At 43.0% G+C, this 556,143-nt stretch overlaps 2 protein-coding genes across 3 annotated transcripts; both read right to left on the bottom strand.

The window, feature by feature from the left end:
* Positions 1–26,498: 26,498 nt before the first annotated feature.
* CEP15 (centrosomal protein 15) lies at positions 26,499–34,463 on the bottom strand. 2 transcript variants are annotated; one of them, XM_075286404.1, is made up of 5 exons: positions 34,386–34,463; positions 30,728–30,799; positions 29,230–29,341; positions 28,489–28,563; positions 26,499–26,823 (listed from the first exon to the last, which is right to left on the bottom strand). In XM_075286404.1, the coding sequence occupies exons 2-5, from the start codon at positions 30,778–30,780 to the stop codon at positions 26,638–26,640; spliced, it is 426 nt and encodes a 141-aa protein (XP_075142505.1). In that variant the 5' UTR covers positions 30,781–30,799; positions 34,386–34,463; the 3' UTR covers positions 26,499–26,637. The 2 variants fall into 2 exon arrangements, with proteins under 2 accessions (XP_075142505.1, XP_075142506.1); XM_075286405.1 differs by having other exon boundaries at positions 34,351–34,441.
* A 35,100-nt stretch (positions 34,464–69,563) lies between these two features.
* PTPRG (protein tyrosine phosphatase receptor type G) lies at positions 69,564–430,994 on the bottom strand. Its single transcript, XM_075287326.1, has 29 exons — positions 430,580–430,994; positions 365,642–365,746; positions 259,446–259,625; positions 253,175–253,323; positions 216,745–216,840; positions 198,851–198,917; positions 183,449–183,606; positions 177,563–177,755; positions 165,106–165,296; positions 158,799–158,907; positions 154,534–154,583; positions 152,289–153,012; positions 136,221–136,344; positions 118,144–118,235; positions 107,251–107,342; positions 102,449–102,545; positions 99,208–99,290; positions 98,851–98,985; positions 98,220–98,354; positions 97,166–97,338; positions 96,005–96,140; positions 94,056–94,202; positions 92,137–92,230; positions 89,924–90,000; positions 89,024–89,152; positions 79,200–79,346; positions 78,179–78,321; positions 71,207–71,342; positions 69,564–70,529 (listed from the first exon to the last, which is right to left on the bottom strand). The coding sequence occupies exons 1-29, from the start codon at positions 430,662–430,664 to the stop codon at positions 70,383–70,385; spliced, it is 4,194 nt and encodes a 1,397-aa protein (XP_075143427.1). The 5' UTR covers positions 430,665–430,994; the 3' UTR covers positions 69,564–70,382.
* Between the last annotated feature and the right edge of the window lie 125,149 nt (positions 430,995–556,143).

Raw genomic sequence — 556,143 nt, 5'->3', positions numbered from 1 at the left:
CGCCATGTCCTATAGTGTGGCCCATCAGGTGAGTTCAAGTGTGTCAATGGCCCTATCTCCTGCCACCCTGTAATACAATCATGGCGATTTTATTTGTTGAACACAAATCACACTTGTCTTTCGGAGACTGATCTCACCTCCCACACTCTGCATTACATGGAGCAGGCATGGGCCAACACCACATCATTTGCAATGGGTATGAGACGTTACGTGTGACCAGCCATAGAAGCAATTCATTACCTAAATGACAGATATTTGGCCATTGTCGCTAACTTAATACGAGGGGGGGGGATTGCTCAACAACATCTTTTTTGGTGAATTTGAAAGCTTAAGTGATGCAGATTTATGTATTTATGGCTATTTAAAGCAAGGAAATTACCCCGGGGAATTGCTGACAATTAGACCTAAGCCGGGCTTAAGGGTCCCAGGATGATGGCGTGAACTTCAACCAAATTGGGAGCGATTATATACAGTTTTTATTTGTACGGGAAGACATTACGGCCATTGCAGATTGGTCTCATCTTCCAGGAATAGAGGTGGCCCTTCCCGATATTAGTCGCATTGGGGGGTGTAAAATGTTGGTACCAGGACGTCTTGTCCCGGATGCTTAGGACTCTTATGGTGTCAGGCAGCGGCTCAAAAGGACCCCTATTTTTTATTTTTGCTATCAAATCCGTCTCATCCTGTTCTCTGTAAATCAATTAAAATTTTTGAGTGTTTTTGGGTCATCTGCAATAGATTTCCAAAAAGTTTATAGACATAATTCTCAAATGTATACCACAGTGCTCTAAAATTGGTGGAGATGTAGTGATAACTTTAGAAATTTTTGGACAACTAAGGGTCCTTTGACGTGGAATGGTCTAAAATGAGCACCGATCGATGATATAGGAAGTCACTTGGCGCTTCTGCCCCAGATGGTTAGGACCGGGATGGTGTCAAGGAGTAGCTCGAAAGGACCTAATTTTTTTTATCTTTGCTATCAGAACCCTTCACTCTGTCCTCTGTAAATCAAATATAAAAATTTGTATTTTTGGATCATCTGCAGTAGGTTTACAAAAAGTTGACAGACAGAATTCTCAATTTATATTATGATATAATATGGCCAAAAAACGATCACGATCAACGATATGGGAAGTCACTTGGTGCTTCTGTCCTAGATGGTTAGTACTGGGATGGTGTCAAGGAGCAGCTTAAAAGGACCTCATTTTTTATCGTTGCCCTCCTTCTGTTCTCTGTAAATCAAATAAAATATTGAGGTATTTTTGGGTCATCTGCAGTAGGCTTACAAAAAGTTGCCGGACGGAATTCTCAATTTATATTACGACATAATATACATTAGTAGTCTAAATATTCAGAAATAGAAAAAATCAAAAGGTGGTGATAAGTATCTAGAAATCTTGTGAACAAATAAGGGTCCTTTTGTGTGGAACGGCCTAAATATGGACGATATAGGAAGTCACTTGGCACTTCTGTCCCAGATGGTTAGTACCGTGATGGTGTCAAGCAGCAGCTTGAGAAGGACCTCATTTTTATCTTTGCCCTCTTTCCGTTCTCTGTAAATCAAATAAAATTTTGGGGGTATTTTTGAGTCATCTGTAGTAGATTTACAAAAAGTTGCCAGACAGAATTCTCGATTTATGTTACAATATAATATGGCCTAAAAACGATCATGATCAACGATATGGGAAGTCCTAGATGGTTAGGACCGGGATGGTGTCAAGCAGCAGCTTGAGAAGGACCAAATTTTTATCTTTGCCCTCCTTCTGTTCTCTGTAAATCAAATAAAATTGTGGGGGTATTTTTAGATCATCTGCAGTAGATTTACAAAAAGTTGCCAGACAGAATTCTCAATTTATATTAAGATATAATATGGCCAAAAAACGACCATGATCAACGACATGGGAAGTCCTAGATGGTTAGGACCGGGATGGTGTCAAGGAGAAGCTGGAAAGGACCTCATTTTTTATCTTTGCCCTCCTTCTGTTCTCTGTAAATCAAATAAAAATTTGGGGTATCCTTGGGTCATCTGCAGTAGGCTTACAAAAAGTTGCCGGACAGAATTCTCAATTCATTTTACGCTATAATATACATCAGTAGTCTAAATATTCAGAAATACAAAAAAAACGAAATGTGTGGAACAGCCTAAATATCGACGATATAGGAAGTCACTTGCCACTTCTGTCCCAGATAGTGAGAGGATTGTTATATAATTTTTCTGCCTTTCCTTTCCAAACCCCTCCTTCTGTTCTCTTTAAATCAAATTAAAAAATTTTTGGGTGACGTGGGGTCAATTGCAGTAGATTTTCAAAAAGTTGCTATAAATTTTCAATTTACTTTACGAGATAAGCAATGTGACTGCGCTAAATATTGACAAATGCAAAAAAAAAACAAAATGTGGTGACAACTATCTTTAAATTTTGAGAAAAACCTTGTGTCCTTTTACGTGGAACGGCCTATAACGAGCACCAATCGGCGATACAGGAGGTCTGTCCCAGATGGTTAGGAGTGTTATAGTGCAGGCCTTATTTTTTTATCCTCTTTCTGTTCTATGTAAATTTGAAAATTTTTGATGTGTTGGGGTCATCTGCAGTAGTTACAAGACATAATTTCCAATTTATAGTACAGTAGGGTGCACGTGAGTGCTCGGAACATTGGCAAGTACAAAAGACACAATGTGGCGATAACTATCGAGCAATCTTGTGAATGAGTAATGGCAACAGTCTCAAACAAGCGGCAATCGGTGGCCTAGATAGTCACTTGGCACTCGTTTGTGCAGATGAAGGACATTTGTACACGGCCATTTTTAAAACACATTGATAGCAATGGAACTGTTCACATGTCCAATTTTTGACAATCCATTTTATTGGACCTGAGAAATCGGACATGTCGTATTTCTGGCTATTTTTCTCGGATCCTTCATAGTGTTAGGTCCATGAGGGATCCATGAAAACAAGTGCCCCACCGATGCAAAACGGCCATGAGAACAGATGGTTTTGTCCATTTTTCACGCCAGTTTTTTTAGCACCGCCATGTGACTATAACCTTATAGTTCATTATTGTAGGCACCATATCCACTGTTTACACAGGGAATGTGCAACCAACACACCGTAATTTTTATACCAAAGGATGTGATCAATTGTGATTAAGGTGATTAATTTTAGTAGCAACGATCAAAGGTGTCGTGCGAATGTCAGTAATAATATTCTATCTGAGGTCAAGGTTGAGTAGGTGAAGCAGAAAGACTTTGGACTCATCTAAAGCAAACGCCCATTGGAGCACTGGAAGAAAAATTCTTACGTCACCATCTGGTAGTCTAGAGTTGACTTTCGGGTAGATGTGTGGACATGAGAAGAACACTTTGGGCAAGACCAATGGTTTACGGTCATGGTTTGGGTTTGGCTATTTAAGCCGACTATGCACGTTACATAACTGTTGACCAAACCTGCTGGTTGTGGTAGGACTGGTCTAGGTAACTATCCCTATGGAAGAGGTGTAGGAGGTAAGGATTAGGTTAGTGGAATAGCTTGGGGATGAATGTGCATTGGGTGGACACTATCTCACGTGTATGCTCAGCCTTATGTTGACTGCAGAGAAGTCTAAAAAGGTGTGAACATTTTTGCAACATATGTTGATTCCCAATTTCTGATTACGTACCTTGGCTACCATGGCCACTTCCCATCACTATGGAATGGCACATGCACTAAGCAAACTGTATGAACACAACACAAGTGGAGGCTTTTCATCTGCAACATTTGCAGTTTATTGTCTCAATGAATCTAATATATATATATATATATATATATATATATATATATATATATATATTGGGGAAGTTAGCTCGGTAGAGTCAGTGGGACACAAAATGTGCAGCAAACTGGTTTATTTAGCAAAAAAACAGGAAAATAAATAAACCTTGACTGCAGGCACAAAATGAGCAAAATAAAATACAGCCGTAACTTCAGGCAAAAACAAAATAAAAACCTGCTCGTCCGAGCAACTAGCTAAACAGATAACCTAACTATACATGTGGCTTACTACCAGCTACAGGAACAAAACAGGAGCAATACATATATATATATATATATATATATATATATATATATATATATAAATATATTTTTAAAAAAATCATTGCAGATGTTCTTGATACATACCCAGGCACTTTTGTGTCTACAGCTTCTACAGCTACTATGCATCTCCGTGGTTAGTCTACAAACAATCCCTGTAGTCGCCGATGAGACACAGCATTGTATGGACACTTATACTCCATGGAAAAAGGATGATTTTTAACAAATTCCAGAGACTGTTCCAGGGTGCTTGTCCCTCACCCGTACACCATGGGTCTCCTTTGTAATAGCCAGCACACTGTGTAGTGTAATCCTGCAGTCTTGCATTCTCTTAGGGTTGAGCCGATCTTGACTTTTCAGGATCAATTTTAAAATCCGATTTCCGATCATTTTTCATTCGAACCCGATCTCGATCCCAATTCCGATCCCAATGCAAGTCAATGGGATTTTTTTACTAATCAGTGATCGGATTTTAAAAACAATCCTATTCACTATACAGCATGGAATCTAACTATTGAACGCTTTAATTGTTAGAATCCACGCTGTGTAGTGATTTATTTTTAATCACTAAGTAGCCAGAGGATTTTTTTTTAATCCTCTGGCTACTTATTCCCCCCTGGTGTCCACTTACCTGCAGAGATGGCTGGTCCGGTGCCCGGTGTTCTCGTTCTTCTTCGCCTCGCTGCCCCCGCCTCCCAGGTTAGGAGAGTGTGGGCGGGTTAGGAGAGTGTGGGCGGGGAGACATCACGTCTCCCCGCCCTGTACCCGCCTACACTCTCCTTAGCCACAAGCCCTACCTTCTTCCTAGCTCTTCAACATTAACCTGGGAGGCGGGGCAGCGAGGTGAAGAAGAATGAGAACACCGGGCACCGGACCAGCCATCTCTGCAGGTAAGTAGCTAATAAAGATGTTATAAAGATGTTCCATTTCTTAATAAAGATGTTAGCTAGTTTCCCATTAGAATGAATGGACGCAGCCGGCGTGCAGGGGGTTAAGGCTGTGTGCCGGCTGCTTCCATTCATTCCTATAGAACCGCAGCGGAGTCTTCACACTGAGTATACACTCCGCTCAGAATGAAGTGTGAAGGCCAACATTGTTTGCATTTTCCACAATGCTTGGCCAGTAGCAAAGCATTGTGGGAAATAATCACCAATCTCGATCCCACCTAAAAAGATCGCTCAACCCTAATTCTTATACTTTCTTATATTTATCCCCTACACTGCTTTAATATGTATTTGGTTGGCTCGGAGTAAAGGACAGATACAAATGAGTGTTCCTGCAAGATCAGACTACACAGAGCTTGTTTGTTGTCTGTTACCATAGAGACAAGTACATAGTAGTTACATAGTAGCTGCAAACACAAAATAGTAGGAGATTTTTAATTAACACCTATTGCAAAATTGCTCCATTTTTAATTGTATATAATTTAGAGAATAGAAAAAAAAAAGTTTGTTTAAGAAGAAATGCTAGGTTTGTAACAAGGGTTTTTTTTGTTTTTTGTTTTTTTTTTTGGGGGGGGGGGGTGTTAGCAAACCTGTCCATGGGCTGGTGTGGTATTGAACCATCTGCTTGAATTGGGGCTGAGCTGCAACATCTATAGCCTGGATTTCTGCAGCCATGTTCCAAAACCTAATGGAAATCTCACTCAGGGAATATAAATGGTTCATTGTCACAGATTGTCACAATTTAAGTTATGAACTCCTCCCTCTTTCCAGCAGGCACAGCAGGACAATCCCGGATTCCAGGTCCTGTCCCACTGTCCTGGTTGGGAGGAGATAGGTCGAGGCTTCAATTCATAATAAGTTCAATACAATGTTGATACAGAAGCCGACTGCTCCCTGCTTTACCTCTTTGACCCTGTGTGCTCCGCCCACTAGAGCTATAGTGATGTCATCACATTGCGCCTACAACTCCCTGAGCACTCCGGGGGCAGAGACTGACAGAGCAGCAGGGAGTGAGGAGAGGTGAGTATCTGTGATTTTTTTTATTGAAAATTTTGGGGGCATATGGATGGGGTACATTAAACTGGGAGGGCAGATGGAGGGGGAAATTTAACTGGAGGGGCAGATGAAGGGGGGCATTGAACTGGGGGGCAGTTGAAGAGGGACATTGAACTAGAGGGCAGATAGAAGGGGACATTAGCATGGGGCAGCTGGAGGGGGACATTAATGTATGCCTCTAGCTGCCCCCAGTTTAATGTCACCCTCCACTACTCTCATGGTTTAAACTGGGGCACCAGGAGAGGCACTTTATACTGTGGGGACAATTGGAGGGAACATTATGGAGGCATATAGTTTTAGGGTGCATTTAGGAGCTTTATACTGTGTGGGGGCACAAAGAGAAATGAATGAAAATGGGCTGAGTGACTGTAGACATGGGCGGAGTAAAATTTGCAGCCGCGTGTATGATATTCTGTTCCTCCTTCTGTCCTTTGAATGTTGGGAGGTAAGGATCTGCGAAAATGGCCACACTTTCACCCACAGTTGAGTGTAGGTTCATAGGGCCATTAAAGGAAGTGTCAGATAAAACATAACCCCTTTAAGAGGGATCTGCTACAGCTCAAGAAGAGCCTGAAGTAGAAGATTCCTCCTCTCCTTGACACCAATATAACCTAAACGGCATATAGCAATGTAATACCACTAATACCATATCATGTTGTCAGTTCTGTCTTAATACAACATTGAAGTGTGATTGCTACTGTGTTAGATATGCATAGTGCATAGGGGATTCAGGTGACCCTAACCTATCTATGTGTGCAGCTGGGGTGATATGCTGGGCTCTGGTGACCCTCCCTTTAAGGTTTAACTCCTTAGGTTCAATAGACATTGTGAGAAGCGTCACAGAGAATACAGAAGCTATCCTAGATGCCGCCAGTGACCTCTAATGGTTATATGGGTCTCCTTGCCCTGGTAGAAATGCTGGATGATAATAATAATTAATAATAATAATAATAATAATAATAATTAATGATGACTATTATAATTTTTGCAGCCGTTTGCAACCATGAACCTTGAATGTCATGAACTGTAATGTTATGCAGTTACATCTCGCCACTACCTATGTGTGTCAGTCTTTATGTCAATCCTGGAATTCTATTCATGAACCTATAGATAGGACTGACACTGCAGCAGCCCCCACCCTAGATGAACACAATCTACAGAGAGAGAATGGAGAAAATAAATGGCTCATCAATATGAGTGGTTATATTGATAAATGCATAAATATATAATAATAATAATAATGGCAAAAAATAATACCATATTCATAACATTATTATGAATAATAATAATAGTAATAATAATAATAACATATTAATAATAAAATTATAATTAATAATATAATACAAAAATAATATAATAGTATTATTATTATTATATTTTATTAATAATAATAATAATAATAATAATAATAATAATAATTAATAATAATATATTAATAATACATGCATTATGGTGCCTCAGTAATGTATTGAAGCTTCTGTCCTTGGAAAATGAGAGCAGCAAGTCACTGCTGTAATGTTGGCATTATGGGGAATATGACACAATAATGTCACCAGTATAGCTCGGAAGCATGTATCCCTCGATATAAGTTTATCCAGACTGGACAGATCACAGGCTGACATGCCCTTAGATGTGGTTGGCAGGTGATGTCTATCTGCCTCTATGCGGTCAGCTGTCAATCATACTCACAGGCCACCAAGTGTTTGCTCAGATGAGTGTCATACAGGCGGATATGTCCAATCCAGCCATCCACGTCTGTCACCGGACTGGAAACAAATACTGATATTAAGTGGCCGATATCTCCGGCTGGATCTCTCCATGTGTGGTCAGACTCCACTACAATGGATGGACAATACTTCATATCAGACTCCTGACCCCCCCAGTTTCTTGGAAAAACAAAGAAATAATAGATGTAAATGAGGGTCACCAAGTACCCCAGGTGTCCCTTTAACAAAAATATACAGATAAAGTTTTAAAGGGATTGCGCTGTAATGGTCACTCATCCCCTACCACGGGACAGAGGATGTGTCCGATCATTGGGGGCCCAATCACCAGGACCCCCAGTGATCAGGAGACCAATAGTCTTCTAAAGCTACCTTGTGAGCGGGACGCCATTCACTTCCATATCAAAGATTACAGTCCTGGCAGCCCCATAGAAGTGAATGGAATTCAAGTGCACTGATACACCGCTCACAAGGAGGCTTTAGGGCAGACTTTTGTTCCCCTGTCCTCTTGACCAATGGGGACCTGGCAATCGGATCCCAGCAGTTGGAAACTTCTCCCCTTTAAGGTGACTACATAGGTTGTACCTATAACCACTGGTCTAACAATGTGGTTGACAGGTACTCATCTCAACTCTCCCATACACATGCATTCTCAGTTCAGCCAAGTGTGCAAGTGCTCTCGATGGAGAATCTGCTGCTGCTCCGACACCTATGGGATCCTACTGTGACAAAAAAGATTGGGCATGTTAAAGGGATTCTACCATTAAACTACCTTTTTTTCTAATGAACACATCGGAATAGCTTTAAGAAAGGCTATTCGTCTCCTACCTTTAGACGTGGTCTCCGCCGCGCCGTTCCGTAGAAATACCGGTTTGTAAATGAGCTCTCCGCAGCAATGAGGGCGGGCCCCAGGGCTGAAACACCGATGAGCGTGTCCCCATTGCTGCCCAGAGCTCTTTCCTGCGCCGCCTCCTTGTTCTGCAGCAACTCCGCCTCTTCTGGCTTCTCTTGCTCTTGTAGTTCTATACAGGAGCATAGAGAGGCCACCCCAAAATGGCCGCCGGCCAGCTCCTGTATTGAACTGCAAGAGCGGCTACCCCAAAATGGCCGCCGGCCGGCTCCTGTATCGAACAGCAACAGCGGCTACCCCAAAATGGCCGCCGGCCAGCTCCTGTATTGAACTGCAAGAGCGGCTACCCCAAAATGGCCGCCGGCCGGCTCCTGTATTGAACTGCAAGAGCGGCTACCCTAAAATGGCCAGCGGCCATTTTGGGGTGGCCTCTCTATGCTCCTGTTTAACTATGTGTTTAACTATGGCGGCCACCCGGGAGTCGGGCGGCCGCCATAGCCGCCTGGTGTCTGCTGGTGTCAGCAGACATCCAGTGCTAATGCCTCCAGTCGGTGCCCACACACGCTCCCATAGAAATGAATGGAAGCGCCTGGCACGCCGATTAACCCCCTGCTTGCCGGCTACTTCCATTCATTTCTATTCACTACGTCTTACTTTCGGGGGGGGGGGGGGGGGGGCGCCTTATATTAGGCAAGGCAGCAAAATGTCTGCCATGCCTTACTTTCGGGGTATGTCCTATTTTCGAGGAAACACGGTATACAATAGGAGAGGGGCTGCAATTCCCTTGAATCACCACTATGTGGAGGACAGGGCTCTATCGGCTCCCTGTTCAGTACACCAGTCCCCGGCACCCCAGCTAATCTGTGCAGGGTCTGGGTGTCGGACACCAACAGATCAGATAATAATGACCTATCCTGTGCATAGGCCATCGCTATGAACCCCTTTAACAAACATATCTTAGCAATTGTCCATTAATGTAACTTACTATGAGATTGGTAACATCTGGGCATTAGCATTCTAGTATTCTGCAAGCTTAAAAGGTACTTGTGTGAATATGTCTCCAGTACTGAGCGTAAAAGGTGGAAAATCTGGGCCCCGCACAAGGGATCAGGGAACGTTCTGTCATCTGGAGCATTATCGCAGTGTAATTGATGCTAAGCCCTGAAATGTTAGCATGCATATTGGTGAATGCCAACTTGTATTAAAGGCTGAGGACTCTACATATTGCTGTGATTAGAGGTGGATTTAATTGATCAGACCCAACCTGAGCCCATACTTGAAACTTGCAATACCCACCAATCTGTAACCAGGATTTACAGAATATGTCTCGTCCATGATAAGACCAAATTCTAACCCCCTGAAGTCAGTCTATAGAGAACGTCACCAGAATAGGACCTGTTTTTTTACATCAAGTTTTTATGATAAGCAGACATTCATTTTTTTTTTTAATGCCATCTATATTAGAAATGAAAAAAAATCTGTAGAGGTTTTCTTTTCAATGGTCCTGGAGACAGGGTTACAATAGAAGATAACACCACTGAGCCATCATTACATCCACTATTACAATAGATGATGTCACAGTATATCTACTCCCCTTTCCTCCCTGAACAACACATGTCTAGATTTCATCCGCTATATATCCATGTAAGTCAAGAAAGGGGACTTGCCAAAGTGGACCTGGGAGAAAGCAGAAGCACGGGAGGATAGATAAGATAAGATAAGATAAGATAAGATAGATGACGACTTCCATGAATTCACATAGCTCAGGCTGGATTCACATTTATGTTGGACTATCCATAGGAGAGTCCGTCACCGATTCCGTTTTATAATTGGTGGAGGACTTTTCTCTTTCCGCAATTTCCGTATAAAATTGGTGGAATCCCAGTGGACCACATTTTAGTCTTTGGGGTGTGCAAGTTTCTACGGGTAACCGCTTTCAAGTGGACAGGGTCTCCATCATTCGGGTCCCCATGTGGACCCAAACAATGGAGTCCCGAATGCTAGTGAGAACTTAGCATCAGGGGTTGAAACCTAATATTGTAGGTAGTTTAGAATACGGTGTTGTGGTCTATGGGGACATTTTAGACGTTGCCTATAGTGCAAGGACTAATGGTAACAGCAGTAACCCTGGTGGTCTAGAGTAGTGAAGGGCTTATTGTAATTTCTCAATGTCATAGTTTATTATTGGGTCGAACTCTTCCTAAGCACTTTATAAGAGGTCTTGGAACCCCCTATCATTCCCCTAATGGTTTTGTCTATCACCATAACCAAGATCAATGGGTTGAATCCCGAAGACCCATCACTCTTGGACCAAATCCAAGATCCTGAAAAACGATCAATGTTCCCCACCCAAAAATACTTTCCAGACTATTTCAAAGTTTATTTCCGTCTACGGTAAGAACCTTTGCTTAGATATCTGTGGAGGCTACAAGATATCCTTCCATAATGACTCGTTTTTAGTAGCCCTTTAAAGCCTTTTAGATGTCAAGCCTCCAACCTTCCTGTAAGCGTTTATCTTGTTAAATCGCAATGATCCCCCCATGAATATGAGAGCAGGGAGCCTTTGTCACTTCTTGGCACAAAGACCACTCCATCTTGTCTTGTACCATCTCATCGATCCAAGTTTGCTATGAGACTTTGCCGTCGGAACAAAAGGGCATTGGGCCCGAGTCACGGGGAAGAGGGAAAGCACTCGTGAAAGAGATGGGCAGCCTCCTTTGACACAGGTATAGAAGTGTTGGAGGACAAGCACATAGAACCTGCAAATAACTCTGTTGCCCTTTTCTCTGCATCTCACTTGGGAAACGTCTGAGCAACCAGTTTGCTCCTAGAAACATGTTAATTGACAGCGGAGCTCATTAAGGCATGGACATGCAAAACACAGCAAGAAAGATTAAATGGACAAAAGGGCAATAATGAACTGTCAACAATCGAGTACATCTACACTACCAGGATCACTGGAGAATGAGGCATTTAGTGGCAACAAAAGATTGTCTGGGCCAAGAAGAAAAGACGACCTAGACTTTTGTTTAGACAACACAATTGATTACAAATGAGAGATTAACAGGATAGCTTCAGATTTTTTGAAGGGGGTTAAAAAAAAAAGGAAAAAAGAAAAGTCCAATTAACTATACCGAATGTTAACTACATAGAGTTCCATGCTTAGCCCAAAAGAAATTCTCATTAAATCATCCCTGGTGATCCTTTTGGGGAGTAATTTGTCTCCCTGATGGAGGAGAGAAAAGGAGCCATGGATAAGGAAGCGTAAATTCTTGGCACAATGATCTTAGGAGACACGCTGGAAAGAGCCCATAGGGAAGTTAATGAACATCTGACAAGCAGCTTGGATCTGGTCCTGGAGAACAGCGATGAAAAGATGGAATTGGCCAACAGCATGTCTTTGTATCGAACATAAAAAGACCAATCTGAAACAGTGCTGCTGAAAGCTTGTTGAAAGTAGATCACACAATAAGACAAAACAATGGGCAGTCAATTGTGGGCTGCGAGATGAAGACTGAAGAACGGTGCATGAATATGCCGGCTGTGTCACATTTTGGAAAAATAGATATGTCATTAAAGACATTGTGTATGTAATCAATATTCATGAAGGACTAGGCAGCCCAACAACACAGATTGGCCATTTCATTCTCCAGGAGATCTGCTGATGGTGGGACACAAACAAAAAGTTTGGCACCTTTCAGACTTGTCCCCAAAAAGTTCTATATTATATATATTATCTTGCGCTTATTTGTTTGGTGGGGAAAAAGTATCTCCGGAGTGTAACTTCATCTATTCAGAACCTATATTGAAGGACATGAGGCTTGGTCACCATAGGTGTCTCAATTTTGTCCGGTTTGATGGGGTTCCAGCACAAAAAGTTGACACGCCAACCAATTTCTGATAGATGGAGATGTCCATCATGTCCAAGGGTAGCATAGGTGTTGATCCATGAGCTGGGCCCTAGAGATCTCCTTATCTCCAGGCCACGTTGATGACAATGGTCCTACAGAAAGGAGATTAGTCATTTTCTAGAACACAAGGACATGGTTCTAGAACTACTTGATTGGATCCAAACAAGTGTTGGAAGGGGGAGGAATTGAAATGCCCCATTGCAAATTTTTGTTAGGTCATGTTTGTTTACCAACACATTCTAGAACTCAGCTATCATAAAACTTTGAAGAATATTAGACCCATCTTTCAAATTTGTGAAGGATACACTTTGAATTTTGGTATCTTCTTCCAATGATGCCGGTAGGGTTGATGGACATCACCCTACAGCCTCCACATCTACTCTTTCGGACTAAGGAAGCTCCCACACACCTATATTCTTACGCTTTAGTTCTCTCATCCATGTTCTGAGAAATCCAACAGTCTGATATTATGGTTAGATGATGAATTTTATTGGAGATGTCCTACACATGGACTTGATGTTCTTTGCTACATTCGTGAGGTTCTTACTGATGTATCTTATTAACCAAGCGCATTACATCCCGTGGTTTGCTTTTACTGTCGTATGCAAGATCCAGCTCCTCAGTAATTAATGGCACTGTCTACCTTATCACCTCCCGAGTGGACGCCCACATGTATCTATTCCATAGAGGAATATACACTCACCATATGCCACCTTCTTTAGTGCCATAATAAGTCCCTTAATGAAGAAAACCATAGGTAGATGTTGATATCAACTGCAATGGAAAGGTTAATAATTGTGAACATTCATTTCAATTATTATTTCAACACTCGAGCAGTAAGATAATTAAGCAATTAACAAGTGATGTGAGAGTGATGTGTGTGCTCATAGGACTGCAGCAGAGTTATCTGTGCCAGCCAATGCTATACGTAACCTGGCATCTACGTTGGTATCAGTCATAGTCTTTTTTTTTTCTCTTTAGTGCCGATATCACAAACAACAGGATCTTTACTAGCTCTTGTCATACTTTGATCCCTATTACACTGACTCCAGAATTTTTTCTATAGCCCCATTCATTCTTGAGCAATCAGTGCAGGTAGTTTTGGTGCCTAATATGCCAAATAGGCTCTCTAATGATAAGAGGATGGTATAAAAGAGGGTATAAAAACCTACACATTTACACATCAACAGCTTCGAGGACCCCCAATACCATAGCAGCTACTGTTACAACATCTCTGTATCACCCAACTCCTCAAACTCCCTTCCAGTGCCTAGAGTGGGTGTGTAGGGGCTTTCTCTGGCTGTGCTCCCTACAAAATGGCACCCAGCTTCCCGCTCTCTCCATGGATAGCTTCTGTAATCCCACCCCTTTCTCCACTCCCACCAGTAACAACCAATTTAACCCCATACCTACTAGTGTCCTCTCAGTCCAAACCCCGCCATGATGACCTCCTCTTAAGGCTTTGCCTTCTAGTCCATTCTCACTGTACTACCATGATTTACTAGCAGTCACCATTCCTCATTGATGTTACCAGTAGGGTTGAGCAATCGGGATTGGAAAAGATCGGATTGAGTAAATTTCACAATCGTGATTGGAATTCTGATCCCGATCTTTTCCAAAGGGATTGAGGTTGGAGGTTATCTCAAGATCGTCTCAACCTTAAAAGTGACTTTTCCCATAGAGAAGCATAGACTAGGGTTGAGCGATCGGGATCGGATTCTGATCGGCAATCGAGCAAATTTCATGATCGCGATCAGGATCGGCTGTAAAATGATCGGAAATCGGATTTTAAAATTGATCCTGAAATCTCAAGATTGGCTTAACCCTAGTTACCAGTGGTATAGCAATATAGTCAATTATACTAGTTACAGGGGTCCGAAACCCGAAACATGACACAGCTCTTCTCCCACACAAGTTCGGATCAGTATCAAAATTTGGACCCCAGTTGGCGAACCCCAACCACACACTGCTAAAAAATACATCACACAGACATGTTGCAATGTCCAAAACCTTTGCAGTTTTGGAAATCACAGCCTGTTAATTCTACCTGCGGAAATGCCGGCGGTTTCCCTATAAGAGGAGGAGGTCCATGTCGCTTACTGGCATATGTAACATTGCGGTGTATCTATCAGATCGCAATAACACCTTCTAGAAATATATATATATATATATATATATATATATATATATATATATATATGATTTTTTTCCTAATACAAAAGAAAATTGCAAATCCAATATTAGTTTTCACAAAAGTATATTTCAACAAGAATTGCTTTGAAAATCTGAAAATGATGGCTTAATAATAAAGCGGAGAAGAATGAGACGTGTTAATTTACTGTCGTAGATGACAGGCCGGTTAATTGCATTTCAGCATTACGGGCTAGGTATGGATTATAATTTATTATAATCATGACGGGGTATTGTCGACTCTCTATTTCGCTACTTTCCGAGCATAATAAATGACAAAGGACCTAGAATGGATTTTATTGGCCGCAGCCGCCAGATTGTTAATAGAAATATCAGATATTAACATTTCCAGACCTGGCAGAGAGGAACCCATAAAATACAATGAACAGCACAAAGAACTATTCACTAATATTGCACATATCCTGAGCAAATGCAACCAGACCTAAGGAGGTCCTCAAAGCCACCAAGGAGTCCAGTCTTACCCAAGTCTTACCTCCAGCTGGCTCAATAGGTGCTCTATAGCTAATATGCAGATTACAATACTCGCTGTTGTTTCGGTCACAGATGGTCACAGGGTCCGGTGGATCAGAGGTTTCCTTGTACACTTGTATAGAAACTTATGTGTAGCCCTAGATCGATCCTGAGCCTGCTAAAGAGAGCGCTTGGCCCCTGCTGTTCCCCTGTGGTTACTATACAGTGCAGCTTGTAGGCGATTCCTCCTGTTACTCCTCTGTTCAATGGCTTGTTTGTTTTGTTAAAGAAAGGGGAACCGAATCCGCTTCACACGTCACATATACCGGACATTTCTGCCAGCTAAATCTGCAAGTGTACAATGGGCTGGCTGTGGATTTGATTCTTGCCATGCCAAATAAAATACATTGGAGCGTAACGCAACTGATAGCTGCCAGTCTTCCTCTCTCGAACCTGCACTGATTTTGTAATGCTAGGTTCACACCGTTAGGGTTGATCAATCGGGATCGGAAAGGATCAGATTCCGATTGCGATCTTTTTTGGCGGGATTGAGGTCTTGACTACTGGCCAATCATTGTGGGAAAAGCAAACAATGTTGTTAGCTTTTCCCACAATGATTAGCCAGTAGCCAAGCATTGTGGGAACTAATGTGAGACCTCGATCCCGCCAAAAAAGATCGGGATCGGAATCCGATCTTTCCAATCCCGATCCCTCAACCCAAGTCTCCGTACAAGACTCCGTCCCCCATTCCGCGCTTAAAATCGGCAGAGGGAAACGTCCTACAAGGACCTTTCTCGCTGTTTTTGGCAGAAACCAGGCAGAAACCCAACGAACCCCATGGACTTTATTGATTTCCATGGGTAACCGCTTTTTAAGCAGATAGATCTTCAGTCGTTCGGGTCCCCAAGCGGCCAGAAACCCAAATGCTAGTGTGCACCTAATAGTGCGGGATTGCTACAACGTAAGGGGGCATTCACACGGAGTAACGCCGGGCATGTATCACAGCCATACACGCCGGCGTTACGGCAGACTGCCGAACACTTCCCATTCACTTCAATGGGAGCGCTCGTAACAGCGGCGTTTACGAGCGCTCCCATTGAAGTGAATGGGAAGTGTTCAGCAGTCTGCCGTAATGCCGGCGTGTACGGCTGTGATACACGCCCGGCGTTACTCCGTGTGAATGCCCCCTAATGGTGATGCCCCTGCAATGTCATTCTGTTGCGGCTCACCTCTACTGATTAGGCCTGGATGAATGGGCCTAAACAGCAGGGACTCCAGATCCACAGAGTCCGCGGCAAGATCAAGCAGTATGCTGATTTATACTACAGATTTGGGGCAGAATCTTCCAAGGATTTGGGGTTGGAAATTACTACCAATGGCAGATTCCTCTGTGTGAACATACTCTAACTCCTTTTCCCAATTACCATAAAATTTAGTCATTGTTAAGGCAAATTCTGCCTGAGAACTTTCAATACATGAGTGAGAACACATTCCCTGCCGCTTTCGGTCCTCTTCAATGTCGGTACAGACATCACATGGGCCAGGCCAGCATACATAATGACACCGGCCTGACTCACGTGATGTCTGGGACATCAACAAAGTGGCCTGAAGACTGTCGGAGATGACCAGAGTGCAGGAGAGGTGAGTAACACTGGTTTTTATGTTTGTCACCTCCCCTGGGCCTCCGAACACTATATTCTAAGGTCTAAAAAGCCCCCGGAATGTAATAGCAGTATTTGTTGGAGTTTGTCTAACAAATACCATGGCTTCACTTACCAATCCCACTCCTGCTCATAGCCACCTCCACTTCCCCTTCTGCCCTCAATGTATGGAGGGATCCGTGAAAACGGACAGAAATAAAGCTTGATGGTCTGTGACAATGGATTGTAAAAATATCAGTCATTGCAGCATCCCAGAGTGCTCCTGCTTTTATTGTTTGTCTCTTGTGCCTCTGAGTTATGTTGGTATGTCCCATATTCTATGTTCTATGTGTCATATACTGTATTGTTTGCAGCTTTTCCCATTGTTTTCCCTGTAGTCCTCCCCTGTGAATTACACTTGGTTCAGCCCTGGCCTATCACAGGTCACTGGGTGGGGTGTAGGAGACCTAGGTCTCCTGAGGGAACTGTTGGAGCTCAGTCTAGTCTAGAGTGTGACAGTGTATGCCAGCGCTGACAACTGAGGCCTAACAGTTTCCAGACAACCCCTAGGAGGAAAATACAGCCCAAGGCTCATCCAGAGACAGTCCTTAGCAAGGCAGTTCAGCTGTCAAGAGTTTGTGCCAGGAGGAGTAGTGGAGTACTGTGACAGGAGGATTTGGCCCAGCACCTTATACAAGGTAACAAGATCCCTGTCAGGACTACCCAATTATATAGCCATTAGTATCTACTGCTGGGAGAGGGGATGAGAGGAGTTATAGTTGGAGTTGGATGGAGATTATCCTTAGAGCCTTAACATCCCTGTGCACCCTCCTAAGACCAAGGCTGGGGAGTTGGACACTGTAGAACTACAACCCCCATTTTGGAAGCTGAAAGTTAATCTCTCTCTTTACACAGATATTTTTCCCCTCGCACCCTGTTTCCTGCTTTCCATTAGGGCTCTTCTGACTTCCATCACACCGGCTCAGAGTAGAGAGGTTCCCTCTCCAACTGGAAGTGCCCCGGGGCAAACTACTGCCACCACATCAGGTCGTGCTGCAGGCAGGGGTGAACCTACCCCTTTCGGCGCCCGAGGTGAACTACAGAAAGCCGCCCCCCCCCCCCCCGGAGGAGGGGGCGGAGCGGAGGGGGCGTGACGGCACAAAGGGGGCATGGTGGAGTGAGGGGGCGGGTCTTAGCACCGTTTGCAGGCAGAGAGCGGGCACGGAGAGGACCTGCTGTCTGCCTGAGCGTGAGGGGAGGCTGCTGGAGCAGCGCTGCTCCAGTGGCCTCCCTAAACCACCGCTTGGTGCTAAGCCAGTCCAGGACAGCTTGTCCTGGACTGGCTTAGGTAAGCAAAAATGCCGCCCTCCCTGGGGCCCTGGCATAGCACCGCCTGAAGTGATCGCTTCAGGTCGCCTCATGGGAGGTGCGGCGCTGGCTGCAGGACCCCTCAGTGGTGTTCAGCCCAGGAGCGGGGCTGGGGAGAATGGATGAATGTGCTTGGCCTAGCTGACAGCATGTCATCTGCCACTACTCCTCCCATCCTCCAGTTCCCACCATCTGGGTTGTGGCATCAGGTCACCGGTCACCCCATATGACAACCAATAAATATACTGTTGTGTGAATACAGACTTAGTGAATCTGTCCCATAGAAATTTTTTCGTCCTGTGTTGAAAGACAAACATATTGATACTTACTATGTAAATTCTAACAATTCCTGGCGTTTTTGCCGTGTACGCCTGGCGCTGGCGTGTGAATGTCTCAGCTAATAGAAACAGTGACGAGGAGATGACAAGAGCTGTGAAATCCATTGAGGGCAGAATCATCTGTGCAAAGAGATAGCAAAGGAAACAAATGAAAACTCTGTGAAATAGGTTTATATTTATTACATAGTACCGGATATAGACACATGACTCGCCCTCAGTGTGTGTAAGAGGATGCGTTATGTTCTTGGATAACACTGCATCCAGAATTGGCCCCACTCTTATTTATGGGCTGAGTCTGGTATTATAGCTGAACTCCGTGTATGGGGCTTGGATACAATATCTGGCACATCCTATAGAGCGGTATTATTTCTCAGATCCTGAGTCACTGCATCTTAGCTGCCTACTTTGGCCACTATATATAGAAAGGAGCTGTCTGCTTCCTTCTCCATTCTCTGTCTATTAGCTGCTGGGAGCAGCCAAGGCCGGTATTAGACAAAGTGGAGCCCTGGGAAAATTTACATGTGGGTTCCTAAATTCTAAGAAATACCCAGTGGCGGAACTATCACCATAGCAGCTATCGGGGGATATTGTCACTCCTTAGGGAGAGACCACCATATAGGTGTGTGGAGACTTGTTAAGCCTTTAGCACTCCACTTTGCAAGGAACTATGGGAAGAATATGCAAATCCGCCTTCCATGATGTAATTAGGAAGACAGTTGCTGCCTCATTGTTGCAAACCAATAGAGGGCGCTCACTGGAATGTGCAAGCCTGTCTTAAGACAGGATTCCAGTGAAATAACCCAATAATGGCTGCTCCCTTTAGCCTCTTAAGACAGGCTTGCACATTCCAGTGAGCGCCCTCTATTGGTTTGCAACAATGAGGCAGCAACTGTCTTCCTAATTACATCATGGAAGGCGGATTTGCATATTCTTCCCATAGTTCCTTGCAAAGTGGAGTGCTAAAGGCTTAACAAGTCTCCACACACCTATATGGTGGTCTCTCCCTAAGGAGTGACAATATCCCCCGAACCCTGTCTAAGCCTCTCACCTCTACCAGGTTATAGTCCTCTCTACATCGGGCTGATGAGATCCAACCAGATCGAAACAGCTGTCCTCGATTGAGAGACTATAACCTGGTAATAATCCCAGCGTCATTGCTAAACAAAGGCCTCTTGGAAGGTCGGGCATGAGGCTAAAGGGAGCAGCCATTATTGGGTTATTTCACTGGAATCCTGTCTTAAGACAGGCTTGCACATTCCAGTGAGAGCCCTCTATTGGTTTGCAACAATGAGGCAGCAACTGTCTTCCTAATTACATCATGGAAGGCGGATTTGCATATTCTTCCCATAGTTCATAGCAGCTATGGGGACTGTGACCATAGGGGCCTGTGACCTGTGTGCTCCATATGGCCTGTGACCATAGGGGGCCTGGTGAGCTCCTGCTGTGTTTTTTTTTTTAAAAAAATAGGTCTTTAACGGCTGGAGTTACTCCAGCAGGTAAAGGACCCTATCTACTTACTGGTCCCCACACCTTCTCACGACCACCCCCACTTTCCTTTCAGCTCTACCAGGGGGCAATGGGCAACCCAAATCTCGTCACTGACACTGAACAGCGTCAGGACTTTGCTGACAGGTATGTGATATTGAATACAAGTGGTACGGGGATCAGTAAGTAGGGCCACAGTACTTGGTATTTGTGGGGTCTTTTATGACCCCATGTATAATGTTCAGAGGCCCGGGGGAAGTGAAAAAAAAACAATGGTCTAATGCTCGGTGCACATCTGCGTTGGTATTCCGTCCGGGGAGTCCGCATGGGCCCCTCCCCCGAACGGAGTACCGAACGCAATTGCAAGGGCTATGCAGTAAAAGCACATGGAACTTATAGACTATAATGGGGCCCGTGTGCTTGTCACACACTGCGCTCACGAATCATGCAGGCAGAAAAGTAGATTGTGAAGTACTTTCCTGTTCGCATGTTCCCTGCGGAGATCTGCGGAGATGACTAGAGTTATGTGTGATCATTTAAATATATTTTTCAAATAAGCAGAGTTCTCAGGAGTTCATACAGAGAGAGAATGGAGCAGGCAGCAGACAGCACTGTTCTTTATGTAGTTACAAGACTGAGTCACAGCAGTTTAGGTTCCATTAAACAAATGAGATGATCTGTATTACCTGAACTGACCACTGCACAGAGAACAGTGCTGTCTGCTTTGTGCTTCATTCTCTGTGTATTAGCTGCTGAGAACAGCTGATCTGTAAGGGTATTGGGGGTTGGAACTACACAAAGCTGATAAATAAAGATAAGTCATCACTATTTTAGAGCCCTGACAGTGTTATACACTATGTTTTATAGATAGGTTCCTAGGAGCCCTGACAGTATTATACACTATGTTTTATAGATAGGTTCCTAGGAGCCCTGACAGTGTTATACACTATGTTTTATAGATAGGTTCCTAGGAGCCCTGACAGTGTCTACACTATGTTTTATAGATAGGTTCCTAGGAGCCCTGACAGTATCATACACTATGTATTATAGATAGGTTCCTAGGAGTCCTGACAGTGTTATACACTATGTTTTATAGATAGGTTCCTAGGAGCCCTGACAGTGTTATACACTATGTATTATAGATAGGTTCCTAGGAGCCCTGACAGTGTCATACACTATGTTTTATAGATAGGTACCTAGGAGCCCTGACAGTGATCTACACTATGTTTTATAGATAGGTTCCTAGGAGCCCTGACAGTGATCTACACTATGTTTTATAGATAGGTTCCTAGGAGTCCTGACAGTGATCTACACTATGTTTTATAGATAGGTTCCTAGGAGCCCTGACAGTGTTATACACTATGTATTATAGATAGGTTCCTAGGAGCCCTGACAGTGTCATACACTATGTTTTATAGATAGGTTCCTAGGAGTCCTGACAGTGTCATACACTATGTTTTATAGATAGGTTCCTAGGAGTCCTGACAGTGTCATACACTATGTTTTATAGATAGGTTCCTAGGAGTCCTGACAGTGTCCTACACTATGTTTTATAGATAGGTTCCTAGGAGCCCTGACAGTGTCATACACTATGTTTTATAGATAGGTTCCTAGGAGCCCTGACAGTGTCATACACTATGTATTATAGATAGGTTCCTAGGAGCCCTGACAGTGTTATACACTATGTATTATAGATAGGTTCCTAGGAACCCTGACAGTGTTATACACTATGTATTATAGATAGGTTCCTAGGAGCCCTGACAGTGTTATACACTATGTATTATAGATAGGTTCCTAGGAGCCCTGACAGTGTTATACACTATGTATTATAGATAGTTTCCTAGGAGCCCTGACAGTGTTATACACTATGTATTATAGATAGGTTCCTAGGAGCCCTGACAATGATCTACACTATGTTTTATAGATAGGTTCCTAGGAGCCCTGACAGTGTTCTATGTTATTTTAAAAAGTTATCTATGATAAGAAAATATGTCTTATTTCTTTCAGTTAGAGCTCCGTCTGTTGGCCATATGATCATGCCACAGCTCAGTCCCATTCTAATAACTTGGTCGGAGCTGCAGGATGGCTGTGGAGCTGTACCTATTACATAATGAAAGGAATTGGTGGAGGAGATGAAAAGTCCTCTTTAAATTCGATACAGTGTTACAATTGTGATAATTCTAAAGATTTTACCATAAAAAATATTGTGCAAACTCATCTGAGGTTCTATCAAGACGTGCAGTAAGGCATCAAGGAGCTCAGCCGTAAAAAGATGTGACTCTTGACTAGGCTTTCAGCTTTCCAGTATCGATCCACTTTGTCGCTCACTCTACAAATAAAGCTGTTTAATTTTCTAGATTTCCTTCCATTTGCTAGTCATTATTAGTATGTGTTTAATCAACAGTTATTTGGCTTAGTGACTGATGTTCCTGAGAGTCTGCTGAACGCTACGCTGACATCTGGTGGCCATCAAGGAATTCGCAAACACTTCTATGAAGTCCATCAAAGTCTGCAGTACATGAGCAGAGGAGCGGCCGCATTACCATGTGTCATAGAGCTGACAACCAGAACTGAATGAGGATCACGTGTTCATAGCAAATCTTAGTCTCTGACATCTTGGATGTTACATGAAAGGCAAATATTTTAGACTGAAAGTCTTAAAGGCATATACCCACCTTTAGGCTGAGGCTCTACGTTGTGGAAATGTAGCAGTTTTTGTTGCAGTTTGTTGAGCCAAAGCCAGGAGTGGATTGAGCAGAAGGGAGAAGTATAAGAACTTCCTTTGTATTTCCCATTCCTTTTCTAGCCATTCTTGGTTTTGGCTCCAAAAATCGCAACAAAAAAACGGCTGCGTTTCCACAACGTGGGGCCTCCGTCTAAGGCCGGGGTCCCACAATACAGAAACGTCACGATTTGCAGTCAGGGCAAAGTGATGGAATACTAGCGAATCCCATGCCCTCTTTGCGGTAGAAACCGCAGTACAGGAACACCACGATTTCTAAAACCGTCACGTTTTTTTTCTGCAGCGCTTTTTTGCTGTGGGACGTCCGGTGGGGCCTTGAGGAAATGCAGCTTCTTTTGTAACTGATTTTGTTGCAGTTTTTTTGAGCCAAAGCCAAGAATGTCTAGAAAAGGAATGGGAAATACACTATGTGATCAAAAGTATCCGGACACCTAGCTGAGAATGACTTACAAGTTTGTGGCGCCCTCCATCGGTAATGCTGGATACAATATGGTGTTGGCCCACCCTTAGCCTTGATGACGCTTCCTCTCTCGCAGGCAGACGGTCAATCAGGTGCTGGAAGGTTCCTTGGGGAATGGCGGCCCATTCTTCACGGAGTGCTGCACTGAGGAGAGGTATCGATGTAGGTCGGTGAGGCCTGGCACCAAGTCGACGTTCCAAAACATCCCAAAGGTGTTCTATAGGATTCAGGTCAGGACTGTGTGCAGGCCAGTCCATTACAGAGATGTTATTGTGGTGTAACCACTCCGCCACAGGCTGTGCAGTATGAACAGGTGCTCCATCGTGTTGTAAGATGCAATCGCCATCCCCGAATTGCTCTTCAACAGTGGGAAGCAAGAAGGTGTTTAACACATCAGTGTAGGCCTCTGCTGTGATAGCGCCACGCAAAACAACAAGGGGTGCAAACCTCCTCCATGAAAAACACCACCACACCATAACACCACCGCCTCCGAATTTTACTGTTGGCACTACACACGCTGGCAGATGACATTTACCGGGCATTCGCCATACCCACACCCTTCCATCGGATCGCCACATTGTGTACCGGGATTCATCACTCCACACGTTTTTCCACTGTTCAATCGTCCAATGTTTACGCTCCTTACACCAAGCGAGGCGTCGTTTGGCATTGACCTGTGTGATGTGTGACACCCAATCACCCGAGCACGTTCGAAGTCCGTGAGTTCTGTGGAGCGCCCCATTCTGCTCTCTCACGATGTCTAATGTCTACTGAGGTCGCTGATATGGAGAACCTGGCAGTAGGGGGCAGCACAATGCACCTAATGGGGCGTCTCGATACTTTTGATTACATAGTGTATATAGGAAGTTCTTATATTTCTCCCTTCTGCTCAGTCCACTCTTGGCTTTGGCTCAAAAAACCGCAGCAAAATCTGCAACAGCAAATGCTGCGTTTCCACAAAGTGGGGCTTTAGCCTAAGACTGTGGTCAGTGTTGCAAAATTGCAAAGTGGATGGGATTCTGGCTAATGCTATCCACATATTGCAGGAAAAAAACATCTGCTCTTGAAACCCATGCAGTTGTGCCATGTTGTATCAGGTGGGAGAAGAGTGGTCAGTAGAGATGAGCGAGTACTATTCGAAACTCCCGTTTCGAATAACACGCACCCATAGGAATGAATGGAAGCGGCCGGCACGCAGACTTTGCCGGCGGCCGGCCGCTTAACCCCCATTCATACCTATGGGTGCGTGCTATTCGAAACGGGAGTTTCGTATAGTACTCGCTCATCTCTATTCCAGGGTATACAGTCACATATTGATCAGGTGGGATCTCACTACAAGTGCCCCCACCCATGGGTGGCTGGTTACGCCATTGTACAGGGAAAGAGCCAGAGTTCCTTATATTTTGAGACTGACCAGAATCCTAGAGGTCCGACCGCCTCCATTTATATTATTGTGGCTATCCTACCAATATGTCCTATCATTGTGTGTATGGAATACCCCTTTAAATTACACCATGGAGACTCCCTGTATTATCCTCTGCACCCCTCACGCCCTGAAAATCGTCTGTATTACCTGAGGCCGGGAGTAAATTGCTAGAAAAAAAAAAAGAATGAATGGACGCAGCTGGCACGCAGCCGGCCGCTTCCATGCATTCATATGGGTGCGTGCTATTCGAAAGTTTGCGTTCCATTCGGGAGTTTCGAATAGTACTCGCTCATCTCTGGTGATTAGTGACTGGAATTTGCTTCCCGGATTTGGAAGAGCCTGAGCGTAAGGCCGGGGACCCACAGGACGTAAACGCCGCTATTTGCCCGCAGCAGAGACGCTGCGGGAAAAATCGTGGCGTTTTACAGTGCAAGAAAAGGGGATGGGATTCATGCGAATCATATCCCCACTTTGCGGAAAAGATCGCAGCGCGGACACACTGCAATTTGCAAAGCCGTTGCGGTTTTGCAAATCGCTGCATGTCAATTATATCTAAAGAAACGCAGACGGCTTTAACGTAGATATAATGTTAAGAGAAAGTCCGCAGAGGAAAACTCTGTGAACTTTCTCTTAAAAGCGCTGCGGAAAGAACCGCAATGCGATCACGCAGCAGTTCTTTCCGCGGTGCTTTAGCGCTGCGATTATGACCTGTGGGGCCTTATCCTAAGGGAGCAATCACACAGTGCAGTTATAAATGCATCATAAAAAAAGAATGCAGGTAGTTTTGCGTAGCTTCTTAATTTTACCCTTGAAAAGCAAATTTTAACATCTTTTAATTGTAAAAACAGCAGGTTTGTGATGCGGTTTTAACTGCACCATGTGAACGCTCCCTTGTCCTACGCTCCCTCCCAGGTAATACCACAGTGAGCCAGGGGGCCAGGTGAGGGCAAGGAAGCAATTTGGAGGAGCCGAGTGATCAGACACCTGTGTGCGGATCAGGAGGAGGAACCGACAGGGAAACCTAAGCCTGAGCGCAATGAGACATGTCTGTATGCCGCCTGCTATATGGGGTGAGTTCTACTTTATAGTCAGGTTTTATGGAAGGTTAACCCTTTAATTGCTATAAACATTTCATGATGTTCATTTTGGGGCCTAGTTTTAAGGTATGGTCTTTCTATGGAGCGCTTGAATCATCATGGGGTCTGGCTTGTGTATACCCCTGACCATATGTTATAGCTACACATTAGGGGGCAGCAATACCTGCAAGAATTCCTTTCTATGCCTTGAATATTTCTCATTTTCCATTATATTTCCATCATAGTTACTACGACACTTGCATAAATCCTATTCCCTCTGCAGAGAGTCACTGTAGGGACTGTATTAAGACTGTCGGAAAGTCCAGGAGGAGATCCTAAAAGTGGAGGTGCACGATGATGCAGTGGGGTCTATACGATAACGTGGGCACCTTTTATTGATCTGTAATAAAGAGCAACCTCTAGGCGAAGGCCACATGGCGACTTTGGCCACGACTCAAAGATCACTGTCCCCCCTATGACTCCTTCACTCATGTTAGTAAATTGAGTTGCACTGTGATCCAGAGGGTGCTGCGACAATCATAAAAAAGTTGTGCTATGTTCAAATGGAAGTCCCATAGACGTGAATGGAGTGTCTGTCACACAAGTTACTGACACGCCATTCACAAGAAGGCAACTAAGTTGTACCCCATGGCTACTAGAAGAACTGAAAGAATGAACACAGTCCTATATGTAAAGTTGTATGAAGACCCCGGTGTGATCCCAGACTTCTCCCAGGCCTAGGTGGTGACGTGACATATTTATTAGGAAATATTACAAAAGTTTACAACGGTGTCCGTTACTAGTGGGACTATAACTCCCAGCACCCAGTGTATCCATCTTGTATACCACTGGAGTACAAAGATGGCTGATCCAGCCTGTGATACGGGGCTATCGTGGAAAAGTGCTCGAGTTATACCCAGAAGGGGGCAGGTTCCTTCTCTTCGGCATCTCCATAGTCTGGGAATGTTTTAGCTTCTGCTGGTTTTGCTTCATACCAAAGGGCTGCTGAGATTTTCCAAGTAGAAACTGCTCCCATTTAGGAAGTTCTTGCTCCACGGATTTCCAATAGTTGCTCTGAAATACATAAGAGGAGTCGGCCATTGTTACACTACCTGGTATTACAATTCTTCTACCCTAAGGGCTTGTCCTTGGACACTTATTTCTCACCCACAGGACTCCTATTGCTGGAGATTAGTCCCCGCAGCCCTATAGTAGTGAATGGAGCGGCGGTCACAAGGAGGCCTTAAGGGGACTTTCAGACCCCCCTACCTTCTGCTGATCATTGGGTGATCTGGTGATCGAGCACCTAGCGATCGGATACTTATTCCCTATCCTGTGGATAAGGGATAAGTGTCTATACCAAGACATCCCCTTTAAAGGTAATGTCCACATGGCTGCTTTCTTCAAAAGACAGCAGCGCACAAACCCAATAATAAGTTTGGCTAAAATGCAATACCACATGCAACCAGCAGTCAGGTATGGCACTATTTTTATAAGCTGGCCGCCATGTTTTCCTATTCCTGGACATCCCCTTTAAGGTGTACCCACTGAATTTTATTTATTTGTTTGCCAATTGTAGGCCGCTTCTGTGTAGGAGGATTGCGAGAGAGGCTCCTGGAACTGGCAGCAACACCAACCAATCTGCCGGATCCATCTCCTGTCCATGTCTGGTAGGAGACGCAGCCAGGAGCGATGCTAGAAGCATACTTTAGGTGGGAGTATATGAAAGATTTAGAGGTGTCTCCCGCTGCCATGCGTCCACCACGCTGCTTGGTGGTAGGTACACAATGTATGTGATGGGTTCAGACGTTCCAGTAATGACCTGATATGGCTTCATTCACACATTCATACAAACAATGGACAAGCTGATGGCCGCCATAGAGCTCAATCTAAAAAACGGAGGCGTTTCTATTAGTTATTAGCATGGTATACTATGTTTGTGAGTAGCTTCTGGATTTTTTATTTGATCTCGATGACGAGCCATTAAATGAATCTGCTAAACGGATATAAAACTGCAATGTGACCGCTCCGACTTGTGGTTGTCAGGCCTGGTGCACACTGCGGACCTTGCTGCTTTATCTGATCAACTCCATAGTTAAAGGGTTTGTCTAGGGTTAGAAAAACATAATGGCTATCTTATAAAAACAGCGCCTCCTATATGCACAGGTTGTATTTCGTATTGCATCACATTCATCAGCTGAGCTGCAGTCCCAGACACAACCCATGGCAGGTGAGGTGTAGATTTTGGGCTCAAGCAGCCCTATTTTCCTAATCCTGGACGAGCCCTTTGATATAACTATATCTAAGAGCCCCATGGATGATCTATTCCACTGTGTACATATCTGCACAAAGTCTGCACACAGCCCTATACATATAACCTGCATTTGGACGTATACTGTATGTTCTTATAAGACCAGGGTGAGAATTTAGCTATGGGTACGTGATTTCAGGACGTTGTGTGTGTGAACTGATGCAGACAGCCCTGACTAAAGTTGTACAATAGTCACACCCTTAGGCTAAGGCCCCACTGGCCACTAACGCACTGTGGGAACAACCGCGGTGTAAGCGCATCACGGTTCTTCCCACAGCGCTTTGAACAGAAAGCTCACTGAGTTTTCCTCCGTGGACTTTCTGTTACAATTAATGACATGCTGCGATTTTCCGGCCCGTGGGGCCCCGGCCTAACAGATGTAAATGGTAACCACAGCGGTGTAGATTCTGTGCAAGAATAACGCGGACCTCGAGCTTCACGATGGACTGGTTAGGACCGATCTGTGACCTTTTCTTTATACTCTTCTCAGCTTTTCGCACATCCTACAACCAAAGAAAATGATGGAAAATCAGATGTACGACAGAATTTGTCAGACTTCAAAGGGAGTCCTAGAATACCCAATAATAGTGCAATGTGACCGGTGTCCCTAGGAGAATATCTGTGCTATGGTAAACCTTATTTAGTAGGTAGATGCCCCAAGGATTTTTTTTTCCTAGGAGTGCCCTGAGTCTGAATAGATTGGGGAACCCTGATCTATAGGGAGTTACCTGCCAAAAGGTGGCGCTATATATATATTTTTCCTCCATCAAGACAAACCTGTGTGGATATTCATTAGGCCCCGTTCCCACGGAGTAACACGGAGTTGACTTCAATGGGTTCCGTCTTACGCGCGCTACACATTGAAATCAATGGGAGGCTTTTTAATTCATTGATTTCAATGTGTTACGCGCGTTAAACGGAACCCATTGAAGTCAATGGGATTCTGTTTTGAAGCGCTCACTCTGACCCGTATTTACGTGTCAGAATGTGCGCCGTGTTACTCCGTGGGAACGGGGCCTTAGTCAGAATTCCTAGTAGATCTTTAGTCTTTGTACAATGGGCCTCAATATTCTAATCCGATCCTTGGATAGTGATAAGGGACATGAGTGATTCACTGGAAATATCTCCATTATTAAACCTGAAGTTACATGGAGACAGATACAACGTACCCGTAGAAGCGCCCGATTCCTGGTATGTGCGGCCTCCGATAACTGGCTGTATGACTCCGGCCGCTCATCGCTGCTCTCCATCGCCTCAAGAAGTTTATTCTTCTCTGCAATTCTGATAATATATATAACAGGAGAAAAGGCGAGCGTCAGTAAATATGTCATTTCATAACCTGTAACAGATTCGTCCACCTGGGGGAGCCCTTCACAGGGTGATTTCTGAATGGCAAAAGTGGGAGTGGCCTTTAAGGGGTGTGGTCTTTGAGAGGGCACCGTTAGGCGGGGTTTTTTGGTCCGGAATTTGACGCGGAGGCCGCCTCAGATTCCGGACCAAAAAACAGGTAGCCGCAACTGGATACCGGTGCATATGTTTTGATTTTTTTAACACGTTATTAAGTTTTATTTATAAGTTATCATCTGTCGTGAATGTTGAAACAAAAGTAGAATTTTTATTTTTTTTTCTTTGCAATTTACTCCCGGCCTCAGGTAATACAGATGATTTTCAGGGCGTGAGGAGTGCAGAGGATAATACAGGGAGTCTCCATAGTGTAATTTAAAGGGGTAGTCCATATACATAATGATTGGACATATTGGTAGGATAGGCCACAATAATATAAATGGAGGCGGTTGGACCTCTAGGATTCTGGTCCGTCTCAAAAATGAAGGAACTCTGGCTCTTTCCCAGTACAATGGCGTATCCAGCCACCCATGGGTGGGGGCACCTGTAGTGAGATCCCTCCTGATCAATATGTGACTGTATACCCTGGAATAGAGATGAGCGAGTACTATTCGAAACTCCTGTTTCAAATAGCACGCACCTATAGGAATGAATGGACGTAGCCAGCACGCAGCGGGTTAAGCAGCCGGCCGCCGGCAAAGTTGGCGTGCCGGCCGTTTCCATTCATTTCTATGGGTGTGTGCTAGAACTAAGCCACATGCACAAGATTGGTCCATGTGGACCCATTCAGTACCAACAGCCATGTTTTTTACTTTGTGGTGGCCATAGGACCAAGCCACAAAAATAGAGCAGGTCCTATACTTGTCCGTTTTTGCAGCCCATCCCGCCATTTCGGTGAAAACGGATGTAATCCGTGTTAGTCTATTTTTCATGGATCTGTTAATTTCCAGTCCTTCTCCTGCTCCCCCCACCCCCCAGGTCCTGTACTAGACATGGCTCACCGTATCCGTTTCCTTCCGAGCAGTCAGGTTCTCCCCTACAGAAGTGATGAGACTAATCGTCACCGCTGTGTATTTATCGGAGCTGAAGTTTCTTGTACGTTGCTATTTATATAGATAATTTCCTATCCGCCATGCATTGTGTTCTCGCTCTCCATTTGTGCCACTTTGCCGGAGATTGCACCACGTGGATGTGATACTGAGACATGCTCAGGAACAGACCTGCTGCAGTCACAACATATGTTTGCGGCGCCGTAATAGACACATGTTCCACACGTCGGGGGGCGATGGTGTCGGATGCAACGCTACGGAACAATGCACTTACATGGCTTCGTGCAGCTCCTGTAGTTCTGCCTCTCTGGACGAGTATAAAGTCATCTCTAATTTCTCAAGTCTCCTGCAACAAAGAAGAACATCATGGATAAAGACAAAGGTCTGGAAAGTCAAACCTATAAGGCTACAGTGATGAGCCAAATTTATATAATATTAAAAAAAAACATTTGGGTTGCCATATTGTGACACCTGTAACTTTTTTATGTTTTCATTTATGGAGCTGGGTGCGGCCTCTTTTTATGCAGGACAAGAGGACGTTTGTGTGGGGAAGTTCTGATGGACTGATCTCTTCATATTCCATTTTTTTTATATGATGAAAAAAAACATTTGTCGATTGTTATTTATCCCCTCCCCCCTCTTGATCCGCGGCGATCAAGTAGATTGCGTTGTGACGCCCCTGGCACTCCTGAGCTCTCCCCACACACCCCTTCTAAGAAATGAATGTCATAAGAGGCACACCAAAAAATGGGGTAACTGTATGGCAGCCATGAAGAAATGTGCAAGATTTATAAATCCCTCTACACAAGATTTTTGGCATAGAGGGATGATGTTTATTATCTCTGTACTGTGACATCACTGTGTGTATTATCCTGTACTGTGACATCATTGTGTGTATTATCCCTGTACTGTGACATCACTGTGTGTATTATCTCTGTGCTGTGACATCACTGTGTGTATTATCTCTGTACTGTGACATCACTGTGTGTATTATCTCTGTACTGTGACATCACTGTGTGTATTATCTCTGTGCTGTGACATCACTGTGTGTATTATCTCTGTACTGTGACATCACTGTGTGTATTATCCCTGTACTGTGACATCACTGTGTGTATTATCTCTGTGCTGTGACATCACTGTGTGTATTATCTCTGTACTGTGACATCACTGTGTGTATTATCCCTGTACTGTGACATCACTGTGTGTATTATCTCTGTGCTGTGACATCACTGTGTGTATTATCCTGTACTGTGACATCACTGTGTGTATTATCCTGTACTGTGACATCACTGTGTGTATTATCCCTGTACTGTGACATCACTGTGTGTATTATCTCTGTACTGTGACATCACTGTGTGTATTATCTCTGTACTGTGACATCACTGTGTGTATTATCTCTGTACTGTGACATCACTGTGTGTATTATCTCTGTACTGTGACATCACTGTGTGTATTATCTCTGTACTGTGACATCACTGTGTGTATTATCTCTGTACTGTGACATCACTGTGTGTATTATCCTGTACTGTGACATCACTGTGTGTATTATCCCTGTACTGTGACATCACTGTGTGTATTATCCCTGTACTGTGACATCACTGTGTGTATTATCCCTGTACTGTGACATCACTGTGTGTATTATCCCTGTACTGTGACATCACTGTGTGTATTATCCCTGTACTGTGACATCACTGTGTGTATTATCCTGTACTGTGACATCACTGTGTGTATTATCTCTGTACTGTGACATCACTGTGTGTATTATCCTGTACTGTGACATCACTGTGTGTATTATCCTGTACTGTGACATCACTGTGTGTATTAGCCCCGTACTGTGACATCACTGTGTGTATTATCCCTGTACTGTGACATCACTGTGTGTATTATCCTGTACTGTGACATCACTGTGTGTATTATCCTGTACTGTGACATCACTGTGTGTATCATCCTGTACTGTGACATCACTGTGTGTATTATCCTGTACTGTGACATCACTGTGTGTATTAGCCCCGTACTGTGACATCACTGTGTGTATTATCCCTGTACTGTGACATCACTGTGTGTATTATCTCTGTACTGTGACATCACTGTGTGTATTATCTCTGTACTGTGACATCACTGTGTGTATTATCCCTGTACTGTGACATCACTGTGTGTATTATCCCTGTACTGTGACATCACTGTGTGTATTATCCTGTACTGTGACATCACTGTGTGTATTATCCTGTACTGTGACATCACTGTGTGTATTATCTCTGTACTGTGACATCACTGTGTGTATTATCTCTGTACTGTGACATCACTGTGTGTATTATCCCTGTACTGTGACATCACTGTGTGTATTATCCCTGTACTGTGACATCACTGTGTGTATTATCCTGTACTGTGACATCACTGTGTGTATTATCCTGTACTGTGACATCACTGTGTGTATTATCTCTGTACTGTGACATCACTGTGTGTATTATCCTGTACTGTGACATCACTGTGTGTATTATCCCTGTACTGTGACATCACTGTGTGTATTATCTCTGTACTGTGACATCACTGTGTGTATTATCCTGTACTGTGACATCACTGTGTGTATTATCCCTGTACTGTGACATCACTGTGTGTATTATCCCTGTACTGTGACATCACTGTGTGTATTATCCTGTACTGTGACATCACTGTGTGTATTATCCTGTACTGTGACATCACTGTGTGTATTATCCCTGTACTGTGACATCACTGTGTGTATTATCCCTGTACTGTGACATCACTGTGTGTATTATCCTGTACTGTGACATCACTGTGTGTATTATCCTGTACTGTGACATCACTGTGTGTATTATCCCTGTACTGTGACATCACTGTGTGTATTATCCTGTACTGTGACATCACTGTGTGTATTATCCTGTACTGTGACATCACTGTGTGTATTATCCTGTACTGTGACATCACTGTGTGTATTATCTCTGTACTGTGACATCACTGTGTGTATTATCCTGTACTGTGACATCACTGTGTGTATTATCTCTGTACTGTGACATCACTGTGTGTATTATCCTGTACTGTGACATCACTGTGTGTATTATCCCTGTACTGTGACATCACTGTGTGTATTATCCCTGTACTGTGACATCACTGTGTGTATTATCCTGTACTGTGACATCACTGTGTGTATTATCCCTGTACTGTGACATCACTGTGTGTATTATCCTGTACTGTGACATCACTGTGTGTATTATCCTGTACTGTGACATCACTGTGTGTATTATCCTGTACTGTGACATCACTGTGTGTATTATCCTGTACTGTGACATCACTGTGTGTATTATCCTGTACTGTGACATCACTGTGTGTATTATCCTGTACTGTGACATCACTGTGTGTATTATCTCTGTACTGTGACATCACTGTGTGTATTATCTCTGTACTGTGACATCACTGTGTGTATTATCCTGTACTGTGACATCACTGTATGTATTATCCTGTACTGTGACATCACTGTGTGTATTATCCCTGTACTGTGACATCACTGTGTGTATTATCCCTGTACTGTGACATCACTGTGTGTATTATCCTGTACTGTGACATCACTGTGTGTATTATCCCTGTACTGTGACATCACTGTGTGTATTATCCTGTACTGTGACATCACTGTGTGTATTATCTCTGTACTGTGACATCACTGTGTGTATTATCTCTGTACTGTGACATCACTGTGTGTATTATCTCTGTACTGTGACATCACTGTGTGTATTATCCTGTACTGTGATTGCTAGCCTTGGCCTGCAGCAGATTGCTGGGATGGGGATTTGTACTCCATGATAACTAAAGCGGTCACAACTTGTATTAGTTATTTGTAGTTTTGTAGTTTGGAATAAATGGTGTTTTTGTCTCCAGACGTTTTACCTCCTTATTGAAGAATCTTGCTTTGCCGTTAATACCTGCCCTAAATGAGGTTCTGCAGCAGCTGCGATCAGTCATTGCCTTCTTCCGTTTCTCCCCCTTTACTTCCGTGTACAGTCGTAACCACAGCAACCAACCGGAAGAGAAATATAATTGGACCAAACAGCTCACGTGGTTACTCGTCTCGTTGTATTAACCCCTCCGCTCTATAGACATGTACAGAAGCGCAAATGCTTGTATGCGGCTGCCCTCTATTGTCCATTATGTGTAATTTCACGAGACTCGCGGCCATGCTGTGCTTTGCTTCTAGGATGTTGTATATTACAGAACAGCCGATGGTTTTTCCATTATACGGGTGTTTTGTATACAAGGAAGCCGGGGCTTATAGGCTGGTTCTGACCAGGGCACAGCCCCAGCCCCTGAGCAGCTCCACCTCCGCCTATCCTCTATCACCATTATTATATCTCCAACTAGACCGCCCGTCTCCCAGTAATGGCCATGACTGTCATTAGCTTAGACATTTACCTGCAGTCTAATAGATAGAATGTTGTTGGGGTGCTGGGCCCCCCTACTGTACCGGGCCCCTGTGCTGCTGGGCCACCCATGGCCATTGCTGTCTTCATTCCAAAGATGTTCAATAGGATTTAGGTCAGGGCTCATAGAAGGCCACGTCACATCTATAAAGGGCCTGCAACCCTATAGAAGTGTATGGAGCGACAGTCACCTAAGCGCACTGATGCTCCAGTCACAGGGAGGCTTTAGGTGGACTTTCAGTTCCCCCGTCCTCCTGATCACTTTGGACCTAGCGATTGGGCTCACAGTGACTGGACACTTATCCCCTGCCCTATGGATAGGAGGTAAGTGTCCATAACACGACAACCCCTTTAAGGCCCGCACTTGTTCCTCTCGAAGAAGGTGAGACCCCACCTAGGGGCAAGGGGCTGCCGAGGGGGGGTGAGGGGTGTTTATTCCTAGGGATACTATTGATATATGTGGGAGTTCCAACGTTACGAAAGAATCAGAATTGCATAGAATTGGATAAAAACTGCATCTGTGCGACTTTTTTTATGGTCTTCATTTTTTACGGCATTCACGATTCCGGGGATACTAAATGTAGATCACTTTATTTACATTTAACCTCTTAACAAAAATCCTAAACTTTTGCAACAAAAAAAAAAAGATTTTTCTTCGTCGCCATATTCTCATGCCTGTAACTCTTTTGTTTCCGTTCTTGGTATTAGCAATCCTCTCCAAAATGGCAGCGGCCATGTCGCGCTGGGAATATGACTCGGGTGCCGGGGGCCTTAATGTCTGCAATCATTAGCGGCGAGTTTTTGCTGTATAATGTAGCCCAGCGTCTCCTGAGCAGCCGCCATGTTTGAATACCCGACATCTGCTGTGCTATTATTTATAGGCAGTATCACTCCCAGCAAATTCGGCCTAAAATGGGAATGCCTTACAAAAAACCTTGCCCTTTGTCTCCAAGTTCTTCCTTTAAGGTAACGCCAATTGTGGGCAGAAACGGGTTGGGAACACTTGTACACAACATCGAAGTTTACCCAGCACACCTTGTTATACCGATCATGGGAAATTGCTGCTAGGTCTCTGCTGTATATGACCTACGCTGTAACAGTGTAGCAAATGTTGAGCAGTGTTTTCTATATCTCCTTCTGTTATCCGTAGTGGACACATAATATTTTGCACTGTTTTACATACATAAGCTATAATGTCCCATATTGTATATGTGTGTGTATAGTATATAGTTTGCATGCTGTTATTTCTATCTCCCCCTATGTAAGGGTTATTCCTCTGAGGATGGAGATACACTCTTCCTTATGGCAGATCTTTGGCCCAGTCCAGCCCATGGTTGGCTGGGGTAAGGAGGTGAGACTCATGGCGGTCTGTCCCAGCCACTAGTTATTGAGGAGTTCCTGCTATTCAGACACTTCACCCATCCTGGATATTACTGCAATCCGAGATCGGAAAGGTTCTGCTGTCCCCCAACACAGAGGACAGGGCCAGAGAGAAGTTGGGGTGACCTGAAGCCTCACACATTGGACCCTGCATCCCACAGATAGATGGGGTCCTGTTTGGAACATAGTCATATAGTGGGAGAGGTGAGAGTATAGTTATACAGGAGATGGAGATATCTGGCCCTGGACTTCTGTATAATGGGCATTCCTCGCTGGGTGACCATGACCTTCCTCACCACATCTTACAATGGAGATCCCAGTGCTCTGTTGCACTTACCTGGCAGCTCCTGTTGTTCAACTGTCTACTGAGACATACTTGCATTTACCATCATGGGCCTTTCCTACCATGTGTTGGGCTAGAGGAGTCCATGGAGTCTTCACTGGCCGCTGATGACAATAACTACTACTCCCATCCTCTGGTCACCTCCAGCAGATTGCTGCATTCTCACTATTTGCACCCTAGGTCTCTCATTGGAGACATTTTAAGGAACAATCACGTTTTCTTGCCTCTGTGCTGCACCTCCTCCCCAACGTCATGTGGTGACCAGACATCTTGGCTCTCTCTCCCATAATGCATTGCTATAAAAGACTTTATTACTGCTGTATCATCTGTCTTGGCTGGGGATTCTCCCAAAAAGTGGATCACTGCTGCTTTATATAGCAAATGGGGTGCCAGACTAATTGTATAGAGCGGCCATGATGCAGCACCAGGTTAGTGTAGTGCGCCATAGTAAATCTAAGAGTGGCACACTGCCATAGGCGTCCTCCCATCTTACCAAGTTATCCCCTATCCATAGGATGAGGTAAACCTTGCAGATGGATTGGTGCTTGGACTCCCAACGATCAAGGGAATGGGGGGAGCTTTGTCCCCATTCTGAAAGAACAGAGTGGACCGGAAGCCCCCATAGATGTGAATACATCACAAAATGCACTTGAATGTCACTGAGGCCCGGTTCACAGCTGTAGTTGGGCCATTCTGTTCCCTCATCTATATGAAATATGTGGAGAGACGTCCTGAAAGCAGCACTTACACACACCCCATTATAGCCTATGGGGTCCGCAGGCTTCCTTAGGTAACCGCTCTTTTATGCGGATAGGTTTCCCCGAAACCCAAATGCAGATGTGAACCGGGTCTAAGAGTCATCTGCAAACTCCGTGAATGGGGCCCTCACGTTTTCACGTGGCGGTATTATACGCTATTTTTTGCACTGGCTCTCTTAAAAGTTGGCTATTATGATGTATAAGCGTCAGACTGTGGTACCTCAGCCCGAGCAAAGGAAATGATTCTGAGGATCCTGCACCGCTTATCTACAGAACATGTCCACCTTCACTTACATTGCACATGGGACATAGACCCTTAACATAAAATAACTTGAGGATAAGGCGACCTCCTCAAAAAACTCTAATATTGTTCTGTGCTCTGCCATATTGTACTTAGGCTCCTCAAGCAATCCACTCTCTATTCTAGGCACTTTCTAGGGTCACTAGAACCTTACAATAGATTGACTGCCAACTGTTGTGTGGCCACTAGATGGCGCCATAATACCGTCTGCCAGATTCCGGGCTCCTATGACCTTGTTTCCAGAATGTCAATCAGCAATGCTCAGAAATAAGATGTCCTCGGGCTCCTGATGTAGTTCTCATTTTCCTTCAGATCCCCAATCTCTAAAGAACAGGACGGCGTCTATCTACAGTATCTGCATTTGGTTTTCAGAGTCACACCCTCAGAGGTTTCCATGCAAATCTGCCCTGTGTGTATGAGTGCGTAGCGGCTTATCAGGATCTACATTGTATTGACTCTGCGTATATGTGCGTTGGGTATTGTATCACTTACTGTAGTCAATGTGTCACTAAAGCTAACATGCATAGACACACATGGATTAGACGACGTCACTGGTTCTTAGTGACTTTATACCGCTCCACACTTCCGTTCCGTTCACTCTTCTTGGGTTACGTTACTCCGGTGCTCAGAATTTACACTGCAAACCATGGCGGCATCCTGTCTCGCCAGCCGCCACCATCTTGAAATCCATTGAGACACCGCCACAGAAACCGCCAAAAATCGGCAGGGAGTAAAGTCTGACCACTGCATGCCCAGTAGACCCCATTATAGTCAATGGAGTTTATCAGTGTCGCGTGTCCATTTTTAACTATGGCGTACTATTACAGGGGATGTTGGGAAAGGGATGAAAGGGCTGTCTGAGATTTGAGCCAACCTTTGCTTGCTTCCTGCAGACACATGATGGCCACAGTCATGGGCCGCACACGATGGCACCTCCAGTCCTTGGCTGTAGTGGTCACAGCTAGTTATAGTTGACCACTGGGGCTATTCAGGATTAGACAACACGGCTGCATTCTTTGAGAAAGAGCGCTACGATTCCCCTTCTCAGGAAGTGATATCACATCTGTCATGCACATGGCCGTGCTACAGCTCAATCCCATTTATTGAACTGAACCGTGTGACCTATATCCACTACAGATGGGCCAATCCTTAAAGATTTCATTTTGCAGCTGAACCGGACGTGCTAATATTATGTCCTGGAGTCTCTCTACACCCCAGAATATAAGTAGAGGAGCAGAGACTTAACCTAAACTGTTAAACGCCATTTTTCTCGCCTCTCCTTGCTGCGTCCGACACTCCATCAGTACCATTAAGACTTGTGTTAAAGTGTCATGACATTGGTAAGCCCTATGTGACTACTGAGGCCCAGTCACAAAGCTTAGCGGTCCCCCAGTGATGTGTAATTTTGCCCAGGAGGCTGAAGGAAACCCCGGAGAGAGCACCAGACACCACAAAGAGAGAGGAGGAAAGCTGCCCAGGAGAGGTGAGTATAACTATTTACTATGTTCACCCACCTCCCCTGGGCCTCCACTTATTCTAGTCTGCAGATAGTGGCTCATGGGTGGCAAAACTGTAAAATTCGGATAGCCTGCGTTGATCATCTCTAACTTGGACCATATACTGATGGTGGTAAAGAGTCAGAATTTGGATTTATACATATTTAATACAAACGAGTAGTGTTGATTCAAATAGTATTTGAAACATAGTTTCGAATACCTCGCTCCCATAGGAATGAATGGGAGCGGGCAAACAACAAAGGGTTAAGCGCCAGCCACTTCCATTGATTCCTATGGAGCGAGGTATTCGAAACTATGCTTTCGAATACTATTTGCTCATCTCTACAAACGTGTCGCATCCTCTGTTGCTTTGGACTTCTGTTTTGCTCGCATTTATAGGTGAAGTGACGTCTGACTGCTTGAGTCTCCCTTTGAGTGGTGTCAATGCTTCACCCATTTATATATTTTTCAGTTCCAATAATGGAACTCTAGGCATAAACGGGTTAATCTGAAGATGAGTGAAAAGTAATCTACTAAACAGATCTATGGATTCAGATGGGCCAACTGGGCAAAGGTAACCTGGGAGGTTTTTTGTAGGGGTCAGACAGTTCTACCCATTACTGCAGAGCACCCGAGCCCGCAGCCCACATCCTGGTAAGAGTAGTATGAGACCCACAGATTGGGGAATGAAAATCAGGTGGGACACTATTAGGATCCTCAATTAGCAAAATCTCTGCCCCTCCTGCCAGTACTGTGTGTAGCGCTATACCGTGATACCGCCAGCCATGACACTGAGCAGTAACGAATACCCCATGGTACTAGTCTATGTTCAAGTACTGTCAGGAGCAGGGCTGCCGATAGGCCAGTACTACTGGTACTGGCGGCAGGGGCCCGGCAAAGTTGAAAAATGGAGGGGGCCCGGTTTTGGCCCCCACCGTGTGCCGGCCCCCTTGCGCCCGCAGCAGTCATTCAGGGCCGGCGTCAGCACAGGGCATAGTCGGGCAAGTGCCGGGGTCCACAGAGCCTCTGGGGGCCCCCCGGCACTTGCCGGTCCCGATTTCAGCTCATCGACGTCCATCGGACGCCGATGAGCTGAATACATACGCGATTAAAGCAGGAGCTGTGACAGCTCAGCTCCTGCTTTAAACGCTGCTGCCCGACTTCGGCGTGTGTAGGCGCGATTACGTCATCACATCGCGCCTACAATTATGTCAGTGGAGTGAGCAGAGAGAGGAGCGTCGGGGGAGCGATGGAAGAGGTAAGTGTAAGTGTTTGTTTTGTGTTTAACATTAAGATGGAACATAATGAAGGGGCCCATGAAACTGGGGGGCAAATGAAGGGGAGGGTGGAACGGCATGACACTGTGGAAGATGAAGGGGGTGGGGAGAGAACGGCATGACACTGGGGCAGATGAAGGGGGTGGGGAGAGAACGGCATGACACTGGGGCAGATGAAGAGGGGGAACGGCATGACACTGGGGCAGATGAAGGGGGGAACGGCACGACACTGGGGCAGATGAAGGGGGGGAACGGCATGACATTGGGGCAGATGAAGGGGGGAATGGCACGACACTGGGGCAGATGAAGGGGGGGGGAACGGCATGACATTGGGGCAGATTAAGGGGGGGGAAATGGCATGACACTGGGGCAGAATGGCATGACACTGAGGATGAAGGGGGGAGGATGAAGGGGGGAGAATGGCATGACACTGGGGCAGATGAGGGGGGGAACGGCATGACAATGGGGCAGAGATGGGGGGACATGAAACTGTGTGCAGTTGAAAGGGGGAGAACAGCATGAAACTGGGGACAGAGATGGAGGGGGGGACATGAAACTGGGGGCAGAGGAAGGGTGTATATGAAACTGGGGGCGAGATGGAGGAGAGGCATATAATTTACGGGTGACTGTAGGAGGATTATACTGTGTGGGAGCACATGAAAAATGAATGAGAATGGGAGGAGTCAACAGAAAAGTAGGGAGGTAATACATAATTGGTATGTCACAAAATAAAGTAGTTTTAAAATGGCAGGGGGGGGGGGGGACACACTTGGGCTGTATGGGGCCCCAAAATTCCTGATGGCGGCTCTGGTCAGGAGGGGCTTCCAAGTCAATGTCAGGAACGCCCTTCTGACAGTGGAGAGCTCTTGGTAACGGCACCGATATCTCTTCCCCGGGGCACATAATGGGAAACCCAATATTGCGCTGAATTCGGCGCACTGTCAGCATTCTAGCGGTATACAACACCGCATGTGCCCAAGAACATGAAAGGTCCTCTTTAAGTATTACATTTCTGGAGTTGTTGATTTGGGATGAGACAGAAAAAAAACTGGAAATGTTGGTGAATTGGCAGTGCAAATGCAGCGAATAATCTCCCCTGAATGGCCCTGTAAATAACACATCTCATTATAGCGCATTCTCTGAAAATGTCACATTTTTTATCCAGAGGAAATTGTGTTGGCTCCTAAAGTTGACCTCAATTAATATGTTTTCCATTGTCACGCCTTGACGGGAAACAAATTACATTTGCATCAATCTTTATTGGCAACAATGAAATGTGGGCTTGTGTTTGGCACGATTCTCTCCAGCTAAAACTGCGCTTTCTATTCTGGGAATAATAGCAAATATTTTCTGCATTATTTACAAAAAACATTATTATATATATATTTTTTTTTTTTTTTTTTGTGCAGTGCATAACCCTAATTATTTTATATGCCGAACCGCTGTGAGTGACATTGGACACCATTACATTGTCAGATCGGGTTATTTTATATGCAGAGTCACATTGTGTTTTGACTTTTTCTAGCCTTGTTCAAACAACGGGAACAGTCATAGGGATGGTTTGCAAATAAGACACTTCTGGTTTGGAGTATGATGCTGAATATAGGCATTGCAGCCATTGTTACAATTTTAATGATCTTTAGTTTTGTGTATACAGCTACTATGCAGCCCTGCGTGTCTCCATGGCAACAGACTACATCAGTGGCGTAACTAGGGGCCCCATGATGAACTTTTGACATTTCCCCCCCCCACAACTGATGACGAAGACCTCGACTGACTGACCCCCCCGCATTCCTGCACATTCTATCATGCCCCATAGAGGCCCCTGCACACAGTATTATCCCCCATAGTGGCCCCTGCACACAGTATTATCCCCCATAGTGTCCCATGCACACAGTATTATCCCCCATAGTGACCCCTGCACACAGTATTATTCCCCATAGTGGCCCCTGCACACAGTATTATCCCCCATAGTGACCCCTGCACACAGTATTATTCCCCATAGTGGCCCCTGCACACAGTATTATCCCCCATAGTGGCCCCTGCACACAGTATTATACCCCATAGTGGCCCCTGCACACAGTATTATCCCCCATAGTGGCCCCTGCACACAGTATTATCCCCCATAGTGACCCCTGCACACAGTATTATCCCCCATAGTGACCCCTGCACACAGTATTATGTCCCCATAGTAGCCCCTGCACACAGTATTATCCCCCATAGTGACCCCTGCACACAGTATTATTCCCCATAGTGGCCCCTGCACACAGTATTATTCCCCATAGTGGCCCCTGCACACAGTATTATTCCCCATAGTGGCCCCTGCACACAGTATTATGTCCCCATAGTAGCCCCTGCACACAGTATTATTCCCCATAGTGGCCCCTGCACACAGTATTATTCCCCATAGTGGCCCCTGCACACAGTATTATCCCCCATAGTGACCCCTGCACACAGTATTATGTCCCCATAGTAGCCCCTGCACACAGTATTATTCCCCATAGTGGCCCCTGCACACAGTATTATTCCCCATAGTGGCCCCTGCACACAGTATTATGTCCCATAGTGGCCCCTGCACACAGTATTATGCCCCATAGTGTCCCCTGCACACAGTATTATGCACCATAGTGGCCCCTGCACACAGTATTATTCCCCATAGTGGCCCCTGCACACAGTATTATTCCCCATAGTGGCCCCTGCACACAGTATTATTCCCCATAGTGTCCCCTGCACACAGTATTATTCCCCATAGTGTCCCCTGCACACAGTATTATTGCCCCATAGTGGCCCCTGCGCACAATATTATGCCCCATAGTGTCCCCTGCACACAGTATTATGCCCCATAGTGGCCCCTGCGCACAATATTATGCCCCATAGTGGCCCCTGCACACAGTATTATGCCCCATAGTGGCCCCTGCGCACAATATTATGCCCCATAGTGGCCCCTGCACACAGTATTATGCCCACTGTGGACACCCATGAATAATTATTATACTCTAGGGTCTTTTCAGACCCCAGAGTATAATAATCAAAGACCTAAGGGTCGGGATACAAACACTATATCCCTCCCACAACTGTGTCTTACCTATCCCCAGCTCCACTGCAGTCCTCGGTGGTGTCGGCCAACTTCAATGATGATCGGACGTCACATGACCCAGGATGCAGGCCCCGGTCATGTGATGTCAGGGACGTCACACAACTAGGCCTGAAGCCTGTCTGGAGCCCGGCGAGGTAAGTAACACTGTTTTTTTATGTTCCTTTACCTCTGATCATTATATTCGGGGGTCTGAAAAGACCCCTGAGTATAATAGTGCTTGTGGGGCCCGTGGCGTCACTTACCGATGTCAGCCCCTGCCAGGATCAGTAAGTAAATGTGGCCCGTTACCAGATGGAGTAACTCTACCCACTAATGGCCTATTAAGAAAAAAAACAAAACGTAATGGTAGCAGCTGTTACCGGGGCCCTAATGTCTCGGGCCCTGTGGCCGCTGCTACCTCGGTAGTTACGCCACTGGACTACATATCCATTGCATGTAGTCTAACCCTGAAGTCGTTTTCCCTTCCATTTGTCGCCTGCTTTTTGCTAATCTACCAAATATAGCAAGCAGTGACCCCAAAGTATAACAGGTGGAGGGCCAGCCAAAAAAAAAAAATATAGTCTCCTTCCGCTACTTCTTCTGTGCCCCCTTGCGGTGTATAGCGATCTATGTCTACGTCCATTGGTGGTCCTCTTTGATGTCCTATACCTGGAGTTCACACTTAACCTATGATTTGGGCCCCAATCGCATGGCTTAGCATTGACCCCGGGTGCATGACATCACAGAAGAGTTCCACGATTTTGTGTCCTTCTATGATGTCACCCACCCGGAGGAGGAAGATACGGATTGTCTGATACTACGAAGAGGCCCAGAAGAAGTAACAGAAGGTGAATATAGCTTGGTACGAGTCGATTCCCCCATCTCTAACCTGTTCTATTCATTCAGGAAAAGCGGTTTTAAAATTCAAGATACATTTTCAAGTATTGAATGGAGAACCAAGCTAAAATATTGGGCTGCTGTTGACGGATCTGTTGACAGTTTCCAGGAAACAATAGTCAGCTGTTGCTACTTGTATAGAGTATTACATTGTACAAGCTTAATAATATGCTGAATGTCAGTAGTTGCAGTTAAAGCTGTCTCCTCTAGTTGATGGACCGCGTTTCGGAGCCTCCTAACCTCACTTACTGGAAGGTACAACATGTCTGAAACAAAGGAAAAAGCAAGACAAGATCATGATGTTGTAATAAGCGTCGCAGTCATAAGAGTGTGGTTAGAAAATAAAGATTCTGAAAACCAATAATGTACTTGTGAGTACGGAGGAAAGCTTTTAGCAGGTTGTGTGCGGCGGCGGCGGCGATGGTTCTGAGGAGAAGCAGAAAGCACATTAAATTGTTAGACGGTGCTAATGATAGGTAGAGAGCGTGATGTATACGGTATCTTATATATGGGGCTACCGTGTAGATTATTGATACTATGTGGTGTAGTATATAGAGGACCTCTCCTGTGTGGTGTAGTATATAGAGGATCTGTCCTGTCCTGTGTGGTGTAGTATATAGAGGATCTGTCCTGTGTGGTGTAGTATATAGAGGATCTCTCCTGTGTGGTGTAGTATATAGAGGATCTGTCCTGTGTGGTGTAGTATATAGAGGATCTGTCCTGTCCTGTGTGGTGTAGTATATAGAGGATCTGTCCTGTCCTGTGTGGTGTAGTATATAGAGGATCTGTCCTGTGTGGTGTAGTATATAGAGGATCTCTCCTGTGTGATGTAGTATATAGAGGACCTGTCCTGTGTGGTGTAGTATATAGAGGACCTGTCCTGTGTGGTGTAGTATATAGAGGACCTGTCCTGTGTGGTGTAGTATATAGAGGACCTGTCCTGTGTGGTGTAGTATATAGAGGATCTCTCCTGTGTGATGTAGTATATAGAGGACCTGTCCTGTGTGGTGTAGTATATAGAGGGTCTGTCCTGTGTGGTGTAGTATATAGAGGACCTGTCCTGTGTGGTGTAGTATATAGAGGACCTGTCCTGTGTGGTGTAGTATATAGAGGATCTCTCCTGTGCGATGTAGTATATAGAGGATCTCTCCTGTGCGGTGTAGTATATAGAGGATCTGTCCTGTGCAGTGTAGTATATAGAGGATCTGTCCTGTGTGGTGTAGTATATAGAGGACCTGTCCTGTGTGGTGTAGTATATAGAGGATCTCTCCTGTGTGATGTAGTATATAGAGGATCTCTCCTGTGCGGTGTAGTATATAGAGGATCTCTCCTGTGTGGTGTAGTATATAGAGGACCTGTCCTGTGTGGTGTAGTATATAGAGGACCAGTCCTGTGTGGTGTAGTATATAGTGGATCTCTCCTGTGTGGTGTAGTATATAGAGGACCTGTCCTGTGTGGTGTAGTATATAGTGGATCTCTCCTGTGCGGTGTAGTATATAGTGGATCTCTCCTGTGTGGTGTAGTATATAGAGGACCTGTCCTGTGTGGTGTAGTATATAGAGGATCTGTCCTGTGTGGTGTAGTATATAGAGGATCTGTCCTGTGTGGTGTAGTATATAGAGGATCTGTCCTGTGTGGTGTAGTATATAGAGGATCTGTCCTGTGTGGTGTAGTATATAGAGGACCTGTCCTGTGTGGTGTAGTATATAGAGGATCTCTCCTGTGTGATGTAGTATATAGAGGACCTGTCCTGTGTGATGTGTTATATAGAGGATCTGTCCTGTGCGGTGTAGTATATAGAGGACCTGTCCTGTGTGGTGTAGTATATATTGGATCTCTCCTGTGTGGTGTAGTATATAGAGGATCTCTCCTGTGTGGTGTAGTATATAGAGGACCTGTCCTGTGTGGTGTAGTATATATTGGATCTCTCCTGTGTGGTGTAGTATATAGAGGACCTGTCCTGTGTGGTGTAGTATATAGAAGACCAGTCCTGTGTGGTGTAGTATATAGAGGATCTCTCCTGTGCGGTGTAGTATATAGAGGATCTGTCCTGTGTGGTGTAGTATATAGAGGACCTGTCCTGTGTGGTGTAGTATATATTGGATCTCTCCTGTGTGGTGTAGTATATAGAGGACCTGTCCTGTGTGGTGTAGTATATAGAGGACCTGTCCTGTGTGGTGTAGTATATATTGGATCTCTCCTGTGTGGTGTAGTATATAGAGGACCTGTCCTGTGTGGTGTAGTATATAGAGGACCAGTCCTGTGCGGTGTAGTATATAGAGGATCTGTCCTGTGTGGTGTAGTATATAGAGGATCTCTCCTGTGTGGTGTAGTATATAGAGGACCTCTCCTGTGTGGTGTAGTATATAGAGGATCTGTCCTGTGTGGTGTAGTATATAGAGGACCTGTCCTGTGCGGTGTAGTATATAGAGGATCTGTCCTGTGTGGTGTAGTATATAGAGGATCTCTCCTGTGTGGTGTAGTATATAGAGGATCTCTCCTGTGTGGTGTAGTATATAGAGGATCTCTCCTGTGTGGTGTAGTATATAGAGGATCTCTCCTGTGTGGTGTAGTATATAGAGGACCTGTCCTGTGTGGTGTAGTATATAGAGGATCTCTCCTGTGTGGTGTAGTATATAGAGGACCTGTCCTGTGTGGTGTAGTATATAGAGGATCTCTCCTGTGTGGTGTAGTATATAGAGGATCTGTCCTGTGTGGTGTAGTATATAGAGGACCTGTCCTGTGTGGTGTAGTATATAGAGGATCTCTCCTGTGTGGTGTAGTATATAGAGGATCTGTCCTGTGCGGTGTAGTATATAGAGGATGTGTCCTGTGCGGTGTAGTATATAGAGGATCTGTCCGGTGTGGTGTAGTATATAGAAGACCAGTCCTGTGTGGTGTAGTATATAGAGGATCTCTCCTGTGCGGTGTAGTATATAGAGGATCTGTCCTGTGTGGTGTAGTATATAGAGGACCTGTCCTGTGTGGTGTAGTATATATTGGATCTCTCCTGTGTGGTGTAGTATATAGAGGACCTGTCCTGTGTGGTGTAGTATATAGAGGACCTGTCCTGTGTGGTGTAGTATATATTGGATCTCTCCTGTGTGGTGTAGTATATAGAGGACCTGTCCTGTGTGGTGTAGTATATAGAGGACCAGTCCTGTGCGGTGTAGTATATAGAGGATCTGTCCTGTGTGGTGTAGTATATAGAGGATCTCTCCTGTGTGGTGTAGTATATAGAGGACCTCTCCTGTGTGGTGTAGTATATAGAGGATCTGTCCTGTGTGGTGTAGTATATAGAGGACCTGTCCTGTGCGGTGTAGTATATAGAGGATCTGTCCTGTGTGGTGTAGTATATAGAGGATCTGTCCTGTGTGGTGTAGTATATAGAGGATCTCTCCTGTGTGGTGTAGTATATAGAGGATCTCTCCTGTGTGGTGTAGTATATAGAGGATCTCTCCTGTGTGGTGTAGTATATAGAGGACCTGTCCTGTGTGGTGTAGTATATAGAGGATCTCTCCTGTGTGGTGTAGTATATAGAGGACCTGTCCTGTGTGGTGTAGTATATAGAGGATCTCTCCTGTGTGGTGTAGTATATAGAGGATCTGTCCTGTGTGGTGTAGTATATAGAGGACCTGTCCTGTGTGGTGTAGTATATAGAGGATCTCTCCTGTGTGGTGTAGTATATAGAGGATCTGTCCTGTGCGGTGTAGTATATAGAGGATGTGTCCTGTGCGGTGTAGTATATAGAGGATCTGTCCGGTGTGGTGTAGTATATAGAGGATCTCTCCGGTGTGGTGTAGTATATAGAGGATCTCTCCTGTGTGGTGTAGTATATAGAGGATCTGTCCTGTGTGGTGTAGTATATAGAGGATCTCTCCTGTGTGGTGTAGTATATAGAGGATCTCTCCTGTGTGGTGTAGTATATAGAGGATCTGTCCTGTGTGGTGTAGTATATAGAGGACCTGTCCTGTGTGGTGTAGTATATAGAGGACCTGTCCTGTGTGATGTGTTATATAGAGGATCTGTCCTGTGTGGTGTAGTATATAGAGGATCTCTCCTGTGTGGTGTAGTATATAGTGGATCTCTCCTGTGTGGTGTAGTATATAGAGGACCTGTCCTGTGTGGTGTAGTATATAGAGGACCTGTCCTGTGTGGTGTAGTATATAGAGGACCTGTCCTGTGTGGTGTAGTATATAGAGGACCTGTCCTGTGTGATGTGTTATATAGAGGATCTGTCCTGTGTGGTGTAGTATATAGAGGATCTGTCCTGTGTGGTGTAGTATATAGAGGATCTCTCCTGTGTGGTGTAGTATATAGTGGATCTCTCCTGTGTGGTGTAGTATTTAGAGGACCAGTCCTGTGTGGTGTACAGGGGCGTAACTATCGTAGAGGCAGCGGAGGCGGCTGCCACAGGGCCCGGGCCATTAGGGGGCCCGGTGACAGCCGCTACCGCTGTGTTTTTTTTTTTAAATGGGCCGTTACAGGCCCTATTCACTTGCCGATCCTGGCTGGGCCGGGATCGGCAAGTGACACCGCGGGCCTCATAAAGACTATCATTATACTCAAGGGTCTTTGCAGACCCCCGAGTATAATGATCGGCGGACTGGAGAGGTAAGAAACATAAAAAACTGTTACTTACCTCTCTACGATCCTGCCAGGCCTCCGTTCTACTTTGTCTGAACCCGGGTCATGTGACGTCCGACGTCATTAAAGAAGGACGTGAGCGGCGGTCGACAGCCTAGGAGCTGGGGGACAGGTAAGTAACTGTTTTTTTTTTTAATGTTTTTATTCCCCTGGGTCTCCAATTATTATACTCTGGGGTCTGAAAAGACCCCAGAGTATAATAATTGTTTATGGGTGTCCACAGAGGGACATAATACTGTGTGCAGGGGACACTATTGGGGTTAATACTGTGTGCAGGGGCCACTATTGGGGATAATACTGTGTGCAGGGGCCACTATTGGGGTTAATACTGTGTGCAGGGGCCACTATTGGGGTTAATACTGTGTGCAGGTGACACTATTGGGGTCAATACTGTGTGCAGGGGACACTATTGAGGTTAATACTGTGTGCAGGGGTCACTATGGGGTATAATACTGTGTGGAGGGGTCACTATGGGGGATAATACTGTGTGCAGGGGCCACTATGGGGCATAATACTGTGTGCAGGGGCCAGTAAGGGACATAATACTGTGTGCAGGGCTTACTAAGGGACATAATAGAGTGCGGGGGGGGGGGGGGCAGTCGAGGTCTTCGGCGTCAGTTGGGATGGGGGGGGCATATTAAAAGTTCGCCACGGCGCCCCGCCATTCCTAGTTATATAGAGGATTCCTATAGTATATAGTGGATCTCTCCTGTGTGGTGTAGTATACAGAGGATCTCTCCTGTGTGGTGTAGTACTGTATATAGAGGACCAGTCCTGTGTGGTGTAGTATACAGAGGACCTGTCTTTAGATATTGCACTGTTCCCAATGAACTCATACTGTATGAACAGAGAACCTGTACTGACTTGTGTTTCACCAATTGGTTGACATGACGCTTCATGTGCAGCTTATTGATATGCCTTTTAATCTGAAAGCTCAATAACACTCAGCACTATGAGTATCTGTTTATGGTTTTCCTATATTACTCTTGTATATTTGAGTATACTACTGTGTTGTATATTTGTACAGAGCAGAGAACATTGGCTTAGTATAGGCCATAAATATCTGCACCCTCTCTTCACACACAGCCTATACAGTAAAGTCTCCTCCCCTACACACCCTATACAGTAATTTCTCCTCCTCCCCACACACAGCCTATACAGTAATGCCTCCTCCCCCCCCACACAGCCTATACAGTAATGCCTCCTCCCCCCACACAGCCTATACAGTAATGCCTCCTCCCCCCACATACAGCCTATACAGTAATGCCTCCTCCCCCCCCCACACAGCCTATACAGTAATGCCTCCTCCCCCCCACAGCCTATACAGCCTCCTCCTCCCCCCACACAGCCTATACAGTAATGCTTCCTCCCCTCACACACAGCCTATACAGCCTCCTCCTCCCCCCACACAGCCTATACAGTAATGCTTCCTCCCCACACACACAGCCTATACAGTAATGCCTCCTCCCCCCCACAGCCTATACAGTAATGCTTCCTCCCCCCACACACAGCCTATACAGCCTCCTCCTCCCCCTCCCCCCACACAGCCTATACAGCCTCCTACTCCCCCCACACAGCCTATACAGTAATGCTTCCTCCCCCCACACACAGCCTATACAGTAATGCTTCCTCCCCCCACACACAGCCTATACAGTAATGCTTCCTCCCCCCACACACAGCCTATACAGTAATGCTTCCTCCCCCCACACACAGCCTATACAGCCTCCTCCCCCACACAGCCTATACAGTAATGCTTCCTCCCCCCACACACAGCCTATACAGCCTCCTCCCCCCACACAGCCTATACAGTAATGCTTCCTCCCCCCACACACAGCCTATACAGCCTCCTCCTCCCCCCACACAGCCTATACAGTAATGCTTCCTCCCCCCACATACAGCCTATACAGCCTCCTCCCCCCACACAGCCTATACAGTAATGCTTCCTCCCCCCACACACAGCCTATACAGCCTCCTCCTCCCCCCACACAGCCTATACAGTAATGCTTCCTCCCCCCACACAGCCTATACAGCCTCCTCCTCCCCCCACAGCCTATACAGCCTCCTCCTCCCCCCACAGCCTATACAGCCTCCTCCTCCCCCACACAGCCTATACAGTAATGCTTCCTCCCCACACACACAGCCTATACAGTAATGCTTCCTCCCCCCACAGCCTATACAGCCTCCTCCTCCCCCCACACAGCCTATACAGTAATGCTTACTCCCCACACACACAGCCTATACAGTAATGCTTCCTCCCCCCCACAGCCTATACAGTAATGCTTCCTCCCCCCACACACAGCCTATACAGCCTCTTCCCCCCCACACACAGCCTATACAGTAATGCTTCCTCCCCCCCACAGCCTATACAGTAATGCTTCCTCCTCCCACACACAGCCTATACAGCCTCCTCCTCCCCCCACACAGCCTATACAGTAATGCTTCCTCCTCCCACACACAGCCTATACAGCCTCCTCCTCCCCCCACACAGCCTATACAGCCTCCTCCTCCCCCCACACAGCCTATACAGTAATGCTTCCTCCCCCCACACACAGCCTATACAGTAATGCTTCCTCCCCCCACACACAGCCTATACAGTCTCCTCCCCCCACACAGCCTATACAGTAATGCTTCCTCCCCCCACACACAGCCTATACAGTCTCCTCCCCCCACACAGCCTATACGGTAATGCTTCCTCCCCCCACACACAGCCTATACAGCCTCTTCCCCCACACACACACACAGCCTATAAAGTAAAGCCTCCTCCCCTCACACACAGCCTATACAGCCTCCCCCCCACAGCTTATACAGCCTCTTCCCCCCACACACACAGCCTATACAGTAATGCTTCCTCCCCCCACACACAGCCTATACAGTAATGCCTCCTCCCCCCCACAGCCTATACAGTAATGCTTCCTCCCCCCACACAGCCTATACAGTAATGCTTCCTCCTCCCACACACAGCCTATACAGCCTCCTCCCCCCACACACACAGCCTATACAGTAATTTCCCCCTCCCCACAGCCTATTTAGTAATGCCCCTTTCCCACCAGCTCCCACCAGACTGCTGGGCTCTGTGTAGAAGCCTTCACTGGGCTTGGCAGGAGGAGACCTGAGCGCTCCTGAAGTTCATACCTTCTGATCATTTTTCCTTCCCCCATGGTCAGTGGGTGAGAGCACAGTCGGTGACTTTTTGGAGTTACTTCCCTTCTGATGCAGCACAAACACTGGAGCCCACAGTGAGCGTTACCTTCTCCTGTATACATGGCAGCATAGGTCCCAATATGCATAATTAAAATTAAAACCCAATACCAATAAATATATAAATATGTCTAATCATTGAAATAAAAACACAAAACAACCAAAATTTAATTTGTGGATGTTATTTGGCCACAGTGTTTATTTAAGGTTAACAAATAACAATAAATAATTCAATAAATAAATAATAATTTTAAAATAACCAAATCCATAAATTCAACTTCTCAATAAAAACAAAGTCCAATCAGCAAAAGCTGATCGACTAACCCCCTTCAACAAACACCATGACGGTAATCTTGAACATAACTCATTCCTTGGGAGGGAGGGCGGGGGCCTGATTGAAGATCTTCATCACGAATGACCAGAACAGCTGATTTAGCAGGTATTTATGTTCAAAATTCCCGCCAACAAACTGTCAAAATCCAATCAGCTGACGAGACCAGAATCAGCTGATCCATAGCCACGCCCATTTTGAAGCTTGAGGTAAATTCAAAATTAAGCGGGAATATTAACCCTTTTCTTAACTGTCCAACTGTAAATCACTTCCCTGAGGAGAAATATGAGATTTTATTGTAAAACATTAACCATTTATGCTGGAACCGTACTACCATGAGTCCCCCAGAGCTATTCAGCTCCGTGGGCCCCCCCCAGGGGCCCCTAATGTCATGGCCCCTATAGCAGCCACTACATTGGTAGTTCCACCCCTGGGGCCCAGGTAACGTTGCTGGCTATCTTCTGCACTATTCATTCACTGGGTTTTTCCATTGCTTTTCTCTTTGTAATTGTAATTTCAGGTCTAATTTCCGGGCTCAGCACATTTTCGAAGCTCTTAATTTTACTCTGCGCATGAATGGAAAGATTTTATGTATGAACTTAATAAGTAATTCTACAGCAATGATTCAAATAGATCTTAAGTGTGCATGCTACATAAAGTTGTAGTCTTTCAACATCAGGGGCCTTGTGAGGATAATGTTTTACAGCACTTGTTAGTTTTAGGGTGCATGCACACTACGTAACGCCGGGCGTGTATGAGAGCCGTACACGCCGGCGTTACAGCAGGGCTGCCGAACACTTCCCATTCACTTCAATGGGAGCGCTCGTAAACGCCGCTGTTACGAGCGCTCCCATTGAAGTGAATGGGAAGTGTTCGGCAGTCTGCTGTAATGCCGGCGTGTACGGCTCTCATACACGCCCGGCGTTACGTAGTGTGCATGCACCCTTAGAGTATTTTGTTTTTAAAAAAATCACCTTATGATCCGTATTATATACGATTCTTATGATCCAGCGTAGTCCAGTCCTGCTGCTCCGTTCTTGAAGTGAAGCTCCTTAAAGGGATTCTTCCATTAAACTACCTTTTTTTTCTAATGAACACATCGGAATAGCCTTAAGAAAGGCTATTCGTCTCCTACCTTTAGACGTGGTCTCTACCACGCCATTCCGTAGAAATACCGGTTTTAACCGGTATGCAAATGAGCTCTCCGCAGCAATAAAGGCGGGCCCCAGCGCTGAAACACCGATGAGCGCATCCCCATTGCTGCCCAGAGCTCTTTCCTGCACGGCCCCCTACTTCTGCAGCAAATCCGCCTCTTCTGGCTTCTCTTGCTCTTGCAGTTCGATACAGGAGCATAGAGAGGCCACCCCAAATGGCCGTCGGCCGGCTCCTGTATTGAACTGCAAGAGCGGCTACCCAAAAATGCCCGCCAGAGGCCATTTTTGGGTAGCTGCTCTTGCAGTTCAATACAGGAGCCGGCGGCCATTTTGGGGTGGCCTCTCTATGCTCCTGTATAGAACTACAAGAGCAAAAGAAGCCAAAAGAGGCGGATTTGCTGCAGAAGAAGGAGGTGGCGCAGGAAAAAGCTCTGGGCAGCAATGGGGACGCGCTCATCGGTGTTTCAGCGCTGGGGCCCGCTCTCATTGCTGCGGAGAGCTCATTTGCATACCGGTTAAAACCGGTATTTCTACAGAACGGCGCGGCGGAGACCACGTCTAAAGGTAGGAAACGAATAGCCTTTCTTAAGGCTATTCTGACGTCTTCATTAGAAAAAAAGGTAGTTTAATGGTAGAATCCCTTTAATGGCTGTGATGTCCTGAATAGTTAGGGGAGGGGTTGATTCTCTTCACATTCTGCACAGACATGTCTACAAACTGTTGCTGTGTGCAAAAAAAACTGAGTATCCTGCAAATATCACAGCTTACAAGTCTTCTATGTACTTGTATCTACTTCTGGCTGCTTGTGTGGTTACAGATGGGATATTATTCACAGACAGCAGCGGATTTATGGACTGCTCACGCATTTTCTTTTCTTATGTTTTATCTGCTTGATTGTATGTATTTGCAGTGCAGTGTTCCTATATCATGGTCATTTGAACTTTCTCAGGTATTTGTTTGCCATTGTACAGTTACTCCTGGCAGAACAGCATCAGTAATAGATAGGGGAGGGGGACAGACTGAATTTAGAATGAGCCCTAAGTGGGACAGTGGACAAATTGCCCCCTCCCTATTAGGGTGCTGGGTATTGCAACCCAAGACGGACCAATTGTCTACCTCTGTTATGCAGAAGAGGTACTACTTGGGTACTCTCCATCCAATTGTAGTGGAAATAGGAGGAATCAGATCTGGGGTCCTTTCTTCATTGACCCAGTAACAGCTGTGTTGTCTGCCCGTACACCCTTGCCCATAATGTAATTATTATTTCCTAATCCTTCTGCTTTATTGGCCCTTATGTCCGGCCCCCGATCACCCACTTGACACCATCATTATGATCAAAAATGGTTTCCACGTAGTTACTGATAAGGCAATAACATATGTTACCGCAGTGCAGGCAATGACGAATGACATTAAGCAAATCTGTAATGAGCTACTTGTGGGTTGTCAGCACAAACAAATGATACACGACTGTCTTTCTTGAAGCGGTACTTTTATAGAAAATTCTCCTTAAGACACTGTAAATATTCATGAACAGCATGTTCGGTGTTGCTTTTGATATATGAATTTAATCATTAATTTCATTTCCTTCAGTGGTCAGCACATTTTGCGAGCTCTTAATGTGAATCTGCGTATCTGCTGGATGGATTTTATGTATAAACTGCTAACACGTACTTTGTGCACTAATAAATACATCTAAATGCACTCAGTACATAAAATGATACTGTTAATATCCAGGACAATGAATAAATTCTCTCCCTATTGTACAGGTATTTATTCCATGGCTAAAACTGCATTAACTAAGCTACTTACTATAGTTACAAATGTATCTACGCTACTATACATATACATGTAACTACACTACTATACATATATATGTATCTACACTACTATACATATATATGTATCTACACTACTATACATATAAATGTAACCACACTACTATACATATATATGTATCTACACTACTATACATATAAATGTAACCACACTACTATACAGATAAATAGACCTACGCTACGATACATATAAATAGAAGTACACTACTATACATATACATGTAACTACACTACTATACATATACATGTAACTACACTACTATACATATAAATAGAACTACACTACTATACATATAAATGTAACCACACTACTATACATATATATGTATCTACACTACTATACATATAAATGTAACCACACTACTATACAGATAAATAGACCTACGCTACGATACATATAAATAGAAGTACACTACTATACATATACATGTAACTACACTACTATACATATACATGTAACTACACTACTATACATATAAATAGAACTACACTACTATACATATAAATAGAACTACACTACTATACATATATATGTATCTACACTACTATACATATAAATAGAACTACGCTACTATACATATACATGTAACTACACTACTATACATATATATGTATCTACACTACTATACATATAAATGTAACCACACTACTATACAGATAAATAGACCTACGCTACGATACATATAAATAGAAGTACACTACTATACATATACATGTAACTACACTACTATACATATACATGTAACTACACTACTATACATATAAATAGAACTACACTACTATACATATAAATAGAACTACACTACTATACATATACATGTAACTACACTACTATACATATATATGTAACTACACTACTATACATATATATGTATCTACACTACTATACATATAAATATAACCACACTACTATACAGATAAATAGAACTACGCTACGATACATATAAATAGAACTACACTACTATACATATACTGTACATGTAACTACACTACTATACATATACTGTACATGTAACTACACTACTATACATATACATGTAGCTACACTACTATACATATAAATAGAACCACACTATATATATATATATATATATATATATATATATATATTAACTACTATACAGATAAATATAACCACACTACTATACATAGACCTGTAACTACACTACTATTCATATAAATAAATCTAACCACACTACATATAATAAGTGGTAATATTGTTGATGTCATGGATCCTACGCCCATTGGGCAAGGTTTCGGCTTTGTGCAGCAGTCACAACATGTGGATGAAGGCCTGGTGTCAGTGGCAGGTTGGGAAGCGACATATGTCTGCACATGAGTCCTCTAGGGACACCACTGGAGAATTGGGGTAGCCATTCAAATGGTCACATTACTGAGTGTAAGCCACCCCAAGTGGAGGACTCTACTCTACAGGCAGTGCCGCACCTCCCATGAGGCGACCGCTTCAGGCGGCGCTATGCCAGGGCCCCGGGGAGGGCGGCATTTTTGCTTATCTAAGCCAGTCCAGGACAAGCTGTCCTGGACTGGCTTAGCGTCACAGTCATCAAGCGGTGGATTGGGGAGGCCCTGTGGACGCAGCGCTGCTCCAGCGGCCTCCCCTCACGCTCAGGCAGAGAGCAGGTCCTCTCCGTGCCTGCTCTCTGCCTGCTAACGCAGATCTGCCACGCCCCCTTCACTCTGCCCTGCCCCCTTCAATCTGCCCCGCCCCCTACGCTCCGCCTCGGGCGGCGAAAAAGGCAGGCTCACCCCTGTCTACAGGACTCTATTTAGACTATGAAATACTCATCTTCTTGGAATATTACTGCCCTATTTGGCTTACGGAACTCTAACTAGACCAAAGTTATACTGGTTACAATAAGGTTTATTTTCTAATTTACTTTTTAAATGAGGTCCTCTGGGTTTTCAAGATATCTGCCTGATGTCATTGTATAGAAACTTCCATTGTATACTCGTGATCCCACTTTAGTGCATCAAGATTAGAGAGAAACAAATAGTTTCATTGCAAATTTTACAAAAATTTCAGATTTACCAGAACCCCAAATTTTAGGTTCCACTCATGAATCCAAGAGATGCGCAGCAAGGAATAAACACTTGTCACTTGTCCATCATTCTTTCCCAGGTATCTTCTGGGCTCCTGGGTGATGTCAGCGGCCCCAGGTCACCACTTAGACTTGTGTTAGGTAAGTTGACATCATGATGCGTTGCAGCAAAGTGTCATAACATGGACCCGGGGCTGCTGATGTCATCCAGGAGCCTAGAAGACATCTGGGAAAGAACCCTGCACAGCACGAGAGACCTCAGGACAGGTGAAGGAAGGGATTATAGGTGTTTATTTTTCCACACCTCCCCTGGGTCTCCGATTTATTATACTCTAGGGCCTGAAGAATGTCCTAAACCCATGACAATTCAAATAATTACCATATTGCATAAAACTTCCTCGGTCTCTTCTTTATTCCTCTTTGTCTCCGTGTGCATATCCTTTGGTTGGTGCAGCATTCAGCCCGTGCACTCGGGTCCTGCAGAAGTATACTTGAAGGGCGCGTGTTGTACCATTCAGCAGAAATTCATTGATCACCACACAGGCAGATTTTTAATGGCATTCAATAGGAACCTGCCAACCATAATGGCAGAGTCATTTAATGGATACGAGTCTTTGATCTTGGCATCTGTGCTAATAGTCGTCTGAGCTGAGGCTGAAATCCACCGCCGCTTCGTGTCGCGAGCCCTGGCTTTTCTACGTTGTAATCTGTTATATCATCTCCTACCTCACAACATCATCTCGTCTTGTTCATTTTCGGATCACTCTTTGGAGTATTGGCTTGACACAGTATCCGTTTTCATTCTCTTATTTCTTCTTATTGTCTTTTTTACTGAACGTTTTATCTTTTATATACACGAACATTAAATCTAATATCTAAAGGAGAAGAGCGAGTCGTAACGTAATGTAGTAAAATATACGCTATGGATTGTCTGCCGCAAGGATGCGCGATCATTTTTATTATTTTATTAATATTGCTCCATGAAATAGTGCAAATTGTAAGACGTGCAGCACAGCAGGGGTGGTTTTAAAGGGATCACACAGTCCGATCTGCAGACAGTATGTTATAGACCGGGACCAGGAGGTGCACTGCACCTTGTACTCCAGGGTCCTGCCTGTAGTTCCCATAAACACAGAAGTAATGGCAGCTCTACAATATAGTGTAGAAATGGATGTGTTGAATCGTCCATGCACTGAAGATTTTTGTTTGCAATGATTAAAAAAGGTTTCTATTCCATTCGTCAGATTGCAGGTTTAATTACAAACACTAGGTATATTCTACAGAATGGCCAACAAATGGCTAAGAAAAGCCCACAAAATGTTTGAATCAAAAACATTGAACTGCAAATCCAGGTTATGATGCAGCCAGAAAGATCCTTGACCCTGACACAAAGTTGATGAACTGACTAACATCCCATCTGCAAAAAACACAAGAAGCTAGTCAGAAGTAAATAAAGGTAGACTTGGCATATACTCATTTGTAGGGTTGTGAGAAGTGGCATACCCCGGAGCGGTGTACAGACAGGGGCACAGAGCTATAGATCCATCTCCAATCCTCCAATCACACTATACTGTTTTAGGCCTGCTGGTTTCTTAGGGCTGGTTCACATGGAATTTTTTGCAGGGAGATTTTGACGCAGAATCTGCCTCAAAATCTGCCTGCAAAAATGTTTCCCATTGACTTCAATGGGAGCCGTTCGCTTTTTTTCCCCCACTAGCTAATAGCGGGAAAAAGAAGCAAAGTGACCTATCTTGCCACGGCGTCCACGGCTTGAGACACGCTCCTGTTCAGGCCCATTCATTCAGGCCTAATCAGGAGCGGGATGCCGCGATGGAATGCCGTTGCTGCATCAGTATCTGGTCGTGGATAGACACGCAGAATGTTCACAAGGCAGAAAAGGTTTCCGCGACTTTCCCCTCCATGTGAACATCTCTTTAAGGCTAAGGTTCACGCAGGGTTTTTGGGACGTATTTTGACGCCAAATCAACATCAGAATCTGGCTCTAAAAAAAGCCTCCCATTGACTTCAATGGAAGCCGTTCACTTCTTTTTTCCACTAGTGGTTTTGTGCCGCTCGCAGAAAAAGAATCGACCTGCCCTTTCTTGCCGTGGATTCCGCGACACCTCCCTCCCAACTAGGTACCATTCATTTGGGCCTAGTCTGAAGCGGAATGCCGCGACTGGACACCATCACCATCCATCACGGCTAGCTGTTTTTTGGACATGATTCTGAGGCAGCCTCCGCGTCAAAATCCGTTCCAAAAATACCCGCCTAAGATGGAACTTCCCTAATAAATTGTTTTTTAAAAAAGGGGGTTTAAAAAGTAATAATAATTTCATAGTAAAGATTCCAGGAAAATCCATTTTACATCAAAAACCATACTTTATTTTATGTATTGCAATACAATTTACATGTTAAATAACACTATCATATGATTCAATGTTGGTTTAGAAGGAACGGAGGCAAAACAATTCAATTTACAAAAAGTATAGAAAAAAAATTGAGAGAAATCTAGTCGGTGGCCAATGATCCATTCCTATCGCACCTCTAGGTAACAGAATAAATCGATTAGAAAATCCAACTTTCACCAATTCCGGCCTTCATTAAAAGTCTCATTTTATTTGGTGATTTTAATGTGAAATATTAATACACAAAAAATTTGTACATGAACACTACAATACGAAAGAAGGATGTGGGGAAAAAAAATAGAAAAAAATTAGCTTCATATGAAAATATAAAATCCTATGATTCATATACCATAGATATAAAGATTCCAGAAGTAAGCAAGAAAAGTATTTACACTTGTAATGTATTTCTCAGCTTTGTAAGGGCGGGTTCACACCTGCACCCGGTCTACGCTTTAGCCAATCCGGTGGGTTTCTGTCTTCTGCCTGGAGAAACTGGACAGGGGACGGAAACCCAGCAGTCAGTTTTCAAACCCATTCACTTGAATGGGTTTGCAAGGGTGACGGTCTGTGAGCGTTTTGTGCCTGTCCGCGGCGAAACCGTTTTTTTTTTTAACCGGACATAAAGTCCTGCATGTCCGACTTTGTGTCCGGTCAAAAAAAAACCGGTTTCGCCGCGGACAAGCACAAAATGCTCACGGATGGTCACCCTTGCAAACTCATTCAAGTGAATGGGTTTGAAAACTGACCGCCGGGTTTCCGTCCCCTGCCCAGTTTCTCGGGGCAGAAAACGGAAACCCGCCGGATTGGCTAAAGCGGAGCTCCGGCGCAGTTGTGAACCCGCCCTAAATGTAACGGTAAAGAATGAACACAGGAAAGCGGAGCACTCTATATTAAGAAATAACTGCTGTATACTATCGTGAAATAAAAGCATCACTACCCCAAATGTTGGGGAGATACGACGTTTTATAAAATTTGATATCTCCTTATTTGGAGATTTTTTTTATTATTTTTTTTTAACCACATTTTTTTTTTTTATATTGTTTTTTATTTATTTTTAGTTAATTACACTAGGTAGAAAATGTACCCTCCTTTTTTTAAATAAGTAACAAACCCATGAGACACAGAGTCGTCTTCCACATTAGCAACATTTTGGGGAAAATGGATCTACAGACAAAGTGACATTTAACCACCGTGGATAATGGCAGAATAAGAAGGTGAAAAAAAAAAAAAACCACCCACAAAAATAAAAAACTTAAATTACAGACTTATTAGGATGTAAGGGAGGAGGTTGTAATGCAAATATATAAAAAAAAAAATCCACCTGCATCATCTCTTTGGTAACCAGGGTCTTTTTGTTTTTCAGCAGTGGGATGAATTCTATCAAATCTTTTTGAAATCCAGTTTTAGTTTCTTCAAATTGGATATACTTCAAGTATTAAACATCAGGAACTATTATATCCCATAATCCACTGGTTCAAGCAGTTAAAGGGGTATTCTAGGCATAAGAATTCGTGACCTATACAAAAAGTGGCAAAAGAAGTGGAGAAAGCGCCAGACCTGTTCCAAAATGTACACAGTCTACCCCAGAAAATTGGCATAGATGTGTTAGTTTCCTCCAATGTACCTATGGCTCCATATGGTATAACAGGAACTCTGGTATCACTGAGCAGGGCACCATACCCATGGCTTTGGTGTACAAGCCCTTAAAGTTCCTCATAGACTTTATATTACTATTAAGCTGGCCACGTTAGATGGCTATAAGCCAAATGCTCCTTTAGCCGACGACTACTACTCTCCATTCCCCCCCTTATACACACTATGTTCCGAGTAGACCGAGCGGAGTAAGCCGTAACCAGACAGCTTTGGTGGCGGTGTATCTCCCTTTTTGAACAAAAAAGATAAATCATGTTGAAATCCAACATCCTGACCTTTCCGTCCTCCAACATGTGTTGGTGGGGGAGAGCTGGGACACCCTCATACATGGTTGTCAGATGGTTGTTTGACAAAATCTATGGGTTTGTCCAACATTTAGTCCTATTTTGTATGAACAATTTTAGGCACAACAATCGGGAAGAATCTTGGTCATCAATCAAATCAACTCAACCTTTGGCCATTATTTTTTTTTTTTTTTGCAACAATATGTTGTCCCTTCTTATCCATAAGATCAGTCAGTATCTGCATAGACTTATGTTCTTAAACATATGATTGTATTTGGGCTCCATGACTTTATGGATCTCAAATTCTACTATGATCTCTTCCTGTATTCTGAAAAACAAAAGTAGACCTTCAATATGGTCATGTCTTATAGATACAGATAAATTCTACACTTTTTAGGATGTTGGGCCTTATTTGCTCAACCCAATTTGATCTGGAACCGTTAAAATTCTGCCGGCTTGGTGGCATCAAAAGTGCATCAATTGGAGGTCCACCACCCAGGACCCCTATAGATGATAGGTGCTCAGAGTGCCATCTATGCTTCTCAGGTCTCGGGTGTGAATGTGATGTCACATTCATTGATCACATGGCCTGATTGGCACTCAGTCCCATTCAAGTGAACGATGAGCTGTAATACCAAGCACAGCTGCTATGCAAATGTACAATGCTAGGGTAAGTACTGAAGGACCTCCAATGCCCACCTCAACACTGCAGCCTCTTCCAACAGATGATTGACCGGAATCCTGGGGGTGGAATCCCTGCCAAATTTTAGTTGATAGATGACCTATCCTAAGGAAAGACATCCATTATTAGTCCAAAGACAATGCCTTAAAGTAAGATTTATTAATTTGTAGGAGTTTCTTTAGGATGTTAAAGGGCCACCTCTTCCAGAATACCCCTAATCTAGACCCTAGATATAATTCCCTGCTATCACCCTCGTTCTTTGTGAGGACCATTCCTGTAGACCAATTTGCAATTTTGGATGGTCATCTCAACAAGGTTTCACTAATCACCATTTACACGTCCAGCTGATTACAATGGCCATAGCTTACTCTTGGGGGTTGACAACATGTTCGTCTACCACATGGCTACTCTACCTGCCACAGTTGCATTGCCTTCAGTCATCTCATTGGCGATTGGCTCCATCAATATATAAATGCTCAAATTCAAGACCCTAAAGTTCAGAATTTAGCAGGGAACTTGTTTTCTTTCTGTTTTGTAGGATCACTGCAAAGTCTACAAGACAGATGAGAGCTCGAAATCCGAGCAGACTGTCCCTGCTGTGATGCTGATGAATGTCATCTAGATGTTTTTGGTAATTTTGCAAAAATTAAATATCCTTGGGCCTCGAAACATGGAAGAGATGCAGGCACTCAGTGAGCCACCATATTGGGCTCCATATGGCGCTCTATTACAGATTTATTACCTTTAGGAGCATGTGCAATCTGATGGACTAATACAGTATGGCGGTACAGTATGGGCCCCATACTGAGTGTATTATGACCTCATCTAGATGTTTTTAATTGACCCCTTGGAAGCCAAAAATGTTGCCACCGTTTTTCAGTCAATGGGGCCCATTTTGCGCTTGTATATAGGACTGTACAATAGATTTGTAATATATTTCCCCCACAGCCATTGTGAGAGTCTGTATTTTTCTTCAAAGAATTGTAAAATATTGAAGTGCCATGACAAGGTTGATATGTGGAGGGAAAGGAGCCTGGAAATCTCCAAAGGTCATTATATATTTATAGTATAAAACCGAATGCACAGAAGACTCTTGTTGCCGAGACCTTTTAACAAGCCGTGTGGTATTAAAAATCTGAGCTCCTGAATTATATCTGGGATTCCATTTCTATTTTACGAGATGCCGCTAAAGTTTTAATAATAAAAGTCCAGCTGTAACCCTTGGGCTATTTTAGATTCCTGCAGAAAACATTAACAATTCACCGGCACTAATACTTGGAGTTTAAGGACTCGGTAATTCGGTTAATGGGAAGAATTTTTTTGCAGGTTGATAACTTATTTTTCTTTAGCTTTTTTGCATACATCCCTATGTGGCCAATTAATAATCAAGAGCATGTAATGACATTGCAACGGAAAGGGAGGGGGTGAAGGTAATTGAGAATGGTGTAAAAATACCCCAAATATAGCTGGTTTTTTTTGGGGTAGTTTGTCATGTATCTGGAAATGGATCCAGTAGGAGGCAAAACTATAAGGTCTTATTCACACATCCACATTTTGTGGATGTGTCATGTCCGTGACAATCAGACTACATAAGGATCTATTTATTAGAAGGGTTCCGTTCATGGAAATAAAAATATTTTTTTTAAAAAAAGGCCCCATTTTATCCATTCTATTGTTCCATTCCATCCGTGTCCTGTCTGTTTTTCCAAGACCTACAGACACAGAAAAGTATGGGTTTTTTTTTTTGGACCGCACAAGACTCAAAAATATTAAGACCCATCTGTTGTATCATGGACAGGCCCGCAAAATAGGGACGTGAATAAAGCCAAAGTCTTTTCTTTAGAGTTGAACCCCATTCTCTTACTTGTGGTGTCTCTCTGAAGGACCTAGTGTGTCCATGCGTTCTACTCAAAGCCCTCCAATTTCAATGGGTAATATGTAATGTTGAATTTCTCCTCTGGGGGCGCTGCAGTGATATTGAACACTGGTAGCCAAGTCTCCCCACAAGTTAGAGTTAGTCACTCTTGGTCTCTGAATATTTTTATGTTCAGTATTTTTATAAATTTTTTGATGGTTCCTCTAAATGGGTCTAAGCTGGAATCCCAGACATGGACAAGAGTGGCACTGTTTCTGGGGACTTTTTTTTCTAAATTTGAGGAAATTAATCATCTTCCTCATCATAAGTGCTGCTCTTCTCCTGGTCTTCAGACCACTACAGATTTGATTCTTGAGAACAATAATAGTTTGTACATTGCCCACTCGTAACCTTGCACTATGCACCAATGGAGGTTGAGAACCATGGTCATCGACTGAGCTCTTAAACGGTACTATAATATTGGTTAGAGTCAGGTAGTCACATCCCATCCATTGATTACATGGATATGCTGCAGCTCAGTCCCAGCCTCTGCACTACTTACAAAGCCAAGGTCCACATAGCCCCTTTAACCCATGCACAAAGGTAAATGCTCTTTTTTTACAATTTGCCTAAACAGGTACCCATGATGCACAGCCAGTTGTATTTTTTTTGTAGATGACCATACAACTTTTATGCTTTTTGTAGTTTCATTAATTTTTCCATTCATGGTATCCCATATGCTCTATGTCAAAGGAGATCAAGCACACCAGTTGACAATGACTCGAAGATCTATATATGGAGAAACGTACCGAAACTAGTGCAATGGGAAATCAGAGAAGTTACCTGTTGTAGCAATTTTTTTTTTTTTTTTTTAGGTTTGGCTGTCTGCTAAACTAAAGCTAGGCAAAGGTTGGTTGCATTGTTGGCCAAACCCATTATTTTTGGTGAGACTGGCTGGTTTTCATGTGTATGGAAGTCTCCCATGGGCAAGGGGAGGAGCAGAGCGATAGGACTTGATAAATTTCAAGGTCTGGTTTAAATGTGTTCTGAGGCAAATACGTTGCTGCCAAAGGTGTCTTGTATCAACTCACTTGGCAAAGTCAAGTGTGTCTGTAATAGGAGTCGGAAGGAACAGTTGTTGGGTGAACAAGCATTTGGCTGGCAACTATTGAAGGTATAGTCTACGGTGTTGCGGCCACATCTCTGTACCAACAGCTGGCACAATTTGTTGTCCAGAGTCCATCTAGGTTTGGGTAGAGTTGTAGGTTCTGTTCATTCATACAAAACTGGCCAAGGTTAAGTGACTAAAGTCTATGTTTGGAGGAAGTTTAGTATAATGGTCACTAAATAGCGGCTTCCCAGCTGTCAGAAAACTACAACTCCCAGCTATGGAGTAGTCAAGTGGCATCATCTGGAGGACCACAGGTTGACAACCACTAGTATGAAGGATAGATCTGTTTATCAATCTTGAGAACCTTTTATCCACCATGGCTGAAGCTCAAGAAACCATTTTGTGGATTGCCGCAACCTATTGGTTGGTCCCCCTCCCCATTGGATGTAGGCACCTTAGAATAAGCGACACAAGACACTGACAAGCATTTCCAAATAGTATGGTATATAAAATCAGATTATCACCATTACACCTTGACATGGTATCCAATAAGCAATAGCAATAGTTGTTGGGTACAATCATAATGTATACATCAGAACATGGTATATTTCAGAAGTCACAATGAAACAAACTCTTATACATTCAAATACATCTCCCTAAAACCAAGGTCAGTGGTTAATAGCAGATTATGAAAGATCGCGTCCCCTGAGTCACCGGTCAATTCATTTTATGAAGCTGGCACAAAACTGGTCTCCATCTTAGAACCACTTTAACATATAAAATGGGGAACTTCTACTTCTGTTTTCCAATATCACCACTACCACCCCCTTGGGCTGGGACTCAACAAAAACTGATGTCCCTAGAGATCAGAAAAAGTTTGCTTTGATTGTGTTTAGCCAACGGGTTTTGTTGCTATTATGGATCCATATTTGCCATGTTTACAGGATTTCTAGTATCTTGGGGCTCTTTCACCCTAAGGATTTGTCTATTTGACAGCAGTCCATGAAAAATGGACAGAAAACTGAAACAATATATAGTGGATGGACCCAATCATATGTCCATAAGGGAAAAAAAAAAAGTTACATGCACTATTCCCCCCCCCCCTCCCGCCCCCTCTACTCATGTTGGCCGCTCAAAACCAGCAGACCCCATTGTATTCTATGGAATCCACAGGTTTTTGCATGGAATCGCTTTGTAAGCAGATGGGGTCTCATCTTTTTCCCCTGAAAGATGGAAATCAAAACTTTAGTGTGATCCTCGTGTTTGCCTCTCAATTAGATGAGGAGATTGAAAAAAACAAATTAACCCAATTCTGCGAGGAACCGTTGCGGTGTGAAGGTGACGTCACACGATTTACCCATTATTTAGCTATATGTTGTTCTTAGTGACTTTTTGTAATGGGAAAAGTCTATCTTTATTGGTTACCTTGGCTGTTTATGGCAACCTGTAGTATGTCAATAAATTGACTGCCATCCATAGCCTGACGAACTATAGCTCGGCAGAATAACCAGGTCAAATGTGCAATTTAAAGGGACCCTGTCACCATGAAAATGTGGTCAAGCCTACTTTCGACATGTTGTAGAGCAGAATTTGGGCCTATTGGTATATAGTTATATAGGAAAAGATTCCGTATCACATGAAACCGGTTGATCGACTGAAGCCTTTACTCATTCTATGCTTAGTAGAGATGAGCGAACACTGTTCGGATCAAACGTTCCGAACAGCACGCTACCATAGAAATGAATGGAAGCACCTGGCATGGCGACCGGCCGCCGGCAAAGTGTACATGCCAGGTGCTTCCATTCATTTCTATGGGAGCGTGCTGTTCGGAACGGCTGATCCGAACACTGTTCGCTCATCTCTAATGCTTAGGAGTCCAGTGGGAGGAGTGACTATGGGTCACCGATTAGGACCGCCCCAAGGACTCCATAATGAACATTCAAATGACTAGTGATACTTTTCTATATATTAATGTTCTCAGCTCTTCCTGCTCTATAACATGCTGTGGATGAGACCAGATAAGAAGTTCCTTTTAATAATTCTCACTGGGTCTTCTATGTAACATGGGGTCAAGGTGGAACATTACTTCTACAATAACCCTCAGTCTTCTCCTTGTAACCCACAGATCTTTGTAATTCTACATAAAAATGATAAAATAAACCTATATAGGTAGTTTTCGATTATGTAGCACCAAAGCCTCACCACTAACATGGGGCCGAACCATTCAGCATAGAATACTAGAAGAGTAGAAAAGGATTGAAATGAATTGATTCTCCAGGAATGTCTCCGGGAACACACGAGCTGCAAAATATTTCACATTATAGTCTGAAAATTTATTAAAGTTGGGGTCAAGGCCTATAGTCTTTAAGACGGCAGTGCTTTCATGTCAGAAAATGCTGAGCTAGACTTTAAGAGGAGTCATAACTGTAAATGGATTGGTGGAGACGTTAAACTAATGAGTGATGGTTACAAAGTCTCCTTTTCCCCCCAAAACCGCGCCACTCTTGTCCATTGGTAGGGACAAACAAACTTGTTCATAAAGAGCTTGGTTGAGGCTAAAATTTCTGATATTTCTGGGGTTTGCCACCCAAAAACTATCCTGGACTAGCTTACATTGTTTATTGCATGTTCTCCAATGTCTTTGGTCCTCTTCTGTAATGTCACAAGCACTTCCACCACCACTGAGACATGGGATTGGGCTTTATTAGTTATATTGGGAATGCCAATGTCATGATGATGTTTGCTCGAAAGTATCATGATGTTGGTGTTTCCTATGTGACTGCTGAAGTCCTTGACCTCACAGAAGAGGACTGAATATGCCAAGGAACGTGCATTGGACAATGTAAGGAAGCCCTGGAGATGTGAGGGAAGGTGATGATCAGTGCTTATTTTTCTGCACCTCCACTTACTGTACTTTGGTGTCTAAAGAAATCTCAGGATATACTAATAGGACTTCTGGTTTGGAAACTAAACTAGTTGGTGAACCTTAGGAATCTTGCAACGTTCACCTATCTCTATAGATTGGATGAATGGTATTGGAACTCTACTGTGCTCTACTACACAATGTAGCTTAGGCTCGGTTCACATCTGCACCTGGGTTTCCATTCGGGGAGTCTGCTTGGGGACCCCATAGACTATAATTGGGTCCGTGTGGTTTCCACTCAGTTTCTGCACGGAAAATGCAGAGAGAAAAGTCCTGTTTGCAGGACATTTCTCTCTGCATTTTTCATGCGGAGAAGGGGAACGGAATGGCCTGAATGCAGATGTGAACTCGGGCCTTACCTGTAATGCCAGATCCTGTCACAGACAAGAGTGTTGCTTTTTCTGTGAACCAAAGAAGACCTTATTTAATGACCTTCTAGACCTAGTGGATGATGCTTGTCCATGGACTATATTTGGTATTTCCATCTGATGTCCTCAAACAAACCAAAACCATTAGGTCAAAGTTAAGCCAAACTAGCTGATATTGGCTATCTATGAAATGGGGGATATCCCAACCTTACATGAGGATAGCCCAACAGACCGGTTGGCAACTGTCGATGGAAAGAAGGCTTTAACATGTTGAATTCTTTCCACCAAATAATGGTTGCTCCACCATTTTTATGGGGGGAGACTGGGGGCTTGACAGTTTTCTAGTAAAACCTCATTAATGATAATCCTAAGTTACATGCCCTAGAGGTTTCTGATGTTGGGACGGATTAAGGATCCAATGAAGTCGTAGACTTTGCATATCCACCAGTAAAGAATTACCAGTCGTTCAATGATATAAATCTATGAAACCACCTTGGTCCCACAGCAATATCCGTGTGAAAAATAGTAGGAATGCCATCCTATTGCCCACCAAATATCTGATCTAGACATGCCAGTTTAGAAGCGAGGAGCCATGTCTCAAATCTACTCAATACATCCCTCGAACCACTTAGTAAAACCAAAGCCGAAATTTGATAAAAATAAGTTTATCATATAATGAATTAAACAGAGTTGTTGCTATAAATGAAAAAAAATAAAAAATTCAATGGAATTGCTCATTTGGGTTCACAAAAGTAGTAAATACAAATTACATAGTGAAATAAAAAAAAAAAAATTCTACCCAAATAGCAGATAATAACAAAATGTTGCGTGTGAATAAGACCAGAGTGAAAGGAAAAACAAAAAATCAGTCACGTGATGATGTGATCGTGTGTACATGGAATGCATGGAACGGTGTTCGGGAGCCGAAGGCTACACAATGTAGTAATGTGCTAAGGCGGTGAATCAACTTAAATAACAGCTTGTGCAAAGAAAGTAAGTGGTCACCCCATTTGCAGAATGGCAGTTACGTAAAGGATGGAGGTCGTGAAGGCGCAAAAATGGGGTTAAGAAGGACTTTACAAACTTTTTTTGTTTTACGAGTTATGTATAAAAAAAGAGATAAAAGATCATGAGGATCTAGGGAATGTCATCTTGCTGGGCTTTGCCATGTTCTAGAGCAGTATAGGCAGTAACACTGATCATATAGTGCAAACTAGATAAAATTTTGAGTTTTCACGGTGTGAAATGAACAGAGGTGCAAATGCTCAGTAGGATACCATTAAGACATAAAATGGCAAAAAATAAATATCAAAACTTTTATCAGTGTAAAAAAGTAATTGGGTTATTGTATAACCTATAGTCTGGCAAATAAAAGGCCTCAATAAGTCCACTTTGTCTTGAGAAGGTCAGAAGTTTTTTTTTTTTTTTTCTTTTAACAAATGTAGTGCCTTTCTCCGGGATCTCTCTAAACAAGAGACTCCATGCTCTGTGAAGGGTCCGATTCGTCGCTGACCAAAATGGCTCCATTTTTGTCCAATGCCATGGGGCCGCTGCCGTTTTCTTTTGTACTGACCAGGCTGAGCATTGCTTTGTAGAGGAACTGGTACTGCTCCTGTGTGCAAAATGAAATGGGATGAAACAAAAAAATATTCAGAGATTTGATTTTTTTTGTAACACTTATTGGGGAGGGGTCATGTATTAAACAGAGTCTGTGATCTGAACCCAGCCTTGCAAATAGATAGATTAGGGTCACCTGACTCCAATGGTGTTTGTGACTTGGTGCCTCCATTACTGAGATATCGCCTTATTTGTCAATACAAAATTAGCTCTTTGGAGCAATGGCAACACCGCCATTGCTCCAAAGAGCATATTGACAACAGAGGTACCAAATCACAAGACTAAAACACAGGTTAGGGTCACCTAGATCGAACTATATTTGCAGGGAACGAGGTTGATATGTTGGGTTATAGTAAAGCCCGGTTTACATCTGCATTCGGGTTTCCATTCGGGAAGTTCGCTTGGGGACCCCCCAAATGGAAACCTATATGCACAGAAAAGGTGGTTTCCTGGGAAAACACACAGACCCTGTAGACTATAATGGGTTCCGTGTGGTTTCCGTTCAGTTTCCTACTTTTCTCTCCGCATGTTTGGGAAAACATGCGGACCCCATAGACTAGAATGGGATCCTTGAGGTTTCCACGCCAGACTGTTTTTTTTGTATAGGTTTCCATTTGGGTGGGGAGGTCTTTACATTCTGTAATAATTCATGAAAATCAAAAAATTACTTACAATGTCTGTGAACACACCGGGTCTCATGAGGTTTATCATCTTGGCCACCTGGTAAACGTCGACTGCATTTTCATTCTCTAACTGTTGGGACAAAGTGGCGAGTGCACAGAGTGTTCCGGCTGAAACCGCGCCAAACCTGGAAATAAAAAAGAAATAAAATCTGTTAAATACATAACTCGGTAATTGTGAAACGCCAAGAGATCTCTGGCGGAGAACAGAGTACATGATATTTTGTGGCTGGAAGCATAAAAACTGCCATTCGGAGATCTAAAATAATGGATTGGGTCAGGTCACTAATATGGCCATCTTCAGCATGGGTTATATACATAATACTACACATTTTAAATCCATAGACCAGGGGTCGGCAACCCCTGGCACGCGTGCCAAGACTGGCACGCGAGGCATATTATGCTGGCACGGCAGCCAGCCTGAGACGTCACACTAAAATTGAGAGAGAGAGAGCGTCCTTTCAGTGCTCTGGTAGAGCTGCGGTGTAGGACACGCCCCCTTCTCACACTGCCCACCAATCAGAGGTGAGCCTCTCACTGCACAGGATAAGGGCTCCCTGGACCTGCTGCTACATGTGAGGAGCACCTGCCGTCTGCAGCCCTGAGGAGGAGAGGAAGCTCCGGGGAGCAAAGTGAAAGTAAAAACACCAGGTACGTGTGTTACTAACTATTCTTATTAATGTCAGGCATTTGGGGTTATTACTTTAGTTTCAGTAACTCCATGTGCCTCACATTAATAACAGTTAACCCCATCATGTTCCTCACATTAACCCCTGTGTGGCTCACATAAGGGTTACTGAGGTGTGAGACATATGGAGGTACTAATGAAGGACCTTTATAATGAAGATATTCACTTATTACCTCCATATGTCTCACATATCAGTGTCCCTTATGTAAAGCACACAGGGGGTTAATGTGAGAGACATGATGGGGTTAACTGCTATTAATATGAGGCACATGGAGTTGTAACCTGCAATGCACATGACCAGACTCTTTATCTACAACTGTGGATAAAAGTACAGACCTATATATTTCAATTGACCCATATATACAGCCATTCTTTTTGTGGCTGTGTATCTGGGCCAAATTGAAGAGCTGAAAACTATGGCGCAGGTCCTATATGTGTCCTACACATCCCCTATATGTGTCTTATACATCCCCTATATCTGTCTGCATTTGCAGCCCTGTCAATTCATTTCTAATGTATAGGTCAGTGAAAACCACATGCGTGCCATTTGTATGCAGGAGGCCTAAGGCTGAGGCCCTACATTGCAGAAATGCAGCATTTTTGTTGCAGATTTTGATGCGATTTCAACCAAAGCTAAAAATGGCTACAGAAGGAATGGGAAATATATAGGAAGCTTCTTATACGTCTCCCTTCTGCTCAATCCACTCCTGGCTTAGGCTCAGAAAAACCCAGCAAAATATGTAACAAAAAAAGCTGTGTTCCAACAACGTGGGGACCTTAGGCTAAAGCCCCACGTTGCAGAAACAGCTTTTTTTCGTTGCAGATTTTGCTGTTTTTTTTTTGAGCCGAAGCCAGGAGTAGATTGAGCAGGAGGGAGACGTATAAGAAGCTTCCTATATATTTCCCATTCGTGTTCTAGCCATTCTTGGCTTTGATGGAAAGAAAAACGCAGCCAAATCTGCAATAAAAAAAGCTGCATTTTTGTAATGTGGGGCCTCAGCCTTAGTGTGATTCTATTGGGTGGTGACACTGTAACTAGATGCAATTATAGCCAAATCCAGTTCCTGGGCACCAGTGCATTCACTTTGTTGTAAGTGTGACACCGATTACTTCCTGGCTGGGGTTTTGCTGTTACTGCACCGCCAGGAACTAAAAGTGACTGAAATTAATCTGCGTTTCACTTAGGGAGCGTTCACACTACCGTTGGTGTCCGATAGCTAGTGTCTGCTGCTAATGTCTGTTCAAAATCTTGTGCGGACATTAGCATCAGACACTAGCTGTGTCTGTGACATTTTGCATTGATTTAAATGGACATCAGGTTCGTTCGTTTACTGTTCATGGGTGTCCTTAAGTGTCCGTTCCCAAAGATGTCCGACTTTTCAAGCGGACAGAAAAACCTACATGTCGGGTTTGCTGTCCGCTTGAAAAGTCGGACATCTTTGTGAATGGACAGTTAAGGACAGGCACGGACAGTAAAAGAACGCACCCGGTATCCATTTAAATCAATGCAAAATGTCACGGACACAGCTAGTGTCCGATACTAATATCCGCACAAGATTTTGAACGGACATTAGCAGCGGACACTAGCCGTTGGACACCGACGGTAGTGTGAACGCTCCCTTACAGAATACTGAAGTTACTAACGGCCGAGGACTGGATGGAGCATACAGGTACATTGTGTGTCAGTTCTTCACAGGTATGACCTCACTCTGCTCCCAGTCACATACATTACCACTAATTGTGGGTTACGCATGTACTTACATTGCTTCTAAAGGAAAAGAACATGTGTATCCAGGCAAATAGTGGTAAGCGCATGTGGCTGGGAGCGCAGTATGACAGCACCCCTATGTTGTGGTTTGTGCTATATGACTTTAGTGTAGGTGTCGTCAGCTTTACACTTATTGCCCGGCACTCCGAGGACCTCATCTTTGATTTTTTAATTTAAATCGGCACACCGAACAGAAAAGGTTGCCTACCCCTGCCATAGACTGTATCATGTATAAATGAATGGTCTGTTCCATCAGATGCCATATTACAGAGATTGTAGGAGAGGGACATGGAGGGCCTGTTGTTCCTCAGCTGGGAAAAATTCTGAAAGTACTCCAAACAGCTTATGATTTGGGAATGTTCGACAGAGAGAATATGGGAGGCAGGTACTCCCTTAAGGAAATCCTCATAATGTGATGTATTTTGGGTTCTTGAGGAAACAAACCAAGACATACTGAATAAAGGAATCTTTAAAGACTTGTACCCACTAAACTGTCTACCCTGTTAATGTGGACGACCCTTACTCTAACAGGTCACATTGACCGTGGTTGTCTTCATAAGACAACCCCTTTAAGATATTGTAATGAAAATGTAATTTTAACTTGAATTCTGAACTCGTTCCGACATTTCCTCTCCTCGGCAGCAAATATTCGGCAGTAATTATACTTGAGAGAGCCGAGTCTTGGAGCCGTCGCCTGAACATCTTTTTCTGCCACAAGAGTCTGATTATCCAATTAGTCCAGTTGTAAAAGTCCTATAGGAACGTCCATGTCTAATTAGTGACCCTGACTTGGTTATGCTATCTGTGTCCGCCTCCTGCATTTCATTTGTGTCTGTTGTCACGTTTCATATGGGGAAATCTCAACGTACAGTTAATGAGTTCAAGGATCCCTATAACATGGCTTTGTCCAGCCCCTAACAACTGGCTCTCCAAAGAGGCTCCGAGACATTGTTGTGAGACTACAAAGATCCTTTCTGTCAGGATACAGGGCAAACTCGAAAACCACTTTACAGCAAATTTTAATGAACATGGGTAAAAGGCCAATAACAAATTAGGACCTTATTTTGAGGACTTTCCACAAAGTCATGACCCATTTCCCATTTTTTTATTTTTAATCGTAGAGTAGTGAACTAAAGCTGTCCATTCGTCTTAGGTAGCTGTGGGCTGACTAGTTTATCCAGAAATTGGAGCAACAAGTGGGCCGCAACCAGGAAAAGGTGTAAAATATAAATGTATGCGCCTGTTCTCGGTGCTCTAGTGCCACGTAGCTGGAAGTCCTGGGACTCACGTGATTACTAATGCTTGGTTCACATTGGCATCTAGGTTTTCGTTCTTTGGGTCCACTTGGGGACCCGAAAAAAGGAAACCCCTATCCATATTAAAAGCAATTGCACATGGAAACACGTGGACTCCATAGACTATAATGGGGTCCATCGTGTGTCTGCCAGAAATCTCGCATATTTTAAGCAAAATGGGGGGGATGGAATCTGCGAATACTATTGTAACCATAGCATAAGTCCAGTCTATAGCCTCAGGAGTCGCTGGAGAGGGACCAGTGTGTTATACATCATTGGTTCCTTACTATCAACTTCTGAGGCCACAGCTTGGTCTCAGTGGTCACATGGGACTCAGAACGTCCAGCAATGTGGTACCATCAGGATAGGAAAGGATGCTAGTTTTGATTGGGGCGTACGCTACTATCAGACATCTCTGACTAATTATTTTGTCTGAGAAAATAAAAAAGGATTGGTTGAATAGAAATTGATCTATTTGGGGAGAATTAGCACACCCCACGCACATACAATAGGCAGCCAGATCTGACCAAATCGGTGGGTACAGTAGACTTTACTCCTGTGTACAGGTACCTTCAGATTGCCACAGTCATCAAGTGTTCTACATTTTTACATTACGGCCTGGGCAAAATGCCCACCATAGCCTTTATCTGAACACCGATGCCACTGTTATACAAAAATATCCATCCTTTTCCATCCAAGAGAAAAGATAAGTCCAGATATGCGTCACGAGATAACTAGCTTTTCAAGACAATACTGTTTCACAATATTGTATGACAAAGGATATCCTATATGTATCTACGCATCACTACCCACTATTTGTTTTGTGAATTGTAGCCTTATAAGGATTTTTCTACCGTGTTACAATATTGTATAAGGCTAAGGCCCCACGTTGCGGAAACGCAGCTTTTTTGGTTGCAGATTTTGCTTCAGTTTTTTGAGCAAAACCCAGGAGTGGATTGAGCAGAAGGTAGAAGTATAAGATTCGTATATATTTCCCATTCCTTTTGTAGCCATTTTTGGCTTTAGCTTAAAAAAAACCCAGCAAAATCTGCAACTAGAAAAAGCTGCGTTTCCGCAACGCCTTAAATTGGAATTAAAACTGGAGATAAGTTAAGGGCGGACCCATCTGTATTTTACCTTACGGCAGTATTATGTAGGTCCATATTAACATTGAATTCTAGTTTACTCGCAATAAATTTAGCTTTACTTCCAATTAACAATACAATAAAATTTGTGTAGAATTTTTTTTTTTTGGCTGACTTTTACCCAGAAAAAGTTTAGCTGCAGTTAATGACTTTAATACACCGAAGGCTTCTTCTCTTTAGAAAACGAATGATTCCAGCTCCGACGACTTAAGATTCTCATTTGTCCAAGTTAAGAACATGACATTTGCATGGAAATGGCCCAAATAATTTTTAAGTATGGGATGTCTGCAATCTGGCAACATATGGCGGAAGGCTAATGACTTGCAAATTTTTTTTCCAAGACGAATCTGATAACCTCAAACTACAAACAAATTAAGGCACAAATCATCAAATTAATACAGCTGCTTCTTGGCATTTCGGGATTCATATTTCTGAAAGTAATTTGTAGATGTAATTATTCCCGGGTTTTTAAATTGTAAATTTATGGCAATTTTTACTTTGAAAAGAAGGGAAGAAAAAAAAAATAATTTTCAGCTACATTTCCTTTAGAGATAATTAGGAAAAAAAAGGACGGTGGTTAATGCACATCATGGATGGAAGACGGTTAAAATTTATGATAAATATGCCAAGGAGGCCATTTTCTGATTAGTTACACAATTATTGTGGATAATAATAAAAAATAATTATTTTTTAAAAAAATTTTGTTAGAAAAATGAGCTCCTGGTAAAATTGAATTAACTTTATGTAACACATTATAAGTTCATTAAAAGACAACTTTAATTAAAGTATAATATGTCAGACATAGGATATTGTTCCTAATTACCCTTTTTTTTTTTTTGGTCTGGCACCAACATATATTCTTCCTGTAAGTAATTCTCTATTGGCCATGAACAGAGTTGAACATGGAAGTCATGGAAAGAGGAACTGAGTATTTCAGGGTTCTGTACAGCTATTCCAAAGATATAGGCCCTTCTAGGGTTGATGCAAAATAGGGTAGATTAGTCAAGTGGGCAATAAGATTGTGGTTTCTCTGGGGGTGGGGTCTGTGTGCTATATATTATGCAGTGTTACCATCCACTTGACTAGTATGTAGGATTGAGCCGATCTTGAGATTTCAAGATCGATTTTAAAATCCGATTTCTGATAATTTTCGAGCCGATCTCGATTGTGAAATTTGCTCAATCGCCGATCGGAATCCGATCTTTTCCAATCCCGATCCTCAACCCTAGTCAATGCTTCTCTATGGGAAAAGTCACTTTTAGGGTTGAGCCGATCTTGAGATAACCTCCGATCTCGATCCCACTGAAAAAGATCGGGTCAGAATTCTGATCGCGATCGTGAAATTTACTCGATCACCGATCGGAATCCGATCTTTTCCGATCCCTCAACCCTACTAGTATGGCCTAATTTCTATCAGTATTGGACTCTCCCCAATAGATGATGCTATGGTAAAAAGCCAAGCATAATGACCCTTTGTACAGGGTTAGGCAGGGAGGTATGGATGATTTGAACGGGGCGCCATGCAAGGTGGGGATAACCTTGGTGGATGAAGAGTGGGGGTATCTGCTCATCAGGAGCCGCCATTTCAGTAGCAATGGAGACGTGGTCGATTAGAGCATCGTGTGTTTGTGTAAACACCTTTATTGAAACGGGCCGTTCTGTCATTCAAACACAGAGACGTTTCCGGAATCATTTCAACATTGGCCGTCATGGTCGTGTTCCGAAGTTTGACACGATAATGAAGTGGGTGAATCACAGTCAACGAACAGGTTCTTTGAGACCCGGAACTACACGAGGAGGTGACTGAACGGTAGAGACCCCATGAAACATCGAAAGAGTGCGTCAAGCAGTTGAAGCCAACCCTCAACTTTTGGCCGTAATCAATGTTTTAATTTTTGTTTTTCATTGATCCAAGCTATACATTGAAAAAATAAAATTTGAGTTTCATTGAAAAATGAACATGTAACTGTTATTTGAAATCATCCATACCTCCCTGCCTAACCCTGTATTAGTACCATCACATGGTTAGAACTACCCCAATAGTACAATCTGCAAAGTCTATACTTACTCGTCATGCACAATGGTCGGTCCATCTCGTGTCAGAGCCTCTTCCTTTATCACATTGATTAGTTCAAAAGCACTGCTTATAGGAGCATCGGGGTTTGGCCATTTTGGACACTGAAAGTGACGAACTTCCAAAACGTAATCATCCTGGCAAAAAAAAAGGTATAAAGTAAAATCACTGAGTTTCCCACGCCAATCTTAAATTTCTTCCCTTCTGGCACAAAATGTACCTGAATCTCCGACCTCTTAATAATTCTGGTGAATCTTTCGAGCTCCCATACACCAAAATTGTTGTCCCGAAACAGATGATATGTGTGATTACCTGTGAGTCAGACCCCTGCAGATCTAACTCTAGATTCACATCTGTGTTGGGGTTTCCGTTCTTTGGGTCCACTTGGGGACCTGAAAAATGGAAACCCACTCCGCTTAAGAAGTGGTTCCCCTTGGAATCTCATGGATCTCATTGACTATATCGTGATCTACCGTGTTTCCACCCAAAAAATGGGGAGAGAAAAGTCCTGCTTGCTTGCAATAAGGCATTAACAATGTTTTTCCAACCTGTTCTAGCATGCTATGCTATTCAGTATACTAAATCTGGGGCAGAGAAATGCGCCGTATGGAGCCATAGCAGACAATGGACACCCTATTATGGATTGTAGTAACTTTATTTGGTAATATGGCCAAGTATGAGGTCCTAGATGGGAAGGGAAACAGGTTAACTTTTTGTAAGGCTGTTCCTAATGGTTAAGAAACGTCAAGTCACCACAAAATAGTGGTCCACCAAACCATTACTCTCCAATTCTAAATGGGGAAGGAATAAGTTGCTGCCAGATACTTCAATGGCTTAACCTCCTTTAAGGAAAGGCTCAGACTTCTTGAAATCCAATGGTTTGATCTTTCTCCATCTTAAGACCTCCTCATACACAATAGATGGTTCCACCAAAATCAGCAGGTTTGGCCGACAGTCTAATGTATATAACCAGCTTAAGCTTTGAGGACAAGATAATATAACTTTGCCTGTGTACCTGTGTGGCTTCAAGGATAAAGTCGTGGATGATAATTTGCTCCTCGTTCGAGAGACAAAGCCGGTCTTTGCTGATCAGGGTCACAGTAAAGGCCTCACAGTTCATGGATTCTTCACGGCTCGGCCAATAGACAAACTCGTCCTCAGTCTACGGATAAACAAAAATATATAAATCACTTGGTTGACGCTAAGGCTACGATAGAACACAGATCCGAAGCAATGTTCACATTTCCACCATCGGAGTAACATCTGGAGTGTGCCGGGGAGCGATGTCTCAGAAATTTTGTTCCTAAAACTTTCTATTCTCGGTAATTAGTAGTTTTGGCCTTTTCTCCTAGAAAAGGAAAGAACTTATTTTCTTGCTACGGCAAACTTCCCTCCTTCAGATTAGCTTGCGAGTATCAGAAACAAGCTGAATTATTCATTAGGCGTGGAAAACAAGATCACACTCCTTGACCGATGACATTAAAAAGTACATCTGACAGATGTTCTATTTCCAAGCAATTTAGTGTTCATTAAACACATTTAAGAAACACAAGACTGAGTTAACCCACCACACCGAAGGGACGGCAGCGGCAAAAACATCTCCATTTACCAGGGGAAAGGAGAACAACATTAGTTGTTTACTGGTATGGCATTTAGTTGGCGTTCCTCGGAGGTTCCTGGACCAAAATGTTAAGGATGAGCATCATGAATAATTATCTGTTGTAGTCTTATTAGTTGGAGTACTCCTGTCCTGCTTTTCCCCCATTATCTGTGATTGGGCTTCAGTGGTCACGTGGGGGCGCACTGACGACATAACGCCAATGTGCCCCGTGTGACTGCTGTAGCCTAATCATAGGGCTCAATCACATGACGGAAGAGCGTCTGAGAGGACGCTGAGCCCCGGAGAGGTGAGTATAAGTATCTATTATTTTCAGTCACCTTCAAATCGATTGGAAAGGGGCCCGGCCACATGCCACAGCCTCTTTCCGTTAACAGTATGCATAGCGGTCGGGGAACCAGGCTTTCCCTGACCGCAATCATAGTAGTCAAGGGCTTAGCACTGTTAAAGGGATCATATCACTCAGACACAATTTTTTTTCTAAGTACCACGTTGAAATAGCCTTAAGAAAGGCTATTCGTCTCCTACCTTTCGTCGTCTTCTCCGCGCCGGCTTTCGCCTACAATCCGTTTACCGGTATGCAAATTAGCGCTCTCACAGCACTGGGCGCGGGCCCCAGCGCTCAAACAGCAATGGAGTGTCCCCAATGCTGCGAGAGAACTCTCTCCAGCGCCGCCTCCATCCTCCATCTTCATCAGCAGTGTCCTCTTCAGCGTCTTCTTCCGGCAGTGGCTTGTAACTTCTAGGCCACGGGCCTTGGGCAGAGCAGACTGTGCATGCCACAGGCCATGGGAAAATGTCCGCTTACAAAACTGTGCAAGCGGCCATTTTCCCGTGGCATGTGGGCATGCGCAATCTGCTCTGCCCGAGGCCTAGAAGTTACAAGCTACCGCTGGAAGAAGACGCTGCTGATGAAGATGGAGGCGGCGCTGCAGAGAGTTCTCTCGCAGCATTGGGGACACCCCCATTGCTGTCTGAGCGCTGGGGCCCACCCCCAGTGCTGAGAGAGAGCTAATTTGTATAGAGAAAAACCGGAATTGTAGGCGAACGGTGGCGTGGAGAAGATGACGAAAGGTAGGAGACGAATAGCCTCTCTTAAGGCTATTCCAATGTGGTACTTAGAAAAAATTGTGTCTGAGTGCTAGGATCCCTTTAAGGATTAGCATTGTGAATAATTGTCTGTTGTAATCTTATTAGGTAAAGTACTCCTGTCTTGTTTTTTCTCCCATATTTTTTATTACCTGTGATTGGGCTTCAGCGTTCACATGGGGCACACTGACGTCATAACACCAACACGCCCCATGTGACTGCTGTAGCCTAATCACTGTGCTCAATCACACGACAGAAGAGCATCTGAGAGGACGCTGAGCCCAGGAGAGGTGAGTATAAGTATCTATTATTTTCAGTCACCTTCACATCGATTGGAAAGGGGCCCCTTTCCATTAACAGTATGCATGGCGGTCGGGGAACCAGGCTTTCCCTGACCGCAATCATAGTGGGCCAGAGCCTATCCATCTCCAGCTGGCCACCAGGCCCGGTCAAACCGTGATCATTACGCCAATGCTTCTTACAGTCCCGTGTAAAAACACAGATAACACATTATACCATGACAAGTTATTGCAAATGTTGTGTGATCAAATGGATTGCTAGGAAAGATGTTGTGCAGTTGAATTTTTTTTAAAAAAAACTTTGTCTTTTATAGTTGTTGAGCCTTGATCTTTTTCTACTTGTTCTATGGTTATATTTTTTATTTCATGCTCCGCTATATCTTTACATCTAGATTAAAGAACAAACACCGACCTGTACAAAGTGATGTGATGTGTTCTGCATAGCAATGTATGGAAATGTCCTTAAGGGAAAGTTCACCTTGGGAATAAACAACAAAGAGCGAGCCAAGTCACCCGAAACCTACTAGTGTCTGCAGTGCAAAATGCCAATAGCTTAGATGTCATTAGGACCCCCCCCCGCTGTGTATAGAGGATAAGGAAGCGCAAGAGGGTAATTCCAGCATAAATAGCCCCTCTTTACGACGACTATTTTCATGTTTTCACGTAATCCGAAATAAAGATATTCCCTTATATTCAGGGTGTCTTAAAGGAATAAGTAAAAACAGTAAACAATCAATAGCACTGGTTACCCGCCCTGTTTATCAGTCTGCAGTATATTATGCATCAGTGGCGTAACTAGGAATGGCGGGGCCCTGTGGCGAACTTTTGACATGCCCCCCCTCCCCCCCGAAGACCTCGACCGACCCCCTGCTACGCATTCCTGCGCACTCTATTATGCCTCATAGTGGCCCCTGCACACACTATTATGTCCCCTCAGTGGCCCCTCCACACAGTATTATTGCCCCATAGTGGCCTCTGCACACAGCATTATACCCCATAGTGGCCCCTGCACACAGTATTATCCCCCATAGTGGCCCCTGCACACAGTATTGTACCCCATAGTGGCCCCTGCACACAGTATTGTACCCCATAGTGGCCCCTGCACACAGTATTGTACCCCATAGTGGCCCCTGCACACAGTATTGTACCCCATAGTGGCCCCTGCACACAGTATTATGTCCCATAGTGGCCCCTGCACACAGTATTATGTCCCATAGTGGCCCCTGCACACAGTATTATGTCCCATAGTGGCCCCTGCACACAGTATTATCCCCCATAGTGGCCCCTGCACACAGTGTTATGTCCCACTGTGGACACCCATAAACAATTATTATACTCTGGGGTCTTTTCAGACCCCAGAGTATAATAATCGGAGACCCAGGGGAATAAAAACATAAAAAACCCCTCTATTACTCATCTATCTCCCGGCTCCTACGCTGTTGGCCTCCGAAATAGTCCATCTTCAATGACGTCAGACGTCACACGACCCAGGATGCAGGCCAGGGTCATGAGACGTCAGACGACTAGGCCGAAGCCTGCCCGAATCGTGGAGAGGTAAGTAACCGTGTTTTTTATGTTTCTTACCTCTCCCGGGCCGCCAATCATTATACTCAGGGGTCCGTAAAGACACCCCCCCCCCCCCCCCCCCGCGTATAATGATAGCAGCAGTAGTGGCTGTCACCGGGCCCCTAATGTCCTGGGCCCTGTGGTAGCTGCCTCTGCTGCTACGTCGGTAGTTACGCCACTGTTATGCATGATTTTTAACCCCTTCCCATCGCAGCCATTTTTCCATATCCTGTATTGGATAAATATTTTTAATTTATTAGTTTTATTTCTGACCTAGGCATCGGAGGATGATTTATTTTTATTTTTTATATCCGTTTTTGAATGTTTTTAAAAACCTTTTAAAAATTTTAACCTGCAATCATTAGATCATATATACCATAGACTGCAATGTTACTTGGATGGCAATTGTGATCTCATTGCATAGGAGTTGTATTGGCATAAAAGGAGAGGATCTGGGGATTTGGGGCTTTAGAGAAAAAGTTAATACCTGCAATCAGAGAGGACTGTGATAACGGGCATTACCGCCAGATCTTCGCTGTATAAAACACTGGAGGACTTGGTGTTTATGGCACCTGCTATGCTCTGACCATGTGCCGTATTTAGGGTAAGTTCATACATGAGTTTTTTTGGACTGGAATTTGAAGCGGAGGCCGCCTTAGATTCTGGTCCAAAAAACGGCTAGCCGCGACTGGTTGCCGATGCACTGAAGTCGTGGCATTCTGCTCCGGATTATGCCCAAATGAATGGGCCTAGTCAGGAGGGAGGTGTTGCGAGGCAGACGTCCGCGACTGAATCAGCTGCGGAATCTGTCTGTAGAGAGGACAGGTCACTTCTTTTTTCCGCATCAAAATCCGGCCCAAAAAATCCCGCGTGAAGACTGCTGTACTATGGTGGATGTTGGGAAGGGCTTAAATTGTCTTTTTGAAATCCTGCAGAGAATACAAGGGGATAATAACCTGTTGCTTTGTGACTCACAGTGGGTGGGACTTTTTTTCTACTACATTTAGGTTAGGGGGGGGGGGGGGCTCCTGCTGCAGCCAGTTGTCTTACAGAAGACACTAGACAGCAAGGTAAAGGAAGGGAACATGACTGATATCCTGACACACCCAGAGAAGATTTTTTATATATTTTTTAGGATCTAATAAAAGGAGGAGATGAAGGGAGGTAAGGAAAGTGCTGGAGTGTTTTTCTCATCTCACCTTATACCTATTTTGTGCATTTTACCACTTTATACACATTATCACAGCACCTTCTTCTCTAGAGAGGGTACAAATCTGGTGCCACAAACAAACCTTTAGCGAAAATGGGGTTTATTTGGTCTACAAGGATAAAAGATAAACCTACAGTCGAGTTGTGGTCCCAGTTGCTCAGGATGGGGGTTTTTGTATTTCACACCCTGAGAGTATTTTAATCGGCATCAGTGATTTTTACCTCCTTTACGGGATTATCCGGCCGCGGTAAGAGCAGGAATTACTGTGTTGAGTTAATCTAGAACAATCGTCCAAGTGATTTCACATTAATGTCGTCTCCCCATATTCCTATTAAAAGGTCATCTGCTCGTACTTTAAGCAAGACTCCATTGAACACCTATTACACGCACTTAATTGCAGTTCATGACTAGAAGACGCTTGTAATGCTCACTGTGGGGCACTAAGAACATTTTATGCAGGGTTTAATTTCGGTTAAATAGACCTACACATGGAGAGTGCCTCGGTGATATTCTGCATTTTATGCATCTCAGGCTAACACCTGGTATTCGTGAAAGTACCGGTTTAAGGAATTAAAATGTACAAAAGTTAAAGAAATTTTGTACTATGATATCAATGGGGGCACATGGGTCTATGTAATTGATTTAAAGGGACCCTGTATTATATATCCACAAGCAATCTCTAATCAACTCTGACAACACCGAATTTGTTTCCCCTGCAATATTACTGAACACAGCAATGGTGGAGCAGGGAGCGGTCAGCTTTCTGCTCCACCAGTCTATAATCCCTCCTTGTCTGTGACTCTGGCAATGATGTCACCATGCTTGCCACTCCAAGCCAGAGACTGCACAGATAGGAGAAGACCGGTTCCATAAGAACTGGACTAGGTGACTTATTATTGGGGCACTGTACTGTGGTTTATCCTTATATGGGTTTCTTTAATGGGTGGACACGAGAGGTTGGTAATAAAAAAACAAAAAAGAACCTTCTGCATTGAAAATGCTCCGATTTGCCAACAGTATGCTATACAGCAAGAGGAGCAGAGCAGACTCACACATGGGTTTCATGGGAACGACTTGTCGTTTATTGGTCTAATTTGAGCTTTGGCGTTCAGTGGACATTCCTATTCAGTGATTGACAACGTTTCCTGCGTTGAGTGCACATACAGAAAACTGTCGATCACTTGATAGGACCTCCCATTAGACACCGGTTTCCACAAAACGATATCTCAATCTGCTCAACTTGTCCTGCTCTGGAACATCTGGCCTGTAAATTGGACTGTGTGAACGGTTTCGGGGAGTAAAAACGCTTCCTAGTGCATTCTCTTTACTGGTTAAGCTTTATTATGAATATACACCCCTAGAGCCCTGTTTATTACCTGTGTGGAGGGCAGTTGGGGAAACCAGAACTTAAGCTCCTCTGATTCTTGGTCATGTCTTTGACTCCACTCTACTTAAGGGACCCCGTAGTCCAAGAAGATGGGAGTTGGTGACACCAGTGAGAGTCTGCGTGGCTGCGGGGGAGACAGAGGAGCCAGAATTCTGGCCTCCCCTGCTGCCCTCCACATTATTAATAAACAGGCCTCCGGTGGCCTGGGGTGTATATAAGTAATGAAGCTTAACCAGTAGGGAATGCACGATAAACTTTATTATATCCTAGACAACCCCTTTAATGAATGCAGATAATAACCATCAAAGCATGGTCTAACTTGGCCCATCGAAAAAACAATGGCGGCCATCTGCCCCTGGCTAGGGGCACAATTTCTCCCCAATGTTAACCCTCTCCTGCCCATGTTTCCAGCCAGAGAGCGCCATGCTTATACCATGACGGGGACGATAAAGACATTAGTACAAGTATCGTTGCCTTGTAACCGGTTCTGACTCTGTATATCGCTCTCCATCTATCACTAGCGTTCATTTTCTTTGTTCTAGAGAAATAACATTTTAGTTTCTGTGGTTTTCCTGCCTGTGGTCAAATGAGATTTTATTGCTTTAAAATTGTGCTTAAATTCTTTATCCAGGAAAAATGATTTTACCTTCTTCCTGTGGAGGAACGAGAAGCGTTCACCTCCGGTCATAAAATAATACGCCCTGAAATGTGCATGTTTTCAGGCGCTCACAACAGGAGACCGCACGGATAAATTAAAGCTCCGGATCTGGAAAATTGTCATGTTCTGCCGATTACACCTCCTGCGCGCAGATATTCTGAGAGAAGCTTCCGAACTACACCGTTTTTTTCGGACTATTGTTCCTCGTCTTTAGATTATAATATTGGGCTGGTGTATGTAAATCTGAGTCGGATTTCTTGTACCCATGCCACTGCCCAATTAGCCCCCATGGTTCGGTGGTGGGATGAGATGACCACCTTTGCCAAGCCTGTTATAGGCGTAGTGACCAGACAAGTTCCTTTACTGTCCATGAATTGTGTCTGGTGCCATTGTGGACGTAAATGGGGCTGAACTGCAATACCACACGTAACCTGTGTGCAAGTGTGGAGCTGTTTATTTTCCTGTATAACCCTTGTAACTCATTGCTCAGTACAGCTTATTTTGCCAGGACGCAACTTCAACCAAAATCTAAAGAAAGATACCAAAAAATGATTTTGATAATAGAATATGAATTTTATAGGGATCGGCGAACATTTGATTTAAACCCCTGTGGTTCCTGGACATTAAAAACCTCATTAGTAGTCGATACAAGCCTCATTTGGAAAATCTCACTTTCTCTTGCCTGCCATTATCCCAGGAACTTGGCGATCAGGAGAAGCCTGGGGCTTTGGTGAAGGAGCCAGGATCCATTAGGATCTTGGCTCCTGATGCCCTGGGTATAGCTAATGCACACGAGTGACTGGCATCCAAGTTATAGAGGTAAATTCTGTAACATCAGTACGTTCTAGGCCGAGAAAAAGTTAATCTCCGATCTCTTGCCACTGGAGTTATGATGGGTCCTGGACCCCCTATCTCTATATACACTTCCTCCTACAGCAATGATGCCCTGACAAACTGACAGCCAGTGATTGGCTGCTGCCACAGGAAGTGCAGATGCCAGTGGGCGGGGGCAAGAGGGTTACAATGGCAGTGGAACGATAAGGCGAGTATGGTTTATTATTAGTGTACTCCATTCTGAAGGTATGTCCCATGACGAGTATTGATGGCATGTCACTATGGTATGGCAACAATGTCAGTTTGTTGGGATCCAACGACAGTGCCCCCTGCCAATCGGTAGAACAAAGTGGCAGCAAAGTTCGGAAAGTGCATTGCTAATGTGTCTCCCATATAGCAGTTGCACAGTCTACCCCAGGGGTAGGGAACGTACTGCTCTCCAGCTGTTGCAAAACCACAAATCCCAGCAGGCATACTTGCTCTGTTGTTCTTGGAACTCCCATGGAAGTGAATGGAGCATGATGGGAGTTGTAGTTTCACAGCAGCTGGAGAACCGAAGGTTCCCTATCCCTGGTCTACGCCAAAGGATTGGGCAAAGGGAGACACAGTAATCCATTGGTTAGACTCTTGCAGGACTAGGAACCACAATGCCACTTTGTCTCTACTTAGCCATGTAGATTCTGGAAACAGTGGCTCCCATGAGATGAAGCAGAACAAGACCAATGGTAGTCACAGCGTTCGGACCCCATCAAATGGCGATGGACGACACTTCCTCATGTCTGTCCAGAGACAACCAATTTCATTTGGGGAGGGGTACATTAGTAAAAAGGACTCTACCAACATTCCTATCCAAGTGTCGTCTTATGATATCTTGGGACTTGTCACTGATAAATCGTAGGACACCAGCTGCACAATGTGGATAAGACCAGCCACACCATTGATAATGATGCTAGTTATAATACCATTATAGACTCTCAGGATTCTTGGTGTCTGAATGCAGATTTTTTTTTTTTTATGCATTCTGCAGCTGACAGCCAAATTCCCAGCTTGTACTAATGATGACAGCCTCTGCCACATAAATTACTGGGAGCTATTTATTGCAGCGCTAACTTAATGTTGCTGTAATTTACTATAGTAAATTGTGTCTACCTGTCGTATTAGTAAATTTGCATTCGAAGCGGACAAAGGAAATCTCATTTGGAACAATTAAAGATAAATAAGCGGATGCCGCCTGTCCTTATAACCTGCCCATCAACAGTCTCCTGGCAAAGCGGGAGCAGCAGCTACGTACACAGAGGTTAATCATTACAGCAATATATAGTCTCTGCCCGGGCACTTCACATAAAAGTCCTCCTTACTAGATAACACCTGCCAGAAGGAGACGGTTATATGGACCCATAAGGCTCGTAATGATGAATGGTTACCCACAGTGTTTGTACATTGTCAATTATCACAGTTGGGTCAAAGTCCTTTTCTGGATGGCTGCTAGAAAATGAGCACCAGGTAAAAAGCCCATGTAAAAATCTGTGTGTACAATGCATGGACTGGCTATAGAGGGCAAAGACATTTAATAGGGAGGGGGATCCATCTACTGGGACCAGACTAAGGTTTCATGGGCACAGTGGGTAAAATGGGGACCCCTAGGAAACAGACCATAGTACTCTTGCAATTTGGGTATATTCTGCTAGACCAGTAGGGGGCATTAACGCGGAGTAGATTCTGACACGATAACTCGCGGAAGAATCAGCGCTGCAAAACAGAATCCCGTTGACTTCAATGGGTTCCGTTTAGCGTGCGTAACACATTGAAATCAATGGGAGGCTTTTTAATCCATTGATTTCCATGTGTTCCGCGCATTAAACGGAACCCATTGAAGTCAATGGGATTCTGTTTTGCAGCGCTGATTCTTACGCGAGTTATCATGTCAGACTCCGTGTGAATGCTAGATCTATACAAGGTGACACTACGGACAAAATGCCCCCGACCCCCTTCATACTCATGTTCTTATAGGAGACCCCAAACGATCAGTGCTTCCTTAGTAGGCCACAACTACACAATGTAGGCCACTCTTTCTGGAACTGGCTTAATAATGTATTTTATGTTACAAATGGCACCAATGTCAACAGTAAATGATACAATAAAACCTGCATCAATAGATCAATAATCTCATATCCTTACCAGGCTCTGGCTATCCGGTAACATGACAATGATCTGTGCATTATGATCCCAAATCATCCTCCAGAAGTCTTTAGTCGTATGTGGCATGGGGTGCTGGGTGATGATGAACTCGTTGCTTCGTAAGTAACCCTGAAAGTACACGCCAAGTTAATAATGGTTGCGTATTTAGTATCTACTCATAAGGTGGCCATGCACATGAGACGAGTGATGGCCAAATGTTCCAAATTCAGCAGGACTGGCCATCCAACCAATATGGAGGTTTCCAAACTGTCCATTTACATCTGGAGGGATCTGGGTTATGGGATTCCAACTCCAGATCCTTGTGTTCTCATGGAAGGTAAGCCACACCACAGCTAGAGTAAGGGGCATAAGCTGCCGATGGGCAAGTGGAGTCGGGAGCCATAGTGGTTGGCCAAAGATGTATGGCCACCCTTAGTTAAATGTATACCAATGCACCAACATGGCTACAGTACTGTATATGTTTAGAATATATACACGTTTTATGCATTCATTGTCTTGACTAAGGGATCATAAATGAGTTCTATTTGGCCGAGAAAGCTAAATACAAGCACATGAAGCATGGTGGGCAGCACCGGAGTCTTAGGTGCGAATCCAGCCAAGAACAACATTTACAAGGAGTTTTTATGTTCTCTCTGTGGGTTTCTTCTGGGTACTCAAATTTCCATCCACAGTCCGAAGACGGATAGGGAATTTAGATCGTGATCTAAAACCCAGAATCCCCTCCAATCAAGCTAAACACTTGCCAAAAACAGGACAACCCCTTTAAGTCTAAGTTACACAGTAACTAGTAAAAATAAATACAAAAAAAAAAATAAAATAAAACAAAATAAAAAAATTCCAAAAAAGTAAGAAAAACCCCCCCCAAAATTGATTTCTTACCATGATATAAGAAGCGTTAATGTAATCTGTTCCCTTCATTCCGGGCAATGGTGCGAGGCCTACTCTTGCACGTTCAGCTGAAATAATAATGAAATACATGACCATGAGGACGTTTCTGAACTACCTGATACAAAACTATAACCATAAGACATGGGCTAGAGTCATACATCGAGGACTGGACAAGGATTTTTGGATTGGCCGCGCCAAAATCCACTCTCAATGGGAGAAATGTATCAATCCCAATAAAAGTGATATTGTGTCACACGTTTGGCGCTAGCCCATATCTTGCCCCAAGACCCTATTCTGGACATAGAAATAGACATCAATGAACATAGCCTTACTGAATGTAGCATCGAATCGAATTATTATGGCCTCCAGCAATAAAATCTAGGTCCTACTGGTAGGAACACGCGAGTTCTATTAAAATTGGCTCGAGCAATGGCGCGTGGCTGAAAAATTAGATTGTGAGCCCACCAGGAACAGGAAAGGCGATCGTGAACACATTCTCCATATAATGCCATGGAATATTTGACAATGTATAAAGAATTGATAGACTATCCTGTATATATGGGAAGAATATGCAAATCTGTCTTCCATGATGTCATTAGGAAGTAAGGTCGAGCATGATGTTAAAGGGAGCAGCCTCTATTGGGCTATATCACTGAAATTCTGTCTTCCTAATTACATCGGGGAAGACAGGCTTGCACATTCCAGTGAGCGCCCTCTATTGGTTTGCAACACTGAGGCACCTGACTTCCTAATTACATCATGGAAGACAGATTTGCATATTCTTCCCATGGTCCTTTGCACAGTGGAGTGCTAAAGGCTTAATAAGTCTCCACACACCTAAATGGTGGTCTCTCTCCAAGGAGTGACAATATTCCCCTATCCTGTATATATTCTATAAGACAAGACATAGAGGTTGGAAGAATCGCGCTCTCGCTTTAATTTCCCCTAAGTCAGGACATCTTGCTTATCTCAATGTTCTTTCCGAAATACTGTCTGGCTTTTGTAATAACATGGTATACATAACTCAATGTACTGTACCCAAAAGCAAAGAGATATTTGATTTCTTAGAAGTTGAGCAGCTCAAGTGTTATTTTTTTTTTTACAGTGTTATTTAATATATCCAGTGTACGTGAGACCTAGTGTCCTTTATAAGACAAATTCATAAAAGTATACGCCAAATCCCCCATAGAATCATAACTTGGTTGACCAGGATAAGGAAAGGGCCCACATTTTTTTCTCAAACAATAGCGCCACCCTTGACTATGGGCCATTTCTGGTATTACAGCTCACTTTAGAGCTTTGCTGCAGTACAGATTACAGCCCTTGGATAAGAGTTGGGTGAAAATTCTTCTACTACGATCCTTGCAAACCGACTAACTATGGTGGCAAATGAATATGGCCCGAAATATTATGGAGCATCGAAGTCAATTGAGATTTCTAAAGACTATGGAAAGCCATTCACATTGCTATGCATAACACGCCATGTTGTTCAGTCTAAGGCTTAGTTTACATGGGGGGCTGTGGGGCGGATTTTGGCACTGAGAGTGACGCGGGGAGCAAAACCCGCCGGCCCCGACTGTCGCAGCTTCCGCCTCCGGAGTCGGCTCAAATGAATGGGCCGACTCCGGAGGTTGCTGCCGCCTGAAGAAAGGGCAGCCAGCTTCTTTTTTTAGCCTGGCAGTCTACATAGACCACCATTGTGAGGGGGCAAATTATGACGTGGATTACGCACCATAATCCACCCCCTTAGTCCCTGTGTGAACGAGCCCTAAACAACATAAAATCACCTGCTAGGAATAAATAGAATACCATAAAACATCAAGTACTATGGATCTGGTGCAATGTTCAAAGGGTTTCCCTAGTTTAGAACTAGGTATTAGGATTGCGTGGAGAGTGGCTACAAAAAATGCTACTTGCTCTGGAGGACTCAGCATGTCCTTGTATTACATGGACAGCCCACTCATCAGAATGGGAATTGTGTAATCCTTTATTTCCCCTGCGGGGGAGCTGCAGGGAAATTGGTGCCTTGTTACTGAGTTTCATACAAGGATTACGGCTGATTGCTGGGTCCACCCTGTGATAAGTTTATGGCTGAAGGCCCTATCTTACAAAAAGATTGTCCAAAAAGACAAACTGTTTATATATCATATTAAAAAAAAAATATATCACATGAAAATTCCAACCAATCACCAATATGGCCGTACATGGCACAACTGAGGAGTTTCTGTTCTTCTCTTTGTTGCAGTCTTTCTGGGCACTGAAGCATTCGATGTATTTTGCATTACACTGTGTGACAAGCTGAAATATAGAGAAGATTTAGAGATTAGGGATGAAAAAAGGATTTTGGATGATATTAACTTTTTTTTTTATATTGAAAATGCAATATAAAAGAATTCTTAAAGGCAGTTTCCAGGATTGTTTATATATTTTTTTTTTGATGGCCTATTGTTTGGATAGTTCATCAATAGCTGATCATGAAGGGGGACACACATACCCCTGCACTGATCAGCTGTTTTGTACTGCTGCTCTGCCTGGTACTATACAGTGTACAGAGCAGGCAGAATATGGCAGTATACATTATACAGAGATCATGCAGTGTTACTACATCTCTGCTTCCACTGACCTGATTGGGAGCCTAGCTGTAATGGCATTCAGCCACTATACAATGTAGGGAGCTAGTGCTCCAGCTCCGTATACTGTATAGTATTGGGCCCGACAGATGATCAAATATTCATAGTCTACCCAAACAATGTGCTATGGAAAGAAATCCCCTTAAGTTCTCATAAGGGATCTTGCCTAATGAGGCTATGCCATTACGTCATAATTTCTGGGACCCTCCCCAGATCCAAAGGATGAAGGGGTCTTAAATAGAGATGAGCGAACACTGTTCGTATCAGCCGATCCGAACAGCACGCACCCATAGAAATTAATGGAAGCACCTGTGACGCTGACTTTGCCGGCGGCCGGTCGGTGTCACAGGTGTTTCCATTCATTTCTATGGGTGCGAGCTGTTCGGATCGTCTGATCCGAACAGTGTTCGCTCATCTCTAGTCTTAATGTTGAGAGCTTGGCCGATGTACCATTGAAGCGAAGGAGTCACAACGTTACGACACGGTTTAGGTGAAGGATCTGAAGCCACGCCTCCTCTTTTTAACTTTTTGTCCCAACATTCCAAATCACAAATGAACATTCCATCCCAAAATAAATCCAGACCCCAGATCATACTCTGCAGCTTGTTACCCTCTTCGCTCCCCCTTCTGTTGTAGATGTCAGATCGGGAGTGATGGGGACTTGCATGAACAAGGAGAGATGGGTGTATTTTAAAGAGAATACGATGGCGCAGACCTCATCATTTGCAGTCAGTAGGGTTGAGCCGATCTTGAAATTTCAGGATCGGTTTTAAAATCCAATTTTCGATCATTTTCCAGCCGATCTCGAAATTTGCTCGATCGCCACCTGATCTTTTCCGATCCTGATCGTTCAACCCTAATGTTAGCTTTTCCCACAATGATTGGCCAGTAGCTACTGTGGGAACTCAGGAAACTTCGATCCCGCCTAAAGAAATCGGGATCGGAATTCAATTGTGATCGTGAAATTTACTCGATTGACGATCAGAATGCGATCTTTTCTGATCCCGATCGCTCAACCCTAGCAGTCAGCCATTGTCTGTTAGCCAACCCAGCGACCTCAAAGTTGGATTTGGGTTCCTCTGAAGCCCAGTGCTGAGCTGTCAGGGCACAGAGACGGGAAGTGTTGTTATAGGGACAAATGCGGAGGAGCTCACACATCATAGTATAAAGAGAACCAGTTGCATCTTAATAAATATCCATGAAAGGCTTCAGAATAGGAGACGTCAAGCGGTGAAATTTCATCTGCAGGGACATGAGCGTTTTCTCATTGCACGGCTCAATTTAATATTTGATGAGTACAACAAATCTGTGCGCCAAGTGCTGACAGACGGTCTGAACACATCTACTCGGATGAAGCGGAGAGGAGATGGAATCGCGGGGTTAATGTTATCAGAGGTCCGCATCATGCCTTTAACCTGGCGACTATCAGTCATTCTATTTTGCAAGGAGTAAGCGCTTTTTTCCCTTCGCTCCTGTGATATTCTTATTATTACCCTGAATTGCTTCTCGAGTCTCGTCTTGCCTCCTGCTGTAGGTGTCAGGATGGTGTTCACATAGCTGTGCAGCTGGTTAGCGCACACTTCCGTCTCTTTTCCCAGAATAGCCTCTAAAAGGGCATCATGAATAAAGACATATTGTTCCTGAAAGGAGGGGAAAAAAAAACCAGCAAGTTGGAAACCAAAGCCAATACAAAAACATAGATCATCTCTGATAGAAACGGCACCACATCTGGTTATGGGCTGGGACTGCTAAATAAAGCTGGGCTGCAAAACCACACACATTCTGTGGATAGGTGGGGGTGCCATTTTTCCCCATATAGACATCTAATCGGTCAGAACAAAATATATCGGATAATAAGTGCAATTTACCACGGTAGCTGGGGTGTGGCAGCAGTTATGGGGCCCATTCCCTATGAGATATGAGGTACAGCCACTGATGACTATGCATAATGGAACTGGGTGTGGCAAAACTGAATGTGGCGCTATCCTAAATTTACCATGGATAGTAACACTTTTTGCATCATCTTTGTACGGTGACATCACAAGCTGGACTCGCTGCTGAAGGTGATCATGGTTCCATGTGGCCCCATAATACATTTTCCCATGGGGCCCCATAACACAAGGGGGCTGTTTCACAGTGAAAATCAACCCCTTGTAACGCTCTTCGAAATGGCACCCAATGAGCACTTCCTTCCATCAGTAGTGCACTCATTGGTGGTGGAGCCTCGGTGCGAGTGGTGGGTAGGATTCTCTGGACTCAACACATCTAGGACTCCCTGAGTGTTTTATGCGCTGATGTCATACTGCCAAACCCAGTGAGGGAGAGGGAAGTCTTACGGATAGTAAGTACTGAGAATTGTAATCGCCACTCACTCCACTGGCCCTGTAGTATTTGTGGGGAACTCCACCTGCATGATAGGACCCCCCCTTCCATATAATCCTGCCCCATGGTTTCTTGTTTTGCCCCACACAAACTAGTCTTCCAATTTTCTAAGTCTGTCCAATAAGACAGATCAAGTCCTAGGACAAAAAATACAAAAGGGGTTTCCCAACATTAGCTATGGGGTACCGTAGTATAGAGAGCTCTAGAGGATGCAGGATCTCGCTCTTCGAACACTGGTTGATACGTCCATTATTGATCCATCGGCAGCATGCCATGGAGCTGCCGGGCAAGACATTTACAAGCTGGCACCCTCACCACAAACTGCTGACTGAGGCTTTCCATTCTGGCTCGTAGACACCCTGGCAGCCTCACTCCCCCAAAGAATCAGCAGCCACCGTTTTAGAAAACACGGCCACCATTTAATACTAAATTTACCGTGTAGCAGATGCAACTTTCCCGTGGCATTCACCAGGTAGCTGTCATGAAAGGGTTTACATGGTAAAATAAAGACTCTTCACTAGGTCAGACAAGACTATATATAGTCCTTGATATACAAGAATATGTAACCTTGATGGTAACAACCAGTGTCCAACATAGGTTCCTTGGGCCCACTGGATAAAGTGTTTCTGGGAGCCCAACCTCCAACAACCCCTACTATATAGACCATAATTCCAATCAAATGTAGGTGGTTTTGGCTAGACCATTATTGTGTTAGAGTCTGGGCCCACTGGAGGATCCTCTGGAACGCTAGTGGGCCAACACTGGTAACAAAGCGCTCCTAGCCTGATCGACAGTGACAAACGTCATTATTTCGAGAAAGAATGTATGGCATGAAAACATCTAAAGCTGTATAGTTTCCTCTGTGAGAAGAGAAGATGGATACTGCCTCCCACATGACAACCATGCTTTTATCCCCAGGAGGAAACCTCCCACCCCCTTATATACGAGCGCTGGAAACATTTTACTGTCATCTTCAAACAAAAACACAAGCGCATTTGCTTTTCATCTCTGCCAGCGCCTTGTTTTACACAATTAAGAGAGAAGGAACCATGAATGTTACCTCCGTCTGGACGAGGTAGTTTCGCTGTGTTCTGATGTGTTTCAGAAAGCCCAGAACATTAACGGTGCTCTTGTCTTTTATCTGCTGCAGCATACTGTCAATCACAATGTATGTTCCCGTCCTGCCAACTCCGGCGCTACAGGAGGTGAAACAAGGGCAGATACAAATGGTGCGTCATAATAAGTTCCAAAACTGCTCACCGCAGGGCCCGTCTTGGACAAAGCCTTTGAAGGTAGTCATTAGGGAACATGTAGATTTATACTTAAGGAAATCTTTTCAACGTTGGTGAATTATATTCTTATCAGGAGGAGATAAATGTAAGAAATAACTCATCAGTGTAATCAAAGTGGATATATTATGGTAGGAGGAATCCTAAGACGTCGTAGCCCCGTAGCAAAACTCGCCAACGCCGATAACCAGAATTTCATTAACCATCTGTAGCTTACGCTTGAGGCTCTGCATTTGTTACACAAAGGTTTATACTTTCTGCTTCTAGCCACAGTTATGATGGTCAAGGCCCCACGTTGCGCTTTACAGTACCTACAAAATGGGTGGGATTCTGGCTAATCCATCCATCCCATCCATCAGCCTTCCAAACTATATTGCAACACTATATTGCTATTGAGAAACTATACTACTGCCCAGCATGAGACACACCATTCCTAAAAAAACCCAAACCCTGAAGAGTCAAAGAGCAGTGAAGATAAGGGGCAAGTGATACTGAGGTTGACTAACTATAATGCTATGTATACCCAATTTGAGATGACAACCTCCGTAATGAACAGGCGGACTGGAATATGAATGGGGCATGTCATAATGGTGGACAAAGTAATAGCTCTAAATGTCGTCTTTAGGGTTCAGTGGCAACACAGTAAAATTGTGTCACTGTCAGGACTTTTGGATGACTGTAAAGTGTAAAAGAATAAAGTTGCAGTAAACCTTGTGACCATGTCATATTGGTTAGCTTGCCCTTTCCCATAGGGAAACATGAGTTGCCCAAGAGTCATGCTAATGCAGCAATTTTCCTGAAAATCTCGGGTGACTTGGTATTACCATGAACTTCTATCATTAAACATATTGATGAAACTTTTTTTTTTTTTTAAGTTTTATCTTTAAAAGGATTATCCTATGTGGCTTTTTTTACAGTATACAGAAACTCACCTGCAGTGCACCACCACAGGTCCCATATCTGGTAGTAGAACAGCAGATGATCTTCGTACAAAGGTGAGGACTGGCAGTGCATACTCGGGGACTCCCATATCAGGCCATTGCGTGTAGTGATACTGAATGACTGTTCTTTCATTGTGGCGACCTTTAGGGTTCCCCTTCTGACCCTGGCATGTCGGTAAAAATACAATAATGCTTAATATGGGACTACAAGTAACACATATCTCTATATGGGTGTGAACAACCCACTTGGTTATTAAAGAATACTCTGCAATGGTTTGTTGGGGTCATTGTCAGATATGATTGGGTTTCACAGGGATGTAGCTGGGTTGAGGTTGCATAGTTGCTAACTGTTCCAAATTTGCCGGGACACTCCGAATTTACCAGGAATGTTTCTGAAAATTAGGGATATGTCCTGGACTGGAAGCCCCATCCTAAAGTGAGCTTTCCAACACTATTTTGGGGTAGATCTGGCAGGACTTAAAGGGGAAGTTCACAAATGTTGAAATGTTGTACAACTTTCCAATATTATATCCGCGTCCATTCCTCACGGTTTTCTAGATCCCTGCTTTTTGTAACGCTTTGTCTACTTCCAGTGTATAAAAAAAACATTCCATAGTCATGCAATGGACACACAGCTCGTAACAAGACAGATGACTGATTACTGTGATGTGACCGGAACGCACTGTGCACCAGTGTGCCCATCACAAGACCATGGACTGACCACTGACAGTAGGCAGAATCAATGACACCAAGCAGAGATCGAGAACGATACAGAAAGTATATTGCAACATGGTAGAACATTTCATGATGCACCCATAACTTTTGTCTCTATAGTTGTCTGAAACTGGACAACCCCTTTAAGCACTCCCATACTTACCACTTTGAAATTGGTAACGTAGTTGTGCAAAGATTGCATTTGGGTCTTAACTTAAGATGACACCACATGGTAGGCAGGGGCCCCTATTATAGATAATACACAGGGGCCCAGGAACTTCATGTTCCATCTCTGTACAAGGATCCTACATCTATAACTAGATGGCCTCACCTTCTTCATCTTCACATTCCTGATGGTGAATCTTCGCACTGTGTAGCAGGCATAGACTTTTGTGCTCTTTAATGTTACCATAATGTTCCCATACTCCTCGCTGTTCTCTGTTGGCCAATACTGATCACATTTTCTCTGCGTAAAAGAAGATTGGATAGGGCGTCAATATTTTTTTGCCTGGGAAAAACGAGGCGATACATTAAAACAAAACATCTTGCCATTTACATTATTGTGCCTCCCTTCAAGTGCTTTATGGTCTGTGTTGTTCCTAACAGCACACCATGTGGATGGGCATGGTACTGCAAGCAAAAATTTACCAATAGCTATTATAATAGGGGCAAAATCCCAAAGTTACTCCATGTTTCTAATTCACTTTTATAGTGAACTTGGCTTCATCTAATATAAATTGTATTTATTCAATATCTCAATGATTAATGATATTTCTTGCAGGACTATGTCCCCCTATATTTAGACCTATTTCAATTGGGGTGAAAGTAAATGTACAGTATATAGAGAAAAACCTCAGCGCTCCTATCTATCACATATTCATAAGTTCTCCGCAATCTCATATCCTCTAGTAAGATTACGGGGGGGGGGAAGATTAAAGCGCTTCGAGCCAAACACGACTTACTCGCCCCTTTTCCACCAGATTTGTTATCATAACAATGATTCCAGTGTTTTGCTCCCAAATCATCCTCCAGAAATCTTCAAAAGTCGACTTTAAAGGTCCCTGGGCAGCGATGTAGGCCTTTGCTTTGTTGTAGCCCTTCAAAGAAAAGCAAACTCCAGATGAAAGCCGCCTCATGGCAAACAAATTAATTATTTAAGGAGGAGAAAAAAGAGAAATCTACTTTATGGATTGAAGATATGATACATACTGTCCTTTTATACACATTTCAAAAATGGAATCGAAAAAAGAAATTGACTTTTTTCCCCCACAAAATATGTTAATGACCACAAACAGTCTTGTTAAATGAAGACAACTTACATCAACATAATTGGCGTTAATGTAGTCGCTGTGCTTTGAATCCTTGCCGGGGAAAGGCCTGAGTTTCACCCTACTGTGATCATCTGGAAAAAAGAAACCGTGACGCAAAAATAAACTCAACGGGGAACAAAACATATGAACATTTTCAAAAGAAATTCATCTTGAAGAATATCTTGATGTCGTTCATGTCCCCACCACTGATCGGTTCTAGGAATAAATGGACAGTAAACACACAGAATAGCAAAGTCGGACAAAATCTACCAGTCTTATGTACATGGGGGTCTCCTTGTTCTCCCTCGATTGAGGGTAAGAAAGATTGGTGTTGGGATTCCACACGACCAGATTATAATGTTCTCAAGTCAGAAGGATAGGGCAGCAGTTTTGCCCCTCTCTCTATAATGAAATGACCAAACCAGTCAAGACCAGAGTTGCAAATGGTGCACCAGGAACGATAGTTCTGGGGGTCCCCTTAGCCGACCTGGATCAAACAGGATAGTTCCACATTTTGGAAGGCTGGTTGGAATTTCTAAGAGTTGAATACAATAATTGGGGTATTAGCTCTGTGATCCGATACTCAGGCTGATGATGTCCGATGCTCGCAACGCCAAGCTATAGTCACCACTACATCCAGAGTCAGTAGGAATCTGGTTATGTGGTCAAGCTGTTGGCCAAACAAATGGCCCCTAAATGTTGCTAAAACAGCGGAGCAGAAGTGCTCACGTGAGTCCTATGCCCCTTCGTTCCTTATCAGCTCTCCTTGGAGAGGTATGTTTAGGTTTGGGGCATGGACTCGTATTCTTCTTACGAAGTCCATACACTTCTCACCCCACATTCCCAGAAGAGTCAAGCAGAGCTGGTTAGAAATGTAGGGTCACAGGGATCTACTGATCGCTTCTGCACCTTCAGTTTAGTGATAGCTGGAGGTTTCTGCACTCAGTTCTAACAGGTCTCTAACACTATTAGAGATGAGCGAGTAGTATTCGATGGCATACTACAGTATTCGAAATACTCGTACTCAATCGAGTACCACTCGCTATTCGCATGTAAAAGTTCGATGCAGAACCAGCATTGATTGGCCGAATGCTATACAGTCGGCCAATCAATGCTGGTTCTTCTCCTACCTTTAGAAGTCTTCTCCGTGCAGCTTCCCCGCGGCGTCTTCCGGCTCTGAATTCACTCTGCCAGGCATCGGGCCTGGGCAGAGCCGACTGCGCATGTCCGCTTGTAGTGCGAGCATGGGCAGTCGGCTCTGCCCAGGCCTGATGCCTGGCAGAGTGAATTCAGAGCCGGAAGATGCCGCGGGGACGCTGCACAGAGAAGACTTCTCAGAGGATCCAGCCCGACCCTCACTCGTGGACTTGGTAAGTATAATGATAGCTGAAAACATGATCCTGTAGAATGGAAATCAGGTGCCAATGTAGTCACAGGGTTATAGATTGGGCCCACTATAGGAAATTATTCTGAGGGACCATCGAACTAGGCTATGAATTAACCCATAACGAACCAACTCTTATGGTAAATGATTCCAAAATGGGGTTACCTTCTGTTACACCATTATGGTCCCAGAGATGACCCAACGTAGGATCTTATGGTACTACGTTGGGCCATACCAACTCTGGTTAGAAGCAAGGCTGGTTTTAATGAAACTACAGGGCTGAGTAGATGCAGCAGTTACGAAGACTATAAGGAAAAGCAAAGGTATGAAGGAAATAGAGGAAGACACGTCCACATGACTGAAGACCCAAGGAAAGCTTACGTACTGTCACCACTAAGCAGTACAGAAATGACGGTAACACAACACGAGCTCCAGTCAAACTCTGCGCCTTGTCTATGTCCCCCGAATGAACATTACACATCTCTAATTTACTTACAACCAGTGGATATTGGAACTGAAATGTGTAGCAGCAGCGAATTAACATTTAATATTGTGTATAGAACAGCGCCGGGAACAAACATCCACTCATTTGGCACAGCCGGTTGGAGCACATGCTGAGTGTTTTTTTGTTTTTTTTTGCCTTTTTCCTTTGTAACAATGAAGAATTTCTGGACAGCGTGCAATGGTTTAATATTTCTCTGCTGATACAAGGAAAATTCTCTGGGAAAGATTTTGCTGAACTTTTAATAGATAATGGAGGCCAATTAGTTCATGGAGCTTCTGACCTCACATCACTGCAGTAAAACGTTTATAGTGCAGAGTCCAAGGCCTCACGCACAAGACGGTGAAAACTGTCATGTTACTGATGCCGTTACAACCATGGAAAGGTTTTGGGAGTTTTTTTTTTGACTGTGCAAAAATTTGTATGTACCCAATGGCTTCCATTGTCATGTCAATGTCAATCGTGTTTTTAATAACATGATGCCTTAAGGGTACAGTGTAGCCAAAGCTCTCTCAATCCAGTGTCCAATGGTTACAGAATTTCACAGGTAAGAATAGTTCTACCACTGTGGAAAAGATCTGTCTACGACTGCAAATATTAGCCTTAACGTTTGGCCATACCTTTAGCGGACAGGTTACAAATCCAACACAATCCTCTCCTGCTGCTCTGAGCCTGCCAATGATCTGATCGCCTACAGAGTTTTTATTGTAGTTCTTTTAGGTGCTTGAATTTCATGGAATGGACTCTGTCCAGAATGGATAAGTCACTGCCTCCAACAAGGTCAGTACACTCTTACCCAGCTACCCTAAAACTTTCAATGATGTGATTGTCTATAGGGTATTCTATACCCATCCACTGCTTGGTACTGACCCTGTTTATGAAGCTCTGACTACACAAATCTATAAGTCACTGCCTCCTACAAGGTCAACACACTCCATTTCTATTGCTCTGAACCTTCTCCTTCATCTGATCAGCTATTAGGGTGTTTTGTATGGCATGCTAGTGATCCTGCTCGTGCAACTAATGTTTCATAAACCTATTCAAACGGGTGGACAAGTCACTGCCTCCTACAAGATCAACACACTCCATTCCTACTGCTCTGAACCTTCCACTTGATCTGATCAGTTATTAGGGTGTTTGTATCCCATGTTAGTGACCCTGCTCGTGCAACTCTGGCTTCATAAACCTATTCACATGGGTGGACAAGTCACTGCCTCCTACAAGGTCAACACAAACTTCTCCTCCTGTTCCAGGAGTGTTCACGATTTGATTTGCACATTGTTATTCTAGCTCCACCCACTTCAGTTTGCATGCAGATCGATGAATACAATAAGAGAACCAGAACGCAGTCTTTAAACACTTACATGCAACTATGTTGATATATCTGTTCTTGTGTTTGTTATCCGGATGGTTGGAATGTTCCGCTGTGATGTTCATGTCGGATGTACAGCGCTGAACTTCCTGCAGAAAAAACATGGAGCAATTAAAATACGGTCTCTTACTTGGAAAAGTCTCCACAAATAATATACAATTGCTGCTCAGTTCTGGAATACAACAGTGTACATTAGTGTGAATAATGGTTTAACCTGCCATAATATAACCCTACAATGCAGACACCTCTATGGGTAATCACCCGTGACTGTTCATTTTAGAAGACCATCTTTGTATGTCAAGAGTATATGGTTCTTCAGGGGTGTGGCTAAGGGAGGGCTTACAGGGCATGTGACCCTGGTTCAGAGTACCTAGGGGGTGGATTCTTATAAGCCACTATACTTTGGTTATGCTGAGCAACCAGGTGGGTTTTTAACTGCTTCTGCTCTCAATCTCATAGGGGGAGGGAAATTCTATAAAAAATTAATGCTTAACAGTTCATTTGATAATTGACGAAAGAAAAGAAATTTAAATCCCATCAATATTAGTGTGACCTTTTCCTTTGCCTTCCATCAGTTCTTCTCGGAACATGCAGACAGCAGTTTTTGGCAGAAATCGGCAGGGAGGTTGTTCCCGTCGCCACCTTGGAGAACGAAGCCCAGATCTTCTGTGGATGTAGGCTTGCTCCAATCCGTCTGTTTCCTCATGTCATCCCAAACAGACTGGATGATGTTGAGATCAGGGCTATATCTGTGGGGGCCGTATCATCAATTCCAGGATTCCTCCTCCAAAGGGCAAAGGTCACACCAAATATTGATGGGATTTACATTTTTATTTTATCTGATGCAGACTATTAACCCTTCTATTACTGAGAGCATTTTCCAGGTGCTCTTCGCCGAATTTCTTGGCCAAACCAAGCCCATAAATCTTCCAATTGAAACAGATGTCACCAAACAAGGATGTTTCCTTATGTAATTGGGTCTACCTGCCCAGCTATTTTTGGCACTTCCATAGAATGAATGTCCCCCATCACCCACATCAGCCTCGAGACTGTGGTCAGGGGTCCCCCATTCTCATTCAAGTGTAGTTCCCAGGGGCCTGTATCTTTTAACATTCATGACCTATCCTGCGGATCAGACTATACATAATATAATCTGAATAGTAAATGAGGCCACCACACCCCTGCAGCCATTTTTGCTGCCATCTGACCTGAATCCCACCAAGAATTGCACATTTATAGTTAACCCTTTATCCAGGACCTCTAACCCGGTGCGTTTCTAGCTTGCTATTCGCAAATGTAAAATCAAGAGGAGAAAGTCTTTGGAGGGAACCTTTAATGATGTCTTAAGTCTGGAGGTTATTGAGGTCCAATTTAATGCTTTCAACTTGTAAAGTGGAATATTGAAAGTGACTGATAAAGGAAATAATTATGAGCGCACAGCTGCTGCACGAGCCAGGGGGAGCGTGTCCGATATATTATTCAAACAGCAGATGTGGCGTTATCCATCGACACACAACAAAGGGATCACAGGCTGCATACAATGTGTGGACAACGTAAATACAATCACATAGGTAGGTAGTCAGTCGGAAACTAGGGAGTTGTAACTATCTAAAAAAAATTTATATAGGGGATGTAGCAATAATATCCTACAAGCAAACACAATAGGATAAAAAAAAATGGGAACAAGAATAATAGTATTGCAAAAATTGCAATTTTCTTCCGATTCCTGCTATACAAACAATGCCTTCACAGCAATTCCAGAAAGTGTGCAAAAGTGGCGGCCGTCATCTAAGGTGAATGAATACTGCATAGCGAGACAAGCGTTCACCGAACACAACTCTGCTACATCGTTATCTCCAAGGACCGCAGGCACATCTACCTCTAGGATGTACGTGCCAAAATGCGCTTTGTGCACATGAACGCTGCCCCATTTGGAGAAGCCACCCCCATATGATTGCATGGAAGGCTCCTTTTTAGGACATGAACATGGCACTTTTTCATGGCGTGACTGTAAGCCTCCTTTCTGAGACTGTGACGGTCGTGTGTAAATTGACCAGTCCAGTAGATGTAGGAGTGTCCAATGGGTCTGCCCAGTTTTCGGCAGGGAGGTTGTTCCCGCCGCCATCTTCTGTGGATGTAGACTGGCTTCAATCCGTCTCTTTCTTCATGTCATCCCAGACAGACTGGATAATGATGAGATCAGGGCTATAGCTGTGGGGGCCATATCATCACTTTCAGGACTCCTCCACCAAAGAGCAAAGGTCATCCCAAATATTAATGGGATTTACATTTCCCTCTTCTTCATTTCCGGCATTTTGTTAATTGACGCAAGTAAACTATTAACCCTTCTATTTCTGAAAGCGTTCTTATTTTTCACAGTCTATGTCCCTATATTCCATATATATAGGACCCTCACACTTGCAGCATGTATACACACTACTTGACACCTTGCATTGTGCGGCCCCCATTAGACTCGGCTCCGGTTCAGAGACTCTGCTGATTATTTTCAATAATTAAATGGTGTCAAAAGCAGCTGAGAGATCCAAGGCCGAGGAGCGGGCTCATAAATATGTGAGGGGATGGCGGTGCATGTGATCAGCCTGATCACATCCCACTCCCTGGACAATGAGCGCTCGCCCTGAATACCATCATTCCTGTTACTGCCAAATTAGCAGCATCCTCCAAACACAAGGAGAGCTCAATTAGCAGGGCGCCCAATGTGGGGGTGGGGGCGGCTCTGTGCACATTACTCAGAGACTAGCTGGATAGTGGGGGGTGGGATGCATTAAAGCAGCAGGAGGGAGATCGGTGACCCGTACATAATAAGGGCCCATTAATGGCCAAGGTGTAATATCTTCGTAACCCTAAAAGGGGTTATGTAAGCCTGATGATAAAAAAAAATTGTGCAGCCTATTGGGATGGGGGAGGGGGATATACATTAAGACTGGTGTTACACATTGTACATATACTGTGCACTGGAAAGAGATGTGACCGGATTCATTAAAGGGGTCTCCGGGACTAAAATATTGGTGACCTATCCTTGAACATCAGATTGGTGAGGAGGTCTGACAATTGGAATATCCAGCGTTCGGCTGTTTGAAGATTCCAGCAGTGTGTCATCTCCACTATTTACCAAGCACAGCGCCACATCTGTATAGTGGCCGTACCTGGTATTGCAGCTCAGCCCCATTCACTTGAGCTGCCTACAGGCCATGTGACCGATGAACATGACATCACATAGTGTGTGAAATGGAAATGGTGCTCACCAGAGTCCCATTGTCGCTTCAGTTTATCTGCGGGGGGTCTCCCGTCGGACCCTAACTGACCTGACAATGATGATCGCTATTAATCCGGTTCTGATAAACCAGGATTTCACTACGTCACCACTGATTACTTGTTTACTGGAGTCACAGCATACAGGAATTACATAGCTCCATACAGTGTGGAGTGTTCAGGAAAGGTACTGCAAGCTCAGTCCCATCCAAGGAATATGCAGTGTTTATATGAAGAAGTCATAAGCGTACGTCTGTCTATCCTGATCTGTTCTCAACTAACCTGATTTGTCCATGTGCACCCACATCTACAGTACAGAGGTTGGCCAAATTTTTTATATAAGGCCGGAAAGGTGAAAAAAAACAAACAAACCCCAAAACAAACTAATTATCCCGAACAACACCTTTAATTTGCAACCTTATCTGTCCACATCTATCTGGATTCTTATCTGTCCACATCTATCTGGATTCAGGTATATTGGGAAAGAACTCTACAAAGAATACCAAGGATAGATACAGATAGAGGGTCAATAGAGAGAGATTGATTGAACTTGTTCTATACTAAAGCAATTCCAGACAGATCTATATCCAGCCCCATCCACCTGTTTGCCTTCATTTGGATCGCCATTAATCTACATTTGGCCATAGCGGTCCACATCTATCTGAGCGGAGCGTATACTCAGTGTGAAGGCTAAGCAAAGCATTGTGGGAAATAGTACCGATCTTGATCCCACCTAAAAAGATCGTGTTCTGAATTCCGATCGCGATTGCAAAATTTTCTCGATCGCTGATTGGAATCCGATCTTTTCCGAACACGATCGCTCAACCCTATCTCTGACCAATAAATCCCCAATTATTTCTTACTATTACTCTCTTAGGCTAAGGCTCCACGTTGCGTAAACGCTGCTTTTTTTTTGTTGTTGTCATTTTTTGAGCCAAAGTCAAGAATGGCTACAAAAGGAATGGGAACTGTATACAGTAGGAAGTTCTTCTACTTCTCCCTTCTGCTCAATCTTCTCCTGGCTTTGGCTCAAACTGCAGCAAAATCTGCAACAAATAAGCTCCACTTCCGCAACGTTAAAATTAAAAAAAATTGAGCCTTAAAATATTGTCTTTCCTCCGTTTCTTGTTAGGTCTCTCCTGATTTTTGGCGGCTCGTTCCTGCTGTGACTGGACAGGCATTTGGCAATGGTCGGAGAATATCCATGAAAGGAGCATTTATCAGGCAGGACCATTCTTCAATTGTTAGGCCGTGACGCCAGGCCCCAGATTGCCCATGTGTGGGTCACATCTGCATTCAGCTCCAGCCGTTTACAGCCTGACAATATATCTCACTTAACTGCAGCCGAAATGACTGAGGACATAAAGAGAATTTATAGCCGCGCCTTTAATCCTGCGTGCCATAAGGTAAATTGCGCCATAAAAAGCCACATATATAATTACACAAACAGAATATTTGCATTTTCACTTTTTAACATATTTCGATGTTAAACTTTATTTGTATTGAACGCACAAAAGTTACCTCAAATTCTTCAGAGAAGCCGTGCTGGTTGTTGGAATAGAGTTCACTGATGTGTTTAACAAACTGCTTGACGGGAATGGCCTCCATGTCATCTGCGGGGGGAGGAAGAAGAGGAGGTCATGAGGCTGGGATCGGGACTAATAACCAATTGGGCAAAGATTACAACTTAAACTTGGTTTCTTTTTTGCCATAAACAGCGCCACAACTGTTCATAGGTTGGGTCTGGTATTGTAGCTCAGCTTTACTGAAGTGAATAGTGTGGAGATGCAATACCACACACAACCTCATGGGGGGTTTTGCCTTCCTCTGGATCAACACTGTAGGGATTGTAGGGTTATAGGTTGGACTTGATGGACTAATGTCTTTATCCAACCTCATCTACTATGTAACCTGAAGATAGGCGTGGCGCTATTTTGAGCCATGTACCCAATGCATACCCAATTTTTTCCTACAAAAATCAGCTAGGTGCGTTGCTCACCAACTCTCCATCGCCCCAGAACAGGGCACCATTCTTCTGTTCCCTCACGCTGTAAGGGTCAACATGTATGCAGTCTCCATTACAAATTATAGATCCCCCCCCGCACCGTGTAGCAATGAACGTGCATTGGTGCCTGTCCTTGCTTTAAAATTTTTGGGACCAATCAAGATGGAAAGTGAAAGGCGCAGCAGCAGAATACATGCAAGTCCATTACTCCATTTAATCCTAGGCCCCCTGTTCTTGCGAATGTTGGGGGTCCCAGTATTCTCCTGACGCATTTTGAGTGATGAGACATTTATCACCTATACTATAGAGATGTTGGCCAATCAGCTATGGTGAAGAGACCATCCCTAGTGACATCACAGGATTGAGCTGCAATACCAAGCACAGCCACTACACAGATATGGCGCTATTCTTGGTAAGTAATGATGAGGCTTCAGTGCTTATCCAGCATTGCTCCCCTTTCAATACATCTAATTGGTGGGGGGTGCTAGGAGTCGGACCACCCCATAGACCTATTGATAAGGAACGGCTCTACTACTCCACGCTTGGGGGTCTTTTATTTTTTACGCTATTTCATACAGTCCAATATATTAGGATAAGTTATAATGTCGGGAGAAGACTCGTCTAATGTCTTGTAATCTCACCAGGTAATGAATTGGACGCCCCTCGGTGCTCGTTAACTAAAAATCTTTTAATGGTGTTTTACGCAATTATTCCAATTTTCTGAGTCTAATGTCACACAATAAAACGCACATATGTTGTCAGACGTTGTCTAACGTGGCGTACGGAGACTCTTTTAGGTACTTTTAATATCAGAAACGAAACTAATATCCTTTTGTATGATTCAGCCCTTTTACTAGTCAATAATGCAGCTGCTGCTCTTTCCCAATGGACACCATGCATTTGAGGTGTATTCATTAAATGTTCATGTAATGATTCCCCCCCCCCCATAATAAGGTAGAGAATGGTTGGTTGTATTATCTGCACTTTACTATTTCAATTCCAGTAGATTTTTGTGCTTGAGCTTCACTGTAAGTCTATCATGGCGCCATACAACAACCTCCACATTGTACTGGGCTGTAATACACGACTGTTATGAATTTATGTTCACATACTATGTTACACTGCTTTTGCAGCAGGTTATCTCAGGTTCTGATAAAACCAGGTCTGTTATTTCTGTATGTAAACACACAGCTAGTCCATTGTTTAGAGGCATTTGCATATTATCTGATCTGCTCCAGGCAGTGCTGACACACTGGATGGGAAAACACCTTTAACCCAAATTGTCGGGGAAAAAGAAAATCTAATTTGTCTTAAAATTCTAAAACAACGAGAGCTATGAAGGTAACTACAAGTTAACAGAATTCTCCTCAAGCGGAGCTTAGAGGAATAATCAACGCCAACAACACACTCATTATATGGTGTTCCAGTGAGCTGCTGAGATGCCGGAACAATCACAGGCAAGGTGTGAGGAACAAGTTCAGCGACAGACCAGGTTGACAGCTGCCGAAATGCCGGAGTATGCGGATCATCAACGCCAACAACACTCTCGTTATATGGCACCCCAGTGAGCTGCTGAGATGCCGGAACAATCACAGGTACGGCGCGAGGAACAAGTTCAGCAGCAGGACAGCTTGAGAGCTGCCGAAACAGCGTAGCAAGCGAACTATCGACGGCAATAATTTGCTGAACCCAGAGGCCACTGCCTGATCTGACATCGGTGCACAATACTGGTTGGACATCATATGTAAACATGAACAAATGGTTTCAGAACAAACCACGTGTTCAAAAATTTCCCACAAATTTGGGATTCTTGTGAATCCAAGACTTTCGGGATTCTTCCCACGTGAATTGCTATTTCTCTTTCATTGACTAGGACTAAGTGATCTAAACCAATCAACGGTTGGGGTGTTTTGGGCTCCTGGTATTATACAATGTGCCAAAAAAAGTCCCCTGAATTACATATTTAGGGCAGTGATTCCATATGGGCAGGAGAAGTGTCGAATTGGCCCACCAGTGTACCAGAGGTTCCTACAGTGGGTCCCGCTTCTAACACAATAATGGTCCAGAAGAAGATGCCCTACTATGGTGTATTTCCTAGGGGATTGTTGGCGGGCCCAAGGAACCTCAGTCTAACACTGCGTGGGAAAGTATCCCTGTTAAATTTTTTCAAAATTTTGTGTTTCTTAAAAGAAACCCCCAAAATTTAAACGAAATCTAAAAGTAATGGACAATCCTTTATATTCTAAGAGGGGCACCGCTACAATATAAGGGTACATAGAACCATTAAATCCTTGACTTGATACTCAAGGTTGCCCAAAGGCCCCTAGGTCACATAGGGGCCACTATGACAAGTGGGAGCAATGTTATAGAATTTGCACTAGGGCCCGGTTATATGTCTTTATTTTATTGTTATACATCAAGGCTGAAGTTTCCTCTCGAAGGACCTTCCATAACTTCTAATAAAGTTTTTCTTGTTAACCGTCATACTTTCTGAAGTAGACAACTTGTGCAATCTGGCACCAGAACAGGGCGCCGAAAATACGTTGAGAATACTTTGTTGCGGTCTGGAAATAGAAGCAGAAGGTGAAGGTCGTGTAAAAAGTCCTTTTACTCAGTGATGGGAAACATATTGGAACCAGAGAAAATTGGATAGGGTTTTATTTTCTGCTTTTCTAATGGCTTCTAGAGTCCGGCTTTCAATCAGCGTTACAATCTGTTCCATTTAACTACGGAAGGAAATACTGGAGTGGGTGCAATAGTGAAGAGGAACGATAGAACATCACATCTGCTAGAACAAATCCTGCTGGCGATCCTTTCCAATGTCACTAAGAAACGTCATGTACGGAAACTATGCGGCATAACAGGTCGGGCGCGATACATTAATCCAACGTGATGTTACATCACTTGAGATTTAATCCAGAGTCTGTACAAGGCCTGAAATGTCACGAGCTGTCACAAGATGACTCAAAAGAACAACAGAAAGAGCAAAACGCATAAATCCTAATCAGTACCTAGTATATTAGAGCGAAAACCAAAGACGCTCATACAGGGTGACGCGGTGAAGTGCCCACACGAGGAATTCTGGCCAACAGTCCTTAGATTTAGAGAATTAGCCCACGATAACGAATGCAAAGAGTGGTGGTGTTTACGTTTATCGAAAAGGAACAATCCTGGGTGATTTAAGGGCTTCCCAGGTGTCACTGTCATCCTGAGCAGTTTGGCGATTTGTTCATCCAAATCCGTTCAGCCGTTCTAAAGATATAAGCCCTTTTAGTGTCCATACAAATTAGGGTATAGGCAAGTGGGTGGTAACATTGTGGTGTCTCTGGGGGAGGGTATGTCATACATTGTTGCTACCTCCTTGGCTACTATACAACAGTTCACATCTAGGGTTGAGCAATCGTGTTCGGAAAAGATCAGATTCCGATCGGCGATCGAGAAAATCTCACGATCGCGATCGGAATTCTGAATACGATCTTTTTAGGTGGGATCGAGATCGGTGATTATTTCCCAAAATGCTTTGCTACTGGCCAGGCATTGTGGGAAAAGCTAACAATATTAGCCTTCACATTGAGTATACGCTCCGCTCATTCTGAGGGGAGTGTATACTCAGTATGAAGGCTCCACTGCGGTTCCATAGGAATGAATGGAAGCAGCCGGCACACAGCCTTAACCCCTTGCGCACTGGTTGCATCCATTCATTCTAAAGGGAGACTAGTTAACATCTCTAGTAGCTACTTACCTGCAGAGATGGCTGGTGTGGTGCCTGGTGTTCTCGTTCTTCTTCGCCTCGCTGCCCCCACCTCCCAGGTTAGTGTTAAAGAGCTAGGAAGAAGGCGGGGCTTGTGGCTTAGGAGAGTGTGGGCGGGTACAGGGCAGGGAGACGTGACGTCTCCCCTCCCAGTACCCGCCCACACTCTCCTAACCTGGAAGGTGGGGGCAGCGAGGTGAAGAAGAACGAAAACACCGGGCACCGGACCAGCCATCTCTGCAGGTAAGTGGACACCAGGGGGGAATGAGTAGAGGATTAAAAAAACCTCTGGCTACTTAGTGATTAAAAAAAAAAAATCTCTACACAGCGTGGATTCTAACAATTAAAGCGTTCAATTGTAAGATTTCATGCTGTATAGCGAATAGGATTGTTTTTAAAATTAGTAAAAAAAAATCCCATTGACTTGCAGTGGGATTGAGATCGGGTTCGAATGAAAAATGATCAGAAATCGGATTTCAAAATCGATTCTGAAAAGTCAAGATCGGCTCAACCCTATTCACATCAACACTAAAGGGCTTATATCTTTGGAATAGCCAAACAGATATGGATAACAGAATATCAAAATGTTCAGGCTGACAGCACCAATCAGATTGTCCAGGACATCAATATTAATCCATACCAGACTGGTGCAGGTCTGACTTCTGGCATCCCCATTACACTGATCAGCTGATTGAAGAGCCCACAGAGCTTACCCTGGAGACTCAATCGGGCACATTCTTGCCTGGTACTTGGAACAGAGCTGCAACACCAAGCACAGTGACGACCCAATGTATGGCACTTGTTTTAGCACCACAGTCCCTTCAATCAGCTAATCAGTGGAGGTACCAGGAGTCGGATAAGTCATTTAAAATCCTTTAAGATGTCTTGTTAATGATGTGAAGGGTTGAAACTTCTGAATTTATGTTACTAGGCACTGCTTCCAAAAAGGCGTTATGTGTTATATTGTAACAGTCTCAGGTCATATAAATGGGACTGCCCACCTGACACTAGAGAGCCTAATGGGTTACATAAACTGATTACTCGGGAAGGGTGGGGGGCTAGAGAAAAAATTCCAACTGCACCAGAATCAGTGATGCAGCACTTATTAAAGGATGTAGAGTTGTAGGGCTCTTTAAGGTGGAGATGTTACTAATAGGAGACTGTTTGCTAGGGGCACCCTCACCTTACAACATATATAAATGTATATACATTTCAGGGAAAAGTAAAAAGAAATTGGTATTAACCCCACTATAAAAAGGAGGGCCTTTGTGAGACTGGTTACAGACGGAGCAGTGGGGGAGCTCCTGTCGTGTCTAGTTGCCTTACAGCCAGCCAGAGCTTTATGTTTAGGCGGGCGGGGGTGGTTCGTTGTATAGAATACAATATATTTCTCACAGTATTGATTACAATATGATAAATAGGATCAAAGAATAGGAGGATATTAAGGAAGGGATTACCGGGTATTTCTTTTGTTTGGTCTACGTTTCGGCTCCCTTTAGTCACCCCTCCTCCCCTTTCATCCTCACACTGCGTAATATTTTACGGCCTCACCTGCTGACAGGAAGCCGCCTGCGAAACCCGGACAATTAATAAATTCCTTTTCAATAAGTCATGGAATGGAAATCAGCTCTGTGATCCCTCGCAGCTTCACGGCAGCAATATTTATACATCATTAAATATTAATTGCCACTAATGAAGTAGCAGTATAGACTTTATTAGGCCGAATAACACAAAAGGTAGACCTCAGAATCCCGACATCAAGTCTCAGACAAAACGCCCATATGAGAAGACGGCACTTGCTATCGTAGGGGGTAACTTAAAAACATCAAACGTCCCGGCCGCGGCCCAATGAGAGGACTTGCCTCTCGTTTTCTTCCTTACCCCCTTTTAAACTTTTGATTTCCCATACAAGCAGGAACTCCTAAGGTATGATTATATAGACAAAGGCACAAAGCAAGATGGGAATCAATACGAGCTGCCGACATTGATTTGTCAATGAGAGCGGCGGTGAGAATTTTAATTACGGCTGGGAGTCAAAACATTGTCATGGATTCAATAGCAGCGTCTAATTAGCAGATTCCCTTAAATTTCGGGATATGAAGGCGGGGAGGACAACATATTATCACGCCGTTATTTCCAGTTTACTTAAGAAATTGCATTAAAAAAATAAACCACCCATTCCTTAAAGACCTCAAGGAGCCAAGGAAATATTGATAGAGTGTAATATAAAAGGTATCGGGGCATTTATTACATTTCTTCCGTCTATTGACTTCTAATTCTACCCCCTCCCCCTTTATTTAGCTTAAGCTTTATGTATCTGCCTCCATCTTGCAGCTTTTTACACAAGGCTCACTTTGCGTGGACGAAATTATGAAATGTTGAAATTTATTTAATGTTGAAATTTATGAAATGTTGAAATTATTTCCATGAAATTTTTTTATTTGATGACGGCCCACAGAATGCGAAGGTATAAATAAAGGGTTCAAAAATTGCAGAAATGATAAATGACCCCATTGGGTTTACTTATTACAAGAGTCAAAACCGGAACGAAACACATGAAAATCTTGCAAATGATCAAATACGATCTAATATCATATATATTATTATACTATAATATGGATTACCGTAATACAATACCAGTCTTCTAGTCAAGGACATGATTGGTCACCAATGTGTGATTGGTGATGGCCTGACCCCCAAAACCCTCAGCAGAATGAAGGGGGCACCACTGACGGGGTTCAGTTTCCAGGGAGAGTGACAAGCTCATACCGGTGGCGGTGACTGGTACTACGCCTTGACCTTATTTGCTCTATTGGTTGGGTAGACAGGAAATTATTTAAGAGGAATTTGATTTATCTTCATATTATACATTTCCAAAAAGAAAGAAGAAACTCCTTCCTACCCATCTGTCCATCACTCCATGCAATTGTACATTGCCCACCCACTCTATCTGTCCACCCACTTACCCATTTATCCATCAAACACCCACCATCTTTCTGTGTAGTGGTGTAGCTATAGAAGAGGTGCAGATGATACCGTCGTACGAAGCTCAGTGTCATAAAGGGCCTGATATCTCCTCTATCATATAAAAGTACTAGTACTAGAGATGAGCGAACAGTAAAATGTTCGAGGTTCGATATTTGTTTCAAGTAGCCCCTCAATATTCGACTACTCGAATTGAATATCGAACCCTATTATAGTCTATGGGGGGAAAATGCTCGTTTCAGGGGTAGGCAATGTTCGATCAAATTATACTTACCAAGTCCACGAGTGAGGGTTGGGCTGGATCCTCCGAGAAGTCTTCTCCGTGCAGCGTCCCCGCGGCGTCTTCCGGCTCGTCATTCACTCTGCCAGGCATCGGGCCTGGGCAGAGCCGACTGCGCATGTCCACACTACAAGCGATGCCTGGCAGAGTGAATGAAGAGCCGGAAGACGCCGCGGGGAAGCTTCACGGAGAAGACTTCTAAAGGTAGGAGAAGAACCAGCATTGATTGGCCGACTGTATAGTATTCGGCCAATCAATGCTGGTTCTGCATCAAACTTTTACATTCGAACAGCGAGTGGTACTCGATCGAGTACGAGTATTTCGAATACCATAGTACTCGCTCATTACTAATTAGTACTATTATACTATTATTATTTGTGCCACCTGGTAGGTAGGAGGCCACTTACACATTCTACATCAGGGTCCAGAGGTTTTGAATTGCAGCTTTGGTTGAAGGGATTGACCCATTTCTGCCAATACAATGTACTTTTTTGTATTTTAGACCCAGTTCACATCTGTGTTCGGGCCAATCCGTTCCCCTATCCGCATGAAGTATGCAAAGAGAAAAGACCTGCAAGCAGCACCTCTCTCCACATTTTTTGTACAGAAACCAACAAGAAACCACATGGACCCCAGTATAGTCTATGAGGTCTGCAGGTTTCCTTAGGTAACCGCTTTTTTATCTGGATAGGTTTCCATTTGGGTGGTCCCCAAGCAGACTCCCCAAACACAGAGGTGAACCGATCCCAAGATGTAATCTGATTGGTTGTCATAAACAACCGCTCCAGTTTGTGCCCAGTGTTTATAAAGACTGGCATATCCAACACCAGTCTTCACATCTCCTGCGCTGTAAATCAGGTCTCCTGATAGAAGATGCTGAAACCTTCTTCTATTTCAATGCCAATCCTTTTGTTTCCAATGGATAGGTGTCTGACAATGGCTTATACCCCACGGATAACACATGCACACTTGGTGGCACCGAGTGTGCATGTATATGAGAGTGTCTGTAGATGAATTCTGTTGCAACGTACCAGCCTTGGATTTACTATCTCGACAAGATGCAATTGTCACAAACTCTCAGCTCTCAGATCTGCAATAATGTTCCCATTCACTGATCGCAATACAATGTATATTAAATAGCTGCAGAATCAATTGATATCCAAGGACCGAGAAGCATATGGATCTCTCCGACTGGGTCATCCAAATTCTGGCACCCCATTTTATTAGCCAGCGCCAAGAGCTGATGCAAAGAGCAGCTTTAATTTTGGCAGAATCTGAACAACCTTGTATTAAACGGTCATATATTTACGTGAATGGGCATCATGTAATACATAATTCCCCCGGCTGTGCAGCTGCCAACCTGGCGCTGTCATAACTGCAACACAGATCACTCATTTGGCAAAGGTTCGGACTTCTACGAATACCATATAGCAAATATATCTCGATGGTATGTTAATGTATTGATATATTATCTAGATGGATAGATACCAATACCAGTCTCTATAGTATACAGATATTAGCAGTCACCCCGTCCACAAATACAGAATACTTCGTCTTGCAAGGATTCTGGGACTGCAATTCCCCCTGTAATCGAGGGACTAAGTCTCTTAATTCACCAGCAAAGATCAAGGGGCCATAATGACGGGATTGACATGGAGTGATGGATGCCCCCAGTGACGGGCAGAGCTCATCTGGAAAATAGGATTGGGCAGGTGTTGTACTGAAGCAGGAGATAGGATTATATGGCGTGTACAGACTCTTTATTGTGCCGCCATTATATACCGCAGCTACGGAATAGACCTGACAAACAACAGCAGTGACAAGCCATAGAAACCGATTCTTAAAGTGTAACTCCAACCCAAAGCCGATACACAAGTGCTCCGTATGCTTTATTAAGATGTATTTACCCCGGCCGCTTCTGTGACGGACACATTGGGGCAGATGTATTAAAAAGCAAAGTCGTCTTAGTTGCCCATACCAACCTATCACAGTGCGGCTTTCATTTTGTATTCGGATCTTGAAAAATGAAAGCTACTACTTGGTTGCTATGGGCAACTAACAATAGATCCCACTTCCCGAATTGATGACATCATTCCTGGTTCAATGATGTCAGAGACCTTGTGAACTTATTGAGTCAGATCTGCCGGCCCCAAGTATATAGATATATTGGAGCAAGGTTTTGGGCAAGGGTTCCACCGCTGTGACCCCCACATTTGCTAAAATGAAGAGACGGCGATGTTACAGCTTTTATTGTAGGCCGCATGTTTGGTCTTCGTCTATAACCAACTAACAATATGGCCACCAAACAAGGCCAAAAAGAACTGCCAGAAACAGAGACCAGACATGGTCGCAAACCCTAGCAATATATAATATATTTGTATTATTTAATAGTGCCCTGAGGGGCCGGAAACATCTTTACTTGCCTCAGTCTCCAGTTTACAGGTCCGTGGGCTGTTTGTGCCAGGTGACCACTAAGGGTATGTTCACACAGAGTGTTTTTGCAGGCGGATTTGAGATGGAATCCACCTCAAAATCTGCCTCCCATCCATTTTAATGGAAGTCAGGCCTGTCTCACATCTTCGTTCGGTATTCTATTCGGGGAGTCCACTTGGGACCCCCCCCAAATGGAAACCTATACGCATTAAAAAGCAGTTCGCTAAAAAAACCACACAACTGTAATGGGGTCCGTGTGTTTTCTGTGCGGTCTCCGCATGGAAAATGCACAAATTTCTTTTTCAGCTTGCAAAAAACTCAGTGTTGAACATACCCTTAAATCAGGGGTAGGGAACCTTTGGCTCTCCAGCTGCTGTGAAACTACAACTCCCAGCATGCTCCATTCACTTCCATGGGAGTTCCAGGAACAGCAGAGCCAGTATGCATGCTGGGAGTTGTAGTTTTGCAACAGCTGGAGCGCCGTACGCTCCTTACCCCTGCCTTAAACCAATCACAGACCTTAGCATTGACGTCTCAGTAGTCACATGCTGTTTTTGAAGAGGTCACCAGGCCTGTGATTGGATGTGGTGAACCCTTCGCACAAATGGGACATCACTGGTATCGTCAGCTGGGGGACGTGTATACAGAAGACCGCCGCTGCCGCCACTGTAAACAGAGGTCCGGGAAGAAGTGAGTAGTGTTGTGGGGTTTTTTATGCACCTCTGCATACTGAACATACGAGGCAGAGCAATGCTTTAATGTGAAGGACCTAAAGGATATGTAGGGACATTCCACCCACAATGCTTACTGATCGGTGGGGTCTGACCAACAATGAGCACCCCTTTAAGAGACCATTAGAAGACAACGCAGTCCTCTGCAAGACCCCATACAAGATTATTGGCACCACATGACAAACTCGGCTCGACTACATCTGGCCACTTAGCATTACTTTTTCCATACCTGGAATGGGGATGATGGGTATGTTGTCATTGGGGACGACTCTGGGTGAGCTGCTGTCATCCACGTAGAAGTGCGCGGTCTGGAAACACTTCCTGTATAAGAGAAGACATTAATATTAATAAGGGGATAGTAAATTCGCTCTTACTATCTCTCTGGTTTGGGCACTGTCGGCCTCCCCTCCTACAGAACCACTTCTACACATTTACATAACACTAGATCTGTAAGATTCGCTTCTCGCCCACGCTGCAGTCTGACGGCTACCAAACACTTCTCAAACATATGACTCAACACAAAACTTTTGTCCGCTGCAGCAAAATATTCTGATCCCGACACAAAGCTCGATTATTTCACATGGCTCTTGTTTACGTTTTTACTCAATGGGAGTCAACGGGCATCAATACATACACGTACCCCAACGTTATATACCACAGGACACTTCCCCATCCACGCCAGGGGTCGGGTGGGCGCACCATCACCCCCACACAGCTGTCAAACACACCAGGGACCCAGCGTTACAATGGGAGAAGTGGTCTGCACAGGCCTTTTGTGATGGTCTCTGCAAAAAGGCCCCACAGGACAAATACACAGTGACACCGAGAAGGGACTGACAACGAGACGGCCACAAAAACACAGCAGTCATTTACCTGTACTTAAAGCAAAGCAGAGAACACAGGCTGTTCATCATAGACAAGGCACTAAGCAGCCAGGCATTGAGAGCTCCAAGCAGCTTTTGCATGGTGAAGTTGAATGAGGCTTGACTGAGCGGCGTCACCGTTCACTGCCGAGCAGCCAGGGGCCGGAGCTGAATATATAATGAGCCAGTTCTCTGTGAGCTATTGTGACTGGGGAGGGGGGGTCTTTTCTTGCCTGACTGCAGCCCATAACAATGGACCATCTCCAGTGTAGAGATCCTCCTCCATCTCCCCTGCACAGACTTTAATGAACTGCACTGAGACACCTGCCCAGGCCCTGGACCATCCATCATACGGGAGAGAAGTATATAGATCTATACAAATCTATTACAATGTATATCCATCTAGTGCACCCCTAGTAGAAGATCTGCAAGGAGATATGTGAAGGAACTAATCCAGTGTGACCTAAGAGAGTCTTCCTCATCTACTTTTCTACTCCTGAAGTCTGTTAGAGCAACTTTTCGGATGTTTTTCTTTTCCTGAGTTATACATACATATATAGCACGTGTGCATGCATGTATGTATCAGTGCATGCATGTATGTATGTATCAGTGCATCTATCTATCTATCTATCTATCTATCTGTGCATGCATGTATGTATCAGTGCATATATATATATATATATATATATATATAGATCTATCTATCTATGTATCTATCTGTGCATGCATGTATGTATCAGTGCATGTATGTATCAGTGCATGTATGTATGTGTGCATGTATGTATGTGTGCATGTATGTATGTGTATGTATGCATGTAAATATGTGTGCATTTATATATGTATTTGTGCATGTATGTATGTATGTATGGGCATATTGATGTATTTATGTGTAGAATAAGGGTAAGTTCACATGGGCTATTTTGGACCAGATTTTAACGCAGAGGCCACCTCAGACTCTGGTCCAAAAAAACGGCTAGCCATGACTGGATGCCAGTGCAGTGCATCGGCATACAGTCGCGGCATTCCGCTCCAGATTAGGCACAAATGAATGGGCCTAGTTGGAAGGGAGTGTTGCACCGAGGACGCTGCAATGATTCTGCGCCAAGAAAAAAAAAAACGCTAGCGAAAAAAAAAAAAAAAAAAAAGAACAGCTCCCAATGAAGTCCATGGGAGGAGTTTTTGGAGCCGGATTCTGAGGCCGATTCCACATCAAAATCCGGACCAAAAATCCCTGTGTGAACTCACCCTTACATATCTACTCTATGTATCTCTTACCTACCCATCTACCTACCGTACCTACAAATAGATACCCAGATGGAACATATTTTGTAGTATTGCTTATTTTTTTATACTTTCTTCTGTATCTACCAAGCCCTATCCATCTCTCTTAATCAGAAAATTGATTGATAGAAGCAAATTATGATAGATAGATAGATAGATAGATAGATAGATAGATAGATAGATAGATGGATAGATGGATAGATGGATAGTTCAATCTAGAGCAGAACCAGCAAAGAATTTATAAAACTTCGATACACATCCTTCTGGTCAATAGCAGAGACCAAGAAGTAAATGTCAAAAAAGCACCAGTAGGGGGCAACATGATGGCTCAGTGGTTAGCACTGCAGCCTTGCAGCGCTGGAGTCCGGAGTTCAAATCCCGCCAGAAACAACATCTGCAAGGAGCTTGTATGTTCTCCCTGTGTTTGCATGGATTTCCTCCCATTCTACAAAGACGTACTGATAGGAAAAAAAAAGTACATAGTGATCCCTATATGGGACTCACAATCTAAGAAAAAAAAACCCCATTTCAGTTCAGATTCGAAGGAGAGAGGCAGAGATACAAGCAGGAAAAAAAAACGGAATGAGATCAAATAATTGATTAGATATCAGATTGATAGACAGATTAGATAACTTTATGCCCAAGATATTTATCAGTTTGATGGATAGAGAAAATGGTCATTCAATAGATATTAGAAAGATCTTCAAGTTCTCTATCCATCTAGTGTGAAATAGAGACAGATACTGTAGATAGAAGAGTCTCAATACTAGGCAGCACTCCGGGGTGTGTGTGTATGTGCTCTCTTTATTCATCCATATGTGCAATGTTTCCGGCCAAGTATCGCACATATGGATGAATAAAGAGACCATCTCCCCCTTTTCACTTTCATACCTTGGAGTGTTGCCGATTTTTGAGTCTTTCTATAGCTGGGACACTGGGTCGGTGCCCTGAGGCCTGCACCAGATCGCTCAACATACGGTGCTGCTTTTCTGCTTGTTATAGATCAATAGAATAGATAGATAAATACATGAGACAGATACAGTAGATGGAGACCTTGTGAAGTCATCTCCATCTTCCAGTTATACTGTTCTGTTATCCACAGATCTCTTTCCATGTAATGTATTATCTGCCCATTCACATACACGCGCAGGTGTAGCAGAGCTGAATGTGTCATCTCTATACTTTTACTTTCAATGGCCACAATGATATTATAATGACTTCTATCATACAGCAACCTCAGCTCTGCTGCATCCATACAGACATACAGCTGGTTGCGCCTGCCGTCTGTATCCGCCATGACACTTGCTTTCATGTTGTTCTGACACTATCTGCTTCCTGCCAGACTAGATAACAGAACTAGAACTGGACATGGATATATACCTAGCTATATACTCATGCAAAAAGCAACATTTCACTGTATAAAGTTACATTGTATCCTTATAAGTGGCGTGAATATATTCAATGTCTTATAATATTTGTAGATACATATATAAAGAATCTATAAATCCATCTATATATCTTAATATATTATATCATTCATTATAACACAAGTAAATGAATGGAGATGATGAGTTTTATTGGCGGTGGATAAAAAACCCATTGACAGGTCCTCTTTAAAACAGTGACCGATACCCTGTAAGATTATCCGAAAAGTCCAGTGACCTATCTCATCTGTCGCCCTAAGCAATTTGATGTTATATCAAAATCCATTCAGCTATTCCAAAGCTATAAGCCCTGCTATTATGAATGCACCTTAGGATAGACTAGCCAAGTGGGCAAAAACCAAGTAGACCTTCATCTGCATTTAAGGCAAGGTTCACACGTCGGAAAATGAAGAGAATTCCACTTAATAATCCACCGCCACATTCGGATGCGGGATTGCCGCGATAGAATGGAGATGCGGGGGATGGGCGCTCCTTCGTGGGTTTCCACCGCTGGTAAATGGGACTCAAGACGTAGCTGATCCACGGCGAGATCAAGCAGGACACTGATTTATTTTTACGTCCTGTTGCGATCTCTCCCTCCCATTGAAAACCAAAAGCGCAGAATCTTATCCCAAATTCATGGCAGATTCTAATGTGTGAACCTAGCGCAACAGGGCTTATATCTTTGGAATGGCTGAACGGATTTGGATAAGTAAAACACCAAAATGCTCAGGGTGACATTGTCCCTGCAGACTTGGGCAAAGTATTCCTTTAACTATAAGTGGACCTGTCAATAACCAATTGATCCTGTGCCAACCACCAAAACAGGGAAACCTGATTGTTTGTTTCAGCTAAGGGGAGTTTGACCCCATCGATCTAGAATTTGTTGTGCATAGATCATATATGCGTCTGGCCGGAACATCCCTTTAATATAAGGGGTACCTAATTTAGGTACAGGGCACTGGCGCCTAAGTAAATGGGGCTTAGCTGCAATACCAAGCACAGCCACTATGCAATGTATGGCGCTGTACTTGGGATACAGTTAAGGGGCTGCCTAAGGTGAACGCTGCGGCCTCATGACTGCAGACAGGGGTCTGACCCCTGCGTGTTGGCCCCCCATCTGATCTGATATTGATATCTATACTAAGGTAGGTCTTAGATATTGAACTCCCCAAAAATCCCTTTAAGTATTAAACCATAAATACTTTTGACTGTGCGCAGTGAAAATACGTCCCCCAATAATCCCTAAATCTGCAGATCCTTGTGCATGCCATCACTTTTCCCCACCCGCAGTCTCTCCCGTCTCCCTAAATCAATTTGGGATTAGTAGCCGGAGCCGCCTGGCTGGGTAAGACTGTCTGAGCCGGTGAACACTATGAGGCACTCGCTCCCTTTAATAAATCTACCTGAATAGGTTTACAGTCACATCCCGCCTCCTCTGTATTTCCCTTAATGCAGCCTCGACAGAAAATTCCTGCTGTAAATTCACAAAGTAAAATGTCTTTGGTGCAGGAAGGAAAAAAAAAAAGCTTTGCTGAGAAATACAGGGAGATAATGTCAGCTAAACAAATATTTCCACTAAAGAGCAACATTAATTCACAAGGAAGCAAATGTTTCAATGTGGTGTGAAGGTCACCGCACAAGGAGCGAGCAGTAACCATGTGCGGTGCGCTGGGAAGAAGCCTGCAATCTCCCATCACGGTCACCCCAAAAAGAGGACAGAAGGGGGCACGGAATATGCAAGGTGGCATTCAGGTGGAGCCTGGGCAAGAACCTATAGCGGAGGGGGGAATGCAAACTCTAACCAGGACCCCCTCAATCACTTACTTGCCCCTATGGTGCCAACATATACTGCAGCGCTTTATGAAAACTAGTCTTCACAACCCCGGAGTCGATAGAAGGTGCACCCCCAGATCCGCACCTTCTCATATATAAGAGGCAATGTCAACCAGGCCATGAACTTGGAGGGAAGCGTACGCCAGCTCAGAGCCAGATTTATGGCATAAATGATGATAAAGCAGAGCCAATGTCACACCCTGTTTTGGGAAAGTGGCGAGGGCCAGAGGAAACTCATGGAAACATGGAGAACATACAGGCTCCAGGCAGATGTGGTCAGGTTTTAACTACAATGCAACATTTCTAACCTTGGTTGGATTTGAACCCAGGACCCCATGCACATGGCTGAGTGGCATCCGATGTGGTGCCGAGTTTGCAGTGGAATGCACTTGGATGAGATTCAGAGGGTCTTCTGTGAGCATTCTGTTAAGAAGTCGTATCTATGGGAGCTTTGGGTTAATTCCATTCTGATGATATGGATGATTATAGCGCAGTCCTATCCTTCTCCATGTTGTTGGAACAGAATGAATCAGAAGCTGCCATAGAGGTGAATGCAGAACTGAAAGCCCTGGGATGTCACTCCGAGTGTCGTCCGAGGACATGCCGCTGCAAAATTGGTCCCACATTTTGGAAGCACACTTGGTCGTGAACAGACATCCGGCGCTAATGTAAACCTAGTATAAGGCCTGGTTCACATCTGCGTTGGTAATTAGTTCGGGGAGTCCGCACGGGGACCCCTGAACGGAATACCGAATGCATTGGCAAGCGCTGTGCAGTGAAAGCACACGGACCCCATAGACTATAATGGGGTCCATGTGCTGTCCGCTCACTGCCCACACGGACAGGAAAGTAGATCATGAAGTACTTTTCTGTCTGTGCTTTCACTGCACTGCACTTACCAATGCGTTCGGTAGTCCATTCGGGGTGTCCTCATGTGGACTCCCCGAACGGATTACCAATGCAGATGTGAACCAGGCCTAACACTACAAAGAAACAATGCCAACCAATTCTCACCATAGAAATGAGATACATGTGAGCTACTTTAAATAGCAGATAGATAGATAGATAGATAGAGATAGATAGATAGATAGATAGAATTAGATAGATAAGAGATAGATAGATAGATAGATAGATAGATAGAATTAGATAGATAGATAGATAGATAGGATAGAATTAGATAGATAGAATTAGATAGATAGATAGAATTAGATAGATAGATAGATAGAATTAGATAGATAATGACTAGTTTAGATAAGAGTTACTTTAGATATCAGAGTATCAAGGCAAACAAACAACATACTAAAGACAGGATAGGTAATATGGATCATACAGATATAAGATATACCTGATATGGGATGGATAGATGGATATACAGAAATATCAGATGGTTAGACAAACAGACATCACAATAGACAAAGACAATAGACCAGAGCTAGATCTATACCAGATAGCTACGAGTTAGATAGACAGACAAACATATTGGAATATGAGAGAGACAAACAAACAGACACAACACAGAAGACGACAGACGGACACAGATCGGTAGATAAATAATAGATGGCCGACCTCCGCCGCACATCTCAACACATTATACATAAAGTTTAAATGCCAAAAAGACCTCACTATGTAGAAATCAATACAATGTCATCACCCATGACTGGCAGAAATAAAATCAGCGGTATTGAGCGGGGATCGCTGTGTATTATTTAACAATATGTCACTTTTCATCATGCTGCCTTTTGTCCCAAATCTCACACACCCCGGGGGGAAAGGATGGGTAATTGCAGGCAGAGAATGAACGGTGGGAGGATGTATAATGCATCCCTGGAAATAATCAATGAGCCTGGAGAGACCTTTCTTCTATGGCTTCAGCCATATACAAAGCAAGGTATTGGCTGTGCTCCGGAGGGCCGAGCGCCATCTATGTACAATGTCCACCATAGACTGCTTCATATAAAGCTGCTTGTTATATATACTGGATCTGATCTATAAAAAGTGATAGGTTATCCGTGAGCCACATTTTCAGTATATTCAGTATTTGTCTATAGGATTTAGTATCATAAGGCCAGGGCCCTACACAGCCAAAAAAACATGGCGTTTTACCGTACCTGCAAAGTGGATGAGATTGTTTCTAATTCCATCCACAAGTTGCAGAAGGTCTGTAGAGCGATACGGATTTTCTGGGAAAAACTGTGGTGCGTTTCTGCAATGTTTCTTCCCATAGCCGTTTAGCCTAAAGGTGTTTTCTTGGACTTATTGATGTAACTTTAGGATAGGCCAAGAATGTGATTGGTGGGGACGGACACTCAACTGGTTGAGGAGACCATAGCAATTCGGTGAGTTCTGCCACCTCTTCACTGAGTACCAAGCACAGCTACGTCCATATCCTAGAGCTGTGCTTGGTAATATAACCCAGCGCCAATCCCTTAACTGAAACAGAGCTGCTGTCGTACCATAGAACAGGTGAACATGAAGTCATCAGCACAGAGAAGAGGTCACAGCACTTGGGATCACTGAAGCTTCTTTAGAACAGTGGTGGGGTTCCCAGGTGTCAGACACCAATAATGACATATTGATCATCTGTTCCTCAATATATAAGTCCCAAACGAAAAAGCCTTTACCATAAAAATGGCCGCCTTCTTCCAAAATCTGTACAACACCTATATGTGTCGGACTGGCCCACCAGAGTAACCAAAGCTCTAACACAATCATGGTGCAGAAAATCTCCAAAGGAACCATGGTCTACTTTCTAGTAGAGATGAGCGAACAGTAAAATGTTCGAGATTCAATATTCGTTTCGAGTAGCCCCTCAATATTCGACTACTGGAATCGAATATCGAACCCCATTATAGTCTATGGGGGGAAAATGCTCATTTCAGGGGTAGGCAACGTTCAATCAAATTACCCTTACCAAGTCCACGAGTGAGAGTCGGGCTGGATCCTCCGTGCAGTCTTCTCCGTGCGGCGTCTTCCGGGGCTTCATTCACTTTGCCAGGCATCAGGCCTGGGCAGAACCGACTGCGCATGCCCGCACTACGCGGGGACATGCGCAGTCGGCTCTGCCCAGACCCGATGCCTGGCAGAGTGAATTCAGAGCCGGAAGACGCCGCGGGGACGCTGCACAGAGAAAACTTCTAAAGGTAGGAGAAGAACCAGCGTTGATTGGCCGACTGTATAGCATTCAGCCAATCAATGCTGGTTCTGCATCGAACTTTTCCATTCGAATAGCGAGTGGTACTCGGTCGAGTTCGAGTATTTCGAATACCGTAGTATTCGATCGAATACCTACTCGATCGAGTACTATTCGCTCATCTCTACTTTCTAGGGATGTTGCGTGTTGGGCTCTCAGAATCGTTTTATCTGGTGCATCCAAGGAACTTCAGTCCAACAATATTTATTTAGCTGAGCTGCAATACGGTCCACGACCTGTGGATAGACATGGCAAGGTTTATGAACGGCCATGATGATCAAATCCAGTGCAGAAAGAAATCATCTCGGTGCCACATTCTGCCACCATCCTAACAACTCTACAGAAGACGTGGCATTAGAGGTGACCAGCTCCAGTCTGTCTCGTTTCTTCCCTTCACAAAGACATGTACCGAATTACTGCGGCAAGTAACGTTTCTAAGTGACGCCTTCAATTTCACAAACTGAACAGAAACCGCCGGGACGCAACACCATCTCGTGGCCAAGTTTTCCCCAGAACTAATCCGAGCCTCGTAGTTTAAAATGAATAATCACCCGGCGCCGAAAGTTTCACACATAAGAATATCCAACTCGCGCGCAGGAATACTAAAAGGTTTCAATGGTCTCTCAATAAGGAATGAACGACAGAAGCGATTACAGAAATGCTCGCACCAATAAATCTTCGCCAGACATTTAATGTGATGTGAAAGGCTCCAGAAGCCGGCGAGATACAGTCTTAAAAATGCATAATGCATCAAAACGGGAACCTTGGATTAAAATGCAGTGGCGCTCAATTTATGGCTCTCCTTAAGTGTCGTCACCTTTATAACCTTTATGATTTTTTAAAAATTTTTTGGCTTTTCAAATGACGATATTGGGTTTACCGGGCAACCCCCCCCCCCCCCCCAAAGTCTTTGTTTTATTATTGGAAGCTCTGAATATATAAAGCTGTGCCGTGTAAATAGCCTGTTACCTCGCAGATAGAGCCAGCAGTCAACCAAGTCAAATTTATAAGAGGTAGCTGGGGATCAGAGCTTCAATTTAACTTGCACCCGATAGCAATGACGGATTTGTAGCATCGCTTCTCCAAAATAAATAAAGACTGCAGGTTGTGGATAGAGGTGAACAGTGCAGACATCAAATGCCTCTGACACAGTATCTAAACGGATAGAAAAACATTGCAGAACACAAACCCTTCTGATCCGCATGTAAATATTGGTAGAGGGAAGTCGGGGCGAGAAGAAACACGGGAACGCTACGCTTTATACATACAATGATATTTGGTGGATTAAGGTGTAGTCCGGATCTAAAATGGGCAAGAAAAAAGTTGCATAAATAAGTCAATTCCGTGGTTGGACTATGGGCTTGAGACGTGACAACGGTTTTATTTGAGACGCGCCAGAGTGGTTGTCACTAGACATGAGCGAATTTCCCATATTCGGTCAGACTAAATTTGGACCAAAACCAAAGTGCCCAACTGGCCCTAAAAAGCAAGTTCAACACAATGAACAGAGATGAGTGGACCAAGTTGTAGTATGTTTTGTGGTGTCTCTAGGTTTTTTTTGGTTTAGTGCTTATATTAGTTGGAGACTTCTTATATTATATTTTTTTATGTATTTTTGGTTTTGGTTGTCCTCATATTCACCATCCCTCATATTCACCATCCCTCATCTCGTCAGGGCTCCCTTTGTAATGTCCAATGTTCTTTGCTGGGCACCTTCTGGCTTCATCCAGCCTCCTTGGTTTTGTCAACAGTCCCGAGTCACTGTAAGGCCTGTGATTGGGCATCAGCTGTCATGTGGGTCAGGATTACAGACCTTCAGTGTGACCCAGCGCTGTTGACGTCACCTAAGTGAGGAACAAGCACCAGCATCGGTGGAGGACACTGGAAAGCTGGGGACAGGGGAGTATGCGTTTTTGCTATATTTAACCCTCCATGGCCTTCTGCCCCAGTTCTGTATTTCCTGGACAACCCCTTTAAGTCTACCAATCGGCAGAGGAAGAAACTCCTTTCAGGGTGAAGAGGAGTCAAAATCTGTGAGAAGGGTGTTGCAGTAGCCTAAGCGGGAGATTATGAGGGCCTGGACGAACATCTTGGTAGTTTCAGGGGTGAGGAAGGAGCGGATTCGATGGATGTTCTTGAGATGGAGGCAGCAGGAGGTGTTGAGGGTTTGAACGTGTGACTTGAAGGATAGGTCAGAGTCCAGGGTTACCCCAAGGCATCGGGCCTGTGGGACAGGGATAAGTGTGGTTCCATTAACTTTGACAGATGGGTCAGGTGGAGGGGCCATATGGGGTGGGGTGAAAATGATGAACTCCATTTTCTCCATGTTCAGTTTGAGAAAGCGGGAGGAGAGGAAGGAGGCTACGGTCGCTAAACAATCTGGAACTCTGGCCAGTAGAGAAGTAATGTCTGGTCCAGAGATGTATATTTGGGTGTCATCGGTATAGCAATGGTACTGGAAACCATGAGTTTCTATGCGTTGGCCCAGGCCAAGGGTGTAGATGAAGAACAGGAGGGGTCCTAGGATGGAGCCTTGGGGGACACCTACCTATCTGTGCCAATCCATCATGTTTAACTAAAAAATAAATTATATTCTAGACAAATACCCTAATACTTCCCTTACTTGAAAAAAAATGCTCATCATGTCTAAATATTATCCAATTAACAAAGTTCCATCCCCAAAAATCATCTGCTCATATATGAAATGTAAAAAAAAAAAAAAATTAAATCAAAAAGTTTGCTGGTAAAGTTGGTCATTCAACGAGTTCTAGTTAAAGGAACTCTCCAAACTTTTACACCATCTCTAGAGCAGGACCTGAGAGGGAGGAGCCTGACAGAGGTGCAGTTCTCTGAATATGTCCCAAGCTCCACCCCCTCTGGCGCTGCATTAGGCGAAACCCCGAGTATAAGTTTCACCTTGAATGAACTATAAATCCCATTCCGGCCCAGGTTCTGCTGTAGTTTCTGGTTCCTACAAAATGTATTACTATTACAAATAGGTTCCAGACACGTTATCAGTCTTTCCAGTCACTGGCTCTTTAAAAATGTATATGCCGCGATAAGGAAACTTAAATATTTATACCGTTTACAGCTTGGCTGTCCGATCATCTTCAGGGAGGCTAAATTTATAGTGTAAGGAGAACAATGAGTCAACTACCTCCGAGTCTGCAAATTGATCACTTAAAGGATAGTATTATATAGAGGTGGGTGTGAAGTAATCTGTACATAGATGGATAATAGATATATAATAGGAACACTCACAGAATTTCTTGTATTCACTATGGACTTCTGATCACCACTTACGTTACTCACAGCAAAGAGGAGTATTCCTATAGTGGAGATGTCCAAACCAAAGACTTAGGCCCCAATCAAATACAGCCCAGAAAATTTGGACTGTATAGTTCATGGACTGAATCTGATCTGGAGACCAAGACTCCTTAGGTCATAGTGAAACGTGAGGGTCCCTTGCCCTACTGTGGGTCACATCACTATGACCCAAGGAAATCTGGTTTCTGGATTGGGCTTGGGTCGTGAAATACTTCTAATCTGCAGACCATATCTGAGATGCCAGCCAGAGATTTGAGGACAACACCGGGGTGCCCAGGAGAGGTGAGTATAGCAGTTTCTTTCTCCACACCACCCCTGGGCCTCCACTTATTATATTCTGCGGTTTGAGGAGACACCAGAGTATGGTAGCACTTCCAGTTCTATATGAACAAGTTCACCCTGAAGCGAACCGGAAGGCCGAACCTCACAAATATTCATCGAAGGAATCTTGTGAGGTTCGCTCATCTTTAGTACTCACGTTAAAGGGATGGTCAACTCAGGAGCTTCAAAAAAAATATCTCTTGCACCCGAGGAACCTTCAATCCCTGCTCTTCAGTAAGCCTCATTGACTCAGCATGGTCTTTGTATTATGGAAATTTATGGGGACCCTTAAAAAGTTCCACTTAGACAGAAGTTTACTACGGGTGTATGTCAACGTCCGTCACTTCCAGTTTTCTTATCACCCTCTAGTAGATACTTTTAAACTTTTTTGCCTAAAGTTACCAATGACAGTCAATATAAGTAAATATATTGATGAGACCCTGGAGGTTTTTTAGATTAACAGGCAGCGGAACCGCTCTTGGCATTGGGAATTTAACACCGCAGCTATTCAACCTGTAATGAATGATGACGGAGAGCCAAGGTGCATATACAATTTATGTTCCAGAGTCTCGAAAGGGCCGGTGAAGCCAATGCTGCTTTAATAGAGGTCACTGGGGAGCTGGGAAATTTAATTGTACACGTAATGCAATGTCTCTCAATTCCTGTATGAAATTGGACGTCTGTTTCTGGGTTTGATGTAGATGTTTTTCGTCTCAGTAGTTCATCAATTAGCAGCTTCGGGAGATGTTATCAGGTGCGGATAGAGAATTCACTCGGCGCAGGCAGGTGACAAGGTAGAAGCAAGGGGTTAAGGCTGACAATTCATACAGCTCTGTACTCAATTCTGTAGAATAATTAAAGTTACAAAGTCACTTTGCTAAAGTAAAATATAATGAAAAACTCAACAGGAAGGGAAAAAAAAAATAAAAAAGCCTTGACCAGATTCGCCCAATGCAACTCCACACCCACGTTCAGATCACGTAGTTAATTACGGATTTCATTGTTTCTGGACGTAATTGCTTAGAAAATCCAACCCTGATTAGTGGGCGACTAAAACAGAACCCTTACGAGATCTGGAGGTACCACCACTCCTATTCGGAAGAGGAGCCAATACTAGGTATTGGCATGCAAGCAAAATGGCTTCCATTAAAGAATGCGTCCACCATTTTATCATATAAGGAATGGTTCCGTCTTCAACATTTATGGAATAATCTCAGGATAGCCTCTGGGACCTACAATGATCTGCAGAAATGGGGTACCCCATCCCATTTGGGGAGCATCTGCTGTCTAAGAATGATTGGATACATGGCCAGGTCTAAGCATTGCTCTCTCCATTCCTTCTATGGGAGTCGCAGAAACAGCTGAGATGAGAGAAAAGTCGTGGAACTCCCATTCTATGAATGGAATGGCGTGAATGTATAACAGTCACAGTCACTCAATTCACTTATATAGGACTTCAGTGGTCATCTTGGAAGTCCCATAGAAGTGAGTGGAGTGTTGGAAGTCCCATAGAAGTGAGTGGAGTGTTGAAAGTCCCATAGAAGTGAGTGGAGTGTTGAAAGTCCCATAGAAGTGAGTGGAGTGTTGGAAGTCTCATAGGAGTGGAGTGTTGGAAGTCTCATAGAAGTGAGTGGAGTGTTGGAAGTCCCATAGAAGTGAGTGGAGTGTTGGAAGTCCCATAGAAGTGAGTGGAGTGTTGGAAGTCCCATAGAAGTGAGTGGAGTGTTGGAAGTCCCATAGAAGTGAGTGGAGTGTTGGAAGTCCCATAGAAGTGAGTGGAGTGTTGGAAGTCCCATAGAAGTGAGTGGAGTGTTGGAAGTCCCATAGAAGTGAGTGGAGTGTTGGAAACTTGAGATCCCTTGTTCTACGGATTGCGAGGACGCCTAGTGGTCAGACCTCCAAGAAACAAACATGTGGTTGAGATATAAGGGTATATAATGTGTCCATCACATGACCGTGCCAGATTTTTATCCACCATAAGTAGAAATCTTGAAAACTATGGATAAATTCATACATAAAGATTACTCTTTGCCCGGTTACCAGATTGACCTTTACCAGACAATTCAAGAAAAAAAAAAAAAGGTGAACATCACAGGAAAAACTCAACAGACCTCATTAGAGTCAAGGGGATCCATCATGTAGTTATCAGAAATGGCCATTGTTCTCTGCTCCTCCAACATAGCAGCACAACAACGAAAATGTATACTGTAGATAAAACCGTCACACCGCCTGAAGTGTAAACTGTAAGGTTTAACATTCCTTAGGTTTTTCCAAGTTTCACAGCAAAAATTTCCAGCCATTAAGTACACGTTACCATATGAAAGCGGCAATTAGACGTCCAATAAAGTTGTGGTGGAGACTCTATTTTGATCGACGCGGTGGATGTGCGCGCTCCGTCTGTCTCCGCGCTCCATCTCCCCTCTAGTAAATCAAGGTGTTTATGCAGTGCTAATGTGTTTACATCCAGAACGGATATTTAGAGAAACACAGCTGCAGCTGTTAAGATAGGGGGACGAGAACGTAGGAAGAGCTTCTTTGCCGCACAATCCGTAACAAGTTATGAATCCGACTGATCTGCTACCCCGAGCTCAGAAATCAGAGCCACTTCCACAAATCACTGCTCAGAGCCCATCACTCGCTGTTTGATTTCCCTCCATGTGAAATATGAACAGTGAGATACAAGAATATGGCTGATTTACCTCTTCCCCTGAAATTGAACGCCGCTATCAAATCAACCTCTTAAATGCAAATGACTCCGGTATGGTAATGAAGAGCACGCCGAATCCCGGTAGCTCGGAGCCACTTTATTACTCCTTGTCCTACTTGACTTATACGCTGTGAAACCCCATAGTGACTTACCCCTTTAATAAAATGCCCTCTACCCCACAGCCACCTGTAACGCACATCTGTCTGCAAAGCAAATCTCCATCTATTATTTCCACTATGATAACATTATACACACTAACAGTATACAGCCTCCAGCTACTGGCATATGGCGCAATTTACATGTTTAACAACACAAATACTGACAGGTTTAGGTGAAACCGTGAAATATCAACATTTCTAATTAGGAAAGGAATTCAGAACAGGCGACGGATGTTTACAGGGCCCTCCAACCCTTGTTATATTGACTTGGAAATAAAATCACTTCCTTAAGTCTGTACTTTGTCATAACACATCGGCAGAAATGTATCCAAACTGGAGCCAAGGAAAAGTGGAGGACCGATGGGTCTTTCCTTACCGCTCCTCTTGGCTCAAGATATCCCTAGATGAGTGGCAGACGATTGCTTTACCAACAGAATGGTCACCTGCCACTACTCATCTCCAGATATGGAAGGGTGGGACTGGTGGACTCTCTTACATATCTGAAAATGGAGGATAGAACCAGGAGAGAAGACTGCGCTCTTTCGGCTCAGTTTGATACAGCAAGATCGCCCTTGATTCTCCTCAAATCTTGGGAGGACTTTCTATGCCCATATAGGGTGTAGGGTTACAACTTGCACAGTAGGCTTGAGGGCAGGGGCTACATCCGTCTGGGATACCGGGTCATCTGGACTGACTGACTGACCACGTGACAGTATAGGAACTTTCGTGAGCCAATGGGCTTGCAAACCCCAGGAATGATGCGCTTCTCTAGGATTAAACCAATCAGCCTCTCGGGATAGATTAAACCAGGCTTTATTTCAAACAGATGACGCGTTTCGGGGTCTTACATGCCAACACAAAGTGCGCACCCCTTCATCAGATCTAGTACTTACCGCTACTCTCTTAAATAAGTCAGCAAGATCCTCTCTTACATATATGGGTAGACAACTAGAAAGGGTTTTTGACAACTAGCTGCCCCCATGTTATTCACTATTTTTGGGCAGGGGAACTCAACGAAAGTAGGTATTATTTTATGCTCCACTCTAAGGATGGGGTGGCATGGACAGGTCTTTTAGAGTAGGAACTCCTCTACTATTTTAGCCCAAGCAGGCAACCAATCCATTGGGGTGGGTCAGGGGTTTTCAATTCTAAGGTCCTGAGTTGATACCAACCAAGAGTAATATCTCCAAGCAGTCTATACGTTCTCTCCATGTTTGCGTCTGTTTTTGCCATCGAATTGGCCCTATTATGCAGGTCTCAGATAGAAACTGTGAGCCCCGTTGGGGAGAGGGATTGATGTAAGTCATGAAAGCTCCGGCACATAGCAAGCTGGAGCTGATTAACTCAAAAATGGCAACCTCCATTAAGACAATGGGAATCACAACGGAGGATATAAAAGTCAAGGATAGTCAGCAATGCCCAGATCTATTCAAGACAGATCAAAAGCAGAAACGTTGGCAACTTGACATAACTGGCAGTATATGTAGACCATATTAATATCATTATTTCCTTACATCTATAACTGGATTTGTCATAGAGAAACAACTTCTGAACGGATCCCATGCCCGTCCTGGGAGTGAGTAAGCAAAGTGAGCAATTTGAAAGGCAGCGAGCTTGCTTAATATCCCTGCCTGCTTCAAAAGACACAACAAACTCGAAATGCCAAGCGGGGATGCAAAAGAAAATCTCTCACAAAAGGCCTCTAATCACGGCTGACTGAGCAGAATGACATGTTAGAATACATCGCCGCTACTCACGCCCAATCCCCCCCAAAAAAGTTGACATTTAAATTAGTTTTGAAAATTTGAATGCCGGAGCGTTTTAGACACACGTTGTACTTTACCCTGGCACAGAGTCAAGAAATATTACATCAAAAGTGAAATTACTATACTTAAAATCGAAGGAAATTCTGCCTTCGGGCCTGGAGAAATCTAAAGGGAAAGAAGTTCAAAGCTAAATCTGCATGATAACCATGCTGTGATCTATGGATAAAGTCCACGGCATGGATAATGTCAGTATTAACCTGACTACCTTCGATAAACCGAGAACTAAACTTGTTTGCTTGGCTTCTTCTAGGTCGGTATATTTCATCGCCGGTTGTCAGCGAGGAATCCCACTGAGAGAACACCTGCAGCCATATCTGGCACACTGGAAATAATTGCCAGTATAGATCACCTGTGCAAAAGTAAGGAAATGCTTAAAAATGTCCCCGTCAGAGTATCTGAAGACCGGGATCGAAAAATATTGTTCTAGAGATGGTCATGTATGTAAAACGTAGCAAATATGAACAATGGTTATATTGTATATGATTGTTGGGTGCACCAACCGAACCCTGCTCAAGGTGGTCATAAACTTACAACCATTTGGATGAGGGCTACTTCTTCAGACCATGGACACTGGCTCGACTGGCTCATCCGTTTGCATGACAGCTATTATTCCTGACTAGAGATGAGCGAATACTGTTCGGATCAGCCGTTCCAAACAGCACGCTCCCATAGAAATGAATGGAAGCACCTGTGACGCCGGCCGGCCAAGTCAGCGTCACAGGTGCTTCCATTCATTTCTATGGGAGCGTGCTGTTCGGATCGACTGATCCGAACAGTGTTCACTCATCTCTACTCCTGACCAAGAACACTAAGCTTGATGGAATCTGCAATTTTTTCTCAATGGGAAGAGTTACTGCCAGTCACCTCTTTTACTAAAATAATGGTCATGCCGAAATTCAACAGCTCAATCCATTTCTCCTCCGACCTCATCTATGACTGGAGAGTCAGCCACCTTACTGGATCCTTCAGTTCCCATAAATTTTTTTTTGCGGGACACACCACAAGTGTCCTCACGATGAAGAGTAAATATGCCGCAGCAGAACCAAAGGTTCCTAGCCTCCTGATCATAAAGCTGTAGCATAGTCAAACCTTGCTTGACATTATATATATTCATAGTCTAGAATTTTGTGAGTCATTGACATCTCTCAAACCAATTTCCTTTTGGATAGGACAACCAGCAACCATCTAACCAGACCAGACAGGAATCAAGCAACCACCATTCTCATACGTAGGAACTACCAGAGGTCTCATTCCCATCTATCAGACCAAAGCCGTTGAAGCTCTCTGAGCACCAAAACAGAAATTTATGCAATTTTATGTAAAACAATATAAAAATGAAGTCATGACTTGTACGAGATCTCCCAAAGCCTTACCTCCAGTAGACCAGCACAGCAATGAGTAGAATCAAGCAGAAGAAAGTCAAGGCAGAGACTACCATCAAAGGAACAATCCATTCCATCTTGTTAGAGGAAGGGCGGCTGTCCATACTTGAGTTACCTATAGGAAAGATAAGTTGGTCGTCAATGGTCATTAGACGTTTTGTGACTTTGATGACGAGTACTTAAGAAGTAGACATCTATCACAAATCAACAATAACACATATCTCCAAAACATGTAAGAGCCTAATATGGTAAAATGTACAAACCCTGACTTTTCTTTTTTCTACCATTTTTGGCATGGGCCATGTCTAACAATGAGGTGGATGACATATCCAAGAGGTTTCCTTCTGAGGACATCCATTAAGTTCTCTAGCATTGTATAGTAATATTTGGCCAGTCGATAATTTTTCTTTCAGAGTGAGCCATTGATATGGATAAGCCACTGGCCGTACACCAACCTAGTTTATTTTGGAGGGTCCAGTCAATGTTCTAATTATTTGGATTTAAAGGGGTTGAACTAAGATATAAAGTTATCCCCTTTTGATAGGATAGGGGATACCTTCATGGTCATTGGGGGTCCCACTGGTCCAAAGAATGGAGGTCCCATGCTTCCGTCCTGATGAAGTGGTAGGGTGCATGCTTGGCCTGCCATTTCATTCCACTATATCAGAACCCCATTCTCAGGATCAGTGGTGGTCACACCCTTACTTATCATGAAGTTATCCCCTACCTTATTAAAATGGTATAATTCCATTACGCGACACAAGTTGAGACAACATGAATTCCTTGCACAGTACATATAAAGGGGGTTTGCATAAAATATATGTGTGTATAGATTTTAACAAAACAAGTACAGTATAGGTGAACTAAAGGACAAACTGATACAGAGGGAGAGGACCCTGTCTGCCAGGGCTTACAATCTACAATGGTAGGTAGATGGAGACAACAGGGGAAAGTAGAAGCTGTTTGGCAGCAGGGTTACTGGAAGCTGGAGGATTTTCTGAAGTGATGGATCTTCAGGTGCCTTTTGACAGTTTCAATCAGTCTGATGTGTTGCGTAATGATTTCCGAAGTAGAGGAGAGGTACAGAAGAAAGTCTTGGGGTTGACTGTGTGAGGAGTAGATAAGAAAAGAGAAAACAAGGAGGTCTACAGAGGTTACATGTGGGGAGTTATTGGGAAATGAGGTCAAGGATGAATGAAGGGGACAGGTTGGGCTTTCAGGTCATTGTAAGTATTTTTTAAATTAATTCTCTGGTCAATGGATACCCAGTGAAGGGATTGTCAGAGGTGGAGAACAAGTGAGGAGATAGGTGGCCTAACCAGGTATCAGAGTTGAGCGTAGAATGGAGGTGTTAGATGGGTGGCCACTAGAGATGAGCGAACACTATTCGAAACAGCCGCAACAATGTGGCAATCAATTCTGAAATCGAGAGAACCTGACAGCAGATTAGGTCCTAAGAGAACAAAAGGATCAGGCATGTTGAAATCCAATTTCCTGATCTTTCTTTTCTCGACACCTTCTACCACAAAATAATTGGGAGGCCTCCATGCACATAGTGGCCACTAGAGATGAGCGATCACTCATAACGCTCTCAGCACGCTCCCATAGAAATGAATGGAAGCAGGCTACGTCCTCCCAATTATTTTGTGGTAGAAGGTGTCGAGAAAAGAAAGATCAGGAAATTGGATTTCAACATGCCTGATCCTTTTGTTTTCTTAGGACCTAAACTGCTGTCAGGTTCTCTCGATTTCAGAATTGCTTGCCACAAAATAATTGGGAGGCCACCAAGCACCTAGTGGCCACTAGAGATGAGCGAACACTCATCACGCTCTCAGAACCCTCCCATATAAATGAATGGACGTAGCCGGCACGCGGAGGGTTAAGCTGCCGGACGCCGGCAAAGTCAGCGTGCCGGCCGCTTCCATTCATTTCTATGGGAGCGTGCTGAGAGCGTGATGAGTGTTCGCTCATCTCTAGTGGCCACTATGTGCATGGTGGCCTCCCAATTATTTTGTGGTAGAAGGTGTCGAGAAAAGAAAGATCAGGAAATTGTATTTCAACATGCCTGATCCTTTTGTTCTCTTAGGACCTAATCTGCCGTCAGGTTCTCTCGATTTCAGAATTGCTTGCCACATTGGTGGAATTGAGCTTACATGTGGATGGAGAAAGGAACAAGTTTCTATCGAGTATGGCACATTACTTGAGAGCCTTTGTTGGGAATATTTTCAGATTTTTAGCTCAAAGTACTGTCTAAAATACCGGAGACCCAATGGACACAATTAGAGTCAATGGGACTTCATGCGTATTCATGTGAAAATGGATCCAGCAGAGCTGTTAATATTATAAATAGACATCATGATCAGGTGAACAGCCCAACAGTGGCTCTACTAACCGATTCCCAGGGTGTGCACGTGTATACACACCCACACCTATACCCCATTTACTACTAAATATTCATATGAACATATGAAATGTTGACTTGGCGTTTGAAATCCACAAAATACACTAAGTCAGCTGCAAAAAATACAGAAGCATACGGCAGGAGAGCAACCTCATTCATAACACTGCTGAGCCGACATTCCCTGGTGTTATAATTCACCTCAATGGCATTTATGAATGGGAAACTCAATTATAGACCGGTTATGAATTGCCTGCGAACTAATTACGGGAAGTTGCCAGGTGTCACACAGCAAGACTGCAGAATCCAGAATAAATACTGAACAGAACCAAAGAGGTAAAGCGAGAAGACACTGGACAGGAAAAGCGGAACGGCAGAGATAGGGAAGGCAAAACCGAGAGCGCAGCAGGGGTTTATTCTGTTTGCAAATCTAGGCCAGTTATCAGCAGCCACAGATCCTGCCCTTTAAAAGACAAGTCTTGCAGGGGGCTAATCAGTCAAATGCATGGGGATGGAGTGAATTTTCTACTGAGGCGAAAGCTGACTTTTAGACATGCCTAAGAATTAATTAGAATGGAACGATCTAATCTAACGCGACATAGCTCTGTGTGATCATCATCACATGGAAATGGCATGGGGTTTCTTAAAGAAATGTGCTATATACACTTGGATAGTAGTTAGTGGTGACCTGTTTTGTGCATTTTTTTAGGATATGTTGGAAGCATAATGGTATACAGCTCATTGGTGGACCCAGACCAGTAGACTTGGTGGACCCAGACTTGGTGGACCCAGACCAGTAAGCAGACCGGTAGGCCATCACATCTCTTCCAGTAGACCAAGGGTAGGGAACCTTTGACTCTCCAGCTGTTGCAAAACTACAACTCCCAGCATGCATACCTTCTCTGTTGTTCTTGGAACTCCCATGAAAGTGAATGGAGCATGTTGGGAGTTGTAGTTTCACAGCAGCTGGAGAGCCGAAGGTTCCCTACCCCTGTCAGACTAATAGAAGATTAGACTGCTACTGAGACACCAGTCCATACAGAACCAAAGAGGTCTCAATGTCTCACAAAAAAACACAAGACATATGAATATTTTTTATTTTGCACCCTACATGATGCATCTGAAAAACAAGGAGCCTCAAAAACTGATCCTGGCTCCCGATTTCAGGTCTTCGTCTATTGACTACTTTTTTTTTTCCTTTAACATAAAAACATCAACAAAACGATGGGCATGAAAGTGAAATATAATGGTGTGAACCACAAAGAAATCAGGTTGTAAAACACATTTAGAACAGCAGGTCTTTTAAATGGCAACATAAAATAATGATGTTGGCTCCACAAATATCAGAATACGGTTATTCTACAACGCTAAGTGTTACGAAGAACACAAGACATCATTTAACCTGAGATACCAAAAAATTAAATACTAGCTGACCCAAAGAAACAAAACAAATAAGACCCATGGTGAAATAGGATGTCATGTAGGAAATCCCATGAAATAGATGAAGACACATCCTCCAACAGCACCATTTGTGAGTGCATTGTGCAGGCGTTACGGTGTTCTCTCACCCAAAAATGTGTTTTCAGAAACAGTTTGTTGGCAGTTCCAAAATATCTGTGGTTAGCTTGGTCGTGAAATTGAAACAAAAAAAAAGTCAATATCTGCAGGAATTTTCCAAGTTCTCCGAAGGTTTGTGTAGTCGCAGAGGGGTCTCAAATCTCCTGCGCCCCAGTACAAAATCTCAAACAGAGCTTCCATGTATCATGTTCCACTTATAATAATGGGATGTTATGTAGTAGAGAGACGTTTGGCTCTCACTCCCATGCATCAGGACACAACTACTTCTTTTGCACCATGTACTCCATTCACTTCCATGGGAGTTCCAAAAACATCAGAGCAAGTATGCATGCTGGGAGTTGTAGTTTTGCAACAGCTGGAGAGCCGTACGTTCCCTACCCCTGCCCTAGGTGGTCATCTTCTGGTTGATCTGGTTTCCACTTACATGTCTCAAATATGCATAGTAGTCAAGGAGAACAGTAACTGTACGGTAGGTTGTACATGGTTATAATACGGCTTCATGATCGTGACCCCAAAGCCTAGGTCCAGGACATTAAAATGTGGCACACGTGAATCCCCAATGGCGGTAGCGACTGATGTGATAAGCTACATTTTGTATTCCACTTTCAAAAATACGGACTTTAAATTCTGCACCTAATGGGGGGGGGGGGGGGATGGTAAAAATTACATTTTACGTGTCTGACTTACTACATATCTTCAGGAAATTATATTTTTGAAAAGGAGAAGCCTTAAAAAAAATAGAATAAAATATGGCTTAGTATCGTCAAAATGGCGCCTTGTACTCATTTTTATAACGCGCTAATGAAAGTGAGTTTATTAGCGTTAATAAACAAGGCAGTAAAATTTTGACACTCCGTCATTAATGCGTAATGTATATTTAAACCCAACGCTAACAATATTTCCGCAAGCAGAATATAAGACACTAAATATTAGTCTATGGAGGAGGATGATCGAGAGGAGAGGAGAAAGTGGCTGCAGTTAAATGCCTGCTCGTAAAAATGCCAGACTTGGAAATTGCTCGAAGAATTTACCAAGGAATCAACACTCACACAAGTTGCATTTTTTTTTTTTGTCTTGGGGTGATGCTTTATCTTCAGCTCGGCTGATGAAGTTCATTATTTTTGAGAATTATTTAAATGGAGAAAATTCACAAATTAACAGGCGGATTTATTGACTGTAAAGTGTATCTATCTTGGAACAGTACAGTGTGCTATCTATGGCCAAAAATTACTTGTATCCTAAATTTCCACCAGTTGGTTCTTTCTCCAGACGCTTTGTCCAATTATCAGTTCTCCCTGAGCTGCCATGATGCCTGACATAGACTGCACCCAGGAAGTAGAGGAGAATCTGCTCTTTAAAGGTGGGTTCACATCTGCACCCAGGTCTCTTCTTTCAGGTTTCCGTCTTCTACCGACAGGAGATGGAAACCTGGCAGACAGTGTCTGCCTGTGAGCATTTTGTGGTCTCCGTCGCGAAACCATTTTTTTTTTTTTAACCGGACACAAAGTTCTGCAGGTTTGATTTTGTGACAAAAAAAAAAAAAAAAAAAAAAAAAAAAAAAAAAAACGGTTTCACCACAGAGACCGCAAAACACTCATGGGCAGACGCTTTGCAAACCCATTCAAATGAATGGGTTTGAAAAGTGACTGCCGGTTTCCGTCTCCTGTCCAGTTTCTTGGGCACAAGACGGAAACCTGAAAGCGGAGACCGGGGTGCAGATGTGAACCCGCCCTTACTCATATAGAAGCAGAATCATTTTGCACATTATAGAGAAGTACTGACCGGCACTGATGTGAATAAAGTACTTTTGCTATAACAGAAACTTTCTATGTGTGCCTGTGTCTCTCCTCTCCCTCTCAACTCCTGCTCAAACCAACCCCAACTCCTTTCTCTCTAGACGTCTACATTATCTGACACCAGTGTGAGCTTTAGTTCAGAAGACGTTTCAGAGTTAAAGTCAGTTTAGTAGGAAGGAAGAAGGAAAGTGCCAGATAAGTGGAGAAAGAGGCATTTTTCTCTGAGAAGAGACATTACAAAGTTGTGACTTACAGTATTTCTGCAACATTTGTTGAAAAGTTTGTGAACCTTTAAATAATTAAAGCTTTCATGACTCAGATAACAGTCACTGGGTTTTGAGAACTTCGCTCCCACCACTGAAATATTTAGTGACCATGTACACCAACTTGTCTGGAGATGCCATTACAGGATTTTGGAAATAAGACTTTAATAGGGGGTGCGCTTCCATTTCACAGATATTGCTACTTTTATTAATATGCAAATAAGCTCTTTGGGAGAACAAGGATGAGGCCATTGCTCCAAAGAGGTAAAAGACAACGTTCTGGTTCCTCCAAAGAACTCATTTGCAAATTGACATAAAAAGCTCTCAACAGTGTAGGCACCAATTCACAATTTGATGCAGGTGAGTCTAACCTACCGGCTGGACTGAGTTGGCATGTGGGGTTCTGGTGACAGGCTCACTTTAATAGAAAATAACTACATATTATATATTATCTTCTATGATGGATAGAAGTTGGGTAGGTAAAAAGCCCATGTGAACGTGAGACGAAAAAGAGCACTTCTGAGACGATGCCATAGTCAGAGTTCGAGTTCTGTACCACCCATGTCATGAGAGGTAGCAGTGTTCAGACTCTTCCACTTATTGGAGATGCATCTTATTATAAATGTGGCTGCATATTGGCACATTTTAGGTAGTCTACTTGGTGCACAGACTTGAGACCAGGAACGGTAATATCCAGTAAGGTACTGGATACCTCTTTCTACCCTACAATACCACCAAAACGAGTGTTGACTGCTTTACCATAATTCTATGATGCATCAAACCAAATATCGCTAGTTGGGAGGTCCTTGACCATTGATCAGAGCCTATCGTAGTAGTCATTAGCCAACGGATGGTGTTGTGGGATTGTCCCTCCTACCACTTGTCTCTCTTGTAAGAGATGACTCTTAAGGTGGCCGTACACGTTCTACAGAAGTAATCTGGTGAGCCATCGTTCCATAGATGCAGCCAACACATTTTAGTTCATATTGGCCGTTCCAGTAGATCAAACTGGCCATTATATTGGGCAAGCAATGAATAGTCTTTATGGAAATATCCTAGGAAAAGTTTTTCAAAGTAAAGTCATTCATCATCAAGATGTGTTTTCTGTCTACTGGAACAAAATCTCAAACTTGGCCAGTTCTTTCCAGAAGATGCCGTTGGGTTATGCTTGATATCGGCCATTTTCATCGACTTTAGTCTTTAGAGGGGAGGACACTATATTAGATAGGTCCTACCCCCATGGGTGTTATGGGTCTATACAGACACTGTAATGTCTTGTCACACAGGGAATAAAAGTGGTGGCATTTTTTGGTATAAGAGATGAGAAAGTTGACGGCCAACAAGAGCGGGATGGAATGAGGGAGGTGGCATGAACCAGCACTATGGAAGCCCCATTGACATTTTTGCTATGGACCCCTCAGTGTGTGCAATATGGACTCGATGGAGCCCGAAGGCCGAAAGTAAAGAGATGGGGTGACGCTGCTTGGAATGAACAAGCATTAAGCAGATGAAAGAGTATTAAGACCTTTATTAGTATTAACCTCAATATGTTACAATACAGAGTTCACTGCATATAGAAATTTCTTACATCATCAGTAGTGATAAAATCCTATGGACCAGTTTCATTACTACACACGTAGAACAATTTATACAGTTTTTACACTTTTATTTCATTTTTTTTTTCTCTCCTTCCCCAGGCCAATATTTGTAGTCACAGATGTGTTCTATATCATATCTTTGGTCAGTCGGGTGTACAGGACCATTATAGTACGAATAATATATACAATTCTGAGCAGCACCTCTGCGCTATATTGTATAGAAGAGGGGTACAGGACTATAATGGTGGATGGCCTTCAGGTTCTCCAGGGCCCGGTATGGTCATGTGACACCTCATGGCTGTATGTACTAACATTGGTCACCTCTTCTTATAGGCTACCAAGAAGAAAATACTGCAGTGCTCCATTTAGAACTAGCACAGATGGCAAACTAAATAGCATAGGTAAGGAAACAGGTACATTGCACACATCCAGAGAGCAGCTGTTTGATGTTAGAAGCCCCCCTTATAAATGGCACCACTCTTGACCAAAGGCTAAGCCTGGTATTGCAGCTCATCCTATTGACCTGAATACAACTGAACTGCAATCCAAGACACAACCCATGGACAAAAGTGGCGCGTTCTCTGGGGAAATAAAGGCAAAAAATAGTTTTTAGTCTCACACACAAGCTATAAAGAGAAAATATTCAAAAAGAGAAGAGTCGATTTCAATAAATAATTTGCAAAAGAACACAAAAATCATAATCATCTGTTATACATATATTATATATTTAGCCCTATTCTTCCCTTCTGCTTCATTCACCTTCGTTACAATTTGGGGGACTGGGTAAGTTTAAGGGGACAATGGAATCCAAAAAATTAATATGTTGGAAAAGGGGATTTTCACCCCCCCCAAAAAATGGCTTTAATGTGGTATTACAGCTTGGCCAAGTTCACTTACCTGCAATACCAGACAAAGCCCATTGACAAAAGTAGTGCTGTTTTTGGAGGGAAAAAAAATGAAATCCAAAAATTCTTGGATTGGAGTAAATGGTTTGGGATTGGTGCGTTGTCATAGATGTAGAGATTATCAATAATTACTACTTCATCCATGGTTATCTTATCAGAAAATCCTACATAGGCTTCAAGTCCGTCACAAAAAAGAAGAAGGAAAAAAAATCGTGACATATGCAAACTGAACCAAAATGTACTCATTAACAATAGCAACTTATAACATAATTGGGTTATCAGTATCGAGAGTCACAAGTTTTACCGTTCATACCAGATTCAGATAAAATATTTTAGTATTGACCAACCATTTTTTAATATTGGCTGTATGAGCACTAGCTCTTTGGAACAGGATTAGGAACTTTCCAGCAAAATCCAATGAATTTTTAGGCTTTGTGTGGTTCCTCAGGGGCGGAGCCTGACAAATTCTCTTTGGTGTTCTTTGAAGCCCTTTACAATGTACCACCCCACTACTTGCTTCTAACCGTCATCTGTTGTTACAGGAATCCCGCGAGTTATAATTTTGCAACATCTGAAAACCCAAAAATTGAAGACCACTGTCCTATATTTACTATATATTGGAACACAGGTAGTGCTGACGAACATTAGAGTTCTTTCACCGTATCCTCTCACTCTATGCAATGTACAAAAAAAATCTTCTTGCTTTGTAGTCAACAAATTTTATTAATTCTGGATAGAATGTATTTTTAGTCCAATCAAAATTTACAGTATTCCCCATCCAGTAGATGGAAGTTCTTATGATCGTCTGATGGGTTTGACTCCACCAGAGTAGAAGACTCACTTTGCGGGACGTCTCCACACTAGCTAAGGGGAACCTGAACAGGGGACCCCACCAATGAGGCATTTCAATTGTTATTGGTAATTTTTTTTAAAAATTTTGGTTTATGGGTCAATTTTTAAAAAATTTCTGCAAGTCCCTTCAAATATATTTTAAGTCATACAATCACAGATGCCAAAGGCTTCTTTTTCTCCTCCACCTTCGATCTGCTCCTTATTGGGTGGCAAATTGTTAAATATGTGACTTTTTTGGCAAGTCTAAATTTTAGAAATGTGTACAGTGTAGAAAAATTCCTCCTCGATGCTGAATCACTAAATTGGACGAGCTCGAGAAAATGATCCTGCGACGCCTCTATCTTCGGTTGGCTCCTCCCCTTCTCTGTTGTCTTCCTCCGACGCCTGCGCAGTTGGCTCTGCCAGTGAGACACCAGTAGAGCCGAGTGCGAATGCTGGTGATGTCTTATCCACAAAAAAGAGGTTTTAATATGGTTTCCCGCCCTTCATGAGTTAAAATGCAAAAAGTTTTGTAACTTGAACGCTAAAAAAATAAAAACTTTTGCAACTTGCTGACAGTTTCCAGGTAACAAATGTAAAGGGGGAATAAAGAAAAGTTCAAGAAACTACAAGAAAACTAGAATTTTATATTTGCTGAGTCACGGATCACGGCAGAACCGAACAAAGACTAAACCGGAGGAGCCGGATGTTTTTAGAAGAAAGACTTTGTACCACGTCAGAAATTTCCAGTAGGTAAGACATTAAAGTCAAACTATGTTCACACCAGTGGGATAAAGTTAATTATAAAGCCATACAAATTACTGCACAAAGCCAATGATTAATGGCCATATTTACTACCCACCGGCATTAAAGTGCCTCGCTGTTTCATGTTTGGCCTGGAAATGCATTAATGAGCCACTTTACCGATAAAAGGAGCCCGTAAAATAGGCTGTGGTCAAAATACTTAATATAATGGACACGTTAGGTCATTATTAGCGAGCTGCATCCGAACGCGGCAAGACCCCAACTCCAGGGCCGGGTGGTTATTAAACATGAACTCGGGTCACAAAGTCTTGCTCCACACAAAAGTTTTAATCTCTCAAGACGTAAATGGGCTCGCACCTAAAATAGTGTGTTAAAGGGGAGTCAGGCGCATCAATAAATTCTAGTAGAACAGCGCCCCTTGTGGACACATTGGAAATGGCAGTTTTAATTTGATTCTTAAAGGGGCAAAAGTTAACAAAATCTATACTGGTTTGACATTGTGTAGTCCAAATTCTGCATATATTACTATTTTTGGGGAGGGGATGGAATTTAAACTTGGCAAATGCTCATGGTAGTCATGGCCATCTTGCCTTAACTACTTCTCTGCTCCGTTAACAGCATTTAGTGATGCGCTTTACAGCACAGTGATGGCCCCTGGCACCAATAGTCTGTACATGACTCATTGAGGTCTATGGGAAAATTTTCTAGACTGGGAGAAGGAGAACATAAGTTGTGACATCATCTATGGTCAGAGGTGTTATCTATAGAGATTATCTTCTATTGTAATTCCATCTATGATATAAATGAGGTGACTGCTGCAATGAAATTCCCAGTAAGAATTGGCAAGTTGTACTCTATTATTAGGCTTACAGGCCAGAGTTAAAATTGCAGGATATAGAAAAAAAAAATAGACAGTGACGTGGGAAATTCAAGATTTTGGAAAAAAAATGTTCTACATAAAAAAAACTTGGTTTAAAAATAGGCAAATGGTGAACTCTGAGTTAATATAGGGTTGGCCAGTTCAGAAACTGCATCTATTCAGAAGGGTAAAGAGCGTCCATCAGTCTGGAGGACCCAATATGTCCATGTACTAAATGGCCCTCTGATTTCAAAGGGAATTGTGCAATGCTTCATTTCTCCTATGGTGGCACTGCAGGGGAATTAACATTCTGAATTTTCCATTTTATGGCTGTATCGGACAAGGACTAAGATCAATTTGCAGGGGCCATTCTAGAAAAAAAGAATTGTTCAAAGCAGACAAGCTCTTTCGCTAACCTGAACTATGGTCGGTTTTTGGACATATCAGGTATCAGGTATCAGGGTAACCTATTATCAGTGCATTGCTTGACTGGGGAGATATTCCAAGACTTCAAGAAAACCAAAAAGGGACTTGTCCTCAAATGCAGCTTATCCTCTATCCACAGTAGGGGACCCCAACTGACTATGAGAACAGGGGTGCATTACACTCCCATCTGGATGGAGTGGAGGTCACGTAGGACTGCCGAAGACAACCAAAGACAATAGCCAAGGACTGTAATTTGGGTATTTCCAACAGTCCCATAAAAAGGGTAAGGGATCCCCATTTGTTATCGGTGGGGTCCCAGCGGTCAGACCTCCATCTATCCACAACTTATCTCCCACGGACTGTTATACCCCAAATCACCCCCCACCCACCACTCTCTACCCCAACACCCCCCCCACACACACACACTTTACTAGCCAAATATCTATTCGGACGTGCCAATAAAGTTTGTTTGATTCTTTGATTCCTCTACTATGGACAGGGAAGGGATTGCATTTATGGGGAAACATCTTTACATTTTCTTTGTCTTTGCAATTGACATATTTTGGGGCATGTCTACACAGAACAGATTTTCTGCGGATCCTATGCAATGGCAACAATTGCACAAAATTGTGTTTTGGTTTGTTTTATTGCAGACTTGCACAGTGAAAATTGGCAGCGACTGCACTTCAGGTCATCGTACGCTGGCGAAAAATCCAACGTCCCATGTGAATGCACCTTAATAGCTCGTAATTAACGTTAATTTAATAAAATGCATTTCTAATAAATAATTCTCAATTGCGAACGTAAAACAAAATAATAGTGACAAATTGAATTTCAAAGATTATGTCAATGCCTTTAGGGCAAAATCCTGCAAGCTGATGGAGAAATCGCATTAAAATTTCAGAAAAGCACTGAGCTGCCCTCTACAGGTTACAGGAGGAACGGTGAGCTTGTGATTGCAGGTATTGATCAGATGAATCCTGCTATAACTGGTGCGATTAATCTCTAACCTGTGACTGTCCGACCGCAGAAAAATTACTGCAAGCCCGGACTGCTGCAGCGGAGACAGCTCGGAGGTTACAGGGTAGAGACCAATGCACGAGACTACGCAAAAACATTTCATGTACAATTTTTTTTAATATTATGCAAAAAAACCAAACTTTTTTTTTTTTTGCAGAATTTTGGACTTGTAGATGGTAAGACCAAGGCCAAACTAAATAATAGACATGTACATCTCAAATGTTCTCTTATCTGGAAGATTTGTTAGCAATAAATTGATTTTTGCTTTGAATTTTTGCACATTAGGTCTCCTCCAGAAGGAAGGCGATCTGCTCATCATGGTAGGATGTAGTTTTCTTCCTCCTGGAGGAGATCTAATGTGCATATCGTTTCGCATGGAGCCTTGCCCGTATCTGCAGAATCCGCTTACTTTAGTTACATCTGCTGGTAATCTTATATGTCTGATCACCACAGACAGGAGTCTCCTGGCAGATTTCACCAAATTTAGGCCTGGTTCACGTCTGTGTTGGGGTTTCCATTCAGAGTGTCCACTTGTGGACCTCCAAATGGAAACCTATACGCATAAAAAAGCAGATACTGAAGGAAACCCACTGATCCCATTGACCATAATGGGATCCGTGTGGTTTCCGCATGAAACAAGCGGAGAGAAAAATCCTGCAAGCAGCACTTTTCTCTCTGCATGTTTTGTGCAGAAAGCACACGGACCCCATTATAGTCTATGGAGTCCGCGGGTTATCTTTGGTAAGAACTTTTTTATGCATATAGGTTTCCATTAGGGGGGTCCCCAAGCAGAATCCTCAAATACAGATATGAACCGAGCCTTAGATGGTTCTGCAGATAAAGATCTAATGCTTCCAACCAACCTTACTCTCAATACACTACCCGGAGAACTAGTAGCCCCTTTCCTTCCAAAACGAAGTACAGAAGCTTTCAATGTTCCAACACATGACTTGGTTTTCTTGTGATACTGGTGTCCATTCTATTCTAACTATCAAAGTGCTTGAACCCAAAATTGACTATATTGAGAATATAAAGGTTCCCCTAAATATGATGCCACCTGCCAATAAGAGGCTCGAGGAACCCAGGACCCCGTGAACGGGCCAGTACCAGCAAGACGCCTTGAGGTTCCTATAACTTATACTGCTGTACTGTGTCTACACAAGGGACAAGCTATTTTTGGGACTCAATCACACCCTTGTGGCCAAGGAGAGGAGATCCCTCCAGATAGTTATGAAGGTTAATAGTTTTGCAAAGTCTAGGTGCTACCTCAACTCAGCTCCTCTTCGAGGAAGCCAAGGGTATGGCTGGGAGAGAGGATGTTCCTTGGTATGGGTCCCAGTTGCTCCATGCTTTGGGGGACTGCTTAAACCTGCTTTGTCCTAGCTCTATGCTTGGAGGGTGCCCATAAAACAACATGTCCTAGCCAAAGTATTTAGACTAGTATATAAACTGAACCTTTCCATTGAATGAAGAAGACCTAAGATCTGACTCTTGGAGGACAACCCAAGACTGATGTTCTTTACGGTGGAACATGGAATGGACGTAGGTAATAAGTACATGACCAAACCTGAGGCCATCAGAAATGGTGAGTATAGGGATATATAAAGGGACCAGTAGGTCACCCATATAGACCTACATTCAAGAATTGGGTCAATTTCTTCGTAATGTATTAAAGAAATTACAAACTTTCTCGAGGTGAAGTTGTCTACTGGAATTTAATACAAAAAAAGTCTCCCAATATTTTATAAAAAGTTTCTATTTTTATTGGTTTTCTTCTACGAATCTGCTAGGAAAGATATAAATACCATAGTATATGTGGATATTACCCGAGCCACATACAAAGGAGTCCAGCGTAGGTTTGTATAGAGGAAAGGTGGACATTTATTAACACTTGTTTCCTTATGTGGGTGTATGCTTGCGAATGCTACGACCATTAAAATCTGTAACAATCTATTATAAACCGAAAAAGTACTCGAAACACAGAAAAATCCTGAAAACTGGTTCCACCTGCCATCTTCAATGTAAACACGACCCTTATAACTTTCCGTACATTAGCAAGAAGTGTTGCGATTGTGCGATCCTATACAGTTCTATACATAAGCAAAGGAGTTTCGCTCTTAAAAACGGGAACCTCCAGTCTCCTTGTAGAAAAATATGTAATAGGTGCAATTGGTGCTCCTAAAAATCCTTCAGTCCCTTGGGCTAGTAGCGCCTATGGTTTTAATAAAGTGCTACAAATCCCTGCATACGTTGCAGCGTGCAGAATACAGAGCAGATATACCTCCCTCTGCTGGTTGTCCAGAAAATTGCATGGCTACCATAATTCTTACTTGTCATACTTGGAACGCAGGGGACTATGGGTTATCTAAGATCCGTCATTCCATACACCGTGACTAAAACCTGTTATCACCCCATACCAAGATTTTATTAGGAGACTGGAGCTTAACTTTAACAAAGTTGTCCAAGACTACAAAAAAGTGGCCAAAAACAGTGATACACTTGCCCAACGTTTTGTTACATTTTAACTTGGTCCCATTCACTTTATTAGAGCTCAGCTACATTCTCAAAAACAACCCATGGACAGAGATGGTAGGGTTTTTAGAAGAAGGACGCCATGTTCTTCTAATTCAGGGCAGCCCCTTAAAGGGTTGTCCTCAAATCATAACCTATTAACTATCTGCAGGACAGGTGAGAAGAGTCTCCTAAAGTTGAATGGAGCAACGGTCAGCATGACCAACGGTGCTCTGTCAGTATCTATAGGACACAGATAACTGGTCAGTCCTGTATAGATGGAATGGACTAGGAGCATTCACGTGTGACCATCTCGCCAGGGGTTGTACAGGGGGTCTTTTTAGGCTCGCTCTCCCCAGGGGTACCTAAGTATACAGGGATGGTTCCAACCAAATTGTGGCTTGGAAACCAGCACCTAGCCTCCATGTTGCTCGCCTCTGCGCTCCTCTCCAATATCCTGCCATTAGGACTACCAGACTACCACCCCATGGAGGCTAGGTAACTATTGATGAAAACGGGAGAGAAAGGAGGAGGAGGAGCTGGCTCCGATCAAGTGATCCAGGATCAGAACCAGCCCAGAACCCAAAAAGTACAGCAAACACTCTTGGGGAAGTAACAAAAAGACTCCTTGGACAGTCCCTTTAAATGAGGAGAATGGGACCCCTTTTTGTATTCATGTCCTTGCCATCAAATGTTCTGTGCTTAATACCATCGCCCACTACGAGGATCCACCATTGTACAGAATTACACGTCAATACCCTTCATTGTCCTTCCGGCCAAATGCAAAAAGATTAAAAAGTACTGTACATTATTCTTAAACTTAGAGAAAACATCAGAAAAAATTCTTCATTTCACATTTGGTAACAAAAACGGGAAAAAAAAAGTTGAGTCAGAAAATTATCGAGGAACGGATTAAAAAGAAAGGGATGGGTGATGTCAAGACATGGAGCGGTGAGGTTAGTGATATGTACAGGAATCTTGAGCAAAGGTTAGTTCTATGTACAGAAGTTCTCAACAAAGGAAACATTCTTTTAGTAAGAAAAGTCAGTAGGTTTAAGGACACAGAAGATACTGGTTTAGCCTCGAAGATGATAGATCTAGTCACCAACCTTGGTAAACAGTGGATCTGTTGTCCAAGTCTGTCCCATCTTTTTCTGGAGTATATGTACTTGGATCCTGATCATAATCTTCTGTGGATGGCACTGTGGTTTGTAAAGGGACTGTACTTCCAGCAGGTGTATCCCAGTCTATTAAAGTGGTATTTTGCTTTTGCTCGGGGTCTCTTAAAGTTTTGTTAGTGCCGGGGTCTTTTTGGCCATCAGCACTTTCTGTAGTCATGGTGGACTCTGTGTGGTTCTGCACATCTGAAGAATGTGTAGCTACGTCACTCTTCTCCTTCTTCTCGCCATCCTCGCCTTCCTCCTCCTGCTCTCGCTCACCCTCTTCCCCCTCGCCTTTTTCATCTTTGTCCCCCTCCTCAGCCCCTTCGCTGGTTTTTGTAGGAGTCGCATCATTGTCAGAGCCTGTGGACGGTAAAGGTTCAGTAGTAGACACGACAGGCCTGGCGGCCTGCTTACTGGCAGAAGAGGAAGTGGGGAGGCGAGTGGGCCACACAGTGCTAGGAAAAGAAGGTAAACCACCACCGCTAAACCCAAGACCAGCAAGAAGAGTACTTGTCACCACAGAGGCCACCGTAGCTTGGCTCCCACTTGAAGAAGGGCCCATTCCAGTGGCCATGGAAACAAAAGAAAAGGGGATGCCAGAGGAAGTCCAGGTGGAGGATCCAGAACTGATTGGAGCCATGTCAGCGGAGGAAGCAGGGGAAGCAGTAGGCTTGTAGAAGAAAGAGCAGAAAAAGAAGAGTCAGCACGTTACCTGCAGGAAGACTTTTAGAAAGTGCACTGGTGGAAATCTTTCTCTGAGCTTTCTTATTCTGCTTCTAAGATAAAATAAGACACTAGGTTCAAATCATAAAACATGCGGGTGACTGCGGGGTTATGGAATCCTGGTCCCAAAATTAACCTCTGTCCATATACCGTAAAGGGCGTCTACCTCGTCCTAGGAGTAACTAGTAGAGCAGAAAGAAGCAAGGCAGAAATAATTTTATGGATATTTAAATCAGCCTCTAAGTGCACTGAGGGCGGGGCCTGATTTGTTAGATTTGACTACAGTCGGGTGCAAGTGCTCCACCTCTCCTCTGAAATCATCGCCCAACTCAGCCACTTTAGCTTTGGATTTCTGGGTGATATTTTTGGCCTCTGGCTGCATCATGGCGGTCTGTATGAAATCAGACAACTAATCTTAAGGACAGGCTAAGTCCTCGATGACCTCTAAGGCCACACTTTAAAAAAGAAGTGGACATGTGGAGAGGTTTCAGTACATGCACACTGGCGGTGGCCCAGTTAGGTAATTGTATGGCAGTATTATCTGGCAGAACTGCACCATGAGCACCAATACTGTATTTCACAAGGCACATGGCTACTTATAGACCATATTATAGCATATAACCTGACACTGGGGAGAATGGGGGGTCTCAGCAGAATGTATTACACGGGGACTATCCAATGTAAGGCGGCACCAAACACAACTGCTCACTAAGTCTCCAAAGAACAAACACATTTTCTGTTCTCGGATTTTAATTACATTTGTGTCCACCGGATGTCACCATTGTGTCATACAGTCAGCAGATTCCCCTCTGTAATGTGCAGCTTAGCGGCAAAAATAATAATAAAAAAAAATTGGCACAGACTGAAGAATACGGATTTCCTAACAACATTCAATTTACTTCCTCCGGACACAGAGTTTAAGGTCCAAAGCAAAACTTGGATATAAAGTGCTACCTGTTATTATTACAGCTGTGGACAGAAGAGCTCGGTGTGCAGGGGACAGGCAGGAGACGGATAATGGAGTCATGATAGAGAGAGTATAGAAAGAGAGAATAGAAAGAGAGATGGATGGATAGAAAGATAGAACAGATCAATGGATTATAGAGAATGGTGATAGATAGAGAGATAGATAAATAGATGATAGATAAATCGATAATAGATGATTGATTGATAGATAAATAGATATGAGATTAGATAGATAATAGATGATAGATAGATCGATAATAGATAGATATGAGATAGATAGAAGATACGATAGACTGCACTGCCCTACATTATACTGCACTACCACGTGTAGGCCTAGAATGGATATATCGCTTCTACAGTTCAAGTCTTTGCCATATTTTGTCTCTCCACCTCTATGAGATGACGGGTGAGGAATGGTTATGGACATGAAGCTTCATCATGGAGGCTCACTGTAACGTCAGAACCTGAAGTCATCACATCAGGAAGGTAATCCTATACTTACCACTCCTGTCTTCACAATCCTGGTCCCTTCAAATATTCGAGTCGTGTTGGCTGAAAGAAAAATGGAAAAGAAATCTTAAATCTTTTTTTGACATGGCATAATAGTCCAGAGTAGATTTATGGCCATGAATGGTTCTTCTTCCCGATCCCTTACTACCCTACCTCCCTACAGGAATATAAGATGATACAGGAAAACGATGAAATTTTAAATTCCAAAAATACATTTCGTCAGAATTCTAAAATTGTAATTTGCTCCTAATCAGGCTTAATATTCTAATGGTGGAGGATGCGGAGAGAATTTGGAGGACGGGGAACAAGTTAGAAGAAAGTCATAAAATGGATATCTACAACGTTTAACTGGACTCAGATCCTGGAAATATAGGACAATAATTATATATAATATATATAGCACTAGACAATTAGGCTAATTAGGCTGTCTACCGTCAGTTGGGTGGTCTCAGACTATCTGGTCTCTTCCAGGACCACCCACTTGATGGTAGAGAGCCTAGTTATACTATCGGAAGCTGAAACAAGCACTGGATTTTTCAGGCACGGCGGGGGGCTAGAGAAAGGGTTCCAGAATCAGTAGAGTTGCCCCTATTGAAGGCTGCAGAGAGGTGGTGAAAGGTTCTATTGGGGTAATCCAAAGTGTTAAAAAAGTCAGTCTGTCCACGGGCTGCGTCTGCTATTGCAATGCAGTCCCATTGACTTGACTACAGTCAAGGTGCAATACCGGATACAGCCTATAAAACAGAAGTGGCACTGTTGCACAAAAATACACACCTCTCCGTTTTACTTATATACACCTTCTCCCTTACCCAGTCCTGAGTATTATTTGTATGTTTTTTGATACTATTAGATCATTTTAGATTTTATCCTATTGACTTCTACAATAATCTGTTCACGGGGTTGTTATATTATTAGAAGTATCTGAAAGCGACTACAAAAGAACCAGATTTTTAATCTCTCTAAACAGCCTTGAATGTTTATAGCCGAAGTGAAGGACACGGAGAGAATATAAAATGACACGGAAGGACGTTGGCAACGAATGACATAGGTGACAGAATATCTGTAGTAAGGTCAGCCATAAATCCCCACGGCATGAGGACAGTCACTCACAACACACTTGTGACCATTACAATTTGCCTTTATTGAGATGTGGATTGTTTTTTAGGATAAGGACATTGTAAAGGCTGAAAATCATCCTGAACCTACAGCGATAACCGGCATGCTGCAGGTCCAGAACCCGCAGCGTCAGACACTGCAGGAAAACCTGCGGCGCACAATGTGTGGATGAGAATCGTTTGTCTTCATTTCTTAAAATGAGGTAGTTATAGTTATTTCCTGATTGTAATTTTTTTTATTCTATATTTTTTGCACGAATATGGCGGCGGCCATCTTGCCTGAGTTTTTCCTTTACTCTGTTAACAGCATTTAGTGATATGCTTTACAGCAAGCTCATGGCCATAGACAGCGATAGATTGCAGCAGACATATAGAGGTCTATGGAGAGTCTTCTAGACATGCTCAGTGCAGAGAGGGGGAGGAGATAAGCTGTGACATCATCTATTGTCAGTAGTGGAAGCAGTGATGGATGTTATCTATATAGGTATAACACTTGTCCCCGGTGCTCGGTTCTGTTGCTCCGATTTCTTGCGGTAGAAGTGCCTGCGGAATTGTGACATCCGGTGTTCCTTTCCTTAGACCATTGATTGGCTTCAGCAGTCACGTGACCACTACAGCAAATAAGCAGTTAAAGGAAAGGGACATGGGCCATCACAGGTTGTAACGCCTCGTATACTTTGCAGACTGCCGATTGGACCAAATCCCCACCACATACAACACCGCGGTCACATGCGATGGGGATATCTGCCTGAAAAAACGTTGGAACAGCTGGACTGGACTGCTTGGAGACACCAGAGCACCAGGGACAGGTGAGAATTTTTTTTAATTTTTTTTTTATTGTCTGCAATTTAATTTGTGACACCTTTGCGATTTGTGGAGATGTCAGGCAGCGCCGCACCTCCCATGAGGCGACCTGAAGCAACCGCTTCAGGCAGTGCTATGTCAGGGCCCCAGGGAGGGAGGCATTTTTGCTGTCCTGGACTGGCTTAGCACCGAGCGGTGGATTGGGGAGGCCGCTGAAGCAGCGCTGCTCCAGTGGCCTCCCCTCACGCTCAGGCAGAGAGCAGGTCCTCTCTGTGCCTGCGAACGCCGCTAAGCCCCGCCCTTTGCTTCGCCCCGCTCTGCCCCCTCCTTCGGGCGGCGAAAGGGGTATGTTCACCCCTGATGCCAGGCCATCTAAAATTTCAGAAAAGTAGTACTACCTAACCTACCAATCCCCCCACTGCTCCCATTCAAACACTTCTTGGGTTCTCCACTGGTCTGTTGATCCTGACCTCCAGTGATGACATGTGGACATGTGGCTGCTGTCGCCAATCACTGGGTGTAGCGATGATATACCAACATCCCCGAAATCAATTCTGCAAATAGTGCTCCGCGTCAGTTTCTGGACATCATTACTCAAGGCATGGATACAAAGACTGGGGAACCCAGGAAGCTTCAGAATAAGAGTAGCAGTGGATGGGCAAAGCAAGTGTTACTTATTTTATATCATTCTTAGTAGTGTAGTATTTTTTAATTGTTTTTTTTTTTTTTTTTTTTTTTTTTTTTTTTTTTTAAGTGGCTGGCCATCCTCATAAATTTGTGACAATTTTTTTTTTATCGACTTTGCTCCAATAGTTGCTCGAAAGCAAGTTGTCTTATAATCGTTAGGTCAACAGGAATAAATATAAGGTTTAGTTTTTGACTAAGAGACCACTGGTACACTCCTAATTTGTATTTTGTTGAAATGACTGTAAATCGGAAAGGTTTTCGGTGATATTTCCAGTTCTACCACTTGATGAATTTGGATATTAATGGGCATCATCACAAGCGAGCAGTTACCCACGTTCTCAACTCTGGTTGGGTCACCGGTAAAGAAAGTTCTATTGCATGGGGTAAGTAACGTTGTATAGCTCTGGGCCTCTCTAGAGCCAACAACAGATGCACTAATTAAGCTTAACAGATTGATTTAGGATCTTATGTGAAGACTTGCAAGTTCAGCAGCTCTCGCTCCATTACTCCTCTGTAGGGGCTGTCAGCAGGCAGTGTCTATCCAGATTAATTTTCAGGTTTACCATCCATGAAAACATCAACTTTTTTACACTCTGCAAAGTGCCCAGTAAATATTTGCTTAATTTCTGAATTTTTTTTTTTTTTGGGAGCAACAATTCCAGGATTGTCATTTCTGCTACAGACATCTGCCAATCCAAGCGGCTGCCGCGAGCTTCACGTCGGCCGTCAAACAAGGAGTTAAATTATTTTGCATATCTTAATTGCAAAACGCAACATGCCTGTTTGGTTCCTGACAGCTCATTTTTAGAGTGTCGTAAAGCTGTTACCGTTTCTGGAAATTAATTGGCCTAATTTATAAAAGATTCCAACAAAACAAGCTATATATATTTTATATACACACACATATATATATTATATATACACACTCACCCATGGGCTAAGAAAAAACAGTTGTGGACTCTGAGTCTTGCCACAAGAGGGCATAAAAAGGTGCTTCTGACCTGCCCTATAAAAAAGGTCTCAGAGGCTACTTTTGGGTAGTGTACATACTGGTAAGAAACGGCTGACTAATAGACACGCCTCCAGGACACTTACACATTTTTTTTCCTATTGACAGACTTTGAGAGGGGCATCATTGGACTGAGACAAGTAGGAAGGTCATTTTTACCAGTTGTCTGCCACCTACGCCCTTTTTGACTTGCTTTTTAGTGTGTTGCGAGCAGTGGTTAGGTGAGGTCACAGCAAACAGTCTCCAGAGAGCCCAGACAGAACACTAGTAAAGTGGATGGAATTAAAGTTCACTTTCCATGCTATACCACTGCTATATATGACAGCACGGGTATATTTACACTTGTTTTTATGCCACCAACCCACTGGCGATAGTGGCTTGGTAGGTCAATCCCTGCTTACAGGATGCCTTTAAACTGAAACTAAATCTGAAATTTCCCCAAGGTGGGACTATTAAAGGATTATCTTATCTTATCTTAAACTTGTACAGGCCCTTTAAACCCTTGGATTCCCCAAAGCCTTTTAGAACCAAGGCCAGAATACCACCATGGGACCAAGTAGACAATATGGGGGTTCACTTTACCACCCACGATAAAGAATAACCATAAATATATCCATTACCCAAACCAGGAAGATTTCTTACCTTGAAACAGCATTGTTTGGCTGAAGTCACTCCGCATATCGTTACGACACACTGCCTGCACTCGGAACAGGTATAGGATATCGGGCGAGACGTGGTTAATGGTGACGTTCTGTACAAAAAAATACAACAAAAATACAGTCACATGGTCTGTTCGCAACGTCAAGGTTCTAGATTCCTTAACCGGGCCAGACAACAACAGCCGGGAATATTCCCAGTCTCCTACTGTACTGAATGATATTTTCTATATTCATATCACACTCTCTAAAACATTCGCCCAAAAAGCTCCGAGTCCCTAAATACACTACAAGGTATTAATTTAAAACTGTCATGGATGTCATTAAAAAAGCAATTTTAAGAGCTCAATAATGCTCGCCTTCACAAAGAAACGTCGGAAAATATTTATGCGGCCAATAAAATGATAGATCAGTTGGAATCTATGTATTTTTCACTTGTTTGTCTCTCTGGCTTTTATGCCTTTTTTTATGGCGCAATAAAACCGATGAAGTGTCTGTGCTACATGCCCAAGCCAAAGGCGATATCATAAGTAGCCCCCGTAAATAATGAGCGCGGAGCACACCCCTCTCTACTTCAATTTACTTCTCAAGCAGAACATTGAAATGTCCTTTGTTACCGGGAAAAAAAAAAAATGTCACCGCCTGAGCTTAAGACAGCAGAACTATTTGTCCCCAGACTCCCCAGGTGTTATTAGACTTTAACACAATGTTCTATACATAGACCGAACACAGTGATGTTCAGACATTATAGAGATGGCTGTCTACAAATAGAGTGAAGTTTTAGAGTTTCGGAAGAACAGAACAAGCAAAAAAGTACAACTACTGACCAGAGCAACTAAATGACTTTGCTCAGTTGTCAAGTACTACAAAAAGTTTAGCTTGGACCGGGGTCCTCAGGGGTGGTCTAAGGTTGTTGTAACCTTGGACTACCAACGTTATGTCTTGAGTAGAGATGATCGAGTAGTTTTCGATCAAGTAGGTATTCGATCAAATATTACGGTATTCGAAATGCTCGTACTCGATCGAGTACCACTCGCTATTCGAATGGAAAAGTTCGATGCAGAACCAGCATTAATTGGCCGAATGCTATACAGTCAGCCAATCAACGCTGGTTCTTCTCCTACCTTTAGAAGTCTTCTCCGTGCAGCGTCCCCGCAGTGTCTTCCGGCTCTGAATTCACTCTGCCAGGCATCGGGCCTGGGCAGAGCCGACTGCGCATGCCCGCTTGTAGTGCGGGCATGCGCAGTCTGCTCTGCCCAGGCCCGATGCCTGGCAGAGTGAATTCAGAGCCAGAAGGCGCCGCGGGGATGCTGCACGGAGAAGACTTCTCGGAGGATCCAGCCCGACCCTCACTCGTGGACTTGGTAAGTATAATTTGATCGAACGTTGCCTACCCCTGAAATGAGCATATTCCCCCCATAGAGTATAATAGGGTTCGATATTCGATTCGAGTAGTCAAATATTGAGGGGCTACTCAAAACGAATCTCGAACATTTTACTGTTCGCTCATCTCTAGTCTTGAGGCAAACCTCAAAAACCACTGCTAAGTGGGAAAGTCATAAATCAAGGTTCATCACCTGTAGAGTGTGAAGGAGGACCAAAAAATACTTCAGAAAGGTCAACCGTTAACCACTACTATTTTTGTAAAGCTGAATCTCTATTTTACATGCACAGATGGACTTGGATAACAGATTGCTACAGCAACATGAATAGAGATTGACCAGAATTATAAAGCAAGGTTTAATACGGGCAGGTGGCACCTCAAAAATAAAGAAGTAGATCCATCTAGTTCAAAAAACAGTGGGAGGAAAAAACACATAACTGCTCTCCCCTTGAGGATCTTTGATGAACAATGCGGTATACCAACCCGAACCTCCAATCTGAGCTAGAGAAAACAGACCGCTGCCAAGTTCCTGGGATGAGTTGTAGGATATAACAACACAATGGTCAGGTGGGGGTCACAAACCGACCAGAGTTGGTATCGAAACTGGTACGTTTACACTGATGACAGTGAGCAAGAAGCCTGGTGGCACACGGCTCAAGGAACAAACATGGACGTGGAATAGTAAGAAGCTTTATTCAATGAGATCTCATCGAATAAAGCTTCTAACTGTTCCACGTCCATGTTTATTCCTTGAGGTGTGTGCCACCAGGCTTCTTGCTCACTGTCATCAGTATATACGTTCCATCTAGTTCAACCTACTCTTTAATCTTAGTCAACAGTCTAAAGTCAAAAACACTTTCTAGAAAATAATGAGCCTCTCATATTATCACAAGTGGAAAAACATAGTACGGATAATTTATTACGACTAGTATCCTAATAATACTGCGGCACCTCAGGAGGTCCTGTGTACCAAAATATCATCACTATAGACTATAACTCACACCTGTGTTTTGACATCATAGTAAATCTGAAGAGCCAAGGTGCCCCTGCCCTAAATCTCAGCTCTAGTCTTGCCACTGGTTTAAAAAGTGGAGAGCAGGGAGGAAAACCAACAAAGTGGCACATTTTAGGCAAACAAAATCAGGGCCATGCACCAATTTTTTTTTGGAGTACATAGTATAGTAAAATCATCTTCCTCATTTTACAAATTTGGGAATATTTAGGGCTCTCAATTATGATTAAATACCGTATATACTCGAGTATAAGCTGACCCCAATATAAGCCGAGGCATCTAATTTTACCACAAAAAACTGGGAAAACTTATTGACTCGAGTATAAGCCGAGGGGGGGAAATGCAGCAACTACTGGAAAATTTCAAAAATTAAAATGGTCGGAGATTTTGGGTGTAGTAGGTGCTGGGTGCTGGGGAAGGGGAGGGGGTGTTTTGGTTGTCTGTCTCCCCCTTCCCTGAGCTTGAGGATTTTTTTTTTTTTCTTCCACTTAGAATTCAGTCTGGCTGACTATAGGGATCTGGAGTGCTCCTATTAACCCCTTCCTGATGGAACAGGAGCACTGCAGATCCCCTATATTCAGTAGACCGGGCACTGTCAGACACAGGGATACCTAATGTATAGGTTTTTCACAGTAATTTTCTACTATTGTATTGTATGTATTCTAGGGAAAGGAGGGATTTAGAACTTTTATTTTTTTTTATTTACTTTTAAAGCTTCTATTTTTTTCCCCACTATTTTATGGGAGATTCTATATATATATATATTTTTTTTTTTTTTTTGCTGACTCTAGTATAAGCCGAGGGGGGCTTTTTCAGCACAAAAACTGTGCTGAAAAATTTGGCTTATACTCGAGTATGTATGATGTTTTCAGATTATGGCAGTGTTATATCTACATAATGAAAACCACACAGATACAAAAAGATCTCACTCGTGATTTGTGAACCATGTTTTGGACATTCTTTGAGATGGACCCTCACCCCTTAATTGTCATTTGAAATAATAAGAGCTATGTCAGAAGTGCAAACATTTTGGGAAATCTTCTTGTACAAAGACATTATTAACGTAAATTTCCCAATTCAAACATTAAAATGTCAGACACACAGAAGTCTCAAGCTTATTGTTTATAATCTATGTTTTTGCCCTTGTGTATCCTACAAAAAATAAAGCCTACTGAAAATAGTTAAAACCATGTCTTTGGTTGAAAATTTCCTAGAATATCAATCATAGGAAATCATTAATTGGTATGTCCCACTTCTGACACCAAAAAGTGCCCACTTAATGGCTTACATTAGGATTTATTTTTAGGTATCACTTCAAAACCCTACTCTAATCAGTAGACCGAGTGTGTAGCCAAATATACTGATGATCCTTGTGTGGTTGATCAGAAGTAAACAATTATTTGAGAAAATTTCATTAAAAAATGTAAGTTTTCATTTTTGAGATGAAAATTGAAATAGATTTTTTTTTTTATTGGTAGCAATTACGTCTCACGCTGGTATTGTCTCATCTATCTTCCGAAGAAATCAAAGTAAAAGCTTTCTTGTATGTAATATCAAATAACTAGAATTTCATATCGCCTATAGTGCCGAAGATAAAAAAAAATCCCGATTTTCAATTAATTTTGCACAATTAACATCCAGTTCCCGACATCAACCCACATTCATGAACTGCCAGTGATATGAACCCTATTCTCAGGACAGGTTGCGTTTGCTAATTATTGCACCATGTTTCCCATCCCCCCCCCCAACACCCTACTGACGTCCCTTATGATAATGTAATTGTTACAAAGAAACTCATCCTGGAACATTGTAACCTTGTGCGTCGCTCAATTGATTCCTTCTCTATTCTTTGAACCAAAGTACTTCTCTACGTGACCCAGATAACAATGTCTAGTGGGGGAACAGAAAATATAAATGGAAATGAAGGAAAGTAATCTTTATCTGGGAGTGTTATTGTATAAGTTATGGAGCAGGCCCAGAGGACTGCACATTCAGAAATAAAAGAAAAAAGTCATTAGGAGATGTATTGTAGGCGCTGGCATTTTTTCATGTACGTACACAATTCCAGATTTCGCTATGTTACCAGCCGGTTCAGATTAACATTAAATGAAGCTCTCTGGAACCTGGAAGTGTTACTTTGATTCTTTGCAAGGGCAAAAGAAATGTGCTCTGGTTTAAAGACGAGAATGCTGAACTGGGGAAATCCTAAAATAGTGTGGCGCTGAAATAATATTTGCATTTAAAAGCAATTCGGAGAAGTCATTTTTTTTCCTCTGACTGGTCAAATCTCCTTTTAACCCTTAGGCTACTAGGGATTGCCCGCATTCTCATCCAAGTCATGATTGGTTTCTCATTTTTACAAGTCTGTTGTATCCAAAAAAACAAAGTAGTTAACCTGAAAGATGGTCTGTCAGATATTTCCTTCACTTACTCACTCTCTCGGGGCAAATTGTATATTGTGTTTTTTGAAGTGTCAAACATATTTTGTCTGGATTTAAAGGGGTCATATGCTGTTAGTAATAGGGGTGTCAGAGTCGGCAATCGGGAAAGAAGGGAACTTTATGATAGACCAAGATCTGATTTTCTGTCCTCCATACACCGATTAGGAGGCTTATAAGAAAGTGTCAACATGGAAATGTAGAAGATCAGGTATCGGATTTTTCATCTAGCGAGTGCTATAGAAATTCAATTAGGTAGCTCCTCAGGTAGGAAAGGGCTGCTGAAGAAAGTCAATCTGGTGTCATCAGTGATGGCTGAAAGTCAACCAGACATTAGGTTGTAAACCTCTACAGGCTGAAGCCACATGTCACGAAAAAACTGTGTTTCCATTTTTGTTTTTCTTTTTTGTAGAATCTATCTATCTATCTATCTATCTATCTATCTATCTATCTATCTATCTTCTATCTATCTATCTAATTTTTCAGTTTTCCCACAAAGTGAAGCTTCAACGTAAAGGTCTTTTCCCAATATAGACATTTATCCCCTATCCCCAGGACCTCAGGATTATTGGACCAACAAGTACTCCAGAGCTGCCCATGCTAGGCCACTTCTGCATTCACTTAGTCATTGTGGATACGATCATTCTCTACATTGGTAAAGTCATTTTGAAACCGAGAGAATTTACAAGAAGACTAACAAATTATGTAAGGAAATCTTCCCTGTACCCTAGCAAATATGTCCTAATAAGTAAATGCCAAATGGATGGAAGTCTGACATTTGACAACTAAACCAGTCTACTCTTCACAGCAGTAGACACATAGAGGATGGAATAGGAAGCAGACAGTGCTGTGCTCCGTGTAGTGGCCAGACCTGGAACTGCAGCTCAGCTCCCATTCACTTTAAAATGACCTAAGCTGCAGTGACTCTATTCTGCCACTATATAGAGAACAGTGCTGTCTGCTTCCTGCTCCATTCTCTGTGCATCAGCTGCAAAGAATAGGTCATCAATATGGGTAAAGGGTTTCATACCCTCACAGATCTGATATTAGTGCCCTATCTTTAGGATAGGTCATCAATATATTTAGCTTGGAAAAACCCTTTAACTAAGCTCTCAGGAGGTCACTAGATGGGACATTATATGGTGACCTCATTGAGTTTCATGGTGTTGGTTGCATAATACTTTATTTGCCCTCTGGGGGCGCTGTGGGAAAAATCAAGTACGTGCTTAGAAGTTCCTAAACAGATCATAGCTGATCACTGGGGGGGGGGGGGGGGGGGGCAGCACAGGATACCAGTGGGGGAACTTTATAACAAAAGGAATGTCAAAATCAAAAAGTCACTTTTCTCAGGAATGGTTTCAGATTTGTTCATAACCTTGGTAAAGCATTGTGCCCACTGGATGACCTATATAATGAGTGCCCAACAACCCAACAATGTTACTGCACAGGATAACATTACCAGTTCTTTTTCACTGTCATTGTCTTTAATGTAGGTTTTCTCCTTCTCTTCATCATTTTTGGTCCAGCTGTAGGATACCATGTAGTTCATGATCGGAGGGTGGTAAACAAAGGTTGGCTTCTTCCAAGAAACAACTAAAGCAGTCTTGTTTACTGGTTGCACTGTCATGCTGACCGGTGGGGAGCTGCAGACTGAAAGACAAAATACACGGTTACTCTCTGTAATTTAATTAACAGAATGTCAAATATACACCGAGCTATAGATCAATCCGAGCCGGTTACTTCCATACAGAGACAGGAGCATTTATACAGTCAAATTGTCTTTACTAGTCCTCCATGTCCGTGTATACCAAATAGCAAATCTATGGGCAGAAGCCTAAGGGTGAAAATAAGTATGGAAAGATAGAAGGCGGAACAAAAATTTATGGGACACAAATTTTCAATTTAACATACAAGTAACATTTGATATAGACAAGATGATCACACAAAGGTCTCATGAAGTCTCCAAAGAAGCCATATTGCTATATGAGGCGAAGGAGAAAGTAGATGAAAATTTAAGAAAATCTCCAATAGTGTCTTGTAGATCTTTGTAGACCCTAAAAACTCTACATATGTCGATACTTAAGTAACCCATTTGGTGGTGTGACCCTAAAGTTGGTGCAGAAGTAGCCTCAGGAAGCTACTGAAGATGACAACAACTAAGGGCTATGAAAAAAGGACTCCATACACAAGAGCAAAAGTTGTCTGGACCTTCTGATTTTTTATGAAATAGCCTACTATCTTATATTATGGGGTTCCTGACACCACAGATGAAGCTGGGGAAAAGAAGAGCGACCCAATGCCTGATCCTTTGGTTCTCAGGCCATGACAAGGATGACTAAGAGTGGCAAAATTCCTTCTCCCATCCAAAACGCGTGCAACCTCTGCAGAACTAAGCGTGCATATGTATAGGGGATTCAGGAGGAACATCTACCGTAGGTGTAGGGGCACCAGATAGGTTACAATTACTCTCCTGCCTAAACTGAATTCTCCAGTGTAGATGATCAGTCACTCTAGGACAACTGCATTTAATAGGTTGCCCCATTGAGACTTGGGTGGTCCTATGACCCAATTAGATCTGGACTTGTATTTTCACCGTGTCCAGACCTTCTTTCATCATTTTGGTAAGTAGATGGTTTTCCGAGCTCTTCATGAAATATGACATAGACCGTAAGAGTAAAGTATTTCTATTACTCTTGTCACCTACAGTCATGGATGACAGTCATCATTGTGAAGACGAAAGATATTGACTATGATAAGGATATGTCCTGAAGCTACTAACATAGTTTTAATATAGTATAGTACTTTATATATGAAAAAAAATAAAAAAATCCAAGTAAGAAGGGTATATTTGAGCTTCAGGTATGCACTTTATTAAAAGTCATGTTCAGACATATGACATCTTTGACGGCTTGTAGAAATCCTCTGAAGTTCAGTTTGCCGTCATTTGCTCGTTCCTCAAACGATCATCTTGTCTTCAAATTTTATTACTCGAATACATCAATTCCAAACGACACGGTGACAAATGGCAAAGAACTACATCTCAATCTAATCCTGACCACAAAAATGAATGAATCAGACTTTGGGGCCTTCTCCTTCCCCCTGGCAAACCCTTTTATATGCTCTGGTAGTCTCTGACACTTTGAAATGAGATTCAGGCTTATGCATTAAAACCATCAATTTCACAAATGATCAGCTCCTGCAAACATGAGTCAAACCAATCTTCACGGCTCGCAATCTGTCCCCATGCTTCCATGCCGCTGCCTCAAACAATGTATGGTCACCAATAAATAATAAGAGTCCAACATGGATTGAATTAAGTACATTTTATATTTATCTTTGCGACTAGCTCGGAATATTGTAGAAGGTTTGTGTTCTACATGTTCATTTCTACAACTACCTCCCATCTGTCTGGCCTAGTGTCAACCTGGAGGAGGAAGGAGAATGGGCTTCGAATGTTGGACCAAATTACATGTGCTTGGGGGAAGGGGGGTGATCAAGAAGATTTTCCCTATGAATATAACTTTATTTAAAAGGGATCCTATCATTGGATTCCCTTTTTTCTGACTAACATTTAGGAATAGCCCTAATAAAGGCTATTCTTCTCTTACCTTTAGATATCTTCTCCGCGCCGCCGTTCGGTAGATATCTGGGTTTTCTTCAGCATGCAAATAAGTTCTCTCGCAGCACAGGGGGTGGTCCCCAGTGCTCAAACAGCACTGGGGGCATCCCCAATGCTACGAGAGAAATCTCCAGCTCCATCTTCTTCTGGAACGCCCTCTCCCTGCGTCTTATTTCTTTTTCCGTCCTGGGTTTCAATCTTCTAGGCATGCCCAGTTGGCTCTGCCATAGGTAAGCTGGCACAGTAAGCGGCGATTTTCTGGTGGCCGTGGGCATGTGCAAAGAGTGATGGCAGGAGCCGACTGCGCATGCCTAGAACCCAGGACAGAAGAAGACACAGGGAGAGGCCGTTCCAGAAGAGGATGGAGGCGGAGCTGGAGAGTTCTCTCGCAGCATTGGGGACGCCCCCAGTGCTGTGAGAAAACTCATTTGCATACAGATTTCTACCACGCGGCGGCGCGGAGAAGACATTTAAAGGTAGGAGAAGATTAGCCTTTCTTAAGGCTATTCCTACCGGTTAGTCAGAAAAAAATTGTATCCAATGATAGGATCCCTTTAAATTTGTAGGCAATTAAAAGAAACATTTTTGCAAATCTATGTAATTAAAAAAATTGCAACATTTTATAACATTATAGTCCCAATCATCTCCAAGATGACAATCTTTTCCCTTGATAGGTTGGATACAATCATGAATGCAGTAACAATCTGTACAAACCCAGACATGATAGGTTACCTTGTACATGTTGTGTCTATTGTTTCATACACAACCTTTAGATTTCGTGTATGCAAAAAATAAAATCCCTTAAAATCGCCTTATCCTCTAGAAATAATATAATCCTACACCCAACTCTTACAAACATGGGAACACGGAAAAATACAACCCACCAATATCGGGATACATTGCCTTTAACTCTGGTATAAAAGGCAGTGGCAGCCATGAATGATTGAATAAATGAAGACATTGCTATGCCGTCCAGTCTCAGGCTCTTCGCCATGGGAAATTCAGTGTTTATGATGAATATTTTCCCTGCCTTGCGCTCGCTCTCTCTCTCGAGGTTTCAGCCTATCGGTAGAGAACGTCTTAGAGGGGAAGCTACACGGGATTCGGTAAGACGTGCGGCTGCTGAGTACTTGCCATTTCCTTGAGGTCATCCACCTAATCATATTTGGAATTCGACAGAACAAATAAAACTGATCAAATCAAGTCGACGACCATACATTATTAAAATATATTGACATTCCGGGTCATTATGGAAGCCTGCGGCGGATTCATAATATATGAGCATAATGTACACTATTATTTATCTAATGAATAAAACGATTCGGCTCGCTCTTCCCTGCACTGAATCAAGATATATTACGCTTAACCAACGCGACGGTGACAGTCTCTCGACACGTGGATAACAGGCCGTGTTTAGAGCAGCCGTGCCAGCCTCAATGGCTTGGTAATCACATACTCTGACATGTCGGTTCTGAGCATTTGCAAGTTTTAGCATACTAAGCAAGCGTTTGATAAAGAGCGTGCCGAGTTCATACATGGCTTGCATAGACAAAATGTGGAGACACTAGAAAAACAAGTCCTTGGTTTACTAGCTTGGGTCACGCCGCACGGCAAACATGCATACTGATGTCTAATGTAATGTTGTACTGCATGAGAAAACCTGAAATGGAGATCAATATAATCAGTAGCGCGCTATACAACTTTATTAGAGTGTTAAAGAGGAACTTTCGCCACCGGTAACAAGTCTAGATCTTTATAGGCACTGCTTGACCAATTCTGGCACATTTGGAATTTTTTCTCTAGCCCCCACCATTATTGAGCAATCAGTGCAGTTAGTTTTGGTGCCTGACATTGCAATTAGGTTCTGTACTATCAATTGGGCAGTCTAAGGCAGGAGCAGGCAAGGGGATGGTTCTGTGAACTCTGACACAATCAAGAGATCAGAATCATGATCCTCTTACCTACCTTCCCCCAGAGATCTCCCACTTGACAGTATAGAACCTTAATACCACAACAGGAAACAAAACTAAGTATAGTGATTGCTCAGGAATGGCGTGGACTAGACAAAACAAACGGCACAAGTTAGGGATGGTTTAAAACGATCCAAAAATGGCTGCAAAAGTCAGACTTTCTACAGAACCAAGCTCTGATCATTCAATCTTCAAGGTTGATCCAAATACTCTGTGGGCTGCACCATATTACATATGCCAATTTGTGTCTGGGATAAATTAAAATGTTACCCATAAGTTAAACCACCTCCTCCCGCCTAATTTCTAATATACTCCCCTATATGCCTGGGGTGGTCATGTGAGAGGGGGAATCTGAGTGAACTGCAATGCATCATGGTAGTTATACGGTAAGACAGCAAGAAGCTACCCATGTAAACAAATGCAGAAGACACCAGGAGCTCCCAGAAATCACTCAAAACGTTGTTAAAAGGTATTTGGGTGCACTTATTAACCCATTCATAGCACTAACAGAGCTTTTTTAAAAAAAATATTTTTTTCCCCCCGGAAAACTCCTTTAAGGAACAGATGCTGAAATACTGCCCCCTAAAACTACTCACATACCATGTTTTTTGGGTGTGTAGCAGATTTATAATATGATAAACCTCATTCCATAAACTCATTCTTGCCACTATTTTTATTATTTTTTTTTTAATGGTGTCAAAGGTCAATCCATTTTTTCCCGTTGCACATGGACAAGGTTGCAGAATCTCCATTGACATGCAATGACTGCATACCGGCCTCAGACCTGATACCGATTTTGGGGTTAAGTCCAGAACAAAGTTTGGGTCATTTCCAACATGTGAATGGGACCTATCAATTGGGGACACGAATGACAGCCAGAAAATCTCGCACAACCTTAGCCCCATTCATTTCCAAAGAGTTTAGCAACTTTAGCTGCAGACAAAACTGAAAGGAAGTCATAAAACTAAAAAAGAATGAGGGGTAATTACTTGTCTAGGCCAAACCTCATGACACTGAGCAGTCCAATACAGGGTCAATGGTGTAGGCCTATAGAAATGTATCTCTACTAGAGATGAGCGAGTAGTACTCGCTTGTAGTGCGGGCATGTGCAGTCGGCTCTGCCCAGCCCCGATGCCTGGCAGAGTGAATTCAGAGTCGGAAGATGCCACGGGGACGCTGCAAGGAGAAGACTTCTCGGAGGATCCAGCCCGACCCTCACTCGTGGACTTGGTAAGTATAATTTGATCGAATGTTGCCTACCCCTGAAACGAGCATTCCCCCCCCCCCATAGACTATAATAGGGTTCGATATTCGATTCGAGTAGTCGAATATTGAGGGGCTACTCGAAACGAATATCGAACCTCGGACATTTTACTGTTCGCTCATCTCTAATCTCTACGAACAGCAGTTACTAAAACCACCTAATAAGAAAAAGGAGATGGCTCCCGTCCCGCCATCCAAATCACCGAAGATTGCCTGTTATTTAAAGGGATTAGTTTAACTACCTAATTTTATGCTAGGATTTACGCTATTAATCCATGGCAATGTGACACTATTACTAACCGCCTTATGTTGCAATGTACAACACAAACAGTAGTAAAACATTCTCCTACATGACGTCCTCTTCTTAGGTGGCTCCGGGAGGGAATCCTATACAAACTCCATGTACTTAAAATGTGGAAGTGGTTATCCAGGATTAGAAGAAAAAAAACATGGCTTCCTTCTACTGGACTGTCGAGGGTTATAACTGGTATGGAAGACCAGCAAATAGCCCTGAAGTGCAGTATTGTACAACCTTCCGCCACGTTTTTTGCAAGAAAGCAGCCACGATTTCCTAAAGCTTTATTCAGACAACCCAAAACAACGTGAAAAAGGTAAATATTTTTGACAATTTTGACTGATCCCTCTTATATTTAATCTCTTGAGGCAAATTTTTTTTGCTGTGTTGACTATAGCTTAAGTCTAAACAACCCCTTTAAGCAGGACATTTTGAAGTATTCATTTTTATTAGGAAAATCTAAAAGGCAAATAAAAAAATTAAGAAAAATTTAATTCAAGATGGCGGAGTCAGTTTCCAGCTCTATCCATTGTATAGTTCTGGTGCCCTTGGCTCCTTGTATCAGCTGATTGGTGGGGATCCTAAATGTCAAACCACCACTGGGAGAATCCCTTTAAGGCTAAGGCCCTGCGGGACGTAGCAACAATGCATTGCGGTTTCCGTAGGTATAATTGGCATGCTGCGATTTCCAATACCGCGCCGGTTTTGGAAGGCATGTCCGCACCACGTTTTTTTTTTTTCCGGGCACGGGATTTGCTAGAATGCCATCCACTTTGCCTGTACTGTAAATCAACACCGTTTTTCCACGGTGGGCGAATCGCTGCATTTCTGTCCCACGAGGCCCCGGCCTAAAGGTACCCATATGCATTAGATAAAAATTGACGGAACCTTCCAGTTACAAGTCAACCATCCAATGTTTTTGAGTGTCCCAACTCTTCGTCAATGGCAGAGATTTGGAGGAAGAATGGTTAGGCATCATGGATATCAATATGTCCAATCCATTTGTTCTCTAGGGTGATAAGCTACTAACAGAAGTGTCTGGCAAAGGCTCGATCTTCACTCTCCAAGAAAACACATTCTTCATGTATTCTTAGCCAGGCCATGCGTGCACAGGTATAGGGGAGACGGGTGGAGAACCATAAGCCCAACATGTCCACCACCAAGATCACCACTTTCTTTCTAACCCCAGTTCGGAGAACCTCCAAAGACATCTATATACACATACATGACGGATACCATACAGTGCACTTCCGTAAGACATGGCGTTCGGTCTGGTATCCCTTTCACAGTAAATCCTGTGATTGATATAAGATCAATCTATGGCGGAGAACTCCGATGGGTTAAATGAGCATTTCTCTCTCAATTTCCCAAATCTCTGTTCCCAGATCTTGTGCTTTCTGTGCCCTCTCTGTGAACCACGTCTGGTATTTATGCGGTTTCTACAAGTAACCGGGGCCTCTGATATATTTTGCTCGGGGAAATTGTAGAAACTGAAGCATGGGATCAGCTATCCAAAATGAACTTGACGCAGACACCCAAAGGGACAGCGCGTAAAGCGTTATGTCACCGCTCTCGGTGAGAGACACAGAACGCAACCTTTTGAAGAGGTGATTGATGGCACGGCGGCAAGAACTTTACGATGAGATATGGTTTCATTTATGATGTCAGGCTGGGTGAAATAGTGAACGTGAACTAAATTGCCTTTCTTGAATAGCGCTGTACCTTTGACTTCAGATCAATAGCTGGAACACTGCCTTCGCTGGAAAACATGTCGAAAAAAACCCCTCATGTCTAGTGTAAATGACTTCGAAAGGACCAAGGCGGCTAAATTGACTATTATGTTGGATTAACCTGGTGCACTAAATAGGGGAAACATTAACATCCTAGGTGCCGGCTGAAATGTCCCATTTATTGATTGGCAATCACAACGCTTTAGACTCAAACCCGGGGACGTTACATTGGCTACAGTGGCTGCGATCGGCCTCAGAAGTCACCACAAATCCTAGAATACTCGTTGTGATAAGAATAGTGTTGGTGGATGGCAGGGGTGAACCTAGGGTTTGTGCTGCCTGAGGCGGACATCAGAAAGCACCCCCCCCCCCCCCGGAGGAGGGGGCGGGGCCGAGCAAGCGTCGTTAGCAGGCGGAGAGCAGGTAGGGAGAGGACCTGCTCTTTGCTAAGCGTGAGGGGCAGCCGCTGGAGCAGCGCTGCGTCCACAGGGCCGCCCAAATCCACCGCTCGTTTCCCGTGCCGGGTTGCCGAGACGGTGACCTGTCCTGGACTGGCTTAGGTCAGCAAAAATGCCGCCCTCCCACGGAGCCGTGGCATAGCGCCGCCTGAAGCGGTCGCTTCAGGTCGCCTCATGAGAGGTGCGGTGCTGGTGGATGGGGGGTAGTTTGGATCATGCACATTAACTCAATACTGTGGAAGGCCGGGGACCCACGTGGCGTAAATGCCACGACAAAAAAAGTTGTTGTTTTACTGTCACTGAAGCGTGGATGTGATTCTAGCGAAAAATATGCATAGTGGACACAATGTGGTTTCCAAAGTCGTCACAGTTTTGGAAATTGCACCACGTCAATTCTATCTACAGGAACGCCAATGGTTTCCCTATTGGTATAATGGAAGCAGACTTTCTGTGATCGGTGCCGGTCTCATCATACGGACTGGCATCACAGTCATCATTTTGCTTTGGCTCGCTACGTGGGGCCTTGGCCTACAGGGGTTTTCCGACCTCAACTGCATTTTTAATGTTGATGACCTATCAAAGCCAAAAACTGAATACTAAGTGACCTCCTACTATGCCAATAAGTGTTATGTTGGCGCAAACAACACTGACGTCTAAGACCCAGTTCACATCATACCCTTCGTCATCAGGATAACAGTGGATGGAATAATATTGTAGACTATCCTTTTCCGTACAATGGTATTCAGTAAGAAACAGACTAAGCAATAAACTGCTCAACAATTCCATCCTACAGGTGACAGACACCACTGCGGCATCCATCACGGCCAGGCAATTGAAGTATATGTTAAGAGGAGGCCAAACATGTGATGTGAATACTGCCGTACACAGAGCAGATAAAGGTCTTACACCATATAGAAATGCTGGAATAAAATGAATCACTTCACCTGCAAAGCCTCCAGCAAATAGGAGGTTAAATTGAGTGTGGCATTAAGCTCTGAAGACAGATTTTGTGAAGGTAAAAGGTCATAGGTACAGTAAATGCTCAATTTGCCAAGGTCTCTGGGCTTTCTCTCCGCTTCAGGTGGAGTTTACGTGTTTGGCTCGGAGGAGATCTCATAGGAAAGGTCAATGACTGCCCAGTCTTGTAATAGAGCACAAACTGCACCTGAACAAATTGGTGGCCTCCAGGCTCCATCAGAACCATGTGCACCAGGCCAGGGCTCCACACTACTCCATCAACTGCTAGACGAGAAATGAGAGACGGTAGTTGGGCATAGTGATTGACAATATCTAAATTCTTCAAGATGTTAAAGTTTTCTTAAAGAAAAATATACTAAATCTAAATATCACCTGTGAATATTAGGTCAAGCTGAAATTACAGGACTTGAGTGGGTGCAGAGAGAGGTTCTACCCAGGCCCAGGAGCTTTAAGGGGCTCATAAGAGGTCTCTTCCCAATATGACGAGAGCAATACTATAAACCATACACAGTTGGGGTACCTGAACGTCTGGAACAGATTTTGCTTTGGGGCCCAGGAGCCTTAGCTTATGCCTGTCATTGTTAATATTAGGAGCCATGATTGGTACGGCTCAAAATTGGTTGCCATGTTACTACCAGCAACTGAGTTTTATCTGCTTCTTGTATTTTGCCGCCATTTGCCTGGTGTGGTGGAATGGTTGGTGGCGTTTTAGTTCGTAGCGTTTTCTTACAGGTGACCTGTGTAGGCAGAACATTGGTTGTACCATGGTAGGAGACTGAGAGGAATCTCCTTGGCTGTGGCACGTTGCTGGGTTATGCAAGGACAAAGGTGTGTAGTATAGGGGTGTAGCCTTGGCTTCTTTTTGGGAGTTTGTGTTCAAAGTTTGGTTTGGTTAGAGAAGCAACTGCTATAACACGGTCCTTTGAGACTTCATTGGTGAGTAGAGCTAGAAGTGTGCCTATGGATGGACATCCGCTCATGTGTTTTCCTATCTTGCATGTTGCATCTTCGCTTGAAAACTACAAAGAAGTCATGTCAACTCTTGGTTCTGAAAAATAAAGAACGTCTGGTGGTTTCCTGGGATGACTACACTACATAGCATGAAGCTGCCAACACTTGGTGGGAAGATCTCGAAGGCATGGAGCTCGAAATGAGTAGGGGAGGACACCACAAGCCCTATTCTTGCCTGTTCTCAAAATTACTAGATTCCTTTCCATGAAAGCAAAATTTGCATAAACCTACACACACATATATATACTACTACTAATTTATGTTCCGTAACCAATTGGGTGCAGAAGATCATAGAGTAGACCATTGTGTTAGAGCAAATTTTATAGGTAGCCATTTAACCTCCGTAAGTTTTTAGGGTATAGAAAGGAACCGCCAGTGGGATTACGATGACCATCATACAGAGGTCGCCTCTACTGGGATCCAAAACCAGGACCCCAGTATATAACTAACATATATTATCTACAAATAGGACTTACAATCCCGAGTGTCCAGTTTACAGGTATGGGGACCATCACAGCCAATTACCCACGTAACGTATAGAGATTAAGGTCATCTGTTTGAGGTTCATTAAGAAGACAATTCCCTATCACAAACTGCTCGTATTTTTCTTTAATTCCCATGACCAGGCAGGAAGAATCAATGTGCTTGTGCTTGTAATAATTACAGCTATTGGCACAACGTGATAGAAACGATTTAGGTAACCGGACCAAATTAGCTCCTCTCTCTCGGTTCATGATGCAAAAGCCACCGCGCGCAAGATGCCAAACAATGTCATAACGACAGAATTGTTGGTTCACTTCTGACTACTTTGGCCTGTGAACACCTGAAGGATTCTGGGACACTGCACAAAAGTGCTTTTATCTCCCTTTCATATGCACAAATGTATTTGTAATGGAATTGGCCAGGACTTGGGAAACACAGACCAAATGCAATGAGCAGAGAAATGCAACTCGAGTGTGCCATTCGGAGGACGTTTCATCTCAAATTAAAAACATTCCGCAAATTCTGGAAGAAAAACAGAGGCAAAACCTATGTACATACCAAGCTATTCATATGTGGGCACATCTGCTGCCCATTAGGAATATGGTACCTGGCATGAACCAAGGTTTAAGGGGACATTGGGAGCTTCAATATAGAAAGAAAAATGACGTAAAGCTAAAGAAAAACGGGAACGAGGGAAACTGTACAATGCAATAAAACAGAACAATACGATGCAAATGTAACAGATGCCATGGACGTGAGTAGGATGTTTACCCCAGCAGTGAAGGGGAAAGATCTGAATGGACAGGCTATAGGGAGGGACAGAGTTAAAGGGATCCTATGAAACTCATTTTTTTCCTCACTAACATGTCAGAATAGCCTTAAGAAAGGTGAGTCTTCTCCTACCTTTAAATGTCTTCTCTGCGCCGCCGTTCCGTAGGAATCCTGGTTTTTGTCAGTATGAAAAGGTGTTCTCTCGCAGCACTGGGGGCGGGCCCCAGAGCTCAAACAGCACTGGGGGCGGGCTCCAGAGCTCAAACAGCACTGGGGGCGGGCTCCAGAGCTCAAACAGCACTGGGGGCGTCCCCAATGCTGCGAGAGAACTCTCTTCAGCGTTGCCTCCATTTTCTTCAGCAACAGCCTCTTCACGCATCTTCTTCCAGCACGCAGGGAGTCAAAATTCAACGCATGCGCAAGTCATTTCTGCCAGCGGGCCTCAGGCAGAGCCGACTTCACATGCGGGTGGCCATTTTTTGTGGCCGCTTATGCGAGCATGCACACTACGCTCCTGTAGTTCAATGGCTGCCTGCATGTAAAGTCGACTCTGCCCGAGACCCACAGGCAGAGCCAACTTGCGCATGCGTTGAATTTCGACCCCCTGCGCGCCGGAAGAAAATACGTGAAGAGGCCATTGCTGAAGAAGATGGAGGTGGCGCTGAAGAGAGTTCTCTCGCAGCATTGGGTACGCCCCCAGTGGATGTGAGAGAACTCAATTGCATACTGACAAAAACCGGGATTTCAAGTGAACGGCAGCGCGGAGAAGATATCGAAAGGTAGGAGAAGAATAGCCTTTCTTAAAAAAATGAGTTTGAATGATAGGATCCCTTTAAAAGGGGGCAAAAACAAAGAAAGACTAGTAATGACCTGCTCCCCATTGGCCCAACGATTGGCTGCAGCAATCACACGCCACATACGATGTACGGTATATCATCAATGCAGGAAAAGTTGTGGGTTAAAATTTTTGATCATCTAGAAAGTGATTTTCCATATTCATGAGGCTTCATAGACAGACCATGTACATAGAAGTATCATGTAAGACCCTCCCAAAAATATGGCAAGAACGTGCTTGAATTTCCATTGGGTACATCAACCCCCCAGGACTAAAATTGGGTAACTGAACAGCAATTTGCACATTTCATCAAGAATCCTCTGGGGGATGTTTATTTATTCAACTCCTTGGCTCGGTGGGATCACGTTGACTGAAATAGAAACTGTATACCTGCTGTCGTCAGAAGACTCGGAACTGCATTTTAATTAAACACCTGTCTTTCAGAGCTCAATTCTAGCTGAGAAAGAACTTACTCCAAGTCTATAACAGATGAAATGCCTTACCTTTCGAAGCCTCGGTGCCAAAAAGATTGTCCAAGTCGTCAGACATGTCTTGGCTCCAAGCGTCTTTCACAGCAGACTTATACACGACCCTATCATTTAGGGGCTGTTTTGGTCTGAAGTTGTTCCTCAAATAATCCACGGACTTGACATGGTCCTGCTGCTCCGTGGTAAATATGGAATAGAACGCTTCCAGCTGAAACCACAAATTACATAGAAGAGTTAAAGACTGTCCATGTACCAACAGCTTTATTTATAGAAGCTCGCCGTGACACGGATGATGGGATAGTATGTATTTTCTGCTTCCAAGAGCTACATCGAAAAAAACATATCCACCCACTGGAAGGAATTCCAGATTGACTGGAGAACGAGACAAGTTCATAGGTTCAATCAGAAAATACTAAGAAATATAATATACCAAGAGGTGGCCATATACTTATGGTAAGGAACAGATGGCAGAAGTAACAGAATGTGTGTATATCTGGTGTGCAAAGTGGCAAATCCTACAGGTGGACCAAAGGACTATCTACAACAGAAGACACCAATATAATAGACAGCACATGGTAACTTCTACCCAGGAGGTTCAAGTTATACCTATGATGTGTATGGGTGACATGATGACTCTCAGAGGTCATCTTGGAAACATATTCAACATCAATGCCCAATTCTTTGTTCTCATGAGAGATAAGCCACCACCAGTGGAGAAATGGCTTAGTCGCCTCACTCCCAACTGGAGACAAATACATAATTGGCCAAACTATACTTGGAAGGAGTTTTTGTTTGGCCAACAGCTTTGGAATTTGAATGGTAACCCTAAGATGTCATGCATAAAGCCTACCGAATTATGTCACTAATAAGACAGACGGGATTACAATAGAAGTTAACACTAGAGATGAGCGAGTAGTACTCGATCGAGTAGGTGTTTAATCGAATACTACGGTATTCGAGATACTCGTACTCGATCGAACACTACTAGCTGTTCGAAGTTTAAGGTTCGATGCAGAACCAGCGTTGATTGGCAGAATGCTATACATTCTGCCAATCAATGCTGGTTCTTCTCTTACCTTTAGAAGTCTTCTCCGTACAGCGTCCCCGCGGCGTCTTCCGGCTGGAATGCACTCTGCCTAGGCACCCGGCCAAGGCAGAGCCGACTGCGCATGCGCGGGCATTCCCTTGCATGCGCAGTCGGCTCTGCTCAGGCGTCGGGCCGGGCAGAGCTGACCACGCATGCGCAGTCGGCTCTGCCTAGGCCCCAATGCCTAGGCAGAGTGAATTCCAGCCGGAAGACGCCGCGGGGACGCTGCGCCGGGAGAAGACTTCAAGGAGAATCCAGCCCGACCGTCACTCGTGGACTTGGTAAGTATAATTTTATCGAATTTTGCGTACCCCTGAAACGAGCATTTCCCCCCATAGACTATAATGGGGTTCGAAATCCGTTCGAACAGTCGAACAGCGTGCAGCTGTTCGAATCGGATTTCGAACCTCGGACATTTTAGTGTTCGCTCATCTCTAGTTAACACCTCTCTATATAATATCCCATCATTGCATCCACTATTGACAGCAGATTAAATCACATCTTATCTACTCCCTTCATAGAACATGTCTAGGAAACTCTCCCATAAACCTCAATGAGTTGGCTCCAATCTATTGATTTCCTCAATCTACATGGGGATTCAGAAAATTGTACAGACATGATGATTCAATGCAAATGAGCAAACCTCCACAAAAATCTGGACTGATGGGTGGTAAGTAAGCACATGTATATAAATGTATCCAGCATAGTAAACCAGGAACATAGGTGAGCATAACAGAGCTCGCCAAGGACCGTCATCGTTCATTGTTACGAGCGCTTGGGTTTTCTTAAGCAAGTAAATATTTAATATTTTTATTGTTTTGATCTGTAATAAAACTACCTTAAACTTGTGCCCATAAAAGTCCCCATCACACCCACCGGCCAATCCTTTCTGCTCCGCCATCAATAATGCAGCAGGAACATCTGGCAAATTCACTTTATCTATAGAGAAAAAGATCTGCCGTGTCGTTCTTTGCACCTTTTTGTGCTCGCATGATTTGCGTTCTGACTCTCATCCTCTCCTGATACAGCAGCGAGCCAAACAAACAGATGGAGCTGTACAATCATGTAAGAACATGCTGTATTAAAAACTGGCTGGATGTATACAGGTGATGTGGACACTATCTGAAAACCAGAAAATCCATGCTGCCACTAGGCAGATGAGCTGAAAGATCGCCATCAGGTACGGGAGCAGTACGCGGAGAAATGGAGGAGAGCAAAGTACATATACACATAGACCAAGGAAACTGGAGAAGGGATGGCCAGAAAAATCTGCCAAAAAGCACCAGCCTTTCACACCTTTGTTTTCTCCATGCTTACGGTTTCTTATTAGCCAAGCAATGCACCCTGGGAAAAGCGTATGCAAATTAGCTCTGATCCCGGAGAACAATAGCAATCAACTGTCTGCAGATAAGAGTCTCATCCGTATGGAGGATACTCTGGTCAGACATTGACTTATGGGGTAGCTATCTAATAGGTGGCGCTAGGCTTCCTAGATGAGCGCTAGTTTGCATAGCCAGTATGTTGCAAAGGGTCAAAATGGACAAATGGAATGACAGGAAAGGGGCTAACGGGTCTAAATTCTACCAGTTTCCTGGCCAAGTTCCGGACTGGTTCCGAATCACGGTCATGTGATCACAACCAACACACAGGTCGAACGACCTCCTCTCCAATGTCCACTAGGGGTGTGAAGACTAGAGTATTCTAGTAGTAAAACCATAACACAGGTATCAGGGGAGAAGGGAGACCGATTGACTTGGGTGCTGGGTACAGATTCTGATCACGTCAGCATAAATTGGAACGGAAGTGCAGTACTGACACAACCTGGCCCCAGAATAGGTCAAATTTAGCCTCTGATAGCCCCTTAAGATGTCAATGGATGATTTTAACCATAAAGAACATTATTCAGGTGAAACTGAACTACAAATCGATCAGTAACGTTATAATTGTCAATATTAAAGACCTGTCGTTCTTACAAAACATTACTCCTGGGAAAGAGCGGACATTGCCTGATGCTACTGAACATGTATGGCCAGGATGAACGATAGTGACCGCCAATACCAAGATGTGTATGGTTAATGTCTGCCATATGGTTGCTCAATAGATGGTGGTTCGTCTATTGACCTACGTCCTATGGTTATGGCCGCCTATAGCTTTACCATAAGTTACTGACCATGATAGCAATATGGAGATGTTTATACGAGGCCATAAAAAATGTAGTCTAAGCCTCGCCCCTTTACCTAGAACTATTGGTACTAGGGGTAAGAGGAGGGATGTACAATGTATAACATATATATTATATCCATCCTTTACATTGTCAAAATAGTATACCGCCACATGGCATGTACTAAATAGGAAAACATCATTAACCCCTTCCCGCCGATGGCATTTTTTGATTTTCGTTTTTCGTTTTTGACTCCCCTCCTTCTAAACCCCATAACTTTTTTATTTCTCCGCTCCCAGAGTCATATGAGGTCTTAATTTTTGCGGGACAATTTTTTCTTCATGATGCCACCATTAATTATTCTATATAATGTACTGGGAAGCAGGAAAAAAATTCAGAATGGGGTGGATTTGAAGAAAAAATGCATTTCTGCGACTTTCTTACGGGCTTTGGTTTTACGGCGTTCACTGTGCAACCAAAATGACATGTCCTCTATATTCTGTGTTTCGGTACGGTTCCAGGGATACCAAATTTATATGGTTTTATTTACATTTTGACCCCTAAAAAAAATTCCAAAACGGTGTTAAATTTTTTTTTCTAAAAGTCGCCATATTCCGACGGCCGTAACTTTTTTATACATAGGTGTACGGGGATGCATAGGGCGTCTTTTTTTGCGGGGCCGGGTGTACTTTTTAGTTCTACCATTTTCGGGAAATGTTATTGCTTTGATCACTTTTTATTCAAATTTTTATCAGAATTAAAACAGTGAAAAAACGGCTGTTTGGCACTTTTGACTATTTTTCCTGCTACGGCGTTTACTGAACAGGAAAAATATTTGTATAGAGTTGTAGAGCGGGCGATTTCGGACGCGGGGATACCTAACATGTATATGTTTCACAGTTTTTAACTACTTTTATATCTGTTCTAGGGAAAGGGGGGTGATTTGAACTTTTAATACTTTTTATATTTTTTTATATTTTTTTTCACTTTTTTTTTTTTTTTTTTTTTTTTTGCATTTATTAGACCCCCTAGGGGTGTTGAACCCCAGGGGGTCTGATCACTAATGCAATGCATTACAATGCTAATGCATTGCAATGCATTGCAAAAAAGCATCATCTCTTTTGCAGGCTGTATACACCAGCCTTTAACAAGGCTCCCGGCTGTCATGGCAACGGGGGGTCGGCCCTGGATCATGCTCCAGGAGCCGGCGATCCCTGCCAAAATGGCGGCGCCCATGCGCCGCCGGGAAAATGGCGCCTCCGGCGCCTTTGACAGCAGCGCCGGAGGGGTTAATGCCTCCGATCGGTCCGGGGACCGATCGGAGGCATTAGAGCCGGTTGTCTACTGCTTGAAGCAGTAGACACCCGGCGGCTATGACGGCCGCCCGGCTCCCGGGTGGTCGCCATAGTTACAGACCCGACACGCGCCGTACTATTACGGCGCATGTCGGGAAGGGGTTAAAGGGATTCTACTTTTTTTCTAATTACCACGTCGGAATAGCCTTAAGAAAGGCTATTCGTCTCCTACCTTTAGATGTGGTCTCCGTTGCGCCGTTCCTTAGAAATACCAGTACTTACCAGTATGCTAATGAGGTCTCGGCAGCAATGAGGGCGTCCTTCTTCTTCATCTGCCTCCTCCCCTTGTCTGTCGTCTTCTTTCTTCATCATGTCTGACGCCTGCGCAGTCGGCTCTGACAGCGAGACTCTGTTAGAGCCGACTGCGCATGCCGGCCGGCGGCCATATTTCCAAGGCTGCAATTGCGCGCATGCGCAGTACGCTCCTCATGTCTTCACCAAACAGAGTGTACTGCGCATACTCAGTAAGATCCGTACAGCCCTCCGACACGCAAGTGAACTCATCCAAGCGTCGGAGGGCTGTACGGACCTTACTGAGCATGCGCAGTACACTCTGTTCGGCGAAGATGTAAAGAGCGTACTGCGCATGCGCGCAATTGCAGCCTTGGAAATATGGCCGCCGGCCGGCATGCGCAGTCGGCTCTAACAGAGTCTTGCTGTCAGAGCCGACTGCGCAGGCGTCAGACATGATGAAGAAAGAAGACGACAGACAAGGGGAGGAGGCAGATGAAGAAGAAGGACGCCCTCATTGCTGCCGAGACCTCATTAGCATACTGGTAAGTACTGGTATTTCTAAGGAACGGCGCGATGGAGACCACATCTAAAGGTAGGAGATGAATAGCCTTTCTTAAGGCTATTCCGACGTGGTAATTAGAAAAAAAGTTGCTTTAATGGTAGAATCCCTTTAATACTCTATTCTTATATTAAGGATCAAAAACTTTTTAGACTCCTACTTGAGTTCCCATTGCATGTAGAGGAGAAAAGTAGAGAGAATAGCTTGGAGATCAGTGGGGTCTGACATTCGGGACTCTTGGGTATCAGCTGCCGTATCTCTCCCGGGTTCATAGGCCATGTGAAGTCATTTATTGCTCATATGGTCTGATAGTGGCCGCCACACTCACATAAACATCACAGCCTCTTTAAACAGCTGATCGGCATGGGTCTTGGGTGTTGGACACCCATTAATTTTCCATTGATGACCAATCCTAAGGACAGGTCATCAATTAATAAGCCTGGAAAACCCTTTTAAGCTAAGACCCCACCATCGGTCATAACTCAGGAGCGCAATAGAGACTCACCTGCTGATAGGAGATGGGAACGGGCCTGCTAAATACGACCCACTCCACAATCTGACTACATGGCGGTGTGGTGAGGGATCCGGTATATCGGTAAAAGCTACCTAGCGATGCCGGCAGTAAATCTCTCAAGATGAATGGATCCAAAAAGGTTTCTTTCTCTGCAAGAAAAGAGACAGACGTGAGACATTGTGTTTCCCAATTAACATCATTATCTTGCTTCGCTTACTCCACCGGTTACCATTGGATATCATCATTGTCGTAAGTGAGCGAGCGCTCTACAGATGTCACTACCTTTAATAAATGCAAATAGGCAGAGAAATTAGTCGCTCTCAGCTGAATTATTTATATCCCTATGGTATGCAAAGCAGTTATAGGAAAATAAAGTTAACCCCGCGTATACATATATTTCTATGCAGCTGTGTCATTTATACCGACGAACAATTAGGATGTAACATATTATAATGCACGAGGAAATAACACGTTCACATTGGTGCCTGTCCCCATTGGGGCTCACAATCTAATTTCCTTACACACATCGGGGGCCAACACAGCAAGCCAATTATCTTAAGCGTCAATGATTTCCATTTAACAGCTGGATCCATCCTCGCTTCAATATTACTGCTATATATTTGACCCCAAGTACAAGGCATAGACAATAGAGTGCCACAAATGGGAGTACTAGCATTATACAGGTCACCTTTCACCGTCACCCCAACGTTTTGTAATATGTAATAGGCCCCGCTCCACTGATTCAGTCACTGTTTTCTCTAGTCCCCACCATTCCTGAGTTATCAGTGCTTTTAGTTTAAGCACACAATATGCTAATAGGCCCTTTACTGAGCATGAGCAGATAGTATGGACCACCCTTATGACAGTTTCAGCATCAAATCTGCCAATTAGACTCTCTACTAAGTGCATTGATTGCTCAGGAAGGGCGGGGACTAGAGAAAAAATTCCAACTCCGCCAGAATTAGTGGTATGAAGTCTAATAAAGACTGTAAAAGGATGAAGCAAGAGGGGAAAGGTTGCTTTAAGATCACAAATACACCATCAAATGACAGCCACCTCTGATTATTAAAACCAATAGAGAGGCTGCTAGATGAATGCAGTCATGGAGATCCAAAAAAGAAGAGTTGACCTCCTTATGGAGGAGTCTCTAGTTTGGTACGAGCTCATTTCCATCCTTTTTCCCCATGGGGTACCTGTAAGTAAGCTTCTATTTGCTGGTAATCTTCAATGAGAACCAGAATGGCTCCAGAACTCATGGATCAATGTAAAACGAGAGAGGTTACCAGATTACAATAGCTCCAGGTATAAAGTCCATATTGAGCCATGGTAAGTATGGGTCGCAGGATCTGCTACAATATGGTATTACTCAAGAGCAAGGAACAATACATATATATATATATATATATATATATATATATATATATATATATATATATATATATATATATATTTTTATTTTTTTTTTTCAGGGATATGCAGGAAATCAACTCCATCCCCTTGGACATCTTCCCTGAATAACACATTCTGTTCCATTTTTATCTCTAAAAGGAAACATGACTGTAATAGTAATTGAGAAAGAAGACAGGCTGTAAACTCCTGGTCAGGGAAGGAGCTAAAGTATAACACATTAACTCACGAGTCATTAAAGGAAGAAAAGTTGACATTTACTGTAAGAACAGAATCCAATGGCAATGCAACACTATGTGAACCTGTCAGGTGATTTCTGCTGCCCTGTTTGAGAAGAATGTGATAGAGGAGAGAAGCTGAGCTCTGTGATATATAGGGTTATAGGATAGAGGAGAGAAGCTGAGCTCTGTGATATATAGGGTTATAGGATAGAGGGGAGAAGCTGAGCTCTGTGATATATAGGGTTATAGGATAGAGGAGAGAAGCTGAGCTCTGTGATATATAGGGTTATAGGATAGAGGAGAGAAGCTGAGCTCAGTGATATATAGGTTTATAGGATAGAGGAGAGAAGCTGAGCTGTGTGATATATAGGGTTATATTAAAGAGGAGAGAAGCTGAGCTCTGTGATATATCGGGTTATAGGATAGAGGAGAGAAACTGAGCTCTGTGAGATATAGGGTTATAAGATAGAGGAGAGAAGCTGAGCTCTGTGATATATAGGGTTATAAGATAGAGGAGAGAAGCTGAGCTCTGTGATATATAGGGTTATAGGATAGAGGAGAGAAGCTGAGCTCTGTTTATAGGTTTATATACATAATGTCTTAATAAAAAGAGGACTCCTAGGTGACTCAGTAAGAGTCCTGCTTTCTCACTGTTAAATTTCACCTACGATTAACTTTCTAGCAATGCGCACGGCCACCTATAAACTGATCCATTGTCAAAGAAGTTCCACCTCTTAAGAAGTTCTGGATTTCAAAGACTGTGTTCAGTGAAAGCAGAAACTTAGAAATGTAAATGACTTATTTGAGCACAATAAAACACATTTGTAAAACATATTTAATACATACTAATCCCCGACAGCGAGTTTTGGAGCTCATTAAGAAGTATTGTGTAATGTTTCCCCCCGTGTTGCGGTACTCTATAGGAGAATTACAAAGCTCATGTACTAGAAGTGATACAGAGAACGTACAGAAGTCCTCGCCATATGCCGACAGTATCATTTTTTAATAATTAATTGTTCATCAAAGTGATAGAAGAACAGGAATGCTAAATTCAAAGTTATTCAAATCCCGGCCATGAATAATGGATGACTCTCATATTAAATACACAGTGTATTAAGCAGTCTACATTTCATTTAATTCTGTTCTTTAGTTTAACTATTTGGGAGGTCATAATGAACGATCAACCTCAACGTAGAAGATCTCGATTTGGAGTGGGTGTGAAATTTGTGCCATTTGGTGACCATTAGTCTAGATTCAAAGGCTTGGGGCCCCATGGGTGGGGTGCGCTGCCACGACAGACAACTCGTATTCCTTACCATCTTCATCATTCCCATAGGCTTTGAATGGAAAGACAGGGTGCATGGCCACCTTTCTCACGACTATTGGGGGTTCCCATAGTAGATCTACACTTATTGAATCTTTGCCCAAGCCTAATTGCCCAAGTAACTACTCTATAAATCAATATATGGGTACGATGTATCAGTGTAAGAGTATGATGGATGCCATGCGTTGGGCAAAGATCATAATTGTCATGTCTTAAATGGGTTTTCCAGTGTTTGTTAGTGCTATTAATGGGTTAATAAATGCACTCATATACCTTTTAGCATGTTTTGAGTGATTTCTGGGTGAATCTGGGAGCCAATGGTGTCTCCTGCTTTTTTTGTTTACATGGTTCAGCTTTCTGCTATGTAACTTCCTCCCTAACTCTTTCACCTTACTCCACCGTCCTTTCTCCCTCCCTCCCATACACCCTCTCCCTGTCTCTCTAGCTATCCCACCCTTCCATATCTACTCTAACCCCGATCCATAGTATCTACTTACCCTCCACGCTTCTTGTGAGACATCCCCACCTCCTCCTGTACTGATTCAGTCTTCTCCAGTGATGAAGCACCTCTACTGCGCATGCGTGGATGCATAGTAGAGGTGAATTACCCTAAAAATGCAGCCGATATGCCGGGGGCCCGCACGTTAGACCCCTGATGATCCTAAAGATAGATCATCAATTCCCAAGTCATCAGGGTACCGGAACATGAATGGTTGTAGAATCTCCTAATTTCAAGTTACTTCCGGTCCCAATACCTGACCCCAATTGACAAACATACCGTAAAATTCCGGAGCAAAGCTTCAGCGCATGATCCATAGATGGGTATTATGTGCTAATGAATTAAAAAATGCTAATTTGCTATGACAGTTCACAATAAGAGGAGTTAATACCAAACCCTTCACAGCTTCGCTTCATCTCTTATGTTCATTCTCTAAGAGGCAACACAAATAGAGACAGAAGTGAAAATGTAAAAGGTGCGATAAAGAGGGTAGTAATTTATACTAACATGGTCCGGAGCGAAACGCTGCACTACGCTACACACCAGTGAATGACGGGTACAAGGTTAAGAACGTCTTTCACCTAATAAATTAAGAGGCAGGTTGGAATTCAGCACTTAATGAAGCATCGGCAGATACATGTGAGAGAGATATCTGCCAAGTTATACTTCTAGTGATGGTCTCCAACCTGTATTTCCACCACTGTAGCAAAACTACAACTCCCAGCATGCCATAAACAATCTGTGGCTACCAAGACATGCTGGAATTTGTAGTTTTGCAATAGCTTGAGAACCAAGGGTTGCAGAACACTGAAATTAAGAAACATTTCAAGTAAAGGCTGATTTCGGTTGTGGAATCCCTTTTTCTAATGGATCCATTGCCTTCAAGGATGAATCAAGTCTATGAAAACAAACCCCCAAACCCCAATGACACGAAGACTGGCAGGACATCTATGGGACTATCACTGTTGTTTCCTTGACCCAACATGTCTAAAGGGTTAATAATAGAGATGAGCGAGTAGTATTCGATCGAATACTACGGTATTCAAAATACTCGTACTCGATCGAGTACCACTCGCTATTCGAATGGAAAAGTTCGGTGCAGAACCAGCATTGATTGGCCGAATGCTATACAGTTGGCCTATCAACGCTGGTTCTTTAGAAGTCTTCTCTGTGCAGCTTCCCTGTGGCGTCTTCCGGCTCTTCATTCACTCTGCCAGGCATCGGGCCTGGGCAGAGCCGACTGCGCATGCCTGCACTACAAGAAAATGGCCGCTTTGACTGTAAGCGGCCATTTTCTTGTAGTGCGGGCACGCGCAGTCGGCTCTGCCCAGGCCCGATGCCTGGCAGAGTGAATTCAGAGCCGGAAGATGCCGCGGGGACGCTGCACGGAGAAGACTTCTCGGAGGATCCAGCCCGACCCTCACTCGTGGACTTGGTAAGTGTAATTTGATTGAATGTTGCCTACCCCTGAAACGAGCATTTTTCCCCTCATAGACTATAATAGGGTTCGATATTCGATTCGAGTAGTCGAATATTGAGGGGCTACTCGAAACGAATACCGAATATCGAACATTTTATTGTTCGCTCATCTCTAGTTAATATCATTAGTTCTCAACTCTCAATAGAGGAAGACCTAAGAAATAAGGGTTAAGGAAAGGATGTGCAACACCATCCGCTGCCGCTAACAGCATCACTGCTCCCTAGGAACCCGTCCCTGGTAATAGCCAGCGGCTGGCTTCTACAATAGCAGCCTTTCTCATTACAATGTATACTCTATCTACATGAAAGCACATTATGTGAAATTCAAAAGAATCCAATACAACACTTCAAGTAAGATCACCGCATTGTGCTCCAGTCTGGTGAATTACAACTGAGACAAAATGTGAAGTCAAGTAGTCCCGCCAGCTCACTCATTGCCATCTTCACGCTCTTAGGTTACATCTTGCAATACAATATCTGTTTACTTTAATAATCTACTCTTGTCGGAGTCCCATCCATTCCCCAATGCACTGCAGCGAGTGCGGAGAAGACAGGGAATGTTTTAACTTTCCCCACAAATAGATTCGAGGAACACAAAGGCGAGTTCCCCAAACATACAAACCCTCCAGTCTTATATCTTGATCCTCTTTTTTTTTTTTCCCGTTTTCCTCCGTCAATTGCCCAACACAAAAGCAGAACTTAAGTCTTCTAGTCTAAACTATTTGTAGTCACTGCTTTGATCTCCGCTGCACTGCGGGTCATCCCAAGGTGATGGAAACCAAACTCGCTCCCTTGGAAACTACACAAATATATATGACTAAGGAAAAAATAGATCAGAGAGGGAAAGACGATGATTGAATTAAATCAGAAGTTGCCTAAACCGGCTGCTCTATATTCTCCGAGTCTGAGATGCCATCCATAGCATTAACAGCGTTTACTTTTTGCATTTGGTTTTATCGAGAGCACAATTCTATACTTCTATGACACATGTATATGTTCAATGGTGGAATTTATTAAAGGGACTCTATCATTAGAAAAACAAAATTTTAATTCAAAAGTCTATTCTACTCCTACCTCCCATTCTTTGCATCTCCCCACCATTTCGGAAAAAATCAGTTTCTTCTCTTATCCTGTGCTCCAAGCACCCCCGCATCATAACTCTCCACCACCCCTTAGCTGGTTCTGTTCACTCCCCTCCTCTTCGTTGGAACTTCTGCCTTTCTCCAGAGAACTCCATGAGCATACTGTGAAGGAAATTGTCCGCTCAGGCATGCGTAGTTGGTTCTGCCTGAACCCAAAGTGGAAGAGCCAATTGCACATGCGCAAGATTTTACATACGTATAGCGCTGCATCACATGGCTGCGAAAGACAGAGGGGAGTGAACAGTGGTCCATGACCCTAATCCTTTAAAGGGATTATGCTACAAAGTTTTTACCCTCTATCCATAGTATAGGAGGAGGGGGAAGGGCGTTTAGACTAGTGTAGGGATTTCAATATCCTGGACAACCCCTTTAAGGCTTAGGTATTGACTTGCATTGCAGCTATCTATAGGAGGCACTAAAAAGGCACTTTTTTATTAACAGGACGAGGATTAAAGGATCTTCAATCGATGACCTTAGGATGGGTTCTGATACCGGAACTCCCGTGGCCTAGCTGTACGATGCAGGAAGAGATCCCTGAGTGTTGCGTTCATCGATTAAAAGGTCAAGTTAATAGACTGAGCTGTGATACCATTATAGCCGCTATACAAGTATACAATGGTGCCATGAGGAAGGGACCGGACGTGTCCCGAAACGCGTAGCCGTATTATGCCCTACTGTGGTTGCCATGTTTCCATTTTAATGAATTGAAAATAAAGATTGGAAGTTTTTAAGACGTCGGGAGGTGCTGGATCTTTTTAATTTTGGGATACAGTGGTGTTCTTGGTAAGTATTGAAGAGGCTGCAGTACTCACCCAAAAAATGCACCCTTTACAAGCAGCTGATATGCCGGTGGCCCGCATGTTAGACCCCTGATGATCCTAAAGATAGATCATCAATTCACAAGTCCTGGAAAACCATCAGGGTACAGGAAAGTGAATGGTTGTAGGATGTCCCAATACCTGACCCCAATTGACAAACGTGTGTGGAGTGTGTGACCACCAAGTCTAGGTCCATCTTAGCACTCTGTCTCCGTTTGGGGATTTGAAAAATGTAGAGAGAAAAGTCCTGGGTGGAAACTCAGCGGACTGACTGTATAGTCTATAGCATCCATGGGTTTCCGCAGGTAACCACTTTTTAAGCGGCATTTTTCGGGTCCCCAAGAACAGAAGCCCAAATGCTAGTGTGAACCTAGCGTATGACTTCCACCAATACTGGTGAGTGTTTTCCCCTTTGTAAATTCATCCTGACCACATCCGGGCGGAACGTAGGCATGCCCATGTAGAATGGGCCACATCTGTGTTCCCATTCCCTTTAATAGAAGCACTGGACAAAGCCTAATGGTGTACTATGACCCAAGAATCACCCGAATGATCAAGTGTCGTAACAATTCTGACACATCAGGTTGTTCAGTATTCCAGAATTGAAATTTATTGGAGCCGTGGACTGGTGAACGTTTCCGCTATTATTCACATCAGTTTTCCGGCAACAGTTCTAATCGGAGGCAATTGACGTTCTCCGGACTCCAAGGACAAGCGTAGAATTTTTTAGTTATGACCGGTGTTTAGACTTTGACAGAAATGATCTATATTTATTGGTCTTTTGTGTTTTAAACCTTTCTATAAGAAATGGTCAAATGGTCAATATGGCGTTCTCCAACAAGTGCAAAAAACCAGATCGATGAGACGTAATAAGCACACGCGAGGCCCGCGTCCTATTTTCTCCGAGTCTTTAACATTAGAGTCAGTTTTAGAGATTGCAAAATATGTCTCCGCCGAGCTTATTTTAGACTGAAAACCGGAAAAGTTGGATGAAGACAGGATATGTTGTCAACTCTCTGTTGTGCTATGGAAAGTTGAGGGATGGTTCCGTCGACTCCTCTGGGACTCTTACAGTCAATCGAATTCCAAACTGCCTGCCAAAATTTCACTGAATTACCTCTTTAATCTCTCCATGGCACTCTGAACTAAACTGTAAGTGTTTGGACAAGGTCTTGCAGAGGCTGCCAAATCGTTGCATAAACAGGGATACTCGGTAATAAATAGGTCTGCGAAAATTATTACATCAAAATGGAAAGCAGTTGGGCTCGAGTGCTCCAGAATGTACCCATCCACTACATTAGAGACATTTTGGAACACCATCTTAAAATTATTTCAGGAAGATAAATCCTAAGTAAAAATTACTACAGAAAAAAAAAGAAGAAGAAAAAGATTATGCATATTCACATTCGTAGCACGTGAATATATTACCGGTTCAGCAGCGATTCCTCTATTTTATGCCCGGGGCATATTATTGGAACAGAAATTTCTCCAGAAAGATTTGTACACCTATTTTTCACTTCCTACAGATTTATTGCCGTTCACAGCTGCAACATTAACTGACTTAGAAAGTAGGACAATTAATCCTAAGCGCCATTTGTTTTAATCCAAAAAACATCACCCGGCTTTAGATTTCCGCTCTCGAGACTGGAGGAACCCATTCTGTTGAACCGTCTTGGTACGGTGTAACTTTTATCTCTATTGTCGGATTCACAGGAACTTTTTGGCACTCTGAATAAAGAGGAGAACCCTATAGGCATCCCTATAGAGCAGGGGTAGGGAACGTACGGCTCTCCAGCTGTTGCAAGACTACAACTCCCAGCATGCATACTTGCTCTGCTGTTCTTGGAACTTTCATGGAAATGAATGGAGCATGATGGGAGTTGTAGTTTCACAGCAGCTGGAGAGTCGAAGGATCCCTATCCCTGCTATAGAGTGTCAAAACTTCAAGATATGCATAGATGTAGCAAACACCGTCCATATAGATGACCTGCTACGTTATTAGAGTATCGAACCCCAATGTAGTGCACCCTATATTCATCTCTACAGGGTTTCAAAACTACAAGATATACATAGATGTAGCAAACACCTTCCATAGAGATGACCTACTACGTTATTAGCGTATCGAACCACAATGTATTGCAACGTTCCAATACTGACTTATCAGGTATGACACACTTGCCATTAGACACCAAATTCTACCAATACAGCCAAACAGGAGCGCTTGTCTCCTTAAGTATCCATAAACATGACTATTTCTGTCGTTCGACTGTCTTAGCACTGGGATAGCATTAGAATCCGGTCAGTTTTTTGTTTTTAGAGCATAGACTATACAGACCAGAGTCGACCACTATCTCTATATATCAGGGAAAAACAAAACAACAAAAAAACTCAAATGTCATCCTGTTCTTTTTACTGACCGTTGCCAAGAAACAGATTTAAGAAATGTCATAAGTGAAGATGTGGATACAAAACAGACAATAATATCAGATACACCAATTGCAAATAGATGCAAAATGGGTCTAAAAAAACTTAACACTAAACTGAAATGGTCATGTCCATGAGCCCCAAGACCTGCAACAGAAGACCCAAGATGCTACGCCATACCCATGAGCAATCTTTCAGCCCAAAGGTACAGGATTAAATTAATCCAAGTCTTTGGGCAAGTATTTGTTTCCTATATTTTTTTTTTTTATATAGTTTTAGGCCCCTTGCAGACGACCATGGTGTGGGTCAATACCCTATCCATGTATTTCACAGATAGCACACTGAGCAATTCTTTTCTATGGGCACGTACACACAGTTCCATGTGTGGGCATCAGTCCGGGCCACATCAGATAGAACAGGTCCTATTTTGCAGCGCTTGCTTCTGTGGCTCCTATTCATTTAATGAAAGGAAGCACAGCCCATATGCGGGTGGCACACGAGGACATCCCCCGTGTACAGTCTGTGATTTTAAATCATGGCAGGCCGGTTGCAGCACAGTCGTCTTCTACCAGCCTTAGGCTGAGTTTGCATGGGTATTTTGGTCAGGATGTTGAGGTAGATTCGGCCTCAAAATCCTGACCAAAAAACCAGCTCCCATTGAAAAAAATGGGAGCCATTCAGTTCTTTTTTTTCCGGGAGCCGGAACAAAAAGAAGCGACATGCTCAATCTTCAGGCGGATTAGCCTGAAGACACTCCCTCCTCCCGACTAGGCCCATTCATTTGGGCCATAATCCGGATCAGAGTGCCGTGACTGGATGCTGGTGCACTGCACCGGCATCCAGTCGTGGCTACCCGTATTTTGGACCGGACCTGAGGCGGCCTCCGCATCAAATTCCAGTCCGAAATACCCTGTCTGAACCCAGCCTTAGCGTTTTCTTTCGACTCCACTTTTAATCATACAAAGTTCTACAGTCCTACATTGGGGTCTCTATTGTAGGCCAACGGGGCGGGGAGCAGCCCTACTGTATGGGAAAGTCTATCTCCTCCATAGAGGTTGAATTGTTCGGAATTGATTTACTTTGCCCTAGTTTAGTTTCTGCTGTTCCTTATTTATTTCTTTACTTTTTATCACTCTAAGTAAGGGCATGAGAAGGGTTATCGATTCCGCCAATACCTGAAAACGGCTCCAGGTTAAGTTTATTTAAAAAGGCCAGCGCAGCTCTTTGCATCCCAAATCTAATCAATTAAAACATCCACGAGCGCAACGGAGAAAAATTAATACAAGAGATTTTCGCAGCCAGCAAATTCACCTAGCAATACACAGACGATATATAAAATTAATGCATAGGTACTACATAAGTTTGATGTGCAACATGAAAGGTTCGTCCCAGCCTCGGAGTTTTATTATAAATAATTCACTGTGCATAATAAATCCACACGGTCCAGTTCTTATCCTAGATGTAGGTTTTGGCTTTAAACCTAAGCGGGGGCTGGGGTGTTCAGGGAAGAATAGACACCTTTTATATGTGGACTGGATCAAAATGCAAATCTGGTTACATGCCTACTTTCTTTCCAACACAGCGCCACACTTGTCCACAGGCCGTGTGTGGTATTGCAGCTCAGGCTCATTCATTTCAATGGAGCTGAGATGCAATACCAGAGACAGCCTTTGGAAAAGAGTGGTGCCATTTGTGTGAATCTGTAATGGGGCCCCCAGTCACTAGTGTCTTATTATGTTGTACTGAGAGCTTTGGGGCCCAGTGGTGTCTGTCATCTCTTCGCCCCCTATAGCTATTACCCTGCTAAAAGGCTGAACAATCCCCAATTGTCGTGTAGTGGGATTTATATGTATATTGAGTCTGCAACCAGAGTCAATAGAAGATCTCCAGGCTTTGTGAAGACCACATATGGTCAGTTACTGAATTGCTGGTGGCACTTAATGTCTAGAGGTTAAAGGGTTAGAAAAGATGGCTGCCGCTACACTGCGCTGGTTTGTATTGTGCGTAGACTCTAAAGAAGGAGGACCAACAAAGGGTTGTGTGTCAGAACTTCTAAGGAATTGTTCCCTAGCATTCACATCTTCCACAAGTAATCTCCAAGTCTGTGCAATGCTTGAACAAGGACTTGGGTTTCCTTCAGTGGTGTTCTCTGTGTAGAGGCCACGCTAAGTTACTACAGTTCAGCTCTGCTACAAGTAAATGGCAGATGTGCTACAGTATCTCGGCCCAGCCACTACATCGAGAATAGAGGGTACCGGCTGCCGGCGCTGCTCTCAATATAGCGGCTGCTGAGTACAGCCAACTGGAGGTGGAGTTGGTTGATAACAAATTGGGTTGATAAAGAGTTTACCAAAAAATTTTGGGTTTGGATGGACCCAAAATTTGGGGGTGGTTGCCACTCATGAATAATTATTATACTCTGGGTTCTTTTTAGACCCCAAAGTGTAACGATTGGAGACCTTGGAGAGGTGAGGAACATTGTTCCATCAGTCCAACACCAACCCTGACCCCAAGCCAGAAGATGTTGGGGACACCTCGGAAAGAAGCGTGGAAGCCACAGTGGAGCCAGTTATGGTGAGGTAAGGGGACTATGAGTAATTTTTTTTTTCTGCACCTCTCTGGGCTTCTGGGGTGTGAAGTGATACATTGTAATAAAACTTGCGCGCCGACCTTGCAAACATTTGCGAAACGAATCGCGAGGTCGCCCATCACTTGCCCTACGAATAGGGCATCTATATCGTTGGCCAGGGAAACCCCTTTAAACTTATTTGCCTGATCGGCAAATTTATTAGGAAAATAATCCCTCCTCGTAACCTTGAAGGAAATAAATGCACCCAGGCCGCGCTCCGAAGACTTGTCTGGACAAACCTAACAAACTGCTCATTTTAATCGAGAGATAGAAATCTAGTCAAATAATGTTCTGCAAACTTAAAATGATTTCCACAAATGGACAGCCGTGATTTATGATGATCACCGCAACACCAAGACAAATAATTTATGGAGGAACAAAATATTCTAAGAGGAGAATTTTCAGAACATACACAAGATAAATAGCAGGATGGAAACATCAGCACTCTGTGGCGCGGTGCTAATATGGATGATGTATAGTAACTTGTAATGATTTATAACTTATGTATCCCCGAGCCGTGACTGAAAAGAAACAAATTGCTTACTGTTAGCACAAATCCATTTTCAGGTAAAATATGGGCCTGATCCTCGCTAATCAAATAATGGCCGCCGTGCCTCCGCAACACTCGTATAGGGGCGGCGGGTCATTTCGCAAGGGAGGTAGCACTTTAGGATACTAAAGCAAACTAAGTGTCTACATTTCTTTTTCTGCTTGGAAATATATACGATGTACAAGGTCTCGTTCACACTTGTATTTGAAAATCTGGATTAAATACAGATATTTTATGTTTTTGAATCCACTACTGTTTTTGCATTGTATTGCTTTTTTTTATTCGTTACCAGTTTTACCTTTTTTATCCTTATTTGTTAAGGGGTTCGCAATTTCTGGGGGGTGTTTTATGAAACGTTACAGAAATACGGATCATAAAAAAATTAAACAAATACATATGTGGAGAAAAAAAAAATAAAATAACAGAAGAGACTTTTTTTAATTCGAACTCCTAAAAATAGTACAAATACTTGTAAGTGCCCGCATCCCTCCTCCAAAAAAAAAAAAATTAAATGTAGGCACACACGAAAAAAAAATCTAAATAAAAAATGAAATTAATGCAGAATTTTAATATGTGACAGTGTGAATAAGGGAAAGTATTTTAACACTTTCATAATTCAGTGTTATTATCTGAATTGCCCCTTTCAGCAGATAGTGTGCCCACCTTTCCCCAACAACATGAGACTACCTGCAATTTACAATAACTGAGTGGATAAATCCTGACCCCGGTTCACATCTGCATTCAGGTTTCCGTTTGGGGAATCCGTTTAGGAATCCCCTGAATGGAATCCTATCCGCATATGAAAGCAGTTACCTAAGGAAATGTGCGGACCCCATAGACTATCATGGGGTCCGTGTGGTTTCCATACAAAAAATGTGGAGAGAAAAAAACCTACTTACAGGACTTTTCTCTCTGCGTATTTCATGCGGACAGGGGAACGGAATGGTCTGATCGCAGATGTGAACCCGGCCTGACATAGTGGATTTGCTACGCATCTGTGGTATGGATTACACAAGTATATTTTCAAATCACATTTTTGTGCCGAAAAGCCCTGTATTTCCACCATGGATTTACTTTTTGCAATGCAGTTGTGTCAATTCTGTGATCCACAGTATAAACAGCAAGATTTTTGCAGTAGATTTGCCACAGAATTGAAGCGACATCCCTTACCATAGTGAAAGTGGATGGCCAACAACAAGAAGCAAAAATTTTTGATGGTGGAAACCAGTCTACTGTGAATTGCCAAATACAGGTACTAATGGGCAAGTGGGCTCCATATTGCATTACAACGGTGCCAGTTCTGGGGCTGCTTAACATCATTCCATTCCTAAGACTTGGTACTGGTCTGTCCCCAGTTCCTTTCCTTAATCCTTGGACTGGTTGCATGGTCCATTATTGGTAGGACCACCTTTTAAACTATGATCTTCAACTTTTAGCTCTCCAGCTGCTAATCTACAACTCCAAGAATGTCCTGACAGCAACTACAAGGGCATACCGGGAGATGCCCCACAATAACTTAGACCCAAACATTGCAGATTGCAACCAATACCGACCAAATTTTTTGGTGCCATCTTTTCTATGGGCTGTGCCTGGTATTACAGATTTGTGACCATTTCGAAACTAGAGATAGCCTTTTTTTTGGGTGGGGGGTCAGACTAAAAACTTGTTTTCTAATCCTAATAAACCTTTCTAATTTATTTCTAAATGGTAGACGTCAATGACGATGATTTGCATTGACCTCATTTGGAAAACAACCGCGTACATTTTGTCAAAAACTATTAACATTTGTGCGATCTATCAAGTATTCTCATATTATTATTCTTCTATTAATCCGCCTCCACGTTGATTTTAATTAACTTGTTCAAAATTTGTTTATGTAATGGTTTTCTATATAAAGTTTTGACGTTACCGGGGATGTGACGTGAATTTGCTGACAATTACAAGGAGAAAAATTAAGCAAAAAAACAAGAATTAATGACTTTAAATTGGTTGCTTTAATAATGCGTCTTGGATAACAAAAGAATTGTGATTGTACTCGTAAAAAACATATTGTAAAAACAACAAAAAAAAAAAAAAAAAGAGAGATTGAGAAAATGTTCCTTTTCACTAAAACAAAAGTATACAAACAAATGTGTCAATGTCACCAGAACTTTTTCATAGAATCTTAACCCTCTTGCAGTAAAGTGAGTGAACCTCCACTTTTTGGTAATAGATGTGGAGGAGCAAAATTGTATTTAAAAAATGCTTTGTTTCTCCATTACCGGGCCATTTTGACCTCATGGGGCTTCCATCTATAAAGATGAAGTCGTTGACTGGCCATACATATTATATATAAGGTCTATCCTTCTGACCTCCCATACATATGGATGTAGGTCCTTGTGTTTTGGCAAGTGGAGGTAAGGCTATCTCCCATAGGAATAAAAGGAATTACCCAATTCTTCATTTTCTCCATGTGCCTTTGGGGTGGAGAAAGTAGCAAGGCTCCCCATAAACATTCAATGGTCAGACAGTCCTACCAAAATAGTTAGACTACAAGGTATATAAACCGAATACTACGACTTCTAACATGGGCAATTCAAGTGGGAAATGTACACCCTACAACTCCATGAAGAAAGCGGTTCTTTGAGATCTAGACCAAATTTTTGGATTAGAGATTTTTCATTCTATCTAATGGTCCTCTTCTTTGAGAAGACCATTCTTTAAGAGGACCATTTTACACTGCAATGTTGAGGGCTGTCAAGAGGGTTCACTATAGTACTGCTACTTTTTGTTACCTTGACTCTCCTTGGACAACCTGTTGACCCTTTTCAATGTCCAAATGTTACGTTTTTACGCATACAAATATATGCTGTATTCTAACCTTTCCACAAAACTTGAATTACAAGCACATGACAGCTTACCATGATGGACGACGCCTTTCAGTCCATGAATGATGGGATCCAGAGCTGGATTGTTTTTCTGTGTGGCCTATGAAAAATGCAAAGAAAAAACATATTAAAAGAGTAGTAAAATTAGGTAAATTTGTTATAGTAGTATGGGATATAACAATATGTTTTATCTAATTTAGCAAAAATATCAAAAAGTTGACTTGAGCTGCCTCAGAATTAGACACTAACCCAAAATCTAAGTTATATTATCAACTCGGAGTAACTCCTGCCAACTCTGCACAGACTGATCGTAGGCTTGACTGCTCGTAATAGTTGAGAACCAATCAGGACTGTCATATATCCATATATATCACGTGTAATCCATGTCAGTCACTGTCCCATCCTTGAATGGGGTACCACGTAGAGGCCATGAACACAACAAGACCCAACACCACGCAAAAAGTTATATACACCAGATAATGGGGTTATCCATATTTTTTTTTCTTACGGTCAAGTTAGAACTCTGATATTGACTCCCATTGATCTTGTTCTGTTTCTAATATCAAAGCTTCACTTCCATTAAAATTCTCATCCAGATATTATTCCAGTACAAATTTTCCCTTGTCAAATTTATCGGTCACCAAGTATAAATCAGAACCATCTGTTCACCACCACTGGGACAAGGGGCAAATCACAGAATACAGAAAACGAGACGATATTGACAAATCCAAAGTATTAAAAATATTTTTAGTAAGGATCTGAATAAGCCCGAGGCCACTGGAGAAGATGTCACTTCATGGATTTGGTCAACAACAGACAGATCCTCCTTACTTCTGTAACTTCTAACTTAACAAGTTTCAGAATTATTTTAGGCCACTCGAGGAACTTGTTGTGAACCTTGCAGGACTGTCGGAAATTTCATTGCTCGTGAACACCAGTCTTCGACTTGATTTAGAACAGTCATTCAACGGAAATACCACCCTGAGCATAGCGGCGACGTCGACCATTACGTGAGGTTGTGAATCGTGCCTGGAATTTTTTTGGCAATCATTAAAAAAGCAAGATGTTCTGTTTTTGCTACTCTTGGACTTGACAATGCCGCCTCAGCTGCCTTAATAATGTATTAATTTGGGGAAAAAGTGCAGAATTTCAGTTTGTCTGTGTTATGTATTATTCTATATATTATGTATAAGAACATCTTGGATATTTTGGGTTGGTTCAGTGTCAAAATACTGAATTCTCACAGATAACAGAGCTTAGAAATTTTTTTGCTCGGATCTATTAAGAATGAGTCTTTAGAGTTTTGGATACATTTTTTTTTACGTTGGAGTGTTTACTATAAATTTCCCGGTTTCATTTTCTTATATTCATGTTGTTGTTTAGTGCATTCATTTCTATGGTTGTGACTTTTTTCACAGCTCTTTGTGGAAATTTTGTCTCTCTATTTCTTCAAAGAGCATTGACTCACGCCATGAAGGAAACACAACTATCACTGCATATTAACAGCATGAGTGGAGACCAGTAACAAACAGCACCTCTTGCTCTGATGGACGCAGTCTGTCCATGTTTACCAATCAATAATCCATAAGAATTTCATCAAACACCTGCCTGCAAATCTTCTTCTTGGTGGGGTTTTCCATTGAATCCCTGCTATCGTCCAGTACTGTACATAAAGTCAAAAGCAAGGCGCCTTTCAATTATATCTTCCATGGTTTATCTTCAGTTTAAACATGCAATTAATTAGTGATGAGTGAGTTTTTCAAAAATTCGATTTGGCAGCTTCACTGAATTCATTTGCAGTGAATCACGTTAAAAAGCAGCCATTCCTGTCTGCAGAGAGCCCGTATAGTGCATAGAACACTGTTCCTTGCAGTGGTTTTTAGTGATGTCCAATGCAGACATATTGGCTGACTTCCTCACTTTTAGGCAGGATCAACCAGATACTGTGGGCTACTAGCAGCCTGGGTCAATAGCCAGACCCCGCCCGGCCTTCAGAAGATGCTTATCGGCACCCCCAATCTCACAGCAAGGAGTGCTGAGGGGGATATGTATCATGGTGGAATCCCTTGGATGCCTCGGTTATGTTTGACCGTGGCATCCAAGGTGATAAAACCCAAAATCGAAGCTATGCTCCAACTGGGGTGTTAGCTGTAGGTTACTGGTAACCCCCCACTACTGATGCCGTGGGAGGATGTGAAGGGGTTAAAGGGCTGTGACATCACAGGGATGACTGGCTGCCCATGTTCCCAGAGTTCCTTGCCCCATGTCATAACATGCAGCAGCCATTGTCTGAAAAAATGTGATTTGTTACTGTGAAGCATGAGGAAATCAGGATCTGTTGCAAATCGAATATTTCCTGAAATTTCCACTTTGTCAGCTTCGATTCGCTCATCTCTACATGTAGTTTAACAGCTGCAGTTTCCCCAGATAATCACTATTTGGTAGGAAAAAAAGGGTGTTTTGAAGTCAGTTATAATCATAGAAAAATCCTATTGAAAAAAGGTTAACTTCTTGATAGAAAAGAAAATTTGAGGTTAGGCAATAGCTTAAAAGTACCACAAAATGATTTCTCAAAAAAAAAAAAAAAAATCGTAATAGTCCTGCAAAATACAAGTCCTCATAAAGCTACATTCACAGGAAACTAAAAGTTATGGTTCTTGGACTGTAGAAACGTAACCTTTTTTCATGGAGCGCGCCATTCTAAATACGCAAAAGAGTAAAAACTGGAAAAAAAAAAACAACTAAATAATCAGCGGCATCATTTGTTCCAAGCCATAGAATCAAGTTACAACAATGTTGCACTTCACCTCTCAAAAAAGATAAAGTCTATATGTACAGTATCAAGAAATGGTTTCGTTGAATAATACAACTCCTCCCATATAAAACAACCCCCCCCAAAAAAAAAAAAAAAAAAAAAAAAATTCAATAGTTACGGCTTTTTGTATGCAGGAAGAAATTGAACAAAAATTCATCCAAAAAATGGCTTGGTCATATAGGGGAGGAGTAGGTAAATTCTCCAGTACCGAAGTGGTTAACGTATGCGGACGTAGAAAATACATTGATAAACGATCGCCTACCATGAAGAATAAAATTAAATAAAACATCTTAAAGGCTTCTAAATAAAAAGGGAACTAACAAAAATAGCCGGCCACCAGTAGGGTAAAATAGAAAAAAAGAGACCGGCAAAGGGTAGGATGATTGATAGAATGTGTCATTTGCTGAACAGCAAAGTGGGACGGAAGAAATTTTATTTAAAGCAATCTTAGTGCACCGGACCACTTACTCTCCTTTGAGAAAATAATATGATTCCTTCCCGGCACACGGCGTCTGCTTATTTAAGCAGCAGTGTACAAGATCTTTCAATCCTTACAACCGGTGAGAAAGAGAAATGACCCACCGGGGGGTAACATTTTATCGGAATGAAGTCTATCTTATAGAAATGGCCACTGGTTTTAAATGCTTTTCCTGCAATGAAAGTGATACCTTGGATACGTCTACCTTTGTGCAGCCGCGAATGGTCTATTTAATTGGAGACCTTGGTTAAGGGGAAAATACGGGAAATTTTCTTTGACTCACGATTGAGAAAAATAATCTGTTGAGAAACTAGAAGTAGCGGTTGTCAAGAAAGGCTTACGGTAAGAAGAGTTGCTGAATGGACCGATGGTAAAGTCCATGGAATGAAGAAGGTTGTCCATATTGGTTCAAGCCGAAGACCTATGGGCTTGAAAATCGTAGGGTATGTTGACATGGAGGGATATGGAGAGGAAAAGGAGATGGTGTTCCACCTCGAAATCCACTACAAAAGCTGGCTCTATTCTGTTGCCTACTGTTTTCTACAGGAGGCAGGGACTAAGACCCTCTTACTCGAGACCACCACAAAATGGCGATGGAACATGCGCATACGCCTATTCCATCGGCCATATTGAAGTGGTCTTGGGTAAGACGATGAGTGAAGAGGAGGAGACGCGTCAGGAGCAGAAGATACAGGCGGTGCTGGAATGGATGACAATGGAGGTTTGTGAGCCCGCAGTCTCACTTACCGATGCCGGCTCCGCAGGGGAAGCGTTGGTGGATCGGTAAGAAACTAGGGCCTGTTACCTGCTGGAGTTACTTGAGCAGGTAACTGCCTATTAAATAAAAAAAAAAAAAAAATCTGCAACAGTAGTGGCTGCCGCCTGCCCCCTAATATCCCGGGCCCTGTGGCAGCCACTACTCCTGATTGTAGTACAGGTTTAGGTTTTTCGGTCTACACGAGTTAGACCCCCTTCTGCCGCTCAACCACCGTAGTCCCAGGCCTATGTGACAACCTCATAAATCTAGACCACGAGAATTATTGTTTCAATTAACTAAAGACCATCGGAAGCTTCACTCTTGATAAATGTTACAATGCAGGTTTAATGGACGAAGATGGTTCCATCTTCCATATTCTCTAGAGAGACTCCGTACGAGAAGAAATAGAGATAAATAACCACTTTTAATATCATTCCTCGTTGGAGACGCTGCCTCGTACCGGCTGATACAATGAGAAATTCTCTAAGAAAACAAACTTTGTAAGAGCTGAGATTTGGTGATGTGATTTGACTCCAGGCACTAGGTGACTGTGAGACTATGGATGACTGCACAGTGCACTCGAATGTCAACGTGAGCTGACAGGTGTATTGAGCCAAGGACTGCTAATTGTATCACAGAGAGTCTACTTACAGCACTACAGTAACTGACAGTAACCAGAGAGGAGAAACACTTATTCCGGGCTTTCATCTGCATTGACTTCTTCTCATCCGCCCCTACCACATAAAATGGAGCTTTTATGAATATCACTCAGCTTGGGGGCTTTATTAAACAGCTGCACTCCACGGCCAACTCATAGGAAAACATAATGGGCTGGAAAATTAATCATTTCCTTACCTACGATTAGATTATTATATATGTAGGCGCAAACATCCACCTGTTCTGATGCGCGTGTGTACATTTCTCTAGAGAACTCACTTTTTCCATTACAAAACCAAAAAAAAAAACCAAACCCCCACTAATATATAATATAATTATATATTAGTGGGGGTTTGGTTATATATATATCTCAGAATTCCTTGTGCCTCAGATGGTAACACTTTTTGAGAGTGAATAATTTCTATCCCATATTACTACTTACGTTTGTAAAACACGCAAGACCTCATGCACAATGGCGTATCACAGAACCTTACAGATGACCCTTCACCACCATCGCCTTTTTACATTCTTTAGACTCCATTGATTTCGACACAGTTGGAATTTTTTTCTCCAGCCCCCCTCATTCCGAAGCAATCATTTCTGAAAGTTTCAAGACAACTATGCCCTCTACTGTCAGATAGGTGGTCCGCCCATTGGGACCGCCCACCTGACAGTTAAGAGCGTAACAGAGTTGAAAATATCAGAATTAATTGCCCAGGACTGGTGGAGGCTAGAGGAAAAATTCCAACGGAGTCAGAACCATGATTGAATTAGAGTGGCACGGCACACATGTGATTGTTGCTCCATTTAAGCTGAGAAAGCTAACCCCTGATTTTTGTAACTGACGGGGTCCCACCAATAAGACACATCACCTATTCTTATATGAAATAATTTGTATCTGTTGGACCACGCCTTCAAAACCTTCCTGACATTTGATGTACATGTATTTCAATATCTGGCTAGGGATAGGTAGAAGACCCGAACTATTGAATTTTTATCCTGAACATTGTAACGGGAAGAAATAAAATTATAAATTAGCAAAATCGCAGTTTTTTTTTTTTTTTTTTTTTTTTTTTTGGGGGGGGGGGGGGTTTAAAGGTATTAAAACATAACAAAAACTATGTAAATTTGGTATATCGCCGTGATTGAATATAAAATAGAAAGTTCAATTAGTCCAGCAAAAAACAAGCCCTTTGTCCAGGAAAAAAGGAAAAAACGAAGAATTGATAATTGGCCATATCAGTGACTGGGTTAAAAGCAGATATTCGGATACTCTGTGTGCATTTACTTCCTGGCTGAGTTTCCAAGCTGGTCCCGATTCAGTTCACGGATCCGAACGAGCATCTGAAACTTGCGTTGCTCTGCCTTCTCCTTCCTCTCAGTGTTCAGACTGTGTTGCCTATACTATGAAGATTGGCCTTCTAGTCCGCCAGCACCCTTGGTACAGGTAATGCACACTAAACAGGTAGGAGACGGAGCGGGGGGCGACTCAGGTGTTGGTTCTGATCCGCTAAGTTGGAATCAAACTGGAAACCTTGAGCTTGGGCTAAAGAGAACCTGGCCATGATGTAGGATAACCCCTTCAAGGCTCCACGTTGCAGAAATGCAACTCTTTTCGCAACCAAAAATTTCCACAACATGGGTGAAATACAAGATTTTTTTAAAAAAAATTACCATAGGTTGTGTTTGAACCCTACGGAAGTGAATGTTGCAGCACCATACTGTATAACCACACAACCCCTGGCCAGGTGCGACGCAGATTCTAGAACAAAGCAGCCATGTTTTTCTAATCCTTTCCAACCCCATTAAGATTTTATATCTCAATATCGTAAGTGACTTAATGCACAACACCCCCAGCTGTAGTCATCGCCCAATTGGCCCAAAGCAACAAAAAGCAATTCCTTCATTGCATCAGATGTAATAAATTATCCTCCTCCGAAAAATAATCCAATTGCGCAGACATACACTTTACAAAGGTTCTGCAGCATTTGCACTGTGCATGAGGGATCAGCGACGCTCGCTCTTATAAACAGAACAAGTCTCATGTGTCAGAGTACTTTGTAAGTCAATGCCTCACATAATAATAGGTAAATTCAAGTCCTTGTTAGATATAATGAGATTTTAAAAGCAGACAGTGACTCTTATGTTCACAATTCCCCATCCACTTATAAGAACACTAATGTAATAGGGAGCATGTGATCGTGATGACTTCAGCGAGAATATCAGGGGCGCCACTTGCCGCAAATGCAAGACGTAGTCGCTCATGCTAAAGCCTGGCTCTGCTATCATTGCACTGCAGAGTAGAAGAGACTGATTGCGCCCAATGAATATGGTATAACTGATGGAATACGGCAGGAGACTCTACAATTCTCGAATTTGCCCAAGAAGTTTGCAAGGTTGTCTGGGTGGAAAACAAGCTGATAAAACCCTATTACACGTCCAGTCTCCCTGGCACGCTGGTTGAACACTGTGCTGTGCAGGTAACTGACACTAGAGCCGGGACGTGACTGATAAGACCATCCAAATAGAAAAACAACATTTGTGCTGAGATCAGTTTGTCCTTGATCTCATGTACACTCTGGAGGGAAACCAAAAATAGCAAGGCAGGTAACGTTTCGAAAAAGTAAAAAAATCACCTACACACATTTACTATTAAATTCTTGAAAGACAAAGTTGCAATTCCTTATGACTCCCTCATACACATGCATGCGCGCTGTGGCCAAGAGTGCATCTGTTAGCAACAGAAAGAAGGGAGTAAGCCACTACCAAACATCTCGGTACTTGCAGACAGGTTTAAAAGGAACTCGGCAGGGAGGTTGTTCCCGCCGCCATCTTGGAGAACCAAGCACAGATCTTCTGTGGATGTAGGCTTGCTCCAATCTGTCTGTCTCTTCAGGTTATCCCAGACGGACTGGATGATGTTGAGATCAGGGCTATATCTGTTGGGGCCATATCATCACTTCCAGGACTCCTCTTCCAATGGGCAAAGGTCACACCAAATATTAATGGGATTTACATTTCTCTTTAATGTTAATTGACAAAAATAAACTGCCCAGGGTCACCGCTGAAGCCTGTAATTGGGCCATAGTGGTCACATGAGCACACCGAGTGTCTGAAGATCTTAATAGACCCCAGAGTATAACAATGTCACTTTCAGTTCTGTCGGAACTTGTTCCACCCAAAACGAATGAGGGACCCGAGCCACCCGAACCCAAAAGAAACAAATCTTGGGGGCTTCGTCCGATCTCTACCGGATGGCAGTATCTTGTAAATATTGGCAAGCCAGCCATGTATAATAAATTATTCAGCTTTAGATAATGGATGTGATACATTATATCGATTTAAACATTTTCATAAATGAATGATTTATACACCGCACTTTTCTTGTGTCCTTGGATTTTTTCAGACCTTTCAAATGGATAAGACATTTTCACCTAAAATCAAAAACTTACTGGCAAATATAACCGAATATATACGCTTTACCAAACCTCTGAATATCTATCTTGCATAATTGTGTCCAGATATGGAGTCAGAGATTACATCAATGTGCATGGAATACTTGGCCAACAGACTCCTATGGGTCCACACCGGTGTCTCCTCTGAAGCAACTAGGGCGTCGTTGCTTATCTCTTTGGAGCAATGGCAATGTCTTTGTTGCTCCAAAGGAGGCACCGACTCCCAAGTGGAAACACAGTTTGATTCAGGTGACCTTGACCCATCTGTGGGGTCAAGTTGATATATTGGGTGGGTTCCCTTTAATCTTTTGAACCCCAACACAATTATCTAGGGGCAAACATTAGCAATTCAGGATATAGTCACCTAAAATTTGGGATTATACACCATCACATCATAAGTAGAGATGAGCGAACAGTAAAATCTTCGAGGTTCGATATTCGCTTCGAGTAGCCCCTCAATATTTGACTACTGGAATCTAATATCGAACCCTATACTAGTCTATGGGGGGAAAATGCTCGTTTCAGGGGTAGGCAACGTTCGATCAAATTATACTTACCAAGTCCAATAGTGAGGGTCGGGAGGATCCTCCGTGCAGTCTTCTCCTTGCAACGTCCCCGTGGCGTCTTCCGGCTCTGAATTCACTCTGCCAGGCATCGGGTCTGGGCAGAGCCGACTGTGCATGCCCGCACTACAAGCAGACATGCGCAGTCGGCTCTGCCCAGGCCCGATGCCTGGCAGAGTGAATGAAGAGCCGGAAGACGCCGCGGGGAAGCTGCACGGAGAAGACTTCTAAAGGTAGGAGAAGAACCAGCGTTGATTGGCTGACTGTATAGCATTCGGCCAATCAATGCTGGTTCTGCATCGAACTTTTCCATTCGAACAGCGAGTGGTACTCGATCGAGTACGAATATTTCGAATACCGTAGTATTCGATCGAATACCTACTCGATCGAGTACTACTCGCTCATCTCTAACCATAAGAACTTGTCCAGCCCATTGAATTTTTCTTTTTACCAAAATTTTTCCAGTGGTGTAATATAAACGGAGCAATGCTTGGATATTCCCGTCTATGTCCCTCGCCTGTCTCTGTATCTTTGCACCCATGTTGACAAGACTGTTATCAATCACTGGCCGCAGTTGTAACCCAAGTAATGGGCTATAGGGGTCACATGTCCGTATCGAGACCGGAGGCCAATCCAGGAATCGGCATCATCAGAGAGACTGTATATTTTATACTATTGTAAAGTTTTCGGTAAACCACTTGGTGGGACTGGCCAGCCCCTTTAACCCTTTGGCTGCTCACTTTGATCATGTGTTCACGCTCACGACTAGATGTATATTTTCAGCTTCATAATTTTTTTTCTCTGCCGCCGTAACGCTCGTCCCCTGATGTTTTATTTTAATAGAACTTCTTATGTTTTCTAATTAGTTCTTTTGGTGAATTAGAGCTTCACAACCTTAGTTACAATAAAAGCCAATTGAACTTAACCAAGGTTCATTTTAAGTCCATCTGGAGGTTGTTAAGACGAGGATGTGGTTTAGCACGCTCCTCGGCTCGCTTTGCATACTCCCTGTAGAGGTAGCTCATTTGAACTGTTCCTCTCTTCTCGGAGATGTAGAAAGTAGTGTTGAGACTAATTGGAACACACCAATGTTCAGCTGGGGGTTATTGCAATGTAGCGATGATCGGCTTTGAACTTGCTGCGCTCTTATTAAATTTGCATGTTGCATAATGTAGTTGATTTGGTAAGTGTCTGGAACCGACAGATATTGAATACAAGCAGAAGATCATGCAAGTCTTAAGGAGCCAACTGATTGATCTTTTCATAGGAAGACCTCACAGTTCTTAAAGGAACTTATACGTAAAAAAGTTAGGACTAAGTCTTCAAGCTACTCCATTTGGCTACACTTATTCATGGGTGGAACTAATCTAAGGAGAGTGACATCACTGTGTGTATTATCCCTGTACTGTGACATCCCAGCATGCATCTCTCTTTAGTGGGATGCCATACTACAGGGATAATACACACAATTTTGTCACAGTACAGGGATAATGCACACTACAATATCATAGCACAGGAATAACACAATACAATGCTCAGCATAGGAGAACACAATCTTATAATGTCACATGTAAGCATTGTGATGTCATAATGGTGGAGAGAAAGGATGATGCAAAAAAAAACAACAACCCAAAAACACTGCAGTGAGATGGTAAAAATTTGGATTGGGCATATACAGTTTTCCATACACCCTTCCTTACTGACTGCAATTTATATCTCAGTAGAAATGGGCTCCCAATTGTTGGCCCCCAATAACTGCTGCTACATTGGCATTTACACCATGACTTCCATGTACGGTATTAAAAATATTCATGAACTGTCCAATGGAGATCACATTTGTTGAGGTCTGACACCTGGCACCTCCACCTATCAGCTATCAGCACACAGCGCTGTTCTCGGTGTAGTGGCCACACCCGGGTACTGCAGATTAGCTCCAATTCATTTGGAGGAGAGCTAAGTGATCTTATAACATCCCACTGATCTTATATCGATGACCAATCCTAATATTTTTATCCTGGAACCTTCTTTATAGAAAAGTCAACACAAAATACAATAAAAAAAAAAACTCTAGACAATCTAAAAGTAATGTATTTTTTCTCTATATGGGACATAAACCAAGACGAGTGGAAATCATAGAAGTGGTAGGTCGAATGTCCTTCTATATAGAAGCAGGAATCACCATAATGGATAGAACCTGGAGAAATCACATAGAATACTAAAACTCGACAAAAACACGTAATCAATGATCGGCGTTCTTCAGCGACTTAATCAGCTAATAGAGTAAGCACAATTTACTGGAACGTCGATACACGTATGTGTGTCCCTGTTCACCCCGCACCCGTCACGTGGAGGCTGTAAAGAAAGCCGACGAATTAAGATCCCCCACGTCCAGGGAATAGCGGAATAATTTGCTCTTTTCTATGGATAATTGTAATCAGCAGGTTGCCTCGTCATCAATCTTTCTCATAAACCGCAAAGGTTGCAAGGTAATCGGAGAGCGGTGATGGACTGCAGGAATTTTAATGTATTAGATATCTAAGCTTGCTTTGCAAATTTCCTTTCATATAACTCCCAGGAAGCATCTGTTATTGCGTTTGGAACCTTCAAATGTAGGTCTCCGGATGCAAATAATTCTCCTTTGTCATTAATGTCGCTATTTAATAGGCAAGTATAAATCTCTCTCTGCTAAGAATTTCCCCAGTGGTGTTACCAGTAATACTACTACTACTAATAATAATAATAATAATGTCCGCCATTGAGCCATAGGCTGAGAGAGATGGATACTATATGGCAGTGTTCTCCGATCGGTGGAGCAGGAGCAGCGATACGGAGGCTCAGACATACGTTGAGTTTTTGGAAATTCTTTGGTGGAATTTATTGTTCTAACCAAAGACAGGAGTGGATTAAGAAAGGATGGAAGGATGAAGGAGACTACCACAGCAAAGCAAAATCTGCACCAAAACAATAAAAACAACTCAACAGGTAAGGAGGGGATTATGTACACCAGTCTTAATCCGTCCCCCGCTGGCTCCGACATTTTAATAAATTCACGTAGGCGCCCATATCCCTAGAATGAAAATCCACACCAATCTGGAACTCACTCCAGTTCGTCAGGGCAAGGAGTCTCTGCCCCAGCCCAAATTGGTCTCTCCATCATTCCATGCACTGTCACAAAAATTGTGCATGCGGCACAGGAATAGGGAATTGGTGCAAGATTGCTCCATGCACCAGAGATGTGGCACAACTATTCCCATCTGGATAGATCAGTATGAAAATTCAATTTGGGGGCCAGAAAACTCTTTTCCGCTCTATTCAAACTGCTCCTGAAAAAGGGGAGGTGGGATCGGAATCCCTTTGTGGTAAACATGGAGTCCTCTCCCCCTCCCGAGATCACACATTTATCACCAATCCTATCTAATGTGTTTCTTGTGGGATAGCCCAATAAATATTTTTAAGGTAGCAGTGAGCCACTTCAAACTTCTGATTGAGGCGGTGAACAGTGTAGGACCTCCATCAATCTGATGTCTATGACCTACGGTATCGTAAGGATAGGTCATCATTATTTAAGTTCTGGAAAATCACTTTAAGGGCCTGTTCAGACAGCAGAAAGTAAGGAGGAATTGAATCGCCCCAGATTATTTCTTTTCTGGTCCTTCAGCTCCGCGTAGAGGAAAGCCGAAACAGAGTAATTTCCATTGTTGGTCAGGCCAAGATGAATATGGCTAAGGCTTGGTTCACATCCCCCGAACGGACTACCATACGCATTAGCAAGCGGTGAGCAGTGAAAGCAGACGGACCCCACAGACTATAATGGGGTCCATGTGCTTTCTGCGCGGTCTCCGCACGAGTCACGCGGACAGGAAAGTAGATCATGAAGTAGTTTTCTGTCCGCATGTTCCGTGCAGAGACCGCGTGGAAAATAAACAGACCCCATTTTAGTCTATGGGGTCCATGGGCTTTCACTGCTCACCAACGTGTTCGGTAGTCCGTTCGGGGGGTACGCATGCGGTCTCCATGAATGGATTACTGAATGAAGATGTGAACCAGGACTAAGGTTTCGTACCATGAACTCTGCGGAATCCAAGTCAAGCTCCAGCAAGACACTTATTTTTTTCCATCTCGGTCTCCACAATGGTTGACAGATTCGGAGCAGAATTTGGCACCGATCTTGAAGCAACGTCCTCCTCAAAATCAGCCCCAAATCCCCAACGGCAGTCACACTTTCAGCTTTTGCGCAGCGCTAGACTTCATTTACATTGCAATTCTCATAAGACTCCAGATAAATTCCTCGGAATTTGAAAATAAAAATTAAATTTTGCAGAAACTTCTCTTTTTTGCGATCACAGCATCAATTAAAGATAAATGCGCTCCTTGTCATCAAACTACTCCAACCTCCGAACACTTCAGCTCCTCACTTCTCCTTACATTATCATACAACACACTCACAAATTAGACTCCAATGCATCACCAGCTGTTTTTAAGCAGAACGTGTTCGGCAGAATTTAGATATCTTAAAGTGCGCTGAATATTTCATTCCGAAAATGTTCCTCAATGAATCTTTAACTTCGCTAATATATTCCGTGTCCCCTTCTGTACCGCTTGCCCGGATGCATTAAATTCTAGCAGCATGGAGGACGAGCTCTGTTCCCGAGTCGATCCTGGTGTGGCCGCTTCACCATTGACTCTACCCAGCAGATACGTCTTTTTATAGAAGGCCTTTCAGTATCGAAGGAGGAAAAATGTCCAAGTTTTGTCGCACCTGTTCTTGCCGCCCGTCTCTGCCAAGCACTCTTACCAAAGAGAAAGATTAAGACCCCTCGTATTTCTCTAATGAATTCCGCCCGACGCCAAGTTTCTCCGTTCTAAAGAATAATAATCTCACTACAAAACGAGAACTCAGCGACTTTAACTTATCATAAAACATTCTGTATAATACTGGAGCAAATAATACGTTACAGAGAAAAATGAATCCGCAACTCCGAAAATTGCAATGCTACAGTATTAGAAAAACATGGCTGCAAACGCAGACACAAACCGTGGTGCCATGGCGTGGTTGGGGTTAGGTTTTACAGCATTACTTGACTAAAGTGAATGGTGATACCACACACAACCTAGGGTCGGACTTGGCACTGTTCTTAAGAGAAGAAAAAGGTATGTTTTCTGGGTTTAGAACGCCTTTTAATGATTGCGTGACCTGAACTAATAGAAGATATAACTAGGGCAATGAGGCGGCTCAGTGGTTAGCCTTGCAGTGCTGGAGTCCTGGGTTCCTAATGGACCACATCTGTAAGGAGTTGGTCTATTCTCCCTGTGTTTGCGTGGATTTTCTCACATACTGATAGGGGGAAAACAAGTAGCTGCATAAAAATTTGAAGATAATGGGGACATTTGCAGAGATGAACAAACTAATTCGGATCAAACCAGATACAACCTCAATTTTCCAAAAGTTTCGGATTCAAATCTGAAATTGTGAGGCCCATATAGGGAGCCCATATAGGGCTCACAATGTACATTTTTCCTATCAGTATGTCTTAAGAGTATGTGAGGAAATCCATGCAAACATGGGGAGAACATACAAACGCCTTGCAGATGTTGTTCCTGGCAGGATTGGAACCCACGACTCCAGCGCTGCAAGGCTGCAGTGCTAACCACTGAGCCACCGTATTGCCCTCAAATCTGAGACTTTGAGTGCTTGTCACCCTCGAACCTGAAAATTCCCCAGAGTATAATAGGTGGAGGATTTTTACCGTCTCTGGGCCTCCTGAGTGACTTCACGCACCTTGGTTCACCACTCAGTCCTGTGATTGGGTCTCAGTGGTCACATGGTGTGTGCAGATTATCATAAAATCAGAATATAACAATTTCATTTATGGTTCTATCTGAATAATTTAGTCCAGAAACAAATCTTTAGGCAAAACCATCTGGACATGAAAAAAAAATCTAGAGATCTAGCCACGTGTCCCCATAAAATTTAGGCTCTCCCTCTTTCCCTATAGCCTTAGCATCCTTGGCACTTGGAGATTATGTGACAGTGTCTTCTTTTTTTTCCTTTGGCTGTGCCAGCATGGTGGAAGTTCCTACATAATTATTACCAAAAATTACATTCTGCTGTTTAATTTCTCCAAAAATTGGGAGTCAACAAGAGTGGCCATGACAAAGTCGCTTAGGGGCTGCAATCTAGTTTCTTGTATTCCCGTCATATCTGTCTGGTTAGGTAATATGATATACCGGTACACCTTAGTTGTGTTGCAATACATCTATACAGTGTTTCCATTTCGCGTTCCACGAAACAGAATCCATCACGTCAGCCATATTGGTCATTACTTTGCTTTTCCCAAATGTATCGGAAGAAGCCAAAAACGTATTTACTTGTACAAAGTAACTCTCTTTCTTCACAGAGCTAAACATACCTTTAAAGCCGACTTCCATCTATGAACGGTCGCGTACAGTTCAGAGGATCGGTAGAGTAAAAGCAGAAGTGGCAGGTGTCTAAATATAGCAATCGTGTACCCAGTAAAAATAATGAGAGTGGGTACGTCGTGTAAAGAAAAATGCCTGTCGCTGATGAAAGACCTGCCCAGCCGCAGTATATAGACTCTACCCGGTGACTTGTCCCGAGAGAGCTATTGTTACCTCACAGCGAGTATTCCAGCAAAATTTGGAGAGAAGCCCAGGAGCTACAAGCACTTAACGCTCACAACTGTGATCCTTTCCATTATTATGTTAGTGGCTCAAGTAAAGGAAAAAACAAAGTGGAGAGAAAAGGCTTCGGAGACCTACATAAGAACGTTGAATGACAAGGGTGGCTTCACAAAAAAAGCGCTCTTATACTAGACCCAAGGAGGACGATCTTTCAGGATTCAATAGCACGAGCCCTTAAGATGTTTTGATGCGGAGAACAGAAACCGCCAACCGGTGATCACAGCTTTTCAAGTGAAGGTTTAAGAAAAGTGACCACGAGTCAAGCGCTAAGGAGATGGACTCCCACTTAATATTATCCTCAAGCAAACAATGGATTATTCCAACAGTAGGGATATTTCACAGCACACTTGGAACGGAACACCGCGCCTTCACACAGAAGTACTGCGCTAATTTTTTTTCCAATAGGTGCAAAATTTTTGAGTTTTCCAAGTAGTAGTCGAGTCTCAATTTTTGTAATCCCAATCTGCAATTTACCAAGACTAACTTTTTCCATGCCAGTCTTGGTCATTCCTGCCTCACGGAGGCTGGCACCTACTTTAGGACTAGGTCATAAATGTTCCTAAACCGAAATCTTGAATTTATGGCATAGATTATAAACTTGATGGGGTCCTCAAATGTAAAAAAAAATTGTTAATTTTTCATGGCTTATCCACTAGCAGCTAGTCAGTATTGCACAGGCCAATATTGGGAGTCCAGTGGGCCGGACAACTCTGTGATTGGCAGGTCGCAGTTTGAGCAGTCATTCAGGGAAAGTTTACAATCTCTAAATAGGACCACCCAGTGGACTCCTAAGCGTAGAAAGAGCAGAGACCTAACTGAGTAAATTACCAGTTATACTAAATCTAATATACATATATCAATCTGCTCGGCTCCTCCTGCTGCATACAAGGTTCTCACATAAATACCATATACAGCGCGGCAGGTTGCCTTTAAAAGAGAATCTACATTTCACCACCTCCACCAACTCAAGTTCTTTACATCCTTTGATGGGGCTGCTCTGCTGATTCTGATTCAGTTGGATTTCAGTTTTTTTCTCTAGCCCCCACCATTCCTGAGCAATAAGTGCTGTTAGATTTGCTTCCTGATAAGTAAACTCTCTAAACTCGGGTCGGTTGGTGTCAGGCAGGAGCAGGCAAGTGGTTATAATTCTAAACTATGACATTGGCCACCTCTGACTGGTACTCAGAATTAAGCCCACTCCTACCTTAACAGTAGAAAGCCCATCCAAAACTAATGGCACCGATTGCTCAGAAATGGTGGGGTCAAGAGAAAAAATTCCAACTATGCTGGAAACAGTATAGAAATGTCTATTAAAGAATGCAAAGAGCTGGAGAGTTGGTTGAGGTGGTGAAAGGACCACCAAGGTTGTCCATGATGTGTAGACAAACCGAGTCCTTCAGTGAAAAACCCTCTTCATTTAGGCTAGTCAATGGGAGTTATTTAGAAAGGTCTTCTAAACTTGACAGCCCCCTTAGCAATAATGATCCTAGGTAGGTATAAATAAGCAAGGGACCCAAAACACCAGGGAACCTACAACGTGTACTGAATCTGAGACCGCCAGTCCTGTCTTGAGGGACAGTAGAGGGAGTGAAGATCACAATATGATGCACTCAATAAACTTACAGAACTCAAAGTTGATCCATAAGTAAAGTCCAAGAAACAGAATAACTTGGCAAGGATCCTCCAGGTGCACAAACACCCCATCAAATCCAACTAAGCGCCCCATAGACGCAAGCTCCTGCGCTCCATCTAAAATTGCCCAGGAACCCAGGAAGTCCATACATAGAATCTGAGCCAGATCCAATTCCATGCGTTCACGTCAGAGCTCTGCAATTTCACGGCGGAAAGGTCAGCAATGTGGGACCTCAGACGAGGGAATTTTCTGAGTTATTCTAATATTCTGGGCTCAGAACCAAGTCCATGCAGATATCACACACAGTAAACACACTATTACAACTAGCAGGGTATAAGCTGGCCACAATCCAGAGCGTCCTCTCAGGTAGGATCATTATAGCATCTGGCAATCTTGTTGGCATCCAGAATCCAATTTTCACGTCAATTACAAAGCGCTGTACTCCATTTACGTAGACTAAAGTTAAAGTTACCAACATTAGAACATTATTTCAGTCTACGTAGAGTATTTTTTTGCAAATTTAAGCAAAAAAAACATTCTCTAACATGTATAAGGGTTCATGAAGATAACAGTCCAACACCATAAGGGTGTCTTATCAGGACCAGGGACCAGGTTCAGATCCTTGACCACAGTCCTCCAGCAGAACCCCTGAGATAATCGGGAGAAGTAGGACAGCAAATATATTGCATTCCTGATTCCTAACAAGGTACTCTCTGCCATATATCTCGTAAAGCAGTCGGGAAGGGGTTAAACCGGGGTCCATTATTACACTACGACTATTACGAGCATATAGTAGACCAAGACCATCCAACTGTGACGGCTCTACCATAGACAGCATGCAAAGGACGTGGCTGTGGAATCGCTTACCTGAAAGAAGACAGACATGGCGGCAATCAACCTCTTATCCATAATCGCTGCCCCGAAACTGTCAAAGTCATCAGGATTATAGGAATAAATCTGCATCTGTAAAGAACAAAATAAAATATAGTTGCATTTAGATAGGGAGATGTTTTGATATTTTCATAGAAATCCCAAGGCCTTTCAAATGAGCGGTCGGGACTAAAGCGTCTGCGGCTCCAAATACAAAACGTCAATCATTTCATTACGGTTTGTATCAGTTTATAAGAATTAACAATTTCCCTCTGGATAGAAGGTTAAGCAAACACGGTCAATGCGTCAAACTCTGGCTTTGGGTATTTTTGTCTGTGTGCCATAGGGAAATATTGAGCGTCATGTTCCAAGATTTGAAACCCAAAACCCTAGATATTGGATCCCTCCATCTATCTGCACATGAATCCCCTAACCAAAAGGATCACACATGAAATTTTTGAAAGTTTTTAAACTACCATGAACTCGACCTCTTTAGTGAACTGTCCTACTGAAGATTGAGTTGTTTGCAAACAAGAACCTACATGAAGCTCAAAAACATCAATGAGTCAGTATAGAGTAACAAAAAAAATTGCCGGTAGGAACCAGAGCTCAACTTTAAGATCTTGCTAAATGTAGTTTTGGAAAATTGATCACAAGGTAGACTTTTTGTTCTGAGAGATGGTTTTGATAACTAAGGCCCACTGATTGAGATTTACTGTAGAAGGTCCAATCTGGGTTCTGTGCTCATTCAGGGGACCTAGTTGGGGCACTGTACTCTGTTAAGGGACCTTGTTGAGGCCATGTACTCAATTAGGGGACCTAGTCAGGGTTCTGTACTCAATTCGGGGACCTAGTCGGGGTTATGTACTGAATTAGGGGACCTAGTCAGGGTTCTGTACTCAATTAGGGGACCTAGTCAGGGTCCTGTACTCAATTAGGGGACCTAGTCGGGGTCCTGTACTCAATTAGGGGACCTAGTCGGGGTTATGTACTCAATTAGGGGACCTAGTCAGGGTCATGTACTCAATTAGGGGACCTAGTCGGGGTTCTGTACTCAATTAGGGGACCTAGTCAGGGTTCTGTACTCAATTAGGGGACCTAGTCGGGGTTATGTACTCAATTAGGGGACCTAGTCAGGGTTATGTACTCAATTAGGGGACCTAGTCGGGGTTCTGTACTCAATTAGGGGACCTAGTCAGGGTCCTGTACTCAATTAGGGGACCTAGTCAGGGTCCTGTACTCAATTAGGGGACCTAGTCAGGGTTCTGTACTCAATTAGGGGACCTAGTCAGGGTCCTGTACTCAATTAGGGGACCTAGTCAGGGCCCTGTACTCAATTAGGGGACCTAGTCGGGGTTCTGTACTCAATTAGGGGACCTAGTCAGGGTCCTGTACTCAATTAGGGGACCTAGTCAGGGTCCTGTACTCAATTAGGGGACCTAGTCGGGGTCATGTACTCAATTAGGGGACCTAGTCAGGGTCCTGTACTCAATTAAGGGACCTAGTCGGGGTCATGTACTCAATTAGGGGACCTAGTCAGGGTTCTGTACTCAATTAGGGGACCTAGTCAGGGTTCTGTACTCAATTAGGGGACCTAGTCAGGGTTATGTACTCAATTAGGGGACCTAGTCAGGGTTATGTACTCAATTAGGGGACCTAGTCGGGGTTCTGTACTCAATTAGGGGACCTAGTCAGGGTCCTGTACTCAATTAGGGGACCTAGTCAGGGTTCTGTACTCAATTAGGGGACCTAGTCAGGGTCCTGTACTCAATTAGGGGACCTAGTCAGGGTTCTGTACTCAATTAGGGGACCTAGTCAGGGTTATGTACTCAATTAGGGGACCTAGTCAGGGTTATGTACTCAATTAGGGGACCTAGTCGGGGTTCTGTACTCAATTAGGGGACCTAGTCAGGGTCCTGTACTCAATTAGGGGACCTAGTCAGGGTTCTGTACTCAATTAGGGGACCTAGTCAGGGTCCTGTACTCAATTAGGGGACCTAGTGAGGGCCCTGTACTCAATTAGGGGACCTAGTCGGGGTTCTGTACTCAATTAGGGGACCTAGTCAGGGTCCTGTACTCAATTAGGGGACCTAGTCAGGGTCCTGTACTCAATTAGGGGACCTAGTCGGGGTCATGTACTCAATTAGGGGACCTAGTCAGGGTCCTGTACTCAATTAAGGGACCTAGTCGGGGTCATGTACTCAATTAGGGGACCTAGTCAGGGTTCTGTACTCAATTAGGGGACCTAGTCGGGGTTCTGTACTCAATTAGGGGACCTAGTCGGGGTTATGTACTCAATTAGGGGACCTAGTCAGGGTTATGTACTCAATTAGGGGACCTAGTCGGGGTTCTGTACTCAATTAGGGGACCTAGTCAGGGTCCTGTACTCAATTAGGGGACCTAGTCAGGGTCCTGTACTCAATTAGGGGACCTAGTCAGGGTCCTGTACTCAATTAGGGGACCTAGTCAGGGTCCTGTACTCAATTAAGGGACCTAGTCGGGGTCATGTACTCAATTAAGGGACCTAGTCAGGGTTCTGTACTCAATTAGGGGACCTAGTCAGGGTTCTGTACTCAATTAGGGGACCTAGTCAGGGTTCTGTACTCAATTAGGGGACCTAGTCAGGGTTCTGTACTCAATTAGGGGACCTAGTCGGGGTTCTGTACTCAATTAGGGAATCTCGTCAGGGCCATGTACTGAATTAGGGGACCTAATCGGGACTCCATACTCATTTAATGGATCTAATCTGGGCTCTGTGGTCATTTAGGGGACCCTTGCTGGCCTCTGTACTCAATTAGGGGACCTAGTTGGGGCTTGGGGCTAATTTTGAGGGTATGATTTTTAATTTTGGGGTGTGATAAAGGGGGTTATATGCACAAATGAATTATCATGCCTCAAGTTTGGGGTCATACCCTATATAAATGGATAGGGCATATGGGGAAGGAGAAAAACTTGTCATTCTATGTCTCTTACACTACTTAAAGAGGACCCGTCACTTCTCTTGACATATCTGTTTTAATAAATATTGATATTTTTTATGAAATAATTCTAAAATGGGTTTTCTGGCCCAGGAACCAAAATAAGGAAGGAGATTAAAAGAAAAAAAATGCAGCATAGTCATTTATACCAGACGTAGCTTCCTAGGTCCAAGCACCAGTCTTGTGTTCCCGCGCAGACGGGTGCCGGGCATCTGCAGATTGGATGGCAGGGCATACATGGTTTATGTTGTTATTTTAACCCCTTCTGTCCCCATTACTAATTCTTTCTTCTAAATTCTACATTACATCATTTCTCTATTTGTCCTAGAAGTTTACAGATATATTGACGACGGTGTTGACCGTCAAGGGCGTGTCCCCGTATACCAGGACATTGTCCTATCAGTGCCAGACCTTATACCATGACACATTTGACATTCTAGTTCCCCGACCACCCGGGGTCTACAACCTTGTCCACCAGACCTAGAGACAACCCCGCCCCGGTAACCAATCACAATGAATTAATAATCACATTATCAAATCCCAGATGGCGCCATAAAGCAAATAAAATACACCCGCACGGCGCAGCTGAATCATAGGAAGTGGCTAATGCATTTTGATTTATCTGTCTCAAACAGCGGAGAGCACAAATCCAACAGTTCAATATACAACTGCGCATAATTTGTCACAGTTTAAGGACATCATTTATTAACAAAAATGAGGTGTCTGACAGAGCGCATGGTGCAGCCAACTATTTACTCTGCAGAGGGGAAAAAAAAAAGATATATTATCGCATCTTCGCGATTCCATTTTACTTAATGCAGTCTGTAGTGGGGAAGTCTTTTATTTACAACTTTATACGGAGTCATTCATTCCAATAACACCTTCCAGGCCCGCCATCATTAGATGATGGAAGTGACCTCCAAGCCAAGGTCAAATGACGACATTGTGGTTACTGATGATGGAGAGGAGTCGATAAGGAGCCAAAGTTAATTGCTTCCTAATAGAAGTAATATCCTGCTGTAAATATACATTCCCGTGTGCTTTATAGGTGGGTAAGGAACACGTCTACAAGACTTGAACACAAAAACAAAAAAGGACCATATTTAAATTTTTATTGTATTTTTTTACAGAATAAAAAAAATTATATTTTTTGTATTTTTTTTGCAAAATTATAGGTGTAGCCATCTTCATAGCACTACAAACACCACCCAGATATATAGTACATGGATTACAGCAACCACATGGGTCATAGGATCAGGTAGCTCGAAAAAATTGCTGCAACCTGCACTTTTTTTTTTTTTTGTAGATTATGAACCCCATATAAGGATCACAATGTACATTTTTTTCCCTATCAGTAGGTCTTTGTAGAATCGGAGGAAATCCATGCAAATACGGGGAGAACATCCAAACTCCTTGCAGATGTTGTTCCTGGCAGGATTCAAACCCAGGACTCCAGTGCTGCAAGGCTGCAGTGCTAACCACTGAGCCCCAAACCTAAATTTTTTGCCATCCACACCACTTTCCCCAAAGAGGGTCATGGCAAGTGCATCCTGGTACCAACCTTATTATCATCTACACCGGACAATGATACTGGAAATCTGCACCAGTTTTGACCTGGTATAGATTTCAGTCCAGGTGCACGGGCCAGCAAACGGTGCACTACATGGTGTGAGGTGCGTCATAAATAAGGCACATTGCAGGGGATATGAAGACTGGCCTTGAAAATATGTTTCATAAATCTCCCCTGTTGACTTCTTACGTGTTGTGGGCATGCTCTGTTTATAAGTCACCGTCCAGGGAAGGCAAGATGGTGAATAGTGTTCATCACATAATGTGAATGTTGGATCCTTTGTTTCCTATATATATAGATGTTAACTTGCATTGTAATCCTGTCTGTGATGGCAATGCGATGGCTCTGGTGAAGTGATCTCTACAGAACAGGAAGCGCCAGTCCAAGCCAAGTGAATGGAGAATAAAGTTATAGACTCCAACCGGAACTTCTCTGTGCCCTTTATAGGGGATGTCTCACTCTTATCCCCATTTTGGTGATTAAACTGGTATTGCCAAAGGAATCTGTTCCAAGGTAATATTATATGGTCGTCCTACATGGGTACAGCATACGCCTCAGTAAATGAGATGTTCTCTCTTTTGGTTCATACCGTGCCGATGTCATCCATATTTCCAAATGTGTTATTCCCATCCCATGAAATAGGCGCCACTTTTTAATGAAAATCCACATATGAAAGCCTATTCCAGAGCCGCCAGACAGGTCCCATTTGTAAACAGCCCACATGTAGCATGTCACCTTCATTTAGACCTCCAGAATCGGGGAATGGGAGAACATTATAGAGGTCGAGGCTTGTTTAACAGAGTATTATTACCCTGTTCTGTATCTATTATTGTATGAAAATAGCCGGCTGACCGCTAAGGCTTAGAATATAGAAGCTCAGAAATTGCTTTGTTCTGGGGCTAACAGCCATATGATTTACCATGAAATGAAGTCTGGAAAATCATTTTGGATAAATGGAAGTATAAATTTAATAGAATTTCCAAGACAACACGGATTGCTACACTCCAACATAAACAGCACATACTAAATCATTCCAAACAAACAGCTCGGCTCTCTGCTATAATAAACCGCGGGATGATTATTTCACTCACTCCCAAGTCTATTATTCCCCATTTATTAGTCTTCTATTTAAAGATGGTAAGTCATTTGTAGGCTCGTGGTAGAGCAGTAAATGTATTGCTAAGAGACTGCATTAAAACTGGATACTTTTGCATCTAATAAGACTTGTAGTCGTGAATAGAAGTCATGGAAAGATCAGCCGATGGTCTTGAAGGTGTAGGAGCTCCTTAAGGTGTTGCGGCATCAATGAAACTTGATCTCAAGCCATATTATAGAGGATTAGTGACCTATCAATGGAACTCAATAGCTGGGACCCACAGTGATCGGGAGAACGTGGTCTCAAGCAGTGGATCTAGTGACGTCTATGGGACTTTTAGATATAGAGCGTTGCACTCCATTCATCTCTACGAGACTAGAGTGGGAATATATACAGCCACCACTCAGGATCCCCATTCCAACAAACTGGGTCAGTCTCCACCAATCAGATACTAACCTCTTTTCATTTTTTAGTTATCACCCTTTAAAGGCTATGTTGGATTGGATTACTACATTGGGAATAAGTGCCAGAAAAGCTCCCAGTGTGTTCGCGACATAGGGTCCCAATGGATTGGAGATATGCCAAGTGAGTGTAGTTTTTAGCATACCCAGTTGGTATAGGTTGACATATCTCTAAGACGTAGGCAAAGTAATCTTATCCGTTAAGCATTGAGGGTAGAGTAGATGGATCAAGACCCTGAAAACAATACAAAAGCAAGAAGTGTCCAGACATTGGAAGAGTGGGCACCGAGCAGCCTATGTACATCGTATCAGAAGTTAGCTTGGGTACGCAAACAATAGAGGAGCCTTTTAAGAATAGGATGCCATGGACATCAGATGCCAAAGATAGGTCCTCCACCAATTTTCCTCATCGGTTTATCTGTCTGCCTAGTTGTATGAGGTCTATGTAGTTGGGCACTGCAACCTCGATGCAGCCAACAAAACTGCCATTCCATGCAATGCCTTCAAACTGCTGATCTGCAAGGGTACTGACGGTAAGGCCCCCATTGATCTGATATGGAAGCTATAACCCTAGGAATAGATCAATATGCCAATTGCAGAAAAGCCCTTTAAAGAGGACCTTTCTCCAGCTCTACCAACTCTTTGCAACCTACGCATAGGTCCCAATTCACCGATTCTGACCCAATTCTCAGTGATATGAATTTTAGCACCCAATATAATAAAGTGGTCTGCTCTGGACTGGAGCAGGCAATTGGTGTAGGTGGTAAATAATTCCTTTAAAGGGACTCTTTCCTAAAGACGACCCCTTTTTAAAAGGAAGATGGGGTTAAGTCCCATAAACGGTTACCCTTATAAGATGCCATATCCAGGCAGACAATTTTGGCCGCTGCATGAAAATCGTTGCATGACATGGTAACTATGTGGCGGTCCTTGTAATGCGTCATATCGGTAAGAGCGGCAAGGACTTGAGTTGTTGTCTTCCAACAACCCCTTTAAGAGTTCCTAATATTTCCAAGAGCTAAATATACAGAGACTTCACCAGTCAGCGCATTATAAAGTAATATATCTTTGTGCTCCATTTTTATTTCATCAAAGACCAATCTGCCGCAATCAAATGCGGAGAGAAAATAAGAACAAAGTATTCAGGGATGCTAGAGAAAAATAAATCATGCAAAAACATCAGTTCCCATTACTGTACATCAGAGATACCGTCATTTCTTGCAATTAAATCAGAAGTTGTCAAGACGAAAAAATAAAAAAATTTCACGTATAGAGAGAGTTTCGGAAGGAAGAGCAACCGGAGAGGACAGGTCTGACTTGTAAGGATGTACGTGGAAAGCCAGGAGACCTGAGAAAATTTAATTCCGTGCACCTTTCACAGCCCTGAATTAAACATGGAGCAGATCTCCTCTCTCCATAAAACCACAGGTGTGAACCAGATGTCATGCTTGTCTTCTCTCGAGATTACAGCTCACAAAACTTTTGCCTTTGGAATATTAACGAAGCCCGGAATCACGAAGACGGAGATGCATTAAAAAACAAACAGGTTTAGCATAGCAGCTTATCTGACAAGCCATTGATTTCCTTTGCTGCAAGATTGCATTTATAAAGATGATTATATTTCACATTAAGGAAGTGTCTGCTCTGAACACTGATCGCTTGGGCTGCAAAAACACCACGAAAAATAACAATCTGACTGCTCTGCGGCAAACTTTTTTCCTCCAGGAGGTCTAAAAAGAGGCGCTGCTATATTCCTTTAACACTCTGGTGTGTCGTTCCCCTGTTATTCCTCCTGGAAATATATGAATAAATTTCCGAAAATCTTTCATGTCTGACAGTATCAGAGACAACCCAGTTGTCAATTTATCCATACATTACCAGGTAGAACATCAGAGAGACAAGGCAATGCAATATTGCAAGAAAAGGCATAACTTGAAGCCTCAATGCAAAATTTGTAATGGGGCTGCCATTTAGGATAGTGGTGTATTTTATGGGGCAGAAGGTTTTTTGACGGCCCCCCTAAGGATCCAGGGCCTGGTAGGGAATGCTTCCAATAGTTGCACCCCTGAGAAGGGTAATACGGAATTTCTTTTAACAAGCTTTTTATGCATTTACTGCAACAGATATATCGGTAGGGCTCACTGGTGCGCTTTTAAAGGGGATTACAGGGCTCACAATATCAATGGGCTATTGAATTTCCCCATGGTGGGACTATTAAAGGATTATTTTATATTATCTATTGTAAGAATCAGTCATCAGCATCAAGTCAGTAGGGGTCTGACTATGGTCAACCCCGCTGATCAGATGTTTGAGGTGGGTGTGAACCTCAGACGAAAGCTATGGCAGTATTATTATTTACGTGAACGTTATCTATTTAGTAGTGGTGATGCAGGGTATTGCAGCTTTGTCCTTTTTAAAGAAGACATATCAGATGGTCTGAAAAGCCCAATGACATATCATCTGATTGGCGCTGTCATGCTGAGGGTTATTCAAATCCATTCAGCTATTCCAAAGATATAAGCCCTTAAAAAGTTGATGCGAATTAGAGTCTTCTAGCCTGTTGTTTCTCTGGGGATGGATTGTATCTCATATAGTGTTACCGACCACTTGACTAGTTGAGCCTAGTTTGCATCATCACTTAAAAAGGGCTTATATCTTTGGAATACCTGAACTGATTTGGATAAACAAATCATCAAAAAGCCCAGGGTGACAGCGCCGATGAGATGATTCAAGTCAATAGACCTGGTGACAGTGAACAGAGACTAAATGAGAATTTTAATTTTCCCAAACACAGTTAAATGGAAGACACAGCTCTGCTACATCTGTGTTACCAGTCATAAAGATCTTCATAACCTTGTCGCAACACAAGAAATGTAGGTGCAAAACAATGCAAGACGTGTGGATTAGCACGTAATGAAAGGTGAAGAAGTCCTTGGGCTCAGAGAAGATGAGAAACATCCTCTCAACATCTGAGAAGGCTCGGGGTGGATAACATCGTATTCACACAGGCACCTGTTATACAAATGCTCATTACATGTGGCTGCTCAGAGCTTCAGCGAGAAGAGCTCCATTATACATGTGCACACGTGTAAGAGAAGGCTAGAAGTCTAATTTGCACCAAAGGAGTAGAAACATTGCCGTTACGGTGGAAAGATGGCGGCTTATCCACAAATAAGCAAGATGATCGACACCTGCCAGCAAAAACCGAGAGAGTCTTTATATTGCTTCCATGTTGTAACATTAGATTGTAGTATACGGTATATTTAATGTATAGTGATAAGCTTGTTACAAGACATTAGACAGTACAACATGCTGGCACTGGCCTTAAGATACAGATCAGCCGACAACCATAACTTCAGAAGACCATGCCGACCATCCTTAATGGCAGACAATGGGGAACGGAGAGGTGGGGTTGTTGGATTTCAACATGTCCGATCCTTAGGTTTTTCTTCTGATTGAGAACACATGCATGCTTGGCTGAGGCAAGAGTGTGCATATATGGAGGGATAGCCAAACAAGTGTCCAACCCCCCCCCCCCCCCCCAAAAAAAAAAAAAAAAAAAAAAAAAAAAAACAAACAAAAAAAAACAACCAAGGGCAGTATAGTCCTAATAATGTCAAATGGCTTGGGTATGTGTTCCGAAATATACTGGTGTCAGTATAAAGAGGAATATTGGTTCTTACAATTTTGGTCAACATGCAATGGTGGGTTCTAGTCTACCCAAAGATCATTCAATACCTCTAAATAGTTACATTGTAGAAAGAACACATCTATATACTGATGTCCTACAAAGAAGAACTGCTCTGTATGTGCCATGCGGCTCCCCCTGTGGTGGCCTTCATGTTTCCATTTACCATATAGTTCTCCATATTCCCAGTAACGATCAAAAAGATGACCAAAGCAGTTGTCCGAAATTTTTTTGTGTATTTTTTTTTTTTTTTAATACTCAGAATAGGCCTTAACAATCCGATCACGGGGGGCTGAAAGGTAGCCCTTGCACAGATCAGCTGTTTGGTCACGATGTCAATGGGAGCGGAGTTGCAGTACCATTGCCCAGCCACTTATATGGTGAATCTCAAGACGTGGCCCCAAACAACTGATGAGTGTAGGGGGCCGCCTGTAGAAAGCCATGAATAAAAATTCCTGGAAACCCCTTTAACAACCGATCACTGGAGATGCAAAGCCAGACCTGCAGCCATCCACCAATCCCAATTTTTTTTTTTTTTAAAAAAAGAGTATGTTTTTGAAAAACTTTCACTAACCTTGCTCTAGCACCTCCGCAGGAGAACTGAAGAATCGCACTATATTTTCTGCCATCTTCTAATCATTTCATTCTCAACCAGTTATTTGACAAGTATCATCATCCAGGACATGAAATAAAATTGTATCATTTTGGAATTTTTTTAGTTTTTTGTAGTGAAATCATCTGAGATCCTCCTGTAAATAGCGGGTGAATGTGAGAGCTCGGAGATTGTTAATGCTTTTCATTTCTAATCAGATCTATGACTAAAGTCTTTAGCTCTCAATGAGTCCTGTTAGGGAGCTTTAGTCCCCTGACAGCCCAGATTAATTCATTTTTAATAAACAGAGCGTATGGGTCCATAGCTGGAAATCAGTGGAAAATTATGATTTCACATGGGAAGGTGCCAGTTGCGGATGGTAAGACGACAGCTTGCAGTGGTGAGCGCCGAGCGTTTTAGAAGGGAATTGATTTGTTTGGCTTTCCAGTCAAGGGGAGCATGGGCTATATGTCAACGCTCTGAAATAATTGATTTTATGTATATGGGCTTATGGAGTATTAGCATATCACCAGTCTCCACAACACTGTCCTATTTCACTTGTAACTAAAACAACGCTGTAATCTGACATAATCCAAAGAGAAAGCAAACTGGTAACTAGGTCTCAATTATTGTCCCGGCAGCCTCAAGTACCAGATTTCTATAAATATTCACATGCACAGGACACGAGGTTTAGGAAGAACTGGCGAGTCAGATGTAAGAGGTTTACAAAGTCTATCAGGGCCTGAATAGTCCTTAAAAGGGATATACAACATATAACCCAGCTCTGCAGATAGATAGGTTACTGTCACCAGACCAAGCATATCACCCCAGCCCTGCAGATAGATAGGTTACTGTCACCAGAACCAGCATATCACCCCAGCCCTGCAGATAGATAGGTTAGTGTCACCAGGACCTGCATATCACCCAGTCCTGCAGATAGATAGGTTAGTGTCACCAGACCCAGCATATCACCCCAGCCCTGCAGATAGATAGGTTAGTGTCACCAGAACCAGCATATCACCCCAGCCCTGCAGATAGATAGGTTAGTGTCACCAGACCAAGCATATCACCCCAGCCCTGCAGATAGATAGGTTACTGTCACCAGACCCAGCATATCACCCCAGCCCTGCAGATAGATAGGTTAGTGTCACCAGACCCAGCATATCACCCCAGCACTGCACATAGATAGGTTAGTGTCACCAGAACCAGCATATCACCCCAGTCCTGCAGATAGATAGGTTACTGTCACCAGACCCAGCATATCACCCCAGCCCTGCAGATAGATAGGTTAGTGTCACCAGGACCTGCATATCACCCAGTCCTGCAGATAGATAGGTTAGTGTCACCAGAACCAGCATATCACCCCAGCCCTGCAGATAGATAGGTTAGTGTCACCAGAACCAGCATATCACCCCAGTCCTGCAGATAGGTTAGTGTCACCAGAACCAGCATATCACCCCAGCCCTGCAGATAGAAAGGTTAGGGTCACCAGAACCAGCATATCACCCCAGCCCTGCAGATAGATAGGTTAGTGTCACCAGACCCCAGCATATCACCCCAGCCCTGCAGATAGATAGGTTACTGTCACCAGAACCAGCATATCACCCCAGCCCTGCAGATAGATAGGTTACTGTCACCAGAACCAGCATATCACCCCAGCCCTGCAGATAGATAGGTTAGTGTCACCAGAACCAGCATATCACCCCAGTCCTGCAGATAGATAGGTTAGTGTCACCAGAACCAGCATATCACCCCAGCCCTGCAGATAGATAGGTTAGTGTCACCAGAACCAGCATATCACCCCAGTCCTGCAGATAGGTTAGTGTCACCAGAACCAGCATATCACCCCAGCCCTGCAGATAGAAAGGTTAGGGTCACCAGAACCAGCATATCACCCCAGCCCTGCAGATAGATAGGTTAGTGTCACCAGAACCAGCATATCACCCCAGCCCTGCAGATAGATAGGTTACTGTCACCAGAACCAGCATATCACCCCAGCCCTGCAGATAGATAGGTTAGTGTCACCAGAACCAGCATATCACCCCAGCCCCGCAGATAGAAAGGTTAGGGTCACCAGAACCAGCATATCACCCCAGCCCTGCAGATAGATAGGTTAACCAGCGCTTACCTCTAGTGAATTGCCACCTCCGTTGCTTATTTGGAGTTTCCATTCTCTGTGTCCACTTGAAACAAAAATCCAATCCTCGTAAAAAGCAGTTACCCACGGAAACCAGCAGACCCCAAAGACTTAAGTGGGGTCCACAGATTTTCTGCTCGAAAAATGCTGAGAGAAAAGTTCTCTCTCCTTACTTTTCAAGCAGAACAGGGGAAGGAAACCCCGAGTGGTCACTGAATGCAGATGTGAGCCCAGCCTTACTTGTAAATATGCAATTGAACTCTTTGAAATGCATTGACATATACTTCTTTGGAGCAATGGCAATACCCTCGCTACTCCGAAGAGCTTATTCGCAACAAAAAAAGCAATATCTTGCCAATGGACTCACCGTTCACAAGGGGAAAAAAATAAAATGTTTGATCCAGATGACCCTAACTGATCTGTGTGGTTGCGAGGATATGGTGAGCTCTGGAGAGCAATGGTTCATGGAAACAGGAACCATTGTTGAGCTAAAGAGGTTATCGGACCAGGAAATAAATCTGCTACTTCCCAGGTCTCCTAATGGTCTCTACTTTTTGGTGTCTTTCCCATGCGTGAGGTGACTACTCTGGCAAGGAACTGACTAAGAGATCAATTCCTGCATGTTGAGAGGGACATAGAAACGAACAACTGGATGATTGGGATTGAGTATTGCGGAGTGCAATTATTTTCTGACTCATTCTGAACCTTTTGTAAAAAAAAGTTTTTCCCAAAAATAGTTTGCAGTTTGGTCAATTTCTTTCTGTGAGAGAGGTCCCTTATCAATATTCTGTGGCGTTTCACCACTGGACCTCAAGCTATCATTTGGAATTTCCCCAAGCATGGGGGCGCATCTCAGACTACCGAAGCTCAGCATGTATAGACGAGCCTGAGAAGCTGGTGGCCATTTTATAGCAATGGAGGGAGACTGGGAATTTGTAGCAGAACGGAAAAAACTAAAATCGGATGACAGCAGGTATACTTAGCCATTAGAGATGAGCGAACACTGTTTGGATCAGCCGTTCCGAACAGCACGCTCCCATAGAAATGAATGGAAGCACCTGGCACAGCGACAGGCCGCCGGCCAAGTCTACGTGCCAGGTGCTTCCATTCATTTCTATGGGAGCGTGCTGTTCGGAACGGCTGATCCGAACAGTGTTCGCTCATCTCTATTAGCCATGAATTATTTCTGTATTGTAACGGAGGATGCTTCTAAGCCTTCTCTTAGCCATAGACACATTAAAAACTGACTAGTTGGGTGTAAATAGGGCCTCTGGTGCATGGCATTCGGCATGGGGCATGTATACTAATTTGCAAAATTGGGGTCAAAATTCTGCCCCTTTTGCTTCGTCAAGCTCCCCCTTTAATTAAAGTCATAATCTCTCCTACACCCGACTGCTAAGGACCATAAAGACAAAACACTTGCTAATAACAGGAATATAAACCCCGGCGAGAATTGGATCAATTACTTTACTTTAATCAAGCACGACCCCCGACCCCATTTATATGACGGAAGGGACTAAGCTTGCCTTAAACAATACAAAATTAAAAGAGACGTTCATTTTAATTGTCAGTAAGTGAAACCCATTTACAGACGCAACACCTTCCAACTCCTCGCTACGTAGCCAAAATCCCTTATGGCCGCTCTACAGCCTAGCAAAATGGAATCTACTCCGAGGAAAGGTGCCGGCGCGGGTCCCATCGCCAGTTTAAATAAATTTCTTTGTGAACAATTTCATTTCATTATTTCTAAATTAACCTACTTCACATGTTCTCCCGAATACCTTGGCAGTTACGGGGGGGAAAAAAAAGTGTCCTGTATTTTATTGATTGGCGTGATGGATGAGAAAATTAAGTATTTTATGGGATATGAGAACCCGGGACGACTGGAGGCTGTTTGATTTAGAACAGTTCAGAAATTGATTAGGTCTCGTCACCGAGAGATTAGTTCAGTTCAACAACTTGAAAAAAAAGATTTCAACTCCTCTCAGAAGTCATCAGGGGGCCGCGGTATCTCCGCACTCAAAAACTTTCCACGCTCGGCTGAAGGACTTGAAGTTGAAATGTTGTATTTTTAAAAAATTCTTTTTTATTTTAAGAGCCAGAGAACATTACATTGCTAGTTAAGAACATTTGTCATATTGCGAAATTGCGTTAAATTTGGAAAAATACGGCGATCTTCAAGTTCATTCCATTCTTCATAAGACACATTTTGGAAAATGGAAACGTACTTGGAAGATAATGCACCATTGTACGGAATGACACGTATAAAATAAATGAAGGCTCGACGCTTAAAAGTCAAGCTTCACATAAAACTAGAAAATTGAGGTGCAAACAAGAGAAGAGTCAAAGACGACAACAACAACGAGGACCGGGCGTCAGGTTCACCTTTCCTTTTGTGCTGTTGCATGAAGAATACAAGAAACTGATTTTTTTTTTTGTATTTTCACTCAAAAACAAAACAAAAACAAGCATTTCTCAAGCCTTTACAGGAAAGTTCCACAAAAAAAAAAAAGCCTATAAAAAAAACTAAAAAAAAAAAAAATACCCACATTCAATATACTACTAGACTAATGTTGGCCAAACTTTAGGATTTCAGTGGCAAAGCCAATCACCGACTAGGTACAGAAGTCTTGACACTCCATGGTCCAATCAATGTCCACATTCTAGAATAGTTTTGAGGGTGACCGCGACTGAAAGCCAGTGCACAGCACCGACATCCAGCCACGCACTCTGCTCCAGATTACGCCCAATAAATGGGCCTAATCCGGAGGACGGAGTGTCACTGTGAGGCGACTCGGCCTGAAGATTGAGCACCTCGCTTCTTTCCGTGAACCGGAAGAAACAGCTCTTGGAAAAAAGACTTGAGCAGCTTCCATTGATTTCAATGAGACCCGTCTTTTTGGTCAGGGTTTTGAGGCAGATACGACCTCAAATCCCTGACCAAAAAAAATCAGTGTGAACTCACCTTAAGGGTCCATTCACACAGTTTTTGGTGTTGATTTTGACACTGAATCTGACTCAGAATCGACGTGGAAAAAAAGCCTCCCATTGAATTGAATGGGTTCCTAGCGGAATAAGGAACCATAAATATTCCTTCCAATCACCATAAACAGACTCTCATAATTTTTTCATATTTCTATTAGAGATGAGCGAACAGTAAAACATTTGAGGTTCGATATTCGTTTCGAGTAGCCCCTCAATATTCGACTACTCGAATCAAATATCGAACCCTATTATAGTCTATGGGGGGGAAAATGCTCATTTCAGGGGTAGGCAACGTTCAATCAAATTACACTTACCAAGTCCACGAGTGAGGGTCGGGCTGGATCCTCCGAGAAGTCTTCTCCGTGCAGCGTCCCCGCGGCATCTTCCGGCTCTTCATTCACTCTGCCAGGCATCGGGCCTGGGCAGAGCCGACTGCGCATGCCCGCACTACAAGCGGACATGCACAGTCGGCTCTGCCCAGGCCCGATGCCTGGCAGAGTGAATGAAGAGCCGGAAGACGCCGCAGGGAAGCTGCACGGAGAAGACTTCTAAAGGTAGGAGAAGAACCAGCGTTGATTGGCCGACTGTATAGCATTCGGCCAATCAATGCTGGTTCTGCATCGAACTTTTCCATTCGAATAGCGAGTGGTACTTGATCGAGTACGAGTATTTCGAATACCGTAGCATTCGATCAAATACCTACTCTATCGAGTACTACAGTACTCGCTCATCTCTAATCATTAATGTTTAATTGATTTGTTTACGTGACACTTTATTAATTGGAAACAATTTTGTGTGACCCAACTGGATTTTTTTTTTTGTTATTTATTTTGTATCGAAACATCTGCGGCCAGCTTATATTTACTTTCCGTCTCTCTAATACATACAAATTTAATCGAACAAGGCACCTAATAGAAAAACATGTTATTCGTGCGGGGATAGGAGAGGTGAATACTTTACTATAAACATGTTTTGAACAGATACAGATGCGCTTGATGTTGCTGAAATTTTTTTTTTATTTTTTAAAGCAGCCCCTTTAATGCGGGTAAGCTATTAACATGCACTCCAAGCACCTGCAATGTGACAATTCGGGAGGCAGAAGTACACGTGAATAAAGGTAGATTGTAATGAATAAAACATACCTGAGATTTAATAAGGAAACACATCTATTAAAATATGCAAACTATTCCTTCTCAAAAGGTCTCGCAGCTTTTATTTCTATTAGTGAAGATGAGTTTCGGTTTCAAAAGAAACTGGAGGTAGAAACTTTAATCAGCGCTTTAACCGTTTCCATGCCAAGGCGAGGGGTGTTATCTGCGGTAGAGACTGCCGAGAATATTTTAAATAAAGGGCAAGGTACAGGGAACGCATTATCCATTGTTGTATTTTCTAAAACCAAATATGGCCAGGGCACCATGGGACGGAAACGCCATTTAGCAGTACAGGCAAAGTGAATCCCATGCCTACTTTGCGGTAAAATCCGCGGTGCGGACACGCCGTGATTTCCAAATCCGGCGCAGTTTTGGAAATCGCAGCATGTCAATTATACCTATGGAAACGCCGGTGGTTTCCCCATAGACATAAGGAAAATTCCGCAAACTTTCTGTTCAAAGCGCTGCGATGCTTTCCTGCAACGTCCCGTGGGGCCTTAGCCTGAAATTTATTACTTTTTGCTATATTTTTTTTATTATGTTTTCTATACATGATTATGGAGGCGGCCATCTTGCCTGAGCTTCTCCTCTGCTCTGTTAACAGCATTTAGTGATCTGCTTTACAGCACAATAAGCGTAGTCTGCAGATGACTCATGAAGGTCTATCGGAAGAGTTTTCTAAGAGTCCATTCACACGGAGGAAAATGGTAAGGAATTTATTGTTGAAACCAATGGGAGGCGCTTATTTTTTTTTAGCGCTGAAATTCCTCACTAAGGGTCCATTCACACGGAGTAACGTGCCGCATGATGTTGCACGTATACAGCGTGAGACTTTGCGCGCCAGAAAAGCTCCCATTGATTTCAATGGGAGCCTGGATCGTATACGCCACGTTATTTTGCAGCCGTGAGTTTGCGGCCGCACAATAATGCGGTGTATACGATCCAGGCTCCCATTGAAATCAATGGGAGCTTTTACGGCGCTCAAAATTTCCCACGCCGTATACGTGCCAGGTCACGCGGCACGTTACTCCTTGTGAATGGACCCTAAATTTTACACCATTTTCCTCTGTGTAAACATGCTCTGTTCAGGGAGGTGGAAAAGATACACTGTAACATCACCAGGAGTAGGTGTTAAGATGGGTTACAATGGGCGTTAACACATAGGTGTTATCTCTTATTGGTATCCTGCCTGTGACATGTCAAATTAAAAAAAAATTCTGAAAAAAAAAATGTTTCACATAAAAACATAGAATTAAAAAAAATTGGTAGTGCCTTCTTTCCCAGTCTAGTTTTCATTACGGGACTACAATCCGGAGACACTGAATTTACTCTGGATCTGGATATCGAGTTTCTTTATGGATTTGGAATACGTCCAAAACATCAGAGGGTTTGACATATTTGTACATGACTGCAGTTCTACCAAAGTATCGCCGGACGTTCTGCCAATACTCATTGCTGCCTCCTATTCCGTAATGTTCTGTGGGCGCCGTACACCCGGTATCTGCAACCACTGGCAACAAGCCATCCCACGTATCCCCTTAAACACTGCATACAAAGCCTAGAACAGGTTTTTTTCCTCTCTTCTCTCCATCAGAATATAATCTACAATGTGACCTGTTCCTTTCAGCAAAGTCACTAGGTAGGAAAGAAAATGAATTGGGAACATGTTAGATGAAGTCACACCGCGGAGCTGTAATTTTAGCCATTAACGAAAATCATTAATATAACAATTCATTGCATTTTAATTATAGACTAAATATATCATTATAGATCATTGTGTGCTGTTGTATTAACCTTCATGTTAACCTGAAGATGGATATTACAGAAGGTCTCGGAAACCAGTAGAAATAATCAGCAATGAATATATTACTTTATCCGGTTACCGGGTAGCTAAAAAGTCTCAACGCGAGACCCCTGGCAAATGTTCACGATGAGTAAAAAGACAGCTATTGAGTCATAGAACCTACCAGGTACAGTAATTGTTCCATAACAGCAGGGGTTCACTGTTATGTAGCGTATCCTTTAAAGCGTAACTAAATTTTTGGATAATTTTTGGTTTTCTGGCAGAGTTTGCGTCATGAATAATATCTGTAATATACTTTATTAACAAATTTTGGCTCCTTTATGTGAAATCCTGCATTTTTTTCACTATTTATATAAGGAATTATAAGACATAGAAACTTGCTTTTGGTGTCATATGAACGAGATGAATCTCATCTTTCTGTCACCTATATGGGTAGAACTGCATCAGATAATACTGGTTGACAACTGAGTTGGGATTGGAGTATGTATATGTAGCTGCATCACTTAGTATCATATGGAAGATGAGATTCTCCTCCTTCATAGGTCACCAAAAGCAAGTTTCTATGTTTTATAATGCCTGAGATGTAACAGAAGTGACCCCCATAATTTTGTCTGTACATAGTGAAGCAGGGACCGCTCTCAATAGAGAAGAAAGGGAAAGCGTGAAAAAAAAAAAACAGGATTTCACAAAAAGGAGCCAATTTTTTTTAATAAGCTATATTACAAAATTTATTAATTGCCCAAATTCTGCCAGAAACCCAAAAGTTTCCTGAAAGTTTAGTTAGGTTTGAAGAACAACACTTACTGTTGCATGTTAATGGATTGTGTTGCATAAATTACCAAAATGATACCGCCTTCTCTGACTTCACTTCCTGCTCTGTAGGTATTGGCTGAGGCTGCACCACCCAGACTTCCTGCTCTATATATCAGGGCGCATGCACTGCATCTCTGCTCCGTTTTAAACACTGACTTCTGCTTTCGGATAAGAAAGCTAAAGATACCCCTTATGCAAGTAAACCATCACTTAAAACAAAGCGCACAGGTAATTTCTGCTGCCCTATGTGGGAGCAAGGTATAATAGAGCCAGCATGGTGGCTCCAAGGTTAGCACTGAGGACTTGCAGCACTTGAGTCCTAAATTCTAATCCAAGCAAGGTCAACATCTCCTAGGAGTCTGTATGGGTTTCCTCCCAAAGACTGAAGCGGAGGAGGAGAGGAGCAGAATAACAGCATCGCTTCTCCCACTGCTGGCTTCGTGCAGGGCAGGAGCATAGCGATGTTGCCGGCATCTGTGCCGGCGTCTACACTCCCCGGCATCCGCCTCTCTATTACAGCGGGTGCTTGGTCTGTATTCACATATGCAAAGCCAAGCGGTGAGATGCCGCTGGCCCTGCGTGCACGCTCATAGACCAGTCTAGCCTTCACAATGCGAATACAGACCCGGCATCCGCTGTAACAGAGAGAGGCGGATGCCAGGTCTGTATTCGCACTGTGAAGGCTAGACTGGTCTATGAGTGTGCATGCAGGGCCAGCGGCATCTCGCCGCTGGCTTTGCATATGTAACCCCGCCCACCAATGACGCAACAAAGCCGGAAGAAAGAAGAATTTACAGCAACGAAGACTGGTGAGTATGCGACGTGGGAATACCCCTTTAATATGAGCTTATACGATTTGGAGCAGACTCTCTTAATAAACCGCAGAGTAAATCCGGCCTGGACTACGAGACACCATAAGAGTCCTGACTACTTTACCCACACACTGAGTGACAGCTCTCGTTGTATCCATGTGTATACATAGAAGACTGTCAATAGCAGTGTGCGGGCGGGGTAATCCAGACTCTTACTCTCTCTTCAAGGAGTCCTGGCAGGATTTACTTTGTTTCGTTCCCCAAAAAATCCTCTTCCAAATCCCATAAACCTATACATCACTAAGCTTCACTTCTCTTTCTCCATAATGTCCTTGTCCATATACTATGGCAGAAGTCACCTGACAGTCCAAGAACAGGCTGCTCTTATAGACATGCGCCTTTACCTAATCCTGCATAAGTCCACATTTTTTGTCCATGCCCAGAGCACCTGGCACCTAGTTGTCCACTATCCCAGTGGCCTTATACTTGGTATACATTTTCTGCCCACATCAGTGCTTACTCTAGTTCTGACATTGTACACATAAGTACAAGAATCAGAATGAAAGCTCTGTAAATAAAGTGCTTGGAACCGTCCTATAGTGCATGACATAATGCAAAAAACAGACTTGTGACTCTAATCAATGTCGGGGGGACTCTAAGAATAGCTCTTGAAGTAAACACACAGGCTATTTGTAAAGAGTAATCGGTCACTCGAAACTAAATTGTCCCTCAAGTCATCGCAAAGAATGAATGGCACAGAACAGGAATTCATTTCACCCACTAAGTTGTGCACCTCTTGGGTGCCAGTGTGTTTGTTCCGTTCCAGTTACATTTATTGTTCATTGAGAAAGCGCACAATAAAACCCCCATACAACCACCAAGGAGAAGAAAAACCATTTTACGGACTCTGTTTTACCAAGGTGAAAAAGTCAGCGTTCCGGAGAGATCAGCAGCACAAACTTCTTTTATACGCTCTGAATACCAGCCATGCGTTTGCCCGGCAACAATACTTTATGGCTCTTAACATGCACAATTAAATTTCCTTGACAATAACAGCAAGTCGGGGGATGGCTGCGCATTGCTCAATGTTAGTGATTTCTTTTCCGCTTGGTTTTTGAATGGCAGATTTGAAACAAATATCTATTACTGCGGCCACTCGTGCGGATAACTTGGTCCAATTTTCGAGCAACTCGGCGATCGTCTTACTCATGTCCATGTTGCAGTTCATCAATTCTGCGGAGTAACCAGGGAGATTATTGGTTTACTGACGTTGCTTGAGGTCTTTATTTCCCCAAAGTGGATGAACAAATAGTCATTAACGGAGAGGCAGTCAGGACATCATGTATCAGCGGCAAGTCATTCCTAAAGGATGCTGACCGTACGCAAACCAGAGGACTACGGGATGGGCAGTCATTATGGGGAAATGCACAGGGAGCGATTGGTCTTCTTACGAGAGAATATCCAAAGGGTGCACTAAAAGTCGCTCAGATCCACATCCCTGATGCCTTGTCCACATCTATATCCCGATTTATAGGATGCAACATGGAGCTTAAAAAGGAATCTAACAAATTATGTATATATTTCTAATCAATTCTTTTTATTTACTGATAGTACATTTTGTTCTATTTTCTTTATGATTATGTCGGTGGCCCCTTTCCTAAATTTCTGCACTCAGAGATATGCTTTACAGCTACCATATGAACATAAAAACCTGTAGCCTCAAAAAGACTCATTGACTTCTATGGGAGAGTGTTGGGGGCATAGGCTGTGACTTTTGACCTTTAAAGCAGTCATTATAGTGGGGGTGGGGGTTTGGAGCATCAAGCTTTATTTATCGTGAATGAAAGAGACCATATTATCCGTATATAGGCGACATCTTGTGATTAAGAGAAAAATTGCTTCTAGAAAGTGATCTCTACGTGACAGGAAGAGACTGCCTATACTGAGGCTATGGACCTGTTCTTCGATGCCTGTGCAGTCGACTCTGCCATCGAGCTGCAGGCAGAGCAGAGTGCACAGGCCGGTGGCCATTTTTTGGAGGCCGCTTATGCGCATGTGAGCAGTACGCTACTGTAGTTCAATGGAGTACAATGCGTACTGCGCATGCGGCCTCCAAAAAATGGCCGCCAGCCTGTGCACACTGCTCTGCCTGCGGCCCGATGGCAGAGCCAACTGCGCAGGCATCGAAGAACAGGTACATAGCCTCAGTATAGGCAGTCTCTTCCAGTCACATAGAGATCACTTTTCTAGAAGTAATTTTTCTCTTAATCACAAGATGTCGCCTATATACGGATAGCATAGTCTCTTATCATTCACGATAGGTAAAGCTTGATGCTCCAAACCCCCACCCGGATGGCAGAGCCAACTGCACAGGCGTCGAAGTGTGACCCCAGCCGGAAGACGACGCGATTGCTGAAGAAGATGGAGGCGTCGCTGGAGAGAGTTCTCTCACAGCAATGGGGACGCCCCGAGTGCTGCGAGAGAACTCATTTGCATATTGATCAAAACTGGGATTTTAATGGAATGGCAGTCTGGAGACGACTTTTAAAGGTAGGAGACGAATAGCCTTAAGGCTATTGCGACGTGTCAACTAGATCAAGGAAAAAAAAAAAGTTTTACTGGTAGAATCCCTTTAAACGTGAAAGCTTTATTTAAAAGGATTCTCCATATCTGGGGAGGTTGCCCCCTAGCCACTCAGATCTCCACTGATCAGTGGGGGGACTGAACAGCTAAGGGGAAACTTCCCCCTGCTCCATTCAGAATTGTGGGAAAAAACAAACAAAAAACTTCCCTTCTTCTGATTGGTGGGGGTCTGGATGTTTGGACCCCCCCCCCCCCCCCCCAACCGATCTGCAAGTTATCCCCTATCCTGTGGACAGTGGGTAACTTCCCCAGATCAGAAACCCCTTTTATACAAATTTTAATATTATTTAAGATTATTTTTGTTTTATTTCCATTCTACTATATTTATTTTAGAAAAAAAATCTTGCGGTTTTCATCCTAGCGACCGAACCTCAGTTCTGTTGCCACCTCCTGTTCTGTAGAAATCACTTTTTAGCAGTCCTTTTATTACAGGCAGGATTACAGTCAACTAACAATATGGAACTAGCTATTAAAACCGTCCTCAATTTTGTCCTCAATTAAAAAAAACCTCCAAAAATGGGGCTACTTTGTTCCAAAAACAGCGCCACTCCTGTCAAGAGGTTACCTGCGGCATTGCAAGTCAGTCCTATTGATCAGAAATAACCCTTGTGCGGGCGAGCAGGCAAATGCAGCCATGTCTTAATAATGTTGTACAAGCTCTTAAAAGGTCTATGCACTGTGTGACTCGCACATATCTATAGATATCTGACCGGTGGGGGGTCACAAACAAATACTAAGTGCTGCAGGTTCAATAAAGGATGGATGTAAAAATACAAAAAAAATGCTCAACTTTTGGCATTGGCATGTAATAACTGCACGGTGTTAACAGCGATGGCGGATGATTACTGAGAAGTTAGCCTGTCGGAGAGCAATCACTGTCAGATTTTCAAGGTCACCTAATGGCATTTCCTTTAAGTGGAGTAGACGCAGAACGCCGAGCGATTTCTCTGAACTGGTGACCAACTCTCGGCGGTAGAAAAAGCACAAATAATCTCATAAGAAAATAAAAAAGCTATTAGTGACACGACTGATGGAACATTAAAATGTTAGCTGGATACGTGGACTTTTATGAGAAGGTCTCTCGGATGATCCACGTTTCCATTTTATCAATGACATTTTGTCTACATCGTACTATAGGTTTTTTTTGTGTTTTTTTTCAAAAACAGAGCCTATATTTATTGGCTTTAAATTGAGCCACGTACACACTGGAAGTCCTTGATGCATTGTGTGGCTAATACTGGCATAAAGCAATTACAAGGAGGAACGTACACCGGTTGAAGGACCGTCTCAAAAGGTATGAAGGATACATTATGATGAAAGGTTTACAGAAAATAGCTTTAATTAAAGGGGAAGGTAAAGGCTTTAGCATAAGAAAATACCTACTAAGGCCTTAAGAACCGGTACAAGAAAACTGGACGCCATAAGGGATCGGGAGTATGACTGTTCAATATGCACCTCCCACTCAGACTATAATAATTCATGGGTGACGAACCCCAAAAATCTAGAGTTTGACGGGACATGAAATTTTGGTAAAATTTGTAATGAACTCCACTCCACCCGAATAGTATTCTATGGACCAACCATGTACCCACTTTGTTTATAAAAAAAAAAAAAAAAAAAAAAAAAAAAAAAGGGGTTTATGAGAAAATAATCCGGGGCATGCAAAAATTCTAAGTTAACCACAATGGGTGTCTTTGGGTCCATAGCCCAAACTACAAAAGGAATACCACCAAATAGTTACATGGATATGCTGGTACCTTGTGCATGATGACTTATAGGCTAAGAAGATGGAGGACACAATGGGGCCAGAATAGGGTATGGACACCATATTGTAAATTCACCCAAGACTTGTCTATAAAGCTGGTCATTGGATTTAGATCAGCCAAACTTGCCAATTGTAGGAGGACTAGTTGATCTTTCATTGTGTATGGTGGTGTCCAGTAGACCTTAGTGGTTAGATCAATTGATTGATTTCAACACGCCCAATCTTTTAGTCCATGAGATGTCCGGCTGAGTCTCTCTGCTTTCCATAAGAATGCAATAGGTGAGGCAAATGAGCACGGGCAGAGGAATAGAAGTGTATGGCCAGGCTAATACAGTCATAAACATTAATAATTAAAGGGGCTTTCATGACTAGAATACTGATGACCAATCCTCTAGGTCATCAATATCTTTGGTGGATGTCCAATACCCGCCACCATAGCCAACTAGCTGTCTAAAGATGTATGTGGTGCACGTGGCGCCTCCTCGCAACTCAGTCCCATTTAAGTGCTCGTCTGAGCCCAGTGGACTATTACCACAACTGATCAGCAGGGTTCCCAAGTTAAGGACACCCACCAAACTGATATTGATGCCTATCCTAATATCAAAACTGATAATAACCACATGTCCATTATGCACCCAAGCACCTGAGTCTAGAGTCCAGTCTCCTCTTTAACGTTCAGAACAAGGCTGAACATGACCCCATCCTCTCCACCAAGGCTCTCCTATTGACTGCACTTTCCTGGTTTTTTATCCCTTTGCCTTCTCTTTCTGATAAGTACATGAACTGGAAACTGTATGTTCGATACCAGGCTATTTTAGTCAGCATCTTGCATAATTAACAGCTCTTCAGTTTTGACAGATGTGTTTGACTCTAGAACTGCGCTCTCGAGTCGATGAATCAATGAGTTAAAGCTACTTTAAGACTCCGTGTTAAACTGTTTCCTATATATTCCATTTAAAAGTTAATGGAGAAAAAGTTCTGCAGTGCATTCGGCCCCGGCGTCGTCCATGATCTTCTCGATAGAACTGATCAAAGGGAGATGGTTTGCAAAAAGGTAGAAAGAACATTTATCATCCACTTGGACAATTCGATACAGCCCAATGGGCACATTAGTGGGCTCTCTGAGGTCGTAGATTACCCTATATTGCCGGACAACGTATGAATCCCTCTTAATTCTTTTGTTAGCAAGTAAAATACAAAAAAAAAAAAAAATTCCTGCACCAAGGAGAAGTTGCTGGAATGGAATAAAACTTCCTTGGGGTGTATTCAATAACAAATTACAATATGAGAGCGAGAGGAGAGATTTATTGGGGAAAACTTTATAGTTCCGAGGAGGCTCCATCGCCCTCATGCCTGGATACAATGAGATACAATTGGGCATGGAGGTTCCATATGGAATCCTGCAGAATAATATGATAGCCAATGCTCTGTATCAGTATTCTGCCATGGACAGCTGGTGGCCAGAAAATGGCGTCTGCAAAATTAAGGGGAATGTGAACGGCCCCTTAGTACCCCTTCTATCTTTACTAGAGGCGACAGACTGTATGCGATACAGTTCCAGACAATAGTCATCCAGGTTGCCAAAGAGTGTATATAGTGAAAATCTGTCTGTTCAACTTTTTAGATAATTTGCTAGTAGCCATCTTGTCTGAGCCATGAACAGCGGTACCAATTTTTTGGCATGAAAAGGTCACAAATTTTTGCACATACCACACACTTGTGCCAAAAAATTTAGATTTTTTTAAGACTGTTTTAAATATGAGAATAGTTCATCAATATTGGTTAGTGGGGGTCTGACACATATCTGCCAACCAGTCAGCTGATCCCAGTGGCTGATACACAGAGAATGGCGCAGGAAGCAGACAGCACTGTTCTCTGTGTAGTGGCCAGGTCTGGTTACCGCACATTAGCTCCTAGTCACTTGAATGGGACTTGGCAATGCCATCAATATTTCCAGCCTGGAACGAACTGGTTCACATTTTAGGGGGTTACATCGTTTCTACTAAAACCCATTACGTAACATCATAAATGAATGTATAAGAATATTCAATGTCCAAGAACAACAATATGGACGCTTAATATAGAAGCAAAAGAGAGGGAATGAACCGTTCCGTGACTACCTACAAGTCAAGCCCACCCGTCAATGCAACGTCTCATCTGTAACCCGTAACAGCACAGACCTGAATATGAACTCCAGAGAGTTAATCTACCTAATGGACAACCGGCTATTGATCTCGCCTTCAGACGCTTACACGAATGGCTGAACGTTTTCATAAAGCAGAGAGAGTCCACTATGACACAGATCCATTCATATATCCCTGATTTACGGCTCTGTTCTTCTTGACCTACAAGACACAAAGTTTCTGCATTTGGAGCGGCCTCTGTCCATTAATTTTATGGCTCCTTCATTACACCAGCATGTGCCGTCTACACCGCCAGCTTTTTGCAGGTCCCACTTCACCCATTGACATTGAATGCAACACAACACAAACAAATCGCTGAACATAGGACAATGGCGTTTCAATTTTCACTTGTTCTCCACAGTAGAACCGTTTTTAGATTAAAATGGTTATGTCGCCTCGTACAATCGAGGTTGTTACAAGTTTGGATTTCACTTTTAGTAAAGTAGCCATAAATCGAAAGTTCAAGGGAATTACAGTCCATGCGAGGCAAACAATGCCAAGATGTAGCATTCAACAGAGCGAACAAGTTAAAAAAACATAGAAAGGAGGATACAACTACAAAATACTCCAAAAAGTTGCCTAGATGGGGATGGGGGTTATTCTCAGAGGCATGCCCCAACCAGGATGTGGTGCCTTAAAGGGATCCTATCATTCAAACTCATTTTTTTCTCAAATAACACGTCGGAATAGCCTTAAGAAAGGCTATTCTTCTCCTACCTTTCGATGTCTTCTCCACACCGCCGTTCGCTTGAAATCCCGTTTTTGTCGATATGCAAATGAGTTCTCTTGCAGCACTGGGGGCAGGCCCCAGCACTGAAACAGCACTGGGGGCGGGCCCCAGCACTGAAACAGCACTGGGGGTATCCGCAATGCATGCGAGAGAACTCTCCAGTGCCGCCTCCATCTTCTTCAGCAAGGGCCTCTTCACGTGTCTTCTTCCAGCGCGTGGGGGAGGGTCAAAATTCAACACATGCGCAAATCGGCTCTGCCAGCGGGCCTCGGGCAGAGAAGACTTCACATGCGGGCGGCCATAGAACAACAGGAGTGTACTGCGCATGCTCCCGTAAGCAGCCACAAAAAAATGGCCACCCACATGTGAAGTTGGCTCTTTCCGAGGCCCGCTGGCACAGCCGACTTGTGCATGAGTTGAATTTTGACCCTCCACGTGCCGGAAGACGACGTGTGAAGAGGCCGTTGCTGAAGAAGATGGAGGCGGCTCTGGAGAGAGAACTCATTTGCATACCAAACCGGGATTTCAAGCGAACGGCGGCGTGGAGAAGACATCGAAAGGTAGGAGAGAATAGCCTTTCTTAAGGCTATTCCCACGTGTTAGTGAGAAAAACATGAGTTTGAATGATCGGATCCCTTTAAGATTATACACATCAGATATTGAGATATTGCAGATGCCGGATACAATCAGCTAGGTCTTGTTAGAATTTGTATACAAAATTGTTTTTTTTTGTGTGTTTTTGGGGAATTTGAGAAAATGAAGACAGACCCTTGTATAAGGGTATGACTGGCGACGTCTAAGGCAGCACCACCACACTCTTGAGACCCAATACCGCTGTACAGACAAGGATACATGTGTAAGTCGGGAGCTTATTGTACAATACACCACAAGTGTCATCCAGTTATGAATTGCTTTTGTTCACTGCTACTGATCCAAACAGGTTTCACCATCCCATTATGTTACTTTTAATTCCACCAAGACATGCATTTTAATTAAGAGACAAAGAGGAGACTTGAGGCTCCTTTGCCGTATTTGCGGTAATCGGGAATACATTTGTGGCTTGCAAGAACATAGAAAAAATAAAACACTCTACAAAGCTCTGCAAACACTTGGGAACATTCGTCGTGCCTTGTACACCCACTCAAACCTCCCGATAGTGTCCCTACTTAAACTCACTGACGTCTCCAGCTACTCGATCAACTACAACATTTTTACCTCCATTCAAGCTTCCTCTTCACGGCTTTGTGCGGGCACCCCAAAATAAACTTCTTTGGTAAGGGTATTTTCTTAAAGTTTTCTCAGCATACTAAGACGTTCTGCCCAAACCAGGACAAAGGAGGGAATTTATTGTACAACTTATGCTAATTTGTGGTGTAAAGGTTATGACAAAAAGTTGCAAATATTGGCACGTAGCCATTTTATTGCTGCAAAATTTGCAACTTTTTGTGAAGTTGTGCCAAACACGACACTTTTTGAAAAAGAGGGTGCCAAGGGCTGCGCTTATTGATTAGGCGGGACCTTCCACGGCTGGGGATTTACTATTATTTACACCAGATATTAGGCACATCTTATTCCGGGCAGGAGAGATCAAGACTGGCATTAAATCTCCACTAAGGAGCCCCAGCAGTTTTGTAATATGGAGTCATAGCAGTAAGCGTACCACTACGTGGTACCTGAGCAGCACCTCCTGGGCTTGGACGCAATGGAACAAGAGGTATATATGGGCCCACAACAGTCTATGGAAATCTCAGTGTCCATGCATGTGATATGTATAAGCTCTAAGCAGTAGCGTAACTAGGAATGGCTGGGCCCCAAGGCGAACATTTGACATGCCCCATAGTGGCCCCTAAACACACTATTATGCCCCATACTGGCCCCTACACACACTATTATGCCCCATAGTGGCCCCGGCACACAGGATTATTCCGCATAGTGACCCCTGTACACAGTATTATGTCCCTTAATGGCCCCTGCACACAGTATTATGCCCCATAGTGGCCACTGCACACAGTATTATGCCCCATAGTGGCCACTGCACACAGTATTATGTCCCATAGTGACCCCTGCACACAGTATTATGCCCCATAGTGGCCCCGGCACACAGGATTATTCCCCATAGTGTCCCCTACACACAGTATTATACCCCATAATGCCCCCTGCACACAGTATTATTCCGCATAGTGACCCCTGTACACAGTATTATGTCCCTTAATGGCCCCTGCACACAGTATTATGCCCCATAGTGGCCACTGCACACAGTATTATGCCCCATAGTGGCCACTGCACACAGTATTATGTCCCATAGTGACCCCTGCGCACAGTATTATGCCCCATAGTGGTCCCTGTGCACAGTATTATGCCCCATAGTGGCCCCTGTGCACAGTATTATGCTCCATAGTGACCCTTACATACAGTATTATGTCCCATAGTGGCCCCTGCACACAGTATTATACCCCATAGTGGCCCATGCACACATTATTATGTCCCATAGTGGCCACTACACACACTATTATGCCCCATAGTGGCCCCTGCACACAGTATTATCCCCCATAGTCGACCCTGCACACACTATTATGTCCCTCAGTGGGCCCTGTGCACAGTATTATGCCCCATAGTGACCCTTACACACAGTATTATGCCCCATAGTGGCCCACCCATGAACAATTATTATACTCTGGGGTCTTTGCAATGTTTCGAAATGGAGGGGTTAATCTTTGATGGAGAATACAATGATTGGGTATATCAAAATCTAGGAACCCAATCCTTATATCCCCATCATCATCTGTTGGGGGAGAGTCCAGAGGCCGCCATACACATTAGGTGGCCATGATAGACCATTGCTACCAACTTTTGGAAAACCCTTCTACTAACTGCTGTAAATAAATAACTTGTTAGTACAGCAGTTTGTCCTTCAGAGCAGCGCTTCCTCCTATAAACTGGGACAGAAACATGCAGCAATTGTCAGTCATAACGTGACGAAGACTCCCGTCACCCAAGCTATGAATAATGTTTTTTTAACTCCCATTTATTTCATGCGGAGATCAATTTTTACATAGATTATTATTTTCTTCAATATCTGAAGTCTACACTATCCATGACCTTAGGACCGGGCGCTGTGGGAAGATAATTATTTTCGTATTGGATCTGTGTCTTCCTGCCACTACTCACATAGAATCAGTGAATGTTCACATTACTTTGTGATATTTAACAGCAAATGATATAAATGTGCTGCATTATTACATGATCGACCCGAGAAGCATTCTACCTATAGATCAATGGAGAAGGTTTCACCATATTACACTACTATTGATTGCCAAGAAGACAGGATTGTGTATTATATAGGATTGCTAGCGTTTGCCAGACAGAGAAATGATCTGTATAATGTCAAGCTTCGTGTGACCGGTCAAGCTTTAGAAAATTGTATATTGAAAAATCGTGATTACAAAGTGCTGAGTATTCTCTATATGCCGCTCAAAGAACATCTACTGGGAGATTTTCTATCACACTGGTCGGACTGTGTATGGGGAGATAAAGAACTTCTAAAATCAGGGGGGTTTCAGAAGATTTTCGAACAAATTTCTTCCCATCTTTCACGGAAAAATTAGACCCCCTTACTAGAGATGAGCGAACACTAAAATGTCTGGGGTTCGAAATCCGATTCGAACAGCCGCACACTGTTCGACTGTTCGAATGGATTTCGAACCCCATTATAGTCTATGGGGGGAAATGCTCGTTTCAGGGGTACGCAAAATTCGATAAAATTATACTTACCAAGTCCACAAGTGAGGGTAGGGCTGAATTCTTCTCCCTGCGCAGCATCCCCGCATCTTCTTCCAGCTGGAATTCACTCTGCCTAGGCATCGGGGCCTAGGCAGAGCCGACTGCGCATGTGCGGTCGGCTCTGCCCGGCCAGACGCCTGAGCAGAGCCAACTGCGCATGCGAGGGCATACCCGCGCATGCGCAGTCGGCTCTGCCTAGGCCGGATGCCTAGGCAGAGTGAATTCCACCCGTAAGAAGACGCGGGGACGCAGCGCGGAGAAGACTTCGGAAAGGTAAGAGAAGAACCAGCGTTGATTGGCAGAATGTATAGCATTTTGCCAATCAAAGCTGGTTCTGCATCGAACCTTAAACTTCGAACAGCTAGTAGTGTTCGATCGAGTACGAGTATTTTGAATACCGTAGTATTCCATCGAACACCTACTCACTCATCTCTACCCCTTACCAATCCTCGGTCAAGATGAAGTCTCGTCTGCACTGGCAGTGGTGGACCAGATATCTACCTTTGTATGAAAGACAAATACATTACCGTCCTTCCATCATCCAAAACTGGGGAATATGTTCTAAGAACTGGCCCAAGACAATTGAATATGACTGCACACACTAAGGCTCGGTTCACATCTACATGTGGTATTCCATTTGGGAAGTTCGCTTGGGGACCTCACGAATGGAAACCAATAGGTGTTAAAAAGCGGTTAGCTAAGACACCACACGGACCGCACCAAGTGGAAACCAAATGGACCCCATTATAGTCTACGGGGTCCATGTGGTTTCTTAGCTAACTGCTTTTTAATGAGGGGTCCCAAGCGGACTTCCCAAATGGAAGACCAAACACAGATGTGAAACAGGCCTTAGTCAACTGGATAAAACACTCAATAAGATGAAGTTTGTTGTCTTCATCTTGAGACTAAGAGTCCTGGTATCCAACTAAATGTAGACCCTGGTTAAGTTTTAGACTTTAAGGTCTACTGAACTTGAAAATTAAGTCTTCTCACCTCCAGGCAACTCATCCCGCAGAACTTGAAACACAGATCCATCTAGAAAGATGCCATTTGGACAGGATCTTGAGCCCAATTGGTCGGGAACCATCCATAGCTGGTTACAGATGCCAACCCAGTCATTGGACAGGATCTTGAGCCCAATTGGTTGGGAACCATGCATAGCTGGTTACAGATGACAACCCCGTCTTCCTATCAATAAGAAGCCAACTAATGGCTATTGGTCTCTTCAAATCATCTGAAGTAATCTAGAGGTCTGGATAAGTTAACCATCGATGAGATCTAACGTCTTGCTTTCCTAGAGGTGGAAACCCATTAGGAAAAGGTCACTTTGCTTGAGGAAGAGGTGAGCAGGTCCATGACAGTTGTGAACATTATCCTCATAAGGTTTACCTTCGATCCTAATCTCACTCTCTCACAATGCTTAGACCTAGACGAAGTCTCGGAAAGCTCCAATCTATGCCATGCAGTCAACATAAGACACCAATGTCATTACATATACAAACGTTAGCACAATTGTAATCATCAGATGTTCCTATCCCGTATTGTTATCCAGTGACAGTCGCAAATATGGTTATAACTACTGTCAATCAAGGCAGACAACAATCCCGAAATGGCTTCTCATTGTCTTGTAATGATTCTCGATCCATTACAGCTGGGCAAGTGAAGATTCTTCATATTCTTGAGCGCAATCAAGACCCGCTACGCCAGCCCCTCAAGCACAGATTCTGGGCTAAATAGCCATGTAATTAGTTACATTGTGGCACCGATCCCACCAGGCCGCTTACAGAGATGCTTATAATGTGAAAAAACACTAAATATGATAATCTATGACATATAGCGCTCCATGAACAAAGTACAGAGAACTGCTCAAAAACACTCACATTTATAACGCGTGATGGCGATGTAATCGGGAAAGACAGCAGGTTAGTGAGCAGGTTGCTTGCCCAAATTGTTTCTACTTGCCTGTAAATACAGGATGGCCAAGTTCTAGCTGGTTAAAATGATGAGAATCAGGTAATTGCAAATGCATAAAACGGCAACGAAAATCATTTACTGGAGGTATTAAAAACAAGTCACTTGGATTCCTCCAGCAATCGCAGAGTCAGTGCATATGCAAGGTACAACATTGCTCCGTGTAAGAGAGACACAGGACCCCTCTACTGAGACTGGTGGGAGTCCCAGTGGTGGACTCTCATATTGCAATCTTGGGAAACCCTTTAATTCCATAATTCTGGGTTTATAGGTCCAGTGAGAGACCCCGATAAGGGATTGCCGGTAATTCAATGAATTAGGGAGTTTATGTTTAAAGGGATTCTATCATTAAATCACATTTTTTCCTCAATCACACACAGGAATAGCCTTAAGAAAGTCTATTCTTCTCCTACCTTTAGATGTCTTCTCCGGGTTGCCGTTTTGTAGAAATACTGGTTGTCTGTATGCAAATGTTTTCACTCGCAGCACTGGGGACGGTCCTCAGCACTCAAACAGCACCGAGGGTGGTCCCCAATGCTGCGAGAGAAATCTCCAGCGCCGCCTCCATCTTCTTCTGGAACGCCCTTCTCCCTCTGTCTTCTTACATCCTGGGTTTCAATCTTCTAGGCCACGGGAAGAGCCGACTGCGCATGCCCGCGGTTACAAGAAAAATGGCCGCTTACAGAGTAAGTTGTGTAAGCAGCCATTTTCTTGTGGCCTGTGAGCATGCAAGTCCTTATGTGTAGAAGTTTGAACCCAGTTCTGGAAGAAGGCGCGCAGAGAGGCCGTTCCTGAAGATGTAAGCGGCGCTGGAGAGTTCTCTTGCGGAATTGACGACACCCCCAGTGCTGTTTGAGCACTGTGGACCGCCCCCAGTGCTGCGAGAGAACTCATTTGCATACCGACGAAAACTGGGATTTCTACCGAATGGCGGCGTCAAGAAGACATCTAAAGGTAGGAGAAGAGTAGCCTTTCTTAAGGCTATTCCTACGTGTGATCGAGAAAAAAAAATGTGATTTTAATGGTAGAATCCCTTTAATGGTTGCAAAAATTTTATTTTTTTAAAGTTTTTGCCTTGATACATGAAGTAAATAAATAACATTGTATCATTTATCATCCTACTTAGCGACAATGGAATCTCCCTGTAAATATAATCCACGTATGCGAGAGAGCGCTAATAATAGACAAAGGTGTGCGCTCGCCAGCAGGACCGGTTACCTGTGAAGCGCTCTGATGGGATCTTCGGCGATACTCTCGACAGACGCAGGCACATAATTGTACAAACACCGGACAGATGTCCGACATTTACAAGCAGCCTGAGACCGGCTAATGTATCACAGACCTGACATACCAAGATTTGCTGGCTTTGCATTTACGTTCTATAGAAACTATTCCACAAATTTCTGAGACGGAATTGTGGCGAATCAGCGATAATGTCCGACTCCTTATTTCCTACTTTATACCCCCGGGGTTGTGATTTGGAACAAATGGACACTCGTAACCCTGGTCCACATCTGGATTCCTAATTAAATTCATGGCACATTTGCTTTTAAGTGGCATGAGGATGGAGCCAAACATAAGTAAGGAAAGGACAAGGAGAAAGACCCAATTAGGGCGGAAAAATGCAGAACGTAAAATGCCAACTGACTCAGAATATACACGTAGGCACAAATTACCCTGAGGGTCGTATTAGGATATACGAGCTCTGTATAAGGAACTTGTATGGCTTCTGTATATAGATATATAGGCTCCATGCTCACTGCTGTGTGCACCATCAATGCTGTTTTTTGGCTTTGGTGCAAATTTAAAAAATTCTAAATTCGAAAATTCTAAATTCAACATTTTCCTGTGATTTTATGAAATTAGTGGGAAAACTGAGAATCCAATTTAGAGAAAATGACGCTAGGTTTACACTAGCCTTCGGGTTTCTGTCCTTCAGGTCCGCATGGGGATCCAAAAGACGGAAACCTTGTCTACTTAAGCAGAGGTTCAACGAGATTCCAAAGATTTTCGACTGAAATGAGTAGAGAGGAAAGTTCTCTCCCACATTAATTGAAATCTGGGACGGAGTGCTACCTTACAAGGAACTGGCAACTATGCTGTCACCCGATACCAGGGGTAGGTTAGGGTAAGTTAAATTTCCCAGATTGTTCGGCAGGACCCACCATACAAAACCTGCTGCTGTTATTCACTCTAATCGGACAGTTGGGCAGAATCTGAGGATGATCGGGCATGACGCTTTTTTTTTTTTTTTTTTTTTGGGCTAGCGTCCGCTTACTACTGAAGTGAATCGGGAGCAGGATTTGTTCCAGGGCACAGAAGGCTTCAGATCCTCAGAACATAACACATGAGCCTCCTTAGAGAGATGGGTTTATATGATCAAATGAAATAGTAGTAGGGGATGATCAGCTTTTCAAGATAACATGATTTGACCATCTTATGTGCATCTACGTGATTGTGTCTGTACAGGGTTTTGTTAGCATATCCTGATCTTGCATTGAATTTGTTTAAGAAGAAATTTGGAGTCCTTAAAAGTGTTTTACCACCTGGACATGGCATAGGGGATAACTTGGTGATTGGTGGGGGTCCAAGTGCTCAGTTTCTCTCCAGGTAAATGGGGAACTGACCACTTGGACCCCCACCAATCTGCAAGTTATCCCCTATCCCATGTCTAAATGGTTTTGTCCATAGTCTGAATGAAGCCAGTGGTTGGACTCCTCCATTCACTTTAATAGGAGTGTCGAGGATATGGAATGGAACCGTTCACGCCCCATTCTCCTGATCTGAGGTGACCCAAGTAGTCAGTCCTACGCCGATCTGCAGGTTATGGATATTAATATGAAGTTCCCTCCCCCCACAGTCCGCAGCGGTGTCGAGTCTCCTGACTTCAGTGGTTGCAGAGCTTCTGAGAACATCAGAATAAGCTCCAGGTCATTCCGATATTGACCTGAAACCCTCCTCCACCTACTCTTCCAAAGGAGATTCTGCAGCAGCTGGAACCTAACATGTACACGGCTCTACATGTTAGGCCTCCATAGCTGTATATGAAGATGAAGGCATGACAACAGCTGCGGTGCTTCTGGGTATTTACACGATCACCAGAATTCTTGAATCCCCCGATACATTGAGAATACAAGAATATATTTCAGATTACAACATTAAAATTGAAGCCCGGACGTGTTTTAATAAGATCTGCGACGACTTCTCATTCCCTGTCTAAATAGTGAGTGATGGCCATTTAGTGATACAGTCGTGCGTCTCCGCTCACCTCGACGGGGAATCTTCTGCCGTTGATGCTGTGTTCAGAGCCCGCTGATGCATTGCTTTGACCCCAGTGGAATTCCACTTTCTCTGCCTTAAACCTGCCTGGCAGCGCTGCCCCGCTGATGTAATAATCATCCTTCAGGAGAATGGCAACTGCAAAAGAAAGAAGGAAAACAAAAGCTTGTCACAAGGCGCACGCCACAAAACCATTCGAGCAAATTGACCTTTGTGGGGGACAGACTCGGAATAAGACGCATTATCACCAATGCACAGGATCTTATTGGTGATGGAGGACATTACTGTGTCTACATTCAGGATATAGGACCTACTCGCCTTTATGGATTAAGACCTTCCATTCATACTTCTCCTCAGTAACAGGGGCCCCATAATTTGGTCAGCCTGAACGAGAGTCCATCCTACCTACATAGAGTTACATAGTATGGTTGGAAAACAACATACGCCCATCAAGGTCAACCAAGGGCATGACCTTCTATACATCCCATAGACTTGCTATTGCTGTTTTGACCACCTCCTCCTTTTCATCTTACAGGAAACGTGTCATCAAACAACGACCTACAACGTGAAATTTATCTTTAGAATTTTTGTTATTTTTGTATTTAATCCTACAAAACTTTGCACGGAGCCTAAAGTAATCCATCACTTCCGGACTACTGGAGATGCACCATGGCAATGATCTAGAACAAACCCTACTGACTTCTATGGGAGCGATTTCAAGGCATAGTCAGTGACCTGGGCAGAGGTCATCATGTAGATAAGGGAGTCAATAAGATGTAGAATCTGAATTCAGTTACTGAACTATGTATACGTGATCGCTTTGGTCATCAGTCAGCCCGATGCAAAAAAATTTCCCATAGAAAACAAAGTCTTGGCATATTATTTGGTTTAGTGGTCATAGTGAGAACTGCAATATTCATTAGAATTTTTAGAAATATAAAATATTGGATTTTTTTCAGCCATAGATGACTCCAAGCCAGGATTAGACCACATAGGAGCAGTAAAATAAAAAATATTCTTGAACCCCCCACCCCATTGGCCATTCCCAGCCAAGTATGGCTGGTTGGCGGACTTGCATGAGAAGACCAAGCCAGGGGAAATGGGGACAGAAGCGAGTGGAGGAGTAAGTTGAGCGAGAGACGTGGAAGCTTTTTTAGTACATTGTCTATGATTGATGCTTTTAAAGCCCGAGCTTTGTGTGACTGATGTATTGAAATGCATAATGAGCTGTAACACCCCCACGCATTTCTTCCTTCTAACATCAGGTTAATAGAAGACAGCATCTGAGCCGAGGAAGAACACAAGAGTAAAACTAAACTTCCTGATCAATGGCGGAGCAAGACACTGCCGTACATCCCCGGACGGACTCCCCGATCACCAGATCAATACTATTCTGATAGTTGGCTTTGATTTGCAGCCTGGGATTCTTCTAACCATCAACACTGAACAAAACATGGTTGAAACAAAATGTCAATGAACAAAACCTGCGAAAAGATGAAATAATTCAGTATTACAAAAACGACAAAGGTGGTTGAAGAGGAGAAGAAGATCTGAATAGATAGTTGTACGAGAGCCAAATATTAAAAAACAAACAAAAAAAAAGTTAGCAAGACCAGTTCCTGGGGGATACGAGACACGTTGGAAAGTAAATCAGACTGGTAGCATTTGAAGCAAGAGGGCGCTAGAGAGTTTGTGAGTAACAACAGAATATACAGGGGCAAGAGAGGGACAAAGATAGAAAAAGATGCAAATAGACAACTCAAATATACAGGAAGAGGCGGGAAAGAAAGACATACATAGAGACAATGTGCTGGATGTTTGGTGGAAGAGGGATGATCAGCCGATCACAGGGTGACCTGTTTTTCTAGCATGGGTTGCTGTACAAACAGGAAGTCTCTCTCTGCTCCTGTAGATACTATTGAGAGTTACCAATGTCACCAATGTCCATCCCCTTCCATAAATCTGTGAAAATGCCTCCTTATTGTCCTCCTCTATCACAGTCAGGTCACAATACCCCTTCTTCAGTGTTATCAGCAGCAGTTGGTGCAGCTTCCAGGACCTTTGAGGACATCCTCCTCACAGTCTAAAGTGCTGGAAGGCGCACTCTAAAAGTTTTCCATAAACCAGATAGGGATAGGAGTATGGGCACTAGACACGGATGACAGTATCAGCCATAGCATACCTTGATTCTACTTGAGGTTAAGGCATCACGGGACGTCCCACAGCAAAAAAGTGCTGCGGGAAAAAAGGTGGCGGCAACGCATCGCGATTCTTTCCATAGCGCTTTGAACAGAAAGTTTGTTGAGTTTTCCTCTGCAGACTTTCTGTTACAATTATATCTATCGGGAAACTGCTGACATGATGTGATTTCCAAAACTGCACCAGTTTTGGAAACCGAGACGTCTCCACTAGAGATGAGCGGGTAGTACTCGATCGAGTAGGTATTTGATCGAATACTACGGTATTTGAAATACTTGTACTCAATCGAGTACCACTCGCTATTCGAATGTACAAGTTTGATGCAGAACCAGCATTGATTGGCTGAATGCTATACAGTCGACCAATCAACGCTGGTTCTTCTCCTACCTTTAGAAGTCTTCTCCGTGCAGCTTCCCCGTGGCGTCTTCTGGCTCTTCATTCACTCTGCCAGGCATTGGGCCTGGGCAGAGCCGACTGGGCATGTCCGCTTGTAGTGTAGGACATGCGCAGTCGGCTCTGCCCAGGCCCGATGCCTGGCAGAGTGAATTCAGCGGGGACGCTGCAAGGAGAAGACTTCTCGAAGGATCCAGCCCAACCCTCACTCGTGGACTTGGTAAGTATAATTTGATCGAACGTTGCCTACCCCTGAAACGAGCATTTTCCCCCCATAGACTATAATAGGGTTTGATATTCGATTCGAGTAGTCGAATATTGAGGGGCTACTCTGAACGAATATCGAACCTCGAACATTTTACTGCTCGCTCATCTCTAGTTATAACGTCTTGGGGAGAGGTAAATATTCGAGACTCCCCTGCTCTATTGCCCCTTCACCATTGTATGGGGAAACAAAATGATGTACCTATAGGGCCCTGCAACAATTTTAGTCACCAGAACCCCAATGTAGAGCGTTATCTTGTATTGTGACCCTGGCCGTAGCACTGGACCGCCGCTCTTTACATGTATTTTCTATTCTGACAAGAAATTCCCAAGATGCCGCTTACACAGAGGTTGCAGATAAATACTTTATTGTATTTCTATTCACCCAGAGCCCAATAAAAAAATGGAAAAAATATATTTTTACATGTACAAAATACAAACTCAAAATAAAAATCAAGTGACCCCGAAAATAAAAGGTGACTTTAGATATTTGCATTAAATGTGAACCCTGGGTGTGTGGCGCGGTGGCGGCGCGGTGTATCTGATAACTTGCAAGGCACAATGGGGATTTAATAGCATTGTATAAATAGTTCATTAGCTGGAAGTGATTAATCGGACCCTTGGAGGTCATTTTACTTGTAGCTGGATAAATAATTTAAGGAACCTCTGGAAGGATTTACAGTCTGAAATGTTCTGCTAATAGCCGGGTTACAGGATCTGGTTTTCGCGTTAAGTGTTCCAGGTATATCTGTCCGAGTTGCTTTATCGAGGAGTAAGCGAGGGCAATGTGAACACTATCCCAAGCCAGCTATGGATACACTATGTATATGGTTTGGGGAATGACATGCAGCTTTTGGGCCCCAATGCAAAATCCGTACCAAACTACTCCCAACTATAATGGATCATTTATAGTAAAGGTCTCCACATATTGGAAAGAGACACCTTATGGGCCACCTAAGGCGCCAAGGTCAATATAGAGGTCTGATAGATATAGGTCCAACCCCTGGAACCTGCACCTATCTGCAGACATGGTGTCCCAAATCTTCAACCACCCCATTCCAATTGGTGCCATGGTAAACTATATGGATGGGTTGAGCAGATCTTTCCATTCACATTTAGGTAAGGAGATCTCCATGATGTACGGTTATGGCAATTCATGCAGGGTACAGCGTCTAAGACGTAATATTAGATAATGGGACATTAGAAGGAACTAGTCATCTGCGACAAAAGGAGTTCTTGATGGATATTGATGACCATGATATCGAGTAGTGGGGGGGGGGGGGGGGGGAGGGTCGGGGTGCCAGAATTCTGGCATTAGGGTGCCTAAAAATTGGTGTCTCTCTTCTTAACCAAAGGGGATATGGCTTGATAGAAAAAGAGTGTAACTTAAAGGGATTGTCCAAGGCTCCATGTGGTTTGGACACAGATGACCCATCCACAAATGGGTGAAGAGTATCTGATCATTTGGGGTTTGATGCCTGGACCCTCTACAGATCAGCTTATTTGGCTACCAGGAGTTGTATACAGTGTATATGGCTGGACTAGAAGTGTAGTTCCCCCGCACCACCGCTATCAGGCGCATACTGTAGAGCTGCTTGCAGCCATATTAACTTCCGGTAGACAAATTGTTAGACTAGTATAGAGTCCAGGTGCCAGCCGCCCCTCCGATCAGGTATGGATGACCTATGCTAGTATCTCAAACATATGGGTTCATGGAAACCCCTCTACGATGCAACACTAAATTGCAAAAAATGCACCAAAATGGGGGCATTTACTTAAACTAAAAAAAATAGATGGAGTAAACTAGAATTAGACTGTCCAAAGATGAGCCAAACTGATGGCATCGGCCATTGTGATAAATCAGTATAAGCCCTCTACGTCTACGTCCGATAGGTCCCATGGCCTGGTTACCCCCCCTAGTGTCACTTCTAACTTTGCGCATAATTAATGGCTTAGAATACCCCCCTAAAGCCCATCGTATGGAGCAGAGAAGATCTATGGCGCCGTATGTCTGGAGGTGACGTCCTTCCTATATGTTATTTTTTAATCACAGCGCCGTCCATCACGAGCGAGCGAAGCGTCTGAGGCCTTGGAATGGTCCCACGTCTGGGTGCCAAGCCAAGAAGCCAGAATATTAAACACAGGATTTGGTGGTTTCAGACAATTTATAGACCCGGTGGCTTCGGTCCAGATCATTTTGTTTAGTTGTATATTAAATAAAAATTCTAGCTTTCCATTACTCACAGATAGGCGAGCTGTGATTTATGTGGCAGATGTAAGTGAATAATGGGGTGTATGGACAAAGAATGCAATCTGTGAAAATAGACAAAGTCGCGGCGTGGTAAACCGCCCCCGATCGCTCCACTTTAATCACTTTATACTTTAACCAAGTAGGTGTCACTTATCCTCTATACCGGAATATGGAAACCTACATCATTGCGATGACATTTCATTAAAAAGTGCATTATATTATTAACTTAGGTTTAACCTTTAATATTATGCTGGACCTCTTCACTATGGTTGTTAAATGCGGTGTAGTACTTCATTGTGACCAGTAGATGTCCCCACTACAACTGTTACTTATTGCCGCACATGTAGGATGTGTTATATGGTGGGTTTATGTAAAAAAGGTAAAATCAATGGCAAAACCCCGAAAATCGACATCACACAAAGGAGTTTATGAATTTATAGCTTAGCAAAAGGCTAGTAAAAGGGTTTTGTGGCTATAAAAGTACAATATAGAGACATATCCTTTTAGTTCTGGATACAGTTGCATGCAAGGTTAGCAATGCAGTGTGTGCATGTTAGATGGCTGCATGTGAACATAACTCTGCCATGGCCAATGACCCTGCCATTGAACATAATAACACTATCTTATTGGTTAGTGCATAAGGGCAGGGATTGATCCGCAAGTGTCATCTGACCCGACAGAGAATCGAGCAGGTAGAAGACAGTGCCATTCTCCGTGTAGTGGCTTAACTGAGTCACTGCAGTTTATTGATGAGAGATGATCTGCAGTACCGAGTCTGACCACTACACAGAAAACGGCGCTATCCGCTTCCTGTTCCATTTTCTGATGATCAATCTATAGATTGTGGTGTTTGACCTCCCCTACGATATGCTATTGACCTTTCATTAGCTATATATAAACATCTGCATCCTAAAAATGAAACTAATTGCTATAAAGATATAAATTCTATTCTAATATTATAGGTGAAGAATTCACACAATTCCAAACGATCAGCCGTCCATAATGTATTGGATATAGGCGTCTGCGGGGTGCTATTCCCGAGAACACCTTACTAAGCAGAGGTTATAAATGGCCTGTGAGCCTCACACTTAGACACAATTTTTCCATCAATTATTCATTGTAAGTTCGGGGGAATCGCTGGGAGAAGTGTCACCTGTTTTGCCGGTGTTTTTCATCCACGTCTTGTTAGAAGACTCGTTGTCGAATCCGTCCAGTATCAGCTCCTGGAACTCATCCCTAATTTTGGCAGTGTAATCCACAATGTCTATGGGGGACTGGTGAAGGCCTTTACAGTCCGGACTGGTCAGTACCCAGTTGTCAGGTCCGTATACACCTGGAAAAATAAAAAGGTACGCATTAAAATATAGCAAAGCTATAGAGTGGATATCACCATTCACATAACTCATGGTAGGTGGTGAATAACAAGGCTGAAGGGCTGATAACAGGGTGCAATAGAGTGTATACTAGTACCTAGCAAACCTAGTGTTCAAGTACAGGGGAAAAAAAAAAATCCACACTGACTGCAGTTACACGCTTAGGACACCGGGGGCGCCGAATTAAAACGTTGCAAAGGAAAAGTGGTGCAATTGACATGCACTGTATTACTACATATGTGTAGGCAACCTTCAGCACTCCAGCTGTTGTACAACTACAACTCCCAGCATGCATACTCGCTCTGCTGTTCTTGGAACTCTCATAGAACAAATGGAGCATGTTGGGAGTTGTAGTTTAATAGTCGCTGGAGTGGTGAAGTTTGCTGACCCCTGAAAGTAGTGGTACGGTTTCTGTGTTGGTATATGGAGTCGTATAGGACAGGCAATGCTCCATGGGAAAGGTATGCAGATTAGCTGGACTTGAAAGTTGGACCTCCAGTGCCATCTAGTGGAGGTAGCTACCATATAGTCAATGTCTGACCCATAAACATAAACTTATAAGCCAAAGCAGGAGGAAGAGAGGCCCATCTGTAGACAGCTGTTTCGGGGTTCTTCCCTCTAAGCAGGTAGCTTTGCCCTAGGTGTTGATGGTACTTAGGTCTCTTTGCAGAGACTGCTACACCAATGGTAAACCGTGCACCACCACCACTAGGATCGCTCCCTTGGACTACTCACTCGAATTGTGATTATATCATAGTACTAAATAGAACATAGACTAGATCCATCAACAGCAACTTGTTAACCGTTTCAACATTGCAAATAAAGCATCCAAACATGAGAAAGCTTTGAGATTTTGCCTTGCGCTCTGTAGACAGGGCAGGTTCATGGATAGGATGTTGTAGTTTATATTTATCTGGAGAGTAGCCAAAGCAAAGAATTGTAGCAAGTGCCGTATTGTTTGCCAACACAATGTAAATACGCTGTTTTGCATCCTGCCAGACCGCACTTCAAAGCGTATAAAGACAGTGCAAGAGTACAAGGACCTGTGTCCTCAAATTACTGAGAGGGAGAAGGAGAAAAGCAGGAATAACAATGCACTGAAAGCAGGAGGCAGAGACAGCGGGTGACGGGAGGCGAGACAGTGCTTATAGTAAGAGGATGCTGGAAAGTCTGCAAATGGGCAAACCTTGTACGCCGGGTAATTAACTGTAATTAATATGTAATGGCCCTTTAGTTTGGCATAAATAAAATTTACAAAAAAAAAAAAAAAATTGTGTATTTTACTAGTCATTTTTTCACATGACACAGCAGGAGGCATTCATATTACCACTATGAAATTTTTGCTATGGGCTATTCCCACGTTGCATAGTGCTAGGCCATGCCAATGTTCTACAAAACTTGGAGATCTGACCTCTGGGATGCCCAATGATCTTGCAAATGAATTGACCAAAGAGCTGAGCAGTTCCTTCGCCAGTCTTCCCAGCCCAATTCACTTGTAGGTTAAGACTGAAAGCAGAGGCGTAACTACCATAGAGGCAGCGGAGGCACTTGCCACAGGGCCCGGGCCATTAGGAGGCCCGGTGACAGGGGCCACTATTGGGGATAATACTGTGTTCAGGGGCCACTATTGGGGATAATACTGTGTGCAGGGGCCACTAAGGGACATAATATTGTGTGCAGGGGCCACTAATGGATATAATACTGTGTGCAGGGGCCACTAATGGATATAATACTGTGTGCAGGGGCCACTATGGGGTATAATACTGTGTGCAGGGGCCACTATGGTGCATAATACTGTGTGCAGGGGCCACTATGAGACATAATACTATGAGCAGGGGCCACTATGGGGGATAATACTGTGTGCATGGGACACTATGGGGGATAATACTGTGTGCAGGGGCCACTATGGGGGATAATACTGTGTGCAGGGGCCACTATGGGGGATAATACTGTGTGCAGGAGCCACTGTGGGACATAATACTGTGTACTGGGGCCACTATGGGGCATAATAATACTGTGTACTGGGGCCACTATGGGGCATAATAATACTGTGTGCAGGGGCCACTATGGGGTATAATACTGTGTGCAGGGGCCACTATGGGGTATAATACTGTTTACAGGGGCCACTATGGGACATAATACTGTGTACTGGGGCCACTATGGGACATAATACTGTGTACTGGGGCCACTATGGGACATAATACTGTGTGCAGGGGACACTAAGGGACATAATAATACTGTGTGCAGGGGCCACTATGGGGTATAATACTGTGTGCAGGGGCCACTATGGTGCATAATACTGTGTACAGGGGACACTATGGGACATAATACTGTGTGCAGGGGACACTAAGGGACATAATAATACTGTGTGCAGGGGCCACTATGGGGCATAATACTGTGTACTGGGGCCACTATGGGACATAATACTGTGTGCAGGGGCCACTAATGGACATAATACTGTGTGGAGGGGCCACTAATGGACATAATACTGTGTGCAGGGCTTATTAAGGAAGATAATATAGTGCGGAGGAGGGGTCGGTCGAGGTCTTCGGCGTCGGTTGGGGGGGGGGAGGGGGGGCATGCCAAAAGTTTGCCACGGGGCCCCGCCATTCCTAGTTACGCCACTGACTGAAAGGGTACAATTCCGAAATTCTCAGGATTGGAGGGAGCCCCAGAAGAGAGGGCCCCACTAACTATAAAGTGATGGAATATCTTTATGATATGAACACACTTTTTGAGATGGGAATACCCTTTTAATCTAAGTAAGATGGGATTAAAGGGAAGAAAGCCAACGACAACCAATATGGCCACCATTAAATGTGGATAGAGAAGACCAACTTGCAGGACTTCTCGCATTTCTCAAGCAGAATGGGGGACGGTATTCCCAAATGTAAACCAAGCGGAGGTGTCATCTCAGCCCAAGTCTATTCAAGGGTTCAGATAAAACAGGACATATACTTTTTGATGGACCATTCACAGTCGGCCAAAAAGTATCTCCATAGACTTCTTGAGAGTGACCATCACAAGCCATTTTTTTATCGTTTGAGTGAATAGCGTTCTAAATTATCTAACTAAAAGAAATCCAAGGTTTTAAAGCTCGACAACAGAAGAAAAACCATTGAGTCACTGGGAAGAGCAATATTCGGTATGTAAGAACATCCATTATGTACGGTATAGAGAGCAGAGGATATAGAACAAAGAAAACACTAGGCCTTGAGGGTACGAAGTCTACCCGCCTCTTGATGGAGCGTACTGTAAGAGACAATGCGTATATGTATCTTGAGCTGTAGAACAGAATGTAATGGAGAAGACATAGGAGTTCATAAGGGATCAAGAGGGTCAAGAGAAAAAAGCTGCAGCTAAGTGAAGGACATCTCCACCCATAGCACACCGTTCAGCCTTCCTACAGAATATGAAGTATGCAGCATTAGCACCAGAGACAATTCAGTCCTCCTTTATAAGTGGTTTTATTTTGACAGCACATCAAGTCCTTATATCTGCAAGAAAACTTTCAAGTCAACGCTACGCTCACAAAAGAGCAATCTTATGGATTTTGGTTTTCAAGAGGTTTTGCATTCATTTAATGGCGCCCCTGTACAGGGCTTTACAAGGACGGAAAAATCTTGCTAGAATGTTTCCATCAAGGTAAAGTGATAAAGCTTACAGGGTAAGTGTTATAGTCCCTTAGAACAGGTTAGTGACAACTATAGAGCCCAAGTGTCTTCACTATGAATTGCCAGGATGTAGATATAGAGGTTGCCAAAAGGCAGGAGACCATCGATAAATGTATTGGACATACTGAGAGTTGGGACATCTCCATAGGCATAGGACGGGTATCTGATCCTGCCAAAATTCTATTAGATAATGTAATGTGTATGACGACTAGGGTTGCCATACACATTATGGATAGAATATGCAAATCTGTCTTCCATGATGAAATTAGGAAGTCAGCTGCTGCCTCAGTGTTGCAAACCAATAGAGGGCGCTCACTAATGAGCTCACTAGTGAGCGCCCTCTATTGGTTTGCAACACTGAGGCAGCAGCTGACTTCCTAATTACATCATAGAAGACAGATTTGCATATTCTTCCCATGGTCCCTTGCACAGTGGAGTGCTAAAGGCTTAATAAGTCTCCACACACCTATATGGTGGTCTCTCCCCAAGGAGTGACAATATCCCCTTAACCCATACACATTATCTAATAGAATTATGGCAGGATCACCTCTCCCTCCTATGCATATTGTGATGTCCCATCTCTCAGTTGGATTTCAGTATGTCCAATACATTTATCGATTGTCCCCCTGCCTTTTGGCAACCTCTATATCTACATACTGGCAATGCATAGGCTCTAAAGTTGTCACTAACCTGTTCTATTCCCAATTCTCAATGGATTTCAATATGTCCAATCTTCTTTTTTTACTGAAAGATAGGCCAATGCTAGAAGTGTCTAGCAGCAGTTTATACTCTTCTCTCCAATGCAAACACATGCACACTCAGCCAAGCATGTATGTGTATAGGGGACTACAGGAAAGAGAGTCTGGATGACAAAGGGGTTACCCAGTTTTTTTAAAAAATATGGGCAACTGGATGCACCAGAACAACATACTTTGTAATCTATATCCTGTTTAACTTCAGCCTTGTTTATCGGATTTATTTTCAGCCCATCAACTATGGCTGTGCCATTTCCAAGCTCACCACCCCTCCCTGTGAGCAGTTCAGCCAGCAAACAAAAAAATCACAACAGCACATGACCTCCTTGCTCCTTGAAGTCTCCCTTGGGAATGATTTATTGCATACTCAGATATGCCCATGGGATATCCCCACCAATCCACTGCCTGTATTTAACAGTGATATAAGGAGCGGCAAGTAAAGTAAAGCCAAGCAAAGGATACAAAAGGGGACAGTGAATATTTAGTACGGTTGTGGATGTATTTGTAGGTAATTTTTGGAAGACTGATTACCCGCTTAAGCATAGAGCCAATTCAATAGCGGGTGGGATGGAGGAGGGAGGGAGGGAGTAAGGGAGGGGGCGGCAGTACACCTTTATTAATGTACATTCAAAAGGGAATATTACCCAAATTATAAGTTTCGTGTCAGCTGCTATCCGAGAGCAGATTATTTAACCGCCGAGCCTACCGACCCCAGTCTCTGAGTAATTGAAGAGTTTCTTTGAGACCAAGTTCCCGCATGTATTATATACACTGAATAAGTGTCCTAAAGAGCCCTATGAAAGACGAGGAAAAGTTAATTAAATAACAGCATGTTAATTCAATCCCTACATTCAGCATTTCAAGGCTATTAAGTATTAAGTTAACTTACAGAAGGGAAAATTAATTGTATCCAATAAAAAAGGAACTTCTATTATGTAAAATGCTACATATTCGGGTTAATTGTTTTATGATTAATTTGGGTAAATTGGAATATATTTTTATTGTTACGGCAACAGATAGCTTAAATATTGAAGATTTAATTGTGATAAGTTTATGAAATGGAATAAAAGTTTGTTTGCAGGGGTGTATCTACGATAGAAGTCACCCAAAACACTGCTATAGGTCATTACATAGAGAGGGGACAAGATTTGGATACTTTGTGGCGAAAATCTGTGCAGGATGCTCCGCCCCTGAGGAACTAAACTGGTGTTACTGGTTTAATAACCCTTCACCCTAGTGACAGACTCCTTGTAAAATTTATAAGACCATCCTTTTTTTCTTCAGGCGTGAAGAACAGGAACCAGAGGTTCGTGGTGGAGTGAAGATCTGCGCTCACTGGTGATGGAATGATACAGGAACCAGAATATCCAATAAGGAATATTTTTATTGAGGAAGATAAAACAGCACAACGGCCAACCCAGGTACTTTCTCAAGTGCAAGTGTGCGGGTCACGTCGGGCCAAATGCAGGTCGATGGATTATTTTAACGCTATTCCTTTTCGAAAACTACAAAACCAAATGTTCCAAGTGGAAAAAACAAACAAACTAGATTTAATGTGCTTTTCACACCGTTCCTATACAATCAATTGAACGGTTGACACATATTAGTGAATGGAGAAAAAAAATCTCGCTGCGCTCTCAAGCAGATAATGCAAGATTACATTTATGGAATTCATTGGTATCAAAATAGATAAGTGAAACTAATGCACATGAAAAGTGTGGACAGTCCCGAAATTAAAACGCGCCTTCCAATGTAATAGGGATGAGTAGGCTGTCGCCGAGGTTAATCATTTCTTTAACAATTTTATTTTTAACTCATGTGGTTGTCAAGTGTAGAGACTCAGAACAAGACAAGAGTATAAAATAGAAGAATATTGAAGACCAGCTCCAAAGGATGCATGGTGTTAGGTGTTGTGGAGGCTCCGCAGGGGCGGGGCATGCTATGGGTTGTCTGTCCTGTATTCCTTGAAGCCCTATCCCAGGACTGTTCTATATTAAAGTTATTTCCAAATTTTTTGTTTTTCTTAGAAATGTTACACTTTATAGCAACTATGTAGACCAATAGATTAGAGTGGACCTTCCCTTTAGGTGTATATATACTGTAGATAAGAGAAAGTTGTGAGATCCTGAGCACCAACACAAAAAAATCAGCAAAATATGAATACAATAAGTTATATAGAAGTGTGGTATAACCAGAAGCGTCGTATGTACGTTCAGAGTGTAAGACGAGTAATGCATTAAATCCCACAGCCCTATAGACTTCATGGGAACCAATTAATAAGCGGGAGACAGTCTCTTCCAGCTGTATATTTCATTGCGCTTCTGTAAATGCGAGTATTAATAATGCATAAAGCACATTAAGAGCATTGTTTGTGTGTAAATAGTCTCTTGGAGCTTCACCACACCAGTCCACGCGCTGGTCAATTTTGCTGCCCGGGTCCTACAAAAAGAGCACAATGTAACGCTGATTGGAACCCAAGATCGACGAGAGCGTGACCTTGACACGTCCAGAGCTGCTGTGCACTAAAAGGATTCAGAGAGGTGAAAAAATGAAGATGAAACGTCACATTTTGGTGCCTTAGGACATCTCTGATTGAACATAGCAGGGAGGGAATCTAATTGTGCCGCAGAGCCGGGCTGGAGTCGCTCAGGGTTGGTGGTTGCGATGAGCTGCTTGATACAATTACCAACAATTACATCACTTATGAGAAGCCTGAAGTCTCAATCAAATGCTGCACACTATATAAAAATCTATACCAATTGTCCACTCTATAAAAGCAGAACATGTAGCGGGTGACATATAACAATGCACATAGATGGCACCGAAACAGAATTTCATTAAAGGGTTTGTCCATTGAATGGTTTGCTGATAAATTGATGATAGGATTTCCTGCAGTTTGGATTCCTAGTGATCTGACATAATCTGCAGGGAAAACAGAGTAGCAGGAGATTAGTTCCCCTACGGGTGAGATTGAGTATTACAACATGTCCATCAAAATCAAGGGACTGTCCACCTAATGTTAAGTTAGGTAAGGGGCTTACGTGTAGTAAAGTAATCTTAAACTGTTGCAAAACTACAGCTCACGGTTTGCTGGGACTTAGCAAAGATGAGGAGCTGTTGAGATTATCATGACATTGCCTCAATATCAATCTGAATGCAAGATTCATCTTGGAAGGGACTGTATTGGATTGAATAGAAGTAAACTGCAATACCATATACCACCAATGCTGGCGCTGTTCATGGGGGAAAACCTTATTGTCTAATCTCAGGTGACAGCTTTAGGCCCGATTCACATCTGAATTGTGGATTCCACTCCCCGAATGGAAACCTATATGCATAGAAAACATGTGGACTACATAGACTATAATAGGGTTCGTGTGGTTTCCGCAAAAGTCCAACAAGGACCAGTGGACCCCATCATAGTCTATGGGTTTGCATTCTAAATGGACAAGGGCTCCAACTTTTGGGTCCCCATGCGATTTCCCAAAGAAAAGCCATCGGAGCCCAAAGCCTGCACATAGCGCGAGATCTCTGATCCCTGACAGATGGGCAAATATTCCCTTTATTGTTTAAGTTATAACTTTCCACCAGGCCAGCCTTCGCTATAAAGGAACCCTAACAATGCAATCTAATGAATGCAAACCCGAGCGGCGCCTCTAGGTTCCAGCCCACGAAGGGTTAAGAGACTTGATTTCATGCTCTCGATCTGCTTACCCAGGTCCCGGTCGCCCCCACTTGGACAAATAACACCCCGTACAGCAAATCGTGGAGCAGCACTGTATTAAATTAGTCGTTACTGAGCCAAATCATATTGATCGGATTGGGCGCATACAGCCTCCAGAGCTTAATTCATAATTTAATCTCATGAATAGATCTAGTGATGCAGAAAAAAAACAAAATGCTAAATGATTGTATTATGCACAGTGCAGTATGTAGCGTTCATGGTAGGACAGCCAGCTAAATAAACACAGGATTTATCACGCACGAGCCGCCCCGGCTAAGGGGGCCACGGGTGCTTTGCCATCACACGGTGACTTTCCCATTTCCTGCCTTTTCTGCACGGTTTTTTTTCTCGTACCTCTTCTAAATTAAATTCTCTTACTGTTATCATGACTCAATGACATGAAGCAGAGAGCAGCACAACATCCGCGCACAGACGCAAAGCGTGTTATTTACCGGAGTCTGATAACTGCAAATGGGGACGGTGCTGGAGGAGATCGGGTCAGACAGACACCCCAGGGAACGCAGGAAAAAAGTCACAGTTGTAATTCTCAGTATAGAGAGCCTTTAAGATGGGATATATACTCGGGGGATTGTTATACGAAGCGGTGCGGGGTACAGGTTTCATGGTTATGTATACGATTTGGAAATTCAAGGTAAATAGAGACTGGTTTTAGGAACCTCGTCTACTTATAATGGAGAACTGTTTCTGTGGAGGACCGGCCCTGTCCTATAATACACAGACAACACAGGACTGAAATGGGCATTGTGCAAGGTTAGCAGGTTTGCAGTGGAAATTAGTCTTCAAATCCGTGGCGGATTCTGTCCAAATTCTGCAATAGGACGTTAAAAAAATATGCGATCCCTACTCCCACAGATCAAGACTCCTTGCTGATTAGGTCCATTCATCTGGAAAGAAGGCAGCTTTAGGCTATGTTCACACGGCAGAATTTGCATTCCGTGTGTGAACATTATGCGCGACTAGGTGCCGATGCAGTGCACGCATCCCGTTGCCGCATTTCGCTCCACATTAGGATCAAATGAATGGGCCTAATTGAGAGGGAGTCTCGCACTGCGGACACAGCTGCCGATTCAGCTGTGGAATCCACGACAAGAAGGGCCATCTCGCTTCTTTTTTCCCCCTACTAGGTAGCGGAAGAAACAAGCGAGTGGCTCCCATTGAAGTCAATGGGAGCCGGTATTGGCAGCAGATTTTGAGGCAGATTCCGCGCCAAAATCTGCTGCTAAAAAAGCAGTGTGGACTGACCCTAAGATTGTCTTAATTTTTTTAATTTTATTTAACCCATGATTACCAGCTAATATTATCAGGCGTAGTCACATTTACTCACCGCCAGTCAAGGCAGTGGCTCATCTAGGAGGGTCTTGAACCGGCACATGCCTTTATCACATCTAGACATGGAATATAAACAAACAGTTTCATGACCCCCTTAAAGAGAACCAGTCGTCATATCTGAAAACCCCAATGACATACATCATCTGATCGGCACAGTCACCCTGAGCATATTGGAGTTTTGGTTTATCCCAACCTGTTTAGCTATTCCAAAGATATAAGCCCTTGAGTGTTGATGCAAATTAGGTCTAGCAGCCAAATGGGCAGTAACACTGTACTTACTCTAGGGGGGTGGGGTCTCTGCGTTCTGTAGGTCACACAATGTTACCACCCACTTGACTAGTATAATGTATCAACACTAGCAGAGCTTATATCTTCGGAATGGCTGACCAGATTTAGATAGTCAAAACACCAAATTGCTCAGGAAGACTGGGTCTATCAGGTGATGTATGTCATTGGGAAGAGGGAAGGAAAAATAACCAGTTAACTATGTCTAGAAATATATAAAGACACAGACAACACATGTAAGGATTGGAATATAAGAACTTTTTTCAAGCAAGAACAAATAAAATTCACAAAATCTAGTAAATATTAAATAATTGGCGCCACTAATGAAACACACATACGCTTCGCCATTTTAATTCCACGTCTCACGGTTTAATAAATGGAAAGTTTTCCTCCATTTTACCGCATCGTCCCCACTGACTCCACCAATAGCAAACAAAAATACAATACTGTACAGTGTCGGGAATATTACAGGAATAGGATTTGACAAAATTGGCGAGGAATGTAATAGTGAAATTGATTAACAGAGAAAGCTAAAATTATTCTTGCAAATATTGGCCAGACGTGTAATAATTGCTATTGAATTCCCCGGGGAAATTAAGAGAGAAATTGAAAATAAGGTTTCCTGGTAGCACAAGGCGCAAATGGTACTTGGAAGTATATTGTTCATTTCAACAAGTGGTTTAATTTGTCTTGGATGTGCCACGGGCCGTGAATCACAACCTCATGTTTATGGATACACATTTAGGTTTGTAAAATACACAAAAATCCTAAAAATGACTCTGCATAAACCTTGCATTTAGCTTCCAACTAAGTATAGAGGTTGGTCATGCAGATACTATGGGGCCCTTGTTGAGAGAGGTCCCAGCACTGAACCAATTCCCACCAATCGGGACGTCGGACTGGAGAGGACACCGGGTGGAGCACATGGCTTATGGTCTTAGGAGTCATCTGAGTTTTCCTATATGGCCATATGACTTCTATGTAGACCCCATGCACTTTTTGGAGACAACTAGTGGTCCAATCCATCCATTCATCCCAACACTATACCTTCCACCCCAATACACAAACCACTGCCCGACAGCTTCTCTACCCTAAGAACAATAGGATTGGACGTGTTGAAATCAAACAGCCCGATACTTCCTTCCTCCAATGTCTACCATTAGGATACCCCCGTACATAGTAGATGGTCGACCACTACTGTCAATATTGATGGGGTTAGCGTAGACCAGTCGATTGGGCTACCATAATTCTAATAAATAGGGGTACCTTAGATACTCAAGGGATATGTTAAAAATATATACAGACATTCATCAAAGATATGGACTCTCTGCTGGATGCGGAGTGATATACACAGTCCAGTCATATTAATGTGAGCACCACCTACTTTTGACGACAGTGTTAAATAACCACTCGCAGGCGGCACGTGTCATCAGCCATCTTTGTGCACTCATCATTGTGGAAGATACGATGGACCAACACAAGTATGCATCTATCCTTGTGGACCATGTTCACCCCTACATGTGAAATGATGATGGCATCTACCAGCAGGACAATGCAACGTGTCATAAAGCTTGCAGTGTACGTGCGTGGTTCAAGGAGCACCAGGATGAGTTTACCATACTGCCTTGGCCAGCAAATTTCCTGGACTTGAACCCAATCGAGAATCTGTGGGACCACCTGGATCGGGTTGTTCACGCCATGGATGCTCAACCGCGTAACCTAACGCAGCTGGCCACGGCACTGGAGTCGGCATGGCTCAACATCCCAGTGACATTATCACAACATCCCCTCTCTTCCTGCACGTCTCGCAGCGGTCCGCTCTGCCAAAGGTGATTATTCTGGATTTTGACAGGTGGTCACATTAATATGACTGGACTGTGTATGAGCCCATATATGACCCTGTGATTATTTACACCATTGATCAGTGGTAAGGGTGAAGGCACTTGTGCATCAACACAGTAACAGCTACTATATAGGAAAGACTATATGTCATGGAAGCCAATTTCTTAGGGTTTCCACATATTTCAAAGGCAACAACAGGTCGGGCAGAAATCTCATAACATAGGACATCTTACATAAGGAATATATGTAACGGAGCACTGAGACCGCCTCCAGAGCACTTGCAAGCTGATTTGCATATCCATAAATAGATGATGAGCCCTGTACTGCCTCCATAGGACACTTGGCTGTCATTTTGGATCACACATGCTTTAAATCCAAATACATGGTGCATTTAACCACTGAGCCACCACATTGCATTGCCCCCAGCAATGAGCTAATAAATGGCGCCGTCCTCTCAATTATCCCCTGTTTGTTATTTGATAGCACCTCGCACCTGGGAATACAAAACCGGTGTAACATTACTGACATGTGTAATGAATTAATCCGTAGTGATCTCCTACCGGAGGTCACACAGATACCTTTTGATGTGGAATCGTCCATGGTTGAAACAAAAAGGCTCGTCTGATACGAGTGCGGATTTTTTTTTTTTTTTCTCAAATAAAACAAAACGCTGGTCAAAGTGTTTCATTATTCAGAGAACAATGATCTGCTTTGAAATCTGGCAGCCCTGCAGAGGAAGGTGTACAATGGAGGCGCCCAATGGGATCCGCCGTCAGCACAATGTAATGCCTTTGAGTGCACATCTAGAAAGAGACCATTGCAGATACACAATGTTAGGTAGCAAAGGTTCCCTCTGAAAGGACCTCATTACAAACACACGGACATTCAGATTATTGCGGCAAAGCCCTAGAAACCTTCAATAGAAAACAAACATAATATACTAATAACAATTAACGTCCATTGTAATATTATGCACGAAAATGGCTACTAAATGGCGGCAACAAGGTTGCTTTAGAACAAGGTGCCCTCATGTCGGAGGAAGGTAACCAATGGCCATCCATTTAAAGGGAACCCGTTACTACGTCCACCAACTCCAACTCTTTGCATCCTGTACTAGCCGCCCCTCTACCGTTTTTGACACCGTTGGAATTTTTTCTCTAGCCTCAACCATTCCGAAACAACCAATGCAGTTAGTTTCAGCACACTTATGCAGTCAAGTGGGCGGTTCTTGTCTATCTGCTGCAGCCTTGGACCACCCATCTGACAAGAGAGAGTATAATTGTGCTGAAATTAACAGAAATGATTGCTCGGGAACAGACAGGGCAACAAAAACATTTCCAGTGGAGGGCACCTATGGAAAGGTGCAATGAGTTGGAGGGGTCTTCTTTAAGCCACCCCTACAGCATCATACACAAAAGGTTTCTTAAGATGTCCAAGGCAATATCTAGGATGTCTAGAAGTCTATGGCAGTGTAAAGGAAAAAGATAAGTTATAAAGTCACGCAGACTACCTGTGAAGAGTCATGTGGGCGGTCCTGCTCTCCTGATATCGCTGGAGGTGGCATGACATATACTTGTGTGGGTCAATCAAGCAGGAATGGCTCAACACAATAGTGAACCGGGCCACCTACATGACTCTTCACAGGTAGCATGCACCACCCACATGACTCTTCACGGGTAGCATGCACCACCTACATGACTCGTCACAGGTAGCATGCACCACCCACATGACTCTTCACAGGTAGCATGCACCACCCACATGACTCTTCACAGGTAGCATGCACCACCTACATGACTCGTCACAGGTAGCATGAACCACCCACATGACTCTTCACAGGTAGCATGCACCACCCACATGACTCTTCACGGGTAGCATGCACCACCTACATGACTCGTCACAGGTAGCATGCACCACCCACATGACTCGTCACAGATAGCATGCACAACCCACATGACTCGTCACAGATAGCATGCACAATTCTATAACTTCCTTGTTTCCTTTAGGTTGTGAGATACATTCAGGAATTTACATTAAGAAAATAGGTTTCTGAAAAAAATTGGCAAAGACTATGGCGTCTGTACAGTGGCTGAAAATAAGACAATAGGCTCCCTTTGATCAGCTGCGTGCAGTACCGCATTTCCCCAGGAGTGGGCACTGTGGAAGAAATGAGCAACTAGGGTTCTTAAGAGCAGGATTTGCATCAGATCCCATATTAAAGTATATTTGCATGATAAACCTTCACATAGATGAGGCAAGGTAGCAGAGTCAGGGGTCTATAAACTGGGATCCCATTCAATCCAATATGGAATCAGCACCAAAATCTGCCCCAAAACCTAATTAAAAATCATCTATCTTAAGCAAATCGTCCCATTTCAGATTATTAAGCATCTACTGCTCTGTGGCTCCTCCATGCTTTACACTGCAGCATGAGTTCATTTAAAGAATGTTCCTATTCTTCATACTACAGAGATCAGTTGTCAACTCTGTAGCAGGTGTCCATTTTTCCTGCAGCACCCCCACAGGGGAAATTAAGTATTACACAATGCTCATTGAAAATTAATGAGCTGAACAGAAACCTAAGTCCTCCAAAGCAAGACAAGTCCATTGCAGTCTCTTCTTCCTGGCTCAAAAAATTGCACTTTTTAGCACAAAATCTGAGCAAGACAAAACAAGCGAGGAATGTTAAATGTTCCCTTCTTACGGGGATTATTACACAAGCGGCTATCTAACAAAAACAAATTTGAAGCATCGATTCCAGACAAAGTCTAATTGTTAACATTCGTTTTCCTTTTGGCAGGGAAGGTGATTAACATTGTATCAAATGACACGATTAATCAGAACAGGCCGATCACCACTTCCTTAAAGGGTGGAGTCTTCCTTCCAATAAGGCTCCGAGCACACCAAATTCATTTTGAATGTCCTATCGCCAAACACATCAGAGACTGCGAGTGCGAGATACAAGCACTGTGAGATCCGGACTGGAAAATGGAAATTACAAACACGTTACAAGTCGTGTTCATTACATGGGCTTGTCCTTGGGATGGCAACAAAGTCATTTACAGGGGTGCGACACGAACGTATTAAAGAATATATTAATACATGACCAATATTGGAATTTTTTAAAATATTTTTGAACTTTATGTTAAAAATATTAAAAAAAAAAAAAAAAAATTGGGGTAATTCTGAATTTTTGATAGACACAAGATTAAGACTATAAACACATCTGCTCCAGAGTCTGGTCAGAGACGCCATCGCAGTGTCTGCCGAAAATAGGAGGAGGGAAAAGCCCTGCGCTGTTCCAAGTAAGAAAGGATGGACCGAAACCCAACGGATTACATTATAGTCAATGGGGTCCACTGGGCACTGTATGTAACTGTTTTAGCGATTCGCCCCTGCATTGGTTGGGTCCCCCAACAGACTAGTGTCAGCCCAGTCCCCTTCAGATACCTGGCCATGGCCATATTATAGACCTATGTGGTATGGGTATGATATGCAACATGGCACCCATATAGAATAATGAAGCTTCATCATACACCAAACCTCTTTTTGTGTCATTGTCATGATACATAGGCACCAAATGTACCGCCATAGCGTAACTGTGTAATATTACAGAAGCTCGGTACGGTTGCACTGGACGCCGATGAGCTTCACCCATTATACACATCTGCTTATTAAACAACAGGTAATAAATAAAAGACTATGAGAAGAACAGATGAAGTCACCCTGAACTACTGACATCACCGAAGCACTACAGTAATACCGCACCCAACATTACATATATAGAAGTGGAAAACGTGTCATTACTTCACCCAAGGTAATGATGTCAGGCAGGAGCTGTCATCACCAAGTGGTCAAACATTCAACAGGTCGTCAACAGGCTAAACTTCCTATTCACATTCACGGGAAGTTTATTTGTTGTAACCCCAGCTTTTTTTTTTCTCTTTTCTCATTAGAGAAACGAGATGTAATGGCCCCGAGTCAGTGTAATGGAAGGAATAACAGAGCAAATCCAGGCGATCAGATGTGATCATGTCCTCAGGGGAGAGAAAGACAACTGTGTAGTCCTACAAATAAGTTTTATGGCAAGCTTAGAAACTAAACAGATTTTTGATTCCCTAAAACTAAAAGTGATGTCACAGTACAGAGATAATACACACAGTGATGTCACAGTACAGAGATAATACACACAGTGATGTCACAGTACAGGATAATACACACAGTGATGTCACAGTACAGGATAATACACACAGTGATGTCACAGTACAGAGATAATACACACAGTGATGTCACAGTACAGAGATAATACACACAGTGATGTCACAGTACAGGGATAATACACACAGTGATGTCACAGTACAGAGATAATACACACAGTGATGTCACAGTACAGAGATAATACACACAGTGATGTCACAGTACAGAGATAATACACACAGTGATGTCACAGTACAGGATAATACACACAGTGATGTCACAGTACAGGATAATACACACAGTGATGTCACAGTACAGAGATAATACACACAGTGATGTCACAGTACAGAGATAATACACACAGTGATGTCACAGTACAGAGATAATACACACAGTGATGTCACAGTACAGAGATAATACACACAGTGATGTCACAGTACAGAGATAATACACAGTGATGTCACAGTACAGAGATAATACACACAGTGATGTCACAGTACAGAGATAATACACACAGTGATGTCACAGTACAGAGATAATACACACAGTGATGTCACAGTACAGGATAATACACACAGTGATGTCACAGTACAGAGATAATACACACAGTGATGTCACAGTACAGAGATAATACACACAGTGATGTCACAGTACAGAGATAATACACACAGTGATGTCACAGTACAGAGATAATACACACAGTGATGTCACAGTACAGGATAATACACACAGTGATGTCACAGTACAGAGATAATACACACAGTGATGTCACAGTACAGGATAATACACACAGTGATGTCACAGTACAGAGATAATACACACAGTGATGTCACAGTACAAGGATAATACACACAGTGATGTCACAGTACAGAGATAATACACACAGTGATGTCACAGTACAGGGATAATACACACAGTGATGTCACAGTACAGAGATAATACACACAGTGATGTCACAGTACAGGGATAATACACACAGTGATGTCACAGTACAGGGATAATACACACAGTGATGTCACAGTACAGGGATAATACACACAGTGATGTCACAGTACAGAGATAATACACACAGTGATGTCACAGTACAGAGATAATACACACAGTGATGTCACAGTACAGGATAATACACACAGTGATGTCACAGTACAGAGATAATACACACAGTGATGTCACAGTACAGAGATAATACACACAGTGATGTCACAGTACAGAGATAATACACACAGTGATGTCACAGTATAGGGATAATACACACAGTGATGTCACAGTACAGGATAATACACACAGTGATGTCACAGTATAGGGATAATACACACAGTGATGTCACAGTACAGGGATAATACACACAGTGATGTCACAATACAGGGATATTACACACCATGACACTTTGACCACATATCAATGACATGCACACTGTTCACAATAAAGACACTATGCACAATGCTGATACTAGACGATGTCACTTTATGGTGTGAATTTAGAGGTTTCTGAAATCTACAGTGACAGCTGAATTAATATCTGCAGATGAGAATAGCAACAGATATGACAGCTCTCCTTTAAGAGCCCGTCCATAGTGTAGCAGTGTAATGTGCGGCAAACACTGTCTTTAAACCTCTATAACAAAAGGAGAGTGGGAGAGAACGCCTCGGGTCATCCACACATATGGCGCTTCATCTGCACACTGTGGCCTCTCTTACGCCAAGGATACATTAAATAATAATAATAGTAATAGCCAAAGGGAATATGTTCCAGTTCTACTTTTCCAGATAAATAATCAGATACATATAAAAAGGTTTCTTTCTGCCATCTCTGCAGTGTGAACGCTACCAATAGACGGTGGTGAGTAGTCTCTGCCGCTTCACACTGTGCAGGTAACCTTGCCATTGTAAATCCAAGGCAAAAACACACATTCAAGTTACATCATAAGGACTTGTATAATCAGATCTTACTGAATAGAGACCACCTGTAGGTTTACTTGTGTTACTATGGGAAATAATAGATAACATACTGACTGGCAACATTCAACGTATCGCAAACTCCGCGGTGTTAAATCTGGATAAACTGTTGCGCAAATTTTTGGTTAGGTCCTAACTTTAAACTGGGGTTTAAGCCTACACAGGTCAGGTCCTCTACTGAAACAGCGAAATTGTCTGGTCTTCAGCTGCGATTCCTGGGTGACTGGCCCATCTTTCATCCCATCCCTGGCCAAGAGCTTGAAACGTACATACAGTATCGTTGCCGTTTGCGAGCCAAAGCCATGAGTAGATCCAACAAGATGATGAAGCAGAAGTCCTTTCTTTATATCACCCATTACATTTCATTTCGTTCCAAGCTTTGGCTGAAAAACGGTACCCAAACTGGACAAGTGACTCCAAAGGATAGATAGTCAATAGTGATGAGCGAACAGTAAAATGTTCGAGATTCGATATTCGTTTCGAGTAGCCCCTCAATATTCGACTACTCAAATTGAATATCGAACCCGATTATACTCTATGGGGGGAAAATGCTCGTTTCAGAGGTAGGCAACATTCAATCAAATTAGACTTACCAAGTCCATGAGTGAGGGTCGGGCTGGATCCTCCGAGCAGTCTTCTCCTTGCAGCGTCCCCGCGGCGTCTTCCGGCTCTGAATTCACTCTGCCAGGCATCGGGCCTGGGCAGAGCCGACTGCGCATGCCTGCACTACAAGCCGACATGCGCAGTCGGCTCTGCCCAGGCCCGATGCCTAGCAGAGTGAATGAAGAGCCGGAAGACGCCGCGGGGAAGCTGCACGGAAAAGACTTCTAAAGGTAGGAGAAGAACCAGCGTTGACTGGCCGACTGTATAGCATTCGGCCAATCAATGCTGGTTCTGCATCGAACTTTTACATTCGAATAGTGAGTGGTACTCGATCGAGTATGAGTATTTTGAATACCGTAGTATTCGATCGAATACTACTCGCTCATCTCTAATAGTCAACAGTGGGACAACTTGAAGCTTCTGGGGCTCAGTGCAAAAACTATAATAGGAGCCCCTTCCTGCATTTCTCCATTTGTAATAGTGGTATGTTTGGGGTTTTTTGTGGCAGAGGGAACTTTGGGAGCCCACAGGCTCCAGGACCTGGTGGCAACAGCTATTGCTACACCCATTATAGCTATGTCTTGGTGATCACTAAAAAAAACATGGAGCCCACGTGGGCCATAATAGTCTCTGTTCGGGTGGCATCTGTGGATATTTGGGTTTTTCCACCTGGAATACTATTCCATACACTTGAACCTTGGGGCAGATCTATCCCATAAAGAGCCACTGCCGATCCGGCATAACCCAGACGAATGCCCCAAAATGGGTCAAAGCTGGTGCTCTGTGTCCACCTTGTAGAGAGACATATTCTGTGCTCTTCGGCAAGCAGTGCATGAAGGGTGGCGTATATTGACCTGTGTGGATGACTCGCATCCAGCCGCGATCTACCGCTACCCTATGGGTTCCAGTAAAGATAATCCATAGGAGAATCTGAAGGATTTCATTATTAAGCAAAAACTCAGATGCACCTTTAATATCAACCAAGACACACAATTAAAATTGGGAAAACTTTTTATACAGCCTTGTAAAAATCTAGTGCAATGCAGAAAACAGAATCCCCATCGCTCAACTTCACATAGGCACAAGAATAATGGTCTCGTCTGACTATTTCCCCTACAGCTGCAAGCCACCTCCACTGTAACCTATTACATGTATCAAGGACATTAGTCGGCTCTGACAACTTGTCCCTGGAAGGAATAGTCTCCCAGCAGTAAAATGCGCTCGCCAATGACAGTTATTTGTGTGTTAATTCCAGCACCAGCGTCCGCGCCGCATCTACTTGAATGGTGCACTGAATAATACTGGCAAAGAGAGAGGAGCAGATATAGGTTTTAGCAGGATACCTGGATATATAGAGGCATAGGAGTGACTGAACATTGAAGCTTTGCACTTAAAACCAGATAAGGTGAAGGCTGCACAATGTAATGCCGTGTCACTCTAGTGTGGGGTCTACCTGGTCATTTACAACATAATGTGCAGCCTACTGGGAAATTTCCATGTCGGTCATAGACAGGGCACTGAGTATCATGTCACCCACTGTCACCTCCATACACGCCACTGACCATTCCTGGTGTCCTTGGTGCCGTGTTCTTACATGCCTTGTGCAGTTGACTGTGATGTGACCTCTTCACGGCTTTTTCGCCGAAAGATCTTCACGAATGATCTTGGGAACTTTATTTGATTCCAATGTGTAATTCACTGGCTCAAGTTCAGATGGACGACCGTATCTTCTGGCTAATGTTGGATGGTGTCGTGGGTTTCAGGTGGAGTTATTTAGCCATACAGTGCTCTGTCCCTCTACCAAGTGGAACCAACTTATTGACCCCTCTCTTGTTTGGTTGGCTGGCTAGACTATTTCAATGTTACCATAGCATGGAGTCTACCATAGTCTACCATCCATCATGACTAAATAAACCTGTTAAACCCACAGAGTTTGGCTGTGGGTGTAACAACCTTAAAACCCCATCAATATTCCGACTCTTCCAATGGTTGCCATTGTTTCTCGTGGGGCCATCAACCATCAAGGATCTTTAATATGAGAAATGATAATAGATAAATCTATCTATACAAAAGCATCATGGCGACTACTGGACAAGAGAATGTGGAAACGCCCAACCAAAAAGAAGTACCACAAAATACAATAACGCTAAATCACATTTTATGAAAAATAATTTCCAAACCCAGAACAGAGAAAAGAATTTCAGCCCATTCATAGCGCTAATGGATTTTCAAAGACGACATTGTGAAGCCTGATATTTGTTTTATTTCAATGAAACACATTGAAAAATGCGGACTGTGTGTGTGAAGAAGAGCCGCGCTCCTTTTTGTTATCTTTTCTATTATTGGCGGGTTTCCTAAGCAAATTTAATTAACTCAAACCTATGGATGAAAAGGAGGGTGACAGAGGGTGAACAAGGGTTAATATTCTCTATTCTAACTCATACAAATATGTCTTTGTAAATATGTTACTCCAGATACCTTTGAAGGCCCTTCAGAGATCATGTTCTCAAGGCCCAGAAGATACTTCAAATTCTGTGAGAGATTTAGGGGCCCATGTACTTCCAATAGCTAGACGAGGGCGATTTCTCCTGACTTTCCCATATACATGTATATATGGATTGGCTGATCACATACCGTTTGGGTTGTCGGCACCATTGGAAGAGTTGGTTGGTCCCCATACACATAGAACAGTTAACCAAGTCCGCCAAAATAATTAGGTTCTACCGATATTCTTCAACATATATGGGGGGCCTTAGAAATAATACATTTTACACTAAAATTGATTATTTGGTCTAGACAACCCTTCCAACCTTTGTTCTTTTGGGAAAAATTGAGGGAACAACGTGGAAGGCTTGTTCCTAATAGGAACATTAGGTAGATGCATTGAGGTAGTTTGAGGGTAATATTTATGTATAATCGTTTTTATTGAAACATACAAACAAGAATAAACAAGGAAAGCAGTACCCAGGGCAAGCAGGCCCTGATCCACATGAATGGACGAGGGGGACACCCCCGACCAATGAGGCACAGTAAAATACACTCGTTGCCAAGTCAAAAACAAGTAAAGGCCAACCAATTTGGGCGGCAAAAAGAAAGGTGGGGGGGGGGAGCAAGGGCCCCAAAAGGGCGAGACAAACAAACAAGGTGACAAAGCTACAGACACGGACGAAGAGGGAGAGACAAGACAAGAGAGGGAAAAATCAAGAAGGGAAGGAAAGGAGAGAAAAGGGGATGAGAAAGTCAGGAGCGCTACCAGATCCTACCGTAGGAGAAAGAAGAGGAAGAGTCCAAAGACTCCTGGAACATCACCCAAGGCCGCCAGAGCTGGTCAGTCCTAGAGGGGTCGGGAGAGTCCTCAGGGACCAGGGCGTCCATTCTCCGAATAAGAAGGAATTCCTGGAGAAACTGGAGAAGGGTGGGCGGAGTGGAGCTATGCCAGTGCCTCGGAATGACAGCACTGACGGCCATGAGAAAATGTCCCAGGAGGTCCCTCTTGATATCAGACAACTTACCAGGAATGACCGAAAAAAGGGCCAATAGTGCGTTCACACACTCTGGAATATACGGACAAGACCGCGTCCCAGAAAGGTTGGAGAACATCGCGCTCCCACCAAATATGTAGCCTGGGCCCTCTCTCGGTGCCACAGGCTCGAGGGTAATATTTATTGTCTTGTGTAAAAGAACCCCTCCAGGCCATCTCAACGAGAAATGCAATTTAAAAAGAGGTTGCCCCTTTAAGACTTAACCTACACTGTCTACCATACAACCCGCCAGTGGTGCTGTCTGATCCAGTCTACTAATTGGATGGTGTCTGGCACCCAAACTGCCAAGGGAAGACAAACCCTACTGCACAAGTCGATAAATCTATATACGCTCATATCCATATTAAATAAAAAAAATCTTAAACGCCATCGGATCAAGAAACTTGGCCCCTGAGATTTGCATCCATTAAGATCCCATCATCCCTCAACTCATCTGGCAAATGAATGTCATTTCAGATTACATAAACAGAGCCATTTAACAAAGTGCCTTTGTCTTCAGAAACTAAAAAAATAAATAAAAAATAATTCCATCATTTGCACCTGATTTCTCTGAAAAGCGCAGATTTCACAGTAAATCGGTACAATTAATAACCCCTTGACTGCATAATACCATGCCGTTTCCTTGAATCATTACGGCTTTATACACATGATATAATGTGTAATTTATACTGGCAAACACGGGGCGTATGAATCTGCATTCGTCGTTTAATACTGCCATCATCTTCAATAGATTCACAATTACAATACAAAAAGCTTCTGACGCCTAATCAGAGCTTTCGATACCAATTCCCGGCAAAGAACAAATGTTTAAAGAAAGAATGATCTTATTGTCTAGAATCCTGTGTCTACTAAATATAGATTTGCACTTCAGCTGTGTCTCTTCTTGTCAAAATGCCCGGAAAAAAAAAATAAAATAAAAAAAGAAGGATTTTCGTGACGCGACTGAATGCTAAGCGAGAGGCAAAGCCATGGCCGGCCGACATAAGCATAATATTGCGAGTGTCCTCTCCATCCGTCATTACAGCTCAATTAAGCTAAGAGCGAGTTAGTCGGCAGAATATTAATACTCAGAGGTCACTCGATTTCATCATTCTCATTACCGCAGTAACCAGTCAACAGCATCTAATTATACAGAATGACAAAGTGACCCAACAGGGGCGCCAGCCCTTTACTAGTACAGAAAATTTCCGATAGTGTGGCATCATCGAGGTCAACGTGATAGAAGGTTATTGGATTTTCCAAATACTTCGTAGAATGACCAAAACAATAGAGAGGTCATCATCCAACACCCCAAGCGGGTCATCAGGCAGGATGTGCCTATAGATCGTTGTGGAATCTTCTTTGTATACAGGTACGGGTTATACAACGTGGTATTTTATCATTTAGTGGATAAAGGGGTTGTTCAGCCACCTAAAATTTGTAAACCAATTAGATTCGAAAGTTGAGAGTTCGAGGCAACACGGTGGCCTTGCAGCGCTGGAGTTCTGGGTTCGAATCCCGCCAGAAACAACATCTGCAAGGAGTTTGTATGTTCTCCCCGTGTTTGCATGGATTTCCTCCCATTCTACAAAGACATACTGATAGGAAAAAAAATAAAAAATAAAAAAAATAAATTATATATATATATATATATATATATATATATATATATATATACACATATATATATATATATATATATATATATACAGTCCTATGAAAAAGTTTGGGCACCCCTATTAATCTTAATCATTTTTTGTTCTAAATATTTTGGTGTTTGCAACAGCCATTTCAGTTTGATATATCTAATAACTGATGGACACCGTAATATTTCAGGATTGAAATGAGGTTTATTGTACTAACAGAAAATGTGCAATATGCATTAAACCAAAATTTGACCGGTGCAAAAGTATGGGCACCCTTATCATTTTATTGATTTGAATTCCCCTAACTACTTTTTACTGACTTACTGAAGCACAAAATTGGTTTTGTAACCTCAGTGAGCTTTGAACTTCATAGCCAGATGTATCCAATCATAAGAAAAGGTATTTAAGGTGGCCAATTGCAAGTTGATCTCCTATTTGAATCTCCTCTGAAGAGTGGCATCATGGGCTACTCAAAACAACTCTCAAATGATCTGAAAACAAAGATTGTTCAACATAGTTGTTCAGGGGAAGGATACAAAAAGTTGTCTCAGAGATTTAACCTGTCAGTTTCCACTGTGAGGAACATAGTAAGGAAATGGAAGACCACAGGGACAGTTCTTGTTAAGCCCAGAAGTGGCAGGCCAAGAAAAATATCAGAAAGGCAGAGAAGAAGAATGGTGAGAACAGTCAAGGACAATCCACAGACCACCTCCAAAGAGCTGCAGCATCATCTTGCTGCAGATGGTGTCACTGTGCATCGGTCAACTATACAGCGCACTTTGCACAAATAGAAGCTGTATGGGAGAGTGATGAGAAAGAAGCCGTTTCTGCACGTACGCCACAAATAGAGTTGCCTGAGGTATGAAAAAGCACATTTGGACAAGCCAGCTTCATTTTGGAAACAAAAATTGAGTTGTTTGGTTATAAAAAAAAAAGGCGTTATGCATGGCGTCCAAAAAGAAACAGCATTCCAAGAAAAACACATGCTACCCACTGTAAAATTTGGTGGAGGTTCCATCATGCTTTGGGGCTGTGTGGCCAATGCCGGCATCGGGAATCTTGTTAAAGTTGAGAGTCACATGGATTCCACTCAGTATCAGCAGATTCTTGAGAATAATGTTCAAGAATCAGTGACGAAGTTGAAGTTACGCCGGGGATGGATATTTCAGCAAGACAATGATCCAAAACACCGCTCCAAATCCTCAGGCATTCATGCAGAGGAACAATTACAATGTTCTGGAATGGCCATCCCAGTCCCCAGACCTGAATATCATTGAACATCTGTGGGATGATTTGAAGCGGGCTGTCCATGCTCGGCGACCATCTAACTTAACTGAACTTGAATTGTTTGTCCAAAATACCTTTATCCAGGATCCAGGAACTGATTAAAAGCTACAGGAAGCGACTAGAGGCTGTTATCTTTGCAAAAGGAGGATCTACTAAATATTAATGTCACTTTTCTGTTGAGGTGCCCATACTTTTGCACCGGTCAAATTTTGGTTTAATGCATATTGCACATTTTCTGTTAGTACAATAAACCTCATTTCAATCCTGAAATATTACTGTGTCCATCAGTTATTAGATATATCAAACTGAAATGGCTGCTGCAAACACCAAAATATTTAGAACTAAAAATGATTAAGATTAATAGGGGTGCCCAAACTTTTTCATAGGACTATATATATATATATATACATATACATATATATATATATACACATATATATATATACACATATATATATATATATACATACATATACACACACACACAAAAAAAAATATATATACAAAAATATATACACACACACATATACATAGTGATCCCAACATGGGGCTAAAAATCTAGATTAAAAAAAGAATGTTGAGAGTTCTGTCATAGTTTTATGGCATTCTAAAGCCCAGTTCACATCTGCATTCAGGTTTCCATTCGGGACTCCACTTGGGGACCCCCGAACGGAAACCTATACACATAAAAAAGTGGTTACCTGGGAAACCTGTGGACCCCATAGACTATAATGCAGTACGTGTGGTTTCCACACGAAACGTGGAGAGAAATGTGCAGAAACCACACGGACCCCATTATAATCTATGGGGTCCACGGGTTTTCTTAGGCAACCACTTTTTAACGCATATAGGATTACATTCGGGAGGTCCCCAAGCAGACTCCCCGAACGGAAACCTGAATACAGATGTGAACCGCTCCTTATACCATTCTTATTTAGCTGCCTCCAAGATCCTCCACCAATCGGCCTTTTTGGCTCCACCAATACCAGGTTGTCGTGAACATGTTCACCAGTTACTGGTGGTAGCAGCGATGTGTTAATACCATTAATGTCACCAATTGTATCGGGTTGCAGAGGTCACATGTCTATATTAACACACCATAGTGGAGTTAGAACGAAGAACAGTGGGAGACCTGGGAAGGAATTGGACTAAAGTAATGGGAGATCAGTTTGGTATTACTTAAATTTATTAAACATTCTAAGAAGTTTTTTCTGTTTATTTTTTTTTTCTTTATTATTAGGTGGCAGCAACCTCTTTCTAAGGATGAGGAACATGGATTCCCAAACAGCAGACCTCAAGGAATAGTGGGGCAGCCTTTGTCAACAGGACCTGCCAACATTACAATATTTATATCCAATAAGTAGAGAAACTAATCAATTCAACACAAAATGAATTTGGTTACAAATTCCCCAAAATTCCATATTCTAACGTAGCTTCAGTGACAAAGAACAACCTCCTTGGACCACATGATCAGAACCAACCAATCACAGGTGTAATAAGCTTACGGCTGCCATTGGCTGGTTCAGATCGGCAACTAGGTCACTGACCGTAGGTCAACGATCGAAAATTATTAGGTGAACTTTTTTGCAAAAGTTGTACAATACATGTCCAGTGGAGGGGACCATCAGAAAGACAAGACTACAATATTAAGAATTACATCACAGGTACTACATGACCTTACTCTTAGATAGGACCCAATCCTAACGGTGTAGACAGAGTAGACTTGCTCTAGGTCAGGGAACATAAAGTCCCCAATAAATTGTCTTCTATCCAGGGCTATGGGATTCAGTTCTCTCTAGTTCTAGGATGGATATAGCACAGACTTTAGATGAGTTGAGCCAGATTTTGCAGAGGTTTTACATTTTCTTACAGCTTTTAATCTTGAAAGCTTTAGTTTGGGTGATAATCCATAAAAAAAAAAAGTTTTAGGTTGAACCAAGCTGCTCTCCAGGGGAAAACATAAAATACGAACGCTCGATACTCTGTGTGCTCAAGGAAATCCTTACAAAGTTGAAACCACAGCGACGGCCAAAAGTAGGCGATCCTGGAAAACGAATATATGTAGAGGGTTACAATATTAAAGGGATTGGGGTTGGGTAGAAGTGATAAGGATAGGAAGAGCAACCTAAAGTGGTGACAAATTTGGTTTAAATTCAGTACAAGATATCCTTGAATTAAAAAAATAAAAAATAAATAAAATAATAATAATAATAATAATAATAATAATAATAATAATAATAATAATCATCTGATATTTTTGATGATACACAGGGCTTTATTGTTATTTAACCCCTTCCTGACATCCACCATACTAGTGTTTAAACATGCCGGCCGATCGGGAGCCATCCACCCATCACTATAGTTTTCACATGTCGGAGAACATATAAACTCCAATATGCTACATTTTATCGTATTCGAACCCAGGACCCCAACACTGCCATACAACCACTGACTCATGCCGTTCAATGGTCTTCTAGTAAAGAGCTAGCTAGCGGTGTTGATATTTTTCTACATGGTTTTACCTACCCCTTGCTTAAGTTGTCAGTACTGCACAATTGATTATAAGGGACGACTGATATATTTTTTTTCTCTTCTTGTACGATTCCCACGCACAAAAGGACATCTCATCCATAACACTGTCATTCTTCAATTTAATATGCCTGACCCCGGGTCTAAATTGCACGTGGAGACGGTACTGGATGTGTCACCGACAGCCCTCCGTGCACAGGCAAATAAAACCTTTGCAGTGAGCAGTGAAGATGAGATAGTAAACAGTATCTTCAATGAATGGCACCATCAATACGGACAAGTCTGCCACATTAAACTTCCCCGTTGGAAGCAATCTTAATTAGTTTCACTAATCCTCTTGACATCTCGGCTGACCCGCTCCATACCAATGGTTTGTAAGCAGACTGAATCAGGCTTCACGTCTTAAAACTTATTTCAGGCTGCTGCCTTATCTGTTCTTCCCTGTCCAGTTTTACGCCAATACCTCTAAGCCAAAGCCGAACACCTTCCATGATTTGTGAACTAACTTCTATTTGATGAACTACCGAAATCAGATGAGACATCAAGAAAGTGTAAAAGTTGTAATGTAGATGATTGGAAATGCCAGAAAAGTTTAGAAGACGGTCAATCACATCATCTCACCACTACACATGACAAATGTCTGCCATAGGTAGGTTCTCGACTTTGGAAGATCAAGCCAAGTTGGCCAAGTCCACCATCATTTATTACTCTGTTGTAACACGGACCTTGACAAGAAAGCACATAAATTTACATCTGCCCAACTTCATATCAGCACATTATCTTATCCGTATGGAAATTTCCTAACCTTAGGAGAGATTGGGCATGTTATAACTCAACATCCGGCCACCCTTGTCCTCAGTGGAGATGAGCAACCACCAGGAGCTTCCGACAGGGTCTTATTTCCCTCTCACTACTCATATGCACTCGCCAAACTAAATATGTGTGAGAGGAATATCCTCTTAGACCTGGTTCACATCTGCACATGGGTTTCAATTTGGGGAGTCCACTTAGGGCTAGTTCACACGGATTTTGACCGTGGATTTTGCCTCAAAATCCGCCTCCATACAATGGAGCCCTATGTGAAACGCTAGCGTTCAATTTTCCACTAGCGACTAGTGTGCTGCCCTTTCTTCAGGTGGTTTACACGGCTCGGTGAGCCGCAGTTTCCGCCTGGCGGCAGCCACCTCTGGATTCGGCCCATTCATTTGAGCCGACTCCGGAGGGGGAGGCCACGACTGTCAGGAGCCGCGCCAGTTGCGGCAGGCGGGTTTTGACCCGAGAGTGACACGGCTCCCCTCATCACTCTTGGTGCCAAAATCCGCCCCACTGCCCACCGTGTGAACTTAGCCTTTGAGCCTCTGAACGGAAACCTAATTCACATATAAAAACAGTTGCGCCAAGAAACCTGTGGACCCCATAGACTATAATGTGGTCTGTGTGGTTTCCGCATGAAAAAAAACATTTTTCATACGGAGAGGGAACGGAATGACCCAAACACAGATGTGAACCGGACCCTATAGTAAAGTAAAGTCTCTAGGAGTGTACATAGAGACTAGGGTTGAGCCGATCTTGAGATTTCAAGATCGATTTTAAAATCCGATTTCCGATCATTTTCCAGCCAATCGCGATCGTGAAATTTGCTCGATCGCCGATCGGAATCCGATCCTTTCCGATCCTCAACCCTAGTCAATGCTTCTCTATGGGAAAAGTCACTTTTAGGGTTGAGCCGATCTTGAGATAACCTCCGATCTCGATCCCGCTGGAAAAGATCGGGTCGGAATTCCGATCGCGATCGTGAAATTTACTCAATCGCCGATCGAAATCCGATCTTTTCCGATCCCGATCGCTCAACCCTAATACCCTATGGATTCATATTAACGAATCGTAGAAAACAGGTCTACTGTCGTAAACTCCTTATCTGAACAAAACCTCTACATATAATAACTCATGAGTCCACTATGGGTCAATCAATGTACATGGTGTCACCAAAATTCTGTTCATCTTGCTTTACCAAAAAAAAAAAAAAATCACTACTGTAACATATCACTACACAGAAACCTATGACAGATGAGTCTTTAAAAAATAGCTGAAAACCGCTTAAAAATATAATTAAAAAAATCAGAGCAGGCAGAAACCAGCCAAAACAACAACAGGTCTCGGTTTCCCATGTGTGATAACAAAGGCTACAAAACAGAGCATTGCGAAATAAGGACATTGAGCATCCATGCACCTTTTCTAATGGCCCCATTAATGCCAGCTGATATCTATAAAAGCATATAGATCTGGATTTTATTGCCCTGTGCGTCCCCTGCGGGTGGCCATAGAACATGTGCTGGAACAGTTTCTTATTAAAACAATATTTACTGTGTCATTTCATCCCGAGAATCTTCCGTTACGATACTTTAAATTACCAAACCCAAATTTACAGGATATCTGCTCCAAACAAAACCCATCTTCTGTATAGACGGGGTTGTATCAGGTGTGAAGTCTCAGCTTTTCACGCTGTGAGATTAATTGCTTATTAAAAAAAATAAAAAATAAATTCTAATGGCGGCTTTCATCCCTCGACCGCGTTCTGAACCGAATAGACAGAGGACCGTGGTAGTGATTTCTTAACATTATACCCATAGAGGTCTGTGAGGTCTTTGTCCAAAATAAAAAAAAAAAAAAAAAAAATGTTGACCATCACAATATTTTACAGGACAAAAAGGGACGGAAACCCAAAGCAAAGCAGAAGACAATTTACTCGTATCAAACCCAAAGACCAATAATTTCCTGGTCCACATACAAAGTTATACATCAACTCATCACCATATTCACTACTGCTGTCCCCCCAAAATACCAATGTACCAGTATGGACACACAGGTCATATAATCTCCTATATTACGTCTCTGCACCGGAAATCCCTGGCGATTGCTGAAAAGAAAACAATAGATGGTCCCACATTTATCCTGCAGTGGCCACTCCTGGAGAAACGTGGTATTACATTTTTAGTACATGGTAACCATGTGAAACATACGGAGTCCTCCAATGTCTTTAGCAGCTCTAAAACAGACAAGAGTCTCAAGTAAGGACCCCAGTCCCCCAGGGGTATCTGGGTATATGGGCAGTCATGATTTAATAAACCCCTTTAATAGCAAAATCCAAAACATTATGGGTTAAAAAAAAAAAAAACACGTACAAAGGGAGAAGCAATTTGGAACTGAATTTTTATTTTTTTTTTATTTTATTTTTTTTTTTTTAGAGCAATTACACATTTTTTTTTTTTTAACCCAAATTCAGCCAACCAACTTCCGTCATTTGCTGAGTGTCTGGATTTTTTTTTTTTTTTCCATTTTGACAATTTTTTGTAAATTTTTGTTGGGTAAAAAGTCCCTGTAGGCTATATAACAACTTCATAGCTGAACTCTCAGTCACTAGAGGTCAGTAAAAAAATGTGAAGATTTATTTTTCGTGATTCAGCATTGACAAAATAAAGATTAAATTACAAAAATATTTCTTAAAATATATCTTTTCACAGTCAGCTCATGGGCGTAACGGCAAGATACGGCCATGGCGGTCACACAACCCATGTGCAGAAATGACATCGCTTAGCAGCTGCGGTCAACCCCGGCCAAGGAATTTTTAGCAAATTTTGCTTTATGAATTTTAAAATTTGTGTAATTTATTTTTCCTAAGTATAGGCCAGGCCAGGCGAGGTGCTGATTTTAATAGCAAAAGGGAATCAATGCTCAACAGGACTCTGCCTAATAATATATACACATGAACACCACAGATCGCAACGGAGCCAAATTAGCAACTAATTAACCTGTAATAAGGCATGAGCCCAACTTCAAATTTGCATTATAATACATAATATTGCTAAGGAGACCATCCAACTGGGATGTGTATAGAGGAAATTATTTCTGGAAACTGTCAACATCTTGGCAGGCATCGAGCAGTCAACTCATTTGTTCTACAGCACGTCTAAGAACCCAATGGGTTTTTTTTAGGGTGACTTTTCTCCGAAGACGACGCAACTTTCCATCTGGACAACAACGTCGGAATAAACAAGTATCATCAAACCAAACAAACCTAATTTAAAGGGTGCAGGGACGGTAACCTTGCCTAATCAGGTAGATCGCCGATCTTACTAATTAATTTGGGAGACATCCCTCTCGTACGCTGGTTGAACATTCTCCAGGATGTAAGCCACGCCAGGAACTCCGAGCAATTCCGCACCACAAATAAGATTTGTCACTAAATCTATACTCCGATTGTAATAAATCCCATCTGATGCCTGGAGAAAATCTCTGGCGTCCTATTAATGTATACATAATGTGATGGCAGACACTTGTTACCATCTGAAAATTGTACGGCATCATCTCGGCAGAAAATATAGTTTGTAATGTGCAGCATCCATGACCAGTAGCTGTCAAGGCCAAAGTGGATAAAGAATTCAAGAAATAAGTCAGAGACATTATTTACCGACACCACTTATGTTATGTAACAAGATTTCACAGAAAATTGACAAAATGGGGAAAAAAATGATCCAGGCAAGATTAATTCTAGACATAACACTGGGAGGAAAACTCCGGGCCACGATGATAAGCAGTGTTATGTCTGGTTCAAAAAAGGGTTAAAAAAATGCAAAAAAGTGAATCCCTAGGTCATGCAGCACCCCCTTAGACTCAACGGTTACAGCATAGTATTGTTTTGCATGGAATGTTCCATTACCATGTGCCATATTGGTAGGCAGCTTCTTAAACACAGTTTACCAAAGCTATGGAGTGGTGTCCGGCACTGTAGCTGCCCCTACAATCGGCCGATCAGTGAATAATCCAGGGGCCAGACCCTCACAAACCTGATGGCCTACTGGATCAGCTCTTGTTTTGTCCCAAAGAACCAATTTAACAAGAAACCTTCAAGATCTCCAAGGTCAGAACTACGGCTATTTTGTTTAATAAAAGAATAACAGGGTTGTGAACGAATTACAGAAAAATTCAGGGTGGCTTGAGAGGGTATAAAACAAAAATATTGGTTACTCACCTGTCCTGGTCCTCTGACCATCACAAACCGGGGCTCATCTGGACAGAGGTTGGAAAGCCCACATGATCTCCAATGGCACTGATGGTGGAATAAGACTCAATGAGCCTCAGCCCATGAAGGAAAGAGTCCCGGGAACATGCAATGGTTTACTTTTTTGCATTATTGTTTTACACCCCATCCCTAAGCCATCTATAAATTGATGGACAACCCTTTTAAGACATTCTGAAGGATGTATACATTCCATTCTATGGGGGCTTCCATTTTTAAATATATGCTAATTTTTAATTACAAGATATGTCATGACCGACTAGTAGCTAGGAGGCTACCTATGAGTTAATGCATTTTAGGCTTGGGATTGGGGCTCATCAGCAGATGGACATTTCACGACATCTCATGTATACCAGCGCAGTGGAGGCCATCATGCCCAAGTGGTGCATCCTTGCCATCACGGAGATAAGCACACAGACTTCCGAGTAGCTGTTCCCAATCCCCCGTCCTCCATTTCTGCTGTTCCATGATGCAATACATTGGCTTTACAACAATAAGCATAAAACATGTCAGCCGCAGTCATTAAGTGTTGATTTCAGGTAGTCGGGGGAATTACACAAAATTCCCATCTCACACTACTCATTAGCTAAAAGACACACAGGAAGATTTGCAGCGCTTCTTCAAGTCCAGATTAAGCTCACGCTGTTCCTGAATGTGAGCATCGCTTGGTTATATCAAGATAACATTTCTACGCCAACATCTCTACACCAAGTCTGCATTAGCATATAAGAGCTGTATACAACATAATAAAGTACAAGGGAAGTATTAATAACACAATCATCGGCTCCCACAACATGTCTGCAAGGACTGAGCCGCGACTGTGCAAGGGGCTGTCTGGGACCAGGATATGGATTGCCGCAGCCTCTTATTACAGTGGTGGAGATGGGTATTGCAGCTCAGCCCCATTTATTACATGATATCACTACAGATGAGGAATATCACAATCTCCAGCAATCCCTTTACAAGGCTCGATGAAGGTGGCAAAAACATGGCTGCTTTCTTCTAGAAACATCAGCACGCCTGGCTGGTAATACAAGTTTCCTGAGCTTGCCGGTCAACAAAACTTCTCTTCTATTCACAGGATTTTACGCAAGCTGTACAGCATGGGGGTCTGCTATTTGAGACCCCTACAGATTACAAGAACAGAGGTCCCTTGTACCCATCTGAATGTCTTTGTAAGTGTGCTACTAGTCTATGAATAACTATGGGGCCGATGAAGTAGCCGAGCATTGTACATAAAGACCGTCAATAAGTTGCATGGGTGGGCACACCCCTTTAAAGAAGTCCTTTCACCGCCTTCAGTTCTTTACATCCTTTGATAGGCGCCGCTCCACTGATTCCAGGACAGATGGAATTTTTTCTCTAGTCCCCACCGTTCCTGAGCAATCTGTGCAGTTAGTTTTGATGCACGATAGGCTCTCTACTGTCAAGTGGGTAGTCTCAAGCAGAAGGCGGCAAGGGAGCGTGATTCCGAGATCAAAACTCATACACGCCCCCTTGCCTGTTCCTGCCTAAATCCATCCATCCTAACTGGCATACTAGTCACCAAAAGTATTATATTAGTCACCAGCTTACTTTTGGTGACTAATATGCCAATTAGGTTGGATGGATTTAGGCAGGAACAGGCAAGGGGTGTGTTTCTAAACTCTTTCACACTGGCCAGTCAGAGATGGACAATGTCGGAGTGAATCACACCCCCTTGTCTGTTTCTACTTTAGGACTACCCACTTGACAGTAGAGCCTAATTTGTCCATCGTGCATCAAAACTAACTGCACGGATTGCTCAGGAACGGTTGGGACTACGGAAAAAATTCCAACTGTCCTGGAATCAGTGGAGAGGCGCCTATCAAAGGATGCAAAGGACTGATGGCGGTGAAAGGACTTCTTTAAAGGAGGATGCCCACCCATGCAGCTTAGTGCCGGTCTTCATGTACAGTGGGGTGGCTACATGAAGGCACCTACAAAGGGGTGCAAGGAACGGGGATTGGCGGAGGAGGCGAAAGGTTTTCTTTAAGTAACAGGGCTGAGCTGGAATAATGCGCACAACCTGTGAACAGGTATGGTGCCGTTTTTAGAAGAAAGCAGCCATATTGTTCCAATACCTTTTTGCATTGGCTGTACATAGAGGTAATGCAATAAAGACAAACCCCTTGAGTATCCAGATCCCACCGTCATACGTCACCTTCCATCTTCACTCCATAGTCTATAATTTAGCAAGAAACGAGGGAGCATGCACACAATATAAAATCTGTCCAAACATATAAACCATAACAGGCGATGAAAAGCACAAATCGGGCCGAATAATTAAAATGCAGGAACGTTAATGACTTTACAAGGCTCCTTTAAATGGCGTCCTCCAAAAGGGTTAAATTCAATTTTAATGCAAAGACTGCAAACAATAGAAGGGGGGCGGGGAAGGTCCTTTGTTACCCGGAAAAAAAAAAATACATAATTCACTTTTTAATTATAAACACTCCACCCCCCCACTCATCAGCGACTACAATGGGGAATGGCGGTAGGAGGTTGATTAAAACCGTCATAACGCAAATATTCCAGAGCTAAAGCAAATACTTTAGGGCAGATCGCCTCGCACAAACACAATAAGGCATTTATAGCAAAGAGGAAAATTTCCAGAGATGCCAAACATCTGTATTGTGTGCAAATAAGTCATACATATAAGAATATTCTAAACGAAGAAAGGATCCTGGGCCAAAACGTGTCTGTACTCAAATAATTGGCTTATATTATTATTATTTTATATTAAAGGATCAGGATCTGCACTTTGGATGTCAAGTTTATGACATGGCCTGCTCAAAGCTCAGTCCTATTCAAGTGAATGGAGCTGAGCTGTAATACCAAGCACAACCACAATACAATGGATGGCACTGTGCTTAATAAAAGGCCACGGTGCTCAGCCAAACTCAAACAGCTCGTATAACCGGATACAATGTTGGGATTTGGACCTCCACCGATCTGATATGGACAATGTATCCTTATTTCAGTCATGGAAAACGCCTTTAAAATGTAGATCCAATATACGCAATCTATATCTAGCTCGGCAGAGTAGTTGGTCCAAAACACGTTGTGTTTGAAGTTTTCGAAAATTTATGGTGGAGCTCAATTCCTGTTGTCCGTAACTCCTATCAGGAGTTTAGGACTTGGTCCTACTATTAAAATATTGATCTGGCACTGGACATCCCCTTTAATCTTTTCCATGTTGATGGAAGGAGTAATCTGATTGGCTGCCACGAGCAACACTGACTTTCTGTCTGAGCTAATGAGTCCTACTAGCTTTGGTCAGCCTTATGGACTCACTCAATGAGGTCATCGAATTATATTAGAAAATGGCAGGAAATTCAGGCAGGAAGTCCTATTCTAAGCACTCTTTGTAACGTGCTGTTGAGATACAATGTATTATTGTGCTTCACATCTACCTTCTAAGTGTCCTTCAATTTCAGGATTAAAAGTCATGTTCAGGATTAAAAATAACTAAGGTATATGTTACCAACACTAAAGAAGTTGCTGTGCTTCCATATTGTTAGTGTCTTGCAAAAGGTGGCGCTAGAGCACACTCCTCTTTTCCATCAAATTGCTCTTATTTGTATGTTCCTTACTAGAGATGAGCGAGTAGTATTCGATCGAGTAGGTATTTGATCGAATACTACGGTATTCGAAATACTCGTACTCGATTGAGTACCACTCGCTGTTCGAATGTAAAAGTTCGATGCAGAACCAGCATTGATTGGCCGAATGCTATACAGTTGGCCAATCAACGCTGGTTCTTCTACCTTTAGAAGTCTTCTCCGTGCAGCTTCCCTGCGTCGTCTTCCGGCTCTTCATTCACTCTGCCAGGCATCGGGCCTGGGCAGAGCCGACTGCGCATGTCCATTTGTAGTGCGGGCATGCGCAGTCGGCTCTGCCCAGGCCCGATGCCTGGCAGAGTGAATTCAGAGCCGGAAGATGCAGCGGGGACGTTGCAAGGAGAAGATTTCTCGGAGGATCCAGCCCGACCCTCACTCGTGGACTTGGTAAGTATAATTTGATCGAACGTTGCCTACCCCTGAAACGAGCATTTTCCCCCCATAGACTATAATAGGGTTCGATATTCGATTCGAGTAGTCGAATATTGAGGGGCTACTCGAAACGAATATCGAACATTTTACTGTTCGCTCATCTCTATTCCTTACCAAGACATGGTCTAATAAATCTCCGAGCCATAATACCCCTTCTGAACCCAAAATATCAGTATCAGTCCTAAGAAGATAGATCCCGAACAGATACCAGCCTTTGTCAAAAATTGACTAAATTCAGCTCATCACTCCTTCCAAAATCTGTAGCGTACGGTCAAGCCTTAGGCTGTAAATGTCCCCGGTCTCGCCATCTCAGTTGTTGGCAGCCATGCTCGTAATCTCTAAAGTGAACACCAATAATAATATGACAATCCAGTAATACTACAGGCAACGAGCAACCGCGGAATAATAATTAGTACCGAAACGTCAATCAATAGAACACCGCTGTTATTAGAAGTATATAATTAACCCCAAATAAACATGTAGAACTGCGCTCTCCAAGCTTCAACATCCCCAAATAATATAATCAAGCCCATTAGTCAAGACTGTATTATTTTACAGTGTGACAAATGTAATATAATTGAACGCGGATAATTAGCCCCTCGGTGGCAGAACAGCGTGTTTAGATCATGCCTTATAATGATTCGGTATAGTATGGCCAATCCTTTTAGCTACATCATTCTATTATAGTCTCATTTTCTCGGCGAGTCTGTTACCTTTAGACAAAGAAACAAATACAGCACCTATAGCATTACATCACGGGGCTCCAATTAAGAAATGGCGGACTACCGGCACGGCGCTAATCTGATTTTCTTGATACCGTGTATAGGCGGAGGCAGGGTGGAGATAAGTCTTATTACATCTTTTTAGAAGACTCAGATGGAAGATTAATCCAATTAAGAAGTCTTCACCTTCCTAGCACGGGCTCCCCGGGGGCATCCACCGTGCACTTCATCAACAGTTGTTGATAACGATGTGTCACCTATCAAGATATCACTCTGGATATAATATAATCTGCGCCGCTGCCATGTTGGGAAACTGGAGTATCAGCCTTGAGACATTCTGCCTTTGTCCTTTAATTACTTACGCACTTTGGCTCGATAAGGGGGCGGACTTTTTGGTTCCCGATTAGTTTATTAAGAGACCTGACGTGAAGAGAAATTACGTGCTATAAATACATCGTGGTCTTGGGTGGTAAGAGATATGGACTGGAGTTCTGTAGGAGGATATCATGGCCTCACCATAGGTTAGTGCTACATGGACTTTTAGGAGCTATATAGGTTCATTTTCAGTTACAGGCTACAAATCAAGTCAAAGCCAACACAGCGAGTTGTGGGTAGTCTTTTACACTGCACTAGGCGCTAAAGAGTTAAAGGAACGTATAACTAATTTGTTTTTTTAATTAAAATCGGATAGCGAAATATCTCACTTTTAAGCCTTTAAGTAGTAGGTTTGTTCAACTTGTCTTAAATATGTCATGGAACCTTTAAAAGAGGACTTAGAACATCCTATATCAGTTCTAGTTCCACTGATTCCAGCTCAGTTGGAATTTTCTCTCTAGCCCCCACCATTCCTGAGCAACAAGCACAGTTAATTTTGGTGCCTGATGTGTTATTTAAGCTCTGTACTGTGAAGTGGGTGGTGTCATGAAGGGGGCGTGATTCTGAGCTCCAATCAGAGGCAGCCAGTGTCGGAGCTCAGAATCACTCCCCTTGTCTGCTCTTGCCTGACACCGCCCTCCTGACAGTACAGAGCCTACATAGTATATGAGGTAACAGAACTAACAGCATTGATTGCTCAGGAATGGTGTGGGCTAGAGAAAAAATTCCAACTGTGCTGGAATCAGTGGAGCAGAGACTGTTAAATAATGTACGGAGCTGGACTTGTTAGAGGTCCTCTTTAAGGAACAAGTATCCCTGCTTACTTACTGTGGCCTCAAGATCTAAAAAGCCTAAGGTCTCAAGGAAAAGATGATGTAGACTCTACAAGGTGCAGGGACTCTGTCACCATTCAATGTATTGTACCTCATGTCAAATATAATTATTCCCAGAAACAATCCATCTAGTGGAGCACGCTTACATAACATGACATAATGCAGCATGCCAAAATATCAAAAAAAATATGGACGTACTGTAGTGTGACCATAGCAGCGTATTTGTCAACCATTATGCCTACTGTAGATACAACTTTGGAGAATGTACAGAACAATAATAGGGCCACATACATGAGTTCTTATACAGACATGTCAAACCTCCATAGGGAATAACGCCTCTTTGGCTTCACTGCTCAACTCCCTATGCAATAACATAACTGCGTAGATCTTATCTTCAACAAACCCCCCTCTACCCATCTAAGGGCAGACATAATCGGGCACATTTATCAAGGATAGCACGTCTATAGGTCTACAGTGCTGCTATGCATTAACCCTTACAAGCCCGATCTGCCCAGTATAGCCATTCTCGGTGCAATGCTCATAAAAATGAAGATTTTAGCAACTTTATCAACCGGGCGAAAAGAAAATCTCATAACATGCCGTGAGATAATATAATTGGTAAACCAGCCGAAAATAGTTGCAGTATCTATAATAGGGATGCGCTATACCGACACTCAAAGTGGTTATTATGGTTCACTGAATAAAACCCCCAAGGCAAAGAAAGCGGTTTACAGCGATCATGGACTTCAGAAAGGGAAAACATCTAGAAAGTATTGTACACATCGTAAGTCATTAAATATGTAATACGTGACAGATAATGGATAGACAGAGATAGATACTATACAGTGCCAAGTATATACACTATACATAGACATATATCAGTAGATCACGTGATTTAACCCAGAAAACTCTGCTACAGTCTGCACAGCTGAGCCGAACAATCCGCAGGCAAAACGACTTGTCAGGTAAATTACTATTTAATGGTTATTTTTTATTTATGACACTATCACATCCTATAGAACTAAATAATAGAGAACACAAATTACAAAACTAAATATATGACACCCACTGATTCAGTTAGGGTCTAATACCTCAGATTAGAGTAAGGCATTTTTTTCTCCCTCTCTCACAGCGGGAAGTCTCAGCAAGTAAATTAAGATTGGTCTCTATCAGTGTCTGTAGCGGAGAGTATATTCTAGGGTTGAGCCGATCTTGAGATTTCAGGATCCAATTTCCGATCATCTTACAGTAGATCCCGATCATGAAATTTGCTCGATCGCCGATCGAGATCCGATCTTTCCCGATCGCTCAACCCTAGTATATTCAACACCCCTAAAAATTACATTTTTGGTACCAAATCCAGAACTGCTGAGTTATCAGGCCAACTCCTATTTCTTCTTTATTTTCTCTTGCTCTTACTCTTGTATAAATGGCATGGAGTTGGAGTCAGAACCAGGACCAGTTTTCACTAATGTCTTAGGGTATGTTCACATGGCAGAAAATAGATTCTGCATGTGAACATACCACACAGCTACCAAAGACTCTCTTCCCACATCCCAGACTTCATATCTGCAGACGAGAAGAGGAAACTCTACATCCTACTGGGAAAAGAAGAGGCCACTGTGGAGATCGCTGCCCAATATGTGTCCAGCTGTCACCAAACAAGAGAAAGATGAGACTCCACGGACTGTTATACATCAACCCCCCCACCCCCCCTCCCCATATAGTGGTCACCAACTAAGAGGAAGATGAGATTCCACGGACTGTTATACCCCAAACCAACCACCCCACCTCCCCATATAGTGGTCACCAACTAAGAGGAAGATGAGACTCCACGGACTGTTATATCCCAAACCAACCACCATTCACCCACCCGAATCCAACTCCCCCCCTCCCACTTTACTAGCTTTGGCAATGCCAAATATCTATTCGGACGTGCCAATAAAGCTTGTTTGATTTGATTTGATATTGATTTGATAGCCACAACAGAATGCTGATGCAGTGCACCGGCATCCCGTTGTGGCATTCCGTTCCGGATTAGGCCTGAATGAATGGGCCTAATCGAGAGGAAGTCTCACACTGTGAACGCTGCGGCTAAGTCAGCTACGGAATCCACGGCAAGATAGGTCATGCCACTTCTTTTTTCCGTGTGAACTAGTCCTAAGGGTATGTTCACACAGACTTTTTTGGCAGCGGATTTTGATGCGGAATCCGCCACAAAATCCGCTGCCAAAAACGGCTCCCATTGACTTCAATTGGAACCGCTTGCTTCTTTTTTCTGCTACTAGCTCCTCTATCTTGCCGCGGATTCTGCAGCCGATCCAGCTGCGGCATCCGTGGCATGAGACCCCCTACCTATTAGGCCCATTCATTTGGGTCTAATCTGGAGTGGAATGCCATGACGGGATGCCGGTGCACTGCATCAGCATTTCGTCGCAGCATGTTCACACGTGGAATCCTAAGCGGGTAACTCTTTCCATCCTCAAAACAAAATGATCAATGATTACGTCTAACATCTGGAAATTAGATAGTCACCGTCTCCATACCGCGCTACCGTATAGGCTGGCGCTCTATAAACATAAATATAGACATAACAGCAACCCATTAGATGCCAATAGCCTAGACGGAGCTAGGTGTGAAGTATCTGCTGCCAAATACTGATCTGCTTTCTATGAATAGGAACACATTCACACTGTTAGATATTTTTAAACCTGAAGCTGAGTTATTCAAACTCTTCATTAAAATTGCGAATTTCATTTTACAGACAGAAACTGACAAAAATATAAAATATTAAATTCTAATTCTGAAGCGCAGAAAGCGACTTGTACTAGCTTTTGACTATGCATTTTTCATGGAAAGGATATTCTTGTTATCCTGAAAGACAAGGATCTCGGCGCATTATGCAGGCTTTTTTTCTCCCGCGTGTGGCGGGAATATGTTCAGGTAAGTCATATGTAGTTACCATTGTGATTTAATAGGCTTCAAAGCAGCCCACAACTGGGTCTTAAAATAAAAGATTTTTTTTGGCTCTGGTATGCTAAAATATCGAGAATCTGCAGCTAAGCTGTTACTTAGACTACGCGCTGAGCAACCAGAAGTGTATAAAATCTATATAAAAATAGATAAAAACCTCCAGGATTAGAAGAGTATGACCTTCCTTGGAAATCGGAGCCCCTGTTGTAGAACGTTGAGCTGCAATACCATGGACATCCAGGTGTAGCACTGTTTCGAGAAGAGTATAGCCATGTTTTTCTAACCCTGCACAACCCCTTTAAGTTATATCCACACCAATGACCATTTTAGGTTATAGACAGTACATGATGGGTCTTGGACAGCACTTTTATAGGTATAAAGTGCGAGGAAAACTGGTCTTCTAGATGAGTGGTTGTCTCACCAAAAATTTCAATATACCTAATATATGGTGGGGCTAAATAAGATCTTCTCTATGGCATGGGTTCTTGATATTGTGGAACTGGATAAGAAAACTTCCAAACATTGATCAGATTTGATTATACTGAATGGAAATATCATCAATGCTCCGTCCTTGCACCATCTAGAAACCACCAGCAAGACCTTAAAATTTGAAGGTCACCAGAACTCAGCATATCACCGCACCCCCACAGATAGCTAGGTTATGGTCACCCGAATTAAACAGCATCTTCCCCTTGTAATTTTTTACTTCCTTTGCAGAATTATTGCCTTTTTGTCAATAAACAATTAAACCCTTTAGGTCAACAAAGGTTACGGCCATCGTGCTCCAAAAAACTCATCTGTGTATTGACGAAACCTGAAATAACTCAGTAATCAAGACGTTGATGGTTAAGTCAGGTGACCCTAACCTATCCATCTCCAGGGCTGGATTCTGGCGACACACTCCCTTTAAGTAAGCTCAGTTGGCCACAGAAGCGATGGTCTAGGTTATTCCATAGGACTCTTCCATAGGATTGATAGAACTGGAAATGGTGGTATTAATTTGGGAACATTATGGGGAAAGAAAAATTTCTTCTCCGTGAAGACATTCCTTGAAGAACACAACAAAGTAATGGCTCAGGTTACAAAGAATGAAAAGAGTATTGGAGATGGTGGAGAATTCAGAAAGCAGAATGATGTGTGTCTGCTACAATGTCCCAGTAGAGAAAGCCACAGTCCTGCAATCAATCCAACAAAAGAACGTGTTTGTGGGGGGGGAGGAATCTATTTTTGACTTTGTGGAACACATCCTATACAATAGTCACAATTGGAAGAACAGAGATCTCAGGAAATACTTCTGTAACTTAATGAGTCTTGGCAGCTGCTCAAATTAAACACTCTATTGTGCAAGCAGCTAATTATGTGGAGAAGAAGCCGAGAGGAAAGATGGTGGCAAAGTCACTCTATATTCCATCCTTGTAGCAGCCCGAAGTGCTTACAATGTATAAGTCTCAGGATGTTAGAAGTATAGGTTAGGCAACGATCGTGTCGCGCAGTGGAGCCCATTTCATAGGCTGAATGAATATTCCTGGAAATTCCACCCATCAAATTACGACAAGGCTTTTCTCACATGACTACAAAATCTGTAGACAACAGGGGCAACATGGTGGCTCAGTGGTTAGCACTGCAGCCTTGCAGTGCTGGAGTCCTGGGTTCGAATCCTGCCAGGTATTGCAGCTCAGTAGCATTTACGTATTTCAATGGACTGAACTGCAATACCAGACACAACCATTGGATAGATGGGGTGCGGTTTGTAAAGGAAAACAAATATGTTTACCCAAGTGCTGCCATAATAATGACTCCTACCCTGTGCTATGGCACCATTGCATGGATTATATTCCACATAACCATCAATGCCCATAGGGGGTTGTCCATAATGCAAAAAAAATGGCTGACTTGTTTCAGAGAGAGCCTCACGTGTTGCATGTATGATATTGCAGTGTGGCACCATTGAAGTGAATAGCAATAGCAGCCAACTTGTGGATGGGATCGTTTCCTAACCATGGACAACCCTCATAGGGTCTGTCCCAGAGTTGCCATCTCACAAATCTATCATTGTAAGTCATCACAAGATGGCTTGCCACCACCAGATAATACCCAGAGAAAGCTGGAGCCGTAATTATGAGATGTAAACAGGTACAGTTAATGAGGAACCTCTTTAGTTGTCATCCTGTAAACCACCACCATGAAATGACTCACTGGTGGGAACAAAGGGAAGAGCTTATCTTGCACAAATAACACAAAAGCAGATTATTTTCCCTTTACACATTCTAATGGTCTTTGTACATCCATTAAATGTTTGCTTCATCTTTCTCCCAGGAGGTATGATTAATATCAATAGATAAGGTCATGACTGATCTTACTAACAAAAGAAAGTAGCGTTCTTCTCATTGTCTCCTACTGAGTGCAGAGTTCTATCTACTGGTAATAAATGTATCCGGAAGTCATAGTCATCTCAACTTTAGCTGTATTGTAAATGGAATACGAAGAAAATGTATCCTCTATAGTCACTAACAAGCCTACAGTTCAGAGTTTCTTAATCATCTGCCTACCTGGGCGTGAAAGAGAACCGGTAATCTCTCCTGACATTCCGCATATAGAAGACGCCTTGAAGCACATGGTGGTGGTTTGTCTACCCAAGAACAAATGGAAAGGGAATGAAAAACAAATTGAAAAACCCAAAGGTGGAATACCAGCCATGCCCATTACATGATCAGTGTCATGTATGGTACGGACATGGGTGCGGCCGTCAGGGTTGACTCCACCCACTTGAGAATAAATCACATCTGACACAGTCCCGACTCCCCAAATATATGCTGCCACCCACTATAGCATTCAGAATCAGGATCAATAGAAATCCCTCACTCACACTACTGCTCCCAGCAGTGAAACAGCACACACATTTTAAAAAGGTAATGTGTTCATAGAGCAAATATGAAGTACCATTAAATTTAATAATTTAATACTCAAAGGAGTTCAGTGCTAACACATATATACAAAGGACAAATAAAAGATAACAAAACAGGCAAAACAATTTATAAAAGAAAAGGAGAAAAACAGTGAATAAACCTGGTAACTTAAAGAGTCCTTTTCTTTCCATGGAGCTTGGAGGATCTCGGATGGGATGAACAACACCCAGCTTGTCCTCTGGCTCCCAAAGTGTGACAAAGTTCCAAGGCCTTCACAGTCTTATGTAATGTGAAGCTCCTGGTTAATTCTTAGTCATGCCTCCTGCCAGAGAGTCCCTCAATTCCCCCTTTCCTGTAAAATGACTGGTTGATTTGCATATTCTTCCCATGGTCCCTTGCACAGTGGAGTGCTAAAGGCTTAAGTCTCCACACACCTAAATGGTGGCCTCTCCCCAAGGAGTGACGATATCCTCCTAAGCCTCTCACCTCTACCAGGTTAGTCTTCTCTACATCGGGCTGACGAGATGCAATAACATCGAAACAGCCGTCCTCGGTTGAGAGACTATACCTGGTAATAATCCCAGCATCATTGCAAAACAAAGGCCTCTTGGAAGGTTGAGCATGATGTTAAAGGGAGCAGCCTCTAATGGGCCATATCACTGAGATTCTGTCTTCCTAATTACATCAGGGAAGACAGGCTTGCACATTCCAATGAGCGCCTTCTATTGGTTTGAAACACTGAGGCACCTGACTTCCTAATTACATCATGGAAGACAGATTTGCATATTCTTCCCATCTACCCCACAGATGGCCATGAGGTCACTGTCCAGTTACAACTTCCCCTTTCTTATGTCTGGCTGCTTTCTGATGGGGCCAAGAAGTTGTATAGCAATAAACTTGCCTTAGTAGTATATCTGGTATTGCGATGGCAGGAAGAAACCGTTGCACTCCAGACCCCACCTCATATTATTGTATACACACCCATACCAATGTAATAGACTAATAAGACATACTTAAACACTATGTTGACTAAGGACAAGGGCATAAACATTATAATTCAGTAATGGTATACACACACTAGTTGGCTTCTTTCATCACAACCAGCCAATCCCACCAAAATCGGCAGGTTCAGCCTCCACTTATCCAACACGCCAACATAGTTGACCCGTCTACGAATTCAGATACCCACAAAGACTTGAGTTCAACATTGTAGGTTAAAGTAAACTAGTTTGAAGGCCCAAGGGGTATTCGGGTTTTGGAAATACGGGAGCTCAAGCCACTCAATCATCCCGTCCCGCCACCTATTTGATGTTACACTGTCACCCTAAAAATAAATTCAATTTGCTTTCCTGCAGATACTTGAAGACGGAGTGGAAAATGGTTTATTTTATGCTCGGTCCACAGACAGACTTCCAGTACCGGAGGGGATTGTTCTATTTGATCTAACAGAGAAATACGAGCAGTAATTCAGGTGAATCACTGGCATGAGAATAAGTCCATAAGATTTTATGTTTAAGGTAGAAGCTTATTAGCGATTTTCAGTTTAAGTGCTACATAATGGAAGTTAATGTCACTCTGTGGTGGAAACACGTGACGCCAACTGGAAAGGTCACTCTCTAATTGCAAGCTCTCTTCATAAATGGCAAAATATAGTTTTCAGAGTATACATAAAAGCTTTCAGAAAATGGATACACAGGGAATCTACGTAAAGAACTTTTCCTAATGATATGGCAATGTTGTATCAGTATGTGTATCAGTATCGGAGAGGAAAATGACAGCAGGTGGTTAACCTTGTAGACCTCTACCGACTAATGTGAACTTCAGTAGAAGATACAGTAACTGCAACTAGAAGCGGCCATAGACATCAGTGTCTGGAGGATCAGAGATGACCTAGCACTTAGCAAACATCTCCGAGAGCAGATCATATATCGAAGTCCATCTCCGGTGCACTACTTGAACTAGTCATTCCAATATATAATCTGGGCGAGGAAATGAATGTGAGGAAGAACATGCTTTATCATCCATCGACAGGTTCAATAATGGCGGTCATCAATAAACACTAAACAATATTCATAACACCACAAGTGATGGAGCATGACACCTACTATTACAGGGATGGTCCTGAAAATAATCTAATGCATTCCTTATACTGTATAAGGGAAATAAGTGGGACCGTGCAGAGCAGAAAGTGAAGCTTACAATACTTTTCTCTATGCATGATTGGTGCAGACAATGAGCGGAATACACACGGCAACAAAAGAGGAAAAAACTGGAGGGCACTCATCACATAGCCGGACGCATGCACAGTACGGTCGCGAATTTCCATTGATAAAAATGGCGCCGGAAGGAGGGCTACTGCACACGTGCGGGATTTCAACACAACCCGCCGGAAAAAAAAAAAAGAAGATGAAGGTGTGGAAGAAAAAAAAGAGCGAGCCCAGGAGGACATCACTAGAAGAAGACACCAGAGGAGGGCGTGACCGAAAGATGACGTCCACCAGGGCACAAACCGCCCACGGTAAGTATGATTTGAATATTCATTTTTAGGGTCTTCGTATAAAACGGGGAGAGGTCTTTTACAATACGATTAGCGGTGCCTGAATAGCCTTTTTAAAGGCTATTCAGGCATAGGTGTGGCTCATAGGTTATAAATATGGTGATAGAGCCCCTTTAAGACTTCAAAGGAAACAAAAATCCATTTTGACTCCAGTCTACACATGTGGCGAGTAGAGATGAGTGAGTAGTATTCGATCGAATACTCGTATCGGTCAAATACCATGCGGGAAAATTCCATTGAATTCAATGCAAAAACCTCCTCGTGCTCCTCATCCTGCTACTTCTGGAACTTGGAGGATCCAAGGTGTCGAACTTTGCTTTCCATGGAAACCGGAACAACATTCCCATTTTTTCCCATAGACTATAATAGGATTCGATATTCGAACGAATACTATTCGCTCATCTCTACTGGCGAGAAGTTGAAACCAACCATAGGCAAATGTCTGACACCATTAGCCCCATCCCATTGAGCACGGGGGAAGACAACAATGTCCATGGAATTATTGCAGTACAAGATGCCACAATGTAACACTTCGATCCCAGACCTCTCATTACCCTATAAGGTTTGACATTTGGATTGACAAGTAATTGCCAGACTCCACAACAACCTCATTGCCGAAATTTACTGGTCCTCCTAAAAGTGCGGATCCCAGGATGGTGGTTAATACCATAAATAAACAGAAAAGCAGGATTCGCTGTAACATGCAACGTGAAGGACAGATTCTGAAGGCTTGCGCTGAGTAGGTGAAGGATCTGTCAGGTAGAGGAAGAAACTGTCTTCCTTCATCCTGACACTCGCAAAGACCTTTAAAACTGACAGAGGAGAAGAACTGGCACAAATGCAAGCACAATGTTGCCGGTGGCACATGGGGAAAAAGAAGCAGAAACAGCAGTAAATGGCAGAATTTTCTGCTTTTATGACAGCTCTAAGGCTGAGGATGCAGAAGAGTAACGCTCATTGACAACCACACTTAATGTTCCAAGATGTATTCTCGTGTGTTACCTTATAGCACCAAGATACCTTGAGTTCATAGGAGGAAAAAAAATAAAGTTTTCAGTCCTCTGCACATAGGCTTCCATCATACCAAGAAATGTGCAATTTCCGAAAAATAAATGCACTTCTATAATCTGGAAAACATGAATATGCAATGTAACTGATCCAGCTGAACGGAGCTTATATCGGAGGAAAAGAGATCACCTGCTGAATTACATTATCTAAAGGGGTTGTGGGCTTATAAAACCTTCTACTGGAGAATTCTGAGCCAATATACAGATGGCCCATATTCAGTGTCCTCATCTATTAGCCAGAATTGCGGAGGACCCAGCACAAAACAGCCCTTTATTATCATGACAATAGTGTAATACTTTATTTGCCCTGTGGAGGTGCTGCAGGGAAACTGAACACTTGCAACCAGGTTACCAGACAGATCATAGGTGATTGGTGGGAGTGAGGACGAGAGCTGACCCTAAGCAAAAGGTGATTTCCTAGAGTGGAGAAATAATTTAAAGGGAGTCTATCAACAGAACTCAGAATATCATCCTGGGACTGTGAATCAAACAATATTTCTTCTTGTGATATTGATGCCACTAGTTTTTTCAAGACAGATCATTTGCATATTGACAGTAATGGTGATCTCTTGTCAACGGAGACACCAATTCAAAGTGTTTTCTCTTGGTGGCCTCATTGATTGACCCTAGCCTATCTACGGATTGGGCTGATGCGCTGTTTTCCGGTGACCGGGTCCTTTTCAATTGTGTGGTTTAGAAAACTCATTTCAAACATATTATTAGAATTATGAATTAATATAGGGAACTACTACGGTCAGAATCCTGATCTTTTAGGTTAGGTTCACAACGGTGTTCGCATATTCCATTCTTTGGGTCCCCAAAAATGAAAACCTAATCTGTTCACAAAGCGGTTACCTGTGAAAACCAGAGAATCCCATAAATTATAACGGGGTGTGCCAAGTTGCGGAGAGAAAAGTCTCATTTGCAGAACTGGGGCAGCATGGTGGCTCAGTGGTTAGCACTACAACCTTGCAGCACTGGAGTCCTAGGTTCAAATCCTGCCACGGGCAACATCTGTAAGGAGGTTGTATGTTCTCCCCGTGTTTGCGTGGGTTTCCTCCGGGTACTCCGGTTTCTTCCCACACACCCAAAGACATCCTGATAGGGAATGTAGATTGTGAGCCCTATATGGGACAGTAACTGACAATATCTGTAAAACACTGCAGGATATGATGGCGCTATATAAGTAAGCATAATAAATAAATAATACCTCTCTGCATTTTTCAAGCAGATTTGGAGATTGAATTCCCAAATGGAATTCCAATGTGGAATCCCCAAGCGGAATTCGGGCAAAGGCGTGAACCTAGCCTGAGACAGAAGTGAGAGTGGCCATTGCTTTGGAGGACCCAGCATCACACAACCCCTTGATATCAATGACAATTGTGTAATACATTATATGGCCTGTGGCGGTGCTGTAGGGAAACTGGACACTTGCAACCAGGTTACCAGACACATCATAGAGGATCACTGACAGTAGAGACTAGAGTTGACCCTAAAAAGAAAGAAGATTTCCTTTAAGCTCCGATGAAGCCACCAAAGATCACGTCCTTCCCTGAATACAGCGATAAGATCGGCCATGTAACAAAAACGTAAATGTAAAAAAAACCACAGTAGAAGATTCCCTTCATAGGCAATTGACTTATACATGATCTTCATATAATGGTTTGGGCAGTAAAAAGGCCGCCTCGGCTGTGTATATGTGACAGGTGCACTTTAAGCGAATGTGAAAACCCAACCATCGTTCAGCGTGTTGAATGCATAGCCCGGGGGTATGAGAACGCAAAGTTTTCTGTAACAAGAGAGATAACGTATACTCATCCACATCTACATCCTCGGTTTCTACCATGTCCCACTTTTTCAGTCCGCACCGTTCCCAATGTTTGTTTTTTCCCCATATTAACCATTTCCTAACGCCAATCCAAAAACTAAAAGGGACTTTTTTTTTTTTTTTTTTAAATCCTTTATATACGTGAAACCATACATTTCACCAGGAGGAAAATCAGAACTCCCGGCCCTAACATTAATTATTATTACGCCTGACACCAGTTTGGGAACGGGAGGTTATAACAAGACAATCATACCGTGAAATACCTATAAAAATTTAAGCAGGCTATTAAAACTTAAGATCGTCATCGAGAATGTGACAGACATACAAACTCACCTTAAATTAGGCAAGGGAAAGCTAAACAGTATGCAAAATATCTTTATCGAAAAGGAGTCCTGACACCTAAATGTACCGGAAAATAGAAATTGGAAAAATAGAAAAATTTTAAAAATAGAATTTGAAAAAAAATATTTAAAAAAATCTGAAATGTACAACAAACCGACCAATTTTACTTGCAATTAAAAAAAGCGCTCATTAAGAATGCGAAGCACAAGTCCTTCCTATCTCTGATTAATTAACACTACTCTAGGTCGTCACATCAATCTTGTGAAAACGGCTTGTCTCACATGGAGCTGAAAATTATACCGCCAATAGCAAAACACAATACTTATGGGTATCAACAGCAACAAAGGCGCTCCTCGAACTGGCACCATTGTCAAAAACTTTTTATGTCACAACTCTACTCTCTAGATCGGCTTCAATACAGAGAAGAAAGCCCTGAAAGAAAACCACGAGATCACAAAGCTCGAGAACTCATTGCAGCCCTGAAGGATGGCTCAGGTTTCGTCTTTAATCATGAACACCGCTGAGGAAGGACGCTTTCCCTTTGTTCAAAAAAGTCGAAAATAAAAATGGAGATGTAGAATGTATGTATATTTCTATCACTATGTCGCAGCTCTTGTTTGAAGGAGGGAAAATGGTCACGGGTGACGTAAATTGCGGTTAAATACGATAACTTGGGTATGGACTCATTGTAACCGGATTGCAAATGGCGGGGGAACGAGGGTTGGGCATGTTGATGTCTTCATTTTCAAGGGGGATAAGTCATCATTATAGGCTTCTTATATTCGTTTACCACTCTCTTCCTAAACCCGATTCGACTTGACTGTGGGCTAACCTGCGGCCATGATTGAATGGGCAACACACGAATATCATCCAAGTGCCACCCTTTCACTCAATGAATACGAGCCACGGAGGCAAGGGCTGTAGAATCGAACAGGAATAGGACGGGTTCTATATTTTACAGCCTGAAATATCGGACCATTCACGGGACCATGCAAGTCAAGGTCATGTGTACGGGCCGATAGGAATGAATTGGTCAGTGAGATATCCGGGGAAAAACCCAATAAGCATATTGACCAGTCATACGGTCACGAGCAACCGGTTTAAGGAAGTGTGGCAGTTAATTGTTGCACCCCTGTAGAGGGTGCACACAATATCCACCCCAATATACCTGTATACAAGAGTTGTTGGAGCTCCATGTGCTGCCTTGTCCATACAATATTGTATAATGGAGATATTCCACCAAAATCCATCTGCTAAATGGAAATTGTCCATTGCATAGCGTGGCAGACCAAAAGAACCTTGCATGGATTTGGAAGTTTGCAACGGGTACAATCTGGTCCCAGCAATTGCAATAGATGGCATTTTCCGGTTCCACACCACCCCAAACTTGCACATACCCATAACACAGTTGTAAGCTTGAGTCCTTTATCTCTATTTTGCAATGCAACAAATTTTCCCAAAATGTTTTTTTGGATTCTTTTTCCATCCCAGGAAACAACAAGTAACCTTCACGCTTCCAACTATTCATTTCAGGTCTTCCCCACCCCCTCGAGTTACCCGGCTAGCGAGTGTAATTTATGTGTTGTTGTGTTTGATAACTTTCCCCGGTGACAGCTGAAATTGTCTGAACTAAAAACCTTTATTGCAATTTTGTCTCCAAGATTTTATTTATGACGGCGGAATATGGAATTACCTAAAATTACAGTTAATGCATGCATGGTGTTCTGATGGCATTTGATAAAAATAACTTTATGCAGATGATAGATGTATACATTTCAGGCTTATTCCCATGAGGCCATAAGGCGGCTCGCAAAATATAAACCCAGATCAGTAGTCACCTCCCCGCATAATATGACAGATTATGAAGTCTGATGCTCGCTCTCCAGGTATGGCGCTTCAGAGCTGCCGCTTCTCCCTGGCACAATCTGCACTCCATGAATCGCCTAATAACACAGAAAAATGTGCTAATCTCCATGCAGACAAATGCAAACCTCAAAAACCAAATAAGCTCTAACTGTGCGCTGCAGAACGTTACATTTATCTTAACGGAAGGGGTCAGGGAAGCTGCAGATCTGATAACAATGCGGAAGGTTCCTTCCAGAAACTCAGCAGCCTCTGGTTCTTACGAGAATTCTCATATAGAAGTTCAAAGGAGTAATAAAATCTGTAATAAAATCTGTAACATATCAGGGTTACATAGAGGCGCAAAAATTCATATAGATAAAAAAAAAACAACAAACATACTTTAATTTGTGGGTGGGGCTTAATAGGTTACTCAATTTGGAACCTATTAGGGCAGGGCTTAATGGGGTTTCCTGGGCTAAATATTAATGTCCTATCCCAGGGGTAGGGAACCTTCAGCTGTCCAGCTGTTGCAAAACTACAACTCCCAGCATGCATACTTGCTCTGCTGTTCTTGGAACTCCCATGGAAGTGAATGGAGCATGATGGGAGTTCTAGTTTCACAGCAACTGGAGAGCCGAAGGTTCCCTAGTCCTATCCTAAAGAGGTCACATTGGTCTGACACCCGAAGCCCCCAGGACTAGATGTTCTCAGCAGCCGAAACACACAGAATGGAGCAGGAGCACTATGTAGTGCGGAGCCGAGTCACTGCAGCTTAGGTCCTGTTCATATGAATGGGAGCTGACCTGCAGTACCAGGTCTGGCCTCTACACAGAGAGCAGAGCCGATTGCCTTGGTGCATGAAAGAAGAAGGTCCGCCACTAAGGTGCATATGAAAGAGGTAGGTGCCATGGCTAAGCTAGTCCTCTTCTTTTATGGGTAGTAAGAACCTGCACATTTCAATATTCCTATAGTTTGCACAAAATTATCAAATTTTAGATAACAATTGGCATAAGTATGGTACCAATGTTCATTTATACAATATGGGGAATAATAACGCAAGGATATAATCTTCTTTGATGGATGTATTATAGAGTCAAACTAGGATTGGGTCCTCGATTTTATTCACACATTTATGAATAGCCCGTACAACCCCTACAAATAAGAAGAGTCATCTGGACCTGTTAGTCAACCATTCGGATGGAAATTATCTTATGTATGCAGGGGTGTGCCAACTTTCCCCAAATAGATGATGCTGGGAGAAGTAAGCATTGGGTATGTTGAATTTTACCATGATCAATTCTTTGTCCCCTGGAAGAGAAGTTTCTGCCCAAGGTGTAGGACCATTGGTTGTCTTCAGCTATGGAAGGTGTATGGGCACCATAATAGATCAATGACCCAAGGACCATAGCAATAACTTATTGTTTAGTGTGCCAGATACAACTTCCAATCTGCTTACATCATCTAGTTAAATATTGTCTCGATTACCCCGAGTAAACCAACCAAAACTATAGAAATTCCAAGGAAATCTCCATGGACCCAAAGGTGGGCAAAGACATGTGGCCAATGGTTTGCTTAGACATGAGTAGAAGCCATATTGTAACTATAGGAGGCTTCCCAATGTCCCCCGTATTCCTTATTTTATCTGGAGGGTCCCATTGACATAAGAAAAAAAAGAAGCTAATAAAAATTCATCAAAAAGGAGAAATTAATGTAGAATGCTAGGCTCAGCACTTCAGCGCCTAATGGCTCATGTGTGACAGGTATCATTCCTCACTCAATTTAATGTGGTACCAGGGGGAGCTACTGAGCAATTATTAATGTTGTGGAAGGAATCTCTCCCCTGTGTCATGACACTAATAAGACAGAAAAGTGAATACTTTGATAGAAACTCTTTAATACCTATAGGAGAGCATTAACAGTAGGACAAATGAATAATAAGACACCAATGAAGTATTATAGGAACAATGTATTGTCGCAACACAATTAAAGAGACCGCATTATCATAAAAGGAGCTTTACCTTGAAGGGTTATGGAAGATCCCAAGGACACGCTAACAAAAATGCATAGATTGGGAACGTGCGATAACCAAGGCCGATGAGTTACAAGTAACATCACTTATCTATAAAGGCACATTGACTTTTATCTCCAAAATGTCTCAGAATGGTCTTCTAATTCTTAAAGGGGTTGCCTGGCCTCCATTGATTTTTTCATACTCATGACCGTTCCACAGCCTTCAGGTGCTGGAAGCTTCCGATGGATGGGAAGCAGATGTGGCACCTCCTCTATTCAAGTAATAGGAGCAGCCATTTAATTCCCCAGCATCAACACTATGCAGCGGATGGACATCAGTGGATGGATCCCCACTCATCCCTCATACATACTCCCCACTCACCTAACTGCACATACTCGCCTCTCATTCCCCGCACGTACTCCCCACTCACCTAACTGCACATACTCGCCTCTCATTCCCCGCACGTACTCCCCACTCACCTAACTGCACATACTCACCTCTCATTCTCCGCACGTACTCCCCACTCATCCAACTGCACATACTCCTCACTCATCCAACTGCACATACTCTCCCGTGCATACTTCCGACTTATGGCCCGTGCACACTCCCCAACACATACTCCGCACTCATCCCCTGCACCAGCTTCCAGGACCCAGAGGCTGCTGGGACAGCTGATCCGTGCAAGGTCTGGGTGTTGGACCCCACATGCTGATGAGTTATCCCGTGGATAGGTTATCACTATGAAAACAATCTATTTGGGGCCTGTAAAATCCTTTTTACGCTATATATTTTGGGTCAACAGTTATTTCCACACCCCCATATACATAAATACATGCTGGGTTCAGTTTACTTGCTCTGTGCACTACTTTATACAACTCCCACCATCTGTGACCAGCAGAGAGGTCCTCAAGCTGACCGTCCCATCCACTATATGACCTCCATAGGAGTAAATACCGGTTAACACAAAGAATGGCATACAAAGCACATAAGCTTAGTTTAAATCTGAAACAGCCCCCTCCTTCTATTATAAGCCATTTTTACTTGCCAACAATCCAAAACAACCACCCAACACCATGCACTTGTCCTAACCTGAAAAGACAAAGCTTATGAAAAGGCCATCCAAATGTCGGCATTTGCCGTTTGGGGCATTACCAGGTGGGGACAAAGGGGTTTTCTGGGACCTCCAAAGCTTTTCATACCGAAAACCTATCCACAGTATAAGCCATCAGTACTTGATCCGTGGGGATCCAATACCGGGGCTCCATCATTTGATTCAACTTCCTCAGGGTACCAGTTGTCAGACCCCCACTAATTTATTCTGACCTCTAAGTCATACGTCAACAAAGTGCTCTAAATGTTACAATTTATTTTATTTTTATATTTTATTTTTTGGGGGGGCAGGAGCGTGAAATTCCAGGAACATGCCAACGATTTGTAATCCTATATAATATGTCGATGTAATGATTGAAAACACACCTCTCCCCGATACGTAGACGTAAGTGATTTTATTTCCTTACATCCGCGCTATTTATTTCTCACACAGTATTTATATTTAAAACGTTAGGAAATAGCGAAGGATAATAATTTTACCGCAGACCTCTAGGACAAGCGAAGCTTATTCATTGCCCTCAGAGCCCTGCAGGAATGTTATCTATTTCCATCCTGTGCAAATCTTAGAGAAATTGTGGTTTCCTGTTCCAGGGTGTTGTCCAGAGAATGTTTAATGGAAGTCTGTAAAAATAGTCTTTCCAGTTTTGTTTAAAGTAAAAAGTTTTGGACCGGTTCCCGTATACAGAGGAAGTGGCTGTTCTCTGCCTGGTGTTTGTGTAAGAGGCTGAAAATCACCAGCAGTCACTTTATTCCCATACAAGATGGTCAACATGCTCCGGCCTTCTCACTCCATGTCAAATAAAGTTTCAGGTTTTACGATTTCCTTGAAAAGTATGTTGTAGAGAAACCATTAAAAATGGTTGGACAATCCTTAGTGTACGCCATGTTAGGGCATGTGTATGACGAAGAGGGTGACCCATACTGGAACCAGTCTAAAATAGAGAGTCATGTACGTATGATGGAGAGCGTGTCCCATACTGGAACCCTTCTAAAATATAGTCATGTACGTATGATTGAGAGGTTGACCCATACTGGAACCCACCTAAAATAGACAGCCATGTATGTATGTATGTATGTATGTATGTATGTATGTATGAAGGAAAGAGTGACCCATACTGGAACTCACCTAAAATAGAGAGTCATGTACAATAGAGCGCACTCCTAATCCTAGCCCATCCGTGGATTCTATAGTCAACCATTCAACAGAACGGCCAACATGTAATAATACAATATATTTCCCTTTGCCATGGGACAAAGATGGCAATACAATATAGATATCAACTCAAGGCTCATTGGACAGCCTTTCTTTTAGAACTGATGGTTGAGCTGAGCCACCAAGTGGCTCAATAAAGAGGGTAACCTGTTGCCAATTCCCTTCAATGAGTCACCAAAAAAATGACCCATGTAAGCCAAAACACCTTCAAAAGCATAGGAAGAGAGCTCTGGTGCTGATCACAAGAACAAACATGGTGAAATCCAACAGGCCCAGCCAACCCGTCTTCCATCTGATATCGGAGGACAGTCAAGACACCGTAAAGGTGGTTAGAGGGTCATTCCGGTCACAGAAAGTTTTCAGGACAGTCACATAATTTACAAGCTCAGACCACCAAGAAATTATTAACCCCTGGGAGGATAATATAATGTATACAGCACTTTACAATGTTCTTCCATTACTTCACTTCCAAGGTAGTCAATGGTGTAAAACAGTTGCAGACAATGTTGTGTACGGTCAGATCTCCGACACACAATTGGAAGCCAAACGGAAAAAATTATGGATTATTTTCTACGGGCTTAACTGAAATCTGGTAATTTGGAATGAAAGGATTTCACCGTGGTCATATTTCTGTAACAAAGCCGCCTTTTATTAAATTTAAGCCTTGTCAAACTTGTCACATGGTATCACATGGTCATACCCAAAGAACGATTTATGCGAGACAGGTCTAATATCTGTGAACTGGGAGAAACATTGTAGAGAATAAAAACTGGGTACAAAGTTTGGACTCCGGCAAAATGGCCGCCGATAGTATCCTAATGGCTAAAAATCAGACTAGAGCCAAGTACATAAAGAAATATGATGGCTGGTTAAAGTACCAATATTTCAGAGGTAATGAAGAATAACTTATTTTAAGGGTGAATTTCTTCCTGTAAAATCTTCAGAGTCAGCAGCATGTGAGAGCTAATCCTGTAGATACTGTACATTTGCAGATGTTCTTAGCGCTCAGTGAAAATTTATCATGCAACACTTGTCCCGAGCACTGTGACTGCCTCAGGCAATGGCCTTAACTATGCAATCATTCTGCCCGTCCTGCTGCCAAAGCAATTCTCGGCAGAATGCCCCCATTCATACACCACTCACGTGAGATTACAGTTTAGCACAAGAAACCTAAACCTTTCCAATCCATCAAAAGTCAACTTCAGAAATAATATGGCAGCCAAGGAAACTCTGGGACCGACGGTAGCGTGGAGTTACATAAGTGGGGGTTTATCATTTCCAATGAAAAATATCTCCAAAAAGTTCAAGGATTGTGCACGGAACGGGCAACAATGTATATATACAAGTCAGATTCCAATGTATATGGAGAAAGTAACTTATTGGCCCCTTTCAATTGCAACACTTGGTTGGCCCCCGGTTGGGCCATCATGATATCATCTTTATTATAAATGCCTATGATAATTGGGGGCTCTGTGCCTGAAAAGAAAGAGGCAATCTAGCCTAAGGATAGATCATCTATATCAGATAAGTGGGGGTCCAACACCCAGCATCCCCCCCAAAAATTTGCAGTTCTCAGTAGAAGATACATAGAGAATGGAACAGGAAGTGGATAGCTCCAATCTCTGCTTGGTGGCCAGCGCAGGTACTGCAGATACGCTAAACTGCAATGACCAAGTTTAACCACTACCCAGAGAATGGCGCTCTATTGACTGTGTATCTGAGAACAGATAATTAATGGGGGGTGCCAGGTATCAGAACCCAGACCGATTGGATTAGCGACCTGTCTTTGGGATAGGTAATTTTTGGATAACCCCTTAAATCTAGGGTACGTACACCATATGGCACACATACACCTTCAAAGCTGTTCACCACTCTTCCCTAAGCCTCACATCCTCATGCACACTCGGTTCAGCCAAGCATGCACTTCTATGTTAAGCCCCTTCCTAGGCCTTGCACTATGCAAAAACACTAGATTAATAGTATTGTATATGGGAAAACCATCGTCCCTGTGGAAAGGACTTTATTGGGGTGCACCTTCTACATAGTCGGGAGCAATCGTTCCTTTACTCTGTGCATTGTAAGTATTCCATCCATTCAGGTTCTTATGTAAGTTCCAGCCACACTAGTGTGAATTACGGTCAACAGTAAGAATGTATCCATTTGTATCCCGCATTGTTAATAAGAGGTTGCATATGGGCGACATATTCCCCGGAAAACGAATGGTACGTATAAAATATGCATAGACATCATGCTACTAACAAAAGCAGGCGAAGGGGGAGTCTCGACGACAGTGTTAAATATTGTTACAAATTTTAATTTAACACCTAATTAAAAGGCAAAGCTTTTGATTAAAGTAGTTGCATTTAGGGAGCGGTTGCCAAGGAAACAATTTTACTTAAATACAATCGTCCTAGTGTATCTTAAATTAAGACGTCGTACGGCATCACTTCCAAATTAGCGCTGAAAACAATATATTCTGTTCCCTGGAAGGACAAATGAGACATATCCAGTAAATGAAGATGTGTGCAAACACGTACGGCAAAGACCGAAATCACGCGGCTTCCTTTTATTACTTGGGCCCTAGTCAGCACTCAGAATATACACAAACCACAGGGAAAGCTTAGGGTCCGTCAGATAGATCATAAAAGGCTTAGGTGTAGGCCTTAACTCTTTGTATTTAAGCAACTTTATGGATGGTTGTGAGGTTTACCAATACTAGAATGGTAAGTATCTAGGTAGTACCCTGCCAGGACCTTCCACCTCAACACCACCACCGTATAAGTAGAATATTCCGGCATTCCTAGTTGTGGGGGGGGTCATTCCTGGTTACTCATTGGTACACAATAGAAAGCAAAAGGGTTTCGACAATGGGACAGATAGGGGCGTGACAACACCATGACAACACAGAAGAGTGATTATCCCGACATTTCCAGAGCAATTGGTGCCCAATATGCTACTAAGGCAAGGAGGAGTGATTGAACTTGCGGACACTGTCCAATGTGGACCGTTGTGGTATTCAGAATCGACTCCTTATCGGTCACCAAAACTTACTGTACCAATTGCTCTTACTGTACTCTTAGTTTTCGACAACGGGAAACCATTAACACAAAGATCGAGGCACGACAACACTGTATAACTAGAATATTCTGGCATTCCTAGTTGTGGGGGTGTCATTCCTGGTTATTCATTGGTATACAATAGAAAGCAAAAGGGTTTCGACAACGGGAGACCAGTAACACACAGATAGGGGCATGACAACACCATGACAGCACAGAGGAGTGGTTATGGGTGCTCAAAGAACTTTCCAATTGAAAGAGAACCTTTCCTCACCTCCACATGTTGGCATCCTTTAACAGGCATATCATCCGGTGTAGTAGGAATTTTTTTCTCTAGCCCCCACCTTTCCAGAGCAATTGGTGCCCAATATGCTACTAAGGCAAAGAGGAGTGATTGAACTTGCGGACACTGTCCAATGTGGACCGTTGTAGTGTTCAGAATCGACTCCATATCAGTCACCAAAACTTACTGTACCGATTGCTCAGGAATGGTGGAGTAAGAAAGGATTGAAAGAAATTGAGTGGTCGGAGGTGCCGAAACGTCCTCTTTAAAAGGAGGAAACCAGACTGAAGCACCACGGAAGATAAAATGTGATGCAAGTAGAAAAACTCTGGCTAGAGACGCTCTCCGAGCAGGAAAGAGTCCAATAACTGAAAATAGTGGAAATAAGTCAATTTAACTCTTTCAACAATTGTATAGAATTCTATATAGATTCATAGGCGACTGCTGAACATGTTGGACGGTCATAGTGAGCAAAGGTTGTCGATAAGTGACTAATATATAGGGCAGGTCGATTAGTATATTTTTTTTATGCCAAAAAATTTTGTTTTTCATATTTTTATTTCCGAGATCAAGGATAACGTCAAAGTAAAATGAACCACCCAAAAGACAGATATAAAAATGTAACCTATAAATACAATATATATTACAATATATCTACAGTGTAAACTATAGAAAACCGCCATAGGGCCTTTGGAAGACACACGCTTATATTTCATACAATAAGTATAAATTGCCAGTGTCCTGCTTCGGTCCCCCGTGCACGTTTTATGCATCAGCCGGGTCGTTTAATCCATCCCCCCTGATAGTACTTATGCTATTTTTCTGCTGAACAAGAACTACTTTGTACTATACTTAAATAGAACGTTTTAGTGGAAAGCATTGTTTTCTGGGTAACAAATTGCCTCTGCCTAAATAAATATTCTACGCTCCTATGAGGAAAAAAAAAAAACTCGGGAATAATTAGAGGTTTCACAGAAGGTGTACAGGTTTGTTAGAGAAAGGCGCAGTGAGAATTACAGCGTTAAAGAGTCTCTGACACTTAAAGACCCAGCGACTCTTACTGGCACGTACAACTTTAGCGAAATTGACAGACAGCAATTGCTTATTATCCACGGCTTGACCCGTTGACAGTACAAATTATGTGCAATTCTTACAATTTTACAATTTTTTGACTTAACTCTATGCTGGTCTGTTATGGATTTGTAAAGTCTAGCAGAATAGGTTGTCCTTATAGAACGTTATTATTATTGACCCGGTTTACAAAAGAAGATATACCAAGTTATTAGTATATATAGGTATATAGACAGAGAGGGGGAAAATGGAGTTGGGGGGGATTCAAAGAAAAGGGGGAACCCAATCCCTCTCGGTTAATATAGTTTTTGAGCAGAGTCAGGAGACTAGGCAGCTATATACCACCCATGAAGATGGTGGGGCCACTCAATAAAGGGGTTGTCTAAGATTTAAAAAAAAAAACATGGCTTGCTTATTATTACAAAGCCGTTTTTGCTCCACTGGGGGATTATGGGAAAAATATGCAAATCTGTTTTCCAAGATGTAAATAGGAAACCAGTGCCTCTACTTGCTGCCCTCTAGGGGCAGCCCCCTCCAATATCATGCACGACTTTTCAACAAGCCTTAATGCTATGATGCAAGGTTTAGCCAAGTGTTTAAGGGGGCTGCCCCTAGAGGGACTGTTTTCCTATTTACATCTTGGAAAACAGATTTGCAGATTTTTCACCAATCTTAGGTACTCCCTCCCATTCCAACATTGCCTTGGTTCCTTTTTAAGGGTGCATTCACACTGAGTAAACGCTAGCTTATTTTGTAGAGTAAAATTACACTTGTAAATTTTGCTATCCCATTGACTTCAATGACATTTTACAGGCGTATTTTTTTTACAGGCGTATTTTTACACTTGTAAAAAAATATCATTGAAGTCAATGGGATAATTCCAGGAAGTCAATGGGATAGCAAAATTTACAAGTGCAATTTTACTCTACAAAATAAGCTAGCGTTTACTCAGTGTGAATGCACCCTAAGGTTGTATTAGACTGAACTGCGATCAAGAGCCAACGAGAAACACATTGACTGGTGCTCATTTGCATTGGCTTTATTATACAGGTCAATGTGAAAAAAATGGGGGGGGGGGGCAAAGATCATGGTCAGCTGATCGGCAGCAATATTAGACAGGGCTATTATTGGCAAAGAGCATTCACTACCCATAACTGCCCCGACTATTGGCCCATCTAATAGGGTCTATGGTTTGGCAGACAGGAAATGCCCTAGGCCAATCACTGAAGAAAGGCACTGCCGAGGAACCAAGAATTGCGGCCTCGGAACTATGGCCGCTGGCCGGCATGCTCAGTCGGCTCTACTATTGTCTCACTGGTAGAGCCAACTGCGCAGGCATCGGAGGTGACGCCGCCGAGGAAAGAAGGGGAGGATCCAGAAGATAGAGGCGTCGCAGGATCCTGTTCTTGAGCAGCAGTGGGCCCGCCCCCATTGCTGCGAGAGAACTAATTTACATACCAGTAAAAAAAAAAACAAAAAAAAAAAACAGTATTTATAAGGAATGGCGCGGCGGAGATCCCATCTAAAGGTAAGAGACGAATAGCCTTTCTAAAGGCTATTCCGACATCTTATCCACAGAAAAAAAAGGTTTTCAATGGTAGAATCCCTTTAAGAAGATTGGATTTCTGTTTTCCAGGTCCCCAAGCAGCTACAAAAACCTATCATAAGTGGTCACATAACGGTAAAGGTGATCCAAATACCAATTTGACTAAAATGTCCTGAAATTCTACATCATTAGTTGTTTACACACCATATCCTAATGTCTAAGTAAATTTACTGTGTTCCTTAAAATAACTTTCGCCTTTTTTGTGCAAGATGGAAGCACTGGGGTCAGTTTTCTTCTCTTCATTTCAGTGTAGCATAAGGAGCCTTTAAGTTTCTCTCCTTTTGGTCTCAGATGACATCTTAAGAGCACAGAATAACTAATAGGACCATTTTCATCATTAGTTGCTGCTGACGATGATTAGTGGAACTGGTGCTGTAGGAAGTATCTCATAACTTCTAAAATGGCCACTTCATAATGAGAAACCAAGAATATTTGGGCCGACTTCAATCAGTGTTCCAAATCCGTGAATACAAATGTTAACATTAGCAATCAACGTCATGTACCTTTGATTTAAAGCAACATTATTTTCAAGGCAGGAAAAGATTTGCAATTTTACATCCTGTAACTACCGGTCTGTTTAATGTCTCATTTTTTAATTGATGCGGCTCCTTCGAAAATCTGCAAAATGTAATTTTTCTTTTTTGAATTCTTCACATAAAAGATGATTACAAGGTATAAGATGAAAGAACTAAAGTTTATGGAAGAGGATATGAGCTCTAAGGTCAAATGCAGAAATCAGTCTCCATTAATTGCACTACCACATTGGACAGACTACGTGGTAGCACAATAGCATCAACCCAAGAGACCGAGACCTGGCTACTAGAGATGAGCGAGTAGTGTTCGATCGAGTAGGTGTTCGATCGAATACTACGGTATTGGAAATACTCGTACTCGATCGAACACTACTAGCTGTTCGAAGTTTAAGATTCGATGCAGAACCAGCATTGATTGGCAGAATGCTATACATTCTGCCAATCAACGCTGGTTCTTCTCTTACCTTTAGAAGTCTTCTCCGTGCAGCGTTCCTGCGGCGTCTTCCGGCTGGAATTCACTCTGCCTAGGCAAAGCCGACTGCGCATGCGCGGGCATGCCCTCGCATGCTCAGTCGGCTCTGCTCAGGCGTCGGGTCGGGCAGAGCCGACCGCGCATGCGCAGTCGGCTCTGCCTAGGCCCCAATGCCTAGGCAGAGTGAATTCCAGCCGGAAAACGCTGCGGGGGTGCGGCGCCGGGAGAAGACTTCAAGGAGAATCCAGCTCGACCGTCACTCGTGGACTTGGTAAGTATAATTTTATCGAATTTTGCGTACCCCTGAAACGAGCATTTCCCCCCATAGACTATAATGGGGTTCGAAAAGTCGAACAGTGAGCGGCTGTTCGAATCGGATTTCGAACCTCGAACATTTTAGTGTTCGCTCATCTCTACTGGCTATTAGTCATCGTGAACTTTATAAAGTGCGCAAACATAAGATGCCATGCCCAATGAAGCAGAATATGGTCAGAACTGTTCTAGTGAATGAAGTTGGTCCCCGCTGTTTCTCTGTCTAGTGAACTGTTACTGAATAACTTATGGACAGCTTTATTGTACAGTTATGTGCTCCTCTCTGAAGCACTAATCTGGTCTTTGCTCCTATTATGCGCTTAGGAGGTCAATCTCACATACTCACGTTGCAATTCCTTTAAAACCTCAGTCTGACTCCCATCAACTTGCATTGATAGAGGAGCAAAAAGGAGATCAGTGCTCAGGAGGGAGCACATAACTTTACAAATCATTCAGCAACATTACACTACACAACACACAGGTTAATCTTCCAATGATGGAGGAAAAAAAAAAACACTGCTGTTATACTTTGTGCAGATGTCTACAATACTATTAACAAGGAGTTGGCTGGGGTTGTGCAGTTTTGAGGAGCAAACAACTATGTTTTCCTAATTCTAGACCGCCCCTTTAAGTCTAGAATATAGAGAATTTTAAAACAGGGTTGGACAACATACAGTATTTGAAAGATAGGGCTGCTTTCATCTACAAATGTGTCCTTCGGTTGATTTTGACATCACTACTCTACCCCATCGACGTGAACAGGGTGAAATGTACCGCAGACACAACCCTTCGACAGGAGGGACACCAATTTTGGAAGAAAGCCACGCCATGCTTTATAATCGCATACATCTCCTTTAAGATTTTCTAAATGATCACCTTGGCTTTTAATACATTCGGATAACCATAAGTGATATTCATCGTCCCCCATATGTGCTATACATAGATATACAAGATAGTCCATGACATCTCCGTGGGTATAAGAGATTGTGGCATAAAATAGCACAGCCCTTTGTGTGTGAATTAATATGCACGCTGCATCTCCCTGGATCTCTAAGTATCTATCAATCTAAGTCAACACAATTTGTTTCGATCTCTCAGTGTTTAGAATTACGCTATCTATACTTCCCCGGTCTGGATATTCCGCCGTTATCTTCAGAGAGACATAAAGACTTAGTTAGCTTGTCATTTTAACTTTGCTACGCTCTGGCGCTCTTTTCAGATCACTGATATATATTGCTGATAATTGAAAGTTCAGTGTGAAGTAAGGGAGCAGCCGAGGATAAACATTTTCTCCTGGGGGGTCAGACATCGCTGCTGCGCGACAGGCTGCCCGGAATTTTTTTTTTCTTTTTTTACCATTTGGAATTGAAAAAAAAACAAATTAATATGACTCAGAATATTCGCGTGGCTGGTTAATCCCCTAACTGGATATTAAGCAGTGGACGTCTCAGAATTGGAAATGTTCTGCATATGTGAATTTCATGCCGGAAGTGGTTTTAATGATGCATGACATAAAACATGACTTTGTTTGGAGGAGTTTAATTAAGTTCATCCAAAAATTCTAACTGTTCTGAGATGGGGAGATTTATTGCAACAATGTATACACTTAAAGGGATCCTATCATTCAGACGACATTTTTCACGTTGGAATAGCCTTAAGAAAGGATATTCTTCTCCTACCTTTCGTTGTCTTCTCCGTGCCACCATTCCCCTACAATCTTGGTTCTTGTCTGTATGTAAATTAGCTCCCTCGCAGCACTGGGGGCAGGCCCCAGCACTCAGACAGCACTGGGTGCGTCCCCAATGCTGCGAGAGAACTCTCTCCAGCGCCGCCGTCTCCTCTTCTTCAGCAGCGTCATCTTCAGCCTTCATCTTCTGGCAGTGGATTGTAACTTCTAAGGCCTCCGGCCTTGGGCAGAGTAGACTGCGCATGCCCATAGGCCACGAAAAAATGGCTGCTTGCATAGTATTTTAAGAGGCCATTTTCTCAGGGCCTGTGGGCATGCGCAGTCTGCTCTGTCCGAGACCCGAGGCCTAGAAGTAAGAAGACACAGCAGGAAGAAGAGAATGAAGAGGCTGATCCTGATGAAGATAGAGGCGGCGCTGGAGAGAGTTCTCTTGCAGCATTGGGGCTGCCCCCAGTGCTGCGAGAGAGCCAATTTGCATACTTAGAGAAACCGGGATTGGAGGCCAACAGCGGCGCGGAGAAGATGACGAAAGGTAGGAGACGAACAGCCTTTCTTAAGGCTATTCCGACATGGCACTTAGAAAAAATGTCGTCTGAATGATAGGATCCCTTTAAAAGAACCCTCCCTCCAGAGCTCAAAATGATATATAGGCGATTCGCCACAGTGGATGGTTCTGTCACCTATTTTTCTTAGATATTGCTGTGTGACGGTTTTTAGCTGTGATTTGTGACTACAGTTTACAGTTGTGAATATCGGAAGTCTAGGGTAGTCTGAGACACGCCCCCATCTCATCATTGGTTCAGGCTGCAGAAGAACAATAGCCTTAGCCAATGATGAGACAGGGGTGTGTCTCAGGCCACCTCAGTCAACAGAGCACTATGACTTCTTAGGTTCATGTGGTGTTTGAATTTCTATGTAGCCAAGATGGTGCCTGAGTTATGAATCATCATGACCCATGCAATAGTGCGGCATGTCCAAGAAGAGAGACTACACCTAGATGAAGATGCCCTGCTCATTCCAAGAAGTGGTTGACCATTATGAAGATAAGGCTGACATCTCATGCTCTATACCTTCTTCAGTGTGATAGGATTGGAGTACGACCTTACAATGTGTGTGTACCGTGTCATTGCATCTAGCACCTGTCATGACTTCATTCATTTACAAGAACGTGATCCTATCGCTTGAGGAGTGCTAGATTCTTCTGTGACATGAGGAACTTAACATCCACAAGGTTTCTATGATAAAGACATCATTGGGTGTCCACCAGAGCCTACATTAAGGCAAACATATGCAAAAAACTGAGGGTAGATGAAGCTCAGGATTGAGCAACCATGTGTATTAGATATTTGGCCAACATTAACTTGGCAGATTTTGGGCCAAGGCACGTTGAATTTTGAAGTGTCTGGAAGAGACTTATTTCCATTTTCCCATTGGCAGACAGTTACTAAATGGGTTGACTACATGATTGGTCAGTGTCTGACACCCATACTGATCAGCTGATATGGCAGTCATAGGTGCAGGGATGGAAGTTCCCAATCTCCATACACTATACACAGCTCTCGCCTCCGAACACTATAGTGGTGGTGCTGAGTAACTGCAGCTTTGGCCCCATTCATTTCAACAAGAGCTACTTCTGGCTGTATACCTTGCACATGATCAGAGAAGAGCCTGGTATCTGACCCCACCTGACATTGGTGGCCAATGCTATGGATAAGTCACCCGTACCCATCACCTATCGATCTTGGACAACCCTTGTATAAGATTTATAGCCACCTATTGGATCCTACAATTAGAGCTGTACTCAATATGTCCATAATACCAAGTATACAATAATAGAGCAATACACATACTGTATTTCTAAGTAACCTGGCTGTTGGAACAAGACGTAACAAAGGTCACCCTACTACAGTATTGCCTTTAGCTTCCCGTTTCCCCCGATTCCTTCTACACTATATTACACCAAGTAATGGCCACTTCTCATAAATAAATAAACTTCCAGCAATAACCCGGGTGGCAAATCCTGTCGGAAGATCCGACGCAGGAACATACTTGCCTAATTAATCTCATTATGAGAGTATACTGTTAACATTTCAGAGATGATGATTCTCCCCAGACAGTAATCATATCAGTAGTAGAGATACAGAACACCATCAAGGTCTTGATATTTTCACGGATGTTCATTAAAGCCAGACTAATTAGCAAACCCGATAACCCTTTCTTACACACCTCTGACTCCCCCTCCCCCCTATCAGAAGCCTGAGGGTTAATACAGTAGAATTATGATAAAAAGTAACAACCGCCCTACCTGCTTATGAGTCCTCTTACTATAAATTATGCCGGATGTAGGGTCAGGTGATCAATTGAGATACATCCATGGAAGATAGAGGTAGGAATATTAAAAAAACAGAACTACAAAAGTAAAAAATGCCAGTAAATTATTTTTTTAATGGTTTATACTGCAACGAGGCGCGAAATGCGTTCAACGCGGGCAGTGCTATAAGTCTTCTTTACCAAAGAGAAGGAAGACTCTCTATGAAACAGAATCCAATTTGGATGGCATTTAGAGGGGGGGGGGGCAAATGTTTAACATTGTAATTTTCAAGAGAACATGTCAAAAAAACACAAACAGTCACCAAACAACGCATTTAGAGAATCTGTGGTCCTCTTGCATGAACACGGAGTTGTCTAATGGGACCTTTAAGCATACCAAAACGTTCTATAAATGAATAATGCAAGGAAATATAAGCAACTGTGTAATATATCTTAAAGAACTCCCATCCTTCTACATTTATCAAGTTGAGTTACTTTACATAGAAGTCAATGGAGACAGAAGAGAAGGAGGCTGCTGGAAAAGACACACAAATAATCACAGCTGCTAAACTCTGCTACATTGAGTGGGGGGAAATACTTCTTACCACTGCATAGAATAAATCAGCTCCCCTCTCCATAGACTTCTGTATCTGAACTGGATACGGAGAAGGTTTCTATAAAAATACACAGTCCGAGTGAAGATGAGGAGAAGAAGAGCAGCCTAATAAGTGGTGAAGAAAACAGATTTCTTATAAATTACAAAGTTTGTTATATTTGTATAAATGGAGGTAGTCTAAGGACTTGGTCACACGGGCACAGAGGGGGTGGATAATGGCGCATAATTCACCCGCCATAATCCGCCCCCTCACAATGGTGGTCTACGGAGACCGCCAGGCTGTTTTTTCTGTGACAGTCAGGTTTTGACAGTAAAGTACAGTAAAATTCCAGGCAAAAATCGATCCCCTTCAGGATTGTCCCACCAAGCACCACCCCCGCAGAACCTCCACTCATAACACGGCTCATTTTCCTTGGCACGCACCTTTAAGTTTTTCTGTTTTGAAGCCTCCGATCCTTGTTGACACAAATGTCTACACAAGGAGCCTTCAAGGAGATAACCTACAGCCTTTCAAGCCCCAAAAAAGCTGAGAAAGCGAGAATATAGCGAAAAGGTATATAAATAATTATGGCAGTAAAGACCTGTAAAGGTAGAAAACAGGGCACTCCGGAAAAATCAATTTAAGGAAGAAAATTTCCATTTCAAAATGTCAAGCTATTTTTGAAATGCAAAGGCGAGCTCATGTTTACCTATTTACTTGACAGAACATCCATGAAAACAAGAGGATCGGGCGGCTTGTTAATGGTAAGACGTAAAAACCTAAGAGTTTGTCACACACGCTCCATTTTCTCGTTTCCGAGTTAACCCTTGCTCCGCTGCACGTCCATTGGCGGTGTAGCTGTAAATAGCGCGGCTTCCTGCTCAGCCCAGTGTCCCCGACAGCCACATGATGGCCCATTACCAAGTCTCAATGAACAAGAAGAAGACTCGCTTATCTGTACAATAAATAACTAGAGGACAGTCTTCCTTTTAATCATACCCGCCAACATTCCATATTTCCCCTGGGATGTGCGATATATATAGTGTCCGTACACCGAGAAGGCAGATACTATTATTATAAAGTACCTATAAATCTACCTGCAACATAGATACCACTGGAGCCGGTCAAAGAGCGTCAATAAATCATGATGTCCGATTCCTTCAAACAATATACATGCTTATAAGAGCATGTTAATTCTGCAGAGGCAATGGGGAGATGAACACCTGTCAGACAGCTCAGGAGCAGATCTATAGGACGGGAAAGACAGTTCATTAACCAGACCTTCACCCAACAAAAGCACCTGTGAGACACTTCAGGAACTAATCTAAACGGAAGTTATAGGATAAGACAGGATATTTATTACTCAGACCACCGGTGACACATGATGGGCTCCTCATAGGTTCATCCAAAAGAATATTTGCAATGATAATTCTGTCCAAAATAGACTCCGTAGAGAGACTGCAACATCAAACTTAGACATGACTAACTCTATACGGTGCTTAACTTTTTGGGTTTACGTAATATCAAAACAAGAGGTCTACTATAGCTTATAGTTAGAAGTAAGTTAGGATTCAGCCAGCGGAGGTTAACTTCATACTAGCGTTTGGGGTTTGCGGTCTTCAGGTCTGCTGGGGGAGCTAAAAAATGGAAAGCCTATGTGCTTAAACAGAGTTTTCAATGAAATGGAAAGACGGCGCTCTCAGGTCACAACAGGATTTTATTCAAAAAGACAATGATGCACAACGCTAAAAAATCGCCGCGTTTCGGGCACACCTGCCCTTTCTCAAGTGCGTAACTAATTAGAAAATAGATAAAACAAGTATTCACTTCAACGTTTTTTTGGCCAGAGAAGCACTTAGGCCTAAGTTAAAATATACAATGAATTCAAAAAATAATAATACATGATTTATAAAATAATAGTAAAACAAATCTCATATACCAACCTTATCATTTAAAATATAAAAAAATCTATATATACATAATAACAAGTAAATGTGCCAAATCATCTCAATCTCATGATAGAAAGCCATTGCATATCAAACACTGATCGTTAGCATGCATCATTGTGTTGTTATTTATATCAATGTGGCTACCAATAATCCCTAGTTTACAACTACAGCAAAAAAAGGGGGAGCATAGAGAGTCTTACCTTCACACAAAGCTCGGTCAGTCTGGAAGATGTATACAAATTGTATGCCGTGTGCTCCTAGGTTTAAATATAGTGGAGCTCGTTTGGCTCCCTACATTCCTTGGAGTGTTGCCAGATGGTGCGATTCAGGTTGGAGAACATATATGTCCACGCAAAATATTAAAGCTACACAACAATGTGCTCTAAGTTGTAGCGCATACGTGACTCACGCGTGCGTGGTATATTTAGCATTACTAAGCGCATAGCTAAGTGCTCATACGTGATATGCATATTCGTGGTATGATTACCATTACGGAGCACGTGACTGAGTGCTCATGCATAATTCGCGCATGCGTGGTGTATTTAACATCGCGGGACACATGACTAAGCGCTCATATGGTAAATAAAAGGTATTGATGTTTTTTTCGGATTTCTCCCTAATATTACAAATGAATTGGAGCAACTCATAATGAAAACAATTGTTCCAAAAAACAACAGATATAGTAAGAAAAAATATATATACATACATATAAACACATATATACACATATATACATACACACACACACACATATATATATATATACATATATATATATATACATACATACACACATACATACATACATACATATACACACACATACATACATACACATACATACACACACATACACACACATACACACACATACACACATGCTACAGACTGGGACTTATATATTTTCAGCACATATATAATGATTAAACAATGTAGACCTTATTACTATGTGATTACATTTGGGTAAGAAGTATTGATGGTCCTTAAAAGTGCAAAAGTAATAAAGAGCTAAATCTCCAACTATATTTTTGAATACATATTTGGGATAGGAGTAGATAAACTCTTTAGGTATTTGGAGGGAAAATACATTAAATACCTAAAATCAAACACATAGGGGACAAAAAGTAAGATATGGAGTTAGATTAAAGATTGGATTACATACATTTATTTATTTATTAACGTCTTCTGAAGCTATATTAAGACCAAAAGGATGTAATGTATTAAACTTAAATAACCAAAACATTTCTCTCTTATTTAATGTACCATGCCTATCTGTAATTCCAGGAGGGATCCAATCGATGGGTGTTACAGTGAAACCACTAAAGCTTTTGTTATGATGTTCAGCTGCGTGTCGTGAAACGCTATGTTTAGTATATCCGTTTAGAACATTCATATATAAGTCCCAGTCTGTAGCATGTGTGTATGTGTGTGTATGTGTGTGTATGTATGTGTATGTATGTATGTGTGTGTATATGTATGTATGTATGTATGTATGTATGTGTGTATGTATGTATATATATATATGTATATATATATGTGTGTGTGTGTGTATGTATATATGTGTATATATGTGTTTATATGTATGTATATATATTTTTTCTTACTATATCTGTTGTTTTTTGGAACAATTGTTTTCATTATGAGTTGCTCCAATTCATTTGTAATATTAGGGAGAAATCCGAAAAAAACATCAATACCTTTTATTTACCATATGAGCGCTTAGTCATGTGTCCCGCGATGTTAAATACACCACGCATGCGCGAATTATGCATGAGCACTCAGTCACGTGCTCCGTAATGGTAATCATACCACGAATATGCATATCACGTATGAGCACTTAGCTATGCGCTTAGTAATGCTAAATATACCACGCACGCGTGAGTCACGTATGCGCTACAACTTAGAGCACATTGTTGTGTAGCTTTAATATTTTGCGTGGACATATATGTTCTCCAACCTGAATCGCACCATCTGGCAACACTCCAAGGAATGTAGGGAGCCAAACGAGCTCCACTATATTTAAACCTAGGAGCACACGGCATACAATTTGTATACATCTTCCAGACTGACCGAGCTTTGTGTGAAGGTAAGACTCTCTATGCTCCCCCTTTTTTTGCTGTAGTTGTAAACTAGGGATTATTGGTAGCCACATTGATATAAATAACAACACAATGATGCATGCTAACGATCAGTGTTTGATATGCAATGGCTTTCTATCATGAGATTGAGATGATTTGGCACATTTACTTGTTATTATGTATATATAGATTTTTTTATATTTTAAATGATAAGGTTGGTATATGAGATTTGTTTTACTATTATTTTATAAATCATGTATTATTATTTTTTGAATTCATTGTATATTTTAACTTAGGCCTAAGTGCTTCTCTGGCCAAAAAAACGTTGAAGTGAATACTTGTTTTATCTATTTTCTAATTAGTTACGCACTTGAGAAAGGGCAGGTGTGCCCGAAACGCGGCGATTTTTTAGCGTTGTGCATCATTGTCTTTTTGAATAAAATCCTGTTGTGACCTGAGAGCGCCGTCTTTCCATTTCATTGAAAACTCTATCTTCCCTGGCCTTGGCCGGTGTCCATCAGACGTGCTGCCTCCTCCACCTGACGGTAAACCCCAAACGTAGTTGTGAGCGATTGTCACAACCTCATCAGGTGAGAGGCCATTTGGTCCTTTTAAATCTTCTGGTTATTTCCACCAAAATTTATCAGACATTCTACACTATATAGTGTGCTCGGTGTCTCTTTTGTTTTTTATATGTGCTTAAACAGGACCTTTCAAGTCCTCGGGCACATGTGGGTTTACATACTTCTAGAAAGCTGACAATGTGCTGAATTCAGCACGTTGTCTGCTTTCCCGTTATGTGGCCCGGAGCAGTAGATATCAGTGCCGTTACTGATATTTCTTCACTGTCAGAAGGGCATTCCTGACGGTCTAGCTGGGCTGCGAGGAACGCCCCTCCTGACAGTACTCATCCATAGCCCTGTACTGGTAGAGGGGGCATTCCTTACCGCCCAGCCATGACGCTAAGCTGTGAAGAACACCCCCCCCCCCCCAGTACTAATCTATGGACGAGTATAGTCAGAAGGGGAGTTCCTCACAGGTTAGCATCAGGGCTGGGCGGTAAAGAACGCCCCCTCTGACAGTACAGAGCTATGGACAGCCAGACTGTCAAACGCCCTTCTGACAGTGAAGAGATATCAGTAATGGCACAGTTCTCTTGCCCTAGAGCACATAACGGGAAAGCCACTGTCTGCTTTCTAGCGGTAAAGCTGCATGTGCCCGAGGAAATGATAGGTCCTCTTTAAAAAGTGGATATCCATGGTCTGCCTGGTTTACGCCTGAAATTGATGCAGAGAAGAGTTCTGATTGCAGAACTTTACTCTCTGAATATTTTAAGCAGAATGGAGGACACCAAATGTCACCACAGCCTGAGATTGACCAGTGTTGGTGGTCGACATTCACCATCTAGATCTTCTTCACACTTACCCCCCACCCAAGAACATCTACTGTCTTTCTCAAAAAGAACAATATTACGAGTTATTTCTTCTAGATTTTGTTAAGGACACGTTAATCCAGGGTTTCATACTGAATGCCACAATGAAGTCGGGAAGGAATTTTTTTCCCCTAAATTGGGGCAATTGGCATGAGCCTCATAGGATCAACACTGTTGGGATTGTAGGGTTATAGGTTGGACTTGATGGACTGGTGTCTTCATCCAACCTCATCTACTATGTAGGTCCTCATACAAACTAGAAGGTCACCCATTGATATCAGAAGTTTCAGACAACCCTAATCTAAAGTAAACATCTATCTTTAGGCTTCGAATTCAAGACCTAGTTGGTCAAGTCTCGGACACATACTATATAATTTCCATCAAACAATACTTGATTTGAAAACAGAACATTTTTGTTACCCAGAGGCTTAAAACATAATTATTGATTGAATAAACTGGGGGGGGGGGGGATAAGTCAAGATTACAAAAACTAATAAAGAGCAAAGCCTCTCGAAAAGCAGCTTAACAACCATCCCACACACATGCACAAACTTCAATTACTTAGCGGCACATTTGAAGGCCTTTCACTCTGTGCTCGACATAAATGCCACTTAATTAACATCCATTGATCAAGGTGCTTTTTCCTCAAAGGAACATGGAATTTTAACCAATCCGTCCAATTTTGTTCAACATGTAATAAATTAAACCAACCAAGCACAAATATTACAAAAAGCCATGTATGACCAGCCTCGTACAAAATGTCACTTAATGCTCCGAATAACCTCCCCGCTGCACCAGCCAGTCTATTAATTTCATAAAATACACGGCATGTGGTTTGTACAGTGTTTTCTTTTCTCGGCCTAATGGGTTTTCCTCACATCCTGCATGAACCTCACAATAAAAGAGTACAATTAAATCTCGGGGAAAATACACTTCCTCTACTTGTGTTAGTGTTGGCGTAGCTTGATGCCCCATTAGTCTACTTAATATGCCGACTGTGAGCCAAAACCTACGAATGCAAAAGAAAAAAAAAAATATATATATATATATATATATATATATATATATATATATATATATATATAAACATAACAGAAGTAATAGAAGAAAATAAAATGGAAGACTGAAGACCAAAATGTATTTGTAGTGAAGATTATACGGGGAATGGAAAGAAGTCTTCATGGTCAGAACGGAGGTTTAGAGTGAGCTGCGTGGCACGGATTGATGAAAGGCTTGGTAACTTGGCTGACGGTAAAAACTATATATATATATGTGTGTGTGTGTGTGTGTGTGTGTGTGTGTGTGTGTGTGTGTGTGTGTGTGTGTGTGTGTGTGTGTGTTTATACATAGATGCTAATAAAAAATACATTGACTTATTATATGGCTCCGTCAACGTTCCTCTAGAAACCATCTATCACATCGTAATAACATTCTATGTATAAGACTTTATGTCCATGACCATGAAACACCAACATGGGGGCAACACAGTGGCTCAGTGGTTAGTACTGCTGCCTTGCAGCGCTGGAGTCCTGAGTTCGAATCCTGCCAGGAACAACATCTGCAAGGAGTTTGTATGTTCTCCCCGTGTTTGCATGGATTTGCTCCCATTCTACAAAGACATACTGATAGGGGGAAAAAAAAAAAAAGGTACATTGGGATACCTATATGGGGCTCACAATCTACATTTAAAGAAAAACCAACCTGATTGCAGGATCGGTCATCACAGCCATACAATTTGGTACCCAAGTTATAGGGCTCTTACTAGAGATGAGTGAATAGTAGAGATGAGCGAGTACTGTTTGGCTCAGCCGATCCGAACAGCACGCTCCATAGAAATGAATGGATGCACCTGGTACTTCCGCTTTGACGTCGGCCGGCCGCTTAACCCCCCGCATGCCGGCTACGTTCATTCATTTCTATGCGAGCATGCTGTTCGGAACGGCTGATCCGAACAGTACTCGCTCATCTCTAGTGAATAGTATTTGACGAATAGTTTTGAATACCTCACTCCCATAGGAATGCATGTAAGCAGCCGAACAACAAGGGATCAGGCGCCGGCCGTTAACATGCATTCCTATGGAGCGAGGTATTCGAATCAACTCTAGCTCTTACATAAATTTGCAATATGACAAATGTTTTGTAAAAAGTTGTAAAAAGTTGTAAAAGGTCCAGCATGGATGTGCAAGAGTCTTCTCCTGAACCAAACCTCTGTATGTCAATTTCATATTGAGGGTCAGGGTATAACCATACACATTAGGGAGAGTGTGTGCCTACATAGGTGTATGGAGACTTACAAGTCATTCCTGCTCCGCTAGGGATTCTGGGTAAAAAATATGCAAATCTATTCTCCAGGATGTAATTAGGAGAACAGTGCCAGATTTGCATATTTTTTACCCAATTTCATATCGAGGCATAAACAAATTTTTTCCTAATTCTGTACAACTCCGACAGACTAAAAAATTGTGGCATGTTCCAATGAACACTATATGTAAAGAGTCCATCGTTTCTAGAGAAGAATCTCTGTACGGTTTCATGCTTTGGGGTTCACTATTCTTTACGGATGCGGCAAGTTATCAAAAATTGACAATTTCCTGGCAAATAGTAGATGGCAACCTAAAATTACATATACAATAATAGAAAAATATACATGTTCTAGTAGTAAATCATCCATCTGGTGAGAGCCTTGTCGTAGCATCCAAGACTTTTAGAATGCTCTTAGCCAAAGGGGTGCCCAACCCCTTTACATTTGGGAGTAATGCCATCTCTCTCCCAAGTGGTGCTTTCCTGATCACCCTATGGTCTTCCCTCTGCTCCAGCCAAGAGGTGACCACTACAGCAGATCACTGGCCACAGAAGCAACCTCAGGGTTGTCAACAAGTCACCGCTACAGGGGAGTAGTAAGGCATTACTCCTTTTGTTATTCCACGTCATTGTACGTTTTAAAACACTTCATTGGATTTGGACAACCTGTTACTTTAAGCTCATCCATTTACGTTCGATTCCGGTTTCCCCATGGGCAAAGACATTTTTTTTAAAATAAAATTTTAAGAATTCGCATTCATGCACGGACATTTCCTGCAACAATTTCTATCTGCAAGGGACCATGGGAAGAATATGCAAATCTGTCTTCCATGATGTAATTAGGAAGTCAGCTGCTGCCTCAGTGTTGCAAACCAATAGAGGGCGCTCACTGGAATGTGCAAGCCCGTCTTCCCTGATGTAGTTAGGATGACAGAATTCCAGTGAAATAACCCAATAAAGGCTGCTCCCTTTAGCATAATGCTCAACCTTCCAAGAGGCCTTTGTTTTGCAAGGACGCTGGGATCTGCAAGGAAAGGCAGCGGCTATGGGACAATCTGCTGAATGGCAACACAGTCCCTTCATAAATTAAATGCATTATCCGGTCCTGTACACCGAGCAAAGACCCGCTAAAAAATGAGAAAATGAGCAAGTCTCGTTTGCCATAACCTTATAGGGACTTCTCTCTGTCGTAATAAGCAATCCCCTGGAAACAAAGAGCACTTTGCCCGAGAAGCACAAAAGGCATTACCTAAATCAATTTGCCCTGGCCAGACTTTTACAAGGCAACACGTGCAACGCGGTCATTGCTTTTAGGGGAGCGCAGTGTAATACATCACAGGGCACTTAGAGAATAAACTCATCAGCCCAGGATGAAGCTGCAAAGTGCACCTCTGACATGAAATCTATTAGAGAGTAAAAAGGCAAATAAAAAATGGATGCTCGCTTTATGTATATATATTTATGTGAGATTAACAAAGCAACAAATTGGAAAATGCACTTCTGCTAAAAGTAAGAGAACCTGCGAGCTTATAATTACATACTTGATATACTGGGGCTGGAGGAAGCTTCGGGAGTCAAAGGGATTTATATACTTTAAAAGGGTTGAGCTGGGTGGACTTTTTTTTTTGTAGATTTCTTATTGTCATTATTGGACTGGACACAAGTGGTTTATAGTCTTTACTCGCGACATACAGTCATTCTGGGGCAAAGTCAGATCAGTGAGTCCTTGAAGTAGACTTTGTGTGGCCAGATCTTGGAGATGATACACTGTACTCAACTGGAAGTCTTGAGTATAAGACTAGCCCAACAAAGTACCAAAGGATCCTCCAGTGGGCTCGTAATAATGACCTATCGTAAGACACCCATGAAGGGAACTATGGTCTATTCCCTAGGGGTTGGCTTCGAGAACAATGTTATCTGGTGGGCTCAAGAAACCTCATCTTGGTTATGGTTGACCATCACTGCTCTAACATAGTGAATTCTTTTCATTTTACACCATCAGCATTTTTGCCACGGTCCAGCCGTGACGGGATGCCAATGCAGTACATTATCATTCTGTTGTGGCATCCCACTACTGATAAGGCCAGGATGAAAGGGCCTAATCGGGAGGAAGTCTCGAGCCACGGCAAGATAGAGTAGGACGCTTCTTTTTTCTGCCTCGTATTGGAAACAATGGAAGGCAGATTCAGGAAAAATCTACTCCAGATTCGGGGGCAAAATCCACCCTCAATTCCATGGCAAATTCCTTCATGTGAACTTCCCCTAAGTGGGACATTTGTCGCGAACCTTCTCCATGTAAGTCATGAGCCTGAACTATGTGGAAAGCCAATAGATTTACAAATCTCAGTAGTACAAGCAAGTACGATTATTGGGAGGGAAACTCATCTAAAACCGGCCATACATTGGCCAAATACAAAGATTTTGCCGTAACTGGCAGACCATCTACCTGGTTACCAATAGTTTACCATAGAATTTCAGATACTCTTGCTTTATCTTAATGTAGAGCTATTCCAACGTATGAACGAAGTAACCCAAGAGTTAAAGCGTCAATTTTGGCTTCGCTACAAATGTCCAACCATAACTCATAAAATGGAAGAACAAATAGACCAACAAGCGATAAGAATTAGACACACATCATAGAAGATGTCTGACTATACGGCTATTTTTATTTTTTCCCATGTATCAAACTTAATCCCTATAAATCCTTCTTCACTTTCTACTTTATACAGAGAATGGTCCTCCCCCCCCCCCCCCCCAGACATTGGACAATGCAATGATAAGGACTCCACCGCCCCCCAGATTTGTATAATTTTTCTTCCTATCAGCAGCAAAAACATGACAATACGCATTAAAAAGCTTCTTTCCTGTATTAAAAATATCTTTACGAGGCACCAGAGGCAAATCTGCCCAGCCAGGCAGGATGACGTGTTTAGTGTGAGAATTGGACGTTATCAGCGCATTGCCTAGAGCATCTCATAAAACTACCGTATATTCTGTATATTTATCAATAAGAATTTCGTTTCTACTCTGAAACGCCGTCATGTCCAGAAACCTTGTATCTCTATTTTGCCGTCTGTGAAGTAAAAATGTTTGTTGGGAAACAGAAGCGAAGAACAGTTTATGTTGTGTCTGCTCACGGAATTGATATTCTATGCAGAAAGCTCCAGACAAGGTGTTAAAACCGCTACTACCAGACTGTAATAGAAAAGAGTGTAAAAAATATCTGAAAATGAGATGTTTGTGAAGGCTCAGAACCATATGATACAAGGTGTAGACAACAGAAAACGGCTGACAGTCTAAAGAATTCTCCAGATGTTTCAGAGATGAAATTCTTGGTGAGATCACAGATTGTCTCTTTCAGTGATCTTACGAGAACGTGAAGTTTGCATTGAGGTCTATACTGGTAGAGATATAGCTTGGATTGGTCTATAGAATATGATCATTTATGGTAAGAGGAGGCCAAAATAGGAGGACCTCTTTTCCATATGCCCTACTATGGTACCTAAATATCTTGGGACCCGCAATGGTTTGTACAGATTATAATAGGGGACTAATAAAGGGTACAAAAAGGAGAAGAGGATGTGACACAATCAGGTACGCGAGGGCCGCAATGTAGACCGGTACAAGGAGGGGGGGGGGATATGACGCAGTCAGGTATGAGAGGGGCGCAACGTAGTCAGGTATGAGAAGGAGAAGAGGATGTGACACAGTCAGGTAAGAGACGGGCGCAATGTAGTCTAGTACAAGAAGAAGGGGGGAGATGTGGCAGTCCGGTATGAGAGGGGCACAACGTAGTCATATATAAGAAGGAGGGGGATATGATACAGTCTGGTAAGAGAGGGGCGCAACGTAGTCAGGTATAAGGAGATGGGGAAGATGTGACACTGTCAAGTATAAGAGGGGCGCAACATAGTCAGATACAAGGAGGAGGGCGTGACACAGACAGGTAAGAGAGGGGCACCACACAGATAAAAAAAAAGGAGGGTGTGACACAGACAGGTACAAGAGGGGCGCAACGTAGTCAGGTACAAGGAGGAGGAGGGATGTGACACTGTCAAGTAAGAGAGGGGTGCAACGTAGCCAGGTACAAGAAGGAGGGGGAATGTGACACAGTCAAGTATGAGAGGGACCCAACATAGTCAGGTACAAGGAGGAGAGGGATGTAGTCAGGTGCACAGAGGGGGACTTACCTATGTAGTCAGATGCAGATAGGAGGACTCAACAAGGTCATATATAAAGAGGATGTGGTCACAATAATAAATGTGGTCACAACTAAAGATTCCCCGCTGTCGGGTGTTTCACTTTGTGAGCCCAGGAAGTTTTTTCAGTCCCCGCTCCCCAGTCTTCCTGGTAAGACTGTTCTTTTTACCAGCACTGGTGATTTACACATTCGCACTTAATATTGGGTTTAATAATATATTAAATGATAAGTTTTTAATATCATACTTCGTTCCAGTGCTGGATGGTGAGCGGCAGTCTAACTGCATTCTATGGGGGGGTTATCCAGTTGAGACAAAGCCTTTGATCAAATATTTGTTACCTGCGGCCCAACCATCTCAAGAGCTGATACTTTGCCAAGTATGTAAAAATTCATACTTCGATACATGTAGTTTCATGAAACCTTCTTGCGTAGTTTGAGGTTCCATTAGATCTGGCAGTGTTCCTTATCCTAATGGTGGGACCGTAATAAAATAATTACATTTTTGCAAGGCTCGCTGTTTAATTCCAGGAGCCTGTGAAATTTTTAGTAGCGGTCGTCAAAAGGCAACAAAAAATGTTGCACTGTTGCAGATTTCTACATGCAAAGACTACCTGACTCCCGCTTGACCTCAACAAAAGTCACTTTCCACCCATACAACTTGTAGAATTTCCCCATATAACATAGGAATCCTTTGCCCAAATTTCTGGGAAAAATTTGTCCACCCACCCCAATACCTATTGGATAACTGGCTGTCCTATCTGAAGTCGGCCAACAATCTAATGTGTATGGCTTGGTTGTCATGAGGCCATGGTTTGGGGACTAATAAAACGCCCACCAAACATTAACGTCCCCCAAAGGTTTTAGTGTCGAACACTTTTATGATGTTGATCCTAGTTTGGTTCAGGAGAACCATTGGCGTCCAGTTGCCATTAATGGATCGTACCATCTTGCCTCGTAGGGTGTTCCATACCTATGTAAAGTAATAGGTTACCTGTCCCCCACAATGTTGGGTCTATATAGCTATAAGAACTTGTGAAAGCAAAATAGTAATCTGGCAACGCTCGTATGGGTTACTACCTGGGGTGATGGGCAAGACAACAAAACCAGCATATAAACTACATAGGATAGAATCACATTAGCTGCTCTTAAAGTCACAATCCTCAAGTGCTTCTATATCCCACAGTTCTTTATCAGAAAGAGCAAAGAGCATGCCGCATGATATATGCTCGGGGAAGATAAGATCGCTTTGTAAGATGTTATTTTACAGATGATTTACGACATTGTCTGTAATAACTCAATATTTAATAAATCAGTGCACTCACCCCAAAACACTGAAGCACGGACCGAAATTATGAAGTCAGATAATTATCTATTTGATAAATCGGTCTTCACTCAACTCTTCCTTATATCACATATCTTAATATGCTACATCCAACATGTATTTCCTTTATGGTTGTCCATATAGGCTCTGCTTTTCTTAGCAACAGCGCCACTCTTGCTCATAGGCTGCGTTTGGTATTACAAATGATCCTTATACAAAGTAATATGGACGGAGCTGCAATGCCAGGCACAGTCTGCTAACAAGAGTGGCGCTGTTTCTGTAAAGATAGAGCACAGTGTAAATTTGATCATTCATTGGTCATTCAGATCCACCAACTTTTGCACAAATATGGTCACGATAGAAATGACACCTCCCTACACTAACTTACATTGATCTATTATATGATTGGTGAACCAACCTGCAATAATAGATCAGAGTAAAACTTGGAATACCTGGTTCTCTGAATGTCTGTTCAAGCAGTTGCAACCATTTTATCCGCGTGTATCGCTTTAAATCTTCATTAGATTATATTAATTTTACTCAATACATTATTATTACAGCGTTAGGTGTGCGTAACCATCGGTGCAGTAAACTTTGTCTGCCCCCTGGCCAAGAGAATTTGCAAGCTGTGCTTCCTTAGACAACGTGTGACCTCTTGAAATGACTCAAGACGTCGTCCTCATTAGCGTAGCGCTGTACCGGGGACCTGTGCTCCTCACGTATAAAATGTTTAGTTAATGAAGATTGACAGGGGCCGTCTAAGAAATGCACGGTCACTGGTGAATATGACAACCAGCTCAAGGTGAAAACATTCAATTTGTTCATCTTGAGTCAACTCTTCTCATTAGCGGAGAAGCGAAAACCGTCTCCTCTAGCGCTGAAGAGGTCAAACGCTTATGTCTAATCGTGACATTGCTGGCCGGTATTGCTGCAGAACTCTCGGATAGGAAACCATAACAGGAAGAGTATAAAAGTGTAAAGGGAAAAACACTGCATCAATAAAATCAGGATTAGTTTTTTAGTTATTTTTTGGGGATGCTCGAAGATCCAAAAGACACCAAAGCCAAAAGGACACAAGACCTAGTCTCGGGAAGTCATAGTCTAACATGTACCTCTTCTTGAAACCAGAGTTGTGAAGTCTTGCTTGGGACCAATTTTGGGTGTTATCCAAAAAAAGTTTGTGATTCCGACTCTGGGTCAAAATAAAATCAGTGATCATTTTTAGATAGGTTATACAGTTATTCAATTTCGTAGGCGGCATATTTATTTTCTTAGGAATTTAATCATTTTTTCCTGAATTAGAGGAGCTTTATGGCTTCTGCCAGACCACAGCCGTCAGCCATTTATGAAGAAGGTTGAGTTGGACCAGGAGTGGGATTTGGAGTCAGACTGTGGAAAAATAGAAGAGTCTGAAATATGGTTTGGCCAACCAAGTCCAAAGCCCTGATGATAGCCAACCTTGCCAATTTCAAGGGGAGCAGTGAGACCAATTACTCATGGCCTCTATACTCTTCTTCTCTGATGGTCATAGTAACAAGTAACAAACATTGAATTTTCTCCAATTCTTTGCTCTAATGCAGTGGTCACCCATCAGTGGTTCTCTAGCAGCTGTAAAACCACAACTAACAGCTTCAACAAGAGGAATAGGTGTTGCCAACTGTAAAAGTGAATGTGGGCTGTCATGTGGATGCCTCTTCCTTCGACAAGATGTACTGACAAATATGGTGGAAGGGGACTCTTTGCCCACAGACTGTGTTCATAAGATGTGTGACAATGGTTACAATCTCAAAACAGACAATATTTAGGACCACATGGTGGCAGACATTCTGGTTCTTGCTATAGAACATTTTTAGATAAATATCTGCGATTAAGTTGCTGGATTTCGATATTCTTGAAGTTTGTTTTTCCCCAAATTCCAACTCAACTCTATACCCCATAAGTAGCCAACAATGAAGTTCCACTGTCAGGAAGGAGTCCAATAATGGTTCTCCCCACCCAGTAGAAGCCAATTAGGAATAGGATTAGGAAACTCTCCAAAGATTCTCCAAATGCCAATGTCTTGGACTCGTGGGCCAACTCTAGTGGCCAACAATGAAGTTCGACTGTCAGGAGGGAGTCTGATAATTGTTCCCCCCACCGAGCAGGAGCCAATAAGGATTTGGAAACTCTCCAAAGATTCCCCAAATACCAATGACTTGGACTCATGGGCCAACTCTATACCCCATTAGTGGCCAACCATGAAGTTCCACTGTTAGGAAGGAGTCCAATAATGGTTCTCACCACCCAGCAGGAACCAATTAGGAATAGGAACCTCTCCAAAGACCTCATCGATCATCTGTCTCCTTCTTTGGACCAATGATACGTATTAAAGATTAAAAATAACAAAAATTTAGCCATTACAAAAAGTTGAATACTTGGCATTTTACATTGTTGGAAAAAAAATTGGCAACTGGAATATTTGTGTTATTTTTTATTGTTTAAATCCCATAATAAGACATCGTGTAAGTGACGAGACACATTAAGGAACAACTGGTAATCTGGTGAATAGGCGCGTTACCAATTAATTAAACCTACGCCTATCTTTAGCCAACAGGAGTTTTTATGTTCGTATTAATCTTCGTATAATCCTTTTACTCTGCTCATGAGATCATTGTACTACCGGGGAGGAAAAAAAAAAAAAAGACAAAAAACCCAAATTAACCATTGTTGCTGTAGGAAAGATTTCATATTTCAAGAGGCTAGCCGAAATATCACATTGGTAAATTAAATCATTCACGCTATACTCCAGCTAAAAAGAAAATTATAGCAAATCGCTATAAAACATATAAATGCTAAAACCAATATTATGTTACCAGGAGGAGAAAACTTGTGTCAAACACCGTGGGCACATTTTATGATACTTCAGGAAGTTTTCAAATCTGCAGCACTTTACAATTTGGAAAGCAGCCAAAGAACAATTTAGCTTTGCTTGAAACACAAATACTTCAGTCCCGAGAAGAATGCCCTGGATTTTTCTTTTGACAAAGGAATATATAGAAGAAAAGGGAACACTTTACCTTTCAACATGTTATTTTCTCATAAGAGCAAATTACAATATTAAAAGAACTTGAAGAGGAAAGAAAAGAGGGAAGAACATAAAAGAACAGACAACGCGCGCCGAAGGATAAATTAAAGATAGAAATAAAAATTATAAGATATATATACAAATCATAATATACTTTTCTGTCAGTGGCGAATATTACGATTACGATCAATGGAGAGGTGGACGGGCTTCCAGCCGGCAAAGTCTGGATGAGTTACAGTCATAACTAAGCAAGCGGCACTTGACTTTCCACTGTGTTTCATGGTGGTGATACCTGTTCTCGGAGCTGTGAGGGTGGTAGGCTGAGCGCCAATGGCTCCATTCTTCTGAAACCCAACTCCCACTCCCGTTCAGATTCCGTATCTAACTATTCAAAGTCAACAATTGAGTCACCAATTTATTTTCCCACTCTACCCAAAAGTGGCCCAGTCTCCGACTCCACTTCTACAGCCCTGCTGATAGGCAAGAATCCCAGATAAGAGGATGCCATGATCAACTGTTTGCCGGGGCTGTTAAGAGCAGAACCCATGGCAATCGACCAAGAGGCCACTTTGTGAAAGGGGTTGACTGATGTGCCAAATGCTCCACTCTTCAAGGACTGCTCTTAAGGACCACCATAAAAATCAGGAACCTACTGACTAGTAGATTGCAAGACACCATGCCAGACAACAGACTTTGTTCTCCATCTATCCTACCCCTTGAACCGGGTTTCAGAGGTAAAAACTTGACTCACGGTGAAGGGTTTAATATTGTTAAACTAATCTGATGAAAAATAGACTATATTACACTAAAATAATATTGGAAATAAAGTTAAAAAATTTGGCCAAGCAAAAAAAATTCCCAATTCAGCCAAGGGCCGGATAGAAAATCAGGATGTTGTTTTATCAGTTGTCTAATAGATCTGAACTTGTATATGGGCTGCTTCTTTTCTGGATCCCTTCCCAGGGGATAGCAAAGCGCCAACTATCTTTGATAGCATCTCTTACCGAGACAAGTACACTATGTATACAAAGGATAGAAATAATCCTGGAGGATATTAGCGTGAAAGAAATGTTTTACAATCTCCTTAAAATAATTGATTAACAAATATCGTGCTCATTAGACGTTATGAGGCCGATTGACTAGCAAAAGTTCACAGAGGACGTTGATGGAAATGAATCTTGGCTCCGGTTACTGTGTGGAATAGAGGGAAAGGAAACTATTAGCTGTATACTCCATTTCCTGCAAGGAACCATATTTACAGAGTATCAAGGTGATGGGAACAGAGGATTGCATGGACAATTTTTGAACAAAATTTAAATTTTCCATACTGGACGAAAAAAGTTCTACAAGTAGATAAATAATCTGGACTTTATGGACTGTTCTCAGGATGTGCAGTAGAGAAAACCCAATCCGATTAAAATTTCTCAGGATGTAGAAAAGTTTTTATGACAAAGGGTTTTTGATAGTTAGGCAAGAATTCATAACTGTATTGGTGCCTCACCAAAGATGGAGATCCAACTGGTAGGCGCTATCCAATATGGCTTAGGTAACTTAGGATAGGTGACTATCTAGAAAGTCAAAGACCAGCCATTTAAAGAGTCTTGAAACATCTCTCATAAAATTAGAGACTATTGGGTTCAGAATGGCTGATTTTGGTCTGATAACCCAGGTCATGTATTAAAGGGGTTGTCCCATCTCATAGGTCCCATTTTTTTTAATGTAGATTGTGAGCCCCACAAAGGGATCACAACGTACATTTTTTTTCCCCTCTCAGTATGTTTTTTTTGTAGAATGGGAGGGAATCCACGCAAACATGGGCAGAACATACAAACTCCTTGCAGATGTTGTTCCTGGTGGGATACGAACCCAGGACTCCAGCTCTGCAAGGCTGAAGTGCTACCCACTGAGCCACCATGTTGCTCCAGATCCTATCTGTACTGGTAGCTTTTATAAATTGAAGACTTTTCCTAAATATATTGCTTTGTTTGCCTGCTATGTGAACTTATTCCTCCCATTGTTTACACAGTGTTACCATAACCACGGTCCTGTGAGATAAATGGCCAAATTTGCCAATAGAAGTTCTGTACACATCTGTATTGTGGGAGTTTATAAACAGTAGCCACAATGACTTGCTGGACATATTACACAACATTACCAGCTGCATCAACCTGAACCCAGCGACTTTGGGAATGGAATACAACATTTTTTCGGAGGCCATTGTTTTAGGAAGAGTTATATCCCCCTCCACCAAATAAACTCCAAATGAAGTTTCTAAGGAAGCCAATGTTGCAAATGTGAACAGTGCCTAGTGCTACATATTAGATTGCATAAAAAAGGTTCACGGACATAAGGAGAACCTTAGGGGATGGGTAAGACACCTTAACAACATTAATTACTTAATTGGTGACAGCTAATGGACCAAAGTCAGGTGAGGTTCCAGGTATTTAAGTGGAAAGAGTCACCCATTCCCGGAAATACGAAGAGATCAAAGAGCGATCCCCTGCAATTCTATTATAAGAGTGCTGTGTATGAGGCATCTCTTTAGTGGTTCGAACATGAAAGCGTTTACAACCACCTATAAACCATAAGATATATATAGGATTCTCGAGAGAAAACAAGGATCCTTTAAATCTGACCGAGGAAGGAACTCATCCTGTCCCCACCAGAAGTCGTAGACAAGGCGCCCAACGTATACAGTAGCATGGCCAATTATCTCTTCACTTGTTACATAAGTGTAATTCTGCTTAGTACTGCAGCACAGTACAGACAAAGCCTAAAAAAATAAGGAGTAATCAATTGCCACCGCAGTGCGAGAAATCTTTCATCCACCTCCAAGCAGACAATTACTGTGAGTGACGTCTGGTAACCACCACCTGTCACATAGCACAGTGCGACGTTCTTGTGTTCTGCAAGTTAAAGGATTGCAAATAATAACCAAGGAAGCCATCAAAACTATGATCTTAAGAGAATCAAGTGGCGTGAAAGAACAATAAGAGCCCGAGGGGTGGGAAATAAAGTGTTTATTTTGCGGTGGTAAGTTTAGAGATCAAATAATGAGATATAAAGATCCATATTTCTGTCACAACCCGCCCACGGTGCATCAGCCACAAACAAGCAGTTAATACACAGCATTACCCAGGGATTAGCAAGGGCGCCTGCTTTTGTGATAGTCTCATGAGCTTTATCAAAACATATGGTCTTGAAGCTAAGTACAGTTATTTCGCTCCCAACGTCAGATCACCATAGTCAGCATTTCGAGATGTGACCATTTCAAGAGCATCTGGAGGTAGGAGAAGCTTTAACGCAGCCAAATGACTTCTATCAAGTTGTAGAGGAACCGTAATAAATGGAGAATATTCATGGATCTCATTCCCCAACGTCGTAAACGGAATCTATCGAAAGACGATGGGATGGGACACATCCAACTCAGAGTCGAGAACTAGCCATAGAGTGTTGGCATCAGAATTCGATGTATCAGTAAAGTGATGGAGAGGTTACAGATAGGAACAAAAACTTGAGATTGAAGTAAAATCGTGGGGGGAGAGGAGAAGATGGTAGGCAGAGACGAGAATTGGTGGGTCAAGACAACATGGTGGGGAGGTCCTTGGTCTATAGCACCATTGGAGCAGGTGTATAACTTGGAAGAGGAAAACAGAGAGTCATTTCATGTAAAATAAAAATTGGTACTAGTTGGCGTTTTTCTCCATGCCATGTTCATAGAGAACATGGTGCATCTACAATACCATCATCGGACTGCTCTTCACTCCCCATAGTATACAGGTTTTGGAATTCTGAAACCAGCAGACCAGAGTTGTTAAAGGGGCTATATATATCAGCTGAATGGATAGATAGATAGATAGATAGATAGATAGATAGATAGACAGACAGACAGACAGACAGAGTCTAGTGGCGGGGAGAGGATCCTGCTGCAGCTCTTTATATATTACATCTATATCTGCACACACACACCCCAAGATACACCATCATTATCTGGACAGTGGATGCCAGACCCCTAGAAAACACAGCTAGGCAAAAAAAAAACAAAAAACAGGACTCTGCACATACAGAGCTCTCTCTAGTCAGGGACCCGTGAGGGTCTTCCAGATGGGACCCTCATTGTCTTTTTTGATTTAGGGACCTGCGAGGGTCTTCGCCATCATACACGCCCATTATCTGATGAGTGAGTATCAGAACAGCAGCAAAGAAGGATGATAATACTTCGGATTATGGATACAATGTATCTGTAAAATCAGATAAGGGTCACTTTAACATCACACTATAGATGGTGCGACTGGCACAAGAATGTATCTGTCCGAATAGATATTAAAGGAGGAATTTCCTCGGGGAACACAGTGCAGCTATTATTCATGCATCCGCCTCTCCTTCGCCTGCAGATTTTTCTCAATTCGGCAGACCTCCTCTGTACATATTGTGACCTGAACATGTATCATTTTGTCGTAAGTATATTTTCCTTTACAACAGATAAAAAAAATGTATAGGGATGATTGAATCCAATTGCCCCATCAGTATGCAGAGTCCATAGCACATGCATACATTTGCATTTTAGAGTCCATGACTGACAAACACGGCTCCAACCTCCATAAGAGCAGAATTCTCACATGCCTATCATTACCAGCAGACCTCAATGTAACAAAGCCACATTTCCAGATAATAAAGTGACTCGATTATTAAATAAACATGGGATTCCAGTACTCCTTTCCTCCTTGCAATATTTAGTAGTCTCAAGCTGAAGACTGCTGAAAAGCGGCCAGAATATATTTATTGAAGGAGACAGTCATAAAGGGAGATGAATTCAAACAGAGATGCAATATAGTACCAGGCGTCTACTTGTCATTGGAAGGGCCGGTGTCCATATCGATGGATGGCTGCGAGATGGAAGAGAATTGACTTGCAAATTGCGGAGATAGGAGACACACGCGGGTCAGCTGTAATGCAAATTCAAGGAAAGGACTGGGAGGGAGCTGGTCCGACAGCCGCGGGTCATTGTGAGAATGTGATCAGAGCTTGCTTCCTTTAGACAGCTTGTTAGTTCCATCCTTCAAATAAAATGGATTCTCCAAAAAGATTATGCAGTTATTACAGACTCGGATTGATATTGTAGAGAGCATTTTCTATTGTACATTTTCAGACAGAGCTGCATTCACAATTCTGCAGATTGTTCGGGTCAAATATCCCAGCATCCCCGGTCTGTCGAGGGACTGTGCAGGCTTATACTAGTAAATGGTGTCCAGGTATATTTATATTGTATAATATGTGTAAAGGAAGTCCCAGAATGCAGTGCAGCATGAATTCTTGTATTATATAGATCCTCAGGGGCGTGTCTAAACATTCTGCCAACAGATAAAATTTATTTATTGTTTTTCTTATTTATTATTTTGGGCAGAAAGGTTGCTCAGTGGTAAGCATTGTAGCCTTGCAGCATTGGTGTTTGGGTTTCCGTTCGGGAAGTCTGCTTGGGGACCCCCTAAATGTAAACCTATACTTATTAAAAAGCATTTACCTTCGAAACCCATGGACCCTGTAGACTATAATAGGGTCCATGTGGTTTCCAGTCTGTCTGCACGAAACATGCAGAGTCTGCCGACAGATACTAGTAGCAAAGAGCTGAATTGTGAATGCAATTTTACCATAGTACAAGATAAGAGAAGACAAGTGTTTATAAGGTTTCTGATGGTGGTGTGAGAGAGTTAAGGGTGTGGTGTGGGAGGACAGGTATGTCCCAGCCAGGCAGCTAAAGGGTGTTTGGTAAGACCCACACCAGGGAGGTCAGCTGTGTAAGTAAGGCCTGATATAGTCTGTGTGTGAGGACTAGCAGTGTGGCTCCACAATGACAGAGCTGATCTGTCCAGACCAAACCTACAAAGCAGGTATTGTGCCTCCCATTGTTGCTAAGGTGAGAGTCTGGTAGCCAGTCTCCTGTATAGTCAGGAGAAAAGTTTATGTTTAGTTAGTTCTCAGCCGAGAAGGCTTTTGTTTGTGCCTTTGCAAAGGCAGTTAATGCACTACAAGTGAATAAAGCCTGATCTTGTGTGCAACCCAGTGCCTGTGTCCCTGTTTCCTGCACTGCTACAAAGCATCTACCTGTGCAATTTGCCACAGTGGCCACAAGGGGGGTGTCTCATTAAGAGCAGTCACAGCGATAAGCTGAAACATCTCATTTTTCTCAGGGAAAGTACACACAATTCCACAGATGACATTGGTCTGGATGGCCACCATGTTACATGACACTGATAGCCTAAATCCACCAGAATTAGAGCCGCCATAGACAGGCGTGATCCTGGGTCCTCGGTCTTCCTAAATCTACCCTAATAAATTTGCACAACTTGTACAGAACTCGTGAATCTCACCTAATGTAGAATATAAGCAGAATTTCCGGATTATAAGTATCTGAATTAAAGGAATTTGCCTACACATTCCACCCGTATAGTATTCTCGGCATTGTTCACATAAGATCAGAAACACCTGTGTTGCTCCTATCTTTCTCCCGATCGCCCCTGGTCATGTATTTGGTTTTCATCCTGTTTTACGCCTCCTGCAGATAATTTGTTATAGATCTTTATCCCAGTATGTGCACCGTTTGTTTTACCTCCAAGACAGCCAAGAACACAGAGGTCTATTGTTAGCGCACTTCTCTGGTTCTAGGAGCCCGAGCTCTGCCCCTGGATTATACAGAGAAGTGTGATTCACTGCTGAGTCTATTACGCTCCACAAGACATTAGTATTCTCCGCTAGTGTTACATTACTGGCAACAGCCCATTAGTAGGAGAAGCTTAGTTAAAGGATGCTACAGGTTTTGGGACTTTGCATTTCAGCAGTGTTATTTTACACCCGTTATGTCATAGCTATACTGGGAGTTAATGGATAGTGCTTTGGATGTTGCTGCAAAAATTTGGCTGGATCATAGTATGGATACATGATCTTTTCCCCAATATAAGTTACGAGCCATTTCCAAATATATTACAGAACTTAAGAAATTTGTCCCGCTTTTCTGTACTGCATTGAGATTTCTTATTCCCTTTTGCTGACCCAAGTTATGGGCAGCATTTACGTGCCACCTATGGTCAGCAAATAAGAGACTGGCAGTGAAAAGGTTAATACCAATGTACTAGGCTACGGTAGTTGAAGCCATTACCTAATCCATTCTCAAAGGTACTGACAAAAATGGGGTTGCCAGGACCATGATATTAACGTTCACTTCCTCTCCTCCAGCAGTAACTCAGGAGGACCATGCTGCAACTCAGCAACATTGAAATGAATGGGGATGACCTCCAAATTATAGTGCTGTGTGTGGGAGGTAGTGAAGAGGTCACAGCCTTCAATAGCATAGTCCTGGATAAACCCTATAAAGGGTTTGTACAAATTATAAAAACATGGCCGCTTTCTTTGAGCCCCCACACAATGGAGAGGACAATATCTTCACAATCTATGGACAGATGTAGCACTGTTTCTATTATAAAACTGCAAAGAAACGACTAATTCTTTCAAGGACTATGCCTGATATTGTAGGTCAACAGTAGGGTTGAGCAATCGGGATCGGGAAAGATCGGATTCCGATCGGCGATCGAGCAAATCGCGATCGGCTGGAAAATGATCGAAAATCTGATTTTGAAAACTCAAGATCAGCGCAACCCTATTGTATATATAATATACAATTAGGGTTGAGTAATCAGGAAAGATCAGATCCCGAACAAGGAAATTTCACGATTGGGATCGGCTGGAAAATGATCGGAAATCGGATTTTAAAATCGATCATGAAATCTCAAGATCGGCTCAATCCTAGTCAACAGTTGTCACTTGCAAAGAACTTCGCTGATGGAGTCCATGGACAAGAGTGGCATGGTTTTTGACCGATAGAGTAATGCCAAAGTCTCTTCTTCCAAAGATGGTCATCTTGCTCCACTCATCTTGCCATAGCTCAAGCCAAGTGAAAAGGGTAGATAGATAGACAGATAGATAGATAGACATCTCAGAGGTAACCCAACCTAACCAAAAAGGCAGCCTGGTTTGTCTACCGACAACCATGCAACAGACTAGTGAACCATTACGCCCTATAGTCACAAACCAGAAGTAGCAAGGGGTGGTAAATCCAACATTTCTACCAAGCAAAAACCCTAGCAACCAAGACTTTGAGGACAACTTTGTCTACAACTGAATTTTTATTTGGTTCCTCTCCAAGTCTAAGAGTTCACGGACAAACCAGGTGCAAAGAGATGGTACAGTGGCACAAAGCCATCAGTTCCATGTTTCACCATGTTGTAGATTCGTAGCAATGCTTCCAGGAAAGAATATTACCATGGAGAGATACAACATATCTAATTATTCCAAGTATATTCGGCCCCCTAGTGAAAAGCCAAAAGATATGAAGGCTGCAAAATAATTGACCTTCCACACAAGCTTCCAAGTCCTATTATAAATATATTTAGTGAAGCTTGTTGACTGAGCCTCTGACTGATCCAGTGTTGCTATTCCCATGCCGAAAAATGGCTTTAAAATGTTTCAGTGTCAGTTCATGTATTCTGTCAGGAATCAAATGCTGAACAAATAATAAATCTAACTATGATTTTTTTCCAACTTCTATCTACTGTATTCACAGCAGGGACTGTGGGGAGCACTAGACATTCGTGTGAGCCAGTCCCATTGAAGCCTACTGCAAAATGACTTGACCTGTGGAATAAAAAATGAGCATCTTTTATTATTTTATAGCTTGGAGCTTTTGAGAAGATGCACAGCATGATAGGAGCACAACAAAAACATCTCTGCGGGGAAACGCTCAAACAAAATACCAAGAAGCCCGACTCAGAGCCGGGATCTTTATCTTTGCCAGGGTGGAGGTAACAGTGATTCTTCAACCAGACCGTTAACATATTATTACCTCTATATGATGGGTTCATGCTCAATTAAAGGGGCAATATAAATGGTCTATAATGTCCAGTAGAGATTGTAAAAGTGGTGGGGTTTTATAAGACGGAGTCCATACGATTATAAGTTGAAAGTTGGCCATTATATAGTCATTTGTCCATCGATTGCCTTGGTACATCTGAAAACCCTAATGTTTATAACTTCACCAAGACCACCATATCAAGAGGCGCAGGTCAAGAGGCGCAGGTCAAGAGGCGCAGGTCAAGAGGCGCAGGTCAAGAGGCGCAGGTCAAGAGGCGCAGGTCAAGAGGAGCAGGTCAAGAGGAGCAGGTCAAGAGGAGCAAGTCAAGAGGAGCAAGTCAAGAGGAGCAAGTCGGAGATGTTGTTCTAGAAGATGAACCATAGGATTTTAATCAAAAAGGTGGCCATCATATGGTCAGCTATTGTCTACACACAAGCTCCATTGTCTAGAACCTCATCAACAGGATTCCTCTCATCTCTGGTGGAAATGGCCATCAGGTCCAACAGTACATGCCCCTTCCAAATTTTTCTACCCAATCTGGTGCGTATGGTAGAATGTACAACTTACTTTCCACAAAGTGGGATAGAACATTCAAGTACTCAGGCCACCAGCACCTAATCTTGTAGGGACTTTGCACATACCCTAAGGTTCGTCCTGATTTTGCTCACACAAAAGTTGTAGAAAGTTTACAAATCTATACACCGATGGGCAATAATGGGCTGGGGGTTGGTGGCTCGCATTGTACTTTAAGCTAGAACCCTTTGTCACAGGGGCAGGGACCCTATGGCCTGGTATGGAGCATATACGTGGAGCTCTTCTTTCAATTAACAATGTATAAATGTCTGCCGACAGTCAAATTATTTCCTCCCAACTTGTCATATTGCAGCTCTTTTCAAAACTGCAAATTGTATGCATTAGTATAAAACAACCCTCTATCTGGCATGTGTTATTAAAATTAATATTCATGGAAAAATGAAAAGTAGGCCTCTGGGTAGTGTTGTCTGCCCATGTGTAAAATTCTCATTTTCTTAAGACTTAATTTTTAGTCTTTGAAACGCATGTGATTAAAAATTATCAGAATTTTAAGTGTAAAGGTTTGACACACTATTAAAATAATACAGATGAGAAGGGGAAACCTACGAAGATAATGCAGATTTCACAGGCAAGTTAAACCACTAGAGATAATAAAGGAAGTGCTGGAAAACCAATAATTCCATATTTTATGGCCTCCATTGCTGGAGCAGCTGGTGGATTCAGCTGGTTTGCCCATCAAGCGATGGTCATTAATCATTAGTTTACTGTCGAGACTAAATCGTCTTAGAGGCAGGATCGTAAAGAGCTTTGCCCGGGGACATGGCGATTGTGACAACCGGCTAGCTTAGGACATTGCATATTGTATCCGTGCAGAACCAAAACGCAACCCAAAATTCGACACAATTCATACATGGTGCCTTAACATCTCCGAGAGGTAAAACATAGTCTTGGTCCTGTCTAGTTACCCCAAAGATAGTCCTGTCAGACAGAATACAAATGTAGATACAGTAACTGTTTAGATAAAGTTGGAATCCAGGGACAGAATTATGAATCTTTGTACAGAAGTCTGGAATGAAAATGTTACAATTTTTGTACAAATTGAGTATTTGCACAGTAGGAATATGCAAATCTGTCTTCCATGATGTAATTAGGAAGTCAGGTGCCTCAGTGTTGCAAACCAATAGAGGGCGCTCACTGGAATGTGCAAGCCTGTCTTCCCTGATGTAATTAGGAAGACAGAATCTCAGTGATATGGCCCAATAAAGGCTGCTCCCTTTAACATCATGGAAGACAGATTTGCATATTCTTCCCATGGTCCCTTGCAAAGTGGAGTGCTAAAGGCTTAATAAGTCTCCACACACCTATATGATGGTCTCTCCCTAAGGATTGACGATATCCCCTTAACCTTATTTGCACAGAAGTTTCCCTTGATAACTTCCATTTTAATAGCATAAACGATCCCTGAAATCTACGCCAAAGTTTCAGTGCAGGGACAAGACTTGGATGAGGGCACGTGCCTCCTTATAAATGAGATATAGCGTCCACCGGTCCGGGGAAGAATGCATTGTAAAAAACCATACACAATGAATCAACACAAAAATGTACTTTGTCGATTAAAAAAAATATATATATATATCAGTGCCATGAATGTCTTGGCGGCATCTGGTATTGTACTGAATAAAATAAGACTGACTAGGCTGCAATACCTCAACCAACCTGTGACCCGGAGTGGCGCTACAGACATACATTTAAAAAAAAAATCCTGTAAAACCTTTTTAAACCTCTATAAATGGGTGGAAGCAATGCATTCATAGAAGATGGAGGAGTTAATCTTTCCTACAAAGGCAAACATAACTCTGGGTTTGGTGCAGTCCCATGTAAACTTCACAGATGGTGATCTGAGGATGAGCTGTGCTACATCTGTTACCCGAGCACATAATAAAGTGTCTAGCATCAAACAACCCTTTAATAACGACACAATAAACACATAAACATCGCAATTATCCTTTCATTTCGCAGACCACCCATCAACACAATACAACCAATATTAACATGATGCGAATATACATAACAAAAAACCTAAGCGTCTCTCGTATAATTACAAATGAGATTCAATATCCAGAACTAATTCACTTCAGGAGTAAAACAATTTGCACACAAGCGCCAATGCAGAAAAGTGCTGGATGTGGCAGAATTATGCCAAGGTGCCGGAAAAATGCAGCGTTGACAAATATCATATAGACCTGGCGCTCTGTCTGAACGGAAAGTCTTAACACACCGGCTAAAGATGTACAAATTTAATTAAGAATGCAAAGGGGTTGTAAATCACATAGCAATAACCGTCAAAAAATATTGATATTAGGAGTATTTTAATGCTCATCAAAAGTGACTTTTCCAATAAATGTCTTGGACTTAAAGGGAAAGGATCGCCATGTATCTTCTGATCTTCGGGAGTAGAGACATTGGAACAATGAGTCAGAGAGGAGAAATACAGCCAGAGCGACGCTGTGACGACACCGCGGTAGTAAATCCTCGCAGACTACTGTATGCGCAAGGACGGAAGACTAAGAAAATTTAATCAAATTTTGTTTAAAATTGTAGAGAATTTAAAGAGAATTGTTCCTCTAAATAAACACCGTACTAAAGTGTCCATCACATGAGCCATTCAGAGAGTCACTTTAGAGGTTAGATCAGCTAGATTTACCCTTGAAATCTTTTGCCATGACTTTTATAAAAGGTGTAACCACTGATTTTGGTGTATGGGACCCTACTGGCTCTCCCCGGTAGCAACTATCAGAGGAGAGAAGGGTAGGCTAGATTTTGGGAAGATACTGCCATTACAAGGTGTCCCCCTCTGTCCCTATTGAGTTCATGAATTGGGGGACAAAGGGAAATCAGACCCATTTGGCCGACCTAGCTTAGACTACAACTTCCACACAGTGATATCAATATCTCAACCCACCCATGACGCAGAATGTCCTCAATAGGTCCAAGTAACTCTTGGTTCACACTAGAGCTTGGGTTTCAGTTCTATGGATTCCAAAAATGGAAACCCAATCCACTTAAAATGTGGTTACCTGCGGAAATCATAGACTGTAATGGGGTCTGCCTGGATTACTCCCTGACAAATGCAGAGAGAAAAGTCCTGCTTGCAGGAATCCCCGAATGTAGAGGAAGCACTGGTGAGAATCCAGCCGAAGAAAACTCTAGGGTTGGCTTATCTACCCAAAAATCTGTATAATTTAACAGATTATGGGGATAACATCCATCCTTAGGGAAAGACCACCTGTTCAGGTGTGTGGAGTCTTATACAGCCATAGTTTCTCCACTGCAAGGGAACATGGGAGGAATATGCAAATCTGTCTCCCAAGATGTAAACAGGGAGACAGTGCCTCTGTTATGCTGCCCTCTATGGGAAGCACCCTGAATATCATGCCCAACTTTCCCAGAAGTCTTTACTGCATAATGCGAGGTTATAACTAGAGATGAGCGAACAGTGTTCTATCGAACACATGTTCGATCGGATATCAGGGTGTTCGCTATGTTCGAATCGAACACCGCGTGGTAAAGTGCGCCAAAATTCGATTCCCCTCCCACCTTCCCTGGCGCCTTTTTTGCACCAATAACAGTGCATGGGAGGTGGGACAGGAACTACGACACCGGGGGCATTGAAAAAAATTGGAAAAAGTCATTGGCTGCCGAAATCAGGTGACCTCCATTTTAGACGAATAGTGGATTTCAAATCCGGGTCATATGAGAATGTGAACTTTGTGACTATGAGACAGGGATAGCTGTACAGGCAGGGATAGCTAGGGATAACCTTTATTTAGGGGGGAATGTTATTAAAAATAACTTTTTGGGGCTCTATCGGGTGTGTAATTGTGATTTTTGTGAGATAAACTTTTTCCCATAGGGATGCATTGGCCAGCGCTGATTGGCCAGAGTACGGAACTCGACCAATCAGCGCTGGCTCTGCTGGAGGAGGCGGAGTCTAAGATCGCTCCACACCAGTCTCCATTCAGGTCCGACCTTAGACTCCGCCTCCTCCAGCAGAGCCAGCGCTGATTGGCTGAATTCCGTACTCTGGCCAATCAGCACTGGCTAATGCATTGTATTGGCGTGATGAAGCAGTGCTGAATGTGTGTGCTTAGCACACACATTCAGCTCTACTTCATCGGGCTAATAGAATGCATTGGCCAATCAGCGCTGGCCAATGCATTCTATTAGCGTGAACTGAGTTTGCACAGGGGTTCTAGTGCACCCTCGGCTCTGCTACATCAGATTGCTACATCTGATGTAGCAGTGCCGAGTGTGCATCAGATGTGTAGTTGAGCAAAACTGACTCAGCACTGCTAAGTCTCTGCATTCGCATAGGAATGCATTGGCCAGCCTTCGGCCAATCAGCGCTGACTCTGCCGGAGGAGGCGGAGTCTAAGGTCGGACCTGAATGGAGACTGGTGTGGAGCGATCTTAGACTCCGCCTCCTCCAGCAGAGCCAGCGCTGATTGGTCGAGTTCCGTACTCTGGCCAATCAGCACTGGCCAATGCATTTCTATGGGGAAAAGTTAGCTTGCGAAAATCGCAAACTGACAGGGATTTCCATGAAATAAAGTGACTTTTATGCCCCCAGACATGCTTCCCCTGCTGTCCCAGTGCCATTCCAGGGTGTTGGTATCATTTCCTGGGGTGTCATAGTGGACTTGGTGACCCTCCAGACACGAATTTGGGTTTCCCCCTTAACGAGTATATGTTCCCCATAGACTATAATGGGGTTCGAAACCCATTCGAACACTCGAACAGTGAGCGGCTGTTCGAATCGAATTTCGAACCTCGAACATTTTAGTGTTCGCTCATCTCTAGTTATAACCAAATCAATTTCTCAGCTATGGACGGCACCGTTTCTGTCTGGTTGGACTTCATCAGCGCAGCCTAGATAATTAGTAAAGACTTCTGGGAAAGTCAGGCATGATGTTCAGGATACTTCCCATAGAGGGCAACATAACAGAGGCACTGTCTCCCTATTTACATCTTGGGAGACAGATTTGCATATTCCTCCCATGTTCCTTTGCAGTGGAGCAACTATGGCTGTATAAGTCTCCACACACCTGAAAAGTTGGTCTCTCCCTAAGGATGGAAGTTATCCCCATAATCTGGTCTCTCAGCCTCTCATTTCTACCAAATCAGTTCTCTCTAGGCTGCGCTGATGAAGTCCAAAGAGACAGAAACGGTGCCGTCTGTAGCTGAGAAATTGATTTGATTATAACCCCGCATTATGCAGTAAAGACTTCTGGGAAAGTCGGGCATGTTGTTCAGGGTGCTTGCCATAGAGGGCAGCATAACAGAGGCACTGTCTCTGTTATGCTCTGTTATTCTTGGCATTACAATATAATGGAATAAGGGATGAAGTTCTTACCCTTAAAAATGTAAGACCATAAACAATGGAACCAATACCGGGAGATCATGCCAAAAAAAAAGAAAAAAAAAAAAAAAAGAAAAAACGGGCTTCATGTATCTTTAAAAATTCTCTATACAATATAAAAAAGGACCAAAAAAAAATAAAATAAAAATTGTATCCAACTTACTTCTGTATCAGTTTTTTTGTCTATTAAAATCACCCACTGCAGTAGCCTCACATGGGCGGAGGATTTCATTATAAGCCTGTCCATCTAAAGCATATGGGATGTGCTGGCCTAATTTGTTAATCTTTCGGTCAAAAGAATGGGAATACAGTGAGGCTAATTTATTTCGGAGCCTGATGTCCCACCCAGGGACTGAAGAGCCTGGAGCCCCTAATGTAATGAGATTCGTACAACGTTAACAAGAAGGTTTGATGGATAAGTTACGGACACATTCCAGTCTTAAAAGAGGTCATGTTTTCTTAACACACATCCCAAATTCTGGAGATGAAATACTAAACTTGCAATCTTAAAGGGTTAATTTAGAAGAACCAGCAAATCTATAGCAAGCCGTAGACTCTAGATGGCCAGTGAATAATAATTTGGCCGGCGGCTATACCACCTCTACCTGGCCAAGTTCACAGGTGTTCCTAATCGGGTGGGGACTCTGGCTTATGTCCTTTGAGAACCCAAGAATTAGGCATGTTGAAACCCAACAGCCCGATCCTTCTTTTTCCCCACAATGGCTACTGTTGGGGAGAAGGAGGATGCCCCCTAAGATAGTCAACCAGGCCTTTCCAACTTTGCATTCAGTTAAAGTGTACATCCAGCTTTCCAACACTGCGACATAACAGCCAAGATACAACAAGGGGTACCGCGCCTACAAACACAATGTCATTTTATATAATCCAGACAGTCCAATAAACCGAGACATGACCTCAATAGGCCAAGGTTTTTGGGGGACCCAGTGAAAAATATTGGTTATTATTGATATCATATTATACTAGGTTCACACTAGGGTTCGGGTTTCCGCTCTTTGGGTCTGCTTGAGGACCAGAAAAACCAAAACCCAATCCACTTATAAATGCGTTAACCGTGGAAACCCGCGAACCCCATAGACTATAACGCGTTTCGTTGGGTTTCTGACAGATTTCCAGAGTCTCAATTGCATTTTGCAAATCATAGAATCACAGAACGGAGACGGAGCGCTGGTGTGAACCAAGCCTACTATATAGCTTACGGCTATATAGATTATTCTGGTGGACTCAGCAGGGTGATAAGGGATTTATGGATACATCTTATACAGTAGATCTTTAGTGCTTGGCCATTAGCTAGGAGTCTATTGAATATATTGGACATTCTACTGTATTTCTGACATTACATAAGCAAGTCCAAAGCAAATGAAATGATGCGGTGACCAGTGTCAGGTTGACGGTGGTCAGTCTCTTCTGGTTCCCACGCACAGTGAAAGCGCAGTCTTTGTACCAAGGTCTCTGGCGAAGAACTCAGCCTGGAAAAGGAGCAGCTGGCTGATGTACAACAGGACAAGATAGCAGTGATTCGGATGGCTGGGGAGAAAGCAAGGCAAGGACTTGGCTAATTAATAGTCAATGGGCGTGGGGGCTCTGGAGGAATATACGGTCTATAGCGAAGGTGGAGTTCTGCCACCAGGCATGTTTTATCACAGAGATGACTGCAGACTGGAATTACAGCTTCTCGCATCTTAATGCTTTAACACAGAAGCCTTCCAGTTACACCAGACAGTTCAAAAGGGCTTACAATAAAACATAGCGTAGGAAAGCAGATGTACTAAAAGCTATAAAGATTAGGAGTGGGCTGTAGGATGCACGATACATTCACATAGGGCAGATTTGTTGGAGCAATTTCTGTGTCGGAAAATAATTTCCGTACATCTAATTGGGTTTTTTTCTGCAACAGTCTTGTGGATTTCTGCAAACCCCATTCAGACAATGGAAAGTTGTAAATATACCCATAAAAGGTCTCTTCCATCTGTCTAGTCGGTAAAGGGGATAAATATGGGATTGTTAGGGGCACGACTACTGGGGCCACCACTGATCAATGGGGCCCACTGCTGCTCCATTCACCATCTATGGAACGGCTGGAGAGTTGTGAATCTACTTCATTTCTGGCTAGAAGTCCCATACACAAAGCGAGGTCCCAGGGCCCTAAGGATAGGTCAATTAATCAGAAAACTCCCCAAAACACCTTTAACGTCACCCATGGCTTTGGAGAGACTCTTACAGCTTGTTCAAGGCAGAATTAAGAACCTGCGGTATACGTGGGCATTGGAAATGTTGGGTGTCTTGTAAATTCTATCATCTCTCCTAAATGACAACTACAAACCATTCGGGAACTTTAGGGGAAAAATTATAAGGTCCGTGTTCTGTATGGGGGCAGGGGAGTAGGTCATCAACATAGATATCTTATTGCCCAAGAATGGAAGGATCGTGTAGCTGAAATTCAATAGCCTAATCCTTCTATCCCCCAACATCTATTGTGGGGGAGAATTGGAAGGTCCTACATATTAGATGGTTGACCAGTCCCTAAAATTGTCAGGTTCAACAGATACATCTACTGTGTATGGACAGCTTTTCTCGTGGAAAAAAAAATTGCCTCCTTTTCTACAGTCTATAGACTGGAAAGTAAAGGGGGTCAGAGTACCATGTAATAAACATGTTCAAGTAAGTGGTCTCCAAATGGCATTGTCTTCTGCTAAATCTTAAGGTCTATTAATAAGTCAATGCTTCAACCTATTAAAGATCCTCTGGTGTTTAGATCTTTGCCCAACAGTGCCTAAAATGGAATGATCATACCAAAACTGGGCCAAAAAGAAATTATGTGGATATATGGGACATTCCTGGTGGTGCCAAGGGTGGAGCTTACATGTTCCAGGCTGGTCACATAATCGGAACCAGCACCTGTTCCCCAGGTTGTTTCACCTCCTTCCTGCTACCCCATTTTAGCAAGTATGTACCTGTTCTATGGGGGTGACTACCTGTGAAAATGGCAGAAGAGGCAAAGTGACTCCAAGTGTTGAATGCTGGTTCAGATCATATGACACAGGGTCGGAACTAGTCTAGAACCCCCAGGTCCAACATCAAGTAAAATAAGAGGACTCAGAAGTCGTAAAGGAAGAAAAAAATTAGGCAAATATTCACTTCTACTGGATTTTGGACACCAGTATTTTATCACTTTCCGGTTCGTTCACGACAACGAACCAACAACAGCTTTAAAGCCCAAACATTTACATAAAATTCCCAAGTTAATATATTTTTTTTAACTTTCTAATTCATAAGGGACGACAACATTTAATAGCTTAAAAATGTGCTCGGCATCGAACGTTCAAAGGGCCGAGAATACCCAAGTCTCTTCCCTTCCGAGCAAATGATTTATCAGTTATTAGCGGCCACAAGATGTGATAATTGTTCTTGCGCTTTAATTATTAGAAGTCAAACGAAGGGAACGTCTCGGGGGAATAGGTCAAAAAGTTAGACAAAACTTTAGATCGTTAACTAGTTGAGTCTTTGCCAAAGACTGAAATTTTCCATGACTCTTAGAACGGAATGTGCTTGGTGGAAGGTTCTCAGGAGTGACCAAAAACTTACGTAGAAGGGGTCACGTGGACAGACGTCACAATCCGACCATCAATTGTGGCTTTTTTGTTATCATATACAGGGGTCCTGAGAAGCAATCTTGCCTAGTTATATAGTAAGGGTTAAAGTTTGTTCCTCAATGTCAACATTGTATTTAGCCACCTTGTTACGTTATATCTCCGGCTCCACCAGATTATAATCTGAGGACCGTCACGAGAGTTGCGACCGTCTACCCCATCCTTCAAATATTCCCGACTGTCTAGCCATCAGTGCCAATTGAAACTGGATAGATTGGAGCCATGATGCCAGTGTGAACAGAGCCTTATATTTCCAAAGTATATAATATTATTAAAACTGCCTATTCCAGTATCCCCCATCTTAATCCTGACAGTTTTATTCCGATACGGTCTTTGTTTTTCTATCACCGCTCATTCTGGGAAATGATGTCACATTGTAAAACACAAGGGGATGAAATATCACCAGGAGATCAATAGTATTGGATTTACTCGTTCTGAGGCAGCCAAAAACCGTACACTTGAGATGCAAAGAGAAGGATTTTAATAATCCAAGCAAAATCATTGACTCGCTTTAATTTCAAGATTAAGATTATGATTAATCTTCGAGACTGGGAATTTATCAAATTGCACGTCTGGTTTTCTTCTCGGAATAGCAAATGGGAGCGTGCTGTGATAATAACAGTGTGGCAATGGTAGATATATAAGAGCAACAAAGTGGCAACGCTAAAAAGAAAATGCTTGGGTGTAACATGGCTTGTTTACCGAACACAAGTATTATAGAGAAAAAAAAAAAAAAAAAAAAAAAAAAAAAAAGGCAGCCATGGTTGGCCCCAACTCCCCTCACCAAAGGGACTGCATGGTTGGCCTGAACCCTTGTGCTACTGAATTCAAGCAGGACTCCCCTCACTAAAGGGACTGCATTGTTGGCCTGAACCTCTATGCTACTGAATTCCAGCAGAACTCCCCTCACCAAAGGGACTGCATGGTTGGCCTGAACCCCTGTGCTACTGAATTCGAGCAGGACTCCCCTCACTAAAGGGACTGCATTGTTGGCCTGAACCTCTATGCTACTGAATTCCAGCAGAACTCCCCTCACCAAAGGGATTGCATGGTTGGCCTGAACCCCTGTGATACTGAATTCCAGCAGGACTCCCCTCACCAAAGGGATTGCATGGTTGGCCCGAACCCCTGTGCTACTGAATTCGAGCAGGATTCCCCTCACCAAAGGGATTGCATGGTTGGCCTGAACCCCTGTGCTACTGAATTCAAGCAGGACTCCCCTCACCAAAGGGATTGCATGGTTGGCCCGAACCCCTGTGCTACTGAATTCAAGCAGGACTCCCCTCACCAAAGGGATTGCATGGTTGGCCCGAACCCCTGTGCTATTCAATTCAAGCAGGACTCCACTCACCAAAGGGACTGCATGGTTGGCCTGAACCCCTATGCTACTGAATTCAAGCAGGACTCTCCTCACCAAAGGGATTGCATGGTTGGCCCAAAACCCTGTGCTACTGAGTTTGAGCAGGACTCCCCTCATCAAAGGGACTGCATGACCGGTACATCCATGTGTACTGGACGACAGCAATTACAGTCACCTATTCAAGTCCATGTACCAGTGGAAGGGTCCGACTAATTCATAGCAACAGCAATAAAAGGATCGAAGGGTCAAGAATTGAATACAAACATCAACCAGATCAACATCGAGCCCTGGATCATAAACTTTACACCATAAATTTGGGCACCTTTGAGCTTTACTCTGGGGCTCCATTATATATAGCATTATCTGCTACATTGTACGTGACTTAGGGGGTTAGCCATTTTGGATTTGTGTGTATGTTCTAGAAGGCAACGCTTTGCAGAATTAACCTGTAAACTGCTAAACCAGGAATTTCCTAAAAAATATTCCTTACCAAGGGTTTAAATATTTTGGTTCAGAGATGAAAAAAATTAAATAAGATTCAAAAATTTACTAAAATTAAAACAAATAAATACTTAAAATTAATTAATAAAATACTCCCAATAGGGATCAGGAAGTAAAGGCGGTAAGGCGAATTTATCTCGGGGGGGGGGGGGGGGGGTTATAACCCATTCTGAGCCCCTTTCCCACCAGACAATTCCTTTATTTTATAGGAATCATGTGTTACGTTAGCATTTCATTATAGTCTGACTTCTTGCTGATATCTGGTATCTTTCAGGTCCCGCTCATGGCAAACTAAAAGAATATATTTGAGCTACTACTGTACATACAGACCCGAATCTCTCGCCGAAATAAGTGCTCACATGGAATTTGCAAAGCACACAGTAAACCGCACTGACAACACAGCTGACATGTGGGTCACCTGCCCTGCCTGTCTCTGCCGGTCATGAGCGGTCAGAGAAACCTTAGGTCAGGAATAAAATCTAGCAAATTTCATGAGTCACAATTTTCCAGAACTGTGGTCTGACCTGTCGTTTACATTGTTGGTCGTGAATCAGCAAACGCTGGGGATTAGCAAAAACTCTGATGCTTGCGCTATGTGTAAAGCTAACCAGCGACATCACTCAGTAAGGTCAGCGGTGAGTGTTAGGACTCGCTTCCAAGTGATGCTATTTTAGGCTTTCCCAGCACAATGGTGCCCTTGGCCACTGGATGTGCAGGAAATCTGCAACGCAGTCCCATTCGAGCGAATTCCCTGACCTATTTGATGGGGGTCACAGAGTTAAAACCTCCTGGGATCATACAATAATGGCATGTCCTAAGAATACGCCATCTTTTTTTGGGGGGGTGAACTTCAATAGGTATTTTATAACAGTGGTATCCTAGTCTAAATGGGGACAACAACTGTGCAAGTGGGTAAAGTGAATAAACAACCAATGAACAGTAAAACCCAAAAACATGACAGCGTCCCATAATAACTTGCTCAAAATCAACAATGCCCAATGGTAAAGGTGCAAGGTAACCTACCTGAATATGACCAGTATGGTTCACTGGCCGCCTTACGTCTCCGTATCTGCACGGAGCTTCCATGTCTGTTTTCGTGTAGTGCTCCCACGTTCCCCTCAGTGTATGCTACAAGACAAAAGGGCAAAATATCAGTAAAAAAATCAAGGTTTTTTTGTCATTGTGTCAGAAATTGAAACACTCAACCGTCAGACATACACATATTAAATAAGTGCAGGGCTTAAAGGGATTCTATTATTAGAACCCATTTTCCTACAATGACCCCTTTGGAATTGCCTTTAGAAAGGCTATTCTTCTCCTATCTTTTTCTGATCCGCACCGCCGTTCCTAAGCATTTTCTTTTTCATTCCTTATGCAAATGAGTCTTCAGAAAGTACAGGAGGCGTCCCCTGTGCTCCACAAAGACGCTCCAGCGACACCTCTGTGTTATTCTGCCGAGGCCTCCACCGCGTCATCAGATGGCAGACCCAACTGCGCATGTCCGTTTGGCCATTTTCCTTTGGCCTCTTACACAAAGTGTCCATTCAACCATAGGAAAATGGCCGAACTGACAACGCAGTTGGGTTTTCCGGCTGATGACGCAGTGGAGGCCTCAGCAGAAGACAGAGGGGTCGATGGAGCGTCTTCAGTGAGCACAGGGGACGCCTCCTGTACTTTCTGAAGACTCATTTGCATAAAGAATAAAGAAAATTCTCAGGAATGGTGGGGGGTTCAGAAAAAGAAAGAATAGCTAAAGGCTATTCTGATGTGGTCTATGTAGAAAAAGGGATTCTAAGGATAGAATCCCTTTAAGAAAGGGACAAAAACCAATAGGGTTAAATAACAAAAAGTTTTGCTCGGTTTGGAAAAAAAAAGAAAAAAAAAAACTAAATTGATTATATTCCATCATGGAATGCTGTATAAAATGAGAGATCCCCTGAGTATTTCCTCCAAAGAATTTGCACTGTTCACATCTGTTTTTTGTTTATGCACATTTTTAGAACATGATCTACAGATGCGAATTCTGGTTGATACAGAGTTACAGATGACTGAGTATTACAAAGGCCTCACAAAGGTCCAAGGCAAGGAATTAATCTTGGAACAAGCAAACTATGTAAGAAGAAGTCTTCAAGATAGACAGAAAAAAGGCAGCACTCCCAGTTTCGACCAAATTGCAAGTGTGACTATTTCATTCCATAGATGGATGGGTGGGATCCATTCACAACATAACCTATAGGATGGCCACAAGGTCTGCCCTTGGCGGCAACAATATTTCATCTTAACCTACAACAGTTTTGCAAAAATTTGTGCGACGGGGATAAAGTCAATGATTAGTCCACAACGGAGTCCAACAGCCCAAAAACTCCTTTAGGACTAAAGGAACACTTGTATGGCATACGTAATCTACATGCAGTATTACAAGGCGCCTAAAACGTTCCTCGATTTAATAGCAAATTAAGACAATAAAATAAACGTTGTTACACAGTAAATCTTCATAATTATTGTTCTTTATAGACAACCACAACCAATATCCCCATATTGTATACTAAAAAAAACAGCTGTATAGTTTACAATCCACTGTGTCTTCCGATGGACTTAAACCCACTTGAGATATACGGTCTCTTCGATCAGTCCAACAAGACTTGAAGCCATAAACCAGAACAGCCGCGCATCCTGCTGCTTTAAGACTGGATGGCAAACTCTTAAAATGTTACTGTTAGCACTAAAAAGCACAACCTGAAACGTTTGACGGTTAAAGACATTCTGCTTTATCACATACGCTACCACAAAATTGCTGGCACAAGAACAAACATGGCTGCATAGTTTGTAGATGATCCAGGGGAAGGTTTGAAGACGGCAGACACAATGCAAGGTATTGATAGGATGGGATATGTAGTGCTAGAGTTGTCTGGACGTTCAATAGACCACCCACTTCAGGCCTAGGAAGAAGTGTAGTCCATTCTCGAGGCCACAGCAAGAATACTATCCCAAGTAGGGTTGAGCCGATCTTGACTTTTCAGGATCGATTTTGAAATCCGATTTCCGATCATTTTTCATTCGAACCCGATCTCGATCCCAATGCAAGTCAATGGGATTTTTTTACTAATTGGAGATCGGATTTTAAAAGCAATCCTATTCACTATACAGCATGGAATCTATCAATTGAACGCTTTAATTGTTAGAATCCATGCTGTGTAGTGATTTTTTTTTAATCATTAAGTAGTCAGAGGATTTTTTTTTTAATCCTCTGGCTACTTAGTCCCCCCTGGTGTCCACTTACCTGGAGAGATGGCTTGTCTGGTGCTCGGTGTTCCCAGTCTTCTTTGCCTTGCTGCCCCGCCTCCCAGGTTAGTGTTTAAAGAGCTAGGAAGGCGGGGCTTGTGGCTTAGGAGAGTATGGGCGGGAACAGGGCGGGGAGCCGTGACGTCTCCCCTCCCAGTACCTGCCCACACTCTCCTAACCTGGGAGGCAGGGGACAGCGAGGCGAAGAAGAACGAGAAGACCAGGCACCGGACCAGCCATCTCTTCAGGTAAGTAGCTACTAGAGATGTTAGCTAGTCTCCCAGTAGAATGAATGGGAGACTATCTAGCAAAGCATTGTGGGAAATGATCACCAATCTCAATCCCACCTAAAAAGATCGTGTTCGGGATTCCGATAGTGATCTTGAATTTTTCTTGATCGCCAATCAGAATCAGGTTTTTTTCTCGAACATGATCACTCAACCCTAATCCCAAGTCTAGCCCAACCAACGTCCACCAATCCAATATTCTTCCCAGTGGACACACCAGGATTTCTCTTCACCTCATCCGACTCCTGGGAGTCACAGGCTAAAAACCACTGTCTTAACTTGGTCAACAGTCAAAGATATGTGGAGGACAACCTTCTAGAAGCTTGTAAGGGCAACCATTCTTGAGAAAAGCAGGTTGACCATGACGGAAGAGAATTTTTGCCCAGACAGAAGATTACTCAAATTTTTAATTTTTTTTTTACGTAACACAGTTAATCCTTCGAAGCTCTACATTACATTTGCGAGGGACTGGTTCACCAACTCTAAATAATTTCCTCTCTTTCCACATCTCACTCTACAGGGCAATCTGTGAAAAGCAATGCGTCGAAAAAGGCAAATGTGTCAAGCACTGGGTGAGAATTCGGAGGGAGGGGGCTATGCTTTTTATAAATCACAAATTATTAATACACAGACCATTATGCACAAGATTTCTCAGCAGAGACCAATATTAAATTGCACCCCAAGCAAGCAATTAGCACTTTCCTTATGTTGTCAGAAGTGTTAGATCTGAAACAAAATGGAGTGGAGTTCTCAAAAAGAAGCTGACGGTGTGTTAGTATGGAAAGTATATGACGCATAGCGCAGAGAAATTACGCTAGTCATAATAAAGGAGTATACAGCTTAAATATTAAAATGATATATTACATGTATGCACACGGGAAAATGGGAATTATGGTCCAACTTTATAGATCCAGGACCAAATAGAACAGGAAAAAAACAAAAAAAAAAAAAAACGGCATCTTCCATCAAACTTGAGATGTTCTAAAGCATTCATAAGTAGAAGTCTTGCCTCCATGCCCTGTCATAGAAGCTCTGGGCTCTTCATTCTTGAGGTCGTACTGCGGTTCCTTGGACCCACCAGAAGAAACAACTTGGCCCACTTTCCATCTAAGTGGGCTGCCAAGTGGTTTCTTCTGGTGGGTCCAAGGAACCAGTCTCTTGACAAGTGAATGCCTACTTTGTAAACGGCAGATGCCATCATTGGCAACATCCCATAAAACACAGACGCTAGGGGTGAGGTTAGGTCTCCAAATTCAGATCCCAATTGGAAGGTCTTCTGATGGTCCTTTGGGGCTGCGTTAGAGTCCCGGTGAGGATCTCTGTATAGATTTGAATTGACCAATAGGACATTGGCCTTAGGCACCCTGGACAGAATGTTTTAATGGGATTAAATTGGTAGGTTTTAGAATTCCCGTTAATATTTTGCATTATTCTACTTTTGGACATACCCTGTACGTTTTTGCTTTTTTGGAAAACCAAGCCCCCTTTGCCATCTTCAATCAAGACAGATTTCCTGCATCATTGCATGTCTTTTAATAAGCACTTAAGGCAAATCACCAAGTCCTGTCATGAAGGAGCACTTCAGAAGATTTCATCGTGACGGAGATCTGCATTGAAGTATACATGAACAGATCTACAGTTGCCATGATTACCGTCGCCCATAGACTAAGTAAAGCCTGGTCGACTTTGAAATTACTTCTCAATTAAAAGAAAAAACCTTAATGACATTGTTGGCTGGGACGCCCACAGACTACGTGCTTGTGATTTTAAGAAGCGATCCGAACATGGTGGGTGTAACTTCCGATGAAACAAACAAAAAAAAAAACGATGCCACCATATGAGTCAGTCAATCTGTGTCAACAAATCTGCTGGAAGGATTTATGCAGATTGACTGAGAACAGCCACGGAATTGCTGTTTGTTTAACTGTGCGGCTTTACCTATGTAAACAGCCGCTTGATACTTAGTTAATCTATTCGGATACTATTGCAGAATCCATCCGGTCTGCAGTCCGTAATAAGAGAATTTTTAATAAATCTCTGGATGACCAAATGAAAAAAAATAAATTGAACAAAAAAAAAAAAAAAAAAAAAAAATTGCAATATCAAAATAAACCTAACAAGACATAAATTATGCAACACCCAAACCATCGAAAGCAAAGTAACAGAGCTCTGATTAACAGATGCGACTGCATTGCTACTGGGAACTATGCCATGGTAACAGGTCTCAGGAACTACTTGCTCAACACAGTTAGTGGGAAAAGAATGGAGCCGCTGATCTTGTTAGGCACACAAAGAACTGGGAGGTCTGTTACAGCCTTTTACTTTACAGCCCTGGAAAGAAGAAGTCCTTAATTAACTGCGTCTTGCTTGTAATTCTTTGGCGAAGGTGGTAATGCCATTAACTCATTCAGCAAAGAGCAAGCGGCACAAAAAAAAAAAAAAAAAAGCAATTTTTTGCCATTATTGATCACCCTTATAGTTGTTCCCAATTTACCTAGTGGACTTGTATTACCATCCTTTTATACAGAATTGTAACTTTCTTAAAATATTCAATGTCGACCAATGACCAAGTTTACAACAGTCTTTCTACGATACATACCGTATATACTCGAGTATAAGCCAAATTTTTCAGCACGGTTTTGTACTGAAAAAGCCCCCTTCGGCTTATACTCGAGATAGCAAAAAAAAATAAAATAAATAAATATATATATATATTATATAATTTTTTTTTTTTTAATTTATTTATTTAATTTTTTTTTTTTTTTTTTTTTTTTTTGGGGGGGGGGGGGGGGTTCTAAATCCCTCCTTTCCCTATAATACATACAAAAGTAGAAAATGACTGTGAAACACAAACACATTAGGTATCCCTGTGTCTGACAGTGCCCGGTCTGCTGAATATAGGGGATCTGCAGAGCTCCTGTTCCGTCGGGAAGGGGTTAATAGGAGCACGGCAGATCCCCTATATTCATCCAGGCTGAATTCCAAGTGGGGGACAAAAATACCAAAGCAGTCCTCAAGCTCAGGGAAGGGGCAGACAGACAACCAAAACACCCCCTCCCCTTCCCCAGCATCTACTGCACCCAAAAATTCCGGCCATTTTCATTTTTTATATTTTCCAGTAGCTGCTGCATTTCCCCCCCTCAGCTTATACTTGAATCAATAAGTTTTCCCAGTTTCTTGTGGTAAAATTAGGGGCCTCGGCTTATATTCAGGTCGGCTTATACTCGAGTATATACGGTATATTTTGTGGATCGGGATTGGTTATGCTTTTGGTTACAAACTAAAAAATTGCCAGAATTTACCTTTTTACGGGCTTTTAGACTATGTGGTCTATGAAATTTATTTTGTTGGACACCTACAATAGCAGCTGGTTCCTAAAGTCTACAAAATTTTTGTTCACTCCTGCCAATTCACTGCCATAAAGAAAAAAAAAAAAAAAATTCCAACTAAACTTTCCGATGTTAAAAGTACAAGGAAAGGTCAAAAGTAATCCTGCAACCCAGAGAGTGGTCACTTGATACAGTCAGGTCAATAGAATGACATTCGGTTCACACCAAGGACGAGACTCGATCCCCATTCTGCTTAAAAATCGGGAGAGAAAAGTCGTCCTTGGAATCAGGTGGAAAAAATTGGTGGACCTCATTATAGGCTTTGGGATTTCTGCATGTAACCGGTTTTTAAGCAGATAGGGTTTCCCGGTTTTTTTTGGGACCCCAAGCCAATGCAGAAGGACGCAAACTTGAACACAAGTGTGACCCAGCTCTCTCCCCATGTGCATGCACACTGTCCATCCAAATGTGGATGAGATTTCCATGAAGGAAGATAAACTGGTCACTTCTGGTGACAGCTTAACAACAGATACGGCATGTCGAATTTTAACATGTCTGTTCCTTTGGTTGACCCAACATCTGATAAAGAACGTTAGACGAACATTGAATACAAATTATTTTAAACTTAGTCCAAAGTGTGTGGCCACCTTTAGAAATATCCCCACAAAGCACTACCAACTTTTGCTACTCTTTGTCCGAGTCTGTCCAAGTTTTTTATCACGTAGGTCAAGTGGTGGAAGTTCCTCGGTTATACGAGTTTATTATAGCATTTTGACCCTAGTTACGTTTGCCTATCCATGTGCTACCACCCACCGGCCAAAGTAGTCGAGCAATAACCATAAACAGGAACTAGAGAAGCTCGATGCAACAAATTGGCAACAGTCCGGCAGTTTGGCATCACAGATTTACATTTCAACCGATTTCCTTTATAGTCATGACCAATATTGAATTCTATACAATGGACATAACATTAATTTAGCAAGTTCGGCGTAAAACAAATTCCACAAGAAAAGACAGATGGGAAATGAACAGATTTATTAGTTTTTACACTTTATTTTAGCCCATTTGCAGTAATTCTCAGTTGGAAAGTCTGCATTTCCTTGTAGTACGTGTTGAAATTACAACTGAAATAAGTTGTCTACACTCAGGGAATTTTCTATTCGAAGCTCAAAAGCAGTGGATAAAACCAATTCACATGAGAGAGAAGGAGGCGGCAGAATGACGAACAAATATTTGCATAAAACTTAATTTCTGTTCCAAATCAAAGGCCAAAAAAAAATTAAAAAAAAAAAATCACAATGTGGGATAAGTTGTGCATTGTGCAATTTACTCAACATCCATCTTAAATATTGCCCACCCACTGTAGGACACGGTGACATTGACTACATCCACCAGGTGACGTGGTGGCACCAACAAATTTTGCCAGGTAGAGTTTTAGAATTTTTTTTTGCTCTAAATGAGTAGGAACTGAGTTACAAAAGTTTAGAATTATGTATTAAAGGGATCCTATCATACAAACACTTTTTTTCTGAGTAACACGTCGGAATAGCCTTAAGAAAGGCTATTCTTCTCCTACCTTTCATTGTCTTCTCCGCACCGCCATTCCGTAGAAATCCCAGTTTGTCGGTACGCAAATGAGTTCTATTGCAGCACAGGGGGCGGGCCCCAGTGCTCAAACAGCACTGGGGGAGTCCCCAATGCTGCGAGAGAGATCTTTCCAGCGCCACCTCCATCTTCGTCAACAACATCCTCTTCATCCTCTTCTTCTGGCGAAGGTTTCAGACTTCTAGACCTCGGGCAGAGCAGACTGCACACGCCCACAGGCCATGAGAAAATGAACGCTTACAATACTGTGTAAGCGGCCATTTTCTTGTGGCCTGTGGGCATACGCAGTCTACTCTGCCCGAGGCCTAGAAGTCTGAAACCTGCACCGGAAGAAGATTGGGGGGGGGGGGGGGCAGAGAGAGGGGACATTGCTGAATAAAATGGAAGTTCTCTCGCAGCATTGGGGACACCCCCAGTGCTGTTTGAGTGCTGGCACCTGCCCCCAGTGCTGTGAGAGAACTCATTTGCATACCGACAAAAAAAATGTGATTTCAGGTGAACGACGGCACGGAGAAGACAACGAAAGGTAGAAGAATAGCCTTTCTTAAGGCTATTCCGACGCGTTACTCAGGAAAAAAATGTGTTTCAAACACAGGATCTCTTTAAAGAAAAAAGAAGCTTTTTACATAACAAAGTGAAGTATATTTTTGGATTTCTTCGGAAAGGTGGTAGAGAGGTTTCGAGCAGAGACTTGAATGCGGCTTTACGGGTTTATTCAGACCAATTCTGAACAGACACGCTATTTTTCCTACATAAATGTAACCTCAAGATCAGCATTTCCATGGCATTAAAAATCATTTTGTGCTTCTCTATTCAGGTCCCTTCAGCCTTCCCCAGGAATTGAAGGTCAAGGAACCTACCAATGGGATATGTAGATTTAGATCAGGTTTTTTTTTTTTATTGCAAATGTAATTAACAGCGACATCGCGGAACACAAAAGAATCTGGGAAACAATCCCTGGCTGCCTCTGTGGCCAAACCAGAAGTCAACATGTGCCCTTGGACAACCCGCCTGGTCACCCCACCTCCCTTGCTGGAACGGCACAGTAAGGCATCACCGCTATGGTCTGAACAGGTTTATTTCCCTGTGGTGATGAGAAACAGAAGAGCTGCCTCATGTAACGTCTCTTATAGACAACGTTATTATAAGAAAATGGAATATCAAATGCTCTGCTTTTCTAATCTTCTCGAAGGAGGTGACATAATAAGAACATCTAGTTTTCTGATCAATATGATTGTGATGTTTTGTAGATCGACGTGGTTTACTCTAACATACTGTGCAAACACCAATACAAGCACTTGCTAATAAAAAGTCAATGCACAGTAAGTTACCCATATTCCCACCTATAAGACACCATGGATAACACATTTTCCTTCAAATGCAACAGTAAAAAAAAACAAAAAAAAAAAACCATGGCCCATACAATTCACATTCATAGCCTTTGAATGGCAGTCAAGTTAAGCTAAGAAAGGAGAGCCTGAGCTTTGGAAGTGGCCACATAAGGGATTACCCCCCTCCCTTTTGTTTTAAAGAGTTTCCCCATCTGGACAAGTTCTCCCATACCCACAGGATAGGGAATTTGCACTTTGGTGAGGCTTGAATGGTCGACCTCCACCAAATGGAACGGTGGTTGGGCACCACACATCGCTCCATTCGTTTCAAGGGGAGCACTGGATTTAGTGTGTGACATAAGAAGTACAGTACTTTGGGATGGAGTGGTTTGTGCACTGTTGGACCTCCACTCCACTCCATCCTGATCGATGGAGGTCTGACCAGTTGGCGATAACTTGTCCAGATAGGAAAACCCCTTTAACCCAAAATTTCATGGTGGCTCCTCCAAGCACAAGGCATTACCAAAGCCCTTGCATACAGCAGGGTAAGCCTTTGCACACGATATGATACAGTGTATGTTCCCTAAGCTAGTAATGGGTTTATAAAAATGCAGAGATCTGGGTGTTACAGGGTATAGTACGATGTGCATTACGGTAATGTCCCCTTTACAAGGGAATGGGTCATCCGAAAACAACCTGTTACAATAGGATTCCGGTTTCAATTAGCAACTGTAGCAAATTTCGATGATCCATTCCCTTTAAGGAGACACAATTTTCTAAACAGAAAGCTCGATCGGCAAATGAACACAGACTTGGTGAATTTATTGCACGTCATGTCAAGGCCAGGACCAGGTCACATTCGGGGTGAACAGGTTTGGAGTAGCTGCAGTTAATAATGAAAAAGAGCATACAGGCAAGTCTCCATAAAACCTTCTCTTCCGAGGAGTCTAATGCAGAGCGTAATAGGGCACGAGTGAATAGGGCACACACAAACAAAGCAATAAGGCAACACAATATTGGCTTTTAAAATGTCAATGCTCATATTAGTGCAGAAAATACAGCAGCTCTGCTTATGTACGATTCATGCATTATACATCCGGTGTACAAACTAGCCCAGGTTGTGCAATGTTTGGACACTACGCCGAGCTGCCTACACCTCAAGCCCGTAATGCACCCAAGACGGATATCATCAGGCGGAAAAAGCTCCCTGCTGTGTAATAACCCTTAAATCACACAGCTGTTCTCGCTGCAGCAAATGATAAAATCTTAATGTGCCATTAGATCATTGCAGGTTATCAATAGGAGGTTAAACGCCATGGAGCATCTCTAGACATCTCATGGTTGCTTCCCATGGGAACAGAGGACCACAGGCCAATGACTACATGGAAAAAAAAGGACATCTGACCAGCACAGCGAGGAGGCACAAACTTATTAACAAGAGTAATAGCTAGCCAGTCATTAACATCAATAGAAGGGGGAGGTTGGGGGCCAAAGACACTTTGGTTGACCTTGGAGATGAAGTCGTAAAAGGCTTCTTTGTTCAGAGTACAGTAAGAAGACCACACAGATTCATCAGACCATGCCTTGTTCTGAAAGCATCTACGACAAGGCAGTCTTCAATACCAACACACAATACTCAAATCATGGAATACATGGTGGTCTTGTTAGGACCATTGGTGGCTGACAACTAGACGTTATTAGAAGACCACCTTCAAGGGGTTGTTCAGGAGTAGCCAAAAATATATAGATACGTTCTTCCACAAACATAGGTTGTCCATGGTATTGCAGCTTAGCCTTATACAATGCAAAGGAGCAGACCCACAATATCAGACACAATCTATGGACAGATCTGGTGCCGTTTTTGGAAGTTGGCCGCCATGTTTCTTTCTAATATTGGACAGCACCTTTTAAGCTTACTGGTTATTCATATAGTGATCATTTAGGCCTGTGAGTAACGGGAGTCCTAGTTCCTTGTAGTGAGATATCCCTCAAAATGGCGTCTCTGGAGATTTAGGGGACACTTATTAAAAAGGGTTTACGCGCACTGGGTAAAACAAAAAGATCCAAATGGTTTCAGGGGATGTATTTTATTAATATCTATAAAAAAACAAAAACAAACATTGTATGGCACGCTACAGTAATTGTAATCACTCATCTTTCCCTGTTCCCATTGGAGCTCACAATCTAAACTCCGAATTCATATCTCATAGCCGTATGGTTCTAGAGTGTGAAGGACAACCCAATAAGTGGATGAAACCCACAAAAGGATGAGGAGATCATACAACATTGCCCTTGGGTGGACCTCAAAGCTGTAAAGCAACAGGGTTGTCCCATGCAACCAACAAGGATACCTGTACGTATGGATTTACCTATAGAACACTTCACTACATAGTGTACCTTCCACTGTGCCTTTAAGCCACAAAACAAATTCAATAGCATTTAAAGTTCCTCCAGTGACATCCGAATATTACGATGCTCCGGAGTTCAGTAAAACACAGATGTATTTCTTCCTCCCGACGTGATGGCAATTGAAGCATATCATACGGTAACTTGCCGCCTCTATATAACAATAACATGCATCTCTCAATAACAAATCTGTTGAGGAAAAGGAAAAGTTGACTGAACAGCTTAAAGTACTCTTCTCTAGTGGCAAATTGGCAAAAACATTGTGTAAAATCCATAGAACATTTCTATTACAACCAAAGCACTTTATTCACATCAATACCTCTCTACACGCACACTGTACACTCTGGGGCCATTTTAGGGGCAGTTATAGGGTAGATTCTGCTCTACTTACTGTGTGCAATACAAGGCATTTAGTTTCCACCCACCAGCTCAGAGAGAACGGAAAGATTCAGATAAACCCTACAGAGGGGAAAACTGCTAAGTGATGCAAAATACAAGTCATATCCTGGTAGGAAATGGCATTACACCTTGTAAAGACACATATTATCCAATCCTTAGTATTTTCAATTGAAGCTCCATGGAAGTATAATACTCAGGACCCCATGGGTCAAGTGGTTGAAGCATCTGTGGCACTCCCTGTCCACAGCTTCAGCTCTAGAGACCAAGTGGGGGGGCTACTAACCGGACCAATATTTTGACGATCATGCTGTTTTTGTCCATTTCCACAGATACCTCCACACACTGTGATATAGGAGGGATCCGTTAAAATGGGCGCCACTTCGATACAAAAGACCTTGAAAAATGGAGGTCTTTCATGGACAGCTGAATGTAGGCTGGGTCTGGACTTCTTTAAAGGATTAGTAAATTTGCACCAATGTCTCCCTGTTCAGAAACCATGGGACACACATTGTGAGGAAAAGGGCGACTCCAGATATTGGCCTAAAAATTTTCAGGAACCATAGAGGAGAACTGACCTCAACAATGGAAGTCCTACAATGACCAATGTTCTTCTATGGACAGACATGCCAAGCAAGATGACTAGCCAATAACCTCTTCTTCCCGACTTCAGCAGAAACTTAAATCTGTTATGCTAGGTTCAGACTGGCTTGAACCTAGAGTTACTACAATTGGTCACCAACTGGACAAGATGGGGGAGAAACCATAAAAACATAGAAGAGCATTTCATGGCATGCATAGAAGCTGCCACCAGGTTAGGAGACCTCCTTTCCCTGGTGGTTGGGCAAAGAAGTATAAGCGAAAAACCTTCTAGCACCAAGTCTATCAACATTCTATAGAAAGAAGGAACCCAACAGAAATGACACAGGGGTGACTTCTTATGGATTGGTCCTACAAAACTGGTTATTAGAAGGAAGTCAATACAATAGGCATTCTAGTAACGCATCCTCCTCTATATACCATCTAGGTAGATTTTTCCGGCAGACATTTCAGAAATTCACCTCTGTCTATTTACATTCACGACAACACCGGGATTTATTAAATATGGCTTTGTATGCATCGGTGACAGAAAACATTAATCAATTAAAACTAAAAAACAAAAGCAAGGAACGCCATTCCGCCTTAATGAGTCGCTGGCGATCAATATCTTTGAGGGAGCTCATCAAATTTGGACCAAGAGGAGAATCGCGGAGGAACGTGCGGCAGCGAGCGGGGTGTTTAGGAGAAATTAAATGAAAGAATTCACTCCAGCTTTCACAGACCTTGAAGGTCAATGAATTACAACAGATGTGCCCTGGTTTGATCCACAAAGACTGAACAAATGATAACGGTTATTGTCAGAATATATCAATCGTTGCCATATGTCTGCATTGGCACCGTTTGGGAGCACTAATCAAATACAATTCAATGCTTTACAGCCCTTCACCAACTCCATTTTTTGCAGCAATTTCCCGAAGACATAAAATATCTACATTGTGGATCTTCTGATAATTTCTCCCCAGGTTTTGAAACCTTCTCAGTTTCTTTAGCAGTTTTATGGATTTGGTCGTAAAGTAGAAATACCAGACATGCATGGTTAGATGGCCATAGACAAGAAACTTGGTTGAGTATTATCTGACGAAGGGTTACCATCTGTCCCGGTCCTTACGTATTTCATGGCACCAAGTCAAATTTTGGAAATGTCATTGCAAAGCAATTGGTTTCTTAGACCTCAGGCACATGACCATGAAACTCAATATAGTGTGAGCACAAAGCAGGCAGTGAAGGCTCCATTACACATTCGTAGCTTCTATGGTGGATAATTTTTTATATTGCATATTTTAATTGCCTTTGGTTTGTATGGCCAGTCCATGAAAAATTCATTCCGTAGGGTTCCTTGCTTCCAGAAGCTTTGTGCTAGGGGGTAGGACCAAATCTATAGTGTTTTGGCCCTACAGAGCTTGCCAACAATAAAGAAAAGAAAGTCTGTACTTGGTTGCAAAATCTACACAAGCTATCAATGGTTTGACTGGACCGACTGGGGAGATGACATGAAAGACAGAATTTGATGTAGAAAAATTCTGATAACGGATGGGCTAATCTCTTCTACCCAATTTCAGTGGCAATTCAACACCCTGACCAGGTCAAGATCCTTGGAGCCTTCATATGGAGTCAATGCCATACATCCAATTTCATACTGTCCATGTTGATACTGTCCTAGCATTCTATGGGGCAGAGGGCTCACGTGTATACATCAGACATGAACGAGTTTGGTGGCCCACATCCACCATAGGGGAAATTAATTAGGTCTGGTAATTATTACAGGAGTCTTAATTCATTTCTTGACATGTGCAAGACCTAGCAAAATTACTAAGAGGTTCTCTTACTGATTTCATGTGCATGAAGGTGCACTTGATCTCAAATCTAAGCCAGCCAAGAACTGGCATAGAGTTATGGTATAACTCACAATGGTTTTCTGGTGTGAGTATTTGTAAATCTGGCAGACCAGATCACCCTCTGTCTTTCTAGATTCCCACCCTGTTCTAAAAATGTGGCAATCATGGTGCAGGAATAGAGATATACCATGGTGCACCAAAAAGGCACCAAGTTGAGGGTCATTTTGGCCACTTTCCTGGAACATCCAAGTGCATTAGCACGAAAGTTACACCTTTTTTTTTTTTTTTTTTTTTTTTGGTAGAGTTGGAAGGGACCTCAAGGGCCATCGGGTCCAACCCCCTGCGAGTGCAGGTTTTCCTAAATCATCCCAGCTATATGTTTATCCAGATTCCGCTTGAAGATTTCCATTGATGGAGCGCCCACCACCTCCCGTGGCAGCCTATTCCACTTTCTCACTACCCTCACTGTCAGAAAGTTTTTTCTAATGTCTAATCTGTATCTCTTTCCCTTTAGTTTCATCCCATTGCTTCTTGTACTTCCTTGTGCTAATGAGAATAGGGGAGATCCCTCTGCACTGTGACTACCTTTCAGATATTTGTAGACTGCTATTAAATCTCCCCTCAGCCTTCTCTTCTGCAAACTAAACAATCCCAATTCTTTTAGCCGCTCCTCATAGGACATGGTTTGCAGACCTTCCACCATTTTGGTTGTTCTTCTCTGGACTTGCTCCAATAGATCGATGTCTTTCTTGAATTGAGGCGCCCAGAACTGTACACAGTATTCCAGGTGTGGCCTGACCAGGGAAGAGTACAGCGGAATAATGACCTCTCTTGATCTAGATTCAATGCTTGTCTTAATACATCCCAGAATTGTATTAGCCTTTTTTGCAGCAGCACCGCACTGTTGGCTCATGTTGAATTTGTGATCTACTATTATGCCCAAGTCCTTTTCCCCTATGCTATCACTAAGTTCTATTCCTCCCATACTATATATGTTTTTTACATTTCTGTTACCCAGATGTAGAACTTTGCATTTGTCCCTGTTAAATCCCATTTTGTTCGCCTCAGCCCATTGTTCCAGTGTGTCTAAGTCCTTTTGAATACACTCTCTCTCCTCTCTAGTGTTGGCTATTCCTCCTATCTTCGTATCATCTGCAAATTTTATGAGTTCCCCAATAATTCCATCGTCCAGATCATTTATAAAGATATTAAACAGTACTGGGCCCAGAACAGAGCCCTGCGGCACTCTGCTTTTGACTTTCTTCCAGTTGGATGTGTAGCCATTTAGTATTACTCGTTGTGCCCGATCATTAAGCCAGTTGTGAATCCACCTAACTGATTTTTTGTCAAAGCCATACTTAATCATTTTTTCAATAAGAAGGTTATGTGATACTTTATCAAATGCCTTACTGAAGTCAAGATATACTATGTCCACGGCATTCCCTTGGTCCAACCATTCAGTGATTTTGTTGTAGAAGGAAATCAGGTTAGTCTGACAAGATTTATTGGTCATAAAGCCGTGCTGGCTCTGGTTAATTAATGCCTTCCCATCCAGGTACCTAGTCGCTAAATTGTACCTGCATTCCCAATTGATGTTTATGTCTACACGCGATCTAAAATTCATGCTCTAGAAAAGGAGCACTGTATGGTAGCACATTTGCAAATGCTGACGTCAATGGTAATTTTTCAGTATCTACTGCTGATGTCCTAGACACACACCAAGCCATAGATACAGGCATTCTTGAAAGACATATCCATAGACCTTGCTGGGTATAGGACGCTGCTTAGCTATCGCAGTTAAGGTTCTCTGTACCAAACAGGAGCTACATTAAATCGCTTCTAACCAAGGTAACCCGCAGGTTGTGCTGTCCAAGATTATGCGCAAAGAAAAAAAAAACCTCAAGTAAAAAGAGGAAGAAAGTAATTCCAAGTGAAGCAATATGACATATTAAAAAGACACCATTATGTAGTACACCTTGTGCCTTTTGTATGCCTAATGCTGCAGCTAGCAATTTCAATGCAGATCATTTTTTGGTGCCATTGTTCCTTCCAGCAGAAAACTGCTACTCCCAGCAGCGGCTCTTATTACAGACGCTGATAATACTCTCTCTGGGGGGATAGAACAGGTGAACACAGGCTGATGAGAGAGTCTCCAAGCAACTGAGCGATTATGTAGCAAACAGGATTGCAGGCAAATGCAAAAGGATGTTTCGGCAGGTGCAGAGGTGTCAGAGCTGGTTAGTAAACCGACACGACATCGGGGCCCCGCCAAATGTGTCAAGTACATTTCGTACAAAACAAGCAACTCATCGAAGACTCGGTATTCAATATATGTCAGTCAACAGTGACAGCATGACTAATGTTATCTGACTGACAGTCATACCGCATTAAAGAGGACAATAACACCACGCACTAGAACGCTGGATTAACCTTCCCGGAGCGATCGACTCCACCAACCGTGGTTACGGGAAATAGATGCAAAAATAATTACTGAAAAAAAAAGTATGGAAGAAAACTTTTCTGGAAAAGAAGCTATATTTAAGAAAGAAGAGAGTGTAGGATAGAGAATAAAGAGATGCCTTTAACTTAGGCTTGAGATATCTCCAAGGTGAATGGCATGAGGTGTCTTAGAGGAGATGGCTTTGGGGAAACAAAAACAAGCAGAACATATTTGCATTGCTTTGTGGGTAGTTGACTGTAGGATACCGGGTCGTGTAGTCCAACTGGATGGACAGGTATAGACCAAAGTACACTTCCAATAAAGTCTACATGGGGTTAATGTGTTCCCAAATCTGCACAGCTTGACTAGACAAGGCAGATTAAAGCCCTAGATCCTCTACCTCAACCCCATCTACTGGTCTACAGCATGCAAACAATTGAAGACTAACAAACTCCGTAATCCAAACCTCCCACTGTCATCTCCAAAACTTCTCTCAGGCTGCACCAGTTCTCTGGCTTGAACTTCCCCAGAGTCAGATAAATTTCCGAGGGTCCGGAGTTTTACCGTTTACCTTAACAAAACACACACACACACACACACACACACACACACACGTGTATTTTGTAGCAGGCCATCACAATTATTGTATCACTTACACTCCATGTATCCCAGGGAATCTCACCTGGCCATGTATTCTCTGAATGTGAATGGGTTGATGATCTGATTCATGCCGCAACTCCGAAAATACAGGACAAGATGAGATTTTAGGATCGCTGTTTTTACTACAAAAATTTTTTTTATTATTATTTATTTTTTACTCTTTAAACTACTATTACTATTATATTTACTAATGCTATTACTGCTATTTTTTACCATGGTTGTTACTACTACTACTACTGTTACTACTAGTATTTAATACTACAAATTTTTACTACGGTTACAAATTGTAATACTAGTTTTTACCACTGTTACTGCTACTACTACTTATCACCACTGCTTCAACGTTATACTAGTGTTACTATTACTACTACCACTACTTTTATTACTAATTTTTACTATTGCTACTACTACAAATTTTTACTACGGTTACAAACTGTAATACTAGTTTTTACCACTGTTATTACTACTAGTATTTAATACTACAAATTTTTACTATGGTTAGAACTTGTACTACTAGTTTTTAGTGTTTACCACTGTTACTAGTACAAATTTTTAATATGGTTACAATTTGTAATAGTAGTTTTTACTACTACTGTTACTACTAGTATTTAATACTACAAATTTTTACTACGGTTACAAATTGAAATACTAGTTTTTAACCACTGTTACTGCTACTACTATTTTTTTTTTTTATCACCACTGCTTCAACGTTTTACTAGTGTTACTACTACCACTACTTTTATTATTAATTTTTACTACTGCTACAAATTTTTACTACAGTTACAAATTGTAATACTATTTTTTACCACCACCACTACAAGTTTTTACTACTGCTACAATTTTTTACGGTTATTACCACTTCCTTCAATACCACTATTTTTGTTTACCATAATAAATAAAATATTTAATTTATTATTATTATTAATTATTATTATTATTTGCATTGCACCATTTGAGAATCCCTATCTCTATATGCTATATTTTTGGACATTAAAAACAGCTGACAGCCAAATCCCATGATGCATTGGGTTCAGTAATGAGCATGGGGTGAAGGCTTTCACTACCAGCCTGGGCACTTGCTTATAATTTACAATTCTTTTATTACAAACTCTGCTGCTCCCAGTCATTCGTTGTGCCTAAATCACACAAAGGTTGGGAATCAATACACCTTTTGTACCAGCAGCGATTAGGATACAGTAAAAGCTCATTTATTCTTCCCCCTCCCCACTCTCTTCAGGGATTATAAAAGCATTAAAGTGGCTGAATGCCACAGACAAATAACAGGCAGGAGCTAAGCTACATTTTGCAAGATATAAGGAGAGACGAATAAGAAGCGACAACTTGAGATGAGAACATTCTATGCGGAAGACATGGCACGGGAAGATGAAAACACGTACGAAGGAGCAGGCTGAAGCACAATGCTCAACTCAGGGGGGAGCAAGAACGAGAATAATCTCAGGAGATAATGAACAAACATCATGACAAATGGAAAAAAAAAAACCTTTAGAAATAGAACAAACCATTGATTGGCCCTTGTACTGTATACCTGGCCTATAGCCACAGGACTACTCCATATACCATCTCTATAGTGGTCTCCAGAAGGACAAGGTAGGCAGATGTAGCAGAGCTTAATTGGTTAGATCATCATAATGCAAAGACCACATCTATCTATCTATCTATCTATCTATCTATCTATCGCATTTCTTAGTTCCAGAATAAAAATATCAGAAAGTCTAAATCTAATGATGAATATTCCAGATGTACAAACCAAATCTGTAAGCCCCAGACCTGTCACTAGTAATCTGTGTATATCAATGGCTAAAAAACACACACATCACAATCAAACATTAATATAAAGTGACACGACGCATTCATGGCAAGGTGAGACTTGTTACGGTTCTGCCAGCGTTCAGCATCCAGGAATATGATCCCAATAGAATTTAGTGACTCAGCTGGAGATCGATTTAATGAAGTTGGAAGGCGATGGCAAATGGTTTAGTGACACAGAAAACCCTAAATCTGGAGCACACGGGCACCGCAGCATAGACGATGCAATAATACCGAGCATGGGAAAAATTAAAACATATGGCTGTGTGAATATCTGGATTGTATAGAAATGGCAGGTTGTCTTTGTAGGTTGTAGAATGATCTAAACTGATGTTCTCAAGGTCGGGATAAGGACATAGACAATTTACGACAGCTAGATAGACAGACAGAATCTTGCCCATCTTTAACCGAAGATGCAGCCCCCCCCCCCACAATCCTATATATCTTGTCTATAACACTAGATGTCCAATGTGATAGGTTCCTTCACGTCTTGAGATGAAGTAAAGGTGGACAACTACGGTATATAAGAACCAGAATCTCTCCGCTCATATAAGGAGTCTCCACACCAGGTAAAAGTAGCCGATCAAGCCCAGAACAAGATGCATATAAATAGTTCTCCTGACTCGCATTCTCCTTCAAGGAGCACAGAGTCCAGCAATTTCACAGAAGAAAAAGGTTATTCTGTTTTAAAAAGGAAGACGGGTTCCTTGGGGAGAGAGCAAAGATCCAACCAGTACCTTAAGAACTGGGCTTTGATCCTGCACGTGCCTGAACTCCAGAAAGCTATTTCAATGCAATATAGTTTCAATTACGAGACACGACTGATATTTGTAAGCGCATCTTCTACTCTTACACCTTTTATCTCTCAAGGACATATTATTTTACTTTCATCGTGAATATAAATCAGGCCTCAGAAATAAAAGAGCTCATTTCAATACAGATTAAGAGCCTCGATACAGAAAACCCACAAACTCTAGAAACTTGGAGAACAATGATTATTTCTGCACAATAAGTTACATCTTTTTTTTTCCTTTGACAAGTCAAAGTGATTCAGAACCATGGCACATAGCTAGGGGATGCCAGGAGGAGGGGATCCTGATTGATAGACAATGGGAGGGGCGGGGGATAAAAGTGATCCTGTTTGGTAGACAATAGGAGTGGGAGATATATTAAAAGGGTTATCTGGTTTCTGAGATTGATCACCTATGGTCAGGATTTGCAAGGCCGCATGGCTGAGCCTCTGGATACGTTCAGCCGGGCAGCCTCAGAACTGGATAGGCTCAGCCATGCGGCCTCGGAACTGGATACGTTCAGCCATGCGGCCTCAGAACTGGATAGGCACAGCCATGCGGCCTGGGAACTGGATAGGCTCAGCCATGCATCCTCAGCACTGGATAGGCTCAGCCGTGCAGCCTCAGCACTGGATAGGCTCAGCCATGCAGCCTCAGCACTGGATAGGCTCAGCCATGCAGCCTGGGAACTGGATAGGCACAGCCATGTGTCCTGGGAACTGGATAGGCTCAGCCATGCGTCCTGGGAACTGGATAGGCTCAGCCATGCAGCCTGGGAACTGGATAGGCACAGCCATGTGGCCTGGGAACTGGATAGGCTCAGCCATGCGGCCTGGGAACTGGATAGGCTCAGCCATGCATCCTCAGCACTGGATAGGCTCAGCCATGTGGCCTGGGAACTGGATAGTCTCAGCTGTGCAACCTCAGCACTGGACAGGCACAGCCATGCGGCCTCAGAACTGGATAGTCTCGGCCATGCCACCTCAGAACTGATGACTTGTGGGATCCTGGGTGTCAGCCCCCATAAACCCAATATTGATGGCCTATCCTGCGAATAAGTCTTTAATTTCAGAAACTGGATAACCCCCCCCCCCCATTAAAGGCCAGGGCCCATGGGAAGGAAACAGCGCTGGAGAACTCTCCCTTTCTGGTTTGTTATTATACTACTTGCTGCCCATCACATGGCTCAGAGAATGAGTCGGGGCAAGCCTGTTCCGGGGGTCCTTACTAGACAGTCTTAAAGGGCCCAGTCCGGCAGCTATCATTAGTTCACATTAATCCTGAAGGTTTTTCATGTGACCAGAGCTATACATATGCACCATCATGCATGATTAAAATTACATGGTGACTTCGTTGTCGCTCGGTGTCTTGTATTTCTGCTTTATTGACCTAATTAGGTGGGATCAGGTTGCCGATTGTATAGAAAATGTCCGCTTGTCTCTAGGAATACACACACACACACACACACACACACACACACACACACACACACACACACCCCTATTGTCTGTAGAATGCAATTGATGGTAATGGAGATGCGCAAGAGTGAAACATTATAGATGCAAAACCACTATATTCCTTACACGGATAGTTTTTTTTCTAAAAATAATTTATGCATGTTTGTAATCATACTTGTATATGTAATCTATATGAATTTGAACACAGATATTGCCTTTTAACTATTTTTTTATTGGCTACTCCATGATAATTTGCAATAAGTAGAGCTGCCCGAATAACTGTAGATGAATGTTGATTTTGGGTTTCTGATCTTTTCCGTTTATGTGCTTTTCTCGCTCCACCCCATTTCCTAGACAAAACAGCCGGAGGATATTAACTTAATCAGGAAATGTTGTAAGTAAAACAATAAAATCCCTTTTCATAGAACGCGTCGAGGGGGAAGTCGAGGAGACTGTCCTGTTCTAGAGTCTCCTTCTGTTTTATTGTACTTTGAGTCTTATGAACCCAATAGTATGGGAGATTTTTTTTGTCTCACCAACTGAGATTTAATATTTTATTAGGATCATATCGGACTGGCAGGACATCGCTCCGTTATCACTGACATCAGGATGGAGATTGTAGCTTCCATCTGGTCCATAAGCCAAGGAGACCCACAGATTACCTAACCACACTAAGGTGGATTAAACTCCTTAGCACCCGTAATCATCACTATCAAGAATTCGCTGTAGGGATGAGGTAGGGGGCCATGGACAAAAAAATTGCACCGGTGCTCACAATACTTTAGTTACTCCACTAAGGGTGGGTTCACATCTGCACCCGGTCTCCGCTTACGGGTTTCCGTCTGCTGCTGAGAGAAACTGGACAGGAGATGGAAACCCGGCAAAAGTTTTCAAACCCATTCACTAGAATAGGTTTGCAAAGTGACCGCCCATGAGGAAACTTTTTTTTTTTTTTTTTTTACCGGACACAAAGTCGGACATGCAGGATACCCCAAACCAGCCACCCCCACCCCCTTACCCCATACTCTCACCCCCAACTCCAACTCCCCCCCCCACACACACACACACTTTACTAGCTTTGGAAATGCCAAATATCCATTTGGACGTGCCAATAAAGCCTATTTGATTTGATTTGACTGTGTTCTCACCACGGAGAGGAAGAAGACACTCATGGACGGTCCCTTTGTAAACACATTCAAGTGAATGGGTTTGAAAACTGACCACCGGGTTTCCGTCTCTTGTCCAGTTTTTCTCGGCAGAATACGGAAACCCAAAAGCAGAGACCGGGCACTGGTGTGACCCTGCCCTGATTATGTTGTTGCATATATAAGATGTTCGATATATTCCAGAGTTTTCACATAGTATTCCTGACGTAGGACTTATCTACGTACCTGAATTGGATCCCGAACTCTGATGTGTCCATAACCAAAATGTCACCTGTAACTATACACTTTTTTTTTTTTTTTTTTTTTTATTTCCAATGTGAAAGTTCTTTACCAACTTCTTCCCGAGGGCCATGAATTACCCACAAATGGTTTAGGATGTGGAGACGTGAGCTGGTTTAGGTCACAGTATATATAATTTTTGCTTTCTGTGCAGTGCTCAGCTATTTACAAAGCAACTCGTAACCTTCACAAAGCGAAACGTACAGTATTTGATTATATAGTTCAGAGACGGTTTTTTGTTTTTTGAAAAGGTCCTTCCTGGCAGGGACTTAAAGTATTGCTGTCCTGGAGAAATGACATTTATAAATGCTGTCAGTTACATTTTCACATTTTCTGTAACTACTTTGTAGCCGGATGTTTTTGTTTCCTTTTGTAAGCTTTTGATGTGTGTGGAATAATGCGGCTTATATCTATCAACGGGCATTAAGATGGGCCGGGGCAACAAATCCACACAAATCTATCACATAAATGAATAGTAATATAATAGACCCATTCCAAAATACAGCAAATATTTATATTAAATACCATATAGTTAGGAAGCGTTAAATCAACATTGAAAAACATATGTAGTTGTGCCTTCTTTTTCCGTTCTAGGTTTACAGGGGTTAAATATGTTTTTAAAGGGGGATTTTCCAGGACTATTAAACTAAGCACTCGCTCCCATTCTTAGGAGGTGACATCATATCCTTTGGTCACAGGAATGAGGCTAAGGCCTGGTTCACATCTGCATTTGGGCCATTCCATCCTCCACAAGCAGCACTTTTTTCTCAGCATTTTTCAGTGCAGAAACCACATGGGCCCCATTATAGTCTATGGGGTCCAAGGGTTTCCTTAGGTAACCGCTTTTTTTTTTTATATGGATTAGGTTTCCATTCGGGGGGTTCCCAAGCGGAATCCCATGCGCAGATGTGAACTGAGCCGGAGGCTGGGCTGACTCCATCCCCCATTACGCTTGACAAATGCATTTTTGGGGTCAGAAACTAGGCCTAAACCATTATAGTCTAGGGGGTACAGATGTTTACATGGGTAACCGCTTTTTAAGCATATTGTTTTCTGGGGTTTTTTTGGGTCCCCAAGCAGACCCAAAGAATGGAAACCGCAATGCAGGTGTGAACCTAGCGTAAGCTGTAGCATGGACATATGACAACGAGGAATGTAGTCAATTCCTGAGAACAAAAGGGGGAGATTAGTATCGTAGCCTTGGAAAATGCTTTTAAACTATAAAAACACGTCTTAATATAGAGACTACTTAACATACCCCAGGTCATGGTTGCGGGTTTCCTTAGTCATGCACAGCTGGTATGGTTATCTTTAACACATCAGTAATGTCCCCGGTGACGTCTACATAGGATATTCTCAATGTAGAGCCTTCAAAACTGGTCTAATGGTATTACCATAACTACAGGTCCTAGATGACATCAACAAACTACCAATAAGGTCACGAAAGTGGCCAGGCTCTGTATTAGGCCTTCTGGATGGTACACCGATAGTATTACTACTGAAGGACATCTCTGTACTTGGCATGAAGCTGTTGGACCCCAATGCAAAATCTGCACCAGGCCCCCCAACTGAGTATTGGTTTACTTCTATTTCTACACCAGGCTCCCTCAAGCTCTTGGGTCTAGGCACAACTGCACCCCTTGAGTTAAGTCCCAACTTGGCACATGGTCATAGTTGCCTGCCATAGAAATGAGCCTACGGTACTCAAGCCAAAGTGGTTTGTTGATACCCTACCAACACAATGGGACCTGATGGCCCTCTACATATGCCCCTAACCTGATGAGCATTCCTCCACCCTTTATTCCCTTATTTGAAAGCTTCGTGAATCAGTTTATAGAGTATGATGAAGATTTCAGAGCGCGATTTTCTTAACAGCAGGAAAACCACTTAGAAATCTCTCGGAGCTTTTGTGCCACCACAATACAAGTCCCCACATCATAATATACTGTCTGCTGTAACATGTGCATCGCTGTGTTTGCATAATGGATTCTAAGGCAAGATGCAAATAAACCCTCCTCAGACCTCCAATCACGTTCCGTCACTTTCTTGTCTTCATTTTTACCTTAGTAACTGCATAAACCCAACACAGAATCCTCCAGAACGAGAACATCAATTAGAAAACAAGCAAAGGAAAATATTAACAGATGTCAAGAAATATGTCTCAGTTCAACCACATACTTTGCAATTATCTAATCTTGTCTCATTAGAGCAGATTAAGCAATTCTCTTTAATTATATCGTTAGAACACCTTCTTTAAAGCAAAGACGAAAGTGCATCAAAGAACACAATACAGACTGCAAACATTTCAACAAAGTTGTTAGAAAACCTCAGGGCACGCATAGAAAGTAGCAGAGTCACCGGTAAAAGTGGACATAGGGCAACGAGTAGATGATTAGTTGTGGTCACAGTTGATAACCCCAGCAGGTCCAACTCTTTAAATGGGTATCGTGCCATCCTTACCAAGTCACCAAATTTTTTAGGGTGCCCAAATAGCTCCAATACCAAATGGAGTTGGTAGAAGACAGGTCCGTCAAGTCCAACCAGAAGAAGGCAAAAAATATGGCTGATGCCAATTGCCCCATGTCATGGGGAAAAAAAAATAAAAAAAATTCCCCACTCCAAATCTGCCGACCAATATGAAATCCTGGATCAATGTGTCAATAGCTGTTGGTTGACAGCCTTTCCTACTGACTACTCTCCATACACATGGAGCTCCGGTGTGAACTCCTGGTTTGCCAGCAGCTTCCAAGAAGAATCCAACATGCCAACTTCATCTGTCATGGAAGAATTGGGAAGTCTTCATACACTCAAGATGATTGACCCTGCACAACTTTTCTCTTTGGTGTATGGGGGTCATTAGTTTCTACAAGAGTTCTCATATGTTTTTATAGCCCTCCTAAAAACTCTTTCCCGAGGGTCTAAGAAAAAGTTATATAAAAATATCCCCAACTTGGGATTCCAAGTTCTATTTATGGTCCATCTTCTCTGGAGCATGGCAACTAGGGACATTGGTGTCTCAGTCCTTCCCAATAAACAGGTAGCCATTAAATCGAAAGACTACCCATTTAACAGGTAAAAAAAGAACGGGTCATCCAGATCATTGGTCTCCAACTTTTTTCCACCAGGGAGCAGCTTGAATCAAGAACATTTTTCCATGGCCTGGCAGGGCGGGGTTTTAGTTATATGGGGGCGGAGCTGTGGAGGGGTAGTAGCTATATGGTAGCGCGACATCCTGTAGCGTATATGGTGGCCAGAGTAACTGAGCAGCAGGAATGCCTCGCCTTCTGTGATTGGCTGATTAACTCTTGGAGACGTAATGCCGCCTGTTTCTGGAAACCATCTCTTAGCCACAGTGTGGCTCTGGTTCCTGCTGCTCAGTTACTCTAGCAACCAAATACACTATTGTGAAGTGCTGCATCCCGATACTGGTCCACGGACTAGTGGTTGGGAAACCCTGTTCCAGGAGAACAACCACTGCTAATTAGGCTAGATACACACCTACGCTTGGTTTCCATTGGGGGATTCCGGCCTCCATACCGGTTCAAAAACGCAGAGAGAAAGGTCCTGTTTTTTTCACAGGTAACCACTTTTTAAACTGATTGGGTTTCCGTTTTTCTGGTCCCCAAGCTGACCCGAAGAACAGGTGTGAACCTAGCGTTAGCTGCTCTTTGTTTTGGCTCATTGAGGGAATCCCAAGTGGGAACTGCTTTACCTATAGGCCCATGATGGTGAACCTATGGCACGTATGCCAGAGGTAGCACTCAGAGCCCTCTCTGTGGGCACCCATCTGTGAAACACTTTGTACTGTGTGGATGCCACTTTGTAGCAGATTATACTGTGTGGAGCAAATTGTATTGTGTATGGGCCACTGTGTAACAGACTGTACTGTGTGGAGGCTGATGTGCTGCAGATTGTACTATGTGAGAGCCACTGTGGGGTAGATTGTACTATGTGGGGCCAGTGTGGGTCAGATCTGTTTGGGGCCCCTTCACTATTTTTATCACACAGTATCTGTTTCATTGCAGACGAGTGATATTATTATTACAGACCATCCGTAATTGTCCACAATTGTGGATCCGTACAATATTAAGGTCAAAATGCTGTATTGGCACTATGTGATAAATTAGTGGGTCTTGGGTTCCAGTTTGGGCACTCGGTCCCTAAAAGGTTCGCCATCACTGCTATAGGCAATATAAAAAGGGGTTCCCATTATTAAGTACCCCTTTAAATATACAAGGCTCGACAGTATATATGGCTATTATGCCCTCTATTTCTAACACACAAGGAATCTACCGAGTAGAGACCGAAAACTAAGAATTTATTTGGTGTCCTCTAAAATTATAACAAAACAAATAAAGAACAAACAAATAATGGAGGTTAAAAGCGAAAAACAAGCAATGCAAAGTACATAGACACTTAGAAACAGCAAGTGAGCTCTCATGCAATTAGCGAAAGACACACAGTGTGCATTACGCTCTATACTGGAGTCTTTTTACTAGAGAAATAGAATAAAAAAGCAGAAAGTAAAGTACTGTAAAAGCCATAAATCTGTCTTCTCTAATGACTACACAAACAAGACGACCTCTTTAGCTTTTCATATATTTCTTAGGTACAGACATCATTACTAAACGGAAAAAGAAGAAACAGCAAAACTTTGAAAGCCATTACATCTGACATGCTGAAATGCAAGTTTAGGCTCTTAAATGTTTTAGTTTTTCACATATATTACACCCAAAGGATGACAATCATTATAAGAGTGGCTGGGCAGCTCTGGCAGGTCTCATCTTGTAAGGTAACAAAAGAATGGGTTACCAAATTCCACCATCCGGAGCCCCACATGTTCAAATTTGATCATGGTTCCCTCTACAATTTGGGACTGTTCTACTGTGCATTATCAATGTTGGGTAACATAGACTAGGCAACAACAGATTTGAGGGAACAATTTTAGCTGAAATGCTGATCAATATGGCAGAGCCATAGGCTCACTAATCCCCTGCTGGTCCCGATCCAATGCCGACTGGGTCCGGCTGTATAGAAAGAAAATTCCCCTCAACCACTGTAAACTCAAGTGTTCTGCCTTTGTCAAGGAACGGCATTTCTTGGGTGTGGAGCAGGACCCGGAAGCCGAGAACAGCAGGGATTCAGGCAGCATTGGAACGGGACCAGCAGGGTAACCAGGGAGGGCCATGCTGATCAGTAATTCAAGAAAACTGGTCCTCCTTCCCCCAAAAGAGTCCCATTTTGAGGGATAAGTTTAAAGAAAACCTAACAGCCATCATCTATTTTGGCAACTAAGTGCACAGATCCCTTAAGCCTAAAGGTTTTTCCATGAGGTGCATTCAAAAGGCGCCATATCTTATCGTAGAATCAACGTTACATTGGAGCCACAATATGGACCCATAGTAAGCTACATTTTCTCACAAATACAGGGGGAACATACAGCGAAACCATGGCTAAATCGTGCCCACCACTAGGCTACCATGCTGCACTTACGGTATTTGCATGCCAATATGGTGGTCCGCTGCATTATTTGTAGTATATCACATCCACGACCCCGTCCCATATTTGACACATTTTGTAAAACAGAAGGCGCAGCTCAATAATTAGACATTTCACTATATGATTATCGACGAGACACGACCTTGCAGAACATCTAACCGCACAACAGGCTTCGGTACAATTTATTCAGAGACATTAACGAAAGGCTGAGGAATCTGAACAAAGAAAGTAGCAATTTACACCGCGCACCTGGCAACGTGTTAAATCTTTCTGGGTTTTTACTTTACAGATGTTACATTCTGTTTCCAGTGATATATTATCTAGATCAACATAGATCACACTGCAATGAGGAAACATTAAGCCATTTTGCAAAGTTAGAGCACGCACGTGTAAGGCTGCAATTCATATATAGGTTAGATCCGGTTATCGTAGCCTTAGTGGTAATGACATGGTCAACAATGCAGTCTCTCCAAATAGCTGATCAGCGGTGCTGCCGGCGCCTGACCCCCTCCCCAATCCAACACTGATGACCTATCCTAATGTCAAGTCATCCAGATAGTAGTCCTGGAACATCCCTTAAAATGAACATCAAGTGGGAGGCGCAGTCAGTTTTGGGTCAAAAAAAAAAAAAAAAAAAAAAAATAGAGCCACCCGAGTCAATGATTTGGCCTGATGACTCCACTAAATATACCCAGACAAGTGGTCATACTAACTACATGCCCAAGAAAGAAAAGTTTTAGTCTGGCTCATGTTGAGATCAATGTGAAGAGTCTCAGGGCAGTCCCTTATTGTGAAATCCTACACTCCCTGCACGGAACGTAAACCAACCACTTCACCTCCGAGTAACGCTCTGGCATCCATCCAAGAGACCAATAAAGTCTTCACATGGAGAAGACATGGAGGGCTAAGGAGTATGGAGCGCCGAGAGCCAAGAACACCACAGAGTAATAGGACACCCAGTGGACTCTTGGGAATGTCGGCGGAAAAGCTCCTGTTTGTTGTAGGACCATCCAACTACTTATATTTGCAGGGGTTACATGGCAAATCCGGTTTTTATGCAGTGTACCCAATACAGACATAAAATGTACTCACCCACCCCTGACAGATCAATTCTTAGATTGGCAAAGCTATGAAGGGGGCCTTTAGTGTCTCGGCTGACAAGCCAACTCTGGTTCACGTCAGCAATCCAGCTCTACTCCTTCTGCTTGAACATAGAGTAGAGCAGAGTCAGTCACATGACCCAGAGTCAGCAGAACAGGAAGCGTCCAGAGACTTTAGGCCACCGCAGCACTAAAAATCAGGAGGCAGGGTCCAGTAGGAATGTCCGTGGTCATATTGGACAGAAACCACACTACAAAAGAATTTAGTTAAATTCGTTTATACCTCCCCTATTTAGTGCTGAGGGGTCAAAACAACTGGCAGACTCCCTTAAGGACAAGGTACATGTGCAGTGTCACACCACCACTAGGAAAAAAGGCAGAAACCATTGTGAGGAAGGAAAACGTCTAAAACCACATGTTATTTTCTATGCACTTGGAACAATTTTCCCTGCATCTATAACACAAGATATGAGAACATAATATACAGCCGTATTTAGCAGCCGGCCATACAACGATCCACAATGATCAGCTCTCTAGTAGGATCTACACATCCGGCAGTGGTGCACCATAAACAGGACAACATTTGATATCTTAATGGTCCCGGAAATAATGTAAAGGACAAAGAGTTTTGATAGACTTAAAGATGTTTGCTGGGAGCTATGGACGAGCCTCACCTCCTGACAATGGCAATTTAGGATCTAATGTTTCAACATTATATACAGTAGGAGATCAAGGCAAATAACTGGAGTGAGAACCGGCACCTGGAAAACAGTGTGTATGCCTACCAAGATGCCAAGAAAAAAATAACATAAATATGATGCAATAAACATATCTAATAAATTATATCCATTGTTAATAACCACTATTACCATAGGACCATCCCATAAAAGGTGCCGGCATATGGAAGCAAAATAACCCCCCCCTTCCCCATTGAGTTTAGAGTTACATGAATATGGATCAAGTTGAAGGTTTTGTTGTAGCTCAAGCCCCTTCAATGGAGGAGTCGAAGAAGATACAACCCATAGACTGGAGCAGTTTCCTGGAGGAAATCAGTCATGTCTTTCTAAGGCTGGGTTCACATGGGGGTTTTTAAGGGCCTGATTTTGACTTCAATACCACCTCATAAAACCGCCTCCAACTAACTTCAATGGGAGCCGTTCACTTCCGTCCCCCTCCCCTCCCCCCCCGAGAGACCTGCCCTTACATGCCACGGATTCTGTGGCGGAATCCGCCACAGAGTCTGCGGTGCAATCCGCTGCAGAATCCACACCGCAAACATTCCCTCCCGACTAGGCCCATTCATTTGGAGTGGAATGCCGTGACTGGATGCTGGTGCACTGCACCGGCATCCAGTCGTGGCTAGCCATTTTTTGGATCGGATTCTGAGATGGCCTCCGCCTTAAAATCCAGTCCAAAAAACCCCGTGTGAACCCAGTCTAATTCTTAAGAGCTTCTTAGGCCCAATTCACATCAGTGTTCCGGTCATTCCATTTTCCAATCCGCAAGAAGTATGTGGAGAGTAAAGTCCTGCAAGCAGCATTTTTCTCTCTGCATTTTTCGTGCGGAAACCACATGGACCCCCCATTATAGTCTATGGGGTCTGTGGGTTTCCACAAGCGGACTCCCTAAATGGAAACCCGAATGCAGATGTGAACCAGGCCTTAGAGACATTTTCAGATTCTTGATCTCAAGAACAAATATTTACTAAATAGGTCATTCCAAAAACAGTCCCATAATTGGTCATAGCTCGGTAACATGACTCTATTACCGTCACCAAAAATAACTGGATGGACTGTTATTGGCAAATCCTTCGCTGCTTTATATAACCGTACAGATCTTCGAGAAATACGCAATAACCCAGCAGGAAGAGCCGGTGCTATAGTGCCGATACGTGGCTGTTGGAGCTATTTTGGGCAGTTTAATGATCATGGAGGCATTTGGTTTATCTTTGCTTTTTCACAATCAAACACCTCTATCTTTCACAAACCAGTTAGATCAGTAGGTGGGACACATCAGGCGGTAACAGGAGTGTTAACAGGCAGCAGCCAGTTCTGCTGAAAAAGGTTGCCGAGCGCTTAGAAAACTAATTATCCAGAGGCCTCGTCTGTTTGTGTACTAGATTAGCCACGTGTCTCGCTCAGTGGGTAGGCTTCGAAACGCAACCGTAGACTACAAATAGGTATAAACTGGGTGTAAGAACAGAGGCCACCATCATGGGCAGATTCCCAAAAAAAAGTTAAACCCATAAAATTTATTTAAGCCCATAACTCAAAATAGAGATCCTCCAAGTGGAACGGAAGACCGCGCCAAAAAATACTTCCCCTCCCCCGGCCTTAGAAGCCTATACAGCAGATTCCATCCAACACTGGAAAACCGACCACTCAATCATGATCTCCAGGGCAAATGATAAAGTTTCCTTTATTGGTAATTTTACCCCAGCTGGTATTTTGTCACAAGCAGAAGGATACGGATTTACGGCGCAGTCGTTGTAATAGGAGTATTTTTTTTTTCTACCTTCGCAGCTGGTGATCTTTGACTTTCCATTATTTCCAAGTTTAAGGTATTGCAATCTTTTAGCAAATTTATGTATTAAGCACGACTATCTAAAATTAGGAAATCTAGATTTATACACAGTGTTGTGCAACAGGTTTAGGCAGGTGCGGAAAGAAAAAAAATTAAGTCAATGAACAAAAGAGAAATCCAAGGCTCAATGGAGTGTGTACTTTGTCAGGGTTTGTTAATGGCCAATAGGGTTGAGCGAAAAGATTGGATTCCGATCCCGATCTTTTCCCGCGGGATCGAGGTCGAAGGTTAGTTCCCCACAATGCTTTGCTACTGTCCAATCATTGTGGGGGAAAAAAAGCTAAGATCAGGATCAGAATCTGATCTTTTCGCTGAACCCTAATGGCCAACATACTGACTCTTTATTTTCTATGGTCCAAACATACACCTGTGAATCATCATTAGAGATGAGCGAGTAGTGAAATATTCGATATTCGTTTCGAGTAGCCCCTCAATATTCGACTACTCGAATCGAATCCTATTATACTCTATGGTGGAAAAAATGCTCGTTTCAGGGGTAGGCAACATTTGATCAAATTGAACTTCCCAAGTCCACAAGTGAGGGTCGGGCTGGATTCTCCGAGAAGTCTTCTCTGTGCAGCGTCCCTGCGGCGTCTTCTGGCTCTGAATTCACTCTGCCAGGCATCGGGCCTGGGCAGAGCCGACTGCGCATGCCCACACTACAAGAAAATGGCCGCTTACAGTCAAAGCGGCCATTTTCTTGTAGCGCGGGCATGCGCAGTCGGCTCTGCCCAGGCCCCAAGCCTGGCAGAGTGAATTCAGAGCCGGAAGACGCCGCGCGGAGAAGTCTTCTAAAGGTAGGAGAAGAACCAGCGTTGATTGTCCGACTGTATAGCATTCGGCCAATCAATGCTGGTTCTGCATCAAATTTTTCGATTCGAATAGCGAATAGTATTCGATCGAGTACGAGTATTTCGAATACCGTAGTAATCGCTTGAATACTACTTGCCCATCTCTAATTATCATGGGTCTGTATAGGGGCTGTGAGCCCGGGGCAAAACTCAGGACAGGTCCATGATGAAGGCACGGACAGCACATCGAGATCATCCATGTGTAGTCCATGCCTTTTTCCCCACAAACCCAACAACATGCATACGTTCATGTATATATAGCCCTTATCCTATCAATATTTGGCGTGACCTTTGGAGGAAGAGTCCTGGAAGTGATGATATGGCCCCCACAGATCTCAACATCATCCAGTCCATCTGGGATGACAAAGAGCCAGACGGATCGGAGCAAGCCTATACCCACAGAAGATCTGTGCTTAGCTCTACAAGATGGCGGCGGGAACAACCTCCCTGCCAAAAACGGTCTGCAAGTACTGAGAAGAACTGATGGAAGGAAAAGGGCAAAGGTCACACCCAATACGGTATTTAGAATTCCGTTGGTTTTGTTAGGGGGCATTCACACGGAGTAACGCCGGGCGTGTATCACAGTCGTACACGCCGGCGTTACGGCAGACTGCCGAACACTTCCCATTCACTTCAATGGGAGCGCTCGTAAACGCCGCTGTTACGAGCGCTCCCATTGAAGTGAATGGGAAGTGTTCGGCAGTCTGCCGTAACGCCGGCGTGTACGGCTGTGACACACACCCGGCGTTACTCCATGTGAATGCCCCCTTAATTGGCAAAAAATAAACCATTAACCCTTCTATTTCTGAAAACGTTCTTACGTTGCGGCATTTTTTTTTAACCTTTGCACAGATTATCACATCACCATTGGAATTATTTTCTGTATTATCTATTCGGCGTATCCTCCGCCGTTAGTCCGAGTGAAATATGTGATGCCTTTCTGGGAAACACTGCTCGATATTTCTACATTAACAAAAAAAAAGGAGATAAGGTAATTTAGCTAAATACAGCGAGTAACAAAAAAAAGTGACACTCTGAAAATGAAAGGTTCCCGGTATTATTAAAAAAAAAAAAAATCCAGAAGCGATGCTGCGGCTTCAGAGTTTGTATATATGGCCTTCTCATTAACTTTAATTCATTCATTCCACTTCTTAATACAGCCGAGATTTTTAACCACTTCTTCTAAAATAGACACATTAAAGTTAAATGAGCAATAATACGGCCGGGCCTAGATGGATGCTCATTACAGTAATAATATAGAGAACATGGGGGATTACGCGGCGTGAGGCTGCGCCGATGTCTGGAAGGTTAATAACTGCTTGTTCCATTGGTTAATATAAAGTAACTTGCGGAGATCGATTTTAATCAGTCACTTTACAGCTTTCATACATTGAGCGTTTCGAGGAGTATCTCCGGGGTTTAGTCCTGAGGTCTCGACTCCTGGACGTGGCAAGTGATGCGTTCTGTCCAAGTTATCAGGGGACGTGAAACCCAGAGATTAGACTTTGTGTACGTGTCATCTTTCCGCCTTCACTAGACCCTTTACTGCTCTCAAAACAAAAAACACTGCCGTGCGGATCCTGAAGAAGCCCGGTGGAGGACATGACAGGGATCCTCTGCGGTGTTCTTTCAATGTGTCATCTTTCGCCCCCACACTAGGTAGAACATGGTCAAGGCTAGGGTTAAACGGGACACAAAGGTAGCACAACAAAAATTTCAATGCATCTCTAGGGTGCCACATTTGTGACATGCAACGACCATAGAGAAGCCAAACCTGTTGGGTTTTGGTCTAAAGCAAATGGATGTCACCCGCAACCGCAGCTACCATGTGATTTTTTATTTTTTTATGGCCATTTTTCTTTTTGGGAAAAAAAGTACAGCTGTCCAGAGAATGGAAAGACCTCTAAAAGTAAAGGAAGCTAATATTTTTGGTACTCTATAGTCAACCCCAAGATCCTCAAATTATAGGTTAAATTTTTCTAATACAATAACAGCATCGGATATTATCCAGATCTAATGGCCATTGGCAGCTTGATTACTTTAGAGAAGGTAAGATTAGACTTAAATGTAGAGGACCAAATGTGCAAAAGTTTGTGGACCCAACAACCAACCACCTTATAGGTATTAGATGATCAGTCAACGTTTGTTTGGCCGATATCGGGGAAGACACATTGCTGCAACATTTGTCTTTGCTCTCAAGGTTGTTGAGTGTGTATGTTTATTGGGGAAGGGGAAATAGTCATGGGCCAGTGACATTTAGGCTAGGGCTACATGGAGACCTTGTTCGTGATCCCATTGTGCGACTGAAGATCGCAGGGCCACCTTGCAACTCCTTCACCAATGCTGGTGAATGGACCTAGAGGTTGCCACAACTGCAACTTCTAACCACAAAAATATCAAGCCGTTTTGGATCTTTTTGCAACTAGAACGTGTGAAACCCTTAGGGTCGCATTGCAACTTTAGTGAAGGGGTCACAGGGCAAGCTGGCAATCTTTGGCTATGCCATGGCCAAAGTCTTCACTATGTAGCGCCAGCTTCATTAAAAGAGGTGGCCCCAAGAGAAGACAAAATATAGTCCCTCTCGCTGGGACAATAGATATTCTGCTCCTTTCAATAGCTCATAAGGAAATCTTTTCATCTGTAGACTTTATGGACTGTGTTATCTCAGTAAATAACTTTCACTGGCCTCTCCCCAGCCTGAAACGGCTGATAACAGGGAACAAAGTGTTGAAATGGGCTGCCAAGCTCGATGAATTAACCCTACTTAGTCTACATTCCCTACTTTTACAACAAACTCTACCGAGCCCTCCCTTGTCCTGCAGTCAATATATTCAGGGCGAAGTCTGGGTAACTGAAGCAGATCTACAAGGCCATTTGTACAAGGCTGAAAGTAGATTTCTTTGCATTTTTGCCTTAAAACATCCTTTAGAAGGTATTAATATGAGCAGCCAGTGCCGGTTTTATTGTTGCAGACATACATTTATGTGATAGACCTCACAGCAGGCACAAAACAATGAATGACCATTATAAATCCATTTGGGCTACATCATTATCAGTTCAGACTGTAACCAAATCCCATTTTCCCTTTGCAAATTCAATTCCCATCAATAACCCAAATACATCACTGGCTGCTCATGTTTGCAACCTCATTTTTTTACATAAAAAACAGAAAGATTACTGCCAACACACAGCCGCCGAGCTCGGCAATTTCAATTCCTAACGCATGTTCTTCAAGGGATAGGAGGAAGGAAAGAAAGACAAAAAAAAACCACACAAAGTAAGAAAAATGCAAATGAACACAATGTTATCAGCTCCAAATTACCCTGGTGACACCATCCAATGTTGGATCTCAAGTCACGTTCCTTTATGATAAATAAAATCTTTAGACTCCGGCTCTATTATGCGTCATCGTAATTTAGCAACGGCGGAACATCAGATTTACTGAATATAATGTGTTACTTAAAGGGAATTTATCACCTAAAGATCACAATAGGAGGCAAAATATTCTAAGGAGTACAAGACTTTTTGTTGGATAACTGCCAACTTTTTGGCTGTATATTTTAGCAGAATTTTTTTTTTTCTCAGTTCAGTTGACTCCGTAAAGTTTGAACCCTTTCTTTATGAATTACTCGATCCTTTGATCCTATGTGATTCCAGTAGGACAACCAGTAATTTTTTTTTCTTTTTGTCATTTTGCTATGTAATATTTTTACTTATTTAAATTAAAAGTTATATTTTAATTATCTTCGGAGAGCTGACGGTTTTCCTTTTACCTATTTGTTAGTCCAGACAAGACTATGTGGCCAACTTCAGGCAATTTTATAAAATTTTACTTTAATTTTTTTATATTTTGCATTCATTTTAATTTTTTTTTAATTTCATTTTTATTATTTTTTAATTATTTGTATTTTTCCTTTTCTTCCATTTTTAGATCATCCTCATCATCCTCCATAAAACTGGATCCAATTAGCTCAGAAAATTCTACCAAGGGGACAGCACTGTGTCTCACTGCAACCTTGGAGTCCTGGGTTCGAATCCTGCCAGGAACAACATCTGCAAGGAGTTTTTATGTTCTCCCCCCCATTCTACAAAAACATACAGATAGGGAAAAAAAAATGTACATTGTGATCCCTATATGGGGTTCACAATCTACAAAAAAAAAAAAAAAAAAAAAAAATTATAAAAAAAATTCTACCAAAAATTAAAGTCAAAACCACTGTTCAGGTCACCTCATTGCCATGGTACCCCAATGCTGATAAAGGTAAGGTAAGAGTTGAACTATTGTCATAGGTTTATTAAAAGATTCTGTATCATTTTTTTTTAATAATCTGGGAATTGTCAAAATGAAAATTTAAACAAAAAAAAAATTCAAATTTTTACGTTCACAAGAAAAATACAATAATGCCAATATACAAAACAGGAACTACAGTAAGACTCAGCCTCCACTTTCCCACATTGTATTCCTCACCACCGCAGTCATTTTTTACTCCAACCATCAAGCGTCTTGTTGATTATAAATGGCAGCTTTTTGCATGGGAGTTTCAGGAGAGTCATTAACTCAGACTTTATCTATGTAAATGTGTTTTTTCCTGTATTGTATCTCAGGCAATTTTATCCCAAGATAAATGCGGCCTTCTAAACTGTGATTTCTTCCCAGAGCAATCCATTTTCTCAGCTGGGATTGGAGATAGAGAGGAAGCAGTTCATTTTCTGCTGAAATCCGTATATAAAAGGCAAGACATCTTATGGGAGCGCGAAAGACTCTAAAATTCCATATGGGCAAGCTTTAAGATTCTGCCAAAATCTCAGCCATTGTTACCTTACACACTCAGCCTGCATAATAAGACATAGAAAGCGATTGCTCCCGAAACTATTAAAGTCAATGCAAATTATAGGAAAGAACCAAGATATACAAAAAGCAAATCCTGAAGGATCAAAACCAGGTTGCACCAAGAGTAGCCAATTTTGTAAGAACGGAAATGTTCTTGGTTACTTCCAAGAGATTGAATCAGTCAAGTGAATGGAACAGTATTAACCCCAATCTTCAGATTTATATAGATCTTTAAATTACATGAAATAAAAATCATAGCGAGAAGTCTAGGGAACACAAATTGGACCGACATGGATCACATTTTCATCACATTGCCCAATTAGGGGACTAGTCCAAGTCCAAAGGTCGTGCAATATCAAGCCCTCAGGTCCTAGTAAGACCACAGATAGGTAAAAACATAACTTTTTGACTAGAACGTAAAATATGTTCTCCGTAGAGCTTTAGCATACCGTCAAGTCCTAATTCTGTTGGGACAACTCTGCAAGCCTGGGTGTAAAAGGAACCAAATGTGGCCACTTATGGTGCAAACCCCAATTTAGCTTGGCAACTAATGTCCTCAGACAGGCCCAAGCAACTCAAGTTGAACCAAGGATTCCAAGAACATTGTGGTCTATGTAGGAAATGTAAATGATTAAGTCTCCATATTCACTGAACAAAGCCTGCAGAAAACCCAACGCAGAGCCTTTGGTAGTCTTACGTGCAGCATAAAACGAGTTAAGTTTTCAGAACACAACAAAGGCTACAGATCTAAAATGCCTCCATTTTGAAAGACTCCCAACGCAAAGTTGTCCTGTCAATCAAACGCCAAGAATCTGCCACAATAACGGCGTCTCCCCAGAGAAGATATTCGATGAGAGGCCGAGACTTGACGAGGGAAGATGAACTGATACAATGAGTGGCATCTGATGTCTCCGAGAGCCTTTTAATAAGGTCACTACACATCCTGCTGTTCGGCTAGGGGCCTATATTTGTACCATCAGCATTCTGCGCACATCACAGGACGTACTGAAAGTGACGGAGAGCTTTGCGGCTGTCAATACCAAGCAGTTATCTCTCAAGGCCTCCTCAGATGACAATATGTTGTTCAGTCATCAAAATAAGTTTGTCAGCTCGTAAACCCGTCATAAAATATGGATGGTATATACCCTTGTGTGTATGTATGTTAAAAGGGAGTAGCACAAGAACGCATCTCCTGTACATAACAACCAGGCGATAAATCAGAGAATATATTTAGAGGTTATTAGAAAGGGGCTTACATAGGAGGTTTTCAAGAGCTACCCAACTGAAAAACAAGCGCAGCACCATCCTATTATAGATACAGAGAAAGCAGACAAACTTTAAGGAAAGGACAAAGAACCTATATATTAGATTAGATGAATGCAGTCCTAAGAAGTACTCATGTCCTGTTCTTCTAGGGCCTTTAGCTCAAACATTGTGGGGTTTTTTTAGGTTTTCAAAGTCCTTGAGGTCTTAGAATTACTGGAAATTTAATTGGCTGAACATGGCCATATATCGACTCCCCCTACCCCAAAAGATGATGGTAGGAAGATTGGGCATGGTGTCCAATTTTTTAGTCCCCAGGAATAAACCATGACCACCAGAGGAGTCTTCCAATAGCGTAGTAACCACTGATGTGATCAGCCAAGCATTCACAAGCATCTGGCCAACTGATGAAGATTAGAGATGAGCGAGTAGTATTCGATAGAGTAGGTATTCGATCGAATACTACGGTATTCAAAATACTCGTACTCGATCGAGTACCACTCACTATTCGAATGGAAAAATTTGATGCAGAACCAGCGTTGATTGGCCGAATGCTATACAGTCAGCCAATCAACGCTGGTTCTTTTCCGACCGTTAGAAGTCTTCTCCGCGCAGCGTCTTCCGGCTCTGAATTCACTCTGCCAGGCATCGGGCCTGGGCAGAGCCGACTGCGCATGCCCGCGCTACCAGAAAATGGCCGCTTTGACTGTAAGCAGCCATTTTCTTGTAGTGAGGGCATGTGCAGTCGGCTCTGCCCAGGCCCGATGCCTGGAAGAGTGAATTCAGAGCCGGAAGACGCCGCACGGAGAAGACTTCTCGGAGGATCCAGCCCAACCCTCACTCATGGACTTGGTAAGTTCAATTTGATCGAATGTTGCCTACCTCTGAAACGAGCATTTTCCCCCATAGAGTATAATAGAATTTGATATTCGATTCGAGTAGTCGAATATTGAGGGGCTACTCGAAACGAATATCGAATATTTCACTGTGTGCTCTTCTCTAATGAAGATGTAATGGGTACCTTTACCCTTCCGTTACTGCATCTCTTCATCCCACTTATCTAGAATGGAGTAAAGGCTCTACATTTTTAATTCACCTTGGAGAGTTTTTTGGGATGTCAGAGGTAGGTTCACACTATGTTCAGCCAATCTGGCTGGAACCAAATAAACCAACCCTTTCAATCAATTCATCCCATGAGCCAGGATCTAAATTTTTGTGGTTCACCTCATCTACAGAGAGGTTTCTCGATTTACCCCATAGGTGTACTGAAATTATACATTGTAAATTGTGACCGTGGAGAGAGCTACTAATTGACGATGGAACGTCTGGCTGGCTTGACCGTGAACATTTCATGGTTCTCCATCAGTAGCAAACATGTTGGTCCTACATGGACAATTTTTACAGGATGGGATGCCATCAAAAGTATATGGCTAAGCGATACCCCAGGCCAAAAAGATCACTTCTTAAATGGTGACCCAAAATTGGTCAAAGTGTCTTTTTCAATGCAACATGTACATATGTAATATATAAAGTATCTATTGAAAAGGTAAATCACAGAAGGGCAAGATCAAGAGCATCCATGACCAAACACAATGGCAATTCTATCGTGTCGATGGGATATGTTGTCATTTTCAAGGATCTAGTCATGCACAAGTCTTTACATTTGTTGAATAATTTAGCATATAAAACATTTACGTGTCACCAGCGCCGAAGTTATTATGGAAATGAAAGGATGACTGGCAGCACTTACTGGGGGTTAGAAGCGAGAAGAAAAAAAAGAAGCAAAAATACATTATTTATTTTATGTGTAAATTAAGTTGTGTATGTTAAAAAAAACAAAACAAAACAAAAACAACCCTTGAATACACATCTAGGAGACTCATTAATTTTCTCGCCATTGAACAGATATTATGCCCCTTTCCCGTAACCTCGAAATGCAAATGACTGACTAGAACCAACATATCTATCACGAATAGGAGATTAGCGCCAAAATTACCCGTGAATGTCATCAATGATGACATTCGCAGGTAGTTCAGATGTATACAAGGGGAAAAAAATTAAAAAAAAAATTTATTTTTTTTTTAAATCCAAGTTTTCTTGGCCCCCCAAATATAGCAATGGTTGTCAATAAGTCAATGAGCTCCTTGAAGCAATGAGGATGGTACCATTACTTCATAGAGCTCATTGGACCATTGACAAAATGATGGGGCCCAGATTCACAAGACAAGAAACAAGGTTTGATTCTGGTGACCCTGATCTAACTGGTTGACATACCCGTTCCTGGAGACAGACTCCCTTTCATGGAACACTAAACCAAGATGAATGCCAAAATAACAAGAAATAGAATTTCCAGTCCCGTGATGGTCAGACTCATCCTGACACAAAGTCTTGTAATAATTCTGCAACGAGCACAGGGGTTAATCTATTGCCCTGCTCTGCCTTCATCTAGAGACCATCTCTATGAGTGCAACGTAAAGGGAACAGGCCATTAGGATCTCCATCTTCCTTCAGCCAGTTGTCTTACAGCCAGAAAACGTACAGAGAGGAGGAATAGAATTAAGGACATTGATCTCCCGAGACACAGTGATGATTTATTAAATATTTCAACGAATAGGTCATCACTACGATGTTGAGGGGCCAGCCCCCAGACTTTGCATGGATCAGCTGTTAGGGCAGTCTCAATTTGGGCTCCCAAACAATCCCTTTAATTACGTCTATTGTGTTTAAAGGGATTCTATCATTGGAAAAAGTGCTTTTGAGCTAAAAACAGGTCTGAATAGCTTTTAAAAAGCTTATTCTACTACTACCTTTACTTTCTCTGTTGTCCCTGCCGTTTCTTTTTAAACCTATAGAGCACCCTGGGCATTCCTCAAGGCTTCCGACCACCCCCACATCATACCTTTAATACCGCCCCTCTACTGCTTGTGCTCCATCTGCCCTCCTCCTCCTTAAATCTCAGTTCTCAGCTCCATTCTCCCGAGAACCACACCAACATTACGGCTCAGACATGCAGTACTGTGCAATTTCGAGCGGCCATTTTGGTGTGGTTCTCTGGAGAACTCGGCTAAAAACGGATTTGAAGAGGAGGAGGAGGAGGAGGAGGAGGAGGAGGAGGAGGAGGAGGAGTATCCGGGGAGGAGGAGGAGGAGGAGTATCCGGGGAGGAGGAGGAGGACAGATGGAGCACAAGTAGTAGAGGTATGACGATGGGGTGCTCGGAGGCCTTGGGGAATGCACAGGGTGCTCCGTAGGACCCCCACCATTGTACTGATAGAATCCCTTTAAAGTCGGCTCATCACACAAATTATATATGGTAAAAAGTCCAAAAAGTCAAACTAAAAATACTTAATAAAGACTTATTAGCTCATATCTGCCACCTAGGGAAGCAAGGGTTAAGAATCAGCCCCTATCATGGTACTTTGATTCTGATTCAATGGTAAATTACATGAACGTCTTGAAATAAGGCCACACACAAATCTGTAGATACTCAAGTAGATACTCCAAGGCAAGAGCAACAAAGTGACCATTGAAGGATTGCAGAAGAGATAAAAAAAAAAAAAAAAAAACCCTGACAAACATAAATCCCGATTCCTAGATCCTTCCATCAATGCACAGTATTCCGTGATTTAGAAGCAGATCCTTCACGGCAAAGCAAAAGCATAAAAAGGGTTTCTAGAAGTCTGGAAGTTAATGTCACCTCGTAAAGCAGCTGCTTGTATCACGCACACTCCTGTCTTTCCAATTAGTAAAGTGTTCTCAGGCATTTTATACCAGCGTCTAGGACTTCTCATTTAATTGGCAAGGCTGGGCCTTCACTGAGCTACATAAACTTAAACATCGGCGACAAACTCACCACTCCAGTCTTAGAAAAGCTTTTCATTTTATCTTTTCTATTTTTTCATACCAATTCAAGTCTGGAAAGAAACATCTGGTATTTCAATGCCAAGGACGACGATCAGCTGGTAATTACCTCACTAAAAAGTTTATAAAGTATGGCGGCTTCGCCTTGACATGTTTGTTCAACTAACCATAAAAAGAGAAGAAAATAAAAATCTCCCTACTAGAGTGGATTTGAATAGTATTCGAAACAGTTTCGAATACCTCGCTCCATAGGAATGAATGGAAGTGGCCGAACAGCAAGGGGTTAAGCGCCGGCCGCTTCCATTCATACCTATGGAGCAAAGTATTCGAAACGGTTTCGAATACTATTCGCTCATCTCTGCTATTCGATCTTCACTTTTTTTTTTTTTCTGTATACAGTCTGACATGCCATGACTATATATGGATGCTCTACAATGGACCAAACCATTTGAAAGGAACTGAGGGGGAGGGGTGTTCAAGGGATTTCCACTATTTTTTGACAATCATTCACGAAGCCCCAACTTGAACATACACATGAGTAACACGTTTATTAAGATTTTATTAAAGAGGACCTTTCACCATCTGGGGCACATGCGGTTTATTACACCGCTAGAAAGCCAACAGTGCGCTGAATTCGGCTTTCCCGTTCCGAGCCCTCGGTGAAGAGCTATCGGTGCCGTTACCTTCAGAAGGGCGTTTCTGACAGTCAGTAAGGAACGCCCTAACTCACGGTAGCGTCTATTCAACTATACTATGACAGGGGGCGTTCCTTCTCACCCAATGATGACGTTGAGCGTATTCTTCTATGGATGAGTACTGTGAAGAGAGGGAGGGGGTGCTCCTCAACGCTCAGCGGTGTATTAGGTGGCATTCACACGGTGTAACGCCGGGCGTGTATCACAGCCGTACACGCCGGCGTTACGACAGACTGCCGAACACTTCCCATTTACTTCAATGGGAGCGCTCGTAACAGTGGCGTTTACGAGCGCTCCCATTGAAGTGAATGGGAAGTGTTCGGCAGTCTGCCGTAACGCCGGCGTGTACGGCTGTGATACACGCTCGGTGTTACTCCGTGTGAATGCCCCCTAAAACCGCGTTTGCTCCAGATGGTGAAATGTCCTGTTTAAGTCCTTAATTGCTCATGAAACCAACACAATATCATGCTGCAATTCACAAGAAAACCACCAGTTGGCCACCTATAGGAAGTTTATTACAGTATGACAAAACAATATTGTCTTGAAAAGCTATTCGTGAGTAAAGGCATGGAAGGACAGATCTGTATATTCCTATAGAGTAACATAGTAGAAAATATTGAGGAGGAACATAGAGGAAGGAGGAGAAGACCTCTTTACAACAGATAGACCCGCTTTTGTGTGGTTAGAATACAAGCCTATTTTGACATCGGTTTTATGGCTACATTACATGGGCGAATTTACGAAACCATAGGTCTGGCTACCAGGTCTGTAACATGAATACTAAAACGCACTTGCGTTATGGTCATCTGAAAAGGAGTACCAAAATATATCGTACAATGCAGAGTGGCGACTTCAGGTTGACAAAACGTACAAGATTAGATTTATCATTCAATATTCCTACCTAGATGGACAATCGCAGGTCATCACGGAGGCATTTCCACCAACGTGTTGTAACGTTTCCAAATGGGACATTAGTCTCACAATTGTTGACCGTTTTGCTGATTTTTTTCTCTTTCTGATAGTTGGACCTAAAAAGACCCGGGGGAGGTTATGTGGACTGATTCATCATATGTCCTGTCTGGAAAGTGAGCTGGTTAATGGCTATTGATTTTCTGCTAGCTCTTCAGTGCTGTGCACACATCAGGTGCTTACAGTGAAATGACAGGACAGAAAAAAATATTAGCAAGACCTTAAAACCCAAATGGAAGATTTTTTTTTTTTGTGTAAAACTGAGATTTGAAATATGTATTCTCGGAGCCCGGGGAATTAAGAGGCTTCTCCACACTGACGATACGTGCACAAAGGTAACAAAGGGTGACCCATATGGAGTTACAGAAAAATCTGCATAAAGGAACAGACCAGCATATCCAGATCTCCATTCTCTGGAGACTACAGGATAGTGGATTGTTAAGTCCAAGATGTTGAAGAAATGTATTAATATGCCTTTAATAGCAGCTTGTGGTCTTGCATGGTGTGTCTATATAATAAAGGAGAAGGCGACCTGGCACAACACCGGAAGGCTTCGAACCTGAGTTAAGCTCCAAGTCTCGGCACTGGAGCAGAGGCCAGGAACAGAGTCATTATCTTACAGACCTGGGTTTGAAGTGTATGCCACTACTGTACCAGATGTCCGGTCTACAAAAAAATGGCAGTCATCGGTAGGTACCAGAGTAGTTCAATGTTTACAGCTGTGTTCCTTGGTTCAAATCTGTCCATGGTCAACAACTAGAAGGAGTTCCTATGTTTTTGCTTCAGTATGGGGAGGCTTAGCCAAAGTCAAAGTGTCCACGGCACTGCTAAAAAGCACCTACAACGGACTTGTGAATATCAAATCTGGACCATGGTGCAACGGAAAGAAGCAGACTGGTCTGATAAGTAAATATTCTCTTTAATATAAGGTCATGACCAAGACATCTAGGTCAGTGGTCCCCAACCTTTTTTTTGCGCCAGGGCCCGGCTTCGAGCACGACCATATTTCTACGGCCCGGCAGGGCGGGGTAGGGGTGGGCCAGGGGCATAGCTTTAGTCATATGGGAGTGGGGTTATAGGCGGGTGTGACACGAGCATCTGAGCGGACATGATGAATCGGTAGACATTGAGGCTGGATACTTTGCGCTAGGCCACGATGCTATGGTAATGTGTAAACCATCAGGTAGGGCGGCATCCTTAGCAGCTACAGGACGCTGCGCTACCCGATATAGTAACATGTAAACTAGCAACATGGCCTAGCGCAAAGTCTCCAGCTAAGACTGAGGCCAGACTAGCCAAAAAAATGCTGGTTAGGGACCACGGATTTAGGTGCATGTCACATCCTGACTTATAGGAATAGTGTGCACCAGGAATACTATGGGAAGAAGGCCAAGTACAACCCTATCAAGTAAACTGTATTTCAACAACATAAAGGGCACGGCTACAGTCCAAAAAAATTATTAGAAACAAGGGTTCAAGGTCTTCACCTCCACATTCCCCAAATCCCAATAAAATTGAGCATCGGTGGAATGTGCTGGAAACACAAGTCCAATCAATGAAGGCCACACCTCGTAACTTACAGGATCTTCTGGTAACATCTTGGCGCCAGATATTCCCATACTTATTAGTGTTGTGAAGACCAGACCTCGGGTGTTAGACCCCTTGCTGCACGAGGGGGTGCAACACAATATTAAAAAGGGAGCGACTAGGGTTTAGTCAGCACCGCACGGGTTTCTGGGCTACTTCTGATTCAGGGTCACATGATTGGAACCGGCAACCGTGTTGGTCACTCGGTGTTCAGGATGTATTACCTGTACTAAGGGGGCCGGCAGACTAGATTGTAAAGCAAGACCTCATAGTAATACACGCTAAATACAGAGAGGAAGGAGGAGGTGCATCACATAATCGGAACCAGCCAAGGAACCGGACATGCAGCAATGATAGAATCTATGATATTGGTTACGGTCACCTTCTCACCACTTACTGAGCACAGTGCCGTCCATTCTATAGTGGCTGTGCTTGGTACTGCAGGAGGGTAGCTACACGGTAGTGGTAGCACTATCAAACCCTGAGGGTGCCCCAAAGGTCCTTCAGTGGCATAAAGTATACCCCTAGTCTATAAGGCACAAGTTAAGCAGGAGGCCCATTAGAGATTATGTATTGGGGCCTACGGAGATTTAGATTAGGACTCTGCTCCATTCATTAAAATGGTCATGTAACCAATGGATATGGGGTTACTGACCCACGGAGAGAAAGCGCAGCTCAATATACAGTCCCAGTAAAGCCCTTTCATGTTAGGGCTGATGGGAGTAGCCTCCGTAATGGGAAGTCTGTGCAGTATGGAATCTCCCACGAGAAACTTGCTTATGCAATTCCCACAAATCTTTAAAAAAAAATGGGGGATAGAAAAGTGAATATCCCCCCCCCCCCCATATAAACACACTTTAAATCTTCCACAATCTAGCCCACCACGAGAGATCCTAGGATTTAGTTGCTCGCCATTCCCCACAGTTACAGGTATGCACTTTATTAAAAAATAAGATTTTTTTTAATTAACCCAATTGATAATTAACACCGATACAGTGGAAGTTTTTTCCTCCCGCCTCCTGATGGGCCGTTATCAAATTTGTATTCAGCCGGTGTAGAATGATTGCCTTAACTTAATTTACTCGTAAAGATAACAATGAATTAATTCACAGTAAACACGAGGCAGAATGCATAAACAATACACTTTGGAACAATTAAAAATAAAGTCACAGTTTTTGAATCTGTCGAGTCTGAACCCCATACATTTAACACGTACCTAAACAGCTAAAATTCTCATCTAGGTGTTCATTCGGAATGCAAACAGTTTGCAGAGAAACCATAAAATGATGCAAAACCCTGGGGCTTAGATGAGAGGCAAAATAAACAACTATATTTAGATCTAGCGTACTCCATTAGTGCACCGCGCCAATTAGGATATGATGCAACTGCTGTCAACAAGCTGAAAATTTCAGTCATATTTAATCTAAAACAAAAGGAAGTCTATAGTCTTGGAGAAAAAAAAAAAAAAAAAATTGTCAGCCCAAGGAAATGGTTACATAAAACTGGTTAACGGTGTCGAGCAGGAACGCGTGGGATCACGACAGGTTATTGAAAGGGTAGACTATAGAAATGGGAAACTAAGAGCAATGAGATCAGTCGGAAGGAAACTGGGTGTCTGAAGGTCTTCTACAGAGTGGTGGAGGAGATAGACTGCTCAGACACGAAGTAGAGCTCCACCACTTGTCTGATAGATACGAGATTGTTGGTGGATCCTACCAACCTTATGGGGATCTAATTATATCAATGTTCACTTGACCATACACTGTAGGCTAGGTTTGCGCCTGCACCTGTTCTACGTTCAGGTTTTAGTCCCAAAATCCACTTAAAAAATGCAGAGAAATAGTCCTGCGACCTGGAGGACCCCATTATAGTCCATGGGTCCCATGAGTAACCGTGTTTAAGACTAAAGCCCCGGGGGATAAAAATCGCTGCAATAAATCGCTGCACGGAAAAAAACGCGTCTGCGGACTTTGTTACAATTATATCTATCTGGAAACCGCCAGCATTTCCGTAGATATAATTGATATGCTGTGATTTCAAAAAACGCACCAGTGTTGGAAATCACGGTGTGTGCACCTGGCGGGTTTTACCGCAAAGTGGGCATGGTATTTGCTTGAATCCCATGCACTTTGCCTGTACTGTAAAACGCTGCATTTCCCGTAGTGAAAATTACGGAGCTTCCGGCCCTGGACTAGGTTTCCATTTACTGAAAAATGGAAACTTGAATGCAGGTGTGAACTTAGTGTCAGACAACAGGTAACCATATGCGATTTCTCCAAATTCTCTCATGAACATGCATGCTCAGCCAAGTTGAGAGTTTAATGGGGAGGGGAACAAGTCCGTTGGTGGTAACTTAGCTCACCGCAGAATAATGTATAGGCATGCTTACATCAGTTAGCGATACAGAATTTCCCGTAAGTCTAAGGCTCCACGTTGCGTTTTTTTTTTTTTTTTTTTTTTTTTTTTTTTTTTTTTGAGTCAAATCCAGGAGTGGATTGAGCAGAAAGTAGAAGTAGAAGAACTTCTTATGTATTTCTCATTCCTTCTGTAGCCATGCTTGGCATTGCCTCAAAAAAACGCAACAAAATCTGCATTTCTGCAACGTGGGGCCTCAGCCTAAGGAAGTATTTTTAGAAAGCATACAACCTCTGTCCGTTCAGTGAACGCATTGCTAACCCATATGCATCAAACTGTGAGGCACGAGGAGTTACAATAAAACATCAGTAACATGATCGGGAGAGTCTGACCCTCAAGACCGTGTGACTGGGGTTTTCATCACAGTGCACATTACGGTCCAAAGTCCCATGTTAAACGTTTCGCTGACATGTGTTCACCGTAACCTTCCTGACACGTAAAGTAGATTTCTGAATGCAAGTCATGAGGTTTATGCAGACAAACATTCTTTAAAGTGTTCCTGTCCATTACTGTGCGCACAGGACTCCGGTGAAAGGTATCCTCCGCAAATGACTTTCTATTGATTGAAGAACAGAGGAACACAATGCCAAGGATCTAGCAGGCTTTTAGCTAAAGGTACTGTACATTTACCCAACTCATCGCACACTCGGAATCTATCATCGTCGCAGTGATTTCCATTACTGGAGAATAAAACCTTGAGCAGGTTTACAGAGACGTTACTCAACAATCATATCAGGTACAGGCAGATGGTGGGAGGTCTCCATCAGAAGTCCACAAGGTGCATGGCACACGTTCAACACCCAGTGGTAAGAATTAGACAACAAGAACTTCATGGTCTCATTTCAGATTATTTTGTGTTAAAATATTCAGAACAGAGCAGACATTTACTGTAACAGACACTAGATGGATGGATGGGGATTGACCACATGAACTCTAGAGAGGTCTTCCACACATGCCAAGAGTAGAGAAGGCCAAACCGATCTGTTCTAAGCTGAGTTGACCCAAGGATTCCAAATAGATCAGTTTATATGAAACTGAAGAACTGGGGGTTCATCTTGGACAAAATAAAATGGGCATCGCAACGCGCATTTATGGTATCTCTTTAGACCTCAGAGTGTAATAGGTGGAAGCCCCGTAGATGTGTGGAAAAAAAACAAAAACCACACAAACATTTTATACTCTCCTCTCACCTCTTTTGAGGTCTCCTTGCAGTTGACATTTGCCACAGCTTAAGCTTGTGATTGGGCCAACACCAGGTATCATGGCGCTTGCCATGCCCATGTAAACACTGTTGCCCAATCACAGGCCTCAACAGTCCCACCAGGTGTATGAACTCACCAAGAAAGAGTACTGGATGCCACGAAGAAGCCCAAAAGAGGTCAAGGAAGGATAGTGTAAAAGTTTTTCTCCCACCTCCTCTTGGCCACAACGTACTATACTCCGATTCTAGTCAATCTTGTTTAACCCAAAACAAATCATGGACTCAAGCCACCCAAACAAAAATGAATCTTGGGAGGATCACCCTTGTCTAACCTAGAGGAATTGTATTATAGCAATACCTGCCATGTTAGAGCTTATGGATTCCATAAAGTGTAGGTCCTCTTCCTACTAGCCAGATGAGGGATGGCTTCAAAAAAAAGGGACGCTCACATGGGAGTACATGATCCAGCATTTCCTGTGCATTTAGACTCTCTATGGTCAGGTGGCCGTCCTAAACTGGGACAGACAGGGTCGACCTACCTTACTCATCAGAACATAGCTAAACTGCTCAGGAATGGTGGGGGGTTAGAAGAGAAATAAAAAGCCAACTGCACAGATATCAGTGGGTGGTGTCACTTAATAAAGAGTGCAAAGAGATGGTGAAACATTCTCTTGGTCCTCTACCCTCTTCACTTTGAGACAATGTGGAGATAACTACCCATGTGTATTGCATGGTCTCCCATTGATTTCAAAAAGGTGGCAACTAACGCCATCTATGCCCTTATACAATATTTCTAGATGGTACAATTCCAGAAGCGAGAGACTGCATCATTGACCAGATTTCTGGACAGCTCTTTTAGAAAAGGGGGTAGCCTTAATACCCTTCAATTTGGTCCTAGACACTAGGTCCTAGGGTTATAAGTCTACCGTCTACACATTAGCGTAGAGTTTCGTGCCATACAACCTAACGTGGCCATATATGTTAGTTGGTTGAGTAGGACAAGAGTGTTCCAACTTCTGAACCTACTTTTACCCAACATAGGCGGCTGGAAGATGACCAAGCATCTAATGTCTGAGGGTGTCCCAATTTCCAACCACATGCATTGGGGAAAACTGGTTCAGAAGTTGGGACACCCTTATGGACATTAGATGCTTAGCCAGTCTGGCCCAACCACCGAATGTATGTGGCCATATCAAGTTGGTTTCACCATGCCCGATCCTTTCCAGGAGAGAAACCTGGCCACATCATACCTCCCCTTATTTAGAACACATGCACACTCAGCTCAGCTGTCTCGAGCTATCAGGGAGAATGGTAGTTTTCTGAACGCCCTTTCATCCGGTAGCCACTCTCCGCCACACAGCCATCTAAGCTCACACATGTCCAGCTTTCCTCTACCAAACAGAAATGCAAAGTTTTGCTTTCATAAGTGTCGATCTTCATGTTCCGCTCAACTTCTATCTCAATCTGTGGAGTATTGTTATACTATGTCCTCTAGAATTAGACAGGTGAATAGTTTTCTTTATGGCAGTAAAAACCTTGGCCCCGGCCCAACGGAGGACAGAGCCAATTTCTATCTTGTATTTACACCCTTGTTAAAATACTGGAGATTAGTCAGTCATACAACAAGCGAGCTCTCCAGCGGTCTCCACCCACCATTTGTAATTCAATACATCTGGACCTTTTCCACCCACTACAGCTACATAATAACATTCCGCAAGTGAAGCAGATTACCCCCACAGCTGAATTAGCCATTTGGCCGGTACCTGCCTTGCTAACAAGTCTCCGATCTAATAGAAGAGTCTAATTAGACATGTGTCAGCGGAGAAACATTGAGACGCAACGAGAATCTGAGCTATCGAGGGCGATACTGAAGTTTTGCTTTTCTCCTTCGCACATTATGTAAACCCGATGGGAAAAAAAAAAAAAAAACAAAAAAAAAACAGAAGAAGCTTTAGCTCCAGTTTAAAACAAAAACTTCAGTTCCGTCGGCGATAGAAATCCTTTTCACCAGTCAACTCTGTCCATCTCACGGGTGATTGATCCTTCTCCACAGTATCTCTCAGATGTGGTAATACACGGACACAGATCTCCCCACAGCACTCTCCTTTCATATGGAAGAAATGTTGATTCTGTAAGAACGGCTTATAAAAAGGAGACCAAAAAAAAAACAAAACAAAAAAGAAAAACTCCGACCTTGAGGTTGATCAAAGCAAATCAGAAGGAATAAGCTGTTTTTATTAGCGAGGAGGGGAATCAATTGTTTGTCAGACAAGCAGCTAGACACCTAATTGCTTTATAATAAAGAACAGATTTCTCGGTGTATTCGGCATTCCCGCATCTTCTGGAAAAGTCTTCTCTAATCAAATCCTACTCGGCGTCTATATCTACGACTCAAAAGACGCCTATGAAAGTGTGTCAAGGCTACGGGAGACGCATTATCCTGGTAGGTATGGGGCACGGTGCAGATTGCCGCCACGAATGGTATCCATTAGGCGCGCAGAATAGGCTACATTGTTTTTGTAATGGACAAAATTAGGACGTCCTAATTTTTTTGTTTGTTTTCTCGAATCCGTCAATAGACTCAAGTCTCTCTGCTGAACCCGTTTTTTTTGTTTTTTTTTTTGTTTTTTTTTTTTTGTTTTTTTTTATGAATTTCTCAGATGCATAAGGATTTTTGGCAAATATCAAACCTCTAGTGGCTCTCTCTTGTATTGGGTGGGAATAACAACCACCGCATATTTTACCAAAATTTCTTAACGTAGAAAACATGGTCTCTGATCTATGTATCTAGGAGTACGTAATATTACATAGGCAAGGGTTACAAGGATTTATAGGCATCCAAATGCCAAAGATACCCAGTAGCTAGTCTACGAAGGTACATGACATAGTAGCCCCGTAAGGAAGAGGAATACTGCAATACTGATCACCATAGTCCTTATTACTTACCAAGCACAGCACACCGTATAGTGGCTGTGCTTGGTATTGCACCTCGGTCCCATTTACTTTAATGGGACTGAACGGCAGCATGGTCTCGGGACAATTGAATAAGGTGTCACAGCCTTAAAAGGAAAAAAAAAAAAAAAAAAAGTACATTTTGGCTTGGCTGTGGTTTGCTATGTGGGGTCTTAAAAGTTAAACTGAAAAATCAGGGGTGGCTTCGGTGGTCATAAAGGGTTACCAGTACTCATGTGATCATTGAGGTCAGCAACCTGCTGAAGCAAGTCTCAGCATTTCCAAGCCAGCCAGTCCCAGTATCAAAGCGAACAAGGGATGTGCTGTCTGAAGAGAAGACTATGGGAAGAAATTTTTTTTCTTCTTTTTTTTTTTTTTTTTTAATTTTATATCTCCCTAACCACGGGTGGCAGACCACTAAACCAACCGCTACAAACAGAGCCTAGCAGACTGCCAAAACAACCGCTACATACGGAGTCCGGCAGACCGGCAAAACAACTGCTACATACAGAGCCCAGGAGACTGCCAAAACAACTGCTACATACAGAGCTCCACAGACCGCCAAAACAACTGCTACATATAGAGCCCAGAAGACCGCCAAAACAGCCACTAAATAGGGAGCCCGGCAGACCGCCAAAACAACCGCTACATATGGAGCCCGGCAGACCACATTGACTATGATGGGGTTTGCTGGGTGTCTATTGTTTTGAAACTGAAATCAGTAAGAGGTAGAAAGTCCTCCGTGTTGTTGTGTCAAGTTAAACATTGCTAGATCTGCCCCAGCTACGCAAGGAATGTGGAATAAGTTGTAACAACTCAGAGAAGGATTGCTAATAGAATAACAAAGGATTTTATAGATTAGAATAAGAAGATCTCCTTCCAGAAATAGACAAGCCTGCTATAGAAGGCCAGCTCTGCAGAGGCAAGCAGAACTGAGCTGCAATACCACAAACAACCTGTGGACAAGTGTGGTGCTGTTTTGGGAAGAAAGAAGATCTTTTTCTAATATATTTTTCTACCCCCAATTTTTATTTATTTTTTTTTTTTAACGGGGAGAGGACTAAAGTGATCCACAAGGACTTTTGTGACTTCCTCCCTCCCGGATTTGTGGATCAATTTCACTTTTGATAGATTTAAAGGATTGGGTCTAAAAACCAGATGAGGTTTCCCATTACTCTGCAGGGACAACATGAATACATCCGTTATAAAAATCTTATTTATCGGTAGAAAATATTATAGTGAGAAGCGGCCAGCTCTTGGTGGCCCAGGCTGAAAATTTAATGGAATCTAGCTCAAGAAAAAAAAAAAAAAAAAGGCCCAATAATAGTCAATATGTACTTCAAGTCTAAAGCAGGGACGTCAAGCCCGCGGACGGATCAATCATCTCTCCCCGGAGTGCTCTAAACAAACAAATCTTTATCAGTAATACAAACACCAAGAAACCCATTATAATAAAAGCCCGATCTCCAATTATCGAGTTCACGTCACTTAGTCTTGCGGAGGAAGGACACATAGCTTTTAGATCAGGTGGTCTTAGATGTATCAAGGGCAGGAGCCGACGCTTATAGAAGGTTTCTACCAAGGTAGAAGAGTCACGGCCACAAGACCATCGTATAGGAAAAAGGTTAAAGTGGCCGACGCGAAAAGAGAAGAACGTTACTAATGGAGAGACGCGAGAAAGTAAGGCATAGAAGAGTCTGTGTGTGCATTAAGGCATTACCGGGTATTAGTCATCACAGTCCAAGACTACGCTACTAGAGAAGAAGACACAATATTGTAAACTCTTCTCGTTCTCTGGCCATAAATATCTGCAATTTTTTTAATGATCATTTTTGATAAAATCTAAAATGGTGAAATGGACATGTAAAGTTCAAAAAAATTAAGTAAAATATATTCATATTCGCCTTTGCTTACCTTTTTTCTTGCAATATTCTACACTATGTTTTATAGATAGGTTCCTAGGAGCCCTGACAGTATTTTACATTATGTTTTATAGATAGGTTCCTAGGAGCCCTGACAGTGTTCTACACTATGTTTTACAGAGAGGTCCCTAGAAGCCCTGACAGTGTCATACACTATGTATTATAGATAGGTTCCTAGGAGTCCTGACAGTGTTCTACACTATGTTTTATAGATAGGTTCCTAGGAGCCCTGACAGTGTCCTACATCATCTATAAAACTTAGTGTACAACACTATCAAAGCTCCTAGGAACCTATGTTTTAAGCCAACTAAAAGGTGTGGTTTGTAACAAACTTGTTTGACCCGAAACGAGTCTTGGACCTGATCCACCCATACCGAGAGCAAAATGAATCCTGAGAGGTACGCCCACCTCCAATCCCAGCAGACATCTTCTCCATGTACATAACAAATAACGGCCCAGGATTTAGTTACCAGCTCTTATTTGGGGGTCACCATTGATCCCACCAGTTGTGGAGAGGCCCCAATTCTCATCTGTCAAGCCCTTGGAATATCCAGTGGCCACTCTGCCCACAGTAGTGCCATGTAGTGATCTGGTAGTCACCTAGAGGATGTAGTAACTGGCTGGTAGGCATCGAGTCCAATATACAGAAGCTGAAAGCTTTGGAAGAAATCAAAAATGATGTGTGGCAGAGGAATAAATCTATTGTATAATCAGGAGGAAAGTGCCCGGAGAGAAGTTATGTTTTAAGACCGCATAAAATATTCTGTAAATTCTGTCCCAAGCCATCTACATAAGAGCCTACCCCATCACATGCAAACACCAGACACACCAAGATATTCCCGACCTCTGAAACTTTCCAAAACAGCTGTCTGAACATCTCAAAATGAGGCTCAGAGCAACGCGTCCAGTCTAGTGCCAACGACAATCTTAAGGATCTTACAGCCCAAAGACTTAAAGAAGCTCTACAGCTAAAACATCACAGTGACAGCTTATAAGAATATTCATGGGAATGTTTAGAGAGGAAATTGGCGGTAGAGATACGTGAGATAAGGGAGTGATAGAGGGGCAGATAGATTTCCGGATGGTGACAGTAATACCATTGAAGACTTCTGCACAGCCTGGCTGATAACAGGGAATAATAGAGTCTTTTCAAGCGCATAACAAAAGAGATCAAGCAGATCTTAGGATTTGCTGCCTTCAAAGTGTAGCATGTGTACAATATTGGTAAAGATAGAAACTATTCAACAATCATGATGGATGACAGATCTAGATTGGATTTTTCACTTTGTATGTTGAAGGATGGAGTAAGAAGACTGGAGATATGAAAAGTGTCCTTATTCTTCAGGAGAAACAAAAGCTATAGGGTAGAGGGGAGAAGCTGAGCTCTGTGATATATAGAGTTATAGGATAGAGGAGAGAAGCTGAGCTCTGTGATATATAGGGTTATAGGATAGAGGAGAGAAGCTGAGCTCTGTGATATATAGGGTTATATGATAGAGGAGAGAAGCTGAGCTCTGTGATACAGTGTACATTTTCACCAAAAATAAGACAGGGTCTTATTTTTTTCCTCTGTAAAACAGGCTAGGGCTTATTTTCCAGGTAGGTCTTACTTTTCAGGGACCAGAATCATTATATAATATATAGACATATAATATTTCTGTGCCAGTGGCTCCATTACTGTCTCAGTTTCTTCTCCTTTATGTTAAGGTGGAAGGTGCTGTAGTGGAGCAGCTACATCAGTGGGAGCGAGCAGGGTGGCACCTTACGACTGGTTACATAGGTATCCAAGTCTACAGCATAGTAGTGGCCAGGAGGTGGCACACTAGAGGCAGGTGGCAAGACTTGGGAGCAGGTGGACAGGTTTTGCCTTGTCATGGTGGGAGGTAGGGGGGGGGGTTCTTGTCCAGGACTGTTGGGAGCTCTTCTGCTTTTCACTCCTGCTCCAAGTCCTATAACACTATATATCCTATGCAGTTCTATGGACACATTCGACCACTTGTAAGTCATTGTTGAAGCAGCTCCAACGTCTTTCGTCAGTGATTCATATACAGGCGGCGTCCAGATATTCTTCGCAGCTGTCCTGTGTGAGCGGATGAAGGACCACAAGACAACGGCTAAGGACAAGACATTGCAGTGAATGATTCATAAGTGAAGATATTAGAAGATGTGGAAATAACAGTTGTGGGAGAAAAGATGAACACCAAGGCCATCAAATCCTGGGAATCCATGCAGAATCCTGCAGATGTTGTTACACGTGCGGTTTATTGTTCCCAGTTATCAGCCATTGCCGCTGTTTATAGACTTCATCAATGAGATTATTTGCATGAAGTGAGAAAGTCTCAGCCCCCTCCTATCTGGTCACTGCTTCATGTCACAGACACATAGATACGGATACACCACCGAGTCTTTGCACTTTTATCGACCTTCTATTTTAGGTTTACGGCTTCTTTAAATAGCCCGCGCCAAAGGTAGAAGACGCACATTTATCTCGTACTTGTCGACAGGCTTTTGAAGCAGACACTGGAGGCCTGACATAGTTTTGGGAAGTTGCTAATCCAAAGTTACAAAAACCCTAAATAGCTTGTGGTGGTGGCAAACGCCGGGACTGAGCCATAAGAGGGAGGGCAAGATTAGATGTAGCAGAGCTGAATTTGTCAATGTCACAAAGTGCAAAGTGACAACCACAGCACTGCTACATTTGTACTTTATGAACACTTTTTATGCTTCAAGGGCAATGGTTTGGTTGTTTGCATTGCAATTGGGTTAAAGGAGTTCTCCAACCTCAACAACTAATATATGGATATCTGAACCACTCGGCTCCTTTTCAAATAATAGCAGCGCCATCCCCTCTATAGTGGTGGCCTGGGGAATTGCAGCTCTGCCCCTATTACCTAAATAGAAGCAGAGCTGCTACCAGTCCCATCCACAGCAGTAGCATCCTGTACCTGGATTGGCAGGAGGTCCACCAATTAGATACATATTACCCAATGTCTGGTTATGTAATTAAATAAATTATTAGCTATTGGGGCTGCAAATTTGACATTCATCAATACGCAGTTTAGATAAGATACAAAGGGATGTCCAGGATCCGAAACATCTGCTCGCTTTGCTGTGTGTGATATTGCAAGTCAGCCTCATTCCCTTTAATAGATTTAAGCTGCAATACCAGAAATAACCTGTATGCAGATGTGGCGCTATACACCTATCCAGTGCAAAGGTGATCGAAGGATATTCCAGCCCAAGTGGTCCAGGAATAAAATAGCGATGACCCATCCTTATGATTGGTGCGGGGTTTAACAATACAGACCCCCTACTAGTCAATAGAGAGTGGAAGTGGTGCGCCCATGATCAGCATGTCCATTTTACAAGTCACGTGACGCCACATCGAACTTTTACATGGCCTATTTACAGCTGACTGAGTGGGGCTGAGATGAAATACCGTGCACAAACCACATACAATATGTGGCAGTGTGCATGGTAAATTGTGAGGAAGCTGCAAAATTTTGCTTTCTTATCACGCGGCTGATCAGTGAGGTGCCAGATGTTAAACCCCCACCCCCATTGGCCTAATAGTGATGATCTATCACAAGGATAGGTCATTAATAGTTTAGTCCCAGAAAACCCCTTTTAGTGAATGCTGCAATACCAGCACAAGCCACGGGAAGGGATGGCGCTGTTTCACTGCACACCAAGTCCCAGCTCTCTACCACTTCATTACATAGTTGCACTGGCACTGTCCTCCGCCATTGAGGTTCAGGAATGAATCACTAACCATAGTATATAACACCCTATCCGCCCGGGGCCAGGACCAGACTGGGGCCGCTCTTGTTTTGTAAATTCCCCCCCCCCTTCCATAATACGTTCCCGCTCTGTCTAAGCCAGGAAATACACACAGCATGTAGAACAGATTACACCTACATAGCCGTTCACAAAACAGGAATTTTTTTGCATTGTAATATATAAAAGTGTTTTCCCTCCACTACAAAGATAATTTTGGTCTGTTATTCCACCCCATGAAGTTTCATGACGTCTTCCTTTTGCCCCCTTCCGCCCCCCTGCAGCCACTTAAGGAGTCTGCATTTAAATCAGCCAGAAATCACATTACAGTATGGCGACTCTTCCTATCAGACTCTTCAGTGTGATTTATGAAGCCCGGCAATCTCCAGTGACAGGTCCTCCGCTCAACGCACTGGACTGGCTCTATGGATAGGTCAAAAGCCGGATAGTCATTTCCCAGATAACATGCCGGCTGCTTGCTATTATTTTCAGGCGTGCAGATTTTACATTGTGATATTATGCGGTGTTATAATATGCAGGAGATGTATTGGGATGGGAGCGGAGTAATATACAAGGGGGTCGCCAATCCCCGAGAACTAAAAGCCCTAGTTAAAAAGACAGTCACCCTACATAACAAGTGCAACACATAGGTAACTCGTAGGGAGATGGAAAGGGTATGGTGGCAGGATCGCACCAGAAAACAAATATTCTTGTGACCGTAGAGGACCATCATGGCTCAGCCCCGTCACATTAGGTTTATTGCAACAGACCGGTCGCAACTTTGTTGTGCAAGTAGATTTGGAATATATCCATCAACTTAATGGTTAAAGCGAGTCGGTCTCTAGAACCCAGACCCACAGATCGGTTAGGGTCACCTGAATCAATTGGTATTTTACTCGTAACTCTGTTGCCATTTTTTTTTTTTTTCAATAAGCAAAGAAGAAGACGTGCTCCAAAAAGCTCAACTGCAGATTAACAAAAAAATGGCAATGGAGGCAACAAATCATAAGGTGACCCTAACCTATCTATCTGCAGGGCTGGTGTGATATGCTGGGTCTGGTGACACTAACCTATCTATCTGCAGGGCTGGGGTGATATGCTGGTTCTGGTGACACTAACCTATCTATCTGCAGGGCTGGGATGATATGCTGGTACTGGTGGCACTAACCTATCTATCTGCAGGGCTGGGGTGATATGCTGGTACTGGTGACACTAACCTATCTATCTGCAGGGCTGGTGTGATATGCTGGTTCTGGTGACAGTAACCTATCTATCTGCAGGGCTGGGGTGATATGGTGGTTCTGGTGACACTAACCTATCTATCTGCAGGGCTGGTGTGATATGCTGGTTCTGGTGACAGTAACCTATCTATCTGCAGGGCTGGGGTGATATGGTGGTTCTAGTGACACTAACCTATCTATCTGCAGGGCTGGGGTGATATGCCAGTTATGGTGACACTAACCTATCTATCTGCAGGGCTGGGGTGATATGCTGGTTCTGGTGACAGTAACCTATCTATCTGCAGGGCTGAGGTGATATGCCAGTTATGGTGACACTAACCTATCTATCTGCAGGGCTGGGGTGATATGCCAGTTATGGTGACACTAACCTATCTATCTGCAGGGCTGGGGTGATATGCTGGTTCTGGTGACCCTAATCTAACAACCTAGCCCTGCAAATAGGTCACCAGAACCCTGCATATAGCTATAGGGCTAGATTCTGGTGACACACTCCCTTTAAAGGAATTTTCAATAACACAAACACACACAAAACAACACACTCCTTTAATATTGAGCGTAACCCCGGCCACATAAATGAAAGAATGTTTAATCGAAACCATCAACTTGGCGGGATGAGCTAAACAATATCATTATATATATATATATATATATATATATATATATATATATATATATATATATATATATATATAGGAATTTGCAGACTACACAGTACACATGGACACCTGTAGGCACCTCCTTGATGGGAAAGGAAGACTTTGCTCTAGCACCACCTTTTGGGAGGCAGCTCCTTATAGGATCAATGCTTGGTTTTTCAGAAACCTAGTGACATCATCTAAGATTAACACCAAGGATATCTTCCAGTAAGGAAGAGACCTACCTGCAGAGACATTTTGTGATGATAGCGATACAGCAGGTAGTCACATCACCGCACAGGTCTATTGGATTTTGTGTATAGCTGTGGAGAACCGTGGACATCAGCTATAAAGGGTTACTTCGCACTTTTTTTTTTTTTTTTTTTTAATGTAGATTGTGAGCCCCACACAGAGCTCACAATGTACATTTTTTTCCCTATCAGTATGTCTTTGGAACATGGGATGGAAATCCATGCAAACACAGGGAGAACATACAAACTCCTTGCAGATGGTTTTTTGCCCTTGGCGGGATTTGAACACCAGGACTCCAGCGCTGCAAGGCTGCAGTGCTAACCACTGAGCCACTGTGTGGCCCCTCCAGGGTTACTTTGCACTTTGTGAGGACCACCAGCTGGGTCAGTAGTGGACATATAGGATCCAGACCCTATAGGAGTAATCAGTTATGAAAGAGTTAATCTGCCATAGGGGACAATGTATTTTTCCCCATGTTATCCAACATACATAAAACATATACTCTTAGGCCAATCTTAGTCCCCAGGGCACCCAAAATATGGAAATTGGGGAATGACCGCAGTGGACGCCATTAGGATGCACAGTCACATGAAGGGGATTTTGTTGTATGCAAGTCACCCATTCATCTGAAGGCAACTTGCAGAAATCTACACGCTTGCTACAAGACAAGCCTATCAACTATATAGAACCCAGACAAATCTGCTGCCTGCGAATCCACCCTTTGGTGTCCAGAATGTGGAGCTCCCATCCTTCTGGAGAAGATGCTTTGGCTTGGCTTCAATCCCAGTTCATGTCACTTGTTTTCTTGAAAACCAGACTACTTTCCTAAAGGTGGCGCTAGTGTAGGTTTTCCTTTAAGCCAAACTTGTTTGCATATTCCTTCCCAGAATTCTTAGAGCATTTATGGTCTGTAGACTCTGCACACTTAAGGAGAAGTAATGCCCCTTCTTCCCAGGGAATAAGCAGGTCATAAATGTATCTACAGACAGTTTGGTTGGGCCAGTTACATTCGATGAGATCTGTGAAGGTTATGCGGTGGTCACGCACATGGCCTCCTACATTTTTGGAAGAGTTCATTGGACACCCCCTTGGAGGAGCTTTGGATGGTAACCTCAGACGTATGCTTAAAGCCAAACTGCACTAAGTTACTTATGACGCAGCACTAAAATAAAGAGTTCATATGTCAAACCTACGATAAGGAACATCTGACACTATCAGTCTCCAACCTGAAGACAAGTCCTAGCATGTCTTCCTTGGTTGGAGACCAGGATCGTAGACCATGTAGTAATTCTTAATCCCCAATGAACGGACATGATAGATCTGAGAAAGACCAGCAGAACATTGAGTCAAAGGACGGTCATTGTAAACTACACCGACGAAAAATATAGCCGTCTTTATGGGCAGTGACAAATACCAAGAACGCGATTCCCCCGGAGCCCAAGTCATCGGACAATTTAAGATTTTCCTCCATATTTCAAACTCAAGTTAAGTACAGCAAGAATATCTGTGCAGCTCATTCAATGACTAATGCTCCCAGTCGAGATCAATAGGAATTACATTATTCACAGCTTTCCGATGATGCAGACTATTTGGATATGGTACAAATATTTCCGGATATATTTGCACTTAAATAAATCAAGGAAGCAATACTAAACAGATCCTATGAATGAATTTCCATCGCTGCTAATAAACAATAAGACAAGATTCTGCGGTCCAAGATGGACTTTTTCTTGCAAACCTTGCAAGATCTGGACTGGGGAGGAGAAGAACATCTTCAGAAAGCAAAGAAGATGTATAGGATATTAGAGAGAGTTCTTTCTTAAAGGGGAAGAGGAGCTTGGGTATCATAAGAATAGTCAGATTCACCATGCTTAATAACATACATAAGTTCCTCGGTCTACAAGCCAAGAACCAAACCCCATGGTTTGGTTCTTGGCTTGTAGACCGAGGAACTTGTGCAGTTCTAAAGAATCTGGTGACCCAACAAACTTAGATAATTTTAGCCACAATCCCAAACCCCAACACGCTATTCTGACCATTGTCTCCAAATACCAAAGTAGGTCCTACAGGACAGAAACCACTTTAGATACAACGGTTCCTCCTCACGAATATAGGTCATCAGATGTCATCTAGGATCAGCTTTGGCACACACCTGTTGGCAGCCATACAGAAGATCTACTGGTTATCATGACATTTCAGAATGTGACTTGTAAGATCTTTGTTGGATTTTTACGAAGAACATTGGTCAATTCTACAAAAAACATAGCTTAGCTATTTTGACATATCTGCTGGTCATGGAGCAGCAACATCTTTCGGTCACAGAGATATGGATGAAGAGTGTATGCCACCATCCCCGTATCCACAAGATTACTACACGACCTTGACGTCACGTCACTGGACACCTGTAAATGTCAAGATTGTGATATTTTCTTACAATGCAACTATGAAAACGTGCCATGCATAGAATCGAGAAACCGGGCTTAAATCAGACCTTCTCGCAAGATTGTCACATTAAGCCTGCATCGCTCCTCGTTTTCCCTCAAGTGCTCCCAAAGAGACCCTTCTAGATGTAATTACTGTACAATATCAGAGCCACCGAGAAGGACATCACTCAACGGGGCCGAAATGGAGAATAAATCAATAGAGATAAATGTTTCTGCTCAGAGAGTGGCCACCCCATTTCAATGTATATCATCTCACTCAAGAAAACACTTGGATGTCAAGACACAAAGTCGTCTTCTGATTTGACTTTGAAAAAGTCTTTACTCGGAAAGCCGTCCAATATCGAATCCATGGATCGGTCTCCGGGAGGTCAATATCAGAACGTATCTCTGGCGGTTCTCAGGGAGCAAGTCATTAGGAACATTAGAACATCATATAAACAAGCCTATAGAGAGAAGACAACTAGAAGACCCTCGAAATAAGAAGGACTCTGCGCGATCGGACTTTACAAGAGCAGGGATCGATATCACGACAACCGAAACGACCCACGGCCGGGGCAGGGATTACCATAAACAGGTCTCATCACAAATACAAAGAGGACGCAACAACAATAGACATCCAATATCACTACACGTAAGACGAGATATAGGGTCCACAAGCTGTGTGTGTTTATTGCCACATCCTATAGGTATACACAGAGGGAAGATATCAGGTGTATATAGGAAAACATCACTGCACGAGTATACAGAATACCAAACAACACATATAATACACAGGGCATTAGTATTAATAGTAAGGTCACTACACGTAATGTCCTGTACCATGTTATAGGTGAGGTTACAGTATCTTATAGGGTAAATGTGTGTTTTAATATCCACAGCTATAAAGAATAGCTCAGCAGCGCCCCTCTGGTATCAAATAGTTACTACACATACAAAAAAAAATAAAAAAAAGTCACCGATGCTTAAGTGACCTCCAGTTGCTAAAATGTTGCATTCATGAAATACATTAACGTCTTCAATAGGAACACTGGCCCTATATGTCCACGTGTATCATAAGTAAAGATGGCAGAAGCAGGGTCAGATCCAGTAACGGTATAGGATGAAGGCTATAGGGACACACAGATGGCACATTATATATAGGCACTGTTCTGGGCACTGATAGATGATGGTTCAATGTCAGGTAGACATTGGCAGGACGTCTACACCTTACACAGAGTATATGACATCGATGGGGCAAATACTTAAGGATCAGCAAGTTTTAACCCTTCAGAAGCCAAACGAACAAGTGGAAGTCTTGTGCCTGAGCATAAACGAAGTTTACAGTGAAGGGGTGAGAGGAATCCAGCAGATGAAGTGTTAATCGGTTTGGTGGGCATCTGGAATACAGGATGGTCCTCCTATACCCCCTGAACTACAACTGCCCCCTATAAGACGTGGTACATGCACCCCCAGTCTGTGTATCCCACTCCGCACTTCATTAGGAAAGCACTGCACCAAAAAGCAGCCACATAGCGGATTCCTGATTCCTCCATGTAAAAGGGGGAGGAAGGAGAGAGGGAAAGAAGGAAGGGGGGGGGGGTAGACAAAAATCCTACAAGGGATCTGTTCAGTATTTCCTGCATGGCATGGCTTCTGGAAGTCACCTCTAAGGCACTCTCAGCACAAAGAGAAGGAAGATTTTAGCTGCAACAAATGCACATCAGACACACAATAGGGGCATGAGATGGGAACTTTGGGTATATAGCAAACAAGTCGAGTATACGGGGAGCAAGGTAAATAAAGGAAAGGGTTAGATTAGGAATAGGGGGCAGCAGGGGTACGGGGTGAAGCATCCCCAATTGTTAGGAGTGCAGTATATAGTGCTAGGTACAGGAGATGGGATAATAGGATTCCCAAATATTGAGACATGCTCAGGAAGAGATACATCTGGTTACATTGTTACAATATTGTAACAAGCATGTTGCAATGACAAGTAATAGGGGATAGAGGGGAGTCTAGAATTAGGGTTTAGAAGATCACGGAGCCCAGGAGGGTTTGGAAAAGGAAGGGTAGTGGGAAGGAGGAACAGGGGGAGCAAAGGGCAGCAGGGGGCCCAGGGAAAGGGGGGCAAAGGGCAGCAGGGGTCTGCATGGCGCCAGGCATTGAGTAGAGAGGGGTACATCACATAAGAGGGGGAAGGTGGGGGTTACTTACCGGGGTAACACAGGACATAGTGCAGCACAGACGTGGAGATTTTCAGGAACAAGATCCACCAGCACGGCTGCAGTAGTCTCCGCATGACAACATGCACATTGAGAACTGAGCCAACTTGTTGACTGATTCCCCTCCAACCAAAAAAGTAGTAGTGGAGACGAGTCGGGGGCCGGGGGGCAGGGGTCTCCGGATCCGGGTGTCTGGTTACTAGGAGAGCCGGGGACAGCTCTGGATCTCATGCATGCAGCTATCTCCAGCAGGTCCCAGGCTTTAGGAGAGAGGGAGGGAGGGGGTCCTTGTAGTCCAGGCTCCGTCTCTAGTATTCCAGGCTGGGCTCCGCTCCTCCGCGCTCTTCACACCGGGTCTGGCCGCTTTCCATTCTCCCATACAGGAAGTAACATGTGAGCGGCTCCAGCCCGAGACTTTAAAGCTCAGAGGGAGAGGGAGCGCGGGAGCGCGCACTGACACTGGGCGTCTAGCACAGGCGCGCACCCGCGCTCTTAAAGGCGCCGCGCTGACATTTCCTGCAGAAGAAGGAGGAAAAATCCTGGGGAGGCTTCTTTTTTTAAAAAAATTTTTTGCATTGCCTTTTTTGAATTGCCATCGTTATAAACCTTTAACTGACACCCCACCATCTGTCAGCCCACCCAGATCTGGGGGTGCAACTGCAAGCAATGGCATAGTTCACATATGGCGCGGTTTTATTGCAGCCAGACAGAAGCTGGGATCATGCACCTTGTCCAGGTGTTGTCTGCATATAGATGGTTGTCTATAGAAGGTAAGTGATGGTGCAGGGGCTGGGGGGTGCAGTGGCTGCTGCCAGTGTGAATGGAGCCCTATCAGACGCAGCTTCTCCAGGAGAGATAAGAGGCTAATCCCCGGCTCTCCCTGCACATCCTCCTCTTGTCTTATCTATCTCTGCAATGTTCTGGATGTAGTGTCTGCTGCTCCTGTGTCTCTCATCTATCTCTCCCTATAATCTGCCTCCTCTCTGCTGCTCCATTCATCTGTCCCTGCACATCCACTATTCCTACAGTCTCTGCGCCTCATTTTTCACCTTTCTCTTCCTTTTCCACCCACATATAGAGATGTAGCAGAGCTGGATGTGTCATTTATCTCCATAGCACTGTAAGATAATGTGATGTCTATGTGTATGTAATATCAGGATGAACAGTCTCAGCTCTGCTACATCACACCAGCCTTGTGTCACTGGTCACTCATTACTGTATGTTCTCTCTCCCTATAGACGCTTTCGCACACCTTCCTCCCCCCCTAGTCTTCCTCATTCTCTCCATCCTCCTCTTTTTCCACCCTGATCCTTAATTCTTCCTTTGCACTTCTTTATCTCTCCTGATACTCCCTCCTACTTTATTCTCCCGCTCCCCCCTCTGTCATATCACATCTTCTTTACCCCCCTGTGAATTTCTCACTCTCATCCTCATCCGTGCCCATGTATTCTCAGTCCCCACCAGTTATGATAAATCCCCATCTATACAATATACCCTCTATATCTCCACTATACTACTGTTTATACCCCTAAATCTCCACTATACTACTGTATATACCCCTATATCTCCACTATACTAGTGTATATACCCCTATATCTCCACTATACTACTATATATACCCCTATATCTCCACTATACTACTGTATATACCCCTATATCTCCACTATACTACCCCCACTATATCCCCACTATACTATACCCACTATATCTCCACTATACTATACCCCACTATATCCCCACTATACTACCCCCACTATATCCCCACTATACTATACCCACTATATCTCCACTATACTATACCCCACTATATCTACACTATACTACCCCCACTATATCCCCACTATACTACCCCCACTATATCCCCACTATACTATACCCCACTATATCTACACTATACTATACCCCCTATATCCCCACTATACTATACCCCACTATATCTACACTATACTACCCCCACTATATCCCCACTATACTATACCCCACTATATCCCCACTATACTACACCCACTATATCCCCACTATACTATACCCACTATATCTCCACTATACTATACCCCACTATATCTACACTATACTATACCCCCTATATCTCCACTATACTATACCCCACTATATCTACACTATACTACCCCCACTATATCCCCACTATACTATACCCCACTATATCCCCACTATACTACCCCCACTATATCTCCACTATACTATACCTCCTATATATGCTATCAGGATTTGCTATATATTTGCTATATATGAGATATCAGGACTTGCTTTTTGGTGTTTCATATATTATATTTTAGATGTGAATGATATTTAATGCTCATATAATAGTTACAAATGTCATTAAATTTTCCTATTTCATATTTGTCTGTCTGTGTCATATCTATGATCTACTTCATATCTATCTATCTATCTATCTATCTATCTATCTATCTATCTATCTATCTATCATATCTATGCTCTCTTCATTTCATATCTGACTAGTAGTTATCATATATCACATCATATCTTTTTATTTATCCATATGTGTGAACTATCTATTGATCTATTAATTTATCTGTATATCTATCTATTAATTTATCTGTGCCATGTCTGATCTATCTATGTATCTCATATCTAACTGCTGTCTATTGTATATTTTATCTATCTACTTAATATCTAATTCCAGTTATCTATCTATCTATCTATCTATCTATCTATCTATCTATCTATCTATCTATCTAGTTATCTGACCATGCACAACATGCCTATGTAATTGTTTAATATCAAATTGTAAACTATATCAGTTCCTTCTTTTCTCAGAAGGATTTCCATTGTACTTTGGCACATGGCTGTGGAGATTTATTCTGCCATGAGGACATCAGTAAGGTCTGGCAGTGATGCTGAGGAGTAAAGATATTAGATGTTGAATTCAGGGCTGGGAGGATCAGGTAAGGTCTCTAATATCACTTATCATATCGAGATCTCACTTTGCCCACAAGGGTGTTGACATGCTGAAATATAAAAGGGCCTTGATATAGAAAGTCCTCCAACCTGTGAGCACTGCTGCCATACAACCATGGTACATAGCAAAATATTGGATGGGAGCCAGGACCCCTCCAAAACATCACCTCCTTTTGCAGCTTAGAACTTGAAACACTGATAACTTTGTCTTTCTTAAAATAAGGAACACCGTGATGTTACAGTACAAAAATAAAGAATGTAGTGATGTCACAGTACAGGGATAATACACACAGTGATGTCACAGTACAGAGATAATACACACAGTGATGTCACAGTACAGAGATAATACACACAGTGATGTCACAGTACAGGATAATACACACAGTGATGTCACAGTACAGGGATAATACACACAGTGATGTCACAGTGCAGAGATAATACACACAGTGATGTCACAGTACAGAGATAATACACACAGTGATGTCACAGTACAGGGATAATACACACAGTGATGTCACAGTACAGGGATAATACACACAGTGATGTCACAGTACAGGGATAATACACACAGTGATGTCACAGTACAGAGATAATACACACAGTGATGTCATAGTACAGGATAATACACACAGTGATGTCACAGTACAGGGATAATACACACAGTGATGTCACAGTACAGAGATAATACACACAGTGATGTCACAGTACAGAGATAATACACAGTGATGTCACAGTACAGAGGTAATACACACAGTGATGTCACAGTACAGGATAATACACACAGTGATGTCACAGTACAGGGATAATACACACAGTGATGTCACAGTACAGAGATAATACACACAGTGATGTCACAGTACAGAGATAATACACAGTGATGTCACAGTACAGGGTAATACACACAGTGATGTCACAGTACAGGGCTAATACACACAGTGATGTCACAGTACAGAGATAATACACACAGTGATGTCACAGTACAGAGATAATACACACAGTGATGTCACAGTACAGAGATAATACACACAGTGATGTCACAGTACAGGGATAATACACACAGTGATGTCACAGTACAGGGTAATACACACAGTGATGTCACAGCACAGAGATAATACACACAGTGATGTCACAGTACAGAGATAATACACACAGTGATGTCACAGTACAGAGATAATACACACAGTGATGTCACAGTACAGGGTAATACACACAGTGATGTCACAGTACAGGGATAATACACACAGAGATGTCACAGTACAGGGATAATACACACAGTGATGTCACAGTACAGGATAATACACACAGCGATGTCACAGTACAGGATAATACACACAGCGATGTCACAGTACAGGATAATACACACAGCGATGTCACAGTACAGGATAATACACACAGTGATGTCACAGTACAGGATAATACACACAGTGATGTCACAGTACAGGATAATACACACAGCGATGTCACAGTACAGGATAATACACACAGTGATGTCACAGTACAGGGATAATACACACAGTGATGTCACAGTACAGAGATAATACACACAGTGATGTCACAGTACAGAGATAATACACACAGTGATGTCACAGTACAGGGATAATACACACAGCGATGTCACAGTACAGGGATAATACACACAATGATGTCGCAGTACAGGATAATACACACAGTGATGTCACAGTACAGAGATAATACACACAGTGATGTCACAGTACAGGGATAATACACACAGTGATGTCACAGTACAGGGATAATACACACAATGATGTCACAGTACAGGATAATACACACAGTGATGTCACAGTACAGGATAATACACACAGTGATGTCACAGTACAGAGATAATACACACAGTGATGTCACAGTACAGAGATAATACACACAGTGATGTCACAGTACAGGGTAATACACACAGTGATGTCACAGTACAGGGATAATACACACAGTGATGTCACAGTACAGGATAATACACACAGTGATGTCACAGTACAGGATAATACACACAGCGATGTCACAGTACAGGATAATACACACAGTGATGTCACAGTACAGGATAATACACACAGCGATGTCACAGTACAGGATAATACACACAGCGATGTCACAGTACAGGATAATACACACAGTGATGTCACAGTACAGGGATAATACACACAGTGATGTCACAGTACAGAGATAATACACACAGTGATGTCACAGTACAGAGATAATACACACAGTGATGTCACAGTACAGGGATAATACACACAGTGATGTCACAGTACAGGGATAATACACACAATGATGTCGCAGTACAGGATAATACACACAGTGATGTCACAGTACAGGATAATACACACAGTGATGTCACAGTACAGAGATAATACACACAATGATGTCGCAGTACAGGATAATACACACAGTGATGTCACAGTACAGGGATAATACACACAGTGATGTCACAGTACAGGATAATACACACAGTGATGTCACAGTACAGAGATAATACACACAATGATGTCGCAGTACAGGATAATACACACAGTGATGTCACAGTACAGGGATAATACACACAGTGATGTCACAGTACAGGGATAATACACACAGTGATGTCACAGTACAGGGATAATACACACAGTGATGTCACAGTACAGGGATAATACACACAGTGATATCACAGTACAGGGATAATACACACAGTGATGTCACAGTACAGGATAATACACACAGTGATGTCACAGTACAGGGATAATACACACAGTGTTGTCACAGTACAGAGATAATACACACAGTGATGTCACAGTACAGGATAGTACACACAGTGATGTCACAGTACAGGGATAATACACACAGTGATGTCACAGTACAGGGATAATACACACAGTGATGTCACAGTACAGAGATAATACACACAGTGATGTCACAGTACAGGATAATACACACAGTGATGTCACAGTACAGGGATAATACACAGTGATGTCACAGTACAGGGATAATACACACAGTGATGTCACAGTACAGAGATATTACACACAGTGATGTCACAGTACAGGATAATACACACAGTGATGTCACAGTACAGGGATAATACACAGTGATGTCACAGTACAATGATAATACAGACAGTGATGTCACAGTACAGAGATATTACACACAGTGATGTCACAGTACAGGGATAATACACACAGTGATGTCACAGCACAGGGATAATACACACAGTGATGTCACAGTACAGAGATAATACACACAGTGATGTCACAGTACAGGATAATACACACAGTGATGTCACAGTACAGGGATAATACACACAATGATGTCGCAGTACAGGATAATACACACAGTGATGTCACAGTACAGAGATAATACACACAGTGATGTCACAGTACAGGGATAATACACACAGTGATGTCACAGTACAGAGATAATACACACAGTGATGTCACAGTACAGAGATAATACACACAGTGATGTCACAGTACAGGATAATACACACAGTGATGTCACAGTACAGGGATAATACACACAGTGATGTCACAGTACAGAGATAATACACACAGTGATGTCACAGTACAGAGATAATACACACAGTGATGTCACAGTACAGAGATAATACACAGTGATGTCACAGTACAGAGATAATACACACAGTGATGTCACAGTACAGAGGTAATACACACAGTGATGTCACAGTACAGGAATAATACACACAGTGATGTCACAGTACAGGGATAATACACACAGTGATGTCACAGTACAGGATAATACACACAGTGATGTCACAGTACAGGGATAATACACACAGTGATGTCACAGTACAGGATAATACACACAGTGATGTCACAGTACAGAGATAATACACACAGTGATGTCACAGTACAGGATAATACATACAGTGATGTCACAGTACAGGGATAATACAAAAATCAATTCCCCTTTACATTTTCCATAGACATCAGTGACTGCACATATATGGAGCTTCTACCTGGGGCAGCTGCTGCTCCTTTCCCCTGGCAGCTTTCACATGTATGGCGCCTTTGCCTCTTTGGCTGGGTGCAGAGTCTGTTTTTTCTCTCCATATTTCTTTCAGATTCTCTGTTTCCCTCCTTCAGTCTATAAACTATAACAATAAGGTGATGTTCTTTCTCTTCCTATGATCTATAGCTGAACATACATCAACATCATCTCTGACTTCCAATATATACAAACATTCGAATGGACTGAACACACAAGTCATGTCAGTGCTGAGATAAGCGATTACCATACAATGCTGGCGCCGCTTATCTTTCAAGAAAGCAAAGGCTGGGGCAAGGTAAAATATGTGTGAACTTTCTAGTCCCCATATGTGTTACATTATAGGAGGATAGTGTTAAAATTGACTATTTCTAACGTATAGTATATGGTCAGCCTATATATCCCATTAAAAGGGTTTTCTGGGACTTATTACCTGAAGTCCTATCATAAGGAGCCGTCATCAATTAACTATCATCAGGGCTATGGTATCCCTGACCCTGGCTGATCAGCTGCTGGTGGAGCATTGCAGCCTCTTCAGTATTTACCAAGCACAGCGCCATACATTGTATAGTGGCTGTGCTTGGTATTACAGCTAATACATAAAATATGCAAATCTAGTCTCCTGGATGGAATTAGGAGAACAGAGTGCACTCTGTACACCACCCTATAGAGGGCAGCATCCTTAACATCATGAACGACTCAGTTATAAAGTCTTTTAATCATAATGTGGATTTAATTGCTAAATCAGTATTTCTGTCCCAAAAGGAACAGATTCCCAACTATGGACAGCGCTGTTTCGGCCTATTGGGCCATCCTCAGCATAGTGTAGGGATACTGATTTAGCATGGTCTATAGTCTCTCACCATGCTAAATCAGTATCCCTACGCTATGCTGAGGATGGCCCAATAGGCCGAAACAGCGCTGTCCATAGTTGGGAATCTGTTCCTTTTGGGACAGAAATACTGATTTAGCAATTAAATCCACATTATGATTAAAAGACTTTATAACTGAGTCGTTCATGATGTTAAGGATGCTGCCCTCTATAGGGTGGTGTACAGAGTGCACTCTGTTCTCCTAATTCCATCCAGGAGACTAGATTTGCATATTTTTTACCCATAATCCCTAGCGGAGCAGGAATGACTTGTAAGTCTCCGTACTGCCTATGTAGGCGAACACTCTCCCTAATGTGGACAGGTGCCCCCATACCCTAGCTAATACATAGTATAGTGGATGTGCTTGGTATTACAGCTAATACATTGCATAGTGGCTGTGCTTGGTATTACAGCTCAACCTACTCACTTGAATTGGGTCAAGCCTTGTGACCAATGAATGTGACATCATATATCATGTGAAATAACTCTGTGCTGATAGCAGCTGATGGATGCAGGGGGCCACCAATCTCAAATGAAAGACCTATCCTTTAGAAAGGACCTTTCACCACCTCCAACAAATGCTGCTCAACTGATTCTGGCAAAGTTGGAATTTTTTCTCTAGCGCCCACCATACCTGAGCAATCAGTTTCTGCTAATTTCAGCACCCGATATACTAGTGGGTCACTGACTGCCTTCTGCATGATAGTACCGCCCACTTGACAGTAGGGAGCTTAATTAGCATATTGGGTGCTGAAAATAACCATAGCAATTGCTCAGGAATGGTGGGGGCTAGAGAAAAAATTCCAACTGTGCAGGAATCAGCGGAGGGGTGGCTATTTAAGGATGGAAAAGTTGTAATTGTTGGAGGTGGTGAGAGGTGAAAGGCGTTATAGACATACTAGTGAGCGTGCACCTTCATTACTATCCACTGTGCGGACTGCGTCTTCTCTGTGGCTAATAGACTACACCGAGATCTCATCCCTAAATATATTTGTTAGGGCCGTGCTTAAATAATACGGTAATCTTGGCACTGTGTTGCGCTGGAAGTGGCAGCCGGGCTTATCTGTAATGAGTTTTCCCTTACTTTAGTCTGACAGATTTTATCTTCCATTAGTTATAAACATTGTGTTTTGCTTTTTCTTAGCATCTGAACAGCTACGAGGGAGATTTTTTGATGAAGTACGTAAGCGAATCGCGATCATTTACTTTCGGCAGGGTACGGTTTCAAAGCTTTATCTAAATCTTATCCGCTCCTATAGTGACATAATCATACATTTGCTATGTATCCTTAAACAAAGTATGTATTGTTACACTTCCGTAGCCACCTGCCAAGTATTACAGCCGTGTCTGTCCAAGCCGCGCATTCCAAGGGTTAACCCCATGACTGCTCTTTGGGCCTGCCACCGGGTGACGTCAGGAGGTTGTGAAAGCTGTCGTGTTTGCAACGGGTCGTAACAATAGTCGTGACCTCCAAACTATGACCGCGAGAGGAGTCAATACCTACTATTGTGTGCATATGTTATTAGTTTATGTATAGATCAACCGTATCTGCAACATTAATCTTATTCAAGTAAAATTTTGTTAGGTATTTTTAAAAAAAATTTGGTAATTTTTTATTTAATTACGGTACTTAATTTTTTTTAATTTTTATTTTCCATATCATTGCATATATTGCAATGCATAATGCAATGCAATATTGCATTTTTATCTATAATGGGTCTGTAAAATGCAAAAAAAAAATATATATATATATATATATATATATATTGCATTTTACAGACCCATTATAGATAACAATGCTGAAACTTCCTGCTCTGTTGAGATCACTTCCCAGTTGTCATCTCATAATCATCACAAGAAGAATTACAATGAAAGATAACACCTCTTTACAGGATCCACCATTGACACTAGGTGATGTCACCTCCTCCCCTTCCCTGTGCAATGACCACTTCACGGGTCACAGAGCATGCCCACAAAACTCTCCTATGGATATCATCTCCAGTCCATGGGTTACTACAGTCCATGTGGCTGCTGTAAAGCATATCTCCAAATAGTCTTGACAGCTCAGATAAAATGGCAATAAAGTTGATTATTGATGAATGTTTTATTATCTGGTTTTGTACAATAAAGACTTTATGGTTTTCTGCCCTGAATATTGTTGTGTCTCTATATTTATGTGTCTTCAACTTCCTGCTCTGTTGAAATCACTTCCAATTATCATCACAAGCAGAATTACAATGAAAAATAACACCTTTTTATAGGATCCACCATTGACACTAGGTGATGTCACAGCTCACCTCCTCCTCTTTCCGGGTTCAACACCCTGAACCCCTCCCTGATCAGCTGCTGAAGCGTCGGATCTGCAGTGTCGGAACCTGCTCTGTACACTGTGTAGTGTGCACGCCGAGGTCCTGCTACTCAGCTCTCATTTACATCAATTGGAGCTAAACTGTTATAGCCCGTTGTGAACATCACGTTGGAAGAGAACGGGCAACCATAATTTTGGTTGCAGAGAACAGATTGCAAAAGTTATTTCCACTATTTTCCACTATAACTATTTCCACCATTATCCAGGGAATTTTATTATCTTATTATTCAACCTAATTTGCACCAAATCTATTAAGCTGTTGTTGAGGGTCATCCATTGAAAATCGTCAACACCCGGGACCCCTGCAGATCAGCTGTTTAAATTGACAGTGGCTTCTGCTTCACAGGTCTGTAACATCATCGTCTTGAGTCACATGACCTGTTTGCAGCACTTTCCCATTCATTTGAATGGGACTGAAGTGCAATACCAAGCACAGCCAGTATACTGTGCAGGGCACTGTGCTTGGTATGCAGGGAAGAGACTTGTCTGAATGCTGTGGTCTCTTCACACAGCGGATTAGAGGGGTGTTGGGTGTCAGACCCCCACCAATCTGATATTGATGACCTATCCTAAGGATCGGACACCCTACCATAGTACCCTTTAAAGGACAAGGTGCTGAGTGTGTTCCGATGATGCTATTTATGGTCTTCAACAGAATGGAATAACAGGTAGCCAAGGAACCGATAAACCAAATCACCAAGCTGATGATCCTGCTCCTTATCTGCAGTGTGTGGTCTCCGCTATCAGATTCAGCGTGTAAGAGCTTTCCATCTGCTATACGAGAGTTATTACATTGGTATGCCTCGCCTATGGGCCACGTGTTGACACAATTTCTTTGTCCGGCTTTATCTTGAAAAATGCAAAAATCCTGTTTCCTTGCAAGGAAAATACAATTTACAGTGTGCAAGGAATTTTCTGCGCTGACGTTTGCCCTGAGTGATTGTTCTTCGGTAGGCACAAGATTCAGTGCAGGAACCATTCAGTGGTGCAATAGTAGATAACAGGGGAAAACATAGAAGAGAGGGCTTATGGATTTTTTTGTGGGTTTGTTTTTTTCTGTGGACGATCACATCATTGTGAGAATATAAGAATATGGCATTTAGATTGGTTGTGTGTGTATCGATCCACATGCGTAAAAGTAAGGCGCAGCTGTCTAGGTGTCATTAAAGGGGTTTTCCATGATACGTCATCAATGGCATATTGGTCGTGGTCCGACTCTTGGCACCAATTTCTCCCCATTGTCAGAAGGGCGGGCCTTACAATTCAGTGTCATCGATGACACCGGGGAGATATTGGTGATGAAATTAACAGTAACGATATATCCAGCACTGGAGCGTATACTGGGAAAGCTGACAGTGCGGCCAAGTGTACAGGTAGGGACTCTTCCGATGTTAAAGGGATTCTACCATTAAAATCTAATTTTTTGTCCCTAACATGTAGGAATAGCCTTAAGAAAGACTATTCGTCTCCTACCTTTAGATGTCTCCTCCGAGCTGCCGTTCCGGAGAAATCACGGTTTTCACCAGTATGCAAATGAGCTCTCTCGCAGCACTGGGGGCGGGCCCCAGCGCTGAAACAGCTGGGCAAGAACTCTCTAGCGCTGCCTCCATCTTCTTTAAGAATGAGTTTTCTTTGTGTCATCTTTCGGCAGTGGCTTCAAACTTCTAGCCCTCGGGCCTAGGGCAGTACAACAGTATTGTAAACAGCCATTTTCTTGTGGCCGGCAGGTATGCGCAGTCGGCTGCCCGAGGCCTAGAAGTTTGAAGCCAACGCCGGAAGAAGACCCGTTCCTGAAGAAGATAGAGGTGGTGCTGGAGAGTTCTCTCACAGCATTGGGGACGCCCCCAGTGCTGTGAGAGAACTCATTTGCATATCGGTGAAAACCAGGATTTCTACGGAACGGCAGCTCGGAGGAGACATCTAAAGGTAGGAGATGAATAGCCTTTCTTAAGGCTATTCCTACCTGTTAGGGACAAAAAAATTGAGTTTAATGGTAGAATCCCTTTAAAATCCTTTTTTAACCCAACCCTCTGATCTGTTTTTAATGGATGTCACTTGAACATCAATTCACTTTTAAAAACTGACCCACTGGCTTCTATTGGGTGATTCAAAACAGGCAAATATAGAACATGCCCCCCTTTAATTTTAACCATTTTTTCTGTCTGCTAATAAAAACAGGGACATAAAAAACACTCATTGGTTTTAAAGGAGCTCTTTGTTTTTTACATGGTGTGAATAAGGCCTCATGCACATGACCAATTGTGCAGATCGAGGCTCTTCCGATGGGGGGAAGAATCCAAATCTCTGTTCTATTCCAATGATTATAGGGCAGGTCCTATCCTGTTCTGTGACAAAGGAACGGAACGGACCCTGGATTGAAAATCGATGGGAGACAGAAGACACTTAGACGTCTTCCAAGTGTATTGTCCCCCGTTGTCCTGCACACTTGGTTGTGTGCTTGAGGTCTAAGTTCAGATGGCAGAAAACAAAGAGGAATTTAAGGTGGAAATTACCGCAAACTCAACCAGATTGATTATTTTCAAGGTGGGGCGATTTTGGAAATCAGAGCATGTCAATTAAACCTATGGAGGTTTCCCTATAGGTGTAATGGAAACAGAAAATCCACAGAGGAAAACTCGATGAAAGGCAAAAACCGCAATCCGTTGTTGCCACAGTTTTCTCTTCAAACCGCAATAAGTTAAAACCAGCACCAGATTGCGCCCTCTGACTGAGCCCTAAGTGTCTTAGTGCAGGTTATGCCTTTTATTTTTGCACTCAGCGGACATCTCCGTCCTTCGCTTCCTCCGGTCTAAGGAGAATCATATTTAACAGCGTTTAATTTGCAATCAGTGATTATTGTGTTATTAATGTCATGAGATGATAAAATCAGCCTGAAGAAGCGGTGTCAGGGCTGTCATCCTGTAATTTCTTCGGCGCAATGCTGAATAACAAAGCTTTGCAGGTAATACGGTCCTGCCGTTTCCTTTAATTATTAGCTTGGCGGTGCTATTAGCGGATGCAAATATATTCCCGCCATGCGTAGATGCGTGCTATCCAATATTGTGAATTCATTAAATGGCCATTACCACTAACAATAAAATCTTTCACATAAATGTAAATAATATTTATTCTTTGTGCGCAATTACAGGAATTATGGATGGCTCAGATGTGTGTAAGTACATGGTTTGTCTGGCTCGCCCCGTCTGAGTGCTTGGATTTGCTTTGTAAGCTCGAAACGTAATCTAGATGTCGGAGAAGATAATTAGTCAACGGGGAGCGTTTACATGAAACGAATGCAAACAGTGGCATTGTCCACAGCAACCGGAACGCAGACTGGATCCGGAGAGGTAGATGTGGCAACGCTGTCACTTGGATGTCTCCAGTACTAACGCATTTCTGTCACTGTAGTAGACTACGTTGTCCATCCAATGGGTGACACTAAAGACACTGCTTGGTTTATTTGAGATATAGCTATATCTTTTCCTAGAGCATGGCTTATAAGACACCTTGTGCACACCATAAGAAGGGACAGCACCCCCTAGACCCCCCTCAAAAGACTTACTTTGTATTGGCAAGGGTCTCCAAATGAGTGGTTTGGCTTGCATCCTTATCAAGACCTGTTACCAGAATCCCACATATTAACCCACCGGTAGTCTTCTTGCGGGACACCAAAGTTTCCTTTCCAAAAAGAATTCTGCCTCCAAACGTTCACCAGAAGCAAAGATATCAAGCCAGCCTTGCAGATAGATGGGTTAGGGTCACCAGAATCAAATGGTGTCTTCCCGTTATGAATCTGTGGCCAGAGTATTAGCCAGTTTAGTCTAGATTGCTGGAGCCAGTTTTTGGTAGCAAGAGCCAAACAGGCTACCCCACGTCATCAGACCCCAAAAGGCTTGTGGTAAAGTAACCTTTGAAGCTATTTGGAATGACCCCTGTATTTCCCCTTCAGTGGCTTGGATCAAGTTTTTGTCTAGGAAGGGGAACTTGGACCCAATGTCTCCCATATTCACCACAAAGGAAAGGGATCGACATCTGGACTAGGGGTGAGGAGTAGATGCCACTAGTGTCTGTGTTATAGAGAACCCCGTGGATGTTGTAATTGGGTGCAGATCCTCATGGGTGGTCCTTATCTTCCTCCTCCAGGCCAAGACCACCCACCTGATAGCTAAGATCATAACGGTGCTGAAAGTAACAGAAATAATTGCTCAGGAATGGTGGGGGCTAGAGAAAAAAATCCAACTGTACCAGAATCTTTGGAGCGACTCCTACTAAAGGATGCAAAGAATTGGGAGTTAGTGGAGGTGAGGGTCCTCTTTAGTTACATTGGCCACATTCTACTCTTGTACAGGAAAAATCCCTCTACATGCTGCACTATTTTTCCTGATATGATGGAATGTCGAACAAAGTCTCTGAACAAAGTCAAAGCCACATCTTATAGGCAGCTTCTAAATTCCAACTTCCATTATCCTATTGTCTACCCTCCATTGTGTCGACCTTGTATCCTGTATATATTCCCTCTGCATGTCTACCATACTGTGTACTCACTTGGTATAACTCTTTCACGCCCATGGGTTGGATTATTTACTTACAGGATTACAGGGATCTATGGAATGTCTAGGAAGGAGCGTATATGTAAATGACCCCCTCCCCCTTAGGCGGTAGCCCCTAAGGTCACGCCGGGGGAACATATTACAAGGTGTGAGCGTATCTTGTGCTTCTTTTGTTACAATTTAATGAACATATTTTACATGCATGCTTGAAGTCAACATTTCATCACTGGCAGGTTTACGGCGCTGCCCTGTGCATGCATCTGAGAAGACAATCAGCCTGGTCAATCAAGCATGTATATATGTGTCTATAATCAGCGTGAAGTGTTTCCGCCTGCTCCAGAAGTGATGGAGGCCACAGAGAACGACCACGATACTGATTGACTTCATCCGAGTGGAGCCGCTTGTCCATCTTACTACACGACTTGGTTCTCCGGGCTTAAATTCACAAGAGGTTTCGATGTAATTTCACGATGTCCATTCCGAGTCTGGTTAGGCGACCTCACGAGGTGCCATGTTTGTAACGACACGTGAGGATATACTGACATGTCTATTTTTAGAATTACTTGCATTCCCCGTAATGTATCAGTCGTGCCTTTCCTATGTAATTCCTCTTAACCACTTCAGTACCGAGTAGGGTTGAGCCAATCTTGAGATTTCAGGGTCATTTTTAAAATCCGATTTTCGATCATTTTGCAGCCGATTGTCAAATTTGCTCGATTGCCGATTGGGATCCGATCTTTCCGATCCCGATCGCTCAACCCTAATGTTAGCTTTTCCCACAATGATTGGCCAGTAGCCAAGAATTTTGGGAACTAACGTGAGACCTCGATCCCGCCAAAAAAGATTGTCTTTCAATTTTCCCTCTCTGTTATGGCCATTTTTACTTCGGTGATATTTGTTGTGTCCCCGGGAGCGGGGCTAGAACCTGTGACAGGGTGTGGTAATAGCATTTTTTTCCATTTATTTGTTTTTACACATTGTGCCCCCCCCCCCCCATTCTCAGGAGGAATAGCAAGGAATTGCACAACATAGTTGTAAGAAAACGATCCTGCAGAGGAATGTAAGTATGTAACTACAGAGACCTGTCAGATTAGTGACAGATCCTCCTTAACCCTTATATGACGTCGAAGTTTTTCATTTTTGTGTTTCTGTTTTTTACTACCTGTATTCCAAAAGCCATAACTTTCTAATTTTGCAATTTTTTTTAGTCATATGTAGTATATTTATATAGTTTTTTCGCGTTTTATCTAGGCTAATAATAGACTGACAGTTACCAATTCCGGTGGGGTTTTCTTTGCAGCAGGCACTCATTCACATTAAAGATAATATTACAATAACAGATAACACCTCTTTAGATAACACCATGTAGTTCCTAGGAGCATTGTCAGGGCTCCTAGGAATCTATCTATAAAACATAGTGTAGAACACTGTCAGGACTCCTAGGAACCTATCTATAATACATAGTGTATGACACTGTCAGGGCTCCTAGGAACCTATCTATAAAACATAGTGTATGACACTGTCAGGGCTCCTAGGGACCTATCTATAAAACATAGTGTAGAACACTGTCAGGGCTCCTAGGAACCTATCTATAATACATAGTGTATGACACTGTCAGGGCTCCTAGGAACCTATCTATAAAACATAGTGTATGACACTGTCAGGGCTCCTAGGGACCTATCTATAAAACATAGTGTAGAACACTGTCAGGGCTCCTAGGGACCTATCTATAAAACATAGTGTAGAACACTGTCAGGGCTCCTAGGAACCTATCTATAAAACATAGTGTATGACACTGTCAGGGCTCCTAGGAACCTATCTATAAAACATAGTGTATAACACTGTCAGGGCTCCTAGGAACCTATCTATAAAACATAGTGTATAACACTGTCAGGGCTCCTAGGAACCTATCTATAAAACATAGTGTATAACACTGTCAGGGCTCCTAGAAACCTATCTATAAAACATAGTGTAGAACACTGTCAGGGCTCCTAGGAACCTATCTATAATACATAGTGTATAACACTGTCAGGGCTCCTAGGAACCTATCTATAAAACATAGTGTATAACACTGTCAGGGCTCCTAGGAACCTATCTATAAAACATAGTGTAGAACACTGTCAGGGCTCCTAGGAACCTATCTATAATACATAGTGTATAACACTGTCAGGGCTCCTAGGAACCTATCTATAAAACATAGTGTATAACACTGTCAGGGTTCCTAGGAACCTATCTATAATACATAGTGTATGACACTGTCAGGGCTCCTAGGAACCTATCTATAAAACATAGTGTATAACACTGTCAGGGCTCCTAGGAACCTATCTATAAAACATAGTGTAGACCACTGTCAGGGCTCCTAGGAACCTATCTATAAAACATAGTGTATAACACTGTCAGGGCTCCTAGGAACCTATCTATAAAACATAGTGTAGAACACTGTCAGGGCTCCTAGGAACCTATCTATAATACATAGTGTATAACACTGTCAGGGCTCCTAGGAACCTATCTATAAAACATAGTGTATAACACTGTCAGGGCTCCTAGGAACCTATCTATAATACATAGTGTATGACACTGTCAGGGCTCCTAGGAACCTATCTATAAAACATAGTGTATAACACTGTCAGGGCTCCTAGCAACCTATCTATAAAACATAGTGTAGAACACTGTCAGGGCTCCTAGGAACCTATCTATAATACATAGTGTATAACACTGTCAGGGCTCCTAGGAACCTATCTATAAAACATAGTGTATAACACTGTCAGGGCTCCTAGGAACCTATCTATAATACATAGTGTATGACACTGTCAGGGCTCCTAGGAACCTATCTATAAAACATAGTGTATAACACTGTCAGGGCTCCTAGGAACCTATCTATAAAACATAGTGTATGACACTGTCAGGACTCCTAGGAACCTATCTATAAAACATAGTGTAGACCACTGTCAGGGCTCCTAGGAGTCTATATATCCAAAGTGAAAGTGACATTATTATACTTTGCAGACTTTTCAGACATGGGCACTCGGCGTGCCCATGTGACGGCTGGTGACCCCATCACAGGCCTGAGCGGGTGCATTATGTTACAGGAGGTAAGGGAAGGTGGGTATGAATGTTTTTAGCTTTCACCTCCCCGGGCCTCCATGGGAGACAAATGCCCATTTGTTTGGTTTCGTTAAAAAATGAAGAATTTGAAATATTTTGGTAGAATGTGTCTCAGTACGAGAAATGCTGCAAAACACATCACTAAATGCTGTTAACAGAGCAAAGGAGACGCTGTTTAGACAAGATGGCTGCCTCCATAATCATGTACAGAAAATAGAATAAAAAAAAAAATCTACATAAAAATGATATATTTGACAACCTGGTTTGAATCAATTTAAAAAAAAATTGGCGATAGATTCCCTTTAATGGGCCGACTTCACATCCTTAGGTATAGACCCCTTACTGTACTGAAAGGCCCGGTAAATGGGGACTGCAGCAAGGAAACGGTTAACGGTAACTTCACCGTGTATGCATGCAAAGTTTAATTAAGAGATAATGAATCAGTACCTCATACAGAGAGACCTGTTTTGGCTCGGCGCAGTTCAAGGACATTTACTTCCTTAATGCATTGATTATTGAATATTTAATCTTTGTAAAAGGGCAGGAACCATATTAAAATTCTGAGGTTATGTAAGAAAGTCTTAGGCTCAGCTGGGGAGAGATGGGAAAAAATGGTAAAAAATGCTAAATAGTGTCGGAGTGAGATACAAGAATTTGGATACTTGTCATTCAAATTTTGTAGGTGACTGCTATGTGTGTATAAGTGGGGAGGGCGGTGATTTTTTTTGTATTTTTTTTTACATTCGTGATGGGGCTTAGGTTTTCTGTATGCCCATATAACCATGGGTAGGTAACCATAAGACCCAAACTGTAGCTAATATACAATATTGTAAAAAAGTTTTAGGCAAGTGTGGAAAAAATGTAAATGAAGTGAAGAGAAATGTAAATCCCATCAATATTTGGTGTGACCTTTGCCCTTTGCCTTCCATCAGTTCTTCTCGGTACTTGCCAATAGTTTTTGGTAGAACTCGGTAGGGAGGTTGTTCCCAGCATCTTGGAGAACTAAGCCCAGATCTTCTGTGGATATAGGCTTACTCCAATCCTTTTGTCTCTTCATATCATCCCAGACAGACTGCCTTTTCAGATGCCAGAGTATGATAATCGGAGACCCAGGGGAGGATACAAACATAAAAAACACCGTTACTTACCTCTCCTGGGTTCTGACGCACTCCCGGCTGATGTTAGACTTCTTCAATGATGTAATGGACGTTACTTGATCCGGGCTTGCATAGCGGCGCATACGGATACAAGCCCTGGCTCGCGTTTCGTCTGGGAAGTCACCAAGTAGGCCCGAAGACTTCTAGAGCCAGGAGAGGTAAGTAACAGTGTTTTTTATGTTCCTTCACCTCTCTTGGGCTTCTCATCATTATACTCAGGAGTCTTAAAAGACCCCTGGATATAATGATAGAGGTGTTTGTGGGCCCGCGGCCTCACGTACCGATCCCAGCTCCTGCTCACAGCCGCTTCTACAGAAGGGGAAGCGCCGGTGGCTGTGAGCAGAAGCCAAGATCGGTAAGTAAATAGGGCCTGTTACCTGCTGGAGTTACTACGCGCATATACACGGTAGGGCGCATAAATATGTGCGCGCATAAATATGTGCGCGCATATACAGGGTAGGGCTCATAAATATGTGCGCGCATATATATGTGGGAGCATATATATGTGGGCGCATAAATATGTGCGCGCATAAATATGTGCGCAGATATACAGGGTAGGGCGCATAAATATGTGTGCGCATATACAGGGTAGGGCACATAAATATGTGCACGCATAAATATGTGCGCGCATAAATATGTGCGCGCATATACAGGGTAGGGCGCATATACAGGGTAGGGCGCATAAATATGTGCGCGCATATACAGGGTAGGGCGCATAAATATGTGCGCGCATAAATATGTGCGCGCATAAATATGTGCGCGCATAAATATGTGCGCGCATAAATATGTGCGCGCATAAATATGTGCGCGCATAAATATGTGCGCGCATAAATATGTGCGCGCATATACAGGGTAGGGCGCATATACAGGGTAGGGCGCATAAATATGTGCGCGCATATACAGGGTAAGGCGCATAAATATGTGCGCGCATAAATATGTGCGCGCATAAATATGTGCGCGCATAAATATGTGCGCGCATATACAGGGTAGGGCGCATATACAGGGTAGGGCGCATAAATATGTGCGCGCATATACAGGGTAGGGCGCATAAATATGTGCGCGCATAAATATGTGCGTGCATAAATATATGCGCGCATAAATATGTGCGTGCATAAATATGTGCGCGCATAAATATGTGCGCGCATATACAGGGTAGGGCGCATATACAGGGTAGGGCGCATAAATATGTGTGCGCATAAATATGTGCGCGCATATAAAGGGTAGGGCGCATAAATATGTGCACGCATATACAGGGTAGGGTGCATAAATATGTGCGCACATAAATATGTGCGCACATATACAGGGTAGGGCGCATAAATATGTGTGCGCATAAATATGTGCGCGCATATACAGGTTAAGGCGCATATACAGGTTAAGGCGCATAAATATGTGCGCGCATAAATATGTGCGCGCATAAATATGTGCGTGCATAAATATGTGCACGCATATACAGGGTAGGGCGCATAAATATGTGCGCGCATAAATATGTGCGCGCATAAATATGTGCGCGCATAAATATGTGCGCGCATAAATATGTGCGCGCATATACAGGGTAGGGCGCATATACAGGGTAGGGCGCATAAATATGTGTGCGCATAAATATGTGCGCGCATATAAAGGGTAGGGCGCATAAATATGTGCACGCATATACAGGGTAGGGCGCATAAATATGTGCGCACATAAATATGTGCACACATATACAGGGTAGGGCGCATAAATATGTGTGCGCATAAATATGTGCGCGCATATACAGGTTAAGGCGCATATACAGGTTAAGGCGCATAAATATGTGCGCGCATAAATATGTGCGCGCATAAATATGTGCGCGCATAAATATGTGCGTGCATAAATATGTGCGCGCATATACAGGGTAGGGAACATAAATATGTGCGTGCATAAATATGTGCACGCATAAATATGTGCACGCATAAATATGCGCGCGCATATACAGTGTAGGGCGCATATACAGGGTAGGGCGCATAAATATGTGCGCGCATATACAGGGTAGGGCGATTAAATATGTGCGCGCATAAATATGTGCGCGCATATACAGGGTAGGGCGCATAAATATGTGCGCGCATATACAGGGTAGGGCACATAAATATGTGCATGCATAAATATGTGCGTGCATAAATATGTGCGCGCATATACAGGGTATTGAGCATAAATATGTGCGCGCATAAATATGTGCGCGCATAAATATGTGCGCGCATAAATATGTGCGCGCATAAATATGTGCGCGCATAAATATGTGCGTGCATATACAGGGTAGGGCACATAAATATGTTCATGCATAAATATGTGCGTGCATAAATATGTGCACGCATAAATATGTATGCGCATATACAGGGTAGGGAGCATAAATATGTGCGCGCATAAATATGTGCGCGCATAAATATGTGCGCGCATAAATATGTGCGCGCATAAATATGTGCGCGCATAAATATGTGCGCGCATAAATATGTGCGCGCATAAATATGTGCGCGCATAAATATGTGCGCGCATAAATATGTGCGCGCATAAATATGTGCGCGCATAAATATGTGCGCGCATAAATATGTGCGCGCATATACAGGGTAGGGCGCATATACAGGGTAGGGCGCATAAATATGTGCGCGCATATACAGGGTAGGGCGATTAAATATGTGCGCGCATAAATATGTGCGCGCATAAATATGTGCGCGCATAAATATGTGCGTGCATAAATATGTGCGCGCATATACAGGGTAGGGCACATAAATATGTGCATGCAAAAATATGTGCGTGCATAAATATGTGCACGCATAAATATGTGCGCGCATATACAGGGTAGGGAGCATAAATATGTGCGCGCATAAATATGTGCGCGCATAAATATGTGCGCGCATAAATATGTGCGCGCATAAATATGTGCGCGCATAAATATGTGCGCGCATAAATATGTGCGCGCATAAATATGTGCGCGCATAAATATGTGCGCGCATATACAGGGTAGGGCGCATATACAGGGTAGGGCGCATAAATATGTGCGCGCATATACAGGGTATGGCGCATAAATATGTGCGCGCATAAATATGTGCGCGCATATACAGGGTAGGGCGCATAAATATGTGCATGCATAAATATGTGCGTGCATAAATATGTGCACGCATAAATATGTACGCGCATATACAGGGTAGGGAGCATAAATATGTGCGCGCATAAATATGTGCGCGCATAAATATGTGCGCGCATAAATATGTGCGCGCATAAATATGTGCGCGCATAAATATATGCGCGCATATACAGGGTAGGGCACATAAATATGTGCATGCATAAATATGTGCGTGCATAAATATGTGCACGCATAAATATGTACGCGCATATACAGGGTAGGGAGCATAAATATGTGCGCGCATAAATATGTGCGCGCATAAATATGTGCGCGCATAAATATGTGCGCGCATAAATATGTGCGCGCATAAATATGTGCGCGCATAAATATGTGCGCGCATAAATATGTGCGCGCATAAATATGTGCGCGCATAAATATGTGCGCGCATAAATATGTGCGCGCATATACAGGGTAGGGCGCATATACAGGGTAGGGCGCATAAATATGTGCGCGCATATACAGGGTAGGGCGATTAAATATGTGCGCGCATATACAGGGTAGGGCGCATAAATATGTGCGCGCATATACAGGGTAGGGCACATAAATATGTGCATGCATAAATATGTGCGTGCATAAATATGTGCGCGCATATACAGGGTATTGAGCATAAATATGTGCGCGCATAAATATGTGCGCGCATAAATATGTGCTCGCATAAATATGTGCGTGCATATACAGGGTAGGGCACATAAATATGTGCATGCATAAATATGTGCGTGCATAAATATGTGCACGCATAAATATGTATGCGCATATACAGGGAAGGGAGCATAAATATGTGCGCGCATAAATATGTGCGCGCATAAATATGTGCGCGCATATACAGGGTAGGGCACATAAATATGTGCGCGCATAAATATGTGCGCGCATAAATATGTGCGCGCATAAATATGTGCGCGCATATACAGGGTAGGGCACATAAATATGTGCATGCAAAAATATGTGCGTGCATAAATATGTGCACGCATAAATATGTGCGCGCATATACAGGGTAGGGAGCATAAATATGTGCGCGCATAAATATGTGCGCGCATAAATATGTGCGCGCATAAATATGTGCGCGCATAAATATGTGCGCGCATAAATATGTGCGCGCATAAATATGTGCGCGCATAAATATGTGCGCGCATAAATATGTGCGCGCATAAATATGTGCGCGCATAAATATGTGCGCGCATAAATATGTGCGCGCATATACAGGGTAGGGCGCATATACAGGGTAGGGCGCATAAATATGTGCGCGCATATACAGGGTATGGCACATAAATATGTGCGCGCATAAATATGTGCGCGCATATACAGGGTAGGGCGCATAAATATGTGCATGCATAAATATGTGCGTGCATAAATATGTGCACGCATAAATATGTACGCGCATATACAGGGTAGGGAGCATAAATATGTGCGCGCATAAATATGTGCACGCATAAATATGTGCGCGCATAAATATGTGCGCGCATATACAGGGTAGGGCACATAAATATGTGCATGCATAAATATGTGCGTGCATAAATATGTTCACGCATAAATATGTACGCGCATATACAGGGTAGGGAGCATAAATATGTGCGCGCATAAATATGTGCGCGCATAAATATGTGCGCGCATAAATATGTGCGCGCATAAATATGTGCGCGCATAAATATGTGCGCGCATAAATATGTGCGCGCATAAATATGTGCGCGCATAAATATGTGCGCGCATAAATATGTGCGCGCATAAATATGTGCGCGCATAAATATGTGCGCGCATAAATATGTGCGCGCATAAATATGTGCGCGCATATACAGGGTAGGGCGCATATACAGGGTAGGGCGCATAAATATGTGCGCGCATATACAGGGTAGGGCGATTAAATATGTGCGCGCATAAATATGTGCGCGCATAAATATGTGCGCGCATAAATATGTGCACGCATAAATATGTGCGCGCATAAATATGTGCGCGCATATACAGGGTAGGGCACATAAATATGTGCATGCAAAAATATGTGCGTGCATAAATATGTGCGCGCATAAATATGTGCGCGTATATACAGGGTAGGGAGCATAAATATGTGCGCGCATAAATATGTGCGCGCATAAATATGTGCGCGCATAAATATGTGCGCGCATAAATATGTGCGCGCATAAATATGTGCGCGCATAAATATGTGCGCGCATAAATATGTGCGCGCATAAATATGTGCGCGCATAAATATGTGCGCGCATAAATATGTGCGCGCATATACAGGGTAGGGCGCATATACAGGGTAGGGCGCATAAATATGTGTGCGCATATACAGGGTATGGCGCATAAATATGTGCGCGCATAAATATGTGCGCGCATAAATATGTGCGCGCATAAATATGTGCGCGCATAAATATGTGCGCGCATAAATATGTGCGCGCATAAATATATGCGCGCATATACAGGGTAGGGCACATAAATATGTGCATGCATAAATATGTGCGTGCATAAATATGTGCACGCATAAATATGTACGCGCATATACAGGGTAGGGAGCATAAATATGTGCGCGCATAAATATGTGCGCGCATAAATATGTGCGCGCATAAATATGTGCGCGCATAAATATGTGCGCGCATAAATATATGCGCGCATAAATATGTGCGCGCATAAATATGTGCGCGCATAAATATGTGCGCGCATAAATATGTGCGCGCATAAATATGTGCGCGCATATACAGGGTAGGGCGCATATACAGGGTAGGGCGCATAAATATGTGCGCGCATATACAGGGTAGGGCGATTAAATATGTGCGCGCATATACAGGGTAGGGCGCATAAATATGTGCGCGCATATACAGGGTAGGGCACATAAATATGTGCATGCATAAATATGTGCGTGCATAAATATGTGCGCGCATATACAGGGTATTGAGCATAAATATGTGCGCGCATAAATATGTGCGCGCATAAATATGTGCTCGCATAAATATGTGCGTGCATATACAGGGTAGGGCACATAAATATGTGCATGCATAAATATGTGCGTGCATAAATATGTGCACGCATAAATATGTATGCGCATATACAGGGAAGGGAGCATAAATATGTGCGCGCATAAATATGTGCGCGCATAAATATGTGCGCGCATAAATATGTGCGCGCATATACAGGGTAGGGCACATAAATATGTGCGCGCATAAATATGTGCGCGCATAAATATGTGCGCGCATAAATATGTGCGCGCATATACAGGGTAGGGCACATAAATATGTGCATGCAAAAATATGTGCGTGCATAAATATGTGCACGCATAAATATGTGCGCGCATATACAGGGTAGGGAGCATAAATATGTGCGCGCATAAATATGTGCGCGCATAAATATGTGCGCGCATAAATATGTGCGCGCATAAATATGTGCGCGCATAAATATGTGCGCGCATAAATATGTGCGCGCATAAATATGTGCGCGCATAAATATGTGCGCGCATATACAGGGTAGGGCGCATATACAGGGTAGGGCGCATAAATATGTGCGCGCATATACAGGGTATGGCACATAAATATGTGCGCGCATAAATATGTGCGCGCATATACAGGGTAGGGCGCATAAATATGTGCATGCATAAATATGTGCGTGCATAAATATGTGCACGCATAAATATGTACGCGCATATACAGGGTAGGGAGCATAAATATGTGCGCGCATAAATATGTGCACGCATAAATATGTGCGCGCATAAATATGTGCGCGCATATACAGGGTAGGGCACATAAATATGTGCATGCATAAATATGTGCGTGCATAAATATGTTCACGCATAAATATGTACGCGCATATACAGGGTAGGGAGCATAAATATGTGCGCGCATAAATATGTGCGCGCATAAATATGTGCGCGCATAAATATGTGCGCGCATAAATATGTGCGCGCATAAATATGTGCGCGCATAAATATGTGCGCGCATAAATATGTGCGCGCATAAATATGTGCGCGCATAAATATGTGCGCGCATAAATATGTGCGCGCATAAATATGTGCGCGCATATACAGGGTAGGGCGCATATACAGGGTAGGGCGCATAAATATGTGTGCGCATATACAGGGTATGGCGCATAAATATGTGCGCGCATAAATATGTGCGCGCATATACAGGGTAGGGCGCATAAATATGTGCATGCATAAATATGTGCGTGCATAAATATGTGCATGCATAAATATGTGCGTGCATAAATATGTGCACGCATAAATATGTCCGCGCATATACAGGGTAGGGAGCATAAATATTTGCTCGCATAAATATGTGCACGCATAAATATGTGGACGCATATACAAGGTAGGGCGCATAAATATGTGCGCGCATAAATATGTGCGCGCATATACATGGTAGGGCACATTAATATGTGCGCGCATACATATGTGCGCGCATATACAGGGTAGGGCGCATAAATATGTGTGGGCATAAATATGTGCGCGCATATAAAGGGTAGGGCGCATAAATATGTGCACGCATATACAGAGTAGGGCACATAAATATGTGTGCACATAAATATGTGCGCTCATATACAGGGTAGGGCGCATATACAGGGTAGGGCGCATAAATATGTGTGCGCATAAATTTGTGCGCGCATAAATATGTGCGCGCATATACAGGGTAGGGCGCATAAATATGTGTGCGCATAAATATGTGCGCGCATATAAAGGGTAGGGCGCATAAATATGTGTGCGCATAAATGTGTGCGCGCATATAAAGGGTAGGGCGCATAAATATGTGCACGCATATACAGGGTAGGGCGCATAAATATGTGCGCGCATATACAAGGTAGGGCACATAAATATGTGTATGCATAAATATGTGTGCGCATAAATATGTGCGCGCATATACAGGGTAGGGAGCATAAATATGTGCGCACATAAATATGTGCGCGCATAAATATGTGCGCGCATAAATATGTGCGCGCATAAATATGTGCGCGCATAAATATGTGCGCGCATAAATATGTGCGCGCATATACAGGGTAGGGCACATAAATATGTGCATGCAAAAATATGTGCGTGCATAAATATGTGCACGCATAAATATGTGCGCGCATATACAGGGTAGGGAGCATAAATATGTGCGCGCATAAATATGTGCGCGCATAAATATGTGCGCGCATAAATATGTGCGCGCATAAATATGTGCGCGCATAAATATGTGCGCGCATAAATATGTGCGCGCATAAATATGTGCGCGCATAAATATGTGCGCGCATAAATATGTGCGCGCATAAATATGTGCGCGCATATACAGGGTAGGGCGCATATACAGGGTAGGGCGCATAAATATGTGCGCGCATATACAGGGTATGGCACATAAATATGTGCGCGCATAAATATGTGCGCGCATATACAGGGTAGGGCGCATAAATATGTGCATGCATAAATATGTGCGTGCATAAATATGTGCACGCATAAATATGTACGCGCATATACAGGGTAGGGAGCATAAATATGTGCGCGCATAAATATGTGCGTGCATAAATATGTGCACGCATAAATATGTACGCGCATATACAGGGTAGGGAGCATAAATATGTGCGCGCATAAATATGTGCGCGCATAAATATGTGCGCGCATAAATATGTGCGCGCATATACAGGGTAGGGCACATAAATATGTGCATGCATAAATATGTGCGTGCATAAATATGTGCACGCATAAATATGTACGCGCATATACAGGGTAGGGAGCATAAATATGTGCGCGCATAAATATGTGCGCGCATAAATATGTGCGCGCATAAATATGTGCGCGCATAAATATGTGCGCGCATAAATATGTGCGCGCATAAATATGTGCGCGCATAAATATGTGCGCGCATAAATATGTGCGCGCATAAATATGTGCGCGCATAAATATGTGCGCGCATAAATATGTGCGCGCATAAATATGTGCGCGCATAAATATGTGCGCGCATAAATATGTGCGCGCATAAATATGTGCGCGCATATACAGGGTAGGGCGCATATACAGGGTAGGGCGCATAAATATGTGCGCGCATATACAGGGTAGGGCGATTAAATATGTGCGCGCATAAATATGTGCGCGCATAAATATGTGCGCGCATAAATATGTGCACGCATAAATATGTGCGCGCATAAATATGTGCGCGCATATACAGGGTAGGGCACATAAATATGTGCATGCAAAAATATGTGCGTGCATAAATATGTGCACGCATAAATATGTGCGCGTATATACAGGGTAGGGAGCATAAATATGTGCGCGCATAAATATGTGCGCGCATAAATATGTGCGCGCATAAATATGTGCGCGCATAAATATGTGCGCGCATAAATATGTGCGCGCATAAATATGTGCGCGCATAAATATGTGCGCGCATAAATATGTGCGCGCATAAATATGTGCGCGCATATACAGGGTAGGGCGCATATACAGGGTAGGGCGCATAAATATGTGTGCGCATATACAGGGTATGGCGCATAAATATGTGCGCGCATAAATATGTGCGCGCATATACAGGGTAGGGCGCATAAATATGTGCATGCATAAATATGTGCGTGCATAAATATGTGCATGCATAAATATGTGCGTGCATAAATATGTGCACGCATAAATATGTCCGCGCATATACAGGGTAGGGAGCATAAATATTTGCGCGCATAAATATGTGCACGCATAAATATGTGGACGCATATACAAGGTAGGGCGCATAAATATGTGCGCGCATAAATATGTGCGCGCATATACATGGTAGGGCACATTAATATGTGCGCGCATACATATGTGCGCGCATATACAGGGTAGGGCGCATAAATATGTGTGGGCATAAATATGTGCGCGCATATAAAGGGTAGGGCGCATAAATATGTGCACGCATATACAGAGTAGGGCACATAAATATGTGTGCACATAAATATGTGCGCTCATATACAGGGTAGGGCGCATATACAGGGTAGGGCGCATAAATATGTGTGCGCATAAATTTGTGCGCGCATAAATATGTGCGCGCATATACAGGGTAGGGCGCATAAATATGTGTGCGCATAAATATGTGCGCGCATATAAAGGGTAGGGCGCATAAATATGTGTGCGCATAAATGTGTGCGCGCATATAAAGGGTAGGGCGCATAAATATGTGCACGCATATACAGGGTAGGGCGCATAAATATGTGCGCGCATATACAAGGTAGGGCACATAAATATGTGTATGCATAAATATGTGTGCGCATAAATATGTGCGCGCATATACAGGGTAGGGAGCATAAATATGTGCGCGCATAAATATGTGCGCGCATAAATATGTGCGCGCATAAATATGTGCGCGCATAAATATGTGCGCGCATAAATATGTGCGCGCATAAATATGTGCGCGCATAAATATGTGCGCGCATATACAGGGTAGGGCACATAAATATGTGCATGCATAAATATGTGCGTGCATAAATATGTGCACGCAAAAATATGTGCGCGCATATACAGGGTAGGGAGCATAAATATGTGCGTGCATAAATATGTGCGCGCATAAATATGTGCGCGCATAAATATGTGCGCGCATAAATATGTGCGCGCATAAATATGTGCGCGCATAAATATGTGCGCGCATATACAGGGTAGGGCGCATATACAGGGTAGGGCGCATAAATATGTGCGCGCATAAATATGTGCGCACATATACAGGGTAGGGCGCATAAATATGTGCATGCATAAATATGTGCGTGCATAAATATGTGCATGCATAAATATGTGCGTGCATAAATATGTGCACGCATAAATATGTGCGCGCATATACAGGGTAGGGAGCATAAATATGTGCGCGCATAAATATGTGCGCGCATAAATATGTGGACGCATATACAAGGTAGGGCGCATAAATATGTGCGCGCATAAATATGTGCGCGCATATACAGGGTAGGGCACATAAATATGTGCGTGCATAAATATGTGCGTGCATAAATATGTGCGCGCATAAATATGTGCGCGCATAAATATGTGCGCGCATAAATATGTGCGCGCATATACAGGGTAGGGCGCATAAATATGTGCACGCATATACAGAGTAGGGCGCATAAATATGTGTGCACATAAATATGTGCGCGCATATACAGGGTAGGGCGCATATACAGGGTAGGGCGCATAAATATGTGTGCGCATAAATTTGTGCGCGCATAAATATGTGCGCGCATAAATATGTGCGCGCATATACAGGGTAGGGCGCATAAATATGTGTGCGCATAAATATGTGCGCGCATATAAAGGGTAGGGCGCATATACAGGGTAGGGCGCATAAATATGTGTACGCATAAATTTGTGCGCGCATATACAGGTTAGGTCGCATAAATATGTGCACGCATATACAGGTTAGGGAGCATAAATATGTGTGCACATAAATATGTGTGCGCATATACAGGGTAGTGCGCTTATACAGGGTAGGGCGCATAAATATGTGTGCGCATAAATTTGTGCGCGCATATACAGGGTAGGGCGCATAAATATGTGCACGCATATACAGGGTAGGGCGCAAATATATGTGCGTGCATAAATATATGCCCTCATAAATATTTGCGCGCAAAAATATGTGCACGCATAAATATGTGCGCGCATATACAGGTTAAGTCGCATATATAGGTGCGCGCATAAATATGTGCGCGCATAAATATGTGCGCGCATATACAGGGTAGTGCGCATAAATATGTGCATGCATAAATATGTGCACGCATAAATATGTGCGCGTATATACAGGGTAGTGCGCATAAATATGTGCATGCATAAATATGTGCACGCATAAATATGTGCGCGTATATACAGGGTAGGGCGCATATATAGGTGCGCGCATAAATATGTGCGCGCATAAATATGTGCGCGCATATACAGGGTAGGGCGCATAAATATGTTCATGCATAAATATGTGCGTGCATAAATATGTGCACGCATAAATATGTGCGCGTATATACAGGGTAGGGAGCATAAATATGTGCGCGCATAAATATGTGCGCGCATATACAGGGTAGGGCACATAAATATGTGCATGCATAAATATGTGCGTGCATAAATATGTGCACGCATAAATATGTGCGCGCATATACAGGGTAGGGCGCATATACAGGGTAGGGCGCATAAATATGTGCGCGCATAAATATGTGCGCACATATACAGGGTAGGGCGCATAAATATGTGCATGCATAAATATGTGCGTGCATAAATATGTGCATGCATAAATATGTGCGTGCATAAATATGTGCACGCATAAATATGTGCGCGCATATACAGGGTAGGGAGCATAAATATGTGCGCGCATAAATATGTGCGCGCATAAATATGTGGACGCATATACAAGGTAGGGCGCATAAATATGTGCGCGCATAAATATGTGCGCGCATATACAGGGTAGGGCACATAAATATGTGCGTGCATAAATATGTGCGTGCATAAATATGTGCGCGCATAAATATGTGCGCGCATAAATATGTGCGCGCATAAATATGTGCGCGCATATACAGGGTAGGGCGCATAAATATGTGTGCGCATAAATATGTGCGCGCATATAAAGGGTAGGGCGCATAAATATGTGCACGAATATACAGAGTAGGGCGCATAAATATGTGTGCACATAAATATGTGCGCGCATATACAGGGTAGGGCGCATATACAGGGTAGGGCGCATAAATATGTGTGCGCATAAATTTGTGCGCGCATAAATATGTGCGCGCATAAATATGTGCGCGCATAAATATGTGCGCGCATATACAGGGTAGGGCGCATAAATATGTGTGCGCATAAATATGTGCGCGCATATAAAGGGTAGGGCGCATATACAGGGTAGGGCGCATAAATATGTGTACGCATAAATTTGTGCGCGCATATACAGGGTAGGTCGCATAAATATGTGCACGCATATACAGGTTAGGGAGCATAAATATGTGTGCACATAAATATGTGTGCGCATATACAGGGTAGTGCGCATATACAGGGTAGGGCGCATAAATATGTGTGCGCATAAATTTGTGCGCGCATATACAGGGTAGGGCGCATAAATATGTGCACGCATATACAGGGTAGGGCGCAAATATATGTGCGTGCATAAATATATGCCCTCATAAATATTTGCGCGCAAAAATATGTGCACGCATAAATATGTGCGCGCATATACAGGTTAAGGCGCATATATAGGTGCGCGCATAAATATGTGCGCGCATAAATATGTGCGCGCATATACAGGGTAGTGCGCATAAATATGTGCATGCATAAATATGTGCACGCATAAATATGTGCGCGTATATACAGGGTAGTGCGCATAAATATGTGCATGCATAAATATGTGCATGCATAAATATGTGCGCGTATATACAGGGTAGGGCGCATATATAGGTGCGCGCATAAATATGTGCGCGCATAAATATGTGCGCGCATATACAGGGTAGGGCGCATAAATATGTTCATGCATAAATATGTGCGTGCATAAATATGTGCACGCATAAATATGTGCGCGTATATACAGGGTAGGGAGCATAAATATGTGCGCGCATAAATATGTGCGCGCATATACAGGGTAGGGCACATAAATATGTGCATGCATAAATATGTGCGTGCATAAATATGTGCACGCATAAATATGTGCGCGCATAAATATGTGCGCGCATAAATATGTGCGCGCATATACAGGGTAGGGCGCATAAATATGTGTGCGCATAAATATGTGCGCGCATATAAAGGGTAGGGCGCATAAATATGTGCACGCATATACAGGGTAGGGTGCATAAATATGTGTGCACATAAATATGTGCGCGCATATACAGGGTAGGGGGCATATACAGGGTAGGGCGCATAAATATGTGTGCGCATAAATTTGTGCGCGCATATACAGGGTAGGGCTCATAAATATGTGCACGCATATACAGGGTAGGGAGCATAAATATGTGCGCGCATAAATATGTGCGCGCATAAATATGTGCGCGCATAAATATGTGCGCGCATAAATATGTGCGCGCATAAATATGTGCGCGCATAAATATGTGCGCGCATAAATATGTGCGCGCATATACAGGGTAGGGCGCATAAATATGTGTGCGCATAAATATGTGCGCGCATATAAAGGGTAGGGCGCATAAATATGTGCACGCATATACAGGGTAGGGCGCATAAATATGTGTGCACATAAATATGTGCGCGCATATACAGGGTAGGGCGCATATACAGGGTAGGGCGCATAAATATGTGTGCGCATAAATTTGTGCGCGTATATACAGGGTAGGGCGCATAAATATGTGCACGCATATACAGGGTAGGGAGCATAAATATGTGCGCGCATAAATATGTGCGCGCATAAATATGTGCGCGCATAAATATGTGCGCGCATATACAGGGTCGGGCGCATAAATATGTTTGCGCATAAATATGTGCGCGCATATAAAGGGTAGGGCGCATAAATATGTGCACGCATATACAGGGTAGGGCGCATAAATATGTGTGCACATAAATATGTGCGCGCATATACAGGGTAGGGCGCATATACAGGGTAGGGCGCATAAATATGTGTGCGCATAAATTTGTGCGCGCATATACAGGGTGGGGCGCATAAATATATGCACGCATATACAGGGTAGGGCGCATAAATATGTGCGCACATATACAGGGTGGGGCGCAAATATATGTGCGTGCATAAATATATGCCCTCATAAATATTTGCGCGCAAAAATATGTGCACGCATAAATATGTGCGCGCATATACAGGTTAAGGCGCATATATAGGTGCGCGCATAAATATGTGCGCGCATAAATATGTGCGCGCATATACATGGTAGGGCGCATAAATATGTGCATGCATAAATATGTGCGTGCATAAATATGTGCACGCATAAATATGTGCGCGTATATACAGGGTAGGGAGCATAAATATGTGCGCGCATAAATATGTGCGCGCATAAATATGTGCGCGCATAAATATGTGCGCGCATAAATATGTGCGCGCATAAATATGTGCGCGCATAAATATGTGCGCGCATATACAGGGTAGGGCGCATATATAGGTGCGCGCATAAATATGTGCACGCATAAATATGTGCACGCATAAATATGTGCGCGTATATACAGGGTAGGGAGCATAAATATGTGCGCGCATAAATATGTGCGCGCATAAATATGTGCGCGCATAAATATGTGCGCGCATAAATATGTGCGCGCATAAATATGTGCGCGCATAAATATGTGCGCGCATAAATATGTGCGCGCATAAATATGTGCGCGCATAAATATGTGCGCGCATAAATATGTGCGCGCATAAATATGTGCGCGCATAAATATGTGCGCGCATATACAGGGTAGGGCGCATATATAGGTGCGCGCATAAATATGTGCACGCATAAATATATGCGCGTATATACAGGGTAGGGAGCATAAATATGTGCGCGCATAAATATGTGCGCGCATAAATATGTGCGCGCATATACAGGGTAGGGCGCATAAATATGTGCATGCATAAATATGTGCACGCATAAATATGTGCACGCATAAATATATGCGCGTATATACAGGGTAGGGAGCATAAATATGTGCACGCATAAATATATGCGCGTATATACAGGGTAGGGAGCATAAATATGTGCGCGCATAAATATGTGCGCGCATAAATATGTGCGCGCATAAATATGTGCGCGCATAAATATGTGCGCGCATAAATATGTGCGCGCATAAATATGTGCGCGCATATACACTCACCGGCCACTTTATTAGGTACACCTGTCCAACTGCTCGTTAACACTTAATTTCTAATCAGTCAATCACATGGCGGCAACTCAGTTCATTTAGGCATGTAGACATGGTCAAGACAATCTCCTGCAGTTCAAACCGAGCATCAGTATGGGGAAGAAAGGTGATTTGAGTGCCTTTGAACGTGGCATGGTTGTTGGTGCCAGAAGGGCTGGTCTGAGTATTTCAGAAACTGCTGATCTACTGGGATTTTAACGCACAACCATCTCTAGGGTTTACAGAGAATGGTCCGAAAAAGAAAAAACATCCAGTGAGCGGCAGTTCTGTGGGCGGAAATGCGTTGTTGATGCCAGAGGTCAGAGGAGAATGGCCAGACTGGTTCGAGCTGATAGAAAGGCAACAGTGACTCAAATAGCCACCCGTTACAACCAAGGTAGCCAGAAGAGCATCTCTGAACGCACAGTACGTCGAACTTTGAGGCAGATGGGCTACAGCAGCAGAAGACCACACCGGGTGCCACTCCTTTCAGCTAAGAACAGGAAACTGAGGCTACAATTTGCACAAGCTCATCGAAATTGGACAATTGAAGATTGGAAAAACGTTGCCTGGTCTGATGAGTCTCGATTTCTGCTGCGACATTCGGATGGTAGGGTCAGAATTTGGCGCCAACAACATGAAAGCATGGATCCATCCTGCCTTGTATCAACGGTTCAGGCTGGTGGTGTCATGGTGTGGGGAATATTTTCTTGGCACTCTTTGGGCCCCTTGGTACCAATTGAGTATCGTTGCAACGCCAAAGCCTACCTGAGTATTGTTGCTGACCATGTCCATCCCTTTATGACCACAATGTACCCAACATCTGATGGCTACTTTCAGCAGGATAATGCAATGCCATGTCATAAAGCTGGAATCATCTCAGACTGGTTTCTTGAACATGACAATGAGTTCACTGTACTCCAATGGCCTCCACAGTCACCAGATCTCAATCCAATAGAGGAGCATCTTTGGGATGTGGTGGAACGGGAGATTCGCATCATGGATGTGCAGCCGACAAATCTGCGGCAACTGTGTGATGCCATCATGTCAATATGGACCAAAATCTCTGAGGAATGCTTCCAGCACCTTGTTGAATCTATGCCACGAAGAATTGAGGCAGTTCTGAAGGCAAAAGGGGGTCCAACCCGTTACTAGCATAGTGTACCTAATAAAGTGGCCGGTGAGTGTACAGGTTAAGGCGCATATATAGGTGCGCGCATAAATATGTGCGCGAATAAATATGTGCGCGCATAAATATGTGCGCGCATATACAGGGTAGGGCGCATAAATATGTGCGCGCATATAAAGGGTAGGGCGCATAAATATGTGCGCACATAAATATGTGCGCACATATACAGCGTGGGGCGCAAATATATGTGTGTGCATAAATATATGCCCTCATAAATATGTGCGCGCAAAAATATGTGCACGCATAAATATGTGCGCGCATATACAGGTTAAGGCGCATATATAGGTGCGCGCATAAATATGTGCGCGCATAAATATGTGCGCGCATATACAGGGTAGGGCGCATAAATATGTGCGCGCATAAATATGTGCGTGCATATACAGGGTAGGGCACATAAATATGTGCATGCATAAATATGTGCGTGCATAAATATGCGCATGCATAAATATGTGCGCGCATATACAGGGTAGGGAGCCTAAATATGTGCGCGCCTAAATATGTGCGCGCCTAAATATGTGCGCGCCTAAATATGTGCGCGCCTAAATATGTGCGCGCCTAAATATATGCGCGCCTAAATATGTGCGCGCATATACAGGGTAGGGCGCATATATAGGGTAGGGCGCATAAATATGTGCGCGCATAAATATGTGCGCGCATAAATATGTGCGCGCATAAATATGTGCGCGCATAAATATGTGCGCGCATAAATATGTGCGCGCATAAATATGTGCGCGCATAAATATGTGCGCGCATAAATATGTGCGCGCATAAATATGTGCGCGCATATACAGGGTAGGGCGCATATACAGGGTAGGGTGCATAAATATGTGTGCGCATAAATATGTGCGCGCATATACAGGGTAGGGCGCATAAATATGTGCACGCATATACAGGGTAGGGTGCATAAATATGTGCGCGCATAAATATGTGCGCGCATATACAGGGTAGGGCGCATATACAGGGTAGGGCGCATAAATATGTGCGCGCATAAATATGTGCGCGCATAAATATGTGCACGCATAAATATGTGCACGCATAAATATGTGCACGCATAAATATGTGCACGCATAAATATGTGCACGCATATACAGGGTAGGGCGCATATACAGGGTAGGGCGCATAAATATGTGCGCGAATATACAGGGTAGGGCGCATAAATATGTGCGCACATAAATATGTGCGAGCCTAAATATGTGCGCGCATATACAGGGTAGGGCGAATATATAGGGTAGGGCGCATAAATATGTGCGCGCATAAATATGTGCGCGCATAAATATGTGCGCGCATAAATATGTGCGCGCATAAATATGTGCGCGCATAAATATGTGCGCGCATAAATATGTGCGCGCATAAATATGTGCGCGCATAAATATGTGCGCGCATAAATATGTGCGCGCATAAATATGTGCGCGCATAAATATGTGCGCGCATATACATGGTAGGGCGCATATACAGGGTAGGGTGCATAAATATGTGTGCGCATAAATATGTGCGCGCATATACAGGGTAGGGCGCATAAATATGTGCACGCATATACAGGGTAGGGTGCATAAATATGTGCGCGCATAAATATGTGCGCGCATATACAGGGTAGGGCGCATATACAGGGTAGGGCGCATAAATATGTGCGCGCATAAATATGTGCGCGCATAAATATGTGCGCGCATAAATATGTGCACGCATAAATATGTGCACGCATAAATATGTGCACGCATAAATATGTGCACGCATAAATATGTGCACGCATATACAGGGTAGGGCGCATATACAGGGTAGGGCGCATAAATATGTGCGCGAATATACAGGGTAGGGCGCATAAATATGTGCGCACATAAATGTGTGCGCACATATACAGGGTGGGGCGCAAAAATATGTGCGCGCCTAAATATGTGCGCGTCTAAATATGTGCGCGCCTAAATATGTGCGCGCCTAAATATGTGCGCGCATATACAGGGTAGGGCGCATAAATATGCGCGCGCATAAATATGTGCGCGCATATACAGGGTAGGGTGCATAAATATGTGTGCGCATAAATATGTGCGCGCATATACAGGGTAGGGCGCATAAATATGTGCACGCATATACAGGGTAGGGTGCATAAATATGTGCGCGCATAAATATGTGCGCGCATATACAGGGTAGGGCGCATATACAGGGTAGGGCGCATAAATATGTGCGCGCATAAATATGTGCGCGCATAAATATGTGCGCGCATAAATATGTGCACGCATAAATATGTGCACGCATATACAGGGTAGGGCGCATATACAGGGTAGGGCGCATAAATATGTGCGCGAATATACAGGGTAGGGCGCATAAATATGTGCGCACATAAATATGTGCGCACATATACAGGGTGGGGCGCAAATATATGTGCGTGCATAAATATATGCCCACATAAATATTTGCGTGCAAAAATATGTGCACGCATAAATATGTGCGCACATATACAGGTTAAGGCGCATATATAGGTGCGCGCATAAATATGTGCGCGCATAAATATGTGCGTGCATATACAGGGTAGGGCGCATAAATATGTGCGCGCATATACAGGGTAGGGCACATAAATATGTGCATGCATAAATATGTGCACGCATAAATATGTGCGCATATATACAGGGTAGGGAGCATAAATATGTGCGCGCATAAATATGTGCGCGCATAAATATGTGCGCGCATAAATATGTGCGCGCATAAATATGTGCGCGCATAAATATGTGCGCGCATAAATATGTGCGCGCATAAATATGTGCGCGCATAAATATGTGCGCGCATAAATATGTGCGCGCATAAATATGTGCGCGCATAAATATGTGCGCGCATAAATATGTGCGCGCATAAATATGTGCGCGCATATACATGGTAGGGCGCATATACAGGGTAGGGTGCATAAATATGTGTGCGCATAAATATGTGCGCGCATATACAGGGTAGGGCGCATAAATATGTGCACGCATATACAGGGTAGGGTGCATAAATATGTGCGCGCATAAATATGTGCGCGCATATACAGGGTAGGGCGCATATACAGGGTAGGGCGCATAAATATGTGCGCGCATAAATATGTGCGCGCATAAATATGTGCACGCATAAATATGTGCACGCATAAATATGTGCACGCATAAATATGTGCACGCATAAATATGTGCACGCATAAATATGTGCACGCATATACAGGGTAGGGCGCATATACAGGGTAGGGCGCATAAATATGTGCGCGAATATACAGGGTAGGGCGCATAAATATGTGCGCACATAAATGTGTGCGCACATATACAGGGTGGGGCGCAAAAATATGTGCGCGCCTAAATATGTGCGCGTCTAAATATGTGCGCGCCTAAATATGTGCGCGCCTAAATATGTGCGCGCATATACAGGGTAGGGCGCATAAATATGCGCGCGCATAAATATGTGCGCGCATATACAGGGTAGGGTGCATAAATATGTGTGCGCATAAATATGTGCGCGCATATACAGGGTAGGGCGCATAAATATGTGCACGCATATACAGGGTAGGGTGCATAAATATGTGCGCGCATAAATATGTGCGCGCATATACAGGGTAGGGCGCATATACAGGGTAGGGCGCATAAATATGTGCGCGCATAAATATGTGCGCGCATAAATATGTGCGCGCATAAATATGTGCACGCATAAATATGTGCACGCATATACAGGGTAGGGCGCATATACAGGGTAGGGCGCATAAATATGTGCGCAAATATACAGGGTAGGGCGCATAAATATGTGCGCACATAAATATGTGCGCACATATACAGGGTGGGGCGCAAATATATGTGCGTGCATAAATATATGCCCACATAAATATTTGCGTGCAAAAATATGTGCACGCATAAATATGTGCGCACATATACAGGTTAAGGCGCATATATAGGTGCGCGCATAAATATGTGCGCGCATAAATATGTGCGTGCATATACAGGGTAGGGCGCATAAATATGTGCGCGCATATACAGGGTAGGGCACATAAATATGTGCATGCATAAATATGTGCACGCATAAATATGTGCGCATATATACAGGGTAGGGAGCATAAATATGTGCGCGCATAAATATGTGCGCGCATAAATATGTGCGCGCATAAATATGTGCGCGCATAAATATGTGCGCGCATAAATATGTGCGCGCATAAATATGTGCGCGCATAAATATGTGCGCGCATAAATATGTGCGCGCATAAATATGTGCGCGCATAAATATGTGCGCGCATAAATATGTGCGCGCATATACAGGGTAGGGCGCATATACAGGGTTGGGCGCATATACAGGGTAGGGCGCATAAATATGTGCGCGCATAAATATGTGCGCGCATAAATATGTGCGCGCATAAATATGTGCGCGCATATACAGGGTAGGGCGCATAAATATGTGCATGCATAAATATTTGCGTGCATAAATACAGGGCAGGGAGCATAAATATGTGCGCGCCTAAATATGTGCGCGCCTAAATATGTGCACGCCTAAATATGTGCGCGCCTAAATATGTGCGCGCATATACAGGGTAGGGCGCATATACAGGGTAGGGCGCATAAATATGTGCGCGAATATACAGGGTAGGGCGCATAAATATGTGCGCACATAAATATGTGCGCACATATACAGGGTAACGCGCAAATATATGTGCGTGCATAAATATATGCCCACATAAATATTTGCGCGCAAAAATATGTGCACGCATAAATATGTGCGCACATATACAGGTTAAGGCGCATATATAGGTGCGCGCATAAATATGTGCGCGCATAAATATGTGCGTGCATATACAGGGTAGGGCGCATAAATATGTGCGCGCATATACAGGGTAGGGCACATAAATATGTGCATGCATAAATAAGTGCGTTCATAAATATGTGCACGCATAAATATGTGCGCGTATATACAGGGTAGGGAGCATAAATATGTGCGCGCATAAATATGTGCGCGCATAAATATGTGCGCGCATAAATATGTGCGCGCATAAATATGTGCGCGCATAAATATGTGCGCGCATAAATATGTGCGCGCATAAATATGTGCGCGCATAAATATGTGCGCGCATAAATATGTGCGCGCATAAATATGTGCGCGCATAAATATGTGCGCGCATAAATATGTGCGCGCATAAATATGTGCGCGAATATACAGGGTAGGGCGCATATACAGGGTAGGGTGCATAAATATGTGTGCGCATAAATATGTGCGCGCATATACAGGGTAGGGCGCATAAATATGTGCACGCATATACAGGGTAGGGTGCATAAATATGTGCGCGCATAAATATGTGCGCGCATATACAGGGTAGGGCGCATATACAGGGTAGGGCGCATAAATATGTGCGCGCATAAATATGTGCGCGCATAAATATGTGCACGCATAAATATGTGCACGCATAAATATGTGCACGCATAAATATGTGCACGCATAAATATGTGCACGCATAAATATGTGCACGCATATACAGGGTAGGGCGCATATACAGGGTAGGGCGCATAAATATGTGCGCGAATATACAGGGTAGGGCGCATAAATATGTGCGCACATAAATATGTGCGCGCCTAAATATGTGCGCGCATATACAGGGTAGGGCGAATATATAGGGTAGGGCGCATAAATATGTGCGCGCATAAATATGTGCGCGCATAAATATGTGCGCGCATAAATATGTGCGCGCATAAATATGTGCGCGCATAAATATGTGCGCGCATAAATATGTGCGCGCATATACATGGTAGGGCGCATATACAGGGTAGGGTGCATAAATATGTGTGCGCATAAATATGTGCGCGCATATACAGGGTAGGGCGCATAAATATGTGCACGCATATACAGGGTAGGGTGCATAAATATGTGCGTGCATAAATATGTGCGCGCATATACAGGGTAGGGCGCATATACAGGGTAGGGCGCATAAATATGTGCGCGCATAAATATGTGCGCGCATAAATATGTGCGCGCATAAATATGTGCACGCATAAATATGTGCACGCATAAATATGTGCACGCATAAATATGTGCACGCATAAATATGTGCACGCATATACAGGGTAGGGCGCATATACAGGGTAGGGCGCATAAATATGTGCGCGAATATACAGGGTAGGGCGCATAAATATGTGCGCACATAAATATGTGCGCACATATACAGGGTGGGGCGCAAAAATATGTGCGCGCCTAAATATGTGCGCGTCTAAATATGTGCGCGCCTAAATATGTGCGCGCCTAAATATGTGCGCGCATATACAGGGTAGGGCGCATAAATATGCGCGCGCATAAATATGTGCGCGCATATACAGGGTAGGGTGCATAAATATGTGTGCGCATAAATATGTGCGCGCATATACAGGGTAGGGCGCATAAATATGTGCACGCATATACAGGGTAGGGTGCATAAATATGTGCGCGCATAAATATGTGCGCGCATATACAGGGTAGGGCGCATATACAGGGTAGGGCGCATAAATATGTGCGCGCATAAATATGTGCGCGCATAAATATGTGCGCGCATAAATATGTGCACGCATAAATATGTGCACGCATATACAGGGTAGGGCGCATATACAGGGTAGGGCGCATAAATATGTGCGCGAATATACAGGGTAGGGCGCATAAATATGTGCGCACATAAATATGTGCGCACATATACAGGGTGGGGCGCAAATATATGTGCGTGCATAAATATATGCCCACATAAATATTTGCGTGCAAAAATATGTGCACGCATAAATATGTGCGCACATATACAGGTTAAGGCGCATATATAGGTGCGCGCATAAATATGTGCGCGCATAAATATGTGCGTGCATATACAGGGTAGGGCGCATAAATATGTGCGCGCATATACAGGGTAGGGCACATAAATATGTGCATGCATAAATATGTGCACGCATAAATATGTGCGCATATATACAGGGTAGGGAGCATAAATATGTGCGCGCATAAATATGTGCGCGCATAAATATGTGCGCGCATAAATATGTGCGCGCATAAATATGTGCGCGCATAAATATGTGCGCGCATAAATATGTGCGCGCATAAATATGTGCGCGCATAAATATGTGCGCGCATAAATATGTGCGCGCATATACAGGGTAGGGCGCATATACAGGGTTGGGCGCATATACAGGGTAGGGCGCATAAATATGTGCGCGCATAAATATGTGCGCGCATAAATATGTGCGCGCATAAATATGTGCGCGCATATACAGGGTAGGGCGCATAAATATGTGCATGCATAAATATTTGCGTGCATAAATACAGGGCAGGGAGCATAAATATGTGCGCGCCTAAATATGTGCGCGCCTAAATATGTGCGCGCCTAAATATGTGCGCGCCTAAATATGTGCGCGCCTAAATATGTGCACGCCTAAATATGTGCGCGCCTAAATATGTGCGCGCATATACAGGGTAAGGCGCATATACAGGGTAGGGCGCATAAATATGTGCGCGCATAAATATGTGCGCGCATAAATATGTGCGCGCATAAATATGTGCGCGCATAAATATGTGCGCGCATAAATATGTGCACGCATAAATATGTGCACGCATAAATATGTGCACGCATATACAGGGTAGGGCGCATATACAGGGTAGGGCGCATAAATATGTCGCGAATATACAGGGTAGGGCGCATAAATATGTGCGCACATAAATATGTGCGCACATATACAGGGTAACGCGCAAATATATGTGCGTGCATAAATATATGCCCACATAAATATTTGCGCGCAAAAATATGTGCACGCATAAATATGTGCGCACATATACAGGTTAAGGCGCATATATAGGTGCGCGCATAAATATGTGCGCGCATAAATATGTGCGTGCATATACAGGGTAGGGCGCATAAATATGTGCGCGCATATACAGGGTAGGGCACATAAATATGTGCATGCATAAATAAGTGCGTTCATAAATATGTGCACGCATAAATATGTGCGCGTATATACAGGGTAGGGAGCATAAATATGTGCGCGCATAAATATGTGCGCGCATAAATATGTGCGCGCATAAATATGTGCGCGCATAAATATGTGCGCGCATAAATATGTGCGCGCATAAATATGTGCGCGCATAAATATGTGCGCGCATAAATATGTGCGCGCATAAATATGTGCGCGCATAAATATGTGCGCGCATAAATATGTGCGCGCATAAATATGTGCGCGCATAAATATGTGCACGAATATACAGGGTAGGGCACATATACAGGGTAGGGTGCATAAATATGTGTGCGCATAAATATGTGCGCGCATATACAGGGTAGGGCGCATAAATATGTGCACGCATATACAGGGTAGGGTGCATAAATATGTGCGCGCATAAATATGTGCACGCATATACAGGGTAGGGCGCATATACAGGGGTAGGGCGCATAAATATGTGCGCGCATAAATATGTGCGCGCATAAATATGTGCGCGCATAAATATGTGCGCGCATAAATATGTGCGCGCATAAATATGTGCACGCATAAATATGTGCACGCATAAATATGTGCACGCATAAATATGTGCACGCATATACAGGGTAGGGCGCATATACAGGGTAGGGCGCATAAATATGTGCGCGAATATACAGGGTAGGGCGCATAAATATGTGCGCACATAAATATGTGCGCACATATACAGGGTGGGGCGCAAAAATATGTGCGCGCCTAAATATGTGCGCGCCTAAATATGTGCGCGCCTAAATATGTGCGCGCATATACAGGGTAGGGCGCATAAATATGTGCGCGCATAAATATGTGCGCGCATAAATATGTGCGCGCATAAATATGTGCGCGCATAAATATGTGCGCGCATAAATATGTGCGCGCATAAATATGTGCGCGCATATACAGGGTAGGGTGCATAAATATGTGTGCGCATAAATATGTGCGCGCATATACAGGGTAGGGCGCATAAATATGTACACGCATATACAGGGTAGGGTGCATAAATATGTGCGCGCATAAATATGTGCGCGCATATACAGGGTAGGGCGCATATTCAGGGTAGGGCGCATAAATATGTGCGCGCATAAATATGTGCGCGCATAAATATGTGCGCGCATAAATATGTGCACGCATAAATATGTGCACGCATATACAGGGTAAGGCGCATATACAGGGTAGGGCGCATAAATATGTGCGCGAATATACAGGGTAGGGCGCATAAATATGTGCGCACATAAATATGTGCGCACATATACAGGGTGGGGCGCAAATATATGTGCGTGCTTAAATATATGCCCACATAAATATTTGCGCGCAAAAATATGTGCACGCATAAATATGTGCGCACATATACAGGTTAAGGCGCATATATAGGTGCGCGCATAAATATGTGCGCGCATAAATATGTGCGTGCATATACAGGGTAGGGTGCTTAAATATGTGCGCGCATATACAGGGTAGGGCACATAAATATGTGCATGCATAAATATGTGCACGCATATTTATGTGCGCACATATTTATGCGCCCTACCCTGTATATTCGCGCACATATTTATGCGCCCTACCCTGTATATGCGCCCTACCCTGTATATGCGTGCACATATTTATGCGTGCACATATTTATGCGTGCACATATTTATGCGCGCACATATTTATGCACGCACATATTTATGCGCGCACATATTTATGCGCCCTACCCTGTATATGCGCCCTACCCTGTATATGCGCGCACATATTTATGCGCGCACATATTTATGCACCCTACCCTGTATATGCGTGCACATATTTATGCGCCCTACCCTGTATATGCGCGCACATATTTATGCGCACACATATTTATGCACCCTACCCTGTATATGCGCCCTACCCTGTATATTCGCGCACATATTTATGCGCGCACATATTTATGCGCGCACATATTTATGCGCGCACATATTTATGCGCGCACATATTTATGCGCGCACATATTTATGCGCGCACATATTTATGCGCGCACATATTTATGCGCGCACATATTTATGCGCGCACATATTTATGCGCGCACATATTTATGCGCGCACATATTTATGCGCGCACATATTTATGCGCGCACATATTTATGCGCGCACATATTTATGCTCCCTACCCTGTATATACGCGCACATATTTATGCGTGCACATATTTATGAACGCACTTATTTATGCATGCACATATTTATGTGCCCTACCCTGTATATGCACGCACATATTTATGCGCGCACATATTTATGCGCGCACCTATATATGCGCCTTAACCTGTATATGTGCGCACATATTTATGCGTGCACATATTTTTGCGCGCAAATATTTATGTGGGCATATATTTATGCACGCACATATATTTGCGCGTTACCCTGTATATGTGCGCACATATTTATGTGCGCACATATTTATGCGCCCTACCCTGTATATTCGCGCACATATTTATGCGCCCTACCCTGTATATGCGCCCTACCCTGTATATGCGTGCACATATTTATGCGTGCACATATTTATTCGCGCACATATTTATGCGCGCACATATTTATGCGCGCACATATTTATGCGCGCACATATTTATGCGCGCACATATTTATGCGCCCTACCCTGTATATGCGCCCTACCCTGTATATGCGCGCACATATTTAGGCGCGCACATATTTAGGCGTGCACATATTTAGGCGCGCACATATTTAGGCGCGCACATATTTAGGCACGCACATATTTAGGCGCGCACATATTTAGGCGCGCACATATTTATGCTCCCTACCCTGTATTTATGCACGCAAATATTTATGCATGCACATATTTATGCGCCCTACCCTGTATATGCGCGCACATATTTATGCGCGCACATATTTATGCGCGCACATATTTATGCGCGCACATATTTATGCGCCCTACCCTGTATATGCGCCCAACCCTGTATATGCGCCCTACCCTGTATATGCGCGCACATATTTATGCGCGCACATATTTATGCGCGCACATATTTATGCGCGCACATATTTATGCGCGCACATATTTATGCGCGCACATATTTATGCGCGCACATATTTATGCGCGCACATATTTATGCTCCCTACCCTGTATATATCCGCACATATTTATGCGTGCACATATTTATGCATGCACATATTTATGTGCCCTACCCTGTATATGCGCGCACATATTTATGCGCCCTACCCTGTATATGCACGCACATATTTATGCGCGCACATATTTATGCGCGCACCTATATATGCGCCTTAACCTGTATATGTGCGCACATATTTATGCGTGCACATATTTTTGCACGCAAATATTTATGTGGGCATATATTTATGCACGCACATATATTTGCGCCCCACCCTGTATATGTGCGCACATATTTATGTGCGCACATATTTATGCGCCCTACCCTGTATATTCGCGCACATATTTATGCGCCCTACCCTGTATATGCGCCCTACCCTGTATATGCGTGCACATATTTATGCGTGCACATATTTATGCGTGCACATATTTATGCGTGCACATATTTATGCGCGCACATATTTATGCGCGCACATATTTATGCGCCCTACCCTGTATATGCGCCCTACCCTGTATATGCGCGCACATATTTATGCGCGCACATATTTATGCACCCTACCCTGTATATGCGTGCACATATTTATGCGCCCTACCCTGTATATGCGCGCACATATTTATGCGCACACATATTTATGCACCCTACCCTGTATATGCGCCCTACCATGTATATGCGCGCACATATTTATGCGCGCACATATTTATGCGCGCACATATTTATGCGCGCACATATTTATGCGCGCACATATTTATGCGCGCACATATTTATGCGCGCACATATTTATGCGCGCACATATTTATGCGGGTATATATTTATGCACGCACATATATTTGCGCCCCACCCTGTATATGTGCGCACATATTTATGTGCGCACATATCAATGCGCCCCACCCTGTATATGCGTGCACATATTTATACGCCGTACTCTGTATATGCGCGCACAAATTTATGCGCACACATATTTATGCGCCCTACAATGTATATGCGCCGTACCCTGTATACGCGCGCAAATATTTATGCGCGCACATATTTATGCGCCCTACCCTGTATATACGTGCACATATTTATGCGCACACATATTTATGCGCCCTACCCTGTATATGCGCCCTACCCTGTATATGCGCGCACATATTTATGCGCGCACATATTTATGCGCGCACATATTTATGCGCGCACATATTTATGCGCGCACATATTTATGCGCGCACATATTTATGCGCGCACATATTTATGCGCGCACATATTTATGCGCCCTACCCTGTATATGCGCCCTACCCTGTATATGCGCCCTACCCTGTATAGGCGCGCACATATTTAGGCGCGCACATATTTAGGCGCGCACATATTTAGGCGCGCACATATTTAGGCGCGCACATATTTAGGCGCGCACATATTTAGGCGCGCACATATTTAGGCGCGCACATATTTAGGCGCGCACATATTTAGGCGCGCACATATTTAGGCGCGCACATATTTAGGCGCGCACATATTTAGGCGCGCACATATTTAGGCGCGCACATATTTATGCTCCCTACCATGTATATGCGCGCACATATTTATGCGTACGCATATTTATGCACGGACATATTTATGCATGCACATATTTATGTGCCCTACCCTGGATATGCGCGCACATATTTATGCGCGCACATATTTATGCGCCCTACCCTGTATATGCGCGCACATATTTATGCGCGCACATATTTATGCGCGCACATATTTTTGCGTGCACATATTTATGCGCGCACATATTTATGCGCGCACCTATATATGCGCCTTAACCTGTATATGCGCGCACATATTTATGCGTGCACATATTTTTGCGCGCACATATTTATGAGGGCATATATTTATGCACGCACATATATTTGCGCCCCACGCTGTATATGTGCGCACATATTTATGTGCGCACATATTTATGCGCCCTACCCTGTATATGCGTGCACATATTTATGCGCCCTACCCTGTATATGCGCGCACAAATTTATGCGCACACATATTTATGCGCCCTACCCTGTATATGCGTGCACATATTTATGTGCGCACATATTTATGCGCCCTACCCTGTATATGCACGCACATATTTATGCGCACACATATTTATGCGCCCTACCCTGTATATGCGCGCACATATTTATGCGCGCACATATTTATGCGCGCACATATTTATGCACTCACATATTTATGCGCCCTACCCTGTATATGCGCCCTACCCTGTATATGCGCGCACATATTTATGCGCGCACATATTTATGCGCGCACATATTTATGCGCGCACATATTTATGCGCGCACATATTTATGCGCGCACATATTTATGCGCGCACATATTTATGCGCGCACATATTTATGCGCGCACATATTTATGCGCGCACATATTTATGCGCGCACATATTTATGCTCCCTACCCTGTATATACGTGCACATATTTATGCGTGCTCATATTTATGAACGCACTTATTTATGCATGCACATATTTATGTGCCCTACCCTGTATATGCGCGCACATATTTATGCGCCCTACCCTGTATATGCACGCACATATTTATGCGCGCACATATTTATGCGCGCACCTATATATGCGCCTTAACCTGTATATGTGCGCACATATTTATGCGTGCACATATTTTTGCGCGCAAATATTTATGTGGGCATATATTTATGCACGCACATATATTTGCGCCCCACCCTGTATATGTGCGCACATATTTATGTGCGCACATATTTATGCGCCCTACTCTGTATATTCGCGCACATATTTATGCGCCCTACCCTGTATATGCGCCCTACCCTGTATATGCGTGCACATATTTATGCGTGCACATATTTATGCGCGCACATATTTATGCGCGCACATATTTATGCGCGCACATATTTATGCGCGCACATATTTATGCGCGCACATATTTATGCGCCCTACCCTGTATATGCGCCCTACCCTGTATATGCGCGCACATATTTAGGCGCGCACATATTTAGGCACGCACATATTTAGGCGCGCACATATTTAGGCGTGCACATATTTATGCTCCCTACCCTGTATTTATGCACGCAAATATTTATGCATGCACATATTTATGCGCCCTACCCTGTATATGCGCGCACATATTTATGCGCGCACATATTTATGCGCGCACATATTTATGCGCGCACATATTTATGCGCCCTACCCTGTATATGCGCCCAACCCTGTATATGCGCCCTACCCTGTATATGCGCGCACATATTTATGCGCGCACATATTTATGCGCGCACATATTTATGCGCGCACATATTTATGCGCGCACATATTTATGCGCGCACATATTTATGCGCCCTACCCTGTATATGCGCGCACATATTTAGGCGCGCACATATTTAGGCGCGCACATATTTAGGCGCGCACATATTTAGGCGCGCACATATTTAGGCGCGCACATATTTTTGCGCCCCACCCTGTATATGTGCGCGCATAAATATGTGCGCGCATATACAGGGTAGGGTGCATAAATATGTGTGCGCATAAATATGTGCGCGCATATACAGGGTAGGGCGCATAAATATGTGCACGCATATACAGGGTAGGGTGCATAAATATGTGCGCGCATAAATATGTGCGCGCATATACAGGGTAGGGCGCATATACAGGGTAGGGCGCATAAATATGTGCGCGCATAAATATGTGCGCGCATAAATATGTGCGCGCATAAATATGTGCACGCATAAATATGTGCACGCATATACAGGGTAAGGCGCATATACAGGGTAGGGCGCATAAATATGTGCGCGAATATACAGGGTAGGGCGCATAAATATGTGCGCACATAAATATGTGCGCACATATACAGGGTGGGGCGCAAATATATGTGCGTGCATAAATATATGCCCACATAAATATTTGCGCGCAAAAATATGTGCACGCATAAATATGTGCGCACATATACAGGTTAAGGCGCATATATAGGTGCGCGCATAAATATGTGCGCGCATAAATATGTGCGTGCATATACAGGGTAGGGTGCTTAAATATGTGCGCGCATATACAGGGTAGGGCACATAAATATGTGCATGCATAAATATGTGCACGCATAAATATGTGCGCATATATACAGGGTAGGGAGCATAAATATGTGCGCGCATAAATATGTGCGCGCATAAATATGTGCGCGCATAAATATGTGCGCGCATAAATATGTGCGCGCATAAATATGTGCGCGCATAAATATGTGCGCGCATAAATATGTGCGCGCATAAATATGTGCGCGCATAAATATGTGCGCGCATAAATATGTGCGCGCATATACAGGGTAGGGCGCATATACAGGGTTGGGCGCATATACAGGGTAGGGCGCATAAATATGTGCGCGCATAAATATGTGCGCGCATAAATATGTGCGCGCATATACAGGGTAGGGCGCATAAATATGTGCATGCATAAATATTTGCGTGCATAAATACAGGGTAGGGAGCATAAATATGTGCACGCCTAAATATGTGCGCACCTAAATATGTGCGTGCCTAAATATGTGCGCGCCTAAATATGTGCGCGCATATACAGGGTAGGGCGCATATACAGGGTAGGGCGCATAAATATGTGCGCGCATAAATATGTGCGCGCATAAATATGTGCGCGCATAAATATGTGCGCGCATAAATATGTGCGCGCATAAATATGTGCACGCATAAATATGTGCACGCATATACAGGGTAGGGCGCATATACAGGGTAGGGCGCATAAATATGTGCGCGAATATACAGGGTAGGGCGCATAAATATGTGCGCACATAAATATGTGCGCACATATACAGGGTGGGGCGCAAATATATGTGCGTGCATAAATATATGCCCACATAAATATTTGCGCGCAAAAATATGTGCACGCATGTCACGGGATGGTTAGAGTCTATACTATAGGCAATGTGTAATATATATTTCATGTGGAATGTATTCTCTAACCTGTTGTAAACATCAGTGTGTAGTTGGCTGATTCGGGTCTAGTGTGTTAGCACATTGTATGCAAATCCCTCTAACTAGTGAGGACAATGGGTGGAGATAATCTGATCAGTGTCTCCAAGAAGATGTTGGACTGTGCATTGTTCAAAAGAGACAGGGAGTCTGCTCTCCTTGGTATAGGTGAGGGGGGAAGGATCTGTGGCTCAGCCCTTCCCACCCCCAGGTATAGGTGTAACAGTTTAGTATATAGTTGTAGCTTGCAGTTAGTATGTGTTAGCCGGCCTGTGCACAGCTCTGCAGAGAGCCAGGACTTAGTTACAGGACCAAGGAACCAAAGCTATCATTGGATTGTGACTTCTGTGGACTTATTGTTATTACGGTTGATGTGACCGCCGCCGGCTACTAACTTTGTGGATTACAATAAATTGCTGTTGTCTCCCGACCTCTTGCGTCCCTGTTGATTCAAAAGACCATCCGGAGGAAGACGTATACCTTTGCTCCGTGACAACTGGTTGGCAGCGGTGGGATCAACAGCGGACAGCGAGATGGACTACAGCAGCTCAGCGATTAATGGAGCCACAACCTCAGAATACAGGAACTGGACTATGGCAAGTCTACAAGTAAGGGCCCGGGAACTAAACCTGAGTTACCAGGGAAGAACGAAAGAGCAACTGATCGAGGCACTGGAGGAGATGACCCTGCAAAGCGACCATGAGGAGGGCTGCCCCCAGGAGACTGGAGAGATACGGGAGTGGCAGGTACAGACCCAAAAGAGCAGATGGGTTGTTTTGTATGAGGAGGAATTGGCAGTGCTGGGGCTAGGAGCAACTGCAGAGCAAAGGAGTAGAGCATTACAGAGGGCTCAGGAAACGGAGAAGGAGGAACAGAGAATGGCGCATGAAAAGGAAAGAATGGCGCATGAAATGCGAATGGCTGAGATAACTATGAGGAATTATAATCAAACGTCGACCCCCAGCCCAACAGTGAGAGAACCACCATATGTCTCCCATAAACACTTCAAGACCTTTGAGGAAGCGGCTGGGGATGTTGATGGATATTTTCAGGACTTCGAACACCAGTGCCACCTGATGGAAGTCCCAGAGAAGGATTGGGTCCGGTATCTGGTGGGGCACCTACGAGATGGGGCTGCGGAAGCTCTCAGAGCCATGGACCCTAGTGATCAGCGGGACTATGAGGCCATTAAAAGAGCGGTGCAGAAGTATTATGCAGTCACTCCAGAGACCTACCGAGTTCAGTTCCGCTCTTTGTCTTACAATGGGGGAAGCTCCTTCCACATGTTCGCCCACAAGTTGAAGCAAGCATGCAAGCGCTGGCTAGAAGGAGAGGAGGCTGTCACAGTCGATAAGATCTTCCAAGTCATACTTAAGGAACAGTTCTTTTCCCAGTGCCCCGCTGAGATCCGTGAGTGGGTGCTGGAACGGAACCCAGCCACAGTGGAGCAAGCTGCTTCTCTTGCAGATGAGGGCCTGACCATCAAGCCGCAGTGGAAGAGGTTGTTTGCAGAGGAGCGGAAAACTACCACAGTCCGCCAGACACCCTTCAGCCAGCCACCCACCTTTCGTGCCCGGCCTCAGGATTACAATTTCCCCTCTACCCTTGCCCCAGCCCATCGGCCTCCAGCTATGAACAACCCTGTCCCTAGACAACGACCTACTGGAAGAATGCTAGAGCGCAGATGTTTTGGTTGCGGGCGGCCTGGACATTTGCAAGCTAGTTGCCCTGTTAACATGGGGGCACGGGCCACCGTGGCATCTCGGCCTATTCACTACCTGGGAACCACCCCTAGGACAGAAAGTTTGGCCCCATGTCCAGATGACTCCATGAATGACCCATCTGTTCCACCTCCAGGGGTCTATGGGATTCAGCCTTCCGCCACACATCCCGCAAACCTTCAGAGGAAGCACTTGCAGGAGGTCCTACTGGATGGCCGAACAGTTGTTGGATTCCGGGACTCGGGAGCTTTCCTAACGGTAGCGGACCCCCGAGTTGTGCGACCCGAGGCCCTAGAGGAGGGTCCTGGCATTTCTATCAAGTTGGCAGGGGGTACTCAAAGACGTATTCCTAAAGCTACCGTGGAACTCGACTATGGTTATGGACCAAAACGATGCACAATTGGTGTGATGAGCGGGCTGCCGGCCGATGTTCTGTTAGGCAACGATGTTGGAAATCTACAGTGCCACTTTGTGGGAGCAGTGACCCGAAGCCAAGCTCAGGGAGAAGCCAACATGGATCCACCGGATTTTCTGACAGATGCCAGCCCTTCAACCCTACAACTTTACCATTCAGTACCGCCGAGGGAACCAACAGCAGAACGCGGATGGGTTATCCCGGCAGGAGGACATATGAGCTATAGAGACTGATGTGCATTCCCCAATTTACCTGTGTAGGCCAATTGTGTCATGCACATGTTTTGAGAGGGGGAGGGGTTGTCACGGGATGGTTAGAGTCTATACTATAGGCAATGTGTAATATATATTTCATGTGGAATGTATTCTCTAACCTGTTGTAAACATCAGTGTGTAGTTGGCTGATTCGGGTCTAGTGTGTTAGCACATTGTATGCAAATCCCTCTAACTAGTGAGGACAATGGGTGGAGATAATCTGATCAGTGTCTCCAAGAAGATGTTGGACTGTGCATTGTTCAAAAGAGACAGGGAGTCTGCTCTCCTTGGTATAGGTGAGGGGGGAAGGATCTGTGGCTCAGCCCTTCCCACCCCCAGGTATAGGTGTAACAGTTTTAGTATATAGTTGTAGCTTGCAGTTAGTATGTGTTAGCCGGCCTGTGCACAGCTCTGCAGAGAGCCAGGACTTAGTTACAGGACCAAGGAACCAAAGCTATCATTGGATTGTGACTTCTGTGGACTTATTGTTATTACGGTTGATGTGACCGCCGCCGGCTACTAACTTTGTAGATTACAATAAATTGCTGTTGTCTCCCGACCTCTTGCGTCCCTGTTGATTCAAAAGACCATCCGGAGGAAGACGTATACCTTTGCTCCGTGACAACGCATAAATATGTGCGCACATATACAGGTTAAGGCGCATATATAGGTGCGCGCATAAATATGTGCGTGCATAAATATGTGCGTGCATATACAGGGTAGGGCGCATAAATATGTGCGCGCATATACAGGGTAGGGCACATAAATATGTGCATGCATAAATAAGTGCGTTCATAAATATGAGCACGCATAAATATGTGCGCGTATATACAGGGTAGGGAGCATAAATATGTGCGCGCATAAATATGTGCGCGCATAAATATGTGCGCGCATAAATATGTGCGCGCATAAATATGTGCGCGCATAAATATGTGCGCGCATAAATATGTGCGCGCATAAATATGTGCGCGCATAAATATGTGCGCGCATAAATATGTGCGCGCATAAATATGTGCGCGCATAAATATGTGCGCGCATAAATATGTGCGCGCATAAATATGTGCGCGCATAAATATGTGCGCGCATAAATATGTGCGCGCATAAATATGTGCGCGCATATACAGGGTAGGGCGCATATACAGGGTAGGGCGCATAAATATGTGAGTGCATAAATATGTGCGCGCATAAATATGTGCGCGCATAAATATGTGCGCGCATATACAGGGTAGGGCGCATAAATATGTGTGCACATAAATATGTGCGTGCATATACAGGGTAGGGCGCATAAATATGTGCGCACATAAATATGTGCACGCATATACAGGGTAGGGCGCATAAATATGTGTGCGCATAAATTTGTGCGCGCATATACAGGGTAGGGCGCATAAATATGTGCACGCATATACAGGGTAGGGCGCATAAATATGTGCTCACATAAATATGTGCGCACATATACAGCGTGGGGCGCAAATATATGTGCGTGCATAAATATATGCCCTCATAAATATGTGCGCGCAAAAATATGTGCACGCATAAATATGTGCGCGCATATACAGGTTAAGGCGCATATATAGGTGCGCGCATAAATATGTGCGCGCATAAATATGTGCACGCAAAAATATGTGCGCGCATAAATATGTGCGCGCATAAATATGTGCGCGCATATACAGGGTAGGGCGCATAAATATGTGCGCGCATAAATATGTGCGCGCATATCCAGGGTAGGGCACATAAATATGTGCATGCATAAATATGTCCGTGCATAAATATGCGTACGCATAAATATGTGCGCGCATATACATGGTAGGGAGCATAAATATGTGCGCGCCTAAATATGTGCGCGCCTAAATATGTGCGCGCATAAATATGTGCGCGCATATACAGGGTAGGGCGCATAAATATGTGTGCGCATAAATATGTGCGTGCATATACAGGGTAGGGCGCATAAATATGTGCGCACATAAATATGTGCACGCATATACAGGGTAGGGCGCATAAATATGTGTGCGCATAAATTTGTGCGCGCATATACAGGGTAGGGCGCATAAATATGTGCACGCATATACAGGGTAGGGCGCATAAATATGTGCTCACATAAATATGTGCGCACATATACAGCGTGGGGCGCAAATATATGTGCGTGCATAAATATATGCCCTCATAAATATGTGCGCGCAAAAATATGTGCACGCATAAATATGTGCGCGCATATACAGGTTAAGGCGCATATATAGGTGCGCGCATAAATATGTGCGCGCATAAATATGTGCACGCAAAAATATGTGCGCGCATAAATATGTGCGCGCATAAATATGTGCGCGCATATACAGGGTAGGGCGCATAAATATGTGCGCGCATAAATATGTGCGCGCATATCCAGGGTAGGGCACATAAATATGTGCATGCATAAATATGTCCGTGCATAAATATGCGTACGCATAAATATGTGCGCGCATATACATGGTAGGGAGCATAAATATGTGCGCGCCTAAATATGTGCGCGCCTAAATATGTGCGCGCCTAAATATGTGCGCGCCTAAATATGTGCGCGCCTAAATATGTGCGCGCCTAAATATGTGCGCGCCTAAATATGTGCGCGCCTAAATATGTGCGCGCCTAAATATGTGCGCGCCTAAATATGTGCGCGCCTAAATATGTGCGCGCCTATACAGGGTAGGGCGCCTATACAGGGTAGGGCGCCTATACAGGGTAGGGCGCATAAATATGTGCGCGCATAAATATGTGCGCGCATAAATATGTGCGCGCATAAATATGTGCGCGCATAAATATGTGCGCGCATATACAGGGTAGGGCGCATATACAGGGTAGGGCGCATAAATATGTGTGCGCATAAATATGTGCACGTATATACAGGGTAGGGCGCATAAATATGTGCGCGCATAAATATTTGCGCGCGTATATAGGGTACGGCGCATATACATTGTAGGGCGCATAAATATGTGTGCGCATAAATTTGTGCGCGCATATACAGAGTACGGCGTATAAATATGTGCACGCATATACAGGGTGGGGCGCATTGATATGTGCGCACATATACAGGGTGGGGCGCAAATATATGTGCGTGCATAAATATATACCCTCATAAATATGTGCGCGCAAAAATATGTGCACGCATAAATATGTGCGCGCATATACTGGTTAAGGCGCATATATAGGTGCGCGCATAAATATGTGCGCGCATAAATATGTGCGTGCATATACAGGGTAGGGCGCATAAATATGTGCGCGCATAAATATGTGCGCGCATATACAGGGTAGGGCGCATAAATATGTGCATGCATAAATATTTGCGTGCATAAATATTTGCGTGCATAAATACAGGGTAGGGAGCATAAATATGTGCGCGCCTAAATATGTGCGCGCCTAAATATGTGCGCGCCTAAATATGTGCGCGCCTAAATATGTGCGCGCCTAAATATGTGCGCGCCTAAATATGTGCGCGCCTAAATATGTGCGCGCCTAAATATGTGCGCGCCTAAATATGTGCGCGCCTAAATATGTGCGCGCCTAAATATGTGCGCGCATATACAGGGTAGGGCGCATATACAGGGTAGGGCGCATAAATATGTGTGCGAATATCCAGGGTAGGGCGCATAAATATGTGCACGCATATACAGGGTAGGGCGCATAAATATGTGCGCGCATATACAGGGTAGGGCGCATATACAGGGTAGGGCGCATAAATATGTGTGCGCATAAATATGTGCGCGCATATACAGGGTAGGGCGCATAAATATGTGCACGCATATACAGGGTAGGGCGCATAAATATGTGCGCGCATAAATATATGCGCGCATATACAGGGTAGGGCGCATATACAGGGTAGGGCGTAAAAATATGTGCATGCATAAATATGTGCACGCATAAATATGTGCGCGCATAAATATGTGCGCGCATAAATATGTGCGCGCATATACAGGGTAGGACGCATAAATATGTGTGTGCATAAATATGTGCGCGCATATACAGGGTAGGGCGCATAAATATGTGCACGCATATACAGGGTAGGGCGCATAAATATGTGCGCACATAAATATGTGCGCGCATATACAGGGTAGGGCGCATAAATTTGTGTGCGCATAAATTTGTGAGCGCATACACAGGGTAGGGCGCATAAATATGTGCACGCATATACAGGGTAGGGCGCAAATATATGTGCGTGCATAAATATATGCCCTCATAAATATGTGCGCGCAAAAATATGTGCACGCATAAATATGTGCGCGCATATACAGGTTAAGGCGCATATATAGGTGCGCGAATAAATATGTGCGCGCATAAATATGTGCGCGCATATACAGGGTAGGGCGCATAAATATGTGCGCGCATATACAGGGTAGGGCACATAAATATGTGCATGCATAAATATGTGCGTGCGTAAATATGCGCATGCATAAATATGTGCGCGCATATACAGGGTAGGGTGCATAAATATGTGCGCGCATAAATATGTGCGCGCATATACAGGGTAGGGCGCATATACAGGGTAGGGCGCATAAATAGGTGCGCGCATAAATAGGTGCGCACATAAATAGGTGCACGCATAAATAGGTGCACGCATAAATAGGTGCACGCATAAATATGTGCACGCATATATATAGGGTAGGGCGCATATACAGAGTAGGGCGCATAAATATGTGCGCGAATATACAGGGTAGGGCGCATAAATATGTGCGCACATAAATATGTGCGCACATATACAGGGTGGGGCGCAAATATATGTGCGTGCATAAATATATGCCCACATAAATATTTGCGTGCAAAAATATGTGCACGCATAAATATGTGCGCACATATACAGGTTAAGGCGCATATATAGGTGCGCGCATAAATATGTGCGCGCATATACAGGGTAGGGCGCATAAATATGTGCGCGCATATACAGGGTAGGGCACATAAATATGTGCATGCATAAATAAGTGCGTTCATAAATATGTGCACGCATAAATATGTGCGCGTGTATACAGGGTAGGGAGCATAAATATGTGCGCGCATAAATATGTGCGCGCATAAATATGTGCGCGCATAAATATGTGCGCGCATAAATATGTGCGCGCATAAATATGTGCGCGCATAAATATGTGCGCGCATAAATATGTGCGCGCATAAATATGTGCGCGCATAAATATGTGCGCGCATATACAGGGTAGGGCGCATATACAGGGTAGGGCGCATAAATATGTGCGCGCATAAATATGTGCGCGCATAAATATGTGCGCGCATATACAGGGTAGGGCGCATAAATATGTGTGCGCATAAATATGTGCGTGCATATACAGGGTAGGGCGCATAAATATGTGCACGCATATACAGGGTAGGGCGCATAAATATGTGCGCACATAAATATGTGCGCGCATATACAGGGTAGGGCGCATAAATATGTGTGCGCATAAATTTGTGCGCGCATATACAGGGTAGGTCGCATAAATATGTGCACGCATATACAGGGTAGGGCGCATAAATATGTGCGCACATAAATATGTGCGCACATATACAGGGTGGGGCGCAAATATATGTGCGTGCATAAATATATGCCCTCATAAATATGTGCGCGCAAAAATATGTGCACGCATAAATATGTGCGCGCATATACAGGTTAAGGCGCATATATAGGTGCGCGCATAAATATGTGCGCGCATAAATATGTGCGCGCATAAATATGTGCGCGCATAAATATGTGCGCGCATAAATATGTGCGCGCATAAATATGTGCGCGCATATACAGGGTAGGGCGCATATACAGGGTTGGGCGCATATACAGGGTAGGGCGCATAAATATGTGCGCGCATAAATATGTGCGCGCATAAATATGTGCGCGCATATACAGGGTAGGGCGCATAAATATGTGCATGCATAAATATTTGCGTGCATAAATACAGGGTAGGGAGCATAAATATGTGCGCGCCTAAATATGTGCGCGCCTAAATATGTGCGCGCCTAAATATGTGCGCGCCTAAATATGTGCGCGCCTAAATATGTGCGCGCCTAAATATGTGCGCGCCTAAATATGTGCGCGCCTAAATATGTGCGCGCCTAAATATGTGCGCGCCTAAATATGTGCGCGCCTAAATATGTGCGCGCCTAAATATGTGCGCGCATATACAGGGTAGGGCGCATATACAGGGTAGGGCGCATAAATATGTGCGCGCATAAATATGTGCGCGCATAAATATGTGCGCGCATAAATATGTGCGCGCATATACAGGGTAGGGCGCATATACAGGGTAGGGCGCATAAATATGTGCGCAAATATACAGGGTAGGGCGCATAAATATGTGCGCACATAAATATGTGCGCACATATACAGGGTGGGGCGCAAATATATGTGCGTGCATAAATATATGCCCACATAAATATTTGCGCGCAAAAATATGTGCACGCATAAATATGTGCGCACATATACAGGTTAAGGCGCATATATAGGTGCGCGCATAAATATGTGCGCGCATAAATATGTGCGTGCATATACAGGGTAGGGCGCATAAATATGTGCGCGCATATACAGGGTAGGGCACATAAATATGTGCATGCATAAATAAGTGCGTTCATAAATATGTACACGCATAAATATGTGCGCGTATATACAGGGTAGGGAGCATAAATATGTGCGCGCATAAATATGTGCGCGCATAAATATGTGCGCGCATAAATATGTGCGCGCATAAATATGTGCGCGCATAAATATGTGCGCGCATAAATATGTGCGCGCATAAATATGTGCGCGCATAAATATGTGCGCGCATAAATATGTGCGCGCATAAATATGTGCGCGCATAAATATGTGCGCGCATAAATATGTGCGCGCATAAATATGTGCGCGCATAAATATGTGCGCGCATATACAGGGTAGGGCGCATATACAGGGTAGGGCGCATAAATATGTGCGCGCATAAATATGTGCGCGCATAAATATGTGCGCGCATATACAGGGTACGGCACATAAATATGTGCATGCATAAATAAGTGCGTTCATAAATATGTGCACGCATAAATATGTGCGCGTATATACAGGGTAGGGAGCATAAATATGTGCGCGCATAAATATGTGCGCGCATAAATATGTGCGCGCATAAATATGTGCGCGCATAAATATGTGCGCGCATAAATATGTGCGCGCATAAATATGTGCGCGCATAAATATGTGCGCGCATAAATATGTGCGCGCATATACAGGGTAGGGCGCATATACAGGGTTGGGCGCATATACAGGGTAGGGCGCATAAATATGTGCGCGCATAAATATGTGCGCGCATAAATATGTGCGCGCATAAATATGTGCGCGCATATACAGGGTAGGGCGCATATACAGGGTTGGGCGCATATACAGGGTAGGGCGCATAAATATGTGCATGCATAAATATTTGCGTGCATAAATACAGGGTAGGGAGCATAAATATGTGCGCGCCTAAATATGTGCGCGCCTAAATATGTGCGCGCCTAAATATGTGCGCGCCTAAATATGTGCGCGCCTAAATATGTGCGCGCCTAAATATGTGCGCGCCTAAATATGTGCGCGCCTAAATATGTGCGCGCCTAAATATGTGCGCGCCTAAATATGTGCGCGCCTAAATATGTGCGCGCCTAAATATGTGCGCGCCTAAATATGTGCGCGCATATACAGGGTAGGGCGCATATACAGGGTAGGGCGCATAAATATGTGCGCGCATAAATATGTGCGCGCATAAATATGTGCGCGCATAAATATGTGCGCGCATAAATATGTGCGCGCATAAATATGTGCGCGCATAAATATGTGCGCGCATAAATATGTGCGCGCATAAATATGTGCGCGCATATACAGGGTAGGGCGCATATACAGGGTAGGGCGCATAAATATGTGCGGAAATATACAGGGTAGGGCGCATAAATATGTGCGCACATAAATATGTGCGCACATATACAGGGTGGGGCGCAAATATATGTGCGTGCATAAATATATGCCCACATAAATATTTGCGCGCAAAAATATGTGCACGCATAAATATGTGCGCACATATACAGGTTAAGGCGCATATATAGGTGCGCGCATAAATATGTGCGCGCATAAATATGTGCGTGCATATACAGGGTAGGGCGCATAAATATGTGCGCGCATATACAGGGTAGGGCACATAAATATGTGCATGCATAAATAAGTGCGTTCATAAATATGTGCACGCATAAATATGTGCGCGTATATACAGGGTAGGGAGCATAAATATGTGCGCGCATAAATATGTGCGCGCATAAATATGTGCGCGCATAAATATGTGCGCGCATAAATATGTGCGCGCATAAATATGTGCGCGCATAAATATGTGCGCGCATAAATATGTGCGCGCATAAATATGTGCGCGCATAAATATGTGCGCGCATAAATATGTGCGCGCATAAATATGTGCGCGCATAAATATGTGCGCGCATAAATATGTGCGCGCATAAATATGTGCGCGCATAAATATGTGCGCGCATAAATATGTGCGCGCATAAATATGTGCGCGCATAAATATGTGCGCGCATATACAGGGTAGGGCGCATATACAGGGTAGGGCGCATAAATATGTGCGCGCATAAATATGTGTGCGCATATACAGGGTAGGGCGCATATACAGGGTAGGGCGCATATACAGGGTAGGGCGCATAAATATGTGAGTGCATAAATATGTGCGCGCATATACAGGTTAAGGCGCATATATAGGTGCGCGCATAAGTATGTGCGTGCATAAATATGTGCGCGCATATACAGGGTAGGGCGCATAAATATGTGCGCGCATATACAGGGTAGGGCACATAAATATGTGCATGCATAAATAAGTGCGTTCATAAATATGTGCACGCATAAATATGTGCGCGTATATACAGGGTAGGGAGCATAAATATGTGCGCGCATAAATATGTGCGCGCATAAATATGTGCGCGCATAAATATGTGCGCGCATAAATATGTGCGCGCATAAATATGTGCGCGCATAAATATGTGCGCGCATAAATATGTGCGCGCATAAATATGTGCGCGCATAAATATGTGCGCGCATATACAGGGTAGGGCGCATAAATATGTGTGCGCATAAATATGTGCGTGCATATACAGGGTAGGGCGCATAAATATGTGCACGCATATACAGGGTAGGGCGCATAAATATGTGCGCACATAAATATGTGCGCGCATATACAGGGTAGGGCGCATAAATATGTGTGCGCATAAATTTGTGCGCGCATATACAGGGTAGGGCGCATAAATATGTGCACGCATATACAGGGTAGGGCGCATAAATATGTGCGCACATAAATATGTGCGCACATATACAGGGTGGGGCGCAAATATATGTGCGTGCATAAATATATGCCCTCATAAATATGTGCGCGCAAAAATATGTGCACGCATAAATATGTGCGCGCATATACAGGTTAAGGCGCATATATAGGTGCGCGCATAAATATGTGCGCGCATAAATATGTGCGTGCATAAATATGTGCGCGCATAAATATGTGCGCACATATACAGGGTAGGGCGCATAAATATGTGCGCGCATAAATATGTGCGCGCATATACAGGGTAGGGCACATAAATATGTGCATGCATAAATATGTCCGTGCATAAATATGCGTACGCATAAATATGTGCGCGCATATACATGGTAGGGCGCCTAAATATGCGCGCGCCTAAATATGCGCGCGCCTAAATATGCGCGCGCCTAAATAAGCGCGCGCCTAAATATGCGCGCGCCTAAATATGCGCGCGCCTAAATATGCGCGCGCCTAAATATGCGCGCGCCTAAATATGCGCGCGCCTAAATATGCGCGCGCCTAAATATGCGCGCGCCTAAATATGCGCGCGCCTAAATATGCGCGCGCCTAAATATGCGCGCGCCTAAATATGCGCGCGCCTAAATATGCGCGCGCCTATACAGGGTAGGGCGCATAAATATGTGCGCGCATAAATATGTGCGCGCATAAATATGTGCGCGCATAAATATGTGCGCGCATAAATATGTGCGCGCATAAATATGTGCGCGCATAAATATGTGCGCGCATAAATATGTGCGCGCATAAATATGTGCGCGCATAAATATGTGCGCGCATAAATATGTGCGCGCATAAATATGTGCGCGCATAAATATGTGCGCGCATAAATATGTGCGCGCATATACAGGGTAGGGCGCATATACAGGGTAGGGCGCATAAATATGTGTGCGCATAAATATGTGCGCGCATATACAGCGTAGGGCGCATAAATATGTGCACGTATATACAGGGTAGGGCGCATAAATATGTGCGCGCATAAATATGTGCGCGCATATACAGGGTAGGGCGCATATATATTGTAGGGCGCATAAATATGTGTGCGCATAAATTTGTGCGCGCATATACAGAGTAGGGCGCATAAATATGTGCACGCATATACAGGGTAGGGCGCATTGATATGTGCGCACATAAATATGTGCGCACATATACAGGGTGGGGCGCATATATATGTGCGTGCATAAATACATACCCTCATAAATATGTGCGCGCAAAAATATGTGCACGCATAAATATGTGCGCGCATATACAGGTTAAGGCGCATATATAAAGGTGCGCGCATAAATATGTGCGCGCATAAATATGTGCGTTCATATACAGGGTAGGGCGCATAAATATGTGCGCGCATAAATATGTGCGCGCATATACAGGGTAGGGCGCATAAATATGTGCATGCATAAATATTTGCGTGCATAAATACAGGGTAGGGAGCATAAATATGTGCGCGCCTAAATATGTGCGCGCCTAAATATGTGCGCGCCTAAATATGTGCGCGCCTAAATATGTGCGCGCCTAAATATGTGCGCGCCTAAATATGTGCGCGCCTAAATATGTGCGCGCCTAAATATGTGCGCGCCTAAATATGTGCGCGCCTAAATATGTGCGCGCCTAAATATGTGCGCGCCTAAATATGTGCGCGCCTAAATATGTGCGCGCCTAAATATGTGCGCGCCTAAATATGTGCGCGCCTAAATATGTGCTCGCCTAAATATGTGCTCGCCTAAATATGTGCGCGCCTAAATATGTGCGCGCATATACAGGTTAGGGCGCATATACAGGGTAGGGTGCATAAATATGTGCGCGAATATACAGGGTAGGGCGCATAAATATGTGCACGCATATACAGGGTAGGGCGCATAAATTTGTGCGCGCATATACAGGGTAGGGCGCATATACAGGGTAGGGCGCATAAATATGTGCGCGAATATACAGGGTAGGGCGCATAAATATGTGCACGCATATACAGGGTAGGGCGCATAAATATGTGTGCGCATAAATTTGTGAGCGCATATACAGGGTAGGGCGCATAAATATGTGCACGCACATACAGGGTAGGGCGCATAAATATGTGCGCACATAAATATGTGCGCACATATACAGGGTGGGGCGCAAATATATGTGCGTGCATAAATATATGCCCTCATAAATATGTGCGCGCAAAAATATGTGCACGCATAAATATGTGCGCGCATATACAGGTTAAGGCGCATATATAGGTGCGCGCATAAATATGTGCGCACATAAATATGTGCGCGCATATACAGGGTAGGGCGCATAAATATGTGCGCGCATAAATATGTGCGCGCATATACAGGGTAGGGCACATAAATATGTGCATGCATAAATATGTGCGTGCATAAATATGCGCATGCATAAATATGTGCGCGCATATACAGGGTAGGGAGCCTAAATATGTGCGCGCCTAAATATGTGCGCGCCTAAATATGTGCGCGCATATACAGGGTAGGGCGCACATATAGGGTAGGGCGCATAAATATGTGCGCGCATAAATATGTGCGCGCATAAATATGTGCGCGCATAAATATGTGCGCGCATAAATATGTGCGCGCATAAATATGTGCGCGCATAAATATGTGCGCGCATAAATATGTGCGCGCATAAATATGTGCGCGCATATACAGGGTAGGGCGCATATACAGGGTAGGGTGCATAAATATGTGTGCGCATAAATATGTGTGCACATATACAGGGTAGGGCGCATAAATATGTGCACGCATATACAGGGTAGGGTGCATAAATATGTGCGCGCATAAATATGTGCGCGCATATACAGGGTAGGGCGCATATACAGGGTAGGGCGCATAAATATGTGCGCGCATAAATATGTGCGCGCATAAATATGTGCGCGCATAAATATGTGCGCGCATAAATATGTGCGCGCATAAATATGTGCGCGCATAAATATGTGCGCGCATAAATATGTGCGCGCATAAATATGTGCGCGCATATACAGGGTAGGGCGCATAAATATGTGCGCGAATATACAGGGTAGGGCACATAAATAAGTGCGTTCATAAATATATGCCCTCATAAATATTTGCGCGCAAAAATATGTGCACGCATAAATATGTGCGCACATATACAGGTTAAGGCGCATATATAGGTGCACGCATAAATATGTGCGCGCATAAATATGTGCGTGCATATACAGGGTAAGGCGCATAAATATGTGCGCGCATAAATATGTGCGCACATATACAGGGTAGGGCACATAAATAAGTGTGTTCATAAATATGTGCGCGCATAAATATGTGCGCGCATAAATATGTGCGCGCATAAATATGTGCGCGCATAAATATGTGCGCGCATAAATATGTGCGCGCATAAATATGTGCGCGCATAAATATGTGCGCGCATATACAGGGTAGGGCGCATATACAGGGTAGGGCGCATAAATATGTGTGCGCATAAATATGTGCGCGCATATACAGCGTAGGGCGCATAAATATGTGCACGCATATACAGGGTAGGGCGCATAAATATGTGCGCGCATATACAGAGTAGGGCGCATAAATATGTGCACGCATATACAGGGTGGGGCGCAAATATATGTGCGTGCATAAATATATGCCCTCATAAATATGTGCGCGCCTAAATATGTGCGCGCCTAAATATGTGCGCGCCTAAATATGTGCGTGCCTAAATATGTGCGCGCATATACAGGGTAGGGCGCATATACAGGGTAGGGCGCATAAATATGTGCGCGAATATACATGGTAGGGCGCATAAATATGTGCACGCATATACAGGGTAGGGCGCATAAATATGTGCGCGCATATACAGGGTAGGGCGCATATACAGGGTAGGGCGCATAAATATGTGTGAGCATAAATATGTGCGTGCATATACAGGGTAGGGCGCATAAATATGTGCACGCATATACAGGGTAGGGCGCATAAATATGTGCGCGCATAAATATGTGCGCGCATATACAGGGTAGGGCGCATAAATATGTGCACGCATATACAGGGTAGGGCGCATAAATATGTGCATGCATAAATATGTGCGTGCATAAATATGTGCACGCATAAATATGTGCGCGCATATACAGAGTAGGGAGCATATACAGGGTAGGGCGCATAAATATGTGCATGCATAAATATGTGCGTGCATAAATATGTGCACGCATAAATATGTGCGCGCATATACAGGGTAGGGCGCATAAATATGTGCGCGCATAAATATGTGCACGCATAAATATGTGCGCGCATATACAGGGTAGGGCGCATATACAGGGTAGGGCGCATAAATATGTGCGCGCATAAATATGTGCACGCATAAATATGTGCGCGCATATACAGGGTAGGGCGCATATACAGGGTAGGGCGCATAAATATGTGCGCGCATAAATATGTGCTCCAGTAGGTAATGGCCTATTACAAAAGAAAATCTGTAGCGTTAGCGGCTGCTGCCGGGCCCCCTAATGTCCTGTGCCCTGTGGCAGATGCTATCGCTACTACCCTGGTAGTTACGCCCCTGCACTCTAGCATTGGGGAGTAGAGCTGGACATCAGTTAGGGGCAATTAAAACCCTAAAATCCTTTTCAGCTCATTTGCATAAGAATATAATGTTTCATGAAAATGGAGCTGCAATGAGGTATAAGAAAGGCTTCTTTGGAAAGTGTAGAATCCCTTAATCGGTTTGGTCATGGGGTTTTGGCCACAAACTGTATCTAATATAGTTCCATACATGTTTACTTTTACAAAACGCTCAGAAGTTTCTGTCCCATTTATCAGAACGAGACATGCAGACGTCCAAGCACTTGCTAAAGAAACAATCCCGTTGAGACAGATTGGTCCAATTTTCACATTGTGCAAAAATTTTGTCGAGTATCAACACACCCAAAGGAACCAGTCAATGGAGAACCATTTCTTCCTTTTTTTAGGACAATGTAAATATGGTTATGTTGTAACTAGAGATGAGCGAACAGTAAAATGTTCGAGGTTCGATATTCGTTTCGAGTAGCCCCTCAATATTCAACTACTCGAATCGAATATCAAACCCTATTATAGTCTATGGGGGAAAATGCTCGTTTCAGGGGTAAAAAAATATGCAAATCTAATCTCCTGGATGGAATTAGGAGAACAAAGTGCACTCTGTACACCACCCTATAGAGGGCGGCATCCTTAACATCATGAACGACTCAGTTATAAAGTCTTTTAATCATAATGTGGATTTAATTGCTAAATCAGTATTTCTGTCCCAAAAGGAACAAATTCCCAGCTATGGACAGCGCTGTTTCGGCCTATTGGGCCATCCTCAGCATAGTGTAGGGATACTGATTTAGCAGAGTGAGAGACTATAGACCAGGGTATGGGGGCACTCGTCCACATTAGGGAGAGTGTTTGCCTACATAGGCAGTACGGAGACTTACAAGTCATTCCTGCTCCGCTAGGGATTATGGGTAAAAAATATGCAAATCTAATCTCCTGGATGGAATTAGGAGATCAGAGTGCACTCTGTACACCACCCTATAGAGGGCGGCATCCTTAACATCATGAACGACTCAGTTATAAAGTCCCCCCCCGTTTCAGGGGTAGGCAGCATTCGTTCAAATTACACTTACCAAGTCCACGAGTGAGGCTCTGGCTGGATCCTCCGAGAAGTCTTCTCCGTGCAGCGTCCCCGCGGCATCTTCCGGCTCTGAATTCACTCTGCCAGGCATCGGGCCTGGGCAGAGCCGACTGCGCATGTCCGCACTACAAGCGTTCATGCGCAATCGGCTCTGCCCAGGCAGAGTGAATTCAGAGCCGGAAGACGCCGCGGGGAAGCTGCACGGAGAAGACTTCTAAAGGTAGGAGAAGGACCAGTGTTGATTGGCCGACTGTATAGCATTCGGCCAATCAATGCTGGTTCTGCATCGAACTTTTCCATTCGAATAGCGAGTGGTACTCGATCGAGTACGAGTATTTCGAATACCGTAGTATTCCATCGAATACCTACTCGATCGAGTACTACCCGCTCATCTCTAGTTGTAACATTTTAAGCAATTTCCAGGAGAATGAACATGAGCGGCCATCTTGTAAGGTGCCATCAGGGCACCGGGATGACAAAAAAAAAGGCATAGATCTGAAGAATGAATATAGACTCGCACATTTGGAAGAGAAACAAGTCTTCCATCACGAGAGTTTAGCCTAATAAATTATTAAAGGGATAATGTTTTAAGCGTCCACAGGACATAACTCAGAAATACATTTTTGAGACCTGAAGTAGATCTATTGATCTAACATGGTAATGAGTCCAAAGAACATTACATTTTTCCTGAAGCTGGGGGCATGATGTCACCGCAGTGACTGAAAAGCTTAAGTGAGTCGAAATTTCCCTTTCCCGAGTTAAAGATTTGGAAGAGCGAGAAAAAATGAAGATGAAATACCGATTGATTGAAAAAAAAAAAAAAATCACAATTACAGGAATCTTTTACCTCTTAAAGTGCAACGGCCATGAATAGTGAATTACGATTTCGGAGCTGTAGGCTGATACAATCGTTCTGGGAAACCTTGGCATTATTGTAATTACGGATGGAACCGCCAATGTTCCCCGGAGAGGCGACTTCCTAGATCTAAACTTCCAAATAAATCACTTTTAAACAATCAAAACACAATATGACGCGCCGATCATTGTGCGACGGAACGCGAGAAACGCATTTAAAATAGACCATTTACAATTTAAAGACGGTTGAAGGGACTCGGGGTCAGCCATTGCTTCCAGCCGCTCGGCGTGTGATTGGCCTATTATTTACTGCAGATGAGAAATGGATGAGATTTGTCTTGTAGCCATTCATATTCATTTTTTATAGGAGAAATTAATTTTATTCATCTATATTTATTTAAAATGTCTTTGATCGTTTTCAGGTCTCGGACCCGTAGTCCCCGGGGGAGGGGGAAGGGGTGGAGGTGCAAAGGATAAGTGGGTCATTGATTCTTCTATTATCCTTCCCACGGCTGAGATCAAGATGAAGGTTACCCTTGCTGCACACAAGTGCGATCCTCGCTCCTCCACCCTGTTATACATGGGCACTTGTATGCTACATGTTGTTGATGTCCACTTCTAGGGTGCACACACGCTCCCTTAGTGCTCCTTAAAGGACCTGCACACACACACACACACACACACACACACACACACACACACACACACACACACACACACACACACACACACACCAGTAAACCCTCCCCAGATCTTCCATATGTGCTTCCCCAGCCACACCCTACCTGAACAATGGGTTCCTAGTGTACTATTATCCTTCCAATATGTTATTGTCTGCTGATCCTTATTGTTCTTCTGACCTCATATTCCTATCTGATCTTATCTTTTGTCTATCTACACCCTCTTGGATATCTGTGTTTCACCTTGGTGTCTTCCTTGACTTTGTCCATGTCTGATACCACAATCTTCTGACCACTTGTTTCTGAGAACTGAACCTGCGCTGCCAGCCCTGGCCCTCTGTTTAATACTAAGGCTCCGTTCCCATGGAGTAATGCGTCGCGCATTCAGACACGTATACACTAGAGATGAGCGAACACTAAAATGTTCGAGGTTCGAAATTCGATTCGAACAGCCGCTCACTGTTCGAGTGTTCGAATGGGTTTCGAACCCCATTATAGTCTATGGGGAACATAAACTCGTTAAGGGGGAAACCCAAATTCGTGTCTGGAGGGTCACCAAGTCCACTATGACACCCCAGGAAATGATGCCAACACCTCTGGAATGACACTGGGACAGCAGGGGAAGCATGTCTGGGGGCATAAAAGTCACTTTATTTCATGGAAATCCCTGTCAGTTTGCGATTTTCGCAAGCTAACTTTTCCCCATAGAAATGCATTGGCCAGTGCTGATTGGCCAGAGTACGGAACTCGACCAATCAGCGCTGGCTCTGCTGGAGGAGGCGGAGTCTAAGATCGCTCCACACCAGTCTCCATTCAGGTCCGACCTTAGACTCCGCCTCCTCCGGCAGAGCCAGCGCTGATTGGCCGAAGGCTGGCCAATGCATTCCTATGCGAATGCAGAGACTTAGCAGTGCTGAGTCAGTTTTGCTCAACTACACATCTGATGCACACTCGGCACTGCTACATCAGATGTAGCAATCTGATGTAGCAGAGCCGAGGGTGCACTAGAACCCCTGTGCAAACTCAGTTCACGCTAATAGAATGCATTGGCCAGCGCTGATTGGCCAATGCATTCTATTAGCCCGATGAAGTAGAGCTGAATGTGTGTGCTAAGCACACACATTCAGCACTGCTTCATCACGCCAATACAATGCATTAGCCAGTGCTGATTGGCCAGAGTACGGAATTCGGCCAATCAGCGCTGGCTCTGCTGGAGGAGGCGGAGTCTAAGATCGCTCCACACCAGTCTCCATTCAGGTCCGACCTTAGACTCCGCCTCCTCCAGCAGAGCCAGCGCTGATTGGCCAGAGTACGGAATTCGGCCAATCAGCACTGGCTAATGCATTGTATTGGCGTGATGAAGCAGTGCTGAATGTGTGTGCTTAGCACACACATTCAGCTCTACTTCATCGGGCTAATAGAATGCATTGGCCAATCAGCGCTGGCCAATGCATTCTATTAGCGTGAACTGAGTTTGCACAGGGGTTCTAGTGCACCCTCGGCTCTGCTACATCAGATTGCTGCATCTGATGTAGCAGTGCCGAGTGTGCATCAGATGTGTAGTTGAGCAAAACTGACTCAGCACTACTAAGTCTCTGCATTCGCATAGGAATGCATTGGCCAGCCTTCGGCCAATCAGCGCTGGCTCTGCCGGAGGAGGCGGAGTCTAAGGTCGGACCTGAATGGAGACTGGTGTGGAGCGATCTTAGACTCCGCCTCCTCCAGCAGAGCCAGCGCTGATTGGTCGAGTTCCGTACTCTGGCCAATCAGCGCTGGCCAATGCATTCTATTAGCTTGATGAAGCAGAGTGTGCACAAGGGTTCAAGCGCACCCTCGGCTCTGATGTAGCAGAGCTGAGGGTGCACAAGGGTTCAAGTGCACCCTCGGCTCTCCTACATCAGAGCCGAGGGTGCGCTTGAACCCTTGTGCAGCCTCGGCTCTGCTACATCAGAGCCGAGGGTGCGCTTGAACCCTTGTGCACACTCTGCTTCATCAAGCTAATAGAATGCATTGGCCAGCACTGATTGGCCAGAGTACGGAATTCGGCCAATCAGCGCTGTCCAATGCATCCCTATGGGAAAAAGTTTATCTCACAAAAATCACAATTACACACCCGATAGAGCCCCAAAAAGTTATTTTTAATAACATTCCCCCCTAAATAAAGGTTATCCCTAGCTATCCCTGCCTGTACAGCTATCCCTGTCTCATAGTCACAAAGTTCACATTCTCATATGACCCGGATTTGAAATCCACTATTCGTCTAAAATGGAGGTCACCTGATTTCGGCAGCCAATGACTTTTTCCAATTTTTTTCAATGCCCCCGGTGTCGTAGTTCCTGTCCCACCTCCCCTGCGCTGTTATTGGTGCAAAAAAGGCGCCAGGGAAGGTGGGAGGGGAATCGAATTTTGGCGCACTTTACCACGCGGTGTTCGATTCGATTCGAACATGGCGAACACCCTGATATCCGATCGAACATGTGTTCAATAGAACACTGTTCGCTCATCTCTAGTATACACGTGTCAGAGTGTGAGCGCTCAAAACAGATCCCATTCACTTCAATGTGTGCCGGCTCACGCGTGTTACACGTTGTAATCAATGGGTTAAAAAGCCTCCCATTGATTTCAACGTGTAGTCAGTATTCAGTCTCCCCTGCCTGACTCTTTGGTGCTCTGCACCATAGTTTCGGACCTGCCTAGTCAGGTAGTGACTTGGTGATCTTCTATCTATCTATCTATCTATCTATCTATCTATCTATCTATCTATCTATCTATCTATCATCTATCTATCTATCATCTATCTATCTATCATCTATCTATCTATCTATCTATCTATCTATCTATCTATCTATCTATCTATCTATCACCATGGAGCATAACTTGAAGAGGTGCAGTGGGGGCAGTCACACGTCCAGGAGCCCTATGGAGCCCATAATGGGTAACTTCTAGAGTTTACTCGCTCAACTCTAGTAACTTCCCAACACGAGGAGACCAGCACTCCTTGGGAGTCCTGGTACAGATTTTGCACTGGGGCCCAGCAGCTTTGTTTTTCACCTCTGACATCATCCATATGTCTTTCTATCTACCTAAACAAAAACAGGCAGCACTCCAAAGGACCGAAACCTCACAACATAGATAAATCCGTAAATCCATCTGTTTTTTTAATTGAAGTTTTTGGAGCGCTGTCTACTTTTTGTTTGTCTATATGGGATTGTGCAGCCTGATGCCAAGGTTTGTACACGGTCACTGCACCATGCCGGTGCATCTATCTATCTATCTATCTATCTATCTATCATCTATCTATCTATCTATCTATCTATCATTTATCTATCTATCTATCTATCTATCTATCTATCTCATATCTATCTATCTATCTATCTATCTATCTATCTATCTATCTATCATTTATCTATCTATCTATCTATCTATCTATCTATCTATCTATCTATCTATCTATCTATCTCCTATCTATCTATCTATCTATCTATCTATCATCTCCTATCTATATCTATCTATCTATCTATCTATCTATCTATCTATCTATCTATCTATCATCTATCTCCTATCTATCTATCTATCTATCTATCTATCTATTATCTATCTATCTATCTATCTATCTATCTATCTCATATCTATCTATCTATCTATCTATCTATCTATCTATCTATCTATCTCCTATCTGTCTATCTTTCTCCTATCTATCTATCTATCTATCTATCTATCTATCTATCTATGTATCATTTATCTATCTATCTATCTATCTATCTATCTATTATCTATCTATCTATCTATCATCTATCTATCTATCTATCTATCTATCTATCTATCTATCTATCTCTCTATCTATCATCTATCTCCTATCTATCTATCTATCTATCTATCTTTCATCTATCTATCTATCTATCTATCTATCTATCTATGTATCATCTATCTATCTATCTATCTATCTATCTATCTATCAATCTATCTATCATCTATCTATCTATCTATCTATCTATCTATCATCTATCCATCCATCTATCATCTATCTATCTATCTATCTATCTATCTATCAATCTATCTATCATCTATCTATCTATCTATCTATCTATCTATCTATCTATCATCTATCCATCCATCTATCATCTATCTATCTATCTATCTATCTATCTATCTATCTATCTATCTATCTATCCATCTATCCATCCATCTATCTATCTATCTATCTATCAATATCTATCTATCTATCTATCTCCTATCTATCTATCTATCTATCTATCTATCTATCTATCTATCTATCTATCTATCTATCATCTATCCATCCATCTATCTATCTATCTATCTATCTATCAATATCTATCTATCTATCTATCTCCTATCTATCTATCTATCTATCTATCTATCTATCTATCTATCTATCATCTATCTATCTATCTATCTATCTATCTATCTATCTATCTATCTATCTATCCATCTATCCATCCATCTATCTATCATGTAAATCCAATGGTATAATTTTGTTCAGTTCCAGATGAAGCCACATGACACCATGTACAATATGCTGCTTTGCCTCACTCAGCTATAACATATACACAAAGGTAACAGATAACATGCGTGTCCCCGTGTGTCACACTTTACATGTATAACCCTGACACATAACTGTATTATGTCTTTGCTGTATTATCAACGCTCCATGGAATATAATCTACAAAGTGTGATGATTCCAGCCCATGTTCAAAGACTTCCAGATGCCAGACAGGAAGACATTTATGCTTCAACCACTTGATAAGTCTTGGGAATTAATAAACAAAACTCTCCCAGAAAAGGTCCAGATATGAATTGGTGGAAATCTACATGGTGCCGACGTCCAGGAGACCTTCATCAATAGAGGGAAACATTATCTTTCCAAACAATATAGATAGGAGAATTTATGGCTGATAATATTCCTAAGCCTGATGGGAGAACATTGTGCGGGGGAGGGAAATCGGTTTTCACAATAACATTTCAATGCTTAGAGTTACATGTAAAACTGAAGACCAATCCCCGGAGATTATGGACATGGAGGTCTTATATACAATAGATCAATTACAATGTTATAACCACTGACAGGTGAATGACAATGCTGCCCATCGAAGGGTGGAGTATCTGAGGCATCAAGAGCAAAGTAGAAATGGATGAACCTCGTGAGAATTGTTTCACAAATTTGCAAGGATCACCCACCAGTTTTTATTAAGACTGAACTTGTTGGGTCCAAACCGGGACCATATTATACTCTGGGGTCTCAGGGGAGGTACAGAAAAATAATAAACAACTTGAAGAGATCCCAGAGTATAATAATAGGTGTCTGGCATTGGGGGTGGCAAAACCTCCAAATTTCAGGTTTGGAAAATATGTGATGAACTTGGTATCAAAATGGTTTTCTCAACTCTAGTGAACAGATAATTCCTAAGGTTGATATGTTATAAGTAAGAAAAATGGGCAAGTATACGGATTTGAGAAACAAGGACCAAAACTGTGCTGGACCATTGTGGTGCATTATTCTGTGTGGGGCGAGTGTGGAGCATATTATACTGTGTGGGGTCACTGTGGAGCATATTATACTGTCTGTGGGCCACTGTGGACCATATTACATTGTGTGGGGCCACTGTGGAGCATATTATACTGTGTGGGGTCACTGTGGAGCACTATACTGTAAGGAGGCCATTGTGGTTCATATTATACTACGTGGGGCCATTGTGGAGCTTAATACTGTGTGGGGCCTCTGTTGGACATTATACTGTGTAGGGGCCATTGTGAAGCATATTATATAGTGTGTGGGGCATTGTAGAGCATTATACTGTGTGGGGGCCATTGCAGAACAATATACTGTGTGTGGGCCATTGCAGAACAATATACTGTGTGGGGCAACTGTGGAGCACTATACTGTGTTGGTGCCATTATTATTATTATATTATTATTATTATTATTATTATTATTATTATTATTATTATTATTATATTATGTTATATTATACTGTGTGGGGCCATTGTGGAGCATATTATACTGTGTGGGGCCATTGTGGAGCATATTATACTGTGTGGGGCCATTGTGGAGCATATTTTACTGTGTAGGGCCATTGTGGAGCATATTATACTGTGTGGGGCCATTGTGGAGCATATTTTACTTTGTGGGTTTGTGAAGTCAGTCAGGAGGGAGGAAGAGGCTGAAAAAGGACAATGTGGGACTGCTAGACACTAGGAGGAAGCCCAGAAGAGGTGAGGAAAGGTTTTAATTCTATTTCCGCACCTTCCTGTGCTCTCTGGGTTGAAAAGACCCCAGAGGTTTGAGCTTAGGATGATACAGAAACTTTTTGAAAATTCGGGTTGCATCCGGTCCATGTATAAGACACTCTGTCAGTTAGGAGATGAGAGTGTTGATCACATGACACATATAAAGATATGTCAAATAATGAATATAAACATTCCATTTTGTGTTTTGCTTTGTATAATTTTGCATGGTCACACGACACAACTAAGGACAAGAAGAGAGAGGATACTCACAAATAGCCTCCACCCCTCCCTACAATTTGCATCATGTGCCTCTCCAGCAGACCAGGGTATACATTATTTTGTTGGAGTGCTGCTTTAAACTGAATATTAGAAAAGGACAATTCAGGGACATCTCCATTTTTTAAAGGTTGTGACTTTTCCTTATACCGTATATATATTTCAGTAGAGAAACATTATAGCGAATTACATTATCTAAATTTCATCTCCACTACAATATATCACCAGTGAGATCTCCTCGTAGCCCCGGGCCAGACTTTTTTTGTCTTAGACATTAAAAGTCTTGCCTGATGTTTGAAAACCAGTGAAGAGAAAGACCTGACGGGCAAGTGGAATAGCTTTAAGAAAAATAGCTTTCTTTTAACATAATCACAGAAACCTCTTCTCCTGTTTGATTTATAAAGACAAAAGCACAAGGTATTCTCTTCTAGCAGATAAAAGGAGAGGTGCTGATTTCAGACGTCGGCGATGACAGTGCCCAGCATGGCGAGGGATACACAATAAACAGCCCTGGATTTCTCATTAGCAATTTACCAAACTGCTGTCCAAATGAAAACTATATTTCTTCCATCGCCTTTATCTGGATAATCACAAACAGCCGTCCTAAGCAGTTTTGCCAGTCTACTTTCCAATAAGAAAATGAGGAAGTTTCAGCCCTAATGGAAAAGTTATTCTTGTGGTATACGGCGAGCAGGTTTATCGGAACAAACAAATACAGACTAGACTCCGTCTAATAAGTCAGGCATTGTTGCTTAAATTAATGGTTATGTATTAGAGGCTATCTGTATCCGAAGCAGGAAGGAAAAGAATTGCTTGCCTGGAGCAAAAGTAAATCCCGGAGATCTGCATTGGTAGCAGTTGCAAATGGCGCCCTGAGATGCTTAAATGTCCCACAGTCACATCAGCCACGGTAGACGATGGGGGTCCCCATTATCAATGTTCTATTGGTCTGAAGATACCCCTCTGTTAACACGGTTTCCCATCTAAGAGTTTTACTTGTTCTTCTATCTAGTGGTGTACCTACTGCCATGGCAGCCATAGTGGCTTCTAAGGGGCCCGGAACCTTAGGGGGCCCGGTGGGCCCCTGCTGCTTATTTTTTTTTTAATAGCCACCAGCAAGTAATGGGTCCTATTTACGTACCGATCCCAGTTATTGCTCACGGCCGCTTCTGCCTTCCATTAGCGATGATACCATCATAGTATCATGGTATGATCACTGCAGATAGGTAAAGAGTCTCCAGTGGCTCACAAGGCAGAATGCAATGTCAGACTGGGTTTCTTTGGAGGAAATTATTAGAGTCCACCTTCCATCCATACAGGTCAAGTCATGACCTTTTAAAAGGGTTGTGTAGGACTTCAAAAACATGGCTGCTGTCATCTTCTCAGGAAGTGACGTCATGTCCATCGGTCCCATGGCCATGCTGCAGCTCAGTCGTAGTCATTTTAATGGGATGGAGATGTGGCATTGCCATGTGAGAAGAAGAAAAGATTCATGTTTTTAAGCTTGGCACAACCCTTTTAATGGTACATATCCATAAGGTCTAATAAGTAGATGTAATGAGTTCTTAAAATAGGTCCTGTTGGAAAGTGATTGGCACAAAAAGCAATTCCAAGTAGGGTTGCCCTTGCTAGGTTTTTAGGGACTATTTTTATGTTATAACATGGGCTTGCTGGAACATCCGTTGGTGGCCAGACCAACTATGGCAGGATGAGACAAAGAAGGTAAGGGTTTCCCTCTACTAGATTTTTTGGGCTCATGTTTATGTCATAACATGGGCTCTCTGGGACATCTTCTGGTGGCCAGACCAACCATGACAGGGTGGGACAAAGAAGGTCAGGGTTTCCCTCTACTAGATTTTTTGGGCTCATTTTTATGTCATAACATGGGCTCTCTGGGACATCCTCTGGTGGCCAGACCAACCATGACAGGGTGGGACGAAGAAGGTCCGTGTCTTACTCAACCTAGTACAGCAAGCTACTATGAGGGCCCTACATGGAAGGAAGCAGTGGCGTAACTAAAGTCTTTTGGGCCCTGGTGCAATCTTTTGTTCGGGGCTCCCTACCTCATCCCTAGAGCGAATTCTTGATAGTGTGGGTTACGGGTGCTAAGGAGTTTAAGTTTAGTGTGGTTAGGGGAATCTGTGGGTCTCATTGGCTTATGGGCCAAATGGAAGCTGGAATTTCAATGCTTATTGGTTCCAGTGCACCCTCTGCACCTCTTCATGTTACGCCTCTGCGAAGAAGGTCCAGTACTTGCAGGCCATGTTAGTGATAATCTATCCAAAGATGAAGATAGCAATGCTGGTACCCAACCATTTATCTGCTACAATATCAGCCAAGGAAAAGAGCAGATGTCTTCTTTAAGGCTCTGCCTGGGAAGAAGCCGCAGCTCAACTGCAGCGTAAAGAGAAGGCCATTGACAAAAAGCAGAGAACAGGAGGTGAATCAGGCGGGCAGGTATAAATAGGCTCTCGCCAGGACCTTAGACCTTCCTCCATGCCTCAGCGAATAGGCCGGGATATTCAGATACACAGCTAGGGCAATGACATGAATCCATGGCCCAGAAAAGCTTTGCTACGATTTACAAACCGAAGACATGCAACTTGTAACATTGTGTCTCGGAGCTGTTCCATATGTTATTTCACAGGCGAAAAAACGGTGACAGGTTCTGTTCCTGCATCCGCATCATTATCAGCAAACATTGCTCATAAAAAACATAGTATTTCCCATGATTAATTTGGCAAAGACCTATTCCGCCTTTTGTTTGTCAGCTTCAGGGATTGAGCATTAGCTTTCTTTCCCCTGGTGGAATCACTGACAAATGTAGAGTTATTTCTGAAATTGGAGGAAAATGCGGCACCATCATAAAGCACAGCAATTTTTTTGCTTCCATTTATCAAGCGCAGCTTTTGAAATGACATTACTATAATTTTTCACACGTTGCGACACGGAGAATATAGTCAGCGCAGACTTTCAGAGGCTTCATTTGGTGGAGATATTTTGTGGTTCAGCGATCGGTGGCTAAGACGTAGAGCCCTAAATACAGAGTGGAAAGCTTCCTGCCGAGGAAAAGCCAAGTTCAGGTGTGTTATTAGGCGGCTTCTGATCCTTTATATAGGATGCGTTTTGGTAGATGACCTCTTATTTTATGAGTAATGTGCACCGTGAAAGATAGCTGTGAGTAATGAAGATGTTCTTCAAGGCTTGGTGATCGGCCTAAACAAATTTCTTACTATTTTTGTCACATTTTTTAGGCTAGACGCTAAGTTCTGATGAGAGTTCTCTTAATGTAAGACAGCTGGAGTCACACACAGGGGAAATGGTTGTAAGGGTCCCATCCGCAGCCATACATTACATTATGTGATAACCTAAGCCTATACCATTGTACATAATACCTTGTAGTCCCTCAGACCAAGTGGTTCACAGTCATCCCCAAATGAGTCCTGTGGTTCTAGGGCTCGGGCCCAGTCCAGCCTTGGTCACATTGTAGTACGGTCTCGTTTTTTTTTTGTTCTTCTCATAGAGTCTGCTGTTAAAGGATATATCAGTTTCCATTATAATACAATAGTAGTGCAGAGGAGGTATACTAGGGAAGTAATAGTGGGTGCACAGGTTACAGCTGGATTTGGTTCTTGGTTTTTAATTGGGTCCAAAATCCTTGTCTATCTATCTATCTATCTATCTATCTATCTATCTATCTATCTATCTCCTATCTATCTATCTATCTATCTATCTATCTATCTATCTATCTCTCTCCTATCTATCTATCTATCTATCTATCTATCTATCTATCTACCTATCTATCTACCTACCTATCATCTATAGTATCTGTGCAATTATGTATCTATTTAGCTACAGTATCTACTTCATAACTATATATCTACAGTATTAGACTATATCTATCAGTCTCTATAGTATCAATCTAAAGTATCTAGCTACAGTATCTATCTATCTATCTATCTATCTATCTATCTATCTATCTATCTATCTATCTATCTATCTATCTCCTATCTCTATTATCTATCTATCTATCTATCTATCTATCTATCTATCTATCTATCTATCTATCTATCTATCTATCTATCTATCTATCTGATTATTCTTTCAATCAACAGTATTTAGCTACAGTACCTAATATCTAGCCACAGTATCAATCTATATCTATTTATCGATCTATAATATCAACCTACCGTATCTATGTATCTGTTTATTGATCTATCTATCTATCTATCTATCTATCTATCTATCTCCTATCTATCTATCTATCTATCTATCTATCTATCTATCTATCTATCTATCTATCTCCTATCTATCTATCTATCTATCTATCTATCTATCTATCTATCTATCTATTATCTATCTATCATCTATCTATCTATCTATCTATCTATCTATCTATCTATCTATCTATCTCTATCCCTTTATCTCAGATCTTTGTTGCAGCAGACTCTTACATTAGATCCATATTTCTACCTATAGCAGAACCCAATGTTTTCCTTTGATACAGCGATTCTTGTATTCCTTTGTAACCTTAGATTGTTGCTATTAGCTGTTTGTAGAATTGTCAGAGAATAATATCTACCTGTGAATTATTGATGAATCCGAGACTTTTATTAAATGCGCTGCTCAGGTTTAGCGCGGCGTTCTTCTATTCAAAGTGAAATTGTTGATTTTAAAGTAAAATATTAGTCTTTCTCTGGAAGAAAAATATAGTTGGAATGGAAAGTCTCAAAGACAAGCGAGTTTTCCGTCTTTGTTGATCTGTGTACTGCAACACAATTTATATCAGTGCTGGATTTCAGGCTGCATTTCTCATAATAACCTAAATGCAAGTGATTTTCACAAGGGGGAGCCTTTCTTTAAGGAGAAACATATTTTCATGGTAGCTACCACAATTCTTTCTCCTGGTGGATATGTCAGCAATCTCTCAGCAACAGCTTTTTCCCCCCCGAATGTGTCGCTTGCTATAATGCAGCCTTTTGTAATGACTAACACACTCTGCCGAAGAGTGAACAGAACAATCTCTCAGCACACAGGATTTCGGCTGAGGGATTGTATTATCTTGTAAAATAGTAGGAGACAGCTATTTTCCACAACACAAAATTGGGGCAGTTTACCAAAAGTGGCGATGAGAGAACCTGCTTGGACAGCATTGGATTTCATGCTATTATCATTGGTCCCGAATACGTTGTGGCATTGACAAATGTCTTCAGTCTTCATCGAAGTTTCCAGGGATTGCAGGGGATGATAGAATTCATGGAGGTATGAATGCAGAAGAGGGGGCAAAGAGGCTGCAGTTGCCCCCAAGCCTTGTGTGGTGAGGGGTTGTCATTACTGTAAATGGCCAGGACCTTAGCTATAGGGGGTGGCAAAGGTAGCAAAAAAGACTAACCTGATCTTCCCAATAATCTTTCTTCATTCACCCCATGTCAGGACTATAGGACACATTAGAACCTTTAAAGTCGTACGGCAGGGGCGGATCCAGGGCCGGGCGAGCCGGGCAACCGTCCGGGTCCTCGCGCTTAGCGGCGCCCCGCGGCCCGGCCCTAACAAAATGGTCCCAGTCAGCTTCGGAGTCGGCATAGTTGGGCAAGTGCCGGGGCCCTCAGAGCCTCTGGGGGCCCCCCGGCACTTGCCTGTCACGATTTCAGCTCATCGGCGTCCGTCCGCCAATGAGCTGGAATACATACGCGATGCAGGAGCTGTGAGATCAGCTCCTGCTTTAAAGCTCCGGCCCGGCTTGCGTGTGTAGGCGCGATGACGTCATCACATCACGCTTACACACGCAAGCCGGGCCGGAGCTAAGCAGGAGCTGAGGTCACAGCTCCTGCATCGCGTATGTGTCTGCACTGGAGTGAGAGAGAGGAGCGTCGGGGGAACGATGGAAGGTGAGTGATAGAAGGTGAGTGTAAGTGTTTGTTTTGTATTAAATATTAAGGTGGAACATAATGAAGGGGGCCCATGAAACTGGGGGGCAAATGAAGGGGAGGGGGGGAACGGCATGACACTGGAGAACATGAAGGTGGTGGGGAGAGAACGGCATGAAACTGGGGACAGAGATGGAGGGGGCCCAAAGAAACTGGGGGGCAAATGAAGGGGAGGGGGGAACAGCATGACATTGGGGCAGATGGAGGGGGGAGAACAGCATGACACTAGGGCAGATGGAGGGGGGAGAACAGCATGACATTGGGGCAGATGGAGGGGGGGAGAACAGCATGACACTGGGGCAGATGGAGGGGGGAGAACGGCATGACACTGGGGCAGATGGAGGGGGGGAGAACAGCATGACACTGGGGCAGATGGAGGGGGGAGAACAGCATGACATTGGGGCAGATGGAGGGGGGGGAGAACAGCATGACACTGGGGCAGATGGAGGAGGGGAGAACAGCATGACACTGGGGCAAATGGAGGGGGGGAGAACGGCATGACACTGGGGCAGATGAAGGGGGGAGAACGGCATGACACTGGGGCAGATGGAGGGGGGAGAACGGCATGACACTGGGGCAGATGGAGGGGGGGGAGAACAGCATGACACTGGGGCAGATGAAGGGGGGAGAACGGCATGACACTGGGGCAGATGGAGGGGGAGAACAGCATGACACTGGGGCAGATGAAGGGGGGGAGAACGGCATGACACTGGGGCAGATGTAGGGGGAGAGAACAGCATGACACTGTGGCAAATGAAGGGGGGGAGAACGGCATGACACTGAGGCAGATGAAGGGGGGAGAACGGCATGACACTGGGGCAGATGAAGGGGCGAGAACGGCATGACACTGGGGCAAATGAAGGGGGAGAGAACGGCATGACACTGGGGCAAATGAAGGGGGGGAGAACGGCATGACACTGAGGCAGATGAAGGGGGGAGAATGGCATGATACTGGGGCAGATGAAGGGGGGTAGAATGGCATGACATTGGGGCAGATGAAGGGGGGAGAACGGCATGACACTGGGGCAGAGATGGGGGGGACATGAAACTGTGGGCAGATAAAGGGGGAGAATGGCATGAAACTGGGGACAGAGATAGAGGGGGGGACATGAAACTAGGGGTAGATGAAGGGTGTATATGAAAATGGGGAGAGATGGAGGGGGAACATATAATTTACGGGTGACTGTAGGAGGATTATACTGTGTGAAATCACATGAAAAATGAATGAGAATGGGCGGAGTCAACATAAAAGTGGGCAGGGCCTAATTTGCTGCGGCACGCTGCGCGTAGGGCCCCGCCAAAGTCAATTGCCCAGGGCCCCGCAAACCCTGGATCCGCCACTGTTGTACGGTAGGTTGTGTGTTAATGCTCTGTGACTTTTCCATGTTTTCCTTCTCCGCATTCTGAAATTCATAACTTTTGATAGTTTTCTATCAACATAGCTGTGTGTGGGTTTGATAGGTTGTACTTTCATGCAGGACTTTATCTTCTATTCAACAAACATGATAGAAACTGTGAAAGGACACAGAATCAGTTTGTGACCGTTCTCTGCGACAGTTTAATGTCTGTTGCTGTCGTCCTATGGCAGACGACAGCAACGGACATTAACAAGGGTAGTGTGAATGCCCCCGTAGGGTAGTCCCAGCTATGATGAACAAAAGGATAACGATTTTTTGATCTTTTGACTTTCAGGCTCCATATCTCACCATCCACTATAGTTTTTAATGTGAGATAGCATCATTCTATAGACAATCATCTTGGCTATCTCATACATAAATTTGACTTGCAACTATTTAGCATATGATCAGTTCTGCAGATTCTTCTCGTGTAACTGGATTGTTACTGTTTTGCTCCTGGTGGTGGAAAAATCTTTTTTTTCTTGTATACTACAAATTACAACCTGTTCTCACATTCCCTATAGCTTAGGGTGTTACCAGCAGCGCCGCACCTCCCATGAGGCGACCTGAAGCGACCACTTCAGGCGGCGCTATGCCAGGGCCCCGGGGAGGGCGGCATTTTTGCTTACCTAAGCCAGTCTAGGACAAGCTATCCTGGACTGGCTTAGCACTGAGCGGTGGATTGGGGAGGCCCTGGAGCAGCGCTGCTCCAGCGGCCTCCCCTCACGCTCAGGCAGAGAGCAGGTCCTCTCCCTGCCTGCAAATGCCGCTTAGCCCCGCCCATTTGCTTCACCCCGCCCCCTTCGAGCCGCCACGCTCCCTCCACTCCGCCCCCTGCTTCCGGCTTGAGTTTGAAAAAAATGGACAGTAGAAGATTGGAAACGCGTGATGTGTGCAAATGGGTCTGGAAGAAACACGTGAAAAGCAGGCTAGCAGATTTGAAATTGAAGGAACTATCAAGTTTGGGCAAGTAATCTGATTTATATAGGGTGTTGGATACTTGACCAGGATCGTTGGTGGTCTTAATGTTGAGCTATATGTGAATATCCTAGAAGATGAGTTACTTTGTACACTCAAGTACTATGGGTATGAAAAGGGCAACATCGTTTTTCAGTAGGATGACAACCTGAGGCATACATTGAGATTAGTTGAGAAATGGTTCAATGACAATGAAGTAGAGGTGCTGGATTGGCTCCCACAGTCCCCAGACCTCAACTCAATCGAACACTTGTGGGTAGAGTTGAAGAAAAAGCTGTACCCAAGTGAGTCAACCAGTAAGCACCACATTTGTGATGTGCAATCAGATTTTGGGGGCAACATGCTTGAACCTTTTCGAGAGCATGCCCAGAAGGATTTAGACCGTGTTGAAAGCCAAAGGTGGATTTACAAAACAATAAAAATTTAATTAAAATTGATTTTTAAGAGCAAAACAGTAACATTGCAGTTACATGACAATAACCAGGAATGTATGTATGAGATAGCCAAGGTGATGGTCTATAAAATCATAGGAGTCTCACATTCAAAGCTGTAGCGGATGGTGAGATATGGAGTCTGAAAGTCAAACGTTCAAAACATTGTTACCCTTTTGCTTGTCAGTGTATAGTAAGGGTGCTTGCATACAGGTTTGACATCAGTGAGTCCAGAGACCAGTCAGGATCCCCATATATAGAGTAGAGTCCGTCACATCTATACATCAGACGATCTCCCAACAAGCACCTCTGATGGAGGACAGTGATGGATCCAACTGTTTAGGCCTACAGTTGGATGCGCCACTAATATACTTCCATTGTAAAAGGTGGTCTCTCCCTAAGGATGGACGTTATCCCCATAACCTAGGGCTGAAATGTGACGTGACTAGGCCTATAGATTGTTAATGGATCCAGCGATATAGGGTGTGCGGTATACGCTCAGGTATGAATCACAGAGGATGACGACAACCCACCAGGCCTCACTTTTGTAAGAGTCAAACTGGCTTTGTTGCCCCTACTAACCAATTACAATGCCATGGCTGTCACCCACCGTCTGCAGGTAAATCCTCGGTCTATAGCAGAAATATACACTTATCCTTTAGATTTCAGAATACATTTGTATAATATAAAATAGACGTATTTAATCTTTTTTTTTTCCTGCTGAAACAGAAAAGAGACTGTGAGCGGGGGCTCGCCGCTTATAATTTCATTACAATCTTCTATTGTAATGTGGAAAGTCGCAGTCACAAGTCTGGCACATTGTAATAAAGAAAATAGACGAGGCTTTGACATTGCTTAAATATAATTTATAGGAAAGGCGTCTCCATACATTTTTAATACGGAGCTTTAACACGGTGTGCCAACCTTTAATCAAAACTCAGTTACTTTATATTTACGACAGGCTGTAAACCGCCAGTGCCTGCTCTTTATAGAAGGTGTATATAAACAATATAGGGAAAGACAGGGGCTGGGGAGGGGGCGCCGATACGCAAAGGCACCGTGTCATTTACTGCGTGGGATGGTGGTAAGTACATAGCACAGGAGGGCACAACAATCACCTCCAAGACTATGGAACTATGGCGTAATTACCAGGGTAGCGGACATGGCACATCCCCAAAATTAAAGGGTCCCACTTACACTAAGAAGGTGCATCTTTTTTTAAATATGTAGCCCCATGGTTCCCCCCATTGTGTGCAGCACACCTTCTGTACTTGTCATAGTATTTATGTGCAGTGACTTCACTACATTAACATGGTAATGTGACATCATAATGCCTGGATATGACATCATTATATGATTTTTAACACTTTCGGATCGTAATGTATGTGTCAATCATCTGTGAGCGATTTGTGTACTGAGAAATCATTGTTTGTGTAATTCTCATTCTGTAATGACACCAAGTATATTTTGTCCCTGTACTGTGACATCACTGTGTGTATTATCCTGTACTGTGACATCACTGTGTGTATTATCCCTGTACTGTGACATCACTGTGTGTATTATCCATGTACTGTGACATCACTGTGTGTATTATCCCTGTACTGTGACATCACTGTGTGTATTATCTCTGTACTGTGACATCACTGTGTGTATTATCCTGTACTGTGACATCACTGTGTGTATTATCCTGTACTGTGACATCACTGTGTGTATTATCCCTATACTATGACATCACTGTGTGTATTATCCCTGTACTGTGACATCACTGTGTGTATTATCTCTGTACTGTGACATCACTGTATTATCCCTGTACTGTGACATCACTGTGTGTATTATCCCTGTACTATGACATCACTGTGTGTATTATCTCTGTACTGTGACATCACTGTGTGTATTATCCCTGTACTGTGACATCACTGTGTGTATTATCTCTGTACTGTGACATCACTGTGTGTATTATCTCTGTACTGTGACATCACTGTGTGTATTATCTCTGTACTGTGACATCACTGTGTGTATTATCCTGTACTGTGACATCACTGTGTGTATTATCCCTGTACTGTGACATCACTGTGTGTATTATCTCTGTACTGTGACATCACTGTGTGTATTATCTCTGTACTGTGACATCACTGTGTGTATTATCCCTGTACTGTGACATCACTGTGTGTATTATCTCTGTACTGTGACATTACTGTATGTATTATCCTGTACTGTGACATCACTGTGTGCATTATCTCTGTACTGTGACATCACTGTATTATCCCTGTACTGTGACATCACTGTGTGTATTATCCTGTACTGTGACATCACTGTGTGTATTATCTCTGTACTGTGACATCACTGTGTGTATTCTCCCTGTACTGTGACATCACTGTGTGTATTATCTCTGTACTGTGACATCACTGTGTGTATTATCCTGTACTGTGACATCACTGTGTGTATTAGCTCTGTACTGTGACATCACTGTGTGTATTATCTCTGTACTGTGACATCACTGTGTGTATTATCCCTGTACTGTGACATCACTGTGTGTATTATCTCTGTACTGTGACATCACTGTGTGTATTATCCCTGTACTGTGACATCACTGTGTGTATTATCTCTGTACTGTGACATCACTGTGTGTATTATCCCTGTACTGTGACATCACTGTGTGTATTATCCCTGTACTGTGACATCACTGTGTGTATTATCTCTGTACTGTGACATTACTATGTGTATTATCTCTGTACTGTGACGTCACTGTGTGTATTATCCCTGTACTGTGACATCACTGTGTGTATTATCCCTGTACTGTGACATCACTGTGTGTATTATCCCTGTACTGTGACATCACTGTGTGTATTATCCCTGTACTGTGACATCACTGTGTGTATTATCCCTGTACTGTGACATCACTGTGTGTATTATCCTGTACTGTGACATCACTGTGTGTATTATCTCTGTACTGTGACATCACTGTGTGTATTATCCTGTACTGTGACATCACTGTGTGTATTATCCCTGTACTGTGACATCACTGTGTGTATTATCCCTGTACTGTGACATCACTGTGTGTATTATCTCTGTACTGTGACATCACTGTGTGTATTATCCTGTACTGTGACATCACTGTGTGTATTAGCTCTGTACTGTGACATCACTGTGTGTATTATCTCTGTACTGTGACATCACTGTGTGTATTATCCCTGTACTGTGACATCACTGTGTGTATTATCTCTGTACTGTGACATCACTGTGTGTATTATCCCTGTACTGTGACATCACTGTGTGTATTATCTCTGTACTGTGACATCACTGTGTGTATTATCCCTGTACTGTGACATCACTGTGTGTATTATCTCTGTACTGTGACATCACTGTGTGTATTATCCCTGTACTGTGACATCACTGTGTGTATTATCCCTGTACTGTGACATCACTGTGTGTATTATCTCTGTACTGTGACATTACTATGTGTATTATCTCTGTACTGTGACGTCACTGTGTGTATTATCCCTGTACTGTGACATCACTGTGTGTATTATCTCTGTACTGTGACATCACTGTGTGTATTATCCCTGTACTGTGACATCACTGTGTATTATCCTGTACTGTGACATCACTGTGTGTATTATCCCTGTACTGTGACATCACTGTGTGTATTATCTCTGTACTGTGACATCACTGTGTGTATTATCTCTGTACTGTGACATCACTGTGTGTATTATCCTGTACTGTGACATCACTGTGTGTATTATCTCTGTACTGTGACATCACTGTGTGTATTATCCCTGTACTGTGACATCACTGTGTGTATTATCTCTGTACTGTGACATCACTGTGTGTATTATCCTGTACTGTGACATCACTGTGTGTATTATCTCTGTACTGTGACATCACTGTGTGTATTATCCTGTACTGTGACATCACTGTGTGTATTATCTCTGTACTGTGACATCACTGTGTGTATTATTTGATATGGATGACTTGAACATAAGGGTGTCAGACATCTCCAACATGGAGTGAGTAGAGGGGAAGAACAAAGAAAAACAGTAGCTAAGTGGATTTTACTCTCTGTCCAATCACTTCTTAGAATGAAGCTACTCTTCAGGCTTAGGTAAAGCTTCAGGTATCTCTGCTCTTGGTTCCAGAGGGAGTCCCAAGTTGGAGACCCCTTTGCATGACATCCATATGTCCTAATAAGTCATGAGGAAATGGGTTGTCCAAAAAGAAAAACCCATTTAATGTTTTGTGTAAATTAGATTTGATGACCGGGTGACCAAGCATAGCTCACCATGGCCTACAAAATGGGGGAAACTGGTGAAAAGTTACAATTTAAGCTTTGAGAGTGAAGATCAGCTCTGGAGTATAACCCAAGGACGCTCCTAGAAGAATGCTTTAATACTCTTACGTACTTAGATTTTTTATGTTTTCTAGAAATTCTGATAACATACTTATTTCCAGATGATCAATGAGAATTTTTTTTTAAATACACGAGTAACGTAAAAATATCTCCAACCCGGTATGGCAGAAAGATTGACCTAAGGAGTGATGGAATGTTATTGAAGACACAAATGGAACCATCATTAAGTCAAGTCTGAAATGTCACTTGTTTTATACCGTAATGAGGAATGTAACTATACATTAATCATACCTATATAGAAACAGGGGAGCCGCAGAGATTGATGGATAGCAGCACAATTGCTATGTAATTTGGTTGTCTTAGACTAATGTTGTCTCGGGTTCCGCAGATAATGACTTTCAGATTTAGTTGCTGTTTAGTTCTACTTGAATTTAGTTACATAGTTATTCACATTGAGGAGAAGAATTGCAAGTAAAGAAGAAATGACTAAGAGTGAGAAGTTATATACAAAATGAATATAAAGTAACCAACCTATACATAATGTATCAATGACATACCGCAAACTACAGCGCCAAGTAGACTTGGTTCACCTTAAACAACAAACCCATACAATTAAGCAGGACTACGACGTCTAGATAAAGCCGCTAAAGGGTTGTATAGGGTTAACAGATAAATCGTATTTCGTTTGGGAAAAATGATCTAATTTTGAAATATATATTTTGCATAAATTCCTTTTGTTTTTTTAAAATGGAATCTATAATATGAACCAGATAGATAGGTTAAGGTCAGCTGAATCAACCAGTATGTATTGGCGCCTCTGTTGTAAATTTGCAAATGACCTCTATGTGACGGTGATATCTCCGTAACGGAGGCAGCGAGAGGAAAACACTGTTTGATTCAGGTGACCCTAACCTATCTATATGCTGGGTTCTGGCGATAGACTCCCTTTAAGATCTTCGCTTCCTGTTAGTAGAAATTTTCGTTGCTTATCTTCGGTAGGATCAGCACAAGGCAAAGAACAAATAACGGTGCTGTAATACAGCGAGCTGGATTCTGCATATACTGCTTTCTCTAGCCATGCTTGCCAAGTAGGGGATACAAGATGTAGGTTCTCCAAGCAATTGAATGTTCCCCCAGTTGCTCCCTCTCCCCTCTCATAGAATATAGTCTCAGCCTCTGGAGAGAGATTATAATTTGAAGCTCCCTCCTCCCCTCTCACAGCACAGGTTTCACAGAAACACTGATAAAGAGACACTACAGACGTCTCTCTTACTTTTCATCCATCCCTGGGACTGTTGAGGCAATTTCACAGGCTTCAGTGGTCCCATGTGAATTGTAATGTCACCAACAAGGCCAGAAGAGGACTCACGGGGAGGACCAGGTGCTGCGAAGGAGCCAGGAGAGATGAGAAAAGGTGAGTACAAGTCTTTATAATATTTCCCTGGGCTTCCAATTATTATATTCTGGGGTTCAAATGAAACAGGCGGACAAACTTCTCAAATATTAGAAAAATTATTCTTAAGGGCTCGTTCACACACCTGCAAAAAACTCTGTGTGAACATACCCTAAAAGTCCCACCTGTCTCCAGTCTCCTCCATCTGCACCACCATCAGAAAGCCACCCTGTAGGTCAACGTCTGACCCACAGAACGGTCTTGATTAGGAATATGGATCGTTTTGGGCCTACAAAAAAAAAAAAAAAAAAAAAAGGGTTTAACCCTTTCATGTTTAACCATTTCTGTGCCATGCAAAATATTTTTAAAAAATATACAACAATAATATTTTTATTTCACCATTTTACGGATTGTCGGACTATGAAGGTCCAGAATAAAAATAACAATAAAATATTTTTTGGAGTCTCTCAAAAATATAAAAAAAGAAACAAAAAACAAATGAAAAAAATAAATAAATAAAAACCTTTTGAAAAAAAAAAAAACTTGAGCTAATTATCAAAGAGATTACAAAGTAAAAGAGATTAATCTTGTCTCTCCGTGTCTCCCATATAACCTCCCCTAGACAAAACCGAAAGGCCTGCTGTGTAAGATGGTTGTAAACTTAATTAAATAGTAATTTGTGTGTGTATGGGTAGAACTATGTAGATACATTTGGCGATGCAAAATAAATAAGTGAGGTAAATTGAATTACTTTAGCAGTAGTTTACTAATTAGTTAAGACAAAGAGAGCAATGAAACAGACAAATTGACGAGGAACATCACGAGCAGGGAAAAACGTATTTCCATTATTTGCGTTTTTAGTGCTTTTCATGCTGTGATTCATGGTGTTATTTCTAGTATCTTATACTATTTATGGCAGATATGAAAACTTAGTAGCAAGACATCATCATGACGGAAATTTATACCTACGTGTTATACAGATGACAGGTGTTGGGCTTGAACTTGGAGGCATCTACTAATACTTCAATGGCCTATTAGCCCTGGTGCTTTTCATGTTGTGATTTGCGGTGTCATTTGTAACATCTTATTCTATTTATGACAGATATGGAAACCAGAAAGGAAGACATCATCATGAGGAAGATGGAGACATGTATATTATATAGGCATTGAGCTTGAACTTGAAGGCATCTACTAATACTTCAATGACCCAATAGCCTAGTGATTCATTGTTTCTTTCTAGTGTCTAATATTATTTATGGCAGACATAGAACACAGCAGAAAGTCATCATCAGGAAGGATATTGAGATATGTATGTAACATTCATTAGAGATATTGAGTTTGACCATGGAGGCATCTACTAATACTTCTAAGGCCCAATAGGCACAGTGTTTTCAGGTTGTGACTCGGTGTTATTTCTTGTATCTTATACTACTTAAGGCAGATATAGAAATCAGAGAAATGGAGATGTATATGAAGTATTAACCTTGACCATGGAGGTATCTACTAATACGTCTTATGACCCAATTGTAAACTTTATGGAAGTGACAAGAAAGTCCTTGATGAACTTTGAAGGTGCTAAAATGTACAATTGTTAGGAATAACCATATGATAGGCATTAGATGTCTGATAGATGTGGATCCCACCTCTGACACCTATTTTAAAAAGAACCCCCTTGGCTCTCTTCCTGCCTTTGTTGAGGTAAATGTTGAGCATTTCTATGAATCTCATTGAAGTGAATGGAGAGAGCCCCATACATGTGGCCTTCATTCACCATTTGGATGAGGTGATCAGCAGCTGACTCAGCAATTAAGATGGGGTGTGTAGAAATAGATGAACCTTACACGATTTGCTTCATGAATATTTGCTAGGTTCACTCCACGAGTTTAGTTTCGGTCTGACTCAGAAGTGTTACTGCTGAACTGCTGAAGACTGTGATTAGGAATTATAGTAATGTAGGGTTTGTCATGATTAGAGATGAGCGAGTAGTGAAATATTCAAGATTCGATATTCATTTCAAGTAGAGCCTCAATATTTGACTACTCGATTGAATATCGAATCCCATTATAGTCTATGGGAAAAAATGCCCATTTCAGGGGAAACCACTATTCAACTAAAGGAGAGTCACCAAGTCCACGAGTAGCAGGAGGAGAGTGTTTAGGAGGAGTGCTGTGCAGTTAAAGTGCACAGACCCCATAGAATATAACGGGTCCGTGTGCTTTATCTGCACAGCACTTGCAGTTGCGCTGATATTCCATTCGAGGGGGTCCTCCTGTGGACTCCTTCCGGACAGGAGGCAAGCGCTAATGTGAACTTACTCGTCCTTCAGAACCAGCATTGATTGGCTGAATGCTATACAGTGTATAGCATTCAGCAAATCAACGCTGGTTCTGCAGCAGGCTCTTCTTTACTAGTCGGGAGAGCTGACAGCTTTCGGTTATGCAGGAGCTAACTTTTTCTCATAGGAATGCATTGACCAGCGTTGATTGGCCAAATGCTATACAGTGTACAGCATTCGGCCAATCAACGCTGGTTCTGCCGGAGGCTCGTCTGTGAGGAGGTGGAGTCTAAGATCGGACCACAATGGAGACTGCTGTGGTCCGATCTTAGACTCTGCCTCCTCACAGATGAGCCTCCGTTAGAACCAGTGTTGATTGGCCGAATGCTGTACACTGGCCAATCAACGCTGGTCAATTCATTCCTATGAGAAAAAGTCAACTCTTGCATAACCGAAGGCTGCCAGCTCTCCCGACTAGCAAGGACGAGCCTGCTGCAGAACCAGCGTTGATTTGCTGAATGCTATACACTGTATACACTGTATAGCATTCGGCCCATCAATGCTGGTTCTGAATCGAATCTTTACTATGAATAGCGATAGTATTCGAATGAGTACGAATATTTCGAATACCATAGTATTCTATCGAATACCTACTCTATCGAATACTACTCGCTCATCTCTAGCCATGATATCAACAGACCCCCCCTCCCCCGTGACCACTGAGCCCCAATCCTAAACCTCAGTAGTGCCTTAGGGGTGCTGACATAAACCAGGAGGCTGCAAGAGTTTGTAAGACACCTGGGATAGAATACCAAAAGCAGTAAAAAGCCCATCAGAGGTGGGGGAAGGTGAGTACAACTGTTTATTACTTTGCTGCATCTCCATTTATTACACTGTTTCCCCAGAAGAAAGACCAAAGTATAATAATAGACATCCGGTTCTCTACATAGGAGATAATGTAGAGGTGACTTGTCATGAATGGAGAGGAGGAACAAAGAAAGACAATGGCTAAATGTATTGGTGGCCTAACCTGTATACATGATATTTGTTGACTTCATAATAAAAGCCATCTTTGCATGTGTATACGTAACCACATTTTCAGATTGGTCCACCAGATGGTCCTCCAGCGGGCCCAGGCTCTAGCATAATAATGATCCAGAAAAAGATAACCGAATGTGAGGGTACTATGGGCTATTTCCTAGATGATGTGGAGGATTTTCTAGCATTTTCTAGATTTTACGGTTTTTATTACTACTTCAAAAAAAGTCAAGCAACCAGAGAGGAGGTCAGGTGGGTTTTCCTTAGCGGTGATGGACGATTTCTGCAACTTGAAGACATAAGATATGGATTATTGTGGAATTCACCCATCACCACTCAACGCTAAGACACACTGACATAATACTGAAAGGGAACAAGCTCAACACTTCTAGGAAAATGTCACTACAATCAGTCAATGGAGTATTTTATCAATACAGGGTTAAAGTCAGGAAGTGATCCACTAGGGATATTAGGAAAGGTTGTAAAAATAGGGCAGCGGGGAAGAAAGCAGAGACAATAGTGCAAGAGCCGCCATTAATAAAACATGACGGGAAAGAAAAACACCCTGATCCACATTAACCTTTTATCGATAGGGTTGAGATCTATATACTTTGTGTTATATAATCTTCTCATATTTACTATAGAGTTTCCATTGTTTTTTAGGATTTGACCATAGAATGGGAATTTGCTGTTTTGCCGAATTTCCAGGGGCAGAGCTAGATGTTGGGAGAGTCTCTTCAGGCAGAGTATAATAATAGGAGATCAAGGAGGGAGCATAGAAATAAAAAAATACATATACTCACCTTTCCTGGGCCCAGTCTTCTTCCCTAGGAGTCTTTGGTATTCTACGGCTCTCTTCCTGACGTCTTTGGACAGAGGTCACTACTGTAGCCTGTGATCCTCAGTGATCATGGAGGTTCTGGCAACATCATGACTAGAGATGAGCGAACAGTAAAATGTTCGATATTTGATATACGTTTCGAGTAGCCCCTCAATATTCAACTACTCGAATCGAATATCGAAACCTATTATAGTCTATGGGGGAAAAAATTCTCGTTTCAGGGGTAGGCAACATTCGATTAAATTGAACTTACCAAGTCCACGAGTGAAGGTTGGGCTGGATTCTCCAAAAAGTCTTCTCTGTGCAGCGTCCCCGCAGCGTCTTCCGGCTCTGAATTCACTCTGCCAGGCATCGGGCCTGAGCAGAGCCGACTGCGCATGCCCGCACTACAAGAAAATGGCCGCTTACAGTCAAAGTGGGCATTTTCTTGTAGTGCGGGCATGCACAGTCAGCGCTGCCCAGGCCCGATGCCTGGCAGAGTGAATTCAGAGCCGGAAGACATTGCGGGGAAGCTGCACGGAGAAGACTTGTAAAGGTAGGAGAAGAACCAGCGTTGATTGGCTGTATAGCATTCGGCCAATCAATGCTGGTTCTGCATCAAATTTTTCCATTCTAATAGCGAGTAGTACTTAATCGAGTACGAGTATTTTGAATACCGTAGTATTCGATTGAATATCTACTCGATCAAATACTACTCGCTCATCTCTAATCATGACATGTTGGTGATACATCATACTATCATCTATGATGTTGATGTCCTCCATGTCTAATTACAGGCCACGGCAGTGACCTGGGTCCAATAATTCGAGAAAGTGAAATATTCCAAGGATGCTTGGAGAAGAAGACTGCACAACACGGTGTTGTCTAGAAAATCTGAGCCTCAAAGACTCAAGAGTATAATAATGATTTGTTGGTGGCAAGCTCCCCTAAATTTCAGGATTGGCCAAACATGAATTTTTTGAAAGTTTCGGAACAAACCAGGTTTGGTCATCTCTAGTAATAACAATGTCAACAACTACTGACAATTATTACTAAGCTTCAAAGAAGTCTGAAGACCTCAAGCCTCGGTTCCTGGACCATCTGTGCGTTCCTTTATCAGAGTCTGCTGATGTGACTTATGCAACCACATAAGACACAAAGGGATTACCCGCTCTTGCAAAGTTGATGTCCTATCCATCAGATAGCATATCAATTTTTGATTGATGGGGATCCAATTGTCTGGGTCCAAGGGTGAACATGGACTGGCCATAAAGTACAAATACAATATAACTCCTTTAAGAGGTAAATTCAGCGGTGAGGCTGCTGGAGTTAAATCTCGGTGTGCGTTCAGGATATCATCCATACTCAGATTCATTACAATGTTTCACCTCACAATGATGACAACCTTTCTCTTTTCCCGTGCATATGACGGATAGGTTGTCAACTCTCCGCTGCTGTTACTGTCATCTCTGAAGGTTCTGACCTTTAACAATAGATATGGGATGAAAGGAGAACTTCGTCCAGGACTTTTAATTGTTGCTTAGTCTATGAGGTCACCCGGACCCATAAATATACATGGAATACAAATGATCAATTTGTCATTATTTTATTTATTTTTAATTTTTTTTTACCTTCCTACATAACACAATAATAAGTCATATCCTAATGGACCATTACCAGGCACAATATGACCGACTTGAAACCCTTCTTTAAGGTGCCCATAAACCTTCAAAAATTGCTTGGCTGGCCAAGAGCTATTTCTTCCAACTTCCCTATACTCATGCATGCTTGGTTCGGCCGAGCATGCATGTATATTTAGTGGAGACAGCAATAAAGGCTGCAGCCATACACCTCTGGCAATGGGTTTTCCCCAGAAAAAAGGATCAGTCATGATAGAATTCAACATGCCCAATCCTTCCATTGGAAGCCCTTATATAATACACATCGAGCCAATATCACTAGCCTTGGCTAAGTTTTCTCTTGCATGTAGGGTCCTATAGGGTTTTATTGTTTTGGAGTCATCTATAAAATACCGTAATACTGTCCATACAACTATATAGAATAGTGGATTTATACTGGACACAGACTGCAACATCCTTTATTGTAACTGAAATGAAATAACAAGTCCTGTACGTGGTAAAGTCATTATTTGGTCCTTTAGAATGTAGAAATGTAGAAGGTCGTCACATCTTTACATGACACATTACAGCACATAATAACTGCACTTGTTACACTAAGTACACTCAGTATATAATGTATAGAATATAGTATATAATGTACATTTATCATTAACCTTGTCCTGCAATGTCATCGGAACGGAAAATTCTATGTTATAAACTGTATAAAATGTGCAGGATAAATACACATTAGAATGGGTGCGACAACCATAATTATTAGACAAGGTGGTGGGAGAGCTGTAGTCAGATAATGAATTATCTATGTCATTACTATCTATCTATCTATCTATCTATCTATCTATCTATCTATCTATCGCCTATCTATCTATCTATCTATTATCTATCTATCTATCTATCTATCTATCTATCTCCTATCTATCTATCTATCTATCTATCTATCTATCTCCTATCTATCTATCTATCTATCTATCTATCTATCTATCTATCTATCTATCTATTATCTATCTGTCTATCTATCTATCTATCTATCTATCTCCTATCTATCTATCTATCTATCTATCTATCTATCTATCTCCTATCTATCTATCTATCTATCTATCTATTATCTATCTATCTATCTATCTATCTATCTATCTATCTATCTATTATCTATCTATTATCTATCTATCTATCTATCTATCTATCTATCTATCTATCATCTATCTATCATCTATCTATCTATCTATCTATCTATCTATCTATTATCTATCTATCATCTATCTATCTATCTATCTATCTATCTATCTATCTATCTATCTCCTATCTATCTATCTATCTATCTATCTATCTATCTATCTATCTCCTATCTATCTATCTATCTATCTATCTATCTATCTCCTATCTATCTATCTATCTATCTATCTATCTATCTATCTATCTATCTATCTCCTATCTATCTATCTATCTATCTATCTATCTATCTATCTATCATCTATCTACAGTATCTATCTATCTATCTATCTATCTATCTATCTATCTATCTATCTATCTATCTATCTATTATCTATCTATTATCTATCTATCTATCTATCTATCTATCTATTATCTATCTATCTATCTATCTATCTATCTATCTATCTATCTATTATCTATCTATCTATCTATCTATCTATCTATCTATTATCTATCTATCTATCTATCTATCTATCTATCTATCTATCTATCATCTATCTATCTATCTATCTATCTATCTATCTATCTATCTATCTCTCTCATCCCTGCAAGTACCAAAGTTTTTGGTTTTCTTTGCGTTCACCCCCATTCTGCCATATACTGTACTTCACTGTCAGGTTCTGTTCAGACTTCTGATTGGTCTCTTGGCTAAAGTCCAAAAAATTGTATGTAATATCTTCATTACTATTAGGTTTTTATCTGATTTAAATGTCGCGTGCCTCGGAATAGAAATCCAACTAGTGCAAATAAATGTAATGTGAAGTAGATGGTAAATACAGAAAGCAGCTCGGATGGTGGATAATGGCCAATTAGATTTACTCCTATAATGGCCTCCTTTATCTATTTGTACATTCTCATAATGTCATTTTTTGTGCATTACTCAGCAGGGGTGAAAATGTCCGCAGGAAAAATTCTTCGCAATATGAAAAAACAGACCCGTGGGCTCTGGAAGAGAAAATAACAGTATACAAAGTACAAAAATAAAGAACAAAAGTAATACAGTAAGAAAAAAAGTGATGAATATCAGGTCACTGGTCAGGGCCCCACAAGTCACCAGAACAGGGATCTGGATCCTTGAGTTCTCATTTCTTCCTGAAACCCAGGCAGGAAAGAAGAAGCGTGTGAATGGAGCGGTGGTCGAGCATGCCCCATGATGTTGTGGTAGGGGGCATGCTCGACCACCGCTCCATTCCATTCTGATGAAAACAATTATATGTAGAGACCCCACAGTATAATAGATGGATTCCCGAGGGAGGTGTAAAATAGTTGTTAAAAGACAATCATATTCACCTTCTCTCACCTTGTATTGTCCTTCTCGCAGCCTCTGGCTCTCTACTGTGATGTCATACATCAGGGGTCACCACCGAGGCCTGCAATTGTGTTTAGCGGTCACATGGGCCCACCGAGAGCCATCACAGTGCCTGATCTGTCCATGATGTTTCCTGTTGTAGGAGAGTTAGATCAACAATCACATACACATTAAATACTCAACAGATCCCAATGGAGTTAGACTGGATTAACGTCATTGCGCTGGGTAACTGGCACACTACATTGGTGAAAATCTTTGGGGTGACTACACCTCCTTTTGGTGAGACCGTGCTCCTTTTGTGACGCAGGAATGAAAATCTGGAAGCCATACTTCTTTTTTGTGACATAATGGGCACTTATTTTGCCGATGTATCTTGTAAAATTACAGAGAGCCCAGTGGACGCAGGAGCTCTTCTCTGGTCCCAGATGATTTGTCAGCTCTCTATCGGAGGTCACTACTTATTTTGCGAACTTCCTGGATATTGGAAACCATTAGGGACATTTTGCTGATTTGCGCCTCACACATTTTTCCCTAAAGTATGTGACTTACCTAAATTATTAAATGGCATGTGCCTCTTGAAGGGTTTCTCCAGGCAGGGTTTCTATAGCTACTTTGTTTTTTGGTGGATGAACCACAAGTTTCCAGGATGGTTCCAACCCGGTGGTCACGTAATCAAAATCCAGCATCCTGGTCACTACCTGTTCATAGGTAGTGACCAGGATTATGGGACTGGCTTTACTAATGATTAGAGCTGAGCGAACAGTAAAATGTTCGAGGTTCGATATTCGTTTCGAGTAGCCCCTCAATATTCGACTACTCGAATCGAATATCGAACCCTATTATAGTCTATGGGGGGAAAATTCTCGTTTCAGGGGTAGGCAACGTTCGATCAAATTATACTTACCAAGTCTACGAGTGAGGGTTGGGCTGGATCCTCCGAGAAGTCTTCTTCTTGCAGCGTCCCCGCGGCGTCTTGCGGCTCTTCATTCACTCTGCCAGGCATCGGGTCTGGGCAGAGCCGACTGCTCATGCCCGCACTACAAGCGGACATGCGCAGTCGGCTCTGCCCAGGCCCGATGCCTGGCAGAGTGAATGAAGAGCCGGAAGACGCCGTGAGGAAGCTGCACGGAGAAGACTTCTAAAGGTAGAAGAAGAACCAGCGTTGATTGGCCAACTGTATAGCATTCGGCCAATCAATGCTGGTTCTGCATCGAACTTTTCCATTCGAGTAGCGAGTGGTACTCGATCGAGTATGAGTATTTCAAATACTGTAGTATTCGATCGAATACCTACTCGATCGAGTACTACTCGCTCATCTCTACACATGACCCAAAAAGTTGTGGTTCGTCCGTAATGGAAGGGAAGTAAGTAGAAGATGGTAGGGTAGAAAGGAAGTAAATAGTAGAAAGTAGAGTAGAAGGTAAGTAGAAAGATCCCTTCAAGAGAACCCCTTAAACAAAGTTGTCTCCACTCCAGCACTCGGGATCAAGACTGACATACCAATCACCAGTCTTGATACCATCTTGTTTCTTTTTCTTGATAAATCTGCCCAAACATCTCTAAGTAAGACCCTGCAAGTGCTCCACTAATCTTTATCCAGTGAATTTTGGACTTTCTTCAGGTTTTGGAGCGACAAATCTAAAAGCCAGCATCCCATTTCCCGATGAACCACTTGTTGAACAAATTGGAACCCCTATGGCCCGAAAAATTGTGTTTACAAGAGGTTGAAGCAGACGTCGCACTCTTATTCTTTTCTCAGCTCTTCAGACTGAACACAACAAATACTTATCCGAGTTAATGTCCTGGATGGCGATTCGTAGAATACACTTCTACTTTCCTGCTGGCGACTGGAGCTGTGTTTCAATGAAATGAACTACATTGTTGCACTTATTACCCTGGTCTTACAGCAAACGGCGGCCCGAGCTGTCGGTTGATATATCTGCGGATAGCAGAGTGAGAAGGCCTGGAGATTAGAAGGCTAGCGGATTAAGACATGATTAGGAGTACAGGTTGGCTATAAGGTTTCCATAGAAACTTTGAACTTGTGCTTTTCCTACGAAACACGCGCTTAACTCTTTATATTATGGAGCTTATCCACTAAAGGAAAATGGGAAAGTATAACAGGAGTCTGTCAGGTCCAAAATGACTCCCAAATAGGGTTGAGCCAATCTTGACTTTTCAGGATCAATTTTGAAATCCGATTTCCGATCATTTTTCATTCGAACTCGATCTCGATCCCAATTCTGATCCCAATGCAAGTCAATGGGATTTTTTTACTAATCGGAGATCGGATTTTAAAAACAATCCTATTCACTATACAGCATGGAATCTAACAATTGAATGCTTTAATTGATAGAATCCACGCTGTGTAGTGATTTTTTTTTAATCACTAAGTAGCCACAGGATTTTTTTTTAATCCTCTGGCTACTTTGTCCCCCCTGGTGTCCACTTACCTGCAGAGATGGCTGGTCCGGTGCCCGGTGTTCTCGTTCTTCTTCGCCTCTCTGCCCCCACCTCCCAGGTTAGGAGAGTGTGGGCGGGTTAGGAGAGTGTGGACGGGTACTGAGAGGGGAGACGTCACATCTCCCCGCCCTGTGCCCCCCCAACTCTCCTAAGCCACAAGCCCCGCATTCTTCCTAGCTCTTTAACACTAACCTGGGAGGCAGGGGCAACAAGGTGAAGAAGAATGAGAATACAAGGCACCGGACCAGCCATCTCTGCAGGTAAGTAGCTAATAGAGATGTTAGCTGGTCTCCCATTAGAATGAATTGACGCAGCCGGCGTGCAGGGGGTTAAGGCTGTGTGCCGGCTGCTTCCATTCATTCCTATGGAACCGCAGCGGAGCCTTCACACTGAGTATACACTCCGCTCAGAATGAGTGGAGCGTATACTCAGTGTGAAGGGTAACATTCTTAGCTTTTCCCACAATGCTTGGCCAGTAGCAAAGCATTGTGGGAAATAATCACCGATCTCGATCCTACCTAAAAAGATCGGAATTCCGATCACGATCATGAAATTTTCTCGATCGCCGGTCGGAATCCGATCTTTTCCGAACATGATCGCCCAACCCTACTCCCAAACCAATAATAGCCCTGTGTAGAGGGCTCGAATGGGAACAGAATCAAGCCATTATGGCCCAAAACCGATGAAGCAATGCAGCAATAATCATGTTTTTATGTATATATAAATTAGTTGGCAAGTGCACTGGGGGCGGAGCCTGATTTGGTTGATTTGGCTACAGACAGCTGTGATGTAGGTAGAGGTTGTTACTGTCATGTACATATTCAGGGGCACTGCGGAGTTTCAATTCCAGAGGAGCTGCACTTGGAGCCATCTATAGATAAATATGGTAAGTCAGACTCCGCCTCTGATGCACTTGCAGGCTGATTTGCATACCTATAAAAATGAGTATCTCTGCATTACTTCATTGATTTGTGGCTGCAAAGGGATGTTTCTGCTCTTATTAAAGACCATTACACAGCACTGTTATTGGTTTTGGAGGGATTTTGGACTTGACAAACTCCCTTTAAGTGTTTCTTCAAGACAGTGAATGTTCTTGAAGTTATGGTACCACATGGCAACCTTTTGCAGCATTAACATGTGATATGCCAGGTTCTCCACAGATTGCATAAGACTACTGGTTGACTTAAAGGCGTTTTCCAGGGAGTGCTTTACCACTTCTTTTTTGGATTCAACCCTGGTTCTCATAATCAGAACCACACCTGGTCCCAAAAATCATTCCACCTTCTCCCTCCTTTCCCATGTTCACTGGTAGTTACTATATATAATCTATAGATTATAATGATCTAGTCTTCCAGCCCCCATCGTATAGCTAACTAGTAGTGAACATGGAAGAAGACAGTGGAGAGACTTGGGGAGCGGGTGTTGGTTCCTATCACCCCGGTGTAACTATAGGGGGTGCAAAAGGTCCAAAGGCTTCGCTATAATATATGAAGCCCATAGCATGGATACATGCATGGTAAGTAGGTCCCTGTTACAGATATTGCCCTGGGACCCTGGAAGTTACAGCGGTGCTGGAGCCTTCTAGTGGGCTGGAAATTGGCTTACATCCTAGGCAACCGGATTCATACAGTTGTCCATTTTTCTCTTTTCCACATCTGACTCTTCATTGCTGCCTAATATGTCGCACCCAGTGATGGTCGCCATTGGCATGAGATGATCTATGTTCCCCATTTTCCGGCCAGTGGTTTTAATGTTATGACACACATTACAATATTGAGTTCTCTGAATAAATTCCATTTCACTTACCTGAGTGGAGAATTTGGTGCATGATCTCATGTTCCAGTCATGGAAATGGATGTAATGTGTGTTTTATGCTTTTTTAACTCTCCATTCCCTCCGTGTGTGGGTTGTGAATCCAGCTGAGCTTATTGATCGGTGGATCTATCTTCCTATCTTGCTGTATCCTAGTATGGAATAAAAATTGGATTGATTTTATGCCTGTGGCCTCTGACTGACATTGTTTGGAAATGATGGACTGAATTGCGAGTATCCATCTACCTTGAAAGGTATTAACTGCGAGCCGGGGAATTATTTCTATCCTAGATTTGGTTTTGTGAGCTCGGCGACACAAGGCAACACAGTTAGGAGACCAATTAACAGAAGGGATAAAGTTAAATTTTATTGGCTCAGCACTTTCCAAACGGGAGTCAATGGATCATCGTAGAATAAGTGAGACATGTCATTAAAAATATGAGCACTCGGTGACATATCAGAAAACAAAGACAATGACATTCAAACCAATCCAATTCATTCCAATAGTTTATTGTCCTTGTCAGCGTATACACCAAAGACCTATAGAAATACAGAAGACGGGACAATATCAAATTAAATTATAAGAAAGCTTATAAAATGATGAAGGTGAAGTTCACCCAAGCACTATCCAATAGTGTAATCTTCTAACCAACTTTTTTTTTTTTTAGCAAGACCTAAACAGGTCATAGTTACATAGTTACATAGTAGATGAGGTTGGATGAAGACATCAGTCCACCAAGTCCAACCTATAACCCTACAATCCCCTACAGCAGGGGTGCTCACACTTTTTCAGCATGTGAGCTATTTTATAAACTGACCAAGGCAAAAGATCTACTACCCACTTCTTGTGAGCGGGGGCGGGTCGGTGGGCGGGGCCAGGCATGTGGGTGGGATCGGGCTGAGCGTGAGAGCAGGAGACAGCGGCGTTCTGTGGCCACCCAGGGATCCCCGGTGTCTGCTTGTTCACAGAGCAGGCTGAGAGTTATCTTTGGACACTGGCAGGCTGGGGCTACGGTAGGCCCACCTGCCAGTGTCCGGAGATGACTCTCAGCCTGCGCTGTGAACAAGCAGCACCCCGGCTCCTTCCATCCCTAAGAACGGGGAGCGCGTCATCCCCCGGAGCTGCTGCTGCCCGGCCTGCAAGTCTCTGGAGTGTTTGTTCACAGCGCAGGTTGAGAGTCGACTCTCAGCCTGCACTGTGAACAAGCAGACACCGGGGATCTCTGGCAGCATCCCGCCATCGACCCATACGTCCTTTGCGATCGACCGGTAGATCGCGATCGACGTATTGGGCACCCCTGCCCTACAGTGTTGATCCAGGGGAAGGTAGAAAACCCCATGAGGCTCATGCCAATTGCCCCATTTCAGGGGAAAAAAAATTCCTTCCCGACTCCAATCTGGCAGTCAGTATAGTCTGGTCCTGTCCATATGTTTTATTAGTGTATATCAAGGGTCAGCAACCTTTGTCACTCCACCTGTTCTGAAACTACAACTCACTGCAGGCCACGCCTCTAAAGCCCCTTTCAGCTAATTTGCATAAGAATAAAATTCTGATTTTCATGAAAAATGAAGCTGCAAAGAAAAATAAGAATAGGATATTTGGAAAGCGTATAAGTAGCTCTACTATCATTAGTCTGATACTGATTTTCCTGCTGACAGACTCCCTTTAATGGGATGCTCAGTGACTTTAACGCTTGATGATAAGCCATCTTAGTTTTTATTTTGATGAGTCATTGACCTAGTGTAATCCCCAATCAGTAAAATTCTTGTGAATGGGATGAGCTGCAGAATCGGGCTCGGCTACTTGTGTGGATGGACTGGCGTGCCCTGTGAGAAGGTGTCAGGCAGAGTGCTACAGTCCCGCTATATCAGCCCCAGATTCCTTGACTATGTGGTCCAGGGCAGGTCTGGAATAGGTTTCAGCCCCAGGTTTGGGTCATAGGCTCGTTACTTGGACCTGCATGTCAGGGCAGATCCTGGGAGGAGAGGAAGTGCCTGGGTCTGTCCTAACACTGAGAGCGTTGTTTTATGGTACTTTGTTGTTTAGGGTTGATTCCTGTGGCTGGTAGTAAATTCTTAAATAAACTACTTTGATGCAAGATTATTATTTTTTTTAATGTAGATTGTGAGCCCCATATAGGGATCACAATGTACATTTTTTTCCATATCAGTATGTCTTTGTAGAATGGGAGGAAATCCACCCAAACACAGGGAGAACATACAAACTCCTTGCAAATGTTGTTCCTGGCGAGATTCGAATCCAGGACTCCAGCACTGCAAAGCTACAGTGCTAACCACTGAGCCACTGTGCTGCCCACTTGATGCAAGATTTGTGTCCCTGTCTCTGATTGGTTGGGTCTGCACCACTGTTTCTACCGAGCTACCTTCCCGACAGTCCATATAAACAATGAAGATGATGTGAGCTCTGTGGACCGTTCAGTGTGTGAGTCAGACACCAATCGATCAAACATGGATGGATTCAATATTAAATTTGTTCTTGAGACACAGCAAGTATTAATACAGCCAGTGAGTCAGTGGTTAATTCCTATGTGTCGAGAAGGACCATGAAATTTAGACCAGCAGGGGACCTAGAAATGGGAGTAAGATGATCAGTAAGATGAGTATAGCATATTTTATTTTTTAACTTTAAATTTAAATTTAATTTAAAATTTTTATTCTTTGGCAAGTTACATAGACACTGTAGTGAAAGTAATCTTCTTACCAGTTATCCACTCTCTTCAGGTCCTCAGCTGTGTCATGTGACCAGTGATAAGACTCTACAACTTACATAGTGTTCTATTCTATTCTATTCTATTCTATTCTATTCTATTCTATTCTATTCTATTCTATTCTATTCTATTCATTCCATTGAGAGACTTGTTACTGATTTTCCTGTCCACACTGTGTAAGTTGAAGACTCTTATTACTACTCACATGATGCAGCTGAGGACCAAAGCGTCAAGAATAACCTACCTATACAGTCCAGTAGGAAGATTACCTTCTCTGCAATTTACATCGAATCCATTTTCTAATACAAATAAACTGAATGAGATTTTGCAGGAATGCATCTTTAAGTATTTTCCCCGGAAAGCAATCTACCTGTAGTCTCTAAGCTAGTTACAATATTCTGTCACCAGATGTACTTCTCAATTAGTCATGAGGACAGGATTTGATGTATTGCAGCATGCTAGAATTTTGCAAACCGCAAACCTTATCCTGAGCTGAGAGTTCTCCGTACCACTGGGTCACATTTAGGATACCAGGTCTAATCAAAGGGCTCAATAAAGGAATTAACAATGGGAAGGAAATGGTCTTGTATGCAAAAATTACATATTAAAGGTTGTCGGAGCTGAGTTAATTATAGCAAGTGTAGAGTACTAAGCAATCATGTAGTTATTACTGTATATATTATGTACCAATGAGCTCCTGTGATAGAGGGCAGCGAAAGCAGGCGAAGATCCAAGTCAGCGGTACAATCATACAGGTCTAAGGGGAATGAGATGCAGATATAAATGTCTTCTACGTACAGACCTTACATGAGATCCTCCGATTCTTAAAGCCTTCCAGGTTGTGTTATTGAAATATATCAGTAATTACAGATCTCTATATAGATCCTGGTAGAAATCAGTCTATCGGGAGCCAGTCTTTGGATGGCTTGTTGAGCTGTTATTATTTATTGGCGCTATATAGTTATATAGTATCATTAGCGTGATTAAATGTTTAGAATTATAAGGAAATAAAGACATGGCGGAATACAACTCAGTGCAGGAGGATCTGCCATCAGACTATGCATCATATAGGGACTCTGTCTTCCTAATTACATCATGGAAGATAGACTTGCACATTCTCAGTGAGCACCCTCTGTTGGTGTGCATTCTTGAGGCTTCCTAATTACATCATGGAAGTCAGATTTGCATATTCTTCCCATGTTCCTTTGCACAGTGGAGCGCTCATGGCTTAATAAGACTCCACACACCTAAATGGTGGTTCTCTCCCTATGGAGTGTCGATATCCCCCCAACCCTGTCTAAGCCCTCTCACCTCTGCCAGGTCAGTCGTCTCTGCACCAAGCTGAAGAGATGTAACACATCGAAACAGCTGTCCTTGGCTGAGAGACTGTATCTGGTAAAATCCCAACATCATTGTAAACAAAGGTCTCTGAGAAGGTCGGCATGATGTTAAAGGGAGCGCCCTCTGTTGGTTTGCTTGACTGAGACTCTGTCTTCCTAATTACATCATGGAAGATAGACTTGCACATTCTCAGTGAGCGCCCTCTATTGGTGTGCATTCTTGAGGCACTGGCTTCCTAATTACATCATGGAAGGCAGATTTGCATATTCTTCCCTTAGGGAGATATAGTAATTCTGTTCTGTAGGCAAACAATATTGTGCCATTTGGCTAATAGATGCAAACAGAGAATACACCGGACTCATCGGCACTTATTCATTAAGACTCCTTTGATAACCCTGCCTTGCCATTGTTGCACCTAATATGTAACATTGTTGTAAATTATATTCATCCTCCGGGTCAGTGCGCCAAAATAGAAGTCTGCACCAACTCCTTTCTGGGTTATATTTCTGGTATAATTTATGCCATAAATGTAGTGTAAGGATGGGTTCACACCAGCGCTTGGTTTCCATTTGGGGACTCCATTCCCAAATACGAGCGCAAAATACGGAGAAAAAAGTCCTGCAAGCAAAGTGGATGGATCCTTATAGTCTATAGGGTCCGCGGTTTTCCATGGGTAACCGGTTTTTAAGCTGACTGGGTTTTGAGTTTTTGGAACACAAAAAATGAAAACCCAAGCACAGGATGATAAATCTGACTTTGCCGATAGCCGTTCTTCTGTCATATACCCCTGTTAAGGAAATGTCCAGGGAACAAAATTCTAAATATTGCAATTATTGAACAAAAAATTCTCACAAAATAATGCAAATGCAAAAATAAGTCTGATAGTTTATGAGTCCGGTGAATTTATGAGCAGAGCATGCCTTCTCCTCACCTCTCCCCCTTCCCTCCTTACAGCTACTCATATAACAATCCCATATATGTCCTTGATATACAATAAGAAGCTGCTTTTATTGTAGCAGTGTCTTGAGGAAAGAAATATCTATTGAAGAACAGATTGTTGATATTCCATTGAAGGATACTTTGACATTTTAGAACATGGCCAATACATCTTCATTCAGATACAATGTATCAAACCGCACCAAGACATGCAGCGATATCTCCCAATTTGTTTTTTTATTATAAAAACATTTTTATTTCTACCACCCTTATCGCCTAACGAGGTCATAATAGGTGTGAAACCCTATCCCGATATCCCAGACAACAGTTAATGAAGCCTCGGTGGACGAAGTTATTGGAAAAGGGATTAGGGGGTGAGCAATGTGGTCAGGAACCAGACCTGAGTGATTTTCTATTGATTGGATGAAGCTTATTTAGGGCAAAGATTGCAAATAAATGACCTAATTGTTTCTGTAGCCTGAACAGATGATCAATGAGAAAGTAAGCAACCTTGAGAAATACTGTGCGGAATATACAGTTTAGCCCATGGCTTCCATCTAAACTTGGGCAGTTTTAATTAGATTGCAAGACTTTTTGAGAAGATGGGGAACATAAAGCAAAGAAAAGAGCAGCTGCCAAACTAATGAGTGCACTGAGGTGCACAATTCAGGTTTTAGGCTAAGGCACTGGGTGAACAGACCTGCCTCCTTAAATAGAGGGAAGGCGGGTCTAACCAGCAAGCCCCAGGTGCCCACGCCAGGTGCTCATAGGTTAGCACCTCTGTCAGTCGAAGTTAACTTGAGATGAGAGAGTAGTATTCAATCGAGTAGGTATTCGATAGAATACTATGGTATTTGAAATACTCTTACTCATTCAAATACTATCGCTATTCATAGTAAAGATTCAATGCAGAACCAACGTTGATTGGCCGAATGCTATACAGGGGTCAGTGTGCTTGCCGTGCACTGCCCGCATGACTCATCGGTGCGGGCAGTGAGCTACAAGCACATGGACCCGTTATAGTCTATGGGGTCTGTGCGCTTTAACTGCACAGCGCTCCTCCTAAACACTCTCCTCCTGCTACTCGTGGACTTGGTGACTCTCCTTTAGTCGAATAGTGGTTTCCCCTGAAACAAGCATTTTTCCCCATAGACTATAATGGGATTTTGATATTCAATCGAGTAGTCGAATATTGAGCCTCTACTCAAAACGAATATTGAATCTCGAATATTTCACTACTCGCTCATCTCTAGAATAACCCCATGCATGCTGGACATGTGACAGCAGAACAGGCTGCGACCCTGCTCTCTTGGTCGCACCTGCCGCACAGTCCTAACACTATATATCACATGACCATGAACTATCTATTACATGACCATGGACCATATATCACATGACCATGAACTGTCCATCACATGACCATGGACTACATATCACATGACCATGGACTATCCATCACATGACCATGGACTGCATATCACATGACCATGGACTATCCATCACATGACCATGGACTGCAACTCACATGACCATGGACTATCCATCACATGACCATGGACTGCAATTCACATGACCATGGACTATCCATCACATGACCATGGGCTGCATATGATATACAGTCCTACTCGTAACAATCTCATACTGATAACTTGTCCTAAGTCCTGACTTGTCCTGATGACTTGGCCATCAATATCATTTCTTGGACAACCCCTTTAAGACCACCACTAAACCAAGCCTAACAAAGGCTTCCTAAACTAGAAAATCCAAGATGTTCCCTTATTTTCTTCCAGAGGAATCTAAGACATCATGAACGTTATCCATTTTCTGAAGAACCTTCCTTTAACATCCACCTCCAGAAAGTAGAGATGTATTAATGGGAAATATTTAATCACACCTGTGTTAATGGGAAATAGATTCTCTTGTGATAATAACGTCTTAATTGGAAATAAATTGAACCATGTTAAAACATCTTTATTAAAGCTTCACATCCTGGTACGTGGTGTAAGGAAGGTAAAGCTAATTATCCAGGTTTTCTGGTCCCTGGTGACACAAGGCAGAAGATCCGTTCCTGCTATTGACGTCTTATGAAATGTCTTCCAGTTGTTTAACGTTACGTATAGATTTTCTTCACGGAGACCAGGCTGGAATCGGTCAGAAGGAATGAACCAAACAAATCAGAGGAGCCTCAGATTAACCCCAATGAAATGCATTACTTCGAGACAGAAATCTGCAACATCTCATTGACCCTTAGAGATGTAAATGGTTAATTGAAACATTCCTAAAGACCGTGTAGGCAAATTAAGAACGTCGTACAGATATATGTTTGTGGATTTCTTAGTGGTAATGCTTGGTTAGGCCTCCGGACTAATGCTTCCTTATCTGGGATTAAGTGTACTAAATGCGGCTGAAGAATTCATGTTTCCTATCTGAGGGGTCTGGAAATTAATAGGATATTGTTAAAACAATTAACGTGCTCTCTATCCTTAAAGCGACTAAGCTCCATTGTGAAGGAGGATCTGTCGGCAATCCTGACGTGTCTCTTCAAATACTTCTATTCCCCAAGAGAACATTTATGGCAAATTAGGAGGTTTATAAATCCTACTTAGTACCCTTGGAAGTGTTAAATAAATTGACAATTGGGTGTACCATTCCCATTGTCAATAGGGTGTGGTCTTACATAGTCTGAAATTATCATCACTGACTTTATAGTAGCAAGGGTCTGAAGTAGGAGCAAAGCTTTTTGGACCGAACTGGATTCAACCCTAATTTTCCAAAAGTTTCAGGTTCAACCATGGGGGCCATGATGATGTTATGGTGCTCTAAAGGGTCGTATGACCCAAGTGACTGGTGAGGTCCAATCACAGCCTTTGGCAGGCCCATGTGGCATCATCCAGGAGACCCAAAAAGTCCATAAGAGGACCCTGATGGAGCAATGACCCTGCCCGGTAGAAATGAGGGATGGTTAATATCCACAACTCCCCTTGGCCTCCACATATTATACACTGTGGTGTGAAGAAACCTTACCAAAGTTCACCCATCTCTGGTAGGGTCACACTTTACCCCAAGATGAGGCATGCTATCTTTCCATGTAACACATAGGCATCATATCCTGGATTTGGCAGGGCAGTCCCAGGTCGTACCAAGGGCATGTACAGTATGTACTGGACATAGAGCTTACAAAATGGTGTATAAATAAGGGGCAACGTGGTGACTTCATGGTTAGCACTGTAGCCTTGCAGCTCTGGAGTCCTAGGTTCGAACCCCACCAGGAACAACAACTGCAAGGAGTTTGTATGTTCTCCCCGTGTTTGCGTGGATTTCCTCCCATTCTACAAAGACATACTGATAGGAAACAAAAATGTACATTGTGATCCCTATATGGAGCTCACAATCTACATTAAAAAACAAACAAACAAAAACCAATGGTGTATAAATAAGTTTTATTCAAGTAAGGACTTTGTATGGCAGATGTATGGGGTATTGGGAGCAACCCGGATCACATGATCGAAAATCCAAACTAGCCAATGACAGCTTAGCCTACATCTGTCAACGGTTGGGTTAGATTCTGTTGGTCTTGGTCATTGAAAGTAGGTCAATGATTGAGCATTACTAGTTGGCTAGGCCGCCATTTTTGAGAAACTGATCCCAAACAAATCCCAAAAGTTTTGGATTCACCAGAATATCAAAATTTTGGGAAATTCTACAGACGCCGATGAGCTGAAATCGGGACATACCTCCTGCCGACCGGGACGGTTTTGTTAGGTCCAGGCTCGCCCGACCCTGGATCCACCCCTGAATCATTCTACCTGTCCGTGTCTACAGCAGAGAACAAAATCCTTCCCAATCTTAATTTTCAAAACCAACACTTTTAAATGTATGAAGAAAAAGAATCCATCTATTTCCATTCTTCTATTTTTCATAAGGACACGCACACATTCATGTATAGTAAAGGAAATTGAGCTGGTCATAAAACTGGCGTGTAGACAGTCTATTGATCAGATATGAAGTCATCCTTGTCAGTGCCGAAGGCAATAATCAAAAATTCCAGATATACAATAATAGAACGCTGAAGGAACATTTGACAGCTGACACTTGAAGTATTTTCTGACTCCCAAGTGGCCCATGAGAGTTCTACTTAATGGTCATGTAGTCATAACCAGCACCGGCTTCATACGCTGCAAAACATCCCCAGTACAAGATATATAAAAGGGGTCTGTCATGTCCGAAATACCTCCCAAATCAATACTAGGGACTTTTGATATGAACAGATATTTACCTATGTGGCCACATACCGAAGAAGCAATAGAGAGAGAATCATCTCATTATGGATGTACAAATCAGCCCGAAACTGCAGTGGGGTGGGGCTGATTTTCCACACTTGCCTATAGACTTATACATAACGTATGTAAGTATAAAGGGGTTGTCCCATCTGAAGGATCCTATCTATACTGGATCGATTTTAAAATCCTATTTCCGATCATTTTCCAGCCGATCATGAAATTTACTCGATCGCTGATCGGAATCCGATCTTTTCCGATCCCGATCGTTCAACCCTAGTTAATGCTTCTCTATGGGAAAAGACACTTTCGGGGTTGAGCCGATTTCAAAATCCGATTTCCGATCATTTTCCAGCCGATCCAGATCATGAACATGAAATTTGCTCAATCGCCGATCGGGATGCGATCTTTTCCGATCCCGATCGCTCAACCCTAAAAATGATCAAATGGTTCCATTTCAATCCCAACCATTGATATTCGCCTGTATTAATTTTTTTGCCTAGCTTTTTGATACACTCTTTCCATGTGCACCTGGGGAGATATTTTCCATTCGAGTTGACATTTTACCTGGAGACGAATTGAATCCAACAAACTATAAACTGACAAAAGTGTCAACCAAGAGCCACAAAGTGAATATTTTATTCCCCCCGGTTGTTGCCGTCTTGTAAATAGTTTTTCCTACCTCAAATTGCTTAAATGCTTTCATTATGCATGCTAATTCTGAAGTTCTGAATTATTTATATAGCATGAAAACATTGACTGACACTTCATGAATACCGCGGCTTCCATCTCGCTGCAATTTGAGCAGTCACAACATATGTCAGACCCGAGAATTCATTCAGGTAGATTAATTTTCAGCTAATTATTGAAAATTGTTTACATTTGTTGAAAAATTAATTTTGTGCCATTCTGCAAATGTTTATGAACGTTGCGGCTGTTTCACATTGGGCTAAATGGGACACGAAAAGTTAATGGCACAGCGCAATTCATTCGTTATGCTAATGAGTGCGTTTATTTAATTAGAGCTTAAATATAAAGAAATAAGGAATTATTAATGAAAGCAAACAGTGCATAATACAGCTCGGAAGACGGCGAATATAATATACGTCTACGCTGGGCTTCGAAAAGTCTAGAAAACTCTGGGTAGTAATATAATTCTGATTACATTCGTACAATCGTCTTAGAAATTTAAGGAGATTCTGGGTAAAATAAGACATGCAGAGGCTTAGGGTGAAGGAACATCATGCAAATGAAGCCGAACGTTACTTGGAATTTAATCTGAGATTCAGATGGTTATTGTAATCTTATATTTGTGTGCTGAGCCTCAGGCGTATTTTCTCGAGCAATAATCTGTGATTAAGGTGGGTAAGAACACGAAATGTGCTTTCACTTGATTCAGAAGATGAGAAGACGTCATAAGTGATTCCAGGTGATTCTAAGGTCTGGTTCACATCTGCATTGGTAATCCATTCAGGGAGTCCACATGTGGACCCCCACAAAGGGACTACCGAACGCATTGGTAAGCAGTGTGCAGTGAAAGCACACAGACCCCATAGACTATAATGGGGTCCGTGTGCTTTCTGCGCGGTCTCCAGTTCCAGCTCCAGTTCGCGATCTACTTTCCTGCCCACGTGACTCGTGCAGAAAGCACAGGGTACCCATTATAGTCTAGGGGGTCTGTGTGCTTTCACTTTTCGGGAATCTGTTCGGGAGGGTCCCCATGCAGATACCCCTGAATGGATTACTGATGCAGATGTGAATGAGGCCTAAGCCAATGCAATATTTGCCCATAAGGGCTAATGCACACAGTCATATCACAGTTTATGGAGCTGTAGTAAGGTGCCCAGGGTCATACTTTCCCCCATATACCTTTGAGTTTATACAGATTCTATAGGTGTTATGTAATTGCTACTTAAGCAATTCCGTAATGGTAATGGGAGTAATACATAAGTCTGGGAGAAAAACCAGGAGTGTAAGGGAATAGCCAAAATTAAAGCAGAGGAATATCAGAAGTCCAGACTGGTCCAAGTCTAGGTCACAAAGAAAGTCAAATCGGCATACAGGGTAATCCAGGAGATCGACAGAAAAGAGGGAGATGGGAGGGAATTCTAAGCCTAAAACACTAGTGCAATCATGGGCACCCGAGAAAGGAAAATGGCAGGTTAAAATACCCTACAGATTGGGTGCTACAGCCCTAGTTTGCTCGGCATTTCATACCTCTGAACCTTCCTGTGAACTGATATATATATATATATATATATATATATATATATATATATATATATATTGTATATATATTTTAACTTATCAGTTTATTTGCTTGTACTTTTTTCCATCAATTGTGCACCAAACACTCTATTCCTGTATAAATGTGCTTACCTTCAGATATTGTGTTATACCATGCCTGATGAAGGGAACTTTAGCAGTCCTGAAAGCTTGCAATCTCTTATCAATTTTTGTTATCCATTAAAAAAGATATCAACTACTGAGGACTCTCTATCTTTACATTTCATATCCACTGGCTAATACGGTACAAAGATAATTTTTTTCTTATACTATATATTAGTATAATAGATGGAGGCCCAGGGAAATTATAAAATGCAAAAACATTCACACTCACCTTCCATTACCTTTCTTGGACCTTCTTGCTGCATCCAGCACTTTTCTTGTGACTTCTGGCACTCTTCTATGATGTCATAGGCCCTGGGGACATGGCTGAAGCCTTTATTTGGATTGACCCACCAACAGTCACATCACAGTCCTCAATGCTGAACTCGGGCTGATGACATCATAGATGAGCTTTCTACACCCAAGAAAGGTAACAGAACTGGGTTTTTTTGTCACCTCCCCGGGCCCCATCTATTGCCTTCCATCAATTGTTCCACGAACTTGGAAGGGAGATTATACCCTCCATCTTGGAGAACTAAGCACAGATCTTCTGTGGATGTAGGTTTGATCTTCTCATGCCATCCCAGACAGACTAAATAATATTGAAATCAGGGCTCTGCGGGGGCCGTATCATCACTTCCAGGACTCCTCCTCCAAAGGGCAAAAGTCATACCAAATATTGATGAGATTTACATTTTTCCTTTGTGTTTATTTTATTATGTTAATTGACAAAAATAAACTATTAACACTGTTTTTGGAAGTATTCTTACTTTGTTGGTGTTTTTCACTCCTGTCTAACACTTTTGCACAGTACTGTAAATATATACATGGACACAATACATGGACTACTTTAATTATTGATTATCTTTACTGGTCTTCTCTTTCCTAAAACAAGAGACCAAAGAGACCAAAGTTGTTGCTGAGCCTCTAGCATACGTAACATATGCTCTCAAGGTTGTCGCTGTTTGGTAGACCTTATTAATTAGAGACATTCTTGTCTGGAAGGTCAATGGGCTTGAAGAATGGACATAAGCATCAATGACCTTGTTAAGATGTCTCAGATGTTTATCTGAGGAATCAGACATAATTACTGGAAGTGGCATCTGGCTCTTCAGCAGAAATCATCACTAAGGTGAGCCAATTACTGCAGTGATTGGCTGAAGTATGACGAGCAGTCCATGTATCTAGGACACCTTCTTACCAGGTTCTTGAATTTACGGCCTGTGTGAAAAATAGTTTTCCAAGTGTTATAAGCAACACATTAATTATTTACACAAAGCACACCTTCACCTTACATAACAAGTTCTCGTGGAGATATCACATACTATACAAACATCCAGACGTTATAAAAAAAAAGCAAAAAATTTCCAATTAGCTCATTAGAACCATCATGAATATCTTATGTAATGTTGTCCATATTCACTGGATAACTCGAGGGTAGTAAACAATTCCTGCTTGATACTGTATGGAAATTGTTCTGTTTGGTGTCATAGTCTTGTCCAAAGGGGGCATCGTACAGAATTTAGCATCGGTATAGAAGGGATATGCAACGTAGTTTGCCAAGCTCAAGTACCATGATGTAATTAGGAAGTCAGGTGCCTCAGTGTTGCAAACCCTAAGGAGTGACGATATCCCCTTAACCCTGTCTAAGCCTCTCACCTCTCTCTACACCGGGCTGACGAGATGCAATAACATCGAAATGGCTGTCCTCGGTTGAGAGACTATACCTGGCAATAATCCCAGCATCATTGCAAAACAAAGGCCTCTTGGAAGGTCGAGCATGATGTTAAAGGGAGCAGCCTTTATTGGGACACTGAGATTCTGTCTTCCTAATTACATCAGGGAAGACAGGCTTGCACATTCCAGTGAGCGCCCTCTATTGGTTTGCAACACTGAGGCACCTGACTTCCTAATTACATCATGGAAGACAGATTTACATATTCTTCCCATGGTCCCTTGCAAAGTGGAGTGCTAAAGGCTTAATAAGTCTCCACACACCTATATGATGGTCTCTCCCTAAGGAGTGATGATATCCCCTTAACCCTAAGCTCAAGTACGTCAATGTCTTAGAGCAATCTGAGAAGATTTAACCAAACTACGGACATGGATTTGAATTTTTTGAGTTTTCTTTTCCAGTTAGAGAGTTAACACCTATCTAGAGAAATCTTACTTTAGCTAGCCATACACTAGAAATTTCCATCAGCTAAACAGGCCAATTTAGACTATTTTCTGCCAATCGGTTCACTATTTTGTGACACGAACAAGCCTGACAGGTGCCTACTGGAGCTACATATCTGTCAAAAAATTGTCTCGCTGTGCTTGATTTTTTAGACATTGTTGGGTGCTGTAGTTGAAAGGTCCTTCTTGCCGAACAAAAGATCTGCATCACATTAATGGAAGCCCAAACCAAGCCAAAGATCATGGCACAGATCATTCAATGATTTGTCATTTTCTCTTATTGCATGTCATCCAAAATTACAGCCTTCGTAGCCCAACCATGAATGACAAGTTGCTAAGAAAATAGCCACCAGAAATCCCTAAGAAATGGTTAAACTTACCTTGTGTCTTATTCGGTGATATAGGCACATTGAGCGTCACGTGCCTGGTAAAGAAAGACACTGATTGCCGGACACCACAAGGAGGCCTGAATGAGGTAAGGGAAGGTGTTTTTTTTTAAAAAAAAATTTATACCTCCCTACGGTGTCCACCTATTATACATTAGCTTCTGATGAGACCCCAGAGTATAATAACTTCATACCTTATTCTATCCGAAAAAGTTCAAACTGAAATAGAAGATTGTTTAGTCCAAACATAGAATGAAACAGATCTTCAGGGGTCCACCCATCCTTATACACAACATGGGTCTGGAATCAGTTGGTTCTGGGCACTTTATAGGGGCCAAGCACTGGTATAGCAGCTCAGCTCCATTGAAGTCAATGAAAGTTGAGGTGGAGAACCAATGCCCCGGCTACTATACAAGGACTGGAGCTTTCTGCTTCCATCATGTATTCTGTATAGTACAGTTATTGGAAGTGGCCTTATACAGGTGGCCAAGTGGCCTTATATAATTAGAGATGTGAAAACCTCATGAGATATTCAAAGAATATTTTTAAGGTTTGTCCCTCCCCTTCCTTTCAAGCCAAACTTGGAGGGCCAAGCTTGCATTAATATATCATGTCGTTGCCGAGCTCCAAGGCCCCAAATAATCCTAGAGCACATAACATCAAACAAAGGACATAAAAGGATGTTGGCGGAGCCCCGGAGGTGAGTACAGCTTAATGTTTTGCCACACCTACCCTGGGCTTTCAATTATTATTGTAGAATAGTGTTTTCTGGGTGATGAACCCCAAAAGTTTAGAGGTCTGGTTGAGCCCTAGATTTTTGGAAAATTTGGGTCAAATACAGCTTCATCTGGACCTAATCACTTAGACACCTAGGCTCCGTCAGGCCAGATCCCTACAGTCAATAGAAACATCTTCCCGTCTTGTCAGGAAAAGAGCGGAACCTCTGCCATAGTATTATACAAAATCATTATATTATCAGCAGCCTGGGGGGGAAAGAGACTGATTCTGTCCAGAACTTTCTCCAGCAGAAAGTGCCACCATTTTTTTTTTATATTCCGAACATTATAAATTTAAGTAATTCTGGATTTTTGGTAATAAAATAATTTTTAATAATTTATCACTAATCCCTGAGATATTCCCTTTAAATATGAGCACATTCAGATACTGCTCAGTGTAAGCTGCTATTGTAAAGTTCTATTTGTTCTATTTAAATATGGATCTGGAAAAAAGAGTAATTCTTCAAAAAATAAAAATTCAACCCCAACAGCCTATCTTACTTTCTTTTATCAAGTACCTGGAACATTTTTTTTTCCGTTTTCTGCACTTGTAATGAATTAATTTTCTCTGGGAAATCTTTCTACACCGGAATGTATTTTCAAGAGCTCAACCAAGGTAAAATATTGACAAAACTCCAGCAAAAATAATAAGTCTGTCCCTGCTGAGTCTTCTTTCAAGCTAAACAGTGTAGCAATGATTTATGTCTAATTATTAATTTATAGAACTCGTATGTGTGTTTAAGTCCGAAGAACAGAAACAACACGGAAGGCCTGACACAATCGGAAGAGAATAATTTACCCAAACCAAAGGTGGACAATCTGGGGGGAATTTATCAAAAAGTTGCAAACATTTTAATGCCGGAAAAGTTGTGCGACTTGTTAATCCTTACACTTTGTTTTCTTCTTTTCCTCCTATGTAATACCTTCTTCTAACTGCTCAGGGATGGGATAGGGAGAGGCAAAAGTTGGTGATCATCAACCTTACAACGCGACGTATATGAATTGTAAAATAAAATGTTGAAACCTACTGTGATCCTGTAGCTCAGGACCTATTACTGTGGAAGGACCTGCACAGGTATGGTCACATGATAAGATGTTTTCCCAGAAGACTATGTGTAGGAGGAGAGGGAGGCTCCCACCCCACAGATACACCAGTAAAGTTAAGATATTGCAACAAATTAACCAGTTGTTATATATATATATATATATATATATATATATATATATATATATATATATATATTGTGTGTGATTCTGTTATACAAGACTTTTCAGTAATATGTCATACACCAGAGTCAAGAGTTTGTTACATGCAGCCTTATATTCACTGGAAAACAATTTGCACAGATTTCTGTCCATGCCAAAAGACTAATTTTTGTGCAGAACTGCTACACATCAAAATGCAAAGCCATGGAACAAATCCAAGACTCAACCTCGGATTCCTGCTGAGGATCTTATAATAAATACATATGTTTCAAATTTCCCTATAGCAAATCTAACGTGTGTACATATCCTTATACTATAGGATTCCTGATCTCAGCCTAGGTTATTACTCTAGTATTAAAGGGGTTTTCTGGGTTAACAGATATTGATGACCTATCCTTCAGATCAGACCTGTTTCGACACTCGACACTCTCACCCATCAGCTTTTCGTAGGAGCCACCTGACCTGGAACTGTTAGGAGTATTTAGGTTCTTTAATTTCTATTTTTCTTACCTGGGGAGTTTTTGGCTGCGCAGTGTCTGGAGCGGCATCCTGGCGCTGCGGGGTTATCCTGTCGTGAGTATTGGTTCACACCTTCTGACTTGCACGTGCGCACTGATGGTAGGCAGCTTTATCTCCTGGTTGATTAGTCTGTCCTCCCATTTGCACCTGGGAGGAGTGGTCTCTACTCTGTATTTATACCCATGCCTCCCATGGTTCTGTGCTGAGTGTCGCTTTTACAGAGCTAGGCCTTAGCAGGAGGAGTAGGTGGTGTTCTGGGATAGAGGAAGTTCCGTGGTTGGTTTTTGGGAGGTTTGGGTGAACAAGTTGGTTTGTGTGTTTTCCCTTCTGTGTTCACCAATCCTCCCTCAGTGTATAATTGACTGTGTGAGTGAATTGCCTTATCCTTTGATTTCTACTCAGTTTCCCTGTGTTTGTTTCCTAGTGTATGGTTCCTTCCCATATTGGTTTGGGGGAATCCTTTCCCACATTTTTCCTGTGTGCTGCTTGTGTTGTTAGTCAGCGCACACCCTTGTCAGTCCCTGTCAGTAGCAGCTTCACTTGTTCGTTAGGGGTGACCCCCTTTAGTCTCCAGTCCCTAGAGGTCTTATAGGGCATTCCTTCTCCCACTTCCCTCTAGGCCTACGGAATCAGTGAGAGAGGAGCTGTCGGGGTCAGGCTTAGCCTGAGTACAGCCGACCCACACCCGTGAGGCAGGGACCGGGATAGCTAGTGGGAGTAGTGCAGGGCGAGATTCCCCACTGCTATTCCTTAGCCCCGTTGCAGCTACCTGGACTGACATAACAGTACACTCAGCCGGTAAAAAAGAAAAAAAAAAAAGAAAAAAAAAAAAGGTTCGTTTGCATTATGACGGACCTGAAACAGTTGTACCAGGTGGTGCAGCAGATTTCCACTGAGATGGAGGGGATCAAGCTACGAATGGATGCCATCCAAGCTTCTGGCGTATCTCAAGTACAGCAGTTGGCTCAACACGCAGCCTCTCAGGTGGAGGGCATACAGAGGCAGGTGAGTAGCGCCCCTGTGGGTCGGCCTCTGGAGCCAAAAGTCAGCTTACCTGAACCCTTCCGAGGTAAGAGGTCAGATTTTTTCCGATTTCAAAAGGACTGTCTTTTGTATTTCCGGCTACGGCCGTTTTCCTCCGGTTCTGAGGTACAGAGAGTTGGGATTATTATTACTTTATTGAGAGATGATCCCCTCATCTGGGCACATTCGTTACCAGCCGACTCAGCTTGCTTACTAACTGTAGAGGCGTTTTTCTCCACAATGGGGTTACTGTATGACGACCCAGACAGGGTACGCACGGCTGAGTATAACCTACGACGTGTGGTGCAAGGGGATCACACTATAGAGAAATATTGCACAGAGTTTCGTAGGTGGGCAGCAGAAGTACACTGGAATGACCCCGCTCTACTTAGTCAGTTTGAGACAGGGCTCTCGGACCAGGTTAAAGACCATCTAGTTTCTCACCCTGTTCCGGGAGATCTAGATGAGGCCATGCAGCTGGCAATTAGAGTTGGACGGCGCCTCCGGGAGCGTGGAGACAAGAGTCCTGGGGGGCTTAGCCCTCCTCAATTCTCTGTTTTTAGAGAGGACCCGGGGGACCAACCCATGCAGATTGGTGCCACTGTGCGAAGTGCAAGACCCAAGAGTGAAGGGTCCCGCACAGTACGCTGTTTTGTGTGTGGAGGGATGGGACATGTAGCAAGGGTATGCCCCTCCAGAGAATGGTTCGCCAAGGAGAGAAATAACCCCAGGTCTATTGAGGGTAAAGGGAGAAAACCTACTAAGGAGGGAGGTGTGCATATTTCCTGTACTCAGACTGCCGGGTTGACCCTTGAAGGATGGGTAAATGGGCAGAAGTGCCGGATTTTGGTTGATTGTGGTTCGGCAGTCAACCTTATTGACTCAGAGTTTTGTGAGCAATTAAGGGTGAGTCCTTTGGTCTTGGAGTCTCAGATACCGGTGTGGGCTATTGATAAGACCCCTCTACAGCAAGCTGTCATCTCCAAACAGGTGGAGGGTTTGGAGTTTATTGTGGGTGGCCACAGGGAAGAGATTGACTTGTTCTTGTTGTCTAAGTTACCAGCACAAGTAGTTTTGGGGTGGCCCTGGCTGAAGCAGCATAACCCTATTATCAACTGGGAGACCGAGTCAGTAGTTTCTTGGGGGCAGGGGTGTAATGGTCGATGTCTGCCCATATCCGTTATGTCTTTGTCTATAGACAATTTGCCTCAAGAAATATGTGAGTTCAGGGAGGTCTTTGAGGAAAGGGCAGCCAAGACATTACCACCATATCGCACCTATAATTGCTCGATTAAATTTATACCTAATGCAGTGTTACCCAAGACAAGGTTGTACAATCTCACTATTCCGGAGAGGGAGGCGCTCAAAGAGTATATTGAGGGGAGTCTAGAGGTGGGGCATATTCGCCCATCTAAGTCCCCAGTAGCAGTGGGGTTTTTCTTTGTTAAGAAGAAAGATGGAGGGTTGCGCCCTTGTTTGGATTTTAGGGAGATTAACAAAATTACGGTGCGGAATCCCTATCCCATTCCGTTGATCTCGGATCTATTCAGCCAGATTACGGGAGCCCGCTGGTTTAGTAAAATAGATTTACGTGGGGCGTATAACTTGCTGAGAATCAAGAAGGGGGATGAGTGGAAAACAGCGTTTAACACACCCCTAGGACACTTTGAGAATCTTGTGATGCCTTTCGGTCTAACCAATGCGCCTGCGTTTTTTCAGAATTTTATTAATGATGTACTAAGTGCCGTCATAGGGAGGGGGGTTGTGGTCTATCTGGACGATATACTCATTTACACCCCGGATTTGGAGACTCATTGGGAGAGAGTGAGAGAGGTTTTAGATCTCCTGAGGGTTAACCAATTAAGTGCTAAGCTGGAGAAATGTGTGTTCGCGGTCAATAAATTATGTTTCCTTGGCTATATCCTATCGGACAAGGGGTTCGAGATGGACCCTGAGAAGGTCAGGGCAGTCTTGGAGTGGCCGCGACCCGAGAACCTAAAGGCGGTCCAACGGTTCTTGGGGTTCTCCAACTATTATCGCCAGTTTATCAAGGGATTTTCTGAGGTTGTGAAACCTATCTCGGACTTGACTAAGAAGGGGGCTGACTGTGCTAAGTGGTCGCCAGAGGCGCTAGCTGCGTTTGAAGAACTGAAGAAGCGATTCTCATCCGCTCCCATTTTGAGACAGCCGGATGAGAGGTTGGCCTTCCGAGTGGAGGTGGATGCCTCCTCGGTGGGGGTGGGAGCAGTACTTTCTCAGGAGTTCGAGGAGGGTACGCATCCCTGTGCCTTCTTTTCTAAGAAATTCTCTGCCTCTGAACGGAATTATGACATCGGAGATAGGGAACTACTAGCAATAAAACTAGCGTTCGAACATTGGCGTCATTTCCTGGAGGGGGCCAGAAGGCCAGTCCAGGTATTTACTGACCACAAGAATTTGATTTATCTTGGGTCGGCGAAGAGATTAAATGCACGGCAGGCCAGATGGGCTCTATTTTTTGCGCGGTTCCATTTTAACGTGACTTATGTGCCGGGTTCAAAGAATGTTAAGGCTGATGCTTTATCCCGGTATATGTCGACTGAGGAGGAACGAGAGGCGCCTGCCACTATTCTTGGGGATGGAGTGGTGGTAGCAGTATTGGGCGCGAAATTGGAGAAGGCCTTGATCGAAGCGCAACACGCTGCACCTTCCAAGATACCTAGAAACAAGCTTTTTGTCCCAACTACTCTCCGACAAAGTCTCCTGAGGGAGTGTCATGAGTCGGTTCTTGCTGGTCACCCGGGGGTTTCAGAGACCATGAGATTGGTGTCTAGGAATTTTTGGTGGCCAGGGTGGAGTAAGGAGGTCTTGCAGTTTGTTCAAAATTGTTCGGTCTGTGCAAGAGCCAAGGCGTCGCATACCCGTCCCCACGGTCTTCTACATCCATTGGAACCTCCTAAGGCACCTTGGACTCATCTGTCTATGGATTTCATCACGGGTCTTCCGGTGTCTAAGGGTTTCACGGTCATTTGGGTAGTCGTTGACTGCTTCACGAAAATGTGCCATTTGATCCTGTTTTCCAGGCTGCCATGTGCCAAGACATTATCTGAGGCGTTTATTAAAGAGATTGTAAGGTTGCATGGTCTTCCTGAGGAGATCGTTTCAGACAGGGGACCGCAATTTGTGGCTAAATTCTGGCGGGCTTTTTGCAGCAGGTTGGGAGTTACACTGTCGTTTTCCTCCGGGTTTCACCCAGAGTCTAACGGACAAACAGAGAGGAAGAATCAGGATGTGGAACAGTTTTTGAGGTGTTTTGTTCGAGAGAACCAGAATAATTGGGCTGCCTTTCTCCCCCTGGCAGAATTTTCCCTAAACAACCATGATTCCAATGCCACAGGTACCACACCTTTTTTTTGCTCCGGTGGTAGACATCCTGTTTTCGGAGTATTTTCTTCCATTTCTTCCCCAGTTCCGGAGGAGGAGCTATTTT

The sequence above is a fragment of the Leptodactylus fuscus genome, chromosome 9 (genome assembly GCF_031893055.1).
Source record: "Leptodactylus fuscus isolate aLepFus1 chromosome 9, aLepFus1.hap2, whole genome shotgun sequence".
Lineage (NCBI taxonomy): Eukaryota > Metazoa > Chordata > Amphibia > Anura > Leptodactylidae > Leptodactylus > Leptodactylus fuscus.
This window is presented reverse-complemented; position numbering and strand designations above follow the sequence as displayed.

Coding starts and splice junctions, on each gene's coding strand:
- CEP15 (XM_075286404.1), bottom strand. CDS start 30,780: ATGACTTTATACTCGTCCAGAGAGGCAGAACTACAGGAGCTGCACGAA. Junction 28,564..29,229: donor GGAATCGGGCGCTTCTACGG/GTACGTTGTATC, acceptor CTTTGGTTGTAG/GATGTGCGAAAAGCTGAGAA. Junction 26,824..28,488: donor AGTCCATCGTGAAGCTCGAG/GTCCGCGTTATT, acceptor TATGTATTTCAG/AGCAACTATTGGAAATCCGT.
- PTPRG (XM_075287326.1), bottom strand. CDS start 430,664: ATGCGGAGACTACTGCAGCCGTGCTGGTGGATCTTGTTCCTGAAAATC. Junction 198,918..216,744: donor CCATGTCTGTCTTCTTTCAG/GTAAGCGATTCC, acceptor CATTTTTCATAG/GCCACACAGAAAAACAATCC. Junction 89,153..89,923: donor TTAACGCTTCTTATATCATG/GTAAGAAATCAA, acceptor GTGTACTTTCAG/GGTTACTTACGAAGCAACGA.